Source organism: Petromyzon marinus, chromosome 46 (genome assembly GCF_048934315.1).
Source record: "Petromyzon marinus isolate PM22_M1 ecotype Great Lakes invasive population chromosome 46, UKy_Petmar_22M1.pri1.0, whole genome shotgun sequence".
Taxonomy (NCBI): domain Eukaryota; kingdom Metazoa; phylum Chordata; class Hyperoartia; order Petromyzontiformes; family Petromyzontidae; genus Petromyzon; species Petromyzon marinus.
Genome location: NC_133712.1, coordinates 8,251,121 through 8,827,836, shown reverse-complemented (window position 1 = coordinate 8,827,836; position 576,716 = coordinate 8,251,121). Strand labels below are relative to the sequence as shown.

Genomic DNA, 576,716 nt, shown 5'->3' with positions numbered 1-576,716 from the left:
GTAGCTGCAGTTGGGTACTTAGAGGAAAAAGCCAAACCACTTTGGTTAGAAAGCCCAATAGGTGGCCTAACTTATTGCTGCGCCTATGAAATGTTGTTTGCTCTTAGAGGAAAACCTAACCACTTTGTTAAAATAGTCCGATATGTGGCCAAACTTATCGCTGCACCTATGAAATGTTACATTTGTGCTTTGAGGAAAACCCAACCACTTTAAGAAAGCCTAATAGGTGGCCTAAATTATTGCTGTGCCTATGAAATGTTTCGTTAACGCGAGTATAGCGCGTGATGGACTACTTACTATAAAGTGAGTGTAACGCGTTACGGACTACTCACTATAAAACTAGTATAGCGCGTGATGGACTACTCACTATAACGTGAGTGAAGCGCGTGATGGACTACTCGCTATAACATTAGTATAGTGCGTTACGGACTACTCACTATAACGTGAGTGTAGTGTGTGATGGACTGCCCGCTATAACACGAGTGTAGCGTGTGATGGACTACTCGCTATAACGTGAGTGTAGTGTGTGATGGACTACTCGCTTTAACGTGAGTGTAGTGTGTGATGGACTACTCGCTTTAACGCGAGTGTAGCATGTGACAGACTACTCGCTATAACGTGAGTGTAGTACGGGACAGACTACTCGCTATAACGCGGGTGTAGCTCGTGATGGACTACTCGCTATAACGCGAGTGTAGTGCGTGATGGACTACTCGCTATAATGTGAGTGTAGCGAGTGATGGACTACTCGCTATAACGCGAGTGTAGTACGAGACAGACTACTCGCTATAACGCGAGTGTAGTGCGTGATGGACTACTCGCTATAACGTGAGTGTAGCGAGTGATGGACTACTCGCTAAAACGTGAGTGTAGTACGAGAGAGACTACTCGCTATAACGCGAGTGTAGTACGAGACAGACTACTCGCTATAACGTGAGTGTAGCGAGTGATGGACTACTTTTCTAAGCAGCGTGGATGTTGGCAGCGTTGTTCGGTGATTCTGGGAGCTGGTACTGTAGTACTGGTGCTGTGGTAGTGATGTGCGCGGTGATGCACGAAGTTCCTTCCTCTTCCTCCTCAGTCGTTGTTCTGGCATCACTCGCCACACACTTTATATTTAAATAAATGACTGTCACACGTAACATATTTTTAGACTTACTGCAAAAACGACACGTTAAAAATAGAATCGTGTAAAGCAGTGTCCTGTCCTGTCAAAATAATGACAATTAATTTTACGAGCTGGAACGGCACCCCCACCTTCATGCATGTATCTACGTTGAACTTCTTTCGTACCGTACGTAGCCAACCGTGCTAATCGGCGGTGCGGGGGGAAGGGCAACAAGCTAAACAAGCTTGGAAAAAAAAATGCCTCCCCGCTTAACGAAAATTCGCTTTACGTGGAGATTTTCAGGAACGCAACCCCCCGCGTTTAGCAAGGACTTGCCGTTCAGCTTCGTAACCATAGAAACAATGTTGCAGCGGCGATGACGAGACCCTCTTAAGTGTAATTTGGTGATTACTGCTAGGAAATCGATCGTTATTTTGCCGCGAGTTACATGTCGACGTCGTTCTATTTCTCGTTGGCGTTGATGTGTCGTGACAATCTGCGTACCGCATTTCAAACACCGGAAGCCAAAATCACCAAGGCAGATCACGGTGCAGTGATTGGCGTGCTCGGTGGTGAAACAGTCGAGAGCAGGAATGGACAATACAAGATGCAAGGGGCGGAGACCCCCAAACATCTCACAGCCCCCCCCACCCCCATCCCTTGAATGTTCCTCCACGCGCCCACCGCGTGCGTTTGTCTGCACGCGAGTCGGCGAATTGCCGTCCAATCCTAAGTGAAGGGGGCGTCCATAAATGACGTCACGCGAGTTTGGGCGATTTTTGACCCCCCCCCCCCTTCGTCACACGGCGTCACAAAAAGTCAGACCCCCCCTCAAATATGACGTCACAAAGCTCTACCCCCCCCCCCAAAAAATATAAAACATGCTTCAAATCGCTTTAAACTATTGTCATTGTAGTGTGTATTTAATGTGGCGCTGCACTCTGATGTAGGAGAAAACATTTATTAAAAAGTCTAATTAAGTAGAACGTGTTGTCTATATTTATTTAAAGTTGCGCATTTTGATGTGACGTCACATTTCTCAAACCCCCGACCCCCCTCGTCACACATCGTCACAAATGTCTGACCCTCCCCCCCCCCCCAGGTGCGTGGAGTCATTTATGGACGGCCCCAAAGCTTGGAGGCTCCCTTAATGGATTGGCTTTGACAGCTTGTGGCGTCTGCCACGCGTGATTAAGTAGTCCCATTTGCTAACGAGTGAGCGTTCAAATATTTGCTTTCGCCCGGCAAGGGGATAACTTCCCGCGATGCATCGCAGTCTGTTCACCTCCGAGTGTGGACGTCTGCAAATTCTCGTCACGGCGGCTTTTGCGCCTGTGCCTTCGTCCGTGTCATCGACGTCTGTGCTCGCAGCTGGTAAAGTGTTTGTCTTCAATGCCCTGCCGAAGCACTCTGTGGCTGTCTCCGACTACTTGTGTGTGAGTGTGTGTGAGGTGTGTGCGTGGTGTGTGAGTGTCTGTGTGTGTCTGTGTGTGTGACGGGTGCGAGGGGCTGATAACCCCTTCACCTTAACAAATGTACCACTAAACCACGTCTAAAATATCTAACCTATAAGCTTGCGCTGGAGGCCCTGGGAGGACAGGTGTCTATGACGTCTCCTGGCCAAACCCCAATTGGCGGAGCCAGGAGATTGAATCTCTACCCTCGGGGCTCCTCCAGAAACAACGAAAAGCCACTTCGTGTGGCCACGTGGAATGTTCGAACGCTCACTGCGGAGCAGAGGCTGCCACTCCTCTGTCGGGAGCTGGACCGGTACCGCCTGGATCTCTGTGGCATTCAGGAGGTCCGGTGGACCGGTTCTGGCACTTGCCACCATGAGGGGTGGACAGTCCTCTACTCGGGGTAGCAGACTGCCAAACAACAGGGTGTGGCTCTTCTTTTGAACAAAATAATGAAGGGGGCATGGGAGCGTGGCGGTGAGGTGTGGGAAGCTGTAAGCCCCAGGCTACTTTGGGCTCGCCTTCTCATCAACCGGAGGCGAGGAGTGGTGGTCGTGGTTACTTATGCCCCCACCGAAGACGGACATCCGTGGAGGGATGCAGGCAAAGCCGATGAGTCAGATGCCTTCTATGACCTCCTGTCACAGGTGCTGGCTAAAGTGGCCCCTCAGGATAGAGTCATCTTGTTGGGTGACTTCAATGCCCGAGTTGGTCATGATGCTGGCACCTGGTCTGGAGTGATTGGAGGGCATGGGCCAGATCAGCTCAATAACAACGGTAGGAGGCTGCTAGATTTTTGTGCAGCCCATGGGCTTGTAATTACCAACACGCTGTTCCTGCATCGGCGCATCCACACAACATCATGGATGCATGCCGGGTCCAAGCAAGAACATCTGCTGGACTACATAGTGACGGACCAGCGGATGCGAGCCCATGTCCTTGACACCAGGACCTACCGTGGAGCTGATCTGCCCTCTGACCATCAACTTGTCATCTGTAAGATGCGCCTGCCATTCTTCCGCTCCGGTGGTGGGTGTACACCCAGGATCCCATTCCAACCAAAAGTGGCCTGGTCTCAGTTATTTGATGAAAGTTGCAAGCGAGAATTTCATCATCGCCTGCGGCTGGGGTTGGCATCGTCCCCCACTCCTCCTGATGTCGAGCGTAAATGGGCGAGGTTTAGGACTGTGACTCATGCAGCTGCAATGGCTGCTTTGGGTACGCGGTCCAGATCTCCCCAGAGACCCTGGCTGACAGAGGAGGTGTTCAGGATGGTTGAGAAAAAGCAACAGGCCCACTGTCATCGGCTACAGAATCCCACGTCAGAGAATGAGGAGGCTTACCGCAGCCTTCGCTCGGAGGTTCGGAGAGCCGTGAGGCGCTGCAAGGATGGGTGGTGGTCGCGGGTTGCTGAGGAGATGGAGTCTGCCTCAGTGGCCCGCGATCACAAATCTCTATTTAACTCCATCAAAAAAGTAACCTGCAGCGCCACACCTATTACCATCATTAGGCGAAAAAACGGTGATCCAATCTCCGACCCCCAGGAACAGGTTTGCAGATTTGCTGAGCATTTCTGTGAGGTCCTGGGGGAGGGAAAATCCCTCAGCCAGGAAAACATCGTGGCACAAAATGAGGATGGCCCTGCTGAGGCTGCGGTGCCTCAAATATTGGAAGAAGACACCCCCGGTGAGTGGCTGGCTAAAGTGCCATCTGTTGAGGAAGTACTGAAGGCGATCCGGAGTCTGAGACCAGGAAAGGCAGAGATGATCTCCCAAGCGAAATGCTGAGGGAGGGTGGCGTTTGTGCACAGACTGCCCTATATGACATCATAACAACAGTCTGGACCACTGGACGGGTTCCGCAGGATTGGAAGGATGCCCTGGTGGTCCCCCTCTTTAAGAAGGGGGACCGCACAGACTGTAACAACTACAGGGGCATCTTACTCCTCAGTGTGCCGGGAAAGGTCCTGGCAAGGATTATTCAACATCGCCTTGCCAGGCACGCTGAGGAGAGGCTTGCGGAGCCCCAATGCGGTTTCAGGAAAGGGCGGTCCTGCACAGATGCCATATTTTCTGTCCGTCTGCTACAGCAGAGGTGTTGGGAATTCCAGCAAGACCTACATCTCTGCTTTATTGACCTGGTCAAGGCCTATGATACCATCAGTAGGCCTTGTGCTGTGCTGGCCTTCGTAGTTGCTCGCTAACAGCACTTGTCCCAACAGTCTGTTACAGGCTGTATGGGGGATCTTTGTCTTTTGTCTATTGCATAAATAAACTCAGTTCCTGCTGTTTGCGGAGCGTGCTGAGTTGTCGTACTTGTCACCATCATCACCGGCCACGATATATCTACTGCTGGATGAATGCCTTCCCAAGCAGCCACCGTTTCCCACTATCCTGCGACGTAAGAATCCGCCGCTCACCATCCCACGGGAAGATTCCATTGCTCCATCTCCTCGGCAGCCACTCCGTCGCGATTCTTGAGCATCAGCTGTTATCCCCTTGAGGCGGGTCTCACCTCCGATTTGCACGGTTGGCTACGTACGGTGGGAAAGAAGTTCAACACACGCGCGTACGTGCATAGCCGTGACGCATCTTGCCCAAGCCCACTGAGTTTTACAAACAATTGAAAACGATGGCATTAACCCTGCGTGTGTCCCTCTTTCTGTCTCTCAATGTCATGGCAAGCACGCATCACTCCACGCTTCTTCCCGCACTTCTCAGCTTTTGTTCCACGTGCTTTTCTTGAGGACCACGTTTCGCCAACTCTGTGTCATTAAGACCTAGCCGGGGGAGTAGGGGAAGGGGAGGTGATGTATCTTAAATACTTAAATCCGCGGTTTTGTATCTCCACTTAAAAATAAGAAATGTGAAGTCCACCCAGCCGACTTACATTCTAGACTTGCGTTATGCTGGTTGACTTAGGCTGAGAAGTCCAACATGCTCAGAGACTAATATAAAATGTATTTTTATTGTGAGTTACAGAACAGCTATACCCAGTGTTCCACAACCGTGCAAAATTAGTTTTTTTTTTTTACATACATTGAATGGTGCAGTGGTTGGGACATTAACCTATGCACCCGGCGAGCCGATATCGATTCCCAGCCACAGCTAACATCGGCGGAGAGTGATATTTGAACTGGTTCTGTGTTCGACCTCTCCACCAACCAACACTGACCGACGTGGTGAAGTATGGTCAAACAGCTCCCGTGGCCGAAAGACGGGAGGAGGCCTTCAACCCTCAGTGTGTTCAGCAGCAGCAGCAAAAAAATAGAGCGTAGCATGTGGCCACTTGGATTGGATTGTGTTCAGCCAATCGGCCGAGCCAAAGGGTAAAGGTTAAGTTGAAACGCAGGACCATTAAGTGACCCGTCTTCGAGGTCCCAAACTGGCCGTTCACTGGGCCATTCTGCAAACTCCATGTCCATAAGCAATCCTGCGCAGGTCCATGTCTTAGGATTGCGTGCGAGATTTTAAATAGTCCCGTCCCCTCTCCTGCGAGTCACCTTCGTTCCGTATTGTTTTGCTATTCCGCTGGATTATGTGGGGCAAGGCATTAAACCCCACACGGGCGGGCCCGTGGAGGGTTTAATGTTACAAAGCCGACACAAGTTAGCTGAGCTTGACAAATCTCAGCGCGACAATGCGGCAATTAACTGACTACCGCACGGAGGTTTCCCGATATTCATAAACAAGGATAATCCCACATTCTTTGGGTCTTTCGGTAAAGTCACTTCTTTCAAATGTTTCTTGCCGTTGGTTTTCACACCTGATGATGACTGTTTGTGTTACAGTCGAAACGTCGTGAGAATTTTATTGTTTTATATATATTTTATTATATTATTGTTTCCCTTCAACGTGACTTTACCGAAAGAACCAAGAATATGAATGGCGATGCCCTTTATATAGCGAGGGAGAGCCCTCGCTGCCTCTCAACACTCCTTTGCCAGCAGTGTCTTCAAGGAGGAATGTCAAAGCCGGGGGGAGGTGCGGGGCTGCGCCTTGACATTTTCACGTACCAGAGGTGTGGAACGTGTGTGGAAAAATCAACGTGGTGCTGACTAACCCAACGTGGATTTCATTGGGCACTGCAACGGCAAGGAGATGTGATCTCCCTTGCCTGTGACGCTGAAATTCATGGGTTCGAACCCGGACCCTGACGATGCCTGTTGTTTATTTGGAGTTCGCACGTTCTCTCACACCGCGGTGGTCGCGTGGATTTTTCTCCGTGTACTCCGGTTTTGCCACCCACAATTAGAAACACGTGCTTAGACTATTTGGCGGCTGCTGCTGTGATTCCCCATATGTGACGACGACGATGACGATTCAAGCCGCTTCGATGAGCTATTATGTGTGGCCAGGTCACCTCTGAAAAAGAGGGCTTTACCTGGTTAAAAAAAAATAGCTCAGTTTAACAGCATGTAATTTGGAGACACGTTCAGAAACACGCCATCACGCTCGCTCGATTGCATTCCTGGTACACGCGGGTGACTGGGACCCAGGGGCAATGTGCCACGGCTGCGGTCTGAGCCATACCCACACATACCCCCCCCCCCCCTCCGCTTCTCTGTGACCTGTCTGTGCGGTGAAAGACAAACGTGGAACCGCAGCCCTCTATCATCAACGGGCTGGCTCAAGGGCACAAGATCGCGAGGGTTGCCACACTCTTGAGCTACGTAAACCTGGGACAAGGCCTGCGACTGAGGAAGAGAGAACTACATGTAACTGACAAAATACAACAGGGACTACAATGCGTAGGCTCTCGCGAGCAATAATATTATTCATATTTGTAAATCTTGTGGATTTACTCTCCGACACACCGGTGTGCTGAAGTAGTAACTAATTGGCACGTGTTGTTTCCGTGACAATCCTTACTAATTGGCTGTATCAAGTGGTGGTGGGTTAACGCCACATTTATATTGATGCGATAAAACCCAACATTTTTTATTCGGGACTTTGAATGTCCTGTGAAGATTTACAAATGTCACAGCAGAGAAGGCTCTCAAATAGAGAAGGATGCAGGAAAAACCTGTACAGGTACAATTTTTCAAGAATGCTTGATAGTTTTGTGAGCAAATATTGAACCGATCCCCATGATAAACCCTCAACGTAAGGTGTAGGGCGATCTAATGTTGTGGTTAACACTTATTTAATTTGTCTCACAACATATTTGGATCCAGTCTTTGTCCCAAATATGTTTTGTTTAAAAAATTGCAAAAGCGTACGCTTTGTGAAATATTATATTAGCTAAAACGTAGGCCTCGGAAAAGTGTGGCTCCCCTTGACATTTGCGATGGGGTCGGGGATAGGAAAGGGACAGCCCCTCCCCTACCCCGCCGGCCATCATTATTACGGATCGATGGTGCCCCAAATATCCTTTGAAGGACCTGTAACCTAGCCACAGCTCATCATCATTCCGGGGGTAACTTGTTCAGTGCCCAGTCTCATTGCGGGCCTGCACGCCTAGTGGCCGCGTCGCCGCATCGCTGGGCATCCCGAGCCACCCCAACGCTCTGCGATTGCTGATCGCACGGGGCCCAAAGCGAAGCGGTCGGTCGATGCGGTCTACGTGAGTTTCGTCGTTGGCGGCGTTGGACTTTGACTCGGAGTGTTTTGTGTTTCGCAATTTCAGTCGCGTGCTTGGCATCCATCGCATCGATGGGTTTAGAGTTGAGATCACTGTTTTATTTTACGTTTTGGATGTTATGGCTTTCGTTCATTGCCGTGCTTCATTCGTTGCTGATCTTTGTGTTTTTGTCTTGCTTGATGCTGATATCGCTTGAAAAAAACCTAGGTTAAAAAACTAGTTTCTCAATGCACAAAAGTAGAAAATAACCATTTTTACCCCAGAAATGATCAATTTTGATATGCTGAATTAAAGTGGATGACTTGCATGAAGAAAATGAAACATTTCGAAAGGAAACCACGCACTTTTATTCAGCACATCAAATTTCATTATTGCTGGAGTCAAAATAATGCATTTTCTACTTTTGAGTGCAAATAAAATTGTGTGCATTGAAACGACATTTTTTTCACCGAAATATTTTACCGTGAAAACTATTTAAACTATTTTAACTACTATTTTATTTTAGCAGGTACGGCCCACTAGAGCTATATGGCTCTTTTTCAGAAGCGACCTGCCCACAAATGATAGCTCAACGAAGTGGCGTATCACGTGGAACTTTATAGCAGCCAAATAGTCGGAGCACATGTTCGTTAATGTGGAGGGAAAACACCGAAGACCCGGAGAAAAATCCACGCGACCACGGGGAGAACATGCAAACTCCAAATATACAGGCGTGATGGTCGGGATCGAATCCCACGATCTCCTGTAAATCAGGTGAGGTTGTTAACATCTTGCCACCGTGGCGCCTACCACCACCATGCACAGCGGGTTGCTATCGGCTGCTGTGGGGCTACGGGGTGGACAGCAGGAGGCCGTAGAGGTGAACAGCAGCAGAATGCAGTCTTTATTCTTCCTGGGGCTGCTGCTGTTGGTGTAGAGTCCAGGGCTCGGCAACCTGTGGCTCCCGAGCCGCATATGGTGGCTCTTTAAGGACTGCAGTGCGGCTCTTGAAATACATTTTTTTTTAAATGGCTCTCATTTTTATTTTGGTTGCCGACCCCTGACCGTGGAAGTCCAATTCATCATGGAAATCCAGTTTACCATGGGAGTCCAGTTTACCATAGGAATCCAGTTTACCATGGGAGTCTAGGTCACCTTGGAAGTCCAGTTTACCATGGAAGTCCAGTTTACCATGGGAGTCCAGTTTACCATAGGAATCCAGTTTACCATGGGAGTCTAGTTCACCTTGGAAGTCCAGTTTACCATGGAAGTCCAGTTTACCATGGGAGTCCAGTTTACCATAGGAATCCAGTTTACCATGGAAGTCCAGTTTACCATGGAAGTCCAGTTTACCATGGAAATCCAGTTTACCATGGGAGTCCAGTTTACCATAGGAATCCAGTTTACCATGGGAGTCCAGTTTACCATGGGAGTCTAGTTCACCTTGGAAGTCCAGTTCACCTTGGAAGTCCAGTTTACCATGGGAGTCCAGTTTACCATAGGAATCCAGTTTACCATGGGAGTCTAGTTCACCTTGGAAGTCCAGTTTACCATGGAAGTCCAGTTTACCATGGGAGTCCAGTTTACCATAGGAATCCAGTTTACCATGGAAGTCCAGTTTACCATGGAAGTCCAGTTTACCATGGAAATCCAGTTTACCATGGGAGTCCAGTTTACCATAGGAATCCAGTTTACCATGGGAGTCCAGTTTACCATGGGAGTCTAGTTCACCTTGGAAGTCCAGTTCACCTTGGAAGTCCAGTTTACCATGGGAGTCCAGTTCACCATGGGCAGGGGTCGGCAACCTGCGGCTCCCAAGCAGCATGCGGCTCGTTAAGGACCCGCTTCGTGACGTTATTTATTAAGGACCACCGTCTCGTATTCATCACATGCACTTGCGGCACTTGAAATATTGAAGGGTTTTTTTTTTATTACCGAATTCGAAAAAGATTGCTCCTCCTTGTTGTTTTGGTTGCCCGACCCCCTGGTGCAGAGCAACAACTCTTCATTTACTTCCAGGTGCTTGAGCCAGATAATTGCGTCGGGAGTAGCGGGAGCGCATCGCCGCGATGACGCCTCCGTCGTGTTTGTGAATCGAGCGTCGAGTAGTTATGTGCTCATCGGTCTGTTCTCGGTGATCACCGTCACCCGGCGTCGGTGGGCAGCTGACTTGACGGAAGGCGGGCAGCAGCTGCAACCTTCATTAAACTTCCACAGGTTGCAGTCGACCGGACAAAGACGACGAAGCAATATTATACTGGAGCTGCCGACTAAATCAACACTGAAGCTAACGTTGGCAATCACGTGTTGTTAATCACCGCTCTATATTTAATAGTTTTTGCCCTTAAAGCACACTTTCCATTCCTAATAAAGTTTTAGTTTTTTTTAGGTTAGATCGCGTTAATATGAATGTGTCGTTAGCCCACGACCACCCGACACGGACAATTGGTAAGGTTTGTCACACTTCTGGCATAATCGCCCGATGAAGTTGGGTGCAATTACCGGCAAAACGTCACGGAACTCAAATTGTAAATGTTGTGGATTTACTCTCCAACACTCCGGTGTGCTGAAATAGTAACTCATTGGCACGTTTGGGTTACGTGACAAACCTGAGTGATTGGCTGGTTAGGGTGGTGGTTGGTTAACGACACATTTATATACACGCGATCAACCCCCACCCCCCCCCCAAAAAAAAACCCCTTTATTATTCATAATATTGGTCGCGAAAATCTGCTACTTGTCAAACGCACTTTTCCATTGTCACGCAAAAAGCCACGAACAATTTTGTTACGCCGGCAAAGACTCGGTGAATGTGTTTCACACTGCACTGGGAATGAAACGAGCACACTCTGGCGAACGCCACGCATTGCGTCTTGTAATTGCTTTCGGCTGATGCTTTCTTCCTCCCTCGCCCCACAAATTATTATTTGAATTAACTCTGGCGGGGGGGGGGTGCTTAGGTTTGTCCATTGTGCGCGCGTGAGCACACGAGGCGAGGAGCGAGGCGATAAGGCTCCGTAAATTAGACGAATGTGGATTTTTTTTTATGGGCTTACATTTTGTTTTCTTTTCATTCGGATGAAAAGTTCCACACGTCGGAACAAAAGGGAACGTGACACGCGACGCCCGGACGCTGCTCGCCGTCGAAGCGCGCGAGCCCCCGAGGATCCGAGCGGCGAAAAGAGCAAAGGATATCAGCAGTGACATTTTTTAATTTGCTTCTTAATCCTTTTCATTGCTATTATTTTTGTTGTTGTTGTTGTTGTTCCCGTTGTGCTAAACGGAGCTGCTTCCCATTTAATTTTACGTTCCAATTACATTTCGATGCGTTTTTTTTTTCAAAACTATCTTTCGCCTTCTTTTTTTCTATAGCATCAAAGAGCCCCCCACCACCACCACCACCGTGTTACCAAGCTAGGGCGGGGGAGGGGGGTGATTTGGCTGTGCCGAGGCGAGGCGAAATCACGGAGCTGCATCAGCAACCAACACCGCTGCCTGCACAGTCACTGACTCTCAATTACGCGCGGCCCATTGTGCGTCCAAATCGCGGCCGGCCAGCGAGAACTCCTCGTGTGTTTCTTATTTTTGCGAACCGTTATCAGCGCAAAAATATCTTGAACTTTGCACCACGGACGCTGCAGTGTCCAAATCAAATATACGTGTCAAAGCGAAATTCGTCGTTGTTCGGAGCGACGTCCGACGTCTCGCGCCACGTGCCTGGAGCTTCGTCGTGCCGGATAAGTGCGGCGGTGCCAGGATATTAAAACAAATCGCAGCGCCCGAAGTTCAAAGCATTCCTATCGCGTGTCAATTCACACACGAGTAAACTCAGACAACGCGATCCAATCGATTTAATTAAACTGATAATAAATGTTTGTATCTTCGGACAAGCAAATTCAGGACTCTTACTTACATTTTCACGTACGTTATTGCCTTCTGATCTTAGTCTGACGTTTCCAATTATCACACGCAATAATGTGAGATTCCAAGCAATTAAAACCAAGCAAACTTTAGCATCCATTCAACAGATCATTATTACGTGCTAAGAATGTTTCAACCCCCAAGTGTACGTGCACACACACAGATGCACGTGTGTGCGTGCACGTACATATATAGAACAATGAGGTTTTATTTATAAAAGTGGACTTCAGCAGGACACGTCGCTAGAAGTGGCGGTCGAGGCCAGCGATGGAGTGGCAGCTAAAGGAGGGACTACGATCTTGGAACAACATCGACCGCGGAGATGCAGCGATAACATTCGGCTGGACGGAAATGTTGCGTTACGAGCAATAACGGCGGCTTAGGGAGCCATTCATCCAACAGTGGTTAGACCATGGCTTATGATGATAATAATAATAGAGGGTTTAATCAAGGAGTGGCCAATCCCTAGTGATCAGAGCTCACGTTCCAGCCATGCATACCGAGGACAAGTCGTATACTCCGCGCTGTGTCGTGACTCCACTCTTGCCTCCTCCGCTTCTACTTCCTTTACAGACGCCGCGTGGTACATGGACTTACAGCAACAGCAGCAGCAGCAGCCCTTCATTCTACACGATCGTCATAATCGTCGTTATCATCGTCATCATAGTCGTCATCATCATTATTCTCATCATCGTCATCATCGCCATCGTCATCATCTTCACCATCATCGTCGTCATCGTCGTCATCATCGTCGTCGTCATCATTATCATCATCGTCATCATCGTCGTCATCGTCGCCATCATCATCGTCGCCATCGTCATCATCATCATCGTCGTCATCGTCATCATCATCGTCGTCGCCATCGTCATCATCATCGTCATATCCCACCCCCTGCTGATGTCCCCGTGTCTCGTCTCCCCGCTCTCGTGGCTTCTCTCCCCCTTCGCTCGGGCCAGGCCGTGTCTCACGCTCGCTCGTCCTCTGCCTCGGCTGCCTTCCACTCGCCTTCGCCAACGCTTTTTGCTGGATTGGTGTTTTTGCGCCACGCTTTTGGCATGGCCACACAATAGTGTCCCTGCGTTGTCATTGTTCGTTCCGTCTTGACTTTCCTCTCATTTCCTTCCAAATAACCTTAACCTTGTTAACCTGACCAGCATGGTGAGGTGTGGTCAAACAACCCACATGACTGAAATGGCTTGGGGAGGCATTAATCTAACATTTTGATTGGCAAAGGGATGAAAATGTGATATATATATATGTAGAGCAGGGGTGGGGATCGTCCGGCCCGCGGGCCGTATAAGGCCCGCGAAAAATTTGGTCTCTGGCCCCGCCAAGGCAACCTCAGGCGGGACTCGAAATTCAATAAATCTAGGAGCAAACCTGGAAAAGCAGTTGCAAGTAGCAACATCGTCAATACCAGCTAACATCACACGCCTCACCAACAAGAAGCAGTTCCAGCCATCACATTAGGGGCGAGTTAATTAAATGTTTGACCAAATATAACAGGCTAATTTTTAAGTTGATAATTTTGTATGGCACGCGAATGATGTTATAAATATCCAAATGGCTCTTGGCAGAAAAAAAGTTCCCCACCCATGATGTAGAGTATTGTATATGTACAGTACATACATACATTATTCCCAATGCCGTGTTTACAACGCATTCATGCGGAGATAAAAAAAATGATTTAAATGTAGGTCCACACTCATTCCTTCATCACAACGATTGTTCCACACCTTTTAGTTTCGGCCGCTGTGCGCTTTCAATGCTGGAAGCGGAGTGCGTCATGTAACGATCACTCTGCCCACTGCCCGGCTGTTTTTGTAACCCGGTCACGACACTCCACGTCATCGCTCAAAAATTGCCGCGCAAAAGAAAGCGTTTACAATCAGAGGCGGCGAATGTGAGGATCTTTTAATTCCCTGGGGAGCGGTAGCGTGGCGGTTAGCGCTACGCTGCGCTAAGAACCCGGCGACCCGAGTTCGATTCCCACTCACGGCCAACAACACCGGTGACCATTGTCTGAACCGGTGCTAGGCCCTCCCCTAAGTCGGCTCGGCCTCAAATGAGTAGCTGGTGCAGTGTGTAAACATCGCCACTGGGGAGACAAAAGCGGCCGGGCGTGGTGCTTGGCCACCCAGCCCCTCGTGCGCCGTTCCACCCTTCATAGGTGCTCGCTAACAGCACTTGCCCCAACGGTCTGTTAAGGCTACACAGGGGATATTTGTCTATTAATTCAAGGATTCCCTAACTCCAGCCACTGCTCATGTGACGGCTTCATTTTAATCTAGAGGGAGCTCTAGAGAGCCCCTCTCGAGGGTATTTGGCCTACTCTTTCTCCATCTGGACAGATGTCCGGATGGGGCCCACGGAACTGTTTAGTCCTTTTTCAGAAGCGACCTGCCACAAATGGCAGTGCAACGAATTGGCTTAGAGCAACCAAATACTCGACAACGCACGTTTCTAAATGTGGAGGGGAAAACCGGAGGACCCGGAGAAAAATCCACGTGACCTCGGGAAGAGAGACACGCAATCTCCAAATGTGCAGGCCTCAGCGTCGGGATCGAACTCGTAGTCTCCTGTACACCTGGCGAGGTAGTTAACGTCTCGCCACCGCATGCGGGACAGGTTGGAGAGCCTCACCACACGCGAGCTGCCCAATTAGTTTTGTCTTTGGGGGTGTCCATTGATCCTGCTGGGTGGACGGAGGTGAGGGTGAGGGGTACAATGAGCTTGCACCAATGTTTCAACTTCTCTGCCGGGAGATCACACAAGCGACCTCTGGTATTGCAAATCTAGGATGCGCACCATTTAGACCACAAATATTCCCACAAATACAGAAAACACAGTATCCACAACCGGAAGAGTGGTGGTACAGCGGTTAGCACGGCGAGCGAAAGTGGAAAAACCGGTTCTGGGGCCCCCTTCCCCAACATACACTGATGAGCGTGGTGAAGTATGGCCAAACAACCCCAAATGACCGACATGGCGTTTGGAGGCTTTCATAAATCAAAGGATTGACAAAGTGGTGTAAAAAATAGTTTTAAGCAACGCTCGTTTGCTTACATTCAAATAAATTGGGCATCGTATTTTGCATCTCCGCTTAGCACGGTTGGCTATGTACGGTGCGAAAGAAATGCAACAACACAACAACAGCCATTCGCCACTAAGTGGCGGTGACGTCACCACGGCGCTTGTGCCAGGCTATGTGCACTTTAAGGCTACACGAAGTGTCGAACGCCTACCTCAGCAGCTTTCCTGCTCTTTTTTTCTCCTGATGACGATTGCTTGTGTTGCGATCGAAACGTCGTAGTTTTTTGGAACAAAATTTTTGTTCTACGTGACTTTACCGAAAGATCCAAAGAATATGAACTCCTACAGTCACAAAAGCTTGAAGTCAAGATTCAACATACAGTTCAAGCTAGCATCAGGACTCAAGGTAAGTGAAAATAAAATAGTTTTTTTTCCTATTTATGTTAATTAATTTCATGTTTTATTTACTATACGGTTTTTATTTACAGTGTTACATGAAAACGTACAATGTTCTTATGAGTTTAATAATGCTTCCCTTTCTAATTGAACCCTAAAATATTTCATAACGCTGACTGTTTGGGCATTTAATGCAGTGCATTGTTGTGTTCCGACTTACGAACCCTTCTACTTACAAACGGGTCTCATGAACGAATAAGGTTCGTAATCCGAGGACTGTCCATGTATATGTAGTGAGTCCAACTGAGTCGCAGACGTTGTCTTGGGAGCAGCACGATTTATTCAATAAATCAACATAACAACCTACACACGGGGCCCCCGTTATATCGGCCTGGGCTGGGGCTGGCTCCGCCCCTCGCCCCGCCCACCTTCTATATCTCTCGAGCTCTTTCCCGAAGGCTCCCAAGAGCTGCTCTATACCATGTGACCGCCCAGCGGCCCCCGTCCACCGGTGGCCCCCCTCCAATATCATCCGGTCACGTGTCGACAGGTCAACCAGCGTATTATGCCCCAACGTAACCCTGGCTAGCTGACACTCCATCTCGCTCCTCACCGGGAGCCCGCACCGCACACCGTACGTGGTGCTTCTGCGCTGACCAGCGCTCACCCAAGCCCCGCTAGGGCTGGTACTACACCCAGTAAGCGGGCTACATAATGCCAACACGTTATCCGCCGTGACTTCGTAAGCCCGGCACCACACAGTGACAATCACAGTCACTACACATACGCTGAGGAGTAAAATACCGGGTGCAACCGAGGGCCAACAGGTGCGCGTGTGCAACATGGGGTTGCACGAACAAACCGCCACCTAATTAAGGGGCTAAGCAGGTGCCAACTGGGTCGGCCGTTTGTGCACGCTGACACTGGAGGTGTTGCCAGGGAGACGGGAAGTTAGGGTTGATTAATTGACTGACAGGCGCCAGCCTGGCTAGCCTTAAAGAGACACACAAGAGCTCTCGGATAATTGGCAGGAGTATATAAGGAGGTGTTTGTGAGCGTAGCGGGGTTAGTTGTTGCTGGGGACAAGAGTGAAGACATCTCGCCGCTGCCACTAAAGCCGCCAACGGACCTCAACCCTCACAAGTCGCCGGGCAGGTGATAGTTGATCCCCCCGCCCGGGACCAAGGGTGGGAAAAACCCGATTTTTTTTGCCCGACAAATCGGGTTATTGGTTTTAATGGAATTAAACCCGATTTTGCCGATTAAAACCTGGTTTTATTATCGGCGTCTCGTGCACACTTCAATCCTGCTCCTCGTCATCGTCGTCGTCACTCTCGCCGCTGGACTCGGTGTTGTTGTGGCCGTTGTCGGGCGCCGGGTAATCGTAGAACGCGTTGAGGTTCGACTTAATGATGACGAGCTTCTCGACTGTGTTGGGCGCCAGGCTGTTCCTCAACGAACGCCGCTAACGGGTGCGTGCGACTGAAATCCCGACTTAACTTTACTAAAACCGAATAAAACCGCATTTGGGCAGGATCCAGGTGCTCCGGTTTTATATAAAAACCGATTAAAACCCGAATGACTAAAACCGGGCCGTGCCAGCCTTGCCCGGGACAGACGAGTGAGTGAGTCTGAGGGGGCGTAGGCGAGGGTAGCGGTGGAGTGTGAGAAGCTGCTGGGTGCTGAGGCGCTGTGTGCAAGCCTCTGTGTGAGAAGAAGCTGGGTGCCGAGGCGCTGTGTGTGAAGACGCTGAGTGCGACTAAGCTGTGCGCCGAGTCGCTGGGAGCAGAGCTGCCAAGGGCAGGATAGGCGAGGGGTAACGTAGAGACGAGTGGAAGCAGTTAAATCTAAGTGACCGTGTGGATAGTTCTAGGAGTGCCTACAACTGGTACAAGAATAGGTGAATAAAGTGTAAGCAGGTGACTTGTTACAACGTGTCCTTCTGAGTGATTTACAAAACACTACACATACATACATAAATACACACTTACGTGTTGACTGTCAAGGAAAGTAAGAGGGCTTGGGCAGGCCTCATCGCTGGAGGAGACGATGGCTCACAAGAGGTTGACAGCGACAGAGATGGAGGGATGAGGTTAGCCTACGTCGTAAACTGAGGTTAGCTCGCGTGCGGGAGCGAGATGGATTTTGGCATCGCAGGACCACGAGGGATGGTGACGACGATGTGATGACGCCTTCATCCAGAAGTGATGATGATTGATTTAGACCTGTTTAAATTTGTACTGGTTTGATCCTTAACGTCGTAATTGTTTCGATTGTGTCACTATATGTTCACGTTTTTTTATCTTATTTGCCATAATATTAGTAGTGTACCGAATATTTCATCTAAATCTTTTAGACTTTTATTGTTGTTCAACATCAGCCGTTATCGATCCACTGCTGGATGAAGGCTTCCCCAAGCCATTGCCATCTCTAACGATCCTGCGATGTAATAATCCACCTAGGGGAATCCACACGAGCTGGTTTGATCGTTCCACTTCTACAGTAGACGTACTCTAAATTTTATTCGCGCCTAAGTACACCTAATTACTTGTTTGTATCACAGAGCCTTCATTAGTGCACAGTGAGTGCACATTAATAGTACATGTGCATTGCTTGGTCATAGCCAGAAATAGAGATGAAAATAGTTGGCATCTCATCGGGAGCTTTGTTCGGCCTTAATAAATCAAATATATCATTGATTAATTCATATATTGATCTTCTTAACCCTAATTGGCCACTTATTTTTGCATTGCAGAAGCGCCTTTAACGGGTCGCATGCTACGAGCGTGCAGTCCTTACTCACTTGCCGAGTGGGTGGATTTGACTGAATTGGAACCCACAGAGGGATCATCGCAATCATCAAGCACGTGACAGGACCCTCCTTAAAAAAAGGTGCATGAGATTCAATGAGTCTGTCCTGGATGCACAAGCGAATAATCATCATGATAATCATTTGTCATTGCTAATAATTGGCACTCCCCTGCTCACTCTGTGGGAGACACAGAGCCGCAGGGGACATGGTCTAACTACGTCGATCATGGGAGAGCGGGGGGGAGGCAAGGAAAGGGTTGTTTAACCATACTTCACCATGCTGGTCAGTGCGTGTTGCAGTGAATTCCTTTCGCCGAGTACCTTACTGGTATGAGTGCTCCTCAACACGCCAGATACCCAGGTCTACGGGCCACTCAAAATACATATATACATCCTACAGACCACTCAACACACACACACACTCGAGCTTCTGTGCCACGTAAAGGCGGTCACGCAGCTCTTGGGCTATTTCGCATAGCCAGGAGAGTTTCTTAAATCTCTCCCTCGCCTCTGTCCACCCAGCAGTGTGAATGGGTTCACCACAGGGTACGGTGGAGTCAAATGTGAGTGCAGTGCTTCCACCTCTATCAAGACGCTTGGCCAGTATGGAACACGACGCTGACAGACTCCAGAGAGTGGCTCTCCAGAGCTCCCTCTCGTCGAGGTGATTCTGCCAGTAGTGTCATGAGCAAGAAATTGCAGGGCTTTACCTTTATCCTTACAAACCTCTCACTCTCATACAAAAAAAAATGCCAAACGAAGGATATTCATGAAGGCTTGTTTTGAAGGTCACGCTTGTTTTTTCCCCGCACAAGCGTTGGAGTACTTTCCCCAAGTGGAGCCACGACAGAGCTACGATTGTGGCAATATCCTTTGATAAGTTCACGTTTAAAAAATAAACATGAAATGTGCCCCTGGATGATAGGGAGTGCGCGCAACTTGCCTCAAATATTATTTGCATTAAAATTGGTCGGCTAAAAACGAATGCACGCCGGCATGGCTGAGCGTGAGCTCGAATTTTCAAAAGCGTGCCACGTTTAGTATAAAGGGTTATTACTTCGTCACCTGATGCCTGGAAATGTGCGGGCTATTCACCGGGAAGAGCGAGGAGTGACGTCTGCTTTCGCAATCAGAAATTGATTCGACGCAATGGCCAGCATCGTTGCTATTGATACGATCTCACATTAATTCGTAAAATCTACTGAATATTATGAATCCATTTATATGTGCAATATAGTGCGGTGGCGCGGTGATTACCGCACTGTGCTATTAAGCAGCCCACAAGGCACAGGGGCCGAGATTATCGGAGTGATGCCTGAACCGATCCTGAGCTGGGCCGCCCCATCGCCAACCCGATCCCGAGCAACGGGGGACATAAGTAGGCACTGGCGGAGCCAGTGGGGGGGGGGGGGGGAGTGGCACGTGCCTCCCAATGATCCGATTGAAATCCCTAATTTCGATCGGATCATTGGGGTTTATTAGTAATAAGTCGGCATTTTGCGACTCCCACTTCCACTGTGCAGCATATTATTACGTGCCAGAGACTCTATGAGATGATAGGACAATAGTCAGAGTCCATAATTGGCGATAAGTAACGGCAAAGCGGTTATAATTGACTCAGAATTGTGCGCAGTTGCGTCTACAGAGTCCACGACTTCCCTGAAGGCATCAACACCTTCAGCGAGCGCGATGCCGATCACACAACGCGGTTCCAATTCGACCCTCGATCAATGGCTGCGTCATCGCTGCACACGCGTCGAGTAACAAGCAAGGGACAAGTCCTTACTTACTAACAACTCCTTACTCACTAACAAGTACTTACCAACAACTCCTTACTTACTAACAACTCCTTACTTACTAACAAGTCCTTACTTACTAACAACTCCTTACTTACTAACAAGTCCTTACTTACTAACAACTCCTTACTCACCAACAACGCCTTACTCACTAACAACTCCTTACTCACTAACAACTCCTTACTAACAACTCCTTGCTAACAACTCCTTACTTACCAGCAACACCTTACTTACTAACAAGTCCTTACTTACTAACAACTCCAACTCCTTACTTACTAACAACTCCTTACTCACTAACAACTCCTTACTAACAACCCCTTACTTATTAACAACACCTTGCTTACTAACAAGTCCTTACTATAACTCCTTACTTACTAACAACTCCTTACTCATTAACAACTCCTTATTAACAACTCCTTACTAACAACTCCTTACTTACTAACAACTCCTTACTCGGTAACAACTCCTTATTAACAACTCCTTACTAACAACCCTTTACTTACTAACAACTCCTTATTTAGTAACAACTTCTTATTAACAACTCCTTACTTACTAACAACTCCTTACTCACTAACAACTCCTTACTTACTAACAACTCCAACTCCTTACTCGCTAACAACTCTTTACTAACAACTCCTTACCAACAACTCCTTACTTACTAACAACTTCTTACTTACTAACAACTCCTTATTAAAAACTCCTTACTAACAACCCCTTACTTACTAACAACTCCTTGTTAACAACTCCTTACTTACTAACAACTCCTTACTTACTAACAACTCCAACTCCTTACTAACGACTCCTTGCTTACTAACAACTCCAACTCCTTACTTACTAACTCCTTACTTACTAACAACTCCTTACTTACTAACAACTCCTTACTAACAACTCCTTACTTACTAACAACACCTTACTTACTAACAACCCCTTACTTACTAACAACTCCTTACTTACTAACAACTCCAACTCCTTACTAACGACTCCTTACTTACTAACAACTCCAACTCCTTACTTACTAACAACTCCTTACTTACTAACTCCTTACTTACTAACAACTCCAACTCCTTACTAACAACTCCTTACTTACTGACAACTCCTTATTAACAACTCCTTACTAACAACTCCTTACTTACTAACAACTCCTTACTTACTAACTCCTTACTTACTAACAACTCCTTATTAACGACTCCTTACTTACTAACAACTCCTTATTAACAACTCCTTACTAACAACTCCTTATTAACAACTCCTTACTAACAACTCCTCACTTACTAACAACCCCTTACTTACTAACAAGTCCTTACTATAACTCCTTACTTACTAACAACTCCTTACTCACTAACAACTCCTTACTTACTAACAACTCCAACTCCTTACTAACAACTCCTTACTTACTAACAACTCCTTATTAACAACTCCTTACTTACTAACAACTCCTTACTTACTAACAACTCCTTACTTACTAACAACTCCTCTCTCATTTTTCATTGCTGGAGGGGTTGCCCCCCCCTGGCTCCGCCATTGTAAGTGGGGAGATCATTCAGCATTGGATTGGAGGAGGGATGCATAATTATTGTGATAACTATTGTGAGAATTATTATCATGAAGAGTGTTTTATAAGTAATGTTTCTGCAGCTCAAATCAAATCGATGGCTTTTGTATTTCATCTCGCACGGCGTTTTTTGGGGTTTTGGAGGGGAGAGTGGCATTTTGGAAAGGGTTGTAAATGCCACTTTAATTGATTAAACGTCCAGGGGAAAATGGCACATCAATGATTCATGTCCAATCGTATTCGAACCTGTCAAATTGCCTTGCAGGGATTATCTCAGCGATGCACGCAACGAGCTCCGTCTTAATAACGCGCTCACTTCCAGACTCCGTTGTATTAACAGATGTTACACTTGTCAGGGCTCTAAACCAAAACATTCCCAACACACAGCGGTGATTATTTATTTACTCATTTGCTTAATACCGTCTTACGCACGAGCAACACCCGTGGGAGGTGGGGGAGGCGGTGGAGGTGCAAGGCCCAAAGCAAAACATCGGGGCCCCAAATAGCTCAAGTCGAGCCCCTGATTCATAACAAATATATAGGGATGCACTAAATATCAGCTGAAACTCTCATTCTCACTAAAAGAATAACTTCATTATTCCAATACCAATAATGAATAGTGATTCCAATTGGATAGTAATGTCTATTTATAGTAATGTCTAATGTCTATTTATATATATCACAGTTAAGATGCCCTGCAAAGTAAGATGCACCTCAATCCTGCGCCTGGTTTTAATACATTTACACGAATCCAAGTGCTGTTAGCGAGCACCTATGAATGCCAGCGCAGTACACTAGGGGGTGGGTGGCCAGCACCACGCCTCTGTCTCCATAGCAGTAATATTTACACACAGCAGCAGGTACTCATTTGAAGCTGAGATGACCTAGGGGGAGGCCTATGACCAGTTCAAATAGTCGCCACTGCCACAGGTCGTGAGAGGGAATTGAACTCGGGTCGCTGAGTTTGTAGCGCAGCGCACTCTGAGCTGTGCCTGCCGCTCGCCGAGCGCCAGTTACACAAAAAGAGCTACACAGTTGAGTGGGCCTTACCTGGTAGCCACGGTGGCTAGGAGATGTCAGCTACCTCGCCTGCTATACAGGAGGTCGTGGGTCCCATCCCGACCCTGACGCCTGTATGTTTGAAGTTTGCATGTACTGTTACTCCCCGTGGTCGCGTGGATTTCCATTCCGTGTCCTCCAGCTCTTCCCTCCACATTTAGAAACGTGCGTCTAGATTATTTGGCTGCTATAAATGTCCACGTGATGAGCCGCTTCGTTGAGCTGTCTTAATGTGGTCAGCTCACGTCTGAAAGAGAGTTGCATAGCTCAGTGGGCCTTACCTGGTAACAACAAAAAAAACGTTTTAGCTTTACACAAATCGAGTCTCACGCACACACCTGTGGCATTATAAGACGCACACACACACACGCACAACTCTTTGTTTAAAATACAAGTTACGAAAAAAAGTTCGGCTCACAATTCGGGAGAAATACGGTCAGGTTCGTTAGCTACATGACGCACCCGGAACAAAGTTCAGATTAGAGCCCCCAATGGGCTCGCATCACCACCGGTGGCAAAGCTGTCGAGGAACGCAACGTCGAGATGATGCGGCGCATTCTCAGCACGGTGGGGGGGGATTGAACCCGATCGCCTCCGCGTTGGACGCGTGCGCTGATGACCCCAACGAGCCATTCTCAGCCGGCCCATTGTGATCGTCCATGTGCCACGAAACTGCGAGTCGCAACCGCGTGTGGAGGTATGAGTCGCCTCGAAGCCATTGTGTTTGTGTGTGGGGAGCCAAACGGGGGCTCTGGACGGGTGCGAGGGGCTGGTAACCCCTCCACCTTCAAATAAATTACCACGATACCATGGAAAAAAATATCAAACGAAGCTTGTGCCGGAGACCCCGGGGGGACAGGCATCTATGACGTCTCCTGGCCAAACCCCATTTGGTGGAGCCAGGAGATTGAATCCGTTGCCCTCGGGGTTTCCTCCAGACACGGCAAAAAAAGTACTGCGGGTGGCCACGTGGAATGTTCGAACGCTCACTGCAGAGGAGAGGCTGCCACTCCTCTGTTGGGAGCTGGACCGGTACCATCTCTATCTCTGTGGTATTCAGAAGGTCCGGTGAAGCAGCTCTGGCCACCATTAGGGGTGGACAGTCCTCTACTCGGGGCAGGGTTTCATAGGTGCTCGCTAACAGCACTTGCCCCAACAGTCTGTTACAGGCTATACGGGAGATCTTTGTCTTTTTTTGCAACTGCTGTGAAGCCCTTCCACGTAGTGCAGGAAACTCCACTGTGGTCTCCCGCACCTCCCCATTACAACAGACATTCTCCCCGAAAAATAGGCGAGCTCCAGTGGAATTCCGTTCACAATGAAAGCAATCGCTGGCAAATGTAGAATTTGAATTGCATGAATGAAATCCTGTAATAGACTGCACGACCCTCCTTAACCCTGATTCACTTATTCCCTCCCGTGTGCTCTTTATTTCACTCCCTATTTGCGCTGTGATTTGAGAGCTTGGGCTGTGATTTGAGAGATTGCCTTCTACGTTGTGCTGCACTATCCCCATTTTTAACGCCGTTGTTTTAGTCCGTTACGTGTACTTCCTAAGCAGTGACATTTAAAAAACAAAAACATCACATCCACGAATTATCTTCGTTTGCACATTTTCCTGCAAAGAAATTTTATAAACGCACATTCCTTTCTCCATAGGTCTCCATGATGCACAATTCCAGTGGTGGTGTTAGCCCAGTCTGGGGGGCCTTCCCCCCAAATTCAACTTATAAACTCCAAGTGAGTAGACACGACATATATATAGACGACACATAGGTATGTCGCAAGATGAGGGAGAGATGCAGACACAATATAAACATGGAGCGAGATGAGAGAGATAGATTTGCTGACTCTTAAACGAAACTAAACACATTCTTGGTTGTTTCGATAAAGTCACAAAGAAGGGAAACAATAAAATAATAAAAATATAAAACAATAAAATTCTCACGACGTTTCGACTGCAACACAAGCAATCATCAGCAGGTGTGAAAACCACAGCAAGAAAGTTTGAAAAAAGTGGCATTTTTTAACGTTAGCACCACGGAGAGCGATTTGGCAGTTATTCAGATGGACGAGTCCATCTATATCAGTGCCTTCTGGCGTCATGTGGTCGAGCACCAATTGGGTCGAGGCTCAAAAGAAAGCCGTCCCTTGTTGTGGACCAATCAGTTTCAAGGACAATGCATATATTATCATAGTATGTTTTTTGTTTGTTTTTTGACTGCAGGTATTGTGGTTAATGCAGACATGAATCCTTATATATAAAAAAAGGTTTCAGTTTTGTTGCCAGAAAAAAAGGGGAAAAACCCTATTATTATATGAGTCCATCTATGTTTGGAGAAGAGGAGGGGGGAGCACAAAAGAATGGATGAGGTCTGAAAGCCACCGTAAGCGTGAACAGTCAATTAAAACCAGAAATGGTTTATCAAATCCTTCCAATGATTGCTAAACCAGAATCCATCTTCTCGGTTGAAATTGTCTCTGTGTTTGTATATGTGGATAGCCTCATGAACGAATCTCTCATGGTAGCCAGATGGCTTGCAGAGAACCTCTGTCTTGGAGAAGTCAATGTCATGTGAGCCTACTGAATTATAACAGTGATCTGCCACGGCCGAGGTGTTGGTCCTACTGTGTTTTAGGTCTGCTTTGTGTTTACGAATGCGGTCCGAGACATGTTGTTTGGTTTCTTCAATGTAACTACTACCACAGAGGTAACTTAGTTTGTAGACGCCAGGGTACTGTATGTCCGGAATCACATCTTTTACAGACGGAACCAGATCACGGATATTATGTAATGTGTTGAATCGGACCTGGATCTTGTGTTTATTCAAGATTTTGGAGATCTTTTTTGTGATCCCCGCAATGTAGGGTAAAGTGATGGTTTTGAATGGCTCCTCAAGAGGGTCCTTCTTCATGGTTGGAGTGATAGCTTTGCGGATTGTGTAGTCGGAGTAACCATTAGCCTTAAGAGCTTGATGTACGTGCTTGAGTTCACTGGGTATATGTTCCTGGTAGGAGATGCATTGCGCTCTATGTTGCAGAGTCTTGATGAGGGAATTCTTCTGTGATGGATGGTGGTGGGAATCTTGTTTCAGGTAAGCATCCGTATGGGTAGCTTTCCTGTAGACAGAGTGGCTCATTGAACCATCACGTCTCTTTTTTATTAGGACATCCAAAAAAGGTAGCTTGCCATCTTTTTCAACTTCCATGGTAAATCTGATGGCTGGGTGTATGGAATTGATGTGGTCGAGGAATTGGTCTAGAGCAGGCCGGCCATGTGGCCAGATGACCAAAGTGTCATCCACATACATCTTCCATAAGGTTGGGCGCAGAGTGGCAGTCTGGATGTCGTCAGTCTCAAATTTATCCATGAAAATGTTAGCTATAACCGGAGATAGGGGGGAGCCCATTGGGGTGCCCTCAGTTTGTTTGTAGAAAGTTCCATTCCAAGTGAAGTATGTATTGGTTAAGCAATGCCTCACCAGGGGGGGTACTTCAGTGTTTAGTCCTTAATGAACCAAGTCTTCAATGATTGAGATGGTGTCAGGTACAGGAACTTTGGTGAATAAGGAAACTACATCAAAACTGACAAGCAGGTCGTCTGGGGACAGGGAAATACCCTTGATTGTCGATACCAGGTGAGTAGAATTTTGTTCCAGTGAAAGGCCACAGAATTTCAGACAGAAAACGAGCCAGTTTGTCGGTGGGGGAGTTGATAGTAGAGACGATGGGACGAAGGGGTGTATCTTCTTTATGTATTTTTGGAAAGCCATATAATATTGGTGGCCTGGCAGCAGAAGGTTTCAACGAGAACTGTTTGGTTTGATCAAGTAATGTGGTTGAATCAGCAATGATTTTGTTAGTTTGTATGACGAGGCTGTTGGTGGGATCTCTTTTTTAGTTTTTGTATAGCTGCCATCGTTGAGTAATTCTTGAATTTGTATTATTGTTTTATATTTTTATTATTTTATTGTTTCCCTTCTACGTGACTTTACCGAAAGAACCAATAATATGAATCCCTGCAGTCACGAAAGCTTTAAATCAAAACTAAACACGTTTTTATTTTACCAAGTAAGGTCCACTGAGCTAAATAGCTCTTTTTCAGAAGCGACCTGGCCACAAATGATAGCTCAACGAAGTGGCTTATCACGTGGAAAGTTATAGCAGCCAAATACTATAAACGCGTGGTGATGTTGATTATAAATGTGAAGGGAAAGCCGGAGGACCCCGGAGAAAAATCCACGTGGCCACGGAGAGACACGCAAACTCCAAATATACAGGCGTCAGGGTCGGGATTGAACCCACGAACCTCCTGCACTCTCGGCGAGGCAGTTAACATCTCGCTACTGCAGCGCCCCTATCTTGATATTTAAATTCGCTTATTAGGATTTGAGCTCATATATGATCTACCCCATGTTTTTTTTTATGAGTCCAGGAACCTATAAGCTGCTTGGGACCCAAGGAACTTACTCGGCTTGATCCATGCCCAGTATGGGCACGGCGAGCGTATCACGATCGTGCGTGGCGTTATAAGACACGGTTGCATTTAGAGGCTCTTTAAAATCCGAATTGTGTTGTGCTAAAAGCGTCCGTTTCGTTCGTCGGTTCGAATAACGATGGGAGTTTGGCACGCGCAATGCTACCAGGGTCTTATCTTGCCAGCGCCTTATCCATTTTTTGGGTTCTTGGTATGTCCGGGGTCAAGGATAGAGTTCAATAGAATCGTGTCCGAACGGCATTTCAGTCAATTTCCAATTAGACTGAGACCTTTGAGATGATCAGCGCGGGTGCAGTGGGTTAGGGGGGGGGGGGTTATAATTCAAACAGTGACCATAATTTAACCTTGGTAGAGTGAAATTCCTATTATCAGTGCCCCTGTACTGTTTGCTCGGTATTAGCTACCGTTAAAATTATCGGTGATACTGAATCAATCCGTGGGTAATCCTGTTATCTGAGCGTTCATTGCTTCTATTCTCCACACTTACCCATGGACGAGTCACCCAGAAGTGACCTCTCTGAAGCACTTAATTCATCTTATCATCCGCACTCTATTGCGGATTGCAGAAGTGATGAATCTACCGATGACCTGCCATGTGATGCTATTTAAAATGTATATAATTTAATAGATAATTCATTAGCATAAAATAACAGCGTACACCCCATTGCCAAACCACTGCTGAATGAAGAACTACCCACGCAATGTCAACCATGGGTTTTGTTTGACCATACTTCACCAGGCTGGTCAGTGACGGGTTAATGCAGAGGGAGGCGGGGAGGGGGGAACAGGGGAGATCTTGAACATGGTCGGGAATCAAACTCATGTTGCTGGGTTGCGCGAAAGCAGTGAGCTCACCGCCGTGCCACCGTCTCCCACGACAAAGGGACGTCGTTGAAATTCGACGAATGTTACATTTATGCAGCGCGGAACATGCAGACTGTTTGCCTTAATGGTGCAGAGTTACTCTTCTGTACTGGACATTTAACCAACTGCACGACTGTCTCGAAACGTATGTGTGGAATGCAATAAGTTGCGTTGGTAATTCATCCAGAAGATTACAGGAATGCACCATACTGCTGCAAAGATACGGTCGTGTGTACATGTGAACGGTCAAACATGTGGCGTGAGTCGCGATTCTAATTTAGCATGAAATTAACCTCTCTTCATCCGTTGGCATTGCTTAGAGGCTAGGGCTTTCTACCCCAATCCCCGGTGCGTCGCTTAAAACTCAACTGACCTATTATCTTCTCAGCGTCGTCATTAATTAGGGCATTAATGGCCTTGTCTGTGAGAGAAGAGGGCATTATTAATTGACCCGTGACTGGACCACGCCGCAATGACATATTGAATGCAGATAATCTATCATAATAAATGCTGTGATAACTGCAGCTCAATTCATCATCAAAACACTGAGCCTTCGGCCACTTGGCATCGCCTTCAGAGATACATAATTAAGCACCTTGATCAATTATGAAACAGCCTGGTCGGGTGTTTTACAAAGATCCCCCGTATAGCCTTAACAGACTGTAGGAGCAACTACTGTACTGTTAGCGAGCACCTATGGAGGCCGGAACGACACACGAGGGGGTGGGTAGCCAGCAACCGCGCCTCGACCGCCTTTGTCTCCCTTATGGCGACATTTACACACCGCGCCAGGTATTCATTTGACGCTGAGTCGGCCTAGGGGAGGCCCAGGACCGACTCAAATAATCGTCACTGGTGGTGTTGGCCGTGAGCGGGAATCGAACTCGGGTCGCCGGGTTCGTAGTGCGACGGGCTAACCGCAACAACCGCCGCTCCCCACTGGTCTGGTGCATTGTACAGCGAGCCACTGACCTTAGCCATGGCCTGGAGTTGAACTCAGGAGACTGGAATTCACAGTGGTGTGCGCTAACCACTGCACCACCATTCACCCACCCCCCATAAAAAAACATCTACATATCGAAACCAAATAGATAGATGGATTCATGATGCACGTTTGTATGTATGGATGTACGTACGCGTAAACATTAATGTAGTGTTGTATGCGGGTTTGAGATGTAATGATTTATAGTAGAGAGTAACTGAATGAATATACGTGTGTGTGTGTGTTTTGGGGAGCGGTAGTGTGGCGGTTAGCGCGCTGCGCTACAAACCCAGCGACCCGAGTTCGATTTCCGCTCACGGCCAACACCAGTGACAATTATCTGAACCGGTCCTGGACCTACCCCTATATCGATTCAGCCTCAAGTAAGTACCTGGTGCGATGTGTAAGCTTCGCCACTAGAGAGACAAAGGCGGCCGGGCGTGGTGTTGGCCACCCACCCCCTTGTGTGACGTGCTGGGTCATAGGTGCTCGCTAACAGCACTTGCCCCAACAATCTGTTCAGGCTATACGGGGGATCATTGTCTTTGTGTGTGTGTATACGAATGAACTATGAATGTGCGTACGCTTGCGGTGATTGTCAATTTCACGCGTGGGTCTCGGCAAATAAATGAATACCCATCGCGCAGTTGACATTAGAGACTGCTGCGAAATTCGAGAGACATCCGCAGGACCGTGGCCTGGGAATGTGACCGCTCAGCGGCACGGCCAATTTACCAATCCAATCTCTTGCCAGCATCGCAACCGGCGACTAAATGACGAAATGAATTGAAAAGACATTTCCGAAGAGAGCAAAGTACAGGATGAGAATCCCACAAGACGGCAACAAAAACAAAAGAGCGGCGATACAATGGGCGTACGCACGCACGCACGCTTTGACCTTAATTTCGCACACCGTACGTAGCCCCGCGCGCAACACGGGGCTGCTGCTGCTACTGCCGCCACTGTGGTGGAATGATTAGCGTGCTGGACTTCAGAGTCACATGTACATCTGGCAAGCGTCCTCAAGACTCGAGAGCCGAGAAGGGGTTCCCCTCGTGAGAACCCTCTCGCGGAGTCAACCTTCCGCCAGCAGTGAGCGTGAGCAAGAAAGTGCATGGCTGCGCCTTTGTGCGCGTCACACACGCCGGTGAATGCACACGGCACGGCCACCCAACGTGACCTGCGAGGTGGAAGGACCGAGGTCCCCCGTGGTGCTCTTTGTGTCCAGTTTTGTTGTTGTCCTGCCCCCGCACCTTTCGATGAGGACGGTTGGCTACGTCCGGTGCGAAGGAAGTCCAGCGTACACACACGTACGTAGAACCGTGCCTCTTGCTGTCTGGAAATACCAAGACCCAAACGGCCGTGAGTTGCCATCCGCCTTTGGTTGTCGCGGTGTGAATCGTTTCAAAGTCCGCAGGGTCTCTGCATGCGGTGTTAAGTGAGCCGGCCGGTCAAGCGGCCATCGTTCAATGCAAGGGTGGATTACCGCTCGTGTTACTTAACAACAACAACCACCGCCACCAACGTCAGCAACAGCAGCAGCAGCAGGAGGAGGAGACCGCACGCTGTCCCACCGCTCGGTGGCCCGTGCGACGCACGGAGGTGTTCAGCATCGCGTGTTTTGTGCAGAAGCTCCCGTCGGCCTTATCCAGACCACCGGCTCAAAAGAACTGAACGTGTGGCGATTTCACCCCCCCCCCCCCGAAGATTATGAAAACACCGCCAACGAAAAGTAGAATGTGACAATCCCAACAGGCAGCCTGCTACTCGTGTTTCCGTTGCGATGGATTTGTCTCGGTGAATTGCAGATTTGAACTTTGAGATTCACCCATAAACCAAGCGTGACTCTTCTTAAACAAATAAAAAAATCAGCGAGGCTTTCTTGGGTAAACAAAAGCGTTTTGTGGTCTCTCCGATATGCCTGTTTTTTCTCGTCTTACCGCCTGTTGTTCGGCACGATGTCTAACGGCACGTGGTCGCCACGGTGGCTAGGAGATGTCAACTACCTCGCCTGGTATACAGGAGGTCGTGGTTTCGATCTCGAGCCTGACGCCTGCTGCTGCTGTATATTTGGTGTTTGCATGTTTTTCTCCCCGTGGTCGCGTGGATTTTTCTACGGGTTCTCCGGGTTTTCCCTCCACATTTAGACACATACGTTCAGAGTATTTGGCTGCTGGAAATTTCCACGTGATAAGCCACTTTGTTGAGCTGTCATTTCTAGCTCGGTTGCTTCTGACAAATAGCGATGTAGCTCAGTGGGGGGGGGGGGGGGGGAGCCGTACCCGGTAAAAAAAAATAGTTGAATGTCCGACGTCTCCTTCCAAAAACCGGGAGGCCAACTACTAAAACCTCCGCAGCAAAAAGTTGTTCTCTTTACGTACAACAGATTGGCTCCCAAGCTGACTTTGGAATATTGTCGTTGTTGTTGTTGTTTGACTTGCATCCCACTGGGATTTTTGCACACAGCGTTGGTGTACGGTGCTTTTTTAGGAATATTTTGCTGTTTTTTTCCTGGATTTTCTGTTTGCACAGTCACATAGTCACTTTAAGATGTTTTCTTGTTCATGTTTTTGTTTTTTTGTTTGTTGCGATTGCGCCCGATTCAAGAGCCGAATGGCTCACAGGGCTTTATACCAAATAAGTGAAACTGAAACTGAATGTACTCATTGGTTTTTTTTCGGTAAAGTCACGTATGTAGGAATACCATAACATTATATTAAAACAAATCAATCACGACGTTTCGACCCCAACACAAGCGATCTTCATCAGGCGTAAGAAACAAATCACGGAGGTAAATACAACGAGAAGATGAGAGACGAGAATTCAACACACCTAAGGAAAAAAAACATGTGATACACAACCAGTCAGGTCAACAACACAGTTAGACACTCACCTGGCGGACCACGAATTTCAGAAGAGTGTTAAATTTCGTGTTCAACCTCTGGATTGAATATACCAGCATAGACAGAGTGAACAAATACGAGGTACAAGTCAGAAATACATATACAGAGACACCAAGAGGCAAGGACGGACAGAGAAGTAAGTTCGGATGAAACGGAAGCCTTAAATAAGAAGTGAAGGTGGGGGGAGGGGCCAGAGAGAGAGGGCTGGGCAGGAGGGAGCACGGGAGGAGCAGAAGGAAGCACGGGAGAAGCAGGAGGAAGCACGTGCTGCTACTCAGCAGAGGCGGGGGGAGGGGGGGGGCAGGAGCAAGTAAGGGGCACACCACGTTTAGGACAGAATTGCAAAGGTAACTTCCCCGTAGAAGTGTGTTAATAAAGAATTAAAGCTTTCGTGACTGCATAAATTACTCATTGGTTTTTTCGGTAAAGTCACGTATGTAGGAATACCATAACATTATATTAAAACAAGTCACTATGTATTCCTACATACGTGACTTTACCGAAAAAAACAATGAGTAATTTATGCAGTCACGAAAGCTTTACTTCTTTTGAAACTGAATGTCTTTTTCAGCTTAAATGCACGCACCGATTTCATGCTTCAAATACAACTTCACGAATGATGTTTGCTCTCAGGAGGCTGACACAGGAGGACTTCTCCACAACTCTGGCTGTTGCCTGATGATGCTGGTTGCTGTCATTACAACTCGAATTGTAAATGTTGTGGGTTTCACTCTCCAACACACCGCTGTACTAGTAACTATCTTTTTACGTGACAACCCTTACTAATCGGCTGTGTCAGCTGGCGGTGGGTTTAAATGTCCGCGATCTCACCCAAAATAACCTCTATTGTGGAATCGAGAATCTCTTGCGCACTGCCAATTTTCTTTTTGATTCATTCTCCCATCAAAACACCACGGCGGCGCGGCGCCCCAGTGCATGGCGTTGCCTCGCTTGGACAACGAATCACACGGGGCCCGGCAGCTTACTCGCCACGTGGATCTGCGCGCTCACCAAATCGTCCGCCTGGTCAGCGCTGACGCCACCTCAGCGGAGCAATGACCTGGTTCAAAACAACAACAGCAACAACAACAACAACAAATCACATAAGCACAAACGATTAATCGCGCGGATATTACGACAGGCGAAAAGTTGCAGCCCCTGCAACGGCTTGCTCCCCGCCCCTGGCTGGCAGGAGAGCGTCCACTAGACGGAGTTCCAGAGAGCCCCTCTGTCTCAGATGAGGTGGGAGCATATCCACACTTTACGCAACAAAGGGGATATGGTAGAGGGGGTGGGGGGAACTGATGGTGGCACTGGTGGAGACTGACTTAGTCTACTGGAGCAGGGAGTCTGTGCGGTCTGGCGCGTTGCTTTATCCATTTCCAGATTCATCACCTCGTGCCTCACGCGCGCAGCGAGGCGTCGGCGTGAGCGTCATTGTGAAGTAACGGGGAACTGCGGAGTATCTTTAAAAAAGAAAAATCACAGAGGTGTATCATCCCGTGAAATAGAAGGCGATAACTGTCGAGAGGCTGGCACTTACCAAAATCCATCGCTCGCCCGCTCCTTCTGACGGGGTGAAAAAAACAAAACAGCTATGGGATTTTCCTTCTGTCTTGCTCAATGAACTTAATGTTACATTTTTACCGGGGGAGGAGGACGAGGAGCGCTGCTGCCGTGGTCACAGCACTGTTGCCACGAACCCGGTGGCCCGTGTTCGATCCCTGGCCACGGCGAACACACTCGGCCAGTGAGATCAGAAGCGGTCCCAGGCCTCCAACTCTCTGCACCAACGCGCATTGAACAGCGTGGTGATGAGGTGTCATCAGACAAATTCCATCACCAATGGGGCATGGGGAGGTCTTCGTCTAACAATGGAGTGAACAATGAACGGGCTGTAAATTATGACGATGATATCTGTAAATAATATAAGGTAAAGGTACTTGCTCGCGCCAATGCTGCCGTTTGTCTGAGGTTGGTGGAACGCAAAAGCGATGGAGCCTGTCCTGAGATCATCACCCGCGCGCAGGGGAAAATAAGATTCCCTTTAAGGCAGTACAGCAGTGAGGGATCCGCGCGACGTTTTCGTACGCGATGTAGTTTCAGACTACGGGGGGTGTGTGTGGGCTAGAGCTGAGTGTTTTCTCAAGCACGACCCCCCCCCGCCCCAACCCCCTTAGTGTAGGTCACCGGCAAGAGATTGTGGCTGCATTGACACGCTGTGCCGCGATGTGGCGATTCGTAACGCGCGCTCGTGCTGCGCACGTTTTTATTCTTGGGTTTTGCAGCAGGGGTAGCGGCGGTTGCACGCGTGACTCCACGTGCGCCACACCCTGGGTCGAGGAGGAGGTGGTGGTGGTGGTAGTGGCATCGTCGAATTTCAAAGTGTCTCTTTTTTTTGCGATGCGAAGTTTCTCCAACGGGAACTTCATCAGCCATTCTCGTTTCTTTTAAATTCGGATGGAATCGCGCTGGGAAATTGTTCGCCTCTGCCATTTCTCGTGTATCCCCACCCCCACCTCCATCATCCCCCCCCCAGAGAGAATTGCACCGAGTCGGTTTGAAGAGGTTTCAAAGTGCAAGGGGGATTCGCGGCGGAGAAAGAGAGAGGCAGAGCGAGAGAGAGAGACAGAGAGAGAGAGGCAGAGCGAGAGAGAGAGAGAGGCAGAGCGAGACAGAGAGAGAGGCAGAGAGAGAGGCAGAGCGAGAGAGAGGCAGAGCGAGACAGAGAGAGAGAGGCAGAGAGAGAGGCAGAGCGAGAGAGAGAGAGGCAGAGCGAGACAGAGAGAGGGAGGCAGAGAGAGAGAGGCAGAGCGAGAGAGAGAGGCAGAGAGAGGCAGAGAGAGGGAGGCAGAAGCGACGACGACAGATGAATTCAATAATTAATTGACGGCAGAAATTTCACTCCCCCCCCCGGGACTGCCCTATGCACAAACACGTGGCGGCGTGAGTTCGAGTCAAGAGGGGCCTTTTGCTTTCAACTCAAGTGCCTGATTTCAAACTCCTCTCCTCTTTGACTCCCGTGACCTCCATTGTGTTTTAATTTACCAATCGATGGACATTTGAATGGCATTCTACGATACGTCCATATCTCTTGACGTCCCCGGTCCAAGTCCTTGGCTCGAAGGCCCTCCATCCCGTCCGATCGTGCACTTTCAAATCGTATAGATTAAAAACTAATTTATTTATATAACTGCTTTTTGTGTTTAGTTTGCTGTCCTTCGCCCACACGTATGTATGCTGAACTTCTTTCGCACCGTGTGTAGCCAACCGTGCTAATCGGTTAGCACGATCGGACCCAAGAATCGGTTAGCACGGTTGGCTACGTACGGTGCGAAAGAAGTTCAACATACTAGTACATCGTGAGTTGTTTTTTCCTTCATTTCACTATACATGCCCCCCCATCCGGACCGACACCCCGCTGATACCCTGCCTCCCCCAGCCCCCATTCTCACCTCCTTCCTTCCTTCATCAAGCGGCGTCTTTCTTGATCCTCTTTCATCACTTACTCACCCGCTCACCTCTTTTGTTTTGCCTTTTCTGGATTATACTGATTAGACTTCTCCCAATTCCATATTGGGTTGTTTTGACCATACTTCACCACGCTGGTCATTGCGGAGTTGGTGAAGGAGTGGGAGGGAAAGAATGTTTGCCACGATCGGGGATCAAACTTCAGGCCCAAGGCTTATTGCGCAATGCGCAAACCCCCCGCTGGGCCATCCCTGCCATGATAAACACACCTCGCAATATTTTGCTGGGAATTACGCAAGGCACGCCGTCTCCCATGTTTTTAGTGGATGTTAAAGATCCTGTGGCATAATTATTACCATGGCCTAAACCAGGGGCGGAGCCAGGGGGGGTGACAGAAGTGACATTCTGCGTATAAGTGTACGACACTCGGTCTGGCGGACTCCGTGCAACTGCATCGTCAGAGTGTGTCGCCAACCGATGGCGTCTAGTTCAACAGTCTGACTCCCTAATCATTCTTGAAATTAAAATTTGTTGAATGTCACCCCGGCCTGAAATCCTGGCTCCGCCCCTGGCCTAAACATTCCAAGCAGAACACTCTGTAGAAAGGAAGGGTTCCAAATGAAATCAATGAATTAAGAAAATATGATCAATCTTAAATGTATTATTAAAAGAGGATTAAATAAAATCACTCAATTAAGCAAACATGATTATTCCCAAAAAAATGTGAATGTGCTTATATAAAGTAAAAAAAAACCACATCGGTGAGAATTCACAAATGTTGTATATTTATGTTTCTAAAATGGTATACAAATTGTATTATCGGTGTCAGGTGAAGAGATGAAAAATCCATTCGGAACTCCCAAAAAGCAGTGCATCACCCACTCTTAGAGAAATGGCCCGTGGAAGCAGATATCCCAGAACTACTTCTGAATTCCCTTTCAGGTGAGCAATCCACACGATTGAGATTAACTCTTCCACCTTGATGCAGGGCAAATGTAGGTCGCACGGCAGCCTCGACGGATATTTCTAACTCTCGGAGCATTAATTTTGCCACGTCGAGTGCAAAGCCGAAATTATTACGACACTTTCCATTTGTGCGGTCATGTTTTGTGAACGAGCTGAGACAACCAGCTCAGTCGCTTGAGAAGCCGGTTCAATCGAAAGCGGCTCTCTGGATTCGAACCAGGGCGGTGCCAGGTTCGGTGTCCTGACCTGTAATAATTGACAGTATTTTGATCGACTTTTTGTGCCATTAATAGCCGTGTCCTGACATTCACAGGAGCCCACGGTGTCTCGACTGCAAACGAGATTGTGACTCGCAGTGTGCACTCTCTCGCGCACGTTCAAATCACAGGGCCATGAATGGAAAAACGCGAAACGATAACATATTCAACCAATGTAAACAGTGCACATGGACATTCAAATAATTCACCAGTTCTGCGTGTTTCATTTTAAATGTTACATTACTATCTGTTGGAGCGGGTAATCAGAAATACGCCAACACAAGTGCTATTTACAATCGCAATTAAGAAAATAAGTGGACGTTGGGGAGAAACATTGTGAGTTTTAATCCCTGTCAAGGCCAACCCTGCCCATCATCATTGTCATCAACATCATCATCGTCGTCATCATTATAATTGTCAACATCGTCGTGATCATCATCATTGTCATCATCGTCATCATCATCATTGTCATCGTCAACATCAACAATGTCATCATCGTCGTTATCACTGCCATCATCATAATCGTAATCATCATGATCATCATCTTCATCAAATTAGCCCCTGAATATTTTGCTTGGGAGTTTGGAGACATTCCCGGATAAATGAACTGCATGTTTTGTTCCGTTATTCCTTCGGCTCGATAATTCACCATTTGCTAGAATCCACAAAGTACAAGGCCGATACAATAACCATATGTTAATTTCAATATTTTAATTAATTTAGCTCTGAAGTGAATGTTTTTATTTATAACAAAAGACACATCCACCTTCAAGTAGAGGTGTGGAATTTGCCCCATGTCACTAATACGGAACGGACTGAGCACTGTTTTCATGTTCTGTACAAAAAACTAGAATTCCTGGATTTTTTAAAAATTAAATATGAGGAATGTGTAAATACTGAAAATGAATAATAAAGGCCCCAGCATGCTGTGAATGGTTGGATTCAGGCAGAGAGTCAAAGCTAAGAACCTATTTTTTTGCAAGTATGTTGCTAAGCTTGCCTCAACATCATAAAACACAGGCTAAGAACGATAACATGACTTGATACACCAACAACATAAACCGTGACAAATGACCGTGCAAAAAAAAGAAACACATTTCAGGAGCGTTAAAGTGCATGTGTTTTTTCTCTCCCTCAAATTAACTTAATAGCGGCATTCCACCAGTTAATGGTTAATATTGCGATTGTAAACTATGCTCTGCCAGGCTGATCTGTAAAACGGTAAATGTGCAACATCGCAGCTGCTTGCAACACGCCACTGCTGTCGGAAGGGTAAAGTGGTCTCCTCAGATAATCAGAGACTCCAGATCCCCGCACGAAAGAGCGTGGCTGTACCCACACTTCACCCCCCACCACCACCACCACCACCAAAGAGGCCGTCCATAAATGACGTCACGCGATTTTGGACGATTTTTGACCAACCCCCCCCCCCCCTCGTCACACGGCGTCACAAAAAGTCAGACCCCCCCCCTCAAATATGACGTCACAAAACTCTGTCCCCCCACCCACCCCCCAAAAAAACATATTTCCATTTTGAAAATAAAACATGCTTTAAATCGCTTTAAACTATTGTCATTGTAGTGCGTATTTAATGTGGCGCTGCACTCTGATGTTGTAGGAGAAACCATGTATTAAAAAGTTTATTTAATTAAGTAGAACGTGTTGTCTATATTTATTTAAAGTTGCGCATTTTGATGTGACGTCACATTTCTCAAACCCCCTCCCCCCTCCTCGTCACACATCGTCACAGATGTCTGACCTCCCCCCCTCCACCCCGCCTAGGTGCGTGACGTCATTTATGGACGGCCCCAATCGCGACTCAACCTACATCGGCTAACTCTGGCGCGCGCACGGCCGTGCTGCTGGTCGGTGGCGTGAAGGTTTCAACGGAGCTCGCCCCCCCCCCACCCCCCACCCTTTCGAGTGCCGCTCCGGGAGATTGAACTGGCGACCTCTGGATCGATCGCAAGTCGGCCCGCGGGGAACCACCGCACCTCGCGAGTGACATCTGCCCGATGGGTGTCCCGCATCGGAGAGAGAGAGAGCAGAGCGTGAAATCTTTCGTGAAATCTTTCATTTAAAAAGGGGGGGTGGTTACATAAAGCAAAGCATTAAAAAAACACGCAAAAACGAAATGATGAACGAAGCCAAGTGCCGACTACACCGAGCATCTTCAAGTTTCCTCTGACCGTAAACGAAAGCCAGAGAGAGCGCGAGAGAGCGCACGGCGCCCGGCGAAGCCCAGAAGAAAGTCTGCTCCAATGTCTGCGTCAATTCCCTCACACGGCCGCACGATCGCAGCCCGCGCGCTAAATGTGTACCGTACAACAATAAGCAATATTAATATAAAACATATTAAAACACGCTTTTATGAAATGTACTTTAGTAATGCAAGAACTCCACGACTCTAGGAAGTGGTCCCGAAGCTTGCCATAACGTCAGGGACCGCAATTACAGCCAACGTCAGTTGAGCGTGGACAATTAGACCCAAGCGGAAACATAACATATATAAAAAAATGAATGTTTAAAACTAATTTTTACGATATAATATAGTATTGTCTCCAGTATGACATAAGTATACCAAGTTTGTAGTCGATACCACATTGGGAAGTGGGTTAAAATTGAGTAACAACATTTGAGGACACAACAACAACAAACAAAGTGAGTTAAATGAAAGCGTGTAATAATAATGAAAACAGCCCGGCACACAACGTCGCCCAACACTCGCGCGCAACGTGGTATTCTAATGAGCTTCGGCTGGTCCAATTTAATAAGAAGAGGGATTAAGGGGTGGGGTGAGCTTCCTGGGATTACAAACACATTGTGTTTGTCTCCCGTTGAGCTTGCTTTTCGGCTTCATTATTTCCCGTCCGTCGCAGTTTCCTCGACTGGTTGAGGTTTTGTTTTATTGATCCCCCCCCGCCCCCCCCCCCCCGGCAGCCTCGGGTAACTTTGCGCAGCGCCCGGGTTAACCGAGCGGCAGGCGAGGGATGGACGGCGCTCGAGAGGCACGTCCGCAGAGGAGATGGAGCGATGAACTGAAACTCGTGCGTAGGTGCTAGGTTATTGAAAACTGTAAACTAAACTATTGTTTGTTCAGCAGGTAAGGGAGCTCAAGAGTGCCACTCTCTAAGGTATTTGGCCTACTCTGTCACACTGGACAGATGTCCTGGAAAACTATAACTAAACTTTTTTTAAATAAACTTTTTTTTTTTACCAGATAAGGCCCACTGAGCTATGTAGCTCTTTATCGAAGCGACCTGTCCACAAATGATAGAAGTGGCTTACCACGTGGGAATTGATCGCAGCCAAACACTCTGAACGCGTGATGTTGATTCTAAATGTGGAGGGGAAAAGCGGAGGACCCGAAGAAAAATCCATACGACCACGGGGAGAGAGAGACACGCAAACTCCAAATATACAGCAGCAGCAGCAGGCGTCAGGGTCAGGCTCGAACCCACGACCTCCTGCATACCACGCGAGGTAGTTAACATCTCCTAGCCACTGTGGTGATGATGAGAGAGACACGCAAACTCCAAATATACAGCAGCAGGCGTCAGGGTCAGGCTCGAACCCACGACCTCCTGCATACCAGGCGAGGCAGTTAACATCTCCTAGCCACTGTGATGATGATGAGAGAGAGACACGCAAACTCCAAATATACAGCAGCAGCAGACGTCAGGGTCAGGCTCGAACCCACGACCTCCTGCACACCAGGCGAGGTAGTTAACATCTCCTAGCCACTGTGATGATGATGAGAGAGAGACACGCAAACTCCAAATATACAGCAGCAGCAGGCGTCAGGGTCAGGCTCGAACCCACGACCTCCTGCACACCAGGCGAGGTAGTTAACATCTCACCACCGCGGCGCAGGATCGGGAGAGATGGCAGCGGCGGCTGGAGGCCTTCATCCAGCAGTGGATTGATAAAGGGCTGTAAATAATAATAATAAACTATATTTTCTTCTGTGACCATATCCATTGTAAAGGCATGCGCGTTTTGAGAATGTTGAATGTTTGCCTGCAAACAAAGCAACAACAATTAGCCTTTCAACAAGGCCTCAAAGGCCAATCCACTTAAATTGGTCAAACATCCCCCACGACCGACGTGTCGTTTTGAGGCAAGTCATCCAGAGGTGGACTGACAAGAGGGCCGTGCATTGCGTGGAATGGAAAAAACCCGGCAACAGTACTTGCAATAACAACCCCAGATCACGGGATCATTGCCGTACCAGCTTGTGCAATTTAATACGCTATCAAAAAAAACACCACCGCCACCCGCTATAGGGTTCAATAACGTTTGCAATTCAAGTTAACCTTTAACAGCTGTGGCAGTGATCATAACACGCGCCAGAACGTTTGCATGCATTCTGAGCCAAATACACGACAGCCAAAGGCGCTGAAGAACGAGGTTGATTTTTGTGTGTGTGTATTTACACGGACAATGTTTACGAGGCTTGGCGTTTAAACAACAGATAGAGGATGCTGGGGTGGGGAGGTGGTTACCCTGGCTCAGCAAATTAACCTACGAGTCAATCGCTCTGGCGAGCGTTCGGGTCGTGAAGCCGTGAAGCAGCTCGCGAAGCCGCCCGCCGTTTTAGCTCGGCAATGGCTGGGAGCCTCCAGCAGGTGGAAAGCGCGCGCGCGCGTCGATTGTTACCGACGCACGTGGAGCTGAAACGTCGGACGTCGTGCCGAACAGCGCGCGCAACAAGCCGCATCGCAGAGCTGCGTTTCGTTTTCCTTCCGCCACACCGCCGATGGGCGCAGTTGGCTGCGTACGGCGCAAAAGAAGTCCAACGTACGTACATGCGCACAGCAGCACAACCGCGAAAAGCCTGCCGCAGTTAGATATTTTACGCAACGGATTGGCTGCATCTGACTTTGGCAAATGCGTCTTTCAATGAAGTGCACACAGATTGAAATCACATTCACAGAATCACATTTTACAGACTGTCCATTCTCAAGAGGCTTCAATTGAAAGACAAAAACATTAAGAAATGAACAAAAATGTCTTCGGCATGTGTACAAAAGCAGTCTCAGTCTTGTGTAAACCACTGGTACAGGGGAACTACCAGTGTGGCCTGAATGCCATTTACCCCACAGGCTCAACGCATTCGGCCAACCAGTGAAATGTAAGCAAGTTTCATCATGATTAATACTCATCGGTAGAGTACTTTAGCCGCTGCTGCTGCTGCTAGATCATCATCCCGGGCAGTGGCTATGCACGTGGCTGCCTGCGATCCAGCGCTGTGGAGGCAGCGGCAAGGGTTGGTGGATCACACAGAGATGGTGTGAAACTCCCTTCCCGGGGGGCGTCGAGTGAGGTGCCGTACCCTGTCTCGCCAGGAGAGGGCGGTACAACAAATGGACTCATCCCCACCTGTTTCCATCTGTATGGGGATAAGTGTTGCACTCCGGTGTCCTCACACATGTATAATAATAATTCTCATCGTAATTGACTAAAAACATCTGAAATAAAGATAAAATGCAGGACCCACCTGACAAAGAAGTCGTATGACCGAGAGCATCTCCCCTGGGTCAACAAGGATAATAATAACTTAGCTAACATTCCACAGGTTGTAGTCGACTGAACAAAGCCTCTGACTAAAGTAAAACCTGGCCACCGTGCTGGAGTTCCAGTCGTGGCACGCGATCGGGGCGCTATTTTGATTTCACGTCCCAGGAAGGTCGCAGTGTGCACAGAATCGGCCGGGAGACGCGCGGAGCCGAATTAAATGTGGTCACCGTTGTGTTTTATTTTTTGCTGGGGGGGGGGGGGTGGGTGGGGATTAAAATCCCGGCGAATGACCGCGGTGGCTCTGTGCCCGATCCATCCCTGATGCCCCGAGCTTCTCGAATGCCAGGTGACGGAAATCGCGGCGGGCGCGCGACCCAAACAATCTCCCCGAATTCTCTCTCAAGCTCGCCAGGCAGCCCCACACCCCCCCCCCCCCCCCCCCGTGCGGGAACAATCTTCCCCGCCGGGGACATTTTCCGCCGTCCCTCGGCAAGAAGGCTGCCCTCCGGCATGACCCCCGCGCTCTGAACGATTGGACACAGTAAGCAGGGATGAGCCGGGACCATTTCTTTGGGCCACCCTTGAAGGGACAATTTACGCGGTCAATGACGTCAGTCCGATGGTGTTGTGCATCATCAGCGAGATGCCTTCGCCTTCTTTGACAATTATGACCCGGGACTGCAATGTATAAAGTTATCTGCATGGCGCCGTGGTGTTATGGTTGGGGCTTGCTATGCAGCAGGTCGTGCGCTCGGTCGCAACCCTGACGGCTGTATACTTTTCTCAGGGTCCTGCGGTTTTTCCCTTCACATTTAGGAAACATGCGTTGAGAGTATTTGGCTGCTGTACATTTCTGCGTGACGATAAGCCACTTCGTTGAGCTACCATCTGTCGCTCCCAGCCAGGTCGCTTCTGAAAAAAGAGCTCTTGCCTCAGTGAGCTTTACCTGGTAACATAAATATAAATATTTATTTATATTTTGCACACCGGACTCGGAGTTCAGGGGTCATCAGTTCCATCTCCCAGTGCGATGGTTGGAATAATGAGCGAGCCCTCCCCCCCCTCCCTTCGCCCAAATAACCTCAAGGGCATCCTCAAGTGAGGGCCTCTCCAGCAGCAGTGGCGTGAGCGAAGAAATTGCAGGGCTGCACCTTTGCCCTCTACCAGTGTCGACGTGACCAAAGGCGGTCCGTTTATAGATACCCCACGCAAGTGAGTGGGTAGACAAATTATGTAAAGTAGCATTTTCATTTCCGAGTCTTCACGCGTCTCCCCTCCAAGCTCACCACAGTTGGGGAATCTTGGAACACTCTCCCTCAAACGTTTCTCCAAACTTAGCCGGTGTACGTTGTCCAAAGTGTTGAGAAGACGGTCATGCGGGGTTGATTGGAAATCAGCGGGGCATCTCGACGTGCATGACCCTGAATAGCAAATCCATAAAGAAGTTCAACATTGCCAATGTGTGATTCCCACACCCAAAGGGGCACTGCGTGATGTTTGTCGCCAATGCAGGTCCGGAGCTTGTTGTGGAAATTACACGTTCTTGTGGCAAGTCTTGCCATGGAACAGCAATCGATGACCTCACACCGAGTGGTCTGCTCCTCGTCAAGTAGTACTCATTGTACCCACCATAGAGAGATTGTGGTGATGATGAGCATGGCAATGAGCTGCGCGTATATGCCAACTACGTATTCTCGATACTGCTGACTTCGATGCAATATTATACAATGTCAGTATGCTGACAAGCGAATGCTGCATTCAGTAATAATAAATAAATAACCACGCGTGAAAAACTTATGAGGAGATTGACATGCAAGGCAGACTTCAGCATATCAAACCCTCAGTAAAAAAATATATTTGAAATAGAGAATGCATACCGGGCTGAAATGTGCTGCATTGTATCCCTCATACATATTAATGCGCGAATGTTGTATTCAGTAAGGGCCACGCAGTGTCTCGCTCCGCCTTACACAGCGCTTTAGTAATTATTATTTAAACCCACGTAAAAAATACATACGGGCGTGTTGGCAGATGGATCCCGGCCCTGTTAACGTCTCCTCACCGGTCGCGATTCTTCACAGTTGCATGTCGCACGCACTTGCGCTTACACGTGCACTGGTATCGGCATACACGTGGGAGAAAAAGCCCAGGGCGCGATTCCAATCCACAGGCTTTGAAATCATAAATCGCGCGTTCTAATAATGACATGTATTATTATTATTTGTGATACGAGGAATCGAACCCAGACAGACCGCAACATCACGAATTGTCCTGCAGGGTACTCCTTCTGGAGGAGGAATCCGATGAGCTATGAAGCTCTTTTTACCGATCTCCAGCATGGGCGGTTCAGCAAGTCACAACACCGATGCGGCAGTGGCGGACTTCCCTTCGTTTCTCAGATTTTTTTTAAAAAAAAAGGTAAACACGCTTCCTGCGTTTTTTGTACGTGTGGCAAACGTCTTTACCAGACCGGTAATGCCAAAAAAAACCCGACTTTAACAAACCCACGTGACAAGTGAAGAAACCAGGAGAGTCTCAAGTGAGCTGAGGTTTAGCGAAGTGGAACCCCGGTGCCGCGTGAAGCCAGCATTTCTTATTTCCCTGCTTTTCATGCAGCCAATGCACACACGCCAAGGAATAATTCATGACGCTAACCGTAAGAATATTTTGCCACCTTTTTCATTTATATTTTTTTTTTGCTGCTGCTGCTGCTGTTGTTGTTGCCGCTGCTGCTGCGGCTCTCCTCCAGAAACTTGCTTGAGCTTTTCATGAGATTCAGCCTCACTGTTCGACAATACGGCAACCAAGACAAAGATCCCCCGTATAGCCTCAAGAGACTTTAGGGGCAAGTGCTGTTAGCTGACAGCATCTATGAAGGCCGGCACAGCACACGAGGTGGTGAGTGGTCAACACCACGCCCGGCCGCCTTTGTCTCCCGAGTGGCGATATTTACTCAGCGCACCAGGTACTTATTTGAGGCCGAGTCGACCTAGGGGAGGCCCAGGAGCGGCTCAGATAATCATCACCGGTGTTGGCCGTGAACACGAATCGAACTCGGGTGGCCGGATTCGTAGTGCAGCGCTCTAACCACTGCACCACCGCTCCCCGACTCGATATGCCAAACGAAGACAAAGATAGCCGCACGTCACTCGCTGTTTCAGTGCCACAAACCTGCTATTGTCATTAACTCGTCCTGTTACTGCCAAGGACATTTTCCCTTAATATGGGCTCACGAACAGTAACGGCACTCCACACTTATAAGCAGAGACGGAGGATCATTGACTCTGTATATACAAGTGATATGTATGTAATAGTACGTAATAGTTATACTATTACATGCAATATACGAGACTGGCGATACAATAATAATTATTAAACCTTGAGCGGAGTGCCTGCAGAAACAATGCCTATAGCATTAGAAATAAGGGATAATGTCAAGAAGTGCACGCTCCGACCACGTGTTTGTCAGAAAGTGCACGCTGTGTCAAAAAGTGCACGCAAGCGCGTGCACTTCTTGACATTATACCTGCGCTTGATCGTTCGACGAGTCGGACTTGTACGTGTGTGTGGTGCATGTGTGTGTGTGGTGCGTGTGTGTGTGTGGTGCGTGTGTGTGGTGCATGTGTGTGTGTGGTGCATGTGTGTGTGTGGTGCATGTGTGTGTGTGGTGTGTGTGTGGTGCATGTGTGTGTGTGGTGTGTGTGTGGTGCATGTGTGTGTGTGTGTGTGATGTGTGTGTGTGGTGCATGTGTGTGTGTGGTGCATGTGTGTGTGTGGTGTGTGTGTGGTGGTGTGTGTGGTGCATGTGTGTGTGTGGTGCATGTGTGTGGTGTCTGTGTGTGTGGTGCGTGTGTGTATGCGCGTGTGTGTGTGGTGTGTGTGTGTGGTGCGTGTATGGTGCTTGTGTGTGGTGGTGCGTGTGTGTGTTGTGCGTGTGTGCGGTGCGTGTGAGGTTCGTGTGTGTGTGGTGCGTGTGTGGTGTGTGTGTGGTGCATGTGTGTGTGTGGTGCATGTGTGTGTGTGTGGTGCATGTGTAGTGCATGTGTGTGTTTGTGTGGTGCATGTGTGTGTGTGTGGTGCATGTGTGTGTGTCTGGGTTGTAGTAGACAGGGCGTGGGAGATGTTTTCCCAAGAAGGCCGTGAAAACAAACGTCGACTCGCCCGCTCGCTTGTGGGAGGAGAGCCTCTCTCATTTCTGGGAAGAGAATTTCTGCTTTTTAATCACACACACACATGCACCACACACACGCACCACACACGCACCACACACATGCACCACACACACACACCACACACACACACCACACACACGCACCTCACACGCACCACACACACGCACACACACACACACGCACCATACACCACACACACACACACGCACCACACACACACACACGCGCACACACACACACACACACACACACGCACCTTACACGCACCACACACACACGCACCACACACACACATCCACCACACACACGCACAACACACACACGCACCACACACACATGCACCACACACACCACATACACACACACGCACCACACACACACGCACCACACACATGCACCACACACACGGACCACACACACATGCACCACACACATGCACCACACACACCCACACACATGCACACACACACACACATGCACCACACACACACACCACACACACGCACCATACACACACACGGATCACACACACACACGCACCACACACATGCACCACACACGCACACACGAACACACACACGCATGCACCACACAAACATGCACCACACACACACACCACACACGCACCACACCACACACACACACACGCACCACACCACACGCACCACACACACACACCACACACGCACCACACACACACACGCACCACACACACATGCACCACACACACACATGCACACACACACCACATGCACCACACACACATGCACCAAACACACACACCACACACACACACACACACACATGCACCACAACACACCACACACACACACACACACACACACACACGCACCACACACACGCACAACACACACACGCACACACACACACACACCACACACACACACGCGCCACACACACCACATGCACAACACACACACACGCACCCCACACATACACGCACCACACACACACATGCACCACACACACACAGCACACACACACGCACCACACACACACACGGACCACACACACACACGCACACACACACACACATGCACCACACACAGCATGCACCACACACACATGCACCACACACACACACCACACACGCACCACACACACACAACCACACACGCACCACACACACACAAGCACCACACACACACACCACACACGCACCACACACACATGCACCACACACACACATGCACCACACACACCACATGCACCACACACACATGCACCAAACACACACACCACACACACACGCACCTCACACACACATGCACCACACACACACCACACACACCCCACCACACCACACACCACACACACACACCACACACACACACCACACACACGCATCACACACACGCACAACACACACACGCACCACACACACACACGCACACACACACACACGCACACACACACCACATGCACAACACACACACACGCACCACACACACACGCACCACACACACACATGCACCACACACACACGCACCACACACACACACATGCACCACACACACACATGCACCACACACACACGCACCACACACGCACCACACACACACACGCACCACACACACACACACATGCACCACACACACCACACGCACCACACACACACACGCACCACACACACACAAGCACCACACACACACACACACACCACACACACACACACATGCACCACACACACACATGCACCACACACACACACGCACCACACACACATGCACCACACACACACATGCACACACACACACACATGCACCACACACACGTACAAGTCCGACTCGTCGAACGATCAAGCGCGGGTATAATGTCAAGAAGTGCACGCGCTTGCGTGCACTTTTGACACAGCGTGCACTTTCTGACAAAACAGGTGGTCGGAGCGTGCACCTCTTGACATTATCCCCTAGAAATAACTTAGCGGCAGCTTCGGCACTTGAAATGACCAAATATTCGTTTATGCACCTATATACGAATACTGCTTTTGGGTTTAATGCGGGGCGCACTGAAGTGTATACACTGAGGTTAATGCCGCTTGAATCAACATGATTACAGGTACGAAATTAAGCAAAACGCTCATGGATTGTGGGAAAGGCGGATTGGTTCACACGCAGTCAATTGCTAAGGATGGGACGCAAATCGCATCTCACACAAGGCAACTCATCGAGGCTTTACATGTAAGCTTGAAAGCGTGAATGTATGAACACGAAAGAAAAACAACACAATCGTCATTACCAGTGTGCCTGTGTGTGGCCTTAAAGAAAACAAATATAAATAATCGTCGACGTTTTGGGCAATGGCCCATTTTCAGAGCACACTAATGGAACGAGAACCATTGCCCTGAAAACGTCTCCTCTGAAACAGGGCTTTCAAATTACAATTGATTCATCATCGATACCGTGATTATAATAGCCCGGTGAGACGCCGATGCTGAATCGCATTGGTGCCCGCGGTTGCCGTGGACGATGTTGGAGCTGAGTTGGGCCGCTGTCTCACAGACGCGTCGGCGTAGGCACGGGCCCCGTTGTCTTGCCATGGCTCGGCTTCCGGCTTCTTCACAGGGAACCTTGAGATCGTCAACGGGTTAACCTGCAACATTTTCATCATTGTAATAATAATAAGTCCCTTTTATATAGGGGCTTTTCATCAAGGATCTGAACGCGCTGTACAGAACACAACAGCAGCAGCAGCAAGACACTCAGCATAAACATAATTGTATTGGAAATACATTTTAAGAATCCATTTACTCAACGGCAATTTGCAGCCCGGCTGAGGAGTGGGCGGCGAAGATTGTGACCCGGAAAAAAACGACTTCGAAGGATCCTCCTTGCGGAGCGTGGCTCCGTCGGCTGTGCTTCCTCTCTGTCCCTCCCTCTCCTCGGTTGCTGTTTTCGTGACTAGAGGGAGCTGTGTCTGATTGACGAAAGCCACGTTGCATTCGAGCTTGCAAAAGGCACCACCAGTTCCATTTGATTTGCGTCGCGTAATTAGCGTATACCTTACATGTCTCGCCCAGGGCACAGCGACAGTGGGTCCCGGAAGATACCGGAAGATTTTATTTTTGTTTCACACGGGCAAACGAAATCCCTGCCAAAGGATTCGTACGCGTTTGTTTTTACTTTCATAATAAGGGCAATCTCGTGTCGGCATTTTAATTGCCCGAGGTTGAATGAACCCTTCCCTGGCGAAGTCGCCTGTTTTATTTGGGTGCTTTATGTGCGGTAGGTACAGATCTGATGCTGTCTCTCAGTCTCTCTATCTCCCAAAATAAATAAATAAACAGTTCATAATCATTTGGCAAACGCGCCTCAGCGGTAGAGCGAGCAGCTCGCAATCAGAGGTTTATATTTACGCGGTTTTAACCAAAACAACTATATTATAAAAGTTTATGAGTTTTAATCATTGTAGACTTAGCCCATTATCCGTCTGGGGTCAACACGAGTACCAATTTGTGGGTAAACCAACAGCCATTGTCATACTCACCCCCGTTATAGGAATGTGGGATAGCCACTACGATCTCAGGGATGTAAACCGGAGATGATCAGCAATGCGTGAATGCTAATTGGAGGACATCACTTTCAATTGGCATGCTCAAACATTGTTCAACCCCCGTGGGCGTTGTTTGACCATACTTCACCACGCTGGTTACTGCGGGTTAAAGAGGTGAGATTATCCCCCCCCAGCCCCCACTCTTGCCTTGCCCCCTTCTGCCCTCACCACGCTTAATAACTTCGGTTAGGGGCTTAGGGCGATCATAACCATTGTACATACTTTATGACCAAGTGAGAGCCCATTGCGAATCAAAGTTTCACTCTCAAGACAACCTAGGGACCGATTATCACAAGCAATGCGATTGTGGATTAAAATCCACGTACAGCCCTTTGTCAATCCGCTGCTGGATGAAGGCTTCCCCACGTTGTTGTTGTTGTTGTTGTTTGACTATACTTTACCATCCTGGCTCGTGCAGGTTGTTGGTGAATATCGGTTGGGGAGCGGGCAGCACCAGTTCAGTTGTCACTCCCCACCGATGGGTGGCCCAGAGGTTCACGGTTCGGGTCCAGTGGGCCGCCCCTGGTTAACACTGCGGTGTGTGTGATGGCCTTGATCACGGCACACAGCCGTCTGCTTCGCTCGCAGTGGACGTTAAAGATTCCCCGCGACGTGATCCACAGGAGCAGTACCATCGTTGTGCGGCGTGAGTGTACAAATTTGCCAATTTCGAACAATTACACCGCAAAATTACCCAATCGGGCCTTTGCACCCACTACTTTTGCTCTATGCCTACATAGCAATGCAGGTCCTGTGTATGGCGGGCGAATGTCCCGGGTCCACTCTTGACTCGTCCTGGCCCCTCGTGTTCCCACCGGCTTAAACCAAAATCAACTTATAAGCGGACGTAGCGGCCGCACTCCACAACGTCGCTCCGTCACCTCTTGCAACGCAACCAGGAGAAACTCCAAACATTTGCTGCCCGGCCTCATTACATTGGCATCGCCGGCCTCTGAGCAGGAGGCGCCTGTGCCGGGGCTTGAGCCCCGCGTCGTCCTCCGCTAGCCCGGGACACGTTGTGCCCTCAAGGCCCCCGGGACACGTGGGACACGCAGCCAACAATAGCCCCTCACAACTGAATTAGAGCATCCCGTTGGAGCATCTGACGACGCGCCTTCTCCATCCCCATCGCAGCCACGGCCTTCTGGTCGGGTGTTTCTCCCCCCCCCCCCCCCCCCCCCCGGAGAAGGGACAGACACGAACGAGTGAACGCCGAAAACGCTGTCGGCCTTGGATGCTGGCGCGAGGGGTTGCTGAGTCATAAAGGTCACGTGTCGGGGAGAGGGTAAGAGGTCAGATAGGTGGACGCCTTTACATCATCGATACAAAGGATGCAGACGTAAAGACGCGTAGCCACACTCGCACAGACAAGTAAAACAAAAAAATCAAACGTCCTTAACAGTCGATCGCACGAATGAATTCAGGAAGCAATTAAAACGCCGTCATTTGAACGTGTGTGGCAAGTGTACAGATTCCATGCGATGGCGAACGGGTACGATCAGGCCGCTGCTGCACAAAACCACGTGAATCACAGCGCGGCACGATAGGAGCGTCTGTTCCAGAGAAACAATTTTTGATTTAGAAAGGGCAAGTGACTCAGCTCCCATGGATACTGTGCCCGACATTAATTTGAATCTGCAGCTCACTGCTGGATAAGGGGCCTCCTCACGCTGTGCTGGTCATGGATGGGGGAGCGGTGGGGTGGAGGATTTGACAATTCTTCACCCACACTGTGCAAGTGGAGGTTGATTCGAATAAGCCGAGGTCTCCCTGTGCTTCTGCGCCTGCATCACGCTGCACTGGACTTGCAACTAATTACAACCTAACTTTTTAAATTTTTATTTTACCAGCTAATACCCCACTGAGCTACACAGCACTCGTTTTTTCCAGAAGCGACCTGGCCATCACAAATGATAGCTCAACGTAGTGGCAGCTTATCGTCATCGTGTGGGAATTTAAAGCAGCCCCAAATACTCTAACCGCGTGACGTTGATTCTAAATGTGGAGGGGGGAACCGGAAGAGCCGGAGACAAATCCACGCGACCACGGGGAGAGAGCGAGAGACACGCAGCAGGGTCGGGTTCGAACCCACGACCTCCTGTATACCAGGCGAGGTAGTTAACATCTCATAGCCACCGTGATGATGATGAGAGAGAGACACGCAAACTCCAAATATACAGCAGCAGGCGTCAGGGTCGGGATCGAGCGACAGACACGCAGCAGGGTCGGGTTCGAACCCACGACCTCCTGTATACCAGGCGAGGTAGTTAACATCTCATAGCCACCGTGATGATGATGATGATGAGAGACACGCAAACTCCAAATATACGGCAGGAGTCAGGGTCGGGATCGAACCCACGACCTCCTGTATACCAGGCGAGGAAGTTAACATCTCCTAGCCACTGTGATGATGATGAGAGAGAGACACGCAAACTCCAAATATACAGCAGCAGGCGTCAGGGTCGGGATCGAACCCCCGACCTCCTGTACACCAGGCGAGGTAGTTAACATCTCCTAGCCACCTTGATGATGATGACAAAGACACCGCAAACTCCAAATATACAGCAGCAGGCGTCAGGGTCAGGATCGAACCCACGACCTCTTGTATACCAGGCGAGGTAGTTAACATCTCATAGCCACCGTGATGATGATGAGAGAGAGACACGCAAACCCCAAATATACAGCAGCAGGCGTCAGGGTCGGGATCGAACCCAGGTAGTTAACATCTTGCCAACTCTGAGGTCCCCGGTGAAAATTTCCCGGCGCGGAAGTTGGGACAGTGGGAACATCATGGTGCGGACCCTAAAAGACGTCGCAGAGCTCTGTGCAGTACAACGCCAACGGGAGCGGTCCCATGAACTGTTCGGGCCCAGAGGAAGCAGGCCAACATGAAGCAGTGACACACCATCGCAGGCCGCTCCCAAAAATTTTTAAAAAAATAATAATCAACAGAAGCGAAGCGAAGCACCTCTCAAGGAATGTTTCAGAAGAGGCAGGTGAAAAAGCCTACGGCTTTCATTAGCGAGCAGTCATGCAAAGCCCCCGGGAGTGGCGCTTAGCAAGCGGGGACTGATGCTTGGGTTGCTTGAGCGGGCAGGCCGAGCGCTGCATTAACGCGTGGGTGGGGAGGGATGGGGAGGGGGGAGGGATGGGGAGGGAGGGGGGAGGGAGGGGAGGGAGGAGGAGAGGAAGGAGGAGGGGGAGGGAGGAGGAGGGATGGGGAGGGAGGGGGGAGGGATGGGGACGGAGGGAGAAGGTATGGGGAGGGAGGGGGGAGGGAGGGGTGGGGTGGGGGAGGGAGGAGGGGAAGGAGGAGGGGGAGGGAGGGAGGGGGAGGGATGGGGAGGGAGGGGGAAGGGATGGGGAGGGAGGGGGAAGGGAGGGAGGAAGAGAGGAGGAGGGGAGGGAGGAGGAGGGAGGAGGGGAGGAAGGAGGAGGTGGAGCGGAGGGAAGGAGGGGGAGGGGATGGATGGGGAGGGATGAGGAGGGAGGTGGCCACAGCCGAGCGGCGGCCATATGGGGGGTGGGCAGAGCCGGAGTAGTAGCTACATCACCCAAAAGTAGCCACATCACGCGCAGCAGCCACATCACGCGCAGCAGCCGCTACACAAGTAGAAGCCACATCACGCGCAGCAGCCACATCACATGTAGTAGTAGCCACGGACTCCGCATTTTCAAGGGCACCGCGCTAAATGCTTTCAAGCTATCAATTCCGGTTCAGTGATTCTGCACTTGCTCTGTTACTATAGTACTATACCGCCTTCAACTTTTACGAACGACTGGGCGTTTAAGGTTAGCCATTTGTCATATTATCTGGCTGTATAGCAAATGAAAAAATACAATAACTTTACTGTGAAAGTTAATTTTTTTTTATATATATTTACGTGTTTTTTTGTTTTTCATTTAGGGCCCATTTATAACATCACATGCTACAGGCCCCGCACTAGCTTCATCCGGCACTGGGGGAGGTGGGGGGGTCGCGTTGAGTGCCCCCCACTCTGCTCGTCAGTGGCGGCTGCCTGTTAGGGGCCGGTGAGGTCTTGATTCCACAAGAGGAACAATCATGGGCAGAGTTTGGGGGGAGAGGGGGTGGCATGCCAAGCACCCCCCCCCCCCCCCCAAACAAAATTGGGCACATTTTAAATTTTATTTTCAGTAGTTCACAATGCAGAATAATGCAAATAAATAACTTGTTGTGTGCACCCGAGATTCATAATGCGCGAGGGACAAAGTTAATCCCTGCTCCCACCCCCCCCCCCCCCAAAAAAAATATAGAAGTCAAAATCCGCCTATGGTAACAATACAATGGGAGGGGTGGGGGTTGAAATGAAACGAGCACTGTATTTATATGTAACGCTTTACACGAGTTCATGTGCAGTTCGACTATGCAATGTGCAGTGAGACTAAGCAATATGCAGTGAGACTAGATAATGTGCAGTGAGACTAGGTAATGTGCAGTTAGACTAGGTAATGTGCAGTTAGACTAGGCAATGTGCAGTGATACTAGGTAATGTGCAGTTAGACTAGGTAATGTGCAGTGAGACTAGGCAATGTGCAGTGATACTAGGTAATGTGCAGTTAGATTAGGTAATGTGCAGTGAGACTAGGCAATGTGCAGTGAGACTAGGTAATGTGCAGTGAGACTAGGCAATGTGCAGTGAGACTAAGCAAATGCAGTTAGACTAGGCAATGTGCAGTGAGACTAGGCAATGTGCAGTGAGACTAGGCAATGTGCAGTGAGACTAGGCAAGTGCAGTGAGACTAGGCAATGTGCAGTGAAACATGGCAATGTGCAGTTAGACTAGGTAATGTGCAGTGAGAATAAGCAATGTGCAGTGAGACTAGGTAATGTGCAGTGAGACTAGGTAATGCGCAGTTAGACTAGGCAATGTGCAATGAGAATAGGCGATGTGCAGTGAGACTAGGTAATGTGCAGTGAGACTAGGTAATGTGCAGTGAGACTAGGTAATGCGCAGTTAGACTAGGCAATGTGCAATGAGACTAGGCAACGTGCAGTGAAACATGGCAATGTGCAATTAGACTAGGTAATGTGCAGTGAGACTAGGCATCGTGCAGTGAGACTAGGGAATGTGCAGTGAGACATGGCAAGGTGCAATTGGACTAGGTAATTCGCGTTATACTAGTTAATGTGCAGTGATACTAGGCAATGTGCAGTGATACTAGGCAATGTGCAGTGAGACTAGGTAATGTGCAGTTAGACTAGGCAATGTGCAGTGATACTAGGCAATGTGCAGTTAGATTAGGTAATGTGCAGTGAGACTAGGCAATGTGCAGTGAGACTAGGTAATGTGCAGTGAGACTAGGCAATGTGCAGTGAGACTAAGCAAATGCAGTTAGACTAGGCAATGTGCAGTGAGACTAGGCAATGTGCAGTGAGACTAGGCAATGTGCAGTGAGACTAGGCAATGTGCAGTGAGACTAGGCAATGTGCAGTGAAACATGGCAATGTGCAGTTAGACTAGGTAATGTGCAGTGAGAATAAGCAATGTGCAGTGAGACTAGGTAATGTGCAGTGAGACTAGGTAATGCGCAGTTAGACTAGGCAATGTGCAATGAGAATAGGCGATGTGCAGTGAGACTAGGTAATGTGCAGTGAGACTAGGTAATGTGCAGTGAGACTAGGTAATGCGCAGTTAGACTAGGCAATGTGCAATGAGACTAGGCAACGTGCAGTGAAACATGGCAATGTGCAATTAGACTAGGTAATGTGCAGTGAGACTAGGCATCGTGCAGTGAGACTAGGGAATGTGCAGTGAGACATGGCAAGGTGCAATTGGACTAGGTAATTCGCGTTATACTAGTTAATGTGCAGTGATACTAGGCAATGTGCAGTGATACTAGGCAATGTGCAGTGAGACTAGGTAATGTGCAGTTAGACTAGGCAATGTGCAGTGATACTAGGCAATGTGCAGTGAGACTAGGTAATGTGCAGTGAGACTTGGCAATGCGCATTTAGTTTAGGCAATGTACAGTGAGACTAGGTAATGTGTGATTAGATTAGGCAATGTGCAGTGAGACTAGGTAATGTGCAGTGAGACTAGGTAATGTGCAGTGAGACTAGGTAACGTGCAGTTAGACTAGGTCATGTGTGATTAGACTAGGTAATGTGCAGTGAGACAGGTAATGTGCAGTTAGATTAGGTAATGTGCAGTGAGACATGGCAATGTGCATTTAGACTAGGCAATGTGCAGTGAGACTAGGTAATTTACAGTGAGACTAGGCAATGTGCAGTTAGACTAGGTGATGTGCAGTTAGACTAGGCAATGTGCAGTGAGACTAGGCAATGTGCAGTGAGACTAGGCAATGTGCAGTGAGACTAGGCATTGTGCAGTGAGACAAGGCAATGTGCAATTAGACTTGGGAATGTGCAGTTAGACTAGGTAATGTGCAGTGAGACTAGGCATTGTGCAGTGAGACTAGGCAATGTGCAGTTAGACTAGATAATCTGCAGTGATACCAGGTAATGTGCAGTGAGACTAGGTAAAGTGCAGTTAGACTAGGTCATGTGCACTGAGACTGGGTAATGTGCAGTGAGACTAGGTAATGTGCAGTTAGACTAGGTAATGTGCAATGAGACTAGGTAATGTGCAGTGAGACTAGGCAATGTGCAGTGAGACTAGGTAATGTGCAGTTAGACTAGGTAATGTGCAATGAGACTAGATAATGTGCAGTTAGTCTAGGCAATGTGCGCTTAGACTAGGTAATGTGAAGTTAGACTAGGCAATGTGCAGTGAGATTAGGCAATGTGCGGTGAGACTAGGCAATGTGCAGTGAGACTAGGTAATGTGCAGTGATACTAGGCAATGTGCAATGAGACTAGGCAATGTGCAGTGATACTAGGTAATGTGCAGTGATACTAGGTACTGTGCAGTGATACTAGGTAATGTGCAGTGAGACGAGGCAATGTGCAGTGAGACTAGGTTATGTGCAGTTAGTCTAGGCAATGTGCAGTTTGACTAGGTAATGTGCAGTGAGACTAGGGAATGTGCATTGAGACTAGGTAATGTGTAGTGAGACCAGGCAATGTGCAGTGAGACTAGGCAATGTTCAGTGAGACTAGGCCATGTGCAGTGAGACATGGCAATGTGCTGTGAGACTAGGTAATGTGCAGTGAGACTAGGCAATGTGCAGTGAGACAAGGCAATGTGCAGTGAGACAAGGCAATGTGCAGTGAGACTAGGCATTGTGCAGTGAGACTAAGCGATGTGCAGTGAGACTAGGTAATGTGCAGTTAGACTAGGCAATGTGCAGTGAGACTAGGTAAAGTGCAGTGAGACTAGGCATTGTGCAGTTAGACTAGGTAATGTGCAGTGAGACGAGGCATTGTGCAGTGAGACTAGGTAATGTGCAGTGAGGCTAGGCAATGGGCAGTGAGACTAGGAAATGTGCAGTGAGACTAGGTAATGTGCAGTGAGACTAGGTAGGGTGCAGTTAGTCTAGGCAATGTGCAGTTTGACTAGGTAATGTGCAGTGAAACTAGGGAATGTGCAGTGAGACTAGGTAATGTGCAGTTAGACTAGGCAGTGTGCAGTGAGTCTAGGCAATGTGCAGTGAGACTAGGCAATGTGCAGTTAGACTAGGCAATGTGCAGTTAGACTACGTAATGTGCAATGAGACTAGGTAATGTGCAGTTAGACTAGGCAATGCGCGCTTAGACTAGGTAATGTGCAGTTAGACTAGGCAATGTGTAGTGAGACTAGGTAATGTGCAGTGCGACTAGGTAATGTGCAGTGAGACTAGGTAATGTGCAGTTAGACTAGGTAATGTGCAGTGAGACTAGGCAATGTGCACTTAGACTAGGTAATGTGCAGTGAGACTAGGCAATGTGCAGTTAGACTAGTCAATGTGCAGTGAGACTAGGGAATGTGCAGTGAGACTAGGAATGTGCAGTCATTGGGGGGGGCACGTGCCCCCCTCCCACCCCCCAAAGGCTCCGCCTGTGGTTGGGAGCTATTGTACAATGCGGTGCGGCACATCTGTGTTTGTCAATTTAATCTGTTTGTTGTTCGGCCTGCACGAATCATTCTGTTGCGGTATTTAAGACGTACTCTTTCGCGACCAACATCATCCATAACATACGTCGTTTTTTGGGTTAGATCGCGTAAATATGTAAATGTGTCGTTAAACCCACCTCCACCCGACACAGCCAATTAATAAGGGTTGTCACTTTAACAGAACGTGTTAATTCGTTACTTGTACAGCAACACAGGTGTGTTGGAAATTAAATCCACAAATATTTACAATCTGAGTACGACGTTTCGCCATTAATTACAACTAGCATAATCAAATTGTAAATGAGTACGACGTTTCGCCATTACAACTAGCATCATCAGATTGTAAATGTTGTGGCTTGGCTCTCCAACACACCGGTTAGTGCTGTACTAGTGACGAATTGGCCACGTTCTGTTTACGTGACAACCCTTACTAGTTGGCTGTGTCGGGTGTGTATGTTATAGTGTTGTAATATGTTTCTCATTCACATTTTTTAAATTGCTCACTTATCCGACCTTGTCACACATTTTCTCTCCCGTATCTCAGTCCCCAGCCACTCGGATGGTGCGATATTATATTATACTACATAGTACCAGCTTAGCACTGTAACAACGGCAATCGCAAATATCGCAGCTATTTCTTTCTTACTGCATTTTTCACCACAACCAAGAGCCGATGCTGCAGATTTCCTAAAATATCCACGCCGTGAAGAGTTCATGCTCACAACAACAACAACGAAAAACCAGATGGTGCCTCAGACAAAAGTCTCGCTCGCCTGGTTCGGCAAGCGGTGGTTCCCACTCGGCTATTTCTAAATCGAGCTCCGTCGTACGAGCTCGTTAATTGGTGGGCGTGAGTGGCAGAGTTACACAAAAGCAAAAGTGCCTCCCTGCAATTGCTTGTACGCCTTTACAGTCATACCTCGGTATACGACTGCTTTGGAATACGTCGAGTTTGGTACACGTCGTGTTTCGACGAGAAAAAAAAATGTCTTGGGACACGACGTCTTGCGTGGGACACGACACGCTTGCTAGAACTTGTCTGGGTCGGGATGAGTCCCCGCGTCTCCTCTTAGACCCCGTTCACGACCGAGACAAAGCGCCGCTCCTCAGTCTGCCTGTAGATCTCGTTCAGTGCACAACCCTTGCTATTACTCTCTCTGAATTTTCAGGTGTTTTTTTTGTTGTTGTATCATTTTAACTCCTCTCAGCAAGGTAAAGTGATGTTAAATTTATTTTTTATTTCTATTTATTTTAATTTATTTATGCATTTATTTTAATGTATGCATTTTTTAAACCACATTAATGTATAATTTGCCATATAAAATAGAATTTCTTATACTCTGGAACGGATTATTTCCTTTTCAGATTTAAAGCTTTCGTGACTGCAAGGATCCATACTCTTTGGTTCTATTCGGTAAAGTCACGTAGGTAAAAAAAATAAAAATAAAACAACAACAAAAAAGATGGTTTCAAATTAAGCAACCATTGGAAAGATGTTCTAAATCGAACCAAACATTAAACTAATTTTCAATGGTAGAGTATATTTTTCAAGTAGTGGTACCCCAAACTTTCGCAGCTCTTAAATTCCCTTTTCACACCATCAATAGGGAAACTCCCCCTCCGCCCCCCGCGCCAACCGGCATGTGCACTTGCATGTACACCACCTCTATGCTAAGTCGGCCAATCAAATGCTAATTTTTATGCTAATTCCTTTGTCAAGGCACCTTGTTTCCTCGCACACAGCTTAAAGGTCGCGGTGTGAGCGTGGCTGTGTTCCACTCCAGCGCTGTCCACGAGACAGCCTGATCCCTTCACCTGATGAAGGCCGCTTGTGTTGTGGCCGAAACGTCGTGATTTTTTGTTGTTTTATTTTTTTACCTACGTGACTTTACCGAATAGAACCAAAGAGTATTTCCTTTCCCATTATTTCTTATGGGAAAAATTCGTTTGGTGTTCGTCATTTTCGGTATGAATCCTCCTACCTTCTGGAACGAATCAACGACGTGTACCGATGTACCACTGAGCGATGTAGCTCATTTTTTCACAAGCGTGCTGGCTATCACAAATGATAGCTCAAAGAAAGTTGCCCATCATGCGAAATTTCTAGCAGGCAAATACTCTCAACGCTCGTTCATTCTAAACGTGGAGAGAGAAACCGGAGGTCCCGGAGAAAAATCCTCGCGACCACGAGGAGAACGTGCAAACTCCAAATATACAGGTGACTTGGTCAGTATATTGATAAACGCGCACGAGTGTGCACTAGCCCATGCATTTTGGAATGCTGTATGTGGGAGTACCCACAGTTTACTCCACCACACGTGACCTGCCCGTCGACTGTGACTCATTTGTGTTTCCTGCTGGGTAAACAGAGGTGGGGATGCTGAAAAAAACTGCCGCATCAGGAGATCGAAATGGCGACCTCTGGATCGAAAGTCCAGGTCGGAGACCAATACACCACAGCGGCGTCCTTCACAGAAATGTAGGGTGTGAAAAAAAATACCCCTGGCTTGTTCAACAGTCTCTCACTCAACCAAATATTCTTACAGAGTTTGGCCATCCATGGGATAGCAACTACAAATTTCCACTCTCTTCCTACAATTGTACAGGCCTCAGGGTTAAACAGCTATCATCAGGTGTCAGTTTCAAATATATATACACACACGAGTGATATTGTGTGTGCAGACTAATTTCAAGGATGGCTGCTTTAAGCCCACTTTCCAGACAACCTCTGCCACAGTAAAATGGGTTTAAACTCGTATCATTTGTGCCACTTCGAGAAGCCAGGGGTCCCAGAATTGCCAGAAACACATTGCCCTGACCCAAGATAATTAATCGCAGCATGAGCTATGATGCTGCATTCGCGCAAAGAGAGAGAAAACTATCTGCACATTGCTTAAACAGTGGGACAAATATATGAATTGTGCTTTTAACTGTAAAATATCCCCTGTCTTCATGATTGTAGTTTCAGTTTCCTAATCAGCACATTTGTTAAAATATATTTATCAAAGCTATAAAGCAACGTTCTTAAACTGAGTATTTATCAAATGTGAAATATCTCATGGGTAAAATCCAGGCTGGATTATTGTACTGTGTACTTTCTCTTCATGTAAAATATAGCAAAACATATACTTCTACAAATCTTAAATCCATCAGCAGTCATTATGTACCTGCTGCTTGATTAAGGCTTCACAATGACGTCACCATCCCTCTCACCTTAAATGAATAAACGCAAAACATCGAAGATGTATTGTTCAATGTATAATAATTTCCAGAAATCAAATAAACAAAGTGATACAAAATTCCCAACAAATTAATCACAAACAGGCGCATTACGTATATTTTTAAAAATATTTCTTGATGATATACCTGACACATTTATTACACTGCAGTCGTAATTATGAGGACTTGTGTCACTCCACTTTCCAATAAAGGCCTTCTCATGCCACGTCGGTCATGAATGTTGTTCAATCATACTTCACCCCCAAGGCGGTTAAGATACCGCTCGCCACTGATGTTAGCCGTGACCAGAAATTAAACTCAAACTTGGGAAGCTGGGTTCATCGTGTGGTCTGCAAACTACTCCGCCACCGCTCCACCTCGCCCAAATATGATGATATAATCATAAATATAATTGCAGTATAGATGTACAATAACAGTACTGTATGGGGTATATATTATACATCCTTGGGTTCGTAGTGTAGTGTGCTAACCAATGTGCCTCTATTCCTTTCACAGTTACTATTAGGCCAGAACAAACTCCTTTGACAATTATCATACTATTAAAAAGGACCACAACAGCTTATATATATATAACTTTGGAGAAGGAAGTGAATCATCGGTGAAAATGTGTGAAATTAATGTGCACGTGATAATTGTAATGAGAATTGAGGTTTGGCTCAATCTAAATTGAGCATCGCAGCATCTGCAGTGATATTTACGTGCCAGGATCCAATTAAGACGAATTAAGTGTTGTTGCAGCAACAGCAACAACAGCTTTTAAAATGTGTGTATGTGTACGCAAATAGTCATGTTTGTATGCTGAACAAAAAGAGCACTGGAAAAAAGGCTACATTGATACGTAGAAGTGGAACGCTCATTACGGGATTTTGTCTGCCTTAAAGTTTGTCGATCAGTGTGCTCCATCGAGACGATCCTGCTGCAACGTGCTAAATAAGTGCTAATTTACAGTCATTTGTCAATCCACTGCTGGACTGAAGAAAGCCTCATACAAGATTGAAAACTATTTTCTTTACAACTGCTTGTTGTTGTTGTTGTGTTTAGTTTGTCGTCCGTCCCCCCGCACCTCGGATCAGCACGGTTGGCTACGTACGGCACGAAAGAAGTTCAACATTACATAATACTCCCCCCAGAATAGTCATGGGGGGAGTTGTTTGACCATACTTCACTCCTCTTAGGGGCCGTCCATAAATGCCGTCACGCACCTGGGGGGGGAGGGGGGGTCAGACATTTGTGACGATTTGTGACGAGGGGGTGCCGGGGTTTGAGAAATGTGACGTCACATCAAAATGCGCAACTTTAAATAAATATAGACAACACGTTCTACTTAATTAAATAGATTTTTTAATCAATGTTTTCTCCTACAACATCAGAGTGCAGCGCCACATTAAATACGCACTACAATGACAATAGTTTAAAGCGGTTTGAAGCATGTTTTATATTTGGGGGGGGGGGGCAGAGCTTTGTGACGTCATATTTTAGGGGGGGTCTGACTTTTTGTGACGCCGTGTGACGATGGGGGGGGGGGGGGGCAAAAATCGTCCAAAATCGCGTGACGTCATTTATGGACGGCCCCTTATCTGTGCCGGTTCGTGAAGAGGGGGCGTCCATGACCGGTTCAGTAATCCCTCGCCACTGATGTTAGCCGTGGCCCGATTTCAACGTGAGGTTGTCAAAGTCATCGCATTAACGAAACAAAACCACTGCGCCAACACTTTCTGCCTCGCGTGTGTTAACAGGGGCAGTATGAACTGCAAACACAATACGGTAACAACGACACAATACGTTAAGATATGGGGTGGTGGTAAATCTAATACATTAAAAGTCCCCTGTTTTATTGTCTCCATCTCATCTTTCTCATGAATAATAACTCAAGCGTTTTAGGGACAGTTTGCAACGTGGCAGATGTCCATTCTTTCCAGAAAGGTGAGTAATAGCACATGTCCTCAAAACATCAGGCTATGTGTTGAGCTTTTTGTTATTTAGGCTAATTCAGGGGTGGGTCATAGCAGTACGTGTTTTTCACAAAAACCCGATTAATTTACATTGGCTCCCCTCCATTGGAATAAACTGCCACTGTACATCAAACAGGGCAACTTCGCTCACCGTTTCGCGTTCCTCCCCTAAGATTCGATTTTTTTTTTCAATAGCTTATGGCTCTACTACTTCATGTCCTCGTCCTTAAAACCTTCACCATCCTCCCCCTTCCCTTTGCTAACCTCGCCAGCCCTCCCTTTCCCTATCATCACCCTCCCTTGCCATCCCTTCCCCTCCCCAACACTCAAACCCCCCATCCCCCTTTCCCCCATCAAGCCAATAACTAACGCGCCACTTACAACTCTTGTAAAGTCGCCTTGACAAAAGGCGCTGTATAAAATCCTCGATAAGATTTCCACGCAGAACCGCATTCGGCCCATTTGCACCCTGCAAAGCCTTGTCCTCACCCATTGCCCCCTTCTACATTCAAAGCGCACCCCCCCCCCCCTCCCTCCCCCCAAACCCGTGCACTTCCCCGTGTTGTATACAACCGGACACGCTGTCGCCCTCAATCGCTGCGCTTCGCAGCGCGGTGATTCAGCGTCTCCGTGGGGGTCACCGCGGTCTCGACGCCGCGCGCGCCGCGCAGTGCGCTGCTCTTGTCTGCCCAACCCTCAATTTTTTTTTTTAAAACAAATATTTCACCATTTCCCGTTTGTCCCATACGTGCCACTTGTGTGTTATATGTGTAGTGGGTTCCAGGACACGGAGACGGCAGAATAGAAGCAGCACTATTTATTTAAACCTTAACAAGGGTTACACTAGAAGGGGTAGCGGCCCCTCCACCCGTATAACTCAGGAACACACCCCAGGCTCTCTGGCCTAAGCTCTAGGCTCCCAGTTCCTCCTGGTAGGGCTCTAAGGGAGGCTATCAGATCCGGCCCTGGTTAGGCACAGATCTCGGCACCCCGCCGACCAGACCGGCCCTTAGAAGGACTCTGACTCTGGGGCTCTGGGGCCGCACCACTGGCTTGCTGTGCCGGCCCTGAAAAGGGCAGCGGTCACAGGAGTTCCAGGGTCTCACCTAGCTGGCCTTCTTTCTTCACTGGTTGCTTCAGCCTCGGGCCCCACACTCTGCCCCGAGCTCCCTGGCTCCCCGCACTTTATACCCACTGGAGCCTTAGCGGACGTTGTTGTAGCCACCAAGGTGTGGGTGAACCACACCTTCCCGTGTCATGTGTTTATTCCCCATAGCACCCCTACATCACCCCCTCCCGTGTAACCCGCAGCCGTCCCGGCTGCAACAATACTCGAACAATAAACACAACAAACCCCCACCCGTGCGTGCCTCATAAGAACGAACACCCCAATAAATAACCCAACCCACCTATACAAAATTACACTATATACACATATACATTGTACCCGCCCCCCCCATCAACGCAGCAAGAAAACTTAACAGTGAACAACAAGAGTAACAAGAACCATTTTTACAACAAGCGGCGCATTTTGGCGCGAGTCCGATTTGCGGGTCCATCGTAGGGGGAGGGTCCGGTCGGCCCGGCAGTGGGCACCGGCTGTGCAGGTGCACCGTCTTCCGTCACCCCGGAAGGGCAAACTCCGTCCCCACCGGGTGGCGCAGGCGCGCTGGAAGCCGTCATTCTTGAGGCGCCTGAAGGTGGAACAGTTAGCGAAGCATCAAGGGCAGGTGACGAAGACGCCGTCCGGGAGTCAGCGGAGACATCACATGCTCGGCCTGTGTAATGTGGTGGAGGGACGCGCGGCGCCACAAACGGCTTCAGACGCGAGGGGTGTACGTACCAGCGGCGTTTCCCCCACTGGATACGAACGCACTGCGGCCGCATAACCTTCACAATAACCACAGGGCCCCTCCAAGGCCGCAACAATTTCGCCGAGGTCGCCAACGGCACCTGAGGGCAGTGCAGCCAGGCTTGATCGCCTGGCTTCCACGCATGTGTGCGTGATTGGCGCGATCGCAACCTCTCGTTGGCCTTCTGCCGAGAGGAAGAGTTTTGGGCCGCTGCCTCCCGCGCCTCGGTCAACCTCAGGATATTAAATTTAACGTGGTCGGCCAATTTCGATTTTCTGCTGGTTTCCGAGACGCGGAGCTGATTCGCAATTGGTGGGTCAACGTCGCGACCGTACATCAAAAAGAACGGCGAGAAGCCGGTTGCCGCGTGAGGAGCCATTCTATAGGCGGCCAAAACCCCCGGAATGTGAAGGTCCCAATCGGTCTGGGAGTCACACACCTGGTGACACAACATAGATGTGAGCGTCCTATGCAGCCGCTCCACCATGCCATCGGTTTGTGGGTGATAGGGGGATGTGCGAATCTTTTTCGTACCAAGAAGCGCACACACCTCGTGCAGAAGGACGCCAGAGAAGTTCTTCCCTTGGTCAGTCAGCAGCCGTTCGGGAGCACCCTTGTCGAGGACATAGCCCTGGACAAAGGCCTCGGCAACGGCTGCTGCTGACTGGTTAGCAAGAGGCCATGCCATAGGCCATCGGGTGAAATATTCCACGCCAACCAGCAGGTACTTGTTACCCCTAGGGGTCGCAGGGAAGGGCCCCAATATATCGAGTGCGACGAGTTCGTTAACCCGAGAGACCGTGATAGATTGTAGCGGTGGGCAGGCGCCTTTCGCTGGTGGTTTTCGTTGGGCGCACTGAGTGCATGCACCCAGGAGGTCATCCACATCCCTTGCCATACCCGGCCAGAAGAAATCCAGCTGGAGCACGGCAAGGGTCTTGTGGGTCCCCAGGTGCAAAAGTCGCTCGTGTGCGGCCCAAACGGCCTTACCGCGCAAAGCGGATGGCACCACAAGCCTGTGACGGCAGGCCCTCCCATCCCAATGCATTAGGAGCCCCTGGAGCAGCCCGTTTGAATCAATCCCCGCGACCCCCCGCACGGAACCCCCTGCGCGACGACGCAACGCGAGGAGGGATGCGTCCTCCATCTGGAGGCGCCCCCATTCAGCAACGGACAACCCCAGCAAGGAGTCCGCACCTCCCTCCCCGACAGGACCCTCAGGCAAGGGGTCCTCAGTGGCAGCAGCGAGAACCGGGATATCTAAGGGGGGGCTATCCTCTGGCGGCTTACAACGCCCCGATCCCCTGAGACAAGCGCAATCTGAGGCGGGCGGCAGGCGAGACAGCGCATCCGCATTAGTGTGCCGAGCACCCTTCCGATATGTGGTCGTGAAATCATAATCCTGAAGGATTTCGAGCCATCGGGACAATTGCCCCGAAGGCTGTGTCACCCGCAAGGCATATTGTAATGCCGCATGGTCCGTACGGACAGTGAAATGCCGACCGTACAGGTATGGGCGATACTGTTGCATAAAAAATACAATAGCCAAGAGTTCCCGACGCGTGACGCAGTATCTCTGTTCCGCCGGAGACAAAACCCTACTGCCATAAGCCACGACGCGTTCCACACCACAGATCACCTGTGAGAGCACACCCCCAATGCCCGTATTGCTGGCGTCTGTATCGAGCAGGAAGGGTTCCGAAAAATCGGGGTAGCTCAATGGAGGGGCCCGCACGAGAGCGTCGCGAAGGGAACAAAAAGCGACCTCCTCCTCCTGGCCCCAGTGAAATTTCACTCCCTTCGCCGTCAGAGCGTGTAAGGGCTTAGCAATGGTCGCGAAATCCGCGACGAACCGCCGGTAATAAGACGCAAATCCAATGAAACTCCTGACCTCAGCCACCGAGGTGGGGGTTGGCCAGGAGTTGACACACTGCGTCTTTGCGGGATCGGTGGATATGCCCGAGCGGCTGACGATGTGCCCCAAATAGCGTACGGATTCCCGTAGCAGGTGGCACTTTTGCGGCTTAAATTTCAAATTCGCAGCACGCATTTTGAGGAACACGGCGCGGAAGCGCAAAAGGTGTTCGTCAAATGTCTTGCTGAACACGATGACGTCATCCAGATAGATCAAACAGACGTTCCACTGTAAGCCAGCCAAAACCAGTTCCATAAGGCGCTGAAATGTCGCCGGAGCGGAGTGTAATCCCATAGGTAACCGGTTAAATTGGAATAGGCCGTCTGGTGTGCGAAACGCAGTCTTTGGCTTGGACTCATCATCCAATGGGAGTTGCCAAAATCCGGATAACAAGTCCAACGTAGAAAAAAAACGTGCGCCAGCCAGAGCATCCAGAGATTCGTCCATCCGGGGAAGTGGATACGCGTCGGCCACGGAGATCTTATTAAGGCGGCGAAAATCCACACAGAATCGCAAGGACCCATCGTGCTTTTTGACAAGCACTATGGGTGCTCCCCATGGACTGGTGGAAGGGGCTATAATGTCTGCAGCCAGCATGTCATCCACTGCCAATTTGACATGATCTTTTTCGGCCGGACTTAACCGAAAAGGATTCTGGCGTACCGGGGCATTGTCACCCGTGTCAATGTGGTGACGCAACAATTTCGTGCACCCAATGTCATATTTGTGTTTACTAAAAACATCGGAAAATTCCGTCAGAAGGGTGCGTAGGCCGGCACGCTGGGAGTCGGACAGATCACTCGTGCCCGAACATAGTGTGTCCATCCAACTATCGTCCCCCTCAGAATGCGGTTGAGCCAGAGGATCGGTCCCCACATTACCCATAACCGTGTCTACCACGGGGACCGGTGTCGCGTGCGCGAGCACAGTTCCCTGAGGAACGACGGCCGTCTGTACGCCAACGTTAAGGACGAGGATAAACGGGTCATCGCTCCCCTTAACGAGCGTTTGAGCGGCCACCAGATCCAGCCCGTTTTCCCCAGCCCTCGAGGGCCCTAACAGAATTCCCTGGTCCAGAACACCGGGCACGAAAGGCCGACGCAAGCGAAGGGGCACGAGCATTTGCGCCCCGGGAGGTACACGCACCGTCCGAGTGACGAACGCTTGTATCGACGCGCACGCTGCCCTTGAGGTGACAGGGGAAGGCAGGAATGTTACCCGTCGGCCCGAGGGAAGCTCGATGCAACCCTGATCAATTAGAATTTTAATCGGCATTTTGCCCAAAAAGTCCGTCCCCAACAAGCACGGAACCGCCAGCGAGGACGAGACTAATATCGGCCCGGAGAGTTTGATATCGCCAATGCAAATTTGTGCTCGAATTTGGCCTATGATACCCAGCGAACCCCCGTTCGCTGCGTAACACGGAACGGTGACTGGGAGCAAGGGGCGGCTTTGAACGGGAAGAATATTATAAATCAAGTCTGACACAATGGTCGCCGAAGCTCCCGTATCGACGAGGATACGCACCTCGACCCCGTCAATGTGACCCGCGACCACGGACGAGCCTGCCGACGCAGCAACAATGCGGTGGGCCAATTCCGTCCACTGCCCCGGGCCGAGCACCCTCTCGACCCCGCCGCCACCCAACAAACCAATGGGCGTACCCCGAGGCCCGTACACCGAAACGCGCGAGGTGGGGACAGGTGTGTGCACAGGCCGAGCATGTGGGGTGCCGCGACTTGCCGGGTTGCGATGCAGAGGCCTGTAGGCTGGAGCGCCGTCCGACCGTCCCGGCTGTCGTTGACGAGGCGCCCGGCATTCCGCAGCCACGTGGCCCTTGCGGCCACAGTTGTAGCACGTGATGAGCGCCTTGGGGTGCTCCTGGCGATCCGGTGTGGTCCGAGCCGGCCTCCCTCCGGATCTCCACTCCACCGGGCGACCCGCCGCGAAGACCTCCTCGGAGGGGGGGATGGTCGGCGTCCCAGCGCACACCGCAGCTGCGCCCTTGGGGACGAGAGGTGATCGACGCTGCGCTATCAGGTGCGCGTGGATGTGTCTTGCTGCCCGCAAGGAGCACATGTCCGCGTCGTCCTCTGCGACGATGACGATCTGTAGCTCCTGGGCCAACGCCAGGAGCTTCTCCGTCACCATCGCGTCCACCCCTTCGCCGTCCATCCGCGGGAAAGCCGCTTTTGCGAGGGCCAGGAGAGCCGTGCGATACGCCAGCGGTGGCTCCTTCTGGCCCCTGCACCGCTCGTGGAAGAGTTTGCGGCAGTCCGACGATGGCCCGTAGACTATGGTGAGGACCTGGAGCGCCGACTGTAGCGTAGATCGCGTTGATCTGGGAGCTGTGATGAGCGTAGCAAGGGCGTCATCGTCCAGCATGGCCGGTAGCGCACTCAACGCCTCGTTGTCCGTCCAGCCGGCCATCTCTTGATGAGCGAGAAAGCGGCGTTGAAAGGCCCCCCAGTCGCCGCCGTCTGAAACGAACTCCTTCAACACCGGCAGGCGTTGTTGAAACGATGGCTTCGTCTCTGAGAGGTGCCGCGCGCCATTTCCGGCCTCTCCACCGGTGTCTGAGGGGCTGAGGACACCCATCGGCGGTCGCGCAGGTGATGACAATGCGCCCGCCGATTGGTCCTGACAGCGGGCGTCCGTTGGTGATGACGTCACCACCGCTGATTGGCCCACAGCGTCCACGTGGCGCTGCGACCCTCCAATCGCCGTGGCGGACACTGTCATGGCGGCAAATCCGAAATCTGGTGGCTGTGTTTCGGCGGGAATGGCCGTTGAACGGCGTTCGTCTCTCTGCCGCCTTTGCGCCCGCAGCCCCGCGCGGTTGATTTCCTCCAGCGTGGAAGCCGCGGCATACAGCAGCTCAGCCAGTCGAGAGTGAGCCGCCTGCAACCCGTCCTCCATCGGCGGCCACTCCTCCAGCGGCGGCTGCTGTTGGGGCGTCTGGGACATCCCAGGATCGTCGGCCGCGGCCTCTGGCGCAATCCCAGGCGAGCCGTCCTCCTCCTGGGGTTCCTGTGATCGGTTTGTACTCCTTGTGTCCATTTTAATCCCACTTCTGACACCAGTTGTAGTGGGTTCCAGGACACGGAGACGGCAGAATAGAAGCAGCACTATTTATTTAAACCTTAACAAGGGTTACACTAGAAGGGGTAGCGGCCCCTCCACCCGTATAACTCAGGAACACACCCCAGGCTCTCTGGCCTAAGCTCTAGGCTCCCAGTTCCTCCTGGTAGGGCTCTAAGGGAGGCTATCAGATCCGGCCCTGGTTAGGCACAGATCTCGGCACCCCGCCGACCAGACCGGCCCTTAGAAGGACTCTGACTCTGGGGCTCTGGGGCCGCACCACTGGCTTGCTGTGCCGGCCCTGAAAAGGGCAGCGGTCACAGGAGTTCCAGGGTCTCACCTAGCTGGCCTTCTTTCTTCACTGGTTGCTTCAGCCTCGGGCCCCACACTCTGCCCCGAGCTCCCTGGCTCCCCGCACTTTATACCCACTGGAGCCTTAGCGGACGTTGTTGTAGCCACCAAGGTGTGGGTGAACCACACCTTCCCGTGTCATGTGTTTATTCCCCATAGCACCCCTACATATGCATGCCCTGTGCAGCATCTTGCGATTACGATTACGTCTCTTTACCAAGCACCTCTATGATGCTTGGCATTTGGACGCTATATATATTTTTTTAATAAACAATTTTGTTTCATTGTCCATATCTTGTGCCACCCAGCAGCAGCATTGCCCTGGCAACGCGAAAACGCACGGAAATGCTGTGCCCAGCAGCTGTGTCTGCGAGGCGGCACAATGCCCTCATTGCTTGCTGACTTAGCCACACTGATGTCATTCCAAGCAGCTGCATCGCGGCTGTGGCTGGAGACCAAAACCCGTCCTGTGCACCGTGGCTGGCCCAGCGATGGCACACTCTCAATCACAGCTGCTGCTGCTGCTGCTGCTCCAGCCCCACTCATGTTACGTAATGAGCGATGCCACAGTGAGGAGCGATGCCAGCTGCTGGAAGTGGCTCCACATCCAAATGTCTTTGCATTGAGCTCATGGCTTGTGTGAAAAGGGTGGTGGACCGTGACCCAGTGGTACAGTGTTTCTCACTTGTTGCAGAGGCTTGCGGAGCGAGCCGAGGCGCTGCCCTGGTTCATGCCACGGGTGTATTGACTCTTAAATATCAATTTGTGTGCCTGCTGCTATACAGTGGATGTTGAACATCCAATCACGTTATTCCAACAAAATAGTGGACTATGCGTACTGCCGTCCGGGTCCAAAATCATCTAAATAATAGCGGGGAGGCTTTCATCCAGCAGTGGTTTAAACAAATTCGCCGTGATGGATGATGGGACCTGATTCAAAGTAACTTTTACAGAGGGTGATTTTTTCCCTCTCAGTCCTGAGCTAGGAAGCCAAATTTGATTAAGATTTTGCTTTTTGCGCAGTGAGAACCACCTGAAGGTAAACTTTGTCTGGGCATACTCCGGGTCAGCGGTCGGCAACCGGGTTCGCGTTGCGGCTCTTTAAGCGACTACTCCAGTGACGCTATGTATCGAGGGCCACCGTCTCGTGTTCATCACGTGCATTGCGGGGGCCCTTGAAATATTGAATTTATTACCGAATTTCAGAAAAAAATGTTTCTTCTTGTTTTATTTTGATTGCCGGGACCCTGCCCAAGGGTCATCTCAGCGTTTCAATTTTTTTATTTTAGTGCAGCAGCTTTATACTCAGGGGCGGGGGGATGAAGGCAACTATATCGTTGGCACTAGCCGCTCAGCCGATACATTTCTGTGACGTCCATGAATATGTTAAGTCCGAATGAAACTCGAGAACTAATTGTAAACAGACAAAATAAAATCGAAATTTATTTCAGTGAAAACTCGCATTTAATGTCACGTGACTGTTGCCTCTTTGTCTAAACATATAAACTAGGAGCACAGCTTTTAATGCCCTAAAGAGATTGCCTGTCGCTTGTCAGATTATTCTTTTTTTTGCACAGGGCTCCGAGTCTCCACTGCCTGTGGGTTATTGCGCCTTATAGGATGTAGGGAGGATTAGGAGTTCAGGATGCTTGGAGGGGGGTGATGGTGGTGAGACAATGTTGGGAAACAAGAGAGCGAGAGAGAATGTTCGGTTTACACACCAGACTAAGTGTCTCACATTAACCAGAATAGAGTTGACACGCCAAAGAGAGAATTACGGTGAAAATTCCGTCCACTTTCCCTGCTACATACAATAAGAGCTCTGCATAAACATGATTTATGCACCGAAATTCTAACACGCGCGAGTCTGTTTCTGTTCAAGCGTTGTGTGGAGGTTGTGACCTTGTTTGCGATTAGCAAAGGAGCCTTCGTGGTGGCCCTGGTGCCATCACCACTGCACTATTCGAACGGTCCCAGTGCATTTACCAAAATGAATATATTAATTTACGATGTCAATTATATACCCGGGAAAGTGTCACTGGGACCTCAAGACTCTCTTTCAATAGGGTCCTGCATTCGGATGTCGGGGCAATTCCTTTAATAAATATTTGGCTTCATGTGGTAGGAAAAGAGAGCACTCAGACAGAGAAAATCCACCAGATTTGCTATCACCTGGCCGCCGCACAACCAGGAGGTGGCATTGATGTATGCATTAATCTACATATATATTTGTAGGCACTCCGTTTTGCATACTAAAACAGTAACTCTGCTGGTGCTATTAAAATATGCAGCTAAAACCTTTTCCTCTGCTCCGATAAACCAGAATGGCCTAGCATATTGTAAAATGTTTTATTTTTAATAGCATTGCAATCATGCTTTTGGCATCATTCATTTGAAACTGAAGCTAGCAGTAGATCACCCTGTGTCAGAGACAGTCCAGAATATGATGGAGATACAAATACTTCTGAAGTAATTTCAATAAGCCTCTGTATCCAAACTAGGGGCACCACTTTTAATGCACTGCAAAGATTGTCCATCGCATGCTGCTCAAACCCAAATGTGTAAGTCTCAAATTCTGGAATTTATCCAAAGTGAAAATACAAACATGATTTCACGTTTATTTAACCTCTTTATCTCTGTATACACACTGGGAGCACAACTTGGAATGCCCCGAAAAGATTTGTCAGTTGCATGTCATTCAAACAAGCATATTTTTTTTACATCTTAAGAGCATGCATTGCTCCAAAACTAAGTGAGGAAAAAACCGTAATGGACCGTATTATTAGTGTGTGCATTCGGTCATTCGTGGCCAGGATGAGCCCAATCGACTCGCCACAGTCGATAAACATGTTTAGCCACAGGTCGTAGCCCGGATTCGAAACCAGGATCTCAGCGGTGCTGCTTCAGTGCTCTCTGACCCCAGAGCCACCCGGCAACCTCTTGCTCGGCTTGACGGTTCACATCTGTGCATACATTGTCATGGAGAGCCGTAACGATGCAGGAATGCCAGAAAGAAGCTTTCTTAATTAAATTCCTGTCACATCGGCGGGTGTCCTGTTCATGTTGCAGAATGGAGACCTGATGAAAACCGAATCTGATTTTCTGCAGTCCCTTCACATGTACAGCCTTTTGGTCAATCCACTGCTGGACGAAGGGGCATCTCATCCTGCACAGCACGTGGAGGTTATTCGACCACATCACACCGCGCTGGTGACGATTTAGTTCGCTGAACAGGGGAGCAGAGACATGGGAGCCTAGTATAGTACAATGGAGATATCTGTACTACCCTTTAGTCCCCAAAATATCCGCAGATACGCGCAAACTTTACGAAGTTTACACGTCCTGCTGATAACGGCAACCGCCTACCAATCATCAACCAAGACCTCAGCAAGGGACATCGCCACCGATTCAAGTCCCGACCCCCCCCCCCTCCCCTCCTGGGATCGCGCTGCTGTCACCATCCCAGAATCTCACCCAGACCCAGCAGAATACTGGCAGAGTAGAACATGGGCCTTTCAGAATAGACATCCCCATTGGAGACCCAAACACTGTCGCACACCTCCTGGCTTTGACGTTCCCTCCTCGAAGACACCGGTGGTGTAACCAGCAACCACATCAGAACACCAAGAGGCCCGTCTCCTTCACAAGTGGGAAATTAAGGACAAGCCACAGTCGTGCGATTGTGGCCACGCAAGACAAACTATGGACCATATCGTAAACCACTGAAGTCTGCACTCCTTCAACGGAGCCCTCTCGTGGGTAGCAGACCTCGACATTACCATTTAGTTCCTGGACATAATTCCATACGCAAGAATAGATCTCCCCACAACATAGCCCTGCAAAACTGCCTGTAACAATTCGTATGCACGGCTGTCACCCATACGAGCACTATCCAGGCTCAACCCTTGCTTAGCTTCCCAGCTCTGACGAGACTGGGGGCAATGCGGGCGAATTGCTTCATCGGTGTGTGTGGTGTGATGCACAGTACTGCGTATTTTCCGATTAACATGATCCATTGTAGTTTGACACGTAAGACTTTCGCGACCAATATTATTCAGAATAAAGTTTGTTTTGGGTTAGATCGTGTAAGTATAAATGTGTCGTAACCCGCCATCACCCGACACAGCCAACCAGTAAGGTTTGTCATGTAAATCGGCACGTTTTGTTAACGTGACACACCTTACTGGTTGGCTGTGGCGGGTTACGACACATTTATACTTACGCGATATAACCCACGAACCTTTATTATGAATGAGCCATTGTAAATTTCGATTTAAAGTTTTCGTGACTGCAATGATTCATCTTCTTTGGTTCTTTCGGTAAAGTCACGTAGAATGAGAATAAAATAATATTATGAGAATATTATTGTGTTATTTTATTTGATCAATTTATTATTTTATTCTCATTCTACGTGGTGACTTTACCGAAAGAACCAAAGAAAATGAGCCATTGTAATGTATGTGATTACATTGACACCCCCCCAAGGCTCAGAGTGATGACTGCACCTTGCTCTATTTAAGACCTGCAACAGGAAGACTTCTTCACAATTATGGCACAGTGACCTGATGAAGTCGGTTGTAATTGCCAGCGAAACGTCGTGCTCCATTTGTAAATGTTGTGGGTTTACTCTCCAACACACCGGTGTGCTGAAGTAGTCACTAATTGGCACGTTTTGTTTACGTGACAAACCTTTTGATTTAAAGCTTTCGTGACTGCAGTAATTCATATTCTTAGTTTTTTCGGTAAAGTCACGTTGAAGAGAAACAACAAAATAACAAAATATATATAAAACAATAAAAAATTCTCACGACGTTTCGACCATAACTCAAACTGTCATCATCAGGTGTGATGATGATGACCCTTTGAGTTATGGTCGAAACGTCGTGAGAATTTTTTTATTGTTTTATATATATATTTTGTTATTTTGTTGTTTCTCTTCAACGTGACTTTACCGAAAAAACTAAGAATGTGACAAACCTTATTAATTGGTTGTGTCGGGTGGTGGTGGGTTAACGACACATTTATGTTTCCGCGATCTAACCCCAATTGTTTTTAATCATTAATAATATTGTTCGCAAAAGCCTGTTTGTTAAATTATCCCTTTATTATAATCAAGTCATGTTAATGGGTCAGGTCCACACGTTGATTACACTCAAGAAGGTGTGTTATTGCCGCCTGCTGGTGGAAGCGCATCATAACAGCAATGGGGGGAGATGTCCTGATGATTTAGTTTCATATTCTTAGTTTTTTCGGTAAAGTCACGTTGAAGAGAAACAACAAAATAACAAAATATATATAAAACAATAAAAAATTCTCACGACGTTTCGACCATAACTCAAACGGTCATCATCAGGTGTGTCGGTTTGCATAAATTTATTTTGAAAACGGCATATTTATTTGGTCGAAACGTCGTGAGAATTTTTTATTGTTTTATATATATTTTGTTATTTTGTTGTTTCTCTTCAACGTGACTTTACCGAAAAAACTAAGAATATGAATTACTGCAGTCACGAAAGCTTTAAATCAAGATTTAGTTTCAGTCAAGGTGGAGAACTCGTTTGTAAGGAGTGACACCTGGAGGGCGGTTTCCAGAATGACAAAATTAAAACTAATAAGGTGCGGTAAATGACGCAAGGCCGTAGGCATGGAGTCAACATTGGGGGGGACCAAATCTTCCAGGGGGTCTGGGGGTCCCAACCCACAAAAATATCTACATTTTAAAACTTATTTCCTGCCTAAAATATAAAAAAATCACTAACACATGGGATGGACTTTTTATTTATTTATTACAATAATGTCTAATAGTGTATTGTATTACATTGCTCTGTTTTTACTTTTTAACCATTTATTGTTTTTAACCATTTATTATTTTTTACCTACGTGACTTTACCGAATAGAACCAAAGAGTATGGATCCTTGCAGTCACGAAAGCTTTAAATCTAGAATTTATTGTTTCATTGTATGTAATATTAGAGATTAGGGATCAATTAAGCACAACCATAACCGCAATCATATCAACATAAATCTATGCATTGATTTATATGAAGACAAGTCCAGATATTGTGGCCAAGGTTTATAGCACATTGTTGTTTTTATTTACATAGCATACAAATTATTATATTTTTTACAGCAGTATATTGGGGGGGGGACATTTTGAGCACTTTTTGAATCTTTCAAGACCGTAATTATAATATACATTGGGCTTTTGCGAACAATATAAATGAAGGCAATAAAAATCTGAACAAAACTGTCTGATGAGAAATAAAAAATATTGTACAAACATTTCAATGTTTTCAAAAGAGATTTTATTTTGGGTTAAATCGCGTAAATATGAAAGTGTCGTTAAAACCCGAAAGCCGAAGTGATAAATCAATGTTAAATAACGAATTCCATGTAACTTCAGTCGGCTGGATTAATCTTAGGCTGACCACAGCACAATTGTATTCAAATGCTGCTGCCGCTTTCACAGTGGTGGACAAGCACAATTCATATACACATTTACAAAATAACTCAACGCATTTCGTAACACGTGCTGAATCGTTTTGGGCTTAGGGTCGCTATTTGTGCCATGCCAGCAGCGTCTGTCTTGTTATGGGGAAGACCGATCCCCCGCCATAGTAATGTGGAATTTCCACCATTGCCCCAGGTCCGTCCGCGCTCGTAGGATTAATAACATTTTGATTAAACGTGAATTCGAATTAAATGTTATTCTTAAATAACGTCATTCATTTTTATTTAAAGCTTTCGTGTCTGCAGGGATTCACGTAGAAGGGAAACAATAATATAATATTATTATTTTATTGTTTCCCTTCTACGTGACTTTACCGAAAGAACCAATAATATAACGTCATTCATTTTGATTTAAAGCTTTCGTGACTGCAGTAATTCATATTCTTAGTTTTTTCGGTAAAGTCACGTTGAAGAGATATATATTTTGTTATTTTGTTGTTTCTCTTCAACGTGACTTTACCGAAAAAACTAAGAAAACGTCATTCATTGTTGATTTAATTATATATTAATACTGGGAATCGATTCCCCGACCTATTACAGTTGCCCTCACGATTCCGATCCCGAGCAGCCCGTATTTTTCGATTACCACAAGTAATCGATTCCTCGTCTTATCGACTTCCAACGGGATACGATTCCTCGATTCCCTCCTCCCCTCTCTCCCTTCTTCAGCACCGTTCGCCACCGGCAAATTTTGACGTCCATCGAATAAAACCCCGAATCGATTCCGCGGGGCGTCGCGATGACGTAGTTGGCGCGCTCTGATTGGACGAGGCGGCCTAACCGCGCCAGGCCTTTGAATGTTCGGGCCGTTTGAGGCGGCACTCTCTTAAGGCGGGTGAGCGAGTTGTTATCATTATTATTATACACACGCTTTTTGTTGTTGTCTTCATTAAAAGTTATGCATCGCTCAAAGGAAATGTTACGACGTTGCGCTTGCCGCGCGCGTCCGTTTAATTTAAATGTAAATGTTTATCAGTGTACGGTTTGCAAATGGTTACACGCCGTACGCCCACGCTCAGCCGCGATGTTTGCGTATGAATGTTGCTATTTGTGTTTTTTAACACCTCGGACTGTTGGTATTGTTGTTGTTTATATTTGTCAGAAAGGGTAAAATCTATCCTCGTGTATTTTTTTTTCTTCCATAATTTGATGCTGGCAAAAAGGTCCAATCTTCATACATACGAATGCATCACATTGCGAATACATTGAACTTCAATAATAATAATAATAGGTTTTAGGTTTAACATTGGTTTAACATTGCGACTACATTGAACTTTTAGTATTGCAACTACATTGAACTTTTATAAGCGTAGGTTTTCAAGGAACCATGCCCTCAACACGTGACGAGGGCCTCTCCCAGCGCAGTGCTGGTGGTGACGGATTTTTCTTTGACCATACTTCACCTCGCTGGCTGGTGAAGGTGGGGAGGGGTGAGCAGAGTCGTGTGGGTCATAGAGGTTCAGTACAACAATAGATTTGACTGCTATGGCCTTAATACGGGAGGGGGGGGGGGTAGCGGTTAGATCGCGTAAATATATAAATGTTGTGTCGTTAAACCCGCCACCACCCGACACAGACAACTACTGTAGTAAGGGGTTTGTCACGTTAACGGAACGTGCCAATTTGTTACTAGTACAGCACACCGGTGTGTTAGAGAGCAAATCCACAACTGATTGGAAATGTTGTAGATTTACTCTCCAACACACCGCTGTGCTGGACTAGTCACGAATTGGCACGTTCTGTTCACGTGACAAACCTTACTAGTTGTCTGTGTCGGGTGGTGGCGGGATTAACGACACAACATTTATATATTTACGCGATCTAACCCCCAAAAACCTCTAATGGATGATATTGGTCGCGAAAGCCTACGGTGTTGAACTGCTATGCCCTTTACTGCCCATCGCATATGCCCGCAGCCTATAATACCTGTTGTGCATGGCAATGGCCTAGCAGAGCCACTATCCAGGTTCAGCCCCCCTGATTGGCCTTTGTGATTTGGTCGTATTGATACATATATAGTGTACAGTACTGTATTTGACAATACAGGTTATAACAAACTCGAATTACGCAATGTAATACTGTAGTTGCATAGTAAGCAATGTGTGATGTTGCACATCTTAAGCAGCAGTGTATACTCCATAATAAACGTTTTTGGGTTAGATCGCGTTATTTATAAATGTGTCGTAACCCTCCACCACCCGACACGGCCAATCAGTAAAAAAATGTCACGTTAGCAAACGACAAATAGTTCACTACTTTAGCCCACCGGTGTGTTGAAGAGTGAATCCACAACATTGGCCGTGTCGGGTGGTGGAGGGTTACAACACATTTATAAATAACGCGATCTAACCCAAACACGTTAATTATGAATAATATTTGTCGCGAAAGCCTACGTGTTAAACCAATGTATACTCCATTTGCAATACTTAATAAGTTATATTTCTCCAAGTGTAATGGCCACTTTGGATTGTGATTAACAATCACGTGAATATTCTAATATATCACAGCAATGAAAGCTACTGTAGTTTTTTTTATTGAATCGTAGGGATACTGTATGAACAAACGTCCTGTACAGCAAATTTACTCAACATAATATTGACTGTTAATGATATTGACTGTTACAGACAACCGGCTGCATTTGTACTGCTTGTGAGCTGCATACAGATAACGAACTGTGGGTTGGCCACTGGTGTACTGAGGCTAACCTTCCCACACATCAGACAGGTCAATCTGCACCGAAGGAGGAGCTGCAGTGAAGATGGAGCAGCGCGAACTGAGGGGGCAACTGGAGCGTATGAAAGAGCGCCTGAGCCAGGCAGAAGCGGAGAAGCACCAGGCGGCCGAGTACGGGCTGCGTCTGCTGGAGAGCCACAATGAGCTGCAGGCTCAGCTGGAGGAGGAGCAGAGGGTTATGACTAGCCAGTTGGAGGTGAGGGCTGCCCTCTCGCCCTCACTCACTTACTCCCCCACTTGTGTGCGCACACCACAACCCTGTGTTAACCTACTCTTTGGTTCTATTGGGTAAAGTCACGTGGGTAAAAAAATAAAACAACAAAAATCACGACGTTTCGGCCACAACACAAGCGGCCTTCATCAGGTGAAGGGACCAGACTGTCTCGAGGACAGCGCTGGAGTGAAACACAGCCAAGCTCAGACCGCGACCTTTAAGCTGTGTGAGAGTAATTCAGGTGCCTTGACAAAGGAATTAGCATAACAAATTGCATTTTAATAGGCGGACTTAGCCTATTTATAGGCGGACTTAGCATGATGTGTTAACCTGCAGGATAGTGCTTGTATGTGTAACTACCGTGGATAAAGGATGTTGTAGGCTCCAGGGCTATGTGGTGAGCAGCAAATGGCAGTGTAGTAAAATGCATTGCATTGCTGAACAGTACTTCTGTACCCTTGCATATATGGCATATATGCTGCCCGCTTTCACAAAACCGCATCAGCTAGCATGAAGTATGGTCAAATAACCCCCTCGAAACCCGTACAGGGTTGGGAAGCCCTCATCCAGGAGTGAATTGATAAAATGGCTGTACGTGCACACAAATGTGTCATCCAGATTTAATGAATGCAAATTACACAAACTTCCGCATGCTGTAATAACGGCGTGCGATTTCGTTCGCTCGTGTCAGGGGTTGGAGCAGGAGAAGTTCTCGCTGCAGCGCGATGTTGAGCTCAAGGTCAAGCTGCTGGAGAGCCTCTCGGCCGAGTACGAGAGCTGCAAGACCTCGCACGCCCTCCAGATAGACGCGCTGCACCAGCAGATGGAGCGCATCGCCAGCCGCGACCTGCAGGAGGCGCGCGGAAAGGTGATGCTCCAAACCCGATGCACCTGTCCTGCAAATTCGATCCACCAAATCTGGCACCTGAGCACACCAAGGACAAATCGACGTTCAATGGTCGATGAAGCTTTGAGTAGTCAGGCGGCTCGTGAAATGTCTTGCCCCCGTCCATTTGAGACACTCCGTCAGTTGAGGTTTTTAGGGCTCATCTTAAAACACGTACATGGTGTTGTAGAGTGCTCTCTGAGGCCCTGTGTGAATGGTGCTACATAAAACTGAGGTTTATGCTCGGGAGTCGCCCACGGTGCAATCGCTTTTTGCTAAACCTCTTGTCACATGGACTTGTTTTCACGGTGCAGTTGCCCACAGTTGAATCAGGCCGTCCTTTTATTTATGTTTATAATAAACCTGTGTAAAGTTGACTGAAATAATGTGGGTTAAATATTTATTTTCAACAGTTTAATCATTCAATTGGTAATTTGGTCAGTTTAACACATATGCTTTTGCGACCAATATCATCCATAATACAAGTTTTTTGGGTTAGATTGCGTACAAATATAAATGTGTCGTTAATCACACCACCACCCGACAGCCAATCAGTAAGGTTTGTCACGTAAACAGAACGTGCCAATTTGTTACTACTACAGCACACTGGTGTGTTGGAGAGCAAAGCCACAATATTTAACCGTTTGGATAGCTACAGGCTTAATGCTGCTTCAAAGCAAATCATGAAATAACACATTGTTTAAATGCATGCCTATACCGGTCACCATAATTCAATAGCGATTACCTTTGGTAAGGCTATTTTTAACAGGAGGTACAAGAACAATGAGCTTGCATAATGCACATGCATCGTGTATGTTGATTACCATATAAATAACCCAATCGACAATGGATACCCATAGTCAGTTATATGCATTCATTAAACCCCCTCCCACTTCGCACAAGAAGGGCACACAAGTGACGTCATCACACCTCTCCCTCTATTCAAGGAACGAAACGAGAGGATTTCTCCACAAATCTGGCTGTTGCCTGATGAAGCTAGTTGAAATTACTTGGCGAAACGTCGTACTCGGATTGTAAATGTTGTGGCTTTGCTCTCCAACACACCGGTGTGCTGTACTAGTATCGAATCGGCATGTTCTGTTTACATGACAAATTTAACTAAGTGTCGGGGGGTGGTGGATTTAACGACATATTTATGCCACTCTAACCCCAAAAAAATGGTATTATGGTAATTTGGTGATTCATTAACTTGGAATTCCTTGTGTTTCCCACCTTGCATATTGTGAGGCTTACTTTCTCAAATGTTAAAAGTTGCATGATACTTGTTAATTATACTATATTAGGGTCTGCATTAGCTGTAAAGTGGACATTGGAGAGACCCTGTGAGATTATTCATCTGAGGAGCATTATTAATCAAATCTAGATTTTGAAAGTTAGCCATAACCAAATTGTAAACTTAATAACGTCCCATAATGACAACTTACATTTATAATGTAAAACACATCTCACACTGACCTTGTCAAGGAGAGAGTTGTTTTCAAGGCACTTCAATGTACTTAATTATAGTCGCTCAAACAGGAAGTCAAACAGCTATTGTGTTTTCCCTCGTGCCAATACTGTGTGAGCCACACATTTTTTATGACAGAAACTGACCGCTGATGAGCTGGAGTGAAGATTACAGAGGAAAACATAAATATAGCAAATACAGCTGTTGTACGTACGTATGTATGTTGAACTGATTTCTCACCGTATATCTCCAACCGCGTTCTAATCAGATTTGAAGAGCTCTGACCGACGGCACAAGACCTTGATCTGTTGGACGAGCAGGGTTGCGCGCAGTGGTGTCGCCGATACGGCAGATCGTGTACCAAGCACGCCACCGAAGCCCGTGTCATTTTTGCGCAGCTGGAGCTGCTGAAGGGCGAGGCTGAGGAGGCGCGCCTGGCCCAGCGGCAGGCTGAACGCAAGCTGGAGCAGCAGGCGACGCTGCTGGAGGCGCGCGGAGAGGAGATCCGGGCGTTTTCCCAGCGCCACCACGAGACCGCCTCATCCGAGATCCTCGTTCTGCAGGTCGAAAACGCCGAGCTGCTCGAGCACAAGGTGGGTGGGGCGAGGAGGGCCATGTTTGCGTCGGCCCTGTCCGTCCTTCTGTCCAGCTGTTCCTAACGGAGCGGAGGGAGGTGGAACGATAACGCTTATGAAGATGGTTCAGTATGAACCCCACGTGAAATGTAAATGTTTTGCTGCTGTTGGCCAAATATATGAAAGGATTGTGCAAAATTTGGGGACCTAAACGAGAGAAAAATATATTGGCAAACGTGTTAACATAGTTGCTTTACAGCTACTCGTTGGCTTGGGCGGCAACATGAAGGGCCTGGGTTTGATTCCTGACTGAAGTACCTTTTTGTCTGAAGTTCGTATGTTCTCCCCCTTTTCTGCATGGGTTTCCTCTGGGTTTTACAGTTTCCTTCCATACGCTAAACGCGTACAACGTAATTGGTATTTGCTTATTACCCGCAAATTACTCAACTCCGATTAAAATGAAATCGTCCCCTACTCCAAAAACTTTGCAGGACCCTCCTACTTCAGAGTCTTGAGGCTTTCCTGAGAGAAGAAATGAAATAAATAAGTGTGCTCATAGCACTGTTTTTTTTTACATTCATGCAACATTAGATTCTACATGCACTACAAAGGCAAAGCATATAATTGGTTTGTGAATCATATCGTGGTCTAAAAATGTGACGATTCATCAAATCACTGGGGCGCGAATCACTGCATCACTTAAATACACCAGCCGGCCTGTGACAGGATATCAGTACAGTAAAACCTTGGATTGCGAGTAACTTGGTCTGTGAGTGTTTTGCAAGATGAGCAAAAATTTTAAATAAATATGAATTTTATAAACGAGCGAGGTCTTGCAATATGATATGTACGTATACGCTTTGTCTGCCGAGCGTCACGTGATCACAACTGATATACGAGTGCTTTGATATACGAGTGCTTTGGATTACAAACACATTTCCGGAACGAATTATGCTCGCAATCCAAGGTTTTACTGTACTGTACGTTGAATGTTCTCTCGTAAATGTAAAACATTCCTGTGATCTGTAACGTTGTTGCATGTGAAGAGTCTAGAGAAGTTGCTGAGTGAGGGGTATGATTGCTTCTGACCAAATCACCCAGTATGAATCCATCCTATTTCTTCTCAGGGTTGAACCTTACACAGTGCTTTGATGGGTGACCACCGTGCATAGAGCATATGTTGTAGACTGCTGCGCGGGTACATTATGGACAGTGCAGAAACATTCACTGATGTTTTGTCTTTGTGTGCTCCGACGTCTATGGTGCCCGCCTTCACCCACACTGATCAGTGTGGTGTAGTTTGGGCAACAACCCTCCCAGCAACCCTTAACGCGCAGGGAAGTCGTCGTCCAGTAGTGGATTGACAGGGGGGGTGTGCTAGTGCGCAAGAGAGTGGTTATAATTCGGTGGTGGGATGGTCATCATCGGAGTCGCACAGTCGACGCGGACCATTGCGTCCAACCAGACGAGTGATGCCGGATGACGGCGGCTCTGTAGGCCTGCGGCGAGTTCCAAGCTGGCGTCTCGACGAATTTGTCGCACCAGTGTGCCCCAAGGGCCAGCCGACAGGGCAATGCCCGCGAAGGGGATGGACGAAGACCACACCCGGCCTGGGTGGCGAAACGTAAGGAGGGTGCTTGTTGGCGTTTTATATTCAGAATTGGGCTGTCGGGTTGGGGGGGGGGGTGTGTGCTCTCACCTGCAGGCCGCGCTGACTCAGGAGATGGATGATATGCGCTACCGGACTGAGCAGCTGGAGCTGTCCAGGACCGTGCTGCACAGGCAGGTAGAGCGGCTCCAGCAAGAGAAGGAGGAGGACCAACGTGTCGCCGTGTCCTACTTCAACGCCCTAGAGGTAACCTTGACCACCGGCAGGGTTTTCTCCTTTCTTGCTTTTTCTATCGCAGGTCGATTCTCAAATCACTCCACCAATCGATCGTCACGTCATCAAATTCAATCAATATTTTCGCCCCCACCATCTCGCGGCGCCGTTACGGGCAGCTCTCTGCTATGGGGCCGCAGTTTGCTGGGTGGTTCCGCTATGGGGGCCGCAGTTTGCTGGGTAGTTCCGCTATGGGGGCCGCAGTTTGCTGGGTGGTTCCGCTATGGGGGCCACAGTTTGCTGGGTAGTTCCGCTATGGGGGCCGCAGTTTGCTGGGTAGTTCCGCTATGGGGGCCGCAGTTTGCTGGGTAGTTCCGCTATGGGGGCCGCAGTTTGCTGGGTAGTTCCGCTATGGGGGCCGCAGTTTGCTGGGTGGTTCCGCTATGGAGGCCACAGTTTGCTGGGTAGTTCCGCTATGGGGGCCGCAGTTTGCTGGGTAGTTCCGCTATGGGGGCCGCAGTTTGCTGGGTGGTTCCGCAGTCACGTGCAGGAGGGGTGGTGCGCAAACCTAACAGTGCCAAATAATAATTTTAACTTGTAACATTCACAGCATTCGCTCACTATAATAGGGAGAACGATTCAGAGGTACAGGGAACCACAGACAAGCAGGTAGGCAGTGAGCGGGCACTACCAAAAATTGCCCAAGCTCTGCAGTCAGTTATGTCAAGATCTTCTTCTTCCATGCATTTGTCCTACTCATGTCCTTGCCAACCTTCTCCATTGCTGCCCTGTCCTGCGCCATCTCTCCTTCCGCTCCTCGGGTGACCATGTCCAATCGGAACCACATCGCCCCACCTCTTCTTCTGACTTCCTCTTGATCTCTTTCCTTCCACTTGCATCAATTGCACCTTCTGATCCACATAATTGTCTCGTTGTCGACCCACATGACCGAACCACACCAGCGTTTCCTCTCTCTCATCTTCTCTGTGATTTCTACCACCTTCAGTCTTCCTCTCACTTCTTCATTTCTCACCCTGTCCTTATTAAACCCAACATCCACCGCAACATCCTCATCTCTGTGACTGCCATAGCTTGGTCCTCCCTCTTTCTTGTGCCCGAGCACTCGGCCCCATACAACAGCACTGGCCCTACCACCGTGGGGCCCTCTTATTGTACACCACACCAGTCATCTCTCAACATTTCAGCTATCCAACCCTTGCTGTTGTTCTCATCTCTCCTTCTCGTGATCCTTCAGCACCACATCGTTGTACCCAGGTACTTAAATTCGTTGGTCTTCATTAACTGGTCACTTCCAATTTGCAATCATCCTGCATTATTTCCACTGAAATTTGCCACCATGTACTCCGTCTTTGTCCGACTGATCCTCAACCCATTCAGTTCAATCGTTTGCACCCAGATCTTCAAATCATCTTCCACTACCCTTTCGATTTTCACCACGTAGCACAATGTCATCTGCAAACAGTATACACCAGGGGGGGGCTCCCTCTGAATTTCTCTCGTAAGTGTGTCCAGCACCAGGATGGACAGGAAAAGGCTCAGGGCGCAACTTAGCTTCACTCCCGCTTTGACTTGAAAGCTCTCCGACACCCCACAGCTGCTTCGCACATGCATTTCCCCTCCTTCATACATATCCTGGATCAGCTGGACATATAACTCCAGGAATACCTCTTCTCATACACGACCAGATGAGCTCTCTGGTCACCCTGTCGTACGCTTTCTCTAGATCAATAAACACCATATGCAAGTCCCGTTTCTTCTCTCTGAACTTCTCAATCAATACTCTCAGTGCAAAGATTGCATCCATTCTAGATTTGAAGCTTTCGTGACTGCAAGGATCCATACTCTATGGTTCTATTCGGTAAAGTCACGTAGATAAAAAATAAAACAACAAAAATCACGACGTTTCGGCCACAACACAAGTGGCCTTCATCAGGTGAAGGGACCGTGCTGTCATGAGGACAGCGTTGGAGTGAAAACAGCCAAGCCCAGGTCGTGTCTTTTAAGCTGTGTGGGAGGAAACAAAATGCTTTGACAAAGGAATTAGCATAAAAATGAGCATGATGTACGTAGGAGGTACATGATGGACCAGGCGCGGGGGGGACAATGATGGACCAGGCACGGGGGGGGGGGGGGAGTTTACATAATGTTGGTGTGGAGAGAAATAAGCAGCTGTGAAAGTTTGGGATACCACTACTTGAAAAAATATACTGTACCATTGAAAATTAGTTTAATGTTTGGTTTTATTTAGAACATCTTTCCAATGATTGCTTAATTTGAAACCATCCTCTCGGTTGAAATTGTGTCTGTGTTTGTAAATCTGAATTGCCTCGTGGACAAATCTCTGATAAAAACCTGTGGGTTTGCAGAGAACCTTGGTATCGGAGAAAATTATATCGTGATTACCCACAGTGTTGTAACAGTGATCAGCTACGGCAGAAGAATTCGTTCTGCCGTGTTTCAAATCTGATTTGTGCTCGCGAATTCGGTCAGAGACATGTCGCTTCGTCTCCCCGATATAGCAATCACCACAAGTGCAGCTCAATTTGTAAACCCCGGGGTACTGTAAGTCAGGAACGACATCCTTCACGGATGGGTTCAGGTCACGGATTTTGTGTACTGTATTGAACCGGACCAGGATCTCGAGTTTATGGGAAGAGATGCTTGATCCATTTGATTGTTTGGTGTGTAATGTACAGAGGTAAAGAAAGGTTGAATTTGCATTGTACTCGCTGTGATTGTGTGTGCACGTCTGCCCCATGCTGAAATGGGATGATACAGAAAGCGCGCGAGGCCAATCAGGAGCTGCAGCAGCAGCTGTCGCATGCCTTGCAGCAAGCCCAGGACCCACGGAGCAAGGGCAATTCGCTGTTCGGTGAGGTGAGTATTAATGTAACCTGTGCTAATCAACAATGAACTTAACTGTGAAGCCATTTAGGGTGACCTTGCATCTCGATGCATCACCTTGTAGCCTGCGCGCGGTTTGTCATTGTTGTCGCTGAGCTAGTTTTGAGCGACAGTGGCTTGATTGCGCGACCGTGCCTGTGTTTTGACGGACGTCAGTTGGAGGACCGGCGTGTGGAGATGGAGAGGCAGCTGATCAGCGTCAAGGTGCAGTACAAAAACCTGCAGAAGCAGCACGCGTTCACCAAGCAGCAGCACTGTCGCCTCAAGGTAGGAACTTGGTTTCGGCCCTCTCAAGCCGTTGCCCTCGTCATTTTTTTTTAATCGTTTGTCTCTTTCAATTGAATAAACAACCTTGAATTGGGAAGCGATATAATCTAAGAAACGTTAAGAATCTGGAAGAATTGGAATGCGGTAGATCGTTGTTTATCCGGCGCGCTACTATCCGGCAGTTCCAGGCCACTCCAGCAAAACCGCTCGAAGGGCTGTAACGAGTCCGGCTATCGGCACCGCGTGCATGACAAAAGAAAGTAGCTATGCTTGATTTCACTGTCAAATGTTATATACATTGCATAATACACTACATACAACAACTTAATAGGAAAATACTCCAGGTATATACATGTTTCATGACTAATAACTAGAGTAAAGAAAACTAGAAATATTCAGTGCAATCCGGCGAAAAGTGTGTGTAATTCGGCATTCGCATCAGTCCAGCGATCATCAAACACAAGTTGTTTAAACAAGAGCGAAGTCGTAATACGTACATCTCGCCGTGTAGAGTCTTCGAGATTGGAGCGGTAAGTACGCTACAGTAAATACGGTAACTTTTTACAGTGGGATATTTTTAATGCTTATGCTAATTTAATATAGTAAACAAATTAACCTTATGGCAGGACCCTGGGGTCTCGAATAAAAGGAAGTCAAAATCGTAATTAAATTATTTTTGGCGACTCCGTCCCACCGTACACATAATCGCCGCGACCCACCAGGCGCGGATCATTCTGTTGTCATGTCGTCCAAGCGCAGCGTGGAGGAATGTTCAGACGAGCTGAACAAGCGAATGCACTCTATGCTCGGGTATGGGCAGGATCATAAGTCTTATCCAAAGCTGCTCAAACTGCCTACACGGTATGCATAATACAGTGAAACTGCTCTCTTATCTTCATTATTATTTGTGACCTGCCAATGTCTGCAGCCAGGATCAATCGATGACAATCCTATTACCTATTCTAGATTTAAAGCTTTCGTGACTGCTAGGATCCATACTCTTTGGTTCTATTGGGTAAAGTCACGTAGGTGAAAATAAAATAACAAAAAAATTAACAAAAAATCACGACGTTTCGGCCACAACACAAGCGGCCTTCATCAGGTGAAGGGACGAGACTGTCTGGAGGACAGTGCTGGAGTGGAAGAAGTCACGCTCAGATCACGACCTTTAAGCTGTGTGAGAAGAAAAACACCAAGCGCCTTGACAAAGGAATTAGCATATCATTTAGCATTGAAATGGCTCATTGAAATAGCTAAGTGAAAGTATACACATCCGCAGAGTTACCCCTTGACAAAGGAATTAGCATAGAATTTAGCATTGAAATAGCTGAGTGATTAGCTTGTAACTGGTCACAGAAATAGCTATGTTAAAGTTAGAGCATATACATTCACCGAGACACCTAGTACTCATCAAACAGGAGAATTTAGCGAAACACAACCACGCTCAGACAGCGGACCTTTAAACTGTGTGCGAGCAAACAAGGTGTTCTGACAAAGAAATTAGCATAAAAATTAGCATTTGATTGGCAGATTTTCGGAAAGAGGTGGTGTACGTGCCGGTGGACTTGCCATTTGGCGCGGGGGGAAGGGGGGGAGGGGGAGTTTACCTATTGATGGTGTGAAAAGGGAATTTATAAGAGCTGCGAAAGTTTGGGGTACCACTACTTGAAAAATATACTGTACCATTGAAATTAGTTTAATGTTTAGTTCGATTTAGAACATCTTTCCAATGGTTGCTTAATTTGAAACCATCCTCTCGGTTGAAATTGTGTCTGTGTTTGTAGATCTGAATTGCTTCATGAACAAATCTCTGATAAAAGCCCGTGGGTTTGCAAAGAACCTTGGTATCGGAGAAAATTATATCGTGATCCCCCACAGCGTTGTAACAGTGATCAGCCACGGCAGAAGAATTCGTTTTGCCGTGTTTCAAATCTGATTTATTACCTGCAGATATTTAACAGATGAGATTAGTTGCACCGTTAACTCCTCCTGTTTGATACTTCTCTTGTCCGTATGCATCTGTGCAGATAGGTTGTTTTTTTTTGCGGTTAAGCCATAGTCCCCACATACCGCTCGTATCCATGTGGATAAAAGAAGCGGCGACTCACTACTCTGTAGAGTGACATTGGTATAAACGCTTGTTACAATATGAACAGCGCATTGAAAACGCGTGCTATTTTATGTACTGTTTACAAAGTGTATTCACAAATCCACACTGAGAAATACAAAGATTGACAGAGGGGTGTAAATTATTTTTTCGATAGTGTATTTAAATAGAGGTACTGCAGGTAAGTAGTTTTCATTTTTAAAGGCAATTTAACAAGACAACACTTGCCACCATCCTTCAAACCCATTGGTGAAAATCAGCAAAGTTTTTCTTTACATTATACTATAGTCTTGATTTGAAGCTTTCATGACTGCAGGAATCCATACTCTCTGGTTCTTTCGGTAAAGTCACGTAGATAGAACAATGATGGCTGCTATACCAAAATTAATAGAGACCCTACCAATAGCCTGGCTACTAAAACCAACAAAATCATCACTAATTCGACTTCCCTAATCGAACCCACCAAACAGCTCTCTAAAACCTTCAGCTGCTAGACCACCCAGATTTTACGGCCTTCTAAAAATCAATAAAGAGGGCACTCCACTCTGTCCTATTGTCTCCACCATTAACTCACCCACTTACAGACTGGCACGATTTCTGTCTGAGAATCTGCTTCCCTTCACGGGCAAGACAGCCTCAGCTGTACGTAGTTCGGCCCACTTGGTTTCACTAATCAAGGACATATCACTGTCCCCAGAGGATTTGCTTGTCAGTTTCGATGTAGTCTCCCTCTTCACCAAGGTACAATTGCAATAATTGAAGACCTGGTCCAACAGGCACTGCCTTACCAACACTTACTTCATCTGTTATGGTACTTTCTACAAACAGAATGAAGGTACCACAATGGGCTTTCTTCTATCACCAGTGGTAGCGAATGTTTTTATGGAGAAATTTGAGACAGATGCCATTCAGACATCCACCCGACGTTCTTCCTTGTGCAAGAGATACGTAGATGACACGTTCGTCATCTGGTCACATGGCTTGCCGGCACTACCAATTTTCCACCATAGAAGTGGAAAATGATGGCAAGCTACCACTCCTGGATGTTTTGATTGAGAAGAGACCTGATGGCTCGTTGGGACACTGTCTATAGGAAAGCCATCCACACGGATTCCTATCTAAAGCCTGACTCCCACCACCATCCAGCCCAGAAGAATTCCCTCATCAAAACACGACACCATAGGGCTCGTTGCATCTCCGACCAGCACCACCTAGCCAGTGAGCTTGAGCACGTACGCCAGGCTCGCACATCCGCAAAGCTGCATCCTGAACCATGGGTAGAGAACCATCTGACGACCCAATCAAAACCATCACCTTGCCATACATAGCAGGGGTCACCAAAAGGATTTTCACAATCTTGAACAAACACAAAATCCAAGTTCGGTTCAATACAGTACACAAAATCCGTGATTTAATCCCATCGGTGAAGGATGCGATTCCGGACATGCAATGTCCTCGTGTCTATAAGCTGAGTTGTGTCTGCGGCAGCAGTTACATTGGTGAAACGAAGCGACATGTCTCAGACCGGGCTCGCGAACACAAATCGGATTTGAAAAACAGTAGAACCAACACCTCGGCGGTGGCAGATCATTGTCTCAACGCTGTGGGCACACGTGACATTGTTTTTTGCCGAGACCAAGGTGCTCTGCAAACCCTCGGGCTACCATCGGAGATGTGTTCACGAAGCCATCCAGTTATACAAACACAGACAAAACTTTAATCGAGAAGATGGATTGAGATTGATAAACCACGTCAAGTTTTAACTGCTGTGATTTTCACTCGCCCACCCGTGCTGTTTTCGTTTACTAATTCAAGCTCATGGACATGCTGATTTCTCCAGCCCCCACCCGTCCCTGCACGCCACAAATCCTCTCCCCGTGAACTCCTGCAGCCACGACTCTACAACCCCCCCTTCCCCCCCTCCCTATATAAAGCCACAACAGCAGGATCACTCTTTCTCACCTGATAACGGACGCTTGTGTCGCGAGCGAAACGTCATGTTCTTTTATTATTCTTTTATTATTCTTTTTTCTATCTACGTGACTTTACCGAAAGAACCAGAGAGCATTATAATGTAATGTTTTCTTTTATTATTCTTTTATTATTCTTTTTTCTATCTACGTGACTTTACCGAAAGAACCAGAGAGCATTATAATGTAATGTTTTCTTTTATTATTCTTTTTCTATCTACGTGACTTTACCGAAAGAACCAGAGAGCATTATAATGTAATGTTTTCTTTTATTATTCTTTTATTATTCTTTTTCTATCTACGTGACTTCACCGAAAGAACCAGAGAGCATTATAATGTAATGTTTTTGCGAGAGCCCCCGGCGGCTTATGGGACCCCGGGGTCCTGCCATAAGGTTCAACTGTAAAACAAAGAAAAGTTATACACGACACCTAAAAACTGAACGTTATGCAACAATATGCAAAAATAAGCTATTTTAAATACTAATGAGTGATTATTATCCAGCGTTTTTGAAAATCCGGCGCCCCCAAGCCGCCGGATAATTGATGATCTACTGTATATGGGAGAGCAACACAAATAATATACTTCGTCCAGACCGTGTTCTTTTGAAAGCATTCTGATCCCTTGGAATCCTTCCTTCGTTATCAATCTGACCTGATCTCTGCGATTGTCCCTTCAGGCTTTTCCATCGTCTCCTTTGTCACAGTCAGGATTTGATATTTGTGCATCTTAACTCGGCAATCTCCCCCCCCCCCTCCTTCCTGACAAGACGTGCACAGGAAGAAGACTTCAAGGGGGAAGACGTTCACACGCGTGCGTTGGTTTACAGTTGCAGATCGGCACCCTGCTGCAGATGAAATGCGGGCAGGTGGACTTGGAGACGATGCAACGCTTGCAAGCGATGCTGGACCAGAGAAACCACGAGGTCATGGAGCTGCTGAAGAAAAACCGAGAGCTGGAGGAGGTGTGAGGGGCGGTCGGCTTCTGGGGTGGTTTCTCAGCGTCATGCGATGCTCTGCTGGTTGCCGCTAGTTACTTGAACCATAGTTTGTCCTTCTTGCCTTAACTCTAAAATATCAGTTGGGATGCTGCCCTTTATTAGTTTTGAATGTGCTATGCAATAAAAAGCACTCGGTTAATTAAGTTCGTTTCATTGTAATTTATGTGTTTAGTCTTATTAACATGCTTGCTAGTAGTGCTCATTTTGAAATCCGTACTTATAAAATGTCTTCCCCAAAACATGATTGTTGTCCTTAACCTGTCTCAGCTAAAGTGAATAACGTAGAACAAGCGATATCATCAAAGCCTTGCTGAACACTTTTAACAACTGTGTACCCATGTCTGCCTTTCCGCCCAGTTGAACAGCGTAAACCTGGTTGGCAGCGACATGCAGCTGGGAAAATCCAACTCCGATCTCGGGGATGGGCAATACTACGTGGACCTTCTGAAACTTAAACTCTATGAGACCAGGTTTGTTTGTAAGCTTCGATTTTGTCATTGCTTAAACGTCAGTTCCCCTCTCCTCCTCAACCAAGTTGTTTGCCTTCCACATAATGTGCCAATCTATTTGTGTGTGGGTGTTTTTAAGCAATACCGCAAATTGGGTGGTGGGTGATTTGATTACATCCAGTGGTGCGAGTGGGGAAAGGTGCTCATAGACGAGGATGTTAGACCTTGTGGAGGCTGACGGCCGATGGTCTTGACATGTTTTTTGTGTGGAGGGGTTACTGGGCGTGTCTTTAGATGGGGGTAGCTGTCGGAGTGTGGATGTATTATATGGGTTGATGTCGAGAGGAATGGGTAGTCCAGGTTTCTTGGAAGGTGTGTCATCGTTTTGTGTCGCGGTGCTACGGTCGGTCATTGATGGGTAACAATTACAAAAGTTACCCTTCCAGATTATTACGGAGGGGTTTTTCACGCTTGTGCTCTAACTCTGTAAAACGTGTGAGCCTAACGTATTGTGCAGCAGTGGTAGTAGAAGCGAAGTTGTGTTGTGGTTTTAATTAGCTCTTGGACGTGAATCTAGGGGAGAGACGACAGGTCTCTACAGATAAGGATATGGAAGTGGAGCAGCCACCGTTTTTGTATTGAAGTATGGTGATTTAAAGTATATTATTGCCGAGAGGGTCTGTTCGTACTTAAACCAGTATTGAAGTGTGTAACCTATGTTTATTAATTGATTTGGTAACACTGAAAATCTTGACCGGCTGCAGAAATAAGTTTAGTTTGGACGATCGGTGGCCTGCATAATGTGAAAGCCTACGTATGCAATTGGCCTGCATAATATTGGCACACGTGCTAACGATGATAGGTGGCGGCAAGCGGTGTATTCTTATCTTATATTTATATATTTTACATGTAGTTTTTGTTTTTTCCCCCAATTGTATTTTAATGACGGGTGGCTGCCCGAATCCCACCCAGCAGTTCACCTATGCCAGCTCAACGCTCTGACCTCCGAGCCACCCGGCCACCCTCTCGTCTTTGGTTCATAGTAGCAGCTCTTTAATTTTGCGAGCCTGAGTAACATTGCACAGCGTTGTGCGAGCATTCACTGCAAAGTCCTTCTCGGCCGGCCGTGCAAGCGCTCCGCGTGTCTTGCAGGCAGCAGCTGACCCAGCTGAAGGAGAACTCGTCCATGCAGCGGATGAAGCATCTCGCGGAGTCGCAGAACGTGCTGGACCTTGAGAGGAAGTTATTTGCCCTGGAGGGGCAGCTGCAGGAGAGCCAGGGGGGGACCATGAAGCTGCAGGTGAAGCTTGATGAGTTGCAGCTCAAATACGAGCCTGAAGGTACGCCGCCGCCGACCTCTCTGTCGTTATCGTCGACGCGGTTGGGCTTTGGCTGTGGGAATGTTATCGAAATGTGATGAATATAGTGAAGTCATTTTATTCACGGACAGCCCTTTTGTCGATACACTGCTGGTTGACAACCGTCCCACTCCACACGAGCCATGGGGGTTATTTGACCGTACTTCGGCGCCAGCTGATGAACGTGGAAAGCGTATACGTGGGAGCATAGAAGTGCAATCCATCGATGGATTTTACTGAACTGCCACCTGCTCCTCACCACGTGGCCCCAGCGCTGATATCAGCCTGCTGCATGTGGTGGCCACTCATTCATCCAGTCGCTCCAGGCTTGGTCCTCCTTGGCTTCAGCCACAATGAAATCTCATTGTGTTGGCTATTGAGATTTATGTTGTTGGGATTCACAATTTGAACTCGGACTTAGCCATCTCTAAGTGCTCTGGGGTTGTTACTGAAAAATCTCGAAAGTCTTTCAGTTTAAATGAAATGCAAGCGTGTTTTTGGTGCTATTTGTAGGCATACATCGGTAATATAAAATCATTCGTGAAAGCAATTTTCCAGGGCAAAGATTCTTGCACTCCTAATTAGAGGCCGACCGAAACTGAATTTCTGGTTTCGGCCGAAACCGAAAGTTAAAATTGACTTTCGGCCGAAACTGAAAGTAAACCGGAAGTTTACTTTTTGGCTTCGGCCGAAACAGAAACTATGCCGAAAGAGGCCATTTGCCAACTTTCGGCGCCGAAACCGAATTTCGGTCGGCCTCTAGACGCGTCACAGACTCGCACCCACACCGAAGCCCCCTCTTACTGTGTGGAACCCATGTGGAGGAGGAGGGGGTGGGATGAGGTGGTGGGAGGGTTGAATTGGATCATTGGAGGGGTGGGTGGGTTGGTGTGTGTGTGGCTGGTGGGCGGATGAGTGAGTGATGTGCACGTGCGCGTATGCACACTGTTGGCATCAGTACGCTGCTATCATCTGCTCAGTGTGCTGTGCGTGCGCCCGCGTGTGTGTGTGTGTGCTGCGTGCCTCGAGCTGCCTGTGAGAGCCCAGCCTCTGAGCCGCTCAAACAAAAGTGCTCCTGGTGGACTGCTGCTGCTGCGAGTGCTGGCTACACGCGTGTGCTGGTTACACGCGTGTGCTGGCTACGTGTGTGTGCTGGCTACACGTGTGTGTGCTGGCTACGTGTGTGTGCTGGCTACACGTGTGTGCTGGCTACGTGTGTGCTGGCTACGTGTGTGTGCTGGCTACACGCGTGTGCTGGCTACACGTGTGTGCTGGCTACACGTGTGTGCTGGCTACACGTGTGTGCTGGCTACGTGTGTGCTGGTTACACGTGTGCTGGCTACGTGTGTGCTGGCTACACGTGTGTGCTGGCTACACGTGTGTGCTGGCTACACGTGTGTGCTGGCTACGTGTGTGCTGGCTACACGTGTGTGCTGGTTACACGTGTGTGCTGGTTACACGTGTGTGCTGGCTACGTGTGTGCTGGCTACACGTGTGTGCTGGCTACGCGTGTGCTGCTTGATGCTGCTCACTAGTTTGGTGGTTTTGGGGGGGGAAGTTATTTTTTTCTTATTCTTCTCCGTCGTCTGTCTTATCCACCACCACCACACCCCTCTCACCCCCATGCTTGCTTGACTGTGCGTGTGTGCGCTGCTTGCGATCGCCGGAGAGAGTGAGGAGTGTCTGCCATCAGCCGCCGCCGCTGCCGCCCAGAGTCGCAATGCGCGCGCGCGTAGTTTAGAGGCCGACTGAAACTTAATTTCTGGTTTCGGCCGAAAACGAAACCAGACCGAAAGAGGCCATTTGGCAACTTTCGGCACTGAAACCGAATTTCGGTCGGCCTCTACTCCTAATACTCGGATCTAATCGAGGGCTTAAGAATTGATTATTCATGATTTATGCACATGATCGGCGCCTGTTTCAGTTTAGCTAATTAAAGTGAACAAAACAATGCAAAGGAGATGGCAGTAATTTGAGCAATTTTTTTGTACAATTCTTCAATAAAAGTGTGACATTAGAATCTGTTAGGGGTGTGAATCATTACACACTAATTGTGTAATTTCTTAAGTTATGAAACTTGTAATATAACAAATATGAGAATTTTGCTCATGCTTATTGGCGGAAGACACTTATGAAGCCTAATTTTACTTTGTTTGCTGTCATGTATTTTGCATCGTTTCTGTATGTATGTTGAACTTACTTCGCACCGTGCATATCCAACCGTGCTAATTGGAAATACGGGGTAAGGTCAACAAACTAAACACAAAAAACTATTCTAAAGAAATTAGTTTTCAATTTAGATTTAAAAGTGCATAGCTCCAGTGGCTTCCTAATATCGGAAGGGTATTAGGAAGCCACTGGCACTCGTAATAACAGTTAGGAGTGCCGTAGCTTGGCTCCCTGAGCCTCATGTACTTCCACCGATTCCTGAAAATCCTAATTTCAATTGTCGTCAATCCTTTTGCCTATGAACGCACCCAGAGCTGAACAAGCGAAGGATAATTGTTCGGCGGCGGGAGAAATTACCGGTAGGCGACGGTTCCACCGAGGCTAGCCCTGCCAACTTGCCGAACGACGCCGGCACGAATCCCGCCACCGCGGTCGTCGCAGGCGAGACGTCTCCCGAAGACTCGATGGCGGAACTGCTCCGGAACGACCCGGCTGTGACCGGCGTCCGAAAGAGCCTGGCCTCCGAAACTCGCGCCCCAAGCACGTCCAAGCAACGAGCCCCGGGGGCCGAAGGGTCGAGGAGTGCTTCCTCCGAGCTCCAGCCTCCGCCTGCCGCTGCCCGTGCCGCTGGTGGCGCTTGCGAAGACGACAGTGGCGAGGTGGTATCGGCGGGGTCTTTCCAGGCGCGGCCGAAGGGCGACACGTCCTCGGAGCGAGACCTGCCCGAGCCCGTCAAAAAAATAAAGCTGGAGGACAAGTGCAGTCCGCTGGCAGACAGGAATGCGGACGTTATGCCCGGTCGCTCCTCACCAGTCAGGTCGGTTGATGCTTCTTTTCTGTCGTGTTCACGGTTTCGTTGATTTGTTCTGCACGTAGCCACAGTACTATAATTGTAAATTCTTGTCGGTGGAACCCGGGTGTGCTTAGGAGCGGCTTTGGAGCGGTCGACTCGAGCGCGCTGGAGAACTGCTGGGACATCAAGCGAAAGGCGCCAGGGGAGAAGAAAAAGGGCGCCCATTCTGTGATTCACATCTCGTCGCAGCCATCCGTCGAGAACGAGTGCGCTCAGCAGTGAGCCCTTTGTCACATCAAAGGGAGCAGATCGCCTATGAGTCATTTAACTCGTTCCGCCGACGTACATCATCAAAACAAAACCGGAAGAAAAAATGAAATAACTTTTATTGGTACCAGGGTACCCACACGGCCATGCGGGAGGGATGCGTTGCATAATTTGGCGCCAGCTATCATAGAGTTGCGGTCATGTCGCTGCGGTGCCTACAATGTCTTTAAAAACGTTGCTACACCTCTCTAAAATTAACGTGGAACCGCATAAGCGTTCCGAGATTCAGCAGTGAACTGGACACCCACCCTGCAACTTGCAGACCTCTCGGAATGGGAACAGGTTCATAAGCATGTAATGATTAGCACCGACCAACCCCCCCCTCCTCCCCCTTTCAAATCCGCCATGAAAGCGAGGCGTGCCAAACCCATGTGTCGATTAAGCTTATTATTCAACAAAAAAGTCGTAAGTTGTGATTGATTAATCGGGCCCCTTTTAAAAATTCCAGATTCCCCCACATCCTGCCCTCCCCAAGGTGGGCAACTCCTTGCAAGCCATGCTAAGCGTAATGTCACCAAACCTTATGCAGCAATCCCTTGCCGTGTAAACGTGAACCTGCTGTTGGCAAGTCCGCGGTTGGCGGGGGGGATTGCTGTATTGCTTGTGTTTATTGTGAATTTATTTTTTGCTCCGCTAGCCTTAATGTTACATTCATCAACAAGTATCCATTTACTGCTGGATAACGGCCTCTAGTCTGTATTTTAACAATCCACCTAGCACCTGCAAGTGAGCTGATGTCATCTCTCCATAGCTTTAACGGATGCCAATGTCGTGCGTATATCATGGAGAGACTTAAATTTTGAAAAATCAGAGCACGGAAAAAAAACTTCAGATGTTATATGCCCTTGGCTCACTGTTGAGTAGATTTAGTTGTGCACAATTGTATGTATATATAATTTTCTTGGTTCTTTCGGTAAAGTCACGTAGAAGGGAAACAATAAAATAATAACAAATATATAAAAAATAAAATTATCATGCCGTTTCGACTGCAACACAAGCAATCATCATCAGGTGTGAAAACCACAGCAAGAAAATTTGAAAAAAAGTGGCGTTTTTTTTAACCGTTAGCACCACGGAGAGCGATTTGGCAGTTATTCAGATGGACGAGTCCATCTATGTTCGGGAAAGAGGAGGGGGGAGACGAAAATAATGAATGCGGTCTGAAAGCCACCGTAAGCGTGAACAATCAATTAAGACCCGAAATGGTTTATCAAATCCTTCCAATGATTGCTAAGCCAGAATCCATCTTATCGGTTGAAATTGTCTGTGTTTGTATATGTGGATAGCCTCATGAACAAATCTATCATGGTAGCCAGATGGCTTGCAAAGAACCTCTGTCTTGGAGAAGTCAATGTCATGTGAACCTACTGAATTATAACAGTGATTTGCCCCGGCCGAGGTGTTGGTCCTACCGTGTTTTAGGTCTGCTTTGTGTTCACGAATGCGGTCCGAGACATGTCGTTTGGTTTCTCCAATGTAACTACTACCACAGAGGCAACTTAGTTTGTAGACGCCAGGGTACTGTATGTCTGGAATCGCATCTTTTACAGACGGAACCAGATCACGGATTTTATGTAATGTGTTGAATCGGACCTGGATCTTGTGTTTATTCAAGATTTTGGAGATATTTTTTGTGATCCCCGCAATGTAGGGTAAAGTGATGGTTTTGAAAGGCTCCTCAAGAGGGTCCTTCTTCATGGTTGTAAAAGATGTGATTCCGGACATACAGTACCCTGGCGTCTACAAACTAAGTTGCCTCTGTGGTAGTAGTTACATTGGAGAAACCCAACGACATGTCTCGGACCGCATTCGTGAACACAAAGCAGACCTGAAACACGGTAGGACCAACACCTCGGCCGTGGCAGATCACTGTTATAATTCAGTAGGCTCACATGACATTGACTTCTCCAAGACAGGTTATTTTCAAGCCATCTGGCTACCAGATGGCTCGTTCATGAGGCTATCCACATATACAAACACAGCAGCAATTTCAACCGAGAAGATGGATTCTGGCTTGGCAATCATTGGAAGGATTTGATAAACCATTTCGGGCCTTAATTGATTGTTCATGCTTACGGTGGCTTTCAGACCGCATTCATTATTTTCGTATCCCCCCTCTTTTCTGAACATAGATGGACTCGTCCATCTGAATAACTGCCAAATCGCTCTCCGTGGTGCTAACGTTTTAAAAAAAAACGCCACTTTTTAAAAAAAATTCTTGCTGTGGTTTTCACACCTGATGATGATTGCTTGTGTTGCAGTTGAAACGTCGTGATAATTTTATTGTTTTATATTTTTATTATTTTATTGTTTCCCTTCTACGTGACTTTACCGAAAGACTCAAGAATATGAATCCCTGCAGTCACGAAAGATTTGAATAAAAAATTATATATAATGTTTAATTATTTCATGTTTGACTTGTGTTTATCGTGTGTAACATCCTGAAAATGTAAGCGATTGTGTATTCCATAGTGTGATGGTATGCTCTTTCGAGCCAGGCTCCAGATGAGTAGTTGAATCTCAGGTTTGCACCCTGAGATATATAAAGAAAATAAATAAACTGACTGAGAAAAATTGATTTCTTTGACTGTTAGGAGTGTCACTTTCGGAATGATGCAGATGTACACTTTGATCGCTTGCAAACCACTTTGATTCTGAGATCGTAGATCACAAATCTGAGTCGTCGTTTTAGATCATGCCATTACTGACCTGCTCCACCGCCACAACTCATCCCGTAGCCTTCGCTCAGCTGACTCCAACCTCCTGACTCCACCTCTCAGGACCAAGCATCAAACCTGGGGCGACAGAGCCTTCTCTATAGCTGCCCCCTCACTTTGGAGCTTTCTCCCAAAACAAATCCGTGACTGCACCGACCTTCCAGCGTTCAAATCATTGACTAAAACTCACCTTTTTAAAATTGCTTTTAATGTTTAGCCAAGTTTGATGTGTTTTTAGTGTTTGTACCATTTGATGTTGTTTTTGCTGCTTTTATGCTTTTATTTAAAGTGTCTTGAGTATTCAGAAAAGCGTTCACAAATAAAATGTATTATTATTAATATTCGGTGCACAGTTTAACAACAACAAAAACTCAACACATTCGTCAATTACACTCTGGCCTTAAATGGAAAAATATACAATAGGTGTTGTTTCGAGCAGTTGCCCTTGGGTGATGTGCTATGAAAAATGACATTTACCCAAAAGTCACCTATTATATATTTTGCTTTTTAAGGCCGCAGTGTTTTTGACGAATGTGTTGGGGGTCGTCCATAAATGAAGTCACACGATTTTGGTCGATTTTTGACCCCCCCCCCCTTGTCACACATCAAGATCCCTGGTTTTAATTAAAATAGAATTCTATTAATCTAAATTTCAATTCCCAGTAAATGTATTAATGCATTAGTCACATTCGTGATATGTTTTCCGAACAAACATGCTCTAATAATATATACATTCTCTTTGAAACTGATTGGCCTACACCAGAGACAGCTTTCTTTATAACCTAGAAGGCTGTTTTTGGTGTAGGCCAATCACTTTCAAAGACAATGCATATATTATCAGAACATGTTTGTTTGCATGTTCACCATAAGTACGTGTGGTTAATGTAGACGATTCCTTGAAAAAAGGTCTCTATTTGGTGTTTGAACATCTTAACACCTGTTTTATCACCAGAAAGGGTTAAACCTATTTTTCTTTTTCATACATTTCTACTGGCAGAGAGGTCCCATATGTTTTCCATTTGTTATTTAATTCCCCGTCTCTTCATTCTTTGAAGCAAGAATTAGGCCGTATGTGACATAACTAAAGTACTGATTTCTTAAAATGGATAATACAATTGTGTATGTGAAAAAATACTATATAACAAGTTTTGGTTATTCATATTTGACCACCCCGAGTGATGCCATGAATGCCATTCCTACATTCACAATTCGGTACTGTTGTATATTGGATCAAGTTAAAGTGATTTCCTGCTTGAATTGGCAATGAGGTGATGCTCATTTGTTTGCAGCCCTGAGTGAGTTATCGGTGAAAGAAACCCACATTCCTATGATATGGGGGCAAGTCGATGAGACAACCACTTCACTACAAAGTGGCATGAATTTTTTTTAGACCCTGGAGGGATTATGGGCCAGGTCAACCACCAGCCAGAATTTCAACTCGCAACCTTCTGATGGCAAGCCACTTGCCCTACCGCCAATCCACTTGGTCCGATATTGGGTCATGGAGCCTTAATCCGAATGGCCACGTTCTGACAAGCGGTGGCACATTTAGAGCATCCAACTCATGTATAAATGGACATATCTGTCCTGCTTGCCCTAGCTACAATTTTTTTTCTGACTACAGTAATTTCATTACCAGAGAAGAAGTGGGTGGCATTCGGATTGCAAACAGCCAAGAAATGTTTTCTTTCCCCTGATACTGTGACGCGCCGGCTTTTTGTTGTGTTGAACTTCAATTTGGATAAGAGCCGCGTTATCTGCTTGCTCGACACACTAAGTGGATTACAGGTGAATCGCGAGGATTGTCTGGATTATACATTAACCCCAGCTGTGTTGGCTTGGCATCCTGCAGTCGTCTTAAGCTGGAATGCTGTATTCATAAGAGGTCCCATTCTTGATTAAACATACCGATTGTCACGCGTGCGTACATAAAGTGCAATTGAAATACTCCGACTTATTTTGTATACTGTTGTAAATCTCTGATGCATTTGAAATGCATGATTGTGTTGTTTGCAGCACTCACCGTACACGACACAATACGGTCCAGTTTTCTTAAGCGTGAGAAACGGTTGCTTCCAAATGTAAATGTTAGCCACGTTAACGTTCGATTTGTTTACTCCATAATAAAGGTTCTTGGGTTAGATCGCGTTTATTTATAAATGTGTCGTAACCCTCCACCACCCGACACGGCCAATCAGCAAAAAAAAAGTGTCACGTTGACAAAGACAAATAATTCACTACTTCAGCCCACCGGTGTGTTGAAGAGTTAATCCACATTTACAGTTTGAGTACGACGTTTCGCTGGTAAATACTTCCAGTATCATCGGGCAATTCGCCAGAATGGTAAAGCCCTCGCTTGCTCCCGGTTTTATATAGGGCAGCAGGGTGACGTCATCACTTAACTCATCAGGTGCAGTGATTAGAGGCGGAGGGGGGGGTGTAATGTAATTATATAATCGATTAGATTAGTAATGGAGGTGAATAACACACTCCCATTCCTAGATATTTTGCTTGGACATGGCCTAAAAGGTAAAATAACACAGCGTTTACAGAAAGCAAACGCACACTGATGCCTATCTGAATGCAGAATCACATCATCATCCAGCTCAAAAATCCTCTCTTATCAAGACGCTCGTACATCGGGCGAAAACAGTGTCAGATGGTGAGAGTCTAGTGAGAGAGATTAAACACGTTAAAGACGCACTACGACAGAATGGCTACAATAATGCTCAAATTAACAGAGCACTGAATGCCAAATCACGATCGCAAAGCAATACTACTGAAAGCGACCAGATTGTTAAAACAATAAAAATTCCATATATCTCAGGAGTAACTGACAAATTAGCCCGTGTTTTGCAAAAGCAAAACATTACAGTAAGATTTGGTACAGTACACAAAATTCAAAAACTAGTATCTTGCACTAAAGACGCATTACCTAAACTATCAACAGAAGGTGTATATCGGATTAATTGTTCATGTGGCAGCTGCTACATTGGGCAGACGGGACGTAACATCAGCGTAAGACTAAAAGAACATCAGAGAAATATTAAATTATCTCAAACACAACTGTCGGCAGTGGCAGAACATGCTTGTCAACAAGGACACTCAATTGATTTTGACAATGTTGCAGTGGTGTGTAAAACTAATTATTACTGGCAAAGACTAATTAGAGAATCCATTGAAATTGAGAGGAACAAGAATAACTTTAATCGCTCTGACAGCTACCGGCTTAGTGCGGCCTGGAAGCGTATTATTAAATAATACACATTACATTTTGATTTAAAGAATTACTAATCTACAACTCATTACTAATCATAACCAATGACTGATTACTAATCGATTATATAATTACATTACACCCCCCCCTCCGCCTCTAATCACTGCACCTGATGAGTTAAGTGATGACGTCACCCTGCTGCCCTATATAAAACCGGGAGCAAGCGAGGGCTTTACCATTCTGGCGAATTGCCCGATGATGCTGGAAGTATTTACCAGCGAAACGTCGTACTCAAACTGTAAATGTGGATTAACTCTTCAACACACCGGTGGGCTGAAGTAGTGAATTATTTGTCTTTGTCAACGTGACACTTTTTTTTTTGCTGATTGGCCGTGTCGGGTGGTGGAGGGTTACGACACATTTATAAATAAACGCGATCTAACCCAAGAACCTTTATTATGAATAATATTGGTCGCGAAAGCCTACGTGTTAAATTGTTTACTCCATTTGAGCGAGAAAGGCGTAGTTTTAGCTGACGATGTTTGTCTCAAAAAGTGCACTGAATCTCAAAGTAGTTGTTTTGTGTCCTCTTTCGCGGGAGTTCTCCAACACACTGCAGTGTTCTGCGAAATGAGGAAAAGCCTCGAGGATGATTTTTTACCTCCTGACATCGCACTGGTGGTACAACTGTCATATATAACCAAATAATATAACCAAATTATTTGGTGATACTGTGTTGTCAGTGGCGCACAAACACAGATTTTTAAAAAAAATCAGAACATTCGCCAATAACGCTTAAAAGGAAAAATATATAATAGGTGATGTTTAAGGCAATGGCTCTTCGTAGCACAAAAAAGTGTCAAGTTGCAGTGTCTGACTCCTGTCCACTCGACCTCTGACCTATGTGCTATTTTTCTGCACTTGTGGGAAGTTGAGCAAACCGCGTGTCAGATGGTCGTGAGGAATATTTCACGAGCCGTATTGGTGCCCTCTTAAATTGGGCCACGGCTACGTAAAATGATTGCCCAGTCAATGAATGTGGCGGATGTAGATGCAGAGCAACAACGACAATTTCGTATTCAGGTGGTCAAGCCAGATAACTACATCAGGAACAGCGGAGTGTATCGCTGTGATGTCTCCGTATTTGTGGATCGGACATTTCATCGTTATATGTTGTACTTTTGGTTCTGGATGACCCCAGTCGCACACTGGAGATTGTTTTTTTCATTTGTGTATTAGGGACAGATGTGCTGAAAAAGTACCACGGTCTTTCTGTGGGCAGTGATGGATACATGGATGCATTCATGTATTTACATATAGGCAGCTGAAGTTACTGTCAACATCAGAGGGCTTGTGATTAAATTAAATCAACTAAAACTAGAAGTGGCAAATCTTGACCCGGACATGTTTTGCCTAACAGAAACATTTCTCACTCCTGCCGTTAATGACTTGCAGATTACGATTGACAACTACAACCTTTTTCGGCTTGACCGAGGATCTAAAGGAGGTGGAATTGCCATCTATGTTGGTAATACTATTGCATGTTCACCAGCTCACTCCTTGTTTTAAAAATGTTGCTTTGAAGGTCTGGCTGTCAGAATAATTACCAAATAATCAACAGATATTGGTAGTGTGCTGTTATAGACCGCCTAGTGGGAAGGATGTTGAAGCTGAATCTGCACTCAGAGAGCTTTTTGGAGGCCTCCTTAAAGGTGAAATAGTTTTAGTGGGTGATCTAAATTGGAATTGGCTAAACCCGCTGGCCATGGCCACAAATTTTGCAGATTAATTTAACCTGTTTCAATGAATAAATGTCCCCACAAGACTCAACCTAAGAAATCCGGGACAGTCATCGCTGCTTGACGTCCTATTGACAAATGTCCCTCACAATTTCGCACTGACTGGTGTTCTGGGTAATAACCTGAGTGATCACTCCTTCATTTTTGGGGTGAAATCATCAGCCAGACCCAAAGCCCCCCCCCCCCCTAAATTAGTTGAGAAGCACTCTATGAGACACTTCAGCACTCAGGCATTTACTAATGATGTGCTTCACTCGGATATTGACAAGGTCTGTGATATCTCCAACCTGACTACGGCTTGGGAGACATCCAGGTACACGTTTCTCAAAATTCTTAACAAACATGCTCCGTTGGTTAGATTTTAAACTAAAGGCAACCGCCCACCATGGTTTGATCCTTTGATTACAAAGCTCATGAAAACTAGGGACAAGGCTTGGGCATGTGCTCAGAAAAGTAATTTGGTCAATGACTGGCTAGAATACAGGATTTTAAGGAATAGATGCATCAAAAAAATACGGCAAGCAAAAAATGCCTACTTTTTCGCCACTCTCCTGGAATCACATGGAAATGCCAGGATTTTCTGGACAACAATCAAATGTATCGAAAAGGCATCCAAAACAGATCATCTGCCTGTTGAGCTTAACCGAAATGGGGAATATTTTTCAGATCCCAAAAAAATAGTTGACAATTTTAACCTTCATTTTTCTGAAGCTGCTAATCTTTTTGATAATGTATTGGGAGTCACCCCTGCTCATGCAAATTCCTACACCCCTGTCCAAACATTAAACGAATTTATTTTCCAGCCAGTCCACGAAAGTAATGTTCAGAAACAGCTGTCCTACCTCAAAGGGTCCTCTACCGGAGCAGATAGTATTCCCGTCTTTGCTCTACTGTTGGTCACCTACTATACAAACCTATAGCCCATATTTTCAACCTGTCCATCAAAGAAGCATCAGTTCCTCTAGAATGGAAACATTCCTATGGCTGTCCACTTCACAAAGGGGGCCCTAAAGATGATCCAAATAACTACCGACCTATCTCAATTTTGTCCCCGTTGATGAAAATTTTTGAAAAATTATTTAACTACCAAATTAGCCGTTTCCTGTCCGCCAACAATTACTACATCTAAAACAATCTGGGTTCCGAAAAAAATACAGCACCACATCTGCTGCATTAGACTCTCTGAATCACATTTACAGTAGCCTTGATAATAAGCAGTACTGTGCCTGTCTTTTTCTTGACCTGTCCAAAGCTTTTGATACAGTAGACCACAACACCCTGCTTCGTAAACTAAGTTGCCTCGGTTTTTCCGAAAACGCAGTAAAATGGTTAAAAAATTACCTCTTTTCTCGCACCCATAGGTGGTTGGAGGTCAAACAGTGTTAAGATAACAAAAGGGGTTCCACAGTGTTCCATCCTCAGCCCCCTCTTGTTCTCTCCTTATGTCAATGACTTGGGCACTGACCTGGATCATTCCAGGGTAAATCTTTTTGCAGATGACACGATACTGATTACTGCTGGCAGCTCCGGATGACGTGATTGCTAAGCTCCAGGGTGATTTCAACAAACTACAACATCAGCTGGTTGCTCTTAAACTAGTCCTAAATACCTCCAAAACCAAGGTGCTATGCTTCTCACCAGGACTAAAGCAGGAAGTTATTTTTTCCCCAATTACATTCCTTAAATAATTATCAAATAGAGCAAGTCAAGATCTATAAGAATCTTGGGGTCATCCTGGATTCAAAACTGAATTTTGAAGACTACATTGATTATATTGGTAAAAAGACAAAAATGAAAATTGGTTTCTGTATCGACACAAGCACTGCTCCCCCCCTATGTTCCGTTTGGAATTGATAAAAGCGACCATACTGCCTCTACTTGATTACTGTGACATCGTGTATAAATCAGCCCCAAGTACTGTACTGAAGAAGCTTGATACCATCTATCACTCGTTCTTAAGATTTGCATTGAACTGCCCATATAGGACTCACCACTGTGATCTCTACATTGGGTCAATCTTAACATATCTTGATGTTCGACGGCTTGTGCACCAGATGTTGTTGTGGAGTGACTCATGCAGCCAGCTATGGCTCTAGGGTTTGGTGTTACAGTGAGGGAAAAAAAGTATTTGATCCCCTGCTGATTTTGTACGTTCGCCTACTGATAAAGAAATGACCAGTCTATAATTTTAATGGTAGGTTTATTTGAACAGTGAGAGACAGAATAACAACAAGAAAATCCAGCAAAACGCGTGTCAAAAATGTTATGAATTGATTTGCATTTTAATGAGGGAAATAAGTATTTTACCCCCTCTCAATCAGAAAGATTTCTGGCTCCCAGGTGTATTTTATACAGGTAACGAGCTGAGATTAGGAGCACACTCTTAAAGGGAGTGTTCCTAATCTCAGCTTGTTACCTGTATAAAAGACACCTGTCCACAGAAGCAATCAATCAGATTCCGAAACTCTCCACAATGGCCAAGACCAAAGAGCTCTCCAAGGATGTCAGGGACAAGATTGTAGACCTACACAAGGCTGGAATGGGCTACAAGACCATTGCCAAGCAGCTTGGTGAGAAGGTGACAACAGTTGGTGCGATTATTCGCAAATGGAAGAAACACGAAAAAATTGTCAATCTCCCTCGGCCTGGGGCTCCCCATGCAAGATCTCACCTCGTGGAGTTGCAATGATCATGAGAACGGTGAGGAATCAGCCCAGAACTACACGGGAGGATCTTGTCAATGATCGAAAGGCAGCTGGAACCATAGTCACCAAGAAAACAATTGGTAACACACTACGCCGTGAAGGACTGAAATCCTGCAGCGCCCGCAAGGTCCCCCTGCTCAAGAAAGCACATATACATGCCCGTCTGAAGTTTGCCAATGAACATCTGAATGATTCAGAGGACAACTGGGTGCAAGTGTTGTGGTCAGATGAGACCAAAATGGAGCTCTTTGGTATTAACTCAACTCGCTATGTTTGGAGGAGGAGGAATGCTGCCTATGACCCCAAGAACACCATCCCCACCGTCAAACATGGAGGTGGAAACATACTTTGGGGGTGTTTTTCTGCTAAGGGGACAGGACAACTTCACCGCATCAAAGGGACGATGGACGGGGCCATGTACCGTCAAATCTTGGGTGAGAACCTCCTTCCCAAAGCCAGGGCATTGAAAATGGGTCGTGGATGGGTATTTCAGCATGACAATGACCCAAAACACACGGCCAAGGCAACAAAGGAGTGGCTCAAGAAGAAGCACATTAAGGTCCTGGAGTGGCCTAGCCAGTCTCCAGACCTAAATCCCATAGAAAATCTGTGGAGGGAGCTGAAGGTTCGAGTTGACAAATGTCAGCCTCGAAACCTTAATGACTTGGAGAAGATCTGCAAAGAGGAGTGGGACAAAATCCCTCCTGAGATGTGTGCAAACCTAGTGGCCAACTACAAGAAACGTCTGACCTCTGTGATTGCCAACAAGGGTTTTGCCACCAATTACTAAGTCATGTTTTGCAGAGGGGTCAAATACTAATTTCCCTCATTAAAATGCAAATCAATTCATCAAATTTTTGACATGCGTTTTGCTGGATTTTGTTGTTGTTATTCTGTCTCTCACTTTTCAAATAAACCCATTAAAATTATAAAATGATCATTTCTTTGTCAGTGGCCAAACGTACAAAATCAGCAGGGGCTCAACTACTTTTTCCCTCACTGTACATGTTATTTATGTAGTTTATTGTTAAAAATTCGGTCACAGTCCCTATGATCACTGTTACATTGCATTTACAGCTTTATTTTGGTGATTTCGAAAACGTTTTTTTGGTTTGGCCATGTTTGTTTGTTGTAGTACGGAGTTAGACTGATGGCCTTAATCTAAGTTGTCTTGTTGTTTGACTTGCATCCCACTGGGATTTTTGCACACAGCGTTGGTGTACGGTGCTTTTTTCACGAATATTTTGCTGTTTTTTCATGGATTTTCTGTTTGCACAGTCACATAGTCACTTTAAGATGTTTTCTTGTTCTTTTTTGTTTCGGTTGCACCCGATTCAAGAGCCGAATGGCTCACAGGGCTATACCAAATAAATGAAACTGAAACTGAACAGTCGGCACACACGCAACACTCAGTCACTGCAGTCAGCGATTCAACTACCACACGTGTGATTGTTTGAGAGAAAAACGCATGCTTATCGATGCCTTCCTACTGTTTATTAACATACAGCAACATCAATACATACAACGGATGTCCAACCCACAGCGCTTTAGGTTCATATGGCAGCTTTCACCATTCCATCAAATATGTCACAGCCTCTTATCGACTTGACAGTCGTATAATAATTAGTGCGACATGCCTTTATTGCTTTTCCACAGACGAACCTGGGAATTCTGTAACATTTTAAATGTACAACAATAAAGTCCAGTATATATAATAGGGAAAGTCGATAGATTGGTTGTTAATGCTTACGTCCATTCTATTCACTTCTGCATCTAAACGCAACACTTACCAAAAGTCCACCGCTGGAGCTACCCATTTGTCATGTGGGTTTGAGTTTGACGCGGAAACTAACAGGGAGTATGCTCATGTACTTCCGAGTGCTGTCGATTGTTGTAAAATCATCATAATGCTTGACTTCATGTTATACGGTTGTGTGTATTGTTCACAGTTCATTGCATTCACATGGTCGCTCTATGTTCACCATTCATGCTATGCACAAAAATCCCCACTTACAGACCGCAAGAACAGTAGAATTACACAGGAGAGCCGCTCCAATGCCATCGATTTGAGTCGGCTGACTAATAGGGCACATAGCCACTCTATAAGTCGTCTGGGGCGTTGTGGTATTTTGCTTCATTATATGACCAGCACACATCATTTGAAGTTGGTTCACAGTATTCCGCTAGTTGCACCACAGGCTCAGGCGTCGTGCTATATTATTATTTTATCACTGGATCGTTTAAAATATCCACGACACAGTTCGGACGCGACAACAGCATCACATATGGTTGCGTGCCGTTGTGCACCGTATTAAGAAGTAACTCTATACCCATCGGTCCTGGGTCATCGGTAAATCACGATTTGGTTTTTCAGCTGTCCGTTAAACATAAGTAAATTATGTTTACGTTTTTGTAAAGCGGTATCTTATGTACAGTGTGTCCTCGAAATAACATTTGGCGGATATGAAATCTGTGCTCCCGAAGTAAAAAAAAATTAAATGGCTTAAAAAAATCAATGCTTTTACTTGTTCGCTGCGTCTCAACGCTACGCAGAAAACGGTCACGTTACGAGTGTCAGTTCCCAGCTTTGCTCTGCATCACAGAGAGCTGCGACTTTCGGCGGATTGTGGTGACGTGCATACTCCACAATGAAGGATCGTGATTTGTGTTGGTTTCCCGTGTTGTTAGGGATCGACTTAACTTTTACACAGCATTTTTACAACAGCAAAATCAAATACAAGTGACATTACAAAGCTGTGAATGGGCAATCGGCGTTCGTGGAAATAGTGATGTTAAGTGAATGGGTCTGCTGCGTCACCACCACCACCACCCCTTGCATTAGCCCAGTTATTGTGAGGACACACTGTCTACCACAGTTAACTCACCAATATAACTGCATCACTTTCATAACTGCTACGCCTAATGGACATTTCACGTTACATCCATCTTCAGCGAGCTATCACAAACCATATTGTTTTTGTTGTTGTTGATTTTAAACTCTCTAAACCTCTCCCGCACGAGAGGGTCATGCCGTACTCAAATACGCGCCCATGCTATGCAGTGATGTTGAAGCATTTTTACGGGAATATGTTTAAGCTGATGAACCCAGCCATAATGGAGCTATTTTGGGTTAGATCGCATAAATATATAAATGTGTCGTTAAAACCTGCCACCACACGACACAGCCAACTAGTAAGGTTTGTCACGTAAACAGAACGTGGCCAATTCGTCACTAGTACAGCACTACACCGGTGTGTTGGAGAGCCAAGCCACAACATTTACAAACTGAGAAAGACGTTTCGCCAGTAATTACAACTGGCTTCATCAGGCGACAGCCAGATATGTGGAGAAGTCCTCCTGTTTCGTTCCTTATATGGAGGCGTAGATGTGGTGACCACGCTTCTGCGCTCTTGTGGCACGTGGGGAGGGGGAGAGGGGATTACTGAGTCAACGTACATTATGCACGTGCATTATGCGAGCCCTTTGATCTTGTCCTTGCTGTCCATTGTCTATGGTGGCCTGTGTGGGCGTGCGTTTAAATAATGTATTATTTGATTATTCGCTTCTACGCAGCACTAAGTAGGTAGCTATCCGAATGGTTAAAATTGTTTTTATTTATTTATTTTCAATATCGATAGATTCTATAATTAGTCTTGGCCATCTTCTTTGGTTCTTTCGGTAAAGTCACGTAGAATGAGAATAAAATAATAAATTGATAAAATAAAATAACACAATAAAATTCTCACGACGTTTCGGCCACAACACAAGCGGCCTTCATCAGGTGAAGGGACGAGACTGTCTGGAGGACAGCGGGGTGTAACGTGACTTTACCGAAAGAACCAAAGAAGATGAATCCTTGCAGTCACGAAAGCTTTAGTCTTGGCCAGTCATAGCTAGTTTTGCACAGAACTTTAACATTATCAAAATCAATTGAGTGTCCTTGTTGGCACGCGTGTTCTTCTACTGCTGACAGTTGTATTTGGAAGTATTTCATATTTATCTGATGTTCTTTTAGTCTCGTGCTGATTATTCGTCCTGTTTGCCCAACATAACATTTACCACAAGTGCAGTTAATCCTGTACACACCTTCTGTTGATAGCTTCAGTAATACATCTTTTGTACCAGATATTAATTTCTGTATTTTATGTACCGTGCCAAATCTGACTCGGATGTTTTGTTTTTCCAAACACCTGGCTAGTTTATCAGTTACACCCCTCAATGTACGGTATTTTTTTCTATTTAATTGTTTTAACGACATTTATATATTTACGCAATATAAACCAAAGGACCTCTTATGGATGATATTGGTCTCGAAAGCCTGCGTGTTAAACTAACCCAGCTACCATGAGCTCCACTATCACGCGCCATTCCTTTCCATAATGTGTGGCTAGGACATTACTCGTGAGGCTGCATCGTGTTGCTTAAAGGTTGGTTGCTACTGCTCGTAGCAAATAAACTGATTAACAGTCAAATTGCCTGAACTATTGAGCAGTTCGTTTATAATTACCGCTGTACTAAATGCTGCGATGCACAGCTGTGCTCAAATCCCACTAAGTGATTATAATCACCACACTCCTATTTTTAGTAGCCCACGACAATCTGCCTAGAAATGCACGCAATCATTAAACTACTGGTGTCTTATGCTTCTCCGTATGAGTGAGCATAAAAATAACTTGAAATGGTTTAAATTACCGAGGAAGAATACGGTCTGTACACTACACAAATTAACGTGTACCTGATGAATTTGTAATTTTAACTTGAGCCTCAATCACTTTTAAGGGATCAACGTAAAATAGACGAAAGAAGGGAAGCCTCTGGCTATTGCCCAATTTCTCTAAGCCAGGGGTGTCCAAACTACGGCCCGCGGGCCAACCGCGGCCCGCCATCCATTTTTAATTGGCCCGTATCAAAGTCTAAAAATATAATGGACTATGGCCCACTGTATTGCACTTCTTAGTTTAAAAACTAGGTGGCGCTATTGTCTTGAACACGGCAGCGTCTCCACAAAGCAAGCAATCGAAGAAAAAAATTGCTCAGGGTCACCAGAAATGCCGGAACCGAAGGGACGCAAGATTGCAAGCGAGTGCAGAAAATTTCAGACTCGGTGGAAAAATTTAATATTTTCTCATAGAAACCAAGGGGAAGTGTGTTTGTTTGATTTGTAATGAGAGTGTTGCCGTGATGAAAGAGTACAATGTACGACGGCATGATTAAACGAAACATCAGACCTTCACGTCCTACACTGGCGCCGAGCGGAGAGAGAAGGTAAAGCAAATGGCAGCTAGCCTGCTAACGCAGCAGCAGATTTTTTTTTCCGTGCTAACAAAGCTCAAGAAAATGCAAAAATAGCCAGTCATGAAGTAACTCAACTCATTGCCCTACACGGGAAACCTTTCTCAGACGGTGACTTCATCAAACAGTGCCTCACTAAAGTCGTGGGAATAATGTGCCCGGAGAAAATGCAGGATTTCAACGATGTCAGTATGTCCAGAAATACGGTTGTGCGGCGAATTGAAGACTTGTCAGCTAACTTAAAACAGCAAGTGTCAGATAAAGCTTGTGCTTTCGATTATTACTCGATTGCATGTGATGAGAGCACAGATGTCACGGACACTGCACAGCTGTTAATTTTTTTGCGGGGAGTTGATGATAATTTTTGCATTACGGAGGAACTGCTTGATCTTCGGAGTCTAAATGGGACAACAACTGGGAAGGACATGTTTGAAGCTGTGTCAGATGCAATTGACCAGGCTGGACTTAAATGGGACTAGCTGTGTGGAATTACAACGGATGGGGCTCCAGCAATGACAGGCGAGCGCAAAGGAATGGCCTCTATGGTGAGTGCCAAGGTGCGGGAGAGCGGGGGTGAGGCTGTCAAAATGCACTGTATCATCTACCAAGAAGCCCTCTGTGCCAAGATAATCCAGCTTGGCGATGTGATGAACACAGTTGTGAAAACTGTCAACATAATTCGGGCACGAGGGCTTTACCACAGAGAATTTCAAGTGTTCCTCTCTGATGTCGATGGTGAATATGGGGACCTACTCTACCATTCTGAAGTGCGCTGGCTCAGTCGCGGCTCCGTGCTGCAGCGGTTTTATTCCCTGAGATCAAATATCGACAAGTTTTTGAAAGAAAAGGGCAGACCTCTCCATGAGATCAGTGACCCTTTATGGTTGGCAGACCTGGCTTTTTTAGTTGATCTCACTGATCATCTCAACACCCTGAACAAGAGACTACAAGGCAAAGAGCAGCTGGTACCACAGCTGTATGCGCACATGGAAGCATTCCGTGCGAAGCTCCGTCTCTTCGAGTCACAACTGTGCAACTTCAATGTAGCGCACTTCCCCACACAGACCGAAATCAAATGCGCATTTCCAAATGCCAAGTTCTCTGCAAAAATGGGAGAATATGTGTCTGTGATCACATCTCTCATGACAGAATTCAGTCAGCACTTCCAAGATTTTTCTGTCATTGAGAAGGAAATCACACTGTTTGCGGCTCCGTTTTCAATGGATGCAAAAGAAGTGGAGGAGAGTCTGCAATTAGAACTGATCGAAATTCAGTGTGATGATTCTCTGAAGAATCAGCATTAGCTTCTCTCCCTACCTGACTTCTACCGGAGCTTGGAAAAGGCCAAGTTTCCTCTGATGAGACGCAATGCAAAACGAATGATGTGTCTGTTCGGCTCAACATACATGTGTGAGCAGACATTCTCTCTGTTAACGCTGAACAAAAGCAGACTGAGAACCAGAACGACCGACAGCCATCTCCGTGACGTCCTTCGCATCTCAACCACCAAACTTACTCCTGACCTGCCAGCTATCCTTCAGACCAAAGCACAGCATCACTGCTCCCACTGAGCGCAATATTCTTCCCATTGCAGGTAAGTTAAAAATATACACGCAGTTTTAATTTGTTAATAAGCCCAATTACTTAATAAATTCAGTCAATTAAAGTTGATGACAATTTTTTATCAAACGTTAGTTGGTGTGTTAACAAGCCCAATAATTGATTTGTGAAATAAGCTTGAAATATCCACATCCCCTATTTCTCTTCTTGTCTCTCCCTTCATACAGGACAATGAAGTGGGATCAGCACCCTAAGAACCAATCTGAGGCTGTCACTGAGAGAATGGCCTGGCAACCTTTTTGTAAAAAATAAAATGAGAATCTACTAATGGAGAGCTATGATGGAGGCTTTTTGTCTTCAAACATGTTCAATTATCAAACGTAATTTACCTGCATTTGATTGATTTTGCCAATATTAGTGCATGAGAAGTGAGGCAGTATACCTCACGTCAAGTGAGTGGCCCAGTCCTTCGTATATTTTTCTGTATGTGGCCCTCGGGAAAAAAAAGTTTGGACACCCCTGCTCTAAACTATCAACCATAACCAATACTGCCCTCTCATTGTAGTTTAGCATGAACGAGCCGACACGATGCTGGCGTGCATCATTTTGTGCCTCGTGTCATCGCAGCGTTTTGAAATGAACCGTGTCTTCCGAGCGAAGTGACGGATGCCCGCCGACTTAGAAGAGGCCGCAGTCTTTGAGGTTGTTCTTGATTATGATGTCGGTGACTGCGTCGAACACGAACTTGACGTTCTGGGTGTCGGTGGCACACGTCAAGTGCGAGTAGATCTCCTTTGCCTCCTTGCGCAGGTTCAGGTCCAGGAACTGGTTCTTGATGTAGGCCCCGGCGTCATCGAAGGTGTTCGGACCTATGGGGTCACAGGGGCAGCGTTCATCAGTCCTGGCTCGGAATGCGAGCTCCGTCAACCCGATGTCGGGAGTGGTGGTGATGGTCACAGGCAGATCACCTGGGCTTGTAATCCAGAGGTCGTTGGACTTCCTGCATTACTGGGCAAGTCTTCTAAACCCCCTGTGCCTCTGTCCACCCAGCAGTATACTGGCTACCCCTAGATTACAAGTTCAGTTCGTCAAATGGCAGGTGGCTTATGGTCGGGTAAAGTGTGGGTACTTCCAGTCTCGAATGCCCATCTAACCACGCTACGGCAGAACTAGACACGGTTCGCTATCCCGGTCCGGACCACAAGCCGGGTCCCGGACCGCGTGGCTAGAGGCTTCTTCTCCCCGACGTGGATCTTCGTAACACCAGCACACGAAGAACCTTGAGCTCCTCACGGGGCCCTCCTTATATGCCCCCGGGCTGGGGCTGGCTCCGCCCTTCGCCCCGCCCACCTTCCAGGTCTCTCGAGCTCTTTCTCGAAGGTTCCCGAGAGCTCCTTTGGACCACGTGACCGCCCCGCAGGCCCCCGTCCACCGGTGGCCCCCCTCCAATATCATCCGGTCACGTGACAGCAGGTCAACCAGCGTATCATGCCCCAACGTAACCCTGGCTGGCTGACGCTCCCTCTCACTCCCTCACCGGGAGCCCGCACCGCACACTGCTCGCGGTGCCTCTGCGCTAACCAGCGCTCACCCAAGCCCCCCTAGGGCTGGTACTGCAGCCCATAACGCGGGCTGCCCGTAATGATAACACATTACCAGCCGTGGCTTCGCAAGCCCCGGCACCATACAGTGACAAGCACAGTCACTACAAATTAACCGCTGTACAAGCAGTCCCCTCTTGCCGTGACAGTTGTTTAACCATACTTCCCAACGCCGCTTAGTGCAGGCTGGTAAATGCGGGGGGAGCATGGAAGTGGAATACAACGCTGTACTTTGCAGCACTGGCAAGAAGAAAGCTCAAGATCGGGCAGGATGGGCCGAGGATGGAAAAAAGAAGAGACCACGTGACACGGCACTCACCGTCGTAGTCTGGAAAACAAATGTTGAGGTGGACCTTCTTCACCTTCTCCTCGAAGAGGTCTTTCTTGTTGAGGAACAGCACGATGGAGGTGTCGTTGAAGTATCTGTGGTTGCAGATGCTGTTGAACAGGTGCAGGCTCTCGTGCATGCGGTTCTATCGAGCAAACAAAACGAGAGGGTGCTGTGTAATAGAGCAGCGATGCAATCGAACACCCCCACGAAATCACCGATCAGAGATTTTCCCATATATGGTATTGCGTTCATCGAGATGGATTGTGATTGATTCCGCTTCAGTCTATCCGTAATAAACAAACATTTAAAATGTTGCTGGTTAATCGCTGTGTTGATGCATTGCCAATCGATCCGTGGACCGAGTAATGACGTGACACACGCCCCGCCCCCCTTCATTTGATTGGCTAATATCAGCGAGATCGGTGAATGCGTCACAGTCCGCTTTCATTGTGACAACAGCTGTCGCCACAGCCACCAGCGTGCCCCGCGCTTTCATTACGAAGAATAAGAAAAAGACTTCGTGCCACCAACGGCTACTCTCAGTTTGCCCTCGCATGGAGAGCAACGTATGTACGTTTGTATGTATGTTGCTGAACTTTATTTACGCACCGTACGTTAGCCAACCGTGCTATATAGGCCTACAGTGAGGCTTATGAGAATGGCTGTGCGGATAATGCGGCAATGGCTTGGGTGGAGAGGATTCGTGTCGCTGCTGGACGAAGGATGATGATGACGACAACATTGACGACGATGGTGTAAGGTACTCGTTGGCTTAGATCGCGTAAATATAACTGTGCCGTTAAACCCACCACCACCCGACGCAGCCAATTAGTAAGGTGTGTCGCATAAATAAAACATGCCAATTCGCTACTAGTTCAGCACACCGGTGCGTTGGAGAGTAAACCCACAACACATTTATGTTCACGCGATCGAACCCAAAAACCTCGATTGTGGATAATAAAGGTCGCGAAAGCCTCCTGCGACGTGTGAAATAAACGGAGGTGCGAGTGCGGCACGTGGCTCCGACGACGCGTCGCGGGCCAGCGCTTCGATCGACCTCACCACTTCGTCGTCCTCCACGAGCACCATGTCGTACGCACTCAGCGCGCCGCAGAAGATGATGCAGGTGACGCCCTCGAAGCAGTGGATCCACTTCTTCCGCTCCGATCGCTGCCCTCCCACGTCGAACATCCTGCACCACGAGCACAGAGCACCAGCACCCCGGAGTACGGGGAATTGTTTTTGCTTTTTCCCACCAGGTAAGGCCCCCGCTAAGCTGCGATGTAGATCTTTTTCAGAAGCGACCGGGCTATCACAAAAGGGAGGACCCGGAGAAAAATCAATGCGACCACGTGGAGAGAGACAAATATGTATACTCTTTGGTTCTTTCGGTAAAGTAGGTATACCTACGTGACTTTACCGAATGAACCAATGAGTATGGATTCCTGCAGTCACGAAAGCTTCAATACAAATATGTAGCAGGCGGCAGGGTCGGGGTCGGGATCGAACCCACGACCTCCTGTATGCCAGGATGAGTGCAGCTGAAATATGACGGGTCTGTGGATCCTTTACCTTGCTCGGGGCGGAACAGGACTTTCAAATAGCTTTGGCGGACCACGCTAGCATTGCCACCTCCGAGGTATAAAAAGAAAACTGGAGATATTAGGGGAAGAGGAATATTTCACAATACTGCAAGACGAGACACTTGATGTGTGAATACATTGTAAGAATAAATATGTCGTAACCCTCCACCACCCGACACAGCCAATTAGTAAGGGATTTGTCATGTAAACAAAATGCTAATTAGTTGGAGAGTAAATCCACAACATTTATAATTTGAGTACTCAAATTGTAAATGTTGTAGAATTACTCTCCAACACACCAGTGGGCTCAAGTAGTAACTAATTCGCTTTTTGTTTACGTGGCAAATCCATTACTAATTCGCTGTGTCGGGTGGTGGAGGGTTACGACACATTTATACTTACGCGATCTAACCCAAAAACCTTTATTATGTATAATATTGGTCGCGAAAGCCTACATGTTAAGCTGAATACATCGTCTTGAGTAGTACGTTAATGTTATTATGTAACTGACATAAAGTGGAACGTTTTATGTCCTGGGGAAGACTTAAAAGATGTCCTTGAACATCTACCCCAAGAAGAGAACGATCCTGGAAAAACCAGGACACGTGGCACCTCTAGTGCCCACATGACTGCAAACATATCGATTAGTAAACCATCGACTTTAAGAAACAATACAAACACCACATTCTACATCTTCACCCCAATTGTACCTTCATAGATATAGTACATATACACGTATAGAGAAATGCATAGAGATGTAAACACACACGGAAATCATGCATACATCTTTTACAGTCGTTATTTGCGTATGTATTGTTGCCGTATCCGTGTTTTGTTTAATCTGGAACACCGATTTAAGTCCAATTTGAAACCCTTATTGTCGACTTCTGCCTTTTGGTTTTGGTGCGCTGTCTGTCTCGCTAGGTAACAATATTCTGAATTAGCTTTCTTTGTATATAGCATTGCTGTTGTCTTGCGAGAGCGTCATCGTGAGATGCGCTGTGAACGACGCTCTACATGAAACAGAACACTGAAACCATTGTTCATGGAGAGTCGACTGCACCTGAACTGCAGGTCCTTGAAGCAGAAGGAGTCCTCGATGATACCAGTGGTCTTAACACGGGAGCGCAGGACGTCTTGCTCGTTGGGCAAGTAGCTTGGGTTCATAAGACGATCCAGATCATTGAGGTAGCTGACGCACAGGGAGAGGAGGGTCAACCCACATTCGAACCCAGCGCGCGCGGTGCTTGAAAAAAAAAATCGACCAACGTCGTTTATTCATCGGGGAGGCAGAAGAAGCGGGGGAAGAAGGGCGGAAGACGCGGCGAGATGAATATCGGAGAGTTCGGAGGTCACTCCACCGCAGCCGTGGTTGGCCACGTGCGGTGCGAAAGAAGTTCAACGTACATACGTTCAACTCGGGAAAGGAGGGATTGGGAAGAGAATATAGAGAAGACATTTCCACAGCAGCGGGACGTTACAGACATACGGCAACAACAACAAGAACACAGCAGCAGCAATCGAGGCAAGCATCGCCGAGTCTGGTTTTGCTGGAGGTTCTTTGCATTGGGGGATGTTGGGTAAATTATTGTCATGAGTACGAAAAATAAGAATAGGTTTTAACCTTTCCGGAAGTAAAACAGGTGTTAAGATGTTCAAACACCAAATAGAGACCTTTTTGCAAGGAATCAAGTCTGCATTAACCACACGTACTTTTTTGTGAACATGCAAACAAAAACATGCTCCGATAATAATATATGCATTGTCTTTGAAACTGATTGGCCTACACAGAGACAGCTTCTTTATGGCCCAGTCTCACCAGTGTCAGATCAGAGAACGCCAAAAGACGGACAGTACAAAGACAATGCACGTATTAGAGCATCTATAGCTCAGGGTGAGCAGCTATATCATAGGACATATATATGTTTTCCAGTATCAAAGTACTGGCAATAAAAGGTCCCCGTTATATTTTCATGATCATTGTTTGCATGCGGAAGGGAACTCGAGTGCCCGGAGAAAACCCACACATACACGGAGAAAACAAAACAGACAGACAGACAGATCACAAACCCATTTGCTGCACTGCCACTTCCTGGCCACCTGGTTACCCAGAAGATTTGGCGGTGTTGTTGGAGAGTATTTTATAACGGCATGATCCATCAACCCTGCCTCCAAAGCAGTGGACGACTGTCAATCCACTGCTGGATGAAGGCCTCCCCATGCCATGCCAGTCACGGGAGTTGTCTCTCCGTACCTTAACTGATATTTGATGCACTTCTGTATACATTTTCCTTTCTCGTGAATCCAGGGCCCCCTTTGCGCCTACGTGCCGCTCCCGCGCCACCACGGCGCGCGTGTTCACGGGGGCTCTGTCTGCGTGTCGCGAGGAGGTTCTCACTAAGAGGCAGAATCGTTGAGCTGGTATTCGGACGCCCGATCGAAGCTGGCCTGCACCCCGGTGTCCTTCCACAGGCGGATGATGATGGCGGAAAGTTCATTGGGCATGGATCCCTCCTCCAGTGAGTCGGCCAGGTTGAAGAGCTGCCTCCCGTCAGCCTGGACAGCAGCAACAGCAGCAGGGGAGACGCACTTGACGATCACCCTTTTGACGAGCGATGGCACAAATAAAGAGACCTTCCGTGCCGTGCCTCCGCATATGAATAACTGTGTTTTAGTCATTGGCCGCTTGGATATCGAGATCAATATTATACAGCAGTAGGTATGCACGCAAGCAAACTCTGGATCGGATTCGGCCTTCTTGGTGGTTACAAATTTGTCGTCCGCAGACAACTGGCGGGACATCAAGGACGTGGGGAATAGTTCGCGGAACTCTCAGGTGCACATGTATATATATTTTTTCCAATGCAAAACACTAAATTTTTATTGCCTGGTGGTCCATGTTAAATGTTCCACGGATGACACTGGTCCACAGGCCCAGAAAGTTGGGAACATACCGATCTAAACAATGGGGGGGATCTCTATTCACGCAACCAGCAATAATGTGCACATGCACTCATTGTGCGATGCCATGTTTGGTTCATTTTTAAAGGGAGCCCGCATATTTTTAAATATGCCCATCCAGACACCTCGATTTCAGAGGAGGACACAATTGGTGGTATAGTTATAACCAGGTGGGGGCAAGCGGGTAAATATATGGGCAGGACACGTAGGCCCGTGGCGGTGGGGAAAGCGGGGAGAGAGAGGGCTTCATGTGGAGTGGCAACGACACTCGTTATCATGAGCGAGGTGCCTTTACTTCCCCACTTGTGGGGTCCAGTGGCCTCATTGGCCCCACTCGCCCCCGAGTGCCAAACCGCCACTGCCCGTAACCCGAAATTGATCGTGATAAGCAGAAACACCAACGTGCAGAAAAAAGTGGGGGGTTTTTTTAGTACGTGGTGAAAATAACGACGCGTAACTTTTTGGTTTGTATCGTTAAAATGCAGGCGATTGGTGTCTACGTCCCTCCCTCGAGCAAGGGAATTTTAGTGGGCAGCTGAAGCGTGGAGCATGCTGAGTGTAGCGGGGTAGCTGGCTGGAGGCGTTACAGCTCTGTTAGTGGGCAGCTGAAGCGTGGAGCATGCTGAGTGTAGCGGGGTAGCTGGCTGGAGGCGTTACAGCTCTGTTAGTGGGCAGCTGAAGCGTGGAGCATGCTGAGTGTAGCGGGATAGCTGGCTGGAGGCATTACAGCTCTGGCAGGGTCCCCGTAGTCGATGCTGAACGTTTCCATGGCTCGGACGATGGCGAGGATCGACTGCAGGGTGTTGCTGTAGATGATGGCCTTGAATTCCAAGCACTCCGCTTCTGAGTAGCCATTCTTGTGGATGATCCTGCGCGCACGTGTGTTTGTGTGCGCGCGTGATTTTTATTTTTAAAAGACAGAAGAATTAACAACGGCGATGTTCCGGCTCTGGCTCTGAGCCAAGTGCGGCGTGGGAGGGTACGCCGAGACGGCGCCCACCAACTCATCGGGGTCCCTCCTGGCAAAGCCCCCGAGCGAGTCCCCTTCCAAGGGGTCCCTCCTGGCAAAGCCCCCGAGCGAGTCCCCTTTCTAGGGGTCCCTCCTGGCAAAGCCCCCGAGCGAGTCCCCTTCCAAGGGGTCCCTCCTGGCAAAGCCCCCGAGCGAGTCCCCTTCATAGAGGTCCCCTCTTGACATTGCCAAAGCACTTTATTGCATTTTACACTGTGCACTACGTGACAATCCACCATGATGTTGGTATCCACCTCTAATCTGCAAGCTGGGATGTTTCGTTCGCAAGAGGTCTGAATTTGCAGTAGTTGAAGACAGCCGGTCTGATACCTTCACTATTAACTGCGGCATTGCGCGAGAATTTCTTGCCTCTCCGACGTAACTTATTGTTTTGAAATAATAATATGGGTTTTCCCCCTTTTTCTGGCAACAAAACTGAAACCTTTTTACAAGGATTCATGTCTGCATTAACCACAATACTTGTGGTCAAAATGCAAACAAAAAACATACTATGATAATATATGCATTGTCCTTGAAACTGATTGGTCCACACCAAGGGACGGCTTTCTTTTGAGCCTCGACCCAATTGGTGCTCGACCACATGACGCCAAAAGGCGTACAGCTCAAAGACAATGCCACTATCAAAGTAATGAGGGCTCGGGGTGAGCATCTACATCATTAGACCTCCTTTGCCAGTACCAAAATATAATAAAAGGGTTTTTCCCGTCTCTGGTGTGGACCAATCAGTTTCAAGGACAATGCATATATGATCAGAGTGTGTGTTTTTTGTTTGCATTTTGACTGCAAGTATTGTGATTAATGCAGACATGAATCCTTGTAAAAAGGTTTCAGTTTTGTTGCCAGAAAAAAGGGGAAAACCCTATTATTACATTTTGGTACTGGCAAAGGAGGTCTAATGATGTTATTCTTTTGATTTGAAGCTTTCGTGACTGCAGGAAGCCATACTCTCTGGTTCTTTCGATTAATGTCACGTAGATAGAAAAAATAATAAAAGAAAACACTTTCGGTCGCAACACAAGCGTCCGTCTTCAAAAAAAAGAATGAATCAGAGAGTTTAACTTATTCTCTACATGAATCAATGTTCTTCCACTCACAATGCGATCCACTCATTTGCAGACGACAGTACACACCGTGCATCATACTCGTTTGAATCACGAGCTGAGAGTAATAGACATTCAGCTGCTCAATGTGCAGATTGCTTCATTATTTTAATCACGACGAACTTGAATACAATTTTGATTTAAAGCTTTCGTGACTGCAGGGATTCATATTCTTGTTTTTTTCCGGTAAAGTCACGTAGAAGGGAAACAATAAAATAATAAAAATATAAAACAATAAAATTCTCGCTTCTACGTGACTTTACTGAAAGAACCAAGAATTTGAATACAAGTCAACTAAAAAGCAATACCAATTATTATCACATGTAATGCTAGCAATACCACAGTTAGTCCCATCATAATCAATCATCTTTCATTCATCTCTATGTAATAATTAAACGATTGTTTGTCTGTCTGTAACGCAGCGGGTGAGGAAGGGGGGTGACGTCACGCGACATTGGGGAGGTGAGGGAGAGGCGCGATGACGTCAGGAGACGCTGGGGAATTGAGGGAAAGGTGTAATGACGTCTCGAGACACGAGTGAGGTAGAGGAGAGGCTTGATGACGTCACGCAAAATTATGGTGATGTGGAGAAGGGGTTGATGATGTCACGAGACGTGAAGGACGTCACACAACACTGGTGAGTTGGAGCAGAGAGGTATAATGACGCCACGCGAGATTGCGGTGAGTTGGTGAGAAAGGGTGACGTCACGAGACACGGGGGAGGGGTGGAAGAGAGGGAGTGATAACGTCAAGCGACACAGGAGTGGAAATATTAATTGCAAAAAAATATATAAAAAGACTAAAGTAACATTCAAATAAATGTCACAATTAAACAATAAAAGTGATAACTTTTAAATTAATTAAGATAATAAAATACGGTCTGAATTGTTCTGTAATAAGTTAGGGCACTGATAAGGTATGAAAACATCACATTTCGTAAGACAGTCGGATTTGCGACACGCATTGACGGCTATTTAAGTTCAGGTCGCCCCATCCCCGCCTGCTCTGATGGGTCCGCTTTACCTGCCACCTTCGATGCCCCGTGGCAATGCCGTGCAGAATGTCAGGATGTTGCAATGTACGAGGTGCGGGAGGATGTGGAATTTAAAAAAAACATTTTATGTTGAACTAAGATAAGGCTCCGTTTACTACTCGGCAGGCGTCAAAACGGCGACGTTTCGACTCGAATGGGGGTGGGGGTAGAAAGGCAGAGAGTGGAATGATTTATTTTAACAGGTCAAGCCACTTTAGCAGCGGAACAAAAGGTAATTCACAAAAAATGTCCGTGAAACATCTCTTTAAAAAAAATTGCTTCGTGTCAATTTTGGTACGAAGAGTGTTCAGTGCAGTACTGTACACTTTACACTATTGGCTTATGAGTTTATAGCACTGGGGAACTGTTTTTCTAGCACGTTATAGCATTAAGAAGTGTGAACACGTAATATATACTTATTCGACCATATTTCTAGCCTTTTTTTGTGTGAAATAACAATATTGGGTTTCTTGCCCGTGTCCAGGGACGTAACCATCCTGCATTTGGAGTTCTCGCCAACACGAGCCACGGACGAGGAGGCCCTCTCCCCATCTCCCCTCCCGGCGTCTCGAGTCACCGCCACTATTAACACCCGTGGCCAGTTCCGGATGAAGCCAGTGTGGGGCCCGGAGCATATGATGTTATAAAGGGGCCCTGAATTTAAAAAAACACACCTAAATATTAAAACACAATTTTTTTTTACTTGCATGGTAAAGTAATTGTATTTTTTCTATTTGCCATACAGCCAGATAATACGACAAATGGCTAACCTTAAACACCCAGTCGTTCATAAGTTGAAGGCGGTATAGTACTATAGTAATAGAGCAAGTGCAGAATCACTGAACCGGAATTGACAGCTTGAAAGCATTTAGCGCGGGGCCCGTAGCATATGTAGCTATTTTTGCTACTAGGATAATCCGGCACTGCCCGTGGCACACCTGTGGCACACCTGTGGCACACCTGTGGCGTTTGATCCAGCAAAGACGTCGAGATTCTGGCTCGGAAGGTTTCAATATCGGAACAAAGGTGGCACATAACGCGGATAATGGTTGGTCCTTAAAATAGATTTGAGTCTGTTCTAGACTTCGAGCACTTCGGATTTTACGATTCATTTGTGTTACTTTGAGTAAGTTTACGTTTTACTGTGGCGCATAAGTGCTTTAGGTTAGGTTTCATAGGTTAGAACTGAATGCCCGAAGGCCCATAAGCCCCTCTGTAGGACCTAGGAGATGGGGGCCCCGTAAGGCCATAACTCTTAAGAGTATTTAACAATGTTATTATCTATAGTAAAACCATGAATTTGCTTGGCACAGTAATCTCATCTGACCCGCCACGGAATAGCGATATATGTGGGGTCTGGCTAAGGAGGCATCGAAGAATCCTGGTTTCCTTTTCAAAGCCAAAGCGTATTTTAAACTCTGAACAATTATTATAATTACCGCTGCTGTACACAGCCACAGAACCTACCAAAGTTGGCTACTGCTGCCATCTCCTGTGGCAGAGTTCCCAGTTCCTACCTCTCTGTACTCGACAGAATTCAAGGTAAAATAGCCAGCTTGATCGATGATCCAGCAGTTCCAGCATCCCCACTGATTTGACTCCAAGTCACTCGTTCATATTGCTACTATCGTGGCTGCTGTTCCCATAAACTGCATTGATACCTTCCATCCATGTTAAGGACTCGGTTTATCAGACTGTTTCCTTTTAACACGTATGCTTTCGCAACCAATAAATAATTTACGCGATCTAACCCAAAAACCTGCATTATAGACTGTTTCCTGTCATGCAAAGCTATATGGTACTTATCGTTTGACATTTTGGGCTTCCGGTAACCTGTACTCCACAACTTGGAATTCAAAAGGCCTTGCCGTGGAGTATTCTCTGAGCCATTGCCTGTACACCAGCCAACCTTGGATAAGAGGATGGGGATCCCACAGGGACACCAGCTGAGATCGAAAGCCAAAAGCCACGACAGAGTATCGAGGCCAGGGCCCAGAGCCATTTAGGTGGAGGCCAATGTCAAAGGTTGTTCCTTTAGGCTGAGACCATGGTCAAGGCCGGGTTCTCAAGGCTGACGCCAGGGGCAGCGCCGGGTCGTCTAGGCTGAGGCCAGGGTCAAGGCCGGGTCCTCTCAGCTGAGATCAGGGTCAAGGCCGGAAACCTCAGCCCAGTCCTGGGACCTAGGCCACAACCCCGAGGACAAGGAGGAGAGCTGAGGCCAGGTCCAGGAAGAGCTGGCCCCACGAGAGAGCAGCTACAACAAGGCTATATATGTGGAGATGGGCAAGCAAGCGGGGTCTGAGCTGGAAAGGAACTTCACCCCCGGACGCAAGCACCTCAGTTGTAGCTGTTCTCTCGTTAGTTCAGCAGTTCCACAGCTGGATTCTATATTTTGTCCGCCTGAGGACAACCGCTTGTGTTGCGATCGAAACGTCGTGATTTATTTTATTTTATACCTACGTGACTTTACCAAAAGAACCAAAGAGTATGGATTCCTGCAGTCACGAAAGCTTCAAATCAAGATTAATACTGGCAATACAGTCTATTACCCTGTGATGACAGTGATAATTAACTAACAAGAGATCATTGTGTACTTCAGATAATTCTAAGTCTTAAAAAAACATAACTATATAAAATATTGTTTCCCTCTACAGTAATATTTGAGTATATCAAGGAATTAATGTTTAACTTTGTTTAATATAATTAATTTATATAGCCACATCGCAATAATCCATCAGACTAATCATTTCACTTACTTCATTTGCTTTACGATGGTACTTTTTCCAGATTCTCCAGCACCTAAAAAGACAAATTAACTTCAGTTAAATGCAGTCGCTAAGATTGTGCCTTCCATGCCCACTCACACAACTTGAAAATGTGCGTGTGTTTTAAAGTCGGTTGTAGTACGTATGTTGAACTTATTTTGCACCATACGTAGCCAACCGTGCTAATCGGAGGTGTCAATCCCCTGCTGGATGAAAACAAAACCCAAGCCGTGTTGTTGATCATAGGGATTGATTGACCATACTTCACGGTGGATTAGCACATGGCAGGATTGCGAGACATGGCAGCAGCTCGCGGATTGATGGATCGACTTATTGGCTGCATTGCCATTTCATTCTTAGACTTTGATCCATAATTTGTGTAACTGGGTTTCTTTTCCCGGTGACCTGTGGATGAGTGGATTGGGAAAATGTAACGCGCGCAGGCAGCAGTGGCGGTGACGGATAGCAGCAGGCCTGAGAGTACACCAGATTAACACCTTGACTTACGATTTAAAGTTATTAATCTCCTAAGTGGAATATCCGCACACTTACGTTTGTGCACGGACGAGTGCCGGGCACATTGCGCGAGAACAGAAATACACCGAGAGCCCTGCTGACGGACATTCTCAGCGTTACAAATGTTCGCAGGGCAAAGCGCGCCTGGGTGATTGTACGACGCTCTTAAATTGTATTGCTTCATTCATTCGCTTTGCTCGGCCGTCTGAAAACACTGGACTTGAACAAACAGTAAAAAATATTACGATAAAAAAACATGAACATAATTTAGTTTTTTTTTCAATATCGTCTTCACATGGTTAACACTCGCGATAATTATATTGAATCCGTTCTCAGCGTAGCTAGCTCGGTCGATGTGCGTTTGTTTCTCAACCGTTTGAGTCTTACAACTTCGAATGGTTAACAAAAAAAATGGAGCAATCTTCATTATGTAAGCTACACTGTAGAGTAGCTGGCGATGACGAATAAAACTGTGAATTTAACAGTGGGGGGGGGGGGGGGGGGCTTTGGCCGAACACAGCACAGAACTTTGCCATCTTTGTACTAAACTGACATAAAATACCTTAAAATGTTGCATATTTGAGTCTCTGGGGACCTATGTCTCTTGGCAGATATCTCAAAAGTCGGACGTGTGAACTTCTACAGAAAACGCCATCACCTTGTACAAGTACGACTGCACTCTGTGTGGGCGGATACCGTCGAATATGCAAAGTTCCACCTGACAAACCTTTCCGCCAACTTTGCCAGACGAGCCGAGCTGGAATATTGGCTGAGAGGTTTTGGCCATCACCATCAACCATGATCAATCAGCTGCTGGATGAAGGCCTTCCCAAGCCATCACCAACACAGCACCTCCTATACAAGCTGACTTCATCGCTGCGATAGACGTCCTCTCAGATGTTCAACTGCGTTGACGAACTCTTAGTAATGTTTAAGAAGACTTACTCAACGGTGTTTTTTTTTTTCTTTTGTAAAGCAAACGCGTAAGAGCAGAGACAACGCGACATTATTTGCTCGGGACAATGTCACGAATAAAATTCAAGATCGAGATGTCGCCACGGCCAAAGCTGTTGATGCCACCACACCTCATCAACGCTCTCTGCCCTCCGCCAGATCCCACAGCTAATGCACAGGAGACGTCCACCCTCTCAGATCTGCCCTCGCAGTATCCCACCATCGGCTCTTAGGTCTTCTCCTTGCTCATTTTTGCTATGCATAGTTCTCCTTCTCGTCTCTTTAGCATCTATCTCTCTTGCCAGTTATGTGTCATTTATTTTATGCATTTATATGCAGGGCGCACTGAGATCCATTGTTTTTAAGGGTACCTTATGAATCAAAATGTATTTTGTTATTGGTCGCCAGACTCGTGGAGCCCACTCCGATGCCGGTGACGGTAAATGGCCCTACCCAATCCTGCGTGCGTGTCCCGCCAAGCGTAACATTTTTTTGCATAATCGTATTTACAATACTTGCCAAGTGCCTTCTGGACATCACATCAAAAATCAGCCAAATATTTTTTTTTAACTCGGCCAAATAATAATTAGAAAATAATTGCCTCCTTCTGATGGAGCTCAAGATAAGACGTACCTCGAAATAAAACAAATTGCTTTAAGTGGATTTAGCTGGCCGACATGTTTGACTAAATTCGCACGTAAAACAGCCATTACTCGGTACAAATAAATCCGCACGGGCAACATCTGAAACTGCGTAGGTGTTCGCGGTTGTTCTGTACAGCACTCTGACGTGCTTTAGTCTTTTTTTTACCGCGCATTATTTGGCAAAGTGTCTGACGTTCACTCCCACGCACTGCGTCTCTCAGGACACCGTGCCGAACAACACGCGGTACAACGGGCAAACACAGCGGAGCGCTCGCTGTACATCACAACATCTGGCCCCGGGATGCATCACAATGGAACCCATCTATCGAGAGCCTCGCCTAGCTATTAGTTACCTAATAGCAGGAGCTTCACCGTCCTCGCCTCCTTTTCGGCATCTTCGGCGAGCTTCTTCTCGAGCTCCTTGGAGTGCTTGGCCGACTCCTTGTCCTCTGCGCTCGCGCCGCTCCCCATGAGGGATTCCTGCCGGGCTCCTCTCCTCTGCTCTGATGGTGCTCCCCGACGTCGCCCTGCCGTTCGTCCCTGCTTCCTTAACTGCCCCTCGCCTCTCCCCCGTCGCTCCCCCTCCTCGTCTTTCCTCCGTTTCTCTCCTGGCCTTCCTCGGATGTCCTGAATTCCCAACGGCCTCTTCACTCTTTGCCGTGCACCGTTGTCCCGTGAATCTTGCTGTTGTTCCCCCTACTGTTGCTCTCCTTCGAGAGGCTGGAGGAGGAGAAGAAGCTTAGCCAAAACGACGGACAGAGGAGAGAGCCGCCTCTGTCGCCGTGCGTGACTTATCCGGCACTCCCTCCGTCCGGTCTGCGCTAATCCGTGCTGATGAATATCGCTGCTGCCATCGCTGCTTCTCCAAGGTTGCGGAGGATGGAGGTTGGGTGGGTGGTTGGGCGGGTGGATGGAGGTGAGAAGGAGGAGACAGCGGAGGAGGAGGAAGCCACGCAGATCTACAGAGCAGCCTCGCAGCCAAGCATGGCCCCAACTGAGGCCACACTCCGTCCACCCAAGATGCACTTGCTTAGCACTGAGCTGCTCAAATTCAGAGCCCTAGAGCCAAATCCAAGTTACCTGTTCCCTTACCCATCCCTCAGGTCTCCCTCCACCCACCACTGCGACCAGTCCCGACCATCACCATCCCCCCACCGTCTCCCCAGCCGCATTTTCTCTGCCATCCTGCTCTCCCTCTTTACCTGCTCCCGTAATCCCAAATCCAGCTCAGCCACGAATCACATTTTAGTAATCTGGGTAAATTGATTGCGTTCCCTCTCATCATCAGAGTTAATGCCCGATACTCGTGAACCAGGCCATTCATCGAGTCATCTGTCATGGATGAGGGGGTGGGGGGAGGGGGTTATTTGGTTATTTCCCCATTTTCGTATCTAGCCAGGTGGCATTGTTGTTCGATCGCTCCACTCACAAAAGGTCCCGCATTCAAAATCTGGTCTAGAGACAACTCAGTCCATCATCCCGCTGCAGCCAATGCAATCGGTAAAATGTGTCGTGTGCCATTATTTAAGTCGTAACAAAATCGTAACAGGCAAGGGTGCAGCCCTGCAATTGCTTGCTCAAGCCACTGCTGGAGGAAGGCCCTCCATTAGAGGGAGGTCTATAGGGAATTTGGCCTACTCTTCCACACTGGCCACACTGCTTGGAAGAGATGGGACTACCCGCACTCTACTCCATCGCATGCGACCTGCCACTTGACCAACCACTGGTTGGACAGAGGTGGAGGGATTTAGGAAACTTGCCCATTTCAACGGCCGTAGCAGGAAATCAAAGTCAATGTTCACCCTATCTTTAGACCGGCCCCGGTCATTTGAATGTGGAAGTTCACCCACTGGTTGAGGACTGCCCTCCACTGGACTGTGTCACATGGAGCTGGTAGCTTCATTCTATGAGGGTGAGAGGCAACATGGAAGGAGATAGACGCAAGATAAGGCGTGGCAAAGCCATCGAGAGATTTGGAGATGAATGTATGATTGTATATATGTAACATATGTCGTGAAATCTCATTCCGATTATTTTCCGATATCTTTTGAGAGGCCTTCATCCAGCAGTGGATTGATAAGGCCTGATGATGCTAGTGATGGGTTTTTTTTTCTGTTCTAAGGCTGCACCTACGATCAAGATTTGATTTGTGTTTAAGAAACTTGTTACATACTCTTTGGTTCTTTCGGTAAAGTCACGTAGGTAACTAGCACAGCAAAATTACTGTAATTTTGCTGTGCTAGTTACACCTGATGACGGAAGCTTGTGTTGCCTCCGAAACGTCGTGATTTGATTAACTTTATTTTTTATTTTTACCTACGTGACTTTACCGAAAGAACCAAAGAGTATGGATCATTGCAGTCACGAAAACTTCAAATCTAGAACTTGTGAAATGTTTCAACTGCCATGCCAGGAGATTGAATTGAGTTGGTGACCTCTGGATTGCAAGTCCCATGCACTAACATGCACTAACATGCACTAACCAATCCACACACAGTGGGAGTGTCCCGATCTGAGTATTTAACTCAATCCTTAAGAAAAGGGTAATGTCCCTGCACCTTATGAATCTTACAAGCGTCTTGTTGAGCTCCACATTTGGCGATTGTGAGCATTGGGCCATAGTTGTTGATTTGATGATAATGTATTGCTGTTTGCTAATCCATACCTCGCCACGCTGCTGAGTGCGGGTCGGTGAGTTTCGGAGATAACCCAGCACTGGTTGAGATATCACTCACCACTCATGTCACTCGTTTCAGAGTGCAGAGCGCAAACCAATGCTTTCCCCCGTTACATTATTATACAACTGGCCTGAGTTATACTCTTTGGTTCTATTCGGTAAAGTCACGTAGGTAACAAATAAAACGACAAAAATCACGACGTTTCGGCCACAACACAAGTGGCCTTCATCAGGTCAAGGGACCAGACTGTCTCGAGGACAGCGCTGGAGTGAACACAGCCAAGCTCAGACCGCGACCTTTAAGCTTGTGTGAGAGGAATTAGGTGCCTTGACAAAGGAATTAGCATAAAAATTAGCATTCAATTGACGGACTTAGCATGGTGAACGGTGTAGAGGAGGTGAACATGTGCAGACCGGCGAGGGGGGGAGGGGGAGTTTACATATTGATGGTGTGAAAAGGGAATATAAGCAGCTGCGAAAGTTTGGGATACCACTACTTGAAAAAATATATACTGTACCATTGAAAATTAGTTTAATGTTTGGTTCGATTTAGAACATCTTTCCAATGGTTGCTTAATTTGAAACCATCTTCTCGGTTGAAATTGTGCCTGTGTTTGTAAATCTGAAGAGTATGGATCCTTGCAGTCACGAAAGCTTCAAATCTAGAATTAACCTGAGTATACTGTATTAATATATACAGCGTGCTCCATTTACAGATACACCCCGCTGGTATCTCATGAACTTCTTCTCAACAGCTGATTGAATGAACGCTGTGAAAGCGATGGCTTCCTGCCTTACAGAGGAAAGCATTACAATATTTGAGGAGCTGCAGTTAAATTGGTTGTAGATGCTTCGGAAACTTCGGAATAAAACGTTTGCCTTCTCCGCACGTAATCTCCCCGCTCATTTCCTTGGCATTGGCCTCTGTAGGATTTGAAGAACAATCAAATCTCAGCATTACGAGCATCTGCTCAAACGCTCGGTACACTCGCAACTGAGCCAGTATTGCTTTTCCCTGCGCAGAGAACACGCTTTGACGTGTATTCGCATTGCTTACTGAGACCCTCTAAAACGTGCCTGCAGATTATTTAACTAAATCCTTGATGGCACAAGAGAGCCCAAGAATTAGACCTAATTTTATCAATTACCTGGCATCTTAAAATCACTGCCAAGGGCAGCTGATGATCCAATTAGCACATCCCTCGAAATAAACGCCGATTAACCGCCGTCAGTGGCATTATCGGTGGCCACACGATCACTAACGGCTTCTTGCGAGAGAGGAAAAACACAAAAGTGGAACACCTTCGAGAGGGATTGTCAGGAGAAACGTGAATTTAAGTGTGAAAATAAACATTAATTGTGCCTGAAACAATAAAGGCTGTTGCCAGAATCGTATTGGATGGTATTTGTGTGTGGTCGATGGGAGAGAAAACTCCCCGAAAGCCAACGTGACGAGTGGGCTTGAGCAACAGGCTTCGCCAGGAAGTGGTTGTGGAGTCCGATGGCCGAGAATAACGAACAGAGGTGGCAGCCAACGGAGGGAGCGCGCCAGAGAGGACGACCGTCGCTGAGAGGGAGCGATAAAATCGGCTCCTGTGTGGAGGAGTCAAGACGGATTGTTGCATCGCAAGACCATGAGAGAGGGCAACGGCCTAGCGAGGCCTTTATCCAGCAGTGGATTGATCGTGGCTAATGAATTGGGACAGGTTGGAATGGAAAAAAGTGTAATGGCAATTATTTACCTAGGGAAAACCTTACTGAGTGTCACGACTTCTGTTCAGGGTGGTGCTACATTGGGATATGGGATATTCCGCAAATTCCATTCGTGTAATGGGTGTTTGCCTTCATGTGGAAGAAGGGCAGTACAGTACCTGGAAATCAAATTATTAGAAGTAATTTCAAGTCAAAGCGGGAGTAAAGCAAGATTCTGCCCTTAGCCCCTTTCTGTCCATTCTGGTGCTGGACACACGAGAGAGATTCAGAGGAAGCCCCCCTTGCTCATGCTGTTTGCCGACGACATTGTGCTATGCGGTTAAAGCAGGGGGCTAACGGGAGATGATCGCGTTTGAGCCCATGTACTTTCAGTTTTTTTTTTATGAATCCATGTGTTTAGAAGGCGCATTAAATAAGCCGTGGTGGGTAACCCTTCTAAACCTCTTCTGTTTGGAAGCTGAAGGGGTTATGGAACGACTTGTCACCGTTCTCCCGTGTGTTCTTGGGATGTAACCACGTGCTGCTCGGCACAACGTCTGACGAAGCCAGCGAACAACAGCGAGTGAGCCTTGTATGCACGTGTGACGAAGCTGCCGATGAACATCGTCGGCTGGCCTCCACGAAGTGCCAGCGGCACCCGGCGATCGTGGGACAACGTGCAGCAGCTCCGTTTAGTTCATGAAGAAGCTCCCAGCATGTGGAACAAAATGTTGGACATCATGGTTGCTTCTTCAGGAACCGAATTCAGCTGCCAAAGTTTCAAAAAAAGTGAAAATAGTTCTTGAAGTCCAGGAATAAGCTGTCAGGAAATGGAGAAAAACGTCGGGCATCGTTCAACAGGCCTAAAAAGAAGCGTAAGCACAGCAGCATCAGCAGCAGCGTTTGTTGTCATGTCAACACATGGGCTGCTGCCGGGCCGTAGTCTTTGTGTCACCCTTCGAGGCGCTCCTCGGCATTGCGAGGCCACCGCTAAAGCCTCGGCGCCTCCATCCCACCCGGCACCGTGAAGCAATTGGGGCGATTGTTTGACTGCTGCGGCCAATCCTCCCCCGTCGGAGATTATCCTGAGCAGATTACCCGGAGCGGACGCCGACGGCCACCAAGCGCATTTGCCTCTCCCCAATACCCAGCGGCGACCACAGGTTCACGCATCACAGTGCCGCGTCTGCACGTCACCTTGACGCCCGCTCCCGAGCCCCGAGGGAGCTTCTTTCGGACGCGTCTGTGGGAACGTCTCTCAGGAATCCGAACTCGGTTCCCCGCAGAGACTTCCAGCAGCCTGGCGGGGAAAGTGGGTCGAACGTAGTTCCGCACGACGCGCGGTACAAACAAAACAAATAAAACAAAACGGGGAGGAATTCAGCGCAGCCACGAAAACTCGCGCGGTGGCAATTGTGCAGTCATTTATTAAGAACGCACAATGGCTGTGAATGACGGTGGGTGATGAAAGTGTGCAAGGCAAATATACACATTTCACGTACAGTACTTTATTGAAGATCCTCAAATCATGCAGAGACTTCTCAGTATTGTATGCTGAATTTGTTATCACCAAGATGGACAAACGGAAAGTAAAGGCACAAAGACAAAGATCCCCCATGTAGCCTTAACAGACTTCTGGGGAAAGTGCAGTTAGCGAGCACCTTCTCAGGCTGGCACGGCGCACAAGGGAGTGGTGTTGTGGCCAACTCCACAATCGGACGCCTTTTCTTCCCAGCGTTTGCACACCGCACCAGGCACACATTTTATGGTCGAGTCAACCTACGGCAGTCCAAGAACAGGTTCAGATATCGCTCGCCACTGGCGTTAACCAGCTGTGGCCAGGAATCAAACACAGGTCGCTGTGGGGGGTCATGCGAAATCTGTAAGTCTCCCTGGGAGATAAAAAGTCACGATTTTTGTAAGTTGCATGATGATGTAACAGTTTGCACGAAAATGCACCACTCAAGACAATGCACTCCTATGCAGTGATCCCTTATTCCAGTATTGTGAGATATCCCTCTTTCCATGATGACATCCCAGTTTTTTGTTACCTGCAAGGTGGCAGGTCAACACACGCGCACAGGACCGACCGCACACGTACCTAGCAGCAGCAACTTGATCGTTCGCTTGCGCAGCTCTGGGTCCAGCTCATCGTCGATGTCCTGGCGGTCTGTTGCTTGATCCTCGTCGTAGGTCTCGTACGACACCCCGAGACGGCCGATGACTCGCGTCTCCCTCGTCGTCGCCGGCGGCGGCGTCGCGGCACCGTCGCCGCCGCACACCTCTGCGGCGTCGCCATCGACCTCGTCGCTCATCGCTCGCCCGGGCGGACCGTCGCGGAGATGCAGCGAGCACGTTCCACGTGGCGCGAGCTATCGGCGCCGGCAAGATTGACACCGATGGTGCGTTGAGCGAATCCCGAGTTGGTGACGGCAAAGTGGCTTAAGTAGTGTCACTGCCCTTGTGTGTGTGTGCGCGCGCGCGCGCGAACGGGTATAAAAATACACGTCCTGCTATCTCTGTGCACGCGGCATGGTCTGATTACTCAGGTAACGCTGAGCTGATTTGTGAATCATTAGGGGCAACCGTTTAAACTCGGTTCAACGTGAGACGTCAACTGTTCCACGTGGGAGAATTACACGCCGCGATGGTCGCTCTGTGGGCTGTATGGGCACCACAGGCCCTGTTCAAATGGGCATACAAACTCAACAGAGGGCCCAACATAGTTCATTTCTGGCCATGCAACTCAAACTATGGACCTATAATAAACTACTGGTAAGTCTGCGCTCCTTCAACAAAGGGGAAATAGCAAAACTACACAAACTCTCTCCTGAAGTCCTCTCATCGTGGCCTGCAGACGTCGACATTAGACATTTAGCGCAAACAAATTGCCATGTGCGAGAATTGAGCAAGATTGTGTATACAGCAGGAAGGGCAAATGTCGTGTCATTTAGAGCAGTTCTACATTTTCTGGATGGACCTTTACTTTAGGGTTTCCTTTTAAAAGTACTATTTAGTATTTTCGATACGTATTTGTTTATTCATATAGCGTCCATATGCGGTAACGTGGTTTGGCAGCGGCACATTCCCCGCTCGTTGCAGTGGTTCACAGTTAGAATCTAGCGGTTGCCCTGGTTAATACTGTGGATATGACAATGCTAATATACGCTGTCTGCTTCAGTTGGACGTTCAAGATTCCGTGAGGTTATTCCCAAGAGTAGGCCAGTGTGTGGGCGCCGCGGTGGCTATGAGATGTTATCTCCCTCGCCTGGTATGCAGGAGGTCATGGGTTCGACTCTGACCTTAATGTCTGTATATTTGGAGTTTGCATGCTCTCCCCACGGTCGCGTGGATTTTCTCCGGGTCCTCCGGTTTTTCCCATCACATTAATAAACACGCATTTAGAATATTTGGCTGCTATAAATTTCCACGTGATAAGCCACTTCATTGAGCTATCATTTGTGGCCAGGTCCCTTCTAAAAAAGAGCTACACAGCTCAGTGGGCCTTACCTGGTAAAATACAAATAGTTTAATAGTTATATTCTTGGTTCTTTCGGTAAAGTTACGTAGGTAGAAAAAATAATAAAAGTAATTTATTTACTTTTATTAATAATAAAAGTAAATAAAAGTAAATAAATTACTTTTATTTTCTATCTACGTGACTTTATCGAAAGAACCAAGAATATGAATTCCTGCAGTCACGAAAGTTTCAAGTCAAAGTTTAATAGTTTTTAATGTGCCTGCATCGTCTACATTTTCGATATTTGAAAATTGACACTGCAAATTACTCAATTGGGAAAATACTCTACTTTGCAAACATCTCTCCCTACTGTAAAAAAAACACTGCAGAACCCTCCTAAAAATGTGTCATAAGACTCAGGCGTGCCTGCATGGTCATCATCATCGTCACGATCCATGGGCTGATAGCCCCTCCCCCCCCCAGGTGTCCGCGGCTACATTGCGACACGTTTCCACTTGCCACATCTTTCTGGCACCAATCTGTTGTGATGTCGTCATCATCAAGCCATTCTCTGCGAGGTCTTCCAAAATTTTCCCAACAACAGCAACACCAACAACCGTTTTAGTTCTCCTGTTGTTGTCCACCCTACACGTGGGTCCAAACAGTGGCAGTCTCCTGCTCGTCACTGCCTGCATCATCATCATCATCAGGTCTTCTTCGTCTTCTACGTGCAACTGTTTTCTTACTTCTACGTTGGGTCACTCTCTAGGTCCGGCTTAGACGCAGTGTCCTTCTCTTGCGGAGACGTCACGCGCGGATGTAGCCCCTGTGCTGCGTAGATTTATTTTTACCGTCGCTTTCTGTAAAGAAACGTCGTCATATTTGAAGCGACTTTGCGTAATAAATTATTTAATTCAGCACGACCTTTGCGTTCGTGTAAAAATCCACACACTCATGAATATTAATGAGGGGGGGGGGTGGGCCTCATGTGGAGTGACGTCACACGCGGGACGGACAGACATGTTTTGGGTGATTATAGTCAGTTATTAGATTGGGGGGGACGACAACAGTGATACGTGCAGACCTTTTATATATTACATTATTTTTATTAATCGCATTTTGCAAGAAATGACAAAAGAAAATGTGAATACAACTTTACGTATTTGGCAGAGCTGGATGAAACCAAGGTGCGGGCAAACAACTGAAAATACAAATCCGTTTCAACTTAACAGGGTCTGGTTGACAAGAGGTTCACTCACTGTGACATCGGCTTGTGTGTAGACCTGGTTACAACAATACATTCAGCTCGGGATTTCACTGCGAGTGGCAGGTCAACAGTCGCCAAATCATGACTTTATTTTTGGTACGAAAGAATAACCAGAGTATTTGAACGTTGAGAGGAAACGTATTGTTTTGGTGCTTAATATTCAGGAAAAGAAACAGGATGTTAATAGTTACTCTGGGTTCACACAGGAACTTGCCCTATAGAACTTGGGTATTGTTTATTGTTGACACGTGGTGTTCATTAACTTTCAATTCACTTTCTAAATTGGGCTGTCACCGTCAGTTTCTTTATACTAGGGGCGAGTTTCAGATTCGTAAAATTTCGGATTTTTCACATTTTGAAGAAAAGTTTCACTTTTCTGTTTCCAGATTAATTTCCATTAAGTAACGCATGGCAGGACGCGTCTTCGTGATAACAGCTGTGGCCTCACCTCGACGACACGTGACGATGAATCGTGTGCGTGCGAATCGATTAGTTTGAAATTCACGTTGGTCGTAATCTGTTTTGAGCGATGAGCTACCACTAATGACGACGTATAAATAACACCTTGCATATATTCTCAAACCCAAACTGCAATTCCCGGATCGCGACAATTCATTGAAATGCAGGGCGGCAAATCGTTACAAGTTTAATTGTCACAGATTTTACACAGCGCTGTGCAGATGTTTTATTAGCGTTCCCTACGAAAATATACGGCAGAGGCAAACATACTACAAACCACGTAGCAATATCTACTGCAAGAGATCATTTGAAAGCCAACCGCTGTGAATATTCCACTAAAAACCAAGCTTTCCGTGACTGAGGTTCTTTAACAAATAACTTTAAAACCAGTGCTTGGACCAATTCCAATCAGCTGACAAATCTCACCCATTCACAATGAATATTACTGTAAATACTCAACCAGTGTTTAGCTACACTACTTGTAGTAATAATAATACGCAGCTTTGTGTCAATACACTGATAGACAGTCTACCCACACCGTATCAGCCATGGAGGTTGTTTGACCATACTTCACCACGCTGGTCAAGTGTGGGTTGGTGAAGTGGGAGGGGGTTGTCCGAGGAGCGGCTCAGACATCATCAGCCACTGATGTTCACCACTGTCGGGAGTCGAACTCAGGCCTGCCGGGTTCACAGTCGAAGTGCCCTAACCACTGCGCTACTGCTTCTACCCCTTCCCATCAACACCTACATCCTCCAAATTGATTTAAAACTCATCGGCAATGTCTTCACGTCGACTCAATGCTCTGTAATTGGCCCCCCGCTGTTTGCCAACTGCGAGGAACAGTTTAACCGGCGGGAAAACTTCGTTGCGAGCCGATGTAACTGGATGAGGTGAAACAAAGGGGGCTCTGCTCGCATATTGCACTTCGGACATAACACAACCCAACGGGTGTCATGCAGTCTGCGATTATAAAGCATCAACCACAAAAGGTGTTATAGGCTGTGCGGTGGGAGGGGGCTACGTGGTTTGGCAGCACAGTGCAGGGGCAGCAGAATCCATCGTTGGCACCGCTGTACCTTCCACTTCCTCCCCGTCTACGCTCCCCCGCAAAATCAACGACTCCGCACTGACCGGCCAGCGTGGTGAGGTATGGTCAAAATAAGGACCCCGCAGCGTGACGTTGCTTCAAGGGGAGTGCCTCGTTCAAGCAATGGGACTGGCCAAGGTTGCTTGACGTGGACCACCGCTAAGTGCGTCCGAATGCGAGAGAGCACCCATCGGGAGAGTTTTCTTTTTTTGCGTCGTCATAACAGCAGCCGATGACGGCGAGAATTCTGCAGGGAGCTGAAGTGACGTTTATGGTGGCGAGGGCAGACGCGGTCGCACGCGGGGCGGCAGCGGCAGCGGCGGTGACCACCTCGCAGCAAGGACGGGGCTCTGGGTTTGATTCCCTAATCTGGCTCCCGTTCTGTGTGAAGTTTTATTTTTATTTTTACGTCTTTCCCCTGCCCCTGCGTGGGGTTTTCCCTCCGGGACATCTCCAATTTCCTCCCGTAGCTAAAAAACAAAACAAACCTGGCAACAAAGGACCCCAATGTAACTGGTATTGGCTAAACACCTGATGAGATTATCTGAAAAATCACTCGATTGGGATTACGCACAATAGCAAAGTCGGTCGCCACGCACTACTCTCATGAAAGAGGAGTCTTGAGGCTCGGTGAGACTGCCCATGGGGTAAACGAGCGTAAATAGATAAAAAAAAATACTGGTATACTTCTAGAGGCCAGAGAGGGAACTTTGAAGGGACGTTACGGTGAGAAGTGTGACGGGACACACGGTGGTAATAGACAGGGAAGCATTTTGAGCGTTTCCCGTACGGGCACATTCGCGTGCGAACAAACAGTGGCAAGGCAGCTCCGCTTAGACGCCGCCGCCGCCGCCGCATGCCTCGACATGGGCACACGCCTGCAGCACAGAACGTTGCAAGCGGGCCCGGGGGTTTTGTTTTTCTTACTCGACATTGCCGAGGACGCATTCCTCGGACGCACGATCCACGGGGAAGCGCACATAAGGCAACAGCGGACTCTGGTGGTTTTGTCATCAACGTATCCCTCGACCAATGGGGGGGGGGGGGTGGGGATCTGGGGCACGCGAGTGGGGGGGGGAGGGTCTCTAACCCTTCACGATCGGTGTGGTACGTGGGTCCCGGACACGGTGAGCGACTGATACTAACCCTCGGGGTTTCCAGTCGTGGGTGACGATGCGTGCAGGTGGACTCATTGGTAGTTTGAACGTAAAGGCACCGTGTGGTGGTGGCGCCGCACCGGTGCGGTGATGATGGTGCCGCACCAATGCAGCGCCGCCATCACTGCACCGGTGTGGTGATGGCATTCCAGATCCTCAGTGGGGTCTCTATGCGAGTCTATGGGTCTCTTATGCACTGATGATAAATCTACTGCAAGCACATTGCAGCGTCTTATTGGGTCCTTATGTCAGTCTATGGGTCTCCTGAGAGCCTATACGTCCCTGTGTGAGTCTATGGATCTCGAAGCGAGTCCGACTCTCTCTCGTGCGAGCCTACGTGTCTCTACGTACGTCCGTGTGTCTCCAGTGTTTTCTGTGCGAGCGATCCTACGCGTCCATACGCGAGTCGCTGCATATCGAGGTCGTTAATCCACCCTACGCGTGTCATCACAAAACGAGGCAGGAAAAACACCTGGGGCGGAGTTTAGAAGCAACCATGACCTGAATATTGTGAGCCTGACATCTGGCTGACCCCAGTGCGTGGTGACGCTGCACGTCCGGGCGTTGGCACTCGCATCGCCAGTAGAGGGACCCCTCGTTCACATTTGCCCCCACCCCCCCCCCTCAGCCACTGCCCCCAGGATTATACATAGAGTTACAGTATTAGTAGTTACCCTGTATCCGTTTAATGTTTTTCCAATGCTCAATTTGCAAATTGTACTGCGACCAGTCTCAACATCACCTGCCCGAGCCGGCTAACGCGACGGTGACTGTATTATTATCTTGACATCTTTAATACATCATCTTGTATTAGCGCAATGTGCTCCTCGCGTGGCACGGCTGCTCATCCGACTTCTACTCCGCAGCACTTTTGTTTTTGTCACTCGCGGCGAGCCGGGTTCAACCTTGAAAATGAGACCGCCTATCATTGGCCTCTTGAGTTTTCACCTGGTTAATTCAAAATAAACTCGGCGACACGTACACGGACCGCTCCCAATTACCAGCACCCCCCCCTCCCCCCCCCCGTCCGCCGGAATCTGTGATTTCACAGGGGGCAATTCATTCTGTGGGGGGGGGGGGGGGGCAATCGTCACCAGCAATGGTTGCTGCAGCATGGTTCCTGTTGTAAAAATATAGTTGCCCAAAACCTGAACAAATGTGATTGTGGCTGTCCCCCCTTGGGGCAGATCCAATCGGATAGCGGACGGAGCTCACGTGACTGACCGCCAAGAAATCTCTTTTTATCTTGAGAAATGTCGCCTCCAAGTCGGTGCATGTGGATGGACGAGAGAGATGCCTTCTGACGACTGAAAACTTTTTTTCCCCGAGAGGCAAAGATTACATTGCAATGTATCGCAGTGGCTGAGCGACTGACTGAGCGACTGCCAGTCAGTGGACTGCATGAAGGAATTGCCGAATTACCAATTTCATGTCCCCTAACCAATTAGTGACTCGTACTATAGCCATCCCCCGAATGCCTCTGAGCCTATTTTTTCAGCAGATGCACTTCAGCAACAGATTGCGATCTCTCATCTCTAAATGAATTACTGTTAACTCAAAAAACGCCGCTCTCCGATCGGCGCGAGACAGAAACTCCGTCGCCCCCAAAGTCGCCACGGTCGCTCGTGCTGGAACTCGTTGCCGGCGACGATTGCCCTAAAAGTTGCTCACCCCCCCCCCCCCCTAGTTGATCAACGGCCACGTCGCTCAGCGGGACTTGGGGTACCGCTGCTCCGTCTCAGTCGTGTCGTCGGCCTGCGGATCCAGGTTCTGGCCCAGGGCCTCCAGCAGCAGTCCCATGGGGGTCCTCTTCACTCCGAGCAGCTCCATTTGGTTGCTCACCTTGTTCTTGATGTTGCGCAAGCGGAGCGACGCGTGCAGGATCACCACTGCGTCGGGACAAACGAGGAGTCGTTAAAACATTTAAAGAAAAAAATCCACCGTCGTTCGGCAGCGGCTTGAGCGAGAAATTGCTGGGCTGCAACCTCCGCCTCTGCCCACTGCGTCGGGTGTGTTGTGAACGCCACCGCGTCTCCCTTGCTGAACAGCTGTGTGTGCATTGTGTTACCCCTCGCCTCTAGCCTTGTTGAACAGACGCCGACGACGGAGAAACACTTCGTCACGATCGACGATTTTTTCATCCACTCACAAACATCATTGAATAAAAGAGAGCCCACTTTGGTCACGAATATATCGCTCGCTAACTTTGTTAATTGTTAATAATCTTAAGCAAATTCAGGCCTGCTAAATTCGGCCAAATTAGGTAATTTGCGGGTACTTCTTCAGCATTGGGACGTGTGGCCAATTCCACAGCCGCCACCTCTCACGATCCTGCCGTGCAACAATCCCACCCAGCGGGCACCTGCACGCAAACAGATCTCATGGCTCCCTCCGTCTCCTCGGTGAACGTCCGCCCGGATGCGTTCGCGATCCTCGGCTGCCACCCTCATCATTGTATTATTTCGACACGAACTTTAGCGCCGCTGGTTTCTAACACGTGGTAGTGGGCTTTCGTGACCATAGTTATTCATATTAAAGTTTCTTTTGTGGGTTAAATATAATTGTGTCTTTAATCCACCACCACCACCACCACCACTAAACACAGCCAATTAGTATGGTTCGTCACGTAAACAAAACGTGCCAATCATTTACGACTTGAGCACATCGGTGTGTTGGAGAGTAAACCCACAACATGTACGTTTCGTTTGGTGATTACAACAACAAAAAACCCCTCCCCCTTTATTATGAGTCGTACGTCAGTATGTTGAACTTCTTTCGCACCGTACATAGCCAACCGTGCTAATCGGAGGTCCGCGGGGGGGGGGAGGGGGGGGGGGGGTGGACACAACAAAAGCAGCTCTAAAGAAGCGACTTTTCAATCGAGATGATTGAAAAGTGCACAGGTCCCCAGTGGCTTCCTAATGCGAGAAGCGAGCGAGCACGCCAGACGGCCGCAGAAACGACGCGTCTGAGAGTGCCGGCGCGGTGCGGCGGCGACCGTTTGCTGTCCGAGTTAACGCCGCCGCCGCCGCCGCCGCGGTGGAGGAGGAGGAGGAGGATGGAGGGGCGGGCGGGCGGGCGGGCGACTCACGCAGCACGGGCAGTGCGATGCCGCTGAGGAAGAAGAGGAGGCCGCCCACGAGGTGGCAGAGCACCAGGCTGCAGAGGGCGAGCGCCACGGCGACGCCGCCCGGGCTGTGACGCTGCGCGAGCCGCACCGCCTCCCCGTGCCGGCGTGCCCAGGCCAGCCCCCCGCAGGCCGACCCCACCACCAGCGCGCCCGCCACCATCCTCACCGGCTGCAGGCACCTGCACACGCGCGGGAAATCGGGGGGGGGCGAGGGGACCTTTGCGAAGGACTGCGGAGGGTGGAATCCGATGAGCTGTGAAGCTCTTTGTTTCTTTGACGCAAGCGTACGGGCAGGGGCACACGGGGTTCAGAGATTTACGTCGACAATACAAACAACCGGATGTAAGAAAGCAAGGTTGAGAAAAGGTAAAGCAAGTCGCTAACAAAAATCAAGACGAGTAAAAGTATACAAGTACAAAATGCACAAGTATGTAACATTCCTCAAATGCAAGCTGGGCAGGACAGCAAAACAACAACAACAAAAACAGTCCCACAACACACCAAGACAACACACAAACAACAATTATTACATACTCTTTGGTTTTATTCGGTTAAGTCACGTAGGTATATTTTAATTGTTTCTTTTATTTAATTTTAATTAGTTTTTTTACCCACGTGACTTGACCGAATAAAACCAAAGAGTATGAATTCTTGCAGTCACGAAAGCTTCAAATCTAGAATTAACAATTATTACATTGTTATACAGTACAATGTAATAACTGACAACGCGTGCATCCACATGATGCACGCGTTAAGAATCGTTGAATCAACTCGCCGTTACCTAACAACGGGCCGGTAACATCTCCGCGTGTTGGAACTGAACTTTGCGTACTATCCCATCGCGAGCCGAGAACTCTGAATATCTCTCACGCTCGGGAGACTCGGCAGGGCGGTTCAAAGGTCGGAGTGCCGAGCTGGGCACCGTCGATGAGCTGGGTTCAAATCCAGACAGCTGCCCGTAGTTCAAGCGGCTTCTCGGGTGTAGTTAGCCCAAAGGTTTCAACGCAGTCGCCAACGACCGCACACATACACACGCACAAAAAACAAACTTGCCACATTAAATTCGGGTCCTGACTTAATATTGATAAACACCGCAGCAGATCAGAGATTTTTAATTCTCGGTTTGAAAACTGTCGTGTGATGAGCGTTACCCTTCGGGTGGCAAGACCGGCGTGGATGCTGCCCCATACTGTGAGGACCAGAGGTCACCTGAAGGCATCTCAGAAGTAGTTCTGCGATATCTACTTCCAAAGGCAATTAGCTAACACAAAGGGATGCGCGCTGCTCTGCCAGAATTCCAAATGCATTAAACGACCTCCTGACGTGACACCTATAACACGATTGAGATGAAAACGAATTAACATTTGGAATTCACGCCATTCCTATGGCACACAGCGGGCCCCGTGGTTATGCTTCTTTGTGAGGTTTCACAGAACATTCCTCGAGTCTACTGCTGCACTGCAGAACTGGCTGACGGTGACAAATCGTGGTGGACAATGATCGGCATGGAGTTCCAAAATAGATGGGACGAACGCGGCAAAAGATGAGCGAGTGGAAGGGTGGGTGGGTGGTTGGGTCAGTGGGCGAGTAGATTAGTGGATGCTGGTGTGTGGATGAGGGGTTGGGTGAGTAAGAGGGTGGGTGAGTAGGTGAGTTAACGGGTGGTTGGGTAAGAGGGTGGGTGAGTTAGTGGGTGGTTAGGTGAGTAAGAGGGTGGGTGAGTAGGTGAGTTAGTGGGTGGTTGAGTGAGCAAGATGCTGTGTGTGTAGGTGAGTTAACGAGTGGTTTGGTGAGTAAGAGGGTGGGTGAGTTAGTGGGTGGTTGGGTGAGTAAGTGGGTGAGTGAGTAGGTGCGTTAGTGGGTGGTTTGGTGAGTAAGTAGGTGGGTGAGTTAGAGGGTGGTTGTGTAAGAGGGTGGGTGATTAGGTGAGTTAGTAGGTGGATGAGTAAGTGGTAGCCCGTACAGCACCACAGTTGGAGAAACGGAACTCGTGAAACCCGAGAACGACTCGGTGGAGAGTTCATCAACACCGCAGAGCAGCAGCAGCCTCGCACCCAGATCAAATGTGCGTCCAGGCAGACACGGAATAATACACCACGGTTATCTCTTGAGCCAGCGAACCCTTTTTTATATATACACACCCCGTATAGCCTTATAAGACTGTCGGGGCAAGTGCTGTTAGCGAGCACCCATGAAGGCAGGAACGGTACACGAAGGGGTGGGTTGCCAGCACCACGCCCGACCGCCTTTGTATCGTCAGTGGCGATGTTTACACACCACACCAGGTACTCATTTGAGGCCGAGTCGACCTAGCGGAGGCCCAGATAATCGTCACCGGTGTTGGCCGTGAGCGGGAATCGAACCCGGGTCGCCGGATTCATAGTGCAGCGCGCTAACCGCTACACGACCGCTACACGACCGCTACACAAAGACACCCGCCCACACACATCATGTGTTTATAGACGTCCAGGGTTTAACGTTACAGCTGTGCGCGATGTGGTCAATCCAGACAAGCAAGTGAACAAGCCCAACCAACAAAGCAAGTGTGGGGCATTGGGGTGACGGTGTGCAGTCTTGATGCAAATACTCGTGGTATGTTTAATTACACAGTAGATACCAATGACCAGACTTTGTCCAGCCACTGCTGAATCAAAGGCCTCCTCGTGGCATGTTGCTCACGCGGTTTGTTTGACCATACTTCACCATGTGGGTTGGTGAGGATCGGTAAGGGGAGATGGTTCTGATATCACTCGCCACTGATGATATCACTCGCCACTGATGATAGCCGTAACCAGAGTTCGAACTCGGGGTTACTGGCTTCAGAGTGTAATGCGATATAACCACTGCTGCCACTGATCCAACCCCTGACACATTTTCCATATTTACCACAGTACTGCAATTCACTGACATGGCAGAGATGTACTGTATACAGGCATGTACTATCCATTATTACCCCAGCGGGTCTATCACCTCTTGATTTATGAACAGCTTCCCTTCTGTATAGTTTCATCCATCTACTTTGTATCCATAATAACTTCGTAATGTTTCTAAATTCATTCTTGTAATTTCACTACAATCGCATTCACTCTGGCAGCCGAAATGTACCACCATCGTATCATTCGCATATCATCTTTACAGAAATATGTAATGATAAATTCCCAGGCTCACGATTCAATATGCATATCTCGAGCATACGAATCTATTTTAATCGCTCAATTGAAACATCGTTAGACGGCTCATATTTAACCAAACTGCTCACTTGGACTTCATTGGGTGAAGGGGAGCTATGACCTGAGGACACGTGCGGCCCTTCGTCAATTCCACTGCTGGATGCGGGCCTCCCAATGCCGTGTCTGTCAGGGTTGATGGAGCATGCTGATCAGTTTGGAGTTGGTGAAGCCAACGCCCCGGTCTCGAGACGTCTCTCCGTCTAACCGCTGCCTCAAGATTGGTCAAATTCGCTCGATTTATTGACGGGTGACTGAAGATGCAGACAAATGCAGCTCTTCATGAACTGGCGGCCTGCGTAATGGTTAAGGCGGTGGTGCGTTTTGTGTTTTTGGTGTGCTGTTGCATGGTGGTCACTGAGCAAAGCGCCATCCAGGGCCCCTGCCTGCTTAGCTTCTGAGCTCACATTCACAGTGATTTGATCACAGACTTTCGGCTTAATAGATGTGTAGAGTCAACCTACGGTTTGTGTGGACTAGCGGCCACAGGGGAGTCAGCCTGGAGTACGAATGGACTGGTGGCTACGGGAATGATTGAGAATAGGAGCGTGGCCAGGTGACGGAAGAGGACGGTGGAGTCTGCTGGTAGAGCGAGCGGTCTAGAACCAGCGAGAAGGTTCGGGAATGGGGGCGTGGCCTCGGACCGTATATAAGGGAGATGCGCAGGAGACTCGGGGCTCTTGCAGTGGGGGTCTCCGCCTGTTCGAGTGTGAGCACGTGGCTCCTTAATAAAGAAACCATCTCAAGACAAGTGCGTTGAAGTCGTCACTACAGATGTAATACGAAAACCAGCTTGCAAATGACAGTGATAATACATAACAAGCAAACGATTAAATTTTGATTTAAAGCTTTCGTGACTGCAGTAATTCATATTCTTAGCTCTTTCGGTAAAGTCACGACCGTTTGTGTTATGGTCGAAACGTCGTGAGAATTTTTATTGTTTCAAGCAAACGATTGGTTGTAATAGCGACATGCTATGTTTATCTCTACTGGAAACTTAAACTATTTCCTATCCCCATAAGCACTGTCAACTTGCCAAGAATAAAGATTGCAGCCTTTAATGATCATCCAGCAGATTGACAAAAGAGATGTACACACTGAATGATGCCATTAATCAGGGCTCATCTTCAGACCATGAGAAGTCGCATTAATGGCAATTCCATTACCTGTGTGTTTACAAACAATACTCGCGTTCTCAAAACACGCACGCAGAGCCAGTTGATATCTCAACCAGGAGCAACACAAAGTTTAACCACTGATGATGGGGAGGAAAAACCCCCATGTTCAGACAAAAACGCGTGCATTTCAATGGTAAAGACCGTGAGGACCAATGCGATTGTTGTTATTGCATGACATAGGCACGAAACATGGCCCTTTGATTCGGACAGTGACACGGCCAGGCGGTAGCGCAGCGTTCGCCGCTCGTTGCAGAGGTTCGCGGTTCGGTTTCCAGCGGCCGCCCCTGGTTAACACTGCGGTGTGTGCAATAGCCTTGATCACGCAACGCGGCCGTCTGCTTCACTCGCAGCGGACGTGAAAGACGCCCGTGACGTCATTCGCAAGAGCGGGCCCACGCTGCGTGTGCCGGCGTCAGGGTCAAAATTTTTACCACATTCAAAAATGACACCGCAAACTCCTCAATTGGGATTATAACGCATCAATCGTCAACAAAATGACACCGCAAACTACTCAATTGGGATTATAACGCATCAATCGTCAACAAAATGACACCGCAAACTACTCAATTGGGATTATAACGCATCAATCGTCAACAAAATGACACCGCAAACTACTCAATTGGGATTGTAACGCATCAATCGTCAACAAAATGACACCGCAAACTCCTCAATTGGGATTATAACGCATCAATCGTCAACAAAATGACACCGCAAAATACTCAATTGGGATTATAACGCATCAATCGTCAACAAAATGACACCGCAAAATACTCAATTGGGATTGTAACGCATCAATCGTCAACAAAATGACACCGCAAACTCCTCAATTGGGATTATAACGCATCAATCGTCAACAAAATGACACTGCAAACTACTCAATTGGGATTATAACGCATCAATCGTCAACTAAATGACACCGCAAACTACTCAATTGAGATTATAACGCATCAATCGTCAACAAAATGACACCGCAAACTACTCAACTGGGATTATAACGCATCAATCGTCAACTAAATGACACCGCAAACTACTCAATTGAGATTATAACGCATCAATCGTCAACAAAATGACACCGCAAACTACTCAACTGGGATTATAACACATCAATCGTCAACAAAATGATACCGCAAACTACTCAATTGGGATTGTAACGCGTCAATCGTCAACAAAATGACACCGCAAACTCCTCAAATGGGATTATAACGCATCAATCGTCAACAAAATTACACTGCAAACTACTCAATTGGGATTATAACGCATCAATCATCAACAAAATGACACCGCAAACTACTCAATTGAGATCATAACGCATCAATCGTCAACAAAATGACAACGCAAACTACTCAATTGGGATTATAACGCATCAATCGTCAACAAAATGACACCGCAAACTCCTCAATTGGGATTATAACGCATCAATCGTCAACAAAATGACACCGCAAACTACTCAATTGAGATCATAACGCATCAATCGTCAACAAAATGACACCGCAAACTACTCAATTGGGATTATAACGCATCAATCGTCAACAAAATGACACCGCAAACTACTCAATTGGGATTATAACGCATCAATCGTCGACAAAATGACACCGCAAACTACTCAATTGGGATTGTAACGCATCAATCGTCAACAAAATGACACCGCAAACTACTCAATTGGGATTGTAACGCATCAATCGTCAACAAAATGACACCGCAAACTCCTCAATTGGGATTATAACGCATCAATCGTCAACAAAATGACACCGCAAAATACTCAATTGGGATTATAACGCATCAATCGTCAACAAAATGACACCGCAAAATACTCAATTGGGATTGTAACGCATCAATCGTCAACAAAATGACACCGCAAACTCCTCAATTGGGATTATAACGCATCAATCGTCAACAAAATGACACTGCAAACTACTCAATTGGGATTATAACGCATCAATCGTCAACTAAATGACACCGCAAACTACTCAATTGAGATTATAACGCATCAATCGTCAACAAAATGACACCGCAAACTACTCAACTGGGATTATAACGCATCAATCGTCAACTAAATGACACCGCAAACTACTCAATTGAGATTATAACGCATCAATCGTCAACAAAATGACACCGCAAACTACTCAACTGGGATTATAACACATCAATCGTCAACAAAATGATACCGCAAACTACTCAATTGGGATTGTAACGCGTCAATCGTCAACAAAATGACACCGCAAACTCCTCAAATGGGATTATAACGCATCAATCGTCAACAAAATTACACTGCAAACTACTCAATTGGGATTATAACGCATCAATCATCAACAAAATGACACCGCAAACTACTCAATTGAGATCATAACGCATCAATCGTCAACAAAATGACAACGCAAACTACTCAATTGGGATTATAACGCATCAATCGTCAACAAAATGACACCGCAAACTCCTCAATTGGGATTATAACGCATCAATCGTCAACAAAATGACACCGCAAACTACTCAATTGAGATCATAACGCATCAATCGTCAACAAAATGACACCGCAAACTACTCAATTGGGATTATAACGCATCAATCGTCAACAAAATGACACCGCAAACTACTCAATTGGGATTATAACGCATCAATCGTCGACAAAATGACACCGCAAACTACTCAATTGGGATTATAACGCATCAATCGTCAACAAAATGACACCGCAAACTACTCAATTGAGATTATAACGCATCAATCGTCAACTAAATGACACCGCAAACTACTCAATTGGGATTATAACGCATCAATCGTCAACTAAATGACACCGCAAACTACTCAATTGGGATTATAACGCATCAATCGTCGACAAAATGACACCGCAAACTACTCAATTGGGATTATAACGCATCAATCGTCAACAAAATGACACCGCAAACTACTCAATTGGGATTATAACGCATCAATCGTCAACAAAATGACACCGCAAACTCCTCAATTGGGATTATAACGCATCAATCGTCAACAAAATGACACCGCAAACTACTCAACTGGGATATAACGCATCAATCGTCAACAAAATGACACCGCAAACTACTCAATTGGGATTATAACGCATCAATCGTCAACAAAATCACACCGCAAACTCAATTGGGATTATAACGCATCAATCGTCAACAAAATGACACCGCAAACTACTCAATTGGGATTGTAACGCATCAATCGTCAACAAAATGACACCGCAAACTACTCAATTGGGATTATAACGCATCAATCGTCAACAAAATGACACCGCAAACTACTCAATTGGGATTATAACGCATCAATCGTCAACAAAATGACACCGCAAACTACTCAATTGGGATTATAACGCATCAATCGTCCACAAAATGACACCGCAAACTACTCAATTGGGATTATAACGCGTCAATCGTCAACAAAATGACACCGCAAACTACTCAACTGGGATTATAACGCATCAATCGTCAACAAAATGACACCGCAAACTCCTCAATTGGGATTATAACGCATCAATCGTCAACAAAATGACACCGCAAACTACTTAATTGGGATTATAACGCATCAATCGTCAACTGCCTGCTGGCAGACTAACGAACCAGGTCACTCTTGCAAATTCCGACTCCTCCTGTTCTCTTGAGGTTTATTTAAACAAAATAATTGTAGGGTAATCGTGTTCTATGCCTCTGTCGTGTATTGCTTGCTTGCCTCTAGAAGATGCTGTATCAGATTACTAAACTGGCAAAGCAATATTGAAACAGGGTTAGCATCAGCCCACTCACTACCGGATATAAACCAGGATCCATTTTCATATTCCAAATAGCATCGTACTGCACTGTCCAGTTGTTGGAGATTATATATACAGTGTATTAAATATGTTTCACTCATAGTTGTTTGTGGACCTTGATGTTAGCTGGAAAACTCTCCCTGAAGTATAGTTACTGTTCACCCTTTAATACTAAAACTCGATGTGTATTTTTTGGAGAGACGAGGAACAAAAAGGTCGCCAACTAATTAAATGTACGACGCTATCCTGGTCACGTCACCAGCCAATTTGTGAAAGTGTTTTGCAGTATCCTGCTGTGCCCCCCTATCTCGCCGAGTACGACTCTCCCAATCGTTTTCTCTCTCTCAGCTCTGTCTCCCAGTTCAACGAGGGTTTCATTTCGGCAGGGTGCACGAATTGCATGCAGCAGTGAATACATTCCGAAAGCGTCCTGTTCATACCCCAGTTATTCTTAGCATCCTCTGCACCTTAGCAACGTGGCGAGGCCCTTTTTGGTGCAGTGCATTCACAGAGGGCCACTATCTTCTTCTAGCTGGACAGGTGGCCTGATGGAACAGTGAGTGGCTCGCATCACAAAGTCACGGTTCGAAATCCTGGTTGGGCATTGACTAGGCGCAATCATCCCTTTGGGGGGGTCAACACAATGAATACCTCTCTTTGTGGAGAAGTCAACAGTGGTTGGTCTTATGGATGGGCTCGCCCCCACCATAGGAATGTGAAATGTCCACCACTGCCTCGGAGCTGTAAAACGGGAGATGAACACGGCCTCAATTCTTATTCGAGCAAAAAATGTACTCTGACTTTTCAATTTAAATACCGTACACACACACACATTAACTTGCGGTTCCGGTCAGGATCCTAGCTAGCAAGGAGTTGTTGCTCCCATTGTGTTGTTGCACACATCCTAAGTTTGTTTGGCTCAATCAGGCTTCATGCACGCGTTTGTCGGTGTGACACGGGTCACCCACGCCGCCTCCCACGATTCGATGGGCTGCGGCAATTCGATTCAAGGTCTCGTTCTTTTTTCTGTCAAATGTTTAACCCCCTCACTCGCACCGTTTCCCATTGCCTGTCCGCGTCGTTTACCCCCCCCCCCCCACCACTTTTGCTCGCCCCATCATTTCCGTATTGATTTCATTTGCTCTGCACGAACGGCAAAGTATCGCACACGCACAATTTGATGCGTGCATGGCAAGTCGCAATAATCAATAGTAATCGATGGATCACTGATAAATGTCAAAGGATTGCGAGGAAACCAGAAGCAATACGTGCGACTGTAATGTACGCGGAATACTGTGAAAGACGCACGCATCTCACGACCCCTTGTCAACTGGACGAGTTCTATATACGCACTACGGGACTTTGAAATGCGCTCCGTGAAACATTTTTTTAGATCAATTGCGCACATTTTGTTTAAAACGTTCAGTTTTATTGGCTCAAACGTGACGCTCCGTCATCACAAGCTCGATAAACTCTTGCAGCAATGCGACGATAGCCTGCCGAAATAGCTCGTTATTCTGTCCGCAGACATTTTTTTTAAAAATCTGTCAGACTGCAATACAGCGTAGACTAAAGTTGGTGTTGTCTGAGTTTATATGGGAGTGGGTGGGGGAGGGACACGCTATGGGTCAACCCTGCCATCTACGTTAATCTGCGCATTTCACCCACTTTTTATCCGAGTGGAAAAGCGTGGACAGACGCGAATCTATGGGACGAATTTGCTCTCACTTTTCTACAATCCGCATGAAGGCGCCACGGGTGTACTCGGTGGAACTCTAGCACCTTCTCGAGAACACCTCCAGGTGATTCCTCATATCCGTACAAAGCCTCGGACAACAGCACGATGTTGCCGCTCCATGTCCTCGTAAGTACGCATGTTGAACTTCTTTTGCACCGTGCGTAGCCAACCGTGATAATCAGAGGAGCGGAGGGGGGGGGCAACACACTAAACGAAAAAAACAACTCGAAAGAAGTGAGTTTTCAATCTAGATGATGATTTTAAAGTGCATAGCTCCGGTGGCTTCCTAATATCAGAAGGTAGGAGCGTTCCAGACGGCCACATAAGCGCATCTGAAAGCACAGCGCGATGCGGTGGGCATCTTTGTTCGATGACCAGCCAAAATCAGCTGCTGCGAGGATGACAAACGTGGTTCACCAACCGGTAAATCGGCCCATGAATCGGTCATCCGAGAACGCCGCCTGACCTAGCCGAGGCCACGTGACCTCTGAGGCCAGCACACGTGACCTCAGAGACGGTCCCAGCTTGGCCTTTATGGACACGTGCAGCCAAACTGTCAATCCACTGCTGGATGAAGGCCTTTATGTGGGTCCCAGAAAATGGGCAAACGAAGAGGGGGAGAGGGGCTGTATTGGATAGCGTCTACCAAGTTGTTGGGTGGGAAGACTTCAAACTGATGGCAGGAGACTGTGGCAAGTGAAGACAGTGGGTTGCCCAGTGGTGGGGGAGAGATTAGGTATTTAAGTGAGTTGCTTCATCTTATCCGCACCAACTGCGCGGACAATCGTCGTGAATTTCCTTACACGTGTGGTTCACTTTATTTACCTATCCTCGGAACATAGGTTAGGACAAAGGAGCACACTGATAACAGGAAGTCTGCCGGATTTCTATGGGCGAGTGGATAATATGAATGGATAAGAATAGCTCGGACAAGAGCTGTTACTACTGTAACATCAACTGCAACAACAACAATGTACGACGACTTATTTGGTTTTGTATTTAAACAAAGCACAGCGATGCTGCAGAATGTAGGCTAATCCAAGGATGAGACGTGCGTTTATTTAAGTAACCGTGGCATACACTTGAACAGAAACACATCCCGGATGCGTTCATTGTGCCCCGATGCCCTTTCAGTTGTTCCCCTGTAAATTCATTTGCGGGCACCCGAAAGCGTCAGTTTCAGTGTCATTTATTTGGTATAGCCCTGTCAGCCATTCGGCTCTTGAATCAAAAACATGAACAAGAAAACATCTTAAAGTGACTATGTGACTGTGTAAACAGAAAATCCAGGAAAAAAACAGGAAAATATTCATGAAAAAGCACCGTACACCAACGCTGTGCAAAAATCCCAGGGGGGTGTAAGTCAAACAACAACAACCAACCACAAAACAACTTAGATTAAGGCCATCCGTCTAACTCCGTACTACAACAAACAAACATGGCCAAAGCAAAAAACTTTTCGACATCACCAAAATAAAGCCATAAAAGCAACGTAACAGTGATCATAGAGGAACTGTGACCGAAGTTTCACAATAAACTACATAAACAACATTTAACACCAAACCCTAGAGCCATAGCTGGCTGCATGAGTCACTCCACAACAACAGGAGCATCAATCGGAGTATCACTTTTTTCAATGCACCTTTAAGATCTGCACACTAAATCAAAATACAGATAATACTTTGCAGCGGTCATCCGGAGCGAAACATTTTATTTTATTTTAGGCCACTGAATAGCAGTGGCAGCTAGGGGTGTACAACTCCTCTAGAGCAGTTTTTAGTGAAGATCTCATAGGTAGTGATTCAAGTTGCAGTTTATTGGCAATAGCATTCCAATAGGGAATGTAAAAGCTGGTAAATAAACGAAGACCTGAGGTCAAATTTGTTCTTAGAAGCAGAGAGGAGATCCAGCAGGTAGTCTGCGGATTTTCTGTAAGTACATCGTGAATTAATAAGATCTGGTGCACAAGCCGTCGAACATTAAGATATGTTAAGGTTGACCCAATGTAGAGATCACAGTGGTGAGTCCTATATGGGCAGTCCAATGCAAATCTTAAGGCTGAGTGATAGATGGAATCAAGCTTCTTCAGTACAGTACTTGGGGCTGATTTATACACGATGTCACAGTAATCAAGTAGAGGCAGAAAACATCTTAAAGTGACTATGTGACTGTGTAAACAGAAAATCCAGGAAAAAAACAGGAAAATATTCATGAAAAAGCACCGTACACCAACGCTGTGCAAAAATCCCAGGGGGGTGTAAGTCAAACAACAACAACCAACCACAAAACAACTTAGATTAAGGCCATCCGTCTAACTCCGTACTACAACAAACAAACATGGCCAAAGCAAAAAACTTTTCGACATCACCAAAATAAAGCCATAAAAGCAACGTAACAGTGATCATAGAGGAACTGTGACCGAAGTTTCACAATAAACTACATAAACAACATTTAACACCAAACCCTAGAGCCATAGCTGGCTGCATGAGTCACTCCACAACAACAGGAGCATCAATCGGAGTATCACTTTTTTCAATGCACCTTTAAGATCTGCACACTAAATCAAAATACAGATAATACTTTGCAGCGGTCATCCGGAGCGAAACATTTTATTTTATTTTAGGCCACTGAATAGCAGTGGCAGCTAGGGGTGTACAACTCCTCTAGAGCAGTTTTTAGTGAAGATCTCATAGGTAGTGATTCAAGTTGCAGTTTATTGGCAATAGCATTCCAATAGGGAATGTAAAAGCTGGTAAATAAACGAAGACCTGAGGTCAAATTTGTTCTTAGAAGCAGAGAGGAGATCCAGCAGGTAGTCTGCGGATTTTCTGTAAGTACATCGTGAATTAATAAGATCTGGTGCACAAGCCGTCGAACATTAAGATATGTTAAGGTTGACCCAATGTAGAGATCACAGTGGTGAGTCCTATATGGGCAGTCCAATGCAAATCTTAAGGCTGAGTGATAGATGGAATCAAGCTTCTTCAGTACAGTACTTGGGGCTGATTTATACACGATGTCACAGTAATCAAGTAGAGGCAGTATGGTAGCTTTTATCAATTCCAAACGGACACATAGGGGGGAAACTTGATCTATTTGATAATTATTTAAGGAATGTAATTGGGAAAAAATAACTTCCTGCTTTAGTCCTGGTGAGAAGCATAGCACCTTGGTTTTGGAGGTATTCAGGACTAGTTTAAGAGCAACCAGCTGATGTTGTAGCTTGTTGAAATCACCCTGGAGCTTAGCAATCACGTCATCCGGAGAGCGGCCAGCAGTAATCAGTATCGTGTCATCTGCAAAAAGATTTACCCTGGAATGACCCAGGTCAGTGCCCAAGTCATTGACATAAGGAGAGAACAAGAGGGACCCGAGGATGGAACACTGGAACCCCTTTTGTTATCTTAACACTGTTTGACCTCCAACCATCTGTGAATATAGTTCAGGAGCAACTAGCTGCAGTCGTGGACACGTCGCAAGGCCTCGCCGCTAGCTTGCTAGGCGGATGACATATGCTGTGATTCATGACATACCGTGCTGTATTTGCAATGTTACTAGCTCTGCGTTGGTGTACGGTGCTTTTTCTGCAATATTTTTCCGTCTTTTCTTGGATTTTCTGTTTGCACAAAGTCACATAGTCACTTTAAGATGTTCTCTTGTTCATGTTTTTTGTTTTTTTGCGGTTGCACCCGATTCAAGAGCCGAATGGCTCACAGGACTACACCAAAATAAATGAAACTCAAAAAAAGAGGAACCAGCAGTACCCGTACAGTAATGCAACCCAAGACCGTTAACAAAGCGCCAGCGATGTGCCCACGTCTCATCAGAGATCGGCAGATCGGCAGATTTGGAGCCTGGATAATTCTTGCGTACAGCATTAACATGAGCAACACTTTTTTAATGTAATGAATGGGGGGGAGGGGGGGGGGGTCATCAGCGGATGTCCGATGGATAAACTCACCACCGCCATATCAATGTGGAATTCCACCCCACCGACTCAGCGATGTAAATATGGCTTTGTGCATCGTGAGCGGAATGCCACTCTGACTTTCTCTTGACACAGCAGGCGTTGTGCTTGGGTATAGGCCATGTCGGTGTTACACTGTGGGTAAGGATAATCAATGGTTGTACTCTACTCCTATGCTCTCCGCCAAACACACACTAAACAAGCGTGAACGTCGTTTCAATAACGCCCCCCCTCCCCTGTGACCGACACGTGGTGGTGCGGAGCAGGGACGCCTTCATCCAGCAGTGGATTGACGCAAAGGGCTGTCAGCATCACGGCACGCGAGGAGTCACCCCCCAGATGATGCGATGCCTGCAGGAGCCAGCGGCGTTCACTCCCCGCGGCATCTGCCCAGCGGTAAAGGCGCAGCCCCGCAAATTGCTCGCTCACGCCGCTGCCGGCAGAAGCGCCTCCACGAGCGAGAGGGAGGGAGAGGGCTCTCAACCAGGGTCGACTAAAACCAGGGTCAACCAGGGTCGACTAAAACCAGGGTCGACTCCACCAGAGTGAACCAGGGTCGACTCCACCAGGGTGAACCAGGGTCGACTAAAACCAGGGTGAACCAGGGTCGACTAAAACCAGGGTGAACCAGGGTCGACTCCACCAGAGGGAACCAGGGTCGACTCCACCAGGGTGAACGACGCTTGCGTCATCTTAGACCGCCGCCGGCGGCAGACAGAGCCGGCGGCCTCCTGCTGCTGGCTCGCGGTCCCCGGCGTTCAGTGCCGACGTCTCGCGCGTTACCGTGTTGTGACTCTTCCTCCCTTCACCCATCCACTCGCTCGCCCATTCACTCACTCGTTCGCTTACTCACCCATCCACTCGCTCGCCCATTCACTCGCTCGCTCATTCACTCGTTCACTTAAACACCCATCCACTCGCTCGCCCATTCACTCACTCGTTCGCTTACTCACCCATCCACTCGCTCGCCCATTCACTCACTCGTTCGCTTACTCACCCATCCACTCGCTCGCCCATTGACTCACTCGTTCGCTTACTCACCCATCCACTCGCTCGCCCATTCACTCGCTCGCTCATTCACTCGTTCACTTAAACACCCATCCACTCGCTCGCCCATTCACTCGCTCGCTCATTCACTCGTTCACTTACTCGCCCATCCACTCGCTCGCCCATTCACTCACTCGTTCACTTACTCACCCATTCACTCGCTCGCCCATTCACTCGTTCACTTACTCACCCATCCACTCGCTCGCCCATTCACTCACTCGTTCGCTTACTCACCCATCCACTCGCTCGCCCATTCACTCGTTCACTTACTCACCCATCCACTCGCTCGCCCATTCATTCACTCGCTCGCTCGCTCCATCCTTCTTCGCGCGGACATAATTCCCAAACTCCGCCCGCCAGCCGCGTCTCACCCCACGACGAGGAAGACAACAACCACCATGAGGAAGTAGTTGCTCTGGTAGTATTGGAGGTTCCGCACGACCCGAGACCTCCACTTGGCCCAGTTGCCCGCGTCGGGCAGCGCGAAGCGCGCGGAGCCCGTGAGGAAGTCGTCCGCGCTTCTCAGCGGCGGGAACTGCACGCTCGCCGGCATTTGCGACGTTCCGGGCTCGGGGCCCCCCCCACACACAGCCCGTCTCGCGCGGCGACTTGCGCAGACGGCGGCAGCAAAGCACGCGGAGTCCCTCCTCGCCTGCTGCGGCGGAGAGAGGCAGAGGGGGGTCGTGGTGGGGGTGGTAGTGGGGGTGGTGGGGGTGGGCCAGGAAACCAGCCGACACCCTGGGTGGGGTGGGGGTGGGGAGGGGAGGGGTGGTGGTGGAGGGGTGGGGGTGCTGGAGGGGTGGATGGGGGTGATGATGATGGAGGGGAGGGGTGATGGTGATGGTGGAGCGGTGATGGTGGTGTAGGGGAGGGGTGATGGTGATGATGATGGTGGTGGAGGGGAGGGGTGATGGTGGAGGGGTGATAGTGATGGTGGTGATGGTGATGGCTGTGTAGGGGAGGGGTGATGGTGGTGATGATGGCTGTGTAGTGGAAGGGTGATGGTGATGATGATGGTGGTGTAGGGGAGGGGTGATGGTGATGATGGTGGTGGTGTAGGGGAGGGGTGATGGTGATGATGGTGATGGCTGTGTAGGAGAGGGGTGATGGTGATGATGGTGGTGGTGTAGGGGAGGGGTGATGGTGATGATGGTGATGGCTGTGTAGGGGAGGGGTGATGGTGGTGATGGCTGTGTAGTGGAAGGGTGATGGTGATGATGATGGTGGTGTAGGGGAGGGGTGATGGTGGTGATGGTGATGGCTGTGTAGGGGAGGGGTGATGGTGGTGATGGCTGTGTAGTGGAAGGGTGATGGTGATGATGATGGTGGTGTAGGGGAGGGGTGATGGTGATGATGGTGATGGCTGTGTAGGGGAGGGGTGATGGTGATGGCTGTGTAGGGGAGGGGTGATGGTGATGATGATGGTGGTGTAGGGGAGGGGTGATGGTGATGATGGTGATGGCTGTGTAGGGGAGGGGTGATGGTGATGATGGTGGTGGTGTAGGGGAGGGGTGATGGTGATGATGGTGATGGCTGTGTAGGGGAGGGGTGATGGTGGTGATGGCTGTGTAGTGGAAGGGTGATGGTGATGATGATGGTGGTGTAGGGGAGGGGTGATGGTGGTGATGGTGATGGCTGTGTAGGGGAGGGGTGATGGTGGTGATGGCTGTGTAGTGGAAGGGTGATGGTGATGATGATGGTGGTGTAGGGGAGGGGTGATGGTGATGATGGTGATGGCTGTGTAGGGGAGGGGTGATGGTGATGGCTGTGTAGGGGAGGGGTGATGGTGATGATGATGGTGGTGTAGGGGAGGGGTGATGGTGATGATGGTGATGGCTGTGTAGGGGAGGGGTGATGGTGATGATGGTGGTGGTGTAGGGGAGGGGTGATGGTGATGATGGTGATGGCTGTGTAGGGGAGGGGTGATGGTGATGATGGTGGTGGTGTAGGGGAGGGGTGATGGTGATGATGGTGATGGCTGTGTAGGGGAGGGGTGATGGTGATGATGATGGTGGTGTAGGGGAGGGGTGATGGTGATGATGGTGATGGCTGTGTAGGGGAGGGGTGATGGTGATGATGGTGGTGGTGGAGGGGAGGGGTGATGATGGTGGTGTAGGGGAGGGGTGATGGTGATGATGGTGATGGCTGTGTAGGGGAGGGGTGGTGCCGTCACGGTCGCCATCAGCAGCAGCTGACCCCTCCCCCCGGGATGAATGCTCGCTCCAGCCGACGTCAGGCGGACGTTGACGAGTGACAGGCGGAGTGCCACGTGGGTCCCGGGCAGCACAGACTGTTGTTGTGTTTTAACACGTCTGAGTAGTAGTCGTAGGCTTTCGCGATCTTACCCAACAACCTTTATTATGAATTATATCATCCATGATACAGGGTTTTTGTTTGTTTGGGGGGGGGGGGGTTAGATCGGCAGCCACGCTCTATACACGTGACTGTCGCCTGATAGAGCCTGTTATAATTACTGGCGAAACGTCGTGCTCAGATTCTAAATGTTGTGGTTTGGCTCTCCAACACACCGGTGGGTGCTGTACTAGTGACGAATCGGAACGTTCTGTTCACGTGACAAACCTTACTAGTTGGCTGTGTCGGGTGGTGGCGGGTTTAACGACACATTTACGCGATCTAACCCAAAAAACCCGTTTTGTGGTTGTGCACCAACGAAGTGCGGAACGGCACACGAGGGGGTGGATGGCCAACGCCACGCCCGGCCGCCTATCTCTCCCCAGTGGCGATGTTTACACACCGCGGCAAGGCACTCGTTTAAGGCCGAGTAGACCTAGGGGGAGGCCAATGACCCCTTCAGATAATTGTCACCGGTGTTGGCCGTGAGCGGGAATAATCGAACACGGGTCGCCGGGGTTCGTAGGGCGGCGCGCTAACCGCTGCACCACCGCTCCCCCGGGGAGATCGTACGCACTTACACACACAACGCTGGCAGATGATGCACCATGAAACAATGACACGGGCGCATCGTAACTGAAGCCGACACCAATCTCGCTCCCACCACACCGGCACCCTGCTCTGGCGAAAATTCTGCGACCAGAAATCCGCAGAGACGACGACAAACCACGACTGGACATCTCTAAAAAAAGAGCTTTATCGCTTATCGGATTCCTCCATTATAAATATTCTGATTCTCACATACACATCAATGAGCTTAACCGCCTACTCAAGTCCTGATCCCAACCCCTTCTGGGATCTCGCTGCTGCTGCTGCTGTCACCATCCTAGAATCTCACCGCCCAGATCCGGAACAACGTTTGCTGCTGTGACAACAGTGGAACAACGCGGACGTCCACAATATATTTACCCCCTCGTTCGAGACCAAAACATCATCATCATCGCACCTCCTGGAGAGCTTCGAGATTCCTCCTCGAAGGTCTACGGCGGAACCATCAACGGCACCGGAATATCGGCAGGACAATGTGTGCACACCGATCTCATTCGTGGGAGATTAAAAGACACAACCACAGTAGTGTGCGACTGTGGCCATGCCACCCGAACTACGGACCATATAATGAACCCCTAGAGACACATAGATACACATTAAAGACAAGCCCACAGTCGTGCAAACTGTGACAATGCGACCCAAACTATGGGCCATGTAGCAAACCCCCGTAATCTGCGCTCCTTCAACTGAGGAACAGGAACACAATGTACATTACACACCAAACGCGTATTTTTAATTCTTACGGTCAGATTATATCGAGGAAAGTACATGCCCCATCTTGTTTACAGTGCAACACACAAACCGAGAGTTTCGAGGTCACACATCATTAGTTCTTAATCACGGTTCATTAACCCAAAGTGTTACGAACACAAACAACACGCATTATCGCAAACACAATTACAGATGCAGGGCAGAGCCCATTGCTACGTAGTTTTGCAAATAATGACCATGCACTGCATTATATCACGACCCCCCATTGCGAACTTTCAATTGCAGGTGGTATATTTGCATTCGGATATTCCTTTCTTTCAGTGCAACGTTGTGATTCAATGTAATATTTTTTAAAGATCATTTGAGCAAGAGGTGGCCGGGTGGCTCAGAGGTCAGAGGGCTCGACTGGCACGGCTGAAAACCTGGGTTCGATTTTCAATGTGCAGAGTTTTCACTCCATCACCACGCAGGGTGCTGTGGAGTCGTGTTGTGCTGCAGTTATCGCACGTGAACAGTTTCATTTAATGTGTACTCAACATGTTACAGGGTGGTACAATGGTTAGCGCACTGCACTATGAACTTGGTGACCTGAATGAGATTCCTGGCTCTGGGTGATCACAGTAGTGTGCGGTGGTATCTGAACCGGTCCAGGGCATCCTCAACAAAAATCCCAACCTTCAACCCTAACTGGCCAGTGTGGTGAAGTGTCGTCAACACACACACACCGACGACATCAAGACAAGTGGTGACCGTCATCCAACATTTGAATTGGCCAGTGTATTAAAAACCGACTTGAGTCTCAAAAGACAACCACCACCTTTGTTCAAACTTTTAACTGCAAAGTGCGCCCACTGTGGGAAGGGAACTGACGCACATCACGGTTTTCTCCAGCCACAGTCGCACGCAAGTCACGATACCGGCAACCATGATCGGCAACATCATCTTTGGTCACAAAGGCCAATGGCAAGTGGACGACAGTTGATCATCGATTATCCGGCGTGCGATTATCCTGCTTCCAACATTATCCGGTGGTCCCGAGCCGATCCGGCGAAACAGGCAAACCGGCGATCGTCAAACACATGTTGTTGAAACAAGAGCGTCGTGGTACTGTACGTACATCACCCCATGATGCAGAGCCTTCGAGATTGGAATGGTACCTTTTTACAGTATGTTTATTTTTGGCAATTTCATAGAGTAAACAAATGTAAAACACAAAAAAACATATACACGCCAACTAAAAACATGTACCAAAATGTGCAAAAATAAGATATGTTAAATCATGATTAGTGATTATCCGATGTTTAAAAAAATCCGGCGCCCCCTAAGCCGCCGGATAATATAATCGATGATCGAATTTTATTCAAATAACACAATGAAGCGCGTAACACAACAACGACATACGGGTAAAAACAACAGTTTACTAGCTCGCATATTTCTATCTTAAACGTGCTCCACGCTCACAAAAAAAAGTGCACATGAGCTCATAGTTTACTGTTGCCTACAAAAATGGAAGTTCACCGTGGCGTTGGAGACACAACAATTTACAACTTAGGCGACCTTCACAAAAAACAGCTTCTCAAACTCAAGTCCAAGTAGGGGGGGTAGGTGTTTACCAATCGCCACACGCTTGTGACGGATGCTGACGTGGTGTAACGGTCAGCACACTGGACTTGCAACCCAAAGGTCCCCTGGCTCGATCTCCCGGGCACGGCAGTCAAGACAACGGTGCGAGTTGCATAAATCCGCTCACCGCTGTCCACCCAGCGATATGAATGGGTACACCGAACTTTGGAGTCGATTGGCAGGTCCCAATGTGGTGGGGTAAAGTGTGGGTACTCCCACCCCGAGACATCTGGCGAGGGTGGAAGAGTAGACCAAAAAAAGCCTTTGCTTGCGTGGGCAAGTACAAGGCCGCACCGTCACCTTACACGTATGTGCGTTGAACTTCTTTCGCGCCGTACTAGCCAACCTTGCAGTATGTTACGACAAAGCCGCCATTTGAATATAGGTTGAGGGAAATTGGACAGTGTAGAGGCAAAGGAAACTAGTGTGGGGAAACCCTGCCACGAGGTGTTGCTTTGAGCTATGTTTTGCTGCGTGATGGCGTTGGTCGACTTGTGGTGCTGTGGTGGGCAGCGGAGGGCATTGCGGTAAAACCCACTGCTCTCTATTCTCTGCCCTGCACCAACACGAACCCGCACTGACAAGCAAGGTGAAGGTTACGGTACATATAGCCCCCCAATAACCCGCATGACGTTGTACGGCATCACGTCCGACGTTTCACTCCACGTGCTCGGGGAGCTAATTCCGTTGCTGAAGAAGCTCTCGGCACGTGGAGAGAAACGTCGGACGCCGTACCGCCGAACGATGCGCGGTAAGGCCTGAGAACGCACCCGGGGCCAGTGCGGCACAACCGCTGAAGTCTCCGCCGCAGACTTTTTTCGTCACCGCTCGTCTGCGAAGAGCGTGGGGTCGAACGGGAGGACGCCTCGGCAGGAGGGCGCGCCGCAGAAGCACGGCTTCCGCTGGCCCGCGACGCCGTCACCGTCCGGGGAAGCGCAGACGGCGCTCGAGTCCTCACGACCTCCCCGGTCGCCCCCTGGGGCGCCGTCTCCGTCGTCGCCGGCATCCGCGCCGGTTTCCCGGCCGCCGGAGCGTTCTGGCCGCCACGAGGGTCCGCACGCTTCCGCGGCCGCGCGCGGCTTTAGAAATTCTCCCGAGTAGTCGTAGCAGAGCTCCTCGCCGTCGGCGATGTCGCGCGCGGCGAACAGAGCCAGCCTGCAGGGCACCGTGCGGGGGGGGGGGGGGTAAAGGTCGGAGAAATGTCAGCTCGACAGTCGTGCGTTGTTCGCAGTGCGGTCGCGGTCAAGCTGCATGCGTGCGCTCATTGATGCAAGACAAGAGGGACTCTGTTGTGCGCACATGACGTGAATATTACGTAACGTTTCGGAGTCGTCCTCTGATACGTGTTCATTTTTACACATATACACATATTGTTGCATAGTTGCTAAGCACAAGAGCAAAGGCCCAAGAAGCCAAGCGGCTGACTTTGGCGATTTCACCGCAAGGGATTGGGGTGGGGGGGGGGGGGGAGTCATTTAACGGCGACCTTGGCAACACGGAGTGGACGCGGACGAGCGCCATGACGAGGTTGGGCTCGCACGAGTGGTTGAGGAAGCGACCCACGTTCCCGACGCGCTCCGGATCCACGTAGGTGCTCGTGGCCGGGGCGACCCCCCGGCCGTCCCCGGCGTGCTCCCGCACCGCGATCAGGTAGTTGATGGCCCTGCCGTCACTGCCCGAGGCCTGCCGGGCGGCCCGGCGCCGAGCCTCGGCGCCGCCCAGCACCTCGCCCACGTACTCGCACACGAAGCGCCCGCGGCCCAGCGGCTCCAGCGTCCGCACCGCCCAGCCCTTCCGCGCCGTGCGGAACACCTGCAGCTGGGCGCGACAGGCGTGCACGTGGGCGGCAAGCAAGGCCCGTAACGTTGAACTTCTTTCGCGCCGATCGTAGCCAACCTGTGCTAATCGGAGGTGCGGAGGAACGGACAACAAACTAAACACAAAAAGCAGTTCTGGCATAAACACAAAAAGCAGTTCTGGCATAAACACGGGAGGCGTTAAGATGTTCAAACACCAAATAGACATCTATAACAAAATCATTAATGCAGACTTGACAAAATCATGTCTGCATTAACCACACATTCGTGGTAAAAAATACAAACCAGAGGCTGTCTCTGGTGTAGGCCGATCAGTTTCAAGGACAGTGCATGCACCACCAACGCATATATTTGATATTTTTTTTTTCATCACAAACATATTTCGTTAATACAAGCTTGATGCCTTGGTCTATTTGGTGTGTGAACATCTTTACAGCTGGATTTGTCAGAAAGGGTAAATCCAATTTTTATCATACAATAAAGGGTCCCATAGATATGTGCACGTGGGAATTTAAGAGTTTGGTCTTGAAGGTGGTAAAGGTGCAGCTCTGTAACGGCTCTGCTCACACCACGGCGGTGGAAGGGCCTCCAGAAGAGGAAGCCTCTCGAAAACCCTTCCAGAGGTTATTTTCCCCCTTCTCTATCAGAATCAGAATCAGAAAGGGTTTTATTCGCCATGTAAGTTCACACCGACACGGAATTTACTTTGGCAGGATGGTGCATACATTCAACATATAGGAATCTAAAATCTTAAATAAGTTTTAAACAAGTCTTACTATAATAAGGGTTAAAAGTCTAACACCAAGGGGCTGAAGTATATAAAATTAAATACATATCGAATATAAAATAGCTTTAAGATATAATTTAAAAATAAAAAATACAAATAGGGTAACATAGTTAATATCGGCAAGGTGTCGTTATGTAGATCAAATGTTAAAAACAGTGTTAGCCCTTGGCCTTGTTTAACAGGCCAGCAGCAGATGGGAAGAAACTGTTTTTATGGCGTGAGGTTTTGGTCCTGATGGACCGAAGCCTTCTGCCGGAGGGGAGTAGCTGAAACAGAGAGTGTCCAGGGTGGGAGAAATCGGCCATAATATTCCTCGCTCGCCTCATGGACCTTGTCGTGTGCAGGTCCTCGAGGGTTGGTAGATTGCAGGCAATCACCTTCTCAGCAGTGTGGATGACACGCTGCAGTCTGCTCTTGTCCTTGGCAGTGGCAGCAGCATACCAGACGGTTATGGAGGAGGTGAGGATGGATTCAATGATCGCTGTATAGAATTGCACCATCATTGTCTTTGGCAGGTTGAATTTCTTCAGCTGCCGTAGAAAGTACATCCTCTGTTGAGCTTTCTTGGTGAGGGAGCTGATGTTCAATTCCCACTTGAGGTCCCGGGAGAGAATAGTGCCCAGGAAGCGGAAGGACTCTACAATAACTAGGTGGGACCACGATCACTTCGCTCCAACACACACGCCACCTGCCGATCGACTGTGGCGTATCCATGTATGCGTTTAAAACTACAAAAATATGAAAAGGTAAAAAAACAAAAACACCACTGAAACTACTGAAACGTATAAGTTAATTCGGGAACGTAAAATCCATAATTCCAGTGGCGAACATGTGCTGCTTTGGCTCGTGACGTCTCTGCGTAGTCAGGACGCAGAAACCAAGTCAGCATTGCTTTGTGGGAACTTCCAAGTCTTGAAAGGATCATGACGTCGCTCACAGCAGTGCATGGTCAAAGCTCGAGAGAAGGAACGTTTCACGATTGAGTCTCGCCCGGAAGACCACGCTCGCATTGCAAGCCGTCGCAAAGACCCGCATGGCTGCATCGTTTCAACTCACCCGTACCGCCAGTCCCTTCTGCACCACCCTGCTGGGGCACGCGTCTCCGCAGCGGCACAGGGGGTTGCACTCGAAGATGGGGCGCGCGAATCCGGCATCGCCGACGAGACGCCCGGCGGGGTCGTAGCACGCCGCGCCGTCGCCACCGCCCCGGAGGCACGGGCATGCGACGGGCGACGCGTCGCAGCGCCCGTCGGCACACTCGCACCCCGGCAGCGTGAGCTCGCCCGGGTCCACGGCACAGCCGGGGCCCCGCACGTAGTCCGGCGTGTACTGGACTCGTGCGATCGCGGCGGAGAGGGGGAGAACGGACGAAGGGAGCAGAGGATGAGGGGACGTCAACGCGGACGAATTTTCAGTTTTTCAGTTTCATTTACTTTGTATAGCCCCGTGAGCCATTCGGCTCTTGAATTGGGTGCAACCGCAACAAACAAAAACACGAGCAAGAGACATCTTAAAGTGACTACGTGCAAACAGAATGAAGCGCGATGGGGGCCCGGGGCTGCTATCGTTCTTGGGGGACTCCGCTTTGTACATTAAATTCCTTCCCTTCATTGATTTAACATCACCGATAACAAACGCTCGGTCAACGGTTACTTACCTTCCTTATTGCAGTTCTGGTTTTGAAATGTGATATATACGAATTGTAGAGCTACATTTAGTTTAAATGTACAAAACTATTTTAATGTTGGCATATAACTGGTAGTCATGCATATCGTGCTGCTATAGATTAAATTAACAAATTAGACTATGGGATTTATCATCATGCTAAAGTATTGCGTTTCAACCATTATAAAGTAGTTTTTCTTTTTTGGGGTACCTTAAAACCAATGCTCCGGGCAGTAACCTCTGTGTTTATCGTGCAGGTAAGAATCCGTTTTGATTTGTATACCTTGTATGTAATGGGTCAATGAGCGATAGCAATAGGTTCATGGGCAGGCGGTTAGATGGACTGTTACATCGCAGCACCGTGAGAGATGGCAGCGGCTTGGGGAGGCCTTCAGCCAGCAGTGGATTGACCTTGGCCGACGACGATGAATGGGATCCTTGCTGCTACAAGTTTTTGGTGGTATCGTGTGATGCACATGTCCTATTTTCGGTACATATCTTCATTTGCAGCTGCAATAAGATGCTATAAAAATGCGAAATGTTATCCAATTGTATTGTATGTCATTTCAATCATCGCAAATTATTATACACAAACTCGATTTACAGTATAATCAGCGGAACACTACACGTCTTCTGTTCCTATGCAACCAAATCCAGCAATTGCCTAGCTTGGGATTTCTCCAACTCGTCCTTGTGACCCACCACCCCAGTAAACATGCACCGTTGGGCCAACGTTGTGCCAACGTTGGCATGTGGTGGGAACCGTCGGACCAACGTTGGAGCAACGTTAGACCATCTTTCCATGTTTACCAATCTTCTCCGTTCAAATACAACATTAAGTCGTTACATGCTGCACATGCCTCATGATTGCTAAACCGTTACATTCATGTGGTGTGGAGAGTGCTTGCTTAAACAACGTACTTTAGGCTCTCCTGGGAGGCACACGTGTTAAACACTTAAGTTGAGTTTTCTGCTCATTACAAATGACAACAAAACCCCCCAAAACTAAATAAAAATTCCACTGTTGAGGAAAGTTTTGTTAGGGAGCACCTATTAAGGCAACCATGGTGCACCTCCGATTAGCACGGTTGGCTACGTACGGTCCGAAAAAAGTTCTACATACATACTAGGGGATGGTGTTGCCAGGATCATGCCTGGCTGCCTTTGTCTCCCCAATACGTATGTTTACACGCCGTACCAGGTGATCCATTCAAGGTTCACTTGACCTCGGAGAGGCCCAGAACTGGTTCAGATGTTTGTCAGCGATGTTGGCCACGGTCGGAAACCAAACTCAGATACGTTGGGTTTGTTTCAGTGTGCTAACCACTACTCCAGCCACGTACTTAACGCACGTACACACACAACATCTCAATCTCTATTAGAATCGGTGCTCTCCACAATCACGTGGAATGTGTTTCACAATCATTAGGTACGTGCGTCTTGTTACTTAGATTCTCAGTCATCGTGAAACGTTGGGTCAACGATTCCAACTACATGCCAGCGTTGGGCCAGCGTTGGCATATTTACGGGGTTGGTAAATATCTATGGGGACCTTTTTGGCAGTATGTAGAATGATGAAAACATAAGAATAGGTTTTACCCGTTCTGGCAATGAAACAGGTGTTAAGATATTCTTGGTTCTTTCGGTAAAGTCACGTAGAAGGGAAACAATAAAATAAAAATATAAAACAATAAAATTCTCACAACGTTTCGACTGCAACACAAGCAATCATCATCAGGTGTGAAAACCACAGCAAGAAAATTTGAAAAAAGTGTTTTGCTGTGGTTTTCACACCTGATGATGATTGCTTGTGTTGCAGTCGAAACGTCGTGAGAATTTTATTGTTTAATATTTTTATTATTTTATTGTTTCCCTTCTACGTGACTTTACCGAAAGAACCAAGAATATGAATCCCTGCAGTCACGAAAGCTTTAAATCAGGTGTTAAGATGTTCAAACACCAAATAGGTACCTTCTGCAAGGGATAAAGTCTGCATTAACCACCCAGGGTACTTGTGGCAAAAAAATGCACACAAACATGCTCTGATAATATGCGCATTGTCTTTGAAACTGATTGGGTTACGACAGAGACAGCCTTCTTCATGGACTTGTCTCACCACCAGTGTCTGGCCAGACAACGGGGTTGGTAAACCTGGAAAGGTTTACCGTGATGGGTAACGCCAGGGATGGCATTTGAGAAACCCGGACACAAGGCATGTAAGGTGTGGTTCATCAAGCAGGTACCTGTATGCAAGGTGGCATCTCATCATCCACACCGTTTGTCAATTCAATGGGAAGACTTTCCAGTCCCTGGGCCACGTCCGTGCATGCCCCACGAGACATCTCCACGACCCCTGTGCACCAACGTGAGACACATTACACGTGGTGACACCGCTTTGGTTAAACGTGCACAGTGACAAAAGTGCGCAGCTGTAAGCTCATTGACAAATGTTGAGTGTTTTTGCTGTTATTGCTTGTGCACCAATGCAGAATCGCCAAATTTACGTGAACTTTAAACCACAATCTGTATTCCAAATAATGCTCCAAAATCCTCGCTCTGCCTTTAATTGGGGCCATTGACATGAATATCAACCTTTTAATTGTATTCGTATATGTTGATATCTTCGCTGGTAAATACTGCACGGTATTCTTTTGTGATTTTTTGCTCCAGCGTTTCATTGTCACGCTTTGACCGAGCTGCAGAGCTCCCTCTAGCGGGGATGTTATGCAGAGTGCAGCTAAAACCTAAACTTTACCATGGAAAGTTACAGTTCGAGATGGGGCGATTATTCGGTTTGCAGTCGATCATCGATTATCCGGCTGCTGCTTTCAACAGTACCCGGACCGATCCGGCAACACCGCTGCAAAGGCTGTCCAGCCTGGTGATCGGCACCGCGTGCGTTACAAAACAAAGTGGCTATGCCTGATCTCAGTGTCAAATATATTATACACGGTACATATCACACTACAAATGAAACAATACAAATACTGCACGTTTATACATCACCCCTCGCGGAGTCGTCGATAATGGAGTGGTAAGTACGGTGCAGTAAATACAGTAACGTTTTAAAGGATATTTTTGTGCGTATGCTTATTTACACAAATTTGATAAAGTAAACAAATGTAAAACACTAACACAAATATATAACACCTAAAGACATGCGATGTAAGAATGTGCAAAAAAAACTGTTCTAAATCATGATGAGTCACCTGGCATTTTGAACATAAGGCGCCCCCCCAAAATAATCGATTATCGATTTGTATTTCTAAAACAATCCACCACTCGTATTGTGGTCGATTACCTACTTTGGAAATTTCAATCGCCTCCACAGCCCGCTTCTCAAAGGTGGGACCCCCCCCCCTCCCTCTACAAAAATTATACCGCGCGTGAAGCGCACGACGATGCCACGTGGCCACGACGGTGTCACGTGGCGGTGACGACGATGCCGCGTGGCCACGACGGTGTCACGTGACGATGATGCCACGTGGCATCATCCATCGCCCATCACCTTCCGTACAGCGGCACACTGCAGGAACAGATGCGAACTTATCCCCCCCTCCGACCTCCGCCATGCTCTCGTTATTCGCTTACAGTGAAGTAATCGGTCAATTGATTAAATATCGCCATCGTCCGGTACTAAGTTACAATGCGGCTCTTTGAATAGGGAGGGCGAGGTCGGTGTTGTCATCCTACGTGTTAAACGGCCGTCAAGGGGTATAGGGATTTCCCGCCCACCCCGTGTAAGCAACCGGTAGCTCGTGATGGTACCTGCCAAACACTGAACCCGTGGTGCTGTAACAACCATTCCGCACATCCACTGTTGTCCGAGGGCCATCCCCGCACGCCTGGCGGATCGGGATAGCTATTTGACCATACTTCACCGCGCCGGTGAGGGCGGGGTTGAAGGTCGAGAGCATACAAAATACAGTACAACACGCGTTGACCGTGTCGCCCAGCCACTGATCGACCCGCGATCGCTCGCTCAACCTGCCACGTGCATCTCCCACACAAGCACCCGTGTTAACAGCCGCTTTAGTTTGACACGCAGTAGAACTTTCGCGACCAACATCATCCACAATGCAGGTTGTTGGGGTTAGATCGCGTAAAAATGTGTCGTTAAACCCGCCACCACCCGACACAGCCAATTGGTAAGGTCTGTCACGTAAACAGAACGTGGCCAATTCGTAGACTGGTACAGCAACAGCACGCACCCGTGTGTTGGAGGGCAACAGCCACGGACATTTATAACGCTGTAGCACCGCGAGATTATATCCGTGCCGGTTTGGCGAGAGGCGTTGTTGCACTGTTACAGCGCGCGCAGTAAAATCACGAACACCTCTCACCCCCTACGAGTCACTGCATTGTCATCATCAACAGTGTGCAGTGTGTCTGATGGCGGCTTTAGTGAACGCGTGACATTGTTATCTTTGCGTGAAGCGTCACTTTAAAAACAAAGCGGAACACGCCACAGAGAGCGCCATCACCCACCACGTGGCGCCCGATCGTGCTGGACTGTACCACCTAGACACAGGGCGGGAGGGGTGGCGGAAGTTTAATGGCCAATAATTAATCGGCGTGTTTGTTTAAATAAAGTTGCGATGTAATTTGACGGTGGAGTATTATTTTTAAAGTAATTATTACAATGACTCGGTGGCAAAGTTGGGTTAAATGTGAGCTGTGTGTGGAGTTTTTATTGATTTCATACTTGGTTATGGCGCTCTACCCACCCCTCAGCCTCTAGAGGAGAGCTTGGAGTTTCCCACTCGTCGAGGGCGGGGTGATGATGACATCACTCAGACAGAAAATATATCTGCAATGTCTCTTTCATATATATCAGTGTCCCCGCATACAAAATATATACAAGTTTTTTTTTTCACAGTCCATCAGCCACACGACCTTCTGAGAGCACATGACTTTAGCTGCATTGATACGCAAACTCTGGACCGGTTTTTGACATTTTAGTGTCTCATCACCAGCCATCCAGGCTCGTTTGTACCAATATTTGTGAATTGACGTGTTATTATCTGCATGGGTCCTGGTTCGATAAGACTTTGCAACCACTTTGGAAGTTCAACGTGGTTATCCTGACTTAACTGGTTGCCGCTGTGACGTGGGGAAATGCCCTTCATTGGTTCAGGATTGACCAAAATGTATGAACTTACTATTCAACGTCCATTTGAGAGTCGAGGCACTAATTTAAAATGTGTGGCTGCTTGACGCAGACCACTGGTCCAAATATTGCACCAACATTTTTAACCGAAGCCAATATTCCATTGACGGTAAACGACTTAACAGATGGGCAGTACGGTATATGAATATACGGGTACGTCGTATATCCAACTCTTGGGACTGAAATATAGAGAGTTACGTGAAAGGGTAGTTTTTGTGAACGTCTCTCAAATAACTGACACCAGGTACAAGCACTGCTCCGAGTGTGGGCGGTTAATTGGCCAGGATGGATATGCGACGTTGGGCTGTACTGCATTGGAAATCCATACCTCCCATTGCAAATGATACACAGTGGCGAGATGTTAACTAACCCGCCTGGTATACAGGAGGTTATGGGTTCAATCCCAACCCTGACGCCTGTATATTTGGAGTTTGCGTGTCGCTCTCCCCGTGGTCGTGTGGATTTTTCTCCGAGGCCTCCGGTTTTTCCCTCCACATTTAGAAACGTGCGTTTAGAATATTTGGCTGCTCTAAATTTCGAGATGAGAAGGCACTTCGTTGGGCCATAATTTGTGGCCAGGTCGCTTCTGAAAAATAGCCACATAGCTCAGTTGGACCTTTCCTGGTCAAATAAAAACTAGTTATGTTATTTTATAGTAAGCAGAGCATTAGCACGGAATGCCATCATCACAATGTAAAAACAACCCTGGGCGGGTCTGCAGGCCCGAATTAACTGTGAAACCCAATGATTATTTACGTGTGCGGATGTGATTGAGTGGTATTCAAACCAACCGTTGGCGGTTGCATAAGCCTCACGTCTATGATTTTTCGTCTGCAAGGGTACACACAGGCGCCTCTGTGGGAACTCTGCACGTCAGTGCCCTTGTATTTGGTTACTTTAAAAGTAAGAAAGGGCTCTTTGGCTAAACTGCCCCAGACGAGGTGAATGGAATGTTAAAACAAATTTCTCTGGCCACTCATCTGGATTTTTTGCTAAATGTGACTTCTTTAAAAAAAACGCTTCTCCGAGCTTAGATGTGTTCTTGCACAATCGTAACAAACTTTTACGGTATTTTTCTAGATTTATATGCGGTTAGAATGAAAACTGAAGGAACTTTTTTTTGAAGACTGATTCAGCACTTTGCTCCCCGTTATGTGAGAAATGTACACAAGTGATTTGCTTTCTTTAATCTATTTATGGCATTATATTTTATCCAGGAAAACCTCACCGAGTCTCAATGTTCACTTTTCTAGATGGTTTTGTGTTAAGATGTTTGGCCATTTTAAGCAATGTTTTCCCGTGGGAATGCACGTATATACAGTACGTACAATGGTAACACAACGGCATAGGCAAATTTACAGACCCACTTGCTGTGCTACCATCAGAAAATGGAAGCACAGCAAATGACGAAATCATGATAGGGGTCGGGGGTTGTGGAAATTATTCTGGGGGAATAACTGAGATTATTCAGTGGCTTCTGTAAACAATTGCCATGATCCAAACACCTGAAAAAACAACCGGGCAAAGCATGCACATTTATCATTTGTGTTTGTACAGTGAGGGAAAAAAGTATTTGATCCCTTGCTGATTTTGTACGTTTGCCCACTAACAAAGAAATTAACAGTCTATAATTTAATGGTAGGTTTATTTGAACAGTGAGAGACAGAATAACAACAAAAAAATCCAGAAAAACGCATGTCAAAATGTTAAAAATTGATTTGCATTTTAATGAGGGAAATAAGTATTTGACCCCTCTGCAAAACATGACTTAGTACTTGGTGGCAAAACCCTTGTTGGCAATCACAGAGGTCAGACGTTTCTTGTAGTTGGCCACCAGGTTTGCACACATCTCAGGAGGGATTTTGTCCCACTCCTCTTTGCAGATCTTCTCCAAGTCATTAAGGTTTCGAGGCTGACGTTTTGCAACTCGAACCTTCAGCTCCCTCCACAGATTTTCTATGGGATTAAGGTCTGGAGACTGGCTAGGCGACTCCAGGACCTTAATGTGCTTCTTCTTGAGCCACTCCTTTGTTGCCTTGGCCGTGTGTTTTGGGTCATTGTCATGCTGGAATATCCATCCACGACCCATTTTCAATGCCCTGGCTGAGGGAAGGAGGTTCTCACCCAAGATTTGACGGTACATGGCCCCGTCCATCGTCCCTTTGATGCGGGGAAGTTGTCCGTTCCCCTTAGCAGAAAAACACCCCCAAAGCATAATGTTTCCACCTCCATGTTTGACGGTGGGGATGGTGTTCTTGGGGTCATAGGCAGTATTCCTCCTCCTCCAAACACGGCGAGTTGAGTTGATGCCAAAGAGCTCCATTTTGTTCTCATCTGACTACAACACTTTCACCCAGTTGTCCTCTGAATCATTCAGATGTTCATTGGCAAACTTCAGACGGGCATGTATATGTGCTTTCTTGAGCAGGGGGACCTTCCGGGCGTTGCAGGATTTCAGTCCTTCATGGCGTAGTGTGTTACCAATTGTTTTCTTGGTGACTATGATCCCAGCTGCCTTGAGATCATTGACTAGATCCTCCCGTGTAGTTCTGGGCTGATTCCTCACCGTTCTCATGATCATTGCAACTCCACGAGGTGAGATCTTGCATGGAGCCCCAGGCCGAGGGAGATTGACAGTTCTTTTGTGTTTCTTCCATTTGCGAATAATCGCACCAACTGTTGTCACCTTCTCACCAAGTTGCTTGGCAATGGTCTTGTAGCCCATTCCAGCCTTGTGTAGGTCTACAATCTTGTCCCTGACATCCTTGGAGCGCTCTTTGGTCTTTGTCATGGTGGAGAGTTTGGAATCTGATTGATTGCTTCTGTGGACAGGTGTCTTTTATACAGGTAACGAGCTGAGATTAGGAGCACACTCTTAAAGGGAGTGCTCCTAATCTCAGCTCGTTACCTGTATAAAAGACACCTGGGAGCCAGAAATCTTTCTGATTGAGAGGGGTCAAATACTTATTTCCCTCATTAAAATGCAAATCAATTTATAACATTTTTGACATGCGTTTTTCTGGATTTTGTTGTTGTTATTTTGTCTCTCACTGTTCAAATAAACCTACCATTAAAATTATAGACTGATCATTTCTTTGTCAGTTGGCAAACGTACAAAATCAGCAGGGGATCAAATACTTTTTTTCCCTCACTGTACATGTGCTTGAATTACACCCGACTGTATGCTGTTTATGCTTATTGACAAATATTGTCAGATTTCGGAAGCTTAGGCGTGGTTGAGGCTGGACAGTGGTTAGATTTCCAGACCACATGGTGTGGCTCGTGCCCTCATCCAGCAGTGGAGTATATTCCTATGGGCTTTTATTTTTGTGCAGTATACTAGCGTACAACATAGTGTTATGGTGGCTTTGCACACCTGTGATATAACACTCTGGAGGCAAGGGTTGATGGGTCACACAAATGTCGTGAAATTCCCAACCCATGGGCATCGATATTGCCATATTAATGTCTTGGCAGGATATGATGGCCATACAGAAAGTGGATTCATTTCCATCTGCACTGTGTTACCCCGTTCTCCAAGAGCTCTGGTTTCCTCCTACTTTTATAAACACTAATTAATGGAGTTGGCCAAACATCCTAACACAGGACCACAGAGCTTGGGCACTGGCTCTGGCCGCCTTCTTGCTTGGCTGTGGTTTCCTTCGCGCTTTTCATCATTCTCTCTCCGAGAGTTAATGAAAATGCATGCATTACAAATTCTCAATTGTATTTTGTTACATTATTATACGTGTATTCGATATTAACATTTAATATGCAACAGGTCAATATTAAAGGTCCGATTACTCTGTTGCCCCATCGTAAATCAGCACAATGTAAAATAACGACAATATTTGCATTATTGTCCTAAACGTAATTTAAAATATCTTTTAAATAACATCTGGTCTCTCTATTCCCGGAATGAGAGCTATGTCCGTATTTTTGATGCTAAATCAAAGTCGTTCACCGTCGGTGTTGGACTCCGCCAAGGGTGCGTCCTGTCTCCACTCATGTTTGTGATTTTCATGGACAGGATATAAAGCCGCAGCCGAGGTATGGAGAGTATCCAGTATGGGGGCACGGATGTGGCATTGCTGCTTTTTGCAGACGACGTTGTCCTCTTTGCCTCGTCAGTCTGTGATCTCCAGCGTGCACTTAAACAGTTTGATGGCGAGTGTGAAGCGGCTGGGACGAGGATCAGCACCTCCAAATCTGAGGTCGTGGTTCACACCCGGGATACGATGGATTGTGCTCTCCAGGTGAGGGGGAAACAGCTGCCCTTAGTGGAGGAGTTTAAGTACCTCGGGGTCTCTTTCGCGACTGATGGTAAGTGGGAGTGGGAGATCGGCCTGCGGATCGGTGCGGCGTCCGCAGTGTTGCGGGCACTGTACCGTTCCGTGGTAGTGAAAGGGGAGCTGAGTTCTCAGAGTCGAGCCGCTGCTCCTCCGGATCGAGAGGAGTCATTCGAGGTAGTTCGGGCACCTGGTAAAGATGCACCCCGATAGACTCCCCCTGCAACTCTACCGGGCAGCATGTCCCACTGGGCAAAGACCCCGGAGCCGTCCCAGGACACGTTGGTGGGACGATGTCGCTCGGCTTGCCTGGGAACACCTGGGAATTCCCCAGGAAGAACTAGAGTCTGTGTCTAGTAGTGTGTAGTAGTGTATCGTATAGTCGTGTATTGTAGTGTATAGCGTAGTAGTGTATCATGTAGTCGTGTATAGTAGTGTAGTAGTGTGTAGTAGTGTATAGTGTAGTCGTGTATAGTAGTGTATAGTGTAGTAGTGTATCGTGTAGTCGTGTATTGTATAGTGTAGTAGTGTATCGTTATGTAGTGCTGGAGTCTGTCGCCAGGGAAAGGGAGGTCTGGGCCTCCCTACACAACACGCTCTTAAATCTTGATTTGAACAAACCTCTTGAACCTTGATTTGAACAGACCTCTATTAATACCAAAGACAACCCCTGGGAAATATCTGTCAACACACAGTTTTTTGCGATAACGCTCTGCTGTGTTTTCAGGTTACATTGCACGTTGTTTGGCATGATGTACTGAAAGCATTTGGGAATTATTCCAAAAAATCATTCAAATAATCCTAAGGTCATGTCAAGGTACAAAGTTTGGGTCTTATTTTTTGTTTCGATCTGAAAGTATGATGACACCAAAAGTGGTGCGACGTGACACTAAAACACGCCAAAGCATTACACGATATATAAATCGTCTATAAATCCATAATAATCTGAACGAATTTGTCCTTAAAAATCCAAAAATATGAACATTTTAAATGCAAAATGGCATCCCTCGAGTTTGCACTCTTATCTGACAAAACACTATTCACCAAATCAATGAGTTTAAAGAGTCAAAACAACTATAATTTTATTGCATATGAGTTTATAACAATGCATACATGAGCAAGTTGCGTATATATCGTATTGCATATGATAGTACAACGTACACAAAAGCTGTTTACTTAATGTAATATATTAAATGCATACAAATTTCAAATGTGTTTTAAACCATGACGCGATGCTCCATGCAGTCATGAATTCAATGTGCCCATAACTTCTATATTCTATATATAAAAGTGCAGCCCTGCAACGACTTGATCGTGCCAATGCTGGCTCTATATTACATATAGTTCTCCACAAATATGATGAATATACTCTATACATGCAATCTGTTTTGTTTGATTACCCACTGGGGGAATTATTTGAGAAAAGTGAATCCAGCGGTCACGCTGAGTAATACTGCGGGTGTCTTATCTCTTTAAAGTACCGCGCTGCGTGTGCCTGACAGTGGATGTTAAAGATCCCTTGACGTCATTCGAAAGAGTTGGCCGTTGCGTGCCGGTGTCACGGTTCAAATTCAAAAAATTACCCGCAAATTGCAGTAGTCAATTGGGATTACGAGTGGCAGCAGCAATCACCCTCCCTTCCTACTGCCAAAACCTGGCAGGGCCCTCCTGAAAACAAGAGTCGTGAGACTTCGGTGTGGCTTTCCTGGGTAAGCAAGCATAACAGGTGAATAGTAACATCATCCTCCTTTGAGCAAGTGTAACGTCTTAATGCCAGCTGGGTTCCTGGTGAACCTATAGTTAGCCAAAATAACCTTTCTACGCATGTCCTCTAAGGCCTCTCTACGACCTTCATGATCGCCGGTTCCATTGTTGACACAGGATACGGAGCACATGTGGGCTAACTACTTATTGACTGTAAGAATTGTAAGTGGTCTTGGAGAGGGCAAGTCGCAACAAAGGTAGATAATGATGGTCAAGACCAACGATGGAGTGGCAGCCAGACGGGTGAACGCGTCCGAGAGGACTTCCACCACCGAGGTGGAGCAATGGAGTTGGCTTGTGATCGAATGTTGTCATCCTGGCTTGTGATCGAATGTTGTCATCCTGGCTTGTGATCGAATGTTGTCATCCTGGCTTGTGTTCGAATGCTAAACGGATTGCCGCATCGCAGCGCTGATCAAAAAATGGCAACAGCTTGGGCAAGCTTTCATCCGGGAGTGGCTAGACCATGGCTGATGATCAGAATCATAATCAGAAGTTTATTGTCTGCGTAAATTGCCCTTTGAGCTACACAGCTTTTTTTTAACTGTGACTCGGCCAGCAGACAGACACGGCAGCAAGAGTTAATGATGATGATGACGATGGGCTTGATATTCTAACATGCCACATCTCTCCTGGCCACCACTACCCGTCTTCGTTGCCTCTGAGTAGGGCGACGCCTTTGGTGTTTACTGGTAGGGCGGGTAGACCCCGTCGAAGTGCCACTCGCGCCACTGCTCGCTCGACTCACGGTGGCGTTCGTAGGACTCTGCCAGGGAACACGAAGACAAAGATCAGCCACATAGCCGTGCAAGGCGGTTGGTGCAGGGGCTTTTAGCAAGCATACGGCACACGTGGCTGCGATTTTCAGCCAGCACCTCAGCTGGCCGCCTTTGTCTCCCCAGTGCTGATGTTTACACGCAGCACCAGGTAGGTACACTTTGAAGCCAGAGTCGACCTCGGGAAGGCCCAGGACCAATTCAGATAATCATCGCTGTCTGTTGTTGGCCATGACACACGAATCAAACTCAGCTTTGTCATCTGAAGTGTTCTGTACTCTTTGAGCCCGGAGAGCGCTCGCTGTGGGCGGCCTTCGCGTACCAGCACAGCTGTCATAGGCCTCGCGGGGCTACGCAGTGGGCAGCAAAATCCATTATTGTACCGTACCGCTATGCCCCCCCCCCCCCCCACATGCTGTGCTCCCCGCCCTTCACCAAAGCCTCACCGACCCGCTCGGGTCACCCGCCAAGGGCGTGGGTGGAGGCACCTCATCCAGCAGTGGATTGCCAGAGTGTCGTGTGGCTTGTACCTGTCTTCTCCTCCTCGACCCAGTTCTCCCAGCGAGCGAGCTGCTCCTCGCGGTGCTCGCTGCGCCTGCGGTCCGCGGTGAGCGTCACGCGCGCCTCCACTGTGGTGGTCGGTGCGGCGGCGGCGAGGGCGGGGAGCAGTGACGACATAGCAGTACGGTACAACAAGGGGCATTTTTAATTCCCTGTATTAGATTTTTTTTGGCCCCATTTCGGTGTTTATTTCGTCATTTTTTTGTCCGTTCAACATTAAATGTACCGGATTGAATTTTGATAATTTTCATTGCTGAGGTGATGAAATTTAATCATTCTAATACATTTAATTAGTATTCCATTGCATTTTTGTTATTCTTACAAAAAGTTCCATCAGTAAAACAATAATTTTTACAAAGACTTTTTTTTTCATTTAAGCAAAGCCGGCATTTTTGGCAGTAAAGGCACGGAACTGATATCACATTTTCGGATTATCTGAAATTGTGTATCTAGGGCCTAGATTTGAGGATTTTTCGGATTGATCCGGAAATTGGGAACACATCCTTCGTAGATACTTAGAAAATTGATTGAGAGATAATTTATCGAGTGATAAATAAATTATATTTAGATATCGATAATTGATAGATAACTGGTAGAAATATAGAGACATACAGATCGAGGAATAAATCATTATAATTAGTGGTAGAAAGATGACTTTTATAACAGTTACCAATACTTTGCCAATTACCAAATCATCCAAAATCTACCGAATCACATCAGATTTCCGAAGCTAATGAGATATGAGTTCAGATGGGTAACAACCATGTATAAAATAGGTCCTAACAGAGCCTGCTGAACTGGTATGAGGTGGGTAGCGAGGCAAAATCCATTGTTGTACTCGACTTCTATGTGCCACGCCTGTGCCCCCTGCCATTACCATCGTGGTAAAGAACTCTATGGTCAAATATTCCCCATGACCCCCCTACACGGAGTGGGGAGGCCCTAATGCAGCAGTGGGTTAATATTTGGGCTGTCTTTGCTTGTCAGGGAGCCAAGGGTGGGGGCTAGGGTTGCCACCTCTGAGGTACAATAAAAGGAGCATATCAAAGAAAGAAGAGTATCTCACAACACTGGGCGAGCAGAGAGCTACGTGTAAAAACGCATCGTATCGAGCGATGTGTTCTCATTATTATTCCGCAACCGACACAAACCAGGACGTTTAATTGTCCCGGGAAGACTTACAGATTTCCGAGGACATCAAGCCTCAAAAAGAGACCGACGATCCTGGAGGGGGGCGGGGGGGGGGGAAGACCAGGGCAGCCGGGGACCCTGGGCAGGGGCTTGGGTCGTGCGAGGCGAGGGGAGAGGGCGTCACGGACTCACTGAGTTGCTCGGCACGTGACTTTGGTGAGCGTCTGGCCCTGCCGGCCTTGTGCAGGAACCCCGCGGCCTGGTCCCCTCGCACGAACACTCCGCGTGCAGCCGGGGCGGCTGAGGTCAGGTTATTGGGGCGGAGATGTTTGGGGTGGGGGTCCCCGCAGGAGAGGGTGGGGGGGGGAGTTTGCGAGGGGGGGAGAGCAAGGCAGCGAGGGGGGGGGGGTGTTGGCGTTGGCTTTCACCGATCTCTGTAATGAATGCTTCGGACAAATATTGAAGTAGCGACACCGGCGGGGAAGTCTGAATTCTAGTTTGGAGGAAGCGATGCAGTCTTGTGTCGGACGTGTGTTAAAAATGCGAGCGAACGGTGCCGTAGCGCCCTTGGCATGTGGCCCTATCTTGCAGTGTGCATGCCGTTGAAGCCCACGCCGTGGAATGTCTCCACCCTTCCGCATCTGCCGCTGCGCCCTGGAATGCGACCCCTTGCCCTGAGTGAGGCCCTCCTGTTCTGACCGAGGTTTCTGCCCAAAAACGGTTCGCTAAAATCCAAATCCCTGGCAATCGCTGGGACCCGTCGAATATCTGCTCTCTGCAGACTTCACGTGAAACAATTACGCACAATGTTACACCGACTAAAAATGCCCGACTGGGCTTTTTTAAGCACGATGATACGAAGAATCAATGCAGCGTTACACACATAATGTGTACGGTCGAATCATCTTTAAAATGGATATTTAAACAAAAATGGTTCAGTAACGCTGTGTTTAAGGTTTGACCATCAAATTGCATCCTTAAATTAAAAAAAAATTGCATTTGGTGTTCGTGTCATGCTTATGTGTGTGAGGCTATCATGAATGCGCTTTGTTTCACAGACGTTTTATGCCGTAGCTTTGCAGTGGGGGGGGGGGGATAATTGCTGTGTGGCCTTCCAATTGAGTACTGTAATTTGGCAAACGTTGACTGTGACGCCGGCACACATGATCTGCTCTTTCAAAAAACGTCGCGGGATCTTTGACGTCCACTGCGATGTGCACGGAGCGTATTCGTCTCGGTTAATACACGCGCAGTGTTAATACGCGCGCAACATTAACCAGGGCAGCCGTGTGTCTCGAACCGCGAAACCTCTGTAAGAAGCAAAAAACGCTCTTGGCCAATGAGGTCACGTGTTCAGGCCACAGTGGCTTGGACAATAGTTTTGTTTATTTCAAATGTTACCACCTACCACTTCCCTTTCCCGTGTCACCTCCATGACTCTATGTAGTACAGCCATGCACAAATTCCCACCGCAATCGGCGAGCGCTGAGATTTGTTGTTTTAGGCTCCGAAATTGATTTTGGTTCATTCCCACCACCTTTATTGGCGTCAGCGTGGTTGGCATCGGGGCCGCCTGCTGTTGCAAGGAATGAAATTGGGGCCGACCCTCTGTCCAACTCTCCCCCCCCGCCACCGCCTCCTCCACAACGCCGGCAGCCCGGCGCCTGGGGCCCCTTCCGTGGCCCCGTGGGGCTCCGGCGCATTAGCACACCGGCGTCCTCGACGGTTAACGCCGTTGCCTCCCCGTGTGTTTATCGCCGCGCGCGTCTCCTACCGGCGTCGGCTTGACGCCCGGGCGACACAGAAGCGCTCTTCACCTCGCAGGGACCTGGAGTGTGCGTTGCGGGTGGCGTAGGGCGGACAAAACGGAGCATTGAGACCGTTGCTGGTTAGCGGGGAAGAAAATATTGCTGGTATGTTGACATAACAGGCTTCAATGAAGGGGGGGATGGGGAGAGATTATGGCGTGGCTGTGAAACAGTTGCATGTCCTCATCGCGGATTCGCGACAGGGGTTGTGGAACTTGATGCGCGGTATGTGGATGATGTCATGCTGAGGTGTGTTTTCACATTTTCTGTCTATGTCGACTGCAAAATTCGAATTTGTTATCATGATCAGCAGCAGCAGCAGGGACATTGTCGTCATCACCAGAGGAATACGCAATATCATGATCGCCGTCGTCATCAGTTACGTTGATATCATCACGACTGCCATCATCGGCATCTTTATCAGCAGCAACAAATTATCGTCACCATCAGCAGCTATAGATTATTTAACAACACACAAAGGGCTGCTGCTCACAAGCTATAGCAATGTACATTTGGAGTAATACCGCTGTGCGTGTTGTTAAATGTACAAGTAGCCAGTAGTGGATTTAAAAATATATATATTGATTGTACAATATGTATAAATTAATAATAGAGGATTTTTTGCGGTTAGATCGCGTAAATATAAAAATGTGGCGTGAGACTCACCACCACCCGCCAACTAGTAAGGGTTGTCACGTAAACAGAACGTGGCCAATTCGTCACCAGTACAGCACACCGGTGTGTTGGTGAGCCAAGCCACAACATTTACAATCTTCATCATGAAGCAGGTTGTAATTACTGGCAAAACGTCGTGGATGATATTGGTCGCGAAAGCCTACGTGTTAAACGACATCAATTCACCTCGTGAGAGGCGTTTGGGAGTGACGGAGAAAACTGGCTTAACCGAAAGACGTCGTAACCACAAAACCGATTCAGAGTGCAGAACTTAAACGATGCGGAGATGAAGCAAATAAAAACGTAAATAGATACCAAAAACACCAGTCCCAGTGTAGACGGGAACAATACAACGTCAAGGCAAACGAAAATACAAAATCAAATTGGTACGTGTACATATACCCGGTCTGAAGCGAAGATGGTATACGTCAGCGGTTTTTAACCTGGGATGCGCTCATCCCCTCGTGGCTGCGTGATGCCCTTTCTGGGGATGCGAGACGTGGCCAGATTTTTTTTTCGAAGGTAAATAATCGAAAAGGCAAATTTAGGGCGGGCAAATTTGGACTTAAAACTTGCGTGACTGCAGGAATTCATATTCTTGGTTCTTTCGGTAAAGTGACGTAGATAGAAAATAAAAAAATAAAAATACAAAATAAAATCAATTGAAAATAATTAAAGCAAAAAACCCACGACGTTTCGATGGCAACACAAGAAGACCGCTTGTGTTGCGATCGAAACGTCGTGGGTTCTTTGCTTTTATTATTTTCAATTTATTATTATTATTTTAAATTTAAATTGTATTATTTTTTTACTTTCTATCTACGTGACTTTACCGAAAGAACCAAGAATATTTAGGACGGGCACGTGAGTACAACTACTTTGTTTCAGCAAACCCTATGTATTTATTGACATTTTTTTTTTTACGATTGAGAACCAAAGGGGTGGAAGCTTCCAGTAAAGGTTAAGAACCACTGGTCGACGTGGATCGTAACAGTCGTAGATATTTCTCCGCTTGCTAGTAATGAAATAACAAATGTAAGGATCGTGCTGGCAGGGTTATGAAGGCACAGCGAAAATAAAACCGCTCACAAACGTGCACCAATGATGCCACTTCGCTATAACAAAAATACGGAGGAGCCAGACGTTTCAGGCAATGACCCTTCAAGACTGACTTATAGTTGGAGATCACAGTTTTATACCAGAGGGGGGGGGGGGCGCTGATAAAACGGTGGGACTTTAAGAAAGTCGGCAAGATACTTTGAATTGACAATTGGGCAGTTTCTCTATTCACGGTCATTGGCTATCAACTACGAGTCCGTCAATCTCTCTGCTGCCTCTCTCTGCTCTGAATAAGGACCATTGCCCGAAACGTCAACCTGTTTCTACATGATCTCCAATGACGCGTGCGCGGTGTTGTGTGTTTCCCCTCTTTACCTGTGCCGAGGATCACCAGGCCAGCCGCAGTGAGGACAGCACAAAGCCACGCCATGCGATCCATGCTGCTGCTGTTCTCGAGTGCTGAGCGGGGGCTCCCTGGGTGCCCCCCCCCCATTCCATAGCGAGGGGCAGGACTGGGGGTGGCCACAGGGGGCCAGGGCACGGGCAAGGGGAGGGTTGTGAGTGCGTCACAGGAGTTGTGGCGTTGCAGACGGAGGCGGCGTTCTTCACAGCCTCTGTTCTCTCTTTTTTTTTACGATCAGAGGAAACAAGAAGATGCTCGGTGTAGTCGGCACTTTGCTTCGTTCATCATTTCGGGGTTTTTTTCAATGATTTGCTTTATGTGCCCCCCCCCCTTTTTAAAAGGAAAGATTTCACAAAACATTTCACGCTCTGCTCTTCTCCTTCTTACCCCTTCCCTCTCTCTCTACCCCCTCTCTCTACCCCCCCTCTCTCTCTCTACCCCCTCTCTCTACCCCCCTCTCTCTCTACCCCCTCTCTACCCCCTATTTCTACCCCCCTCTCTCTCTCTACCCCCTTTCTCTACCCCCCTCTCTCTCTACCCCCTCTCTCTACCCCCCTCTCTCTCTACCCCCTCTCTCTCTACCCCCTCTCTCTACTCCCCTCTCTCTCTACCCCCCTCTCTCTCTACCCCCCTCTCATCTTTACCCCCTCTCTCTACCCCCCTCTCTCTCTACCCCCTCTCTACCCCCTCTTTCTACCCCCCTCTCTCTCTCTACCCCCTCTCTTTACCCCCCTCTCTCTCTACCCCCTCTCTACCCCTCTCTTTCTACCCCCCCCTCTCTCTCTCTCTACCCCCTCTCTCTACCCCCCTCTCTCTCTACCCCCTCTCTCTACCCCCCTCTATCTCTACCCCCTCTCTCTCTACTCCCCTCTCTCTCTACCCCCCCCCTCTCTCTTTACCCCCTCTCTCTACCCCCCTTCTCTCTACCCCCTCTCTCTACCCCCCTCTCTCTCTCTCTCTACCCCCTCTCTCTACCCCCCTCTCTCTCTCTACCCCCTCTCTCCACCCCCCACCCCCCCTCTCTCTACCCCCTCTCTCCCTACTCTATGTCTATGTTCCCCCTGTTTTGTATGTAATATTTGTTTTTAAAAAAAATCACTACGACAAGTGCTGCATCTGCACCCAGCCCTTCTCGCTGTTCTCTCTTCCGTCGGTCGTCGCTTTGCGGCAGACGATCGGACCGGGCTGTCGCTTTCCGCTCCTTCCTTTCTTCTGGTCATGGCAATAGCTTTCTCTGCAGGGCGTTCAATTGAGGTCGAAAGCGTCCATGCATTATTTAGCTCTGGCCATCTGTCCATCTGTCTGCAGTGGAGTCACGATAACTCTCGTGACTCCGCGAAAACTCTCGCTATCGTGACTCCACTACCGATGAATATTCTTTTAAGAAAGGCAGTAAAAAAATTGGGTCAAAAGAGAAGAAAAAAAACAGCTTTCGCCCAAAACGTGGCGACAGAAAAAACACCCAGCAGTAAATGGATCGAGCCCCTTCCGGCCAAGGCGAAGACAGCCACGCGCCAATCCGGCACGCCGCCTGACGTGATGACGCGCCACGTGACCCCTTGTGACGTCTCGCGTCGTGCGAAGACGTCGTGTCGACGTCGTACCGTGATGCATCTCGGCAATGTAGCTCCGCCGCCGTCCCTTCGCGACGCCGTCAACCCACGGCTCGCTTCTTGTTCCTCTTCCACATGGCGGTGCCCAAGGCCTTTCGTGCTCTTTAGGCGCCCGAACGGAAGACGTCTGCGTCCCTGTATCTTTTGCACCAAAGGCTCCTTTCCCACTGGTCAAGATTTTCCCGTTTGGTCTAATGTCTTGGCACGGTTGCCTACGTAGAGTGCGGATGAAGTTCAGCGTACACACACACACAAACATTTCTCGTATCACCCTTGTGAGTGTTTATTCGGTGCAAAGAGATGCCATACGTTTTGCAGACGTATTTTTCAACTGGACGAGGATCACATTTTAATGAGAGGCAGATAACGGTAGGCTTGGAGTGCATTTAAAAAATAAAAACTGAACGATGTGAAAAGGCAACAGTGTGTCTAACTAGCCAAGTGGGTCAGCCGTGGGGCGAGTGGTTCGCGCTCGGAAGGTTGCGGGTTCAAATCCTGCTTGGGAATTGACTCAGCCTATCATCCGCCGAGGGTTTGTAAAATAGGTACCACTTTGTGGGGAAGTCAACAGTCTTCATATGTATAGACTCACCCCTACCATAGGCGTATTGAAAGTTCACTACCTGCTCAGGGTTGTAAACAGGAAATGAGCACTGCCTCAATGCATACTTGAACAATAAATTACTATTTTCTTAAATTACTAAAGACAAACGTTTCAATTCGTGAGGATCAGAAATATGGACATTAACAATGGGGGGGGGGGGGGGGGGGGTGGGAACAAGAAAGTGTGCAACAAAGCGTGGAGAGGCCATGGTTGAAATTACACTCAGATATGTAAATAAGGAGGAACACACGGGTTCGAGGACATACGTAAAGTAGAGACACCATGTCATACTTATTTGAAAAAAAGTTTTGCTGGCTGGCTTTCACGTCCGGAGGGATGGACGGACAAACAGTCACGTGCAAAGGATGTGCGCGTTGCCAATTGACGTTTAAAAAATGTAAGTGGGTCTTGGGTAGAACGCGTCGCTAGAATAGGACGATGACCGGTAGTCGAGATAAATGACGGAGTGGCAGCCCAAGTTGACGTCCAACGCGGAGATGGAGCAATCAAATCAGCTCGTGCGCAGGTGCTGGATGGATTGTTGCATTGGAAGACCCTAAGAAATGGTGATGGCTTTGGGAGGCTTTCATTCAGCAGTGGATTGATCACGGCCAATGATGAGAGGGGGGAAATTGACAAAGGATGACACTTCAGTCGATGGTCCTCACCCATACCCTCTGATGGATTGCACGATCCCACGTGGCTGTACTTCACACCTCGGATGAACTGCAAATTAAATAGAAATGTGGTGCAGCTGTCACTTTCGAACATGTCAGTGTCTGTGAAACAGGGTGGCCCACAAGTCAAGATAACGGGGCTATTAATTTATATTAACGCCGTCATTAAAACATGTTCATTGTATATTATTCTCTAAGTTAATATTTTATCTATCATTCTAAATATTTATTTTTCTTTCTTCTTCCTGTGGAGTCACGTGATATGTGTCGTTTACAAAACTCGACCAAGAACCCTGAATCAGTTGAGACCAAACATAATTTGTGAACGTTCAGAGATTACACTTCGTAATCTTAGAAAAGGTCCTAAATAAAAATGTAAAAGAGAATGCATGCATGAATTCATGTCACTAAATGTCAATTAGCCCATTTGTTAAAATAAATTAAATATGGGGTTGAAACCTCAAGGCCTTTCCAGAGAGGCAAATACATTCCAATTTTCAATGTTATGCCAAAACGCACCATGATAGCCACGCTCCCCCAACGCTGCAGGAATGGGCCAATACTTGTGTAGTGGGCCCAAGACGAGGCAGACGGTTCGCTAGAGGCAACACGTTTATTATAAACCAGGGAACATAACACGGAGGGGTAACGGCCCCTCACACCCAATATCCTGAGGTAGCCCCTCTCCGGACTAACGTGCCCTCGCTCTGCTTATAGCGATAACCCTACACTGGTTATATCTGAACCCGACCCTAGCCAGGCGTCCGGGTTCTGCCCACTGGGCTCTTCGCTTGAGGTCTTCAGGGTAGCTGTTCAGGTCTTCAGGTCTTCAGGGTAGCTCTTCAGGTCTTCAGGTCTTCAGGGTAGCTCTTCAGGTTTTCAGGTCTTCAGGGTAGCTCTTCAGGTCTTCAGGGTAGCTCTTCAGGTCTTCAGGGTAGCTGTTCAGGTCTTCAGGTCTTCAGGGTAGCTCTTCACGTCTTCAGGGTAGCTCTTCAGGTCTGCAGGTCTTCAGGGTAGCTCTTCAGGTCTTCAGGTCTTCAGGGTAGCTCTTCAGGTCTTCAGGGTAGCTGTTCAGGTCTTCAGGTCTTCAGGGTAGCTCTTCAGGTCTTCAGGGTAGCTCTTCAGGTCTGCAGATCTTCAGGGTAGCTCTTCAGGTCTTCAGGGTAGCTGTTCAGGTCTTCAGGGTAGCTGTTCAGGTCTTCAGATCTTCAGGGTAGCTCTTCAGGTCTTCATTTCTTCAGGTGGACGAGGACTGCCCGACCCGTTCAGGGGTCCGGCTTTTATCCCCGTTCCAGGGTCTCTCCGCCCCTAGCCACGCCTCCCTTCTGGAACTCTCTAGGGGGCCCTGGAATATCCCCCAGCCCCCCCCCCTCTTGGGGTCTGGGGACCCTCGTGGCCCAACGGCCCGGCTCATCCTACCTAGCCAGTCTACCACCCCCTGTTGACACATGTCCGCTACTACAGGTAAAGATGAATGGGAATATACACAATGCCTCACCATGCTACTACATACTCTTTGGTTCTTTCGGTAAAGTCACGTAGGTAGAACCCCTTCGCTAGATCTCCTGCAGTGGGCATTGATTCTGAAGATCATTCATCGGGGCATTTAGGCACTCCCTCGCTCCCCCCTTCCTTTTTTCTGTTTTCCCTACAGGGGTACCACAGCTTAGGAACAAGACACAGGGGGTGGTAGAGATTATTGAAACACATGCGGGTTAAGACAGATTTCCATTGCACTGTAATCCGTACTGGTGTCAACTCCCTTTCATATTCTCTGTGCTGTGTATCTGATATCGTTTTGTTCATAAAATACTTTTTAAATAAATGAAATATCCCTGTGTCCTGTTTTTTTTGGCCACCCTCTATTTTGTAAACGATTCTTAAGCAGGACCTGCCGGGAAAAAAAAAAGTCTCCAACTTGATAAAGCTTTGCTAGATCGGCAGTGATATTTTGTGATACACATATTTTTCCGTGAAAATATGAATAAATGATATTCTTGCCAGTCAAATCGCACGTATCGTTGCTGTCCAGTACCGTATGTACGTATTCCTATTATATTATATTCCAGTGTCTTTCCAAGTGAACAGCTGCTTTAATGCTCAACATTCCTAGAACGAAGCTGCTGAAATCATCACCGTGATCCGTCATGATCACTCCACTGCTAGATGACAGCCTCCACAACCTGTCACCACCCCTCATGTTCCTGTGATGTAGCAATACATCTGGCACCAAGCTGATTTCATTGATCCATCTCCACGGCGGACGTGCCGTTGGTGCGATTTCTCCTTTGGCTGCCACTCCGACGCTCGTCTTGAACAGTGGCCATCATCCCCATCCCTCAGAATCTTTCAGAATCAGAGTCTGTATTTATCCTGGAGAAATCCGATGAGCTATGAAGCTCTTTTTCACAGATGCCCCTTCCAACGACCTTGTCTGTCCTGCCCAAGCCAACGTATATCTGCTCCAACAACAATCTAAAATACTTTACTGTGTTAAAACAATTGTGTGTGAGTGGTGGTGCAGTGGTTAGCGCACACCCGATTTTGATTCCCAACCACCGCTGGCATCAGTGGCGAATGATGTATGAACTGGTCCTGTGCGCCCTCGTCACCACCTCGTACTGACCACAGTGTTCACAGGGCCATGAATTTTGACCGCACCTACGATTGGCACGGTTCGCTACGTACGGCGTGAAAGAAGTTCAACATACACACATTGAGTCGACGTGAAGACATTATCGATGAGTGACTTTGCAGTTCAGGTGGGTAGAAACCCAATCCAATAAAGGTTTTAAATTAATTTGGAGGATGTAAGTGTTGATGGCAGGGGTTTCAGTGGCACAGTGATTAGGCCACTTCGGGTGTGAACCCGGCGCCCTGAGTTCGACTCTCGACCGTGGTGAACATTAGTGGCTGATGATGTCTGAACCGCTCCTCGGCCACCCCTCCCACTTCACCAACCCACACTTGACCAGCGTGGTGAAGTATGGTCAAACAACCTCCATGGCTGATAATGTGTGGGGAGACCTTCATCCAACAGTGGGCTGACGGATAGCTATAAATTATTACCATTGTATGTTTATGATCGAGACGATAAATCTGAAAAAAATAGAGCTTCGAACTGGAAAGTACGGTGAAAATATATTGGAAACAATTCTGCCATAATTTGCTTAATAGTTTCCAGCTTTGCAAATATTTGACTACGTGCACAGTACATAGTTTTAACGATGATGATTGCTTAACCAGACCGGTATGTTTGGCCAATGTCTTACGTTTTTGTGCGAATTTACCTGTGGAAGGAAGCCAAAGCTCAGAGCCAAAACGTCTATTCATGCCAATAATGCCGCTTTTTTAACCAAGCAAAGCATAGCTGAAGCTCACAAACACATTTTCACGAGGATCCTGCATTGAGGCTGTCACGTGGCTCTGTTGCCACGTGGGCTGACTGACGTCCACTCACATGGCACTGACATACATATTTGCTTGATCATATTCCTAAAGAAGTTTTTTTTTTCACCAAATGCCCCATTGCCTATTATTACGTGCCAAGGACTCTGTGAGATGATAGGACAATAGTCAGAGTCCATAATTGGCAATAAGTAACGGCAAAGCAGTTATAAGTGACTCACAGAATTGTGCGCAGTTGTGTATACAGTCCACGACTTCCCTGAAGGCATCGACACTCTCAGTGAGCGCGGTGCCGATCACACAACGCGGTTCCAATTCGACACCTCGATCGATGGCTTGCGCCATCGCCGCACACGCGTCGAATAAACAGCAAGGGACAAGTCCTCACTTACTAACAACTCCTCTATCATTTTTCATTGCTGGAGGAGTTGCCCCCCACTACCTGAAAATCCTGGCTCCGACATTGGCTACTTGAATGTGCGCTTTATGAGCCCCTTACCATCAACCACATCAGGAACATCGACAGGACGATGCTCACTCACATCTCCTTTGTGCATGGATAATCGAAGACACAAAGCACAGTGCGACTGTGGCCATTCAACACAAAAATTAGTAAACCCATAGACCCTTAAAGATGCATAGACACGTACGTACATTGAAGACATAAGGGTCCGTCCATAGATGACGTCACGCGATTTTGGACGATTTTTTTACCCGCCCCCCCTCGTCACACGGCGTCACAAAAAGTCAGACCCCTCCTCAAATATGACGTCACAAAGCTCTGCCCCCCCCCCCCCCAAATATATATAACACATGCTTTAAACTATTGTCATTGTAGTGCGTATTTTAGGTACCGCTGCACTCTGATGTTGTAGGAGAAAACATTTATTAAATAGTCTATTTAATTAAGTGGAACGTGTTGTCTATATTCAAAGTTGCGCATTTTTATGTGACGTCACATTTCTCAAACCCCCCCCCCCCGTCACACATGTCTGACCCCCCTCCCTCCCCTAGGTGCGTGACGTCATTTATGAGCGGCCCCTAAGCCACAGTGCAGCTGTGGCCATTCAACACAAAACTATGGACTACATATTTAACCACGTGCAGTCTGCGCTCCTTCAATGTGGGAAGAGCAAGACGGCACGAACTCTCTCGCGAAGCCCCCTCTCGTGGTGAGACCTCCTCGCCTTGCCAAGCAGCTCCTGGACACATTCATTGCTCCTGGACACATCCATTGCTCCTGGACACATTCATTGCTCCTGGACACATTCATTGCTCCTGGACACATTCATTGCTCCTGGACACATTCATTGCTCCTAGACACATTCATTGCTCCTGGACACATTCATTGCTCCTGGACACATTAATTGCTCCTAGACACATTCATTGCTTCTGGACACATTCATTGCTCCTGGACACATGCATTGCTCCTGGACACATTCATTGCTCCTGGACACATTCATTGCTCCTGGACACATTCATTGCTCCTGGACACATTCATTGCTCCTGGACACATTCATTGCTCCTGGACACATTCATTGCTCCTGGACACATTCATTGCTCCTGGACACATTCATTGCTCCTGGACACATTCATTGCTCCTGGACACATTCATTGCTCCTGGACACATTCATTGCTCCTAGACACATTCATTGCTCCTGGACACATTCATTGCTCCTGGACACATTCATTGCTCCTGGACACATTCATTGCTCCTGGACACATTCATTGCTCCTGGACACATTAATTGCTCCTGGACACATTCATTGCTCCTGGACACATGCATTGCTCCTGGACACATTCATTGCTCCTGGACACATTCATTGCTCCTAGACACATTCATTGCTCCTGGACACATTCATTGCTCCTGGACACATTCATTGCTCCTAGACACATTCATTGCTCCTAGACACATTAATTCCTCCTGGACACATTCATTGCTCCTGGACACATCCATTGCTCCTGGACACATTCATTGCTCCTGGACGCATTCATTGCTCCTGGACACATTCATTGCTCCTGGACACATTCATTGCTCCTGGACACATTCATTGCTCCTAGACACATTCATTGCTCCTGGACACATTCATTGCTCCTGGACACATTCATTGCTCCTGGACACATGCATTGCTCCTGGACACATTCATTGCTCCTGGACACATTCATTGCTCCTGGACACATTCATTGCTCCTGGACACATTCATTGCTCCTGGACACATTCATTGCTCCTGGACACATTCATTGCTCCTGGACACATTCATTGCTCCTAGACACATCCATTGCTCCTGGACACATTCATTGCTCCTGGACACATTCATTGCTCCTGGACACATTCATTGCTCCTGGACACATTCATTGCTCCTAGACACATTCATTGCTCCTGGACACATTCATTGCTCCTGGACACATTCATTGCTCCTGGACACATTCATTGCTCCTGGACACATTAATTGCTCCTGGACACATTAATTGCTCCTGGACACATTCATTGCTCCTGGACACATGCATTGCTCCTGGACACATTCATTGCTCCTGGACACATTCATTGCTCCTAGACACCTTCATTGCTCCTGGACACATTCATTGCTCCTGGACACATTCATTGCTCCTAGACACATTCATTGCTCCTAGACACATTAATTCCTCCTGGACACATTCATTGCTCCTGGACACATCCATTGCTCCTGGACACATTCATTGCTCCTGGACGCATTCATTGCTCCTGGACACATTCATTGCTCCTGGACACATTCATTGCTCCTGGACACATTCATTGCTCCTAGACACATTCATTGCTCCTGGACACATTCATTGCTCCTGGACACATTCATTGCTCCTGGACACATGCATTGCTCCTGGACACATTCATTGCTCCTGGACACATTCATTGCTCCTGGACACATTCATTGCTCCTGGACACATTCATTGCTCCTGGACACATTCATTGCTCCTGGACACATTCATTGCTCCTGGACACATTCATTGCTCCTAGACACATCCATTGCTCCTGGACACATTCATTGCTCCTGGACACATTCATTGCTCCTAGACACATTCATTGCTCCTGGACACATTCATTGCTCCTTGACACATTCATTGCTCCTGGACACATTCATTGCTCCTGGACACATTCATTGCTTCTGGACACATGCATTGCTCCTGGACACATTCATTGCTCCTGGACACATGCATTGCTCCTGGACACATGCATTGCTCCTGGACACATTCATTGCTCCTGAACACATTCATTGCTCCTGGACACATTCATTGCTCCTGGACACATTCATTGCTCCTGGACACATTCATTGCTCCTGGACACATTCATTGCTCCTGGACACATTCATTGCTCCTGGACACATTCATTGCTCCTGGACACATTCATTGCTCCTGGACACATTCATTGCTCCTGGACACATTCATTGCTCCTGGACACATTCATTGCTCCTGGACACATTCATTGCTCCTGGACACATGCATTGCTCCTGGACACATTCATTGCTCCTGGACACATTCATTGCTCCTAGACACATTCATTGCTCCTGGACACATTCATTGCTCCTGGACACATTAATTGCTCCTAGACCCATTCATTGCTCCTAGACACATTAATTCCTCCTGGACACATTCATTGCTCCTGGACACATGCATTGCTCCTGGACACATTCATTGCTCCTGGACACATTCATTGCTCCTGGACACATTCATTGCTCCTGGACACATTCATTGCTCCTGGACACATTCATTGCTCCTGGACACATTCATTGCTCCTGGACACATTCATTGCTCCTGGACACATTCATTGCTCCTGGACACATTCATTGCTCCTGGACACATTCATTGCTCCTGGACACATGCATTGCTCCTGGACACATTCATTGCTCCTGGACACATTCATTGCTCCTAGACACATTCATTGCTCCTGGACACATTCATTGCTCCTGGACACATTAATTGCTCCTAGACCCATTCATTGCTCCTAGACACATTAATTCCTCCTGGACACATTCATTGCTCCTGGACACATGCATTGCTCCTGGACACATTCATTGCTCCTGGACACATTCATTGCTCCTGGACACATTCATTGCTCCTGGACACATTCATTGCTCCTGGACACATTCATTGCTCCTAGACACATTCATTGCTCCTGGACACATTCATTGCTCCTGGACACATTCATTGCTCCTGGACACATGCATTGCTCCTGGACACATTCATTGCTCCTGGACACATTCATTGCTCCTGGACACATTCATTGCTCCTGGACACATTCATTGCTCCTGGACACATTCATTGCTCCTGGACACATTCATTGCTCCTGGACACATTCATTGCTCCTAGACACATTCATTGCTCCTGGACACATTCATTGCTCCTGGACACATTCATTGCTCCTAGACACATTCATTGCTCCTGGACACATTCATTGCTCCTGGACACATTCATTGCTCCTGGACACATTCATTGCTTCTGGACACATGCATTGCTCCTGGACACATTCATTGCTCCTGGACACATGCATTGCTCCTGGACACATGCATTGCTCCTGGACACATTCATTGCTCCGGAACACATTCATTGCTCCTGGACACATTCATTGCTCCTGGACACATTCATTGCTCCTGGACACATTCATTGCTCCTGGACACATTCATTGCTGCTGAACACATTCATTGCTCCTGAACACATTCATTGCTCCTGGACACATTCATTGCTGCTGGACACATTCATTGCTCCTGGACACATTCATTGCTCCTGGACACATTCATTGCTCCTGGACACATGCATTGCTCCTGGACACATTCATTGCTTCTGGACACATTAATTGCTCCTGGACACATTCATTGCTCCTGGACACATTAATTGCTCCTGGACACATTCATTGCTCCTGGACACATTAATTGCTCCTGGACACATTCATTGCTCCTGGAAACATGCATTGCTCCTGGACACATTCATTGCTCCTGGACACATTCATTGCTCCTGGACACATTCATTGCTCCTGGACACATTCATTGCTCCTGGACACATGCATTGCTCCTGGACACATTCATTGCTCCTGGACACATTCATTGCTCCTGAACACATTCATTGCCATGCACGAGACTCGACCGGCATCGTTTTACAGCAAATCCAAACACTAGAGGGCAGTAGAGACACGTGTGTTGGTGTATTAAGTGTAAATAGTATGAAGAGGGTTAATAGTATTAAGAGGGTTAATAGTATTAAGAGGGTTAATAGTATTAAGAGGGTTAATAGTATGGAGAGTGGTTTGAGGTTTCCTCTTCACAGTGCTAATTATACGACAATTTCCTCTCTCCCCTCGAGATTGAGTTGACACAAAGTACTAACTACGACTACAGTACGCTGTGTAACATCTATATTCTTGTTATAATGAGTTGATACAAGGTACTAACTACTACTACAATATTGTGTAACATCTTTATTCTTGTTATAATGAGTTGATACAAGGTACTAACTACTACAGTACGCTGTGTAACATCTTTATTCTTGTTATAATGAGTTGATACAAGGTACTAACTACTACTACAATATTGTGTAACATCTATATTCTTGTTATAATGAGTTGACACAAAGTAATAACTACTACAGTACGCTGTGTAACATCTTTATTCTGTTATAATGAGTTGATACAAAGTACTAACTACTACAGTACGCTGTGTAACATCTATATTCTGGTTATTATGAGTTGACACAAGGTACTAACTACTACAGTACTCTGTGTAACATCTTTATTCTGTTATAATGAGTTGACACAAGGTACTAACTACTACTACAGTACGCTGTGTAACATCTTTATTCTGTTATTATGAGTTGATACAAGGTACTAACTACTACCAGGGCTGCACGTGCACAAGGTGTAGTCTGTAGACAAAGTAAACGCGTGTCTCTCCTGCACCTGTGGTGTACATTCCACATTCCCATGGTGGGCGCCAGGCTAGCCACAGGACAACAACCGTTGAATGACTGCAAAGTGGCACACTGTGCTGAATTTATAGACACCCCAGAGAAAAGATATGATGAGTAATTGAACCTGTCCAAATACTGCATATATCTCAGAGTCCCAGAACGTCATCGTAAAGCATCTGTCCATCACATTGGAATCTACGCGTTGCAGGCTTGTGCTGCGATGAGATGGCAGGGCAGTAATGAATTCTTGAATCTATCTGTGCGAGGCGTTTGGTGCAACCCGTCTATATCCCGCGGTGTTTTTACTCCAGGTACGCTGATTTACCACGTGAAGCCAAACATTCATTCGTAGAATTGGCCAAACATCCCCCACATGCTGGACTCTCCAGCAATCGTTACGAGACTCGGTGACGTCTTCTGGATGAATGAGCGACGTCGATGTCACTGCATTGCAATGGACTCGGAGTGGAAGAAAAGGAGAAAGGAATGCAACGCCACAAAAAAAAACGTGGAACCATGCCGACAATTCCGCCGCAACTGCAAAGGGAACAAGGCCATCAATAGTTGAGTAACTCTTGAATGGGTTTTGCATACTGCTTGTTGTGTTTGTCGCAAGCACGGTATTGTGGTTAAATGTTGCGTGTGGGTTTGAACATCCAAACCCGACGTATGAACAAGCCCTTGAGTCCCAATGTTCAGAAATGAACTTGCACGTTGCTTTTTTTGTTTATCTCGAGCCGGTGGAAGCAACTCCACGTTCTTGTGGCAATGTCCAGTCCAACCACTACATATTTTAAAGAGCATGAAGGTATGATGGTCAGGCTATAAGTTGACCCTGTTTGGGATTTGAACTCTCAAACTCACTCTTGGGGGCCCTCTTTCTGGACTACCTGAACATCCTGTTGCTCTCCTTCAGTTTATGAGCACAGCAGGAACCGTAGATCTCAGCGTTGAGGAGTGAAAACCGTGTTCCGTGCCCGCCTTAATAGGTGCTCGCTAACAGCACTGATCCCGCGTACGTTCAGCCCTTTGTCAAACCACTGCCGGATGGAAGACCTTCATTCCCACGCCGCGTTAGCGCTATTTGACCATACTTCACCACGCTGGCTAATGCGGAAGACGTAAGACGTAGACGCGCAGAAGTACGGTACAACACAGCAATGGAAGCAATACTGACCCAACATAGTCTGATGATATTGTACGGTATTGATAACGCACCATACTTCACCCTGCTGGTCAGCGCAGGTGGGTGAACAGTTGAAGGGGCAGGAGCGGTTCGCATCTCACTTGCCACTGACGGTAGCCGCGGTCAGGAACCGAACTCGGGTGGCCGGGTTCCTCGAGAAAGTGCGTTCACCTCTGCGCCACCACTCCCCCCGCACTAAAATAATCAACAATATTCTACGAAGCATCACGGATTTTTTTTTTTAATCCCAGGCACTGCATAAGAAGTTTATAAAAGTCAAAGTTGATGGTGCTTCTTATCATACGGTAGCACATCTGTCAACCCTTTATCAGTGCCTACCGTATTACACACAAATTCATACCTTATTGGTCACCCCGTGCCCTTATAAATCTCAACGTTCATCCTACAAAAAGTCCCATCACCACAAGGGACATTGGTGACGATTTGTGAGGTAAAAAATCGCGTGACGTCATTTATGGACGGGTTTGTTTTTGTGGTGTAATTGTGCTGGTTATATGGAGTTTCGTCTTACTTTGCGATGAGCTATAAAGCTCCCCCCAACCCACCCACAGATGTCCGGTAGTTAGAGCAGTAAAGGAATTGTAAGAACGTCCTTCCTCTTGCCCGACCCCATCGGGGGGAGGGGTTTGACACTTTTGTTTTTGCTTTTCCCGCCAAGATGAAGATGCCGGTGCCCCAGGGGGCACCTCCTAACGCCACTTGCACAACAGCGCCACAGGAACCGCCCCGCCACGAGCAGATTTGGAGAAGGGCGGTCTCGGAAATTGTGGCGTCTAAATCTGTCAAGGGGCTTTAATTTTACAACCACCAAAGGGGTTGACGAAATATTGCGAAATGTTCTTAGGTTTCATCTTCTTTGGTTCTTTCGGTAAAGTCACGTAGAATGAGAATAAAATAATAAAATAAAAATATTCTCATTCTACGTGGTGGTGGTGACTTTACCGAAAGAACCAAAGAAGATGAATCCTTGCAGTCGCGAAAGCTTTAAATCGAAATTCTTAGGTTTGTTGAATTCTCGTCTCTCATCTTCTTGTTGTGTTTACCTCCGTGCAGTTTGGCACTCTCAAATGTGTTGCGTTGGTGTCGATATGTTTTTTTTTTACACCTGATGACGATCGCTTGTGTTGCGGTCGAAACGTCGTGATTGATTTATTTTAATGTGGTTTTGTGATATTTCTACATACGTGACTTTACCGAAAAAAAAAACACTGAGTAATTTATGCAGTCACGAAAGCTTTAATTCTTTATTGAAATGTTGCGTCTTTGCCGCGGCTTTGCATTGCGCTCAACAAAGAAAGATCACTTGCAACGAGTTGTAGTTATTGTAACAACGTTTTTTTTTTATACGAAGTGAGACCTTTTTACGAAGTATCAAAATACGACAAAAATGAGAGTAGGTTTTAACCTTTCAGGCAATAAAACAGTTTGTGTTAAGATGTTCAAATACCAAACAGAAACCTTTTGCGAGGAATCAAGTTCGCATTAATCTCACGTACTTGTGGTGAACATGCAAACAAACACGCTCTGATAATTATATATGGCAGTCTTTGAAACTGATTTGCCTACACCAAAGACAGCAGCAACCTTCCTCAGGGCCTCGTGTCACCATTGTCAGACCAGAGAACACCAAAAGACGAACAGCACAAGGACGATGCCACTATCCTTTGGTTTGTTCGGTAAAGTCACGTAGGTGAAAAAAAAATCACGACGTTTCGATTGCAACACAACCAATCATCACCTGCGTGATTTTACCGATTGCAACAAAGAATATGGATCCTTGCAATCACGAAAACTTCAAATCTAGGACAATGCCACGATCAGAGCATCGGGAGGAGCAGCTACAAAATGGGAACTTTTCAAAGACAATGCATCATACATTATGATGGCGTGTTCACCACAACAAGCACTCCCAATTGGTGATGGGGCAGTTGTGGAGAGAGTGGAGAGTTTCCCATACCTTGGCAATGTGCTTATGACCAGCTCCAGTTTAACAGCAGTCTCACTCCGAATCAGTCGAGCGGCAATATCTTTTCATCGGTTGCATAACGCTGTGTGGAAGCTACCTGGTCTGTCGCTCCGCACTAAGCTTCAGGTCTTCTCGGCCACGGTCATTCCCTCCCTTCTCTACGCTTGCGAAACGTGGACCCCCCTAAATGGAACGTCTTCGCCGGTTAGAAACATTTAGGCTGGCCTGCCTACGATCCATCCTGGGTTTAACCAGACTGGATTGTGTGAGGAGCTCACAAATCCTTGAAAGATCTGGGCAAGGTCCCATCGGTGAGCTCCTCCGGCGGGCAAGGCTGCGATGGCTGGGTCATGTAGCCCGCATGCCCAGCCACCGCATGCCGAAACAGCTTTTGTTCGGCCGGATTGAGGGGGCTAAGCGGGCGCGGCACGGGCTAGAGAAGAGATGGAATGATGTGGTACAGGAGGACGTGGAGCTGAGTGGACTTGCCGATGACCGGTACCAGCGGTGTCAAGATCGGCCTCTGTGGAGGAGGCTCGTGAAGGACGCTACTGGGCAGTTGGAGGCAGTGGCCCTCCAACAACAACGGAGGGCGGAGGAGCGGCGCTCACAACAACGGGTGGCTAAAGGACAGCAGGTTGGCACAGTAGGGGGCACAGGTGGTGCATCAGCCAGTCATCTCAGTCAGTCGACGCGTAGCACCTGGGTCTGCCCCGTGACCTCCTGCCAGCGGGCGTTCGACACTTCACGTGGCCTCAGGGTGCACATAGCCTGGCACAAGCGTCGTGGTGACGTCACCGCCACTTAGTGGCGAATGGCGGTTGTTGTTGTGTGTGTGTTTCATGTGTGTATGTATATGTATGTGTGTTTGTGTGTGTGTATATGTATGTGTGTTTGTGTGTGTGTATGTGTGTGGAATCTCGTATGGCCGTCACCACCCCCACACCACGCGGTCCCAGCTCCACCCCCCGCTCCTTCTCCCCTCTCTGCTGCGTGTTGCGGGCTCACAGCGAGAAGACGCGGTCGAGACAAGGGGGGGAACAAGGCAGAGAGAGAGAGAGACGGAGACAAAGGGACCCCCAGCACCACCACCACAGCCCCATACTTGCTCGTTGACGACCATTCAGGGTAAGCGGATCGCTGCGAGTTGTCTCTCTGTGCTGCGAGCTTCAGAAGGGGGCTTTGACAGTTTACAGGACGTAGCGTGCCGTGCACCCAACACACACCACACACACACAACACACACACACCACACACATACACAACACACATACACCACACACATACACCACACACACCACCACTACACCCACCACACATACACCACACATACACACCATCACCACACACACCACACACACACCATCACCACACACACCGCCACCACTACACACACCACACACATACACCACGACCACACACGCCACCACCACACACCATCACTACACACCCCACCACTACATACACCACACACACGCCACACATACACACCACGACCACACACCACCACACATACCACCACACACACACCACCACACACACCACCACACACCACACACACACCACACATACACACACCACACATACACACACCACCACACACATACACACCACCACTACATACACCACACACACACCACGACCACACACCACCACACATACACACCACCACACACCACCACCACACACACTCACACCACCACACACACTACCACCACACACACCACCACACACACCACACACATACACACCACACACACCACCACTACATACACCACCACACACACATACACACTACCACCACACACACCACACATACACACCACCACACACATACACACCACCACACACACGAGTCGCTGTGGTTCAGTTGCCGCCACGCGAGGAGCAGGAAGCACGTGGCTCCACGTGGCTCCACATGGAGCCACGTGGAGGGGACACAGGATGAAGGTGGTGGCGGGGTGCTCTCTTGACGAGGGAAGCTTGCTGGGTACGATGGGGAGGCGGCACTGCCTGCCCGTCTTCCCCCTTGCTTGCCCCTTGCTTCGTGAGCTGTGGCAGGGAGCTGCTTCGGCCTGGGGACACCCCGAGTGTGTCGTGGAGAAGGCAGGGGGGGGGGAGATGGAGCAACGGCGGGAGAGAGAAGTCGGCCTTCGCCCTTCGGGAGTCGCAGGCTGCTGTGTTGATTGGTCAGGGCGGGGGGTGGCGGCGGAGTGCGAGAGATGTCGGGAAGTTTTAGTTTGTCGCCGATGAGATTCGGGGCGTTGTTATCGTCGCAGTCGTTGTTGTGAGTGCACGTGGATCAAAGTGAGGGGGGAGACTTGTCGCGTAACATGAGCGATACAGAGGAGGAGGAGGGGGGATCACACGTTGGGACGGCGTTTGGCAAGGAAGAGACATTCTCACCGACTCGGATTTAGTTTTTGCTCGCTGCCAATCGACGGCACTTTTTAGGGAGTGAAGCCTCTTAAAGAGTAAAACCACGTGGCGCTAGCGAACTGATTACAGACGTTGAAGGTTGTCACCGCGTGCATGTGTCATTGCCCGTCGTCTGGTAAAACGTTGCCCATTGGAAAGTGTACCCGAAATGAGACCCAGGTAACAATGCTTTCACATGGACACGTGTTGTGAGCTGGAACACGGTGCATTTGACACATTCACACGTCGCACTCAAACGACACTCCTTCTCGATCAGGTCGAGTCTTCATTGTATTGTGTGCCCAAAGTGGCACAAATTACACACTTTCAGAAATTGAAAGATTATCATTTAGCACAATTAAGACATTGAACATTTTAAGCAAACTGACGCATTAATGATCGAATTTTAAAGGAAGATGGGATATTTGCATGCACTTTCCTGGGCGGAATTGATCGTCATGTAATTGTATATTCAAATGTGTAAATCTCGTTGGTCCTTTATAATGAATGTGGTGATACTCTGTGATAGTTATTATACAGCAATTGTATTCGGAGCACGCACTTTCAGATGCTTTGAAATACTGCACCGTTTCTGGTAGAACATCGTGTATGTGAATAGACACCATGGTCGCGTGTGGTGGGGTAAAGTGTGGGTAACCCCCACCTCTTCCAAGACAATCTGTCCAGCTTGGAGGAAGAGTAGGCCAAATGACCCCTGCAGTGGCTGTGTAGTTGAGTGTAGGGCACCCACCCAATGGAGGCTCTTTCTCCGTTCCCCGGGAATCTAACTCGGATCCTCAACCCCAGGTGTGCCGACCACTGCGCCATCGATCCACCGCATTGGCACATGAATTGCTGCATCATAATTGTAGCCAAAGTGTCTCTCAACCCAAAAGATTTTGGGGTGAAACTCCATCTCAGTGAGGCGGAGTTCCGTCCCGCAATCTTTTGATGTTGCAAAAATAAAAATCCACAATTTTCAGACGTGGAAATTCCACATTTCTGTGGCGGCGACTCAGTCGTTATATCCATCGGGACTTTAATTCATCGGCTTTATTTCAACCAGGTGAGACCCCATTTAAAGGGAGACCCGAGTAACAGGGAGAGACATCAGGGCTTCCAAGGGAATGACCATCTCATGTAAAATGTTATCAAACTTTTAAGATTATAAAAGTGAACGTTTTTTCTTGATATAATGATACCTGCGAACAATTGACAGAGAATCAACATACAAAGTGCGTGCACAGTGGAGCGGGAACAGCGATGGAAGGCATTTGCACACACATCTTCCAAAATTCCAGTTTTAACACCAGAATGCCCGATTGATTGAGGACAGGCTTTTAATTGTAGACGTCGGTCGTCATCGTCGTCATCATCAGCCATGATCAATCTACTGCTGGACAGAGGCCTTCCTTAAATGGCTGCCATTCCGCAATGCAAGACGAACCAGTGTCCTCGGTGCGTGATCTCCGTGGTGGACTTGCTCTTTGGGCCCTTTCCCTCCTTCAGCTGCCACTACTTAGTCTTGTCCATCCGCCACCTTGTTCATCTTACGACGTGTCCTTCCCAAGCCCACTCGCTTTTCTTAATCGTAAAAATGCTGTCTTTAGACAACGTCAGCTGGTTGACGACACCGTTGTCTTCCAGGTTAATGGATTACAGGACTGTTGAATTGCCACAAAGTGGTGTTAAATTTATGTGAGGATTTAGTAATCGCTTGGCTTGTACACTTTAAGTGTTAATAGGAGGCATCTTTGTCAACGTATCAGGTTTATGTTTTAACACCAGTAGAGTATTTGATCTGGGAGTGTTAAAGTGTGTCCGCGATTGTATACGTGCGATCCACTTGTTAGGTTTTCGTGAAACATTTGAAAACAAATGTAAATGTTAACATTTTAATATGCACAGGTTAACAACATTTTAATATCCATCCGTGTTCGATGGAGGTAGTGCTGGTCGTTACTAATTTGTGCTGGTATTGAACAAAGCTATCATATATACGATGAAATAGGATTCTGCCTCTGTGTGAAATTCAGAGTGTGGGATTCATGCTGCGGTGTGGGATTTCAAACGATGTGTGCGGTCGCGACTCGCGTCTGACGTTGTCAGCGAGGAGATCTCTTCGTGTCAGGAACAGAGTTGAGCCAGAGCTGAGCCAAACTCCACCACGTTTTGGGACCGTGACATGGCCCGGGCGTAGCACATTTTGCCGCCGGTTTGCGGAAGGCTTGTGATTCTTACAGAAGCAGGCTGCCCTGGTTAATGCTGCGGGTGTATCGGGCGTGAGCACGTGCCGGCTTCTTAGCAGTGGACACGTTCGAGATCCCGCGCGATGTCATTCTGAAAGAAAAAGGCCACTGTGTGCCTGCATCGTGGTCCAAATGAGGCGCCTTGCGCCCACACAGAGACGGCTGTCACCGGGGGTCATCTGCGAATGTTTGAGATGAGACGTGATGGAGAGGGCCCTTTGAGATGCTGTGGGGGCATTTAAGCAAGTGCCATATCAAAGCAAATACATGGTGCTTCCAAAGAAAACGTTAACACTCATATGGCACTCTCGTTTTTAATGGAAAAAGAACGGATACTACACTGTAACATGATAACAAATGTAATGTTAATAGCTTCAAAAAGTCAGTCTCCATCGTTGTCAACACGTGGCCTGGAATCTTCTCCAGGTGGTCTCCAGAGCCCTGAGGCAACACATTTCTCGTGGTATTGTTGCAAATGATCCTGTAGTATTATTATTAGTTGTTCAAAGACTCAAAATTAGAAACCAACTTTCGTAAAAAACCCATTATTTTCTTCCGCTCGACTCACATCGTCAAACGAATGTTTTCCAGGTGAGTTTCTTTTTCTGTAGCAATTGACACATTCCTTGCACTCGTACATCTATTTGGAGCCACCGCGTATACAACGGGTAACTGACGTTGCCCACAGCGTGGCCAGTTGTAGGCCACACCTTGCTAACAATACCCGATAACATCGAAAACTGCTCCAGTGCTATTGGGAAGCATTAGTTTGGAACATCCACAACACCTTTAACTTAAACGTAGTTTTGTTTCGGCGAATTTTACACGATCCTTTTTTTATTGCTTAACACCGAAAGAGTGCGCGGGAGATTTATAACGTGATTATATTGAAAGCTGTACATCTGTTTTCGGCTGAGTGTGTGTGCAGACGTTGTGAACAAGCGAAAGCTCGTAAAACCCTCACTGCAGCGAGTTGCTCTTGATGCAAGTGTTGTACAAGACCAAGATGGGGAAAAAGATCAACCATGCTATTGTAGAAGCATTAAACAGGACTGGCTAGTTCTTGTAAGCATTCGAGGCCCATGTTCTGTTTAAACAAGTGGCAAGATTTATCCATTTCAGGACGTTGATGCTTTCAGATTATAACCCTTCTGACTCGAAAGTATGGGTCAAGTACTCTACTAACGTCAAACATTACTAAAACATTTTTAATGTGAATTTGTTTCATTGCTAATGCTTGTATCATGCCTGCCAATTTCTTATGCTTTTCCCCTTGTCACGCTTATGATAATTTAAAAAAATCGCAATGATAATGGCGAAATACTATGTAGGTGAATGACTGGTCTATCGACGAACATACATTCTTATGTTTCACTTCATGTGCTGGGAGTCTTTTTCAGGAGCAAGCTTCCAGCACAAGCGAAATGTCAGACTCCTTTCTGATTAACACGTAGAAGGCCAATTACATAATTAAGGTTTTTTGTGTTATATCACGTAAATATAAATGTGTCGTTAAACCTGCCGCCACCACCCAATGCAGCCAAAAAGTAAGGTTTGTCACTTTAAACAAAACGTGCCAATTACTTGCTACTTCAGCACACCGATGTGCTAGAGAGTAAAACCACAACATTTACAATTTGAGTACTGTAACGTTTCTCTGGTGATTACAACCAGGTTCATCAGGCGATTGCCAGGATTGTGAAGAAGTCACAATTCACGTGGCAGACCTTACTATTTGGCTGCGTCGGGTGGAGGTAAATTTATTACACATTTACGTTTACGCGATCTAACCCAAACAGCCCTTATTTTAGACTCTTTTCTGTTGAACTTACTTTCCCAGGAAACCCACACCAAGTCCGAAGGCTCTTCTTCAGGGGGGTCCTACTTTAGGATGTTTGGCCCAACACCAATTACTTTTGGTCAGACCCCGCTTGCTTGCCCATCGCCACGTATGTAACCTGCTTGTTGTAACAGCTCTCTCACTGGTTCAGCAGTTCCACTGCTAGATTATATTTTTTTCTGCCTGAGGACGACCGCTTGTGTTGCGATCGAAACGTCGTGATTTATTTTATTTTATACCTCCGTGACTTTACCAAAAGAACCAAAGTTATTAGAGGAAGATAATTGTTTTTTTACCCTTTTATCTGTCAACAAAACTGACACTTTTTTTTACAAGGAGTCATGTTGGTGTCAGTTTTGTTGCCAGATAAAAGGGTAAAAGAAACAATAATAATATTTTGCTACTGGCAAAGGAGGTTCCAATGGTGTTATGAGAGGAAATCGGAGGACCTGGATAAACCCCACGCAGAACAGGCAGGAGAACATACACACTCCACGCAGAATGGGAGAACATACAGACTGCACGCAGAAAGGCACCCTAATCAGGAATCAAACATACGTCCTTCATGTCGTGGGGCGCAAGTGTCACCACTTGGCAACCGTGGTGATGCGCTAAAACGCTGGGGTTGTCGCGTTTCAGTGTCGCTTCGTGGTGACAGATAACACGATTTGCAGGAAGCTAATGCTCCTCGGGATTACTATGTTAAAAATAAACACGAGTCTTTGTGCATTATAAATTGTACTTGCCGATGTGTTTATGTTGAGCATACCTCACAGGTTTTTATTTTGGCGATTTATGGGTATGTGAAGGGTGAATCGCCAACAAACCCTTACATAATTAAAAACATTTATTTTTTTGGGCATCAATGCGCAGCTCTCAATGGAATTTTTTGTGGGAGGCAAATTAACTGGGTGGTCATTGTGGGAACTCCCAATACTTAAAATGATTATGATTCACGACTTTCCAACCCAATATTAAAATAAATATTCGTACGCGGCTTTGGAATTCCTCGGAAATGAATCCAGCATAAAATATAAAATATCTACGGCTATTTTTTTTGTATGTGCTGTGTATGCGAGCTTTTGAACAGGAATAGGGCTCACATTTTTTTCCCCCCCATAAACTCTGAAGTCAAAATGTGAACGAGGAAACTGGGAGACGGAACATTTAGCCAGCCAAACGCCTCGTTGGCCGCGTTTAGAACCGGCTGAGAGCGAGTCTGACTGCATATTTTAACAAGTGAAGCAGAATTATTTTAACGTGACCTTTAATGTTGACCTCAAATCTGACCAACTAAATGCAATCTGCGTTGGTCATCAGACCGATAATCCGCTCCGAATTTTGGAGAGATGAGGGTTCATGGAACGGATGCACGTTGGCCTGGTGGTTCAGCAGTTGGGGCATTGGACTGGCACTTGCTGAGATCCTGGGCTTTGAGTATGGGGTTCGGCCATCCGTGGCGAAACCGGATTTTCAAGTGTGGTAACTTTATCGTTTCAGTCCGGTCATCGGCATAAGGTTTGGTGTGTCACTTGATTACATTTCACCTGTCGGAATAAATAAAAAGGTTGTTTTGCAGTCATAGAAAAAACATTTCTGTCTGGGGCAGGGCATGTGGGAAAGTGCCCCCGTCCTGGTGTGCAGATATTTTTCAGGGATCTCTAAATGAGTTCTTTGATATCTCATTCAGCAGGCCGTTCTGTCTAACGCGGAGCAATGCACTTCTCTTCCAAGAGTTTTGACCTCGCGCTGATAGGGCAATTTAAATAAAATTGGGAAAGAGACGGTGAACTTCGATGTGACCACTGGACTTCAAGGCCGTTGTTTAGCCATGTGCGCTGTTGAGATAGCACACACGCTACGCCCTCAACTGTCAAATGTGACTCGCGTTACGAAACGCCAAACTACAACAGTCGAGGAAATCTACTGCGGGAACACCGAGGAAATGACGACAACGTGAGACTCACAACTCGCCGCTGTGCATGCAAGCGCCCGTGAGCAGATCACCCCATCTCGTCAGATCTCGGCACATTTTGGAAGCTAAGCAGGCCGGGGCTGGATAGCACTCGAAAGGGCGACTGCCCTTTCGAGTTCGCTGTAAAGTTGGGACCGGGATAGATAGCAGAGTCAGAGCTCGCAGAATTCGGTCCGCTGGTTGAATTTATGATAATAATTACTTTTCCAGGAAAGCCACGCCGAGTCCAATGAATATTTTTCAGGGGGGACCCTGCTGCATTGGGTTTTTATTTTGAGGTGTTTTTCAGCCAATGTATACGAGTTGTTTATACATTTCGATTTAAAGCTTTCGTGACTGCAATGATTCATCTTCTTTGGTTCTTTCGGTAAAGTCACGTAGAATGAGAATAAAATAATAAATTGATAAAATAAAATAACACAATAATATTCTCTGAGAGTATTATTGTGATAAAATAAAATAACACAATAATATTATTTTATTCTCATTCTACGTGACTTTACCGAAAGAACCAAAGAAGTTGTTTATACATGTGGAAGGAAACGGGAACACCCGGAGAAAACCCATACAGATGGAAACGGATGGGGATTAGTCCACAATCCTCGACGCCCACGGGAAGGGAGTTTCACAGCAACATCTGTGTTTGATCCACTAACCCTCGCTGCTGCCTCCGCAGTGCTGGACGACAGGCGGAAGCGTGCAGCAGCGTAGCCAACGCCGCCATCCCTAGGGGGCCCAGGGAGTGGTGCGGTGTGAAGTAGTGATGTCACGTGACATGAAAGGCATGATGGGAGGCCCGAGATGATGGTCACAATCGTAACTTTCTGCTCTCCGTAAATCAACTTTTGTGTGCAGTCTTATTCTTACCGTATGTTTCCAGCCCACAGGCGCCGTATTGTCCGATGAGTTTAATCATCATTCGGGGAAACGGTTAGAAATGGTTTCCGTGAGCAGAGTGCCAAATGCCATGTCTGCGCTGACGTTTACACACCACGCTGGGTCAGCTTATCTGAGGTTGAGTTGACCACGGAGACATGCAGAACGATAAATGCACGGGCCAATTCGTGCAGGAGTCAATTGTGTACAATTTACGCAAATTATTGGGCTAATGGAGCGAACAAAACCCGCTCAAACCAGACGGAACAAACGGCAAAGCAATACAAATGGGACGGCACAGACGAGACATTACAGGATTGATTGTGGAATTGAGTTGAAGAAAACCCAGAATCGCGACCAATTCATCGTTGGGTGGCAGCGAGGTGATGGGTGGTGGGTGAATCATCGCTTGCCAAATTTAAAGCTGTTGCCTCTCTATGGCCAATCGGACGTCACATATTCCAAAACATTCGTCGATTCAACTGTCACTTATGAACAGCCCCTGTCCTGTCGTGTTCCGGGGCAGCTGACTTATCGTCGGAATGTTTTTGGCCCTGACGCCAGCAGTCTGCTCTGCTGATTTTCCATATGGGCGTTGTTGCTGCTGCTGCTGGTGGCGGTGTCGGCGCCGGCGACGGTGACGGCGGTTGTTTTGGTGAAGAGGAGAGAGAGGTGACCCCCAGAGCCAAGTTGTGCGTACAGCGGCCGCCTTTGACATTACCCCGAAAGACGGCGCTATCGTCGACCGGCGCTTCCGCCTCTTGCTATATAACTAGGCTGCACGTGAGCCACGCAGGTGGTTTTCCCAGGATGTACTCTTTTTGAGGCAGCTGCTATCCCGCGAAGTCTTCCCAGGACATTTAAAACTCCTGCTTTTTGTTTGTCACTTGTGTAAAAAAAAAGATAAAACACCACTAAAGACAATGCATTCACATTTAGTTCTCCCCTATTCAGGCGGCGTGAGAAAACCTTCTTCCCCATGAAATGTCCTTGTTATTTGTATCTCAGTGGAGGCGACGCCTGTTTCCCTGGAGCAGCCAGCAGGAACGGTCCATTTCAATCCCAAGCGAAGTTTCATTCATTTCCTGGCACCTGGGGCTGACTGAAGGGCAGCCCCAGCCTTGGCTCATTTCTTGGCGATTACTCACGGACTCGGACAACACCCCTCGGTGTTCTGTTCGAAGCGACCAAATTTGGTAGCTGGACACGAAAACAGAGCGGCGGTGGGGGGGCGGCGCGTGCGTGGATGTGCATGTGTTGAGGGCTCGGCCTAGCAGGCCGACCGTCTCGTCTCGTTCAACTGTCATGCAGGCCACAGCCCTTCTATTTCTGTCTTCCTCGCACTGCTACGCTTTGGAATTCCCTCCCCACCCCCCATCTAAATTCCTAAGTTTTGTAAAGTAACCTATGCTCGATTCAGGAAACGTATGAACTCTTTATCTGCTACACCTTCAGCCGTGTTGTTTGCTACCTGGTTTGTGTCGGGGATGTGGACATGTGGTGGTGGGGGGGGGGTGCCCGTTTCTAAATTCTCGGCCGCACGCCTTTTGGGGGGGTGGTGACGTGGACCAGCAGCCGTTCGATTTTCCAGCGGCTCGCTGGAAAAAGAGTCGTGAGCCTCAGTGAGACTTTCCTGGGTAAAACGAGCGTAATGGTATTATTAATTGTCCATCTAAGTACTCGTGCACACACACACGTACGCACGCGCACGTGGTTTACACGCTGGCGGGGTCGCACATTCCACCGTCGCTTCACTCACGAGTGCGGCCGCCTCCTCCTCTCTTTTCTTTCACGCGCGCCTCGCGAGCGACGCGTTGCCAGGCCTGCGCGCGGGATTAAAACGCGAACCGTGCCAGCGGCAATTTCGCTCTCGCTCGTGGGCAGGGCCACCGGCGCCGTCGTTTCGCCGGCGCCGCGTTAGCGTGCGAGCGGCCCGGCTGTCGTGAGCGAAGCAACGGCGAGGTCCGGCACGAAACCGACGCGGTAAAATTTGCGAGTTGCCGGGCGATGGTGGCCGCGTGCCCGCGATCCGGCGCTTTCGAAGGCAAAGTTCGTGACGCACGGCACGCGAACGGGGCCAGTCTTGCGAGTGACTTCACGAGATCTTAAAGCGTCCACTTTGAGTGGTGGTGTTGTGGTTATCGCACGTCGCAGCGTTAACGAGGAGGACCGCTGGATTCGAATCGCGAACCACCGCAGTAAGCGGCGAACGCGCCACCGCTGGGTTGCTTCACCCCCCCCCCCAACCCTTAAATGAATCGCTCGGACCTTCGTGAAACTCGCAAATATTCTGGGCTGCGAGGTGGGCCAGGATATGACAGCACAGCGAGTGGGATTTTGTGCTCGCGTGCACGGACTTTTTGAGTGTTTTTCCCTCGTCTGCATGTGTTTACTCGCGGTGCGTCGGTTTCCCCTCCATACTCAAAACACCCACACAGGGAATTGGTAAAAAAACCCGAAACTTTCCTGGGTAATAAAGTACTGGAAATAAGTGACTTGATATTAATTTTTATAACTTCCTGTCCAAAGGTTGCTCTGACCGTAAGTGGGAAGTGCGGTGAGTTGATGGTCGCAGCCCAGTTAAAATGTATTGCAATAAATAACGGAATCAATCCATACCCGGTCCGCTTTGCCGAACTGAATCGGGTCACGGGGGCAGCGATTCTGCCAAGGCCTTCTATCCTGCCCTGTCCTCCACCAGCGGTATCAACTTTGGAAAATTATTGCTAATTATTGAAATAAAAAAACGAAAATGTGATTCAAAATCCACTATGCCATGCAGCTTCACCAACCCACACTTACTCGTCTGGTGAAATATGTGGAAAAAAAAACCTGAAAGGCATGGGGAGGCCTTCATCCGGCAGTGGATTGACAGAGGGCTACAAATGATGTTTTTACGGTCACTTCGCGTGATGAGGAATGGAATGCGTCAGAGAGGCTTATCCACCAATGAGATGGAGCGATGATATCGGCTCATGCAGGTGCCCGGTGGAATATTACATCTCATGATCATGAAAGATGACCGCGACTTTGGGGAGACTTTCGTACAGCAGTGGATTGACCATGGCTGATGATGAATTTGACAACATTGAAGCTCTGAGAATTGAAAATTGCAGGATCGCTGCCATGCCATAAAATTGTCCCCTTTGTCAACAAACATGAAGGGTGGGTGGGGAAAGTCCGGTGGCCCTTGTGTTGAGACGAGGTCACTTTAAGCCATCTCAGATGCAGTTCTGTGACACCCGCTTCTGTGAACCATTCTCCAACACGGAGTCATGCTCTTTTCTGCGAGAGTTCCAACCCGACACTTCCTCTCACGTTTGAACACTTTGAGTTGATTGGTAGTTGCCCACCAAAAGGTATCTGAAAGTCCCTCGGTGAGAAAGAGGTTTGCCCAGCCCTGATGTACGTGGTCATTTTGCATCGTCGTCATCATAATCTACATCATCGTCATTATCAACATGATCGTCATCTTCTTAGCTCTTTCGGTAAAGTCACGTTGAAGGGAAACAATAAAATAACAAAATATATATAAAGCAATAAAAAATCTCACGACGTTTCGACCATAACACAAACGGTCGTCAGAATTTTTTATTGTTTTATATATATTTTGTTATTTTATTGTTTCCCTTCAACGTGACTTTACCGAAAGAGCTAAGAATATGAATTACTGCAGTCACGAAAGCTTTAAATCAAAATTTATGATCGTCATCATCATCTACATAATCATCGTCATCATCGAGATCATCATCATCAACATGATCGTCATCAACATGATCGTCATCATCTACATCATCATCATCTACATCATCATCAACATGATCATCATCATTCCTTTGGGGTCACACCGAGGAGGTGGGGTTGCTGTCGGGCCCACCTTTGGAATGTTTGTCCAATATTGATGTGCTGCACCTGCCTGTAGTGCAAAACACGAGCGAGCTAGATTTAGATTTTGTAACGTCATGGTGCCCGGTGTCTGTGCCAGTGGGCCATCGTCTGGTGTGATATACCCTCCTGATATACCCCGCTAACGTGAATATGGTAGGTGTGGTGAGTCTTGTAACATTGGACCTTGGAGCCCAGGATTGGCAGGTCACGCAGAAGCCCAGTCCCTCCATGTGGCTCCCACGTGAGATGTCATATTATAATAATGATCATGATCCAATTTGTAACGCGCTCGAAAGCCACGCTAGAGAAGTGCGAGGCCTTTAAGTGCTTCAGTAAAGTCGGCGTAGGTTGAATGCTGCTGGCAAATGTGTGCAGTGGGAATGATGGGAAGCAAGAGAGGAAAAGTAGGTTTCTTCCGATCGGTTTTATTTCTAGCGCTCTGTCGGCGTCATACTGGCTTGAGAGCGAGAGCCACGTCCATTCATCCACATCGTTGCTAATGAGCTGATGGGACAGACGATGATGACGGCGATAATCGGTGTCACGACGTGAGGCACAGAATCCTTTGGGAGATCTCAGAGCAGAGGGGCCCCGTGGGTTCCAACAACGCCGGCGCAATAGACTCTCGCACGACTTCCAAAAATAAATAACCCTTCAAGTGACCATTCCAGCTTGAGACGCTAGGGGGCGCACATTCGCACCCACTTGGCTATGAGATTGGTGCATTATATATGTGACTGCAGGAATTCATATTCTTTGGGTCTTTCGGTAAAGTCACGTAGATAGGTTCCGTAGATAGGTTCCAATGTACGTGAATTTACCAAAAGACCCAAAGAATATGGTGCATTATAGTCAAATCGTGTGTTTTGTTTGTGTCGTGACAATCGAACGAATGTTTTGATTTTCAAAGTTGGAATTTAGCCAGCTAAAGTGACCCCCCCCCCACACTTCAGTGTGACTGCAATATTTGTGCGTGCAGTCATTGGTGGATGGGGTGAGACCACTTAACTTCCTACAATCTGAGAAAACACACTTTTAGAAAGATCTCAGATGTCAGCGGTGCCGGCTCAACGTTCTGACCTCCGAGCCACCCGGCCGTCTCGATTGTACCACTTTGTGTACCACTTTAAAAATCAATACAATGTTGTTCAAGCCCCTCTCTTCAAGATTTTCCACATTCGTTCCCCTAACATCTTCCGAAGGGTCTACGGGATATGGGAAGAGTAGTGCCCCGTGTATATTTTGATGTTGATATTGTGTCTCGCGGATATGACACACATTTTTCAAATTGAAAGAAGCTCTTAAAAAAGGCACTTTTTTAAATTAGGTATAAAAAACAGATCCTCCCAAGGTGCCGTGCGGTCCCAATGGAATGCTTCACAGTGCTCGTCTGTAACGCTGGCCAAGAAAGTGAGATCACAAGGACATAAACTCGCCAAGCTTTTGTCATAGGTGCCAGCTGCAAGGGCAACAGATTCCCCTGAACGGTGATATCATTGGCATGGCACGGCAAGACTCGCCGATGGGAGACAGATGCTTGGCATCGAAATATTAGAGCCTGGCTACATTCCTATTACTTAGCTCAGGTGGACTTTGCCTGGTAAGATATCAAACAAAAATTTAGTTTTATTTGTAGATTTTAAAAAAAGTTATTTATTTACCTTTCCTATACTTTGCACTCCTATCGTGGTTTTGTGATATTTTTTGTTGTGATGGTCTGACCTGCCCCGACTGGACATCTGTGAAAAAGAGCTTTATAGCTCGTCGGATTCCTCCTGAGTCTGATTCTGACTTAAGTAGTCGGAGACGGTGATCTCATTGGCAAGGCTCGGGAAGACTGGCCGATGGGAGACAGATGCTTGGTGTCGAAATATTAGTGCCCGGCTGCTTTCCGATTACTTGGTGGTATGCAATTAAAAAAAAAGTTGTTTCGTTTTATATGTAGATTTTTTTTAAAAGTGATTTGTTTACCTTTCTTATACCTGCACTTCTATCATGTTTTTGTCTTGTTGTGATGTTCAGACCCCGTGCCCCTACTGGACATCTGGGAAAAAGAGCTCATCGTATTCCTCCAGTATAAATAACGATTCTGATTTGACTTGAGTAGTCGGCTCTTACCGATTATCGATTCAGTTAGTCTAGATTCTGTCCTACATGTGTGACGCTGGACAGGAGGTACTAGATTGGGGTTTGGTGATGTCAACGGCATCAGCCATGATGGGCCTGGGTTTCCTTCAACCGGAAGGCAGGATGGTCGGGGCATCCGCCATTTTTAAAGAGGACCTCTGAAATTGACGCGGGGGAAAAAAAGTGGTTTGATTAAAATATTCGGTAAATCGACTCGATCGATTAGGCGTTCCAGCTGTACTCGCCAATTAAAGACATATGTTCCTTGTTAATCTATAGGCCATATGTAGGCCGCCACCCTCCCTTCTTCCACCCCTTCCCTCCCCCTCCATCTCTCCCTCCCTAATTCTCTTTATCCGCCAGGATTTAGCTTAGCTTCAGGGTTGTCTTAAAGGTGTGTCTGGTATGCCACGTGCGTACTTAGCACACCAGAGTTGTGTCTGGGTCTGTCAGTTAATTCTTTCCTGCTATAAGTCCATCGGACAAGAGTTTAGGTTATTTCCAAATGCACCTCCCTGCTAAACTATTTCAGTGCCGCTTTTAAGTTGTCAGCTTGAAAAATAATTGCATTAAAAAGTATAGCACACAATTATACCGCTGGGTATGAAACTTGCCCCATTATTTACAACTGCCGTGCCAGGATATGGAACCGAACCGGAGACCTCTGGGTTGAGAGGCACGGCGTGCCGACCGTTTGCCCCATGGCCACGTCCCTCGGAGAAACGTAGGGCCTGCAAAAAAAATCGCCTCGCTCACCAGTCTCTCCCTAAGCATGTATCTCCTTACGGAGATGGCCGACTTGGATAAGCGGGTGGCAAATTTTGACCGTCCATGCGGTATGTGTACATGTTACTGCGTCGCACGTGTGCCGCCGATTAAAAATAGCCGCGTCATTAATTTTTTTCGCGTTCGGCCCGGTGGTGACCTCGCCATATTTGTGTCGTCAAGAGCCCTCCACCGCCCCCCACCCCACCGTCCCGACACAGCCAAACCGATAAAATTGTCATGCGTACAAGCGTTTAACAACGCGCCGATCGCTGTGATTTCGCCTAAGCGGTGAGTTCAATAAACAAATTCTCATATCGGAATTTGTCTGTTTGGTGTTGAGGATTGGTGGAGGGTGTTAATGGAATGATACTCGGCCAGATCCTTACATAGTGGCCTCACCCACAACTCAATTACGATTCATAATATCGACCGTCACAACTTGCGGTTTAATCTGAAAAGAGCATTCGTACCACTCGTAAAGCCGCTACCCGAAAATATCAGATCGGTTATGGCTACAAATGTTTCTTTAAAATAAAGCACAGAAAAAAGATAGACCGTTTAGATGGTTATGGCATGAATCTGCCTTTATTTGTCTCTGCCGATCACAAGACCTCGAACTCTAAATCTGTCTCTTGTCAGAAGGTCGAGTAGCTGGGCGACCCGGCATTAAATACGTGCCCCCTGGCTTTGGCAGAGAGGCCGCTTAGCGTGCCCCCGGTGGCTATTAAATGCAGATATTTATATTTCAGCACTCATGGTAATAAAAAAAAATCCATTGGGCCTTGCGATTGTTCGCAATTAAAAAATACATTTTGCATGCCCACGTACGTGCACAAACGCGCCGCGGGAAGAACGTCGCCAAACCGGCGGCGCGTGCTGCGTTCTCGTCAACAGAATGAGGAGCGGAATTATCCCAGTGTTCAAATTTCAGTTGGACGTAGTGAAACTTGGTTGACTTGGGCATTTCATTGTTCACGAGTAGACATGTCCATCCGCCGGTTCGTTTTGAGACGGATTTCTGAGTAGCGGGCAACAGTGACGCGCCCGAGGAGAGGACGTTCGCCGCGGAGATGGAGCGACGAAATCGGCTCGCGTGCACTCGCAGGGTGGATTGTCACACCCGCGGGATCGCGAGAGATGGCGACGGCTCGGGGGAAGCCGCTCATCCAGCGGTGGAGAGATCGTGGCTGACGACGGCGATGAATTGACTCGCTCATCGGATAAGAAAAATAAAATCTGCGGGAGGAGTTTGGGCAGTCGCTTGAGTTCACTAAAAGTGTTTGGAAAGGCCGTGGTGCGAGACTTGATGATGAGCTCACATTGGCATGTCAGTAACTGTCAATTCGGATCTATAAGCACTCAAAAGTCTGACGATTCTGTTTCCTCAAGAGAGCTCAGCCGAGCAAAGTCAGCCGTTGGAAATCGCGTGAGCGATCGTTTTTTGTTGTTTCGAAACCAAACGTTTAAAGACGACAAAATCCTCACAATAAAAATGGGAAACAAAAAAACAAAAGTGAACGGACATCCTTCACACGCACGTAAGAGTGTTATTCTTAGGCGATGACAGTATTCTTGAAATATCTTTTTGAACGGAAACCCCATTTTTTTGCTGTTAAACAACACAACTGGAAACAGTAAATGGTTAATTTTCCATCTTGAGCTCGCAGCCTTTCCTGGCCATGACCTTGCAAGCCAAGGCAACCACGATTTGGGGATTGGTTGCTAGAGAACACAATGGACTTCTTCAGTAAATGCTGATCATTTTTGCACAAAAGGCCATGTGCCACACGTGTTGTTTGAAGCTTGTCATAGAGGCCCTGGCTCTTGGTCAAGAGAGCTCTGGGTCGTTAACCTGACGTCTGGACTATTGAGGAGGCTGATCTTGATTTGACGCTTTCGTGACTGCGGGAATCCATACTCTCTGATTCTTTCGGTAAAGTCACGTGGTTAGACTTTACCGAAAGAACCAAAGGGTATTGAGGAGGCTGTCGCTCTCAGGGCAGTGAATGAGGCTTCACGCGTGGTCTTCATTGACGTCAAACATCGGTTTTACCGGACGGCATCGTCAAGGATACACCTGCGTAGGCTTCCACGCTTGCGCAATCAAGCTCTCCGAGGTGTTTTATGGTCGTGCCGCGTGTCGTTCGGCTGCGATGTCAGACGTTCCGCTCCACGTGCCGGGAGCTTTTTGAGGAACTGAAAAGAGCCGCCCACGTTCTTGCGTCGATGATATCTAGCGGCCGCGTTCCCGGCAGCGGCCGCCTGCCGCCTGCCGCTGCTGGAGTCGTGATGTAGGCCGGCCGATGTTTAGTTGCGAGTAAACCTGGAGTAGTCTGAGAAAGCTCGTCGCTCGTGCGCGTGACCAAACATGCCCGCTTTAGAGCAGCGCTCTCGCCCTTCGGGATTGCCGAAGTAGCTCGCAGCACGCGGAGCGAAACGTCGGACATCTCGCCGGAACGACGCGCGGCACCGGGAAGGGTGGAATGGGGGGGGGGGGTGGTGCCGTGCCGAAGCTCGGCCGCAAAAAATAAAAAAAAACGAAGCCCACGTGGCGGTGCCGGAAACGTCGCCTGTTTTGTTAACAGGTGACCGTGACCACAGGGCGTGCACACCGCCACACTCCTCAACCCCAACTTCCAACCGGCGTCGGTGACTCACTGCCGAGGGAGGGCCGTGCCCACCGCAGGCCAGCAGATCCCTTGAGTGTCGTCCACCCCGCCCCCGCCCCCGTGATTCAAACTTTCATTTTGGCTTTTTTTTACTTGGTTGTTCTAATTATGTGTTGAAGGGACTTGTGTTACCGTGTTCTCCACTGCAAACTGTTAACTTAAAAAAAAACACGGTCAAAGATTTCCACCACTCCCTCCCCCCTGGATCGCCTTTTACAGACTGTTGGGGCAAGCGCTGTTCGCGAGCACCTATTAGGGCCGGAACACGTGTACACAAATGGGCCTCATTTTTGTTAAGCGGCAAGCACAACCGTGAGCCATGGTTCGAAGCGCAGCGTGCCAGAACTGCGCCGCACACTTGGGAATTAACAAAATGAAGTTGTGACCGACGCGAGTTTCTAAGAAAGTTTATTTTTTTGTGGTTTGTGGGCGAGAGGGGGGGGAGCGTGGGAGCTGCCTTTCCGTGTACGTACGTGCGTACTGCGTGTTGGAACTTCTTTCGCACCGTACGTAGCCAACCGTGCTAATCGGAGGTGCGGGGAGCAACAAACTGAATGCAACGAGCGGCGACTGCTAAGCGATGAGGTTTGTGGCGTTAGGGGTGGGAGTGGGGTTTCGGAATGGGCTGCTGGCGATTGGGGCACCAAGGCATTACTCTTTGCACCACTCCGAAACCTACGCGTAGACACTACGGCACGCATGGGTGTACCTTCGCGCGTGCCTTCCAGTGCCATCACAAATGAGAAACTGAAATATATCTATCTATACACTGTAATACAATATATACTCAGGCGACGTTTCGGGTGGTGCTCCATTTTTCATAGCACGATGGCCTTTTCTTCACCGTGTAAAGGGGCCCCCCTTCTATGACGGTGACCCGGGTGCTGCTGCGGGGTCCACTTTCTGCCCCCCCCCCTTCCCCCCCCCCTACTGCCGAGGCCTACTATATAACCTCGTGCCACGGCAGACCTCTCGCCTACTTCAGCAGGCGTTTCTTGCCGTGGTTGTCCCACCTGATGACGATTGCTTGTGTTGCGATCGATACGCCGTGATCTGTTATTAATTTTCTACCTATGTGACTGTACGGAAAGAACCAAAGAGTTTGGTCCCCGCAACATCGGCAGTCCCCCCCCCACGTCCACGCCGCCCTCTGCCCCTGCACCGCCTTGACCCCGAGGTACGGAGAAAAAGGGATTGGTGGCTGGAGACGAGGAGACGTGGCCCGAGATGTGCCAACACGTGGCTTGGAGGCTGGGCGCGCGTGTATACGTCGCGTGTACGTAGCGTGTACGTCGCCTGTACGTCGCCTGTACGTCACCTGTACGTCGCCTGTACGTCACCTGAACGTAGCGTGTACGTAGTGTGTACGTCACCTGTACGTCGCCTGTACGTCGCCTGTACGTAGCGTGTACGTCGCCTGTACGTCACCTGTACGTCGCCTGTACGTCACCTGTACGTAGCGTGTACGTCGCCTGTACGTCGCCTGTACGTCACCTGTACGTCGCCTGTACGTAGCGTTTACGTCGCCTGTACGTCACCTGTACGTAGCGTGTACGAAGCGTGTACGTCACCTGTACGTCGCCTGTACGTAGCGTGTACGTAGCGTGTACGTCACCTGTACGTCGCCTGTACGTCGCCTGTACGTAGCGTGTACGTAGCGTGTACGTCACCTGTACGTCGCCTGTACGTAGCGTGTACGTAGTGTGTACGTAGCGTGTACGTCGCGTGTACGTAGCGTGTACGTAGCGTGTACGTAGCGTGTACGCTGAACTTGCCCCGCACCGTACGCAGCCAACCGCGCTCACCGGAGGTGCGGAATAAGGTGGCAGGGATGAGGGAGGGCACCGTTGGGGGGGGGGGGGGGGGTGGGGATAATACGTCGGAGGAGTGAGGGTGCGGAGAGAGCTGTGTGTGATGGAGAGATCTGTGTATGATGGAGAGATCTGTGTATGATGGAGAGATCTGTGTATGATGGAGAGATCTGTGTATGATGGAGAGATCTGTGTATGATGGAGAGATCTGTGTGTGATGGAGAGAGCTGTGTGTGATGGAGAGAGCTGTGTGATGGAGAGATGTGTGTGATGGAGAGATCTGTGTGTGATGGAAAAAGCTGTGTGTGATGGAGAGATCTGTGTGTGATGGAGAGATCTGTGTGTGATGGAGAGATATGTGTGTGATGGAGGGAGCTGTGTGTGATGGAGAGATCTGTGTGTGATGGAAAAAGCTGTGTGTGATGGAGAGATATGTGTGATGGAGAGATCTGTGTGTGATGGAGAGAGCTGTGTGTGATGGAGAGATCTGTGTGTGATGGAAAAAGCTGTGTGTGATGGAGAGATGTGTGTGATGGAGAGATCTGTGTGTGATGGAGAGAGCTGTGTGTGATGGAGAGATCTGTGTGTGATGGAGAGACCTGTGTGTGATGGAGGGAGCTGTGTGTGATGGAGAGATCTGTGTGTGATGGAGAGATCTGTGTGTGATGGAGAGATCTGTGTGTGATGGAGAGATCTGTGTGATGGAGAGAGCTGTGTGTGATGGAGAGATTTGTGTGTGATGGAGAGAGCTGTGTGTGATGGAGAGATCTGTGTGTGATGGAGGGAGCTGTGTGTGATGGAGAGATCTGTGTGTGATGGAGAGATCTGTGTGTGATGGAGAGATCTGTGTGTGATGGAGAGATCTGTGTGTGATGGAGAGAGCTGTGTGTGATGGAGAGAGCTGTGTGTGATGGAGGGAGCTGTGTAATGGAGAGATCTGTGTGTGATGGAGAGAGCTGTGTGTGATGGAGAGAGCTGTGTGTGATGGAGAGAGCTGTGTGTGATGGAGAGAGCTGTGTGTGATGGAGAGATCTGTGTGTGATGGAGAGATCTGTGTGTGATGGAGAGATCTGTGTGTGATGGAGAGAGCTGTGTGTGATGGAGAGATCTGTGTGTGATGGAGAGAGCTGTGTGTGATGGAGAGATCTGTGTGTGATGGAGAGATCTGTGTGTGATGGAGAGAGCTGTGTGTGATGGAGAGAGCTGTGTGTGATGGAGGGAGCTGTGTGTGATGGAGAGATCTGTGTGTGATGGAGAGAGCTGTGTGTGATGGAGAGAGCTGTGTGTGATGGAGGGAGCTGTGTGTGATGGAGAGCGCTGTGTGTGATGGAGATAGCTGTGTGTGATGGAGAGAGCTGTGTGTGATGGAGAGATCTGTGTGTGATGGAGAGATCTGTGTGTGATGGAGAGAGCTGGGTGTGATGGAGAGAGCTGTGTGTGATAGAGAGATATGTGTGTGATGGGGAGAGAGCTATGTGTGATGGAGAGATCTGTGTATGATGGAGAGATCTGTGTGTGATGGAGAGAGCTGTGTGTGATGGAGAGAGCTGTGTGATGGAGAGATCTGTGTGTGATGGAGGGAGCTGTGTGTGATGGAGAGAGCTGTGTGTGATGGAGAGATCTGTGTGTGATGGAGAGAGCTGTGTGTGATAGAGAGATATGTGTGTGATGGGGAGAGAGCTATGTGTGATGGAGAGATCTGTGTATGATGGAGAGATCTGTGTGTGATGGAGAGAGATGTGTGATGGAGAGAGCTGTGTGATGGAGAGATCTGTGTGTGATGGAGGGAGCTGTGTGTGATGGAAAGAGCTGTGTGTGATGGAGAGAGCTGTGTGTGATGGAGAGAGCTGTGTGATGGAGAGATCTGTGTGTGATGGAGAGAGCTGTGTGATGGAGAGATCTGTGTGTGATGGAGGGAGCTGTGTGTGATGGAGAGATCTGTGTGTGATGGAGGGAGCTGTGTGTGATGGAGAGAGCTGTGTGTGATGGAGAGATCTGTGTGTGATGGAGAGAGCTGTGTGATGGAGAGATCTGTGTGTGATGGAGGGAGCTGTGTGTGATGGAAAGAGCTGTGTGTGATGGAGGGAGCTGTGTGATGGAGAGATCTGTGTGTGATGGAGGGAGCTGTGTGTGATGGAGAGATCTGTGTGTGATGGAGGGAGCTGTGTGTGATGGAGAGAGCTGTGTGTGATGGAGAGATCTGTGTGTGATGGAGGGAGCTGTGTGTGATGGAGAGAGCTGGGTGTGATGGAGAGAGCTGTGTGATGGAGAGATCTGTGTGTGATGGAGGGAGCTGTGTGTGATGGAAAGAGCTGTGTGTGATGGAGGGAGCTGTGTGATGGAGAGATCTGTGTGTGATGGAGGGAGCTGTGTGTGATGGAGAGATCTGTGTGTGATGGAGGGAGCTGTGTGTGATGGAGAGAGCTGTGTGTGATGGAGAGATCTGTGTGTGATGGAGGGAGCTGTGTGTGATGGAGAGAGCTGTGTGTGATGGAGAGAGCTGTGTGTGATGGAGGGAGCTGTGTAATGGAGAGATCTGTGTGTGATGGAGAGAGCTGGGTGTGATGGAGAGATCTGTGTGTGATGGAGAGAGCTGGGTGTGATGGAGAGATCTGTGTGTGATGGAGGGAGCTGTGTGTGATGGAGAGATCTGTGTGTGATGGGGAGAGAGCTGTGTGTGATGGAGAGATCTGTGTGTGATGGAGAGAGCTGTGTGATGGAGAGATCTGTGTGTGATGGAGAGAGCTGTGTGTGATGGAGAGAGCTGTGTGTGATGGAGAGAGCTGTGTGATGGAGAGAGCTGTGTGTGATGGAGAGATCTGTGTGTGATGGAGAGAGCTGTGTGTGATGGAGAGATCTGTGTGTGATGGAGAGAGCTGTGTGTGATGGAGAGATCTGTGTGTGATGGAGGGAGCCGCGTGTGACGAAGGTGGAGTAGACGGACTGAAAGCCTGACCCGTCTCCGCGTGCTGGCGAGGACAGTGTCCGCTACAGCAGCATGAAAAAGGGCCATCGCCCGAAACATCGTTGCCTACAGTATTTGTTCCATGTGATGCGGTGCTATTGACGGATGCGTCAAGTACCTTTGTCGTTGGCGCGATGTGCACCGCTGCCGAACGCAGCGTCACCACCAAATTATTTGTCACCGTGAATAATGCTCGCCCACGTTGTGTGCACCCCAGGCCAAATACCTCTTAAGATGTGGGCATTTCTTCGTAATGTGCGGGTCCATTGGGATGTAGTTTTCTGCGTCGGTGGTAAAACGCTCGGGCTTTTGGCCGAGGCTGCGTGTGGGCGGCTCGGAGCTGTGAGCCGCCACCCTTGAGAGAATCTTGATTTCTAGTCCTGGTCTCCGAGTGCGGCGAGCCTCGCCATTGAGTGCACAAAGAATGGTTGGCTTGGTGCCAACACTCGCGCCTCGCAGCGAGTAGGGGCCTGGGTGAGTTGGTCACCTCGGGTGCCCTTTCTGCGTGGCGTTTGTGTGTTCTACCCCGGTTCTGCATTTCGTTTCCTCCAGGTTCTCTGCTTTTCTCTCATCTCGTTGAACGTTAACGGGTATTGGCCAAACATCCTCACGACGAAAGGAAGATTCTCGGCAAATTGCTCAATTGGGATTAAACACAGCATCAGCATCGCCTCCGACTGCAAAAGCTTGGCAGGACCCTCCCGATAAAAAAAGAGTATTGAGACTATAAACTATTTAAAACTAATTAATTTTAATTTTACCAGGTAATGCCCACGAAGCAATATAACTCGACTTGGCCACAAAATTGTAGCTAAACGCAGTGGCGTATCACGTGGAAATGAATAGCACCCAGTAATTCTAAATGCACGTTGGTTCTCAATGTGGAGGGAAAATGTACAGCAGGCGTCAGGTTCGGGATCGAACACTTGATCTCCTGCATACCAGGCGAGGTAGTTAACGTCTCCTAGCCACCGTGTCAGGTGGCTAGGAGATGTAGCAAAAGTAACAAGACCTTTGCCGCGGGGCATGGGATCGCGTGTCCCCCCGGTGCGGGTGAAGAGGCGCGATCGATGCGATTTCGGGTGTTGGTCGCCACCGAGCAAGTTCGCCCCGTGCATCGCTCGCGATGACCACGAGGTCTCGGAATGCTGTCCAGGCCGTGAGCCTGGTTTGCGCTGTCCGGCGGGACATTGGCGCGCGCGCGCGCGTAAAGATGTCTCCCGGCGTCTACATCATTAGACCTCCTTTGCCAGTACCAAAATGTAATAATAGGGATTGTCCCCTTTTTTCTGGCAACAAAACGGTGAGACCTTTCTACGAGGATTTATGTCTGCATTAACCACAATACCTGCGGTCAAAATGTAAACAAAAAACATACTATGATAATATATGCATTGTCCTTGAAGCTCATTGGTCCGCACCAAGGGACGACTTTCTTTGGTGTGGACCAATCAGTTTCAAGGACAATGCATATATTATAATTTTATGTTTTTTTGTTTGCATTTTGACTGCAGGTATTGTGGTTAATGCAGACATGAATCCTTGTAAAAAAAGCTTTCAATTTTGTTGCCAGAAAAAAGGAGAAAAAACCCTATTATTATTATTGTCTCCCGGCGTTGACTTTTGTCAGAGGGCAGCTGCCTCGACCTGTCGGCTGATGACAGCCGACAGGTCGGGGCGACCCCCGGCCAGCGGTCCACGCTGGAGTTGGCGAGCGGAGTGCATCGGAACGGGAGGTCGACACTCGGACGGAGAGCAACGGCGCGGAGCACATCCCCGTGCCGAGTCGTGGTTCAAGAAGAACGGGGCCTCCTTCTCCCTCGTTCTACTACCGTTGACTAGAAACTCAGTACGGTTTTGCCCACTTGCTTTCGAACCGCATCTAGGGTCACCGTCAAGTAGATTTTCAGCAAATGTGAGACGGAGAGAGACAGCTGCTGGGCGGTGTGACTCTTGAGACGGGGGGCTTGTTTCACGCGGTTCGTTGTCTTCATCTCAACTTGTGGTTTTCTGGCCTGCGCTGATTTTATTTTATTTTTCGCCACGATGTTGTCTCTTCATTTACATTTTTTATTATATATATTTTTTTACGTGTGTGGGTTTGCGTGTGGCTGTGTAGTGTAGTGGTTAGCGCGCTGTGCTCCTAATCCGGTGACCCGAGTTCGATTGCCGCTCACAGCCGGTCCTGAGCTTCCCCTCGGTCGACTCGGCCTCAAATGAGTAACTTGTGCGGTGTGTAAACATCGCCACTTGGGAGACAAAGGCGGCCGGGCGTGCTGCTGGCTACCCCACCCCCCTCGTGTGCCGTGCCCACCTTCATAGGCGCTCGCTAACAGCACTTTCCCCAAAAAGTCTGTTAGAGGCGGGACGGGGGATCTTTGTCTTTGTGCAGTTGTTGTGAGCGATCAAACATGTCCACAGTTATCTGCATGGCTTCGAAGCTTTGAGATGGGGCAATGTGATTTTTTTTCCCGGCTGCGTTGACCAAGATGTGGAGACATCTCGGGTAACTCCGCTGCCGTCTCCTTAGGCCTCGGCCTTTAGCGATGTGCCCATCGTGCCTCTGTGGCTTTTCCTGGAAAAGAAAAAAAATTATCGACATAACCACGGGGCTGATAGGAATAATAAGCCAAGCGTGCACACAGAACGACATTGAACAAAATAAGTCCCTGGATGTAAACTATAAACTTTCACCAATTTTTATTTTACTCATGGTTTTTTTCGGTAAAGTCACGTATGTAGAAATACCATAAAATTATATTGAAATAAATCAATCGCGATGTTTCGACCGCAACACAAGCGATCTTCATCAGGTGTAAAAAAACAAATGGCACATAGGGTGACATCAACGCAACACATAGAGAGCATTAAACTGCACGGAGGTAAATACAACAATAATATGAGAGACGAGAATTCAACAAACCTAAGAAAAATTTACGTGATGCAAAACCAGTCGGCCAACGACACAGCTAGACACTTGCCTGGCGGACCACGAATTTCAGAAGCGTGCTAAATTTCGTGTTCATCCTCTGGGTTGAACATACCGGCATAGACAGAGTGAACAAATTCGAGGTACAAGTCAGCAGAAATACATATACAGGGACACCAAGAGGCAAAGAGAGGAAAGACGGACAGAGAAGCAAGGAAAAGGGGGCCGGAGGGATGAACAGACAGAGGCTTAAAATAAGCAGTAGAGGTTGGGGGAGGGGCCGAATAGAGCAAGTGGCACGGCAGCAGCAGAAGAGGGGGGAGGGGCAGGAAAATGTAAGTGGGTGCAATTAGTTTAGGACAGAATTGTAAAGGTGACTTCCCCGTAGAAGTGTGTTAATAAAGAATTAAAGCTTTCGTGACTGCATAAATTACTTATTTTAATTATAATTTGATGGTATTTCTACATACGTGACTTTACCGAAAAAAAAAACAATGAGTAATTTATGCAGTCACGAAAGCTTTAATTCTTTATTAATTTGTATCTTGCCAGGTAAGGCCCTCTGAGCTACGTAGCTCTTTTTCAGAAGCGACCACGCCACAAATGACAGCTCAACGAAGTGGCTCATCATCACGTGGCAACGTATCGCAGCAGCTGAACACTCGTTCTGGTGGTGGGAACGTTCTTGCTCTCAACGGAAAGATATCGATTCACCGTGTGTGAAACGGCATCCTCTCAATCTCCCCGGAGAGCTTTGTACGGGGGATGTTCACGTAGTTTTACTGCCATTCGATGCGTTGCCGACGAGGAATGTAGCACGTAGCCTTTCGCGACCAATATACAATTGTAAAGGTTGTGGATGTAGTCTCCCAACACACCCGTGTGCTGTAGCAGTCACGAATCGGCACGTTTTGTTTACGTGACAAACCTTACTAATTGGTTGTGTCGGGTGGTGGCGGGTTTAACGGCGCATTTATATTTACGCTATCTAACCCGGGAAAAACCTCGATTGTTAGTTCAAGAATCCGAGACATGCCGGGTGGGGGGGGGGGCGGGGATTGACGTTGTTCGTGTGGACGTTTCTGCAGCCCTTCGCACCTCTCTGACTGAACCACCGCCCTGTGCGGTGTGGTCATTTTTGTCGTTGTATCGCCGTTCGCGGCCATCGGCCTGCACGTTAGAGAATGGGCTGCCACCTGTACTTTTTTTCTTTCCCCAGCATCGTCCAGTAAGCCTCCTCGGGACATTAAAAGTCCTCGATTGGTCTGAATAATAATAATAATGCGTACAATGGACCACTCAATGCAATGCAGTTATGCTTAGCTCTCGCACCTTCCGGTATTGTGAGATATTCTTCTTCCCGTGATGTGTCCTGGGTTTTTTGTACCTCCGAGGTGGCAATCAATAATGCGTGCATGCAGGGACATGGATGCATTCATAATAACGATGTGTATGATGATGATAATAATGCTAATTATGGGGCTAGGCATGGCATTGCGGTCATATTGCTGCATTACGAACCTAGCGACGTGTTTTCAATCCGAGCCGTCACGGCTATCATCAAGTGGCGAGTGACATCTTCGCCGACCCGCACTGACCTGCGTGGAGAAGTATGGAAAAGCAAGCGTCATGATGGACACGGGCATGTTGGGGGGGGAGCAGGGGGGGGCACACCTTCAGCAGTAGAGTGACGGAGGGCTGAAAATGATAACTTTGTAAAGTTATTGATTACCCAACAACAACAAATAGAATAATGAAATGCCCCTTGTTGACCAAAGAAAAGGTTAAATGAGTCCCAGTACCATTTTTCAGGAGGGTCCTGCATCGAGATGATTGGCCAATGTCTGTCAGTGAGTGTCTGGCTTCTTACGGGTGGGAGGGGGGGGGGAGGAGAACCCCCGGAGAAAAGCCCCACCAGCGCATACGAGGAGGGTGACACTCAAAGTTGCGCACGGATAGATTCAATAATCCTTTGCCGCACTGCCACCTCCTCGCCATCGCAAGCCCATACGAACGCGTAGATGCGACGTGATGCGAGGATTCCGCCCGCACCACCCGCGGCCCCCGCCAGCAAAGAGCCTCCTTCGGTGTGACCGCACCTGCGTTGTCCTTACACCGACGCATCTCCGGGTGAGTCGTGAAATTGCTTTGGCGCCGGTTAAATTGTGGAATGCTTCGATTTGAACCCTGCCCCTTTCAGGCCCCGTGATTTCCAATTTGCAAGGGACCATTTTTGCCCGTGGAAGTGAAATGTTCTGATTTGCCTAAAATAACAAAAATGTTACTCGGATTTTAAATACCACGCACAGCCAAGTTGCCCGTAACTTGCAGCTGTGCGAACAGCTGTTTTGTTTCTGGTGTCCCGGGGTAGGGGTTGGTGTGGGATGGGGGTAGTTGGCATCTTGGCAGCTGCACGGCAGAGAGAGAGAGAAGAGCGGCGCCAGGACTGGTGGTGTGGCCAAGTGTCTGTGCGTGCGATTTACCAAGACACTCGGAGTGCACACGTGGGTACTGCACTGAGCAAATAATAACATACTGCTGTGCCTGTTGAACAGTATTTGGGAATGTAAGCGTATTCTGGAACTCCTTGCCTTTCGAGGTCAGGACTTCTGAGACACTGTACAAATCTTCAAGTATCCACTCAAAACGTCCGTTTTAAAATGTTTTTTTCTCTCCTTAGTTATTTTCAAACGTCTCGCTCGCTTCTTCTTTACTTGGTTCTCGTTAACTATTCTCCGCCTTTCCATGCACAGCGCCACTGAGAACGGTTATTAATTATTACACGATTGGTCCACTGCTGGATGGAGGCCTCGGAAAGCCACTGCCGTCTCTCGTGACCCTGCGATGCGACGGTCCACGCGTTACCTGCGCTTGAACGAATTCCTTGGCTCCAACTCAACAGTGGGTTCCCAGTTGTAAATATTGCTTGACGTTGTATGGTATGCATGTTGAACTTATTGCGCATCTTACGTAACCGCCCGCGCTAATATTGAATGCGCACACAACACCGCACAGAACTGCAGAAGGATAAATGGGGCTTATAGCAGCAGTGGCCGATACGTGGAAAACGCAATGCAGTGGTTGGACGATCGCAAAATACGTTGTCGCGGATTTCAGGACAAATCGAGCTACATCATGATGTAGCTGCTCTCATTACTCTGATAGTGGCATTGTCTTTGGGCTGTACGCCTTTTGGCGTCCTCTGGTCTAACACTGTTTTGAGACGAGGCTCCAAAGAAAGCTGTCTCTGGTGTGGACCAATCAGTTTCAAAGACAATGCATTTATTATCAGAGTATTGTGGTTAATGCAGACATGATTCCTTGTAAAAGGTTTCAGTTTGGTGTTTTAGCATCTTAAAACCTGTTTTGTTGCCAGAAAAAAGGGGAAAACCTATTCTCAAACTTGTGGTGATTGTTGGTGGACCACTGCGCCAGATTAGATCCACCAACTTGGACCACATTTCTATGTGAATTGGCCACTGTTGGTGTAGAGTATTATAATAGTTGAGAATTCTTTAAGAATAATAATCATTTAAATCTTAATGCCCCATTTTTTTTTCTAGGAAATTAACACCCAGCATGTAATTTACCCAGTGATGCCTCACTGAGCCTTCAGGATATTATTTCATGGATATCCTACACTGGGATGTTTTAGTCAATACAGGGACGCCTCTGCTTATGAGCATTCGACTTAAGAACTTTCAGAGATATGAGCAAACCTGTCCGTATGTGCAGTTCAACCGCCACGCAATAGATGGCGGTGGTGGCATCTACATCTGCAGAAGGCGAAGAACCAGTGGCATCTACATCTACATAAGGCGAAGAACCAGTGGCATCTACATCTGCAGAATATGAAGAACCAGTGGCATCTACATCTACAGAACGTGAAGAACCAGTGGCATCTACATCTACATAAGGCGAAGAACCAGTGGCATCTACATCTGCAGAACGTGAAGAACCAGTGGCATCTACATCTACAGAACGTGAAGAACCAGTGGCATCTACATCTACAGAACGTGAAGAACCAGTGGCATCTACATCTGCAGAAGGCGAAGAACCAGTGGCATCTACATCTACAGGAGATTACGCAACTTTTAAAGCCATTCCCCGTGTTTAGCGTAGACGCCGTACAACATGTTTGGAACCAACAGGAGTAAAGTTGGACTCGCGAACAGACCTCTGGAACCTAACTCGTTCGTAAGTAGCGGGGTCCCTGTGGTGTGAACGGGGGTCTCTCTGTGGGAGGAAACCCGAGAACCCGGAGAGCACCCACCACGAGTGGGGGGGGGGGGGGGGGGTTAACGTGCGAGGGGGGTTAACGTGCGAGGAGGGTTCACTTGCAAAGGGGTAACAGAGCCAGGGAGTTAGCGCACGTTAGAATCCACTCTCGCCAACCACTCGACCGGGTCCCTCTACCCACATACCCAAGTGGGTTACGTGCCACCGGCTGCGCGTGTTTAAAACTCGTCCCACAATTAAAAAAAACGAAATCCGGCCGAGTTTTTTTTCGCCTTCCGAAAGAAAAAAAACAACAACCTTTCTGTCCATCACGTCGAAACTTGGGGGGGTCACGCTTCCAACGCTGCGAGCGCACGACCTTCTGTACGGAGCGGCACCACGGCAGCATGCGCCGCTACGCTACGGCGCCGTAGATAGCCCGCGCCGACGGCTACGAACCGTTACGTGGGCACCGCAGCAAACGCTATAAATAGGGACCTTGCGTGTGCTCGCGTTTGGGGGGGGGGGGTCAGGGGTCATCCTCTGCGTCAGGGCGGGGAGGCGGAGGGGGGGGCGTCATCGCCGGGTTTTTGTGCACGTTCGGGAGAGGTGCACATTAAAAAGTGCGCACCTCTGCTTCCCGGAACGTTATGAGTTGAGTCGCGTCGGCGTGCCCGGCGTCGCGGGTGGTACGCCGGGACCCAAACCGCGATGCCCGCGTGTCCCTCGCAAGACCATCTGAATCTGGCTCGGCGCCAAGCAGGGCCAGGGGCGCGGGGCTAATGGGCTGTTCAGTGCGTGCGATGTCGGTCGCTGCGCTGTGAGGACAGCGTAACCGCATCGCCTTCCGTCCATCATTTTGGATGAATGTGTTGTGCATCGGTTGAACACGGAGAAACGAAAGCAAAACTGAGAAACGACAGCAAAAACTACTGTTTGCGTCGTATGCATGCAAATATATGTGACAGAAGAGTGGCCCTTTTCTTTGTCAACAAGCGCAGCTCCTTATTTCACAGCACGGGTTCACACCTTCATCCTCGCTGTCTCCTGCAACGCCCCCAACTCCGCCTCCCGCACCCTCTTTTAACCTCTTCCTGGCTCCGCCCTTCGTCGCACTTCGTCTCCACCAATCGCCATCCTCTCTTACCCTCACGTGGCCTATCCGTCCCACCTGGCGGTCACCCAACCCCCTCCGGCTCTTTTCCCTTTGGAATGTTCTGGCCAATCCTCTTGCTGCCCGTGCCCTAACCAATCAGAGCGTGGAGTGTTTGCTCCACAGCCTTCTTGATTGTTCTGTCCCACGTATCGTGTGGGACAGTCGCTACATATACATGTGGAGTGAAGGGCCGTGGGGGATGGAGTGGAGGTCGATTGGGGGTGGAGTGGAGTGGGGTTGGGGATGGAGTGGAGGTCGATTGGGGATGGAGTGGAGTGGGATTGGGGATGGAGTGGAGGTCGATTGGGGGTGGAGTGGGATTGGGGATGGAGTGAAGGTCGATTGGGGGTGGAGTGGAGTGGGATTGGGGATGGAGTGGGATTGGGGATGGAGTGGAGTGGGATTGGGGATGGAGTGGAGTGGGATTGGGGATGGAGTGGAGTGGGATTGGGGTGGAGTGGAGGGGGATTGGGGATGGAGTGGAGTGGGATTGGGGATGGAGTGGAGTGGGATTGGGGATGGAGTGGAGGGCCATTGGGGATGGAGTGGAGGGTGATTGGGGATGGAGTGGAAGGGGTTTTGGGATGGAGTGGAGGGCGATTGGAGATGGAGTAGAGTGGGATTGGGGATGGAGTGGAGTGGGATTGGGGATGGAGTGGAGGTGGGGAAAGGGGAGACTAACGTACCCAGGCGGCAACCCCCAAGCCGGCCGACAGACTTAGCACGAGTACCCAACATAAACACAGACACGACTACTGTATACACAAAAAAACTCCCTTAGCCGAAGTCGTGAATTGGAATTTGACAAACGTCCCGATGCATTACCCTCTTGGAAAAGGGCATTCAGATTTTGCCAAGGTAACTAAATACCACCGTTATTATCATTACGCCTGAACGCTGGCCATGCACACACCACGCCGTAGTCCGTGGTGGCACCGACAACAGAGCGGCCTTGCTGCAGCGAATGGAGAATGGCTGCTGCTGCTGCTGCCGCTGGCGAGGTGGGACGATCGATTGAAGCCGGAGATGGAAGCGGGGCCGAGGGATTGAGAGAGGGGGCTCATTCTGGCCACAGGATGGCGCAATCCCCTCGCCCCCGGTTTGACCTTGCCACGTTTCAACTCAACCCAGCCGTTGTGTTTTGTGTGTACGTGTTGTCCGTAATAGAGGGGGGGGGGGGTTGCGTTAGATCGCGAGAATATATAAATGTGTCGTTAAACCCACCACCACCCGACTCAGCCAATTAGTAAGGTTTGTCACGTGAACAGAACGTGCCAATTCGTTACTAGTACAGCAACACCGTCGTGCTCAATTTGTAAATGTCGTGGATTTGCTCTCCAACACACTGGTGTGTGATGTACTAGTAACGAATTGGCATGTTCTGTTCATGTTAAACTGTATGTGTTGTGTATATGTATGTGTGTGTGTGTTTTTTTTCGAGCAGTAGTGTAGTGTTTAGCACGCTGCGCTACGAACCCGGTGACCTGAGTTTGATTCCCGCTCACGGCCCACCAACACCAGTGATGATTATCTGAATCGTTCCTGGGCCTCCCCGAGGTCGACTTAGCCTACAATAAGTACCTGGTGCGAATGTGTCAAAGTCGCTACAAAGGCGGCTGGGCGTGGTGCTGGCCACCCACCCCCTCGTGTGCCTGAGCCGGCCTTTATAGCTGCTCGCTAAAAGCACTTGCCCCAACAGCCTGTGAAGGCTGCACGGAGGATCTTTGTCTTTTGTATGTTTTGGCCGTTGTGCTGCAAGGCTTTCCGATGCGTTTTCGGGTTGTTCGGCGTGATGCCCGACGTTTTGCTCTACGTGCGGGGAGAGGGCTTCTTCAGGAACTAAACTGAGCGCCTCACTATTTCTCCCGATTGCACAGTCCGGCATAGGGGAGCCAATCGGTGCTAAGGAACTGGCACGACCACCACTACCACCAGCAGCAGCAGGCAACACCGCTGTGTGATCGAGGGAGAGAGTGGGCTGCTGCAGAAGCACGTGGAGCAAAACGCCGGTGGCACCTACGCTGTGCATGTGGCTGCCTGTAAATCCAACCCTGTGGAGGCAGCAGCTAGGGTCGGTGGATCACCGCACGAATGTTAAAATGTTGTGCGACTCCAATCCCGTCGGCATCGAGGAGTTGCCCGACCCTGGCTCTGCCAGCAGAACGCAGTGCAGCAAAGTGCTGACTGGCATCGTCTGTCCCCCTTCTGTACGGGATAGAGCGTTGCGCCCTCGCATGCGCGAGTTTCCTCCAGGCGCTGCGGCTTCCGATCACATGTGTAAGCGATCACGAGTTGGCTTAAAGCAACTTAATATGTAGAGAATAGTAGAGCAGTTGTTGGCGGTGGCTCACCACCTGGCAGCCTTCCAGCTTGGTCCGTGGTTCCCACTAGGATTCCTCCAGTCTAAATAAAGATTCCGATACTCAGCGATTGCGAGATGCAGTTTGCATGAACGATGAAAATGGTCACACGTAGCCACCGCCGACCGGAAATTTTTATCAAACGATTGCCCATGAGCTTGGCGACAAATCCTGAGCGTAAAAGGAACATTTTGCAAATTCGGAAAATGCTTTTGTTGCCCTACCGGTCGACTTCCTTGCCGCTCATCAGACACTCGCGCAGACAATCGCGCGTTGATAAGCGTCACGTAACCCGGGCGTACGCATGATTTTTCCAGAACTTGTATGATTTTTTTTCAGCGGAAAGTCCAATCCAGATATGCTATTCTATTTAGGATTCATAGAGCAGCACCCTTTCCAGGGCACTGCTCTACCGATGGCGGTTAAAAAAAAAAGGGGCAGAAGGGGAGCAATGGGTGGGGTGGAGCGGCTGTCAGTGAGGGAGGTGACGAAAGCGATTGAGGGACAGGGCCTGGGAATGGAGCCATGATGTTGCAGGGGTAGGAAAGGAGGAATACGGTGGAGTGTGATGGTGATTGAGGGTGACAGATGGATGGGTGCAACGTGGATGAGAGGCAGCGGGGTATGGGGCACATCCGTGGGTGCCCCGAAGTGTTGTCGTACTTCACAAAATGCAGCGAAGCATCGGCACTGCTGCGGTACAGGCGACTGATGTTACTGCCCTCCTATGGTTTTCTTTCAGGGTGCACCGCGGAGAGCTCTACGACACCACCTGTGAAAAACCTACGCCGTGGTAAGTGGGACACTGACCTGGCCTGGCCATGCACGATTAAGAATTGAACTCAACTGAATACCGTGATTCTTGTTGTTGTCACAGTTTACCCAGGAAAAACTTACTTGAGCCTCACTGCTTTTCTCAGGTTACCTGCCAAGTTTTTTCGCAGTGCGGGGTGGGGATTTGAGCGCTACGCGGGATCCCCATGGAGTAATTTACGGATAATTTGTCAAATTTGGACCCTTGACGCCGCCGACGCACGCAATGGCCGCCTCCTGTGACCGGTGTCGCGGCATTGTTAACGGCCACCGTGATTATAGACGGAGCGGATTAATTCACGGTCTATGCACACCGCGGTATTAATGAACTTCTTTCTCACCGTGCGAAGCCAACCGTGCTAATTGGAGGCGCGGTGGAAGGACAACAAGCTCAACTGCTCTTTTCTATATTCTTTGGGACTTTCGGTAAAGTCACGTAGATATTTGGTTTGTTGTCCCCTCCCCTGCATCTCCGATTAGCACGGTTGGCTACGCACGGTGCGAAAGAAGTTCAACGTACATAATCAGGGCGACCGCTGGAATCGAACCGTGAACCTCCGCAACAAGCAGCAGTTGCGCTGCCGCTAGGTCACGTGACCGCCCAAACCCGGGCCCACCCCTTAGCATGTCTAGCTCATTCATTTCACATCCTGGCTTTGGCCACCCAAGTTACTCAGCCACGTTTATCTATGCAATGCATTCCGCAGTGTGTGCACGTTTGCAGTCGCGGCACGCTGATTGTTGTACGCACGCCCCTTGCGAGGTGCCTACGGTCACGGGATTCACTCGACGGAACTGGAGATTGAAGTTTGGCGGACGTTCAATTGTTTGCGAGTCGTTTCCTCACAGGGGTCAACATCTCTGTAATAGCACTAAATAAATTTAAAAGTGTAAATTACACTTGAATTTTTTTTTCACGCGGAGGGACGGATGCGTGAGGGAGACCGTAGATTTACTGTTCTTGGGTTTTTTCCACAAATGCACGAGAATCGTGACCACCGGTGTCATGCCTTGAGACGCAGAATACGTTGGGACATCTCGCAGACCCTCCCCAGTGCGTGGGGCCCGTGTGAAGGGACGGGCTGCTGATGGGACGGGCTGCTGATGGGACGTTTCACGCTACTTCACCTGAACATAGATGGCGTCTTTCGCCTTTATCCACAGCAGGGGGAGCACTTTCCCACACACTGCTGTGAGGATGCACACTCTCTGCACGTGACGGTAGAAGCGATTTTTGTTGTTGTTGTAATTCTCTCGGAGCTACAATTTAGCTAAATCGAGCGCGTAAGCGTGATGTGTGCGGTTATTGGCGATGGGGCCTAAACAAGTCCAGCACAACCGTATAGTCCATGTGTGTCAACAACGCAATCTGAATACACGACGGCACACTCAGCTCAGCATTTTTTTTTTAAACCAACCATTCACGTGCTTTACAACGCACCGCATTTGTACCGGTACAAGCGAAAACATTACGTGGGATCAAACAGATGGGGCGTGCTTGCAGCTTGCTCGGAAAGTGACTTCCAGCGGGGTGAAAAAAAAGTGGTAATAATGTGGATTGAGCCGTGACCGCAGCTCTGGTCTGTGACACGCGGGGAGCGTGGGATTCGTCCCACATGCTGCTGCTGCTGCTGCTGCCGCTGCCCCCTGTAAATGGGTGTGCGCTAATTTGATAGCGTTCCAGGGGACACGCGGGCATTGCCACAGAGGCCAAGGTGAGAGGGTGGACGTGCTCGCGCCCTCCGGGCCACCTCGCTCGCAGCCCCGCGGCTCAATCCCGAGCCCTGTGGGTGCATGGTCGCTTTTACTGCAACAGCGATCCGCCCTCCTAATGCCTGCTCTTGCCTGATGTCCGTGCCCTCCTGATGCCCGCTCTTACCCCTTGTCCGTGCCCTCCTGATGCCCATTCTTGACCCTTGTCCGTGCCCTCCTGATGCCCACTCTTGCCTCTTGTCCGTACCCTCCTGATGCCCACTCTTGTCCCTTGTCCGTGCCCTCCTGATGCCCGCTCTTGTCCCTTGTCCGTACCCTCCTGATGCCCACCCTTGTCCCTTTACCATCTCACGCTAGTTGCGCAATTCCCCTCGCATAAATCCCGAAGGGGAATTTGAGATGAGGACAAGCCTTGGCCTAACACAATTTATAGAATTGTGTAAAGCGGTTCGGTTCCTCGGGCCTCGGGTTTAACCTCGGCCGACTGCCCCCTGTTAAACCCCAACATATCGGCGGCGTTTCGACTCCCTGACCTCTGAGCCGCTCGCTGGTTCGGTAATTTCTGCACCTTTGCTGACCTACCCTTATCTGTTGTCGAGTGGCTGTTAAGGAGCCTAAAAGCCCTTGGAGATCATTGACAAAGGGTGGCCATTCTTTACTGATGCTCACTTGCACAAGGTATACATTTAAACAATGTCTGCAGTTACATAGAGCACAATCTATATATATTCTTAAAGTAAAAGTCGATCATCTTTCTGCCCGTGTGAGCACGTTGGTGGTGCTTATCACTATTTGCCGATTGTTGCAGAGGTGCGTGTTTCAAATCCGGCAGGCCGCCCCGGTTAATACCACAGCGGACGTCAAATATCCCGTGACGTCGTTCCGGGAAGAGTAGGCCATCGTGTGTCAAAAACGTGTTGAGACTCAGCGAGGCCTTCCTGGAAAACCAAGCGTAAAAACTAAATTATGCTGATGAAATTCCACATTGCTACGGCAGTGGTTTGTCTTTCCACACGGGATGACTACTGTCAATGCTGTAATTAATGTGATTAGAAGTTGTTCGTGTGACTCATTCGCAGCAGTGTTCACGTGACAATTCAGCCTCCCGGGGATGTGATGAATTGTCACGATTTGGGATCATGATTCTATTTTTAGAACCAATTGTAATTTTTTTACCATCGTTGTGAAAGCTGCTAATTTTGTTCCTGTTTCGCGACTACAGTTCTGTTTGTGCCATGAGCCTAAATGTGTAATTACATTCAGCATGTGCATCATGACCTCGAGAATAAATTTCAGTTGACGAATCTACACAGCTTTAAATGCCCACGATAGACGAATACCTTTGGGTTTTCAGCTGCTTTTGTAAAGGCCTGATAATTGAATTGGGCCATCGCGTTTTGTAATGTGATCACGACCACCATCGCCACGATTGCCACCATCGCCACCGCCGCCACGTCTCTTTCAGCGTCGTTTTAGTTTTCATTTCGCCAACCGGTGTAACGGTGGTCACGTCGTGCGGGCCGTGATTTGGTCAATGACTGCGCCTTGTAGGAAGGCAGTGCGGCAAGTCGGCATCTATCCATAATCGTCACTCTCATCGCCGCTGTCATCACCATCTTCATTGTCTTCATCGATGGCTCTCTTAAGCAACCGCGACCATCATCATCACCGCCATCATCACCATCAACCACCGTCATCATTCTCATCATCAATATTACCACCATAATCTCCATCATCTTCACCACCACCGTCTCTATCAACCTCTATCATCACCACCTCCATCATCTCCTTCAACCCATCATTATCATCATCCAATTAGCACGGTTGGCTATGTACTGTGAGACATGCGTACATTACCACCATTATCACAATCAACCCCCGTCATCATTGTCACTACCACCATCATCTCCGTCAACCCCCATCATCATCACCACCATCATCTCCGTCTAACTCCATCATCATCGTCACCACCACCATAATCTCCGTCAACCTTGATCATCCTCACCACCACCACCACCACCGTCACCATTGCTCCCGTCACGGGTTCCACGTTGCCATCCTCTTCGCCTCCTCCACCATCGCCGCCGCGGTTGCTGCTTTGCTCCTCGCGGTTGCCACGGCAACGCCGGCGTGCGCGCGTGCCGCATCTCGTGACAACGGTGACGCGCACGCCCCCCTCTGACCCCTGCGGTGACGCGGGTGGGAGCCAAAGCGGAGGATGGGGAGGGCCCAGGATAAGATCGATGTGGGAGAGCGGGGATCTGTCGCGCGGGGATCTGTCGCGCGGGGATCTGTCGCGCGGGGAGCGGTGGCGCCGCGGTTGACTCGCCATGCGCTCCGAACCCGGCGGCCTGAAAAAAAATCTATTCCCGCTCACGAACAAAATCGGTGGGGAGTGATATCAGAACCGACCTGGTCCTGGACTTCGCAGGCACACGCAAGCACGCACGCACGGAGAACTGGGGCGACCGAGTCCAGGACGGAGGGAAGATAAGCGGGGGGGGTGGGGGGGGTGGTTCAGGGGTTACACGAGTAGCTGGTCAGCGGTAAGGAAACATGAGAGCTGGTGAGACGAAGTCGATGCCGGCGTGGTGCTGGCCGACCCCAACCACCTCTTGTTGAGCCATGCTGGCCTTCAATCCGGCAGCTTCGGGAGGAAGGGACCGCAGGATTTTCAAAAACGCCGGACAATCACTCATCGTAATTATTTTAAATAGCTTATTTTTGTAATTTGTCGCTGTTGGGAGCGCGCATGGTGCACGGGGCCAGTCATCTCGGTCGGTTAACCCTCGACACCCGGGTCTGCCCCGTGACTTCCTGTCAGCGGCTTGCCTGCGACACTTGGCGCGATAGCCTCAACGCGTGCACCTAGCCTGGCGCAAGGACTCTGTTGACGTCACCGTGACTTAGTGGCGAAGGGCTGCTGCTGTTGTTGTTGTTGTCGTGGTCATCGTGACCCGTACGCGTGTGCACGCAACAGATGGGCGGACAGGATTTGTGGAGCTTTGGAGCGGACGCGTAAATGCTACCAAGCGGCACGCTTGGGGGGTCAAAAATGAATCACGGCAGCTATTATAAAAATATATTATACATTGTTTACGTGTGCGAATAAGATGTATTGTTGTATGCACAACGGTAATGCGGGGCCTGCACACAGCTCAAGTAAAGCCTCCAGTACTCCCAATTGTAATGTCACTTGAATACAATTTCTGCAGTACCATCATCGTCTTCATGACTGTCATCATCGTCATCATCAGGAGCGGGGGCAGGAGGCCGGAGACGCTGAAGGCTTGGGGTTATCACGAACGGGATTTGCATCGGCTTGGGGAAGAAGCCTTCATCCAGCAGTGGATTGATCATGGCCAGTGGTGACGACGAGGGTGACGGCGCCGGTGCGCGAGCCAGCGTCCAAGGAGGCGCCGGAGGTCGACGGATCGGGGCAGATTGGCGATGTATCGCCGCTTCTGCCGGCCGCGCTACGACGCGCACCGGGGCGATGCAACGGACTCTTACGCCTCGTGACACGACGCCGGCGGGGAGAGCTCGACTGGTGTCGTCGTCATTGTCATCGTCGTCATCATCGTCGTCATCATCATCATCATCACGATCCAGGGGCAGATAGCCCCGTAGGTGTCCACCGCACATTTCGACATCCGTTTCCCCGTTGCTCTGTCTTTGTGGCCAACATGCTCAAGTGGCGGCCCCATCTTGCTGGCACCTATCTCTCTCTGCCATCGTCGTCATCGTGAAGCCATCCTCTGTGAGGTCTTCCTCTCTTTTTCTGCCATCATCGTCATCATGAAGCAATTCTCTGTGAGGTCTTCCTCTCTCTCTGCCATCGTCGTCATCGTGAAGCCATTCTCTGTGAGGTCTTCCTCTCTCTCTGCCATCGTCGTCATCATGAAGCCATCCTCTGTGAGGTCTTCCTCTCTCTCTGCCATCGTCGTCATCGTTAAGCCATCCTCTGTGAGGTCTTCCTCTCTCTCTGCCATCGTCGTCATCGTTAAGCCATCCTCTGTGAGGTCTTCTTCTCTCTCTGCCATCGTCGTCATCGTGAAGCCATTCTCTGTGAGGTCTTCCTCTCTCCTTCTGCCATCGTCGTGATCGTGAAGCCATCCTCTGTGAGGTCTTCCCCTCTCTCTGCCATCGTCGTCATCGTGAAGCCATCCTCTGTGAGGTCTTCCTCTCTCTCTGCCATCGTCGTCATCGTGAAGCCATCCTCTGTGAGGTCTTCCTCTCCTGCTGGTTTCTTGCATTTTCCCAAACAACAACAACAACAACGACACTTTTAATTTTCCTGTTGTTGTCCATCCTACTCATGCGTCGAATTAATTCGAGTCTCCTTCTCATCACTCCCTGCATCACGTCGACTAGCATAGAAAATCGAAAAAGGATGAGTGTGAGTGTCAGTCTGGCTGGACGTCACCACGGATGGAACCCTTAATTCACATTCGGAACGTAGGAAAAACGTCACAGTACTCGAATTGTAAATGTTGTGTGTTTAGTCTCCAAGTGTGCCGAGCTAGTAACGAATTGTCATGTTCGGTTTACGTGACAAACCTTACTAATTGGCTGTGTCAGGTGGTGGCGGGTTTAACAACACATTTATACTGACACAATCTAACCCAAAAAAAAACCTCTTGTGGATAATATTGGTCGCGAAAGCCTACGTGTTTACCTGACGGTGAGAATTGTCCGCGAATGCATGCATGTATGATTGTGTGGAAAAACGAGCGGAATATTCAACTTGGCCCGAGCAGCGGTGCCCCCCGGGTGGCTCGGAGAGTGAGAAACGTCGGGTTCCACGGCGAGCGACGTGGCCCAGCGTGGTTCCACGAGCATCTTCCGCGGTGGCGATCGGTTGGGAGCGTGGGCGCGACGGGCTTCGCGTGAACGCACGAGTGCTGTGTGGGTTGTGAGCTTTTGGTTATTTCCGGACACTCCGGTTTCCTCCTACATGCGAATACGCTTTCGAAAAGACCAACGCGATGAAAAGTGACGTCACCAGAATGCCTCCGCCAAAGGTCGTGGGATTAGCTCATGTCGTTTCCAAAAAGTCGTCTTTGCATATTCACGACATGTTCTGTGGGTTTATTACGGTAAGCTGAGTCACAGCCTTCCAAAACGAAATAGTTTTTTTGTTAACAGCCACTCCTGGCATGTAAGCGGTGTTTTATAGCTGCTTTACGGAGAGTGGCCTGATGCTTCCCCAGCGGCGTAATGGTCCGCAAACTGAACCCCTTGCATTCCAGAGGTCACCGGTCCCGTTCCGCCTTTCTGGCACGGCCGTTGACGCCGCGGTCCCCGACCCAAGCGCTCTCCGGGCTCGACGCCGCTGCGCTTCCGAGAATCTGGAGAGATCACAGAGGTGTTTTGGTTAATTTGGTAATGGCAACCCAACACTGCACACGGCATGCCACGGTCCTCCTCCCGCGACACCGCCTGCTTTGTGTCCGTAATGTCCACGTGGCCTTCGAGTCCCTCGTCCGCCCACGGGTTTGCGTGAGCGATTGGTGGACTTGCCGATGAGCGACGCCAGCGGTGTCAAGATCGACCTCTGGAGGAGGAGGTTTCTGAAGGATGCTGTTGGCCAGTTGGAGGCAGCCACTCTCCAGCAACGTACTTATGTTGAACTTCTTTCGCGCCGTACACGGCCAACTGCGCAAATCGGAGGTGCTGCAGCAGCAGCAACGGAGGGCGGAGGAGCGACGCTCGCAACAATGAGCGGAGCGCCGGGCGGATAAAACACAGCGAGTTGGCACAGTAGGGGGCACAGGTGGTGCGCCTGCCAGTCATCTCGGTCAGTTCACCCATGGCGCCTGGGTCTGTTCCGTGACCTCCTGCCAGTAGGGAGCCTTCCGCACTTCACATGGCCTCAAAGTGCACCTAGCCTGGCACGAGCGCCGCGGTGACGTCGCCACCACTTCATGGCGAATGGCGGCTGTTGTTGTTGCTGGTGGCCACGTAGAGTTGGGGGGCGGTGGTGGTGATGCACGGTTGCGTTGGGGGGGGGTGGCTAGCGACGTGCAGTCAAGGGGGTGTGTAGGGGCGGTATCGTGACGTGCTGGGGGTGTGTGTCAGAGCTCAGCGCCACGCATGCGAGAGCGCACGTGTGTGTGTGTGTATACACACGCGCACGCACACACACACACGTGGCTTTGCTGTGTGTGCCGGTGCGTGCTGGGTCTGCGCAACGCTCCGAGTGGAAAATTCCACGCTGGCTCAATCCAGAGAAGCGCGCTGTGAGCTCGGCAGGGGCTGCTTCTTGTGCATCGCCATCGTATTGACCTGGCCGTGAGCGAACGGCGAATATCCCCAAACCGTGACGCGCCACTGTCATGTTTTGTCGCTCCGGCGAGGACTTTAAGGGACCCTCGGAGTGTCGGGGGGGGGGGGCGGAAAGAAATACATTCTAACGCATTTGTACGCCCTGTTTGCAAAAAAATGCGACTTCGCGATTTGTGAATTGTAATTACAGTCGATCGTCGGTTATCAACATCGATTATAATCCGGCAGCTTCGGGAGGAAGGGACCGCAGGATTTTTAAAATTAAACGCCGGGTAATCACTCGTCGTAATTATTTTAAATAGCTTATTTTTGTAAATTATTTTAGAACATGTTTTTAGGTGTTGTGTGTATTTTTTTTTAGTGTTTCATATGTGTTTACTATGTCAAATTGGCACGAATAAAGACACAAATAGACACAAATTAATATCCCACTGTCAAAAGTTAATGTATTCACTGTACTGTACTTACCACTCCAATTTCGAAGCCTCTGCATGGGATGATGATAGAATGTGTATAATTCTAGATTTGAAGCTTTCGTGACTGCAAGGATTCATGCTCTTTTGTTTTTTTTCGATAAAGTCACGTAGGTAAAATAAATAAATGACTTTACCGAAAAGTAAGAAGGTGTATAATTGGACACTGAAATCAAGCATAGCTCCTTTTTTTCTCACCCCGGAACGGCCCGGAACCGCCGAATAATTTTGGAAGCCGGATAATTGCGCGCCGGACAATCGGCGATCACTTGGCGTTTGACATCCTTGGAAGTCTATCGAATTGTTCGTGTGTGTGTGTGTGTGGAGCAGTGGCACAGTGGTTAGCGCGCTTCGTTAGGAACCCGGCGACCCCGAGTTTGATTGCCGCTCACGACCAACAACGGTTGCGAATATTTGAACTGGGGCTGGGGCCTGCCCTAGGTCGACTCGGCTTTAAATTCGTAATCTGGTGCAATGTATAACAAAAAAAATCAACACTGGGGAGAAAAAGGCGACCGGGCGTGGTGTTGGCCACCGACCCCCATCTTGTGCAGCGTCGGCCTTTGCAGGCGCCCGCGATAACAGCACTTGCCCCAACAGTCTGTTAAGCCTCTACGGTGGAGCTTTGTCTTTGCGCGCAAGGGCGGCTCTGCTGTTGAATTTCTGGCCGTTCTGTGATGTGCCATGTAATGTTGTGGCTTCACTCAATGTCCATCACATGCTTTTGACTCAGAAGGCAGCTGATTACAATCAATTATTGTATCGTTCTTGCACATTGGTGGCTTTACCACCGCAAAACAATGAAGGGTTATTTAAATGTTTTATATATATTTCTAGAATTAATATTGTGGTGTCAGACATTTTCAGAACGGCCTGTACCAAAAATATTTAATTTTAGAGCCATTCACTTCATCAACAGTGCAAAGGGGGGTATTTAAAAAGCCACATGCTCCAATAATTTTTTTTACAAAAAGTACACGTTTGGTTCCTAAATAGCGTTATTAGCACTTATGAATGCACTCACGTGGGCAGCCTGACGCAATGTGGTGCTGCCACATTGTACAGAAACAGCAACGTTTTTTGCCTGCATCAGTTTGGGCCGTAAAGATCTCTGTGCACAGTGTGTAGGCTCATCAATCGTCTGTACGCTTTCGAAACTATTTGTCTTGGAGCAGCAAAACAAAAGCTTAATAGATTTTACAACACGCGGAATTCGTACGTTCTATGCACAATAATATCCACGGAAAGTTGACCAAATGCATTTGTTTCCAGCCTGCGTGCATTTTTCTATTGTGATGGATTTTCATCGTCATTTGCAGGTTTGAGTGGCGAGTTTTACACGGGATGAAAATTAAGTGTCCGGGAAAAACTTAGCAAAGCTGGAAAACTCCACACAGCCTGTCAGACAACTTACTTGCTCTACTACCTCCTACGGGCATCTCATTGCCCGACAAGTATCCGTCACAACACATTTCTTTCTCTGGCCTTTACCAGGCTGTAGGGGCAAGTGTGTACCTATTAAGGAACTGAATGGTACCTGAACTAGCTCATAGCATGCGGAGCGAAACGTCGGACATCATGGGAAAACGGCGCAGGCGAGACAACGACGAAGAGCTGCTCGGCAGAACGGCGAAAACCCAACGCAGCAGTGGGCCGACTAAGAGCACCGCCCCACGCACGGCTCCGCGAGTCTCACGGTCGGACGCGTTGCTGGTCACACGCCAGCGCTCCGGAGCCTCGCTTATTGGATTGCTTCGACCGTTGCCGGAATGGGAGAGAATTGTGGCGTAGTTTAACGCCGCTCCAAAAGCAGTTGACACTGTGCTGGAGCGACTTTCAGTGCTCCGTGGCGAGGCCATTCGTGGACGGGGGCCCGCACCAGGCACACCAAACCTCTGCCGCCCCGCCATGGCATTTACCGGCAGGCGAGTGGCGTGCCGCCACCTCGGCTCTAGGCAATTGCCCGTAGGTAAACGCTGAACAAGTGGGCAAGCCTGCGCAGATAGCCTGTCGGACACCTACTTGCTGTACGACCTTCTATGGGCACGTATACGTCACAACAACAACAAAGACCTATCCGTCGTGTATAGCCTTTACCAGGCTGAGCTGTGAGCGCTTATCAAGGCCGGCACTGCGCACGTCGGGGGGGGGGGGGGGGGGTGGTAACGTAGCGAGTGCCACGCTACGCCAGCCAAACCGTGCCCGCCCCCCTTAGGGGGTGGCACAGCGTTCGCCCGATGTTACCGAGTGGATTTATGCCGAGGCACCTTCACCTGGTTACTTTAAGTTTACCTTCTTATCTTGAAACAGAATTGCAGCAACGCTTTTTGGCGTCGGTTGGGCCGACGTCGATAAGCTTGCCAACTGCTCGGCTAAAATAGAGGAGAAAAAAAAACCAGCGTCTGGCCGCCGTTGAGTTTTAAATAGCCCCGGTCCATCGGGTCAGTTTGGGGCGATTACATTGACGGTAATGACTCGGTGGCGACATGTTCGGGCGCGTGTCCTTGCACGGGCCGCATCGCCTACCTCCGCCTGGGACGAAAAGGAAGGAGGATACCTGGGGACGTGCCTAGGGCCACCCTCGTCGGCCCGTGCCTCTTGTTGCTCGCACAACACTAAATCATTGTGCCGTACGGGAGAGGGCACATGGGGCTCTAGCGCCGAGGGGCGTTGCTGGTCGAGTGAGAGCTCTTAGCCTACCAGGTGTACCGTAACCTACCAGGTGTGCCAGGTGTAACAGGAGGCAGACCGTGCAATTAAAATCGTTGTCAACATTTTCTTCGGCCACGATCAGTCCGCTGCTTGACAAAGGCTGTCACAATCTCTTGCGGTCCCGCGATGTGACAAGTACCCAAGCAGCCGATTTTGTTCCTCTTGGCCGAATTTCCCCGCCTCCGGCGGCCACTGCGTTGTTATCCTTGGCTACCCCACCGGCCGTCGTCCCGGGCTTCTGAGTCGTGACGCGCCCTGCCTTCATCCCGCCGAGTTTCTATCGCGGTCAAGTGTGCGTCTTTAACGTGTTCACGTGAGTGAAACATTTGCACGAAATTCGTGGCGTGGCTCATGTACACCGTCTTTGCGTGCGTTTAACTTTTTTCACACCTGTAGACAACCGTGCTAATCGTGACGTGTGGGGGACAGTAAAGTGGCCAGGTTTTTGGCGGTACAGCAGAATTATTGAATCCCCTCACTTGAAAACGCTTCGGAGAGATAATATGGCACAACCGCATACACTTTTGCAGTCGTATTTCTGAATATTTCCAAACCACTTTTCAACTTAAATTAAATCGGTCATAATGAGAAAATTATACTGGTAGGAAACGTAATGGACTGGAAGCCCAACCGGGATTAATTCTCACAGGAGGCAGGGGATTAATTGTGTATGTCTGTGGATGTCTGTCCACATGGGAGGGGTGGGGTTGGGTGGAGAGGGGAGGGTGGGGAGGGGCTGGGTGGAGAGGGGAGGGTGGGGAGGGTGGGGAGGGGCTGGGTGGGGAGAGTGGGGAGGGTGGGGCTGGGTGGGGGGTGGGAGGGTTGGGGGGTGGGAGGGGTTGGGTGGGGAGGGGCTGGTCACCCCGTGGTGCCCTTATAAAACTCAACGTTTAACCTACTCACGCCGGCTTGTGCCCGCCCTCACAGTCAGGCATATTGTGCGGAATACACCACGTGGTGCCGCCGTTGACCCTGACCATTGACCGAGCAACCCAACGTTCCTACCAGCTCCCTCCGCAGGAATGTGTTATTGTGGTGCACTAAACAAATTTCATTGTGCTGCATTCCACCTCACGCATGTGAGCTGCGTGCGAACCTTACGGTAATTACACAATGAATACAAATAGTAGGGAGTGATAAAGCGCTGACCCCGCGGACCCCCCTGGCGTTCCGGACCAGCAGGGGTCTGCGGACCCCAGGTTGGGAACCGCCTCACGCACCGTATCCCTCCACTCTTGTATCTGTCTCAAGTTCCACCTTCTCGCCCGCTACTTTCTCGGCCTCTAGACGTCTCTCTCTGTTCCTCCTTCTCCTGGTGCTCAAGCCACGCGTTCGCTCTCTCGCGCTCTCTCTCTTCTCGCCTCCCTTCACTGGAACAAACTTCCCCTCCACATTAAACAGTCACCTTTGCTCACTAGTTTCCGCTGCCGACTCAAAACTCACTTATTTTCCAGAGCTCACCCCCCGACCCCTTAATCTCCTCCTCATTACCGCCACCGTTACTGTTCCCTCTTCATATTCTCATGACGTGGCTTTCACTCATTAACCCCATTAATTAATTAATTCCATGCATCATCATCTACTGTCATTAATTTCACGCATCTCAGAATTCATGCATCACAGATTCACCCCCTATTGCTTCCTCTCATCTGTTTTTTTTACACCTCATCTGCACCGTTACATTCACACGTCGTACCATTCGTCAATTAAGCGCCTCGGTTAAGTCGCTATATAAATTATGTTAAGACTACATTTCAATGTTCATATGTTGTCGATGTCACTATTATATAACTTATCCTGCAAGCCGGTTGTTCTTGTAGCCCGCTTGTAGTGCAGTACTCGTTGGGTGCTCGACTGTGGCGTTGCCTGCCAGCGCACATTCGTCAGAACATTGGATTCACTCGTGTCGTTATGTAATAGAGAACAATCATTTACAGCCCGTTCGTCGGACCGCTGCCGCATCAGGGCCTCTCCACGCCGCGCTGGTAACGGGGTTGGGTGCGGGGGAATTGGGGTTTGTTTGGACCGTACTTCACCGCCCTGGTCAGCGGAGGGAGGCGCTTGAACTGGCAGGTGATCATTGGCCAGAGACCTTGAGGAGCCGGGGTATCGGACGATGAAGAGGCGAGGTCGATGACGGCTCACCCCCGGGACCAATGGCCACGTTTCTGAGCGACGAAACTGGCCAGCAAGGCTGGACGTGGCTGGACGCGGCCGGCCGGCCGGCCGGCCGACCCGCCGACTGACACTGGTCAGTGCAAGCTATTGTTGACAGGGGTGGCCCGGGCCCAGCTCGGTTATCGCTCGCCACGCGATATTAGCCATGGCCAGGAATCGAACTCGGGTTACCCTGGTTCATGTTGCAATGAACTAACCACCGTGCCAACAGCACCGCCCCATCATTTATGCGCCAGTTATTAGCCCTTGGCAGTTTTGAAGTCTGTGTTTGAAGAGCCCCACGCTTAGGGCAATGACCCCTTTTATACCCCCAAGTAAAGTCATCTCGCCCAGAGGAGAGCTGAAATAAATGTCATGGCGCTGCACACATTTCGATGAATTAATTGAAGGGAGAATGCTCATGTAATTCATCCACAATGCTGGCTTCATGTTTCTCGATTAACCTGACATCTGGGCCGGCCGGATTAAGCTCATTTCGGGACAAGGGGTCTTGTAGTTTTTGGGGCGAGACTCCTCCCTGTATATTTAATAAAGGGTTGTACAACGAACATCGCTTCGGCTATCCACTGCTGGAAGAGGGCCCCTCTGCGCGCCATCTGGGTCATGCGGCTCGTTTGACCATACGCTGTCACTGCAGGTTAATCGCAGGTGGGGAGCGTAGGAGTATGTGTGCATAAATGTTGTATGTATGGATGTGGACCACCTTTTGCACCGTACGTAGCCAACCGTGCCGATGGGGATACGAGTGCAACAACAGCACAGCGATGGGATTTCGCTGCGCTGGCCACCGATGCCAACATTGTCAGGCAAGCACCAGGAGCAGCCCACGACAACTGTTTCACGCATTGCAGTCGTCCCATCAAAAGCTCAAGCGCAGCTTAGATTTTTGAAAAAATTAGGCCTCACGGCAAGAAGTTCCTGGGCGTGATTCCTGGCTGCGGGGCACCCTGTCTGTGATTGGCCCTTTGTATTCTCTTCCCCCCCCCCCTGCTCTGCACGGGTTTTATCCGCGTTCTACAGTTTCCTCCCATAGCTAAAAACTTCTCTGACGGGCAAAATATCCCCGACGCTGGCAAGGATAACCTGGAAACGACCGGGCGCCGAATACTGCGAAAAACTTGGCAGGACCCATCCCCCGTCATGAGAGTCTTGAGACTCGGTGAGGCGTTCCGTGGTGTAAACGAACGCCGTAAAAAGAATGAATAGACAAACGATTTGGTTATCGGTTGCAAAAAAAAGAATGTCTACGATAAGCAATAAAATCGCCGCGTCACTATACACATGGTTTACACGGGCTCCTGGCGATGATATTGGCTAAACGGCATCACTTCTGCGGTTGTGTGGCATGTGTCGCGTGATATTACGGAACATTTGGCCGAATTTAAAGGGAAGGGGGGGGGGGGCGTCCTCATGGGTTTGCATCGCCCGCCCCCTCCCCACCGCCCCGCATGTCCGTTGGTGGAAAAATCAATTTTCTGCCTCTGGGTGCCTTAATCTGTCGAGTCAATACTGTGAGCCACGAACGAAAAGTTCAAACGGCGCGCGCGGAGGGACGGCGTCTGTGCTTTGCATTAGTTGTTCAAATCAACTGCGCTCAGTCGGCGATTGAATTCGGTGTCGCGATATGAGGCTGCAGTTCACACCGACCTCAACTGTATCGTTTCTCACTGTGTTTTTATTCTGTCTTGTCTGGACTGTTTTGCTCGCTCGGTTGGCCTGAATGTAGCAGGATTTAATACATTTGCACATCATTTCATTAAGTATTAAGCAATACAATTCTGCCGGCGCAATTTTTAAACATGTCTTCCGAACCTCTAGCATTAATGAGTGTAGCTCAACCAGTGCATCGGTACACTTTAATAATACATTACACCTGAGATGGGCGTTCCGGAGGGCAGCGTGGTGCCTGTAATAGGCAGTACAACAAGTAGGTGCCTCGTAACTGGTGCTTTCCCCATCATACGCATAGCTTTTCTCCTGGCACTCCGGTTCCTTTCCGTATTTTAACACCAACAAAGCACTTGATGGATTCCATCTACGGTACGTGGGATGACTGCCGGGCATCGGGCGGCCGGACCAGGTCTACCTGCACCGTGGGGTGTTCCGGTTGGTTCGGCATCGAGGGTCAGCTGTTCCGCGGCCACCTGTAGTTGGACCGCTCGTGGCGTGGCCTGTTAGCCGCCTTGCCGAGCAAGCCCGACGCTCTAAGCCGACGTATCCGGCGAGGAGGCTTACGGGGAAAATGTTTCCGAAACGCCCAGAAACGGATCCCATGCCCCTCATCTGCTGGCAAAATGTCAGGTTCGACAACATTGCTCTAGCAGTCTTCGTGGCTATGTGGGGGATCTTTGTATTTTGTGTGCGTGTGTGCGTGACCGTTTGTCAGGATTCAGCGTGCGTGTGGCAATGAAAGGATCATTACACCAACAAATTTGAAAGGAATGGTTTTCTATTTTTACTGGTGACGTGAAATTAAAGAAATTGAAAGAGCAACGTTTTCGTACGAGTGGTCGTGTTGGCAGCAGGCCTCATAGGCATCAACCATCATCTCTCCAAGTCTGGTAAAATGAGCACCGCCTGGTCAAGCTGCACTGCATATTTGGAGGCTCTGCGGAGGGACTGGCCCCTGCCGTCTGAATGTGGAATTTCAACCACTGGCCGAAGTCCTGGGTGAAGACCAACAGGACTCAATGTTGCTATGGGACCACTCCTGCGCGGACTGTTTGACCTGTGGTCTCTTCTCTCCGAAGCGCTTGAGGTGGGGGGGAGGGGGGGGGGTGGTCGCACCGAGCGCCTCCTTCGGCGCCGCTTCCCCGACGCGTCTCTCCGCGCGGTGCCGGGAGCTTCTCCGTGAACCGCGAGGGCCGAGTCGGCTGTCGTCCTTCTTCTACGTCGTCCCGTTCCATCCCTTTCACGGGAATGCAACTTCAGCGCGGGACACAAACATTTGCCGCGAGGCATCGCGTGGGGACTGTCGGCGCTCCCCAACGTCGCCAAACAGCGGCGCAGGCGGTTGACGTTCGTTTGCCGCGTGAAATTCCACCTTTGGTTGTTCTTGCAATTCCATCATCATGGAATCGGCCCGCGTGTCAGGGTTATTCTCGATCATCCGTGGCTGGATTGGGTCCGGGTTGCACATTGACCACGTGTGCAATAACATCAACAGAGATTAGCGCGGTTGGCTACGTACTGTGCGAAAGAAGTTCGACATGCATACGTGCGTACGTGCAAGGTGTTAGTACGCACGACGGTTCTATTTTCTCACTCATCAAGGGTCGTTGATTTGGTGTCGACGGCAAAGTCTGGGTGGCTTTGTGGGCTTATCTTAACCGGCTGCATTTGTTTAAACATGCAAACCATATGGACCGGTTTCCAGCACCACTTGAGTTTGCTCATTAGATCACAGAAGGGCGAAATCGGTTTAGAGTTGGCGTGTGCAAACAGACGCCGCTGGTTGAGGTCTGTGAGGTGACTAGACCGACAGAGAAATACGGAACGGTAGGTGTTATGATTTAATTCTGTTATTCAGTTTGGTCATCGGTTAAATATGGCCGAGTGAAATATAGTCATGAGGGATGGCTAGCGACTTCGAGTGGCCTTCATCTAGCAGTGGATTTCTCGTGGCTGATGATGATGATGACGACGATCATTATGACTTTTACCAGATTGAGGTGCATTTATTGGAATTGTTTGTTTGCACCAAAAAACAAAGAGTGAAAAAATACCCAAGCTCCAAAGACATTGGCACCGCAGGTCGTTTGACTAACTGCCAAATACATCAATTTAACTCTAACACCGGAACATGTAAAATTATTAATATCTTCGCCGTGTAATTATATCGCAGTACATTTGAGGTGCGCGCGGGCGAAGGCTTCCTGGGTCAGTTGTACGGTTTAATGTTGCGCTGAAATGCAGCGTATAAACTGGATAGAGTTAACGCGGTCACGTGTGGTGGAGTAAAGTGTGGGTGCTCCCACCTCTTCCGACACGTCCGCTCCAATGACGAAGAGCAAATGCCACTGTAGAGTTTGTTCTGTCGGTGGGGTGGAGGAAGGGGTGGTGGGCACTTTCTGCCACCGTTGGTGTGAGTAGGCAGCGGTATGCCTGCACCAGAGATGGACGTGTTACTGCAGTAGTCCATTAATTGATGGCAAGGGTTGTTGTTGTTGCAACAACGGCTTTCTGTGAGGTCACCGTTGATCCCGCTAGAATGTGACCGCTTGATGTGCCAGAGAAGGGGCTGGGTTTGTGTGCTGCACCCACACCAGCCTCGGCCTCCATGCCCCCAGAGCCACGCAGGCCCTCGTACGTCACCTTTGACCTCTCGCAGAAAACAACAACAACAACGGGCAAGGGGATTTGCATCTTGACACCCACGCCGCCAAATGACTCTGCCTCTCTGGCCTCTTCCATGTGCTAATGACAAAGTGAAAATGGGCCATGTGCCTAAAACGTCACCTGTTTTCATACATGCTCTTTTTTTTTTAAAGGCAATGTTGTTATTGATGAAGTGCGTCGAGCGTTGTTTTTCCCTTCCACGTGCCGTGTGCATGGCGGGATCCTCGGGTGGCGCGGCCGTTTGCGCATCGCCCTCCAGTTGGGTGGAACAGTCGAGGCAGTGATGAAAAGGGATATTTCACTGGTAGGAACCTCCTGGTGACACCAGCCCACAGGGGATTATTGTGTCCGTCCGTCGTGCATCCAAAAATGGGAGGGGTGGGGCTGGGTGGAGAGGGGAAGGTGGGGAGGGACTGGGTGGGGAGGAAGGTATCTGGGTGGGGAGGGTGGGACTGGGTGGGGAGGGGCTGGGTGGGGAGAGTGGGGAGGGGCTGGGTGGGGGGGCTGGGTGGGGGGGGCTGGGTGGAGGGTGGGGAGGGTGGGACTGGGTGGGGAGGGGCTGGGTGGGGAGGGTGGGGAGGGGCTGGGTGGGGGGGCTGGGTGGGGGGTGGGAGGGGTGGAGCTGGGTGGGGAGGGCTGGTCACCCCGTGGTGCCCTTATAAAACAACGTTTAACCTACTCACGCTGGATTGTGCCCGCCCTCAGTCGGGCATATTTGCGGAATACACCACGTGGTGCCGCCGTTGACCCTGGCCATTGACCCTGGCCATTGACCCTGGCCATTGAGCCTGGCCATTGACCCTGGCCATTGACCGAGCAACCCAACGTTCCTACCAGCTCCCTCCGCAGGAATGTGTTCTCAAGGTCCATTTGTTCCGGGAACAGGATCCGTAAAAATAATAGAAGAAAAAAAACATCCCACTTTTTGTTTTGTTTAGAAAAGTCAAGTGTCATGTGGGGGCAGCTAAAGGTTCCACCCACGCGGAGGACCAATCGCATGAATCCAAGCCACACTGTGGGGGTCCACGTGGTCTTTAGACATCCTCGGAAGTGCCGCTTGTATCGACGGCAACATGTTTCCAGGGCAGAGTGAGAAGCTTCGGAACGCTGCGGCAGAGAGGCAGCAGGCGGCAACGTCCGTCTCTCCGTGTGTGCTTTTGTAAGTGGAGGTGGGGGGTCACGAAAACGCTCGTGCAGATCAGACAATACACAGAAAAGCCTTGTGGAGTTGCATTTCTGTTGGAGAACGACTAGGATAGAAATGGAGCCAAGCAAAACCAGCGCTCGCTCGATAGGGAGGCGCGCCCCCCCCCTCCCCCCCAGCGGGCCAAGGACCCCCCCCCCCCACCCTGAGCAGAGCCGGGGAGCCCCTCCCCCCCCGCCTGCCCGGTCTCCCAACGTTCTCTGGGCAACCATTCTCGTTTTTCTGCGCTCGTGACAAACATTGTGGGTTTGCAGGAGTTCATCGAACGTGCGCGCTCACGGGGGGCACGCTGCTCACAGCGGCGCCTCGAGCTTCCGTTACGGCCACGAATGAAATAGGCCCGAGGGCAGACGCAGTTTTTGTAAAGCTCACGAAAAATGTGTCTATTTAAAATGCCCGCACGTACGTTTTGATTTTTCTCACTCGTTCTTATGGGATTGTATATTGCGCGCCAGTTCAACCCAGCGGTTTTTGACGAAGCATGAAAAAAAATATATAGATAGCTTTACTAACCTACTTAGCGATGGACTATTATTCTAAATGTTTGGAGCAGTAACGAAACTCCCTTCTGGGGACGAGCGCGTGTTGGAAAGCGTTGCAGGTCATCCACGCCCCCGCGCGTATTTTTCCCTCGTTTTTTGGCATCGCTCCCGGGGTTCCCGAGCTAGCCCCGGGTATTGAACCTGACGACTGCGGCCTCATTGCTCGCAGGCGCTCAAACCTCCTTCCCTTGCCGGCGGTCTCGTCCCAAACCCCGTCTGGTCGAGCGGAGGAACGGGCGGGGGAAGAGCGGTGTACGTAGGAGTGACTCGGCCGTGGCCGTCTGTGCCGCCGCCGCCGCCGCCTCGTGAGGCGTCAGGCTGCCCGCGTGCGGTTCTTCGTTCATTCATCTCGCCGTGTGGTTTCTGCGAACATTGCCTATTCGTAGGTTGGCTGGGCGATACGCGCGCGCGTGTGTGCGCGTGTGCGCGTGTGTGTGCGTGTGTGCGTGTGTGTGTGCGCGTGTGTTAGTGTGCGTGTGTGCGTGTGTGCGTGTGTGTGCGCGTGTCCCCTGTCGGCTCACGTGCGGCTGCGGCCGTCCCATGAAGGTCCCCGTCGGGCCAGCGGCCGCGCCGTGCTGCCCGCGCATTTGCATGAGAAAGGTTTCCACGCGCGCGGTCGCATGTTATTCAACGTTGCCACCGATGCAATTCGTACGTTTGCGAGGATTCGGGTGTCGCTCGCGGGAGGATATCGCGTGTCCCCTTTCTCGGAGGAGGACCCTCCTCATCCCGCGTCATCGTTTGGCCGCTGCTGGATGAAGGTCAAGCAGCGCCAGTGGGGGGGGGGGGGGGGGGTGTGGTGGCACTCCCCCGCACTCGCTCAAACCTCACAATCCAGCTCACTCCTGCGCGAGGTGATGTCGTCGCTTCCGTCTCTGCAGCCACGAGAGGCCGTGATGGTCGCGCCTAGCTTAGTAAAAAAAAAACGATTGTAGAGTTGAATCGCGACGGGTCGTAGAATCTCCGCGTGAAGGGGTGGACCGTGCCACCACGATGACAGACCAACCTCGGCAAGAAAACACATACGGTCACGTGGGTGAGTGTGATACGCAAACATTGTTTACCGAAGATAGGAGAGTAAAAAAAACACAAAAAAGCATACAGCAGGAGGGAGAAAGTGCCACCTCCCAACGGGGGCGGTTTTAACTGGCGGTGTTCACAGGAGGCATTGGTTGCTGGAGCAGAGGGCACTCGAGTGAGATAAAAGGGGAAGAGCTAGGGAGCAAGTGCCCTTGGGCCAATTCATCCTGACTGCACCTCATCTCGTTCGAGCTAAGCGGCGTTAAGCGTGGTTGGGAGATGCTGGCCCGTAGCGACCACCTCGTATTGCGTGGTGGGTCTTCTCCGGGCGCTCCGTTTTCCTGCCTCACGTGAAGCCAAACATCCATCTATGGAATTGGACAAGTATTCCACGGCACGACCCCAGCAAGACAAAGGGTCACGGGACTCGGCGGAGGCCTCGTTGTGACCTTCGAAGAATTTTCCCAAAGCACAATCGGACCGCGTGATATCGTGATTCTCTTTGTGACGCGGTACTTTGCGTGCATTATATGTACGCACGTTGGTTGAACTTCGTTCACACCGTACGTAGCCAACCGTGCTTGTCGACACATTTATAGAATTAATTCTTAGGAGCGTTACACCACGCCCCTCCCCCCGTGTGCTTCTTTCTTCACAAATCCAAACAATCAATCGTGGAACGCGTGTTAAAAGTTATCGCGATTGCGCTGCATTAGCTCCTCCGATGCGTTCTTCAGCTGCCGTCTGACGTTCCGGTCCACGTGCTGCTGGGACTTTCTAAAGGAATCGAAATGTCATTCCCGATTTGGTAGGAAAAAAAAGATATACAGTGAGGGAAAAAAGTATTTGATCCCCTGCTGATTTTGTACGTTTGCCCACTGACAAAGAAATGATCAGTCTATAATTGTAATGGTAGGTTTATTTGAACAGTGAGAGACAGAATAACAACAACAAAAAATCCGGAAAAACGCATGTCAAAAATGTTATAAATTGATTTGCATTTTAATGAGGGAAATAAGTATTTGACCCCCTCTCAGAAAGATTTCTGGCTCCCAGGTGTCTTTAATACAGGTAACGAGCTGAGTTTAGGAGCACACTCTTAAAGCTAGTGCTCCTAATCTCAGCTTGTTACCTGTATAAAAGACACCTGTCCACAGAAGCAATCAATCAGATTCCAAACTCTCCACCATGGCCAAGACCAAAGACCTCTCCAAGGATGTCAGGGACAAGATTGTAGACCTACACAAGGCTGGAATGGGCTACAAGACCATTGCCAAGCAGCTTGGTGAGAAGGTGACAACAGTTGGTGCGATTATTCGCAAATGGGAGAAACACAAAAGAACTGTGAATCTCCCTCGGCCTGGGGCTCCAGGCAAGATCTCACCTCGTGGAGTTGCAATGATCATGAGAACGGTGAGTAATCAGCCCAGAACTACACGGGAGGATCTTGTCAATGATCTCAAGGCAGCTGGAACCATAGTCACCAAGAAAACAATTGGTAACACACTACGCCGTGAAGGACTGATATCCTGCAGCTCCCGCAAGGTCCCCCTGCTCAAGAAAGCACATTTACATGCCCGTCTAAAGTTTGCCAATGAACATCTGAATGATTCAGAGGACAACTGGGTGAAAGTGTTGTGGTCAGATGAGACCAAAATGGAGCTCTTTGGCATCAACTCAACTCGCCATGTTTGGAGGAGGAGGAATGCTGCCTATGACCCCAAGAACACCATCCCCACCGTCAAACACGGAGGTGGAAACATTATGCTTTGGGGGTGTTTTTCTGCTAAGGGGACAGGACAACTTTACCGCATCAAAGGGACGATGGACGGGGCCATGTACCGTCAAATCTTGGGTGAGAACCTCCTTCCCTCAGCCAGGGCATTGAAAATGGGTCGTGGATGGGTATTCCAGCATGACAATGACCCAAAACACACGGCCAAGGCAACAAAGGAGTGGCTCAAGAAGAAGCACATTAAGGTCCTGGAGTGGCCTAGCCAGTCTCCAGATCTTAATCTCATAGAAAATCTGTGGAGGGAGCTGAAGGTTCGAGTTGCCAAACGTCAGCCTCGAAACCTTAATGACTTGGAGAAGATCTGCAAAGAGGAGTGGGACAAAATCCCTCCTGAGATGTGTGTAAACCTGGTGGCCAACTACAAGAAACGTCTGACCTCTGTGATTGCCAACAAGGGTTTTGCCACCAAGTACTAAGTCATTTTGCAGAGGGGTCAAATACTTATTTCCCTCATTAAAATGCAAATCAATTTATAACATTTTGACATGCGTTTTTCTGGATGTTTTTGTTAATCTATCTCTCACTGTTCAAATAAACCTACCATGAAAATTATAGACTGATCATTTCTTTGTCAGTGGGCAAATGTAAAAAATCAGCAGGGGATCAAATACTTTTTTCCCTCACTGAATATAAATAATCTCCCCACAACTCCACATCGGAATTGGACGACGCGGTGGCAAGCGGCTTGCGCTACACGAACCCCGCGAGTTGGGGGGCGCCCCCCCCCCCACCGCACCACCATTGGCCAATGTCCCAATGCAGCAGGGCCCCCCCCCCCTCGTGATCATTGAGTCATGACACTCATTGACGCTTTCCTGGGCGACGAGCGTCATCGTGAATGTCATTGTTGTGTTTTTTTATGAGCTGTGGTATTATTATCCGTGGAGAGTCCTCTTTGTTTTGGAACCTGACCGCCTGACACCAGTGGGGGGCCATGCGGGATGTTGGTAGGAGTAGGGGTGGGGGTGCGTGTGGGGTGTTGGTAGTGGTGGGGGGGTACGTGTGGGGTGTTGGTAGTGGTGGGGGGGTGCGTGTGGGGTGTTGGTAGTGGGGGGGTACGTGTGGGGTGGTGGTAGTGGTGGGGGGGTACGTTCGGGGCGTTGGTAGGGGGCGCGTGGCAGCAGGCACGGCTCTATTCGTCAGGAGGGAGTGGCTCGTGCGACCAATTGCAGCGCTGCTACGGGAGGCTGGGACCGAGTGAGAGGGCTGCTGGACTGGGGGGGACTTCTCTACGTTTGTGCTCGAGTGCCACCTCACCAGTGCCACCTCACCAGTGCCACCTCACCAGTGCCACCTCACCAGTGCCACCTCACCAGTGCCACCTCACCAGTGCCACCCCACCAGTGCCACCCCACCAGTGCCACCCCACCAGTGCCACCTCACCAGTGCCACCCCACCAGTGCCACCTCACCAGTGCCACCTCACCAGTGCCACCTCACCAGTGCCACCTCACCAGTGCCACCCCACCAGTGCCACCTCACCAGTGCCACCCCACCAGTGCCACCTCACCAGTGCCACCCCACCAGTGCCACCTCGCGAGTGCCACCCCAATTTGCTCACCGCGCCACGCGCTGTTGCACGCCCGCCCCACATTGTAGGCCGTTTCAAATAATTGTTTTGAGTTTGGCGGCGGCTGTCCGAGACGTCAGATCATTGCAAGGAACATCACCATTGTAATAATTATCATCATCATTATTATTACCGTGCGTTCTCATCGTAACTGTGATTAATGAAAACAGTTGGTTGAGCAGGTGTACTACAATGGTTGAAGCACTGCTCCGTGAACCCTGCCGATCTGAGTTCAATTCCCGACCGTGGCCAACAGCAGTGGCCGGTGATATCTGAACCGGTTCTGTGCCCCTCACCTCCCCCTTCGCACGGACAAACACGGTGAAGTACGGTCGTCGCACGAACTCCACGACTGACAATTGTAAGGGAGGAGGTGTTGGTCCAACGGCGGTCTTGACGATGGTGTTGACGACATTTGCGATCAAGTATTTGTGGACATTTTCTCAGGAGTACCGTGAACATCTCATGGAGCGTACATGCCTCAGGTCCATCCACTCGCCGGATGACGTCCTCTCTCCCACGCTGTGTCGGAGGTTGTTTCACCATACTTCTCCACGCTCGACACAGCGGGTTGGTGAAGACTTCGCTCTGCAATGATGCCGGCCGAGGCTGTTACCGTTGTAAGCCCGTATATTTGTTATAACTTCGTGAAATGGAAGTACAGTCATACCTCGGTATACGGCGACCGCTTTGGATTACGTCGAATTTGGTACACGTCGTTTTTAGACGAGAAAAAATGTCTTGGGATACGACGTCTTGCTTGGGATACGGCGTCTTGCGTGGGATACGACACGCTTGCTAGAACTTGTCTGGGTCGGGATGAGTCCCCGCGTCTCCTCGTAGACCCAGTTCACGACCGAGACAAAGCGCCGCTCCTCACTCTGCCTGTAGATCTCTTTCAGTGCACAACCCTTTCAATTTATGCATGCATTTATTTGAATGTATGTATGCATTTTAGTACTAAGAAGTGTAAATTATGTTATACAACCACATTAATGTTTAATGTGCCATTTAAAATATTACTTTTTATACTCTGGAACGGATTATTTCCTTTCCCCTTATTTCTTATGGGAAAAATCCGTTTGGTGTATACGTCATTTCCGGTATAAGTCCTCCTACCTTCTGGAACGAATCAGCGACGTATACCGAGATACCACTGTATGTCTGACACTAATATACGATTTTGGTAGCTTCCGCCAATGATTTGCAAATGCCTTATTTATTCAGTATCATCGTTAGCGGCGAGAAAAACAGTTGTCACGTTAATGTAAAAATATGAAGGCACAACTGAAACACCGTATTTTCTCCACTGTAATAGCACAGTATTGCATTGGTATGTATCATCATCGCCATCATCATCATCATCACCACCCATTTAACCTTTCACCCTTTCACTTGCCATCCCACAAGTGCAGCAGCAGCGATAGTGTTATCTGTAGAGCCATTGCTATATTAAAATCCTCTATCCCAGATTGCATTGGTGATAATCTTCAGCTTGGATGCGGGTCATTTCAGAATTAATTTTTCTTACGTACCGAGGTCCCCAGATTACCTTCCAACCCTCCCCCCCCGTCACTGTCTTCCTCTTTGCTTTCTCCGTTGAAACCAATTTCGCTATTTCTCTTTGAGTGGGAATTGACGAGTACTTAACAATTGATTCAGTGACCCGTGTTCCAATGTAGCTACTATTCGTTTTGATTTACACGATAGCGTACAATTTTAATTATTGCGCTTCATCTCTTGTCGGACGTGATCACTCGCTCGTGCCACTGCTGACGGCAGAGTCTCCCCACCACCCTGAGCAAGCTGTCTGGATCCCCTCCAGAGGGCACTTGGCCTCAATGTCCCACGCCGGTCAGAGTGTGGTGCAAGAGACGGGAGTGCAACACACTTTTTACCCGATCGACAAACTGCGATTGGGGACCCATTCAAACCGCCGAGTGAACAGAAGCAGTGGAGGGAATTAGCCCTGAGAACGATTGTTTAAGGGCGCTTTATACATTACTATTATTATTACAATACATTATTAATTTACGCCGCGACCCTCACCAGCACGAGCGGACTGAGAAACGAACGAACGAAATTACGAATGAAGAAACGTTCCACTTTTGTTGTTTCGATTGTCTGGATCGGACAGCATGGCATGGGCTCCTGGTTACGTAACAGCGTGAGTTGCGTCTGCACGTTACGATACAATGTGGATTGTTTAGCGTCTACATGCGACCGAATCTCGGGACACTTTATACAGAAACAGTGGGCACGTTTATTTGATCGGCAGAAAGAAGAAGCAGACTAAATCAGGAAGATAGTGAGCCTGGACTTGACCGGCGGCAAGCAGCTGACAGCAGGAAGGGCTGGGTAGGGGTGGGGGTTCCAGACCATGGGGGCAGCAGAAGAGAATGAGTGACCTCCCACTGTGCGCGCAAGTTGTCTGAGGGTAGCCCACGAGTCGTGAACATCTCGTGTGGGGGAGTGGGGGAGGGGGAGGATGTCCACTCCCTGTCAGCGTAAAAAAGTTCATTTAGAAAAGGTAGCAGCTCTGGGGATATTTTGCCAGAGCGGAGATTTATTGGGTTTGTTGTGAGACTGTAGCCACGGAAATTGGGGGTGGGGGGGGTGCTGTGAATATAGAACGCCATGCGAGCGATGACGCCCAGAGGGTGGCCAGGGCTCTGGGCTCACATCTCGTCCAAGTAGTGGGGGGACATCGTGCCCAATGGCAGGCGCGGTACAACCCGAATAGGGGCAGGCTGGTGGTGGTGGTGGTGGCGCATTGGTTAACAACTCGTGCCTCGCGGCAAGAATGCCCGGGCTGGTTCAATTCCCGCCTCTCGGGTGCCTTTGTGTGTGTGTGGAGTTCGTGTGTGTGTGGAGTTTGTGTGTGTGTGGAGTTTGTGTGTGTGTGTGGAGTTTGTGTGTGTGTGTGGAGTTCGTGTGTTCTCTCCCCCTGTTCTGCCTGGGGGTTCTCTGGATTTTTCTGGGTTTCCTGCCGTCCCTTAAAAAAAAAATTGAAACGTAGAACGTAACTGCTATCTGCCAAAACATCCTAATGCTGACAAATCGCACTCTAATTTACTCATTTGGGAGTACATGCAGCAGCAGCAGCAACAGCGGCGGCGGTGAGGGCTTCCTGGGAAAGAAAGCGTGACAATCATTTACTTTGAATAATCACTCCATAACCCTCCTTCACTGGAACGTCCCACTGCGTTGGGAGACGGGGAGATGGTTGGGCGGGAGGGGTGTTCGTTGTTGCGCTGCACAGCTCTGCGGTGTGTGTGTTGGGTTGCTCCACGTGCCGTTCGTCACGATGCCCGACGGTTCGCTGCCCTTGGCGAGTGCTTCTTCAGTTCCGGGAGCTTTCGAGCGCGTCCGCGAAAAACCCAAGCATGTAACGCGAACGTTCGCACACACGTAATATTGTAGCAGCAACGACAATAACAACAACAACTGACGATGATAATGCCGCCCCCCCCACCTCTCCCGCATGACAAGCGTCGTGGAGCACAGGACTCTAAAGGAGGAAAACGTTTTAAGCCTTTGGTCGTGTGCTCAACAACTTAAAATAAAACACGCGCGCGTAGAGGCACACGCGCGCACGTAGAAGCACACACGCGCACACGCACACACACATAAACAGTGGCTCTTTGATTTCATCTCTTTTTTTTTTCAAGCTCCACAAGTGAAAATTGATCCCGGGCCAACAGACTCATGGTCATTTAAGAGTCACCCTGGAGTCAGCATGACATCGCCAATCGCACACGGCACTGATGCTGCTGTTGCTGCCGCCTCCTATACCCCTCCTTGCTCATTCCTCTTCATTCCCCGGATACAATTGTGTTACAGAAACGTAGGCACGTGCAGATTCCTTCCAAACGCTTTACACGGCCTGGGTTGATGATGAAAAGTAACAGACCCAACGTGCCTTCCTTCGTGTTTTTGTTTTAAACAGAGCGTGCTACCGGCACATGGCATGGTTCAGATACGTGGGGGGGGGGTCATTAACAACGACGAGAGGGCTCACGTAAAGGTGGATGATGATGATGATGATGAAGAGCGGCGTACTTTGGAATTACGTTGAGAGACAGACAAGTGGGGAGCCCACCTCGTAAACGCCCGGGCGTCTTCGTGCACTTTACAGCTCACATCTCATTTTTAACGGAATTTGAAAGGGACCCCCACCCCCCACCGAGTGGCAGCCGACCCTGTGGGCACAAGGTGACTCACTGGTACCCCAAGCAGGCAAACGTGCATGCCCAATTGAGTAATTTCCAGGTCTGTTATTCCATTGTTGCAATATGTTCAGGGAATGTCCGGATTCAAGTGAACGACGTGCGTTTTCGCCGAGATGACAAGTGTCAGTTGCGTTCAAGGTAACACGAAAACACGGAACGTTTGTTGCGGGTGACATTCTAACTTGGCAACTTTGGACCCTGACGCCGGCGCACGCAGCGTGGGGCCCACTCTTACGAATCACGTCACGGGGATCTTGAACGTAGCGCGATCGCGGTTTATCGCGCGCACAGCAGCGTTAACCAGGGGTGGCCCGCTGGATCCGAACCGTGAACCTCTGCAACGAGCGGCCAGGGGCGGAATGCAACCGAGGGGACGTCCACCGGGGAGACGGAGCGATGAAGGCAGCTCGTGCCAGGTGGATTGTCAAGGCTATAATAAGGGGGGGGGGGGGGGGGGACTCTTCGTTATATCTCTGGACCGTGAGACATGCACTGCATTTTCGCCATGGCCGATGATGGTGATGATTTTGGTGATAAGGAAAATAGCTGTCGGGGCGATTCGGCAGCCAGCAACAAGTAAAAATGTACGCGCAAAATGTGCCTTGAGTGGCAAAAATGCAACGTGAATCCCATCGCGATTTGCACGGCCGTATCTATAAACTGTAGTTTTTGTTTTGTAATTTGTAACACAGCATTTCACTGGAGTTGAGTGATTTGTACTGAATATATATATGTTTTTTGGTAACTTTCCGACCGTCTCTTCTTCCTTTGATTTAATTCCAACTCTGCTCCCGGCGTCGCGTCGCCAAACGAAGAAGATCCGAACAAGGCGCTCGCTTCGCAAAGGGGTCACACCACAGAACCCGTTCCGGAGATAACTTCTGGTGACCCCCCCACTTTCTTACCCCCACACGAGGGGGGGGGGGGCGCCCTTTCCCACGCACACCCAGTTAACGGAGGTGTCTATCACATGATGGACCAACGAAAAAATACTTTTGGTGTTTTACCCGAAGCAATCGTATTTTAAATGCGCAGCAACACTCCCAAGGGCGCAGCCGGAGTAAGACGCCAATCAACAACAACAACAACGACGACGACGTTCGCTATAAACAAATTGTGTCCTCTGTGTGAATGTCAAACGCTTGTAGATGGCGAGTAGCAGTGCACGATTGGGTGACGTTCGCATTCATAATGGGAGCACGTGCATTGTGGGAGGTGCGACGAGAGAACATTCGTGAACGCCCACAGCTGGAATTTGGCCAAGACCGTTAAAAAAAACACCAAATTGAATGCGACTTTTCACGCGTATCTACTGATGTATTTTGAACCTCCTTTCGCACCGTACATGGCCACGCACGCTAATTGGAAGTGCAGGCGGGGAGGGGGGGGGTACATCAAACTGAACACGGGGGGAAAAAGAAGTGCAGCAATTGTTGAACTCGCGACCCTCGAGAACCCGGTTTAAACCACAGGCGACTGGAAACTGGATTCGAACTCGGGCAACTGCCCAAAAGGAGCTCGTGGTGATCTTTACAAAGACCACTTTTATTATTAAACACGTGCACAGCCAAATCATACGTGCACACTTGTATCTATTCACAGGCGTGCGCACGTGTGTGTGTGTGTGTACAATAATCATCTCGTTGTTTTATTCAAGGAAGCGCTCCGTGATCCAAACTCAACGGAGTGGCGTTGAGCTTGGAAGATTGGACGCCTTTTTTTTTCTAGGACGAACGACCGCCACCCACCCACGGACGGACGGGCTGGCACCAACAGGGTGGCGGCGCTACACACGGTGCTCGGGAAAGGGCAGCGCAGACAAAGCCACCGTTGTACCGTGCTTCTATGCTCCCACACCTCCGCAACCTTTTATCAGTGCGGTGCTAGACTGGGTTTTGGGGGGAGGGGGGGGGTGGGTGGGTGGGCCCTCGCCACTGCCGCGTGGGGTTGTGTGGCATCATTTGACCGCACTCCTCGCCGCGCTGGTCGGTGCGGGGCCGGTGATCGGAGTGCGGCACAACATCGGATCCGCGGCCTCGCGCCGTTCGCCGCAGGCCTACCGTGCCAACCGGCCCCGCTCCCGAGATCGGGGCCACTCGGCACGAGTTGGCCACGAGCCCCTTGCAGCGCGTGCGTGGCGGTGACGGCGCCTGCAAGCTGGCGCACGCCGAGCGCGTGCGTGCGAGGTAGAAGAGTTCACCGCCAGACACGCAGGGGCACGCGCGCTGTCACCACGCGGTGGTCTGCGCTGGATCCGGGACCCGGTTAGGGGGTTTAACGTACGTTGAACTTGCGTGTGTGTGTGTGTTGAACTTGTGTGTGTGTGTGTTGAACTTGTGTGTGTGTGTGTTGAACTTCTTTCGCGCCAACCGTATGTAGCCAACCTCTCTCATCGGAGGTGCGGGTAGGGGGGGGCAAAGATAACAAACTAAACACAAAAATAAGTTATAAAGAAATGAGTTTGCAATCTAGATGATTTGAAAGTGCTGCAGCTCCGGTGGCTTCCAAATATCGAAGCGAGGCTCTCTCTGGTTCGTGCCACGGGCAGGCAGGGCTACATTGTGGATAGCACAATCCATTGTTGTATCATACTTGGATGCTCCCGTGTTTGTGGTCCCAACCTTCACCAACTCGCACTGACCAGCGTGGAGAAGTACGGTTAAATAACCATGCAGCACCTGTCCTGTGAGGAGCGGCCCTCATCCAGCAGTGAATTGACAAAAGGGCTCGTGAATTATTTGAATTGTATAAAATGTTTAACTTCTTTCGGACCATACGTAGCCAACGGTTCTAATCAGAGGTGCGGGAAATTGATACTCTTTTGTATATCGTTTGGGATTGTTTGGGGCTCGCTACGAGTGGCTAGATATTGCATTCATCCTTGTACGAAAGGCTTCAATTTATGTCGGAATTATTTTTGACACCCGTTATAGAAGTGCGGGCAGAATGCATCGAAACGCTTGCGGTAGGGGGTGCTACATACACGTACAGTACGGTTGGGGGGGCTCTATACGTACAGTACGGACGGGCTGAATTGCATTGGGATTACGGAGAATGTGATTTTGGGATTACGTCCGTGCTGTCGCTTCAGGTTGCGTTGTTCTGCAGCACATTCTGTGACCGCAGAGTGCCGATTACAAAGCGTAGGCCAAGCCTAATGATGCGTGGCCTCATTTCATTTCCGGAGAACTCCCCTTAAGCTGCAGTGGCACGTTGTTTGAGTTTTTTTGTATTTGCCCTTCCACACCCCCCCCCCCCCCCAATTTCAATCCGGATTGAGTCCGTTCGGAACTGTCGCAGGCCGACGAAACGACGTTTTGCGTAGCATCTCATTCGTCGAGAGCGTCTTGTAGCGCGGCACTAATTTCACTCGAGAAAAAGGATGTCCAGAGGCGCGGGAGGGGGGGGCAAAAAACGTCTTGAGATTCTGACGGAAGGCGGGACGGCACCGACACAGATGTGCGGCCCAACGTGAGGGCAGGGAGCGAACTCCCAAGACGAGTGGAGCGAGAGGGCAGGGAGCGAACTCCCAAGACGAGTGGAGCGAGAGGGCAGGGAGCGAACTCCCAAGACGTGCAGAGCGAGAGGGGAGGGAGCGAACTCCCAAGACGTGCAGAGCGAGAGGGGAGGGAGCGAACTCCCAAGACGAGTGGAGCGAGAGGGCAGGGAGCGAACTCCCAAGACGAGTGGAGCGAGAGGGCAGGGAGCGAACTCCCAAGACAAGTGGAGCGAGAGGGGAGGGAGCGAACTCCCAAGACGTGCAGAGCGAGAGGGGAGGGAGCGAACTCCCAAGACAAGTGGAGCGAGAGGGCAGGGAGCGAACTCCCAAGACGAGTGGAGCGAGAGGGGAGGGAGCGAACTCCCAAGACGTGCAGAGCGAGAGGGGAGGGAGCGAACTCCCAAGACGAGTGGAGCGAGAGGGGAGGGAGCGAACTCCCAAGACAAGTGGAGCGAGAGGGCAGGGAGCGAACTCCCAAGACGAGCGGGGCGAGAGGGCAGGGAGCGAACTCCCAAGACGTGTGGAGAGAGAGGGCAGGGAGCGAACTCCCAAGACGTGTGGAGCGAGAGGGCAGGGAGCGAACTCCCAAGACGAGTGGAGCGAGAGGGCAGGGAGCGAACTCCCAAGACGAGTGGAGCGAGAGGGCAGGGAGCGAACTCCCAAGACGTGTGGAGAGAGAGGGCAGGGAGCGAACTCCCAAGACGAGTGGAGCGAGAGGGGAGGGAGCGAACTCCCAAGACGTGCAGAGCGACAGGGCAGGGAGCGAACTCCCAAGACGAGTGGAGCGAGAGGGGAGGGAGCGAACTCCCAAGACGAGTGGAGCGAGAGGGGAGGGAGCGAACTCCCAAGACGAGTGGAGCGAGAGGGGAGGGAGCGAACTCCCAAGACGAGTGGAGCGAGAGGGGAGGGAGCGAACTCCCAAGACGAGTGGAGCGAGAGGGGAGGGAGCGAACTCCCAAGACGAGTGGAGCGAGAGGGGAGGGAGCGAACTCCCAAGACGAGTGGAGCGAGAGGGGAGGGAGCGAACTCCCAAGACGAGTGGAGCGAGAGGGGAGGGAGCGAACTCCCAAGACGAGTGGAGCGAGAGGGGAGGGAGCGAACTCCCAAGACGAGTGGAGCGAGAGGGCAGGGAGCGAACTCCCAAGACGAGTGGGGCGAGAGGGGAGGGAGCGAACTCCCAAGACGTGCAGAGCGACAGGGCAGGGAGCGAACTCCCAAGACGAGTGGAGCGAGAGGGCAGGGAGCGAACTCCCAAGACAAGTGGAGCGAGAGGGGAGGGAGCGAACTCCCAAGACGTGCAGAGCGAGAGGGGAGGGAGCGAACTCCCAAGACAAGTGGAGCGAGAGGGCAGGGAGCGAACTCCCAAGACGAGTGGAGCGAGAGGGGAGGGAGCGAACTCCCAAGACGTGCAGAGCGACAGGGTAGGGAGCGAACTCCCAAGACGTGCAGAGCGAGAGGGGAGGGAGCGAACTCCCAAGACGTGCAGAGCGAGAGGGGAGGGAGCGAACTCCCAAGACGTGCAGAGCGAGAGGGGAGGGAGCGAACTCCCAAGACGTGCAGAGCGAGAGGGGAGGGAGCGAACTCCCAAGACGTGCAGAGCGAGAGGGGAGGGAGCGAACTCCCAAGACGTGCAGAGCGAGAGGGGAGGGAGCGAACTCCCAAGACGTGCAGAGCGAGAGGGGAGGGAGCGAACTCCCAAGACGTGCAGAGCGAGAGGGGAGGGAGCGAACTCCCAAGACGTGCAGAGCGACAGGGCAGGGAGCGAACTCCCAAGACGTGCAGAGCGAGAGGGGAGGGAGCGAACTCCCAAGACGTGCAGAGCGAGAGGGGAGGGAGCGAACTCCCAAGACGTGCAGAGCGACAGGGCAGGGAGCGAACTCCCAAGACGTGCAGAGCGAGAGGGGAGGGAGCGAACTCCCAAGACGTGCAGAGCGAGAGGGGAGGGAGCGAACTCCCAAGACGTGCAGAGCGAGAGGGGAGGGAGCGAACTCCCAAGACGAGTGGAGCGAGAGGGCAGCGAGCGAACTCCCAAGACGAGTGGAGCGAGAGGGCAGGGAGCGAACTCCCAAGACGAGCGGGGCGAGAGGGCAGGGAGCGAACTCCCAAGACGTGCAGAGCGAGAGGGGAGGGAGCGAACTCCCAAGACGTGCAGAGCGAGAGGGGAGGGAGCGAACTCCCAAGACGTGCAGAGCGACAGGGCAGGGAGCGAACTCCCAAGACGTGCAGAGCGAGAGGGCAGGGAGCGAACTCCCAAGACAAGCGAGGCGACAGGGCAGGGAGCGAACTCCCAAGACGAGCGGGGCGAGAGGGCAGGGAGCGAACTCCCAAGACAAGCGAGGCGACAGGGCAGGGAGCGAACTCCCAAGACAAGTGGAGCGAGAGGGGAGGGAGCGAACTCCCAAGACGTGCAGAGCGAGAGGGGAGGGAGCGAACTCCCAAGACAAGTGGAGCGAGAGGGCAGGGAGCGAACTCCCAAGACGAGTGGAGCGAGAGGGGAGGGAGCGAACTCCCAAGACGTGCAGAGCGACAGGGTAGGGAGCGAACTCCCAAGACGTGCAGAGCGAGAGGGGAGGGAGCGAACTCCCAAGACGTGCAGAGCGAGAGGGGAGGGAGCGAACTCCCAAGACGTGCAGAGCGAGAGGGGAGGGAGCGAACTCCCAAGACGTGCAGAGCGAGAGGGGAGGGAGCGAACTCCCAAGACGTGCAGAGCGAGAGGGGAGGGAGCGAACTCCCAAGACGTGCAGAGCGAGAGGGGAGGGAGCGAACTCCCAAGACGTGCAGAGCGAGAGGGGAGGGAGCGAACTCCCAAGACGTGCAGAGCGAGAGGGGAGGGAGCGAACTCCCAAGACGTGCAGAGCGACAGGGCAGGGAGCGAACTCCCAAGACGTGCAGAGCGAGAGGGGAGGGAGCGAACTCCCAAGACGTGCAGAGCGAGAGGGGAGGGAGCGAACTCCCAAGACGTGCAGAGCGACAGGGCAGGGAGCGAACTCCCAAGACGTGCAGAGCGAGAGGGGAGGGAGCGAACTCCCAAGACGTGCAGAGCGAGAGGGGAGGGAGCGAACTCCCAAGACGTGCAGAGCGAGAGGGGAGGGAGCGAACTCCCAAGACGAGTGGAGCGAGAGGGCAGCGAGCGAACTCCCAAGACGAGTGGAGCGAGAGGGCAGGGAGCGAACTCCCAAGACGAGCGGGGCGAGAGGGCAGGGAGCGAACTCCCAAGACGTGCAGAGCGAGAGGGGAGGGAGCGAACTCCCAAGACGTGCAGAGCGAGAGGGGAGGGAGCGAACTCCCAAGACGTGCAGAGCGACAGGGCAGGGAGCGAACTCCCAAGACGTGCAGAGCGAGAGGGCAGGGAGCGAACTCCCAAGACAAGCGAGGCGACAGGGCAGGGAGCGAACTCCCAAGACGAGCGGGGCGAGAGGGCAGGGAGCGAACTCCCAAGACAAGCGAGGCGACAGGGCAGGGAGCGAACTCCCAAGACGTGCTGAGCGAGAGGGAGCGGCGTTCCCCTCGTCCGATGCGATGGACCACGGGCTTGACAAGGAGGCCACTTGAGGCGGATCGGAGGTTGCCATTCCGTCGCTAGTCTCGTTCATCGGCACCTCATCGCTGCTATCGGTTGTGTCGTCCGCAAGCCCACGTGCTTTTCCGAACGGTCTTCCACACGCCGTTTCTCTGACCCATGTGTTCCTCAATCCTGCGATGCCGGTGTAGTCCCACCCGTGCCTGTCTCCACGCTTTCCAGCTCGCATTTCATATTTCCTTCATCGCATGCATCACGGGCAGGTCGTATCGTCGCAGATTGACGACATTGTCTCCACGAACGTTGCTTGTCCGTGTCGATTGCGGCTTTGCAACAGCACTCTCATCGGCGCCTGTTGGGTTAATCACCTTGATCCCAGTCCGCGTCCGGTAGCTGTGTGTTCCTGTTGTATCCCCTCCGACAGTGATTTTCTCTTGGCAAACTTGTTAGAAAATACGCGAGTGTTTTGTTTGCTTTTGCTCACGTTTACCTCGGCAGAACAGCTCAACAGAACTCGTCTCTCAAGTTCGCCAGTCGCTCCGTGGTCATGTTCATCGCAGAGACTCCTTTCGTGCTGCCCAGCAGACTCGGCGGCGGGGGTGGTCTGCAGGGGGGGGCCCGATGCCCCCTCCGGACGGCCTCCGTACAGCCGCCTTTGCTGCCGAGTGAACCCCCCTCGGCTCGGTGGGGTAGGGGGGGGGGGCGGTATCCTTCTCCACCGGGCCCAGAACACGAGAGCTGCGTCCCGTGGTGGAGGAGCGGCAGGCCATGGAGCCTCGCTCACTCGCTCGCTCCCTTCCAGCCTCGTCTGCCAGAGTGGGGGCCGTATCCAGCTGATGATGTTTCAGCACCGTTACTGGGGGAGGGCAGTGAGGCCCCCCCCCCACCAAGGTTCTTATCAGTGATCTAAGTTGATTTGACGGACACGAAATGAGATGGGAATGCTATTTTCAGGATGCCGAAATTTGGCGTCTGCCTCCTCTAATAGATACTTTGTGAACCAAGCGACGGGCGCGCGTGTTGATCGCTGGGTGTCGAGACGCTGAATCTCGACACCGGTCAGGCGTGTGCTTGTGTTGAACCAATGCTGCTGAAAGCACTCCCAGAAGACCGCGGTGGCCGATGGGATGTGTAAAATAAAAGTCGACAGTTGTACGTGCAGGGAGGGGTAATCGTCTGCTTATTGATGATGTTACACTGCACTTGCATCCTCCACGGCGCTGCTACTGATTGTTCTTCTGTATTGGGTAGCACGGAGCGTGCAATCCGGGGCTTTGTGTCGCGGGGTCGATGCGAACGTAACATTGCATAAGACCACCCACCTACACGGGATATCATCGCGTGATCTATTGGAGGAGGTGCACCGTATAGGTTGGCGAGCTGTCTTTACCACACATGCGTGGTTATCCCCCCCCGTGTGTAGGGGATTTCTCCGGGCGCGCTTCGTCTCCTTCAATGAAGTGGGGAAAAAAAAATACTCCCAAAAAAGGATCTGGAATAAAGAGCCAGGGCCAAATACTTTTGTAAAAGGAGCTTCGTGATTCGGTCAGGAATTTCCTGGTAAATATTGAACCTTTAATTCATCAATATTTTACGTGTACTTTAATATATAAACACCTTCGTATTACTAACGGCGTCTCGGAGCGCTGTAGAGGAGGGATGCCGAACACGTCTGTGCGATGTAAATGCAAGACATTTAAATGTGATTTATCAGCGGAGCAGTGTTCTCGAGGCCCATGCAATTTAAAGGTAATAAAAGGTTATATCCGCACCAGACTTAAGGTCGGTGACAGAATTCTTCAGTAAATTTCACGTGGTTCATATATTCGCTACGGGGTTTTTTGTTTGTTTTGGCCGTGAGCGGAAATCGAACTCGGGTCGCCGGCATCGTCGCCGTGGTGCTGCGCTAACCACAGCGCCACCACTCCTCAGACCGCCCTCCCCCCCCCGCGCGCTCCTCCTCCACACGTGGCAGTGTGATCACTCCTCCCCCTGCAGACACGCGCACAGGACACACGCACACAGGACACACGCACACAGGACACGCGCGCACAGGACACGCACACGACACGCGCACAGGACACACGCACACAGGACACACGCACACAGGACACGCGCGCACAGGACACGCGCGCACAGGACACGCGCGCACAGGACACGCGCGCACAGGACACGCGCGCACAGGACACGCGCGCACAGGACACGCGCGCACAGGACACGCGCGCACAGGACACCCGCACAAGACACACGCGCACAGGACACACGCGCACAGGACACACACGCACAGGACACGAGCACAAGACACGAGCACAGGACACGCGCACAGGACACTCGCGCACAGGACACACGCGCACAGGACACCCGCACAGGACACGAGCACAGGACACTCGCGCATAGGACACACGCGCACGGGACACACGCACACAGGACACGCGCACAGGACACACACGCACACAGGACACGAGCACAGGACACGAGCACAGGACACGCGCACAGGACACACGCGCACAGGACACACACGCACAGGACACGCACAGGACACACACACAGAACACGCACAGAACAACACAACTCGTGACGTGGGGTGATGGGAGGGATGGGGGTGGTCGCAGCAGCAGGAGGAGGGGGCAGAGGGGGAGGCGCAGGACAACGAGGAATAAACAGCCGGGAGCACGACTCGCTGTGGGCTGAGTGACGCTCGACTCGCGCGCGTCTGGAACGGCGTCCCCCTCCGCCTCCTGATAACCTCCCCCGAGTTTACAAACCGCGCCGTCTCTCGCACAGAGAGATTCCTCCCAGTGGTTGTTGTTGGTGGTGGTGGTGGCGGCAACTGGCAAGCACAATTGTTCAAGGTACGGGGAGACAGCAAGCGTGCGCGCACACACAACACACAGTTTAAATATATACTGTACGATGTCATATACTGCTCTGTGTTTATACACACACATGTACAACACCTCGATATATCGGCAAATTGGTGAAACTACAATAGGCAACGATTCGGTCGAGGGATCCATAGCAAACAGTGATGGGGGGGGGGCAGATGGAGGTGAGTGAGATGATGATGAGAGTTGATCGTACGGATTTACTTGCGCGTGCATTGCCCCGTCTCATGTATTGTCAATGTCGCGTCTGTAATTTGGGGGGGGGGAGGGGGGGTGCCTGTCAATGTGTTTGGCCGGCGCAGGTGATGGTGGTGGTCGTGGGGGTGTGAATCGTATTATCTCTGGGGCTTTTTGTCGTTTGTAAGCTGGCAACGCTGGGGTTTGTGGAGTTGTTGTGTCGACTCTGTGTGTGTTTAAAAAAAAAACCCATCATCATCACCACGGGAGAGACAAAGGCGTCCCGGACGTGCTTCTGTCCACTCCCACACCATCACCCCGTCGTGAGCCCTTGCGGATCCTCGTCGGTGCTTCGCAGGCTCGCCTGACCGGCACTTGCCCCGGCGCTCTGTGGAGGCTACACGGGGGGTGTGAGGGGGGTCTTTGTCTCCGTCTTGCCAGTGCTGTTTGTCCTTTGCTGTGTGGAGGGAGCGGTGGCGCAGCGGATGAGACACCCCGGCCGCTGATGAACGCTCCTTGGGATCCGCCCCACACACAAACACACCGAGGGTCTACCGGGCCTGCAATGTGTTCGCCGGGTCTCGCGTGTGTCAACGTCAGCATTGTGGGGAGACTTAATGCCGCGGCCGGGCGTGGTGCTGGCCACGACACCACATGCCCGAGGAATGTAACAGGTGCTCGCAAACAGCACCTCGAACCGTAAACAGCCTCTGTGTGTGTGTGGGTGCATTAACATCCGAGTTGTGTTGGCATTGATGGCGATAATCCGGCGTCTCAGCAGCTCACTCTGAGCTGCTGATGGGGACGTCACCGACATAAACAAACGGCCCCCTCCTCGTGGCACTCGCACTGGCAGCATTTAATTCTCACACGGACACAGCCACACACACGCAGACACACACGCGCAGCCACACACACACACGCGCAGACACACACATTCTGTCATGTCCACACACACGCGGACACACACGCAGACACATCCACACACACGCAGACACATCCACACACACACTCTGTCACGTCCACACACACACGCTGACTCTGTCACGTCCACACACACACGCAGACACATCCACACACACGCAGACACATCCACACACACGCAGACACATCGACACACACACACGGACACACACGCAGACACATCCACACACACGTAGACACATCCACACACACGTAGACACATCCACACACACGCAGACACATCCACACACATCCACACACGTACGCAGACACATTCACACACACCAACCGCTACTAAGTGTCGGTGACGTCACCAGGGCGCATGTGCCAGGCTAGGTTCATGTTTTTGTTTTTTCTTGCGGTTGCACCCGATTCAATAACCGAATGGCTCACAGGGCTATACCAAATAAATGGAACTGAACTGAGGTGCACGTTAAGGCCACGTAAAGTGTCGAACGCTCGCTGGCAGGTCACGGTACAGACCAGGTGCCACGGGCCGACTGACTGAGATGAGTGGCTGATGCACCACCTGTGCCCCCTACTGTGCCAACTTGCTGTGCTTTATCCACCCGGCGCTCCGCTCGTTGTTGTGAGCGTCGCTCCTCCGCCCTCCGTTGCTGTTGGAGGACGACTGCCTCCAATTGCCCAGTAGCAGCGTCCTTCACGAGCCTCCTCCACAGAGGCCGATCTTGACACCACTGGTACCAGTCATCGGCAAGTCCACTCAGCTCCACGTCCTCCTGTACCACATCACTCCATCTCTTCTCTAGCCCGTGCCGCGCCTGTTTAGCCCCCTCGATCCGGCCGAACAAAAGCCGTTTGGACATACGGCGATCGGGCATGCGGTCGACATGACACACGGACACATTCACACACACACAAAAGACAAAGATCCCCCGTTGGTGCAAGTGCTGTTAGCGAGCACCTATGAAGGCCGGAACGGCACACGAGGGTGTGGGTGGCCAGCAACCACGCCCGGCCGCCTTTGTCTCCCTAGTGGTGATGTTTACACACCGCACCAGATACTCATTTGACGCTTAGTCGACCTAGGGGAGGCCCAGGATCGGTTCAGATAATAGTCACTGGGTGTTGACGGCCGTGAGCGGGAATCAAACTCGGGTCGCCAGATTCGTAGTGCGGCGCGCTAACCGCTACACTATCGCTCCCCACACACACAGACACATCCACACACAGGTGCACATTCACACGCACACGTGGACACATCCACACACGGCCACGACACAACGCCGTTCGGTGTGCACGCCTCAAGTCGAATGGCAAAGCGTCTCGAGCGTTGAGCTTTCACGCGAGCTTTTCACACGGCCATCATTAAACCAACTTGAAACGAACGCCAACCCTCGCGATCTGCCGTTGTCTGTTGTGATTTCGGCCCCAGCCCCTCGCTCCTGCGCCTATCGCAGACGAGCAGAATGCCCCAAATCTCGAGTCCGCGCGACATCGCTCCACTGCCACGCTCCGCCTTTCCGCGTTTACCAAATTGCTCCTCGCCATTCAAAATACAAAGTGAACTCGTTCACACGCCGCACGCGCCCGATGATTGGCAAACGCGGTCCCACGATTGTTCAATTGCGTCCCACGTGACGCGCTAAGCAATGAGCGCGCGCTGCGTTAAATAGGAGCCGATTTAAAATTAAGATTGAGATCTTAGTCTGCGTGCACGCGCACACGTGTCCCACGTGTGCGCGTGCACGCGTGGCGAGGATGGAAGTCTGAGGTGAGTGTGGAAATAACCGAGTGAACAGTATTTGCCCATGAGCTGGACACGGGCAGTGTCTGGTTGCTTTGTTATGAAACAGAACATCACACGAACGTGTGGCGCACGTGAGCTGTGCCATATCCTTCGGTTTGTCGCCGAGGGGCAGTGAGCGTTTTTATTTTGAAGTGTCATTTGCCTCTTGGCGAGAGACCCCCACCTGATTTTGCGTTGCTTAAACAACTGCTGCGCGATGGACTGAAACGCATTGTATCATTTATATGCGCAGTTACAGAAACGGAGTTCTGCTCATCTGTGCTTTTACAATTAATGCGGGGTTTGTTCTGTTTACGGCCTATGTAACGACACCGCCACCCAAAGCAGACCCCTGACTCTCTGTTCTCGTTACTTGCCGCTTGCTTTCTTCCTTCCTGCTTGCATTCACCGTCGTTAAAGCTGTAAGCGACGGTGGGGTGGGAGGTGCAACCCCATCGTGGTGTAAATATAGCACAGGGCCCCAACACCCACACTTTTGTGGTGGCTTGTTTGAAGATGCGCTCTTGCGTTCAATGTGCGTCTCGCTCGAGACAAAACGTTTGCTCTCATTGCAATTGTTAAACGCCTTCTATGCATAGGAGCGGCGGGCACAGTTTACGCTTTGCCCGAGGCTGTTTGATTTCACCAATGCACGATGCCAACACCTATCGCTGCCTGCATGCATGAGACGAGGAGGGGGCGTTGCTTTTTGGGGATGAGACCCCCACCCCGCCCCCCCCCCCCACGGCTAGAAGGGGTGATTGCAATCACGGATGAGACTGGTGACGGAACGACAGCCCCAAAGGTGGGGCATCGTGCTGGAGAGGATGGCCTCCCCCCCCCCCCCCGATGACACGGAGCGATGAAATCCGCTGGTGCGCCACGGACCGCGCCGGATTGGTTTTAGCGTCACGTGAGGGACGGCAGCGGCGTGGAGAGAGGCCTTCATCCAGCAGTGGGTAGACTGTGGCTGATGATGATGATGATGATCGTGGCGATGATCCTCGTCAACGTTACTTGTGTTACGATTCAAACTGCCATGCGACGACCACATTTTAATATGCATCCTGAGTGGTCTTATCAGTCACGCTGTCCCTGTAGAGTGTACGAAGCTAATATGCGATGCTGTGGAGAATTGTCAGTAACAGCATGCTGGAAGTATGTCGAGGCGGAACCTGGCTTTGTGCCTCCACATATAAATATACGTTTGAGTCAATCGGCCCTATTAGCTTTCCAGACCAATAGCATCCACCAGGAATCGTTTAGAAAAGCAACCTCTGGACCGTTTTCGACGTTTTTGGGTCTCATCAGCAGAGTCAGGCCTTATTAAACTGCTGGATTGCCCGATGTTATTGGTAGGAGCGCTCGCCATCGGGACCGACTGGGTGCCCTGTTCAGCGGCAAGGAGCAATATTCCATGATTATTCTTTTTACGGGAATAGTTTGGTCGACTTTGGGGTCTCAATGACGGCTCTTCTTCTCCCAGCGCTGTGCCAAGCAGCCAAGAAGAAGCGCTCCCATTGACGCTTGTGCTCCTCTGGAACAACGCCGCCGCCGACGACTTTGGCTGCGCGCTCGCTCCGGTGACCCAGAAATTCCAGCGCGTGTCCGTGCCTGTACCCCGCTAGTGCCACGCGGAAGCCTAGAGGGGGGAGGAGTACCCAGGAAACTGCTTCACACTCGCTCCGGTGGCGGTAGTGGCGTGGCGCTGGCCACCCACATCCCCCTTGTGTGCCGTGCCGCCTATCGTAGACTCTCACTAACAGCACTTGCCCCAAAAGTCTGTTAAGGCCATAACGGGGGATCTTTGTCTTGTGGATATGTGGACTGTTGGCAGCTGTGGCGCCAAGCTTGGCACCTTAACAAACTGAGACGAATCACGAGAGGCAGCACAAACATGTTTTTTTTTCGTAATTTTCATTGACCTGTATTCATAACGCCCCTTATTTACCTAGGAAAACCTCGCTCGCTCGGGGAATGTTGGTCCAATGCCATTATTGATCAGAAGTTGGCATGTGGCAGGCAGTAAGCCAGAATACCTGGGGAAAACCCCCCCACACACACACACGAAAGGTATTTTAACACCAAAAGACCCACATGGGTAGATTTAAGAATAATTTTCGTCCCCTGTCATCTCCTGGCTACCCAAGCCTTCACCGCCCTGGGTAGTATTCCCATCCAAGTACTCCGTATTCTGATCGTTGCATACCTTTTGAGATTCGCCATTGGCCTTGTGTGTCTACACGGTATGTGCAATGACATCATCAACACCGTCATCGTCCGTGGTCAATCCACTGCTGGATGAAAGCTAACCCTAATCAGCCACCTTCTCAAGCGATCGGGGGGGGGGGGGGGGGGGGAGTCCCCACGCCCACAATTCCTCTCGCCCACGATTCCTCTCGCCCACGATTCCTCTCCTTGACTGCCACCTCTGCTCAGCGTTGGCGATGTCTACTAGCTTTGCAGTTTTTCGGTGAACTGTGAGCATTTACTTTTTTTAAGTGAGCGTTGTGTAACTTCTCTTGTCAGCAGCAACTCAAATGTTGGCGTGCCCGGTCATGGTGGTGACCTCGCCGTAAGCATTATTGCAATGTGACAAGTTGCGGCTTGACACACTGGGCTATTAAAGGGACTGCCTGTGGTTAATTCGCGGATGTGTGCCTTGGTGAACTCGCGCTTTGCACCGGCAAGGCCTGTCTCTCGGGTGCCTTTCTGTGCGGAGTTTGTATGTTCTCCCCCTGTTCTGCATGGGTTTTCTCCGGGTTCCTCCCAAAGCTAAAAAAAAAATCTTAAACACTGCCCCATACAATGTAATTGGTATTGGCCAGGCGTCTCAATGTTGAAAAAGTACCTTGCACATTACTGGATATTTATTAAGAATGGTGCCATCGCCCCCCCCCCCCACCCTTGCCGCGAAAACACGGCAGGACCCTCCTGAAAAATTCGCGTTGAGCCTCGGCGACGCGTACAAGCGAGCGTTGTAACGGCGGTGGCAGCGGCGATGATGACGACGATGATACCTCGAGGCCGTTCAGCGTAGTGGTGGTGGCGGCGGCGAGTGTGCTTACCGCCAGGACCGGTTCGCTCAACCTTGACCCACTCCTCCTCATCCTCGATGCTTCGGTGCCAAATTTTTACAAAGCACACCAACTGCTGTAGAGTGGACGTTCAAAGGCACTTTGCCGTCCTGCGTGAGAGCACGTCGTTTTTAGTTTTTAGTTTTATTGTCCTTCCCCCGCGCCCTCCGATTAACACGGTGGGCTACGTGCAGCGCGGAAGCAGTTCGATGTACACACGTGCGTTGTGTGCCAGTGTCCAAATTGTATATTTGCAAGTATACCACCACTTGGCTGTTGGTGCAGGGCTCCATTGCAAAAGAGATGGCGAATCTTTAATTTAGTAGCGGTGGAGCGGTTTGCGCAGCGGTTCGAGCTCCGTGCTCCAAACACGGCTGCCTCGGTTCGATTCACGGTCGGCATCAGCGGCGGGTGGCATGTCGACTGGGACTACGCCGGCCCCTTGCGCCAACTTACACTGACCAGCGTGGTGAAGTATGGTCCAAATGACCGCCGTGACCAGCACGGCCTGTGGAGGCATTCATCCAGCTGTGGATCGATAAAGACCTGTAAGTAAATACAATATAAAAACAAACAAACATAACGGGGACGCCGGAATGGTACTGCAGGGTTTCTGTGCTAGAATATACCCTTGAAACGGCGCGTCGTTTTGTTACGGCCGCTGCCGGGCCTGGGACGTTCCTCCGAACCCCTCTTAACGGAACCGCCGCAGCGATTACACCGCCGGCCGCAGAGGGGCCTGCCGGAGTCTGCCTGCTTCCACGGCACGCCCGCGCTCCCTTTGTCCACAGTTCCCCTCGTCGCCGGCGAGGACCCTTAGTGGAGCGTTCCCCCATCCTCGCCGGGGAACGACCGCCGTGTGCTTGTCGCCGCCGTCGCTCCCTCGACCGTACGCCGTGCCGCGTTTCTATTCCCGGTGGCCGGTTCATTTTGCCGCCGCTTAAGTTTTTTTGCACGGACAAATAGGGAGAGCCGGGGCCCGCGCCCGGCTGCCTGCGCTGCTGGCACGGATGGCGTGGCCGCTAAATATAAGCGATGCCTTCACCCCGTGAAGCAGAATGAGCTGCGTGCGTGCGTGTGTGTGCGTGTGTGAGCGCGTGCGTGTGTGTGCGTGTGTGAGCGCGTGCGTGCGTGCATGTGTGTGTGTGTGCGTGTGTGAGCGTGTGTGCGTGTGTGAGCGCGTGCGTGTGTGCGTGTGTGAGCGCGTGTGTGAGCGCGTGTGTGAGCGCATGCGTGTGTGCGTGCGTGTGTGAGCGCATGCGTGTGTGCGTGTGTGTGTGAGCGCGTGCGTGCGTGTGTGAGCGTGTGTGCGTGTCTGAGCGTGCGTGCGTGTGCGAGCGTGCGTGCGTGTGCGAGCGTGTGTGCGTGTGCGAGCGTGTGCGAGCGTGTGTGCATTCCCGCTTGGCACTTGAGAGCGCCGCGGCAAATCTTTCACGTGGCATCCTGGCTGCTCCTCGAAAGCCTGCGGGCGTGTGCGACGATGATGCTGTAGCTGCTGCTGGCAGGCGGCGCAGCAGCTATATTGAGTGTGTAGGCGCTGCAATTGCTCTGGGATTCACGGGCCAACGGAGGTGCCAGGCGACGCTGGGGGGAGGATGGTGAATAGGTGAGGGGGAATAACATCTCATTACTTACACCCAACAGGGCCCAGGCCAACCACGATAGTTTGCTGGGTGTCAGCCACTGCTGGTTTTAGCTTCCTGTATGTGCCTTTGGCTCTTGGGTGCGTGGTTCAATAGTTACAACCGCCTCCACCACGACCACCGTAATCTGTTCCTTTGCCATCGCAAACACAGATGGTCTCTGCTTTGCTTAGAGAAGCCCAGTCAGCCAAAATATTGAGATTGCTCTTTGTCTTATCCCCTTTTCATATTTGTCACTCTAATCGGACAAATAAATAAGTGGCAAGGCCCGAGTGCTTGAGGGAAAGTTGTTGTTTTGAAATCCTCTCGGCGTTTGGCTTTAGACCATCATACCACTGTGAGGAGTCACCAGTTGTTGGCTCACGGATGCCTGTGGAGGTTACCAGCACCTCATGCTCGTTAAATCAAAGCCATTTTTGATTGGGCTACTTTACTGTCATCATCATCGTGGTCATCAGTGTGTTGTGGACAACGTGCTAACAGGCCAGGCGTGCGGCCATATCAAAATAATTTAAAAACATGTTGAATACAATTGTGGTTGGTTACCGTTATCGCCATCATCATCATCGGCCACGATTAATCCACCGCTGGATGAAGGCCTCTTCAAGCCATCGCCACCTCTTGTGGCTCCTGCGAAGTAATAATCCGTCTGGCGCTTATAATCTTTGTTTTTTTCGGTAAAGTCGCGTAGATAAAACTAAATCAAAATAAAAGAAAACAACTCAATCAAATCACGACGTTTCGGAGGCAACACAAGCTTCCGTCTTCAGGTGGAACAGTCACAGCAAGATCGCTGCATCAAGTGGGGAGGCTCTGAGAGCCTCGAGCTTATATACAGGTTAAGGTGGGGGGGGGGGAGGAGCCAAGCAGGGAGCAACGACGAGGCCAAGTTAATCCGTCTTTTGTTATGTTGAGGGTTCGGGGGAAGCGGTGCTTCACTGCACGGGGGTAATGAAAAATGGTTTAAAAAAAGGCTGTGCGCTTACAAGGTAGCTGAAGTTTTGACTTGCTTTGGCGCTTATTCGAAAGCCGGCTTTACCGCTCCATCTCCCCACGGCGGCCGTCCTCTCGGGCGCTTTCCCTTCCTTTGGCTGAGATAGGATCGGCCCAAATGTTGCTCCTCTGGCAGGTGCCCCCTGGCTCATGTTCCCTCGATCCCGTGCGATGGGCATCCAGCCCGCTGGTCACCTCCTCGCAAAGCCGCGCCCCACGCCGGAGCCCTCGAGCCCCGTGACTCTCGGTCGGACCGTCGAGGGGCGTTTCTCTCGCTGGCGTGGCACGGCACAGCAAGCGGGCACGACGGTCGTTCCATCGCCAGCCACGAACGCCGTCGGTGACGAACGACGCCCTAACCTGTCCTGCACTCCCCGCCCCCACCCCCCCCCCCCAATATTCCCCCTTTTTTGCCGAGCCGCACAAACGCTCGAACAACCCCCACAATCGACACGGCATGGGGGGGGGGGGGCGGGGGGGGAGGCCTTTGTCCAGCAAAAGGGCATTGCCTTTATTTATTGATAATTTATTACCATTGTTACGGACACGGATGTAAAACGAACGGGGCGAGCGGTAGCCACCACGGTCGCTCCGTGTTGTGTGGACGGTGGGGGAGGGGGCGTTACCCCTGTAGGCGTCGCGTGGCGCGCGTGCGGATGAAGAAGCGGCGTTTAACAACTCCTTAAAGCGGTAAAGTCGTCGCGCAGACCTAGAAAATTCGCTTCCTAAATGCCACCGGACGGTTGACCAAGTACGAGGCGCTGTAAAACAGCCGCAGGTGACCCTTGACACGGCACTGGAATCGCATCCTAAGATCCACGCGACGGTCGCATCGCAGAAAGTCCCCCCCCCCCCCCCCCTAGATTTTTGGATAGTTGCCCTTCGCGAAATGTTGTCACGAGGAAGAACCCAGAGAGTCGTCCGCATCTCTCGACAAACATTCACAAAATTGGCAACACCGGTCAGCATGCCAGACGGCGTGTGCGACCGTTGAGCCTGTCGCAATTAGACGTAGCTTTTGAATTAGTCTTCAGTATCCCGTCGCACGGATTGAATTCTGAAGCGTTCCACTGGCTTCAAGAATAATAGATGGTTAAATAAAAAACAAAGTGAGAACCTTCCGTGCGCATTTTATCCGCCCGTGGAAAAATCGACAGAGCAACGCGCTTTTAAAAGCGCATCGATAGCGGTGTCTTGAGCGGTCGGCTCTTTCCGCCGCGGCGCACCCGGGGCGACGACCTCAAGTTACCCCCCGGCTCTGCGCCGCTTCGGTCCCAAACGCTGGCGTGCTGTGGCATCGATCAGGCGTCGTGGTTGGTAAGTAATCGCCGCTGGCGGTGGCATTTTCAAAAAGCGCCGCCACCGCACGTAATCGGCGTGAAGCCGGTAGACTGCCAACATCGGGGCTCCACTGCCTGCAACTTTGAAGCTCTGGATTTCTCAGTGTTTCCAGGTTTAGGAGAACAGGACTGGTGAGTGAGGTGTAAGGGATGTGATAACTTTTTACGAAGTAAAATGGACAAGATAAAAAAAAATGGATTCCCGTTCAAATATGCAAACCTGGCTTCTCCGCCTGATGAAGCTAGTTGTAATTGCTGGCAAAACGTCGTACTCAGATTGTCAATGTTGTAGATTTGCTCTCCAACACACCGCTGTGCTGTACTAGTAACGAATTGGCATCTTCTGTTTACGCGACAAACCTTACTAGTTGTCTGTGTCGTGGGGTGGCGGGTTTAACGACACATTTATATTTACGCGATCGAACCCAAAAAACCTCTTTTGGATGCGTTGGAGGGTTGCTCGTTTAGCTGTTTACGAGCAGGAGCCAGTGGTGGAAATTCCACATTCTTATGGCAGCGCCAAGCCCATGTGCAGTACAATCTGCCAATAAAGTGGTTCTCATTTAATTGCCTTGGATACAAACTTGCATATTTTTAGGCGTGAGCCACACATTCTGAGCAGTGTGCACGTCGGCAGCGTGGAATCTTCACCGTGTTTGATCTGATATTGTAAATAAATAAATATATATTTCGCTTTGTCAGAAACATCCTAATTCACCATTCGTTGTTTTCTCTGCGTCCATGGTGGTCACTCAATGAACCCGAACAATCAGCACGGAACGTGACACAGTCAACAACAACAACAAAAACCTTCCAATTTACCATTCCGTGTCTCTCTCTCTCTCTCTCAACAGGGACGCCTTTCGTAACGATCAGCGCAAGTTGACGGAGCCGCCGGGAGCCTTGTCCGATCATCTTCGGCTTGAAACTCGCTTGGAGAGACGGACAACGAGACCGTTGTTGAAAAGGGCCCGGCCTTGTACCGTGCTTGCGACCGACGAGGGGAGCGTCTCACGAACGACGCCGACGCGCTTGAAACCGAAATGGAGAAAGGTCCCGTGGAGCTGAGGATGGTGACTCCCATTCCCGACGGAACGGGAAGTTTGAACGGCTTTGCGGACGCCTCCCGGAGCCAGTACGAGGGGTACGTACGCGCCGGCGGTGGCGGCTCTTGACGGTGGCCGTCCCCCGCGCTGGTTCTTTTGTCGACGCTGAATTAATCTTGTGACGCTGGCTTGCAAACGCCGCCTGCGACGGCAACATTGGCGGTTTGCGAATAAGATATACGATGCCGTTCAATATGAATCATATTTAATGTACTGCAGACGTACGCCGTAGTTAGTTGCCTACTGTTATTAGCGCCACCCTAATTGCGGAGAAGAGATTCACTCGGAGGTCTTCTTTGAAACGAGGGGCTTGTTGCTCCAAGTGGATTTTCACCACAGCTCTTGTGCCAAGCAAGGGGGGCACTTTGAAGCCACGTGAAGTTTAGAAAGGCTCACGGGCAAGAGGTCACGGGACAGACCCGGATATTGTTGTTGAAATTAATAGTATAAATCCTGCCTCGCGATTGGCTGACAGCGGCGCCTATCGAAATTTCCTTGCAATCGAAGGCAACCTGCGATTGAACCGGTGAATTCCCACCAGTGAATTCCCACCGGTGAATTCCCACCGGTGAATTCCCACCGGTGAATCACCACCGGTGAATTCTCACCGGTGAATTCCCACCGGGAGAACCTCTACAGTAACCAAGGTAGTCCACCAGGGCAGCGTTGGTATGAACTGTGAAGACTACGACAATTATAAACCGTCACGTGTCAAATGTAAAGACGCGTCCATGCCTGTCGACCCATACGCTCCACCCGTGTTCTTGTACAGGGGAAATTGAGTTTTCAGGCCCATACGGCATACAGCCGTTTCAGTACGGGCAAAAACAAAACAAAAGTTTATATTTGTGTTGCTCCCTTGTGATGAGACGTTGTAGGATGAACGTTGAGATTTAGAAGGGCACGGGGTGACCCATAAGGTCAGAATTGGTTTGTAATAAGGTGGGCACTGAGAAGGGGGGTTGACAGGTATACGTATCATTTGTTCTGTTAATTGCCTCTTAAGGGCATGTGCACAGTACTGCGCAGTGCATTTTCAGCCTGACACCGCTGTTATCGACGGCGATGGTGGTGTTGATGATGATGATGATTTTCGTGAACACTTTCCAACCGAGATTGAAGGCGTTCATGCATTACCTCCATCCCTCCTGAACTGGGATGGGGGGGGGGGCGTGCTATAACCCTCGTGAAGATGGCACAAGATTAGCAAACCCATAGTATAAAGTTGTGTTGCTCATAGGGATGCACTTGATTGAGTCAAAACCGGCCATTGTGATCCCAGCATTTGCCTAAAACTTGGAGACACGGACCAGAGCAGTAGGAATTATTTGCAACTATGGCTCCGAATATTTCCCTGACAGATACCCGCTGGCTTCCATGCCCCTGATTAAATAGCTCAATTATGTATTTTCCAAAGGTTAACACTTTTGCAGCTGCGGTTGAAAACGCTTATGCTGTTGCTCCGGTTATGACTTTTTCTCTGGTGACGCGGGAGGCGCAGATAACCCAGCGGATCGTTAAAAAACAAACCGCAGGGTCCATTGCCTGCTCGGATCGTCACGAAGCAAAAGTCGCCAGCCAGTTTCTCCAGGGACAATGTACACAGCCAAACGGGTACAACTCTACTTTTAAAGGGTAGGGTTATACCAATCAGTGGCTCAGGCGGGCTAAACAGCGCAGCGTCGACCCGAGTTCGATTCCCGGTCACGGTTAACATCGGTGGCAAGAGATGTCTGAACAGGTCCCGAATAAGTGAATAACCCCCCACCCCTTCGCCAAACCCACAGTGACCGACGTGGTGAAGTATAGCCAGACAAACCTCCATATATATTTCATTCAACAATTGCAAATCACTCGAACTGCGTTTACATTTGCACTGCAATGACATATCAATGATTGCCCCCCCCCCCCAACTCACCCTTGCCAACATGATTTGTTTGAACCGGGGTCTTGTGTGCGTTACAGGACTAATGGGGACGTTGAGGAGACGGAACGTTTTTTGCCAGACGGTCAGGTGAACAAGCCGGGGAAACAGTTCACAGATGTGAGACCCGCACGCACAAGCACGCACAAGCACGCACAAGCACGCACAAGCACGCACGCGCGTGTGTGAACACGCGAGCATACATAAGTACGCAGACGAGCACACATACGCACGCGAGCGCACACACACACGCACGCGAGCACGCACGCGAATGCCCGGATCCATGGCTCATGGATCAGAGCACTGGACCAGCACGGATGAGATGCAACATTCGAATCTGGGTATCGGCCACTTTTTTGCCTGGTCAAAAGTGACTAAACATAACGAAAATCCATAATTTCAGGTAGGATAAATTACTCCTGTGAGATTAAACGATATCATATATTGGTTTGACTGCCATGCAACGAAGATCAATAGGACATCATGTTTCCCCGGGTAATGCAGCACCCCTAAGTGTGGATAAGAAGTCACTTTGTTGGGATTTCAGAGGTAGCTCTGTGATATCCGCTTCCGCGGGCCGTTCTTCAATATGCGACGATGCATGACTCTGCAAGAGCTATCGTCCCGTGGCTTGGAAACTGAACGCACGCAAGACAAAGACAATAAAATACGAAGCTGCATTCGGGTCAATTTGACCTTCTGGCACCGTGGTTCGGGCAAAGTCACTTGCATTTGGAATGTCGCAAATTCAAATTCATACTTAAGGGATTTGACGCCCTTAAACATTTCTCCCAGTGGGGTGCGTAAAGTTGGTACCCACTTTGTGGGAAGTCGACAGTGCTCTTGTGAGCGGACTCGCCACCACCATGGGAATGTGGAATTTCCACCATTGGCACGGTGCCACCAACAGAGCTGAATATGATCCCCGCTGCTCACTTGAGGAGGGGGAGACACCTCGACTTGATTAAAGTAAAGTTACCAAACGGCTCGGGTTTGGCCAATGCAGGCCGCTACCGGCGTCCCCTGAAGCATTTACAAAAATCGGGATTTTTGTCGCCAGTTTGAATCTTTTCTCCGGCCTCACGTTCAGCTCGCGATGAACGTGCAATATGGGCCAGGCCTCCTGGGCTGGTGGCCAGGGGTTTGGCAGTGGGCATTGGGGGCCCGTGTACAAGATTTGGGGGGGGGGGTTTCTGCACATCGGCACCGGTGCGCTCACGATTTTGCTTCTCCGCCGGCAGCACGAGGGCAAGGCGTCGTTCGGCATGTCGGTGTTCAACCTCGGCAACGCCATCATGGGCAGCGGCATCCTAGGCCTCGCCTACGCCATGGCCAACACGGGCATCGTCCTCTTTGTGTGAGTAGCCGGACGTGCGATGGTTCGCCCCCACCAGCCCCACCTCCCCCCACCCCCCCCCCCCCACGATGGATTTCCGCACCACCGATTAGCACGGTTGGCTACGTACGGTGCGAAAGAAGTTCAACATATGTGCGTGCGTAATGATGTGTACGCACCGCTCCAGGTGCATTACTCGCTAATGACTTCATTGGGAAAGAGCCACATAGCAACGTTGCCCTCATACTGGCAGACTCATGCAGGACGCTGCGACGTACACCTTGTTGCTGCACAGGGACGGCTGCCGGGTGGAGGGGGGGGTTCCCCTAGGCTAGACTGCAATAGAGAAGTTAACTTGCTTGAGATGAGGTGCGATGTGAGGTGCCTTTTGAGATGTTGAGGCATTTAAGTGCCACTATAAATTGTAAAGAGTTCAATGAGAATAGGACGTGTATAAACGCTCATTGTTTGCCTGAACACATCTTAATATGTAAAGGACCACAGAGCTTTGGGCAATTGTTTATAGGGCAGGCTCCGGCTTGCCGCGTGGCTTCCTGCTTATCTGTGGTTCCTCGGTGCATGTGAGATGCGAGTTTAATGAATGACAACATTGATGAAAAATAAGAATAGGTTTTACCCTTTCTGCAAAATGAAACAGATGCATTAACCACACATACTTGTAGCAAAACAAGCAAAACAAACACTCTTACAACACACGGTGCTTAAAAATGTTTTGAACACTTACATGGGACTATCGTTTTTAATGGGAAAAGAACGGATAATGCACTGTAACATGATAGCAAATGTAATCTTAACAGCTCCAAAAAGTCAAAGAGTCTCCACTTGTTGGCCATCGTTGTCAACACGTGGCCTGAATCTTCTCCAGGTGGTCTCCAGAGCCCGGAGGCAGCAGCACGTGTCACGTGGTGTTCTCGCAAATTCTTAGAAGTGTTAACATTTGTTTGAAGCACCCTGTATATATGCATCGTCTTTAAAACTGATTGGCCTACACCAGAGACAGCCTTCTCTCTGTGTCCTTGTCTCACCGCCAGTGTCAGACCAGAGAACGCCAAAAGGTGAATCTTACATGAGACGAAACGTTATTATGATCGCAGTTTTTTTTGCCTTGTGTTTTAGCCGTCTCGTTTGTGGTGGTTGTTTCTCACTTGTTCTGTCTCGTCATGTCATCGTTTTATATTCTCCATTAGCCTAAATGGTGCAGTGTTTCACATCCTGCACTCTGAACCCGACGACCTCAGTTCGATTCCCGGCCACGGCCAACATCATTGGCGAGTGATATCTGAACCAACCCCTTCACCAACCCACACTGACCAGCGTGGTGAAGTTTAGTCAAACAGCCCTCCATTCATATTGCGTCCAACCACCACAATTCAAATCGAAACGCTTCTCTCTCTGCCTCTCTCCACGCTCTGCTCCACTTGGGAATTCCCTCCCGGCGTCTCCTCTTTTCCCAAATTCTTACGATAACCTCGCTCGATTTCGACAAACGTACTCGCTTTTATCGAGTGCACCTCCATCAGTGCTGTTTGTTGCTGGCCGCTTGGCATTTTTGGGGCCCTTTTGTGTGCTCAGCAACTGTGAGAAAATTTAAAAAGCCCACGTTAAATCTTGACTTAAAGCTTTCGTGACTGCAGGAATTCATATTCTTTGAGTCTTTCGGTAAAGTCAACGTAGATAGGTTATTTTCTTTGAACCTATCCACGTGACTTTACCGAAAGACCCAAATAATATTAAAAAAAAAATCCTACGCGTCAAACTAAAAAAAAGACACTCAACTTTGCTTGGACCAAAGCAAAAAAGCAATCTCAGGCTCTGCCTCTCAGGCCAGCATAAACGTGCTGACGAACGAGGCCTCTCTCCTTCCTTTCTGTCTTATTTGAGCTTCCTATTTTAATTCCTCCCCCCCCCTCCCCCCATGCCTGCCCTTCCCACTCCTGTCCCTTAGAGGGGATTAATCTGCATGGCTCGCGGCTTCTCTAGAAGGTTCTGTCTGCACACTGCATATGCTAATTCCTGTGGCGAGGGAGGCGGAACCTTTGCCAAGGGTAACCGACAAATCCGCGTGACCCCCCCCCCTGCCGCCCCGCCCCCCCCCCACCACCACCCAACCCTGCGTGCAGTGCGCCGTGTGTGTGCGGATGAGATGGGTTCAGTGTTGCGCGTGCGCATATACGCGTGCACACAGCAACAGCAGCGGCGGCTGCTGCTGCCACGCACCACAATCTCGCCGCGGCTCTCGTGCCAGGCTAGGTGCGCTTTGAGGCCGTGCGTAGCGATGGACGCTCGGCGGCAGGAGGTTCGCGTGAGAAGAGCCAGACGGGTTAGTGTGGACGCGTAGACGTGTGTGCTTTGGACGCAGCAGCTCGGGATACGACAAATTCCTACCGCCTCGGTCTCACCGCAGTTCTTTGTGGCAGGCTAGGTGCGCTTTCGAGCCCACATGAATTCTTGCTGGCGAGACGTCACGGGGACAGACCCAGATGCTGTGGGTTAACCGTACTGGGATGACCGGTGTCGGCACCGCCTGCGCTTCCTCCCTGTGCCAACCCGCTGTGCTCTAGCCGCCCGGGACTCCACAAGCTTCTCGTCCATGTGGCTTGGCAAAGTGATGCAGAATAAAGCCAGGAACCGTCCCTGGCTCAGGGGGGGCGGCGACTTCTTTCGCACTTTCTGAGGCCGTGCCATTCCTAACGGGGTCAGCTCCTGATTAAACGAATCAGTTGGTGATTATTCTTTGGGTCTTTCGGTAAAGTCACGTTGGGTAGGTTCAAAGAAAATGGCAAACTATGACGTCTCGGTCGCAATGCAAGCGGCCGTCATCCTTTTGACGACCGCTCATTGTGTTGCCATCGGAATGTCGTCGTTTTTTGTTATTTTCTTTGAACCTATCTACGTGACTTTACCGAAAGACCCAAAGAACATGAATTCCTGCAGCCACGAAAGCTTTAAGTCAATATTTGGTGACTACTGCGTTTGCAGTGGTGCCGAAGCACAAACAACAACAACAATTTCACACAATCGTCGCGAACAATGTGTGTTCCTTGAAAAGTTAAAACAATTTTCAATAGGCAATGTTGCAAGCAATGCACAATGGTCCTTCTTCAAAGCACAAGTATTGTTTGGGCTCATACAGTCGGCGGTGGGGTGGTGGGGGAATTACCTCCTCATGCAAGGCGTGGTGCCGTGAGTCAAACATTGATTTGAGATGTTGGGCCCGGGTCAGTCAAACTCGTCCAGCCACAGCAGCTGCGTGATCCGCAGTCCTGAGCCTCGCCCATTTCCCCTCGGCATCAGGAGAGGGGTGAGGCGAGGGGGCGATGCGGCGGTGGGGGGGGGGGGGATGCCGACCCCAGCTGCAAGTGATTATTGAAATTTTCCCTTGTAACTTTCAACAGCTGAGATCAGGCGATGGTGGAGATTGTGGCACATCGTGTGACGCTACGACATTTAAATTCAGGGTCAAGTTGGGTCTAGTCAAGGCCATAATTATAATATATATTGGGGGGGACATATCCCCCCCAATAATCAAATATGCTTAAAATGCCCCCCCCCCCCAATATATGGCAATAAAATATGTATTTAAAATAAGAATTGCGATGCTATGTAAATAAAAACAACAATTTGCTAAATCTTGGCCACAATATCTGGACTTGTCTTCATATAAAAATGCATAATTTTCTGTTTATATGATTGTGGTTATGGTTGTACTTTATTAATCCATAATCTCTGCCATTACATACAATGAAACAAGAAAAGTTAAAAAAGTGAAAACAGAGCAATGTAATACAATATACACTATTAGACATTATTGTAATAAATAAATAAAAAGTCCATCCCCATGTGTTAGTGAATGTTTTAATATTTTAGGCAGGAAATTAGTTTTCAAATTTAGATTTTTTCTGGGGGGGGGGGGACCCTCAGACCCCCTGGAAGATTTGGTCCCCCCCAATGTTGACTCCATGGCTACGGCCTGGGTCAAGTTGCCCATTGTATTTATTTACTTCTAATTGTTAACCACGCGAGAAGCTAGAAACGTTTCATGCCACGTATACATGAACGGGCCAGGAAGTAGAGTTGACGGAATTTGAACCTTGGATTTTTCAAATCCTTCTCCCCGATTTATTTTAAAACGTTTCTGCGCCAAAACGTAAGAACGTTGGCACCCGGTCTGCCATGAAAAAGGAAAACACTGAGCGGGAACAGCAGTGGCAGTGTGCAGTGACGGGGCCCCTGCGTGCCTACATGGCCGTACGACGAGAGGGCCCTTCCTGGCAGGTCGGGGCAGTATATTTGACCGTGCTTCACCACGCTGGTCGGCGCTGGGGATTTGGCCGGGTGGAATTAATGGACGTTGCGAGCTTGCGAGTGCAGCTCCACGCTGCCTCTCGCTGCACTGGCACCCCGCTGACTGTGACACGCAGACCCAGCTGCCAGCTGCCGTGGCGGCGACGCGGATTTTCGTGGTGGCCGCCCATCTGAGCGCCATCCGGCCTCAACTCCGCTCAGCGCTCTTGAGATCTGATGACATCGGGGGGGGGGGGGGGAGGGGATGCGCACGTTCCTGGTCTCTCGGTCATCTGGACCAAAGTTTTGGGGAAATGTATTCGCGTTCTGCACGATGCTCGTGTTATACGCGCACCTTAGCTGCACCTTTGTCAGGTGGCCTGGCATCTATTTGTTGAGGATTAATGCCACTCCGTCATGTTTTCGCACACAAAACACGCACACACGCAGAGAATAGAATTCACCGCATCGCTGTTTGTAAGACGTCTGGGCTAGGTAGGTGCTGTTAGCGAGCGCCTGCTATGATCAGCGCGGAGGCAGCACGCCCGGTGGTTGCCTTTGGCCTGTCCCAGTGCTCATGTTAACACGCGTTTAGAAACACGTGTTATTTAGAGTATTGTATTTGGCTGCTATACATTACCGCGTTATAAGCCACCTCGTTAGGCGATCATTCGAGGCCAGGTCTCTTCTGCAGAAAGAGCTACAGAGCTCGGTGGGCCTTACCTGGTAAACTAAACATAGCGCAGGGTCGACGTTAAAACGAGTAACGTGGGCACGGTGCGTACTAAAAGCCGTCCCTTGTTTGTGTAGTTAGACGTCAGTGGGCAGTGCAGCGTTGTTACCGTACTCCGCTCGCACCTTTACGCGCTCCCCGGCCTTCGCCAACCCCTCGTTGGCCAAGCGTGACGAGGTACGGTCCGGGTAACCTGCAAGGGGCATGGCCGAGGCCCTCGTCCAACCACGAAAACCCAACGGGCCAGGAAATGTGTTTTTCTGCGTGTGTATAGCGAGACACGTTCGCCACCGCCATTCCAACCGTCGCCCGCCCGCCTCGCTCCGCGAGTCCTGAGGTGAGGCGCTGGTGCAGTCGTCCGTTCGGTGGCGTCGTCGTGAATCCGGTTAGCCGAGTTCGACTGCCGACCAGCGGCCAAGCATCGGTGGCTTCATGATTTATGTCGTAGCATCCACGCCCCACACCCACCCTCTATTCACCAGCGCGCGCAGACCAGCGTGGTGAAGTATGGTCGAGCAACTCCACGGTGACCAACAAGGCACCCGTGGGGTGGCCTTCATCTATCATTAGATCAACAGCAGAGTGCTGTAATTTTTATATATATATTTTAAAATCCATTTGCAACACCAAATTAAACGGTTCATCTCAAGTGCTGGTGGTTACACAAATACATTTAATTGCGAGAATAGGTTTTCCCCTTTTTTCTGGCAAAAAAAAGGTGTCGTTGCTCACCCCGAGCCCTCATTACTCTGATAGTGCGTTGTCTTTGTGCTGTACGCCTCTTGGCGTCCTCTGGTCTAACACCGTTTTGAGACGAGGCTCAAAAGAAAGCTGTCTCTGGTGTGGACCAATCAGTTTCCAAGACAATGCAACATATATTATCATAGTGTGTGTTTTTTGTTTGCATTCTGACTGCAAGTATTGTGGTTAATGCAGACATGATTCCTTGTTAAAAGGTTTCAGTTTGGGGTTTAAACATCTTAACACCTGTTTTGTTGCCAGAACAAAAGGGGAAAAGCTATTCTCATATTTTGTTACTGGCAAAGGAGGTCCCACATTTAATTGCGTTAAGTACGAGTTGTGTGGAACGTTTAAAGGCTGGCCTAAATTTTAGCCTTTTTTTTGCTGCATGAAATAATTTGAGAGAGATCTGTTCGCTCTGGGGGGGCACTTCAGTTTATTTCCTTTGTTCTCACTTGATCGACTTTTAATTGTGAGGGTTACTCTCAATGACGTTGGTCAAGCGATCTCTGCAGCGCGTATAGGCGTGGGCCTCTCACCCTTCATCTTTAATTGCAGTAAAAAATATCGGCTGTGTGTTTTTTTTGTAGTAAGAAGGGGCGAACCCCCGGGGGGGGTTAGATTAAGGTGCCGGTCAAAGCAGGAATGTTAATTTACTATTGGACTGAGATTTTGTCAGCAAAGCATCGAGGGGGGCCCTCGTTTCCGCCAGCATTCAAGCAAGAGAGAGACACGGATTGTTGAATTAAAAAGTCCTTTTGTGACAGGTTGTTGTAGCAGAAAAAACCACAATACCACTTGACAAGGGCATTGTTAGTTCACAATCTTCACCGCCGATTGAAAAAGTCTTTTCACCCGATGACGCCTGGCGAGGTGCCTGACTCGCACGGAGGCCACGTGACGTCCGTTTGGGCCGATTTGAAAAGGGCCACGTTTCCCTGACGTTTGCCGGCCTTTTTTGTTGTTGTTGTTGCCGGCAGTCAAAAAATATCCGCGCGAGCATCAGGAGGTGTTTTTGGGCTTGGATGGAGTCGCGGCGGCAGCGCCCGAGAAAACCCGGGTACATCAAATCGGCGGAATAATATCTCTCGTCCTGCCTACGGGGGAATTCGTCGATTCAGCGTCGGGTGACGTGACTTGGTATTCACCGTGGTTGACGGCGATACGACACTGTACGATGTTAAATGTCACGAGCCCCCCCCCCGCCCCCCCCCCCCCCGTACGTTACCGTACTTGAAGTACGATTGAAATATTTCTCCAAAGTTCTGCAACTGCGCGTTACCCAACACACGTGCCCGTCGTAAGTCTTCAAATCGTTGCAACGTTGTCATCTATAACGGCTTATCGCGCGGGTGCAGCCAGAAACGATGCTGTCTTGTAACCACAATGCTGTCAATTACTCCGCAAAACGTTTTTACCACACCGCTTTTGGTAAATGGGTGTCCGTTATTCTCTTCTCGTGTCAGTTTTTGTAAGACGGGCATGCATCATCACTCTATGACGATACGGTTTCCCGGCAAGTTTTATTGTTTGGGTAGATTATTTTGTGATGTCGTTGCTGCTGCTGCTGCTGCGTTGGAAACCTTACACAAGCACGCTTAACATCAACAATAACTGAACACACATTCGTCAATAACAACACAGTGGCCTTCGAAGAAAGAAAATAATAAATGATAGGTTAAGGTCACCGGCCCTCATGCATGTGCGATGAAGAAGAGCCCGTGTCCCAAATGTCACCCATTATATATGTATCCTTTTAAGGCCACAGTGTTATTGACGGATGTGTTGAGTTGTGTGTGTTTTTTTACACATCGTGTCTATAAATGCGTCTCGTAGTGTCCGCCGTACAGCGGCAACCCTCATGTTTACCCATAAAGCAGTGCGAGAAGAGGGAATATCTTTGCAACAAAATTCACGGTTCGGTTTTTCAATTTCTAAGAAGACAACTGGGACTACATTTATTTTGGCATGTTTTGTTTACGTGATGATCCTTACCAATTGACTGTGTCGGGTAGTGGCGTGTTTAACAACACATTTATATTTTCACCATCTCACCTAAAAAAAACCTTTATTATGGATATTTTTCTTTTTATTTCTTTGTGTGGGGAAAAATAAAAGCACAAGGTATAATCGTAGGTTTCAGAGATTGATTTGCTTGGCAGTTAATGTTCTACTGCGCGGCTGCAACAGGAGTACAGCGTGTCTGGGTTGTCTAGGCTCCCATCCTCCGACCGCTGTTAAATATTTAAAACCCGATCTCGAGTGCCGGGCCGCTGGCCGTGTGTTTTGTGAATGGACAGGGACGGCAGTCGGGCAGAGTACACGGGGCGTTTGTATCTTTGCTGTGTCACTGAATAATTAAAAAAAAACCGTTAAACAAACCAAACAACGGTGCACACTTTGTCTTCACCTCTGAAATATTGTTACTCCTCCACAAAGCATAAGTTCGGCAAAAGTCGGAATCATATCTGGCTTGGGGCACTCAGTTGGTGCCTCTCTGCTGCACCGGAAGGAACTCAACGTAACGTAGTCGGTGATTGATGATGGAGAACTGGGCGATTCGCTCAGGTTTTTTGCTCATTAACTGGTGGTCAGTCGTATGTATGTATGTTGGACTTCTTTCGCACCCTACCTAGCTAACCGTATGTGGCCAATTATCATGGTTACTGTTCCCGTGAACGTCACTCGTTGATTCCTCCAGCAATGTTGAGGACTCGGACTCAGCCAGACGCTGACTGGTTCACGTCATCCACCGTCACAACCACCTCACTGCACATCACAACTCACTTATTCACTCATCCATTCGCCACTCGCTCGCCCACTCGCTCACCCACTTGCTCACCCACCCACTCACCCATCCACCCACCCACTCGATCACCCGCTCGATCACCCACTCTCTCACCCACCCACTCGCTCACCCATTCACTCACAAACTCACCCACTCACCACACTGCAGTTCACAACACTTCTGCTTCTTCCCTTGCATCGCTCACCATGAGATTTCACTCCCATTGCCTCCTTTTGCAAGTTCTCACAAACTCGCTGAATTCAATGAAACATCTATCACATCTTGGGCAGTGCTGTTTGTTGCTGGCCCGCTCTCTGGCGTCTTTGGGCCTGTGCTCCACAAAAGTGACACGATTGCTTGTGTTGCGATCGAAACGTCGCGATATTTTTCTTTATTTTCTATCTACGTGGCTTTACCGAAAGACCCATAGAATCAAAACAAAGACTCGCATTAAGACCCCTTCGCACACCCTGTCCGTTTTTCAAAGCGATTTTACGTGCAGGGCCTGGCTACTGCAGCCAGTGGACTTTGTGCGAAAGCGACAAAATATTTTACACTCTGCACAAGCACAAATATTATCAGAATTCCCTAACAAAAAAAGTACAAACATTGCTGTAGGCAGCTCGCCAGTGCGTGTATGCTGATCTCTGCCAGGCAGTAGCCGCGACTGTGTGCATACGCGAGTTTCAAACCCTTGCTTCCATTTATTCGGTCAACTCGTGCCGTGTTTCCACGGGCAAAGGCAAAGATTCCCCTTTCATGAACCGATGGGCCATTTTGAAGACGTGCGAAGTTTTCAGCGAGTGGCCTATTAAGGGTGGGCACAGCACGCGCTGTGTGCGCGTCTCGGTGCAGGTCCACCAGGCAGGCGGAATCGATTTCAGAATCGGCTCGTGCGCAAATGCGCCGTGGATTGTTAAATCGCGGGATCGTGAGCGATGGCAGCGGCCTGCGAAGGTCTTCATCCAGCAGTGGATTGACCGCGGCACGGTGATGACCGCACACGAGGGAGCGGTGCGAGTGACACCACACACATGCCCAGCTGTCTTTTTCTCCCTTGTACACAGACCCACGAGCAGGTACCAGGCAATCCTGGTATCTTGGGTTCTCACCTGCTACAACAAAGTAGACTCGGCATTTGAACATGTGAGGCTGAGTTCATTCAAAGGAGGGTCGAGCAGCCGTGCAGCGGTTCATGCACTGCGCTCTGCACTCGGTGACCCGAGTTCAGTTCCCCGCCAAGGCTGCCGTCGGTAGCGAGTCATTTCTGGACTGATCCCGGGCACCTCCTATCACCTAACTCTCGCTGCCCAGCGTGGTGAAAACAACAACAACAACCCCTTATGACTGGCAGGGCATGGTCAGCCCTTCATGGCATGGGGGGGGGGGGCTTCATCTTAGCAGTGGATTGTGAATTATTAGTAATTATAATCCAAGGCAGCCCCTGTCCATTACCATATTCCTCTTGCCACTGGTGATTTGCACGGCCAGGGATTGAACCCAGGTCGCAGGACCATAGCACGGTGCAACAAGAGCAGCTGGCACGACCACACTGCGATCGGCCTCGCCCTGTGGTTTCTCCCACCCTGGTCGTCATCAGTGTCGACTCGGGGGTGCGAAAAGCAATCTCAGAGAATCGTTTTGGATGTGACATGACAAGTGGAGCCAGCAGCAGCAGCAGATGACACTTCTCTGTAACCTTTCATGCAACGGCGGTTTTTGACCTCTGGGACCCCGACCCCTGGCCCACCTCCCCCCAAGCCCCCATGCCTCACCCATCGAGAGCCAGTCCTTGATGCTAACCTGTAACTCTTTGTACTCCATACGTAACTTGGGTGATGTTCTCCTGAACCCACTCTGCAAGGTCAAGGTGCAGCCCTAAAAGTTTCGCGCCACTGCTGGCATGCGGGCCTCCGCTAAGAGAGGAATCTAGAGAGTACCTGGCCTATTTTTCCACATTGACCAAATCTCTGGCTAGATGTCGACTAACTGTGGAAACACGTTATATTTATTTTTAAATAATGCACCCGTTCCGCACAAATAACAACCCGCCCAGTGGCTTAGCAGCGTGGTTGGCATTGCGCCTCGGTGCAAGGAATGAAATGGGGGCCCCTCTCCAATTTCTCCCCCTGCCCCCCCCCCACCCTTGCCAGAGCCCAGCGCTTGGGCCCCCTCCCCTCCGCCTTTCGGGGGCCCGGCGCACCGCCTGCACACTCGACAGCTCCGTCACTTAACTCGCCCACCTTGCCCTCTGTGAAACGGGGACCCACTTGGTATTGAGCGGTGCGCCGCTTGCGGCGTGCGCAGGTACAGTTTGTGCTGCTTGGCCACGAGCGGATTTCTGTGCTGGGCAAGGTTGATTACTTTTTATTAATTTATTTACTGAGCGATTAGATAGAGCGCAGCGGCGAAACGAATAACGCCGCGCTGGAATAAACGGCCGTTTGTTCAGAAGGCTAAAAGCGAGGCGGAGAGAAAAAAATATTAATTTTCCGAGGGTTCATGCCTCACATGAGAGGTGATGAAGGAATTAGATGTTCATTAAAATAACTGCAATGCTAATTAATTATACAGCCACCCCGGACAGCCCTCACCGAGTCTCAATAACTCTTTTTTTTTCAAGAGGGCCCTGCGGTTGGGATGATTGGCTGGTTCTATTCGTCCATTGTTTGACTTCATGTGGGGAGAAATCCCCAAGTGCCCAGAGAAAACCCAGCAAGCCTACAGGAGGAGGAGGAGGAGGTTACACTGAACACTGCCATGGCCTGGTTCCCTTGCAGGCCCTCGCCTACAATAGCTGGCAAGCTCTGCCTGGTCATCAATCCCAGTACTAATCAGGTTCCTGGTCACCAATCCCAGTACTTACCAGGCTCCTGGTCACTAGCTACTAACCAGCCTTAAATCCCTGCTTAGCTTGCGACATCTGACCCAGTCGAGCGCATTCAGATTGATTGGGTAATAGCTGTTATTATTAAATATATATATACAGTATAAATATTCGTGGCAGTGACCGAACAAGTAAACGGTAAAGGTGCAGCCCTGCAGTTCTTTTGTTCCCGCCACTGCTCGCCGAAGAGCCTCCGCCAGAGGGGGCTCTGGAGGGCCCTTGTCGAGAGTACTTTTGACCTGGTGGCCTACGCTGGCCCGACCTCATGGAAGAGGTGCGAGCGTCCAATTTTTGGCCCATCCCCACATGACCTGCCAATGGATTGGCTATCTAGTGTCACGCCCGCGTACTCCCGTTGGTCAGCATCCCGTGGTGGCTTTGTCCTCAGGGTGCCTGTGAGGTCACGACGGGTGGTGCATTTACATCGCTCTGTTGATACGGACAGCCATTGTCATTGGAAGTGACAAGTCCTGTGGATATTAAAAATAGCTCACCGTTATACACTTGAGTGCATCACGGTTATACGAGTTGCTGAGGTGGCATGACCTACCCGCGAAGCGTAAGGTTATTTTAGTGCCTTATATTCACGGGACTAAAAATATATATACACGTGAATTGTATCACGTTTGTGATTGAGTCGTTTCTTCAGAGGTCTAAGCGCACAAACAGTCCAACGTCGCCTGTCCGACTCACTGGGGCCCTGGGGTTATAAGCGGATTCGTGGAGAAGTCAAATACGCGAACATGTTTGGAAGGTGACAGCCGTGCCACGTGTACACGAGGCACTAACAAAGCGCACGCCGCTTTGAACGCTGGGGACTTACTTGACTGTGCGTCGGCGTTCGGCAAACCCACGCCAGATTAAGAACACATTACTGCCGTGTTGAAAAGCCGGATTTGTGAGCATCTACACACGTCAACACTTACACCGTCGCGCCAATTCTGCACAGGTTGTGGGCGGTTAATCAGTGAGGACGGGGATATGTGGCGGTCGTGTGTGCGACGTTGCACCGTATATGCTTGGTCATCATAATAGTGGGGTCTTTGTTAGTTAAATGTTGTTAAATTTTGCTTGCTTGTTTTTGTTCGCAGGCTGCTGCTTGTATCCGTTGCCCTGCTGTCTGTTTATTCCATCCACCTGCTTCTGAAGACAGCAGGAATTGTGGGTAAGTGTTGCCCCGGGGAATTGTGGGATTATCAGAAAATTAAAGAACATTACACTTCAGGTATGCGATAATGCATTGTGTGTGTATGTGTGTGGGTTCAGCGCACGTGTGTGAGTGCAAGGGATAGAATGATTGTATTGGGGTGCGGAGTGGTGGTCTAGCGGTTAGCGCTCTGCGCTATGAACCCGGCGACCCGAGTTAAATTCCCGTCTCGCGGCCAACACCAGTGACGATTGTCTGAACCGGTCCTGGGCCTCCTCTAGGTTGACTCAGCCTTAATCGAGATCCTGGTGCTGTGTGTAAATCATGAGCACTGGGCAGGCAAAGACGGCCGGGCGTGGTGCCGGCCACACACACCGCCTCACCGTGCGTCTTTACCACCTCCCATAGGTGCTCGACTCGCCAACAGCACTTGCCCAGAACAATTCTGTTACGGCGACACGGGAGGTCTTTGTTTTTTTTGTGGGATTGCACAGAGCGGTCAGGCTTTCACACGGCTGCTAATGGGATTGCAATCGCTGTCACACACACACACACACGCGGGCACACGCCGCGTGTGTTTGACAAACGTGGGAACTGGGTGTTCAGCCGCCTGCGTTCATGGCGCACCTCCCTCTCTGTTGATTTTCGCTGCCATTGTTTTTCTACCCCTCTTGTTTGAGCCGAACCGCAAATTGTCACAATCTCAAAGCTAGATGTATAAATATTCTTTGATATGCAAACGGATGCAATGGATGTTATCCTGCCGGCATCGTGGTACCAATGGGAAATGCCGGTGAAACGGTGCGAGAGAGCTCTGCCCTCTTCTGCGCGGACCAGAGATCGCTTGAAGGGATCTTAGAGGTAGCTCTGTGATGTCCACTTCAGCGATGTCCACTTCCTCTATCACGGGAAGGCGTGCGCCGCCTCTGCGAGACATCCGGAACGGCCGCTTGGTTTCGACAGCACCGTCTGGGTAAAACCGTGGACGGAGCACAAAACGTTCTCACGAAAATGGACCACAGTGGATTGCGCTCGCGCGCCCCCCCGCAGAGGATTAGGACGGCTGAAGAAGAAGAAGAAGACGCTGAAACGCTGTGGATGTTTCCAGACGCTCTCCCCTATGCGCGGTCGATTCTGAGCGAGTGTCTAGGGGCCCAGCGCGTGGCGGTGGGAGGTGGGGGGGAGGGTGGCGTGCTGGTTGGTGCGCGCTGAGTGGTGCGGTAATGGGTGGTGTGCGTGGTGCGCTGGATTGTGCGGTGGGCAGAGAGATGGGAGAAGAAAATAACTCTGTCCCCTGTGCCGCTGGCGTGCAGGTATCCGTGCGTACGAGCAGCTGGGATACGGGGCGTTTAAAACTCCAGGCAAAGTGGCTGCCGGGTGTGCCATCACCCTGCAGAATATCGGAGGTACGCGCCAATACAGACACGCACGCACCTCTCTCTTGTCTCATTGCACAGAGCCCAGGTGGAAATACATCGTGAGCCTTCCTTTGAACGTAGGCACACATCCGTGCACGTGTGTGTTTGTGCTTGCAAGCATGGATGAGTCTGTGTGTCTACATGTGAATCGGCGGGTACGCTGCGTAAGTGTACTTGCCTCCGCACGAGTCTCTATATCCCGGTGCGAGTCTACGGGGGTCTACGTGACCTTACGGTTCTCTGTGTGAAGCTGTGGGCCTTTATGAGAGTCTGTGGGTCTTTCCCTGAGTCTATATATCACCACGTAAGTCTACAGGCCTCAAGGCGAATGTACGTTTCTCTATTTAAAGCTGTGGGTCTCTGTGCACGTCCAGGCTTACGAGGGTGCACGCACTTCCACTCGTGCCACTTGCATTATTTCCCAGGTCTTCTCAGTGTGCTGCTCACTGTAACCCGGTCGTAAAAAATAAACCTTGCCCTTTATGTGTCCACAACATCACCCGTTGCGATTGGTCGGCTGGACCCAGCTGAGCTTTCTCTCAGTCGCCACCAACCCTCCCGGAAGTCCGTCGTTAATTAGCGACGTCCTATATTTAAAGTCCAGGTGTGGTTTTTTTCCCACGAGTTAAAAAAAAACGTTCTGGTACATTAACGGGGAAGGTCCGGGGGGGGGGGGGGGGGGTGGGGGGCGAGTCGATTGTCCCGCAACTCTTCAAAGATGCCCGCAGTGGTGCGTGGCAAACGTTGATAGGAGAATGCTCGGGCCGAGAGACCCTACGTGACAGCATCCACGTGAAGTTCCTTGAGAATTCATTTGGGTGGAACAGCGCCGCCCTTGTATGGGAGGTATGGGCAGTAAAGAGGTAAAGGCGCAGCCCCCGCAAGTGCCCGCTCAACGCCACTGTTGACGAAAAGGCCTCCACTCGACGGTGCTCTAGAGAAGCCCCTCTCAAGGTATTTGGCCTACTCTTCCAAGTAGCCTGGGCCAGACGTGACCTGCCAATCGACTAACTGCGGCACACCGACGTATACTGCTGGGTGAACAGAGAGTGGGGGGTGGTGTTGAAGAATCTTGTCCCATTGTTTCTACTGCGGAGATGGACTCGAACCGGCGACCTCTGGGTTGGCACGCCCAGTGCGGTGGCATCCCCATAGACTTGTTTAGAAGGTAAAAAAACAAACTAACAAAACAGATTGATGTAAATTCTCACGCTCACCGGTATAAAAATACCACTTGTAAATTGCATTCACGGCTCCAACTATTCTGGTAGATTGGCACACGGATGCCTGGCTGCGCAGATTTGTTTTGCAATGAAGATGATAAAGAAATAGAGCACAAACACACGGACAAAGAGTCCCCGTATAGCCCCAACAGGCTAGAGGAGAAGGGCTGTTAGCGAGCACCGCTGATGGCCTGCACGGCACACGAGGGAGTGGGTGGCCAGCGCCACGCCCGGCCGCCTTTGTCTCCCCGGTGGCGATGTTTTTACACACACCGCTTTAGGTTCTTATTTGAGGCCGAGTCGAATCTAGCGGGGGGGGGGGGGGGGGGGGGGAGGCCTTGGACCAGTTCAAATATTCTCCACTGTCATATACTCACACACACTCCTAACCAACAAACACACACACACAAACACACACATAAACACACACGCACACAAACACACACCCACACCCAAGCGTAGATAACAACGGAGAAACCTCACAAGCAAACAAGAAAAACAGAGACGAGCAACAGGACGGACAAACCTCACCGACGGGGCGAGTGGGTAAACACGCGATCGCAAACACTGGGACACGCCCCCGCAGGAGATCAGAGAGAGCTCCCCGCTTAACCTTGCCAACTGTGCCAGAACATTCCCCGAGTGACCACACATTCGCGCTGGCGCTGCAAACGGCAGCACCGTGGTCGGGCCGAGGTTGGTCGGCCCCACTTGCTGTAGTTCACCCACCCACACCATCGACTTTACCACACACCACTTACCAACTCACCACGCACCACTTGCCACTGATGTTTTCCCCCCAACGTTATCGCCGATTGTGCCGTCGGCATCGCCCCATGAGGCAACGCAACCTCCCGGATCTATCGCGAGTGCAAAGCCTCCGTGTTGGAGGACGGCCCACGGAAGGGGACATCACGGAGCTACCTCTGAGATTCCCTTTCGAGTGACCTCTGGTCCACATACACACAGAGTAAGAGGGCAGCACTCTCCCACGCGCTCTGCGTATGCGAGTGAGGTCGTTCGCACGGCCGTCGAACTGAGATTTGAATCCTCAGAACCCGGATCGTTGCCTAACTACGTCGCAGAAGCAACATTTCCTTGCGAGTATATAGTCTTGGTTGTTTCGTGCGTCGTCAGTGACCGGGACAAATCAACTCGCTACACTCGAGGGCCCCATCCCATCACAGGCAAGGCCGCCTGGAAGTAAAACCAGGAGCTGGACAGTGCCAGTTGGGCACCGTGACTTCAGAGCTTACCCCGGTTAGCCGCTGTCGCTACGATGTGCGTGACTGAGAACCCGCATCCGCTGAGACGACGGCACGCTTCAACGGATCGCCGTGCAACTGCTACCCTTTGCGCAACGACACCACCACCACAAAGTTCTTTCTCGTATGACCATGCAGACCGTTGAGCCAAATGCTCGTGGTGAGCACCTATGAATATATAGACAATAACAACAACGGCGATTCGCCACTCAGTGGCGGTGACGTCACCGCGGCGCCTGTGCCAGGCTATGTGCACGTTGAGGCCACGTGAAGTGTCGAACGCCCGCTGGCAGGAGGTCACGGGGCAGGCCCAGGTGCCACGGGTCGACTGACTGAGATGAGTGGCCGATGCACCACCTGTGCCACTTACTGTGCCAACCTGCTGTGTTTTATAGACACGCGCACACACATGGGCACGCACACTTGTGGCGCCTTTAAAACCCACAAGTGAGGTGCGTCCTGTAAAAAAAACTTGATAGCCCGCTTATATATTTAAAGGTAAACGTATTTTGCGCTGCAAAATTCCCCTTAAACCATGGCCATTTTGTGGCTTACCAAGGTTTCGCCTGCAAACCTTATTTTCAGAAATGTCTCGGGCATTTCCCTTACATCGAACACACACGTACTCTCGCACGTGTGCGCAAACTCGCAAAGGAACGTGCGCACGCCTACCTTTGTCGTCGTCAGCCTTGATCTATCCACTGCTACATGAAGGCCTCCGCAAGTCGTCGCCATCCCTCGTGATCACCCGATGTACCAATTAGTCCATCTCCTGCTCACGAGCTCATTTTGTCGCTCCATCTGCACTGGGCTTTGGCTTACAAAAGCTGACAATGATAGGGCACATTCAAGAATTGCGCGGCTTCATACTTTGATGGAACACTGCCTGGGAATTCCCGATGTTGTAGGCCTGGCCGGCGAGATAGCCAGGACAGTAACGGCAGTGGTTTCTTGAATCCATTTGTGTGTGCGGCGGTGGTGGTGTCTACGCACGCCCGTAATCCTGCACTGTGGAGGCAAGGGTTGGTGGATCGCACGAACGTTGTGGAACTTTCCCGTGGGCGTCAAGGTGTCATACCCTGGCTTGCCAGGAGAAGCCGGTACAACAAATCTGGACTTCACACAGTTCAATACGTATACGGGATAGAGCGTTGCCCCCTTGCACTGTTGGATTTTCTCCGGGTGCTCTGGTTTCCTTGGCTTCCTCCCACATGTCAACACTCGTGAGTTGGCCGATAACACCCTTCATATATGGAGGACCGCAGAGCTTGGGGGGGAGAATTTGGTGCCGGCTGCCTGCCTGCCTGGCTGCTGCTGCCGCCGCCGCCTTTCCCCTCGACTGTGGCTCCTCCTCGCGTCTTCCAGTCGTTCTCTCACTCCGCAAGCGAGCAGACGCGGCGGCGGCGATGGCGCGTTACGAGTTGACATGAGCACGATTATAATATGATAATGATGATTATTACATGCGTGGGTTTCATCCGGGTACTCCCAGTCTCCTTCCACGTGAAGCCAAACAATTGGGCAATGGAGTTGGCCAGACATCCCAATCGTAGCAGGATCTCTCCTGAAAAGAGAGTCGTGAATAGAATAGTGGATACTGCCAGAGGGGTTTAATGTCTGTGTGGACAGTCAGAGATAATCGTTTACTTAGCAGAAGAAGAGCACTAAGCCGTACTTTATTTAGCTGGGGTCCTGAGTGAGGGTGGGGGGGAGCGGGGAGCTGGGGGGGGGGCGGCACGCCGAGTTTCCAGCAATACCTCGCACGCTCGTTTGGTTAGAGACCAGAGCATGGACAAATGTCAAAGCAGAGCCTTTTATTTAGCTCGCACATTTATTTATCTATGTAGCTTGCATATTTATTTATTTATTTAGCTTGCACATTTATTTTGACCTTATGGGTTCTTTTAGCTTTACTATCAGCACACTTAGAACCCATTATGAATATATTAAAGCACAAAAATAAGTAGTTTACAGTAATCACAAAAATAAGCACAGTATGAATACTGTACACGTGTTTTATAATCGCGAAAAATAACTATGAATTTTTTTTACGGTATAATCACGTAAATAAATACAGTATTAACAATATATGAATAAACACAAATATAAGAGATGCTCACTGAACGACTTCTGTTCAAAGACTGAACGAAAAAGATGGCGAGTGGCGTGAACGTCGTGGGAGGTTTGGGATGAAATCGGACGAAAGAGGAAACCACGCGGACAAAATTTGAAATGTGGTCACAATTGAAAGCGGCCGAAAGAGCAAAGCGACGATAGTCAAGTGGACGATAGTCAAGTGGACGATAGTCAAGTGGACGATAGTCAAGTGGACGATAGTCAAGTGGACGATAGTCAAGTGGACGATAGTCAAGTGGACGAAAGTCAAGTGGACGATAGTCAAGTGGACGATAGTCAAGTGGACGAAAGTCAAGTGGACGATAGTCAAGTGGACGATAGTCAAGTGGACGATAGTCAAGTGGACGATAGTCAAGTGGACGAAAGTCAAGTGGACGATAGTCAAGTGGACGATAGTCAAGTGGACGATAGTCAAGTGGACGATAGTCAAGTGGACGATAGTCAAGTGGACGATAGTCAAGTGGACGATAGTCAAGTGGACGATAGTCAAGTGGACGAAAGTCAAGTGGACGAAAGTCAAGGTATCGCTGTACGAATGAGTCCATTGCCCTCCCTCATCGTCAGAACCGTCCCTGGAGTACAGTGAATCGAGGCCCCGCGCTTTGGGGGGCCCCACGCTTTTGGGGGCCTCTCGTGCTTTAGGGGGGGCCCACGCTTCTGGGGGGTCCCGCGCTTTCGGGGGGGGCCCTGCGTTTCGATGTCACGCCGTCAGATGTAAAATACGTCCGGTTTAGTTTGAAGGTGTCGAGGAGGGGGGGGGGGGGCCCACACGGGGGGTTTGGCCCGGCCCCCGCACCCCGCCCCCGCACCCCGCCCCATGGATGACCCCCCAGCATCGTTAGGTCAGCGTTCATTCCCGTTGGAGGTCCTGGGCCAGTGGTGGAAGTTCCACCTTCCTATAGCAGGGCCAGGACAATCTACGGGGACGAATTGTAGCCCACATGAGAATGGAGTTTACTCACAGGCGGAGGAGTGGTTGAGGTGCCTACTCTCACCACTGGGCCGAACTTGGTGCCCTGACCACCGACAACTGCACTACTGCCCCCCTCTCCCCCCGCGCAGTTGTGGTTATGCATCTGTGTGCGTCTCCGTGTGTCTGTAGTGTGCACCGTTAAGTTTGGTAGTGGTGGCGTGGTGGTTATCTCACCACGCTGAAAAATCGGCGACCTGAGTTCGATTACCGGCTGTGGCTAACCACCAGTGGTGAGTATTCGAAACGGTTCTGGTGCCTCCCCTAGGTCAACTCAGCCTTAAATGACAACCTGCAAGCATCAGTACTGGGGAAATAAAGGCGGCCAAATGTGGTGCCGGCAATCCTTTTGCGCCGTGCCAGCCTTGATAGGCCCTCACTAACAGCACTTGCCCCAGAGGTCTCTCAATGGCTGCACAGGGTGAGGGCGGTGGGGGTGGGATCTTTGCCTTGGTGTTTTCTTTTAAGTTACAATTTGCACAGTGGTGAATACGTTGGCACAAGTTCCTTTAACACATAAATATAACATTATTATTAAAATGTACACGAAGCCAAAAAGTTTGCATCACAGGGAAAAACGCGCAAATAACGCTCCACCCACCCGCCCCCCCCCAGAGGAAAAACAAAAGCATCAGATGTTTTAATAACAAATTATAAGCAGTTTCTTCGAAGTGAGCAAAAGTGCAAGGACATCGCACTTTGAGCCCATGAGAGTCTCTCGGTCTCCAGCTGCCATCTGGACACTTTCTGCACCCCGGCACACCGCGTCCAGTATGCCTCCGGCTACAGCCGTGGCCGCATGTCCACGTATCCCTACTCCAGTCTACATTGGCCACCCTAACAGTAAACAGTATTTCCACCACCCGTCCCCCACACCCTCACTCGCCACATCCACCATACTTGTCTACCGGGCGACCCGCGAAATCAACATTCCGTGAGAAAGTCAAGCCCTGGTCTGGAGCAAATAATTGTCACATCGCTCATCGCGTAGGGCAGGGATGCCAGCTTGAGTTCCGAAACCGGGGCTGGGTAACGGCTTCTATACCAGGACGACGATGGCCACCCCCGCTGTCGCCGAGACCGCCCACCGGGATGCTGAGCCCCCCACCGGAGACTCCACGTTCGGCCGATCCGGCGACGGACGCTCGTGAAACTTGAGCTTTGTATTTCCGGTTAAATAAATAAATAACGGCACGCGTCTGGTGGCCCACGGGCGTGTGTACGGGGGTTCTGCGGAACGGCCGCAGTGGTTGAAGTGAACGGTGTAATGTTTTGGGCTTTGTTTAATACGGATTCGATGACGAAACTTTGACTTCACAACAACGTTTACTCTGCACGTTTCTTGATATTCGCACTTGCCCCACTGCTGGATGGGCGTTCTCCCTGCACCGTACGGTTACGTTGCGAGTTATTTGCCATACTTCACCGCTCTGGGTCGGCGCACGCCTATAGAGGCGGGGGATCGTTGGCGCTGGGAGCGTAGAAGTACAGCACGGAAAATAGATTTTTCTACACTGTTCCATCGTAATTATTTCAAAAGATGCACACTTTATTTGACGCCTTAGAACCTCCCACGGCTCAAACTGGTCTCACCCGGCTATAAATGAAGGTCGTGTGAGTGTGTGTGTGCGTGTGAGTGAGTGTGTGAGTGTGAGTGAGTGCGTGTGTGTGTGAGCGTGTGTGCGTGTGAGTGTGTGTGCGTGTGTATGAGCGTGTGTGTGAGCGTGTGCGTGTGTGTGAGCGTGTGCGTGTGTGTGAGCGTGTGTGTGAGTGTGTGCGTGTGAGTGAGTGTGTGCGTGTGAGTGCGTGTGAGTGCGTGTGTGCGTGTGTGTGCGTGTGAGTGAGTGTGAGTGAGTGTGTGCGTGTGAGTGAGTGCGTGTGAGTGAGTGTGTGCGTGTGTGTGCGTGTGAGTGAGTGCGTGTGAGTGAGTGTGTGCGTGTGAATGAGTGTGAGTGCGTGTGAGTGAGTGCGTGTGTGTGAGTGTGCGCGTGTGAGTAAGTGTGCGCGTGTGAGTGAGTGTATGCTTGTGTGTGCGTGTGAGTGAGCGTGTGTGTGTGCGTGCGTGCATGAATGAGTGTGTGCGTGTGAGTGAGTGTATATGCGTGTGAGTGAGTGTATATGCGTGTGAGTGAGTGTGTGTGCGTGCGTGCATGCATGAGTGAGTGTGTGTGCGTGTGACTGTGTTTGCGTGCGTGCGTGAGTGTCTGTTTTTAACTGTTTTTAACATTTGATCTACATAACGACACCTTGCCGATATTAACTATGTTACCCTATTTGTATTTTTTATTTTTAAATTATATCTTAAAGCTATTTTATATTCGATATGTATTTAATTTTATATACTTCAGCCCCTTGGTGTTAGACTTTTAACCCTTATTATAGTACGACTTGTTTAAAACTTATTTAAGATTTTAGATTCCTATATGTTGAATGTATGCACCATCCTGCCAAAGTAAATTCCGTGTCGGTGTGAACTTACATGGCGAATAAAACCCTTTCTGATTCTGATTCTGATATGCGTGCGTGTGAGTGTGTGTGATTGTGTGTGTGTGGGGAGCGATAGTGTAGCGCGGTTAGCGCGCTGCGCTATGAACCTGGCGACCCGGGTTCGATTCCCGCTCACGGCCAACACCAGTGACGATTATCTGAACCGGTCCTGGGCCTCCCCTAGATCGACTCAGCCTCAAATGAGTACCTGGTGCGGTGTGTAAACATTGCCACTAGGGAGACAAAGGCGGTCGGGCGTGGTGCTGGCCACCCACCCCTCGTGTACCGTTCCGGCCTTCATAGGTGCTCGCTAACAGCACTTGCCCCTGCAGTCTGTTCAGGTTATACGGGGGATCTTTGTCTTTTATCTTTGTGTTGACGAGTGTTGTTTGTGTGTGTGCGCGTGTGAGCGTTTGTGGCTGGGTATGTGTGTGGCGCTGGTCTCACTGACCCGCCCGAGATGCCCTGTGCCGGCCTCCGTAGATGCTCGCTAACAGCCAACAGCACTTGCCCCAACAGTGTATACGAGCTACACGCGGGACCTTTGTCTTTGTCAGTGTAAATCACCATCGCGTTTTCTTCCGACAGCGATGTCCAGCTACCTGTACATCGTGAAGACGGAGCTGCCCACTGTGATCCGCACGCTACTCGACACCGATAAGAGGTACCCAGTCTGTGTGTCTGTGTGTGTGTGCGCATAGATGTGTGTGTTTGTGCACGGATATGTGTGTATGTGGTGCATCGGCCAGTCATCAGTCGACCCATGGCACCTGGGTCTGTCCCGTGACCTCCTGCCAGCAGGCGTTCGACACTTCACGTGGCCTTAACGTGCACATAGCCTGGCACAAACGTCGTGGTGACAACACCGCCACTTAGTGGTGAATGGCGGTTGTTGTTTTGCATAGTGGGGAGCGGTGGTGTAGCGGTTAGCGCGCTGTGCTAAACCGGTCCTGGACCTCTCTGAGGTCGACTCAGCATCAAATTAGTACCCGGTGCGATATGTAAACTTCGCCCATGGGGAGACAAAGGCGGCCGGGCGTGGTGTTGGCCACGCACCCCCTCGTGTGCCGTGCCAGCCTTGATCGGTGCTGCTCGCTAACATCACTTGCCCCAACAGTCTGTTATAGGCTACACGGGGGCTGTTTGTCTTTGAATATATATACATAATGTGCACATATACACATCAGTGGTAGGGCTCGTTCTCAAGATTATTCTTCATCGGGGCAGTGCTGTCAACGTTTGAAAATCTAGCACAGGGATCCGAGTCCAAGCTATTCCGAGCGCTGCCACCGCTGTAAGCGCGCCGTCACCCAACCACCCCGTGGCCCCGCGGGGGACGGAACGTCTCGGTGAAGTCCGTGCGATCCGCCAATCCCGGCAGCAGCCGGGACGGGGCCCCGCGTGGTCACGCGTTTCTACGCCCGGTGACCTCTCGCCCGCGTGTGGGCATTGACCCCTTCGCCCCCCCCCCCCCCCCCGCACGTGACTGAAGGACGTGTGATTGCGTCGCGGCCCCCTCTCCAACCCGGTTGGGCGCGGCGCAGTTCCGTGTAATCCATACGAAGCGTCTCCGCGTGATATTTCCCGCCCCCCCCCCCTTCCCACCAACCAACCAATCAAGGCCTCGCTCGGCTGGCTGGGAATCTGTTACCGAACGAAAACCAGACATCGATCCCCATTGTAGTGAGTAACGCGAGAGAGACAGCGGAGAACGTAGGGGCGAGCACATTCTGTTTGTGTCCCCCGCCTGTTGTTCGAATGATCGTCGTGTGGCGGTGGCTTGTGGGGGTCAGAGCGCTGATGTCCTGAGTTAGATTCCAAGCATAGCCAACTGGAGAGTTCGTGGTCTCAGCCTGGTTTCCATTGCCAGCAAAGGCTCCCACCCCCTCTGTATAGCCCAAACACACTCTGGGGGGCTGTTAGTGGGCAGCACTTATGAATGCCAACACGGAACACGAGGGAGTGGGTGGCCAACACCACGCCCGGCCGCATTTGTCTTCCCTGTGCTAATGATCACACACCGCACCAGGTACTTGAGGCTGAGTCGACCTAGGAGAGAGACAGGGCCAGTTCAGATAATTGTCACCGGTGTTGGCCGTGAGTGACAATCAAATTCGGGTGGCTGGGTTCATAAAGCACCGCGCCCACCGCTATGCAACCGCCGTTGGCTGCACGCACACGCACACGCAACGCATGAGAGTAATGACGAACATCACTCTCGCAGGACCCGCAGGAAATCGCAGCTTAAAGAGGCCATTTGCGGGGATCTCGGAAGCAGTTTGGAGACATCTCATTCCACGGGGCGTTTTATTATCACGTGGCTTGATGGGAGGGCTGTGCGGCAGTTCACTTCATCTCAGGGAAAAATCTGCTTCACGATTTGTAAATTGTTCAACGAGAGCGATGTGCCAAAAATGCAAATAGATTTTAGATGATATTTATTTGAGCTGGATGGGGCCCACGAATCCGTTAGTCTCTATTTCACGAGCATCCTGCGACGGTGCAGATGTTACTGCTGCACGGTACGCATCTCGCTTACAATCACGGTTACGTAGCTCGCGACACAAACAGCGAGTGTTGGTGCGCGCTGTTACATGCTTACAGGAATGTGAAACCGGTCAAAAACGTGAAAAGACAAAAAAGTATTCGTAAAAATGTTTTTGCGTACAAAAGTAAAGTAAGGAAACAATATGATCTTGATTTGAAGCTTTCGTGACGGCAGGAATCCTTACTCTTTGGTTCTTTCGGAAAAGTCACGGAGGTGGGAAAGCCATTCGATACCTACGTGACTTTACTGAAAGAAGCAAAGAGTATGAAACAATATAATTTAACAAAGCAAACAGATTTAAAGCTTTCGTGACTGCAGTAATTCATATTCTTAGTTTTTTCGGTAAAGTCACAATTTATTGTTTTATATATATTTTATTATTTTGTTGTTTCCCTTCAACGTGACTTTACCGAAAAAACTAAGAATATAAAGCAAACAGAATCAGTAACCAGGAGCTTTCGTTAGGATCCACACAGACTCGGGCTCACACTTCTCTGCCGATTATTATTTGAGGGCAGGGTGAAATGGGTGAGGACAAATGAAAGTTAGCCCAGGATATCTCCACTCAGAACATTTTCACTCAGGACATCTCCATTCAGGACATCTCCACTCAGGACATCTTCATTCAGGACATCTCCACTCAGAACATCTACACTCAGAACATCTCCAATCAGAACATCTCCACTCAGGACATCTACACTCAGGATATCTCTACTCAGGACATCTCCACTCAGACATCTCCACTGAGGACATCTCCACTCAGAACATTTACACTCAGAACATCTCCACTCAGAACATCTCCAGTCAGAACATTTACACTCAGGACATCTCCACTCAGAACATCTCCACTGAGGACATCTCCACTCAAACATCTCCAATCAGGACATCTCCACTCAGAACATCTCCACTCAGAACATCTCCACTGAGAACATCTCCAATCAGGACATCTCCACTCAGAACATCTCCACTCAGAACATTTACACTCAGAACATCTCCACTCAGAACATCTCCACTCAGAACATCTCCACTGAGAACATCTCCAATCAGGACATTTACACTCAGAACATCTCCACTCAGAACATCTCCACTCAGAACATCTCCACTGAGGACATCTCCACTCAGAACATCTGCACTCAGGACATCTTCACTCAGGACATCTCCACTCAGGACATCTTCACTCAGGACATCTCTACTCAGGACATCTCCACTCAGGACATCTCCACTCAGAACATCTCCACTCAGAACATTTACACTCAGAACATCTCCACTCAGAACATCTCCACTCAGAACATTTACACTCAGAAAATCTCCACTCAGAACATCTCCACTCAGGACATCTCCACTCAGGACATCTTCACTCAGGACATCTCCACTCAGGGCATCTCCACTCAGGACATCTCCACTCAGAAAATCTCCACTCAGACATCTCCACTCAGGGCATCTCCACTCAGGACATCTCCACTCAGGACATCTCCACTCAGAACATCTCCACTCAGAACATCTCCACTCAGACATCTCCACTCAGAACATTTACACTCAGGACATCTCTATTCAGAACATCTCCACTCAGACATCTCCACTCAGAACATCTCCACTCAGGACATCTTCACTCAGGGCATCTCCACTCAGAAACAATAAGTAACTTTAGACAAGTTAGATTTTGGCAGAGGCAGATTTATCACTTGGCTCGGTGGCTTTTCACTTACTTACGATTTCGGCAGCAATTAAAATATTGACTAATTGGGGCAGTGTTTTATTATTAACTTGCACGTTATCACTTGCGCGTTAACATTACGCACTCGGGAAGAAGTCCTTCGCCAAAATGCGGGTGAGGCAAAGCTGCTCGTGATACGAGCGCCAGGGAGGTTAACGCGCCCGCCTCGCGTCGTGGTGGTGGTGGTCACATTCGCATCGTGTCTAGCGCGGATCCATCGTTATTATGATTGTAATATGTAAAAAAAAACATTCCCATTCACCGATCGCGCGTGCCCCAAAAGCTCGCAGCTGCGAAACCAATCGAGCGCTGCTAACGACGCGCCCAAAAAAAACCCGAGCAGCGACGGAACAACAACAAAAAAGAACTGTTTGCAAAAAGTCGCACACTCAAACGACGTTCTTTTCTCAGCAGGCTCTTGCCAATGGGGGGCGATGAATGCTGGGCGATGGGATTTAGTTTTTGATGGCCCGGGGGGGGTGGGGTTTGGGAGGAGAGAGGCCGATGCACAAGGCCGTGTGATCTGGGCACAAACTGAAATCTCAAACAATCGGAGGGCTGGACGAGAGCCCAGCCCAGATCTAAGCCACAACAGCGAGAGCCTTCGCTCAATGTGACGTACATTCGCAAAGCATAATGACTTAACGAGCACTTCCCAAGCGTCTTCTGCGAGTTTGTGCGTGCGTGCGTGTTCTAGCGAGCGAGGCGCGGGAGGTTGGGGGAGGGCTGCGTGGGTCGCCCGTTGGTAGACAAAGAGCCGCTCTGTTGCGCTGTTGCGAGCCGAACGCGTACGTTCGTGCGTGTGTAAGTACGTAACCTGCGTGCTTTATTTCCACGTCGTATGTCGTTTTTGCATCCGGCCCTCTCTGGGTAAGTACATCAATGAATAATTTGTTTCCTCCTGGAAACTTGTTGTCGCGATGATGAGGCCGTACAGCGCCGTGAATGAAATGCGGAGTTCTAGTTTCCGAAATGAACTGGTCCTGAACTTGATGAAGGCGGGCAATGAGTGTGTACTACCTGCAATTAACAAAAGGTTTCAGAAACGCGGTCGTGAAGACTTTATTTGTTAAAGCTGCACAGTCCGCAGAGAAGCGTGGATAAATGCTCGCTTGCCCATGGGAGACTGAAGGAGGAGCCGGGTGGATTAGAGAGCGTGCACAGGTGTAGTAGTGACGGTTACAGGTGTTGGGGAAAAGTGAGCGGGCTCAAGGCAGTACCCCTGACGACGAGAAGGGGCAATGGCCGGCAGTCAAGACCAGTGACGGAGTTGCGGGTTCGGAGCGGAGCGGAGCACACCCGGGGAGGGGGGAGCGTTGCCTCGGGGAGATGGAGCGATGAAACCATCTCGTATGCGCCGGTGGACGGCTGCATCACAGGGCCACGGGGGATGGCGATGACCTGGGGGAGGCCTTCGCGCGGCGGTTAATTGACCTTGGCTGATGATGATGATGCCGAAGATGAACTTGTTGACAAGGTGATTACAGAGCGCGTAAAATTGAACGGTGAGGGAACAGCAAATCGCAGCACGGCCACGGCACGCACTCCTGCGGTGGACATTTGACGCGCCGAGCCGGTCGTCGGCGGCAAGAGTGTAAGGTTTGCGAGTTTACCGACTTGCACCACAGTTGGCATTGCGCGTGCAATCCTCCGCACGTGGGTTGAATCAGTGGCTTTTCACCCCCACAGTGCCACGTGATCTCGGACGCACGTTTCACACGCTCCGTAATAACCATCGATAGTTTAATCACGCAGCAGCGTTCGTGCTTGGGCCGAGTACGTCGACCCAATTAGAGCTGTACGTATGTTGAACTTCTTTCACACCGTACGTAGCCAGACGTGCTCATCGCTCGTGAAATACCACGCACGGTGTGGGACGTGCTCAGACGGACTGTCCGTCATCCACGCAGCGATGGTGGCAATGGATGGTGCGTTAAGTTTCATGTGTGTGTCAAACTATTCATTACCCACATTTTATAAACTTAATAGGTAATTACCTTCACACCGCGACTGCCGTAAGTATCGGGAATATTTTTTAAAATGCTGGTGGTGAGCTTTGCCTAATTTGTGCAAACCGCCCACGTTTGGGTATTTTTTTTTATATATTCCATTCTTTTTGCCCACCAGAACCGCATTGAATCGCAAGACTTCCTTCTCAGGAGGGTCCTGCATTCGGACGCTGAGCACAATTTTTTCAAATATTTTTATTGCATCGTGTGGGATGGCACCGGTGAACCCCGACACACACACACACAGGGTTGTCACCGCTAGCTGCGTGTGGGCGCGCTGGTGCGGCGATTAGCACCAGTGACGATTGTTTGAATATACCCTGGGCCTCCCCTAGGTCGACTCGGTCTCAAATGAGTACCTGGTGCGGTGTGTAAACATCTCCACTACGGAGACAAAGGCTGCCTGGTGTGGTGCTGGTCACCCACCCCCCTCGTGTGCCGTGCCGGCCTTCATAGGTGCTCGCTAACAGCACTTGCCCCTACAGTCTATTAAGGCTCTACGGGGGATCTTTTTGTCTTTGTTCCGCAGTGCGTGGTACCTGAACGGCGACTACCTGGTCGTCATTGTGACGATAGCAGTCATTCTGCCGCTGGCTCTCATGAAGAATATCGGTGAGTGATCCACCCCTCCCTCTGGCTGTCCGTAGGCGTGTGGTGGGATACGGTTAAAGCCTTCAGATTCGTGGGGAATACCTTCCTGGAGAATATTAAATCCGCGAATATTAATGCTCAAAGTTTGAGGAAAATAGGTTTCGGGGGGCATAAACATGAATTACGTTAAAACTAAAACGTATTAACTGTACGTACCCAGCGGGAAGGTGCCCAGGCGGCGAGCCGGCACAAACAATTACCCAAGCTCTGCAGTCCTCTATATATGAAGGTGTTCATTGTCTACACATCAACGTGTGGGAGGAAACCGTAGCACCCGCAGAAAACCCAACCGTGCGAGGGGAGCGACGATCGATAATCTACAGCGACCTGCCTGATCCCGGTCAACCAATCGTACGCGCATAAACACGAATCGATTAATCATCATTTCCCAGGGTACTCCTTGTAGAGCGACACATCAGAAGGGGGTACAGACGTTCGTCGGCAACGCCGCCGCGCATCAGCGCTGGCGATGGAACCGCGGGGCTAGCGGTGAATCGTAGCACGGTGCAGCGAGCGTGCCGGTGTGCCGTCATCACTGCCCCCTACACATGACGCGCAGAGACAAGGCGAACCACGCACGCACGCACCAATTACACCAAATTTTTGGTTGCAACACAACGGTTTATTGTAAATAGGGACACACGTGGTTTAACCTCCCTCCGCGGGTGCGGTTTAACCAGAACGGGTTGGCGTCATCCGGCGCCCGCTGGATTTGCCGTCGTCCGGGGGGGGGGTGGGGTGGGGGGGGGTGCTCGTCTCGTCGCCAACAATTCCTTACCGCCAGCGGTGTTTACGTGTCAGCTTAAGGGGTGTTTTTGTTGTTCTCGATGTATCTTGTCTGTTCAGTAGAGGCCGACTGGCTAGTTTTTCCAGACGGTGACAGACTGACACACCAGTATCTGACCGGGCCCTCAGATAACAATCCGATAATGACAGATTGACTGACTCATCTCTGATTAGGTTGTTTGTAATGGTAGATCGCTCGTTGGTGGGATCTGAAAACAATATTAGACTAACTACACTCAACTCCTCAGCAACATGTGACCCCCCCCCCCCCTCACTGTTAACAAGCACCACAAAGCACTGGGGTACACAATAATAATAATAACAACACAAACATTCATTTGCACGTAATATGAATACTAATGATACAGGTTTTTTTGGGTTAGATTGTGTATATATATAAACGTGTCGTTAAACCTGCCACCACCCGACGCAGCCACTTAGTAAGGTTGGTCACGTAAAACAAAACGTGGTCAGTTCGTTACTAGTACAGCACCCCGGCCACAACATTTTGCGGGTTTACCGACACGTATTTACGCAATCTAAACCAAAAAAATCCTGCGTTGTGGATGATATTGGTCGCGAAAGCCTACGTGTTAAACTGAATATGAACCAGATCACCGCAAGTATGCAGCCAAGATCGAGGGTCACGCAGAAGGGACACCATTGGCAGGTCTTAAAGAGCGTGAAGGGGGCATGGATTAAATTAAAATACACAAGCGTAGCCAGGCCTGAGCACAGAGCCCAGTACACACGGAGCACGCATTACGCACAGTACCGTGGTACGCATGGTACCGTGGTACGCATGGCACCGTGGTACGCACAGTACCGTGGTACGCATGGTACCGTGGTACACACAGTACGCATGATACACGCAGTAAGCATGATACACACAGTAAGCATGATACACACAGTGCACACAGTACGCACAGTACCATGATACGCACGGTACGCACGGTCCCACAGTACGCACGGTGCACAATCACGTGCCGTGGCACGCGCTGCATTCGACATGCGGGTCGTGCGGATGTCAGGAACGCTGCCGCGGAGGGAGAAAGAAAGGTGCCGTTTATATTTGTTTCGTTGGCTTGGTCAAAGTGCACGCGAGGTTTGGCCAAAACAAACACCAGCGGCCACGTGGGGGGATGAGGAGGCGGTGGTGGCGCTTGCCCCGCAGTGCCCCACGCTGGGCCGAGAGATGCTCGCTTGTGGGACACCAAACAGCTGCCTCCGTCCCGAAATGTTGTTATTTACAACAGCGCTGGCCACTTCATTTCTTTTGGCTTTCGTGGTTTTTTTTATTTGTTCCATTTTTTACACTTCTCCGTCACGACTGACGATAGATGTGCATTCGAATCACGCGGTGTTTCCTCATCGTCCCTCGCCCGGTATTTGCAGGTCTGGTTTTATTCCGTTCAGAATGAGCTCTTTGCTCAACTGAATACCAATGCTAATGAAAATGTCGTTTGCATGAGCGCGTGGATTTAATTATACGCATTACAACATCCGTTTGTCTTCGTATTTGTTTATGGGGCATATTTGGCATTAGTCCTTTTTTTTTGCTCTGTTTTGGATCTTCCAAGTTTTGGGAAACCCTGCGATCAATTTGCACAATTAACGATGAACTCGGCACACTCGCCAACAACGCTGTGGCCTTAAAAGAAACTCAACGAGTATATAGTCTTGATTTGAAGCTTTCGTGACTGCAGGAATCCATACTCTTTGGTTCTTTCGGACAAAGTCACGTAGGTAGAAAAATAATAGATATTGACGTTTCGATCGCAACACAAGCAATCGTCATCAGGTGGGACAACCACAGCAAGAAACACCTGCTGAAGTAGGCGAGAGATCTGCCATGGCACGAGGTTATAGAGGCCTCAGCAGCCAATCTCTCCATCGCTGCTGCGGGGTCCACTTTCTGCCCCGCCTCCCCCCCCCCTTCTCTCTGCCCCCCTACTGCCGAGGCCTACTATATAACCTCGTGCCACGGCAGATCTCTCGTCTACTTCGGCAGTTTTTACTTGCTGTGGTTGTCCCACCTGGCGACGATTGCTTGTGTTGCGATCGATACGCCGTGATCTATTATTTTTCCACCTACGTGACTTTACGGAAAGGACCAAAGAGTTTGAGTATATAGTCAGCGACGTTTCGGGCAATGTAGCATGAAGAAGGGCCCAATGTCTGAAATGTCGGCGATTATATTTCCTAGGCCACAGCGTTGTTGACGAGTGTGTTGAGTTCCTACGATCAGTTTGACCGGCTTTCAATAGTTAGGGTGAGTCCCGGATGGCAACAGAACTTTAGCCTACAGATTGCCGTAACATCAAAATTATCGTCACTCGGGTTACGGTGCCACCCTTCCTCAACTCCCCTCGTTACAAACGGACACAGACGGAGCCGATGCCTAAACAGTTGTCATCCTCGGTTTCCAACCTTCCGTTTGCAAAGTGTTTACAAAGATCACCATCGTTGTCATCATCATCGTCGTCGTGAATACCAGCGGCGTACCGTCCTTCGGTGCATTGGATTGAATTTGTAACGAATTAAAAGGAAATTAGTAAAGACTTGAGATCGGGATCGTTTTAAGGAGCGCTGCAGTGGGCTCTCCCTTTAAGGACAGACGGACGGAGCTGACGCGCACGCATGCAAGCTTTCAACCTCAGTTGTAATTCGTTATAAATGACTGACGGACTGACTCAGCAGTCGCACCAATCGTGTTTCCCGTAATGTAGGTGGGAGCGATGATGATGATGGTGATCACCCACGGGTCGATTCTCTCCTTCGTAGAAATACGCACCCACGGTAATGAGGGGGGTGCAGAGAGGGTCACGTGTGTGTGTGTGGTTTCAGGAAAGGGCAGTCCTGCACAGATGCCATATATTCTGTCCGTCTGCTACAGCAGAGGTGTAGCGAATTCCAACAAGACCTACATCTCTGCTTTATTGACCTGGTCAAGGCCTATGATACCGTCAGTAGGCCTGGGCTCTGGGTTGTTCTTCGTGCTTTCGTAGTGACTGACCCTCTGCTCACGATCATTAAGGACCTTCATGATGGTGAGAGGGCCCGGGTAAAACTACGTAGCCGAGAGTCGGAGCCATTCCCTGTACACCTTGGGGTGCGACAGGGATGTCGTCTGGCTCCCACATTATTTAACATATTTTGACCACGTAGTTCATGAATCCTTCAATAGCTGTACCAGAGGAGGCTGAGCGATGCCCGGATGCGGTCAAGGGATGGCTCCCTATTGCTCAACCATGTTATGTATGCCGATGATATGGTAATTTCTGCTCATTCAGAGGAGGAGTTGGAGGCGCTGCTGCTGAAACTGGAGCGTGCCACTAAGAGATGGGGCCTTACCATCAGCCCCACCAAAACTAAGCACCTGCCTGGGTATTTTGTGCCATCGGATACTCCACCCCCACAACTCCCAATTAGTGATGGGGCAGTTGTGGAGAGAGTGGAGAGTTTCCCATACCTGGGCAGTGTGCTCATGACCCGCTCCGGTTTAACACCAGAGGTCTCACACCGAATCAGTCGAGCGGCATTATCTTTTCATCGGTTGCGTAACGCTGTGTGGAAGCTACCGGGTCTGTAGCTCCACACAAAGCTTCAGGTCTTCTCGGCCACGGTCATTCCCTCCCTTCTTTACGCTTGCAAAACGTGGACCCCCCTAATGGAACATCTTCGCCAGTTAGAAACATTTAGGCTGGCCTGCCTATGATCCATCCTGGGTTTAACCAGGCTGGATTGTGTGAGGAGCTCTCAAATCCTTGAAAGATCTGGACAAAGTCCCATCGGTGAGCTCCGCTGGCAGGCAAAGCTGCATTGGCTGGGTCATTTAGCCCGCATGCCCAGCCACCGCATGCCTAAACAGCTTTTGTTCGACCGGATGAGGGAGCTAAACGGGCACGGCACGGGCTAGAGAAGAGATGGAGTTATGTGGTACAGGAGGATGTGGAGCTGAGTGGACTTGCCGATGACTGGTACCAGCGGTGTCAAGATCGGCCTCTGTGGAGGAGGTTCGTTAAGGACGCTACTGGGCTGTTGGAAGCAGTCGCCCTCCAACAACAACGGAGGGCGGAGGAGTGATGCTCACAACAACGAGCAGAGCGCCGGGTGGCTAAAGCACAGCAAGTTGGCACACTAGGGGGCACAGGTGGTGCATCAGCCAGTCGTCTCAGTCAGTCGACCTGTGGCATCTAGGTCTGCCCCGTGGCATCTAGGTCTGCCCCGTGACCTCCTGCCAGCGGGCGTTCGACACTTCACATGGCCTCAAGGTGCACATAGCCTGGCAACAATCGTCGTGGTGACGTCACCGCCACTTAGTCGCAAATGGCAGTTGTTGTTGTTGTGGGGGTCACTGTGTGTGTGGGGGTCAGCGGTTAGCGCGCTGCGCTACGAACGGCCAACACCAGTGACGATTATCTGATCTGGTCATGGGCCTCCCCTAGGTCGACTTAGCCTCGAATGAGTACCTGGTGTGGTGTGTGAACATCGCCACTGGGGAGACAAAGACGGCCAGGGTGTGGTGCTAGCCACCCACCCCCTCGTGTGCCGTGCTGGCCTTCATAGGTGCTTGCTAACAGCACTTTCCCCAACAGTCTGTTAAGTGTATATGGGCGATCTTTGTCTATGTGTGCGCCATTCCTGCCAATCCGAACTCGGCATCCGAATGTCTTGAAATCATGTGAAATATCGAGACACGCTGACGAATCGCCACATTCCCCAGAATATTTTAGTTGTTTTTTTTTTTAACAGCCACAATATCTCTTCCATCGGAGATCGTCATCGTTTCACTGTCCTCCTTGCTCATCGAAGCGTTCCGGTTGTTGATGCGGAACCCGCACAGAAAGTATTTAAATAATTTTCGCGTCAGCGTTTTGTTCTCAAATCAACGCCGAACATTGCAATCAGAAGCAGTGTGTTGTGTCTTCCAATCTTAATTATATAAAGCAATGGGACGGGGGGGGGGGTTACGGTGACCCGAGTTCGATTCAACAGGCGCGGCGAACATGGGTGACCAAGCGACACCTCGTAGAAACCCATTGAATCGCGTGAATGGTTGCGTGTCATGCGAATACCTAGGGCAAGACGGGGGAGTGTTTCGATACAGAGGTGTTCAATTGCACGAGTTGAGGGCAGAGCACGAATCTGGTTTCGACCACCTGCGATTAAACCGGGTCGTCGAGTGGCAGGCTGGTTGGGAAAGCGGGTCGCCCTCCTCTGGTATGTGAACCAAAGGTAACTTTGAAGGGTTCTCAGAGGTAGCTCCGTGATGTCCACCTCCATGGGCCCTGCTCCAACCCGAAGGGGGTGGGGGTTGCACTCTCCAGCGAGAGCTCCGATGGGATTCTTTGTCACGTGACGCGGCGCCGATCGCAGAATCGAGAAATACCACGGAGGGAGGGAGGGGGGGGGGTAGGGAAATATTTATTTTAAATTTTGACTTAAAACTTTCGTGACTGCCGGAATTCACATGCTTGGTTCTTTCGGTAAAGTCTCGTAGAAAAATATAATGATATTTTTTTATTTTCTATTAATGTGACTTTACCGAAAGAACCATGATTATTTGTTTTGTTATATTTTACAGGGTCTCACAGGACAAGCCGTGCCACATGCGGGTTTCCATCAAATCATTGTTGTGCCTTCACGTTATGCAACTGTCCGTTGCTCCTCGTTGCGACTGACGACTAGGACGGATTTTTATTTTGTTTTGGTTTGGTGACAGAGTTTGAATGTCGTGTTTTCGTGCCATGCAGGCTACCTCGGATACACCAGTGGATTCTCGCTCATGTGCATGGTCTTCTTTCTCATCGTGGTGAGTGACACCCAGCCCTGCTGGGACGCGGTTGTGGGGAAAGTCTGTAGGCTGAGCAGGGGCAGCGGTGATGGGGCAGTTCTGCAAAGTAGGCAACATCTCGGGCAGAATTTCAAATTTGCCTTATGATAACAATAAATATTATCATTAAATATCTGTAGTTTTTGAAAATTTAGAGAAATACCGATGCTGCTGCTGGTGTAATGGTTTCTTCACACACAGTGGACTAATCTAAAGGTCATCGGTTTGCTCTCCCGGCGCAGCAGTTGAAACATTGGGGCATGTTTCTGAGATGTCCCTGCGGGCCTGCCTCTGTCCACCCAAGCGGTATCAATGAGGGACACCGCGAGCGGTCGATCGGGAGGTTGCGTGTGGTGGCCAGCGTTGGAAGAGTAGGCCAAGTACCGTCTTAGAGGGGCTGTCTGGAGTCTCTTGTTGAGCCTCTTCCGGCAGCAGTGTCGACGGCGAGCAATTACAGAGCTGCACGTCTGCCTCTCTGGCATGTGGCTTATTTTGTTGGACAAGCCGATGGTTGGGCACACACTCCCAAAACACTCCATCACCCCCATTCCAAGCGTGGATATAAAAATATAAAAAGTTAAAGATTTGTCCTGCGCACATCCGACACCACCACCGTGTTATTTTATGAACATCTATCCCAAAAAAATCCGTAAAGAATGTATACCCCTTCGTCCTATCGTCTCCACCATTGACTCACCCACCTACAAACTGGCCCGATTTATGTCTAAGACCTTACAACCATTCACTGGTAAGACCACCTCAGCTTTACTTAACTCAGCTCACTTGGTATCATTAATTAAGGACATCTCACTATCTCCAGGTGGTATGCTCGTTAGTTTCGATGTGGTTTCTTTTGTTTACAAAAGTTCCTGTGCCTGACACCATTGCAATCATTGAAGATTTGGTCCAACAAGGACTGAATGCTGATGTACCGGCCCTGGTGAGGCACTGCCTCACCAACACTTAATTCACCTGGAATGGAACATTCTACAAACAAGTTGAAGGCACCCCAATGGGTTCTCCCTTATCTCCAGTTGTAGCCAATATTTTCATGGAAAAATTCGAGACAGATGCCATCCAGGCATCCACTCTACGTCCGTCCTTGTGGAAGAGGTACATAGATGACACGTTTGTCATCTGGCCACATGGCTTACCAGCCCTGAACCAATTCCACAACCACATCAATTCCATACACCCAGCCATCAAATTCACCATGGACGTGGAAAAGGATGGCAAGTTACTATTCTTGGATGTTATAATCGAAAAGAAACCAGATGGCTCAATGGGACACTGTCTACAGGAAAGCCACCCATACGGATGCCTACCTAAACCTGACTCCCACTACCATCCATTCCAGAAGAATTCCCTCATCAAAACTTTACACCATAGAGCTCGTTGTATTTCCGACCATTACCACCTAGCCAGTGAACTGGAGCACATACACCAAGCCCTCAAGATGAATGGATATTCAGACTACACAATCCGTAAAGCTATCACCCCAACCGTTGGGAAAGAACCATCTGAGGACCCAATCAAAACCATCACCTTGCCATACATAGCAGGGGTCATCACCACAAAGATTTCCAAAATCATGAGCATACACAAGATCCAGGTTCGATTTAACACAGTACATAAAATTCGTGATCTGATCCCGTCTGTGAAGGATGTTGGGGTGCCTTCAACTTACCCCAGTGTCTACAAACTAAGCTGTGTCTGCAGCAGTAGTTACATTGGGGAAACTAAGCAACATGTTTCGGACCGTGTTCGTGAACATAAGGCAGATCTGAAACACGGTAGGACCAATAACTCGGCCGTGGCTGATCATTGTTTTAATGCGGTGGGCTCACACGAAATTGATTTCTTCAAGATGAAGGTACTTTGCAAACCCACTGGTTATGAACAAAGATTCGTTCATGAGGCCATCCATATTTATAGACACAGACACAATTTCAACCGCGAAGATGGGTACAAACTGAGCAATCATTGGACGGACGTTATTAACCAGTTTAAGTCATAACTGGCTGTGATGTTTCCACCCTACCTTCCAATGTTAGTTGTTATTTTGGGCTCTCTGATTTTACGTTAATAGCTTAAATTTCTCACATTAACACAGCCACCTCCGCGCCTTCCGTCGTGGACGTCGTCCTCCGATCTTACATTAACATGCTAATTTCTCACATTAACATCTTTATAACATCTCTAGCCCCGCCCACTTTGTTTATGGCCCTTGGGCTACATCCATTCTAAACCTTTAAAACAGTCTGCCTTATCAGCTTTACTCTTTTTTTGTCCTGTTGACGACCACTTGTGTTGCGATCGAAACGTCGTAGTTTTTTTTGTTATTTTCTTTCAACCTATCTACGTGACTTTACCGAAAGACCCAAAGAATATTATCTATCCCTTCCCGAGGAAGGTGGACTAATTGTTCCCGTCTGATTCACAGTCCTAATTGGTTTGGCAAACTGTACCCGAAGTAAAAAAAAAAAACAATCCCACTTGCATGGTTAAACTAACGACGAATTACCCACCCATGTTTCCTTCCAGCGCAACAAATACCTACGGTCCAAAAACATCGGAGCCCTCCCAGCGGCAATGACGCCGTCCGCTGGGGCTCATTAACGAAGAATTAAATGTCTGGACGAATACGTTCAACGGCCGGGTCACGGCGTGCCGCGGTCGCCCCTGACCCGTGTGCTTCAACGAGCGAAGTCAAGCGTGTGTCGCGTACTTAATTAAATAAACGCCCCTCTCGCCCCGTTATTTTCAAGAAGCGCCCGTCGTTGTGATTTAGCAACGAGGGTCGCGGGACAAGCAGAACGGACGCATTTAAATTGTGTACCAGTTTCAGCTTCCCTCTCCATTGATACATTGTCAGTGCGCTGAATCATCATCATCATCATCACCCTAACTGGTGTTCACAGTGGCATCGTCGTCACCACCATCGTCGTCGTCATCAAAACTGCAACAGCGTGACTAAAATAGAGATAACCCAAAGACATCGTCGCCATCCTACGATATTGATCTTGGTACAGATTTAATAAAAAAAATGTTTGTCCATCATTCCGAGAACCAAAAGTAACAGCAAGGATGAGGAATACGCCGCGAATCTTGGGGAAACGCGTCCCCCTTTCCAAAATTTCAACTTCTTTCTTCAGACGGCGTGATCTTCACCTGGAGAGCGGGCCGACAGGTTGCGCGTAGCTAACAGCTCTGCCACCTGCGAGTCGCAAAACATTCGATATTTCAGCGAGTAGCAGACAAGAGTGGGGATCGCACTCCATTCATCGTTGAGCACGGTTCGGAGTAAACGCTGTCCTGACCTTTTTTTTTTCTCTTATTACTACACGCGCAGGTGATTTACAAGAAGTTCCAGATCACCTGCCCGGAGGAGGAGGAAAATCTCAAGTCGTACCTCAACGAGACGACCCTTTGGAACGTCACTCAGGCGGTGCCGCTGACGACGCAGCCGCCGCCCGACGCTGGGAACGAGCAGTGTGTGGCGCATTACGTCACCATCAACGCCAAGGTGCGACCGTGGGGCACCGTGACAGAGCGGACACACGCGCGGAGCAGCGGTGGTTCCGCGCGCAGGTCTACACGAGTAGACCTGATGACGGGCGCTTGTGTTGCGCCCGAAACGTCGTGATTTTTTTTTTATTTTCTACCTACGTGACTTGACCGAAAGAAACAAAGAGTATGGATTCCTGCAGTCACGAAAGCTTCAAATCAAGAATGAGTAGACTCGTGGTTGTGCTTCGTCGTCGTCGTGATCATCGCTCGTAATTAATCATTGGGTTAGGCCACGCAACGATCTGGCCAAAATTGTGCCGTTGTACCAAATTGCTAAACTGGCTCTGTGAGAATTTGTTCTTCCGTTTATAATGTACGTATGTTGAACTTCTTCCACACCGTACGTAGCCAACCGTGCTAATCGGAGGTGCGGTGGAAGGACAACAAACTAAACCACCGTGATTGGCGTGCGTAGTTGAGTTGCGTGTGCACCGCGCGATTGCTTTGGCTCTGTAGGGTGGTGCGGAGTCTTCATCGTACCAAGTGAGCCAGAGACCCAAAATCAATTTGGGAGCTGTAATGTTTGCTGCCAAGAGCTACGTGGTTAAGCCCATCGTCTCCACAATTGTATTTTACAATTCTACCTCTTGTCAATCCACTGCTGGACGAAGGCCTCGCCATGCAGTGCGGGTCGTGGCGGCTGTTTGATTTGAGGCTCACTTGGATCAAAGCACTCGCCGGCCACCGCGTGTCGGGGAAAGCTGGGAGCATATACAGCCCCGGCAGCGTAGCACAATCATGGACCTGTCTGCGTTGCTGCCCGCTGCGTGGCCCGGCACGCAGCCTGCAGTGCCTGCGAATCGTAGGAAGTTGTATTTTTAAATCCCCATTGACTCGCGCGAGCGCACGCCGTTCATTGCCGCGCGTGTGTACCACGCGGCCTCAAGCCTCGGCGTTCATCGGCGAGCGCTGCGCATCGTGGCACCCCCGTCGAACGGCGGGCCCCAGGTGCCACGTTGAGTCACGTGGTTTTGGGCGCAAGCGGCCGGGGCGGTTTCTTGGCTTCCCATTGCAACAGGGGCGCGCCGGCCCGGCCCGGTGTGCTCGTCGCGCGGCCAAGTCTCTCTTACCAAGGGCGTCCCTCTCTTGAAGCGGCGGTGCTGCTCGCCGGCTGTTGGCGACGAAGCTACGGCGTTCGTCGCCGCGTGCCGCGGGTACCGGGCGGACGCCGTGGGTACCGCGTGCGTAGAGGCGCTGGTGGCGGTGGTCGCGAGGAGCCCGTTAGGTGTGTGGGGGGGTGGGGGGTGCGGCTACTGACCCTGCGTGCGGAGCTGTTGCCCCTCATTGCCCATCGGCAACTCGGACACGGCTGCCAAACGGCGGGCAAAGTGCACGTGGATCGAGAGAGGGGGAGAGCCGCGCTTGATTAAACCCTGCTATGTGTCACCAAGCGAGTTGTGTTGCAAGAACAAAACTGTTGTGCAGGAAACATTCATTACCATTTAGTTCTTATCAAATCCACTCTGGCCTCTTTGTGCTGTGAAAAAGGGCCAATGTTTTCATATAGTATATATGTAATAGGAAACGTTTCAAGCAATGGGCCTTCTTCATAGCACATGAAGAAGGTGTGCGTGTGTGTGTGTGCGGGGAGCGGTAGTGTAGCGGTTAGCACGCTCCGCTATGAACCTGGTGACCCGAGTTCGATTCCCCCTAGGTCGATTCAGCCATTGGGGAGACAAAGGCGGCCGGCCGTGGTACTGGCCGCCCACGCCCCTCGTGTGCCTTCACAGGTGCTCAGTAACAGCACTTGCCCCAAGAGTCTGTTAAGGCTGTCCGGAGGATCTTTGTCTTTGCGAGGACACACGTGTGTGTTTAGGGGGGTGGAGGGGGGGACAGGTGTGTGGGTGTGTGTCCAGGGCGAGGTGTGTGATTGGTGGAGAGTTTAGGGGGCGTTGGGAATCCGGAAGTTTGCAGGGTTTTTTTATTTTTTTATTAGACAATAGCCACTTGTTTCAAAGTGCAAAATACCCACAGGGAGTGAGAGGGTAGGGGCCGGTCGTCTGTCTAGTGGGTCACGTGACATTGATTTTAAAATCGATGCTTGCGCTCGGGGTGGGGGGGGGCGTGTGCGGCCCTCTCTGCCAACCGCCGCTGGGCGAGGGGCCTCCTCCCCACGTTCTACCCCGCGTGGGGTCGTGGCGGGGGTCATCGCAGGGGTCGCGCCGGGGTTACTCGACAGCGCTTCACGCTGGACAGCGCAGGTTGCTTAGAGACGTTGGGGAGCCATGGACGGGTGAGCGTAGCACAGTACGACCACGGATGTTTCCGCACTGCCCTCTGCTGACAAAGTAGCCCCCCCCCCCCCCCGTAGCAGCAACAGCAGCAGCAGCCTGTGGCACCCGCTATGCACGGCGGTCTCCCGTTGCAGCCACTCTCCAGGCTCACCGTGGCCCCCAGCAGCAGGGGGCGCCTTCGCCCCCTTCGGCTCCCGATCCGAGCCCCGCGGCCACCCCGGTTAGCCCCGCCGGGGGTGCGCGAACACCGTGAGTGGCGTCCACCGTCGTGTGCCAGCGTCACGCGCGGGCCCGGCCAGAGGGGGGGGGGGGGGGGGGCCCGGGGGGGGGGCCCCCCTTTTGCCTGAATCGCTGCGGAAGGACGTTGAGTTCCGTCGGCGGTGCCGCGGCGATGATGAATTGAGGTGCGACTGGAGAGCAGCGGGGGTCACGGGAGGGAGGGGCGGGGGGGGGGGAGACCTCGCGCGGCAACGAGAACCATCGCAGTGCTGCCGCTGTCCACGACGTGGAATGCCGAGGGTCGCGCGTCCCGGGGGAGGAGGGGGGGGCAGGGGGGGGTAATGGTGTCAGGGTTTGACCCGGGGGGGGGGGGCGGGGGGACGACTTGTTTCCGTGATTCGGAACGGGCCTACTGGAGCGTTCAGCGGTGCCGTTCGTTACGTTGCGCGCGGGGGGGGGGTGTCACAGGAGTCGTTCCAGAGAGCCGCCGGCGATGTGGGGGGGGCGACAGGGGAGGGTGGTGGTCTTACCCAGAACGTGAATTGTACAAAATACACAAAATGGACCAAATCGCCCACGGTGGCGTCCCGATTTGTCCCCTGGTGACCTGAGAAGCTAAGCGCCGGTTGAGCCCGGACAGCGCTGGGACGGGCGAGCGCCGTGCATAGCAGGCGTCGTGGGCCGCGAGCAGAGCGGCACAATCCAACGTTGTGCCGATCGCCACGGCGACCGACGCATTAAAAATAAAACCCAAACCGGCATCACGCGAGGAGGCCCTCGTCCGGCAGTGGATTGGCAAACGGCCGTAGACGCACAGCGGCGACGATGCTCGCCGCTGCAGCGCGTGAAGCTAAACGGCGGAGAGGTGGGGGCTCATCTTTGTGTTTTTGTCGCAGACGGCCTACACCGTGCCCATCCTGGCCTTCGCGTTCGTCTGCCACCCAGAGGTGCTGCCCATATACACGGAACTGCAAAAGTAAGTTGTGGCACGGGGACACACGGGGACACACGGACACACACGGGGACATACGGACACACACGGGGACACACACGGGGACACACACGGGGACACACACACAACGATCCCCCTTATAGCCTCAACATACTGTTGGGGCAAGTGCTGAAGGCGGGCACGCCACACGAGGGGGTGGGTGGCCAGCACCACGCCCGGTCGCCTTTGTCTCCCCAGTGGCAATGTTTACTGCACACCGCACCAGGTACTCATTTGAGGCTCAGTCGACCTAGGGGAGGCCCAGGACCGGCTCAGATAATCGTCACTGGTGTTGGCCGTGAGCGGGAATTGATCCCGGGTCGCCGGGTTTGTAGAGCACACGCACTAACCGCTACACTTCCACTTCCCTTACGCACACGCTGACACACCGAGTCCGACTCTGGACTCGGGTACGTTATTTTTCTATGTTCTACCCCTGTTCCGCAATGGGTTACTTCTGGGTTCTCCCGTAGCTAAAAAAAAACGAATTGCTGCACCTGGCGGTATTGGCCAAACACCCATATACTTACAAATACAATGACCGACAACTCACCCGATGGACATATCGCCTCGCAACATCGCCACCCCGACTGCAAAACCCCGGTAGAGCCAAGGTGAGAGGTTGCTGGGTAAGCAAGTGTAATCATAAAATAACGGTCGCCGTGATGCATTCCCTGCTGGATGAAGGCCTCCCCAGGTCCATCGCCATCACTCAAAGTGTCGCGATATAACGATCCACCCTGCACACGAGGTAATCCTCTCCGCACCATCTCTGCGGTTGACGCTGTCCCTCCCTTGGAATCCCTTCCTGTCGATCGCCGGCCACCAAACCTTCTAGCCCGTTAAATAAAATCCTTTGCTTACCTTTTTGCGACAGTCAGTCTGCTGCCATTAGCGTGGTCGTTCATTGCACGTACAATGAATGACCACGCTACGGAGTGACTTGTCATATTCTCACTTTTGAAAAGCGAAACTAAAGGGGACTCCTCCTGCCCGCGCTGCCTAGACATTGTTCGCCACTGTCTCAAGGAAACCACAATGTGTTACTGGAGGTTTTGGGTGGTTGTGTGAAATGGGCCACCACGCTGATTAGTAACACGGTGGTGAAGGGGGCAGCCATGCAGGCCCGGGCCAGATGTCCGATGAAAATTGACGTTGGGCCCCCCCCTGCCCGAGACTTGTACTTGCATCGCTGGGTTTTGTTGCTCAAGTGCCTAAGCACCTGGCCACCACTAACTACCACCACCACCACCACCACACATAAACTACTTTACCACAATATCGAGCTCTTATGCTCATGGTCAACTCTTTATTGTCCATTGGGAATTGTAGTTTTAAAGGTTGCCGTTATATATACACTGTATATATATTTTTATCGTTGTAAAGCATGGACACCCACTTTTTTGCCACGTGGCTTAAATGCGGTTTGCAATACAGCAGCGGCCCCTGCTGGTTTGAGTTTTACACGGCGGTGTTAGACGTGGCAGCAAATCATCAAGTACAGGACTGTGAAATCAATTATCACGCTCACTATGCTACGTAATTGAACAATTTTCATTGGCAACCAGGCTGAGACCATAATTGGCTTGAGAACCCGGTTTAGCAAGTCTGTATTGTCCAACCCCATTGTTCTCGGGCCTCTCCCGTGACCTACCGGGTCACCGAAGATGTTGCGGAGTCTCTTAATAACACGCGGCGAGTTGTCACTCGCTCACCGCTGCCAGCGCAGGATCAAATCGTCTCTCGTTAACCGAGCTCGCTTCTGGAAGCAACGCCGTTTGCCGGCCGGGCAACGCTGACCGCTGGGAATTTCTGCGCCGCGTGAGTCTGACCGCTGGGGATTTCTCCCCAGGCCCACTCGTCGCCGCATGCAGAAGGTGGCCAACCTGTCGGTGTTCACCATGTTCATCATGTACCTCCTGACGGCCATCTTCGGCTACCTCACCTTCTACCGTGAGTACCCGTGCCCTTGGGACGGCTGCATCGCCACCAGGGTAAACCACGGTACACCACGGAACACCAGGGTACACCACGGAACACCACAGTACACCATGGAACACCACGGAACACCATGGTACACTAGGGTACACCACGCAACACCAGGATACACCACGGTACACCATGGTACACCAGGATACACCACGATACACCACGGTACACCAGGATACACCAGGGCACACCACGGTACACCAGGATACACCAGGGCACACCATGGTACACCAGGATACACCACGGTACACCACGGTACACCAGGATACACCACACAACACCATGGTACACCATGGTACACCAGGATACACCAGGGTACACCACGGTACACCACGGTACACCAGGATACACCACGCAACACCAGGGTACACCACGGTACACCAGGGCACACCAGGATACACCATGGTACACCACAGTACACCAGGATACACCACGCAACACCAGGATACACCATGGTACACCAGGGCACACCACGGAACACCAGGGTACACCAGGATACACCACGATACACCAGGATACACCACGATACACCACGGTACACCAGGATACACCTCAGTACACCACGGTACACCACGATACACCACGGTTGCCGCTTTGTAGACCATGGGAACGATTCATCGCCAGAAATGGCGACGTCTCCAGATAGGCCGTCAGTGGTGGATTTATCGAAAATGCTCTTTAAGAATAATAATCGCAATAAACAATCTCCACCGGCGTGGCGATTTGATGAATTATCTAGGTTAAGTTTTTTGTTTACCTTGTGGTGGCTGTAGCGGCCTCTAGTGGCTGTTGTGAACTGAACACTTTATCACACACGGAAGATCATAGCCCCCCATTGCCAATCCACTGCTAAATAAAGGCCTCCTCACGTCAGTCAAAGGAGGTGGCTTGACCTCGCTTGAACCCATCACGTAGAGCACACGGCACCGACTCAAGCACGTGGTTATTCGACACCTATATTGTCAAGCTTGGGTGTATTGACGAAACATCGTTACCATACCCCCACCGGCCCGGATGAAACTTAAACAAGAAACCAGGGGATAAAAAACAGCTGTAGCGTGCCGCAACAGGTCGAGATACGGCAGCCGTTGGCAGCGGATTGTGAGCGCTTCCCACCATCACCACCATCACCACCCACGTGTAGCGTGTGATGGAAGTTCCCGTGACCCTCCTCACCCAACCCCCCACAGAGACGGTTGAGGACGAGCTGCTGCACCGCTACAAGAAGGAGGATCAGCTGATCCTGTGCGTGCGCCTCGCAGTGCTCATTGCCGTCACGCTCACCGTGCCCATCGTGCACTTCCCGGTACTACGCTCGCTCTCGCACGCGGAAGCCGGTTCGTAAGTACGGGCGTTCGTAAGTCGAGGGCTCCCTGTACTTGTTGAAGGCTGAGTCGACCTGGGGGAGGGGGGGGGGGTGGACAGGACCGGTTCAAATATTTGCCACTGTTGTGGGTGGGAATTGAACTTCGATCGCTGGTTTTCGTTGCACAGCGAGCCAATCGCTGCACCACCACTCCCCCCACACGTGTACATACACCTCCATGCCTGTCCATACACATGGGCACACACACCACATATTTCTGTTTGCGTTGTTTATTTTGTCTCGTCCATAAGCCTCAACGTAACACTCTGTGTTAATGACTAGACTTACTGCCCGGCTTCGCCCAGGACTTGGATTCTTGCCTTGGATTAATAGACGGCCTTCGCGGAGGGTGGGGGGGGGGATGCGTGACGTCAGCAGGCACACTGCGTGACGCTGCCGCATACCGGTGACATCACAGATGTGACGTCACCGCTCACTTGCCGTGCAAAATATTACATCCATTATTGCGCCCCGCCCCCCCCCCCCCCCAAAATACGAAAGTCTATTTTTATACTGTTTGCATTGTGTACAGTCTGGAAAGTACCCACATGCCAAATTTCAAGTTTGTAGCATGTCGGGAAGTACGCTAAACATTTCGAACAGACACACATATTCATAAATTTTCCTTTTATATTTATATACATAGATACTCGCTCATGGCAAGCACACGCGTGTGCCTGCTCCGTTGTTCCAGGTGCGCAAGGCCATCCTGGAGATGCTGTTCCCGGGAAAGCCGTTCAGCTGGGTGCGCCACGTCCTCATCGCCGTGGCTCTGCTCTCGGTCATCGTCACCCTCGTCATCACCGTGCCCAACATCCGCGACATCTTCGGATTCATAGGTGGGTACCGCCACCAGCCACTCACTCACTCACCCACCCACCCGCCCGCCACTCGCTCACCCGTCACTCACTCACCCACCCGCCACTCGCTCACCCGCCACTCGCTCACCCGTCACTCACTCACCCACCCGCCACTCGCTCACCCGCCACTCACTCACCCGTCACTCGCGCACCCGCCTGCCACTCGCGCGCCCACTTGTAGCTCACTCGCGTGCCCACTTGTAGCTCACTCGCGCGCCCACTTGTAGCTCACTCGCGCGCCCACTTGTAGCTCACTTGCGCGCCCACTTGTAGCTCACTCGCGCGCCCACTTGTAGGTCAGTCGCGCGCCCACCGCTCACTCGGACCCACGCCACTCACTCGCGCACCTGCCTGCGTCGCTCACGCGCCCGCGCCACTCGCGAACCGACCCGTTACTCTATCGCACAACTCACTCGCTCCTTACCCGCCACTCACTCACCCGCCACTCACTCACCCGCCCGCCACTCACTAACGCACCGAGCCGACGCTCACATGCCCACTCGCCCAGCTGCCACTCACTCGCAGGTGCACTCACCCGCCACTCACCCGCCACTCACTCGCAGGCCCACTCACCCGCCACTCACCCGCCATTCACTCGCAGGCCCACCCACCCGCCACTCACCCGCCACTCACTCGCAGGCCCACTCACCCTGAGCCGGTGGTGGAATATTCCTTTGGTGGGGGACAAGTGGTTGGGGCAATAACGCGGCCCATCCTCCCTCCGGAGTAAATAAAACGTATTCTTGGTTCTTTCGGTAAAGTCACGTATAAGGGAAACAATAAAATAATATAAATATAAAACAATAAATATTTTTATTATTTTACTGTTTCCCTTCTACGTGACTTTACCGAAACAACCAAGAATATGAATCTCTGCAGTCACGAAAGCTTTAAATCAAAATTTAAATAAAACGTGTATAACTTTGTGGGGAAGTTATGGATATACTGGGCCCTGCCATAGGAAGGTGTAATTTCCACCTCTGGCCCAGGGCCGCTAACAGGAGATGGTTACTTCAATGATGATGCTCACTGAAACGAAATGGGTGCGAGCCGATGACCCATCAACCACCATCTGTGCCTCCACCCCAGGTTCCACCTCGGCTCCCTGTCTCATCTTCATTTTCCCGGCCATCTTCTACATCCGCAACGTGCCCGAAGACAAGGAGCCCATGAGATCACCGCAGAAAATCGGGGTGAGCAGCGGCAAAATGTGGAGGCGTCACCGCTGGGTTTGGATCCAGGTTTCAGCCACCCCACGATGACACCGGTGTATCGGAATTGATGGTGTAAGCCCAGTCACCAACGACTTGCAGGGGAAAAAAACCTATCACATTTTATTTGGTTCTGCACTTTAAAAATATCACGTGCGTCAATAACACGTCCCTAAAAAGGGGAAAAATATATATAAATAGGCGAGGTTACGGACAATGGCCCTACTTCATGAAACACACGTGGCCTATGATATACTTTCGAAAGGCAGCGCTATTGGCACGTGTGTTGAATTTTGCACCAATGCAAACGTGGCAACACCAAATTCTTTATCAGTTTGACTGCCATACAACAAACATTACGTTCGGTGGCAGAGAGAGGAAGGCAGCGCTGCCCCCTACCGAGTGTACCAGAGGTCACTTGTCAGAGGTAGCTCTGTGATATCTACTTCCCCCCCAGGCCGTTGTTTCGCAAAGGCTTGCCACTGAAAAAAAAGGTTCGAGGAAGGGGACCACAGTCAGCGGCAATCATCCCGAGGGTGATCCTACCTCCACCATTGTGGACAAGGCGTACACAGCACCTGCCTTCAAACAAATGGCGATGTTGCTACGTGTTTTTTTTCTCCCAGTTAACTAAACCTCTGGTTCGTAAGTACGGGTGTTCGTAAGTCGAGGACTCTCTGTACCTGTTTAAGGCTGAGTCGACCTGGGGGGGTGGGGCAGGACCAGTTCAAATATATGCCACTGTTGTGGGTGGGAATTCAACTTCGATCACTGGTTTTGTAGCACAGCGAGCCAATCGCTGCACCACCACTCCCCACACGTGTACATACACCTACACGCCTGTCCATATACATGGGCACACGCACCACATTTCTGTTTGCGTTGTTTATTTTGTCTCACCCTTAAGCCTAAATGTATCGCGCTGTATTAGCTATAATCAATCTCTCTTGCAATGTCCCCAGGCGGCGCTCTTTGGGCTTCTGGGTGTGGCGTTCATGGTGATGAGCCTGGGACTCCTCATCAACAACTGGGTTTCTCCGGAGGCTGGTGGCTCCGTAGGAGGCCACTAGTTGTCCCCCCCCCCCCCCCACCTGTTCCACCTCTACCTCCCTGCACCAAGCACAATGGCCACATCCCATTTGGGTCCTTAACAGCAAACGTGGGACAAGGAGGGCGACTGCTGCAGCTACCGCCGCTCCTGCCGTGTGAATTCGGAGGTCTGCTGCAGGGAGTTTTGGCCCCTATATTTTAGCTTAACAAGGTAGCCTTTTACATCAACTCTGATCCCTCACTCGAGGGTAAGATGTCTCTTTTAAGCGGAGAATTTTAAAAAAACAGGGTTTTCTGTCGAGTCAAATTGGTAGTTGAACGTTTATTACGTTTTGTCAAAAAAGTTAAAGTGTCTCTCCCCTGCTCAAATGAGGATTGTGAGGCAGCGTTTTATCTCTCCGTTGCTTTGAGAGCCAGGTATGGAAATTCCACATTACCACTGTGGCAGAGGCTGGGCCAATGGTTCCCAGCCTATTGCTCGTCGCGTTCCCCTTTCCAGCCCTATCTCACCTGTCCGCTTGGTTCCTGCCAGCATGTAGACTTTACAAGCCACATTTACCCCCCCTCCCCCCTCCATTTATCAGTTGCACGTGCAGCGACCTAGAGCATCTCAAAGTCCATTAACCGTGAACAGGTCCCAACAAGCACGTGTAGCGACCCAGGGCATCTCAAAGTCCATTAACCGTGAACTGGTCCCAACAAGCACGTGTAGCGACCCAGGGCATCTCAAAGTCCATTAACCGTGAACTGGTCCCAACAAGCACGTGTAGCGACCCAGGGCATCTCAAAGTCCATTAACCGTGAACTGGTCCCAACAAGCACGTGTAGCGACCCAGGGCATCTCAAAGTCCATTTACCGTGAACTCGTCCCAACAAGCAAGTGTAGCGACCCAGGGCATCTCAAAGTCCATTAACCGTGAACTGGTCCCAACAAGCACGTGTAGCGACCCAGGGCATCTCAAAGTCCATTAACCGTGAACTGGTCCCAACAAGCACGTGTAGCGACCCAGGGCATCTCAAAGTCCATTAACCGTGAACTGGTCCCAACAAGCACGTGTAGCGACCCAGGGCATCTCAAAGTCCATTAACCGTGAACTGGTCCCAACAAGCACGTGTAGCGACCCAGGGCATCTCAAAGTCCATTAACCATGAACTGGTCCCAACAAGCACGTGTAGCGACCCAGGGCATCTCAAAGTCCATTAACCGTGAACTGGTCTCAACAAGCGACCACTGAAACAACTGCCGGCTCCACAGCCCTCTTCAAGAGTAGCCAGATCCAACAATTCAAGTGAACACAGCGCCAGCGTGTACGCGACAGCACCTCTGCAAGGGGGTAGGCGTCTTCAGACATGAGGTCTCAATGGGCACAGACAGCACTGTCCTGTTTGATGGTACTATTCAGTGGCACACAGCACAGACTTGTAGAGTCGTCACTGCACGCCCTGGGCGTTCGATGCTGCATCTCCCTCTCTCCATCCTCGTCTCACGGACCGCGCCTCCCTTTCCCTGTGCCCACTTTTATCCTCAACACCCGCACCCCCAGCTCCAGTCCTCCCACCCCTCGCGCTTCTGTTGCCCTTGTGTAGAAGCCAACATTACTTGTCTAGCTCACCCCCCCCCCCCCATCTATCCGTGCCGCTTGGGCTCACCCCAGACTGTACCGCGTCGGTCGCTGCACATGGAATTCAAATGCCGCACAACGTACGAGCACAACTGTAGGAAATGCTCGTGGCCAGAGGTTAGAGCAGCACAGCTTCGGCAACTCCCACGTGACTACACCCCACGTGACCACCACCACCACTACGCTATTCGTCTGTTGTACCCCCAGGGGTATGCGGTCCCCGTAGAGATGCCACTCAGCGCCCCCTTGAGAGGCCTTGCCTTCAGCCTCCAAACTGCTGGGCTAGACTCGCACGATCGCCGTTAATTTCCACACAAAGCGGTCCTTCTTTTGTCAGCCCTGGTGGTAGGATGGGCTGAGTCGACCTCCAACCCATGATAGGATTTAATTGTTTATCCCCCCCCCCCCTTCCTTTCTGACAACCCGTTAGAATCCGTTCCTCCTCAAAAGTTTGCAGTATTTGTTTTGTACAAATCTTAAGTGGAATTCTTTGAGCAAGCACGTGTATTATCCGACACGTACGAGTCCTACAACAAGTCTTGAAATTACTGGAGTATATTTTTCTTCTCCACCAGGATTTTCGTTTTGTTCGGGTACGAAGGTTTCAGATGCCACTGCGAGGCGATCTTTTTCGTTCGCTGTAAAATCGAGGTGGGGATGAATCTGCACCAGCCCTGCAATATCCTTGCACGCACCACCTGTTGGCAGGGGAGGGGCCCTCTCTGCCAAGGAACGGCCCTGCGAGGGGATTTTGGCCACCTCTTATAACGCTGGCCAAACATCTGTTATACCGGATGTACTTACCCACAACCCACCCTTCCCCACTTCATGCGATATGCTGACTGACGAATCGGCTCGGCATTCCAGGTTTGGGGGGGTGAGGGTGTGGGGGGGTTGAGGGTGTGGGGGGGTGTGGGGGGGGTGAGGGTGTGGGGGGGGGGTGAGGGTGTGGGGGGGGGGTGAGGGTGTGAGGGGGTGAGGGTTGAGAAACTTGCCCCCCTCCCTCCATCATTTCAACTGCCGCCACTCGCTGGGAGATGTGAACCGGTGACCCCTCTGGAGTGCGAGTCCAGCGTGCCGGCCCGCTAACGCCACCGCCGCCGTGGGTAGCCTGTCCCCTGCGAGTCTAGGCACCCGTCCGCAATAATCCCGTTACACCCGCCACCCACCCACCCACCCACCCCGGAGATCCCCGCCTCACTGTGCCCTCCTCCCGTCTCGTGACAGGAAGAAGTTTTAATGGTATTCTTGTTCGGTATCGTTTAAGCAGCCTTGACCAGATTTGTCATTTGAAAAAAAAATGTCATTATTTAAAAACAAGGGAGGGGAAGAGACTGAAACTGTCAGTGTGTTTTAGCATGTATAACGCTACAGCTGTGGAGTAATTAAGCAAATTGTTTTGGTGACACTGCATGGGCAGTGGTGCACAAGTAAAATAACTTTTTAACAAATAACACTGCGGCCGTGAAAAGGACAACAATAAATGATGAGCAACGTTTTAGACAATGGCCCTCCTTCGCAGCACACACGTGATGATGAATGTGCTATTAAGATCATCGACGTCTGTGATAGCCATTAAGACTCTTTGCCCTCAAACGCCAATTCTTACATATATTTCCTTTTTTATGCACGTTCAACCTCTTTTGCACATAGCCAACCGTGCTAAATCGGGGGAAGGACATTCTTGATTCTTTCGGTAAAGTCATGTAGATAGAAACAAATAAATGTAAAATAAAAATAATAAAAATAAATTGAAGATAAAAGCAAATACCCCACAAAAAAATGTTAAGTAAAAATACATTGAAAATAATCAAAGCAACCAACAAAAATACAGCAAACTAAACTTTTTTAAGGCCACAGTGTTATTGACAAACGTGTTGACTGTTTTTTTTAATATATAAAGCAATCAGAACTCACGAATATTATAAGTATTACAAACATTGCTACTGTTATTGAAAACAGATGTCAGCTAGCAGTCACAATGACAGTTCTAATCATGCGAGAGTATTTAAAAAATGATCTTACAGTAGCGACACGTGGAGTAACGTAGAACGCTAAAGGACTCCACACTTGAAAATGTGAACAGCTTGGGCAGTCACGTCCTGGGGTTTGTCACGGGGAAAATTGTTGAACCTCTCCAGATTTTAAAGCCACTTAACTTTTTAAGTGTTTGGATTGAATAGACAGGCATTGAAAGCGCCTGGAAGGTACTTGTTGGTAATGGTTTTTTTTGCTGGTAAAAAACGAAAATACTTTTTACAAAATCTCCATCCTTGAAATAATAACCGTTTTGTAGATGCTGTGTAAAAGTGTGACACGATCCTGTGTGGAATTTAACACGGAAACTCCCATGACTCGAGACTTGGTTGTACACCTTAAATCGCATTTACAATTGACAGAACTTTGTTGTCAATCCACTGCCTCTATGGATGAAGTACTGGCTCAGATAATCACTCGCCACCTCACGTTTTAGGTGTCGCTACCAGGAGCAGAATCTTGGATGGCTGGCCTGCTTTCGCAGTCCGTCCCACCCCACAAAGCAAATTATCCAAAAAAGCGTCAGGGGAGGGGAGTTGCGGCGCCTCTCGTACAACTGTTATTGCAATCGGGTGCAATGTTTCCATTTTTTTATTCCAAATTGAATGTCATAAAACGTTTGTATTATCAAGGGGGCATTACAGCTCTGGTGACACTTGATATTCCGATAACACCTTATCAAGACTGCTCTGAAACCTCGGAGGATGTTTAATTTGTTTGAATTCCACAAAGGATCCTCTACGGTTTAAAAAAAAATACGAGGAACATCTGGCAAGACTTTTTCGAGCAGCACATGAGTTGCAAAGTGTTGTGAAGTCTGATATATATTTTTGTACCTGAATTTTAGAAGTCAACTTTTTTTGCAACTTTTAACCTTTCCATGCCGACTTAAGATTGCAAACGATGCTTTTGTCTCTCTTTATTTTTACTCCCGCCCCTCGCTTGTTTCGTTCGTGAGGACACGCGGGAAAGCGTGGCAGATGAGAGACTTTAAAGTGGAGAAGTAATGGAGTAGAGTTTGTGTCGGCTTTGTGTGTTTCCGCGTAAAAAACAAAATCGTGCAAAATGATTTCACGAACAAAAGGTTAATTTGGGTTCCGTGAAACGCGGCGCTAAAACCGCATAGCACCCGTTTTGACCCATCTGCAAAGCTTGGCACGACGCACTTACACTTAATTTTAAAAGTGAAATGTTCAATACGTGTGGTTTATTTCAGTGGCGTTACGTCCCGCTTGAACCCGTCCGAACTTGCATTCATGCGTCAAGATTCACCAGGCGATGCTCCGGCAAACGGAGCACCCTCTTGGCATGTCCGCACACTGCAGTGACAAATATTGCCCCAACATTCTCCAACGGCTATGGCAGAAGGAAGCAATTTTCACTCGACGCTGCCGCCAATTCATCCTTCGGCTCGCGACACGCACGCGGTGGAACTCCCGCACAGGTCGGATCATATTCGCGGTGCATTTGGTATTCGTGCAGTCCCGTGCAGTGCACATCGCTTCAAAGACCATCAGGGCCTGCTGCAGTGGCTTTGTAGGACGGGGAAATGTTTGCCACGTGGCTCCCCCCCCCCCCGTCCAATCATGACATTTGCAAATGTACAAACATTTGCACCGTGACGCCGGCACCAAATGGCCTACCATTTTTGGAATGCCACCACCTGATCTTAACGTGCGCTCTGAAGCAGACTGGATATAACTTTGATATATTTTTTCCTTCAGATTGTACACAGGCAGTGTTGACCAGTGCAGCGTTGACCAGTGCAGCGTTGACCAGTGCAGCGTTGACCAGTGCAGCGTTGACCAGTGCAGCCGCTGGCTTTGAACGACGGATGCTTGCAACAAAGCAGGGACCGTTATTTTTAAACTCCGCTCGACGTCACAGGTCGTAGGGTTCACGCAACTCCTGCAGCCACTAGTGGCCGTTAAATTCGCTCAGTGTTGAATATGAAGTATCCAGGTTGCGGCGATCCATCCAATTTGCCTGCGTGAGTGGCGAATCCTTTCGCATTATCGGTACTTTTACAATTTTTCAGAAATGTCCATAACTAGTTGAAGGTGATGCACAAGAATAGCCTGCGCATGTGATCGACGACAAACCCCCCGTGTGGTCTTCAACATCCTAGCACATACTTTACGGCGCACATGGGGACAGGACGAATGTATGCAGACCTTCTTTCGCGACCTATATACCGTGCGCACATTGCCGAAGTGACTGGACAGCCACTGAACTGGTTACAGGCAAACAAGCCGGCCAGCTCGTTACAATTCCAACCACTTTTGCCCAGGAATTTACAATATCTTGTCGGTTCATCGCTGGGTGACGCTCTATCGCCCCACGTGGGTCGTGTGGATCTTTAGAGAAACGCTCTTCACCATGCTGGTCGGTAGACAAAGCGATGAAGGCGGGGAGCATGAATGTGGGAGCATAGAAGTACAGCGCAATAATGGATTCGGCTGAACTTCCCTCTTGCCCACAATCATTTTTGTTCATGTATGCTACCATATTTTTTGTTTTATAAACACTGCCGTCGTTTTTTTATGTCTATGTTCACCAATCAACTTCGTCTTCACTCAAACATCAACCAGAACAGTTGGCCTGGCTGTACTCCACAGCATGTAGTGAGTAGGCTGGAACTTTACCAACACGTGACCGTCTTATGCTCTGTCGAATAGTCCCACAGTATCCCGACAGCCACTTGAAACTCCGAATGACATTAGTCAACGATACCTCGTGCACAATACCTGGGCATTCATTTTAGCCGGAGGCTGAGCTCCAGGGTTGTGGAGGGTCCTGGGGAGGGGGCGGGTTGTGGAGGCTTTGGGTGGCTTACAGCCCCTCTCCTCGCTCAGAACAGAGTATTTGGCTGCTGCCGCCACGATACATTTCCAAATGTTTGAAGCCACCTCGTTGAGCTATCATTTGTGATAGCCAGGTCCGGTTTCTGAAAAAGAGCGAATATAGCTCAGTTGGCCTTACCTGGTGAAATGAAAAGTTTAGCCGAGGTCAGATGATAGTTTTATTTCGCGTGACAAATGAAACCATGGTGACATCCGCCAGTCGTTGTTTTCAAGTAAACTGGTTAGCGAATAAAACTCATTGCTTTTTTAATGCGATTAAAAAAAATCTGAATGAAAAATGAAGTACCCTTTTGTTAATGTGGTGTACAATTTACATAAAATGGGCACGGGTTCTGTTGCCAACCAGTGGGAGCCACGGCGACTTTTACACCACTCGAAACGCGACCAACTTTGGGATATTTTACAACGTTGCAAATACTCTATACCTCAAGGAGGCATTGCAGTGACTTCTCGCTATGGAAGGAAGCTATCGATGTGTCTTACGAGTATTCACGATTGCTCGCCACGTGACTGTCGCGTGCATGCGCGTGCATATGCACAAATCTCATTTCATCTATCCGCAAGTCAATGGCGCGATGCCACTTACTAAAAAAAAAATTCCAAATTACCGATAGCTTACCGTCATTTTTTTTACAAATTCAAAATAAGCCATTGCTGAAACAAATACACACGGCTAAATTCTCTACGATTGAACAAATCTTTCACGGTTTGCTGGCGTACCAGCCCACTTTATCCCTAGATGTATATAACATCAAACCCGAGATGTACATAACATCAAACAAGGGGCAATGGGAGCTCTTCAGATCCCGAAGAAACTCCCCTACGCGTGGAGTGAAAGGGACATTGCCGGAATATTCACGAGACAAGACCCGAAAATCACGTGGTAGCGCTTAACCGATTTAACTTCATTTTAAAAAAATATATAACATTTAATAAAAAAGAGAAATGCAAGATAGGTTTAGGACAAACTGCATCTGCGTATCTGCATTATAAAGAAAATACACGCTTGAGGATCGGTTTGGTGTTCATTGTATGCGTTGTAGACATGTATTCAAATCGTAACGGATGTGTGTGTACAAATCATGATTTGTAGCTGACAGGTTATTGAAAAATATGATTTGATAAAAAAAAGATGTATTGAATGTTCTTAGCGTCCATGGGTATTTAAGTTCTCTTTATGCATTACAAAAACACGAATCTCTCACCCTTTCTCCAGGTAGCATAATGTTAGTCTGCCGATGTTGTATTTATGTATTTAGCATAGGTACTGACGAGATTTCGTTTGCTCTTGTTAGAAACACTTAATTACTGTATTTTTCACATCCAAGACTTTGTTGTTGTTAAGACCACAGTCTGCGCGCCCAGTCCCCGTTGTGCTGAGAGTGGCGACCTGCGGCTCGGAGCTGACGATCCTTCAGGGCAGTCTTGGGTCCTTGGAACCAGCCATGGGGCCTAGAGGCCGGCTCCAGCACATGGCCTCGGTTCTCTTTGCCTCGACCGACTCGCTGTGGGCCTCCCTTCACAAAGACAATTTCCAACCCCCCCCCCCATCCCCCCTCCAACCCTCTTGAATCCAAGACTGCCTTGAGGTCAAGCAGTACCGTGTGACGCAAGTCCCCCCCCCCACCCTCTCTTTCAGACTCAGTGCCATGGTCTCGTGAAACCGTGGGTGGCATTGCACGGCAATGTTTGTGCCGCTCCGCGCGTCTGCGCGTACGCGAATGCGCGCGCGGGCGCGCCACTTGCGCCTCTTCCATCGGGGCCAAGGCTCGCAAACTGGCAGACGCGAGCCGAAACGCGATGACGATGCCTCGGCGGTTCACGCTCGGTATGTCGGTGACACGGGGCGGGTGGGACGGGAGAGGAAGCTTCATCGGCGCGTTGGTGCCAGCGCGTGAACGTGGTTTTTGCTCGGAACGTGCGCGATCGGGACCACCACACCATGGGGCGATGCATTTGTGTCGAGGCCAGTGAACCGTCTCGTGATGCTTCGAGAACAATGCATCACGTGCAGGGGAGGGACGGGGGGCTGAGGCTCGACTTGAACTGAACTACCGACGTAGCCACATATCATCATACACTGTCACTTTAGAGGTGGGGGGGTCCCCCTAGAGGGGGGAAGGGGTCCCCCTCGTGTTGTCGAACCCCACTCGTGCCTGCCGCTCCCTTCATACCACGCGGCAGCAACGGAATCCCTCACCGCTGCTGCTTTTGACATTTGTTTTGAGTGAACCACACCCTCCATCTTCAGCTAACCTCACCATCTTCAGTTAACCTCACCCTCCATCGTCAGTTAACCTTACCATCGTCAGTTAACCTCACCATCTTCAGTTAACCTCACCATCGTCAGTTAAGCTCACCATCTTCAGTTAACCACACCCTCCATCGTCAGTTAACCTCACCCTTCATCGTCAGTTAACCTCACCATCTTCAGCTAACCTCACCATCTTCAGTGAACCACACCATCATCAGTTAACCTCACCATCGTCAGTTAACCTCACCATCTTCAGTTAACCTCACCATCTTCAGCTAACCTCACCATCGTCAGCTTAACCACACCCTCCCACCACAGACAGTGCAGGGGAGAAGCCGCTGTGGGACAACACTGAAGCTATTTTAGTTTTCCCAAATAAATCTCGGCGGCTGAAGTGAGCGGTCCGTAGCTTTCCTTTTTTCTCCAAACCAAAGTTTTTTTATCGACCGCTGTCAAAGGTTAGCTACGACATAGATTGCACTGAATACCGAATATAATAATTGGTAGAACCTTGAAGGGAGCTGCTGCGAGGGTGACCTGCTTTTAGCCTTGTAACTACGCAGGTACGGAAATCCTAGTGCCAGCCAGTGCCGGATTAAGCTAGTGCAGGATCTGTAAGGATATGTTAGAAAGGGGACCTACATTTTTTTTAAAAACCCTATAAATATTAAAACACGTACATTTTTACTTTGCATAGTAAAGTAATTGTATTTTTTCATTTGCTATACAGCCAGATGATACGACAAATCGCTAACCTTAAACACCCAGTCGTTTATAAAAGTTGAAGGCAGTATAGTATTGTAGTAATAGAGAAAGTGCAGAATGACTGAACCGGAATTGATAGCTTGAAAGTATTTAGCGCGGGGCCCTTGAAAGTGCGGGGCCCGTGGCTGCTAGTGTAGCTACTTTTGCTACGAGGATATAATCCGGCTCTGGTGCCAGCCATCCCCTTTGACCCCTGGCAAGTTTGACGACCCCAGGAAAATTTGACGACCCCCAGCCTGATGTAAATCTCTTTGCTCATTGACGCCTTGGATATTGTCACACTGCATACAGCACCGTACACAACAACAATAACAAACCCCCTTTTGTGGTGTTTAAACAAATGTGAAGAAAAACAAATCTCGAAGCTGCTCTGTGCTGCGTCTCGTCGTGCTCCCGGTCATCAGGATCCCACCGTCTCCACCGTCTTTGCCCCACATAGCGGCGGCGTAGCGCGGTTGGAACGGGCCCTGTGGTGCGAGCAGTGAAAATGTGCCGCTCCCCGCCCCAGTATCCACCTCGATGTAGCCCGGTCGCCGCCGGCACACGGGAAGGTGATTGAACGGTCCCGCACACGCGACAGCTCACCCACTGTTGGCCAACTGCTGACGTGACGACCCAATTTGTAAGTGTTCTGTGCATTTCAGAGCAGCGTCGCTCTCGTGGGTTTGGACAGCGTGATGCTTGTAGCAGAGTTGGGCTGGTGGTGGTGGTGGTGTTGGTGTTATTGTGTCTGTGACTCACGTAAGACATTCCGCAAGTCATCCCCAAATCTTGACGTTGTTCCGTCACGAATGTTTCACCCGGCTGGAGTTTGAGTAATTAAAAAAAAAAACGACTCCTGCGATCGGACCCCGTGTGTACGCGTCACAAAAAATATTTAACGCAGTGCTGTGGAGGTAAACGTCCGACGTTTCAGGTCCCAGAGGATTCCCCCGAGTTGTGTCGAGGTTGTCTCGGTGTTCCGCTAGCCGTGGAAATGCCCTCAAGTTTGACTTGACATCACACAACACCGTCGACTTTCTATAGATTTTCGTTTTGTGTGTGTGTGTGTGTAAAGCGTCACTTGTCAATAATATTGTTCATGTTGTGTACATTGGCGATGCCCAATAGGGTGCGAGTTCAGGCAAGGTTGTGTCAAGGGTTTCGTTTTCTCCGGTCTCCAAGTCATTTGCTGTGCCGTGCAAATTGTAAAAAAACAAACCCATGTGTCCCTCAAATAAAGATCCTAGTGAAGAACCTCCCACTGACGTTGCGCGTCGCATCTCGTTAACGTATTAAGTTACGAGGCACCCACTCCGCTGACCAAGTCACCTGGGTTCGAATCCAGGCAGCCACCTGTGATTAAGTGCCTCTTAGAAGTCGGTGCAGATCGAACGCTGCTGCTGTTGTGAATGTGCAGCAGCAGCAGGGATTGATGATGATGATGGCCGTGTTCCACACGGCAGGGGGCTGCCACGGAGACGCGAGGCCCCGGCAGGGACAGCCATGCCCCGTGGTGTAGAGAGCAGCAGCAGCAGGAGGCTGCGAGTCGCACTGCCGCTGCTGCCGAGAGTTCCACCGTGGGCTGCGATGCAGAGCGGACAGAGACGCGAGGCCCCGGGCAGTGAGGAGCAGCGCCTTGCTCCGTGGTGGAGCGAGGCGGGGTCTCGCGCTTGCATCTGCAGGCACCGTGCATCAATCAAATGGAGGTTTGTTATGGGCAGCTGCGGAGCTACGTTGTGGGCGGGAGAGGGCCATCGCATCCAAATCGATTGTTGTACATCATGCCCCAGAGTCTTCACAGCCCCGCACGGACCAGCGTCGTTGATGTACCGTCAATGAACGCCCACGTCCGACATGGGTGGCGTGGTCCCTCGTTCAGTAGCGGATGAAGGCCACCCAACGCAGTGCGTGTAAATAGAAATCGACGGAGAATTGACTCGTTTACACGCAACTGTATGCCTGTACTGAGGATGTATCGATAATACGCTTTGCATCCGAACTAATCTTGGTCTAAAGACAGCGCTGGAAGTTATTTCTCTACGCGTGTAACCAAGAGAAATACTGCACCCCGATGTTTAATCGAATCAAGGACTTTGTTGTAGTGTCAAGGCTCAGACCACAATTGAAATATTGTCCCTTCTGAATTACAAAGAAGATCGTTAGCCTACCTATCACCCTAACAATCGTGATGGAGCCGCAGTCTGGCTCTACAGCCAGAATAATCACGTCTCCCAAGAGCCCTTTTGTACCTGGCAAATGTAAATTACTCAGGGATCGTCGCAACATGCACCTGTAGATGATGAACATGGGAAATTGCCCATATAAATAAGGGCTGTCCGTTTTACCGTTGGAGAACGAAGTCCTTATCAGCACATTTGCAAACCGTGTCAAGCGATGATTACGTTAAAAGGGGAAGTGGGTTTTGGACTTTGAGAAACAGCTGACGAGTGAGATAAACACACACACTGGACCCAAGTTTCGAACAGAACCCCAGTCTCGTACCCAGCCAACGCGACCAGGTTGAAGCGTGTGCACATTTGTGACACCCCCTCTATTTGGTTGTTCGATTGCGGATCGTAGCATTCGACAATGACGAATGCAAGTTGTTCGACGATGAATTTCCACGACTGAAGATTGAAAACGCTCGCTGCTTGGACCACTTCACAGGTACGTACGTGGTCCCGTTGCTTTCTGCGACGTCTGCAAAGTCATTTATAACAGCCACTGCTGGCTGCAAGCCACCACATGCCTCCCGTTGTCAGTCACGTGGGTGGATGTTGGAGGGCACTGCTCCACGGTCGGTTGGGCCGGCACAGGACCGGTTCAGATATCACCCCACCACTGATGTTTCCCGTGGCTGGAAATCACTCGGGTTCATAGGGGAAGTTGCAGTGTCCACCCGCAGGGTATGGCGGGGGGAGGGACGTCTCCACTATCCACCAAATTCTGATGAGACGGCGGGCGTTTCGCACTCGCGATCGTGCCCTTGGTTATCCTCTCGATGTGTTGAGATTTGGTGTGTGGCAGTGGTTCTTTAGAACACCTTTACTGAAGCCTTGCTCCCCTTGGGTTTTCAATCGTAAAAAAAAAGTATTTTTATACGTAGGTTTGATGAAACTGAAGTAATTGTAATTGTACTTACGAACCCGTGGCTGGCTTAATTTGTGTTGTCGATTATTCAAAAAAAAGTCTGGCCAAGTCTCGCACCCCCAGAAAGGGCATCTCGTACCCCCCAGGGGGTGCGACACCCCCAGGTTAAGAACCACTGGCTTAAGGCCATCTACCCCCCACCACCACCAAACCCACCCACCGGAAGTCCTGCAGCACCACTCACATTCACAATCCATCATATGGCGCTCCACACCACCTCACCGCATGATGAACACAGGGACATGCTTGTTGTTTTTATTGGTATTGTACTTCGTTTTCTTTGGTTCTATCGGTAAAGTCACGTAGATATATATAAAAAATTAAATGAAAAGTAAAAGCAAAACACCCACGACGTTTCGATCGCAACACAAGCGGGCTTCATCAGGCAGAGAAAAAAAATTGATGGGTGGACAGAGGCGGCGGTGGAGAGAGAGAGGAGGGGGGGTTAAGAAACTTTCCCCGTTGGTTCTCAAAGGCCCTTCCGGGAGATAAAATCGAACCGATCACCTCTGGATGTAGAACTTCTTTCTCACCGTACGTAGCCAACCGTGCTAATCGGAGGTGCAGTAACATGTGTGATAAGATGTTCAAACAACGAATTAAACCCCTATTCATACTCTGTGGTTTTATTCGGTAAAGTCACGTAGGTAAAATAAAATAATTAAATCACGACGTTTCGGAGGCAACACAAGCTTCCGTCTTCAGGTGGAATAGTCACAGCAGAATATCTGTAACAAGTGCACAGCTCTGAGACGATCGGGTTTATATATATACAGGTTAAAAGGGGGGGGGGGAGCCAGAAAGGAAACGTGGGTGGGCGGGAGGGCTGAGTTAAGCCGCCTTTTGTTATGATGCAGGGGGTTCGGGGGGAGGCAATGGTGTTTGAGTACGCCCCATTTTTGAAAACGAAAGAAGCAGCTGAAGTTTGGCATACCGCCACTGAAAATTACTGTACAATTAAAAGGCAGCTAACGTTTGACTTGATTTATGACATCTTTCCAATGGTTGCTTAATTTGAAACCATCCTCTCGGTTGAAGTTGTGTCTGTGTTTGTATATCTGGATGGCCTCGTGGACAAATCTCTGGTAATAACCGGGAGGTTTGCATAGTACCTTGGTATCGGAGAAAACAATATCATGATAACCCACAGCGTTGTAACAGTGATCAGCTACGCAGAAGAATTCGTTCTGCCGTGTTTTAAATCTGATTTTGTGCTCGCGAATTCGGTCAGAAATGTCGTTTCGTCTCCCCGATATAGCAGTCACTGCAGGTACAACTCAATTTGTAAACACCGGGGTACTGTAAGTCAGGAATGACATCCTTTACGGATGGGATCAGATCACGGATTTTGTGTACTGTGTTGAACCGGACCTGGATCTTGTGTTTGTTTAGAATTTTGGAAATCTTTTTAGTAACGCCTGCTATGTATGGTAACGTGATGATTTTGATCGGAGCATCAAGTGGTTGTTTCTGTATGGTGGGAGAAACAGCTTGGCGGATGGTACGGTCAGAGTATCCGTTCATCTTGAGGGCCAGATGTACATGTTTTCATTCACTGATCAGGTGGTGTTGGTCAGAAATGCAATGCGCCCTATGGTATAACGTTTTGATGAGATAATTCTTCAGAGTCGGGTGGTGGGAATCAGGTTTCAAGTAGGAGTCTGTGTGGGTGGGCTTCCTGTAAACAGAATGTCCCAAAGAGCCATCAGACCTCCTCTCAAACAGAACATCCAAGAATGGCAGCTTGCCATCTTTCTCCACTTCCATAGTGAATTTGATGGAAGGGTGTCTGGAATTGATGTGGTCTAGGAAAAGGTTCATCTCTCTTTTTTAGATTCGTGAGTTCCGAGCGTTCATTTTTGCTGATTTTGCTAATGGGTTTCTTAGCATTCTTAAGAATAGTGGCTATTTCAGATCTCGCAACGTCTGCTTGGATGTGTCCTATGCCTTTGAGGGCTACATCGACCTGAGATATGATATCGTCGACTGGTATATGTTTTGGGGTGACAGCAAAATTTAGCCCTTTAGCCAGTACTGTTTTCAGATTGTCCGAAATCGGGATGCTACTCTGATTAATAACGATTTTGTCAACGTCTAGAGATGATATAGTCATCCTCTCGGCCGACAAAGGCAATGCCACTGTCATTATGGATACAAACTCATACAACAACAAAATCCAGGACCTACTCAATGATGGGAGTTACTCAAAAATTAAAAATGACCCTACTAACAGCCTAATGATGAAAACCAACAAGATCATCACAAGTTCGACTTCCCTAATCGAACCAACCAAACGTCCCTCCCTAAAACTTTCCGCTGCAAGACCTCCCAGATTCTATGGTCTTCCCAAGATCCATAAAGAAGGTACCCCACTACGACCCATCGTGTCCATGATCAACTCCCCTACCTACAAGCTGGCCCGTTTCCTGTCAGATACTCTGCTTCCCTTCACTGGCAAGACCACCTCAGCAGTACTTAACTCAACCCAATTGGTTTCTATGGTCAAAGACATTGTACTGTCTCCTGACGATATCCTCGTCAGCTTTGATGTGGTCTCTCTGTTCACCAAGGTCCCAGTACCTGATACCATTACAATAATTGAAGATTTGGTCCAACATGGACTGGACCCCGATGTACCTGTGCTGGTTAGGCACTGCCTCACCAACACCTACTTTACTTGGAATGGTACCTTCTACAAACAAAATGTGGGTACCCCTATGGGTTCTCCCTTATCACGAGTGATAGCCAATGTTTTCGTGCAGAAATTTTAATCAGACGCCATCCAGACATCCACCCTCAGTCCTTCCCTGTGGGAGAGATATGTGGATGATACTTTCGTCATTTGGCCACATGGCCTCCCAGCTTTGAACCTTTTCCTAGACCACATCAATTCCAGACACCCTTCCATCAAATTCACCATGGAAGTGAAGAAAGATGGCAAGCTGCCATTCTTGGATGTTCTGTTTGAGAGGAGGTCTGATGGCTCAATGGGACATTCTGTTTACAGGAAGCCCACCCACACAGACTCCTACTTGAAACCTGATTCCCACCACCACCCGACTCGGAAGAATTATCTCATCAAAACGTTATACCATAGGGCTCATTGCATTTCTGACCAACACCACCTGACCAGTGAATTAAAACATGTACAGCCCTCAAGATGGACGGATACTCTGACCGTACCATCCGCCAAGCTGTTTCTCCCACCATACAGAAACAACCACATGATACTCTGATCAAAATCATCACGTTACCATACATAGCAGGCGTTACTAAAAAGATTTCCAAAATTCTAAACAAACACAAGATCCAGGTCCAGTTCAACACAGTACACAAAATCCGTGATCTGATCCCATCCGTAAAGGATGTCATTCCTGACTTACAGTACCCCGGTGTTTACAAATTGAGTTGTACCTGCGGTGACTGCTATATCAGGGAGACGAAACGACATATTTCTGACCGAATTCGCGAGCACAAATCAGATTTAAAACAAGGCAGAACGAATTCTTCTGCTGTAGCTGATCACTGTTACAACGCTGTGGGTTATCATGATATTGTTTTCTCCGATACCAAGGTACTATGCAAACCTCCCGGTTATTACCAAAGATTTGTCCACGAGGCCATCCAAATATACAAACACAGACACAACTTCAACCGAGAGGATGGTTTCAAATTAGGCAACCATTGGAAAGATATCAAAAATAAAGCCAAACGTTAGCTGCCTTTTAATTGTACAGCAATTTTCAGTGGTTGTATGCCAAACTTCAGCTGCTTCTTTCGTTTTCAAAAATGGGGCGTACTCAAACGCCATCGCCTCCTCCCGAACCCCCTGCATCATAACAAAAGGGTTTTACCTGCATGTGTTTGAAGTCTGCCTCTTTCGTTTTCAAAAATGGGGCGTACTGGCACGCCATCGCCTCCCCCCGAACCCCCTGCAGCTTAACAAAAGGCGGCTTAACTCAGCCCTCCCGCCCACCCACATTTCCTTTCTGGCTCCTCCCCCCCCCCCCCCCCCCCCTTTTAACCTGTATATATAAACCCGATCGTCTCAGAGCTGTGCACTTGTCACAGATATTCTGCTGTGACTATTCCACCTGAAGACGGAAGCTTGTGCTGCCTCCGAAACGTCGTGATTTAATTGTTGTATTTTATTTTACCTATGTGACTTTACCGAATAAAACCAAAGAGTATGAATCCTTGCAGTCACGAAAGCTTCAAATCTAAAACCCCTTTTGCAAGGCATCAATGCTGCATTCACCACACGTGCTTGTGGTTAAATACATGCTGTTGGTAAAATATGGTCAAGCCTCCTCTGCCAGTATAAAGATGATGAATAAACGGGTCCCGTAGACACCTCACCTCAATTCAGCACTCTAGGCCAGACACCGCGAAACAAGTTCAACATACAGACAGTCGCCCTCCCGCAATAGCGGAGGGCAGAGGAGCGACGCTCGCAACAACGAGCGGAGCGCCGGATGGCTAAAACGCAGCAAGTTGGCACAGTGGGGGGCACAGGTGGTACCATCTGTCAGTCATCTCAGTCAGTCAACCCATGGCACCTTGGTCTGTTTCATGACCTGTCAGCAGGCCTTTGACACGTCACGTTGTCTCAAAGTGCACCTAGCATGGCACCGCCACTTAGTGGTGAATGGCGACTGCTGTTGTTGTTGTTGTTGCTGGGACTGTAAGAGCAGTCTCTAGATGATGGTGTTGCCCGTGTGGCAGTGGTGACCTGTGCAAGGAAGGCACGGCAGGGTGTGGTGACATCACAGGCATTGGTCGCTATGACCTCTTGACCTTGACTGATTCGTAAACAAAACACAAATCGACTACGGGAGACGCACGTGAATTTTCTTCCAATTTAACAATTGAGAACAAATGCAATAATAAACAATAAAACAATCTCGACACACGATGGCCAACTCATTTCGAATGTGAAGCAGGCGGCGCGAATGTTTGGTGAATAAACCGGCAGTACCGACCAGGGCGACCAGCTGGAGTCGTGCCGCGAACCTCTTTGTACAACCAAGAGCCTTCCTTGGGTACGGCGAATCTGCGCGACCGCCCCGGGCCCCGCAATTTGGGGGGGATGGGGGGGGGCGCTTCGACGTCAAGGTATCAGATGTGAACCTTACGGCCCTGCCCACAATACTCGGCACTCTGCTGCTGCTGCATTGTGGGAGTCTACCTCGAGTGACTTCCAGTCCCACCGGGCATCCTCATCGTGTCCAAGCGTGGGTGTGTGTCCGTGTATGTGTCTAAGTGCCAATGTCTGTGTGTGTGTCCGTTTACCTGCGCCTTGGTGTCCACGTCTCTGTGTGTCCATGTCTCTGTGTGTCCGTGTATCTATGTCTAGGTGTCCGTGTCTCTGTGTGTCCGTGTATGTGTCTAAGTGTCAATGTCTATACTCTTTGGTTCTTTAGGTAAAGTCACGCAGTTATACAATTAAATAAATATAAATCACGACGTTTCGGGCAGCAACACAAGCGTCCGTCATCAGGTGGGAAAGCATGATCTGCTGCTGAGGCAGACTGTTTTAAAAGGTTTGAAATGGGTGTAGCCCAAGGGTCATAAAGAAGTGGGCAGGGCTAGTGATGTTAATGTGAGAAATTAGCATGCAAATGTAAGATATGAGAGCGGCCTCCTAGACGAGGGCACGGAAGTGGCTATGTTAATGTGAGAGATTAGCATAATGTTAATGTGAGAAATTAGAGGACACGGAAGTGGCTATGTCAATGTGAGAGATTAGCATGATGTTAATGTGATAAATTAGAGGGCACGGGAGTGGCTATGTTAATGTGAGGGATTAGCGTGATGTTAATGTGAGAAATTAGAGGGCACGGGAGTGGCTATGTTAATGTGAGAGATTAGCATGATGTTAATGTGAGAAATTAAAGGGCACGGGAGTGTCTATGTTAATGTGAGAGATTAGCATGATGTTAATGTGAGAAATTAGAGGGCACGGAAGTGGCTATGTTAATGTGAGGGATTAGCGTGGTGTTAATGTGAGAAATTAGAGGGCACGGGAGTGGCTATGTTAATGTGAGAGATTAGCGTGATGTTAATGTGAGAAATTAGAGGGCACGGAAGTGGCTATGTTAATGTGAGGGATTAGCGTGGTGTTAATGTGAGACATTAGCATGTAACTGTATAAAAGGATGGTGAGCATGATAAATCTAAGAGAGAGGCATAGAGAGAGAGAGACAGAGTCAGAAATAACAGCTGACATATGCAGGTTGGATGGAAACATCACAGTCAGTTAAGACTTTTACCTTGTTAATAACGTCCATCCAATGATTACTCAGTTTGTACCCATCCTCTCGGTTGAAGTTGTGTCTGTGTTTATATATCTGGATGGCTTCATGAACAAATCTCTGAAGGTAGCCGTTAGGTTTGCAGAGTACCTCCGTCTTGGAAAAATCCATTTTGTGTGAGCCCACAGCGTTAAAACAATGATCGGCAACGGCAGAGGCATTGGTCCTACCGTGTTTCAGATCTGCGGTCCGAGACATGTCGTTTAGTTTCCCCAATGTAACTGCTGCCGCAACCACAACTCAGTTTGTAGACACCAGGGTGTCCATGTGTCCGTTTACCTGCGCCTTGGTGTCCATGTCTCTGTGTGTCCATGTCTCTGTGTCCATATATATCTGTCTAGGTGTCCGTGTCTCTGTGTGTCCGTGTATGTGTCGAAGTGTCAATGTCTGTGTGTGTGTCCGTGTACCTGTGTGAGCATATGGGATGGTCAACCTATGGGGTGGTCAGCATATGAGATGGTCAGGATATGGGATGGTCAACCTAATGGATGGTCAGCATATGGGATGGTCAGCAAATGGGATGGTCAGCATATGGGATGGTCAACCTATGGAATGGTCAGCATATGGGATGGTCAGCATATGGGATGGTCAGCATATGGGATGGTCAGCATATGGGATGGTCAACCTATGGCGCCTACAAACGCTGTTGGTTTGGATAAAGTGAATTGCACACAGCACAGAACAATTGCGCAGTGCAGAACAACTGCACGATTGCATCATAATAATAATGGGAACGTGGTGTCGCCTGCTCGCTCAACTCACAACTGAACTCGCGCGTGAAGTCGGGACACCTGCGGGGGGCGTCGGAGATGGGAGACGCGGCCGCCTTCGAGAGCGGGGGGCCCGCGGGGAGCGAGCCCGGGGGGCCGGGTTCGGGGCCCCCCCAGACGTTCGTGTTCATGGACGCGGAGGCGACCGGGGTGGCCCGCGACCGACCGCGCATCACCGAGCTGTGTCTCGTGGCCACCGACCGCTTCGCCCTGGAGAACGTGAGCTACGGGCCGGGCGGCCTGCCCAGGCCGCCACGCGTCCGGGACAAGCTCACGGTGACCCTCAACCACACACCACCCACCCACGCACCACTCACCCACCTCCCACCCACCCACCTCCCACGCACCACCCACTCACGCACCACCCACCCACCTCCCACCCACCCACGCACTACCCACGCACCAACCACCCACGTACCACCCACCCACGCACCACCCACCCACGCACCACTCACCCACCTCCCACCCACCCACACACTACCCACCCACCTCCCACCCACCCACGTACCACCCACCCACGCACCACCCACCCACCCACGCCCCATCCACCCACCCACCCAGCGACCAGACACTCTAAACGCGTGATGTTGATTCTAAACGCGGAGCAAAAAACCGAAGGACCCGGAGAAAAATGCTCGTGGCCATGGGGAGAGAAAACACGCAAACTCCAAATATACAGCAGCAGGCGTCGTGTTCAGGATCGAACCCACGACCTCCTCCATACCAGGCGAGGTAGTTAACATCTCCTAGCCACCATGATGATGAGAGAGAGACACGCAAACTCCAAATATACAGCAGCAGCAGGCGTCAGGGTCAGGCTCGAACCCACGACCTCCTCCATACCAGGCGAGGGAGTTAACATATCACCACCGTGGCGCCCCAATGCTAGGGGGGGGGGCGAAGTAAATTTATTGCACGAGGATCCTTCAGTGGCATTGGCGATCGAGTGCTCGTTTGGCGACGTTGGCACAATTCCAGGTCGCTCTCCGCGGGGTCGCATGAGCCAGATAAGGAACAGTTGCACGCTCGTGTCTCACGCAGGACCAACATGCAATGTGGATTCTTACAGCGTCTACATGCATCTCGAGACGCTGCAAGGATAATAAAGTAAAGAGTATTTATTCTAAAGAGAGGCAGTCGGCCATGAGGCAGAGGGGGTAGAGGAAGGATGGCTGGAGGAAGAGAGTTTCCAGGGGACGAGGTTCAGCGGAAAGAGAATGAGCGATCTCCCCACGGAGATGGTTGAATGGGGCCTCTGGACAGAAAGCCTGGGCTACTGGAGTGGAGAGTGCGTGGAGGGGAGTAGAGTGAGATGAGAGGTAGGAGATTGCGTGGAGGGGAGTAGAGTGAGATGAGAGGGAGAGGTAGGAGAGTGTGTGGAGGGGAGTAGATTGAGATGAGAGGGGAGAGGTAGGAGAGTGAGTGGAGGGGAGTGGAGTGAGATGAGAGGGGAGAGGTAGGAGAGTGCGTGGAGGGGAGTAGAGTGAGATGAGAGGGGAGAGGTAGGAGAGTGCGTGGAGGGGAGTAGAGTGAGATGAGAGGTAGGAGAGTGCGTGGAGGGGAGTAGAGTGAGATGAGAGGGAGAGGTAGGAGAGTGTGTGGAGGGGAGTAGAGTGAGATGAGAGGGGAGAGGTAGGAGAGTGAGTGGAGGGGAGTGGAGTGAGATGAGAGGGGAGAGGTAGGAGAGTGCGTGGAGGGGAGTAGAGTGAGATGAGAGGGAGAGGTAGGAGAGTGTGTGGAGGGGAGTAGAGTGAGATGAGAGGGAGAGGTAGGAGAGTGCGTGGAGTGAATCAGCTGGCGCTCGATCACCAATCAATCGCGGTGACGCCTTTCCCTTGTGACGTCACATAATTCTATCAACCCGCGTGCGTTTTCTGTTGTTTGTTGTTGTTGTTTGGCTGCTGTTGCTGCTGCTGTTGCCCGCAACAGTTCTGCCTGGACCCCAGCAAGCTGGTGTCGAACACGGCCTACCAGCTCACGGGCCTGAGCAACGAGAAGCTGGCGGAGAACCGGCGTCGTGAGTTCGATGGCGACGCCGTGGCGCTCGTGTCCGGCTTCCTCGCCCGGCAGACGCCTCCCGTGTGCCTCGTGGCGCACAACGGAATCCAGTTCGACTTCCCGCTGCTCAAGGTACGGCGAGCGGGAGACGGCGACGACTTCTACGCTGTTGTTGTTGTATTCAATCTTGATTTGAAGCTTTCGTGACTGCAGGAATCCATCTTCGATGGTTCTTTCGGTAAAGTCACGTCGGTAGAAAAAATAATATTAACCAAGTAAAGCAGGGGTGGGGAACCTTTTTTTTCTGCCAAGGGCCATTTGGATATTTATAACATCATTCGCGGGCCATACAAAATTATCAACTTAAAAATTAGCCTGTTATATTTGGTCAAACATTTAATTAACTCACCCCTAATGTGATGGCTGGAACCGCTTCTCTTTGGCGAGGCGTGTGATGATGTTAGCTGGTATTGATTTATGTTGCTACTCGCAACTGCTTTTCCAGGTTTGCTCCTAGATTTATTGAATTTCGAGTCCCGCCTGCGGTTGCCTTGGCAGGGCCACACCAAATGATTTCGCAGACCTTATACGGCCCGCTGGCCGGACGTTCCCCACCCCTGCAGTAAAGTCTTAACTGACTTATTCTTAGCTCTTTCGGTAAAGTCACGTTGAAGGGAAACAATAAAATAATAAAAAAACCACAATATATATTTTATTATTTTATTGTTTTCCTTCAACGTGACTTTACCGAAAGAGCTAAGAATATGAATTACTGCAGTCACGAAAGCTTTAAATAAAAGTCTTAACTGACTGTGATGTTTCCATCCTACCTGCCTATGTCAGCTGTTATTTCCGACTCTCTGTGTGTGTCTCTCTGTCTCCCTCTCACCATGAGTACCTCTTGCTCTTAGGGGGTTTTTTGGTTCCTGTTGCCCGGCTCTCTGACATTGAAACGCTAATCTTCTTATTGGCACGCCTCCGGTGGCTGGGCAGTCTCACATTGACACGCTAATCTTCTCACATTTACAGCTTCAAAACAAGATTTACGTACAAATTCCTTCTCCAGCTCTGCCAACTTACCCTTGGGTTGGGCCCACCAACAATCCTACATAAACTCTTGTTGCAGCAGCTCTTTCTCCTACGTCAGCAGTCCTCCTGCTGCGTTTGTTTCACACCTGATGATGGTTGCTTGTGTTGCGATCGAAACGTCGTGATGTGTTATTCTATTGTATTATAAAGAACATTCTGGCCAAAGAATCGCATTGATAATAATAATAGGAGCACACATTGAAAGGGTTCGAGCAAGTGTATTCGCTCCTCTCACCTCTGAGGTGGCGTCATCTGTTATAGCGGCTGTCCGAAATTATTCCGCCATTTCAAATCGCTCTTTGATGGTATCACGGTAAAACCCCCCGTAGCCAGTTACCCAGCTAGCTTCGGTGGTAACGGCCCTGGCAGTAGTCACTAACAGCAGAGTTGTAGTGGTGGTGGTGGAGAGGAGGCCAGCCAGCAGCCAGCCAGGAAAACTCGAGACATGGATTGTGTTTCATTGGACCTTTTTTGCCAGTATCAAAGTATGACAATAAGAATAGGTTTTACCCATTCTGGCAATACAACAGGTGTGTTAAGATGTTCAAACACCAAACCATTACCTTTTGCAAAGAATCAAGTCTGCATTAACCTGACGAACCTTGTGGTGAACATGCAAACACACACGCTGTAATAATTATATACGCATTGTCTTTTAAACTGATTTGCCTACAATCCTGTGACCAGGACTTTACGTGAAGGAATTAGACAAACGCACACCACGTTTTCTCATTTAAAATAGGTCCAATGTAAAAAAAAATATCACTGTCCTGGTCACAAAAGCAAAGTTTGTGGGGAATAATATCCATGTTCTGTACCTTTGAGGCATAAGCAATTGGAAAACAACACTTCCTACCCAGGAACAAATTTGTAACACAGTGTGATTATTCGCCTCGCGATGATTGCTCCGCACAACGCCACGCACCAACAGTTCAGCGCAGCACTAACCGACAACCGGTGGTGTGAGCCGCAGGTGGAATTCTTTCGCGTCGGCGCGTCCCTGCCGGCCGCCACGCTCTGCGCTGACACTCTCCCCGCGCTGCGCTCCATCATGGCCAGCAACACCGCGTGGCAGCCGCCCTGCGGAGCGGCGAAACCGGGGGGGCCTCCCGGCGGCCGCGCTCGCAAGCGCAAACTCAGGGCCGACGGTGGCGAGGTGGCGGGGGCCCTCTCCGACGAGGCGATCCAGGAGGTGACGAAATCGCGCGGCGGCGATTCGAACGAAATCGTAGAACAACGCGGCAGAAGCGACGGTGACGGTGGTGGTGGTGGTGATGATCGTGAAACGCGAACCTCGAGCGGTTGCTCGTGACGCTTCTCTTCCGCGTGAGCGTTCAGGTCCCCTCTTAGCCTCTTTTACAGTCACGAGGTCGTGGTGGAAATTAGGCATTCCCATGGCAGGACAAGTCTCGTTACATGGCAAACCACTGCTGACTTGTGTTTTTTTACAACAGGTGGGTACGTATTTTGTTGACCATGTAGGAATGATAGGCTGAGTATCTGGTGCGTTCTGTAAACATCAACAGAGAGAGACTATAGATAATACAACGGCCGTTGACTTCCCCACAAACGGGTACTGATTTTATCGACCCCCCTCCTCCTCCAAGTGATGATGGGCCGAGTCAACCACCGATCATGAATTGAATTCGCAACCTTTCAATTGCGAGTCGCTGGGGCTATCGTGGAGCCACTGGTCAGGTTGTGATTTGAAATCCGCACAAACAGCTGCTGACCCTTAGGAGTCGCTCAAGATCGGAGCTTAATTTTCAGCCGGGGGCTTGTCAATGTTCGTGACCCGTAAACAAAAAAGTATTTTTTATATATATAATGTATTTTAATACATCCACACCACATCCACTCGTGCACCTCTCCCGTGCACTTTCTAACACCAAATCCAGTCCAGCAACGGCCCGGACAAATGTTCAGTGTGAACTTAAGCCCCGTTCAAAACTAAAGCCGAGCAGTTGTAGTCTGGTGCTTCGCTCCACGCTTTGAAGATCTTCAATCTATGTGCTGTGTTGAGTCTATGGGCAGTGTTGGGTCTATGGGCAGTGTTGGGTCTATGGGTAGTATTGGGTCGATGTGCAGTGCTGAGTCTATGGGTAGTGTTGGGTCTATGTGCTGTGTTGAGTCTATGGGCAGTGTTGGGTCTATGGCCAGTGTTGGGTCTATGGGCAGTGCTGAGTCTATGGGCAGTGTTGAGTCTATGGGCAGTGCTGAGTCTATGGGCAGTGTTGGGTCTATGGGCGGTGTTGAGTCTATGGGCAGTGCTGAGTCTATGGACAGTGTTGAGTCTATGGGCAGTGTTGAGTCAATGGACAGTGTTGAGTCTATGGGCAGTGTTGGGTCTATGTGCTGTGTTGAGTCTATGGGCAGTGTTGAGTCTATGGGCAGTGTTGAGTCTATGGTGCAGTGTTGAGTCTATGGACGGTGTTGAGTCTATGGACGGTGTTGAGTCTATGGGCGGTGTTGAGTCTATGGGCGGTGTTGAGTCTATGGACGGTGTTGAGTCTATGGACAATGTTTAGTCTATGGGCGGTGTTGAGTCTATGGGCGGTGTTGAGTCTATGGGCGGTGTTGAGTCTATGGGCGGTGTTGAGTCTATGGGCGGTGCTGAGTCTATGGGCAGTGTTGAGTCAATGGGCAGTGTTGAGTCTATGGGCAGTGCTGAGTCTATGGGCAGTGCTGAGTCTATGGGCAGTGTTGAGTCTATGGGCAGTGTTGAGTCTATGGGCAGTGTTGAGTCAATGGGCAGTGTTGAGTCTATGGGCAGTGTTGAGTCTATGGGCAGTGCTGCGTCTATGGGCAGTGCTGAGTCTATGGGCAGTGTTGAGTCTATGGGCAGTGTTGAGTCTATGGGCAGTGTTGAGTCTATGGGCAGTGTTGAGTCAATGGGCAGTGTTGAGTCTATGGGCAGTGTTGAGCCTATGGGCAGTACTGAGTCTATGTGCAGTGTTGAGTCTATGTACAGTGTTGAGTCCATGGGCAGTGTTGAGTCTATGGACAGTGTTGAGTCTATGGGGCAGTGTTGAGTCTATGTGCAGTGTTGAGTCTATGGGCAGTGTTGAGTCTATGGACGGTGTTGAGTCAATGGGCAGTGTTGAGTCTATGGGCAGTGTTGAGTCTATGGGCAGTGCTGAGTCTATGGGCAGTGCTGAGTCTATGGGCAGTGTTGAGTCTATGGGCAGTGTTGAGTCTATGGTGCAGTGTTGAGTCTATGGACGGTGTTGAGTCTACGGACGGTGTTGAGTCTATGGGCGGTGTTGAGTCTATGGGCGGTGTTGAGTCTATGGACGGTGTTGAGTCTATGGACAATGTTTAGTCTATGGGCGGTGTTGAGTCTATGGGCGGTGTTGAGTCTATGGGCGGTGTTGAGTCTATGGGTGGTGTTGAGTCTATGGGCGGTGCTGAGTCTATGGGCAGTGTTGAGTCAATGGGCAGTGTTGAGTCTATGGGCAGTGCTGAGTCTATGGGCAGTGCTGAGTCTATGGGCAGTGTTGAGTCTATGGGCAGTGTTGAGTCTATGGGCAGTGTTGAGTCAATGGGCAGTGTTGAGTCTATGGGCAGTGTTGAGTCTATGGGCAGTGCTGAGTCTATGGGCAGTGCTGAGTCTATGGGCAGTGTTGAGTCTATGGGCAGTGTTGAGTCTATGGGCAGTGTTGAGTCTATGGGCAGTGTTGAGTCTATGGACAGTGTTGAGTCTATGGGCAGTGTTGAGTCAATTGGCAGTGTTGAGTCTATGGGCAGTGTTGAGTCTATGGGCAGTACTGAGTCTATGTGCAGTGTTGAGTCTATGTACAATGTTGAGTCTATGGGCAGTGTTGAGTCTATGGACAGTGTTGAGTCTATGGGGCAGTGTTGAGTCTATGTGCAGTGTTGAGTCTATGGGCAGTGTTGAGTCAATGGACAGTGCTGAGTCTATGGGCAGTGTTGAGTCTATGGGCAGTGTTGAGTCTATGGGCAGTGTTGAGTCTATGGGCAGTGCTGAGTCTATGGGCAGTGCTGAGTCTATGGGCAGTGTTGAGTCTATGGGCAGTGTTGAGTCTATGGGCAGTGTTGAGTCTATGGACAGTGTTGAGTCTATGGGCAGTGTTGAGTCAATTGGCAGTGTTGAGTCTATGGGCAGTGTTGAGTCTATGGGCAGTACTGAGTCTATGTGCAGTGTTGAGTCTATGTACAATGTTGAGTCTATGGGCAGTGTTGAGTCTATGGACAGTGTTGAGTCTATGGGGCAGTGTTGAGTCTATGTGCAGTGTTGAGTCTATGGGCAGTGTTGAGTCAATGGACAGTGCTGAGTCTATGGGCAGTGTTGAGTCTATGGGCAGTGTTGAGTCTATGGGCAGTGTTGAGTCTATGGGCAGTGTTGAGTCTATGGTGCAGTTTTGAGTCTATGGGCGGTGCTGAGTCTATGGGCAGTGTTGAGTCAATGGACAGTGTTGAGTCTATGGTGCAGTGTTGAGTCTATGGGCAGTGTTGAGTCTATGGGCAGTGTTGAGTCTATGGGTGGTGTTGAGTCTATGGGCAGTGTTGAGTCTATGGGCAGTGTTGAGTCTATGGGTAGTGTTGAGTCTATGGGCAGTGTTGAGTCAATGGACAGTGTTGAGTCTATGGGTAGTGTTGAGTCTATGGTGCAGTGTTGAGTCTATGGGCAGTGTTGAGTCAATGGACAGTGTTGAGTCTATGGGCAGTGTTGAGTCTATGGGCAGTGTTAAGTCTATGGGGCAGTGTTGAGTCTGTGGGCAGTGTTGAGTCTATGGACAGTGTTGAGTCTATGGGTAGTGTTGAGTCTATGGGTAGTGTTGAGTCTATGGGCAGTGCTGCTGAATGTACAAAGGGAAGTTGAGAAGGGCCGAACACGGTGATTGGGCACAAGGAGAAGGAGTGACACACAGAGAGAGAGAGACTCAAAACCAAATGAATCCAACGCCATCAAAGCCCTCCCCCCTCACCTCCCACCCTGCCCCCATTGAACCCCGGCCAGGTGGTGGCGGCCGGCGGTGTGAAGTTCGGTCTGAGCGACCTGTACGAGCTGTTCTTCGGACGTGGCCCGCCGGCGGGGCTGCACAACGCCGAGACGGACGCGCTCACGCTGCTGCGGCTCGCCCAGCGCCGCGCGCCGCAGCTGCTCCCCTGGATCGACGGCCACGCGCGGCCCCTCGCCGACATCCCCCTCCTCTACGTGCCCAGCCCCTCCAAGCGGAAGCCGGCCAGGGCCGCCGCCGTGGCCGCCGCCGCCGCGGCGGCGGCGGCGGCTCCGGCCGTGTGACCTTTCCCCGCCACTCGCCACCACCCGCACCACCCCTCCCGTGCGGCGGTGTCCACTCCCCCCCCCCCCCCGCAGGGAGTGCCGTGGGTGGCGAGCACCGTGGGGGCCCCCGGGGAAATTGTTTACTCTGAAGTGTTGTTGTTGTTGTTGTTGTGTTCACAGTGCCACCTCTCTGTCCCTTCTGTCACTGCACTGGGAGGTATAAGTGTAGTGTAATAGCGCCGGCTAGTGGACAGCAGCGGCAACTGCGGTGGACAGACAGCACACGCGCCGGTAAGGGCGTGCACGTGGTGTAGGCAGAGGGAGGAACTGGGGCAAGGGTCACGGAGGACCCCGTCTGGAGGCCCCTGGAACCTGCTAGCGGGTTCGAGAAGGGAGGCGCGGTCGGGGCGGAGCCAGGCCGCGCTGGGGAGCATAAAAGGAGCCGAGAGCGGGAGGCTCGAGGCTGCCGGTTCTAGAAGTGGACTCGTCTCGTCGTCGCTGCCGTCCTCGCTAGATGTTGCGCTACGAGGGATAGTAGTTGGCTATCTCAGTCAACGCCGTCAGTGTTTGACGGCTAGGGTTGTGTACAGGCGAGGCTGAGCTACAGTGGAGAGTGTGCGGACGAGACCGTGAAAGGTGTTAATAAAGAAGGGGCCTCCTAGAAACTCTGCCTCTGAATCGTTGACACTGCCCACGCACACGTCAGGGATCGGCAACCTGCAGCTCCGGAACCGCACGCGGCTCTTTAATAGGACAGCTTCGTGACCGTTATATATTTTTTATACATTGACGGGTTTTTGTTTCATACTGAATTATCAAAAAAATGGCTCTTATTGTTATTTTGGTTGCTGGTCCCCTGGTATAAGGGGAAATGATTGTTGATGATAAGCGCACCTGAAATAAAAAAAACGCGGTGTTGCCAGGACAAACGCATTTCCGTCCATTACCTGCTCAGTAAATTCGTTTGCAGGCCACTTAGAAATGGTGTAGGTCTCATGTGGCCATTGACCATGTGACGTGAAGTCACAGGCCGTATGAAAACCAAGCTGTGAGTGGTATTCGGCCTACGGGGGCCTGAGATTCCCAGGCCCTGTTGTACGGATATAAAGAGCGTGTTTTTTGCTATTTAGTTATTTTTTTTATCAGAGCTGCTGATGAAAGGTCAATACGTACCCTGAACCCAATTTACAGTCGGCAACGCAGACCATAAACTGAAAGAGACTGCCAAGTTGTAATAAGCTGCAATGGGAAAGCAGGGTCAAGCTCTGAGTGTGGCAGGTCTATTTTTAAATCTTGACTTAAATATTTCGTGACTGCAGGAATTCATATTCTTTGGGTCTTTCGGTAAATTCACGTAGATAGGTTCAACGAAAAAAACTACGACGACATTTTGATCGCAACACAAGTGGTTGTCTTCCTGAAGACGAGGTGACTTTACCAAAAGACCCAAATAATAGGTCTATTTTTAGTATATTTTACCAGGTAAGCCCCACTGAGCTGAACACTCTTTTGCAGAAGCGATATTGCCACAAATGATAGCTTGACGAAGTGGGCTTATCTCGTAGAAATGTATAACAGCCAAACACTCTAAATGCGTGTTGATTCTAAATGTGGAGGGAAAAACCAGAGGACCTGGAGAAAGATCCAGGCGACCACAGGGAGAGAGACACACAACCTCCAAAGTTTGGTCATCCAGGACAAGTGAGTCCCAAGGTGGTGGAAACTTGTACATGAAGTAGCTGGGCAGCTCTGTGGTTTCGCAGTGGGAAGCAATATGCACAGACACATTTTAAATGTAACTTGTTTTTTACCGTTTTACACTAGATGGTGATTGTAGGGTAATGGTTTATAAAGGGTCAAATTATGTCAAGGTTCGCTATGAGTAACACTGCTACTGATTAATGTTATAAACTCTTTTTCAGGTTATTACTTTTTTATCCAGCCTTGGTCAATTCACATTCGTCCTGAGAAAATAGTTCAACATGGTTTATTAATAATAATAACACAAGCAAGTGTGTCATTTGTAACTTTGCCGTGTCCAACAGTCAAGTGAGAAAGAAAGTACAGAGTAGGTTAAAAAGTAAGCACAAGGGAGCAAAGGTCCAGACATCACTACCGCAACCACCTCTATCATACACGTGCTGCATGTTGGTTGGAATCTTCTACGGAAGGAGATATCGCAGATCTAGCTCTGAAATCGATTCTAGTCCCGCACGCGAGGGTGCAGCACTTCCTCACTTGCCATGCTTCAGCGAAACTCCGCAAAGAGCTGCGATTGTAGCCAAATTTATAACCAACAGGATGGAATGTGTATGCAGCAGTCATTGTGCCCAGGTTGACACCATCAATTCTCACTGCAACCTGAAAACCAGATTTAATCATAGGCGGCTGAAATCTGTGGCGAGGGTTAACCACCTAGCAAAGTATACAGGAGCGTATGGGTTCGATCCCGAACCCATACGCTCTTGTATACTTGGAGTTTGCATGTCTCTCTCCCCGTGGTCACGTGGATATTTCTCCAGGTCCTCCGGTGTCTCCCTCCACATTTTAGAAACGTGCGTTTAGAGTATTTGGCTGCTATACATTTCCACGTGATAAGCCACTTCGTTGAGTTATCAATTGTGGCCAGGTCGCTTCTGAAAAAGAGCCACATAGCTCAGTGGGCCTTACCTGGGTAAAAAAATATACATGTTTTTAAAAAATCAGTAATGCCAAATCTAAAAACAGTTCAAATATAGACGTGTATATTTGTGCCAACCTTTCTGCTTTCTTGGCCTTTTAGGGCATCGGTACCGTATGAACTGACATCAGCCAGTCAATCAGGACACGGTGTAATCGTGTGGCCAACCTCGAAGGGGCAGCTCTCACGCGCAAAATATTTTGCCTTCGCCAGCCAAAACGTAACAAGATTACCGGCATTCTTGGCATGTCACCATGACATAAAACTGCTGCTGTTGTTGTACAGCCTTGGGTTGGTCTCAGCTTACAATAGCCGAGACGAGGGGACATTTCTTTCTCACTTCCATTCACAACTTTTGATCCGCACATTTTCAGTCCCCCCCCCCACTACCCCCGTGTCTCTTTAATTACAACAACAAAATACATAAACAAAGGAATTGATGAGTGCTCAGTTTGGATAAATTGCTGCTCTGGGTACCCAGCTTCTTTGCACGTAACCCTGTGTCCAGGGCGCCTCTGTTTCCACTGATTATTTTTGTCCCATTTGCAGACCAGACGATGGTCTCGGATTGGACGGCAGAGTCGTGGCGCCTATTTACCACTCGTGCCTCACAGCAAGAAACGCCTCGATTCGATTCCCGACTCGGGCGCCTCTCTGTGTGGAGTTTGCGTGTTCCCCCCCACTCCACTATTCGGCGTGGGTCTCCTCCGCATGAATGTGTCCCTTTAATTCGGTGCGTCTTCATTTGTGTTCTTTAGCTCTGGGTTATGCGGTGTCCTCCCCAGAGCCAAACAACGGGCAAGCGTGAAGTGGCGATTGGCAGTGGGCGAGCATCCTCAGCATGTTACAGAACACTGCCTGAGAAGTGCTCCGCTCGGATTGCACAGCAGCAGTCGTCGCTCCCCGACTGAGAAAACTTGGCAGGACCCTCCTGCTCAAGAGTCTTGAGACTCATGCGAGTGTCATAACGAGAAGAATAAGAACGTGGGGTGTTGGAGTTGGGGGTTTCGGTTTTCAGGGTTAAGGTGAGGGTGTTTACTGTTTAGCCGTTACTATTTAGGGTTATAGTTTCGGGATTGCGGCTTTGGGTTCGCGTTTATGGGTTATGTTTTAGGCTTCGGGTATAAAGTTAGGGGTGAAGGTCTATAGGCGTTAGGTTTTACTGGTAGGAACGAAGTTGTAAACTGAGTGTACCAGCCTGCAATAGATTAATGTGTCCGTCCGTCCGTCCCCTTTCAATACTTTAACGAAGTGAAATCTCGTGCTGTTGGGTGTAAACAAAAATTCAAATGTTCCTACCAGCCCACCCTGCAGGGACCTGTTTACACTTTAGGGTCAGGGGTTATGCCCAGGAACATTGGCGCCTGTTGTGGGGAAAATCCATGCGCGACCCTTTTGTCAATCCACTGCTGGATGAGGGCCTCCTCTGCGCCACGCCACTCATGGAAGTCGTTTAACCATACTTCCTCGCGCTGGTCCGTGCCGGTCGGTGCAAGTGGGGGGACAACAGGCCAGGCCACAATTACACAATCAGGGGTGAGGTGCATGGGCATCCGAAGTCACGCGACGCAAAGACACATTCAACAAACTGTTGGGGCAAGCGCCGTTAACGAGCACCTATGAAGGCTGGAACGCTGCACACGGAGGGAGGGTGGCCAGCACCACACCCGGCCGTCTTTCTCTTCCCAGTGATGATGTTTACACACACACACCGCAACGGGTGCTCATTTTGAGGCTGAGCAGACCCATGGGAGGCCCTAGGATCGGTTCAGATAGCCACTTGTCGGCGATGTTGGCCGTGAGCGGGAATCGAACTCGGTTGGCTGGCTTTCGTAACGCGGCGCGCTCACCACTGCGCCACCGCTCCCCGCGTCACGTCATTCACACACCACACACACACACGACACACACACACGACACACACACGACACACACAACACGCCGTTGAGCGCACCACGCGTGTGTCGCAATGCAGAGCGTGGGGGTGGCGTCACCGTGCGTGCCCCCTGCAACCAGCCAGGCCACGCCCCTCACCTGCAGCTCACTCGAGGGGGCTTCATTCTCAGTGTGACCGCAACAAAGCCACTGAGTCGTGGGCCTTGGTCTTTAACCCCCCCCGTCTGTCGCATTATTCATAGCCACCTCATTGAACGCGGACGGCGAGCGATTCTGGTTGTCTCCTGCTCCTGCCGTTTGTTCTTTGATGATACACTTAGTTGGGTTTTTATTTTATACTTGTACGCTTCTGCTTGCGACGACGACGACGATGAGGTTTTGGCTGAGCGAGCCGGTTTGACTTGACGTCCTGATAAAAGTCGCAGCAACTGCAGCAGCAGCAGCCTCCACACCGCCTTCGCTGTGAGCCAATGAAGTCCCTAGGTAAGCTTGACTCACGTGCACCTGGGCAGGACAGAGGCATCATCCAGCCCGTGTCTCCGTCCGGCGACCTCTCTCCTTCGCGCGACGGGCGAGCGAAGGCTGTTTTCTGTCCCGAGTTTAATGCAAATTGTAATAAGTAAAGAGTCCTGAGCCGGGACTCCCGATGTTTATTGCATGTCGTGTAACGATGTTGAGACGTTACCAAGGGATTGCACTGTGACTTGTCGTACGATAGCCAGATTGAAGGCTGTCCAATAACGGCGGTCACGTTTTTGTGAACAAGTGTGACTTAGCGGTTTCAGCTGCGTGTTTGAAATTTGGGGATTGGGTGAAATGAAAAAGTGGTTCTGCCGAACAACAACAACAACAACCAAAAACAACACCACAGCAGCATTCCGAGGCGACATCTCCCGAGAGGGATTGGAGGACATCGAGCGGTACAGCACTCCCAAGTTTCGATGCCACTTTGGTCGCCAACTCCCAACAGAGAGCCCGTGGATGTTCATGGCGAGGGAGGGGTGACGTTCGTACGATAGCCACCGCCGTGACGCTCGCGAGTGTACGAGGCGTGATTATCGACTCCAATATTCGTGACACCCCACCCCTCCCTCTCTACCACAACGGTCAACACGTTTCGCCACTGTTGGGACACACACGCACACGCTGCACGCGTCTGATAATTGTTAATCACGAGGGTGATACAAAAAAAAACATAAATCTCCACCATGGCGGTGTCGCGAGCACTGGAGTTGGTAAAGTTGGGGCAACTACCCCAATCAAATAAATTGGCATCATTTTTTTTTGCTGCTGAACAATTCTCGCTTAATCTGAACAACTGTATGTATTGGTCTTCGAGTTGCGGCTGAGGCCGTGCTATTGGTCTCCGAGTTACGGCTGAGCACGTGCTATTGGTCTCCGAGTTACGGCTGAGGCCATGCTGTTGGTCTCCGAGTTACGGCGAGGCCGTGCTATTGGTCTCCGAGTTAAGGCTGAGGCCATGTTATTGGTATCCGGCTGTCCCGCCTGATGATGCTGGTGGTGGTTGTTGTAATTATTGGCGAAACGTCACGGCGCTCGAATCGTAAATGTTTTGGGTTTCACTCTCCAGTAGTGAACTAGTAACGAATTGCCACGTTTTGTTTACGTGACAAACCTTACTAATTGCCTGTGTCGGGTGGTGGCGGATTTAACGACACATTTATATTTACGCGATCTAACCCAAAAACCTCTATGGATAATATTGGTAGCCGTTCCTCACTCGTCGGAGGGCAGTGACCCATGGCTTATTTTTTCTAAGTCAACAAGCAAAATGGGTAGAATGTTCTGTGCTCTAAAAATAAACGTACGGCCAAAAAAAATCGACTTCTGCAATGGATATGCCTTGAATGTCATAGTTTGTAATGCATTTTGAATTGTTCGTGTTTTTACTTTATCTGGATCACACTTCTGCCCCTGTTACTTCCGATAACTGGGAGCTGATCGCATCGGGAATCCATAACAGCATCATCCATTATTAACGACGCGTATAATGAGACACCAGTTGAAACCTTGGTCAATACAACTCCACACGCACGCTCGCTGATGACCGTGAAGATGTTATCCCATGGGTGGTTCCACCACCGCCTGTACACCTCCACGTGCTCCACTCTCCGGATGGTATTGGCAACTAAGGTCCGTAACATCGAGATTGGAGCGTTCCATGTGGTGCCAGCTTCTCCGCTGAGATCGCTTTCAATGTTTTAGTTTGAACATCCCCACCACTTGCCGTGCCGGGTTATCCCAGGAGCAAAAGTAGCACAAGCCACGGGCCCCGCAGTTCCAAGGGCCCCGCGCTAAACGCTTTCAAGCTATCAATTCCGGTTCAGTGATTCTGCACTTGCTCTATTACTATAGAACTATACCGCCTTCAACTTTTATGAACGACTCGGTGTGTAAGGTTAGCGTTTTGTCGTATTATCTGGCTGTTTAGCAAATGAAAAAAATACAATTACTTTACTATGCAAGTAAAAAATTTATGTGTTTTAATATTTACGTTTTAATTTTAATTTAGGGCCCCTGAATAACATCACGCTACAGGCCCTGCACGAGCTTACTCCGGCACTGACCACTTGCAATGTCCTGGTAATACCGCACTTGCCGTCAGTGTTGTGGGCTGTTCTCGTCCCGAGTAAAGAGCCGTTTAGCTCGATGGGATGAATTGGACTCGAGTCCGAGTCTGAATGCTCCTGTCAATGTCCCGTTGAAGATTACTTGAACTTATCGGTTGTGGAAAACACCTCTTTTCACCTAATCACAGCATTCATCCGCGCAGCGCGAACCGCTGTACAATTACATTTGTTTACGAATTATGAGTGCACGCCTCTGTCCACACGCTGTAATTTCGCTGTCATCCGACGCTTATAATGTCAAATTTGGTTGTGTATAAAGTGTACGATATGTAAACATCGCCGCACCGTATTTAGAGCCGATACATTTTTGCACGTGAAGTGTGAATTGTGCTTACGCAGTGTATCCTTCTGTCATTTTGATACTTTGTAAATAACATGTGACGGTCATAGTCACGTGTTTATTACAGCGGGTGATCTAGTTGTAGGTACCCCACTAAAATAATATAAATACTAGAGAGATTCACGTTTTATTTTCAAACATCTAACCATGTCTCCCAGCAATCTTAACACCTGTACCGTATTCAATATTTTATCAATCACCACTGGAACACATCGCGATGATGTAGCAATTAGCCAACTGCACTACCAACCAGGCTACCTGAGTTCGATTCCCGCTCATGGCCAACATCGGCGAAGAACATCTGAACCGGTCCTGGGTCTCGCTTAGGTTGACTCAGCCTTTAAGCGAATACCTGGTGCGGTGTGTAAAGCTCAGGACTTGGGGAGACAAATGCGGCCGGGCGTGATGCTGGCCACCCACCTCTTCGTGTGCCGTGCCACCCTTCATAGGTGCTACTCGCTAACAGCACTTGGCCCAACAGTCTGTTCACGCTACACGGGGGGAAGATCTTGTGTAAGATGCAGAGCCATCGCTTTCGCGATTTTTCAATCAGCTGTTGAGAAGAGAGTAAAAAGAGGGTCATTGAAGATCAGTGGGGCATGGATCACCGTGGATATCACCTGTGCAGTAAATATAGAGTTGTGTGAAAGCACCACTTGTGGCTTAGCTACACAACGTAAACTGGCAAATGTGTTGCGTGCCTGCTTAAGCACGTGTACATTCACACATACAGTAAATTACGCTAAGTGCCACATTATCTACAGTAGGTGTGGTGGTAAATGATCTTGGGAGGCATTAGAACATCAGGAGACACACGTCGCATCATTTGTGTTTGGAAACGTGTTTCCTCCTCTTGCAGACGGAGACGCAAAATCTGCGAGGTCAGGAGCACGTGACAGCACCTGGGCCTGATGTCAGATACCAGGCCACAGCCTCGGCAGCGCACAGCAGGCTACTGGACCAAAACTGAAATAAACAGTTGTAGAAATGTTCTCAGATATTCTTGGGGGAAACATTTCCTGCGATTACTATCCCGAGTTTGCTCAACGGCGTTCGTGTCGTGAGACGAATTCGGCTTAGAGAAGTTGATATCGCAGAGCTCCCTCTGAGATACATTCAAGTGACCTTTGTTCCACACACACGAAGCAGGCAGCACTTTCCCACATGTCCTGTCACATGTTCATTGCACGGTAGTCAAACTGATATTTACATTTTTCAGAGCTGGAAGTGTAGCCAAATTATTCTGATGGTTTGTATGATCAGTCAATGGTGACCGTGCTGCCAACATCAACTCACCAAACCTGAAAACTCAGTACAATCACAGACGGCTACCTGCATTCAATGTTTTATAAACAGGAACACTCCAATCTGAGACCTGAGTGAACATGGAACGTCGGGCCAACGTTGACTCAACGTTGGGATGTTTACTGGGTAAGCACGAGTCTGCTACATTGGCTTCAAATAAAGTCAGGATTCCAAAAAACATCGGACGTGGGTGAGCGTGGCTGTCATCGATAGATTTAGCGGCAAGGGCTGGAGGATCGCGGAGACTTGTGAAACTTGTGAGACTTGTGAGACTTGTGAAACTTGTGAAACATTCGCTGGCCTGCGAAGTGGCCAAGATAAGGTAGTACAGTCAGTGGGTTCTTGAGCCGATCTGGGACTGATAACAATCATTTACCATGGGTCTGGTTTCCTCTCTTTGAAATGGAATTGGTCAAAGGTACCAATGTAGGACCCTCCAGAAGAAAAGAAAAAACAGTCGTGTGACTCAGTCAGACTTCCCTAGATAAATTACCGTTATTGAAATAATTATAAGTTATGGAATTTGGTTTGTATTCTAGAAAATCAGCAAGAGGCCATTTGGGAAACAGACTCCTGGATTCAAATGTGTGGCCACCATGTTTCCTGGTACTCCAACCTCATTTGCCATCGCGCAAATCGAACTGCGCCTATAGTCAGTTCGGCGCAGCTCAGGGAGCAGCCGATTCTCTTTTTTTTCCCACTGCAGAAGCTGAGCCGTGCCGCTGACGCGACGAACGAGTCGAGGTGACGCGGGGACGCCGTGTCACCTCGCAGCGTTACTGACCGACGTCACACGCGACGGACACGGTATTGGCCCTTGTTCCTGTGTGGCTCCCAGTCGAACGTATTGCGAGGCCCAGCGTATCATACGCGCCTTGGTTCTGGCTCGGTGCAGAAAATAGCGAGTGGGAAACAAACAAACAAACAAACAAAAAAATCCACCGCGCACCGTGAGAGTCCCGTGCTGGGCTCGACCCGGATGCGTCGGTGGACGAACGGGACCAGATCCAAATCGGCGCACACGCGCGCGCGCGACTCCCCCGGCGAGACTGAACGACCGATCCCTTCGTTGGCTCACGCGTCCTCTCCCGTCGTCTCCGGCAGGGATCTGCTGCGTCCTCGCTGCGGCGGGGAGCGTCGCCTTCACCCTGCTGCTGCTCAGAGGATACGGCGAGCCCAGCGCGGTCCTCGTGAGTGCCGCGGGGAGAGCGGTCGACTCGACGACCGCCCCCGCCGTGTCGCGTGCGTAGTCGCCCTGGCCCTGGCCTCGGCCCGATTTGGGACGAGCGCAGTTTTTGTTGCTGCAACCACGGTGAACGGCCTCGCTTTGTCCGGGAGGGAGGAGGGGTGATGCCGCTTGCCGTGGTGTGACGGTCAGCGCACCCTGCTGACTCGCGATGCAGGGGTCATCGGCGTGTGACGCGTGCGGCGTGTGTGACGCACGTGGTGTGTGTGACGCGTGTGGTGTGTGTGACGCGTGTGGCGTGTGTGACGCGTGTGGTGTGTGTGGTGTGTGTGACGCGTGTGGTGTGTATGACGCACGTGGTGCGTGTGATGCACGTGGTGTGTGTGACGCGTGTGGTGTGTGTGACGCGTGTGGTGCGTGTGGTGTGTGTGACGCGTGTGGTGCGTGTGGTGTGTGTGACGCGTGTGGTGTGTGTGACGCGTGTGGTGTGTGTGACGCGTGTGGTGTGTGTGACGCGTGTGGTGCGTGTGGTGTGTGTGACGCGTGTGGTGCACGTGCATCTGTGCGTGCGTGCCGTGTAGATGAGCAGGTGCTCTTCAAATGCGGGCTGACGGCCCCGTGCCCGCCCGGCCACTTCTCCTTCAAGGTCGCGAGCGGAGCGGCGAACGTCCTCGCAAGCAAGATCTGCTGGGAGGACGCGATGTGAGTGCTTCAGCGTTGAACCAACGCATGCGCTCGGAACCTCAGGGTGAAGGGGGGGCAGGGGGCACTGCAAGTGCCGGGGCAAGGGTGGGGGCGAGTGGGCCGAGTGGTTGCGACCGTGTGGGGCAACCCCTAGAGGCGAGGGGAACGCCGCCCGAATGGGCAACCAAATCGGTGAAAACGAAGAGAGACTCAGCAGCGCCATTAAATGAGACTCGGTTGGGCGCCACAATGTCGAGCCGTGGCTTCAGGCACAGCCACGCTTTGGATGGTGGCGGTGTCATCATTATTATTGTTACTGCGTTGGCTCTCCGAGTCTCAAGACTCTTTCTCGGGGAGGGTCCTGCCAAGTGCTCGCAGCAGTGGGGCGATATTGTTGCTGCTGCTGCTGCTGGGTGTGATCCCCCGTGGAGTAATTCGCAGGGAACGTTTCACACATGTTCATGGGACGTATTGGCCGACGGTGGTTCGTGTGGCCTGAAGCGCTCGCGCGTGGCCATTGCATTGAGTGCTGTTCCTTCTCTCCCGGTCCGTGTGCCCCAGCGTCACGATGCCAGCTCTGAGCGAGATGCAGGGAGGTCTCAGTGTGGTGCTCATCAATGGTAAACACTCATCTTCAGTATTGAGGAGTGGCTTGGTGGCCTAGAGCACTGATCTGGGACTGCTGGCCCATGGGTTCATATCCAGGAACCTGCGGTGGAATTAATCTGGGTTCTCAAGTGTAGTGAGTTGATGGTCTCTGCCCAGCCACCAATGACGGGATAAGAAGCTACCATATTGCATTTGGTACTGCAATTGATTATAGGCTTATTCCCACTGCGAGCATTAAAACATATGGGGATATACACTGTATATGTTAAACTGTCCTGCGATGAACGTTATGCTCACAATGGCAGAGCCAGTGCAAAAGTACTGCTCCATGTCGTGTTGATCAGACGTTACCTGAAGGGATCTCAGGTAGCTCTGTGATACATCATTCTGCGGGTCATTCCCTAGCACAGAGCAATGGACTGCTCTGCGGGAGATGTGATTGAATAATTTGTCTCATAGCCTCATTCGTGCAAATTGCAATTCAGACCTTTTGGGGAGCCTGAGACGAGCTGGTAGGAAGCCAGGCGGGGAGCCGGTGCCAACAATTCCCCAAGCTCTGCTGTCCTCCGTATATGTTACAAAGTTTTGAGCCAGTTAATGAGTCTTAATACATTGTATCAATAGCATAGTCAGGATACAATTGGGGGGAAATTACCAAAAAGAACGGATACAAGAATGCGCAGAATGTAATCGGCATTACCTGATGCTTGCCATGTACCTGATAACCTGAGTTAATGACCGCCTAAAAATAAACATCAGTGCCGAGTGATATCCAATCTAAATCCTGTGGCCCCTTCTATCATTCTGCATTTCCAGTCTGGTGAAGTAATAATCAAACTAGCCCGTGACCGACATAGCTTACATTGTTATTATTTATAGTTTATTACCTAACAAGAAGGTTAATGGACATTTGAATTGTACGTGAATTACCAATGTTGTTGTTTTACTATTGATTTCAGGAATGAATGGGGAAATCATGGACAGGAGGATATTTAATTTGTACTCGGGAGGTGGGTGTCTCGACTCGCATATCACTTGTGGTGACTCACATTTATGCTTCAGTATCAACAGAAGCCTAGGCAAGTAGGCCGGGTGGGTCAGGGGTCAAAGATACTGAGCCAGCACTGCTGAGATCCTGGCTTCTAATAGGAGCGTCAGAAGCCTGTGGTAAAATTGGGTTCTGCGTGTAGCAAATTAATGTCTGCTAACTGATAACAGCACAAACAAAACTCCCATCATTCATTTTAGTTCGCTAACTCAACTCGCCAAAATTAACATCGGTTAACTGCAAAACAATGAACACTGCTCCGTGATTAGGGTTCGCAAGAGTGTGCCCCTTGGTGGTTGTAAAGAAATACATGTTACGAGATCTCAGAAGTAGTTCTGGGATACCTCCTTCTTTGCTCGGGTCATTCAGTAGCACGTGGGGTAATGCAGTGCTCTGATGATAGTTACGAAATAACGATTCTCCATCTCATGGCATGACGCCAAGGGTGCAAATTTGCAATTAAATTGGGGGAATGTGTAGGTGGGCGGCTACAAAACACAGCATAGCAGGTAGGTCGCCGACCTCGCTATACGGATTGTTTTTAGGTGTGATATTCTCCAATGTGCGCATTTTCTCTGGCTGCTCCTAATCCCTTCAACACGCAAAAGCACGGCAACTGCCCGAAGCGTAGACATAACCGCTCAACCCTAGCTATGAATGCTTTCATATTTGCATTGTCTTTGTACTGTCCACCTTTTGCCATTATTCTTTGGTCTAACACTGATGCGACGAGCAACAGAGGAGGCTGCCTCTGGTGTAGGCCAATCAGTTTCAAGGATAATGCGTACATTTTTCTAAAGCATGTTTGTTTGCACGGTTTGCCACAAGCACGTGTGGTTAATGCAGACGTTATCCCTCCCGTGATATGGTGTTTGAACATCTTAACGCTTCCGTGCATTCTTTGCCAGGAAAGGGTAAAAGCCTATCCTCTTTGTCAGAGGAGTATTTGGACTGCGACTCGAGGCTTCTGCGACTGCAGAGTCGAGGCCATCAGTCAAAACGTTGGAGGCTCAAGTTTTATGTGGCCAGGTGTCAGGCTCTACCTGGGGGGCGTTTGTTCCTCTTTGTGAATTTGAGCACGCAACGTGAATAATAATATTACCTATTATCATAACAACGACAATAACAATGACTGCCGCAGACCCCGAGGAGTGCCTGCGGCTGCTGAGAGCGATAGAGGAGAAGACCATCGTGGTGGTGGCCTCGTTCGATGACGTCGCGACCTGGTGAGCGGGCGGACGCTACGGCTCCGTCGTTACCAGAGACTCCGCGAATGTCGTCGCTCACTCTCCGACTCGATGTCGTCCAAGTTGCGATATGCCGATGGATCGCGAAGTCAGTTTCCCAAACTCGCTCCGACTTTGTTACATTTCACGTGTTCTGTCGCACTGCGTGCGCTTGCCGCGCTCTTGGTTTCGAACAAGGATGACGCGGACGTCCTTCAAGGGCAGTGCACGGCCACGTAAACGCCTGTGGGCTTCGGCCTCCTCATTGTCGCAACGTGGCGATCTACGACATTGCAGCCGGACGCTGGTGGCCATTCACGTGGCCTGAAATCCAGCAGTGTGGAGGCAGCAAGGGTTGGTGGATCACTGGACAATTGTCGTGAACCTTCCTTCTCGTGGGCATCGAGGTGCCGTGCCCTCGCTCGCCAGGAGAAGGCGGTCCAGAGAGCGTGGGCTCCATTCGTTCCATCTGCAAGGGATAGAGAGTTGCCGCCCCCCCCCCCCCCCCCCAGCACGCATGGTTCTTTGTGGGCACTCTGTTTTCCTCCTACATGTAAACGACGCTCGTTGATTGGCTGAAAATATCTTCATATAGAGAGGAGCGCAGAGCTCGGGCAAATTGTTGGCGCCGGTTTACCACCGGTGCTGCTGCCTTCGCGCTTGTCTGTGGCTCCTCCTCCTGCCTCAAAGTAGCTCTCTCGCTTCCAGAGTGAGGAGCAGATCCAGAGCAGCGCTTTACATGCTGAAAGCGTTATTATTTGTATTATTATTTGTGTTATCATTATTCGTATTATCATGATTTGTGTTATAATTATTTGCGTTATAATTATTTGTATGATCATTATTCGTATTATCATTCTTTGTATTATCGTTATTATTTGTATGATCATTATTCGTATTATCATTCTTTGTATTATCGTTATTATTTGTATGATCAATATTCGTATTATCATTAAATCTTGCCTTAAAGCTTTCGTGACTGCAGGAATTCATATTCTTTAGATCTTTCGGAAAAGTCACCCTTTTCTGATGACGACCGCTTGTGTTGCGATTGAAACGTCGTAGTTTTTTGTTATTTTATTCGAACCTATCTACGTGACTTCACCGAAAGACCCAAAGAATATCGTATTATCATTATTTGTATTATCGTTAACTTGACCCTACTTCGCCACTGATGTTATCCATGGCCAGATCACGTTCGGTCACCACGTGCTGCATAGCTCATTGAAGAATATACTGTCTTAGAATATCCTTCTCGGAACAATAATAATTTATAACCCTTTTGTCAATCGAACGAAAGGGTTACCCAACACCTTCCCGCCGCCTGCTCCCGTTCAGCCAATCCAATACTTCTGCATACAAACGCACATTCGAAAGCACCAATTAATCACGCATTCCCCACTTCTAGATTTAAAGCTTTAAAGCGACATGTCTCTGACCAAATTGGCGAGCACAAATCAGATTTGAAACATGGCAGAACGAATTCTTCTGCCGTAGCTGATCACTGTTACAATGCTGTGGGTGATCACGATATAATTTTCTCCGATACCAAGGTTCTTTGCAAACCCACGGGTTTTTATCAGAGATTTGTTCACGAGGAAATTCAGATCTACAAACACAGACACAATTTCAACCGAGAAGATGGTTTCAAATTAAGCAACCATTGGAAAGATGTTCTAAATCGAACCAAACATTAAACTAATTTCAATGGTACAGTATATTTTTCAAGTAGTGGTACCCCAAACTTTCGCAGCTCTTAAAAATTCCCTTTTCACACCATCAATAGGTAAACTCCCCCTCCCCTCCTCGCCAACCGGCATGTTCACCCGCATGTACACCACCTGTACACCGGCCAATCAAATGCTAATTTTTATGCTAATTCCTTTGTCAAGGCACCTTGTTTCCTCGCACACAGCTTAAAGGTCGCGGTCTGAGCGTGGCTGTGTTTCACTCCAGCGCTGTCCTCGAGACAGCCTGATCCCTTCACCTGATGAAGGCCGCTTGTGTTGTGGCCGAAACGTCGTGATTTTTGTTGTTTTATTTTTTACCTACGTGACTTTACCGGATAGAACCAAAGAGTATTCCCCACAACACCGTCGAAGCTTTGGCATAAAACCGTGTGCCCTCTCCCGCGACCATTGCCGCTATATCGACATTCTCGTTGTGTCCGCCCCGCTGCAGCATGGACAGCGAGATCAGAGACATCCTCTCGGAGCTGGGAAGCACGCAGTCCAAGTCGCTCAGGTTCCGAGACAGCTGGGTCTTTCTCGGAGCCAAGGGCGTGAACGGACAAAGTCCCTTTGAGCAGGTGCCTTGCAGCACCCACGCGGAGGCCGTGCATCAATAAATAATATCGACTCGACACATACACACGGTGCACGCTGTGCAAAAAAAAAAAACACTCTCGCTGTCCATTGGCGCGGAGCATTGTGAGTCATTCAGTGAATGCAGCTGCTCATCGATAATATTATTATCGGGCTGCTGATTCCAACACCGCTCCAAAGGCTGTGACCAGTCCGGCGATCGGCACCGCGTAGCGTGACAAAACAATGTGGCTACGCTTGATTTCAGTGTCGAATGTTACACGCAGCACATGATACACTGCATACAACTTAAACGATGAAACTACTGCACGTATATGCATCACCACATGCTGAGTCGTCCAGCTGGGAGTGGTAAGTAAAGTGCAGTAAATACAATCACTTTTTCAAGTATTTATGCCAATTTCATATATATTAAACCAATTTTAAACACTAAACAACACATGACAACACCTAAAAACATGTCATATAAGAATTGCTAACTAACGATGATGAGTAATTATCCGGTGTTTTTGAATATCTGGCACCCCCTCTCCCTCGAAGCCGCCGGATAATCGATGATCCACTCTATATGAATATCCATTCATCTCTACACATTTATTTGAATTTGTTGCTACATTACATTGGCTTTCCCCATTCCTGGGTCTCATCCGCAGGCGATATTAAGTACCCGGCAGCTTGCTCGTGTCTCCAAGATGTGGCCTTGTTCAATGCCAAATGTCAACACTGCATGGAGCTCATTGTGCAACTGTTGTGGAGACGTGTTTGTTTAAATACAGCTGGATATTGTCCCTCTCGAAAGCCATTCGGCTGAAGGACTCAAGATATATATAACAAAGCAAATTATGTAGGAAGCAACATTTTCAGACAAATGGCCCTTCCTTATTGCCTTTACTGTATGTGTATGGGCACACCGCACATAATGTACGCTATGAAGAGGTGCCTGCAATTGTTAGATACTTGACTCATAATGTGCGTCTAAATAACAGACAATAATTCGTTGCATAGAGCCCCCCCCCCCCCCTCCCAAAGCCTGGCCCCCTCCACCAGTTTATTTTTATGAACGTAGGCGTGGGCACAACTTTCACGAGATTATCACCGCTCGGGCGGCAATTGCACGCCTCTTATTTGAACCTTTGAGCCCATAATCGTCCCGCCGGAAAAAAAATTATCTGCCGTCCGCCAAATTGTCTCTGTCGCCTGCGTCCCGCTTCGCAGCTCGTCGAAAACAACATGAGAAACAACGCGTACGCCGGCTGGCCGGCCAGGGCGGAGGTCGCTGGCTGCGTTCCCCAGTTCCGACCCTGACGGGAGATGAGGAATTCCCCCATCGCGTGCCTCCAAATGCCTCGATCGCCCACCACCCGTGACTTTCCGTGTCACGGCCTCCAAATCCAAAGTAAAAAAAAACGATAAGATAAAGGTGCAGCCCTGCAAACGACTTGTTCACGCCAACAGCAACGAGCCCCCATCAAAAAGGCTCGTTTTGGCCTACTCTTCCACATTGGCCGGACTCGCAGCACACGAGGCCTGCCCATCGACCGTGTCCCCATTCACAGTGGCTGGGTCGAGAGAGGCAGCAGGGGAGGATTTCAGTCACCACGTGATGGAATCGAACCGGCAAACCTCTGGATTGCAAGTCCGGTGATAAACATTGCACGACCGAGGCAGCGTCCGAAACAAGTGAAGCGTTGGAAATTCAGCCACCTGCCGGGCATGGGAAGATTCCCTTTCTACGCACGTGTGTGTATGTATGTTGAACTTATTTCGCAGCCAACCGTGCTAAATCCGAGAACTGTATTTATAACAACAATAAACGTGTGGACGCATTCGCTGTGTCCTAGTGGTTGAAAAGAGGCTCGCGACGGAAAGAAAATAAACGGTCAAAAGTGCAACGGAGAGCCGGGAGCATCGCGAAGGGCAGCAGCTACTCAACCGCCAATGTGCAGTCCGCTATAGCGATTGAGCTCTCAATAGACCCTTGACAAACGTTTGCATTGCCCCCGGTTATCCAGGTAAAGCCTCACTGAATGCCAAGTCACTTTTAACCGCTGGGTCCTGCTCACTTTTTGTCGCAGTACGGGGCGATGATTGCAACGCATTTCTCACAATTAAGCAATTTTGCGAGCAATTTGGTAAATGTGGACCATGACGCCGGCACAAAATGGTCCTACTCTTTGTCCAGTGAGGTCACGCAAACGTTGCATCCACTTGGAAGCAGCAGACGGCTGCGTGTGTTTCATGCGTGACACAGATGCAAGGATTAACCAGCGCGGCTGACGGAGTTGCTTCTCATCCCCTGAGCTACAGTAAGGGTAGCGGACGGAGCTCACAAAAAACAGGAGCCCGATATCCCGTCTTGCCTCATATGATTAGGGGTGTAAACCTGTCCGGGTTTTGTTGCCTTCGCCAGAATCGTCCTCTTGTTGAGGGTAGCTGTACTGGGTACATATGCCTTCCCGGGATATTAAATATGAACCCTTTCCCGTTTCCCGAGACGTCTGCAAGTTGCAGGGTGTGGGGTGTCCCCAGTTCACCGCTGGATCTCGGAACGTGCAGGTGGCTCGGCGTTCATTTTTATTTGGAGAGGCGTAGTCGCGCTGCTGTTTTTAAAGACATTGTACTCACCGTAAAGAACCGTAGCGACACGCCCACCGCGCTATGATATCTGGTGCCAAACTGTGCCACACGCCTTCCCGCATGGCCTTGTGAGGGCCTCGGTACCGATAATTATTTTATTTTCCAGTCTTCCGATTCCGTTCCGATGACGTACGTCTAGTGACGTACACGCACGTCATCGGAATGGGAAAGGGTTAAAAGTCGCAGTTGCTTGTCAACGACGCGTGGTTCTCCCCTCCGCCCATGATTCACTCTGGCGGCATTTTCCACCTCAGAGGTGGCGGCTCCGAGGAGGACAGAGTGCAAGCGGCAGGGCTTGCAATGTGTGGGGGGTCGTCTTCTCCGCTTCTCGTGTCCGAGGGTGGGGCAGGGAGCTCAGAAAGGGCTGAGAGGCGGCGAGGGAGGACGGACCCTTCAGGGTATTTTGCTCCAGGCCTCCGAAAATCTCTCGGGTCCTCCTGCCCAGGCTTTCCGGCACTTTTAAACACCCTTCTTGTGCCCCGCTTACGGTCTCTGACAGTGGACGGCCTCTCCGCGGCATGGCGACTCTGCGGCATCGCGTTACTCGTGCTTAGATAACGCGATGCCAGACACGTGAGCTCGAGCGGGTAAAGTCTCAGGTGAAGGATGGGCGAGAGGATCATTTATTTGACGACCGGAATGAATGAACGTGCTCCCGTACTGCTTCCGGCACTTTGCAAAGCTGCCTGAATCCGAAGGGGTGATTGGTGGAATTGATCAGTGGCAGACAACCCCAAACCACCGGCTTGAGGACTTCACCGGGGCCGTCCCGGTCTCCCCAGCGCCGATGTCGAGCACGGCACTGTACCAAGTTCCTAATTTTTGGCTGAGTCGACCTAGGGTTGGTTTCTAGTCAGATCCGAAGATCAGAATCAGAATATTTATTTATACTGCAGGAGGAATCCGATAAGTTATAAAGCTCTTTGTCACAGATGTCCAGTAGGGGCACGGGGTCAGAACGTTCCAGCAAACAGTACAAAAACTTGAAAGTAGTGCAAAGTACAAGAAAGGTCAACAAATGACCCAAACAAATAAAACTAAACCATCCCCATCAAACCAGGCAAAGCCCGCTGAGGTATTAACTCATTTTTCAGAAGCTATCTGGCCACAAATGATAGCTCAACGCAGTGGCCCATCATTTGGACATTTACAGCAACAAAGCAATCTAATCTCAATGCGTGTTTCTAAATGTGGCGGGAAAAACCGGAGGGCCCGGAGGAAAACATCAACGCGACCACGGGGAGAGAGAACCCGCAAACTGAAAATATACAGCAGCAGCAGCAGGCATCAGGGTCGGGATCGATACCGCCCGACCTCCTGCACACCAGGCGAGGGAGTGAACATCTCCTAGCCACCGATGATGCAACAGCGCAGTGGCCCTGCACGAGGCATCGTCGGTGCAGCGGCACTGGAGGGGAAGTTAACCAGCAGGACGCAACAGCGGTCGACCGGGAACAGCCCCGGAGTGTCCAGCAGGGGAACTGAATGGGGGCTGAGCCCCCCATAACTTCTCAATTCGCCTGCTGTATATTTGGAGTTTGCATCTCTCTCTCTCTCTCTCTCCTCGTGGTCGCGTGGATTTTTTTCTCCGGGTCCTCCGGTTTTTCCCTCCACATTTAAAATCAGCATCACGCGTTTAGAGTATTTGGCTGCTATAAATGTCCACGTGATAAGTCACTTCGCTGAGCTATCATTGGTGGCCAGGTCACTTCGTAAAAGAGCTACTACGGTACATGGATAGCTCAGTGGGCCTTACCTGGTGGTAAAAAAAACAATAGTTTAGTTTAAATTCTTACGGCCGCTAGAATAAAAGTGGAATATATATACACACTTGGGATGGGAGCTAGAACAGAGTGTTACGGCGTTTAAGGAAGATCGTGCCCGTTACGCGTTCTGTTAAACATTTAACGTGAGCTTAAAGTTCGTTTCCATTGACGGTGGCATTGCTCTCCACGGAGTTTGTGGTACCCCTCCCTCCCCTCAACCATTTTAAACACGGTCACACCGCAAGTGTTGCGTTCGACCAAGTCGGGTTAGACACCCATGCTCATCTGGACTCGAAAAGGACGCGAGACAGAACTGAGTGGAACAACAGTTGCTCGTAATAGCCTCAATTTGCAATGTGCCACAAAGTACTCGCTCGCCTCCTGAACAGAGAGAGAGAATGCATCAGTGGTGCCGTGGGCTCACAGACAAGCAGGGAAGCAGCAACCACGCGTTGAGCCGACGCCAAGCTATGCGGTCCTCTGTATATTAAGATGTTTTAAGGCAACCAATGAGTTACACGTATGGGAGGAAGTCGAATCACCCTGCGGAAACCCACGCACGCGAGGGTGCAACACGAAATCCCGTGCAGATGGAACAGATGGAGTCGATATGTGCTGCACTGCCTTCCCGCTGCAAGCCAGGGTTGAGCACCTCCGCGTCGCACACGCGAAGGGAGTTTCACGACATTGGTGCGGTGATCCGCAAGCCTCCACACAGCGCTGCATTACATGCGGCCACGCGCAGCCGCACCCACACGGTCGGGACAGCCGCACCCAGACGGTCGGGGCAGCAGCAGCAGCTGCAGCTACGGGAGTGAGCGAGAGCGATGCGGTCGTGGCGGGCAGTGCAACTCGATCGGGTCACGACCTCTGTCAGGGTGAGCGTCAACCACGCGCTCCAGCGGACGTCCACGGGACGCACGCCGCTGTCGGGCGTGCGTCTGAGAGCGAGATCGCGTTGTTGGCATTCCGCTGTTGAAATTGACAGTGTTGTTGTTGTCGCAGGGGACCGTCACACCTCAACGATGGGACAATTTGTATAACCGTTTTTGTTTATTTTAATGAGGCTTAAATGTCCCTGTGGCATCAGGTGCCAGTTTGGGTGCTCCTTCTACGGCCCAAATCCAAAATGGTTAATTTGATCCCAAAGCCAATAAATACTTTGTCTAAATACACGTAAAGTATGTGTGCGTGACTTCTGCCCTGTCCGATATGATAATGGATTTGCAATACGATAGAGTCCTCTCTGTGTCCTGTAGCGTTATACCCATCGTCGCCCTCGCTGATGAAATAATAAGAACAAGAACGTGCTGGACGGCCACTTGTCCCCTGTTCGTGCCACGTGTCCCCTGTTCGTGCCACGTGTCCCCTGTTCGTGCCACGTGTCCCCTGTTCGTGCCACGTGTCCCCTGTTCGTGCCACGTGTCCCCTGTTCGTGCCACGTGTCCCCTGTTCGTGCCACGTGTCCCCTGTTCGTGCCACGTGTCCCCTGTTCGTGCCACGTTTCCCCTGTTCGTGCCACGTGTCCCCTGTTCGTGCCACGTGTCCCCTGTTCGTGCCACGTGTCCCCTGTTCGTGCCACGTGTCCCCTGTTCGTGCCACGTGTCCCCTGTTCGTGCCACGTGTCCCCTGTTCGTGCCACGTGTCCCCTGTTCGTGCCACGTGTCCCCTGTTCGTGCCACGTGTCCCCTGTTCGTGCCACGTGTCCCCTGTTCGTGCCACGTGTCCCCTGTTCGTGCCACGTGTCCCCTGTTTGTGCCACGTGTCACGAGACGACGTCGCATGGAACGCCTAAATAAATCGAGAGGTATTTTACATTTGAGGCACGTATCTCTTGTTGTTCTTGCCTGGGATATAATCTTTGGTCTGCGTTGTTGAAGTATTTTACGTCAATAAAGTATCGCCAACTTGTATCCATTACATTGTACTAATCTTATATATATAGTGGAGCCGTGACGCATTGGTTAGCGCACTGCACCGCTAATCAACGACTCGGGCAGAAGCGAACACACGCGGCGAGTGACGCCTGTGCTGTTCCTGGGGGCCGCTTCACAAACCCACTCCGACCATCGAGGTGAAGTATGGTCAAACAACACCCCCCCCCTCCCCCGCGTGACTGATCGGGTGTCGTGAGTGTCGCTCGCTGGGCCGTGGACCGCCAACGAGGTCTGTCCGGTACAAACTTTTAGTCGGCGCAATAAAAGATTTCCCGATGTTGGCGTTTAACAAGACAGTGCGTCAACAACAACAACAAGAGACAGTCTCTCCAAGCCTCGCTCAAACGCGTGCTCCTGGACACAAAGACCGTATTTACACAACAGTCACATACCAAAGCGAGGTAATGCGAGCATGCGCGTGTGTACATCAACATGAAAAACGCGCTCTCGTTCGTTTCCATCGGGGAATCAATTTACAACAAAACAAAAAGCAGCAACACCGTGGCCACCAAATACAAAAACGGTGCACGGCTGGGCTTGTTGCAAAGACGCCAAAGAGGTTTAACGACGCGCAGCAGCAGCTGCGCCAATGCAGTGTTACGCTGCTCGAGAGAAGCTCTCTCAGCCTCGTTCAGACGAACAGCTTTGAAGTTCTTATGAGTTTATGACCACTTTACAATGTCGTGGTGGAGGGAGGGAGGCTGTGTGTGTGTGTGTGGCGACCTTGGTTAGATTCCCTCTCACGGCCAACACCGGTGACGATTATCCTGAACCGGTCCTGGTCCTCCCCGAGGTCGACTCAGCCTCAAATGAGTACCTGGTGCGGTGTGTACACATCGCCAGTCGGGATACATTTTAGGCCGGGCGTGGTTGCTGGCCACCCACCCCCTCGTGTGCCTTCATAGGTGCTCGCTAAGGGCACTTGCCTCAACAGTCTGTTGAGGCTATACGGGGGGGGGGGGGTCTTTGTCTTTTGTGTTACCGATGGGCAGTGCTCTCGACAATTCTGCTACTTTGTCTTGTACATTTTATTTTATTTTTTTAAACACCGCGGTGCAACATCACGGCTGGACATTACAAAACTCGAAGCAGCTCTCCGTTCGAAATTCGCGTCCACTCAATGGTCAGTTTTTTTTGGGTTTGGCGAGTGGCGCTACAATCGTACAAACAACACGAGGGGCAGGACATGGAAAGTTCGTGGGGCAGGGGATTGGTATTCGGTTGCAGACAGAGACAGCGCAAGGAGGGAGGTTTAGGTTGACTCGGAGTCTTGTGACGACGGCGATGTTTCGCATTGACATGGTGCTTGGTAAAAGTCTCAGCACCTCAAGAGCACCTTGCATCACACCTCGCCTCAAACATTCAAAAGGGCACCCCCTCCCCCCCCCGGTGGCAGCTGTCCCTCTGCGATGCAAGGTGACTCGGTACAGGCCTGCAAGAGGGCATTCATCTGCGATGCCTAATCCCAATTAGGTAATTTTCGATTGTAATGTTTCGAATTTGCCAAATATTTGGCCGACCGCGACTGCGGCACACGATGGCCTACAACCGCGAATGACCGTCACGGAAATCGATAACGTCCACTGTGGAGCAGACGGCGCAGGGAATGTGTTATGGTTACATTCAGCCGCAGTATTAACCAGGTCGGCCTGCCGGGTTCGAACCTTTTCAACAAGGGGGCGACCGCTCGGCGATGTCGCCCCCAGCGCCACGTGTTGTTCAGAAAGCTGCCTCACTTCCTGAATTTCCTGAAGAAGCTCCCAGCACGTGGAGCGAAACGTCGGACATCATGCGGAACAAACGGCAGAGAACTATACAGCGCAACAACAAACTAAAATATATTTAAAAAAAAACAGATTCAGCGCAAGCAACCGGTACACCAACATTGAATGTAATTATCATCGTGTACCGCTTGATCCAACGCCCCGGGCGAGTGTGATATAAGTCCCGAAGTGCGAATGGAACGAGGATTAAGCGCAATGAATCAGAGCACAGCAAACAATCAGCAGCAGCATCAGCATCATCAGCACGTGAACTAAGAACCAGAACAAGTTTCCCAAGACAAACCAATGACCAGAGTCGTCCCTAGGGCTACTCGGTGAATGGGGTGACAGCCCCAGGCCCCGCGCTTTGGGGGGGGGGGGGGGGGGCACCGCGCGTTGACGTCACAGTATCAGTTGCAATGCTCCCGGTTTAGTTTTGGTGGAGTTGGGGGTCCACACGGTGTGGGTTTGCCCCTCCCCCCTTGTTGACCTTCCTGTCAATAACAATATATGTACAGTACACTGGGATGTGTTATGCACTAAACATACATCAACTCACGTATAACAGCAACCTGGCAGCGTGACCTTGTTGAAGGGGGGAGGGGGATGCGGGCTGAGTCAACCACGCAAGCCAGGATTTTAATCGGCAGCTTTCCATTTGCGAGCTAATCGCTCTCCCGCTGAGACACCAGCGAAGCGCGGCTACTATCCGGTTGGGCTGCATTTTTCCTGCATTGCTTCTGATGATGCCAACCATCGCCCCTCCACTCCTTCACGTCCCTCCCGCAACCTTTATCGTGGACCAAAAGTGCCCTCTTATCGCTGTCACTCGTTCCTCAATCCTCGTAGCACGCACCTGGTTAACTAAGCCACTCCAGTCCGCGGTGGCGTTGTAAGCTACGGCCAGCGCCTTGAGTGAAGGCGCACTATAAATATGTAGGGAGTCATTCAGAGACACTATTTAGGAGGCAACAACGTTTATTCTACACTTTACGCAACACCGTTACACACGGGGCTAAATACATCTATTCTCACTCTTGTTTCGCATGGCACCACAATACACCTATTTCTCTTGCATACGTGATAACTATAATCGGGTCAGAGAAGCCACGTGCTGCCTGACCCACGATCTCGGAGACAGTTTTCAGTTTCATTTATTTGGTAGAGCCCTGTGAGCCATTCGGCTCTTGAATCGGGTGCAACCGCAACAAACAAAAAACATGAACAAGAAAACATATTATAGTGACTGTGACTGCGCAAACAGAAAAATCCAGGAAAAAACAACAAAAACCTTCCAGAAAAAGCACCGTACACCAACGCTGTGTGCAAAAATCCCAGTGGGATGCAAGTAAAACAACAACAACAACAACAACCACAAGACAACTTAGATTAAAGCCATCAGTCTAACTCCGTACTACAACAAACAAACATGGCCAAATCAAAACACTTTTCGAAATCACCAAAATAAAGCCATAGAAGCAATGTGACGGGGACGAAGACAAAGACGTACAGTAGCACTTGGGTTGCCCTTCACCTGCAGACAGCCCGGATCTGTGATCGGGGCTTCCCTTTTATCTCTCTCGGCACCGCCTGGCTCCACCCTGGGCCGCGCCCTACGTACAGAATGTTCCCGACGGTGCCAGGCGACACCGCACCTGTTCCCTCTCTGGCTCCGCCCTTAACCACGCCCCTTTCGGGAACTCTCCAGACGTTTCTCAGCTACTCTTCCCGTGCCCCCTCATTCACCTGTGGCCCACTTTACTCACCCGGCCCATCACGTGCTCAACCCGGTGCCGGGGTGACTCGTCCTCACATGGCCCCTACCACCAGCCGCCCCCCACCGCACTCTCCCAGTGGCCCCCTCTCTGGTGATTCCCTGCGGCGCTGGTGGAGGCTGCAATCCCCGACTCTGCCGCTAGGACTCTTCAGATTTCCTCCTGCGAGCACCCAGTACCATGCCCCTAGTGGCCCACTGAGTGGTACTGCACGCTGTGCGAGCCCCTAGTGGCCCACTGAGTGGTACTGCACGGTGTGTTCGCCTCCGCGCCTGTTTCAACGGCACTTGGCGCTATGCGCCTGAGTGATCCATTTAACATCACTACAAATATACAGGAGACCCTTGAATATCACGCGGGGGGGGGGGGGGGGGGGGAGGGGGCGTTCATTTAAAGTGTCGCGAATTCCAAAACCGCGATATTCAAGGGTCTCCTGTAGAATTAGCTTGGGTTTTGCCCACCTCTCATGTCACTAATTTGAGACTGGGTCAACCTCGGAAAGTCACAGGCCAGACGCAGTTGCCAAGGTTTATTGGTGTGGCCCTGGCTAGGAAAATAAAGACTGCCTTTATTTCTTTTTTTTTATAAACACTTCATTTGTAAGCTATTTACAAGTATTTGTTTGTGCCATGATATGAAACAAAGCATCGTTCTCTGGCAGAGGACATCAGATAAGGACTCGTCAATGTATCCGGAAGGCCTGTGTAGCTACACCAGAATGCGGAAAAGGTGCAAGACTGCAATCGCTTGTACGTACGGTATGTTGAACTTATTTCGAGCTCTAGGGAGCTACAGAGAGCCCCTCTAGTGGGTATTTGGTCTACTATTCCACGCTGGTCAGACGTCTTGGGCAGACGTGGGGAGCACGCACACTTGACCCCACCGCAGGGGACCTGCAGAATGTCCGTTGGTGGACAGAGCTGGAGGGGATTTAAGTACCAAAACTTGGCATCGTTGTGTTTCAACTGCCGCTCCGGGAGATCGAAACGAAACGGCGACCTCTTGAATGCAAGTCGCCTGTGCCAACCATGACAATACAATAATAATGAAGGATACTTTTAATTATTGTGAATAATACGATATTAATATATATGAGTGCTTTGCGAACCGTGCTAATATAAATACTTTTACATGACGAGACGGATACGTGAAGGCGATACGGTCTGCATATTTATTTTTGTGAAAAAAAATTTCAGTTTCATGTATGAGGTATAACTCTGTTGAGCCATGCGGCTATTGACTCGGGTGCAACCGCAACAAAACAAAAACGTGAACAAGAAACATCTTAAAGTGACTACACGCAACAGAAAAATCCAGGAAAAAACAGCAGTCTTCCAGAAAAAGCACCGTATTTCAACGTTGTGTGCAAAAATCCCAGTGGGATGCAAGTCAAACAATAACCATAAGACAATTTAGATTAAAGTTATCAAGCTAACTCTGTACTACAACAAACAAACATGGCTTAACCAAAACGTTTTCAAAATCACAGAAATAAAGCTATGAAAACAAAGTAACAGTGATCATAGGAACTGTGATTCAAATTTAACAATAAACGATATACATAACATGTACGCCCAAACTTTGCAGCCATAGCTGGCTGCATGAGTCACTCCATAACAGCAGGGGTATCAGTAGCAGTATCACAAATTTTCAATACACCTTGAAAGATCAGCAGACTATAATCAAAACTCAAGATCATACTTTGCAGCGGTCATCCGGAACGATAAATGACCAGGTGGGTCAACTTGAGCCAAAAAAATTTTTTATTGTAAATTTCCCCCAATTTTATCTCAATTCCACGATCACAATCTTGTCACGGGATGCGATCACCTTTCGGATCTCTCGCAGAGAGCAGCGCAACCTGACACTGGAGGCAACGTCCCGCGGAATGGGATAACACAGAGCCAGCACTGAGCTACCAAGCCTTCATCAAGCAGCGGATTGACCATGGCTGAATATGGTGATGATGATGATGCTTATTTGTGGTACGGCTGGGCTGTAAAAACGAGCCCCCTACTTTGTCAGCCACCGGCGCCAACTGAAAGTGCCCCCACACGCACACCCAGGGGTGGTCCATAATGGTCACGAACGCGGCACGTCTACCCGGCCGTTTAACACGCCGTCGCGATTTAGTAAACAGAGCGAGCACCCTCATCATCATCATCATTTTTTAATTAGGGCATTTTTTGGTGTTGTTGTGGGCGCGCACGGTTTGTTTAACTATCCTTAAGCTGTTAGGAAACGGACACAAATGGCCACGCTCGCACGGGAGGTTGGTGTGTGTGATTTCACCTAGGCCTTCGCGTGCTGTGCTGTACCCTTGTACAACGTCGAAGCGACGAACACAACAGCTCAGGACATTTGTGGATACCACTCTACGTCCGTGTGGCCTTAAAATAAAAAAAATGATCAGAGGCGACGTTTCGGGCAATCGCCCTTCCTCATAGCATACTTTTATTTAATGTTAAGGCCACAGTGCTATTGACGAACGCGTTGAGTGGTGTTGTTGATTTTGTTTGTTTTTGAGAATCACTGCCAACGCAGCAGTATTGCCAAAAAATTTGTGTAACAAACAGTAGCACGCATTTATCTTTCAAAAAAAATATGGCTTTGACCTTTAATAAAGAGAAATGTGCCATCAAGCATACATTTCATACTCATCTTGTTAAACCATCTACCAGCCTTTCACAATATCATTGCATTAACAACGGCTGCCCCGGAAACGATGAGAAATGCATTTGGGACATATAGTTCAGCAAGGCAGTCTAGTACTGCAAAAATCCGTCAGTGGCAATATGACTGATATTATGGATTCATTGCCATGCTTTGATTCAAAATGTTCACAATGTGGAGCCTCTAGTGGCTCCAGGGGTGACAGACAGCTGCAGGTGAAGATGTATTCATCTTAATTGTAATTGTTGAGCGCACTGGTTCCCAACCTTCACATTTTTGCGGTCCACCGTGCAATAAAACAATCGAACGTTCTCTTAATTAAAAAAAACCCGTTGTGGCGACCACTTCCCGCAGCCTTGCAGACCAGCAGGTTGGGAACCGCTGGTCGAGGGTTTGTAGTTAACGTTGGCCGTGGTGAATTATTCAACAAGCACTTAACGTCCACCACACCCGCCTGTACAATCGCAGAACTTCAGTTCACAAAGGAGACGCACAAATAAACACCGCCACGCCGAGCCCCAATTACGCTCAGCGTCCACCCGAATGCGCAGAGCGGGCACTCACCGACCATTTAATACTGAACGGCATGCCTTGTTGGAGCACCCACCCAGGATTATTGAACAAAAATGACACAAGCTTGACTACTGCGACCACACCCCAAACAAACTGGCCTTTGATGGAACCGCTCACTCTCACTCACTCGAACGTGTCACAGTAATTGCTGTCGGGGGTCCCCGTATATAACGCGAGGCCTCGTGGCACTGCCTTCTGCCGTGCGTGGGAGGGGAGAGAGCGCAACTGCTCGGCTGTCGTCCCAGCGATGATGCCCTGCAAATTCAGCACCACCCTGGTGCTGCTGTTGGTAAGAGATGCTGTGCCGTTTGCTGCCAGCATGTGCTTTACATCGTAATCGTGCATATCGAATTGGGCTTTTCGCAACAAGTTGTCCCAAGGTGCTTTTATGGTATAAAATATATGAAGTACAAAAACTGTTAGACTGAAATGGTGAAATAAATGTTAACAAACGGGATAAAATGCGAATTTAAAGAAGATCACATTAATGAAGGTGACATGAAACTCTCATTGATTTTAATTAAACTATTCTTATTAAGTGACACATGCATAACAAAGTCCCTGACTTTTTTTCACGTATTTTATTGAATAGTATATATGGGACAATTTTACATGAGTGAACAGGGCCTAAAATTAAAATACAAATTAATTCAGATGTTCCACCAACACCACTTTCTATCAGCACTATAATCAACATTTATGGGTAATTTATGAACGAAAAAATACCAATACATTCCATGGTTTATTCACCCACCTGCTGATAATGCAGATAATTGTCTCGAGGGAATAACCGACGTGGTAAATACATCGGATTAAACATAATTTGAGAAAGATTGAATGGTTGATGTCTACAAACCTAATAACATTAATTGACAGTCAAGTGACTCATTGGGTACTACTCAGGACCTGGGTTCTACCGCAGGTTTCACCCGCTTGCCATCAAACAGGGCCCTCCAGTGCAGTGAGTTGATGTCAGGCCAGTCTCCAATGATTGCACAAAACCAATCATCACGTTCAACATGGTAACCGCACTTCGTTTGACCGCATTTCAGCGCTGACACCTAAATATCCGTTTGACTGTCATGCGGCGAAGAAACATGATTCTCGTTGGGCAAAGCCGGTGGCCACAATTCTGTCCCCCCACCGTGTGTAGTCCAGAGGTCAATTGCGGGTTTTTTTAACAGTAACTCTGTTGGTGTCCGCTTCCGTGGGGCGTTCTCGAGCAGGACGGAGTGGATTCTTCGTCTCGTGACATGCTGTCGATAGCACCGTTGGGATCACATTTTGGATTCAAGTGACAAAAAGTATATGTACGGGGTGCTTCAAAAAATGTTAACATTTACATAACAAATGTAATGTTAATAGCTTCAAAAAGTAAAAAAAAGTCTCCGCTTGTTCACCATCATTGTCAATAGGTGCCTGGAATCTTCTCCAGGAGGTCTCCAAAGCCCAGAGGCACATTTCCCGTTTGTATTGTTGCAAACTCTCAGAGGTGTTTACATTTCTTTTGAAGCACCCCGTACATATATATGAAACGCACGAATCTGTGAACGCCTATGAACTTGTTGTTTCTCTGGTCTCATTTGGTGGACTCTAGGCGATATGGAGACCGGGGCGAGCTTGCAAAGCATCCTTCTCGCAGGACCACTACACCGTCAAGGTTCCCATGGACCTTCACGAAGGGCAGTTCATCGTGAAAGGTAGGAACAACCTCGTCGCTGCGCTCTCCGCGAGCCGGCAGACGTCTGCCCCGGGTGCACCGGCCGAGAAGGACTCAGCCCCATGGCGAACATCGGCGCCGTTGAGTATGCGCAGGGCAGGGCGCGGCGGCGATGGGACCAATCTGGCAAATTAGCGGCAGGGTTGGTGGATGGCCCATAGATAGAGGAGGCACTGTCTGTGTGAGACGCGCACCTACAGCGTGATGGTACGGTGGCGACGACAATGGGGCAGTACGGCAAGTAGGTTTTGTTTTTTAAAGCTCCGTCTGCGCGGGGTTTTTTGCGGATTTTTTTTCTGTTTTTACTTTCAGGCGCTCCCCTTTCTTTCCACATGAGGTCAAAACACGCCGTGAGGAATTTGCCAAACATTCTCAGTCGATTAAAACCCGTATCCTAATCCAGGACTATCCTTGTCTAATTGTTTAATGCTAACCAAAGCCTTCCTGGTTAAACAAATAGTAATGTTGTTATTTTTATTATTTACAGACTTATAACGAGTGATGGGATGTGCACTCGTCTCTATTGGCGGAAAGTCCTCATTTCTATGGCAGGACAATGCTCCTTAGAGGGAAAACCACTGCTGATTTTATTTCTTCTCCCCAACAGGCGCTACTTATTTGATTGAGCGCGCAGGAATGATAGACTGAGTGCCTGGTGCGTTGTGTCGACATCAACACAGGGGAGACAAGAGGCTCGCTAGAGAGCCCTCGCCCCAGCAAGCAGTCCGTTCAGAATGCCATACCGGGGGGACGCCGGGGGAGGCAAGAGGGTTGCACCTTTGTCTTTGTCTGTGTACCCGGCCACCCGCAGTGCCCTTTGAGAGCTGCCAGCGCAGCAACGTGCAGCTGCTGAGCAGCGACCCCCACTTCAAGGTGCTCGAGGACGGCTCAGTGCGCGTGGCGAAGAGCTTCACGCTGCACAAACACCGCCACCAACTCACGCTCAGGGCCAAACACCACGCCACGGGCGACGAGTGGAAGGCCGTGGTGGAGCTGCACGCGTCCAAGCACCAGCACGCTCACCCGCAGGTGAGGGGGGGGGGGTGAGCGGGAGGGTGAGCGGACGGGTGAGCGGGAGGGTGAGCGGGTGGGTGAGCGGGTGGGTGAGCGGGAGGGTGAACGGGTGGGTGAGCAGGTGGGTGAGCGGGAGGGTGAGCGGGCGGGTGAGCGGGAGGGTGAACGGGTGGGTGAGCAGGTGGGTGAGCGGGAGGGTGAGCGGGCGGGTGAGCGGGAGGGTGAGCGGGAGGGTGAGCGGGAGGGTGAGCGGGCAGGTGAGCGGTAGGGTGAGCGGGTGGGTGAACGGGTGGGTGAGCGGGAGGGTGAGTGGGCGGGTGAGCGGGAGGGTGAGCGGGTGGGTGAGCGAAAGGGTGAGCGGGAGGGTGAGCGGGAGGGTGAGCGGGAGGATGAGCGGGAGGGTGAGCGGGTGGGTGAGCAGGAGGGTGAGCAGGAGGGTGAGCGGGAGGGTGAACGGTCGGGTCAGCGGGTGGGTGAGCGTCCAATTGCCTGGCGGTGGTAGCATCTACATCTACAGAACCCGAAGAACCAATGGCATCTACATCTGCAGAACATGAAGAACCAGTGGCATCTACATCTACAGAACCCGAAGAACCAATGGCATCTACATCTACAGAACATGAAGAACCAGTGGCATCTACATCTACAGAACGTGAAGAACCAGTGGCATCTACATCTGCAGAACGTGAAAAACCAGTGGAGTCTACATCTGCAGAACGTGAAGAATCAGTGACATCTACATCTGCAGAACATGAAGAACCAGTGGCATCTACATCTGCAGAACATGAAGAACCAGTGGCATCTACATCTGCAGGACATAAAGAACCAGTGGCATCTATATCTGCAGAACATGAAGAACCAGTGGCATCTATATATGCAGGACATAAAGAACCAGTGGAATCTACATTTGCAGAACATGAAAAACCAGTGGCATCTACATCTGCAGAACATGAAGAACCAGAGGCATCTACATCTGCAGAACGTGAAGAACCAGTTCCATCTACTTCTGCAGAACGTGAAGAACCAGTGGCATCTACATCTGCAGATTGGGAACAACCAGTGCCATCTACTTATGTAGAACGTGAATAACCAGGGGCATCTTCATCTGCAGAACGTGAAGAATCAGTGGCATCTACATCAGCAGAACGTGAAGAATCAGTGGCATCTACATCTGCAGAACGTGAAGAACCAGTGGCATCTACTTCTGCAGAACGTGAAGAACCAGTGGCATCTTCATCTGCAGAACGCAAAGAATCAGTGGCATCTACATCTGCCGAACGTGAAGAACCAGTGGCATCTACATCTGCAGAACATGAACAACCAGTGCCATCTACTTCTGCAGAACGTGAAGAATCAGTGGCATCTACATCTGCAGAATGTGAAGAATCAGTGGCATACTCTTTGGTTCTATTCGGTAAAGTCACGTAGGTAAAAATAAAATAACAAAAATCACGACGTTTCGGCCACAACACAAGTGGCCTTCATCAGGTGAAGGGACCGGACTGTCCAGAGGACAGCGTTGGAGTGAAGACAGCCAAGCTCAGGTCGCGTCCTTTAAGCTGTGTGGGAGGAAACAAAAAACGCCTTGACAAAGGAATTAGCATAACAATGATGTACTGGACCAGCACGGGGGGGGGGGGGGGGAGTTTACATAATGTTGGTGTGAAGGCAAATAAGCTGCTGTGAAAGTTTCCTCCCACACAGCTTAAAGGACGCGACCTGAGCTTGGCTGTATTCACTCCAATGCTGTCCTCTGGAAAGTCCGGTCCCTTCACCTGATGAAGGCCACTTGTGTTGTGGCCGAAACGTCGTGATTTTTGTTATTTTATTTTTACCTACGTGACTTTACCGAATAGAACCAAAGAGTATGGATCCTTACAGTCACGAAAGCTTCAAATTTAGAATCAGTGGCATCTACATCTGCTGAACATGAAGAATCAATGGGGTCTACATCTGCAGAACGTGAAGAACCAGTGACATCTACATCTGCAGAGCATGAAAAACTAGTGGCATCTACATCTGCAGAACATGAAGAACCAGTGGCATCTACATCTGCAGAGCATGAAGAACCAGTGGCATTTACATCTGCAGAACGTGAAGAACCAGTGGCATCTATATCTGCAGAACATGAAGAACCAGTGGCATCTACATCTGCAGAACATGAAGAACCAGTGGCATCTACATCTGCAGAACGTGAAGAATCAGTGGCATCTACATCTTCAGAACATGAAGAACCAGTGGCATCTACATCTGCAGAACGTGAAGAATCAGTGGCATCTACATCTGCAGAACATGAAGAACCAGTGGCATCTACATCTACAGAACGTGAAGAAGCAGTGGCATCTTCATCTGCAGAACGTGAAGAATCAGTGGCATCTACATCTGCAGAACGTGAAGAACCAGTGGCATCTACATCTGCAGAACGTGAAGAACCAGTTCCATCTACTTCTGTAGAACGTGAAGAATCAGTGGCATCTACATCTGCTGAACATCAAGAATCAATGGCGTCTACTTCTGCAGAACGTTAAGAACCAGTGGCATCTTCATCTGCAGAACGTGAAGAATCAGTGGCATCTACATCTGCGGACCGTGAAGAACCAGTGGCATCTACATCTGCAGAACATGAAGAATCAGTGGCATCTACATCTGCAGAACATAAATAATCAGTGGCATCTACATCTGCAGAACGTGAAGAATCAGTGGCATCTACATCTGCAGAACGTGAAGAACCAGTGGCATCTGCAGAACGTGAAGAATCAGTGGCATCTACATCTGCAGAACGTGAAGAATCAGTGGCATCTACATCTGCAGAACGTGAAGAGTCAGTGGCATCTACATCTACAGAACGTTAAGAACCAGTGCCATCTACATCTGCAGAACGTGAAGAACCAGTGGCGTCTACATCTACAGAACGTGAAGAATCAGTGGCATCTACATCTGCAGAACATGAAGAACCAGTGGCATCTACATCTGCAGAACGTGAAGAACCAGTGGCATCTACATCTGCAGAACGTGAAGAACCAGTTCCATCTACTTCTGTAGAACGTGAAGAATCAGTGGCATCTACATCTGCTGAACATCAAGAATCAATGGCGTCTACTTCTGCAGAACGTGAAGAACCAGTGGCATCTTCATCTGCAGAACGTGAAGAATCAGTGGCATCTACATCTGCGGACCGTGAAAAACCAGTGGCATCTACATTTGCAGAACGTGAAGAACCAGTGCCATTTACTTCTGCAAAATGTGAAGAATCAGTGGCATATTCATCTGCATAACTTGAAGAACCAGTGGCATCTACATCTGCAGAACATGAAGAACCAGTGGCATCTACATCTGCAGAACGTGAATAACCAGTGCCATCTACTTCTGCAGAACGTGAAGAACAAGTGGCATCTACATCTGCAGAACGTGAAGAACCAGTGGCGTCTACATCTACAGGAGATTATACAACTTGTAAAGCCATTCCACGTGTTTAGAGTACATGCCGTACAACACGTTTGGAATCAACTGGAGTAAAGTTTGACTTACGGACAAATCGACTCACGAACAAACCTCTGGAATATATCTCGTTCGCAAGTACAACAAGTTGTTTCCCTGTACCGCCAAACAACCATCAAGTGACATATATCCACAAACGCAAGAGTACGAGCCTCACTAATCGGGTACTAGAGGGGACTATTATCTACCTGGCAACACGGTTTGTTAAAAAAGATATCGAAAATTGTAGTCACTTGTTTTGCGAGGTCCGCTCTTGCAGTGACAAACGTGACTGTTCATAATAAAGGGTTTGTGGGTAGTATCACTTAAGTATAAATGTGTCGTAACCCTTCACCACCCTACACAGCCAGTCAGGTTTGCCGCGTAAACAAAACGTGCCAATCGCTTACAGTACGTGACAGATCTTGCTGGCTGTGTTGGGTGGTGGAGGGTTACAACACATTTATACTTACGCGATATTACCCAAAAACCTTTATTATGACTAATATTGGTCGCGAAAAGCCTATGCGTTAAACTGCCAAGTGACTGTGATGTGTGTGTTGTCTCGACATGTATGCCTATTTGTTTTCGCTCACAGAAGGAGGATTGTATCATGAGGTTCCACCAGCACGAGTACACTGTTCCTGTGCACAAGGAAATCAAAGTGGGGGACTTAATCACTCACGGTGAGTGGCTGGGATGTCCTACTCGGTTCAATGATGCTGCATCAAAGACAAAATCCCCCCGTATAGCCGTAACGGGCTGGTGGGGCAAGCGCCGTGAGCGAATACGTGCAGCCTATGAAGACCGGCAAAGCACAATCGGGGATTGTCGCTCTATAGAGGACACTCGCAGCACAATTGGCGTGACAATAGAGAACACAAAATAAAAAAGATAAGTGTCCCACTGCTCCGACAAGCACGAGGGAGTGCTTCTCTCTGCAGTTCTCAACAAAAGGTAAGGCACAAATACAGTGAGGGAACAAAAGTATTTGATCCCCTGCTGATTTTGTACGTTTGCCCACTGACAAAGAAATGATCAGTCGAAAATTTTAATGGTAGGTTTATTTGAACAGTGAGAGACAGAATAACAACAGAAACATCCAGAAAAACGCATGTTAAAAATGTTATAAATTGATTTGCATTTTAATGAGGGAAATAAGTTTTTGACCCCCTCTCAATCAGAAAAATATCTGGCTCCCAGGTGTTTTTTATACAGGTAATGAGCTGAGATTAGGAGCACACTCTTAAAGGGAGTGCTCCTAATCTCAGCTTGTTACCTGTATAAAAGACACATGTCCACAGAAGCAATCAAGCAATCAGATTCCAAACTCCCCACCATGGCCAAGACCAAAGAGCTCTCCAAGGATGTCAGGGACAAGAGTGTAGACCTCCACAAGGCTGGAATGGGCTACAAGACCATTGCCAAGCAGCTTGGTGAGAAGGTGACAACAGTTGGTGCGATTATTCACAAATGGAAGAAACACAAAATAACTGTCAATCTCCCTCGGCCTGGGGCTCCATGCAAGATCTCACCTCGTGGAGTTGCAATGATCATGAGAATGGTGATGAATCAGACCAGAACTACACAGGAGGATCTTGTCAATGATCTCAAGGCAACTGGGACTATAGTCACCAAGAAAACAATTGGTAACACACTACGCCGTGAAGGACTGAAATCCTGCAGCGCCAGCAAGGCCCCCCTGCTTAAGAAAGCACATATACATGCCCGTCTGAAGTTTGCAAATGAACATCTGAATGATTCAGAGGACAACTGGGTGAAAGTGTTGTGGTCAGATGAGACCAAAAGGGAGCTCTTTGGCATCAACTCAACTCGCCGTGTTTGGAGGAGGAGGAATGCTGCCTGTGACCCCAAGAACACCATCCCCGCCCTCAAACATGGAGGTGGAAGCATTATGCTTTGGGGGTGTTTTTTCTGCTAATGGGACAGGACAACTTCACCGCATCAAAGTGACGATGGACGAGGCCATGTACCGTCAAATCTTTGGTGAGAGCCTCCTTACCTCAGCTAGGGCATTGAAAATGGGTCGTGGATGGGTATTCCAGCATAACAATGACCCAAAACACACGGCCAAGGCAACAAAGGAGTGGCTCAAGAAGAAGCACATTAAGGTCCTGGAGTGGCCTAGCCAGTCTCCAGACCTTAATCCCATAGAAAATCTGTGGACGGAGCTGAAGGTTCGAGTTGCCAAACGTCAGCCTCGAAACCTTAATGACTTGGAGAAGATCTGCAAAGAGAAGTGGGACAAAATCCCTCCTGAGATGTGTGCAAACCTGGTGGACAACTACAAGAAACGTATGACCTCTGTGATTGCCAACAAGGGTTTTGTCACCAAGTACTAAGTCATATTTTGCAGAGGGGTCAAATACCTATTTCCCTCATTAAAATGCAAATCAATTTATAACATTTTTGACATGCGTTTTTCTGGGTTTTTTTGTTGTTATTCTGTCTCTCACTGTTCAAATAAACCTGCCATTAAAATTATAGACTGATCATTTCTTTGTCAGTGGGCAAACGTACAAAATCAGCAGGGGATCAAATACTTTTTTCCTTGACTGTATACACATATTCTTGGTTCTTTCGGTAAAGTCACGTAGAAGGGAAACAATAAAATAATACAAATATAAAACAATAAAATTCTCACGACGTTTCGACTGCAACATAGGCAATCATCATCAGGTGTGAAAACCACAGCAAGAAAATTTGAAAAAAGTGGCGGTTATTTTTAACGTTAGCACCACAAATCGCTCTCCGTGGTGCTAACGTTAAAAATAACCGCCACTTTTTTCAAAATTTCTTGCTGTGGTTTTCACACCTGATGATGATTGCTTGTGTTGCAGTCGAAACGTCGTGATAATTTTATTGTTTTATATTTTTATTATTTTATTGTTTCCCTTCTACATGACTTTACCAAAAGAACAAAGAATATGAATCCCTGCAGTCACGAAAGCTTTAAATCAAAACATATACACATGTTTATGCATAAGAACAATCACATGGCAATAATCCCATCACTATCAATAACCTCATCAGCAGCGGAAGATCATGTCTGATGATAATAATCGTGACGACGATGATAATCCAGGCATATTGTGACCCCCATCTGTCTGATTTATGATGATGATAATCCAGGCATGTTGTGAACCCATATGTCTGATTTATGATGATAATGATGCTAATCCAGGCATATTGTGACCTCATCTGTCTGATTTATGATGATGATGATAATCCAGGCATGTTGTGACCCCATCTGTCTGATTTATGATGATGATGACAATGATGATGATAATTCAGGCATGTTGTGACCCATCTGTCTGATTTATGATGATGATGACAATGATGATAATCCAAGCATGTTGTGACCCCATCTGTCTGATTTATGATGATGATGATAATAATCCAGGCATGTTGTGACCCCCATCTGTCTGATTTATGATGATGATAATCCAAGCGTGTTGTTGTGACCCCATCTGTCTGAGAATATTATTGTGTTATTTTATTTTATCAATTTATTATTTTATTCTCATTCTACGTGACTTTACCGAAAGAACCAAAGAAGATGTCTGATTTTTGATGATGATAATCCAAGCATGTTGTTGTGACCCCCATCTGTCTGATTTATAATGATGATGATGATAATCCAAGCGTGTTGTTGTGACCCCCATCTGTCTGATTTATGATGATGATAATCCAAGCGTGTTGTTGTGACCCCCATCTGTCTGATTTATGATGATGATGATGATAATCCAAGCGTGTTGTTGTGACCCCCACCCCCACCACCACCACCACGTGCCACAGTGAAGTTTGAGCGCTGTCTCCAGCACAAGGAGGCGGTGCTGAGCAGCGGCGATCCGCACTTCGCCGTGGGCGCCGACGGCTCCGTTCGCTGCGCGCGGCCGCTGCTCCTCGACGGCCTTCACTACTCCTTCGTGGTGAAGGCCGTCAGCCACCTGGCCCACCGCGAGTGGCAGACGCTCATCACGCTCGCCGTGCGCACGCACGACGAGGACACGCACGTAAGGGTGTGGTCCTCATCCCCACCACCACCGCTCGTGCGCCCACTGCCCACGCAGCGACATCGACACGTGGTGCAGTGCCGCCGCTGCGCGAGCTTAATGATCGAATAATTAATGGGTGGTTGGTGCACCGCGCGGAGTGGCGTGGCTGTTGAGTGTACAGGCGGTGCAACTGCACCGGGGCCCACGGGCCGGAAAGGGTCCCAGGCGCCTGGCTATGAAGGGGACAGGTGGGAGGGAAAAAAGCATTTGATCCCCTGCTGATTTTGTACGTTTGCCCACTGACAAAGAAATGATCAGTCTATAATTTTAATGTTAGGTTTATTTGAACAGTGAGAGACAGAATAATAACAAAATCCAGAAAAACGCATGTCAAAAATGTTATAACTTGATTGGCATTTTAATGAGGGAAATAAGTATTTTACCCCTCTGCAAAACATGACTTAGTACTTGGTGGCAAAACCCTTGTTGGCAATCACAGAGGTCAGACGTTTCTTGAAGTTGGCCATCAGGTTTGCACACATCTCAGGAGGAATTTTGCCCCACTCCTCTTTGCAGATCTTCTCCAAGTCATTAAGGTTTCGAGGCTGAAGTTTGGCAACTCGAACCTTCAGCTCCCTCTACAGATTTTCTATGGGATTAAGGTCTGGAGACTGGCTAGGCCACTCCAGAACCTTAATGTGCTTCTTCTTAAGCCACTCCTTTGTTGCCTTGGCCGTGTGTTTTGGGCCATTGTCATGCTGGAATACCCATCCACGACCCATTTTCAATGCCCTGGCTGAGGGAAGGAGGTTCTCACCCAAGATTTGACGGTACATGGCCACGTTCATCGTGCCTTTGATGCGGTGAAGTTGTCCTGTCCCCTTAGCAGAAAAACACCCCCGAAGCATAATGTTTCCACCTCCATGTTTGACGGTGGGGATGGTGTTCTTGGGGTTACAGGCAGCATTCCTCCTCCTCCAAACACGGCGAGTTGAGTTGATGCCAAAGAGCTCCATTTTGGTCTCATCTGACCACAACACTTTCACCCAGTTGTCCTCTGAATCATTCAGATGTTCATTGGCAAACTTCAGACGGGCATGTATATGTCCTTTCTTGAGCAGGGGGACCTTGCGGGCGCTGCAGGATTTCAGTCCTTCACAGCGTAGTATGTTACCAATTGTTTTCTTGGTGACTATGGTCCCAGCTGCCTTGAGATCATTGACAAGATCCTCCCGTGTAGTTCTGGGCTGATTCCTCACTGTTCTCATGATCATTGCAACTCCATGAGGTGAGATCTTGCATGGAGCCCCAGGCCGAGGGAGATTGACAGTTCTTTTGTGTTTCTTCCATTGGCGAATAATCGCACCAACTGTTGTCACCTTCTCACCAAGCTGATTTGGCAATGGTCTTGTAGTCCATTCCAGCCTTGTGTAGGTCTACAATCTTGTCCCTGACATCCTTAGAGAGCTCTTTGGTCTTGGCAATGGTGGAGAGTTTGAAATCTGATTGATTGATTGCTTCTGTGGACAGGTGTCTTTTATACAGGTAACGAGCTGAGATTAGGAGCACACTCTTAAAGAGAGTGCTCCTAATCTCAGCGTGTTACCTGTATAAAAGACACCTGGGAGACAGAGATCTTTCTGATTGAGAGGGGGTCAAATTCTTGATTTAAAGCTTTCGTGACTGCTAGGATCCATACTCTTTGGTTCTATTGGGTAAAGTCACGTAGGTAAAAAATGAAATAACCAAAATCACGACGTTTCGGCCACAACACAAGGCCGCTTGTGTGGTGGCCGAAACGTCGTGATTTTTGTTATTTTATTTTTTACCTACGTGACTTTACCCAATAGAACCAAAGAGTAGGAGGTCAAATACTTATTTCCCTCATTAAAATGCAAATCAATTTATAACATTTTTAACATGCGTTTTTCTGGATTTTGTTGTTGTTATTCTGTCTCACACTGTTCAAATAAACCTACCAATAAAATTATAGACTGATCATTTCTTTATCAGTGGGCAAACGTACAAAATCAGCAGGGGATCAAATACTTTGTTTTCCCTCGCTGTCAACCCCTCGCCCCAGGGCCCTTGCTGCTGCTAGGCAGGCTCCGCCACTGCAGTGCCAGCGATACCGCGCCCCTCCCACACTTCGTCTCACACTGGGACTGCGTGTTGTTGATTGTTTGTTTGTTCTCCATGGCAGGGCAAGCACCCGTTCAAGGACTGCAAACACCGCTTCGAGAGCGAGTTCTACAGCGTGGCTGTGCCTCCCGAGCTGCCGCGGGGAACCTTCCTGCTGAACGGTGTGCTCATCGTCCACACCGCACCGCCATGCACACCAAGACGAAAGATCCCCCGCCTGCACACACACACCGCCCACACCGCCCACACAGCCCATGTCGCCTTCGTCTCCTTGAGGACTCCCTCGGCATCCAAGTCTGTCGGTTGCAGCTCATGAAGCCCCCCTTTGCCTGCGTTCATCCGCGCCTGGTCACGGGTTTAAAAAAATCGAAACACCATTTCAATCCGTCTCATGAAATTACGCAATAACACTAACGTGGTCTTAGAATGGAAACAAAAATACTTAACGTAGCAGGTGACATTTCAGACAATTGCTCTGCTCCTCAGCTCGTACATAGAGAGGCCAAAGATATCTAGAAGACGATGAGAGTTGGAGCGTGCACCGTTTATATATCTTGATTTTGAGAACCCAATGTTGCTATTCACACATTTGTTCAGTGTTTAGTTCTTTAGTTATCGTGCTCGGATGACTGCACATTAGACCACGAAGCCTTGATGACAAATACACTTTTAAAAACTCTTCCCCGCCAAGTTTTTTTTTCCGTTTGAACAATAAATTGACAATTTGGCATCGTCATATATATATATTTTTTAAACCGCGTACATTTATTACGCACGAGAACAAACCCAGCGAAACACGGAGGCCCTGCGGCACCCCCCCCCCCCCCACACACACCATTCTCCGTGCCCCCCGCAGTTCTGTTTGAGCGCTGCGGCAAGGGGCACGACGAGTTCGAGTTCTCGACCAGCGACGCGCGCTTCACGGCGCGTCCCGACGGCTCTCTGCACGCCGCCTCGCCCCTGCGCCTCGCCCACCGCAGCGTGCCACTCGCCGTGGCGGTGCACCACCGCCACTCGCACCAGCAGTGGATCGTCTTCGTGTCCCTCCTCGTGGCCAAGCCCACGGTGCGACGCGTGGCCGCGCCGCTCCACGGAGGCCACCACCTCGAGCACGAGCAGGTGTGTGTGGTGTGTGTGGTGTGTGTGGTGTGTGTGTGTGTGTGTAGTGTGTGTGATGTGTGTGTGTGTGTGGTGTGTGTGTGTGGTGTGTGGTGTGTGTGTGTGATGTGTGTGATGTTGGTGTGTGTGTGTGGTGTGTGTGTGTGTGTGATGTGTGTGTGTGTGGTGTGTGTGTGTGATGTGTGTGATGTTGGTGTGTGTGTGTGATGTTGGTGTGTGTGATGTTGGTGTGTGTGATGTTAGTGTGTGTGTGTGTGATGTTGGTGTGTGTGTGTGTGATGTTGGTGTGTGTGTGATGTTGGTGTGTGTGTGATGTTGGTGTGTGTGTGTGATGTTGGTGTGTGTGTGTGATGTTGGTGTGTGTGTGTGTGATGTTGGTGTGTGTGTGATGTTGGTATGTGTGTGATGTTGGTGTGTGTGATGTTGGTGTGTGTGTGTGTGATGTTGGTGTGTGTGTGATGTTGGTGTGTGTGTTTGTGATGCTGATCGATGCCCGGGTGCAGTCAAGGGATGGCTCCCTATTGCTCAACCACGTTATGTATGCCGATGATTTGGTAATAGCTGCTCATTCAGAGGAGGAGTTGGAGACGCTGGTGCTGAGACTGGAGCGTGCCACTAAGAGATGGGGCCTTACCATCAGCCCCACCAAAACTACGCACCTGCCTGGGTATTTTGTACCATCGGACACTCCACCCCCACAACTCCCAATCGGTGATGGGGCAATTGTGGAGAGAGTGGAGAGTTTCCCATACCTGGGCAGTGTGCTAATGACCGGCTCCAGTTTAACAGCAGAGGTCTCACTCCGAATCAGTCGAGCGGCAATAACTTTTAATCGGTTGCGTAACGCTGTGTGGAAGCTACCTGGTCTGTCGCTCCGCACTAAGCTTCAGGTTTTCTCGGCCACGGTCATTCCCTCCCTTCTCTACGCTTGCGAAACGTGGACCCCCCTAATGGAACATCTTCGCCGGTTAGAAACATTTAGGCTGGCCTGCCTACGATCCATCCTGGGTTTAACCAGACTGGATTGTGTGAGGAGCTCATAAATCCTTGAAAGATCTGGGCAAGGTCCCATCGGTGAGCTCCTCCGGCGGGCAAGGCTGCGATGGCTGGGTCATGTAGCCCGCATGCCCAGCCACCGCATGCCGAAACAGCTTTTGTTCGGCCGGATTGAGGGGGCAAAGCGGGCGCGGCACAGGCAAGAGAAGATATGGAGTGATGTGGTACGGGAGGACGTGGAGCTGAGTGGACTTGCCGATGACTGGTACCAGCGGTGTCAAGATCGGCCACTGTGGAGGAGGCTCGTGAAGGATGCTACTGGGCAGTTGGAGGTAGTCGCCCTCCAACAACAACGGAGGGCGGAGGAGCGACGCTCACAACAACGAGCGGAGCGCCGGGTGGCTAAAGCACAGCAGGTTGGCACAGTAGGGGGCACAGGTGGTGCATCAGCCAGTCATCTCAGTCAGTCGACCCGTGGCACCTGGGTCTGCCCCGTGACTTCCTGCCAGCGGGCGTTCGACACTTCACGTGGCCTCAGGGTGCACATAGCCTGGCACAAGCGTCGTGGTGACGTCACCGCCACTTAGTGGCGAATGGCGGTTGTTGTTGGTGTGTGTGTGTGTGATGTAGGTGTGTTTGTGTGTGATGTGTGTGTGTGATGTGTGTGTGTGTGGGATGTTGGTGTGTATGTGTGTGTGATGTGTCTGTGGGATGTTGGTGTGTGTGTGATGTTGGTGTGTGTGTGATGTTGGTGTGTGGGATGTGTGTGTGTGTGATGTTGGTGTGTGTGATGTGTTTGTGATGTTGGTGTGTGTGTGTGATGTTGGTGTGTGTGTGTGTGATGTTGGTGTGTGTGTGTGGGATGTGTGTGTGTGTGGGATGTGTGTGTGATGTTGGTGTGTGTGATGTTGGTGTGTGTGTGATGCGTGTGTGTGTGTGATGTTGGTGTGTGTGTGTGGGATGTGTGTGTGTGTGATGTTGGTGTGTGTGTGTGATGTGTGTGTGTGTGATGTGTGTGTGGGATGTTGGTGTGTGTGTGATGTTGGTGTGTGTGTGTGTGATTTGTGTGTGTGGGATGTGTGTGTGATGTGTGTGTGATGTGTGTGTGTGATGTGTGTGTGATGTGTGTGTGATGTGTGCGGTGTGTGTGTGTGATGTGTGTGTGTGATGTTGGTGTGTGTGATGTGTGTGAGTGTGTGTTGTTGGTGTCTGTGTGTGATGTTGGTGTGTGTGTGTGTGGGATGTGTGTGTGTGTGGGATGTGTGTGTGTGATGTGTGTGTGTGATGTGTGTGTATGATGTTGGTGTGTGTCTATGTGATGTGCGTGTGTGATGTTCCTGTGTGTGTGATGTGTGTGTGTGTGGGATGTGTGTGTGTGATGTTGGTGTGTGTGTGTGTGATGTGTGTGTGTGATGTGTGTGTGTGTGGGATGTTGGTGTGTGTGTGTGATGTGTGTGTGTGTGATGTGTGTGTGTGATGTGTGTGTGTGATGTGTGTGTGTGTGTGATGTTGGTGTGTGTGTGTGATGTGTGTGTGATGTGTGTGTGATGTTAGTGTGTGTGTGTGATGTGTGTGTGTTAGTGTGTGTGTGATGTGTGGGATGTGTGTGTGATGTTGGTGTGTGATGTGTGGGATGTGTGTGTGTGTGATGTTGGTGTGTGTGTGGGATGTGTGTGTGTGTGTGATGTGTGTGTGTGCTGTTGGTGTGTGTATGTGTGTGATGTTGGTGTGTGTGTGGGATGTGTGTGTGTGATGTGTGTGTGTGATGTGTGTGTGTGATGTGTGTGTGTGATGTGTGTGTGTTATGTTGGTGTGTGTGATGTGTGTGTGTCATGTTGGTGTGTGTATGTGTGTGATGTTGATGTGTGTGTGTGGGATGTGTGTGTGTGGGATGTGTGTGTGTGATGTGTGTGTGTGATGTGTGTGATGTGTGTGTGTGATGTGTGTGTGATGTGTGTGTGTGATGTGTGTGTGATGTGTGTGTGTGTGATGTGTGTGTGTGTGATGTGTGTGTGTGGGATGTGTGTGTGTGTGATGTGTGTGTGATGTGTGTGTGTGTGGGATGTTGGGTTAGAGCAGGGGTCGGGCAACCTTGCGGCTCAAAAGCTGAATGCGGTGGCTCTTTGCCTGCCCCCCCCCTCAGGTAGCGGTTTAAAAATAAAAATAAAACACTTTAATCTTAAATATAATTTAACGTCAAGAAATGTGATCACGATAAATATGACAGGGAATGGGGGCCACACGAAACCATGGCTTGGTAGTGACAATAAAATGTCAAGCAGTCAAACTCTATTGTTAGATAATAACTCAATAGACGCAGTTTGTTCTATCGCCTATATTTGCTTAAGTCGCAATGTTTAAGTCACAATGTGTGTTGTTGTCATGCGCTGTATACCCGCTGCTGTGTCTGTGTACAAGTAGCTCTGCGTGTGATGCGGCTCTCGGCACTATTGTGATCTTGTCGGAGCAGCATTGCATACTTCGTGGGTCATTGGGAGAAAACAAATCTAGGAATCTAACAGCGCAATTATTATACTACGACTACTGCGAAGTAATAATTCGGAAACCCTTTGTCAACCCAATATCAACACATCTCTGGTATAAAGTTGTATATATGTTATAGTGGTATAAGGACGGCTGGGAAAACCGAAAACAGGCTGAAACGAATCTATGCAGTTTTGATATTGTGATGCACTTATACCCTGTCGATCAAAAGCTTGCCGCAAACTTTGAGATACAGAGCTAAAAAAGGCAAACGCGTGTCTGCAAACACAGCAAGCACGTGTTGCCCGACAGCTACCCCCCTCCCCACCCCCTTTGCTTCCACACCTCGAATAAAACAACTTCCGAAGACAGAACGCACGTTTACAACGCTTTGCGGAATTCCACGGGGTGGGCGCGCCCCTCAGCCAGTCTGCTAAGGCTACCCGGGGGGAAATGTTTGTCTCTGCGTACACAACAGTGGCACAACAAGGTGGAGTGGAACCCGCTGGGCGACCTTGAGCCTGCGGTCACGTGCCGCTGGCCAGAGCTCACGGCCAAGTGGCCGAGCAAGCTGGACGCGTTCAAGTGGCCCGCGGGCATCGTCACCATCCCCGAGCACGACAAGGGGCCCTTCCCCAGGCCAATCCTCATCGTGAGTCATCGCCAGCGCTGGCGCCGCGTGTGCACGGAGCCTTGCGCGTCCTCAAGGAGTGGGAAACCAGAAGTTGGGTTTTCCCGTGGTGGGCAGTGCCGGATTCTCCCAGGAGCAAAAGCAGCTACATATGTAGTAGTAGTAGCTACACATGTAGTAGTAGTAGCTACGGGCCCCCCGCACTTTCAAGGGCCCCGCGCTAAATGCTTTCAAGCTATCAATTCCGGTTCAGTGATTCTGCACTTGCTCTATTACTATAGTACTATACTGCCTGCAACTTTTACGAACGACTGGGTGTTTTTAAGGTTAACGATTTGTCGTATTATCTGGCTGAATAGCAAATGAAAGATGTAATTACTTTACTGTGCAAGTACAAATATTGTGTTTTAATATTTGTGTTTTTTATTTTATTTAGGGCCCCTTTATAACATTTGCTACAGGCCCTGCAATGGCTCCATCCCGCACTGGCGGTTGGTAATTTGATGTCCTGGCAGGGGCCGCCCAGAGGTTCCTGGAGACTCGTGGATAGAGGCCTGGGTCTGCACCCCAAGTACCCACGTGGAGTGAAGACCACCCGGTCGCACTTCGTTATGAGTGGCAGAAAAAAAGACTGGGTGCATTGCAGGACCCCCTTTTGCCTGACGCCCGGGCAAGTTTCCCCTTTTGGCAGCCCCGTGTCCTGGTGTTTTGGTAAATCTGGGTCAGCTATGACCTTACTGTACGGGGATTATAAAACAGAGACGTATTCACGCCGTAGAGATGCGAGACATTTCCACCACTGGGCCCAGGAGAGCCGATGGAGGCGAACACCACCGCATGGCTTCTCTGAGCCGCCTGGGGGGTGAAGTAGGGGACGGGTGGTTCACTGCAGCCTGGCCTCGTTCAATGTCAGCCTGCTCATGCTTCCATCTCCCCCCCCCCCTCCTCCTCCCCCTCCCTGTGCACCTCGTGCAGGTGAAGTCAGACAAGCACGGAGGTGAGCACAAGCTGCACTACAGCCTCACGGGCGCCGGTGCCGACCAGCACCCCGTTGGCCTCTTCAGTGTGGAGGGCGCCACGGGTGTCATCAGCGTCAACAAACCCCTCGACCACGAGCTCCGTGCCGTCTACAAGGTGGGAAGGTCGGGGGGGGGGGGCGTCTCGTGGCTGGGCATGGGTCCCCAGTGAGGGGGAGGGGGGGCATGGGCGTGATTATTATTATCGTTGTTGTTGTTCTAAGGCTTGTTTATCCAGGACAGTCTCACGAATCGTTGTGATGGAGCTTCCTGACAAGTTTTCGCAGTCAAGAGGCGATGTTGCTGCTGCTGTTGCTGCTGCTGTGTACAATAATCCCGATTTATGAATTTGCAGGTAATTCGCCGTCATCATTGCGACGTTAGGCCAACACCGGTGACGGGAATGTCGTTTCACGTGGTGAACGTAATTCGTGGCGGAAATGCTCGTGAACAGAGCGGGCTTTTGTATGTTGCTCAGACCTTCGACGAGGGGTCTGGAGTGGACCAACATCATCAGGCGTGGCGACCGCTTACGGGGCCGTCCATAAATGACGTCACGCACCTGGGGGGAGGGGGGGTCAGACATTTGTGACGATGTGTGACGAGGGGGGGGGGGGATTTGAGAAATGTGACGTCACGTTAAAATGCGCAACTTTAAATAAATATAGAATTGTTATAACAACACTAATTGTTAGAACAACACTCCTACAGCATCAGAGTGCAGCGCCACATTCAATACGCACTACAATTCGTTTTAAAGCATGTTTTATTTTCAAAATGGAAATATGGTTTTAGGGGGTGGGGGGGGGCAGAGCTTTGTGATGTCATATTTGAGGGGGGGGTCTGTCTTTTTGTGACGCCGTGTGACGAGGGGGGGGGGGTTAAAAATCGTCCAAAATCGTGAGGTCATTTATGGACGACCCCTTACGAGCGAACGCCAGAGCGTGCCATCGACTGCGCCGCGACAGAATGAAATATCCCACGAGTTGTAGTTGACTGGGCAAAAGCTACGACCATAATTAATAATTAATTACGACTACATTTACAATGACGATTAGAGAACATACGCAGGTTATCCATGACAGTTTTTTTGTGGGAAGTTAGATCGCGTAAATATAAATGTGTCGTTAACCCGCCACCACCCAACACAGCCGATTAGTGAGGTTTGTCACGTAAACAAAACGTGCCAATTAGTTACTACTTCAGCAAACTGGTGTGTTGGAGAGCAAACTCACAACATTTCCAATTTGAGAACGACGTTTCGCTGGTGATCACAACAACCAGCTACATCAGGCGATTTGCCAGAATTGTGAATAAGTCTTCCTGTTCCAGGTCTTTAATCATACGCAGGTGAATAACTTTAATTGAGACTGCCAGTGAGCTTAACGGGGCTCGCACAGGGACACGTCCACAGCTCTCGCGAGGATGGTGGCCTGCGGTCAGGGCCCTCACGACGGAGTGGCAACCCGTGGCAGTGGCAGAGGCACTCGCACAGACCGCCGTGGAAACGCGGCGATGAAACGGGCTCGTGGCGAGTGCAGCGCCGGGCGGGACCGGTCGTGGTCAACAGCCGTGGATTGAGCACGCCTGTTGACCGCGACCGACGGAATGTGTTGTTGTTGTTGTTGTTGACGTTGTCAACAGCTGAAGCTGCGCTTGGCCGACGCGCACGACCACGAGCTTGAGGTGGCAGCCACCATCACGGTCCTGGTCGTCGACCTGAACGAGGAGCCGCCCGTCTTCGCCGAGAAGGAGTTCCACGGCTCCGTGCTGGAGGAGAGCAAGCCAGGTACGGGCGCGGGCGGGAGATCGACTCCCGGCAAAGTTGCCATCTGTCCCCGGTTTAACCCGGGCGCTCTGCGATATGGCGTCCGTGTTCGCGTGGCGGAGGGGAATTGATTCGCGCCTGTATCGTGTTGAACTTCATCACGGTAAACTGTGCAGGTTCGAGAATAAACCTGGGATGACTGAGAAATAGGTCTGGGTATGGTCTAGAGTGGAAAAGGCGGAGATCCTAATTCGCGGTGAACAGCTGTATCTGCGTATGTTGAACTGTACGTAGCCAGCCGTGCTAATCGGGGGAGCTGTGACATCAGCCCCATCGTCCTCGAGTTGGGGGAAACGTCGTCAGTAGCACCGCCAGTGATACCACCAGGACCTACATTGGCCCAGAAGGTCAAAAGCCAAAGTGACCTCCGGCTCAACCGACCATCGAGGCTGTGCTCATCTCCTATTTACAGCCCTGAAGCAGTGGCGGAAATTCCACATTCCTATGTCAGAGGCGAGACTATCCAAAGGACAACCACCGTTGACTTCCTTTGCAGAATTGGTACTCAATATGGGGCGAGTCAACCTCCAGCTATAGGATTGAGCATAGCCAACCAAGATTTGAGCTCTCAACCTTCCGGTTGCCCGACCCCACGACCCCACGACGCCGCGCGGCTCTTAAAGCGTGGGCACACGGAACGAGCCCCTTGCCGGGACGTCACCGGACCGGCCTGGCAAGGGGCTCGGCTCCCGCTCCCCCGACGGCCGCGGGGAGACGTCGCGCGGCCTCGAACCCCTCCGCTTGCGTCCGCAGGCACCTTCGTGCTCAAGCTGTCGGCCTCCGACAAGGACGACTGGCGCACCCTCAACGGCCGCGTCACCTACCGCATCGTGGAGCAGGAGCCCAAGTCGCCGGCGCCGGCGTTCTCCGTGCACGAGCACACGGGGGTCGTGAGCGTCGCGAGCGAGCGGCTGGACCGCGAGGCGAGTCCCCGGCACCGTCGCCTTTTGCGGACAGAAACCACCGTCTTCAACGTGTGACCCTTGTCACCGGCCGGATAGAATGTGCATCTTGACTCCTGCAGTCCTCCATCCCAATGGCAGTGACTCCCTCTTCCTTTCTTTTCCAAAGCAGCATCTTTTTTCTGAGCAGACAAATGGCTCCTTCATATAGCTGTCTCTCCAGGTGGAAATAAATAAGTAGATACATCATGGGACCTCCTTTGCCAGTACCAAAATATGAGAATAGGTTTTCCCATTTTTTCTGAATGCATGAATGTCTTTTGGCGTCCTCTGGTCTAACACCGTTTTGAGACGAGGCTCAAAAGAAAGCTGTCCCTGGTGTGGACCAATCAGTTTCAAAGACAATTGCATATATATATCAGAGTATGTTTTTTGTTTGCATTCTGACCACAAGTATTGTGGTTAATGCAGACATGATTCTTTGTAAAAGGTTTCAGTTTTGTGTTTTCTGGACCGGTTTCAACAGCGTCTCATCAGGTCCACTTGAACCAATTCTGGTGATCTACCAGATGTTGCAGGCAAGGACCCTCTCGTTAAGAAATGGGTCCTGGTTTGACATGAATTATATGATACATAACATTACCTCTCTTTCTGCCTCTTGGCCTTTCCCCAAACTTCCTCCATTGAGCTTTCGTCTCTCAAAAAGTAACCCAGTCAACATGCGTTTACACTTCTGGATTGTACTCATTTAGAACTATACAATGTCATCACTCTCGTGCTATTGTTATGCCACGAAATCATGAATTCAAATAACGACGCCATGTATTTACCCAGTAAAATCCTGAGTCTCAAGACTTGAAGTGAGCTGTGGAAGTGACCGTTAGTAGCGGAGTCAGATCAAGAATCCTCCTGCCGTGCAGTCCCTTCGTAGCCCAGTCTATAACACCTGGTATTCCCAGCACATCTGCCACCCAAGTGCTGCCCAGGCTCTGTCCCGTTTAGCCTTGGAAAGACCGATACGATTGGTGCATTCAGGGCGACTTATTCACAAGCGTGCATGTTTTAATGATAATAATAAAATGTGATTATGCTAATTTACACAGGAAAAACCTCACTGAATCTAAACTCTTTTTAGGAGGGTCCTGCTAGGTTTTTTGCCATAGCTTGGGGTGATGTTACTGTGGCTGTGTGATCCCAGTTGAGATATTTGTTTCAGCATTAAGATGTTTGGCGAATCCCGCTTGCATTGCTTGCATCTATAGAGAAACATATATAGTCACCGTTATAACCATCACCAAGACTGCCACCACAATCACTGCTGCTGCTGCTTGCTGTGGTCTCAAAGTCGTCTCGTCTCTGTCACGTCGTCTCTCTGTCCCGCCCTCAGGCGGTAGACAAGTACCGGCTGGTGGTGAAGGCGCTGGACAGCGACGGGCTGCCGTGTGCACTCTACAGCCTGGCCACCGTCGTCATCACCGTCGCCGACATCAACGACCACCCGCCCGTCATCACCGGATTCCAGGCACCGCTCGCAGCGCGCAGCGCGACGACACGACGAGACGATGACACGACGAGACGATGAGATGATGAGACGACGAGACGACGTGACGAGATGGCGTGACGAGACGACGAGACGATGAGACGATGAGATGAGATGATGAGACGATGAGATGATGAGACGATGAGACGATGAGACGAGACGATGAGATGAGATGATGAGACGATGAGATGATGAGACGATGAGACGATGAGACGAGACGATGAGATGAGATGATGAGACGATGAGATGATGAGACGATGAGATGAGATGATGAGATGAGATGATGAGACGATGAGACAATGAGATGAGATGATGAGACGATGAGACGATGAGACGATGAGACGATGAGATGAGATGATGAGATGAGATGATGAGACGATGAGACGATGAGATGAGATGATGAGACGATGAGATGAGATGATGAGACGATGAGATGAGATGATGAGACGATGAGATGAGATGAGATGATGAGATGATGAGATGATGAGACGATGAGACGATGAGATGAGATGATGAGACGATGAGATGAGATGATGAGATGATGAGACGATGAGACGACGACATGACGAGATGACGTGACGATAAGACGATGAGACGATGAGACGATGAGACGAGATGATGAGACGAGACGATGAGATGAGATGATGAGACGATGAGACGACGACACGACGAGATGACGTGACGATAAGACGATGAGACGAGATGATGAGACGAGACGATGAGACGAGACGAGAGGAGACGAGACGAGAGGAGACGACGAGATGACATGACACAATGAGAGGCTACGACGATGTGGCACAGCTCATGTAACGACGACGCAAGACGACACGACGACACGAGATGACACGATGAGACGATGCAACACAAAAAGACACAAGATGCAGCGTGACGTAACAACGCATGCACCTCCGTCTCTCTCTCTCTCTCTCTTCCCTTTACTCATTGCCACTCTTACCCGTGACTAGTTCCCGCATCATCACTCCGATCAACATCATCATCAACACCTCTCTCTCGTCCCCCATTCTCCCGCGAAGGTGCTGGGCCCCATCAGGGAGAACAAGGAGAACGAGACGGTGGCCATCGTCGCCATCGAGGACGCGGACGAGCAGTTCTCCGACAACTGGAGGGTCAAGTGCTCGCTCGTGAGCGGCAACGAGGACGACCACTTCGGGGTCATCACCGACCCCAAGACCAACAAGGCCCACATCTACCTGCGCAAGGTGAGTCGCTGTGCGAACACCGCGCGCGCAAACTGCGTTGCCGTAGGGTTGGGCAGCGGGAGGCAGTGCAGGGGAAGAAAAAAAACTCGCCGTTGCACTGCACTTCTATGTCCCCCGGCCACCCCCACGGCTGTGCGTATGCTCCCCGATGATTGTGTGCGGCCGGCTGCTCGGGTCATCCCTCTCCATGAGCGTCTCTTCTCGCATCCCCTCTCCTCCTCGAATCTCGCTCCACCGAAATCCTCCGTCTCACCCACGGTCGCCCCTCTCCTCCTCCCGCCCGGCGCCCGTGGCGTCTCCGCATGGCCGCCGCTATTCCGCCCGTTACATTCAATTTGTCTGCCGCAAAACGAAATTTGTCACGCGGTGAAACTAAAAAACAACAACAACGACGAATCCCAACTGATATTGTTTTTGCTTGCCCACCCGAAACCGAGCGCAGCCGATCGAGCACGACGTGAAGAAGATGGCGGCGCTGAAGCTCGCGGTGAAGAACATCGCTCCGCTCGTCATCTTCTACCCCCTGCATGACGGCGGGCATCTCGACGGGGGCTCGTTCAACCCGTACCACCGCCTGCACGACCACCAGCAGCAGCAGCAGCACCCGTACCTGCACCACCACCAGCACCGCTCGGCGCTCGGACACCTGGCGGCCGCACACCTGCTGAAGGACGACGCTCTCGTCGCGGTCCACGACGGGCCGAGCTTCGCCCACCACCGGCTGCATCAGCAGCACGGCGACCACCTCGCCCCGTGCTCCTCCTCGCACGACGGCTGCCACCACCTCCACCACCTCCACCACGACCACCGCTCGCCGCCGCTGCCGCCGCCGTCGCACGGCGTCGTCAAGACGGGTCCGCACGGCTCTCCGCTCGGTGGGGCCCTCCACGCGTACCCGGGGGGGCACGTCGCGCACGGTGGCGGCGGGGGGCTGGCGTCGTACGGCGTCGCCGTGGTGTCCAACACCATCGCCATCCCGCTGTATCGCGACGCCAAGGCGGCCGACGCCAAGCTGGTGGTCTACAAGGCCGAGGGGCTCAAGGCGGGCAGCCTCATCGCCTCCTTCCAGCCCAAGCACCTGTGTGGCCACCGCATCGTCAAGTGAGCCGCGGCCTCCGTGGTGGGGGGGTGGGGGGGGTGTGGAGGTGTGGAGTGGGGGGCGGGGGGGGGGGCGCTCGGCCCGCGACCCTCTCCTAATCTCGTACAGATGTATACAGCCGGCGACTCGTTCCAAGGGCGCTTTGCAACAATGGTTGCAACAATTGTCGCGTAATCAGACGGTGCTCGTTGGGATAATAAAGAGTGGGGTTGTTGTTGTTATTAAAAGTGGTGGTGGTGGTGTAGTTGTGGTGACAGTCAGAAGAACAGGTGGGAGTTGGGGTAGTGATAGAGGTTGGGGTAGGGGTTGTGGTAGTGACAAGGGTTGGGCTAGGCCTGGCCAAAGCTGGGGGGCGGGGGCAGGGAATAGCAGGAGCAGGATGATGATGATGGGCTAGAGAGAAGAGACGGGGATTGTTTGAAAGTTTTCCAGCTGAGGTTGAAAGCGTGAATGCATTGATGGTGACTGCCCTGTCTGTCTGACTGTAGCATGGTGGCGGTGGGGGCAGGGATGGGGGGCTGTAGAGGGGGTTTGTTAGCCATTCCTTGTAATTATTGTATAGATGGTCCATGAGAATAGGGTTTCCCATTTTTTCTGGCAACAAAACAGGTGTTAAGATGTTAAAACACCAAACTGAAACATTTTACGAGGAATCATGTCTGCATTAAGCACAATACTTGTGGTCAGAATGCATTGTCCCTCAAACTGATTGGTCCACACCAGAGACAGCTTTCTTTCCAGCCTAATCTCAAACGGTGTTAGTCCCATGATGTGATGGTCCATTTTAGTATGAAGTTGTTTTGCTATTAGGGACCCACCCTGCTGAAAACTGGCCAAACTGATTACATTATTTTCCCCAAAACAGGTAATTTAATCAATGTGGCCGAATAGAAAAGCTTGTTTTGGCCAACACGATGACATCACAAGTCAGGCACCGTGTGACGTCATTATTATTGTCGCGTTGTCTTTTCACTTGCTGTCAGCGTCAGTGTCACGTGACGAGTAATCCATCACAGAAGGTGATATCACAGAGTTACCACTGAGATCCGCGTGCAACTGAATTCATTGTCCATCGACCGACTCCTCCGCAGGCACGAGAAGATGTACGACCCGGCGAAACTGCTGACGATGGACGCCAAGGGCGACATCACCCTCCTGCGTGAGCTCGATCGCGAGTCGCCCTACATCAAGAACGACGTCTACACGGCCATCTTCCTCGCCATCGACGACGGTAACGACGGAAGCGACGGTGGCAACAACGGTAGCGACTACGGTAGTGATGGTAGCAATGACGGTAGTGATGGTAGCGACTACGGTAGTGACTACGGTAGTGATGGTAGCAATGACGGTAGTGATGGTAGCAACGACGGTAGTGATGGTAGCGACTATGGTAGTGATGGTAGCGACTACGGTAGTGACTATGGTAGTGATGGTAGCAATGACGGTAGTGATGGTAGGAATGACGGTAGTGATGGTAGCGACTACGGTAGTGACTATGGTAGTGATGGTAGGAATGACGGTAGTGATGGTAGCAACGACGGTTGTGATGGTAGCAATGACGGTAGTGATGGTAGCAATGACGGTAGTGATGGTAGCGACTACGGTAGTGACTATGGTAGTGATGGTAGCAATGGCGGTAGTGATGGTAGCAATGACGGTAGTGATGGTAGCGACTACGGTAGTGACTACGGTAGTGATGGTAGCAATGACGGTAGTGATGGTAGCAACGACGGTAGTGATGGTAGCGACTATGGTAGTGATGGTAGCGACTACGGTAGTGACTATGGTAGTGATGGTAGCAATGACGGTAGTGATGGTAGGAATGACGGTAGTGATGGTAGCGACTACGGTAGTGACTATGGTAGTGATGGTAGGAATGACGGTAGTGATGGTAGCAACGACGGTAGTGATGGTAGCAATGACGGTAGTGATGGTAGCAATGACGGTAGTGATGGTAGCGACTACGGTAGTGACTATGGTAGTGATGGTAGCAATGGCGGTAGTGATGGTAGCAATGACGGTAGTGATGGTAGCAATGACGGTAGTGATGGTAGCAATGACGGTAGTGATGGTAGCGACTACGGTAGTGACTACGGTAGTGATGGTAGCAATGGCGGTAGTGATGGTAGCACCGACGGTAGTGATGGTAGCAATGACGGTAGTGATGGTAGCAATGACGGTAGTGATGGTAGTGACTACGGTAGTGATGGTAGCAATGACGGTAGTGATGGTAGCAATGACGGTAGTGATGGTAGCAATGACGGTAGTGATGGTAGTGACTACGGTAGTGATGGTAGCAATGACGGTAGTGATGGTAGCAACTACGGTAGTGACTACGGTAGTGATGGTAGCAATGACGGTAGTGATGGTAGGAATGACGGTAGCGATGGTAGCAATGACGGTAGTGATGGTAGGAATGACGGTAGTGATGGTAGCATTGGCGGTAGTGATGGTAGCAATGACGGTAGTGATGGTAGCAACGACGGTAGTGATGGTAGCGACTACGGTAGTGACTACGGTAGTGATGGTAGCAATGGCGGTAGCGATGGTAGCAATGACGGTAGTGATGGTAGCAATGACGGTAGCGATGGTAGGAACTACGGTAGTGACTATGGTAGTGATGGTAGCAATGGCGGTAGTGATGGTTGCAATGACGGTAGTGATGGTTGCAATGACGGTAGCGATGGTAGGAACTACGGTAATGACGGTAGCGACTACGGTAGTGACTAAGGTAGTGATGGTAGCAATGGCGGTAGTGATGGTTGCAATGACGATAGTGATGGTAGCAATGACGGTAGCGATGGTAGGAACTACGGTAATGACGGTAGCGACTACGGTAGTGACTACGGTAGTGATGGTAGCAATGGCGGTAGTGATGGTTGCAATGACGGTAGTGATGGTTGCAATGACGGTAGCGATTGTAGCAATGACGGTAGCGATGGTAGGAACTACGGTAATGACGGTAGCGACTACGGTAGTGACTACGGTAGTGATGGTAGCAATGGCGGTAGTGATGGTAGGAACTACGGTAATGACGGTAGCGACGACGCCGCCGCCGCTGCAACGCGTCGCGACAAGTTCGTGAAATATGCAAACTAAAAAGACGCGCAAATTTATTGAATCGGGAAAACCCACAGAAATGTGTCGCCTCCCCAACCTACCACGACAACTTGGCAGAGCCCTCCCGACATAGAGTCATGAGACTCGTTGAGGCTTTCCTGGGTGAACAAGCGTAGTAGCAATAATTTTTAAATAACCTTCAACATTTTAAAAAAAATCTGGATAAGCCATTGAGATGGAGCGCCTCGTTCTCAAGGGTGCTCAGGATGTCGGGTGACGCGTGCGGAGCAAGGTCGTCAAGACGCGCGTACAAACATTGACATTGTACAACTCGTATGGCATGCGCGGGGACGAGGCACGGCGGTGCCTCTCTCGCCGCTTGTCGCCAGACGATCGCGGTTCGAATCCAGCGGGCGGCCTGGTTATTACCGCGCCGCTTGTACGTGTGTTCACCGTGCATTTTTTCGCACTTTGGTTCTGGAGCTGTGGAGCTTTGGTTATTGGGCTGCGCTATGAACCTGGTCTTATCTTTCAAATTATTATTATTGGGTGGGAGGGTTAATCCAAAGCTCAAAAGGAAGAAGGGACGTTTCAGGTAATGGCCCTTTGTCATTGCAGAGAAAGAGAATTAAATATATTGAATAAGTAGAAGAGCGATATTGATAGCCACATTGTAAACTGTATATTTTTGTCCACTTCAGGTAAATGGTATTGACGACTGTGAGATTTTTTATTGATTGTGCTTGTGCACTCCTGCCAACTCGCTTTCACGATTTTTTTTGCATTTAGAATTTAATATTTACCAATCATTGAAAAAAAAAACACACACACACACAGACAAGTCTCATGAAACAATTCTCAACATAAAAGTTGACCCAGAGGTCACTCAGAGGTAGCTCTCCAGCATCCGTTTCCGCGGTCCATTACCCAGCACGAAACGTTGCACGGCTCTGCGAGCAATCGGAATGGATTCTTCACCTCGCGTCGCGACGCCGCTTGCACGTTCCGGACAAAGTCCGGTGAACATACATACGGGCATTCACAAACTAACCAACGTTGCGGCCGTCAGATCCGCCCTGACGCCGGCCTAGCCTCGCAGGAGGCCTTCCGCGACGCGGTGAGGCGTGGACGCGCTGCTCGGCTCTCTGGGGCCTCCGTGGTCGACGCGTTCTCGTAACGACGACGGTGCGACCGTCCCCTCGTCGTTGTTTCCCCCGCCGCCCCGACCCCCTCAGCCGCCCACCCGTGCACGGCCACGGCAACGGTGCTGCTGCACGTGGCCGACGTGAACGACAACGCGCCCACGCTGCGTCAACTCGACGACGTCGTGTGCAAGAAGTCGGCGTGGAACTCGGTGCTCGTGAAGGCCCGCGACGCCGACCTGGACCCGCACGCGGGGCCCTTCACCTTCAAGCTGCTGCCGCACGCCGGCGCCCACGGCGACACCAGCGCCATGTGGCAGCTCAAGCAGAAGGACGGTGCGACGAGCGGGCCCAACGCGAGTGGGCCCAACGCGAGTGGCCCAACGCGAGTGGCCCAACGCGAGTGGCCCAACGCGAGTGGCCCAACGCGAGTGGGCCCAACGCGAGTGGCCCAACGCGAGTGGCCCAACGCGAGTGGCCCAACGCGAGTGGCCCAACGCGAGTGGCCCAACGCGAGTGGCCCAACGCGAGTGGCCCAACGCGAGCGGGCCCAACGCGAGCGGGCCCAACGCGAGTGGGCCCAACGCGAGTGGCCCAACGCGAGTGGCCCAACGCGAGTGGCCCAACGCGAGTGGCCCAACGCGAGTGGCCCAACGCGAGTGGCCCAACGCGAGCGGGCCCAACGCGAGCGGGCCCAACGCGAGTGGGCCCAACGCGAGTGGGCCCAACGCGAGTGGCCCAACGCGAGCGGGCCCAACGCGAGCGGGCCCAACGCGAGTGGCCCAACGCGAGTGGCCCAACGCGAGTGGCCCAACGCGAGTGGCCCAACGCGAGTGGCCCAACGCGAGTGGGCCCAACGCGAGCGGGCCCAACGCGAGTGGCCCAACGCGAGCGGGCCCAACGCGAGTGGCCCAACGCGAGTGGCCCAACGCGAGTGGCCCAACGCGAGTGGCCCAACGCGAGCGGGCCCAACGCGAGCGGGCCCAACGCGAGTGGGCCCAACGCGAGTGGCCCAACGCGAGTGGCCCAACGCGAGTGGCCCAACGCGAGTGGCCCAACGCGAGTGGCCCAACGCGAGTGGCCCAACGCGAGCGGGCCCAACGCGAGCGGGCCCAACGCGAGTGGGCCCAACGCGAGTGGGCCCAACGCGAGTGGCCCAACGCGAGCGGGCCCAACGCGAGCGGGCCCAACGCGAGTGGCCCAACGCGAGTGGCCCAACGCGAGTGGCCCAACGCGAGTGGCCCAACGCGAGTGGCCCAACGCGAGCGGGCCCAACGCGAGCGGGCCCAACGCGAGCGGGCCCAACGCGAGCGGGCCCAACGCGAGTGGGCCCAACGCGAGTGGCCCAACGCGAGTGGCCCAACGCGAGTGGGCCCAACGCGAGCGGGCCCAACGCGAGCGGGCCCAACGCGAGTGGCCCAACGCGAGTGGCCCAACGCGAGTGGCCCAACGCGAGTGGGCCCAACGCGAGCGCGCGGTGGACGCGGGTGCCAGTGCCGGATGAAGCTAGTGCGAGGCCTGTTGCGGACGTTATGAAGGGGCCCTAAATTAAAACAAAAAAAAAAACACGTAAATATTAAAACACGTAAATTTTTTTACTTGCATAGTAAAGTTTATTGTATTTTTTCATTTGCTATACAGCCAGATAATACGACAAATCGCTAACCTTGAACACCCAGTCGTTCATAAAAGTTGAAGGCGGTATAGTACTGTAGTGATAGAGCAAGTGCAGAATCGCTGAACCGGAATTGATAGCTTGAAAGCGTTTAGCGCGGGGCCCTTGAACGTGCGGGGCCCGTAGCTACTACATTTGATGTAGCTACTTTTGCTACTACATATGTAGTTGCTACGACACATGTAGCTACTACATTTGATGTAGCTACTTGTGCGACGAGGATAATCCGGCACTGGCGGGGGCCACGCCGTAGATGTGGGGATTGGAAGTTGACAACCTCCGCTTTGTCCACTAAGGGAGCAAGTTTATCGGCATCCGTCTACGTTCGGGGAAACGACTTATTCTTTTACAAGAGGAAATGGTGCTGCAACGAATGTGGGCGATTGCCAGCGACTGTTGCCCTCCACTACGTCACCCTTGTGTGTTTAAATTGATTCTCACGCGCATGGGGTGTAATAATCGATTATGTGCAATTAATGCAACGTACATGGAAATATAGGCTAATTAGTCGATGCTGGAATATAAGTAAGCACCATCGCTCCCCATGCTTCCTGCTCTCACTCTTTAGCTGTTTGTGCTCCCCCCACGGCCCTCACCATCTGCCCCATCTCTCCCTCCTCTCTCCATCTCTTCCGTCTCCCGCAATGCTCTGCATTGCCCCGCAATGCTCTGCATTGCCCCGCAATGCAGGCACGCTCCCCGTGCTTCCTCGTGTTTCATCGGTGCTGTGGCCAGTTCCGCACGTGCAGCTACTCCACAATCTCATGTCTTCTCTCTCCATCTCTACATTTCTCCCTCCATCTCCCCCCCGTCTCTCCTCATCTCCCCTCAATACCCCCCTCCCCCCCGTCTCTCCGCCGCTCACATCTCCTCCTCGCGCGCTCTCCTGCCACCCGTCCGCTAGACCACACGGCGGCGCTGACGCTGCTGCACGGCCACGTGCCGACGGACGTGTACAAGGTGTCGGTGCACGTGTCGGACCACAAGGGCCTGGGCGAGACGCACCACCTGCACGTGACGGTGTGCGACTGTGGCAGCGAGCGCATGTGCCACCCGTACACGGAGTACGGGCTCAGCGCCGGCGCACTCGCGGCCATCATTTGCTCGCTGCTGCTCGTGCCGCTCGGTGAGGCCACCCCCGGTGGAACGGACCGTGGGATTGGCGAGAATTCTTCCTCTCCATCTGCTTTTGGGATGGAGTTTTCAAAGAAATGAACAGGCTGCTGCAATTATCCATAAGAGGGATTTTTTTTTTGGGTTAGATCGCGTCAATACAAATGTGCCGTTAAACCCGCCACCACCCGACACAGCCAGTTAGTAAGGGGTTTGTCACGTCTACAAAACGTGCCAGTTCGTTACTAGTTCAGCACGCCGGTGTGTTGACGAGTGAACCCACAACATTTACAATTCGAGTAAATGTGCGTCCACTCTCCAACACACCCGTGTGCTTGGAGATGAATCATGGACCCAATCCGACTGACCAGTCGCAGGGCTGGACTGTGGCCGGCGCTGACCGATGAGTGTTGGCCGTGTGTACCCGCAGCGCTGGTGGCTGCCCTGCTCATCTGCAAGTGTATGAAGAAGAAGAAGAAGCACCAGTCGGTTTGCCAGAAGGCCGTTCATGTGGAGGAGTGCTCACTTGGTACAGTCCGCCCATACAACAAGGATGGCGGAGAGGAGCAGCAGGTCGGTAACATTCTCATCGTGGGGGGTATTGGCAATTAAATATAATTTGAAGAAACCACAGGAAATATTGTAATATTGGTGTATTTTATGACTCCATAACTGGTTTGATATACAAAATGTAATAATTCAGCAGTGAATTATTATTTTCGTTATAATCGTTAATACTCTGCAGATTTGTTATTAAAGTCGACATTATTTGGTCTAATGTAATCTAATTGGGTGTATTTGCTTTCAAGCCCAGCTACAAATCTACATAAGCACCAAACTACCTACAAACCTACCAAAGACGTACCCACACACCCACTATCCTGCCTGCCGACTAACCCACTCAGCCTTCCATTTACAACCTGCTTACCTACTGACATGAAGCCTACCCACCCACCAACCAACCAACCCACCCACCCAATCAGCGACTCGCCCTCCTACTGAACCTACCTTCAAGACAATTCCAGCCACTCGGATCATTGTAAACAATACACCCGTGTGTCATTTGTCTACTTCGAGAAATCGAGTTCATGCTGATTCCAACTCATTGAACTCACAGCATCCAAGTGCCGTGGTGCAAGGAATGAACCCCGGGTCCAATTTCTCTCGCAGCCCGGCACTTGGGCCCTCCTATGGTCCCGTAGACTCCCGTGCAATTGCAGCTCCGCCGCTGTTCACTACATACCTATGAAACTGTATAAAACGGACCTCCATCCATATCTCTGCAAATACAATTTTTAAAAGATGAGTCTATCAGCCTCTCAGCTTTTCAGACCAATATTATCCAGCGGCATTTGTTCAAAACGTCGAATACATTTCCACAACAACGCGTGACGGGTTTGCGTACAGCGCTTGTGGGTAGCCCATTCAGATTCAACGGTAATTGATCATTATTCGCGAGGGCTCGTGGGTAAATTCCATCGCAGCGGGCCCCCCCCCCCCCCACGGCCCCCACGCCCCTCCCCCGGCGCTGACCCCACCAGCAGCCAGCGCCGTGACCCGGTCCCACCGTCGCGTGCGTGAGCAGCCCATGGCGATGCGCTGCCCGCCCGTCAGCTGCTCCGAGGAGGAAGCGGTCGTCAAGACGGCGGGCACGGTCCTCGTCCACCAAGGTACGGGGGCGGCCAGCAGCTCCGCCTTCCCCGCGCCGGCCGGCGGCCCCTCCGGCCGCAAGGTCCCGGCGGCGGTCCCGGCCGCCGCCGCCGCCGCCGACGAGGAGGAGGAGGGCCCCACGCACGCGGGGCCCTGCTGCTGCGGGCGAGGCTGCGCGCCGCCCACGGCGTGCGCCGTCTGCGCCTCGGCCGGCGCCGGCTGCCCGCACCGGCTGCCCCCCCACGGCGCGTTCATGCCGCGCCGCCTGCCCCACTACCCGCTGCACGGGGGGCACCACGTCCCGTCGGCGTGCCCGTACTGCCAGGCCTACAGGCGTAACCCGGGCGGGGCGCCTCCGTGCCAGTATGAGTTAAGGCAGGTAACGGGTGCCCGGGAGTGCGAATAGCCCGCCGCCTGCATGCCCGCTCGCCAGCCCCCCTCGCTCGCCAGCCCCCCTCGCTCGCCAGCCCCCCTCGCTCGCCAGCCCCCCTCGCTCGACCGCCCGTGTGCCCGTCGGGCTAGACCCCTGCCGGCCCGCCCGTCTGCCCGCTTTGGCTTGCAAAAATGAAGAGGTGCCAAGATTGGTTGGCTGGCTTGCACAAAAACCTGGGCTGTGCGAGCGCTGTTGGATACCAGTACAGAAAGTTGCCGACCTATCTGGGCAGATGTTTGCCTATTTACTTCTTGTGGCTGTGGAATTTCTCCGGGTGCTCTGGTTTCCTCCCACGTGCAAAAATTGTGTTGTTCCACGCTGACAATGCGGAATTGGACTAATAGTTTCGGAAGGAACCTCCCCAAGATAGCCTAGCTGGGCGATGGTGGCTACTCACGTGGCCTGTAAAGCAGCGCTGTGGAGGCAGGGAGGGTTGGTGAACCACGCTAATTTTGCCAAACTCCATTGCCGTGGGCCGTACCTTGGCTTGCCAGGACAATGTGGTACAGCAAAGTGCGGACTAATATCATCTGTCCCTTCTGTATGGGATTAGAGCGTTGCTCCTCGCAATGATATTTTTTGTTAAAGTAGTATTTTATTAAACGTACAGGACGACCCCAAAGTTGGTTTACCGAAACTCAGACTAATATGTGTCTATCTCGGTAAACTAAGTCACCTTGACTTATTAAAAAAAAGTATGACATGTGTGGTTGCAGAAAACAGAAAGAATACCATATAGAGGAGCGCATGTAAATGTTACCAAATTAATTCTATATATTTGCACACACACGCACAGAGGTCGCCAGCAGTTGAAACAATGATCAAGCTTTCTAAACTCACATCCCGCATGGCCCTCCTTCCACGTGCCTGTGTCCACCCAGCAGTGTAATTGGGCTCACAACAGTTACGTCGCGTGTGGTGGGGTAAAGTGTGGGTACCCGCACCCAGGGGCGGAGCCACAGGGGGGGCTTGGGGGGGGGCTTAGCGCCCCTGAAATTTTGGGAAAGTCGGTAATCGGGATAACCGGATATCCGGCTGCTGCAAAATGCTGCAGGCTGCCACCTCGTGTGCTGCCCTGCAGGCTGCCACCTTGTGTGCTGCCCTGCAGGCTGCCACCTTGTGTACTGCCCTGCAGACTGCCACCTTGTATGCTGCCCTGCAGGCTGCCACCTTGTGTGCTGCCCTGCAGACTGCCACCTTGTGTGCTGCCCTGCAGGCTGCCACCTCGTGCTGCCCTACAGGCTGCCACCTCGTGCTGCCCTACAGGCTGCTACCTCGTGCTGCCCTGCAGGCTGCCACCTTGTGTGCTGCCCTGCAGGCTGCCACCTCGTGCTGCCCTGCAGGCTGCCACCTCGTGCTGCCCTGCAGGCTGCCACCTTGTGCTGCCCTGCAGGCTGCCACCTTGTATGCTGCCCTGCAGGCTGCCACCTTGTGCTGCTGCCCTGCAGGCTGCCACCTTGTGTGCTGCCCTGCAGGCTGCCACCTCGTGCTGCCCTGCAGGCTGCCACCTTGTGTGCTGCCCTGCAGGCTGCCACCTTGTGCTGCCCTGCAGGCTGCTTGAGCGGCAGCCTTTCGAACTTATCGAACTTATTAGCCACATCAGCGGCTCCGACCTATTAATAAACTCCGCGTTCAAATCCAATAAAAGTTTTATGTATTTGTGGCGCCCATTGGAAAACATAAACACTGGATATCTCAGAATATTGAAGTCAGCCCCCCCAAAGTCAAAATCCTGGCTCCGCCCCTGCTCCCATCTGTTGCAATATATCTCGCTAGCATGGAAGAGTTATTGCCTTGAGTACACAATCGCAGAACAAATCTGCGTGTCTAATTGTGTATTCATCCAGGCAATGCTTATGCTTTGAGATGCGACTTCAGACGGTGCGATTGCTATTAAGCACGGACTTTTAAAGGCTGACCGTGTGAAAAGCACTGCTTTTTTAATGCGGATGTGGGTATTAAAGTAAGAAATTTAAAATGCTTATTCCATGTTTGTTACATGACTTTAATTTAACACGTAAAATATTAGAAATGTATTGGTAATCTGTGCAGATTTGTTGTTTTCTTTGAGAATTCTGAGCTACTCAATACACTGGATGTTGCAATGAGATACACATATCACAGTTTAATAATTGTAAACAAATATATAAAATTAAATATGCATATTTACAATCTTTAACATAGTTTACGTTTTATTGGAAGGAGCGGTGGTGCAGCGGTTAGCGCATTGTTCCATTAACCCAGTTTACCCGAGTTAACTTTCTAGCCATGGCTAACATCAGTGGCGAGTGATGTATGAGCCAATCCGGAGTCCCCCTCTGTCACCAACCCGCACTGACCAGCGTGGTGAAGTATGGTCAAACGCCCTCCGTCACCAACCCGCACTGACCAGCGTGGTGAAGTATGGTCAAACACCCTCCGTCACCAACCCGCACTGACCAGCGTGGTGAAGTATGGTCAAACAATCGCGATGTCTGAACACGGCACGGGGAGGCCTTCAACCAGTTCTTGGACAGAGGGTTGTAAGTTATGAATTGACTTGTGATATCTTAACTTGAAAATATACGGCTGTATTATACTTTTCATTGAGCATTTATTGAGCAATTAATAACAAGCGTACTCATGTGGAATAAGTATTTTGGTGAATTTCTCAGAGGCTTGGCAAATGGTCGCTTTCAGATGGCACGTGATCACGTTTCTGTGAATCTTAAGTCACGTGTCACCCCCCTGCGCATATTCAACCACTCCACGATGTCAACGCCAACCGCGATGTTACTCCGACTCGCCGAGTCTTCTTTTGAAACTAAGAGTCCGCTGTAAAAAAAAAACTGTTCCTTTCACGTTTGTGCACGACGTTCTACTTCAGTTGTAAACTTTAATCGGTAGCGGACTGCTTGTACGATTTCATCATCAGCAGTTGTTTTAAAATCCTCCTCCTTCCCAACACAGTCCTCTGCTGACCACAAACGGCTGAGCGGCGTCTTTAATCAACCACTGATGATGAGGTCACGCACGCGGGTCGTACCCGCTAAAGTTTAAAAATGAATTTGAACCAAGACTGTGGAATCCTTAAATATAAACGATCCTGTACTGCATGTTCAAATATGGTTCATATTACACAGGGTGATACATTTATAGTCACCCCCACTACGTTCAATATAGCCAGTCTGAATTGTTTGCAATATTCGGTGATGTGTAAGCTGAGATCAATTGACATCTAAGTCAGAGGGTCAGTGGGTTATCTATAAATGGTTCGCCTTCGTATCATATTGCGGTGTACCAATTCACCTCCTCCGTGATTTGATGAAATATCTCAAATCAGGGTCACGATTTGATTGAAGAATCCATTTCCTTTTTAACACTGCGGTGAATGTAGCGTCCACCTAGTGGCTGCATCAGTCACGCGAATCCGTTTGATGCGCTACAATCAGCCGTGCTCAGCCCACCGCTGGATGAAGGGCCTCTCAAAGCTGTTGCCATCTCTCGCAAGCCCTGCGATCCACCTATAGCAGCTACACACGAGTTGCTTCCCGTCGCTCCATCTCTACGGTGGACGTACTCTCGGGCGCATTCCCTCCTTTGGCTGCCACTCCACCCTTGGTCTCGACCACCCGCCATCATCACTTCCCGTAAAGTTTCCTGCTCAATTCCACGATACTGAATAACCGAGATTCTTACGCGTGTGATTCCATGCATGTACCGTGACCCTGATGAGTCCATATTCATCTTTATCACCGTCACACTCCTGTTGGATATGCACGCACATGCGGTGTGTAAATTTCATGTTCACAAGGGTAACATACTGCACGTTTATTGATTTACTAAGACTATACAGTACCTAGCACCGGTGAATTTCATACACAGCTCATGTAAGAGGTACTGGGTGGGCACTGCGTAGGTGCTCTGTTGTTCTGTAATGGAGATGTAAAAGTATCAGCAATGCCCTGTGTGAGCACGCAGCACACAGGGCATGCCCGAATCTCGATGGTGGATTAGACGCCTCGAGCACAACCTCGGAAAAAATGATGTCAAATTCAATACTCGAGCACTGTCATTACCAACACTATTAAATTGCCGTCATTTCCGAAAGTCTCTAATGAAATAATTTAATTATTTGTGTTGTTTGTTCGCAATGCAGTAGAGTATGTGCAGCATTAGTACTGTTTAAAAATAATTTTAAATACCGCACTTGTTTGCAGAAATGCAGTGGAAAATTACATCTATAATTCTGATGCATAAAGCATTAACATACAATACATTGTCTGAATGTAAACATGGTTGGACGTGTATTACCACTACTACACATTTTATTTCCTACTAATGAAATACTGTACCCGTATTTAAGCGATTCATTTAAAAAAAAACGATTTGTACATCGTCCTTAAATTACAAAACCCTCCTCTCTTCTTTCCATGCATATCTCACTCCCGCCACCCCCTGTGGCACAGATTGCTGAACTGAGGGGCTGCTCCGAGCGGGCATCGCCACCCCACGACAGCCCCGCGAGAGACACCGCACCACGACGAGCAGTCGACCCAACGTGACGCCACAACACCGCGCAGTCGGACGGAGCCCGGGCAGTGCCGGATTAAGCTAGATCGGGGCCTGTAGCATATGTTATAAAGGGGCCCTAAATGAAAAAAAACCCCACAAATTTTCAAATATTTAAATTGCACGGTAAAGTTGTATTTTTTCATTTGCTATACAGCCAGGTAATAAGACAAATCGCTAACCTTGAACACCCAGTCGTTCATAAAAGTTGAAGGCAGTATAGTACTATAGTAATAGAGCAAGTGCAGAATCACTGAACCAGAATTGATAGCTTAAAAGCATTTAGCGCGGGGCCCTTAAAAGTGCGGGGCCCGTAGCTACTACTACTACATGTGTAGTTACTTTTGCCACTGGGATAATCCGGCACCGAGGTGTGGGGACTATGACACACGGCGGTGAGACGGAGCGGCCTCGTCCATCGGCAAGCGGATGGCGAGCTCGCCAGCGAAATACTCCAAACCAGGGGTGTAGAAAGTATGGCCCATCAAGAGGTGCCCAGGTGCTTCCACTGTCAGAGATTTTGGACGCAAGATTTTGACCCCATTGAATTTGGACCACAGGGATCCTGGATTTGAGTGTTTCAGACGTCCGTGATTAAACCGGTTTTCTCAAGTGTAGCGAGTTGGTCCTTCGACCAATGACTGCACACAAAAACTCCATCTGGTAAAATTTGGTTTTTCGCTTTATTCTGAGGACACGCAAAATCTCTACAGCAGGGTGACTGAGAACCATTTAAAAAAGTGTGATAGTGTAATAATCATTTTTAAAAAGTATTAAATAGTTGGTAATTTGACGTCAAATGAGCAAATCAGGCCATGCATGTGATACATTTCATTATGGATATTTTAGCCGCGTCGTATTGCCCCACAGAAGTCATTTTCACTTGTACTGAGAATTTGCAGCGCTGGGAATCCCTCATCCAGCGGTGGACCGACAAAGGGCTGGCTGCACGTAGACGGAATTACAATGTTTGTCATTGGCCAGTTCGCTTAAGTATTTTGGGTAGCGAATTCAGAGTATTTATTGTGTATAAACAGACTTAAGTGAACTTGAGATAACTTGATGTCAAAGTCAGAGGTTGCATTTTAGTGATGAAATTGTTGCTGCAAGTTTTGTTGCGAATAAAACCCGACAAATTAAAAGGGTCTCGTCAATCTCTTAATCTAACCCAGCACTTGATATTCATGTATTTTCCAAAATGGGTGGTTGCTGCAAGAGAAAGCCTTTCTACTCACTTTACTCATGTGTGATCGGCCACTACATTTTACATTAGTCCCAATGGCCTGCAAAACATTTACCTGTACATGCTGTGGGACGGGTCTGAATTCATACATTTCAGCTTTTGACCCCTTTCAGATAATCGAGGAGTTTCCTTCGAGTAAATTGACCCAAATGCATGCTGAGAATTACACCGAAGCAAATCCTTGGCAGCCTACAAGCATGGGACTTGAGAAGATTGAGTTTTGGCAGAAGCCAACAAGGTGCCATTGACTGTCGATGGACGAAACTGGTGGATTGGAAACCAATGGATGGAACACACCCAAGAAGACCAGCTCATGCAGCAGAACAATGAGTGCCGTTTAGTTGGGGCTGGAATAGATGGATATGTGGGAGACTTTCACACCAGCAGTGGATATAGATTGTGGTCAATTATAGCAATCTTCACAAGGACTTCTGTGAATCCACTTCTGGGATGGGCTTCCCTTTCCCTGCCACATTTAGGGCTTTGTTAAGATGTAAACCACTTGGGTGCACTCAAAACATGCTATAAAATTAGCCAACCGAAAGGTTATTAGAAAGATTAGGTGTTAATCAATTGTGATACAACTTTGGTAAGATGATCAGAGATTGAATTGGTGTATTAGATTCCCGACCTACAATTCTTGAACTATTTTATTCTCAAACTAGATTTAGAAACGCAAATCTATAATGCAATACAGAATTCTTTTTGAGAAAGGTAAATTTGACTCACAACCTCGCATATTAACACGCACCACACAAACCAGGTGCAAAAATGGCACAGGAAACTGGCGCTGGAGGCAAGGGGCTGAGGAATCGTGCAGATTTGTGAAACTTGCAAACCCGTAGGGGTGCTGCAGGGTGCTGAAGAGATCAACGGACAGACTGGATAAAGTTGCGTACAGAACACCTCCGTTATCCCACCGGTATGAGGCTTTCACCAGACACTCCAGTTTCCTCCCAAAAGTCAAACAAACATTGATGGAACAAGCTGTGCATCATATGCAGCCCCCACCCCCCCCCCCCCTCGTGAATGTGCAACACCGCAAGCACTTTGGAGGTAAATGTCACAAAAAACGTACAAACAAAATTACTTAATCACTTTATTGGTCACTGATCAGTGGGCAAGAATTATTCATTAGAATGCCAAATAACAGCAAGTGCACAAAAACCCCCAAACAGGGCTAAGACTACTAACAGTGCGCAACAGTTTAATGGTGGAATCTTGCTACGTGGTCATTTTAAGTCCGATGCAAATCTGTCCAGTTCAGAAAAAAACGTATCGGAATTTCACCCTTTGGGTCAAACATTTTCTGAAAAAGTATCAAGTGCTCGCACAACCACACAAACGTAACACAAATTAAGACCAACTGGTAAATGACCAACAGCTGCATTTCACCAAGACTCGCCTGATTGCGGAAATTGAACGCATAAGGAATGTGGGTAGCTTAGTTTACAGTAAGCACTAAGACTGCGTACATTAAACCTCTTTGTACTACAAAGAGTGGCTCATCTTGTGACAAAAAAAAAATGGAATTGTGTCAAAGCCAGGGTGTGGGGGTAAGGCAGGGGCAGCGCGTTGACCAGCGCCTGCCGCTACTTCAGTTTCCCAAGACGAAGGCCTTGACGGTGGCGACGATGTGCGAGGAGCTGATGCCGAAGAGTTCGAGCAGCTCTGTGGGTTTCCCGCTCTGGGGCACTCGTGGCACGGCCAGGTGGCGCACCACAATGCCGGGCTGGGAGCTCACCGCGGCGCACACTGCCTCGCCCAGGCCCCCTGCCAGCACAAGCACGCAAAAGGGGGTCACACGCACAACGCGGTGTTAGCGGCAGACATTTGGTTCGGTTCCCAGCACAGTTGTTGGCACTGTTTAAAATAATCTGACCTGTTATAAAGATTGCATCTTTAAAAATCGTTCGGAGTCATACGGGTGTTTTTTTTTTCTACCCAAGAAGCCCGTTTTGGTGACTTGGGTGCACCAATCTCACCATTACCTCCCTTCTCTCCGCTTCCTCCTTTTACTTTTTCAATGCGCTTTGCTTAGAACACATCCAAGATACAAGGCTAGCAGCAATCTACCATAGAATTTTTTTTTATTTGGATCAGATTGGTCAATTGAGAGTGTATTTTATTGTACAAATCGGACAATACCAGGGGGGAAATCCCAAATGAGTCTTGAGACCTCAGCGTGGTAAATTACATCACTAATTGGTAGAGCAGCAACATTCACCTCTGCGGGAGGCCTGTAGATTCGCATCCATATTTGTAGGTCAGAGGAAAATTTATACTTTGGCTACAAATTCATGTTTAATGAATGGTGGCAAGAGCGTAGCAGGGATATCAAATTAAAAGAACGAGTTTGAAGCAGGGCAAGGTTTGGCAACAGTTTATGAAATTAAACAAGTATACCACTTGGGTGTTAGTCATGTAAAAGGCTTGGGAGAATAATGTACAATGGATATTGCAACACAGTCCAAATATATCCCAATAGCCTGCAACTTGTTATGAATGGTGGTCACCCACCCAAGCACAATTCTGGCTTAACAACCCTATTCATGCATTGTGGTTGATTTTGTCACGGGGCTTTAAAAAAACACAAAAGCATCACCCTTTATAAAAAAAATTTGTAAACACAAAAGCAGTTTCAACAGAAACTCGAGGCGAGCGACCCGGCGCAAGCGGACACACGCAAGCCCCCTGCATCGCAGTGGCGGCGACGGCTCACCCTCGGGGTAGTGGTCCTCAACCACCACCACGCGGCCTCCAGTGGCCTTTACGTTCTCGACAATCATCTTCTTGTCCAGGGGCTTGATCGTGAACGGGTCGATCACGCGCACGTTCAGACCTGGGGGGTGGGGGGCGGGGGGGAGGGACAGACAGGGTGAACGGAGCAGCAAGGTGAACACAGCACACACTGCACACTGGGCAGTGGACTAATTTGTGTAGTCCGATAAAAAAAAAGACATCCAATTGCTGTATAAGGAATATAAAGCCACCCTAATAGCAGTAATTCTAATTAAATGCGTACATTTTATAGACATATTACATTTCCGAAGTGCTGCATTTGCATCCGATTATAGCAAGAAGATGGATTCATTGCGGTGTTGATGGGCCAGGAGATTAGACAGCCTCACCCTCGGATGCGAGCGTCTTAGCGGCCGCCAAAGCCTCATGCAGCGTCACTCCCGCCCCGATAACCGTCACCTTGTCACTCTCGCTCTTGAGCACCACCTGCCAGCCAACACGAAATAGGTTATCAACGGGACCACACTTCATCAAGTAAAGACACTGCAGTGCATCGGGAAGATGACAAACCAATCTGAAAACTTTCAAACAATCATAACTTTAAGGCAGCTGGGTGGCTCTGGATTGGCATTGCTGAGACCATAGGATTGAAAATTAGATTTTGGCAGCCTATAATAAAACTGGGTTTGCAAGCAGAAGGATTTCAGGGATTCAGCCAGGACAAACCATTTATAAAATCATATCTGGCCATTAATGCATCTTATTCCAGTTAAATTTTTATATTTCAGTTTGAACATGCAGTGAACACCCTGCAGATAATATAAAAATGATGCCCCCACCCCCTCCCCCCTAGTGAGGATAAAGAGGCCAACTGGAGTGACTTTAGAATTCCAGGCCACTCTCTCCGACAGGAAACATTTACTTCAGTCACATTCAACATCCAATAACAAGACGTTTTAATCTCCCGGGCACCGTTCTCACCTTGGCCTTGCCGATCTCAAACTTCTCATCGTTGGCGTAGAGGATGTCCGTGTCGGGGCGGCTGCTACGGATGAAGCAGATGCCCTGGCATGCAAGAGACACCGTGGTGTGGAACAAGTTAGTGGCGCACGATTTGTAGAGTAGATCCAGGCTTATGGAAATGGACTTAGAAGCAGATTTGATCGTTTTTTTCTTTTATCTTTCCAGATAGATCATACATTATGCAACCTAATGGATGTGCACAACAACCTTAAAAAGAATACTCATTAACAATAACAAAATAGTCAGCTGCAACTAATTGTTGGGTGCAGCAGTGGTAGAGCTATGAATGCACTACACTACAAACTCAGCCACCAGAGTTCGATTCCCAGCAAGTGAGATGATAGGAGTGGCAAGTGAAATGTGAACTCGTCATGTTCCACCCTTTTATCAAAACTCTCACCAGCATGGTGACGTATAAAGGCATGGAAAAGGAAACCAATTTGGTTCTCCTAATCTTACATTTCAAGTCTAGTTTTATGAAATTGGTTTGGTATGGCACTAGACGCCGATTTACAATTCTGGGTTGAACATAATATTAAACTTCAAATTAATTTCAGGTAACAGCTTGCTCAAAAAGCAAACTCTTATAATTAATACCAAGACAGTTAAGTATACTTCCCAAATGGGATTGTGGCATGCTGTCTCTTACAGTATTAACCCTAATCTTCAGGCTCTAGGCTGCAGTTGCAGGGGAGGGGGGGTAACCTTGGTGTTGGCAGAAAGCTCGACAGCACGTTCGGTCGATACGCCATCCGAGGGGTAGAACACGGTAGCGGTGGGGATGGCGCGGAACATGGCCAGGTCCTCCAAAGCCATCTGAGAGGGCCCATCCTCACCTGTATACACACAAAGATCCCTTGTATAGCCTTAACAGACTGGAGCAGAAAGTGCTGTTAGTGAGCACCTATGAAGGCCGACACGGCGCACGAGGGGGTGGGTGGCCAGCACCACCCTCGGCCGCCTTTGTCTCCCAAGTGGCGATATTTACACACCGCAGCAGTTACTCGTTTGAGGCCGAGTCGACCTAAGGGAGACCCCCACACACTGGTTCAAATAATCGTCACCGGTGATGGCCGTGAGCTGGAATTGAACTTGGGTTGCTGGGTTTATACTGCATTGCACTGTTACACTACCACTCCCACAAACTAACACCAACTGCATAAATAACAAGAGTAAAGAAAGACCTATTTTAGATAGCCATATATTCAAATGACCGATATCAACCCTAGCTGCCCTAACCACTACTAACAATATTATGAATTATTCACACACAAGACTGCAACAAAGTAAAAAAAAACATGGCACCCAAAGAAAGTGGACATGGAAAAAATCCAATTACTTAGCACTTTCCTGATCAGATGGCAAACTCAATACTTTCAGATATGAAACCATGAGTATGCAGGTCAATATGAAATTCAACTTTGATACCGATACCTGCAGTATTTTGTGGCACAAGCTTAAGAGACATAAACTCTTCTCCACATAGCCTAACCTTGCTATGACAAAGGAGGGTGTGAAAACCTATGTGCCCAGACAACAGTTTAGTGTTAAGGCCATTATTTTTGCGAGAATCAAGACACCAGTGTATGTCACGGCCACTGGTGAAGACGGAGAGTACAGCTCACCGATGGAGACTCCGCAGTGAGAGCCGCAGAAGTTGACGTTGGTCTGGGAAATTGCACCCATGCGGATCTGGTCGTACGCGCGGGACAGGAAGGCGGCGAACGTGCTGGCAAAGGGCACAGTGCGACCGCGTGCCGCACAGCCAATAGCCACGCTCACCTAAACACACAGGAGGTAAGGGACAATGAGAATTTATCTTGCCCGAGAGGATAATTTGGAAAGGCACAAGGTTGAGTAAGCTCTGTAAGGTTTATTCTATCTTGTTATCCCAACTAAATCAACAACGTCCCATGAGATGGAAGCATCCATTCAGATCTCAGCAATGCAACCTTTCATGTCAGAGAATGGCCCCAACAGAAGCAGACATCGCCAATTCAATCACATATTACTCAAAATACAAACAATGTAATGCAGGGGAATGAAACTCACGAGCAATATAATCTTTGTTTGCTCACTTCGTTTCAAAGTTAAATACACAGTAACGCGTCAAATAAAACTAATCGATGTTAAATTCAGAAAACAAAACAGAATGCTGCAGTGATAAAAACAGCACCATTCACCCTTCTGATGACCACAGGTAACTTAAAAGCAGCTCATTAGCAGTAGCTATGCAAAAGCCACTTCTGTGGGCCATCGTCTAATACGAAGAGGCTGTGATGAATTAAAAATACATTCTTTGTTTCATGATGCAAAAAGTAGTAATGTGGGAACGGAAATAAAGGTGCCCAACACCCTTCGCACAGCCACTACGCGCTTTTATTTTTTAAACTGTACAGAACTGCTTATTTTTACGTTTAAAGATGTAATGCCTTTTCGAGGCAGATGTGCCAGAAAAGCGCCGCATGTTAATAAAAAAATAAAACGGGACTTTTAAACTCTCCGAACACAGCGTCTGCCCATGTAAAGTCAGCCCTCATGTTTTACCATGTTCTGCTCGGCAATGAAGCACTCGATAAAGCGGTCGGGGAAGTCCTTGCGAAACATGTCGGAGAAGGTCGAGTTCTTGGTGTCTCCATCGAGGGCAATGACGTGGCTGTTCCCATGGCCCAGTTTGTTGAGGGCCACCCCATACGCCTTGCGCGTTGAGATCTGCAGTGCACAAAAGACAAATTAATTCGTGTTCATTTTACGAGAGAACATTGCGTATTCGCGCCATTCGTAGAGCACAACGCTGTCGCAAAGGTATACTTTCACAGACAGCAAGTTTGCTAAATTACATGATATTGCTATGTTGTTTTACCAAACAAACTAGTTTACAAATAAATTTAGATTTAAAGCTTTCGTGACTGCAGGGATTCATAGTCTTGGTTCTTTCGGTAAAGTCATGTAGAAGGGAAACAATAAAATAATAAAAATATAAAACTATAAATATAGTTTATACATACTTTCAGATTCGGCCTGCTCTTTTTGATTAACACAGAATAATTAATTTCCACTAAAGCAAACAATGTATGGTTAATAGACCCACAGTATTAACCAGGGCAGCTGTTGGACTAATTGTGTAAACCTCTGGAACACGCCGCAAATATCTACTGCCCGCTCGGCAATGTCACCTAGGAATATAAAATTGCGTCCGCTAAATGTCACTAAAATACAATACTTAGTGTGATGCTTGTTTTACAAAAAAAGTATTTTAACAGCTCGCAAAACCCCTCCCTATTACTCGCCTTATCTCCCAGTTTGTAGGAAGGAGGTGTAGACAGTTTGACGTTGCTCACGTCCACAACAGGTGCATCTTCGGTGGGAAGTTCTGGACACAGCTTCGTTGCGTTAGAAATCTTCTTCTGGATGACCTGCACAACCTCCTCCACCTTGTCCTTGGGAATGGGTTTGCCATGCCAGTTGTCCTGATCCTCAACACCTGGTCACATTTTAAACAAACAATTGGATTGTTAACAATAACATCCCATGTGTGCCGTCTGTGGGGCTATGCGATATGCAAAGGTCAAAAAAGCAAAACCTATTGTTGCAAATGTATTACTGTGATCCCATGTCTACACTGCCCACCTCCACTACAGGTACTGATCAGCATGGTGATGGAGAAGGGCCTCAACCACCAACATTGACAGAAGGGTTGTCTAGGTACCCACGAGCTATAAGCAATTCTATTTGGAATTATTGCAGAGAGCAGTGCATCACCCCATGTGTGACACTGGGCGGCGGAGGACGGTATTACAGAACTACTTCTGAGATAACTTCGGTTAGCCTTGGCTCAATGTAGGCATTCTGGACCCCCACTTGCCCGAGTATAGGAGGTATTAGTTGCAAATAAACCAAATAGAATGTTAGTCTTAAAGAGCTAGAATACACTGAACTAAATGCGAAAGTAAATTTAACTATGATTTGAGCAGCTGTTAGCAAATGAGCTGAAACCATCACATGAGAACCTGGTTTAAATCGTTATATTACCAATGCACTCCTTGATGACGCACTAAAAATGTATAAGCATTTATGTTATGAATCTACACACTCGCATGAATAATATTGTTGAGATATTCATTTAATCACAATATTGCCTGTGAATTCAATGAGGTCCCCATTAGCCAATTGATAAGCGTGTAGCCAAACCTACACACTTGCCTGTACACTATTGTTAGGGACACTTCGTTAATTGCATAATCTTACCAATGAACTCATTGATGGACACACTAAACATGTATAAGCACCTATGTTACGAATCTACACATTCACATCAATACTATTGTTTTGAGATATTTATTTTAATCACAGAATCTTGCCCGATAATTCATTGATGTCCACTTTTGCCATTGGGCACGTTTCTTTAGCGTGGTTCCGTATGAACATTGTCATTTTTAAAGGCCTTTCCTATCGTCGCGCTACTATGAGGAGTTAGCCTATTGTTCTATGGCTCAGTTTAACAACGTAACCATTGAGGGTTAATTGTATGGATCGATGAGAAGGACATCTACAGGAGTACTGTGGTGGAAATTCCGATGCAACCTAAAAAAACCTATATTTTGGATGATATTGATCGCAAAATCCTACATCTTAAACGGTTTTTAGATAGTAAAGTTGATTAATACAAAAGAGTCCGAGTGGTTCCTTCCTAAGTTCATGCATAATCATCTTAATTATAAGAACTGTATCCTGCGGTGAGATCTGAACCCTAAGACCGGACATAATTACACTAAAACATAATCAGTAAGTCAAAACGAGAATCATTGTATTTTCATGATTGGTAATACACCCCTAGACAATGAAGCCGAGCCAATATTAATACATGTAGCTACACGCACACCTATTTATCATAATACAAACTAACACCAAACAGGTCCCTGCAGGGTGGGCTGGTAGGACAAGTCTCTGCGCTGTCTATTGCCGATTTTACACCCAACTGCACGAGATTTCACTTCGTTAAAGTATTGAAAGGGGACGGACGGACACATTAATCTATTGCAGGCTGGTACACTCAGTTTACAACTTCGTTCCTACCAGTATAATACTCTCCTACACACATGCACATAGATGATATACATACATTTCCACGTAATACTTCATACACATTTAATCACACATATGAGCGATCATATTATACTTACACCCAATTAACATGAAAAACATACGTTTATTCGATTAATTTGCCTAATTTACTTAACTACATTTGCATAATTCATAAATTAGCATATAATACAATTACCTATTTTGCCACATATAACCCGCAGGGTATACCACTTTTACAAACATAACAAGACCCTGCGGGGGTATATGGAGGTCCGGGCTACCCCAAAAATATTTTACACGTGTGACATGTCATAAGAAAAGCCGTCTCGGGTGTAGACCAATCAAATTCAAGGACAGTGCATATCAATATCAGAGTTGTTTCTTTTTGTTTGCATTTTTGACTGCTTGTGTTGTGGTTATTGCAAACTTGATCCCTTGTATAAAGGTGTCAGTTTTTGTGCCAGCTAAAAGGGTAAAAACCTATTACTATATCTTGTTACTGGCAAAGGAGGTCTCATAATGTCATAACTCGTTACATTTTTTCATGGTAGGACTATCCACTATGCACTTACCTTTGACTAAAGCACTGCTGAATAAACCACTCGCACACTAAAATTGCACATGTTATCACGTTTTAAATGAATTGTTTGTACAATTAAACGACAATGTTTGAAGTGCACCAGCAACGGGAGAGCTGGGAGAGAGAGATGGGGGGTGGGGCAGCTGGGGGGAGAGAGCGAGGTGGGGGGTGGGGCAGAGCAAGCTCTGCAGGGCGACGGGAGAGCTGGGGGGGGAGAGAGGTGGGGGGGGTAGGGGACGAGACAGCGGCGTCACCGTAGTGCCGCTATTATCTGCGCAGTGCGCAATCTACCAGTGCTAAAACTGTACTCATCTACCAGTTATGTGTTACTTATTTATTTAATATTTACTTGTTACTTATTTACTGTTTTATGTTCACTCATTTCCGGTTAGTTGGTTTTCTTTGTGCACGTTATGATGTTAATGTTAACAATTGATAGTGGAATGTATTACAAATGTAAACTTAGTATTAATATGATGAAATTAAGTTGCAGTAACGACGTTAAATATATGAATGCATGCGGGGTATATGGAGGTGTGAGCTGAAATTTGTTTTACACAAAATGCTATTTTTGCGGGGTATATGCATCTGCGGGCCATATGCGGGAAAATACGGTACATCTTTAACATTTTTAATTTCATTGTCATAATTTGTTTTTAAAACAACATATTGCACTGCTCCCACCACTTACCAGGAATGCCCTTTCCTTTGAAGGTCTTTGCAATGATGGCTGTGGGCTTTCCCTTGGTCTGGCTGGCAGTCAGCAGGGCCTGGCAGAGTTCCTCCACACTGTGACCATCCACCACCAGGGTATTCCATCTGCGTCCGCCATCGAGGAGGCATTTAAAAAAAGGCAAAATGATTTAAAGCTTTCGTGACTGCAAGGATTCATCTTCTTGGCTCTTTCGGTAAAGTCACGTAGAATGAGAATAAGACAATAAAATTCTCACGACGTTTCAGTCACAACACAAGTGGCCTTCTTCAGGTGAAGAAACAGGTCTATCCAGGAGACAGCTTGAATGGACGCTGTCACGCAAGGACCGAGTCTTTTTAAAGCTGTATGGGCGGAGCTGGTTCTTTGCAAGCCAACCGGCTACCATGAGAGATTCGTTCATGAGGCCATCCACATACACAAGCACAGAGACAATTTCAAACGAGAAGATGGATTCTGGCTTAGTAACCATTGGAAAGATGTTTTAAACCATTTCGGTTCTTAATTAATTGTATTTTACGGTGACGTTCAGACCGCAGCCCTTTCGCTGGCATTGCCTCTTAATACCTATCACACCACGGTTAATGGTATGGTTTATAACATGAGTATAACAATTAATAGTATAACATTGTAATGTTTAACATAACTCATAAGGCAATATATAGCATCGTAATTGCATAGTGAATATACAGTAGTGTGGTATAAAGTTGGATTCATGGAATAAGACATAGCATAATGTTACAAGTCTAATATTTTATATTCTAAAGTAACGCATTGTATAATTCAAAGGTGGAATTTGTCTATGTTATACCATGTAGGTTAGATTGGAGGGTATAATATTGTATTACATAGTAGTCCTGTTTAAAGCATAGTCATAATGCAACTCAGTACACAGCAGTGCACCTTGGCTGCTGCACTTGTGTACCTTTTTAAATTGTTGTTTGTTTCCTACCAGTACCCCTCCCTCCTCCACCCCGGAGGTGGGGGCTGGTAAGATGCTAATCCAACTCCGCTAATCCAACTCCGCCCATACAGCTTTAAAAAAGACTCGGTCCTTGCGTGACAGCACCCATTCAAGCTCTGTCTCCTGGATAGACCTGTTTCTTCACCTGAAGAAGGCCACTTGTGTTGTGACCGAAACGTCGTGAGAATTTTATTGTCTTATTTTGTTTTATTGTTTTCTCATTCTACGTGACTTTACCGAAAGAAATAGCTGACTTGCAGGAACTAACGGACTGTTCCATTGCGAGACCACGAGTGATGGAGATGGCTTGGAGGTCTTTAAAAGCAGTGGATAGCTAATGGTTGTATATATATAAAAATCACAATTGTGAATGAGGTAAATAATTACATGCCTACTAGGGCACGTATCTGATAGATAACAGCTGAGTGCTTTTTTAAGTTAACATCTTCCTTTACACAACATGCCACGCGAGATTTCACGTAAACATCCGAGTACTAACCCGAAACCCTCGCAGCGGCTTTTGTAGATGTCAAAGTTGTGCTGCAGGGGGGCAGCCTCGCTCTGTCCCAGGCGGTTCACGTCGAAGATGGCCACCAGGTTATCCAGGTTGTAGTGGGAACCAAAGGCCATGGCCTCCCACACGGAGCCTTCTGATGATTCCCCATCACCAAGGAGGCAGTAGACGCGGTAGCTGTGGGCGGAATGACAAGACAGATGGGCCAAGGTGCTACACGTCAGATGGGGAACATTTTCCCCATCAAGAGACGAGGAGTTTCAAATTGCCCTTGGGGAGGGTGGGCACAACACAGACCACGGGTCACTTTGTCACTGCAAGAGAGGACCTTTGCAGTGACAGACGTGAAAAAGCTCAATAAAATTAGAAACACGGAGCCAGTAAACAAAATTAAAGCACGCTTGCATATTTTTAAGTGAGAATGCTTGAAGCAAAATGGTTTACTTTCCTGCATTATGAAAGAACCAAAAGCAATGGATCCTCAAGTCTAGCTACACATTCAACCTTGAGTGGAAAACTGCTTACAATTTAATATTGACACTGCCAGAGGTTCAAGAACACCAGGACATTAGCAGACCTGGCTTTGTCGAAGTTCTTCCCAGTGTAAGCCATCCCACAGGCAGCGCCAAGCCCTTGACCCAGGGAGCCCGTCGCCACATCCACAAACGAAAGTTTCTAGCAGCACAAGATGACATGGCACAAAGAATTCAATTCTGTTAGCAAGTGACCCTTCAAAGTTAGCACAGCACATAAGGGCAGTTCTATGCCTGGCTACATTTATCTCTCCAAACAATAAGATGCTCACAAAAAGTGAATGTAATTTAAAAACAAAAAAAATATTTAATTAAAAAAAATCAGAGCTGATCTAGGAGGCAGCCCTGAGGACGAATCCAGTTAGCACTTGCCACGAGGTGTTGGTTAAGGCTGGGAATCAAACAGGTCATCCAGATTACAGCAGTGCATGTGTAGTGACATCGCGAACGTCACTGTGTAATAATGCCGGCCCTACAGAGGCACGGCATGCGATGTATTGACATGGCGGACACCACTTATATGCGAGTTCAGTGTCAGCTCTAGAGGGGCTCGGTGAGCGCCGCCTGACAGCACTGGATGGCACCACGCTCTGCTGGACACGTGACCGGTTAAGTCGACACAGGGCCCCCAAGTGGGGGCTAGGGGTGGTCATGTGTCAGGGTCGAGATCCTGCTCAAGGATTCTGGAAGGTGGTCGTGGCCAAGGGCGGAGCCAGCCACGCCACAGAGGATATAAGCCAGGTCCCCGAGAGGGACGGGCTGCTGTTGTTCATCATGAAGAATCTACGTTCTACGTCCTACAGGGTCACCAACACGTGGGCATGTACCCAAGCTGTGGTACGGTCCGTTGTAGCTAGTTACGGTGTAATTAGTGTAGTTAGCCTGGTGGTCACCACCATAGGTTGTCATCTTAAGGGGCAGTTACCCCGTGTGTTGGTATTAATAAATGTGTTACCTCCAAGAAGTGCATCTGCAACTCAGTTGAACTCACTACACATGAACCACTGTGCACCCATTAACCAGACACCCTACAGTCTAAACTAAAACATTAACTTCGTGAAATGCAACACCAGCCACGCCATATCATGTGTTGCCAAACCATCCCAAGTGTTCCCAGAAGAACTGGTGATCAGCATGTGGGATTGATTGAATGGGGGAAAGTGCCCAGTTGCAATTTTTCTGCGCCACAATGAACTTTAAAATGGGGTGGTATGGCTATATCATCAGATTAATGCTTACACAAGTCCCAAATTTCAACACGCACTGCAGACATGTAATGAATGTCAGATGTGTTTTAGGCCATTCTGTGTGAAAACATCAGGTGTAGACAGTCCCTTCCCAGGGGGAGGTGTCGAGGAACTTACAGGCGTGGGATGTCCCTCCAGATCAGAGTCAATCTTGCGGAGATTCAAGAGGTCGGACTCTGCGATGTATCCAGCCTCGGTCCAGGCGGCATACAGCACAGGCGCAGCATGTCCCTACAAAAAAGAATCGGCACAAAAGTAAAGGAAATGATTACACAATCACGACACTGGTCATCTTGCTAGGCTCCTGCAATGTTGTCACTTCCAATTTTTGTTAGAAAAACCCAAGACTCGAAGCTTTCGGCAATGTTAACACTTCATACTTAAAGTAAAGTTCGAAAAAAAACATTGGCATCATTCCCTTGCAAGTCACAAATCGTTAACCAATTAACAACAATTCTGAGCAAGCGGGTGACATTTTCCCAGCTGACAATTCAATTTAAATTAAAAAAACAGCAGCTTTGCCAAGTGTCTCGTGGCAAAACTTTGTGTGTTGAAAGAAAAAGCTACCAGGAGCAACATTCAACATTAATTCCCATGGGCCTGGTCTCGGGGAACAGGTGGCTCTGGTGAGTAGCTCAAAGTCCTGGCTCATGGATGTCATATGCAGGGTCTTGCACTGCTGTCACCAGATTTTTCCACCCACAATGAAACCCTATCACAGCTGTCTTGCGGGTAGCAACAGATGCAGTGGCCAATTAAATATTATGAATTTAAGCAATCACAACATGGCATATAAAATTAAGCAAATAATCACGCTACAATTGACATAAAAAATTAAACGAGATTATAAATATATACTTTAAAATCTTCAGTTACATGCCTAGGGTGGGGCAAAACTTATTTTGTCCCAACACTTTACAAAGGTAAGCGTGTACACTAATAGACAACTGGTTTTGTATGGCACAATCATTTATGGGACACTTCGTTCGTATGGGCCGGGAGTGTTTCAATGTTTCTATGTTCAGAGGTTGGCGAGCCGGTAAACAGCTTCAGGAACAAAGCCTACAGTCAACTGCAGGTTAATGACCTCTAAAAACTCAGGACATAAAAAGGCCACCAATCAAGGTTATCATTGCTTTACTGCACAAAAAGAATCAATGTACACAACTCATAGGGGAGTTGCAATCGACAGAGGAAAAACAATTGACGGTACACAATCCACCACCTTGATAATGCACGCATAAGTCAACCAGGTCTGGTGACAATCACAAAAAGTCTCCAAACACCGATTAAGGTAATTTAAAAAATGCTTAAGCAAATATCACCAGAGCTTCCGGTTAATTGTGTTGCCCAACATAACAGTATAATTTGTAAAGTCCAAACTGTAGTCTCATAATGGGGAAGTGCAAATACTGTATTAACGCCAACTTTTTTTTCCTACCTATGAATGAGATATTTACACATACATCCGAATTAACAGTACCAAGGGGTTAATTTAATCGCATTGCTTATTGGAAGTGTTACGATAGACAAAATCACTGCCATTAAGATTCAACAAGTACATGGCAACAAGTGAAATACAATGTTGTTCTGTGGGAACAAATCACTAGGATATTCTATTAAAATGAAACTTTGTATAGCCTAGACTGTTGTTTTTAATAGTTACATTATTTCCCTTATGATAAACAAAAGTAGCACGCCAAAAACATACCATTCCAAAAATGGATATAAATAATTGTACTCTATAACTCAGTTGGCACATCTAGATCATATTTCGATCAGCAAACATTCAGGCCTCAACAGCTTATACAATACATTGCAAAACAAGCTCTTTATCCATGAGGTTTCATAATCGGTGTTGCAACGCTGATTTTTTTTGTTAAATGGGGGGAAATCTCAATTAGAATTGTGGTACGACGGTTCTTTTTATTAAAGCAATAGTAGTTCCATTGTAAACTTGGAGAGGATCGGGGCATTAATCCATCCTAAATTTGAAAACTGTAACCTTTCAAAAACTGCCGTGGAAATGGGTCAAGCCTCCAGTGTTGCAATGAAGGTTCAAGGTGCACATTTTCAACATCAACGAGAAGAGCAAGCATTCCAGATGTCCACATTTTCTAATGCCAAATACAAATCAAGACCTTGCCTGGAGATATTGTCGGCGACCCGAGTTCTATACCCGCTCACGGCCACCACCAGTGACGATTATTTGAACCGGTCCTGGGCCTCCCCTAGGTCGACTCAGCCTCAAACGAGTAACTGATGTGGTGTGTGAACATCGCCACTGGGGAGACAAAGGCGGCCGGGCGTGGTGACTAAGTCCCGGGCGAAGCTGGGTAGTAAAAGCTAGTCTTTAATAAGATTCAAATGATTATCACCACACTACGATTAGCACAGTTGGCTACATTACTGTGTGAAAGACGTCCAACATACATATACAATGTGCAACAATCGTTTACAATTTTGAGAATGACACGCTTAGGTTATATGCAGGCAAATGGGAGTTAAATTGAGCCGAGACAGAACATAAGTGTAAAAATCGAAAAAAATCCATCGCACACTCGAATCTTGACGAGTTGTCGAATCGCCAGGGAGCAAATAGATGCACGTCCATTACTTTTCCATAAACCTTCTTTGTGCTGCACAACGGAACGGCAATGTTTAAAGGCTCATTTGAAATTTTAAAATAGATTTAAATATTTGGATTTTTCCCAGTATTGTTTAGCTCCGTCTACATATTGATGAATACACGGCTAGGGTCTATCTTAAGGCCTAATTATGAAAAACTATGGGTCTGGAGTAGTGTCCAAACAGCACGACATACCTATTCAGGTCACTTGGCTGCCACACCCTGAGAACGGTTTGCCAAGTCATTTAACAGGCCAATAAGTGCCCGAAACCAGCAAGTCATTGTGCATTGCATAACAGTACAATGACAAACCATCAGCTCCCATAACTAAAACAAATATATAACACTACATACGTTCTTATTCCATGCAAATATATATTCCCATGATCTTTAAGTGTTCGTATCCAAAATCTCTGTGCAAACGAGCATTTTTGAGAGGCACTTACTGTTTTTGAGCCAGTGGTGGAAATTCCAATTCCCATGGTACTATTTCAGCAACCTTGGTGAGATATGGTAGGAATATGTCGTTAAAATCCATCACCACCCAACACGGCCAACTAATAAGGGTCGTCACGTAAACAGAACATGCCAATTCGTCACTAGTACAGCACGCCGGTGTGTTGGAGAGAAGCCATAACATTTCCAATCCGAGTACGACGTTTCACCAGTAACAGCCTGATGAAGCTAGTTGTAATTACTGGCGAAACGTCACTCAGATTGTAAATGTTGTGGCTTGGCTCTCCAACACACCGGTGTGCTGTACTAGTGACGAATTGGCACGTTCCGCTTACGTGACAACCCTTACTAGTTGGCTGTGTCGGGTGGTGGCGGGTTTTAATGACAAATTTATATATTTACGCGATCTAACAAAAAAATTTCGATTTAAAGCTTTTGTGACTGCAAGGATTCATCTTCTTTGGTTCTTTCGGTAACGTCACGTAGAATGAGAATAAAATAGTGAGAATTTTATTGTGTTATTTTATTATTTTATTCTCATTCTACGTGACCTTACCGAAAGAACCAAAGACGACTAACAAAAAAACCTCTATTATGGATATTGGTCACGAAAGCCTACGTGTTAAATATGGTAGGAAGATGACTCCCAGGAAGATTTGCACTCCAGGATTCAGAGCGAGTAAAACCCTATAACTGCACCACAAAGTATTTTTTACAAATTAAGTTTGTATTTTTGGCATGCGTCACTTCACACCGCTGGCGATTTCATAATTGGGTCACGATGTTAAGAATTGATTCTGTCCCATTTTTACCATCTGGTTTGTAACGTTAAATATGCTTGTCTTAAGTTATTTTGTCTGCCAAATTAGCCAAAATGCAAACTTTGCATGTACACTCGAGTCGTATTTACATGCTACAAAAGAGAACCAATTGCATTGTAATATTTTACACACTGCCTTTAAAGCAAACAATCAAACAGCATTTACACCGTGGCACTAATACTTCGAAGCAAAAACGCCTGTTTGTGACAGCACCTTGGATAGCACAAAGCGGTCGTTATTGACATTGCCGGGGTCATCCGCCTTATACTTCATGCCGTAGAAGAAGAGCGTGGACATTATTTCTGCAGCACTGCAGCATGATGTTGGGTGACTGTGCAGAACAGGACAACAACAAAACATATGCAAGAATGAAATGAGTTTTCAACATCGGTCAATAAGTGGTTGCAGGCAGTGTGCAGTAGATAGATGGCCAGGGCAGCCAAGGAGACTCTAAGAGCACCCAAGCTGCCACTGCCGAAATTCCCGGGGGTTCAAATCAAGGCAGTCGCCTGCCATTAAACCGGGTTCTCAAAAAGGGGGTAGCGAGTTTAAAAATCTTAAAACCACGACACCGAATGTCTGCAATTCATTCGGTTGCATTTCCAGCACTGGGAGTTAAAAACATGCTTTAACGGTCATGCAACAAACATTTCCTCTCGTATATTATGTAATGCAACGAGGGAATCAAATGGATACTCACGTCTTGTGATAGGACACCGATAGCAACTGATAAGGATTTTAGATGAGCGTTTCTTTAAAATGCTACGAATTAAATCTTGACCATATTTCTTCCTGCCTCAGCAGTCCGCCTGCTGTATTTTTGTTCACCTGAAGACGATTGCTTTTGTTGCGATCGAAACGTGATTTTTAAAATATTATTTTTCAATCTACGTGACTTTACAGAAAGACCCAGAGTATGATACGAATTAAACCTTAATGTTTCTGTACTGCATTGAATGGGCCTACAGTGTGAGCGGATGGCTCCTTCCTGGCTGCAGTAAATCAATGCGGTAGCTTTAGTTCAACTCGCAACGTTCTTTTGACGATATAAGAACATTTAAAGCAGCCAAGAATGTGGGCTGGTTAGGCAAAAACTAATGCAAAAACACTGGTTCGGAAGGGTTATAGGCGGAGGGCAAAAAAAACCACGCTTTACAAACGCTTTAATACGGTAAAAAACCAGGCCTTTGCACGCGTACCGCCCTTTGTAAACTCAATGCTGGATCATGCCGGACGTGTTTGTATACTGTACTTTAAAACATGTTCATCAAAACTGTACGTCGAAAATGTTATCATGCTCGGACAAGCCCACCAAATATTTCGACAGAACGGGTTAAAAAGTCAGATGTACTCAAATTATGTTTGCTTTAACCTTGCAAACCCCCAGATGGGCTACTGAATCCCCCCCCCTCCACCAACCCAAACTTCCACAATGAAACCCAAAATGACTCCACAGACGCGAAGTCGAGATGCGACGCATGGGGGGAAGCGAAGAAGCCGAAAAGCCATGCTCTGATCCACTGCTGGACGATGGGCCCTCCCACACCTTAAGCCTCCACCATCTCACGATGCCGCAGATGCCAACCATCCACGCAAATGCATCGCTTGTCACATCGCTCCATCTCGCCCGGGTGGATGAGGTCCTAGGATGAGCTCCACCAGCCACGAATCTTTAAGGGCGTCTCTTCTTTGAACGTCTTCTCTGCCCAGCTACATATACAGTACTGTATGTATATATATACATACCCAAGTCACGATGGAAACTACCCGCGCGTGCGTTCTACAATCCATTGCGTTTCCATCCGTCTCCAAAATGCAATTCCAATCATTGACACATTGTTTCATTTGAAGCTTTCGTGACTGCAGGAATCCACGCTTTGGTTCTTTCGGTAAAGTCACGTAAGGTAGAAAATAAAAAAACGACGTTTCGGGCGCACAACACAAGCGGTCGTCATCATCTCATCTGATGACGGACGCTTTATACCTACGTGACTTTACCCAAAGAGCCAACAGTAATTATACATTTTTTGAGACCGTGAAAATTTTGACAATTGGCAATAGAAATGTTTTGCAAATGCACACATTCGCGTTAAAGCGCGTATTAGCTACGCCACGTGACCGATGTTAAATTAGAAAGTCAGCAAAGGGTTTAAACTATTACACGAACAAGTGTAACCACGGTACTATATAAATTTGTACAATTGCTTTAACAGGCTGGCACGAAACGTGACGTTGCATTATTTTCACACGCGCACACAAAAGCGTGCAACGCAGTTCAGGCGGCGTGCTCACGACTCTTTACACCGTCGCATTACTGTACAGAACGGCGATTTAACTACGACATTTAAAAGCCACATAACCCAAATTCTTACACCAAGCCCACTGGCGCCAATTCAATCGCGCACGAACGACACAGAGGCGACAGGTGGCACAGAGAGAGAGAGGCTTAGGATGCTTGGCCTCCATCATCACCATCTGGCCCACTGCTGGGAATTTAAGGCATTTCACGCGGGCAGTCCAAGTATCACTTAAAAATCACTCGACTCGGTTTTTTTTGTATCAGTCTGGGACGACGACTACGCTTCCACCGCGCGATATCGACCGCGGCGAGCTCGCCGCAGCCTCGCCTTGCCACCGACCCCGAGTTGGAGGCGCAGGTCGCTCGGATGGAGTGGATTCGCAGGCGATTGGCGGTGTCCCTCAGCGCCTGGAGCTTCTCGCCGCTCGGGAGTCGCTGCTGTGCCGCCATTGCCTCGATTGGTTCGCTGCTGCAGCCTCGGCGTGGCCCCCCTCCCCGGCCCTTTTATAGAGGGGAGGCGGGCAAAGCACCGCGCGCAGGAAGAGCCTCCGCGTTTTTTTGGGACTCTCTCGCTCGCTGGCTTCTCTCTCGCGACCGCTTTTCAGGCTCGTGGCGATCTCAAATGGCACGAGATCTTCCGGAACAAATCCACCTCTTCTGGAAGAAACCGTGGCACGAGATCATGCGGAACAAGTCCACCTCTTCTGGAAGAAACCGCAAGACGACTGCAGGCACTTACATCATTTTTCGCGGAATTGTTGCCGTGGTGGTTGTTCAATATGAACGCATATCTGTCCTGAATTTTTTTTATCTCACAATATGTTTTACCCTTTCTGGCAATAAAACAGGTGTTAAGATGTTAAAACACCAGGTCCCATGTTGTAGCTGCTCACTCCGAGCTATAATTGCCATGATAGTGCATTGTTATTATTCACCTTTGGACATTCTCTGGTCTGCAATCAGTTTCGAAGACAATGCCATAAATTACACTGTGTAACAATTTTTTTGTTCCTGGATAGTAAGTGTTATTTCCTAATTGCTCATGCCTCAAAAGTACAAAAAATGGCTATTATTCCCCACAAACTTTGCTTTTGTGACCAGGACAGTGATATTTTGAAATTCACCTATTTTCCAGAACATTCCAGATAGATTCAGTGCTGAGTAAACTTGGAGTAACTTGTAGAACATTCTATAACTTCCCAGTAATATAAATAGTAGTATAAATACAGGGGCCTTAAGCCCACCAGTTAGTTCTATTTAGTTCCAGCTGCCTAAGTGGATACATATCTGCATTTTTCTGAGATGGCATCAAGAGGCTGCAAGCATCCGACAGACGCATTTTGCTATGTCTACGGCCAATTTATAAAGACGAGCGAAAAAGTCACTCTGTGGGAGCGTCTGCTAAGATGTGTGAGGCCTACAAGGCATATTTCGGCATGCCTGTCGGGGATCAAAACAAACCCTGGGCACCTCCTTTCACCTGCGAGCAATGCAAAACAACTCTGGAAGGTAAGACGGACACTTTTTGCTTGGAATTTTATGTTATAAAAAATGCGTTAAATTCTTTTAATTGTAAAAGTTTTATAATTAAAAAAATGTTTTACAATTTTCAATGTTATTGAAAAAATATATCATATATGAAAAATGTTGCGAGAATCTCTTACACATTAGTCATGGGTGAAATAAATGTATTTTTGTAGGATGGTACAGAGGGGAAAAGAGAGCCATGAAGTTCGCTATCCCAAGAATTTGGCGGGAACCCACTGACCACTCAAGCCACTGCTACTTCTGCATGGTGGACCCTTTTAAACGCCGGACTGGCAAGAATGCACCTGCTATCACATATCCGGACCTTCCTTCAACCATCGCCCCAGTGCCACACTGCCATGAGCTCCCCGTACCCACTCCTCCGGAGAGAGAGCGGCCGTCTTTAGAAGAGAGCAGCAAGTCAGAGAGCGAGGAAGACGTTGTAGATCCAGATGACAATTTCAGAGGTGGAGCTGAGGAGAGAAACCCATACTACCCCAACCAAAAAGACCTCAACGACTTGATCAGAGATCTTGGTCTCACCAAGTCCAATGCCGAGCTTTTGACGTCTAGGCTCAAGCAGTGGATGCAAGTGTGCAAGTTGCAGATCAGAGGAAGCGTCACGAACCTTTTTGCATCTTCTTCACCCGTCAAGATGGGCTCTGCTTCTGCCACAATGTGACCAGTCTGTTCGAGGCAATCGGAATCGCCTGTATCCAGAATGAGTGGCGCCTCTTCATTGACAGCTCATCCAGGAGCCTCAAAACCGTGCTTCTCCATAATGGTAACAAGGCCCCGTCTTTTCCCCTGGCACAGTCGGTGCACCTCAAAGAGGATTACAACAGCATCAAGACCTTGCTGGATGCCTTGAAGTATGATGAGTATGGCTGGGAGGTCATCGGAGACTTCAAAATGGTGGCATTCCCGATGGGTCTCCAAGGCGGTTTTACCAAGTTTCCCTGCTATCTTTGCCTTTGGGACAGCAGGGACAGCAGGGACACCAAGGCGCACTACCACAGGCGGGACTGGCCACAGCAGACCAAATTCTCTGTGGGGAGGAAGAACATCAAGTGGGAGCAACTGGTGGACCCCCGGAAGGTGCTGATGCCACCACTGCACATCAAATTGGGCCTTATGAAACAACTAGCCTTTTGCCCTTCCAAGGACGGGTGTATTGCAGTAAATCTGAAACTTGCAACCGAAAAGCAGACCTCGACGTGATATTCATTGCATCCATTCGTGTGCATTTTGTAAGGCCGCGGTGACACAGACTTATTTCATTTAAAGGTTATAATCCCTTGTTCATCACGACGTCCTTTTTACTTCTATGTCTCAACAGCGTTACGGAGATCGCGTGACGTGAGGGTTCTGCCTTTGTAGTGAGGGTTATAAGTTGACGCTGAGGAGGGGGGAGGAGGCGCCTCGCCCCTCCCCCATGTGGAGTGACGTCACCCGCGAATTATTATTAATGGAAGGGGGGTTTACATTTGGAGGATGTCACCTGTTCATGATTATTAATGAGAAGGGCTGTTCGATGTGGGGTGATGTCATCAGCTCAGGATTATTAATGAGGGGGGGTCCATGGGGGGTTCTCCATGCAGAGTGACATCAACCGCTCATGATTATTAATGAGGGGGGGGTCCATGTGGAGGACATAACTTGTTCATGAATATTAATGAGAGGGGCTGGTCGACGTGGAGTGACGTCATACGTGGGACACACAGACATTCCTGGCTCATTATAGGAGTAAATTTGTCAGAGCTGTAAATAAAGAGTGGGCAGCCTTCAAGTACCTTCAAGACTTATTCTCTAAGCTGTCTGAGGCAAAGGTCAAAGCCGGTGTCTTTGTCGGAGCACAGATAAAGAAGATCCTGGAGTGCAATTAATTCCCCAAGAAGCTCACTAGTAAGGAGAAAGTGGTTTGGAACAGCTTTGTCGCAGTGGTTCGTGGCTTCCTGGGCAATCACAAGGTCGAAAACTATGTGGAGCTGGTTGAGACTCTGGTGAAGAACTACGGCACAATGGGCTGTAGGATGTCCCTCAAAGTCCATATCCTTGATGCTCAAGTTGATCAATTCAAGGAGAACATGGGAGCGTACTCGAAGGAGCAAGGCGAGCGCTTCCACCAGGATATACTGGACTTTGAACATCGCTACGAAGGACAGTATAATGAGAACATGATGGGAGACTGCATTTGGGGGCTGATTCGTGAAAGTGATTTACAGTATAATCATGAATCTCGAAAAACTACTCACTTCTAAATCTTTTGTAGCCATTTTTGTATTACTTTAGTATAAATACATGTACATTTTTATTCATGTTGTTTTTTTCTGACTTTATGTGAACGAAAAGACAATATAAGAATAGCTTTTCCCCTTTTTTTGGCAACAAAACAGGTGTTAAGATGTTAAAACACCAAACTGAAGCCTTTTGCAAGGAATTATGTCTGCATTAACCACAGATACTTGCGGTAAAAATACATTGTGTTGGGTTAGATCACCCAGCCGTGGTGATCACTCACCCAGCCTTGCATTCCACGGAACTTCCGTTTAGCATGGTTGGCTACGTATGTGCAAAAGAAGTTCAACATACCGTACAATAACATCATGGTATTATAGACATGCACAGCCATGTCTATAAAACCATGATGTTGATGCACCACCTTGCCATTCAGAAGTTGACCATGTACAGTGCAGCTGTTTTTGGATTGTTCGTGCATTGTAAAAGTTGTGGCAGTGGCCAGGTGTATCTTGTGTATCCAATTCCGCATCGAAAAATATCATATACGTATTGCCCAATTGATTTTACCTGTGCCAAAATAAAACCTCATAAAGCAGCCTAGCTTCTGGCGAAAGTGGGCGCATTGCAAGTGATTTGGTCATAGCTACTGCAACGTGTATACTCTCTTGGATAAATTAATGGCAAACCTTTTAATTGGCTGTAAAAAGTGGTTCTTTGGGCAGGAGACCAAATCAGAAGACTTGCAAAGGAATGCCATACAAAGGAGGAATATGTCAAAGAGGACAACCACCGCATGAGATGGAGTGATGAGATCAGTTAATGTGCAGGAGTGAGATTGATAGCAGCATTGGACAGTGAGGGAGGTCTTCATCCAGCAGTGGATAAACAATGGCTGATGGTAATAACAGATTGGGAGGTGTGGTGGTGATGGAGCATGAGTGCAATGCACTATGAACCCCGTGACCTGACCAGGCTAACATGAGTGGTGGGTGATATGTGAACAGGGCCTTGGCACCCACTTTAGCAACCCGCAATGACTAGCGTGGCAAAATATGATCAAACAAAACAAACAGGACCGGTGAGAGGCCTTCATGCAGCAGTGTATTGATGAAGATATGTAAAATATCATTATTCAAATCTGTAAAACACAACCTGGTCGCCATGAAGTGCAACTGCAGTGCTGTTTCCTTTTCCACTAATTTGCATAGGGTTTAAACAATATTTGCATAGCCGGCAGGTAGAGGCATGGGTTGTGAAAGTCACTTTTTTTTTCAACTTTACACAAAATTGTACTGTAGGTGTCATTGTGGGTGGGCTTGCTGAGGCCTTTATCCAGCAGTGGATTGGTCACGGATGATGATGAAAGCAATTATATTCGGAACTCTTCGTGACCAATGTGACAACACTATGCCGTACTGTACAGGGTATCCATGAAGGTATAATCCACCGTTAAAGGATTATATTTAGACAGCAGTTTGAACTGTGGGGTCGAATTGTTGAAGCCCATGTGACTACTGGACAAGCTACATCACTGAATTATGCCACACGCGTGTATGAAATAATTAAAGTAATACCTTTAATGCGATTAAATAATGTGCAACAGTGTTATTTAAATGATTAGCTTCATATGTTCACTTTGCTCTGAATTTGATAAAATTTTTGGTTCCCCTCTAAATCTTCTCTTCAACCTGAGACCCCTTTGAGCTTATTGGGGTTTTACGCTTTTGCTTAATGTCCTTATCAGAATCAGAATCAGAAAGGGTTTTATTCGCCATGAAAGTTTGCACAGACAAGGAATTTACTTTGGCAGGAAGGTGCATACATTCAACATATAGGAATCTTAAATCTTAAATAAGTGGTATACAAGTCTAACTATAGTAAAGGTACAAAGTCTAACTAACACTAAGGGGCTAAAGTATGTAAAATTTTGAATAAATATTGAATATAAAGTAGCTATGAGATACAATCTAAAATACAAAAAATACAAATAGGGTAACATAGTGTAAATATGGCAAGGTGTCATTTTGTAGATAAAATGTTAAAGTCAGTGTAAGCCCTTGGCCTTGTTGAAGAGGCCAGCAGTGGATAGGAAGAAACTGTCTTTGTGGCGTGAGGATTTGGTCCTGATGGACCACAGCCTTCTGCCGGAGGGGAGTAGCTGGAACAGAGAGTGTCCAGAGTGGGTGAAATCGGCCACAATCTGCCTCGCTCGCCTCATGGTCCTCGTGGTGTGCAGGTCCTCGAGGGTTGGTAGATTGCAGGCAATCACCTTCTCAGCAGTGTGGATGATACGCTGCAGTCTGCTCTTGTCCTTGGCAGTGGCAGCAGCGTACCAGACGGTTATGGAGGAGGTGAGGATGGATTCAATGATTGCTGTATAGAAGTGCACCATCATTGTCTTTGGCAGGTTGAATTTCTTCAGCTGCCGTAGGAAGTACATCCTCTGTTGAGCTCTCTTGGTGAGGGAGCTGATGTTCAGTTCCCACTTGAGGTCCCGGGAGAGAATAGTGCCCAGAAAGCGCAAGGACTCTACGGTTTTGACTGGGGAGTCACACAGGGTGATGGGGGTGAGTGGGGCTGTATTCTTCCTGAAGTCCACAACCATCTCAACTGTCTTTAGAGCATTTAGCTCTAAGTTGTTCTGGCTACACCTGGTCAGCAGGTTGTCAGCTTCCCACCTATAGTCAGACTCATCCCCACCAGAGATCAGCCCAATGAGAGTGGTGTCGTCCGCAAACTTCAAGAGTTTGACGGACAGATGATTGGAGGTGCAGCTATTGGTGTACAGGGAGAAGAGCAGTGGGGAAAATTATATTCTAATGCCTCGACTGGCTAGAATCATATTGCGAAAATTATATCGCAGCAACCCCAGGAAGCGTCTCTAAATATACCCTTATTGCTCATCGTGGGTACAGGCACTTTGAGAAGTGAGTACATACGTCCCAATAAGATCAAAATTGCGGAATGTAACAAAAAAAGATGTCATCTGAAGTCATTACATAATCTCCACAGAACAAGAGATATTTCATGTTAGTGGGTGCGTCAGCATTCACAACTGCAATGTATTGGGAACTGAAAATCCTTGCGTAGGCATTCAAACGTGCGTGTGCCGGACCACAGGTGAGTGTGTGGGCAGGCATCGTGTGCTTTGGAGAGGACACTGTGTGCACCGTGGTGCCAACAACTTGCTCACGGTTTCAATTGCCGCGCCGGGAGGTCGAACCCGGCGACCTCTTACTTGCAAGACCAGTGTGATAACTATTACACCGCGGCAACATCCCAATAACTAGGATTTGGTGATAATTACCCACACCAGATCGGTGGCCTGGCTGAAACCATAAATTAGCCAACCTTGAAAGATCTAGTTTAATCACAAGTGGCTGCAAGCTCTATTCAAACCCAGGATCTCAGTGACACCAGATGAGTGTTTCTGACACGGTATTAGAAGCCTGAACCTCCTGGCCACCTCACGATGAAACCCAAAATATGACACGCATTTTGATCAATAAAGCCAATTCCCAAAACTTGCGCCCATAAATATAGGGATATAAACACTACAAACAACAAGGAAACATAATTTGGTGACTCACCCCTGTACCTCAGCACTTTGGATGTCAGGGTTAATGATTCACACAGATTTGTTAGATTTAAAAATCCACTGGGCCATGAAGTGGCCTGGAGGTGCCAGTACACGAAGTGGGTTTGTGAAACCATCTGTGCAGCGCTTTGGATGTCAAAGCCTTGTATGTGTGGGTTTCTCCAAGTGTGGTACTCATTCTTACTGTGAAGAAAGGTAAGTGGGCATGGCCAGGACGCGTCACGGCTAGAAGGGACGATGGCCAGTGGTCGAGACTAACGACGGAGTGGCAGCCCAAGGCGACAAACGCATACGAGAGGGCGTCTACCGTGCAGCTTGCCCTCTCTCATCAAGTATCGAGTGGATTATAAGATCCTGCTGCTGACCTACGAGTCTCTCTGTGGGTTAGCCCCACTATATTTGCAGGAACTGAGCCAATTTAATTCTCCAACGATGTATCTGAGATCTTTGGATCACCTTCGAAGTACTCCGAGGTCAGGACTGTTCCTGGGGTGATTGGACTTTTTGCCAGTGCAGCTCCCAGACTATGGAATACTTTTTGCCTTCCGTAATAAGACAATCAGAGGCGTTGGAGCTATTTAAGTCTGTCTTGAAAACTCGCCTCTTTAAATTTGCCTTTATGTAGGTTTAACTTTTCGTACCATACATAGCCACCCGTGCTCATTGGTAAGGGCAACAAACTAAACACAAAAATTAGTTTTAAAGAAATGAGATTTACCCGCTTGCTGTGGTCATTTTGTGCGTGTTTGGTTTGTTGTCCTTCTCTTCTGCACATCTGATTAGCACGGTTGGCTACGCACGGTGCGAAATAAGTTCAACATACGTACATTTACCCTGGATCTGTTTTTTTTCCTGCTTTCCATACACGCGCAATGGGATCGACTGATCAAATGCGCCTTACAAATGTAAAGTATTATTAACAGGCTGGGGAGACCTTCATTGAGCAGTGGATAGATGGCAGCTGATGATGATAATGACTGGAGTCCAGTTTTCTCCCAAAAACAAATCCTTCCTTGAAATTTATGAGACTCAGAGGATTTCCTGGACACATAATTGTTTGTTTATTTAGCATTATAATTCAAACATGTGGAAAACTGCAAAAAATATGAAAAATGTAGGCGGTATATGGAAATAACGATATACATCTATCAAATTATAAAGGTCTTAAATAAGAATTAGGGCTTGAGACGCAGACCACACCTGTATACTGGCTGCAATGTGCTGTAAAACATTTTTAACCAATAATGATTTTAGAATGAATTGGGCTTTTGCAAGAAAGGAAATTAACAATTACTGGCAAGCACATTCGCCAAGAGATTTAAATTAATATCTGAGAATCCAATATCCTAATCATATACAGTACTCATTTGTTCAGTGAACTTTTCACACGTGACTTTTGTTATGTTCGCATTTATCTTGAGCCCAACTCTTTTTTGTGGTGAATGTGTTTCCCTCGCCCATTTGGATAGGTAAAAAAAATAATCCAGGTGAAACGGGTGGAAATGTCCTGCCCAAGAGATATGCCCACTTACAGGAGGTGTCACAAGCCTGATTGTAAATTTGCATGGAGTTTGGTGTGTTTTTCAATTTAGAATTAAGTATAGTATAATAATAACCCGTTTCACGTCTCATCCCCCTTTTACGTCGTTTTGCAAATACGTCGACACTTTATCACTACCGCGACCTTGATTTGCGTCGCCTCAATCCCACACTTTGTCACTACCACGACCTTGATTTGCGTCGCCTCAACCCCACACTTACGTCGCTGACTGCATCATCCGTCATTTCTCGTATCCGCCGCATCAGCCTTCACCTATCCCGTAAATTGCTTCGAGTTTTGTCGTGATTCACACCCCCGACGTAAAACGGGATACCACCGTATTACTGCACTGCACAGCCAACAAAGTCTAAATGCTGCTGTAGATTTACCACTGAAACGTCGGACATCGTGCCAATCTCCAGTCCTCGCTACCCACCACTTACCTACTTACCACCCATTCAGATACAAATGAACGCGTTTCACGCTGCACGCGCCCAGTCCATTGTTCAACACGTCCCACGTGACGCGCTAACGAATCAACGCCGTTCGTGTCACGTGAAAGAGATGAACACGTGCACCGCGTGCAGTAACACGTGTGCACGCGCACTCACATCTCAATCTTAACTTGAGTCGGCTCTATTAACAAAGACAGCGTTAATTGCTGAGCAAGACAATCATCGGGCGCGTGAAGCGTGGAACGCGTTAATTTGTATTTGAATGGGCAGTAAGTTGGTATGAAGCTTTCGTAATTGCAGGAATTCATACTCTTTTGGTTCTTTCGGTGAAGTCACGTGGGTACTTAGCATCAGACCTCACGTAGGTACGTGACTTTCCGGAAAGAACCAAAGAGTATGAAAGAATATAGTAAGTTGGTACACGCGTAAAGACGGACTTGTGGGTCGCGAGGACTGGCGTTTTGGACTTTGCTTATATACACTTTAACCGTTAGATGGCGCACTTAATACACAGAGCGAGACGCGTTGTTTGGTGAAAATGCTTCCGCCGCTGCGTTGTCAGCGGTGCACAAGCACAATGAAAAAAAACATTAATAACACATTTGAAAATAACAAGGCTTGCGGCCTTAAAAGGAAATATATATATATTTGCAGTCTCCAACTCGTATTATTCACTCGATGTCTCCAGTCTATCTTATTTACGTGCTCTGAAGATAGCCCATTGCCTGTGACATCACCTATCATATATCTCACATTTTAATCCCACGGTGTTATGGACGAACGTGTTGAGTTTTTTCAGCCCAGTAAAGATCAGATAACAGACTGGTGTATTTATTATCTTGGGCGCAAATGCATTTCTTCAAATGTCTTCGCAATGGTGAGCCATCACTACCACTGCCTTATAGCGGGCTAACGTTTCAGGCAATCACCCTCCCTGCTCCCTGCTGTGATAAATGGCATGTCCCAAAATCTACAGCCTACTCTTCATTTGTCCGTGATGATATGTCAGTATGCACCGTACATGCACGGCACTTTCGTTAATCCACTGCTGGATGAGGGCCTTCCCACGCCTCTGAGGGTCATATGGGATTATGTGACCATAACTTCACCACGCCGGTCAGTGCGGGTTGATGTTGTCAGGGAGTACAGTTTAACAATTGATGTTGCTGCACTGGCCTCTACTGACAACGGAGTTCCGCAGCAGCGCCTGCTTTATGCATGGTGGTCGCTCATGCAAGCACAAACCAGGCCCAAAAAGCCTGCTTCGCATCAGATTTGAGCTGGTTAGCATTTGGAATGGGAGACCATCTGGTGTTGTATACACAGGTAGCAAGATGATGCGGAGATGGCACGAGAGCAGTGGATTATGGAATCTAACTGTGTGATTATCCCCCTGTGTGCACGTGTTTTTTCCGAGTATTCTTGCTTTCTTTCCGCATGCCACACTCATTCACGGCGTTGGCTAAATCATCCAAATTTCAAAACTCTGCTTAAAGAGTATTGAGACTCCACAAAGCTTTCCTGACTAAAAAAAAACTATTATTTTGTTACATTTGATTGTTCCACATGCTGTATGATTAATATATGAGCACAGTATGATGACATGGCTAAATGAAATAAATGTAAAATGAGCATATCGTAAACGGATAATTGCTGTATGATTAACGTTTTCGCCAATTTATTCACACAATGCTCATAACCGTTCGAAAACATTTGGCCTATGAACATTAACTTTATAGTAATTTGTGTGAAAGTAATTACCGTAATACTGTGGTTCTGTCTTTTTTCCCCAGAATTTAGTCCAAATAATTTTTCAGAATGTAATCCAAGTTGTCATAGGGCCTTAATTGCGGGCAGCATGTTCTGCAGCACACTGCGGGGTTTGCTCTGCGTTTATCTTGCCCGTGATTTACCACAAATAAACACGGCCACACCTTCCACAGACAAATATCACACCTGGAAACAACACACGAGAACTGTGTGGGAGGGATCGCAATGAACACGGTTGAGGCCATTCAATTGAGTAATGACCCCGAGATTCAACAGAGAGAGAGGGGTCACAGAAGGGCCACGGGTAGCAGCCGCCTCCTGCAAACGTTATCTCGTTTCACAAATAGAGTTACGTGCACAGTATCTCATAATTTTCTATCCATCTAAAGCCTCCGTACCGTGTGTGTTTGATGTCGCGGTTGTGCTGTGTAACTCTCTGATGCGTTGTCGGGCGAGTACCGCGTGTTGCTCGGCATGATGTCCGACGTTTCACTATCCGCGCTGGCGGCTTCTTCAGAAACTGTCTTGGCCTTCACGCTTAGCTGTCACTGAAAAGCCAGCATGGCAATGATCAAACACGTGCGTGCCTGTGGACACCGCTGGCACGGCGTGGTTTGGCATATGTCCTGGTACAACTACCCACATGAAATAGGACACCCCCAACCCCCCATTCCAATCACACGGGATTTCTCGCAGGATTGCTGAAAATGTGTGTAAAGGATACACAATTGATTCCTGCTTTAAATTAAACTGAGAAACAGAAAGGGGAGCACGTGCAGTCGAGGGCATACGCAAGTTACAATGACGTAATTTAAACAGGTAAGAAGTGGGCTTGGGCAGAATATCGCTACAAGGGATGACGGACGATGGTCAAAGTATAATAAGCGGGAGTGGCAGCCAGAGGTTTTGTTTTACGCAGCCGAGAGGGTTTCAACCAGGGAGATGGAGCGATGAGAATCAGCTGGAGCGGCAGGTACATCGCAGAATCGCGAGAGACGGCAGCGACTCGAGGTCGCTTTCATCCAGCGGTAGATTAACCACGGCTGATGATGATGACGACTATGACGATGATGAAGGGAAAGGCCCAAGCTGTCCTGTCACCTTCATCTCGGGTTCACACGGATGAGCAGAAGGGCCGCGGAGAGGGGAATTTGATGCGGGCGATGAAAGCAGCTCTCGCGACGGGAATGCGATGAGCCGGGATGATACGATTGGACAAAAGTCCCTGTTCCTTCGGAAGCTCCCAATCATGTAAGCGTGATGGGAAGCCGTACAGCCGCGCATAATAGACTGCCTGTGTGTGAGGGCTGAGTTCTATTCATAGGACGAGACTGCACACGCATATCAAGTCTATTCTCTTTTTTCCCATTTTGGACGCAGGAAGTTCCTGCATGGTGATGATTTATTCTCAGGCAAAAGTAATTGTATGCAAGGCATAAAAAAGAGACCCGACTGAAATCATCCAAGAGGGGGTTTTATATATATATATTTTTAGTGCCAGTGGGCAATTCGGATGCCCCATCTATAATCGCGCACATTGTATGAAGTCTTGTGGTTAGCGGCGCACGGCTGTACGGTTGGTGAATCGCGTAGAGACCAATCCATCGCGCAATGTGTGAGACGTCCACTGGAAAGGCAACACGGTGCCGGATGAATGAGACAGTACGGCAAGTAGTTCACGGACCGAGCAACCCTATCTGCAAGACGCTATATAAAAAAAAAACTGCGTGGGTTTTCGCGGTCGCGCCGAATAGCTGTGCAACACGTGCCAACGTGCTCGGGAGTTTGTCGAGCGCCTGCAAGAGAAACGTCGGACAATCGTGTCGAACAACGACGCGGCACGAGCCAAACACACATCAGAGAGCTACGCTGGACTAAATCCACCGCCAGCCATCACAACCAGCCATCGCGGCACATAGCGCATTAATCGTCGACGCGGCCACAGTTCCTGTGCCAAAATAGTTGTCGGGGAACGGAACCCGAGTTGGAGCGTTTCTTCTGCCCTCTCCATCCTGTAATAGCGGCTGACATCAGGATTCCTGGCCCTCGGGCTATAAACACACATGGGCTGCACACGGCTGGATTTTGTCCTGGCAGCTCTTAGCATTTACGATGATCAACATCATCAGCAGAATCGTCACAATCATTACTATAGTAGGACCACCACCATCATCTTGTACCAATATTTTCTGACTTGACTGTAAGATCTTAGCAGGGGGGGATTTGAGCCTCCACCCCCCACAATGCTATGGGGCCCCCCCGCCCCCCACCTCTCTCATTAGACCCGACCAACATCACCACTCCAACTCCAACCTAAACCACCACCGGCAGAACCACGTAAAACTGCTTTGCGGATTTGGCACAAAGCGCCTGGGACTCGAGCAGACTTCATCTGTCACCGCAGCAGCGTCTTGGGAAATGGCTGTAGAAATAGGGCCCCAGGGCTCGGGAACACAAATTAAATGTCTGTGTGCTGGCGGAGGGTTTAGAGAGAGAGAGACAAAAAAAACAGTTACTTGATTCTCAGGCCCACGGAGCTTATGCGGGTTTTTATTGTTTCTGCTGCACGCTGTTTTCTTATTCGCCCGTCATCAAATCACCTGGAATGGGCCCCAATCCGATCTCATCGGATCTCGGAAGCCAAGCAGGGAAAAATGTTGAGCCTGGCAAGTACTCGGCTGGGCGATCATAACCGTGCACAAAAAGAAGTTGCTGTCGGCCCTTGGCTGTTGTTGCGGGGGGCCACGTTGTCAGCGGAGGGCAGCGCCGCAAAGTCAGCGCTTTCCGTGGGAGTTGCTCCATCTGGTCTCGAAGATTTCCCTTCTTGAATACTGCACTGCAAAATTGCAGTGCTAACTTCTTCGGGTGTAACATTTTATTCTTAGTATTTTACGCTTATTTATCCGGGAAAGACTCAATGAGTATCATGACTCTTTTTTTTTTACAAGAGGGTCCTGCTTAAGTTTGCACAGGAGGGCGGCACATCCGCTGTGGATTACCCCAATTGAGTCATTCCGCAGGTAATTTTTCTACTTTTCAAAGAAGCCGGCGCATGATGCACTGCTCTTGCGAATGACTTCAGGGGACCTTTAACGTCAACTGTGACGGCACGTAATACTTTTTTGACACGGGTTAATTCACCCGCAGTATTAACCAGGGAGGCCGCTGTAACCAAACCACGAACCTCTAAAACGGACGGCAAACGCACGACCGCTCAGCGATGTCTTCGACCCATGTTCTTTCTCACCTATAAATAATAATTTCCCGAGGACACATACATTGCTTATGCCGTACAGATGTATATAGAATGATTCTACTTCAAAGATCTGCTTAGACTTCCTCTGCTGCTTTAGTCATGCACCGTGGTTCCATCTTGCTCCCTAAGGGCAACTATTTGTGAATTACCATTCATCACCTTCCTTTTCACGGCTTTCATGCTCCCCTTGCATGTTGTGATATATTAAATTATTGTGCATTGTTGAATTCTCTCATTTTCCCCCCTCATTCTTTTCCAAATGGTTTTACAGAGTGGGGTGTATCCTATGTTTTGCTTGGCATCATACTTTTCCTGGTTCTATTTTATTATTTATCCCCCCCCCTCTCCAACCTTCAGTGGACTGTCAATTACGATGGTAGTTATTCCATTATTTCAAGTGGTGACATCCATTTCATCATTTAGGATCTCAAGGGATTGGAACCTGTTAATGGTAATGAATTACAGGAAAAGATTGAACAATTTAATAAAAAAAGGCTGTAAGGTATGAGCAAAAAATTAAAGTTATGTTCAACAGGTTCACTGAATAAAAGAAAACCATTGCTGGAGGGACACAATTGGAGTTTATTGAAGGTGAAGGCAAAGATGCAGCCCTGCAATTGCTTCCTCATGCCACTGCTGGCAGAAGGGACTTGTATTAGAGGCAGCTCTAGAGATGCTCTGTAGAGGGTATTTGGCCTACACTTCCACGGTGGCCAGACGACCTTGGAAGAGGAGGGAGTACGCACGAGGAGACAGCTGCCTGCCGAGCAGCGCACACAGTACACAGAGTACACACAGTATACACACAGTACACACACAGTACACAGAGTAGTACACAGAGTACACACACAGTACACACACAGTACACAGAGTACACACAGTACACACACAGTACACACACAGTACACACAGTAGTACACAGAGTACACACACAGTACACACACAGTACACAGAGTAATACACAGAGTACACACACAGTACACACACAGTACACAGAGTACACACAGTACACAGAGTACACACAGTACACACACAGTACACAGAGTACACACAGTACACACACAGTACACAGAGTACACACAGTACACACACAGTACACACAGTAGTACACAGAGTACACAGAGTAGTACACAGAGTACACACAGTACACAGAGTACACACACAGTACACACACAGTACACACAGCGCACACAGTACTCAGAGTAGTACACAGAGTACACACAGTACACACACAGTACACACACAGTACACAGAGTACACAGAGTACACACAGTACACACACAGTACACAGAGTACACACCGTACACACACAGTACACACAGCGCACACAGTACTCAGAGTAGTACACAGAGTACACACAGTACACACACAGTACACACAGTACACAGAGTACACACAGTACACACACAGTACACAGAGTACACACAGTACACACACAGTACACACAGTAGTACACAGAGTACACAGAGTAGTACACAGAGTACACACAGTACACAGAGTACACACACAGTACACACACAGTACACACAGCGCACACAGTACTCAGAGTAGTACACAGAGTACACACAGTACACACACAGTACACACACAGTACACAGAGTACACACAGTACACAGAGTAGTACACAGAGTACACACAGTACACACACAGTACACAGAGTACACACAGTACACAGAGTAGTACACAGAGTACACACAGTACACAGAGTAGTACACAGAGTACACAGAGTACATACACAGTATACACAGTACACAGAGTAGTACACAGAGTGCACACAGTACACAGAGTACACACAGTACACACACAGTACACACACAGTACACACAGTACACAGAGTAGTACACAGAGTACACACACAGTACACACACAGTACACAGAGTACACACAGTACACAGAGTACACACAGTACACACACAGTACACAGAGTACACACAGTACACAGAGTACACGCAGTACACACACAGTACACACAGTAGTACACAGAGTACACAGAGTACACACAGTACACAGAGTAGACACACAGTACACACACAGTACACACAGCGTACACAGAGTACACACATAGTACACACACAGTACACACAGCGCACACAGTACTCAGAGTAGTACACAGAGTACACACAGTACACACACAGTACACAGAGTACACACAGTACATAGAGTAGTACACAGAGTACACACAGTACACATAGTAGTACACAGAGTACACAGAGTACATACACAGTATACACAGTACACAGAGTAGTACACAGAGTGCACACAGTACACAGAGTACACACAGTACACACACAGTACACACACAGTACACACAGTACACAGAGTAGTACACAGAGTACACACACAGTACACAGAGTACACACAGTACACAGAGTACACACAGTACACACACAGTACACAGAGTACACACAGTACACAGAGTACACACAGTACACACACAGTACACACAGTAGTACACAGAGTACACACAGTACACACAGTACACAGAGTAGACACACATAGTACACACACAGTACACACAGCGTACACAGAGTACACACATAGTACACACACAGTACACACAGCGCACACAGTACTCAGAGTAGTACACAGAGTACACACAGTACACACACAGTACACACACAGTACACAGAGTACACACAGTACACAGAGTAGTGCACAGAGTACACACAGTACACAGAGTAGTACACAGAGTACACACAGTACACAGAGTAGACACACAGTACACACACAGTACACACAGCGTACACAGAGTACACACATAGTACACACACAGTACACACAGCGCACACAGTACTCAGAGTAGTACACAGAGTACACACAGTACACACACAGTACACACACAGTACACAAAGTACACACAGTACACACACAGTACACAGAGTACACAGTACACAGAGTACACACAGTACACAGAGTAGTAACCAGAGTACACACAGTACATACACAGTACACAGAGTACACACAGTACACAGAGTAGTACACAGAGTACACACAGTACACAGAGTAGTACACAGAGTACACAGAGTACATACACAGTACACACAGTACACACACAATATTGTTCCACGTCCGACTGCTTATCCGTATACGAGTTAATTAAAACCGCATAGTAGGAGTGCACTTTTTGGTAGAATTACGTTAGCTGCATATCCGCTTTTGCGGCCGTCTGGAATGCTCTTCCTTTCGATATCAGAGACGCCACTGGAGATATGCGCTTTTAAATCTAGATTGAAAACTAATTTCTTTTGAACTGCTATGTGTTTCGTTTGTTGTCCTTCCCCAGCACCTCTGATTAGCACGGTTGGCTATGTATGGTACGAAATAAATCCATCATACATACGCGGAAATCACGCAATTCGAACCCGTATAAAGCGAGGGAAACCTGTATAGAATTTTAGTGTAAGTGGCTCGTATATATATTTGGGGGGGGGGTGACATTGATTCCCGGGTACAGGAAGCTTGGGAAGACACCGGCATAGTAACGGAGTTCCATCAAGTCATGGAAAACAGAGTTAGTTCAAAAGTGTACGCAGTGTCGTGAACACTGATGGGCCTTCCTGAGCACATCACGACGTCCACAGCACGATCGAGTCCAAACGTGTAAGAGCTGTACAACGATAACGACCAGTGTAGCCACCGTCCCCACGCTCGCTTCACCCTCACCCCTCTGGCCCACAAAACCCCACAGGGGTCTCCTATATTCATTTGCCGTGGGCCTGTAGGGTAATGGGAACCACGTGGTGGCCCGCGGCGCGCACAGACACAGACACACGCGTACGCGCCCGCCACTCGGGGAGGCTTGGGCTCAGTCGGCTGTCCCGGGGCGGTTCCCGGTAATTCTGTACGGCGAGTTAGCAGCAGCAGCAGCGGCGGTGGTGGTGGTGGAAGGGGGAGGTTCCGCTCGCGATTAATCAGCCGGTTCTGCCCCGGGGATGCATCTGCTTAGGGAGGGCCCCTTAGCACCACAGAACCTCGGGGCACACTCGGGGATTGCCACCTGCCCTGGCTTTCCCTGGAAGTCTGAATTTTCGAGGCGGCTGTCCTGGGAAATCCGTAAATCTTCCCGGGACATTCATTTTTGTCGGTTGTTAACGAACAATAACAATGACGATGCACTGCTCGAGACAATGCATTTACTTGTGGTTCGCCCCTCTTTCGATATTGTGAACTATTCGTTTGGCCAAAGGTGGCAACCCTCCTGGGACGAAGGAGCAATGGGATACCTGAGTTCAGGGATGGTCACCCCGCGTGCGTGGTGGTGGTGGTGGTGGGATGCCGCAGAAGCCACGCAGGCATCGATACCTCAGCGGGCTCCCACCTGCTTATAAAGACTCCCGACCTGCCTCCTCCCTGTCAACCTACCTCTCTGCCTCCTCCCTGTCAACCTACCTCTCTGTCTACTTACCCACCGGACTGTGTTCCTACCCACCTTCCTGCCGACACACTTGCCGACCTATAAGCCTGCCTGCTTACTTGCCTTCCTCCTAGTGTACCGGTCTATCTCCCTACATCAGTGGCCTGTGCACCTACATGTCTACCTATCTGCCGTCCTACCTACATGTCTACCTATCTGCCGTCCTACCTACATGTCTACCTATCTGCCGTCCTACCTACATGTCTACCTATCTGCCGTCCTACCTACATGTCTACCTATCTGCCGTCCTACCTACATGTCTACCTATCTGCCGTCCTACCTATTTGTCTACCTATCTGCCGTCCTACCTATTTGTCTACCTATCTGCCGTCCTACCTATTTGTCTACCTATCTGCCGTCATACCTATTTGCTTGCCGAGCTACATGCAGGTTAACATACTTACCTCCTCCCTACCTATTGACCTATCTACTACTTAACTAATAATACCACCTGCCTACCTACGTGCTCACTAACCCACCAATAATTGAGATTCACTGCAGTTCATATACTTTTCAGAAAGTAAATGTGAACCCCGTTAGGATGTTAAATAGAAGTTTCTCTTGGGTGACAATAAGAAAGAGATGTGTTAAATAAAAGTATGTTTTATATAAATCTCATGGTCGAGGAAAAAAAATAAACAAATGATTTAACATATTCTTTGGGTCTTTCGGTAAAGCCACGGACATGTTAGAACATCCTGCCTCAGCAGCTCTCCCGCTATATGTTTTCACCTGATGACGATTGCTTGTGTTGCGATCGAAACGTCGTGTCTACGTGACTTTACCGAAAGACCCAAAAAATATGAATTCCTGCAGTCACGAAAGCTTTAAGTCAATAAATTATTTTACAACAGCAGCAATGTTTTCCAAATTAAGTGTCAAATGTTCCTCTTGTAGCAACTGTAAAACTAAAACACTCTTGTTTAATTTTTGTTGCTTGTTTAACACGTACAAATACTTATATTGCGGTGTTGGGGATTACGTTTGGTAAGCGGGGAGCAGAAGGTAATCGTTGGGACGATGCAGCACAATCCCAAGCGGTCTGCATCGCCCCCGAGTGTGCGTGCAGGGGGCCCTGTCGCTCACAGACTGAGCCAGGGTAGCGGCCCTCAATGACCACCACCACCACCACGACCACCGCCACCACCACCACCACGACCACCGCCACCACCACCACCACGACCACCGCCACCACGACCACGACCACCGCCACCACCACCACGACCACCGCCACCACCACCACGACCACCGCCACCATCACCACCACGACCACCGCCACCACCACCGCCACCACCACCACCACGACCACCGCCACCACCACCACCACCACGACCACCGCCACCACCACCACCACAACCACCGCTACCGCCGCCACCGCCACCACCGCCACCGCCACCACCACCACGACCACCGCCACCACCACCACCACCACGACCACTGCCACCACCACCACGACCACCGCCACCACCGCCACCACCGCCACCACCACCACCACCCCCACCACGACCACCGCCACCACCATCACCCCCACCACCGCCACCACCACCACCACCGCCACCGCCACCACCACCACGACCACCGTCACCACCACCACCACCACGACCACCGCCACCACCACCACCGTCACCACCACCACCACCACCCCCGCCATGACCACCGCCACCACCACCACCACGACCACCACGACCACCGCCACCACCACGACCACCGCCACGACCACCGCCGCCACCACCGCCGCCACCACCACCACCACCACCCCCACCACCCCCACCACCACCTTGCACCGAGCCTTGGCTAAAACCCCCCTCGAGGTGCGCAGTCGCACCTCCCATTAGCGCGGTTGGCTACGTACGGTGCGAAAGATGTTTCTATACGCAGGGGATAATCGATTATCAACACACAGGACTAATAATCAATTATCGATACAGATAATCGATTATCGACATACACTCGATAATCGGTTAACGACATACATTTGACCATCGATTATCCAAAGACAGTAGACACTCGATTATCGACATAGAGTAGATAATCGATGATCAACACACAGTAGATCATAGATTATCAATATACAGATAATAGATTATCAACACACGGATAATCGATTATCTACATATAGTAGATAATCGATTATCCGGCGGCTTCGGTGGGGGGTGAACATTCACGACATTGTTATTTTTTAAAACTGCTTATTTTTTGCACATTCTTTTTATGCAATTATGTTTGTATATGTTGCTGTATGTTTTTTTTTCAGTGTTTTAAATTAGTTAACTGCATGAAATTCGCATAAACATACGTATAGACAAAAATAAAGCTCCTTTAAAAAAAGTGTACGTATTAGCTGAACCGTACTTGGCACTCCATCCTCGAAGACCCTGCATCAAGGGGTCATGTATACGCATGCAGTATTTACGCCGTTCAGGCTGTACGAGGCGTGTCATGTACCGCCTGTAACATTTGGCGCTGAAATCAAGCAAAGCCACAGCTCTGTACCGTGACCCACGATCGCCGGACTGGTCACACAGCCCTTGGGAGCGGTTTCGCCGGATCGACCCGGAACCGCCGAGTATCTTCGGAAGCAACAGCCGGATAATTGATCAATGAGCGACGGTAACATTTCACTGGCAATCACCTGCCAGTGCATTTAGCCACCGAGAGTTTGTTAACATGAGCTCGTCCACCGTGTCCCACTCTCCACTCCCGCCTGCCTGCTGCACCGCAGCCCACGGTGGGACTCTCGGCACCAGCGGCAGTGCGACTCGCAGCCTCCTCCTCCTCCTGCTGCTGCTGCTCCTCCTGCTGCTCTCTACAGGACCGGGCTTACTCATTGAGGCTACTAGGGGTTAGAGCTTGTGGGCTTACTCATTGTGGCTACTAGGGGTTAGAGCTTGTGGGCTTACTCATTGTGGCTACTAGGGGTTAGAGCTTGTGGGCTTACTCATTGTGGCTACTAGGGGTTAGAGCTTGTGGGCTTACTCATTGTGGCTACTAGGGGTTAGAGCTTGTGGGCTTACTCATTGTGGCTACTAGGGGTTAGAGCTTGTGGGCTTACTCATTGTGGCTACTAGGGGTTAGAGCTTGTGGGCTTACTCATTGAGGCTACTAGGGGTTAGAGCTTGTGGGCTTACTCATTGTGGCTACTAGGGGTTAGAGCTTGTGGGCTTACTCATTGTGGCTACTAGGGGTTAGAGCTTGTGGGCTTACTCATTGTGGCTACTAGGGGTTAGAGCTTGTGGGCTTACTCATTGTGGCTACTAGGGGTTAGAGCTTGTGGGCTTACTCATTGTGGCTACTAGGGGTTAGAGTTTGTGGGCTTACTCATTGTGGCTACTAGGGGTTAGAGCTTGTGGGCATACTCATTGTGGCTACTAGGGGTTAGAGCTTGTGGGCTTGCTCATTGTGGCTACTAGGGGTTAGAGCTTGTGGGCTTACTCATTGTGGCTACTAGGGGTTAGAGCTTGTGGGCTTACTCATTGTGGCTACTAGGGGTTAGAGCTTGTGGGCTTACTCATTGTGGCTACTAGGGGTTAGAGCTTGTGGGCTTACTCATTGTGGCTACTAGGGGTTAGAGCTTGTGGGCTTACTCATTGTGGCTACTAGGGGTTAGAGCTTGTGGGCTTACTCATTGTGGCTACTAGGGGTTAGAGTTTGTGGGCTTACTCATTGTGGCTACTAGGGGTTAGAGCTTGTGGGCATACTCATTGTGGCTACTAGGGGTTAGAGCTTGTGGGCTTGCTCATTGTGGCTACTAGGGGTTAGAGCTTGTGGGCTTACTCATTGTGGCTACTAGGGGTTAGAGCTTGTGGGCTTACTCATTGTGGCTACTAGGGGTTAGAGCTTGTGGGCTTACTCATTGTGGCTACTAGAGGTTAGAGCTTGTGGGCTTACTCATTGTGGCTACTAGGGGTTAGAGCTTGTGGGCTTACTCATTGTGGCTACTAGGGGTTAGAGCTTGTGGGCTTACTCATTGTGGCTACTAGGGGTTAGAGCTTGTGGGCTTACTCATTGTGGCTACTAGGGGTTAGAGCTTGTGGGCTTACTCATTGTGGTTACTAGGGGTTAGAGCTTGTGGGCTTACTCATTGTGGTTACTAGGGGTTAGAGCTTGTGGGCTTACTCATTGTGGCTACTAGGGGTTAGAGCTTGTGGGCTTACTCATTGTGGTTACTAGGGGTTAGAGCTTGTGGGCTTACTCATTGTGGCTACTAGGGGTTAGAGCTTGTGGGCTTACTCATTGTGGCTACTAGGGGTTAGAGCTTGTGGGCTTACTCATTGTGGCTACTAGGGGTTAGAGCTTGTGGGCTTACTCATTGTGGTTACTAGGGGTTAGAGCTTGTGGGCTTACTCATTGTGGCTTCTAGGGGTTAGCTTGTGGGCTTACTCATTGTGGCTACTAGGGGTTAGAGCTTGTGAGCTTACTCATTGTGGCTACTAGGGGTTAGAGCTTGTGGGCTTACTCATTGTGGCTTCTAGGGGTTAGAGCTTGTGGGCTTACTCATTATGGCTACTAGGGGTTAGAGCTTGTGGGCTTACTCATTGTGGCTACTAGGGGTTAGAGCTTGTGGGCTTACTCATTGTGGCTACTAGGGGTTAGCTTGTAGGCTTACTCATTGTGGCTACTAGGGGTTAGCTTGTGGGCTTACTCCTTGTGGTTACTAGGGGTTAGAGCTTGTGGGCTTACTCATTGTGGCTACTAGGGGTTAGAGCTTGTGGGCTTACTCATTGTGGCTACTAGGGGTTAGAGCTTGTGGGCTTACTCATTGTGGCTACTAGGGGTTAGAGCTTGTGGGCATTACTCATTGTGGCTACTAGGGGTTAGAGCTTGTGGGCTTACTCATTGTGGCTACTAGGGGTTAGCTTGTAGGCTTACTCATTGTGGCAACTAGGGGTTAGCTTGTGGGCTTACTCCTTGTGGTTACTAGGGGTTAGAGCTTGTGGGCTTACTCATTGTGGCTACTAGGGGTTAGAGCTTGTGGGCTTACTCATTGTGGCTACTAGGGGTTAGAGCTTGTGGGCTTACTCATTGTGGCTACTAGGGGTTAGAGCTTGTGGGCTTACTCATTGTGGCTACTAGGGGTTAGAGCTTGTGGGCTTACTCATTGTGGTTACTAGGGGTTAGAGCTTGTGGGCTTACTCATTGCGGATACTAGGGGTTAGAGCTTGTGGGCTTACTCATTGTGGCTACTAGGGGTTAGAGCTTGTGGGCTTACTCATTGTGGCTACTAGGGGTTAGAGCTTGTGGGCTTACTCATTGTGGCTACTAGGGGTTAGAGCTTGTGGGCTTACTCATTGTGGCTACTAGGGGTTAGAGCTTGTGGGCTTACTCATTGTGGCTACTAGGGGTTAGAGCTTGTGGGCTTACTCATTGTGGTTACTAGGGGTTAGAGCTTGTGGGCTTACTCATTGCGGATACTAGGGGTTAGAGCTTGTGGGCTTACACATTGTGGCTACTAGGGGTTAGCTTGTGGGCTTACTCATTGTGGCTACTAGGGGTTAGAGCTTGTGGGCTTACTCATTGTGGCTACTAGGGGTTAGATCTTGTGGGCTTACTCATTGTGGCTACTAGGGGTTAGAGCTTGTGGGCTTACTCGTTGTGGCTACTAGGGGTTAGAGCTTGTGGGCTTACTCATTGTGGCTACTAGGGGTTAGAGCGTGTGGGCTTACACATTGTGGCTACTAGGGGTTAGAGCTTGTGGGCTTACTCATTGTGGCTACTAGGGGTTAGAGCTTGTGGGCTTACTCATTGTGGCTACTAGGGGTTAGAGCTTGTGGGCTTACTCATTGTGGCTACTAGGGGTTAGAGCTTGTGGGCATTACTCATTGTGGCTACTAGGGGTTAGAGCTTGTGGGCTTACTCATTGTGGCTACTAGGGGTTAGCTTGTAGGCTTACTCATTGTGGCTACTAGGGGTTAGCTTGTGGGCTTACTCCTTGTGGTTACTAGGGGTTAGAGCTTGTGAGCTTACTCATTGTGGCTACTAGGGGTTAGAGCTTGTGGGCTTACTCATTGTGGCTACTAGGGGTTAGAGCTTGTGGGCTTACTCGTTGTGGCTACTAGGGGTTAGAGCTTGTGGGCTTACTCATTGTGGCTACTAGGGGTTAGAGCTTGTGGGCTTACTCATTGTGGCTACTAGGGGTTAGAGCTTGTGGGCTTACTCATTGTGGCTACTAGGGGTTAGAGCTTGTGGGCTTACTCATTGTGGCTACTAGGGGTTAGAGCTTGTGGGCTTACTCATTGTGGCTACTAGGGGTTAGAGCTTGTGGGCATTACTCATTGTGGCTACTAGGGGTTAGAGCTTGTGGGCTTACTCATTGTGGCTACTAGGGGTTAGCTTGTAGGTTTACTCATTGTGGCTACTAGGGGTTAGCTTGTGGGCTTACTCCTTGTGGTTACTAGGGGTTAGAGCTTGTGGGCTTACTCCTTGTGGTTACTAGGGGTTAGAGCTTGTGGGCTTACTCATTGTGGCTACTAGGGGTTAGAGCTTGTGGGCTTACTCATTGTGGCTACTAGGGGTTAGAGCTTGTGGGCTTACTCATTGTGGCTACTAGGGGTTAGAGCTTGTGGGCATTACTCATTGTGGCTACTAGGGGTTAGAGCTTGTGGGCTTACTCATTGTGGCTACTAGGGGTTAGCTTGTAGGCTTACTCATTGTGGCAACTAGGGGTTAGCTTGTGGGCTTACTCCTTGTGGTTACTAGGGGTTAGAGCTTGTGGGCTTACTCATTGTGGCTACTAGGGGTTAGAGCTTGTGGGCTTACTCATTGTGGCTACTAGGGGTTAGAGCTTGTGGGCTTACTCATTGTGGCTACTAGGGGTTAGAGCTTGTGGGCTTACTCATTGTGGCTACTAGGGGTTAGAGCTTGTGGGCTTACTCATTGTGGTTACTAGGGGTTAGAGCTTGTGGGCTTACTCATTGCGGATAATAGGGGTTAGAGCTTGTGGGCTTACTCATTGTGGCTACTAGGGGTTAGAGCTTGTGGGCTTACTCATTGTGGCTACTAGGGGTTAGAGCTTGTGGGCTTACTCATTGTGGCTACTAGGGGTTAGAGCTTGTGGGCTTACTCATTGTGGCTACTAGGGGTTAGAGCTTGTGGGCTTACTCATTGTGGCTACTAGGGGTTAGAGCTTGTGGGCTTACTCATTGTGGTTACTAGGGGTTAGAGCTTGTGGGCTTACTCATTGCGGATACTAGGGGTTAGAGCTTGTGGGCTTACACATTGTGGCTACTAGGGGTTAGCTTGTGGGCTTACTCATTGTGGCTACTAGGGGTTAGAGCTTGTGGGCTTACTCATTGTGGCTACTAGGGGTTAGATCTTGTGGGCTTACTCATTGTGGCTACTAGGGGTTAGAGCTTGTGGGCTTACTCGTTGTGGCTACTAGGGGTTAGAGCTTGTGGGCTTACTCATTGTGGCTACTAGGGGTTAGAGCGTGTGGGCTTACACATTGTGGCTACTAGGGGTTAGAGCTTGTGGGCTTACTCATTGTGGCTACTAGGGGTTAGAGCTTGTGGGCTTACTCATTGTGGCTACTAGGGGTTAGAGCTTGTGGGCTTACTCATTGTGGCTACTAGGGGTTAGAGCTTGTGGGCATTACTCATTGTGGCTACTAGGGGTTAGAGCTTGTGGGCTTACTCATTGTGGCTACTAGGGGTTAACTTGTAGGCTTACTCATTGTGGCTACTAGGGGTTAGCTTGTGGGCTTACTCCTTGTGGTTACTAGGGGTTAGAGCTTGTGGGCTTACTCATTGTGGCTACTAGGGGTTAGAGCTTGTGGGCTTACTCATTGTGGCTACTAGGGGTTAGAGCTTGTGGGCTTACTCGTTGTGGCTACTAGGGGTAAGAGCTTGTGGGCTTACTCATTGTGGCTACTAGGGGTTAGAGCGTGTGGGCTTACACATTGTGGCTACTAGGGGTTAGAGCTTGTGGGCTTACTCATTGTGGCTACTAGGGGTTAGAGCTTGTGGGCTTACTCATTGTGGCTACTAGGGGTTAGAGCTTGTGGGCTTACTCATTGTGGCTACTAGGGGTTAGAGCTTGTGGGCTTACTCATTGTGGCTACTAGGGGTTAGAGCTTGTGGGCTTACTCATTGTGGCTACTAGGGGTTAGAGCTTGTGGGCATTACTCATTGTGGCTACTAGGGGTTAGAGCTTGTGGGCTTACTCATTGTGGCTACTAGGGGTTAGCTTGTAGGTTTACTCATTGTGGCTACTAGGGGTTAGCTTGTGGGCTTACTCCTTGTGGTTACTAGGGGTTAGAGCTTGTGGGCTTACTCATTGTGGCTACTAGGGGTTAGAGCTTGTGGGCTTACTCATTGTGGCTACTAGGGGTTAGAGCTTGTGGGCTTACTCGTTGTGGCTACTAGGGGTTAGAGCTTGTGGGCTTACTCATTGTGGCTACTAGGGGTTAGAGCGTGTGGGCTTACACATTGTGGCTACTAGGGGTTAGAGCTTGTGGGCTTACTCATTGTGGCTACTAGGGGTTAGAGCTTGTGGGCTTACTCATTGTGGCTACTAGGGGTTAGAGCTTGTGGGCTTACTCATTGTGGCTACTAGAGGTTAGAGCTTGTGGGCTTACTCATTGTGGCTACTAGGGGTTAGCTTGTGGGCTTACTCATTGTGGCTACTAGGGGTTAGAGCTTGTGGGCTTACTCATTGTGGCTACTAGGGGTTAGAGCTTGTGGGCTTACTCATTGTGGCTACTAGGGGTTAGAGCTTGTGGGCTTACTCATTGTGGCTACTAGGGGTTAGAGCTTGTGGGCTTACTCATTGTGGCTACTAGGGGTTAGAGCTTGTGGGCTTACTCAATGTGACTACTAGGGGTTAGAGCTCGTGGGCTTACTCATGTAGGCTACTAGGGGTTAGAGCTTGTGGGTTTACTCATTGTGGCTACTAGGGGTTAGAGCTTGTGGGTTTACTCATTGTGGCTTCTAGGGGTTAGAGCTTGTGGGCTTACTCCTTCTGGCTACTAGGGGTTAGAGCTTGTGGGCTTACTCAATGTGACTACTAGGGGATAGAGCTCGTGGGCTTACTCATGTAGGCTACTAGGGGTTAGAGCTTGTGGGTTTACTCATTGTGGCTACTAGGGGTTAGATCTCGTGGGCTTACTCATTGTGGCTACTAGGGGTTAGAGCTTGTGGGCTTACTCATTGTGACTACTAGGGGTTAGAGCTTGTGGGCTTACTCATTGTGGCTACTAGGGGTTAGCTTGTGGGCTTACTCCTTGTGGTTACTAGGGGTTAGAGCTTGTGGGCTTACTCATTGTGGCTACTAGGGGTTAGAGCTTGTGGGCTTACTCATTGTGGCTACTAGGGGTTAGAGCTTGTGGGCTTACTCGTTGTGGCTACTAGGGGTTAGAGCTTGTGGGCTTACTCATTGTGGCTACTAGGGGTTAGAGCGTGTGGGCTTACACATTGTGGCTACTAGGGGTTAGAGCTTGTGGGCTTACTCATTGTGGCTACTAGGGGTTAGAGCTTGTGGGCTTACTCATTGTGGCTACTAGGGGTTAGAGCTTGTGGGCTTACTCATTGTGGCTACTAGGGGTTAGAGCTTGTGGGCTTACTCATTGTGGCTACTAGGGGTTAGAGCTTGTGGGCTTACTCATTGTGGCTACTAGGGGTTAGAGCTTGTGGGCATTACTCATTGTGGCTACTAGGGGTTAGAGCTTGTGGGCTTACTCATTGTGGCTACTAGGGGTTAGCTTGTGGGCTTACTCATTGTGGCTACTAGGGGTTAGCTTGTGGGCTTACTCCTTGTGGTTACTAGGGGTTAGAGCTTGTGGGCTTACTCATTGTGGCTACTAGGGGTTAGAGCTTGTGGGCTTACTCGTTGTGGCTACTAGGGGTTAGAGCTTGTGGGCTTACTCATTGTGGCTACTAGGGGTTAGAGCGTGTGGGCTTACACATTGTGGCTACTAGGGGTTAGAGCTTGTGGGCTTACTCATTGTGGCTACTAGGGGTTAGAGCTTGTGGGCTTACTCATTGTGGCTACTAGGGGTTAGAGCTTGTGGGCTTACTCATTGTGGCTACTAGGGGTTAGAGCTTGTGGGCTTACTCATTGTGGCTACTAGGGGTTAGCTTGTGGGCTTACTCATTGTGGCTACTAGGGGTTAGAGCTTGTGGGCTTACTCATTGTGGCTACTAGGGGTTAGAGCTTGTGGGCTTACTCATTGTGGCTACTAGGGGTTATAGCTTGTGGGCTTACTCATTGTGGCTACTAGGGGTTAGAGCTTGTGGGCTTACTCATTGTGGCTACCAGGGGTTAGAGCTTGTGGGCTTACTCAATGTGACTACTAGGGGTTAGAGCTCGTGGGCTTACTCATGTAGGCTACTAGGGGTTAGAGCTTGTGGGTTTACTCATTGTGGCTACTAGGGGTTAGATCTCGTGGGCTTACTCATTGTGGCTGCTAGGGGTTAGAGCTTGTGGGCTTACTCATTGTGACTACTAGGGGTTAGAGCTTGTGGGCTTACTCATTGTGGCTACTAGGAGTTAGAGCTTGTGGGCTTACTCATTGTGGCTTCTAGGGGTTAGAGCTTGTGGGCTTACTCCTTCTGGCTACTAGGGGTTAGAGCTTGTGGGCTTACTCAATGTGACTACTAGGGGATAGAGCTCGTGGGCTTACTCATGTAGGCTACTAGGGGTTAGAGCTTGTGGGTTTACTCATTGTAGCTACTAGGGGTTAGATCTCCTGGGCTTACTCATTGTGGCTACTAGGGGTTAGAGCTTGTGGGCTTACTCATTGTGACTACTAGGGGTTAGAGCTTGTGGGCTTACTCATTGTGGCTACTAGGGGTTAGAGCTTGTGGGCTTACTCATTGTGGCTACTAGGGGTTAGAGCTTGTGGGCTTACTCATTGTGGCTACTAGGGGTTAGAGCTTGTGGGCTTACTCATTGTGGTTACTAGGGGTAGCTTGTGGGCTTACTCATTGTGGCTACTAGGGGTTAGAGCTTGTGGGCTTACTCATTGTGGCTACTAGGGGTTAGAGCTTGTGGGCTTACTCATTGTGGCTACTAGGGGTTAGAGCTTGTGGGCTTACTCATTGTGGCTACTAGGGGTTAGAGCTTGTGGGCTTACTCATTGTGGCTACTAGGGGTTAGAGCTTGTGGGCTTACTCATTGTGGCTACTAGGGGTTAGAGCTTGTGGGCTTACAAATTGTGGCTACTAGGGGTTAGAGCTTGTGGGCTTACTCATTGTGGCTACTAGGGGTTAGAGCTTGTGGGCTTACTCATTGTGGTTACTAGGGGTAGCTTGTGGGCTTACTCATTGTGGCTACTAGGGGTTAGAGCTTGTGGGCTTACTCATTGTGGCTACTAGGGGTTAGAGCTTATGGGCTTACTCATTGTGGCTACTAGGGGTTAGAGCTTGTGGGCTTACTCATTGTGGCTACTAGGGGTTAGAGCTTGTGGGCTTACAAATTGTGGCTACTAGGGGTTAGAGCTTGTGGGCTTACTCATTGTGGCTGCTAGGGGTTAGCTTGTGGGCTTATTCATTGTGGCTACTAGGGGTAGCTTGTGGGCTTACTCATTGTGGCTACTAGGGGTTAGAGCTTGTGGGCTTACAAATTGTGACTACTAGGGGTTAGAGCTTGTGAGCTTACTCATTGTGGCTACTAGGGGTTAGAGCTTGTGGGCTTACTCATTGTGGCTACTGGGGGTTAGAGCTTGTGGGCTTACTCATTGTGGCTACTAGGGGTTAGCTTGTGGGCTTACTCATTGTGGCTACTAGGGGTTAGAGCTTGTGGGCTTACTCATTGTGGCTACTAGAGGTTAGAGCTTGTGGGCTTACTCATTGTGGCTACTAGAGGTTAGCTTGTGGGCTTACTCATTGTGGCTACTAGGGGTTAGAGCTTGTGGGCTTACTCATTGTGGCTACTAGGGGGTTAGAGCTTGTGGGCTTACTCATTGTGGCTACTAGAGGTTAGAGCTTGTGGGCTTACTCATTGTGGCTACTAGGGGTTAGAACTCGTGGGCTTACCAACACCACGTGACTCAGACAAGTGCTACGCAGTGCGGGAAAGAGGCGCGGACGGAAGTGGTGAATAATAAAAAAAAAATGTGGGCGGGCCACGTGCGGACTCGCCGCGCTCACCTCCTGCTGCTGTGCGGCCCGGTTCCTAACAGGACACGGACCGGTTCGTGGCCCGGGGGTTGGGGACCACTGGTCTCTATACAACGGGGCATGGCTGCCCCTGCCGGGCCTCGTGTCTCCGTGGCAGCCTCAGCCGTGTGGAACGCGGCCATCATCACCATCATCATCAATCCCTGCTGCTGCTGCTGATGCACATTCACAACAGCAGCAGCAGCGTTCGATCTGAGGTGTAGTGGTAGCTGTTGCAACTACTACACGTGTAGTGGTAGCTGCACTGGTAGTGGTAGCTGCACGTGTAGTAGTAGCTGTTGCTACTACTACACGTGTAGTGGTAGCTGCACGCGTAGTGGTAGCTATTGCTTCTACTATACGTGTGTTGGTAGCTGCACTGGCTGCACTGGTAGTGGTAGCTGCACGCACGTGTAGTGGTAGCTGTTGCTACCACTACACGTGTAGTGGTAGCTGCACGTGTAGTGGTAGCTGTTGCTACTACTACACGTCTAGTGGTAGCTGCACGTGTAGTAGTAGCTGTTGCTACCACTACACGTGTAGTGATAGCTGCATGTGTAGTGGTAGCTGTTGCTACCACTACACGTCTAGTGGTAGCTGCACGTGTAGTAGTAGCTGTTGCTACTACTACACGTGTAGTGAGATAATCCGGCACTGCCTCCCCTCGTTCGAGAGACACTGACATTGGCTCCGCGCCTCAACAGTCGTTCGTGCAATTACCCCTAAGTCTGTGAATTATCGTGCACGTTATAAATCGCATTATTATTACGAGCAATCACATGCTTGAGCAGTCGAACATTTATTTAGTCTTGTTCAATGGAATTAGCCACAAGTTTTGTTGTTGTTGTTGCCAGACTCGTAACATTCGCGAGACATCGGCTGCGACGTAGCCCCAGCGGTCGCGCGCGTTCGCGATTTTGTTGCAGAGGTTCGCGGTTCCTGTGCAGTTGGCCGGTCTCATGATTAAAGCTACATGTTACTTTAAAAAAAAAGTATTTATAGCGGACAAAAACAATCGTACTACGCGCCATCGGCTTGTGCGGTGGACGCTACCCCCTGGCATTCGTTCGCAAGAGCAGGCCAGCGCGTGTGAGCGTGTGTCAGAGTTTAACGGGGTACGTGACAACCTTTGGCCAATTTGTGAAACTTGGCCAATTTGAAAACCACCGCGAATGACTCGATTGAAATCTACCATACACAGCGACCATCGCCACCCACCCCCTTCCAGCACCCACCACCGTGCGGACTTGCCGAGGAATCCTCCTGGACAACGAGTCGCGAGACTTGGTAGAGGGCTTTCGTGGCCAAACAAGCATAGTGCTGTAGGAGAAGGAACACTGATACATTATTGCACGGTTCAGTTGTTTGGTTTCGTCGAGAGAGGCACTTGTGCACATCTGGTTTTATTTCTTACCGCGTTTAAAATTATTGACCCCGTGACCCCGAGCTATGCTCGTGCATACTGTGATGAGTTAATGTCGGCTGCTTTGGGAATTAAATAGTTTTAAATGTCGCAGCGAAAGTACAAATTTGCTGTGGATCCCTATTTTACGAGCCAACGTTTAAAATTGTGTATTATTTTTATGCACTGTAATTATGTCCGTATGCATTGGTGTACATATACCGCGTGTATGTAATGCAGAATGTGGGTTCGTGCATGTGGTGGGAGACGATTAACTATTTGAATGTACAGTACGTGTGTACGAGTGCATTTTGTTTACAGTGTAAAAGTGTGTTGTGCCGCAGTGTTTCTACGTGTTCCCTGTGTCTTTATGCATGGCCAGCCCACGCGTGCTTATGTCTATAATCGGCCGTGACGTGACCTGCCGCTTGTTGCAGAGGTTCGCGGTTCGAGTCTAGCAGCTGCCCTGGTCAACACTGTGGTGTGCGATGATCGCTGTCGCACTACACGCCGTCTGCTTCGCTCACGGCGGACGCTAAACATCCCCTGACATCATTCGCAAGAGGAGCACGGTTGGCTACGCACGGTCCAACATGCAAATTCGAACATCGCACTGCAAACTATTCAACCGGGATTATACGCAGAAATCATCGCCCCCTACTGGCAGACTGTTGCCTCAGGTCATTCTCAGGCACTCATCTTGGTTCAACAAAATAAACGTGAAACTTGTTGAGGTGAATTCACTGCGGTGATGATGATGATATATTTATATGGATAAATATGCAAATAGGGATACTTTAAAAAAGGAGCAATATACCCCTTATGTATTTGTATATTTGGGGATGGAGCGGTCATGGGGGTTGTTTGGCCATACTTCACTACACTGGTCAGTGCAGGATGATGAAGCGGGGAGGCCTAGGACTGGGCGCCATGGTGAGATGTTAACTACCTCGCCTGGTATACAGGAGGGCGTGGGTTCGATCCAGACCCTGACGTCTGCTGCTGCTGTATATTTGGAGTTTGTATATTCTCTCTCCCCGTGGTCGTGTGGATTTTTCTCCGGGTCCTCCGCTGTTTCCCCCCACATTTAGAATCAACGTATTTGGCTGTTATAAATTCACACGTGACAAGCCACTTCGTTGAGCTGTCATTTGTGGCCAGGTCGCTTCTGAGAAAGAGCTACATGGCTCACTGGACCTTACCTGGTCAAAGAAAAAGTTGAGGTTCAGGTATCGCTCACCTCTGGCTCTAGCCGTGGCTCGGAATCAAATAGGGTTCACCAGGGTTTGTAGTCCAAAGCGCCAGCTACCGCTCCAGGGCTCCTCCACAAACCAACTCACCTCGTATAAATTATCTGCAGTTCTTCAGCTGCATTATCGCAGGGCCGTGTGGTGCTGCGACAGGCTTGTTCACGAGCGGGCGGTTTTCACATTCCCCACTACAGGTGCAGGCAATAGAAGCCGTGTAATTTAAGATGGGGCCAATGCAGCTGTGGAGCTGCTTTAACATTATTGGCCCCATCTGGAAGAGCGGAATTTACAAATTTACACGCCGACCCAGCCCCCTGTGGCCCCAACCCTTTATGCCTATACCTGCCTCCACGGGGCAGTGTGGATTGATGGCAGCTTCCAGACACGGCCCGGCTTGAGTGTTGACAGTGAGAATACCTCATCGAGGCTGTGCCGTCTGACAGCCTCCCTCGTCGTGCACGTGTCGTGCTATTGCACTCCAGATGGGTGTACCGTACAGGTGTACCGTACAGGTGTACCGTACAGGTGTACCGTACAGGTGTGCCGGCAGGTAAGACATGCCTCCGGTGGACTCCGGCCTTGTCTGTATGCCACCTGCACGAAACGTGCAACGCAAATAGTCCACGAGTCCTGACCGGGCATCTCGGTTGTCAGTACCACGTGAGGGTGGCATAGGTTTAGTGGTTCTAATCTCTTAATTGCAGCCAATAAGAGTGAATGACATGATAACCATTTGACATGAGTGGGATTTTCAAATAATTGTGGCCATACAACCCAACCTCTGGACGACACAGTGAGCCACCGTAGTCTGGGCTCCTTCAACGAATGAGGAGGATTAGCAAAACGACACGAACGAACGAACTTCCTGCTGAAGCCCCCTCGTCGTGGCCAGCAGACCTCGACATTGGCACAAATTTACGCAATACGCCAACATAGAATAGAATAGAATCAAGAAATTCACTCGTATTGCCCAAAAAATAAATCGACATGGCTATCAATGTTGCTGCCTTAGGTGGCACCAATATCTGCTCCAGCTCATGGGCTAAAGAGCCGAACCATGACCTGGTCGAGCATCCTATAACACCTGTTATGCATGGTGGTCTCCCATACAAGCGCTGTCCATGCTCAACCCTGCTTAGCTTCTGATAACGTAATGATTTGGTTGTAGGCATCTTGTAACTCATCCGTTTTTATTGTATTAGTTTGACATTTCTTATGCCCAACGTTGGTTTAGCTTAATACTGTTGGATCTCAGTATGGCTTTTCTGGATAAATGAATAACACCCACGTACTTTATGCTGCTGACACAGAGAATAAAGCAATAAGCTCTTGGGCAGGTGGATTGTCACATAGCAGGACCATGAGAGATGGCAAAGGATTTGGGAGACCTTCATCCAGCAGTGGATCGACCATGGCTGCCAGATTTTGAGTCATCCCCTTGCATCGGTCACCGAGGTTGTTTGAGCGTACTTCTCCACATGCTGGTTAGTGCAGGTTGGTGAATCAGATAGTGCATGATGATGAATCGTTACTACACCCTGTACTATATTGGTCTGTCTATATTCCTTTGAACATTACCCAGGTCTAACTTACAGCACAGATGTATCATCCCAATGGGCTCTCGCTTGGCTTGAATAAATAAATGAAGACCTCCCCGTACCGTGTCGGTCACGGGGCTTGTTTGGCTGTACTTGGCACTCGCGGGATGAAGAGGGATTTTAAGGTTCTCACGATTAATTATCGATTAGTTATCGTTCGCCACTGACGTTAGTTGTGGCCGGGAATCGAACTCAGGACGCCCGGTTCACCGCGCAGTGCTGTAACCACTGCGCCACGCCAACCACTCCACAGGAAAACGGCAGCGTACGTGAGAGAATACATGTACAAGAGCGTTTGGGTCTGGGGCTTTTTATACGGCGATGTCGGTCTGGACCATGGCGGCGTTTGAGCACTAGGTGTCACTGCAGCAGTAGACAGAAACTGGACCGAGCGTTGTAGCCGAATTTCGCCTTCAACAGGGGTGCTGTTGGAGCAGGGCTCAGCAACCTGCGGCTCCGGGGCTCCATGCGGCTCATTAAGGACTGCTGCTTCGTGACATCATTGATTAAGGACCACCGTTGCGTATTCACATTGCATTTCGGCTCTTGAAATAGAGGGGTGGTTTTTTTTTAAGCGAATTCGAACAAAAATGGCTCTTCTTATTTTGAATGCTGACTCCTACCTGGGAGTTAATGGTCAGCACGAACAACAATGGGCTGTCACAGGCGCAATAGGCCGGAGGAGCTGTCTGCGGTCGGCTGGTCGCCCAGGCTGAAACTTGCTGAGCCCCTGAAACCTGACGAGATGGGGCACATTCCAGGCGATATGATTCATAGGTCGCGAAAATGAACGAACGAATGAACAAATTTCAGCAACGAATACCAAAATATGCTCGGTGCGTGCAGGTACAGGCGTGGCATCGTCGCCACCACGGTGAAACTGACATCAATAGGTGCGGCTCGTCCCGGAGTAGAGACAGCGTCGGGCGTGACTCGCCCGGCCCAAGCCTCACCGGTTTAATCCCTCATCCTGGCCCTAGGCTCTGCGCTTACCACAAGCACAACATCAAATGGCGCAAAAGTATCGAGCACGGCCAGACAGCCAGCCAGCAATACAGACGGACAAACCTTTACAGACAAACCTAACAGAAAGACAGTCAACCTGAACGCAGGACAGCCAATTTCGCGAACCAGACAAGACAATCAGAACTGCCAGCCAGAGAGACAGCTGGATGGAGAGAAACAACGAGATGGCGGGCAGCTGGTTCGCCAGCCGGTTAGTCAGCCAGAAGTTTGTGTAATTGTATTTTCATAGAATGATGGTGGCCATTGTGAAACCGGGTCATTGCCATGAATAAGTCATCCTTCCCAGGCGAATCCGAACAGAGAGGATTCTTGTAAACAAACAGCATGCGGCTCAGATCCCGCTCTCCAGCCATGCTGCCCCACACATCATCAACAACAGATGAGAGAGCTGGCTGGCCGAGCAGCCACCCGGCCGACCAGCTCTCCTTACGTTGTTGACGTGTGGGGAGGTGTGGCTGTAAAATTGTGCAATTGTACTGTGCAGAGAGATAACCATTGTACAGCTGTGTCAAGGTCAGAACGTGCGACATGAATAAGTAATAATTCCAGGCAAGAGCCGAACAGATGCGATTCTTGGAAGCAAGTTGCGTGTGGCTTAGACGCTGTACACCATGTACGGGTTGTCACCTGTTCCTGGTTTTTCCAGGATCGTCCTGTTATTGAGACAGCTGCTGTCCCGGGATATCTGAAAGTCTTCCCGGAACATTAAAACTCCCGGTTTTTTTTGTCGGTTGTGTAATAAAAATAGTAATGCACCGCTCACAACGTTGCATTTACACGACACCTAAGTTCTCCCCCTATTCTGCCTTTATCAGACACCCTTCTTCCCGCGACGTGTGCCGCTTATTTTGTACCTCGGAGGTGGCAATCCCTACGCTGCGCCGGGATCTCCAGCGGGAGCCTCTGAGGTTTCCTGTTCACTTCCTAACTCAGCGTGGCGTCACTTGGGTGGAGAAGCGCCGTTGGCACGGTTGGCATGGCTGGCACGGTTGGCACGGTTGGCACGGTTGGCATGGTAGGCATGGTTGGCACGGTTGGCACGGTTGGCATGGCTGGCACGGTTGGCACGGTTGGCATGGTAGGCATGGTTGGCACGGTTGGCACGGTTGGCATGGTTGGCATGGTTGGCACGGTTGGCACGGTTGGCACGGTTGGCATGGTTGGCACGGTTGCCATAGTTGGCATGGTTGGCACGGTTGGCACGGTAGGCATGGTTGGCATGGCTGGCACGGTTGGCATGGCTGGCACGGTTGGCACGGTTGGCATGGTTGGCACGGTTGGCATGGTTGGCATGGTTGGCACGGTTGGCATGGTTGGCACGGTTGGCACGGTTGGCATGGTTGGCACGGTTGGCACGGTTGGCATAGTTGGCACGGTTGGCACGGTTGGCACGGTTGGCATGGTTGGCATGGCTGGCACGGTTGGCACGGTTGGCACGGTTGGCACGGTTGCCATAGTTGGCATGGTTGGAACGGTTGGCACGGTTGGCATGGTTGGCATGGTTGGCACGGTTGGCATGGTTGGCATGGTTGGCATGGTTGGCACGGTTGGCATGGTTGGCACGGTTGGCACGGTTGCCATAGTTGGCATGGTTGGCACGGTTGCCATAGTTGGCATGGTTGGCATGGTTGGCACGGTTGCCATAGTTGGCATGGTTGCCATAGTTGGCATGGTTGCCATAGTTGGCATGGTTGGCATGGTTGGCACGGTTGCCATAGTTGGCATGGTTGCCATAGTTGGCATGGTTGGCATGGTTGGCACGGTTGTCATGGTTGGCATGGTTGGCACGGTTGGCACGGTTGGCATGGTTGGCACGGTTGGCACGGTTGGCATGGTTGGCATGGTTGGCATGGTTGGCACGGTTGCCATAGTTGGCATGGTTGCCATAGTTGGCATGGTTGGCATGGTTGGCATGGTTGGCACGGTTGGCATGGTTGGCACGGTTGGCATGGTTGCCATGGTTGCCATGGTTGGCACGGTTGGCATGGTTGCCATGGGCTCTGCTGCAAGGAATGAAGCGACGAGGTCCCCCTTGTCCGATTTCCTTCCCTGTCCGTTGCCCCTGGTCCCTGGGGCCCCTTCAGGCCCGTGGGCCTCGGTGCAGTTGCACCACCTGCACTCTCGATAGCCACGCTGCTACCGCGACGCCAACGGCAGTAGCGGCGAGGGTGGCTGCAACTTTCACTGAGAATCCAGCAATAGCGAGGGCAGTCGCATGTCCTAAGATACACAGGCTGATCCATGTACAGATACCCTACTAAAATAGTGAGTATTTGCAGAGGACAACTATATTTGAATTCAAAGCCTCGACACGTCTGCCTCCAATCTCGATGCGACTTATTGTAATCTTTAACAGAGTTGCGTTCATAAATCGATCGCCCATTGAGAAGTAACCCAGGGGTCAACTCGAAAGAATCAGCAGGGCATCTATAAATGGATCGCCCTCAATTTCTCACGCTCTACTTTGTACATGTTAATCATCTTTGTTTACCCAGGAAAGTCCAGAAAATAGTGGCCATGCACTAATTAGAGCAATTAAAAAAGGAAGTTGTTATTCTATGTGTGTCTGCGGTCACCCTTCAGTGCATGTGCTTGCTGCGTGAGTGGGTTTTTGCGAAGGAAGGAAACAATTTTTGTTATTCTAGAATTTGATATTTCTAAAATTTTGTAAAATCTACGACTGTCAATAAAGTCTACGTGCAACTTGTGGGATGAACCCGATGAGGTTCAATGCCATTACATTATTTTTAGAGGGCATTTTCTGCCGAAAATCTAGAGCTTTTTCAATGAGTAACAGTTGTACGATTTTGAAATGGGGCTTGCATGCAGTGCCAGAGTGGAGGAGCAGGATAGGTGATGATTAGAGGAATTATTGGGTAAAAGGTACAACAAAATAATCCGTGGAAAAAAAATCGACCTTATTAATATTTATGACAAATCATAGCAACACACGCACATACAAATTGTGTACGCATACATTGCGCATTTGTCCGTGTACAACTTTTTGTTGAATCTCTGCCGGATGAGGACCTCCCCTTGGCTTCCCGGGGAGTTCTTTGACAATACTTTACCATTCTGGTCGGTGCAGGGTGAAGGCAGGGATCGTAGACGTTGGATCATAGTACAGCACAACATTGTATGCGTCTGCACTGGCCTCCTGCTGACAGTGCACCACTGCAGCAGGCTATAACACCACTGCAGCAGGCTATAACACCACTGCAGCAGGCTATAACACCACTGCAGCAGGCTATAACACCACTGCAGCAGGCTATACCACCACTGCAGCAGGCTAGAACACCACTGCAGCAGGCTATAACACCACTGCAGCAGGCTAGAACACCACTGCAGCAGGCTATAACACCACTGCAGCAGGCTATAACACCAATGCAGCAGGCTATAACACCACTGCAGCAGGCTATAACACAAATGCAGCAGGCTATAACACCACTGCAGCAGGCTATAACACAAATGCAGCAGGCTATAACACCACTACAGCCGGCTATAACACCACTGCAGCAGGCTATAACACCACTGCAGCAGGCTATAACACCACTACAGCAGGCTATAACACCACTGCAGCAGGATATAACACCACTACAGCAGGCTATAACACCACTGCAGCATGCTATAACACCACTACAGCAGGCTATAACACCACTGCAGCAGGCTATAACACCACTGCAGCAGGCTATAACACCACTGCAGCAGGCTATAACACCACTGCAGCAGGCTATAACACCACTGCAGCAGGCTATAACACCACTGCAGCAGGCTATAACACCACTGCAGCATGCTATAACACCACTGCAGCAGGCTATAACACCACTGCAGCAGGCTATAACACCACTACAGCCGGCTATAACACCACTGCAGCAGGCTATAACACCACTGCAGCAGGCTATAACACCACTGCAGCAGGCTATAACACCACTGCAGCAGGCTATAACACCACTACAGCAGGCTATAACACCACTGCAGCAGGCTATAACACCACTGCAGCAGGCTATAACACCACTGCAGCAGGCTATAACACCACTGCAGCAGGCTATAACACCACTGCAGCAGGCTATAACACTGCTTTGGAATTCGTTACTTGACCTCTCTGGCCTCTCGCTGTGCTCTGAATAAGGGCCATTGCCCAAAATGTCACCTACTATGATATGTTTTATTCTTAAGGCCCCACAGTGTTGTGTTTTGTTTGGTGCACTGTGGTTCACGCATTCAAGCGCTGTCCAGACTTAAACCTGCTTAGCTTCCAAGAATCTGATGAGATCTGGATGCATTCTGGGATATTTGTTCGTAGGCTTGTACCGATTATCCACTTACAAAGCTGATGTGCACAGAATGACAGCTGCTATGGTAAATAAATGAGGACAGATTGATGTATGACTCTCAACTGCTGATTTTATTCACGGTCAATGTTTTGTTGCTGTTGCTGTGACCCATAGTTCAGAAATGCCGTCGTGAATTAAAGCTGATTGGACAAAAAAGCTGAAAGGTGCGCACAAAAAAATAGCACAGAGAGATGCATGCTTGGCATGACACTGAGTGATGGAAAGAGGAACACGTGTTTCATGGAGCCGTAAACTTAGCAGGCACAGATCCGTAACCAGCCCTGTTAGACATTTAAGGCTAAAGCCAGTGGTGGGTAGCAAGTAAAAAAAATGTTACGTCCTTTTTAAAATTGTATTCCGATAGCGTGATCGCGATCATGTCACGGTAAATTTTAAGTATCCGTCTGGAGCTCTCACGGCAATGCATCACAACGGTGCTTGAGAATAGCCTCCAGAAGTAGACATCACATAACTTTTTCGGGGAGACCCTTTCAAGTGATCGACCTATTTTACCCATACTCAGGTGCTGTATTTCCCTGCATGGCCTGCAATTTACCAAACTATTCTCAACTCCATAATAAAAAAAAACATTACAGTTGGACTCTTGAAAAACCAAACGTAATATCACGGAGTTGTGCAGTCATTAACTATCAACTTTCTTCCATTTGAAACTCCTGTTTAGTCACAAGTGACCAGAACGTGAAATTCAAACCCAGGACCTCAGTGTTGCTGGCTTAGCACTCTAACTCATGACCCACCTGACCACCTCCAGATGAAACAACTACAGTAGACTCTCGATTATCCGCATGCGGTTTATCTGATTTGCAGATTAACCTGAGATTTTGACGTAAATTAATAAAGCATGGATTTTACACTGAAGCCGAAATTGTTTACTACAAGTCACGTGCTTAAACCGAAGAAATATTTTGCTCCGGTTAACCCGGAATCCACGTGATCACCCTCTACAGTACAGTAGTTGCCATATCTTTACAAGAGTGGGCGGAGTTTGATTTTGAGTGCCGTGGCTCTGCTATCCGCTTAGTGGGCAGACTCTTCTGTGCGGGTTAATGGGTTTTTGGCATAAAGATTCGCAGAAAATGGATACATTTTGGATTATCCGCGACTTTGAATTATCCCAGGTCGTCCTTCCCGTCATTAGCGTGGATAATCGAGGGTCTAATGTATTTTAAAGTCAACACTGTTTCTGGCTGAAGCACTCGTGGGGTGGCATTGTCCTCCTCTGTGCCCGTGGGGTTTTCTCCGGGTTCTCTGGTCTCCTCTCACGAGTGGAATTGGACCAAACATCCCAATGCAGGACCCTCCAGATGAAGAGTCTTCGTTACACCCCAGGGTGACTTTCCTTGATAAATAAACGGCTTTATTATTATTTGGTACTTACGAGGGCAACTGTCAGGTTGGCTAAGTATTTTCGGCTTGCGCTTCTAAACCGCTGTCCACTACAGCTGGGCTGTAAAATTACGTGAGTAAATCAATGACTTTCCCCATTTAACCTGTCCAATTACTCGGCTAATAGTGTCACCTCTGTTCTCACGTGTGCCACTGGACGGGAGGTGATCGGAAGGCGTTTTGATGACGTATTTGGGCGTTATCAGCCACGTGACACTAGGCGTGGCTTGTAAGAGGTTTCCCAACTTCGTGAGGCGGGGTTGTGGGAGTGACCGTTTTTAAAAGGGCCTGAGTACTCATCATGGAATGGAACACCTGAGCCATGAGCTCAAAGGAAAGGAGAGGGAATTCGAGGCCAGATGGTGTGTCCCCCCCCCACGCCCCCACCTAATACAACACCTAAAATAAGTTAGCAGGATGGAGGGGTCAGGATGACAGGGACCGAGCCGGATTCGGAGGGGTGGAAAAAAAAAATGTTCGTTTAGGTCGCCTCTTATCTGTTTTTTTTTGTGTGTCAGGTGTGTCTCAGTTATATCCCTCTCTCTCCCCTTATCATCGCTTCCCGCTTTAAAAACAAAAAGTTCCCCTTTCTGTGGGACCCCCCGCCCCAACTATGGTTTAAGGGGCAGCGAGCCGGTCACCCATCTTTCTATCTCCCCCTGCTTTTCTTCACCGGTTTGGCTTATGTCGACGGTGCGTGTACGTGCGCCACAACGTGATGTATCAGGCCACACGTTGCCTCAATAAATAAATAAAATATCCTGAATAATCAACCGTAACAAAAGTATTACAAGTAATTGCGTTAATCGCCTCATTTTCCCAGCTCGACTACTGTTTGGTGGGGGTTAAAAGGTGGGTACGTGCTCGAGATATCCTTTATTAGGCTGGAGGAATCCGATGAGCTACGAAGCTCTTTTTCGAAGATGCTCAGTAGGTCACAAATGTCCATGCTCCCGATTTTGGATAATCCAAATATATAAAAAGGGATACCTGTGCGCCTAGACACAGACATTTCAGACGGTAAAACAAATGTTTTGTTTCGGTTTTATCCTAAAAACATGACACCACTTCAGTGCTTCTTCCCACCAACAGCGGTCGCGTCGGCTGATGTCGCTATTGTGAGCGTGAGGGCATTTTAAACGAGCAGATCAAGTAAAACAACGTGAAAATCGAACAAAAACTCTTTGAAAATTGCCCTTAATGTACAAACATCCGATGCTCATGCCGTGTACTCACCATATTTTCCCACCCATTGGGCCCAATGTGTGCAGTGTGCCAACCCGTTTATCTCAGCAAGATACTGAGGCTTTCGATGTACGGTGGCAGTGAAATCCCCCAGAATGCCTGACGTGTATTTTGGTTACTTGGATAATTCAACGTTTGATTTGCGCACATTTTCAGTGGACTTTTGCTGTGGTGCTACAAGCATGCAACCCCATTGTTGAAGGCCACCAACTAAATTTTGATTTAAAGCTTTCGTGACTGCAGTAATTCATATTCTTAGTTTTTTCGGTAAAGTCACGTTGAAGAGAAACAACAAAATAACAAAATATATATAAAACAATAAAAAATTCTCACGACGTTTCGACCATAACTCAAACGGTCATCATCAGGTGTGTTGGTTTGCATAAATTTATTTTTAAATAAATGCCGTTTAAAAATAAATTTATGCAAACCAACACACCTGATGATGACCGTTTGAGTTATGGTCGAAACGTCGTGAGAATTTTTTTATTGTTTTATATATATTTTGTTATTTTGTTGCTTCTCTTCAACGTGACTTTACCGAAAAAACTAAGAATATGGGCCACCAACTAGTTTGTGGATGCTGAAAACATGGCCTTCCAGTTCCGTGCTAAGATAGCGCAATAAACAAACAAAACCATACCCTGCAGAGAAAGAAAACCCCTTTTTAAATACACATTGAATAGAAAATCAAGCATGCTATGCCACAGATTGTCTGCAAGCTGGCAGTGACTGCGCTATTCTCCAAATTATAAAGCTCACTTTTTGCCGTTATATTTTAAAGTAAAAGTTGTGTGAGGGGGTGGGGGTCGTGTTATCTAATTTTGGAACACATGTTTTATAAATCGCATTTTGGAATCAGTGCGATCCATGAGCACCCAGAGGGCAGAATAATCTTCCTGGAGACATTTCTCACCATAACAACGCAGTGGGGTCCATAATCACCCCCCTGGAAGACGGCTCTCCATAGAAATACATAATCTTCCAGAAGACGTGTCTTAATGTAACTGTTACGAATACTCTTCCTGGAGACATCTCTCGCCATTACAACATAATCATCTTCTGGAAAACAGATGGCTCTCCGTGGTCACCCGTAATCTCCCGACGACGAAGCATATTTTATTTTTCAAAACAAAATTAACTCCCGAAGCTTGAATCATACTTTCCAGACCATATCATCATCCGAAGACCACGGGGTATCTTTCTTGTGTGCTCGACAAGCGCCGACATGACCTGCGCGTGAGCGATCTCGGCTCTCGCTCTACACACTCTCGGTGTCGTCACTTGCCCTGCGAAAACGCGGCAGCCAAACGCGCTGAGCGAGGGGCCCGAAGCAGAGATTATTATTTGGGCCCACCCCCTCCCCCAAAAAGAAATATATGACATTTATAAACTCATAGCGATCTTCTTCTTTTTACCGTTCACGCGGCCGATGTCGATGTACAGCAGTTGTCGGCAACCTGCGGCTCCCGGGCCGCGTGCGGTGGCTCTTTAAGGATTGCTGCTTCGTGAGACGTTGTTCACATCGCATGGCGATCCTTTTATTGTTGAGGTTTTTGTTTTAACCAAATTCATAAAAGATGGCTCTACTTGTCCTTTTGGTTTGCTGACCCCCCCCCCCCCCCCCGTGTTACTGAGTACTGTAGTCATGGTTTGTGCCGTGGATGCGGTGTACGGTTGAACTCCTGGTGAGATGGCAGAAGCAATGTACAGTGGAGGATTTTCCCATTTTACATATTTTGAACCTAAAATGTTATTATATCTTAATCTAATTCCTAACAATAAATAAAGATAACCCCATTAAACAAATTACACAAAAACATGATACTCTTTCAACATTTATTTATCCTCATGATTCTACATTCAATAACCACGTGAAAAAATATGTGAACCTTGTAGATTCAGTAACTGATGACACCCCCTTGAGCATCAATGACTGAAACTAAGCGTTTCCTGTAACCAACCGTTGGTCAGTCTCTCACATTGGATTTGAGGAATTTTGGCCCATTCCTCTTTATAGGACTCCTTAAACTCGGTGACATTTGAGGGTTGCCTTGCATGGGCAGCTCGCTTTAGGTCCTGCCACAACAATTCGATGGAATTTAGGTCCTTACTTTGACTAGGCCATTGTCAAACGTGGAATTTCTACTTCTGCAGCCATTCTTTTGTAGATCTGCTTGTATGTTTGGGATCAATGTCTTGCTGCAAGACCCACTTTCAAATCAGCTTCAGTTCACGGATGGATGGCCCGACATTCTCCTCTACAGTCTTCTGATACAATGCAGAATTCTTGGTTGTGTCAATGATGACGAGCCGTCTAGGTTATGAGGCAGCAAAACAGCCCCAAACCATCACATTCCCACCACCAACGCTGGACGGTTGGGATGAGGTTCTTCTGTTTGAAAGCAGTGTTTGGTTTTCACCAAGCATAACGTTTATCATTGGGGCCAAAAAGTTATGCCTTTGACTTGTCTGTCCAGAGGACATTGTGAATCATCTATGTGTAATGAGTCACTTCAGAAACACTAATAGTAGGAGGCATACACGTTTACTCTACACTTTCCACAGTATAGGGGATAACTATATACGGGTCAAGACAGCCAGCACACTGCCTGACCCAACACCGACGAGGAGGTGAAGATGGGGACGAAGAGTTGTGAAGACGACGGGCTCCATTCCCAAACCGCAGCAGCCCCAACCCAGTGTCGAGGCCTCCCTTTTATCCTCTGCAGCGTGGCCTGGCTCCGCCCTCGGCCACGCCTCCTTCTGGAACCTACCGGAAGGTTCTGGGCTCTGCCCCACGTGTCCCCTCTGTCACCTTTACCCAACATCCGTGCTTATCACGTGCCCTACTGGCAGACCGGCCGCTGTATCCTCAAATGCCCTTCACTGCCCGCAACCGGCACTACGCGCTCCAGGGCACACTTCACCAGCCCTGCTGGTAGACCGGGCTATTACACCCACGATCCCGCTCTCTACTAGTATCCAGTGCTACGTGCCGTAGTGACCCATTCTATGTCACTACATATGTGCTCTTTGGTGAACTTCAGAAAGGCAGCAATGTTCTCTTTGGAGAGCAGCAGTTTTCTCCTTGCTAACCTTCCATGAACACCATTTTTGCTCAGTATTTTTATGATAGTTCAGTCATGTGCACTCACATTAGCCAAGAGTGGCCTGCAGATCGTTGGATGTTTCTCTGGGGTTCTTTGTGACTTCCTTGATGATTTTCCGGTTTGTTCTTGGAGAGATTTTGGTAGGACGACTGCTCCTGGGTAGAGTGACTATGGTCTTGAACTTTCTCCATTTGTAGACTCTCTGTCTGACAGTGGATTGGTGGAGCCCCAGATGATTTTGTAATCCTCTCCGGACTGATGAGCATCAATAACTCTCTTTCTGAGATCCTCAGAGATTTATTTTGATCGTGGCATGGCTTGTTTCCACATGCACTTGTGTGGTGAAGACCAAACTCACGAAGTTTATGATCTTTATATAGGGTGGGGCCTCCCACCCTCACCCCTGAAGATCTGCCTAATTTAAACACCTGATTCTAATTATTCCCACAATTGAGAAAATTAAACAAGGGGTTTACTTTTTCACATACTCTGAACCTTAATTACTCAATGTTGTTTTAATCCATACATCATTTTGTTGCAAAAGACATGGAGTTGGTTATTATAAACCCTTTCGGATTTTTAAGAAAATACCAGTTTTAATTGAAGAAGGCTATCATGGTAAAACTATGGAATTTCCATAATTACCATTGGGGTTCACAAACTTTTTCTCAGCACTATAGTTCAAGAGCTAGAGATGTTAGGCGGTGGTTGAAATGTTAATGTATAAGTTCCCGCTGCCCTCTGTGGAAGAAACATCACAGCAAAGGAACAGGAGCCAACAGTGCTGGTGGTGTATGGTGTTCCGTGTTCTGAGAAGCGCTGGTGTGGCGTAAACCGCCGTAGACTAAGTAGAGAAGAGAGGCACGATGGAGATGAGAGCCATACGTTATTATGTCCTTGTTACGTTTATAAGAATCTAAGGTTTGGGCTGATATTGTATGTACCCTTCCTCTGGCGTGCACAGCCACACACAGCAACAACAACCACACAATAACAACACACAGCAACAACAACAGCAACCACACACAGCAACAACAACAACAACAACCACACACAGCAACAGCAACCACACACAGCAACAACAACAACAACCACACACAGCAACAACAACCACACACAGCAACAACGACAACCACACACAGCAACAACAACCACAAACAGCCTACAATAACCACACACAGCAACAACAACCACACACAGCAACAACGACAACCACACACAGCAACAACAACCACAAACAGCCTACAATAACCACACACAGCAACAACAACCACACACAGCAACAACGACAACCACACACAGCAACAACAACCACAAACAGCCTACAATAACCACACAATAACAACACACAGCAACAGCAACCACACACAGCAACAACAACAACAACCACACACAGCAACAACAACAACCACACACAGCAACAACAACAACAACCACACACAGCAACAACAACCACACAGCAACAACAACCACACAGCAACAACAACAACACACAGCAACAACAACCACAAACAGCCTACAATAACCACACACAGCATCAACAACCACACAATAACAACACACAGCAACAACAACAACCACACACAGCAACAGCAACCACACACAGCAACAACAACCACACAGCAACAACAACAACCACACACAGCAACAACAACCACACACAGCAACAACAACCACACAGCAACAACAACAACCACACACAGCAACAACAACAACCACACACAGCAACAACAACCACACAGCAATAACAACATCCACAAACAGCCTACAATGTCCAGACACAGCATCAACAACAGCCGCCATTTGTCACTAAGCGGTGGTGACATCACCACGGTGCTTGTGCCAGGCTAGGTGCACTCTGAGGCCACGTGAAGTGCCGGAGGCTAGCTGACGGAAGATCTCGAGCTAAACCCAGGTGCCATGGGTTGATTGACTGAGATGACTGGCAGATACACCACCTGTGCCCCCTACTGTACCAACTTGCTGCATTTTAGCTGCCTGGCGCTCTGCTCATTGGCCTGAGCGTTTTTGTTGTTGGAGGGCGACTGCCTCCAACTACCCAGTAGCGTCCTTCACGAGCCTCCTCCACAGAGACCGATCTTGACACCGCTGGTACCGGCCTTCGGCAAGTTCACTCAGCTCCACGTCCTCCTGTACCGCATCGGCTCCATCCCTTCTCCAGCCCGTGTTGTGTCCGTCGAGCCCCCCTCAACCCAGCCAAACAGAAGCTGCTTGGGCATGCGGTGGCTGTGCCATGCAGGCTACATGACCCAGCCAATGCAGCCTTGGTCACACTCCAATAACAACACGAAACATAACAATGTGTGTGTCGACCGGCTACAGAGAGGCCCTCGCAGTGTCAGGAGTGACTGGTTGCGCTAAGGTTAGAAACACGGCGGGGCATGCCTAGGTTGATTTAGTGCCCTCTAGAATTCGATTAGTCCAGATAAGGTGCTGACGGTGACGAATCAACATCCAAACTTGAAAAATTACTCACAAGTTACCCAATTACCACAAATACAGCCCTGCAGCAGCCTGTAATCACATGTCAGTGTCCATAAGAGGTTTTTGGGGGGTTAGATAGCGTAAATATAAATGTGTCGTCAAACCCGCCACCACCCGACAGCCAATTGGTAAGAATTGTCACGTAAACAAAACGTGACAATTCGTTACTCGTACAGCACGCCGGTTGTGTGTTGGAGACTAAACCCACTACAACATTTACAATACGAGTACCGTAACGTTTCACCTGTCTGAGTTCATGGCAGTTACCCCGTTCAAGGACTGTCCAGGCTCAACCGTGCTGAGCTTCCGAGATCTGACAAGATGGGCCATACCGCCATCTGGGTTGCTTTGTACGATCATTTATGTACCACGAAGAAGGGTCATAGGCCATATCATCACGTATTACACATTTCTTTCGTTTAAGGCCATGGTGTTATTGACAAGTGCGTTTTTATTTGGTTATCTGTGCTTGTGCACCACGGCCAATGCGGTATCAACAGATAATTTGATATACGATAATTTAACTAACATTTGTTTTGCTATCAGGGTCTCGGGCTGTGTTATGCTGATATACAAAGAAGAGACACTAACCCCATCCATCTGCGACCTCACCTCCCTTCTGAATTTAATTTTAGACTTCAGCTCTGGGGTGTTAGGCAGTCCCCCCTTCCCCTACACCACAGTGGTCATTACCCCCACCAATGGATCTGCATCTACCAGTTTATCTCGTCGGGTTCGGGTAAGAGTTAGGATTGGGGTTAAAGTTTTGTAATCGCCAGAGCCAAGACCAAATTGCAATTGTCATGCAGATTGGCATGGAGAGAGGAATTGCACCGTTTAAGTGTATTTGTGTGAGCACAGCAGCAGCAAAAAAACAAATAAAAAACACATTCATACTGTAGTGAATGAGTAGTGTCCTTTAAGGAATATTGCACAACTAACAAACGAGATATTTTGACGGTCGTAAACGAAACGCACGCGAATAGCAGCAACAAAAAAACAAAACCCCCACGGTGTGTGATCATAACACGAGCTTTTGAGGGAGCCAGAGAAACCGAGAGACACAACGACGAATTGCATGGGTTAGAGAGCACGGCTTGTGCCAGGCACGTCACTGGAAAAGTGCAGAAATCATCCATCGTTGTGCTGTACGATGCTGCACCAGCTGCCCCCTGCCTCCGAATAACTGCCAAGGACTGCAACAGCGCAGGGAAGGGACCGCGATCCAGCAGCGGCTTAGCGAAGGGGTCACACCGCGTGGGCAACGTTGCGCACAACGCACTCGCATTCTGGAACCGTCAGAGCCGAGAGGGCCCCAGGTTTTTAAGCGAAAATTGCGCATTTTCACCGGACGTCACCGTTTTCCGCTGCCAGTCATCAGTTCGCGCGAAAACCTCCGCTTGATCACACCGTGGCCGCTCAGCTCCGCACCCACGGATCTCGGTGACGCTACCGCTTTTGCTTTCCTTTTTCTTCTTCCCCTAACTGCCCCCCCCACCCCCCCTTCACTCGAATCTTTGGCGCAAATATCGCCGCTAATGCGGCAGCCCCCACGGCGCTCGCGATTGCGGATTTCGGGCGCCTCGTGTCAGGTTTTTCGCGCACAGCTTGTGCGAGTTACTTCGAATTTACACAAAAGTTTTGGCGCGCGGTAACCGCGGGCGACGCCGTGCGCTCGCGATGTTTCCGATGCGTTTTTCACCGCGATTATTGCCTCTTGACATGCAGGCCGGCCGACCGGCCGGTCCCGAAAGCGCCCGCCGCCGCCGCCTTCCCCACCCCGCCCGGCTCATCAGGCCGCCTCTCCGCTGGACTGATGCGATGTGGCAGAAAGTAACATAGCGGGTATTAAATCACTAACATGCATTTCCCAGATCACAGGCGTAGGTTTTCCAGTAAACTTCCTCAATTTTCCAATTTCCATACACGGTTTTCCTTTTCATTTATTCATTCTTTTTGTTTGGGTCGTTGCTGCTGCTGCTGCTGCTGCTGCACGGGAAGATTTCACTCTCAGCAATTTTCTGTAATTCTTCAAATCCCTCAGAGGGTTCTATATTTCGCCCCCCCCCCCTCTGCTCACTTTGAATCCGAACCCTGCCCACGATGCGGCAAGAGCGCTGGACCACTGGCGGCCGGTGCCGGGAGACGAAGGGCATTGGCGATGCTGGGAGAATTGTCGTGCTCCGCTCCACCGTGGGCTCGTTGTCCTGGTATCGGGTACCGCCCCGTTGCAGTGACGCGACAGCGGGACTTTGTTTATTACCAAATATTTTCCGGGTCGCTGGTGAGACTTGATTTTTGGCACCCGGCTCCATAGCAAGATGAAATTTATTGGATGTGGTGTGCCGGGGTGTGGATATATTTCCTTGATTGCTGACCCAGACAAACTCGACTGAAATTAAGCCGCGAGTGTCGCCCCAATAAAAATACGCTGACGGGTTTTTTACTCAAATGTTATTTTAGAAGCATATTCCAGTTGTGCTACCATCATAATCCCATCGGATCCAGTCAGACTTCTGCCGTAGCTAGCAGAGCATGACCCTGTGTCAAAGAATTGCCCTGGAAGATGATGCTGTAGAACTAGTATACGGTACTTCTGAAGTCACTTTAATAGCCTCCTCTCCAACACCAGAGCCACACATTGTGATGCCCTGCAAAGAGTGACCAGCGGTTGTTGTGCCGCTATGGTTTATTGAGAATTTCTATTTCGACATTTAATTCCTACCATCCCTTCATGTGCACCTGCACCTCAACACCCAGAAGCTTCGTGACCACAGTGACATAGATATAAAAATAATGATAATATTTGGCACTTTGTCAATCCCCTGCCGGGCTAATGCCTCCCCACCCAGTGCAAGTCATGTTTGACCATACTTCACCACACCGGTCAGTGCAGGTTTTTATGAAATTGGGCAGTGCTGGTGGTGGTGGGGGTGGGGAGGAGAAGGCCCAGGGATTCGTTCGGATATCACCCAGCCACTGGCAATAGCCACGGCTGGGGATCGAACTCGGACCGCCGGGTTGGTAGTGGGCTTAGCCACTTGTACCACTCACCGCTTACCTGGTCTCTGTCTGCTTTACGTTTCTGATCGGTTGTTAAACGTCCACAACAGCCGGGTTCACAATGCTGGGTGACAACCACTACATCGCACAGCCATTGCCCTGCCTCAAACACCTATTACAGTCTCCTAACAGCAGTGTTATTGAGCCGGGATGATTAATCAATGGCGTCGATTAATCGACTAAAGTATCGTAATCGACTGTGTTTTTAGTGATCGATTACTCGGCCTCCTTTCAAACATGGCGGTTGTCCCATCATCTTGAAGGTGTGAACCCCCCCCCCCCCGCCCTCACAAGCCACGCGCAGCATGACACACGGCTGATGACATCACCAAGCCCCGCCCATCACCTCCCCGGCCAGTGGCACACATGGCAGCAGCGGTGAGTTGATTCTGTACTGTTGTCCGATTTGTCGAGTCGTGGAACTTAGAAGCGGGCCGATTCGTCGCTTCACTTAAATAACATCGCAGCCCAGCTATGGTGGGTAGCGGTGGAGAAACACAAGCTGAAAACACTCAACCACCCTTGTAATCACCCTCGTAGGTTGTTCGTGAATAAATATTAATCATGCCCTTTATTTATTCAGGAACGCCTCACTCGAGCATGGAGGACTCTCTTTCCGGAGGGGGTCCTACATTGGGATGTTTGGCCCAATTCCATGACCCAGCCGTCTTCACTCGCGAGAGGAGACCGGAGATCCCGGAGATTACCCCATGCGTACGAGGGGGTGGACGCGCCCTACACCGTGGTAGGTGAACGCTGCACGTGATGCACCTTTGGAACAAAATCTATAAACGACAAGAAACCCCCATCGCCTACGCACGTATGTCAACCACGCTCGTCGGAGGTATGGGCCAATGACATCATCATGGCTGAATAACAGCGCAAGCTGGAAAAGCACAAAGTTCAAACGAGACGCACATTCTTCACACATTTCCTGCGTGTCGTTTGAAAGTCATATAATGGTCTGCTCGCCACGAGAGGGCTTCGGGAGAGAGAGTTGGTGTAGGAATGGTGTTCCTCCTCCCTTGAAGGAGCGCAGTGCTTTTACTGTACGGACAACGCTTTGGTTTGCATGGCCACAGCTGCACCACGGTCATGGCCCCTGATCGTGCGAGTCATGGACAATACGACACTCGGAGGTATGCAGGGGCCCCGTGATCGCCAAGCAAGCCACTCAGCCTTTCGGAGGAGGCGCTAAGTCTCGCGCCGTGCAGCACAGAGGCAACGTTGCCCGTCAGAGTTAAGCGTCTGAGAGCCCTCATTACGATATTAGGACACTAATCCGCACCTCCGATTGGCGCGGTAGGCTTCGTACGGTGGAAAAGAAGTTCAACATGCGACACTGTGCCCCTTGTGCCGCTGCCAACGTGGATCGGTTGAACTCGTCCGTGCGCGAATTAGAGGCGGCTCTCGGTAAGTGAGGAAACACGCTTCAACCGGGCACTCTTGCCACCAACGCATTGCAGTACGACGTGGATTGATTGCAGTGTCTAAATATGGCCACATCGCAGGATGCCGGAGAGAAACAGAGGGCGTATTTGCATTGCAGAGAGAGACTGAGAGAGACAGTCGGTCATAGGCAAGATGTCTTGAACACGAATGTTTGGCGGTAAGGGGGTTCCAGCCAAACGCAAGGAGGGCAGAGGAGATTTAACAACCTCTCACCCAGTGGAGATTGACTGAGAGTTTTGATGGAAGGCATTGATTGCTGTAGCTGAGTGTGCGTGCAAGAGAGTAGAGTGAGGGAAGTGCGTGGAGGGGAGTAGAGTGAGATGAGAGGTAGGAGAGTGTGGAGGGGAGTAGAGTGAGATGAGAGGGGAGAGGTAGGGGAGTGAGTGGAGTGGAGTAGAGTGAGATGAGAGGGGAGAGGCAGGGGAGTGCGTGGAGGGGAGTGGAGTGAGATGAGAGGGAGAGGTAGGAGAGTGTGTGGAGGGGAGTAGAGTGAGATGAGAGGTAGGAGAGTGTGGAGGGGAGTAGAGTGAGATGAGAGGGGAGAGGCAGGAGAGTGTGTGGAGGGGAGTAGTGAGATGGGAGAGGAGAGGTAGCAGAGTGCGTGGTGGGGAGTAGTGAGATGAGAGGGGAGAGGCAGGGGAGTGCGTGGAGGGGAGTGGAGTGAGATGAGAGGGGAGAGGCAGGGGAGTGTGTGGAGGGGAGTGGAGTGAGATGAGAGGTAGGAGAGTGAGTGGAGGGGAGTAGAGTGAGATGAGAGGGTGAGGGGTAGGAGAGTGTGTGGAGGGGAGTAGAGTGAGATGAGAGGGGAGAGGCAGGGGAGTGTGTGGAGGGGAGTGGAGTGAGATGAGAGGGGAGAGGCATGAGAGTGCGTGGAGGGGAGTGGAGTGCGGTGAGAGTGGAGGGGTAAGCAGGAGAGAGTACAGAGAGAGCTCCGTCTACAACTCCCCTACCGCGGGCGGCGTGAGGGTGGTTGAGGTGAGCAGACGTGGGAGCCATGCGAGGCGGCTGGGGTCACGATCGCACCGCTCATTTCACTTCTGAGCAGCCGTCGCTTGGCACGGACTCGGGAAGAGAATATGAACATCGGCGCTAATTAATGGGCCTTGTTTGAAAGCAATTAGTACGCACACATGTAGACCGAGGGCCCTTCCTTATGAAAACATCTCATAGGTCAGATATATATATAAAATATTAATTAAATACGGCGACTTGTAACATTCCATAAGAAATTACAGCAATTATAATGGGATCCTGGGAGAATTGCGTGGGATTTTATGTAAATGTTGCACTCAGACCTCTCCCCATGAGTGAACCTGATACCATCCAGAGCTTGGAAGCTAAGCAGCCTTGAGCCTGGACAGTGCTTGGATGGGCGACCACTGTGCACGAACAGGGTGTTATAGGCAGCTGCCAGGCTACGAATTGGGCAGCAGATGGCAGAGCACCAAATCCATCGTCGTACCGTACTACGATCCCGTGTTTCTTATCCTCGCCTTTACCAACCGCAGCCCTGACCAGCGTCAAATAACCTCCCGTGACCTGCACGGAGTTTTTCTTTTGCTTTAGTTTAGTTTCGTTTTTTCGTCGCCGTCGTTCGTGCCAATTGCATTTCTCACAATCGCTGAGAAACCGCAGGACCAGGCTGGGAGGCAGCAGCAAGCAGCCAAGCGGCAAGGACTCGGAGCTACCCAACAGTTGGCCAAGCTCTGCGGCTTTCTGTGCATAAAGATGTTTTAAGCCAATCAATGAGTGCGTGCTCATGCATGTGGAAGGCACGCGCCCCCCCACGTGCGAGGGGGCAACACTATATCCCACACAGAAGGGACGGTACCAGCGCACCTCGTGGCTGCTGCTGCCTTCCATCTGTGGTTCCTCCTCTCGTTCGCTCTCTCCCTTCGAGAGTGCACAAATAATCGGTACAAGTTCAAATTATTATTATAAAAGACCTGTAAAAAATGTTGTTCATGCAATGAACAATATCCCTGCTTGGCAAATTACGGTACGACATTCTGCCTGGCATTCGGGACGGCAAATCCCAAAAGGGCCCTCTCACCTGGATAAATAAAAGGGCCTCAATAATCACTCAAAGAGAATTACAGTAAAACAAAGCGTGGAATATTAATACCCGCAATTAGTACAATTATCACCATTATTGCCCAAGACATTTATAATAATTAATGAAACAGTAATGACATTACTCAAAAATACCATAAAAGTAAATGTATTTAATATATGTATATAATATATATACACCACGGTGTCATGGTTGGGGCCCTGGACTTGCAATACAGAGGTGGCCGGTTCGATTTCATTTCCGGGCACAGCCGTTCTCAACGGGGCAAGTTTCTTGAAGCACCCCCAACCCCCCCCGCCGCCTCTGCCCACCCAGCAGTTTGAACAGCGACAACAACAACAAACTGCCGTCCTGGCCGTGACATCACCACGGCGACTGTGCCAGGCCAGGTGCACTTTGAGGCCACGTGAAGTGTCGAAGGCTCGCTGGCAGGGGGTCACCGGACAGAGCCAGCAGGTGCCATGGGTGAACTGGGTAGACTGGCAGATGCACCACCAGCTGTGTACCCCCTACTATGCCAACTCGCTGCGTTTTAGCTGCCCTGCTATCCGCTCGTTGTTGTGAGCGTCGCTCCTCTGACCTCCATTGTTGCTGGGGGGTGTCTGCCTCCAACTGCCCCAGGAGCAGCGTCCTTCAAGAGCCTCCTCCACAAATCACGAGTACATCAGCAGATCGCGTGCAGTGGGGTAAAGCGTGGGATACTGCTACCTCTTCGAAGACGTTTGGCCAGTGTGAAAGAGTAGGCCAAAATACCCTCCAGAGGGGCTACTCTGGAGCTCGAAGAGGAGGCCCTTCCGTTAGCGGTGACGTGAGCAGGCAGTTGCAGGGCTGCACCTTTGCCACCTTTAATAACATCCTTATTTTGGAAATTACTCCGCGAGTCCGCTTGGCCTAATTGACAACTAATCTCGATGGGCTTCTCACGTGGATAAATAAAGGACCTCAATTATCACTCAATAATAATTAGAATCACCAAAAAGCACAGTAATTAAACTCTGCAATTTTTACTATTTTTATTATTATAATTATTACTCCGCGTGATAGTAATAAAAAATATTAATGGTAAATATACAAAGGAACAACATGAATCATAAAGTCATCGTCATAGTGTGTGTGTGTATTTATGCAGCGGTTAATTTCAGCTGGGTCTTTCTGGGTTGGTGGTGACCGGTTCAGTATTTCCACTCGCGACGACGCTTCAAGCAAAATCTCTCGGCTGGCTTGGAATATGGATCATCAGCATAAGGCACTAAAACTACATTACAAGGGGTACGCTTATCAAAAATAAAAATAAAAATCATCATCATCAATGATCGTTCTCTATATTCCTGCAATCACTATGAATAGTTTAATGAAAAAAATAATTAAAATAAAACATCACAAGGACAAAAATAATGCGAGATGGATGTGGCATGCCCAAGTAGCGCCCGGGTGGCGTTACACGATTGTTGTGGCCGCTGATGCCTCACGCCCACGTGGTGACCCAGACGTCAACCAGCGTGACGCTCAGCCCTGTCGGGGGGGGGGGGGGAGAGGCGCTGCCCTGCCATTGGCTGCTCACTCGACTGTCAGCAGAAAGGTCTCCCAAGCACGAGAGGAAGCTCTAAGATGGCACCTCCAAGAAGGCATTCAGGCCTACTCTTCCACGCTGGAAGGAGTGGAAGGAGTTAGGCGCAAATTTACTCCACCACACCCGCTGGGGTGGGTAGAGGCGGGAGGAGACTGAGAAACTTGCACCGTCGTTTGGACTACCACGCCGGGAGATCAAACCGCGGACGTCTGGATTGCAAGTCCATTGTGCGAACTGTTATCACACTGAGGCAGGTATCTCAGCATAGGTATGACAAAGATAAAGAATCCCCCGTGTTGCCTTGACAGATGTCGGGGCAAGTGCTGTTGGCGAGCACCTATGAAGTACGGTGGCGATGTTTACTCACCGCACCAGGTACTCATTTGAGGCTGAGTCGACCTAGAGAAGGCCCATGACTGGTTCGGATAATCGTCACCGGTGTTGGCCGTGAGCGGAAATTAAGCTCGGGTCGCCGGGTAGCGTAGCGCGCTAACCACAGCGCCACAGACCCCCACAGGAAACGCACATGTACACATATATACACGTACTATGTATATATACACACACCGTTAATACTGAAAATCCACAGCAGCACAAAACACCATTGCAAGGAAGACGACAAAAAAAATCTGTTTACCAACATCTGATCGGTCAAAGTGGCACCGCTGCCTGTAATACCTACTACCATCTGCTCGCATGTGCCTATCGGACGGGTAACTGGATATCTGGACAGATGACAGCTTCCCAACTGCTCCTGCTGCTGCTGCTGCTGCGCTGATTGCCGCTGCAAAATCCGCGCGCCGCTCTGCTAGGAACGAAACGTGCACACGAGGAATCTATTTCGCTCTCTCGCTTGGTCGGGGCCCCTCTGAGGAGAAGGAGAAAAATTAAACAAAGGCAAGATGCGGCTTGGCCCAACGGTATTTTACACAGGTCACTCATCATCATTGTCAGCGGCAGCGGCGGCAGCGGCAGCAGCCACGATCAATCCGCTGCTGGACGAACGCCTCCCTCCTCAAGCCGTCTCCATCTCTCGCCGTGTCGCGATGCATCGTCAGCCCTCACCTGCCATCCCGCGGCTCCGTCTCCGTGGCGGACGTCCTGGCGGCTGCCGCTCAACTGCGAGGACAGAGACAGAGTGGCTGTGGCCGCTTTACAGTGGCTAAAATCCAGACGCTAACCCAGCATTTCAGTGTGAACTCCCTCGCCTGGTATGCAGGAGGTCGTGGGTTCGATCCCGACCCTGATACCTGCACATTTGGGGTTTGCGTGCCTCTATCCCTGTAGTCGCGTGGATTTGTCTCCGGGTCCTCTGGTTTTTCCCTCCACATTTAGAATCAAAGTGAGTTCAGAGCATTTGTCTGCTATAGACTTCCATATAAACTAGTCCTGAATACCTCCAAAACCAAGGTGCTATGCTTCTCACCAGGACTAAAGCAGGACGTTATTTTTCCCCAATTACATTCCTTAAATAATTATCAAATAGAGCAAGTCAAGTTCTGTAAGTATCTTGGGGTCATCCTGGATTCCAAACTGAATTTTGAAGATCACATTGATTATATTGGTAAAAAGACAAAAATAAAAATTGGTTTTCTGTATCGACACAAGCACTGCTTCCCCCCAATGTTCCGTTTGGAATTGATAAAAGCTACCATACTGCCTCTACTTGACTACTGTGACATCGTGTATAAATCAGCCCCAAGTACTGTACTGAAGAAGCTTGATTCCATCTATCACTCGGCCTTAAGATTTACATTGAACTGCCCATATAGGACTCACCACTGTGATCTCTACATTGGGTCAAACTTAACATCTCTTAATGTTCGACGGCTTGTGCACCAGATCTTATTTATTCACGATGTACTTACAAAAAAATCCGCAGACTACCTGCTGGATCTCCTCTCTGTTTCAAAGAACAAATTTGACCTCAGGTATTCGCTCATTTATCAACTTCACATTCCCTATTGCCGTACAAAAACTGGAGGAAGGGCCTTTGCTATTGATGCCCCCAGAGTCTGGAATGCTATTGTCAATAAACTGCAACTTGAATCGCTACCAATGAGATCTTCTCTCAAAACTGCTCTAGAGGAGTTGTACACCCCTAGCTGCCACTGCTATTCAGTGGCCTAAAATAAAATAAAATGTTTCGCTCCGAATGACGCTGCAAACTATTATCTGTATTTTGATTTAGCGTGCTGATCTTAAAGGTGCATTGAAAAATGTTATACTCCGACTGATGCTTCTTTTGTTGTGGAGTAACTCATGCAGCTTGCTATGGCTCTAGGATTTGTGTGTTACATGTTATTTATGTAGTTTATTGTAAAAATTCGGTCACGGGCCCTATGATCACTGTTACATTGCAATTATGGCTTTATTTTTTGGTGATTTGGAAAAGTTTTTTTTGCTTGGCCATGTTTGTTTGTTGTAGTACGGAGTTAGACTGATGGCCTTAATCTTAGTTGTCTTGTGGTTGTTGTTGTTTGACTTGCATCCCACTGGGATTTTTTGCACACAGCGTTGGTGTACGGTGCTTTTTTCAGGAATATTTTGCCGGTTTTTTTCATGGATTTTCTGTTTGCACAGTCACATAGTCACTTTAAGATGTTTTCTTGCTCGTGATTTTGTTTTTTGTTTGTTGTGGTTGCACCCGCTTCAAGAGCCGAATGGCTCACAGGGCTCTACCAAATAAATAAACTGAACCCTCAGCCGGTGAGTGAGTCTCCTGGATTTCACCTGAAGATGACAACACAAACCCGTTGAGACGCGTGAGGCATCTTCTCTTTTGCAAGGGGACCTGGGTGACATCCAGTCATTTTGAAATCATTTTAACCCAACAATTCTGCACCAAATGTAGCAATAATTTAATTAAAGTAATACGAATAAGAGTCAGTGAAAAAAGTGAATTGCCGTTTAACATTTTAAATACGACCAGTTCCCTATTCCTGTATCACGTGACCAGGGTGGGGTGACACATGCCCCCCCCCCCCCCCATGATCCGATCTAAATTCCTAATTTCGATTGGATCATTGGGGTTTATTAGTAATACATCGGCATTTTGCGACCCCCACTGCTACTGTGCAGCATATTATTACGTGCCAGGGACTCTATGAGGTGGTAGGATAATAGTCTGAGTCCCTAATTAGCGATAAGTAACAGCAAAGCAGTTATAAGTGACTCAGAATTGTGCGCAGTTGCGTCTACAGTCCACGACTTCCCTGAAGGCATCGACACCTTCAGCGAGTGCGATGCCGATCACACAACGCGGTTCCAATTCGACCCTCGATCGATGGCTGCGTCATCGCCGCACACGCGTCGAGTAACAAGCAAGGGACAAGTCCTTACTTACCAACAACTCCTTACTTACTAACAAGCCCTTACTTACTAACAACTCCTTACTAACAACCCCTTACTTACCAACAACACCTTACTTACTAACAAGTCCTTACTATAACTCCTTACTTACTAACAACTCCTTACTCACTAACAACTTCTTACTAACAACTCCTTACTAACAACCCCTTACTTACTAACAACACCTTGCTTACTAACAAGTCCTTACTATAACTCCTTACTTACTAACAACTCCTTACTCACTAACAACTCCTTACTAACAACTCCTTACTAACAACTCCTTACTAACAACCCCTTACTTACTAACAACACCTTGCTTACTAACAAGTCCTTACTATAACTTCTTACTTACTAACAACTCCTTACTCACTAACAACTCCTTACTAACAACTCCTTACTAACAACTACTTACTAACAACTCCTTACTAACAACTCCTTGTTAACAACTCCTTACTAACAACTCCTTACTTGCTAACAACTCCTTACTTGCAAACAACTCCTTACCTAGCAACTCCTTACTTACTAACAACTCCTTACTTACTAACAACTCCTTACTAACTAACAAGTTGCACGTGACACACACCGATACTCGCTGTTTGCATAGCGAGATATGTAACCACGCTTGTGTTACTAAGATCCGTGCAGCGGTAACGTCCGTACCGTCGCAAAATGCCCATAAGAGGCTAGCATCTCACTGGGTCCTTACTGCTGCAATAAATGAAAACTAAATAACGATGTATTATTGTAATTTCTTGAAGAAGGAAGGAAAGTTATTCGATTGCCAATGGAAAAAGAAAACATTTGCCAAGCGTGCGTCAAGACGTAAAAATCAAATTGGCTTAAGGCCACCGGATAAACGTTTAAAACAAACGGGGCCCTAATCAAAAACATCCGCGCGATTTCATAGCTCTAAGAGACAGTTTCACACTTGCTCTCGCCAATTTCCGCTGCTCCGCACTGTTTAGGCGCGTGGCGGCGGACAGACTCTAAATAAAAACAGCGATGCCGCACTTAGCCTAACAGATCCCCGCTGCCAGTGGCGGCCACTCCACTGGGTTCGGAGTGGCTGTGCACCCAACGCTCCATTGGTGTGGCTGGGCGTCGTGCAGTAGTAGTACGGCGACGTATCCCGCTGCAGCTGCCGCCCGAGGCAAGGCGAGTCTCTCTGCGGGGCTACACGAACGGGGCAGGTGCCGAATACCGAGACGGAGCACAGCGAGACATTTTCAGGCCGAGTTAACCTAGCTGAGACCCAGGCCAGGTAGAACAACCCAGCTACGTGTCGCTGGCGTTGCGCATAAGCCCACAGCAGCACGTATATCGCGTGACAACAACAACAATAACAAAAACAGCCACAGCAAGCTTGTGCGACATGATCACAGCGCGCTATTTTCAGGCCGAGTTGACGGAGGCGAGACCCACGCCCGGCCGGTTAGACTCAACCTGCTAATTATCACAGGCGTCGTGCGTGGAGGAGCTGTGGATACGAGGGATTTCTAACTCGCGCCGACAGAAGCTGTGAACGTTTGCACGGAGACTCACGATAATGACCGCTGGGGAATTGGCTTCTTTCGAGGTGTAACTCGCGTTCGCGCGAATGTCATGCTCTGCCCAGCGCCCCGTTACGCGACCCCAACCCAGTAGCGGTGGTGGGAGGGGGGCTCTAAGCAGATTTTATTTTGGGAAGGGTCCAACAACCCATTCACCGTCCCCTGCGCCTTCGCTGTAAACGTTCAAACTCCTCATCTTGAGACGACGAGAGAGAGAGAGAGATGGGACAGTAGATCGAGACGTAGCGACATCAGAGAGAGAGAGAGAGATGTTGGCTAAAAGATAGAGGTGGGGGGGGTCAGTGAGATGTCGCGAGATGGGAGAGATGCAGAGCGACACGAGAGAAAAGAGCGGCAGACAAGTTATGGATAAGATAGATTAATGGGCTTGTATATGTTCATTGCCTTTTTAAAAATGTTTATTAGGATCTGAAATTTGAGCTGATATTTGATGCATCCATAATTTATTCATGAATCCGGGGGGGGGGGCCTTGAGTTACTTGGGACTCAAAGCCTTTTGCTTTGAGTCTCCCTGTGCCTCGCGCCGCACATCAACCGCTGGTGTCTCATCAGGTGCCCTTCCTCGCGGCATCATCTTCATCATCATCATTTATTATTTACACAACGCCTCCCATGCAGTAACATCTCCAGGCACCGGAACAAAGGGGAATTTGAGATAATGACTCCGTAAGAGACTGCAGACCCCAGTACCACGTTCAATAATAACGCAGCAGCAGCGAGAGCAGCGCAGAGGCAAGACACACAACGAATGGAGAATAAACAACACCGAATAGCCAGCATCAATCGCTTCATTTCAGCCGGGGACTGTCCAGGCAAAATATTCCTATATCCGGCACAACACCTCCAGCATGGCTCTTGCCATGGATGTGGTTGTTGTGCGCGCCGCTACATTTACCAGCGCCTTGCGGTGAGAAACCGAGACCCTGTGGCCGCAACAACAATTTGGTGACTGGCAGTACCAGATTCTGCCAAGATGGCTTTTGTATCTCCCCCACCCCGCCAACCCCGCGGTGGGAACCATTCTCATAGCAGCCAACAACAACCGCCATTCGCTACTCAGTGGCGGTGACGTCACCGCGGCTCCTGTGCCAGGCTATGTGCACGTTAAGGCCACGTGAAGTATCGAATGCCCGCCGGCAGAGGGTCACGGGACAGACCCAGGTGCCATGGGTTGATTGACTGAGATGACCGGCCCTGTACCACAGCCGCCCGCCCGCCCACAGGTGGCTCACTCGCCACGTGGGCCGTGGCCCGGTGATCTGCTCGGAGGCGCGTGCGGTCGGGCCCAGCCCCGGTACCAAACAAAACCAAGACAACGCTTGCGTCCCATCATCTGTGCGCTCGGCGAGCTGCGAGCGACGTGGCGCAAGACGAAGTGGCGGTAGCAGCAGCAGCAGCAGCTGTCGGCAGTGCGTCGCCGTGTGTGACGCGAGGCGCCAGGAGATCGCTCCCTGCGTGCACTCTGACAACCACGGCCCCCTGGAGCAGCATCCGTCCCGAACCGACGGTTTAATAGGTTGCCGGCGTGGATCGGGCTCATAACGGCCGTGTCGGAGCAGCGAGTCACGGTCCTCGGTCGGGTTGGAGTCTGGTTCTGAGCCAGGTTTTTTATGGCTGTAATATAGCAGCGAGCAGCCATCAATTCAGAAATAGAATCAGAATCTGTAGTTAGACTGCAGGAGGAATCCGATGAGCTACAAAGCTCTTTTTCACATGTCCAGTATCAGCAGATCAGCAAGTTACGACAACAAACAATACACAAACAACGATGGGAGTGCAAAGTATAGAAAAGGTAAATAATTCACAAAAAAATTAAAACAATCTATAAGTACGGCCGATTTTTCAACGCTAAATGCAAGCTTGGGGAAGGCAGCAGAACAAAGACAGTTCCAGACTACGCCAAGACAACACACGGTCCCTCAATGAGATTGCACATTAAAATTGAACTATGCATAGACGGGTAAGGATCAAAGTGACAAATCACTTTGGCAATTTACGATGTCAAGGGAGGATTGCGAGGTTGCTCCAAAACGTTAGTGCTGCAACGGCAAAGGCTTTGTCACCTATTCCATTTCTTTTTCTTGGGGATAGTTAAAAGGCAATTAGATGGACGTCTTTGGCTTCTTGGATTTGACAACGGGGTTAATGAGATAGCAAAGGATTTCATGGATGGACAAGGCCCAATGTAGATGTATTCTTGCATCAAGTGATGTGAGATTGGATTTTCAGTACAGGACACAATGGTGGGTCCTGTATGGTACATCCAGTGCAAAATCTAAGAGCGGAATGATAAAGCGGGTTTAAGTCTGTTTTGTGTTTCATTAGTAGCTGGACAGGGACGGGATGGTTTATAATGGCTGTGTTGGAGCACCGCGTCACGATCCTGGGGGTTGAGTTTGTGAATTGGAGCAGGGTTCTCAGTCGGAGGGAGTTTGATCGCCTCAACGAGGGTTGCCACCTCTGAGTTGCATAAAAGCGGGGACATCATGGGAAGAAAACCATCTGACAATACCGGGAGAGGAGAGAATCACACGCGAATGCATTGTCCTACGTGGTGAATTATTATTACGCAACTGACAAAAAAAATAGGAATTATTTGTTTAATATCCAGAAGAAGAGTTTTAGATTTCCCAGACCCTCAAACATAGAGGATGATCCTGATAAAAAACCAGGACAGGTAGCAACCATAGTCCCCATCCATTCACCCACACGACTTTACATAAACATCCCATTCTGATCTGAAATTGTGTGATGTTGATTTTTCACTTATTTCCATCTGACCCAGCTAAGAGCCCTAAAATGTATGAGCGGTATTTTGGATGACTAACAAACGTGGAAAGGAGGCAGAATGAATAAGTTTGAGCCTTAGTGAGGGATTCTAATATTCTCGCGAAGGCTGGAGAGGTTTTGGCATGTGTTGAGAAGAGAGAAAGATGATGCAATTACAAGGGCTATGGAGATTAGAAACACAGATTAACAGCAGAGACTCACATAGAGACCCACAGACTCGCATAGAGACCCACCACACAGATCCACTGACTCACACAGATACTCATAGACACATGCAGGGACCATAGACTCATCACACAGAGCCCCATAGACCAGTGGCGTCACTAGGGTTGGTGTCACCCAGTGCGGTAACTCATGGTGTCACCCCCCGTGGACCTCCTCCCGTACCAGACCATACAGAATCCTTAGTAATGTTTTTTGTGCTGTTACTCGTAAATCGTAACTCCCGTATATCACTGAATGTAATGGCAATAGTAGTGACATAAACTAGAAAAAATAAAATTACACCTTTAAATTACAATATCATACGCACAGCCTAAAAGTATTCACATAGTATCACGTGGTTAAAGTGAAAATTCGGTAAGAAAACAATAGAATTCTAAGTGAAAACGTTGAAGAACTACATCAAAATTATGTTCATTTTAACATTAAACTTTACCGTTACATGAGATACATTAATGTATTAGGTTTGCATAATCAATAACGGCCCAAATAATGTAGAAGTTGTTGACAAATGCATATGGGAAAATACTCATGAATTAAATAATACCAAAAAAATAAACAGGAACAAATACACGAGCATTTCAGCACTTGGTGAACATCTCGACGAAATCAGAACTTTCCTTTCCTGGCCTTCAATGCTGCAAACTTGTGAATCACTTCATCGAAATCACTGCCTCTCGCCAACTCACTTTCAAGTGACAATATCGCAAGATCAGAAAGCCTTGACTGTCCCATGGTAGATCGCAAATAGTTCTTTTATAATTTTCAGCTTTGAAAAGCTCCTCTCACATGAAGCCACAGACACACAGATCGTCAGAAATAATTTGAGGCTTATTGAAAGGGTTGGGAGAGATTCCACGAAGTCCCATTCAGCTATGAATGTCAAAACGTCTAATGTTGCCCAATCTTTGGCTTCTTCCAGATCAATCTCTGCTGCTTTCAGATGCCTCCTCACTCTCGGATACCTCATCATAGAAATTGGTCAATTTTGGAATGGACACCTTTAACTCTTCTTCGGTGGCAGATATGAGACTCTTCGCTTGAACAGCCTCAAACGTGGCTGCTACTTCCTTGATGGCTCTTGATCTGATCTGGAGAATGAAAGCGATCGATGCACTCAAGCGTCGCCCTCTTAATTTCTTCTTGCAGAGTCCAACATCGCTTGCCTGCTCCCCTGCCATCCTCTTCTTGAACCTGGCTCTATTTCTCCCTACTGCAGTTTCACATTCGTCTGATGTTAAAAGCGCCCTTGTTCAACTGCACGCTCCGCTAGGTGACTGCGCTCCTCGTGCAGAAAAAGTCTTGGCGCCTCGATCTTTGTCACCACCTTGTCGAGAGTTAAGCCCTGAGTCTGCAGGTACTGCTGTGTAAGATTAACTTCCTCAAGGGCATCACACCAGGAGTACAGGTGGGCACAGAAAAGTTAAATCACAGACAGCAGGCAAAAGACCTTGTGCTGCTCCTCGTGTCTCAATTTTCGTGTGGATCACAAAGAGCTCCAATCGCCGCCACAATTGTTTCTTTAACTGGCTTAACTGCAGCATGATGAGCACTCCAGCGTGTTGCTGAGAGCCTTTTTGACTGACACTCCGGTGTGGTCAATTAACGCATCCCGTCGATGGGTGGAAGCAGCAAAGAAATACAACATTGTCTCAAGAATACTCTTTGGTTCTATTCGGTAAAGTCACGTATTTTTTACCAACGTGACTTTACCGAATAGAACCAAAGAGTATGGATCCTTGCAGTCACGAAAGCTTCAAATCTAGAATTGTCTCAAGAATTCTAAAAAAATGTCACGCACGATGTTTTTTCAGCAAAAGGGTGCTGACCGCACAGGTTAAGCGAATGGTCCGCACATCCATGAAAAATAGCTTTCTTGTTCTTTCCCTGAAGAATGGCTTGTACACCTCCATGGATTCCAGTCATAGTGACAGCCTTATCGTAACCTTGAGCGCAGCACATCATGATGTCCAGCCCATCACTTTACACTTTTTCAAGAATGTCAGAACTGAGGTCAGCAGCTTGTTTCCCCTTTAAAGGGAAACATCTTAGAAATACTTCCTTCACTTTTCTATTGTTGATTGCACACGCTTTTATTGAACTCGCTCTGTCTGTTGTTGTCGTATCCTCAAATATTGTAACTCAATTTCAACCGTCTTCCCAATGTCGTATCGACTGCAAACTTGGTATAGATATGTCATACTGATGACAATACTATATTCTACCATTAAAAATTAAAATATATATTTTCAAGCAATCTTTTTACGGCTGTAATTGTCCACGTTAACGGCTCAAATTGTCAACGCGCAACTCCCGTTGGCTGTAAATCACCACGCTCCGTTACGTTGTGGCAAGCTTCGGGGAGCCACGCCGAGGGGCGATGGGGGAAGGGAGCACGGTGGGGAGGGTCAGCTCGGAGTTGACCGGGGGGGGACGCTCCCCGACGTTGTGGCAAGCTGCGGGCCCACTTCCTGGAGTCGTGCAGTTCTGACATTACTCGTACGGTACATTTCATTAAAGCGTGTTTTAATTTTTTTTTTATTACACGATTTTATTTACATATCTGATAACTTAGGACATCTGGTGAGTATATGATATGTCAGGCGTGCTGTCGAACATGATCCCAAAGTACTTTGCAGACTTGATGTCCTTGACAAGCTTCTCGTGCACATGGTTTGCCAGGGCACATCTGAGTTTTTGATGCACGATAAGAGACAAATACTTTAAGTTTACATGTGCTCCGCTTTAATCTCATTAGGTGCCCTTTCAGCACTGGATCATATTTTGAAAGCATCTCAACCATCTCAAGAAATTTCCTTTATTCAATGAAGGTTCATCTCCCTTGTGGCCACGGAATGCCAGATCCTGTTTGGCAAAAAACAATGCGATATCAAACAATCTGTGCAAGATGTCCTTCCACTTTTCTTCTCCATTTCCATCAAAGCAATAGTTTCGGCATCAATGGTGTTGTGCAGCCTCGGTCCTGCTGCCAATGTTTGACACTTTTCAAGCCAACGCAGGTGCTCTTTGGGATGTCCCAAGGTCACGCACTTTCGGGCTCAGTTTCCACCACCTCTGAAACCCAGTCACAAATGTGGATGTCGTGTCTGTAAGCACTAACGGCAAACAGTCGGCAGCAGAAACAGTAAAAATTATCGCTGACGAGTGAGTAAAGTATCCATGACCGCAGAATTTTCTCGCCATTTGGCATCACCTTGTAAAACCGCTCTGTTTGCAAGCTGGCGCACATCTCCCTTGGCCTGTGCATCTCGCCACTGCAAGGCCCGGACCATCTCTGTTCTGGAAAGAAGCTCTTCCCCTGTTGATGATTTCAACCCGAAAATTATCTGGAACTGGTATTTCCTTAACGTTACTCATCTCATTTACAGTATCATGGCTAGAGTCACTTTCAGCACTCTCTTCTGCTTCAAATGCTTCCATTTCCACTCCTTGCTCTTCTGCAGGATGCATGCTAGCATTAGAAGAATCCGCTGTATCAATTGGAGACTTACAAGCAGTGTCTTTTGATGAACCCTGGACATCAACCGGTCTTTTGACATATTGAAGCATGGATCCGGCAAATGTTTTGAGTGATTTAATTCTTGCCCCTTTTGCTATCCTTTGCTGGCATCCACTTGGCCTCTTTGATTTATGCACTCCATGTGGCATTATAGAATATCCCTCCACAATAAAAAAAGACAAATGAGCAATATTTGAAAAAATATATAAGAAAATCTAAAATGTAAATCTATTGGATATGTTAGTTCTATCAAATGCAAAATTAATGTGTCACTCTTTGTTAAACTATAATTCAAACTTAAGCCCTGAAAATGTCATTAAAATCAGATATAATTGCAAGACAGTGATGTTTTAAAGTAAATTTAAAAAACACAAAAAAATTTAATAAACGGAATTTAAGATTAAAGTTATATTTCTCAACATGGGTAGTGAGCGACTTCTGAGACACGTCGTGTAGAAGGCTTCTTATTTATTAAGAGCACACTGGCCGATACATTTATGTGACGCAGCTACACTTAGCCGACCCTAACACGCAACCCCATGGTCGGTGTCCAACTTCGCGGATGCCCGACTAGCGCAGCGACGGTGAGAGCCTCGCAGGAGATCGGCCACGCGGTCGGACGACGTAGAGAGATGACGTAGAGAGATGACGTAGAGAGATGACGTAGAGAGATGACGTAGAGAGATGACGTAGGGAGATGATGTAGAGAGATGACGTAGAGAGATGACGTAGAGCGATGACGTAGAGAGATGACGTAGGGAGATGACGTAGAGAGATGACGTAGAGAGATGACGTAGAGAGATGACGTAGAGAGATGACGTAGAGAGATGACGTAGAGAGATGACGTAGAGAGATGACGTAGAGAGATGACGTAGAGAGATGACGTAGAGAGATGACCTAGAGAGATGACGTAGAGAGATGACGTAGAGAGATGACGTAGTGAGATGACGTAGGGAGATGACGTAGGGAGATGACGTAGAGAGATGACGTAGGGAGATGACGTAGAGAGATGACGTAGAGAGATGACGTAGAGCGATGACGTAGAGAGATGATGTAGAGAGATGACGTAGAGAGATGACGTAGAGAGATGACGTAGAGAGATGACGTAGAGAGATGACGTAGGGAGATGACGTAGAGAGATGACGTAGAGAGATGACGTAGAGAGATGACGTAGAGAGATGACGTAGAGCGATGACGTAGAGAGATGACGTAGAGAGATGACGTAGAGAGATGACATAGAGAGATGACGTAGAGAGATGACGTAGAGAGATGACCTAGAGAGATGACGTAGAGAGATGACGTAGAGAGATGACGTAGAGAGATGACGTAGAGAGATGATGTAGAGAGATGACGTAGAGAGATGACGTAGAGAGATGACGTAGAGAGATGACGTAGAGAGATGACGTAGAGAGAGAGATGACGGCGAGCAGCGACGCAGCCAGGACCCAGGACCCGCAACAGCACCGATCCTCTGGTTCGGGGTGCCCCTTATATACCCCCCGGCGTGGCCAAGCCCCGCCTCTGGCCACACCCCCAGCCACGCCCCCTTCCAGAACGCTCGAGCAGGTTCCTGGAGCTTCTCCACTGACTCCGCCTCTCACCCTTACCCCAGAGACGCCCTCCTCGTTATTAGGCATTACGTAATGTACCCACGAGCCTTCAGGCCGACAGGTGGCACCCTGTCATTACACATGTAGCAAGCAAACAAAGCATCACCCCCCACTTCACGTTTTAAACTGTCCATTTCTCTATTTAGTTATCAAAGAGTTATATAATCAATAATTCTCCAACATGTAAGTTTATTGTAAATTATAATCATGCTATAATACGTGATAAATATAGTTGTAAATTGCTTAGATGTAATATTTCTTAGACTATATGAATATTAACAACAAAGTCGTTTTGTCAAATTTTTCTACATTGAATTAGAACATTATTAGTTACAACATTTTTATTAACTGAGCGGAAGCCTTTTTTTATTTTACTCGTTCTTTTCATTTAATTACTACTAGCTAAAACACCAGAAAATTTGACAAAGTCAGCGGCTATAAAAACACGAGCAGCGACGAAAACAACAGCACGTGCTCGCAGCTCGTGCAGACGAAACCACGTGGCTCGAAGCGTCACTGGAGTTGGGTAATAATGACAGCTCTCACCGGACAGCATTAGAAGGTTCAAAAAGTAAATTAGCATAGTAGAGTTTTAACTTGCAATTTTTTTGTTATAACTAACTACAGGGATATGTTTATTTAAAAAAATACAATTCTGCTGAAACACTGCACAACATTTTTATAGACGGTCATTTTGGTGTCACCCCCTCTGATGGTGTCACCCGGTATGGTCCGTACCCTCCGCACCCCCTAGTGACGCCACTGCCATAGACTCATCACACATAGACCCACAGACTCACCACACAGAGCCCCATAGGCTTATCACACATAGACCCACAGACTTATCGCACAGAGACCCATAGACTCATAACACAGAGACCCATAGACTCATCACACAGAGACCCATAGACTCATCACACAGAGCCCCATAGACTCATCACACAGAGACCCATAGACTCATCACACAGAGACCCATAGACTCATCACACAGAGACCCATAGACTCATCACACAGAAACCTATAGACTCATCACACAGAGACCCATAGACTCATCACACAAAGCCCCATAGACTCATCACACAGAGCCCCATAGACTTATCACGCAGAGCCCCATAGACTCACCACACAGAGACCCATAGACTGACTACACAGAGACCTATAGACTCATCACACAGAGACCCATAGGCTTATCACAAAGAGACCCATAGACTCATCACACAGAGCCCCATAGACTCATCATACAGAGACCCACAGACTTATCACAAAGAGACCCATAGACTCATCACACAGAGACCCACAGACTTATCACAAAGAGACCCATAGACTCATCACACAGAGACCCATAGACTCACCACACAGAGACCCATAGACTCATCACACAGAGACCCATAGACTTATCACACAGAGACCCATAGACTAATCACACAGAGACCCATAGACTCATCACACAGAGACACATAGACTCATCACACAGAGACCCATAGACTCACCACACAGAGACCCATAGACTCATCACACAGAGACCCATAGACTTATCACACAGAGACCCATAGACTAATCACACAGAGACCCATAGACTCATCACACAGAGACCCATAGACTCATCACACAGAGACCCATAGACTCATCACACAGAGCCCCATAGACTCATCACACAGAGACCCATAGACTCATCACACAGAGACCCATAGACTCATCACACAGAGACCCATAGACTCATCACACAGAGACCCATGGACTCATCACACAGAGACCCACAGACTCGTCACAGAGACCCATAGACTCACCACACAGAGACTCATAGACTTATCACACAGAGACGCATAGTCTCATCATACAGAGCCCCATAGACTCATCACACAGAGACCCATATACTCGTCACACAGAGACCCATAGACCCACCACACAGAGACCCATAGACTTATCACACAGAGACCCATAGACTTATCACAAAGAGACGCATAGACTCATCACACAGAGACCCATAGGCTCATCACACAGAGACCCATAGACTCAACACACAGAGACCCATAGACTCATCACACTGAGCCCCATAGACTCATCACACAGAGACCCACAGACTTATCACACAGAGACTCATAGATTTATCACACAGAGACCCATAGACTCATCACACAGAGACCCATAGACTCATCACACAGATACCCACAGACTCATCACACAAAGACCCACAGACTCATCACACAGATACCCACAGACTCATCACAAAGAGATCCATAGACTCATCACACAGAGACCCATAGACTCATCACACAGAGACCCACAGACTCATCACACAGGGACCCATAGACTCATCACACGAAGCCCCATAGATGAGAGAAGGGTTATGAAGATGCTACGGATGCAGGGACAAAGGAGGAGAGGGGCGACCGATGGTGAGACGGGAGGATCCAGTGGAGCGAGATTCGAGGAGGAGGAGGAGGGAGGAAGAGGAGGAGAAGGTATGCGAGAAGAAACGAGTTGCAGAAGAGAAGCTCATGGTGAGAGAAGATCCACACAATCATCGGACCTCTGTGTTAGAAGAGGAAGATATGGGGTGAGTGGTTTCACACAGAGGGAAGGACTTATGTCGGTGGAGGGTGGAGGGTCGTGGGGCCTCTTTGCTGTAACTTTATTTCCAATTGCTTAGCTTTTGTTGTTTTGGTGACCCGGACCATGCTTGCGAATGAGCCTGTCCCGGTTTCTTTGAGTTATCGCGTGGGTAAAGAAACACAACTTGAAATCTCCGTGGCTTGAGATGCGCAGCCTGTTCCATTTACAGTTACTCGGCTAAAGCGATGGGGAATAAGTGACGGAGAAAGTCATTCAAAGCCTCTGCACGTCTCCCACCGATCCCATTACACTCATTAAACATGAACACGCTCTGATATTATCAGAGCGTGTTTGTTTGCATGTTCACCACGAGTACTGTGTGCGGTTAATGCGGTATTTGATTTCTTGCAAAAGGTTTCTCTTTGGTGTTTCAACATCTTAACACAGCTGTTTTACTGCCCGAAAGGGTGAAAACCAATTCTTATTATTTTTGTTCATACTTTGATACTGGCAAAACAGAAAGGTCCCCATTCTGTAACTTCATTAAACAGCTGAGCACTCTGCTGTTTGGTGCAGCCGCCTGCTCCGCGAGGGACGCTTCCATCGCGGCGTCCACTGCATTCGATCGCCCGTCCACAGCAGCGTTCAGGGGCTTGTCGGGACATCGATGGGGTGGCGACGAAATGCATCGGCGGCGTGACATTCCGGGACGGCGCCACACGACGCTGCGGGTCCTTGCGCCAAACGAAGGGAAATGTGACACCTCAACCACGCGGCTTCATTAGCGCAACCGGGGTGAGATTGTTGATGAAAGCCATTAAAACGCCCTGCGCTCCTACGATACGGAAACTCATTTGCATATGGGCATGGCTGTCGGCAGGCCATAATGCCATTACTTCAGGGCGGCTGCAGAGCGATAATAATAATAATAATTGATAGTGCCAGGGATAGACGCTCGAGAGTTTGCAAAGAAACACGGAGAGATGCACGCTCGGGTATGGCATTGAGAGACAGCCGGAGAGAGGAGCGCGTTAATCAGGAGGACGCGGCACGCTACGGACGTTTAGGATGTCAGCGGAGGCTTGGGCAGGACGCGTCACAATGCAAGGAGCGGATGGGCGAGACTCGTAGAGGAGTGGCAGCCCAAGAGGGCATCTGTTGGGTCATTTGAGAGGCTCGTGAGGCAGGAGCTGCGTGGGTGGTAGCTCTTGCCGCACGAGCATCGACCCAGCAGTGGATTGATCATGGCTGCTGGTCATCATGATGATGAGTGAGCCGTTTAGCATGCCGTGGGCCAGGGCACATCTTGACGATTTGCATTTTCATCTTTTTTTTTTCTCCTAAGAGAGGGGCCCCAACCGAGTGAGAAGCAAAATAGCGGCGAAATAGATTCCTCCTGTTCGCAGATTCCTCCTGTTCATAGATTCCTCCTGTTAGCAGATTCCTCGTGTCCGCAGATTCCTTGTGTCTGTAGATTCCTCGTGTCTGTAGATTCCTCATGTTCGTAGATTCCTCGTGTCCGCAGATTCCTCGTGTCCGCAGATTCCTCGTGTCCGTAGATTCCTTGTGTCCATAGATTCCTCATGTTCGTAGATTCCTCGTGTCTGTAGATTCCTCGTGTTCATCTGCCCTGCTTCACGGGCGCTCAGCAGCGTGAGGCTGTGGCGGGGAGCTGTGTGGAGTTGCGGTCTGTCCAGAGAGCGTCAGACCGGTTGAGACACCGCTCGCCAGCGATGCCGGGAAACAAGCAACGTTGGGCCAGTTATGCACCTGTACCAGGTTTGTAGGAAGAATTCCATTATTTGTCAGTTATAATTACGTTTTAATATTCGTATTATGACTATGTACGTAAGTGAAAGCGCAACTTAAGGGAGTCCTCCTGAGTATCTCAATACTTACCAAGGTCTTCCAATTGCTGGTAACCCAGTCATCATCGGTATTCAGTTCACGGTAGGTCCAGAAACATGTCCCGTCGCTGGTGGCGAGCCCTGTTGAATCGATCATTCGCTCTCCGAGTCAACAAGGAAGGAGAAACTCACGCGTGGCTTTCTGTGACGCTTCCGTCGCGCGTCGGGGTCCTCGCAAACGATTGAATTGGCGATGAGAACTTTCTGCACCGGGCCGCACGAGGTGATGGCACGTGCAGGGGCCGTCATCGCCTTGACAAAGCCACAATTTTTAGCACTGTTTTTAGCACGTCAACCTTGGGGCAACCCTTCCATCAATTTCGGGGTGCCACGTTAGTGAGATATTCACTACCCCGCAGGGTATACCGGAGGTCATGGGTTTTGATCCCGACTCCTGCTGTATATTCGGAGTTTGCGTGTCTCTCTCCGCGTGGTCGCGTGGATTTTTCTCTGCGTCCTCCGGTTTTTCCCTCCACACTTAGAATCAACAACACACGTTTAGAGTATTTGGCTACGAGAAATGTCCACGTGATGATGAGCCACTTCGTTGAGCTGTCATTTGTGACCAGGTCGCTTCTGAAAAAGAGCCACATAGCTCAGTGGGCTGTACCAAGTAAAAAAAAAATACAAGTTTTTTAATCGTTTAATTTGGCCGGTTTTCATTCGGGCGAGTCGCTCAGAGCAACGCAGCCCTCTACTCAAATTTCGTATCCATGTCCGCCCCTGTCAACTCCAACGTCCCACTCCGTCATCGTTTGGGTAAGCGACGTCAAGCGCCTTGAGTGAAGTCGCGTTATAAATATAGATGAGACGAGATGCTGGATCGTCGTGACGAGATGCACTGGGCAATGCGTCTCCAGTCATCCACCGATAAGCCAGCACTGTGAACGCAGCGAGGGTGGTGGGGGGATCACACAAATGTTGTAAAACTTCCTTCCCGTGAGTGTCGAAGAGGAGCCATCGGCCGGCTGGCCAGGGGAAGGCGGTACATGAAGTCCGGATTCATCCCCACCCGTCCCATCTGTATGGGGTAGAGCGTTGCCCCCTCGTACGTGTGGCTATTTATCCGGGTACTCGGCTTTCCTCCCGCGTGTATAAACACTCATGCATTGGATAATCTATACAATAATATAGGATTATTTATGCATATATGCAGTGAGGGAAAAAAGTATTTGATCCTCTGCTGATTTTGTACGTTTGCCCACTGGCAAAGAAATGATCAGTCTATAATTTTAATGGTAGGTTTATTTGAACAGTGAGAGACAGAATAACAACAAAATCCAGAAAAACGCATGTCAAAAATGTTATAAATTGATTTGCATTTTAATGAGGGAAATAAGTATTTGACCCCCTCTCAATCAGAAAGATTGCTGGCTCCCAAGTGTCTTTTATACAGGTAACGAGCTGAGATTAGGAGCACACTCTTTAAGAGAGTGCTCCTAATCTCAGCTTGTTACCTGTATAAAAGACACCTGTCCACAGAAGCAATCAATCAATCAGATTCCACACTCTCCACCATGGCCAAGACCAAAGAGCTCTCCAAGGATGTCAGGGACAAGATTGTAGACCTACACAAGGCTGGAATGGGCTACAAGACCATTGCCAAAGCAGCTTGGTGAGAAGGTGACAACAGTTGGTGCGATTATTCGCAAATGGAAGAAACACAAAAGAACTGTCAATCTCCCTCGGCCTGGGGCTCCATGTAAGATCTCACCTCGTGGAGTTGCAATGATCATGAGAACGGTGAGGAATCAGCCCAGGACTACATGGTAGGATCTTGTCAATGATCTCAAGGCAGCTGGGACCATAGTCACCAAGAAAACAATTGGTAACACACTACGCCGTGAAGGACTGAAATCCTGCAGCACCCGCAAGGTCCCCCTGCTCAAAAAAGCACATATACATGCCCGTCTGAAGTTTGCCAATGAACATCTGAATGATTCAGAGGACAACTGGGTGAAAGTGTTGTGGTCAGATAAGACCAAAATGGAGCTCTTTGGCATCAACTCAACTTGCCGTGTTTGGAGGACGAGGAGGAGGAATGCTGCCTATGACCCCAAGAACACCATCCCCACCGTCAAACATGGAGGTGGAAACATGCTTTGGGGGTGTTTTTCTGCTAAGGGGACAGGACAACTTCACCGCATCAAAGGGACGATGGACGGGGCCATGTACCGTCAAATCTTGGGTGAGAACTTACTTCCCTCAGCCAGGGCATTGGAAATGGGTCGTGGATGGGTATTTCAGCATGACAATGACCCAAAACACACGGCCAAGGCAACAAAGGAGTGGCTCAAGAAGAAGCACATTAAGGCCCTGGAGTGGCCTAGTCAGTCTCCAGACCTTAATCCCATAGAAAATATGTGGAGGGAGCTGAAGGTTCGAGTTGCCAAACGTCAGCCTCGAAACCTTAATGACTTGGAGAAAATCTGCAAAGGGGAGTGGGACAAAATCCCTCCTGAGATGTGTGCAAACCTGGTGGCCAACTACAAGAAACGTCGACCTCTGTGATTGCCAGCAAGGTTTTGCCACCAAGTACTAAGTCATGTTTTGCAGAGGGGTCAAATACTTATTTCCCTCATTAAAATGCAAATCAATTTATAACATTTTTGACATGCGTTTTGCTGGATTTTTGTTGTTGTTATTCTGTCTCTCACTATTCAAATAAACCTACCATTAAAATTATAGACTGATCATTTCTTTGTCAGTGGGCAAACGTATAAAATCAGCAGGGGATCAAATACTTTTGTCCCTCACTGTATGTATATCGTACTCTCGTGGTGTAGTGCCTTACGCCGGTGATGAACCCTCACTCGAAGCAGGCCAGCGAGTCCTCAGCGGCGTTGCGGGGAAATATCGAGAGCGGGAAATGAGCGGACATGCGCACAGGCATCGCCCAGTAGCGCTGTGCAGTTGTGCTCAAGCATCACGGGCTGCGAGGCAAGATGAGCCTTTCGAAATATGCCAGCGACTTCCTACGCATACACGGCATTCCTGAGAATCGGCCACGGCAATTTCCACCACCACCCCCCCCCCCCCTTCGCAATTACTGTGAAAATTAATATTAAATTACGTTGCCGCTCGGCAAGAGCAGGTTTGCTGCACACATCACCATAATTGCCTGTCTTGGATGTTCTCCCCAATTTTTCGGATTGGCTTGCCGCAGGGCCAGCGCAGTTTTACCGTTTGTGTAAATCAAGCGCCGGAGCCATCTCCGCCAAGCTTCACTGTCTGCAGTAAAGCGTGCCGCTTCGTGTACACGCACAGCAAAGACAAAGATCCCCCGTGTAGACTTTTCACAGGCTGCTGGGGCAAGTGCTATTCGCGAGCACCTATGAAATCCGGCACGGCACACGAGAGGGGCGGGTAGCCAACATCGCGCCCGGCCGCCTTTGTCTCCCCAGTGGCGATGTTTTTTTACAAACAGCACCAGGTACTCAGTTGAGGCTGAGTCGACCTAGGGGAGGAAGCCCAGGGTCGGTTCAGATAATCGTCACTGGTGTTGGCCGTGAGCGGGAATCGAACTCGGGTCGCCGGGTTCGTAGCGCAGCGTGCTAACTGCTACAATACCGCTCCCCTCATACACACACTTACACACACACGCACACACACACAAACACACACACATACACACATATACACGCACACACAAACACACATACACACACACAAACACACGCACACACACACACACAAACGCACACACACACGCACACACACACACGCACACACACACAAACGCACACACACACACACAAACGCACACACACACGCACACACGCACACACACACAAACACACATACACACACAAACACACACACACAAACACACACACACGCACACACACACATACACGCACACACAAACACACGCACACACACACACACGTACGCGCCGCGTTTACGCACACACACATACACACACACAAACGCACACACACAAACGCACACACACACGCACACACACACACACAAACACACACACACGCACACACACACAAACACACACACAAAGACACACACACAAACACACACACGCACACACACACAAACACACAAACACACACACACAAACACACACGCACACACAAACACACACACACACAAACGCACACACACAAACACACGCACACACACACACACGCACACACACAAACGCACACACACACACACACTTGTACACGCCGCGTTTACGCACACAAAAATTGCCCGTGTGGCTTACATGGGCTGCCGTCGGGGTAAATGCCGTCAGCGAGCACCTGTGAAGGCCGGGCTGAAGGTGGAAACACGGCCGGCGTGGTTGTCTTCCACCCGTCCCCCGTGCTGAAATATACACAACGCACCAGGGATTCGTGGAAGGCTAGGTGGGTCGAGCGGGGAGACGCATCAGGACAGGTTCAGATATATTGGTTGGTGATGTTGGCCGTGGCCGGGACTCTCACTCGGGTGGCTGGGTTTGGGAATGCAGTGTGCTCACCACCGCGCCGCGCACACACACCGCTGAAAGTTAATGAAAGCCAAGCCACCAGCCATGCCACATGGCACAATGATAGCTGTTTAGTGCAATTACCATCCATTTGAAAGAATGTATATTCCAAGCTTGGTAATGTCCCGAATCGTGGTAATTTAATGATTGTGTGTGGGGAGGAGGGGGGGACGGGGGTCATCACACTTACTTTAATTTTATTTAAAGACCCCGTACTTTTGGGTAGCAACTCCCGAACGTTACCTCGCCCCGCTCCTGACGTCAGCAGCCGCGGCTCCCCCATACACCTCGAGGACAGGGCAAGGGTGCAGCGCTGCAAACTGCTTGCTCAGGACACTGCGAGTGGAAAGGGGGCCTCCACATCGAAGGGAGCTCGGGATAATCCCCGCCACTCTTCCACGCTGGCCCAGACGCCTTGAACAGAAACAAATTGGGGGCACCCACACTTTACGTCTCCGCAGGCGACCTGACTGGGTGCCCTTGCGTGGACAGAACGAACTTCTTATAACTTAACCTGCCGCTGGGTAGACAGAGGGGGGAGGATTTTAAGAAACTCGCCCCCGCATTGATTCCAACAGCCGCGCCGAGAGGTCGAATCGGACCGGCGACCTCAGGATTGCAAACGTCAGTGTGCTGACCGTTACACCACAGCCACTCGTCTAGGGTCGAGAGGGGTGGAGTGGGGGGCTACTCTCAAGGACCCCCCACTTGCGTCAGCAGTGGCGTGAGCGAGCAATTGCAGGGCTGCGCCTTTCTCCGAAATTAATCGAACAATTAGCGCGCACGAATGAACTTAACGGGGCCAAACAACAACAACAACAACAACACCGCTCGCTCGACTTTTGCTTTACGTGAACAAAATGTACAACAGCACAAAAAAACTAAAAAAAATGTTCAATCATCGTACAAACAGAAGGAAAGAACCCCCCCCCCCACCTCACACACAAAATAAAACCCCACAAGGCAGCAGGGAGCAAAGCAGAGTGCTGTGAATTTTCTGGAAAGCTGGTGACAAGCCGATAAGGGCACAAGCCCAGCATGGGGCCTCTCAAACCCAGCTCCAAATATCTCCCCCGCAAACCCTACCCCCCCCCCCCCCGGCTCTCACTGCAAGTGCGAGTAATTTTCGTGTGCGGAAAACAGGGAGCGGGTTTTTTTTTGTATATCCCGCACCTCCCCCCCCCCCCACCGTGGGTTCGTCTCGCCGTGGCTGTGACCATCGAGTCCTCCGTGGTCCCAGCGCCAATTCCGTGCGGCTCCATTCCACCTGCTTTTATTTTTACGGTTTCTCCTCCACCCGCACACCCCCCACCCCACCACCCACTCCACAACACCCCCCACCACCCACCCACCATCCATCCACCCACTCCACAACACCCCCCACCACCCACCCACCATCCATCCACCCACTCCACAACACCCCCTACCTGCAACCCTCCCCCACTGCTATTACATTGATATATTTAGCTTATTTTTGACATTTCAGTTGCTCTTATTTTCATTTAGAAGCCAGTGATTTCGATTTAAAGCTTTCGTGACTGCAGGGATTCATCTTCTTGGTTCTTTTGGCAAAGTCACGTAGAAGGGAAATAATAAAATAATAAAAATTTAACATAATAAAATAAAATTCTCACGACGTTTCGGCCACAACACAAGTAGCCTTCCTCAGGTGAAGAAACAGAACTGCCGGGAAGACAGCGCTCCAATGAACACTGCTAAGCTTGGCAGCGTCTTTGAAGCTGGGTGGGAGGAGCAGAGCGCCTTGACAAAGGAGTTCACATATCAACAGAAGAATTTAGCATTGAAGTAGCTGTGTTAATGTGAGAGATTAGCAGGATGTTAAAGTCAGAAATTGGCATGTAACTGGGAGATTAGCATGATGTTAGTGTGAGGAATTGAGCATGTAACTGGTCACGGAAGTAGCTATGTTAAAGTCAGAGTTTACATATTAACAGAGGCATTTAGTATATTGACGCTAAATAACTGCAACTACCCAACTATCATACAATAAACCGATGTGAAAGAACTAAATATAAACGACATCAATATAATCAATGTACTCAATATATTCTCCAATAAGCTGAGCTATTAACATAAAGTAACTGGGTATACACTACACTATATAATGAATACCACTGGTGTCGCACTTGCCCCAACGGCGAAATCGTAACGCGTCTCTCGCGAAAGAGAAACGCCGCCAACGGCCTGGCAAAGCAACGACGTGGACGAGGAACCGAGGACACCGGTAGAGTGGACCTGAACTCTTCTTGGATAAGTTTCAGGTAAATTGTGTTCAATAACGATGTTTAGTTTTACCTGCAGCGTCATAGTCCTCGTGTCCGGCAATCGCCTGGCAGGGACCACGGCCAACACTGGGACGGCGGCAGCGAGGGCGGCTTAGCCGGCGCTACCAACACTTGCCCAAGATCTGCGGTCATTTATATATGGGGATGTTTCCAGACAATTAATTAGCGGTTTGTAGAAGTGAAAGGAAACCGGAGCACACTGAATACACCCACACGTGAATGCGCCCGAGGGGGGAGAGCAACACCATATCCCGTACAGAAAGAACGCGATGATACTAGTCCGCACTCCGCTGTACTGCCTTCTCCTGTCGAGCCTGGTTTACGGCACCTCGATGTTGCGATCCGCCAACCCTCGATTGCAGGCCACGTGCACAGCCGCCACCGCCTGGCATTGTTTAACCACAGTGAGAACTCAAGAAGCCAGGATAGTGTTATTTGCAAGACTGAGTAAATGAGTGAGTAGGTGAGTGGGCGAAGGGGTGAGTGAGTGATGGTGTGTGGGTAAGTGGTTGAGTGAGATGGTGAGCGAGTAGACATCTGTGAAAAAGAGCTTAATAGCTCATGGGATTTCTCCAGCGTCAGCACATCTGATTGTGATTCTTAGTGAATGACTGAGTGTGTGAATGTGTGGGTGAATGAATGGGTGAGTGAAAGGGTGAGTGAGATGGTTGGGTTAGTGGGTAAATGATTGAGTGATATGATGATGAGTAACTTGGTTAAAGTTTTTCTTTAATCAAGTGAGGATAGTAGTCTCATTTTCAAGAGTGCCCTGGATCAACAAAATAATAAAATTGACGCAAATAATATAAAGTTACTACAATTAAGTAAATAGAAGTCAGGGCACGCGAGAGACACAAAAATACTGCGCAAATATAAATAAGCATTCAGTCATAAAATTCCATCCATAATAGACGGTTTTTTGGGTTAGATCGCGTAAATATATAAATGTGTCGTTAAAACCCGCCACCACCCGACACAGCCAACTAGTGAGGGTTGTCACGTGAACAGAACGTGGCCAATTCGTCACTAGTACAGCAACACCGGTGTGTTGGTTAGCCAAGCCACAACATTTACCATCTGAGTACGACGTTTCGCCAGTAATTACAGCTAGCTTCATCAGGCGACAGTCAGGTTTGTGGAGAAGTCCTCCTGTTTCGTTCCTTATATAGAGGAGGCGTAGATGTGGTGACCACGCTTCTGCGCTCTTGTGGCACGTGGGGGGGGGGGGGGATTACTGAGGCAACGTACATTATGTCCTTCCTGTCTATTATGTTTATTAAAATAGCCGTACCAACGGTAATCCCTATTGAAGTACGCTGCCCTTTGTAGACATACATTTAAGCAATGTATTATTTGATGATTCGCTTCCACGCAACACTAAGGCTGTAGCTATCCGAAAGGTTAAAGTTATTTTTATTTATTTCAATTTCGATACATTCTATTATTAGTCTTGGCCAGTAGTAGCTAGTTTTGCATAGAACTTCAACATTATCAAAATCAATTGAGTGTCCTTGTTGGCACTCGTGTTCTGCTACTGCTGACAGTTGTATTTGGGAGAATTTAATGTTTCTCTGATGTTATTTTAGTCACGTACTGATCATTCGTCCTATTTGCCCAATATAGCATTTACCACACGTGCAGTTAATCCTGTACACACCTTCTGTTGATAGCTTCGGTAATACATCTTTTGTACCAGATATTAATTTCTGTATTTTATGTACCGTGACAAATCTGGCTCGGATGTTTTGCTTTTCAAAACATCTGGCTAGTTTATCAGTTACGCCCGCAATGTGTGGTATTTTGATCGTTTTAATTACTTGGGCAGTTTCAATGCTCGTGTTATTTGATTTGGGTTTGGCATTCAATGCCCTCTTGATTTGTGCATCATTGTAACCGTTCATTTGCAGCGCTTATTTAACATGTTGAATTTCACTTCCTCAGACTGTCACCATCTGACACTTTCTCAGATCGATGAATGAGCGTCTTGATAAGAGCAGATTTCTGTGCGGGGTGATGGTGTGACTCTGCATTCAGATAGGCGTCAGTATGCGTTTTCTTTCGGTAAACACTGTGTGCTATTTTACCATTTCTACCCCATCCGAGCAGATTATCCAGAAATGGTAGAGTTCTGTCAGCTTCCACTTCCATGGTGAATTTAATGGATGGGTTTTGCGAGTTGAGATGATTTAGAAATGCGTTCAGTGTATCTTTGCCGTGTGGCCAGACCACCAATGTGTCATCCACATATCTAAACCAAGCAGAGGGTTTTAGTGTGCTTGAAGCTATTGCTTTTGTTTAAAAATCTTCCACGTACAAATTCGCTATCATAGGAGACAAAGGAGAGCCAATTGCTGCTCCTTCCTTTTGTTTATAGAAGTCACCTTGCCACAAGAAGTAGGTGTTCTTTAGACAGTGTTCAGCTAGTCTTGGGATATCTTTGGCTATCTTTGGCTAAACCTTTGTTCATTACCAGAGTGTCGAGTAATTAAATTAACTCGTTGACCGGAACCCTCGTGAACAGAGAGGTCACATCAAAACTTACGAGAATATCATTAGGGTTAAGATTTATATATATATTTGATTATATTTACGAGATGTTCAGAGTTTTTGATGAACGAAGAGATCCTACCGATGTAGGGCCGTATTTGTTTCGTTATGTATTGTGATAATTTGTACGTGGCAGAGCCTCTTGTACTAACTATAGGTCTTAATGGAGCATCAGGTTTGTGAATTCCATGTCACGCAAGTCGGCTCAGTCATATTATTCTCAGACCTATCTTTATAGCAATTACAAATTAAGTTTGAGAACTATTGAGCAGACAGAGGGTGACTACCGTACCGGGATGGAAACAGACGATGATATGCGACTCAAGCGGAACTTGCAGGTGAAGTTATCGTAAAATAATCGAGAGCTTGGTATCATAACTGTGATTGGGACGTGACCAGGATGACTGCTGACCGACTGCAGGGGATGGCGATGGAGGGAACACGGTGAGAGGTTTCTGTGGAAAAGGAAAGCACGCGATCTGAGTTAGATGTTGTCAGACATCATCACTGGAAGGGTCGGAGGCTCTCTCAGTGCGATAGACGCGGAGCTGCGGGCAAAGAGGGGGGTGGTGGTCACGGCAAGTGAAGGGAATGGTCGTGCCCAAGAAGACGAGGATATTTGTTTAATTTGCATCTTTTTTCCCGTTCATATTCTGTCGTGAGGTTGTTGTTTTTGTTGTTGTTGATGCACAGTTGTGATAGTTTGCATCATCTGTTCGGTTTTCCTGCGGTTTGTCATTACGCTGTTCTGTCGTGCAAGCAATGCAATCAGAATCTGTCTTATTTTTACTTGCAGATTTGATGAAGTCCCTACCATTCCATTGAGTACAATGTACTCATAGGTGGGAAAGAACCAGCCCTGCAATTGCTTGCCCACCGCTTGCGGAAGGGCCTAACTTCAGTGAGCCCCCCCCCACCTCTGTGGTAGTGTACTTTGGTCTCCACTTCCACGCTGGCCACAAGTCTCGGAAGAGGCGGGTGGTGTACCCACACTTAACCCACCGCCACCGTACCCATAGAGTAGCTGCCACACCGCTGGGTGGACAGCAGAAGCGCGGCAACGTCAGGAAGTTGCCCCACCGTTTCAACTGCCGCTCCGGGAGATTGAGTGTCCCCCCCCCCCCCGCCCACCCACCCAATCCCCCCACCTCCATAATTCGTGGAGTGGGCCTGCTGTAGGTTCTCCGGTTTCCTCCCACTAGGAGGCTAACCTCTCGTAAGTGGAATTGGCCCAAAAAAATTCCACAGTGTAGCAGGGACCCTCCTGAGAAACCCCCCCCCCCCCTAGAATCTGGAGGCTTTCCTGGGTGAATAATGTGCATTAGAATAATAATGCCAATCTGTGCTATTCTATCACGGGATTACATTCCTGTACATTTATGAGGTTAACATTCCAAAGTTGAAGATTGCTTGAATTAAAACGGCGATCGCCGGCAAAACCATTGCAGGCATTTGCGTTTGATTTGGGGTATAGCCTCTCTGTGTTTAGACGAGGAATCCAATCTGCGCGACTGCTACTTGCGTTATTGACATAATGCCGGGCTTGTTTTGAATCAGCCACAATCTGTATTTAGGCTGCAGGAGGAATCCGATGAGCTACAGTGAGGGAAAAAAAAAGTATTTGATCCCCTGCTGATTTTATACGTTTGCCCACTGACAAAGAAATGATCAGTCTATAATTTCAATGGTAGGTTTATTTGAACAGTGAGAGACAGAATAACAACAAAAAAATCCAGAAAAACGCATGTCAAAAATGTTATAAATTGATTTGCATTTTAATGAGGGAAATAAGTATTTGACCCCTCTGCAAAACATGACTTAGTACTTGGTGGCAAAACTCTTGTTGGCAATCACAGAGGTCAGACGTTTCTTGTAGTTGGCCACCAGGTTTGCACACATCTCAGGAGGGATTTTGTCCCACTCCTCTTTGCAGATCTTCTCCAAGTCATTAAGGTTTCGAGGCTGACGTTTGGCAACTCGAACCTTCAGCTCCCTCCACAGATTTTCTATGGGATTAAGGTCTGGAGACTGGCTAGGCCACTCCAGGACCTTAATGTGCTTCTTCTTGAGCCACTCCTTTGTTGCCTTGGTTTATCAAATCCTTCCAATAATTGCGAAGTCAGAATCCATCTTCTCGGTTGAAATTGTCTCTGTGTTTGTATATGTGGATAGCCTCATGAACGAATCTCTCATGGTAGCCAGATGGCTTGCAAAGAACCTCTGTCTTGGAGAAGTCAATGTCATGTGAACCTACTGAATTAGAACAGTGATCTTCCACGGCCGAGGTGTTGGTTCTACCGTGTTTCAGGTCTGCTTTGTGTTCACGAATGCGGTCCGAGACATGTCGTTTGGTTTCTCCAATGTTACTCTGCGCCCAACCATATGGAAGAGGTACGTGGATGACACTTTAGTCATCTGGCCACATGGCCGGCCTGCTCTAGACCAATTCTTCGACCACATCAATTCCATACACCCAGCCATCAGATTTACCATGGAAGTCGAAAACGATGGCAAGCTACCTTTTTTGGATGTCCTGATAAAAAAGAGACATGATGGTTCAATGAGCCACTCTGTCTACAGGAAAGCTACCCATATGGATGCTTACCTGAAACCGGATTCCCACCATCATCCATCCCAAAAGAATTCCCTCATCAAGACTCTGCACCATAGAGCCCAATGCATATCCGACCAGGAACACATCGCCAGTGAACTCAAGCACGTACACCAAGCTCTTAAGGCTAATGGTTATTCCGACTACACAATCTGCAAAGCTATCACTCCACCCATGAAGAAGGACCCTCTTTAGGAGCCTTTCAAAGCCATCACTTTACCCTACATTGCGGGGATCACAAAAAAGATCTCCAAAATCTTGAATAAACACAAGATCGAGGTCCGATTCAACACATTACATAAAATCCGTGATCTGGTTCCGTCTGTAAAAGATGTGATTCCGGACATACAGTACCCTGGCGTCTACAAACTAAGTTACCTCTGTGGTAGTCGTTACATTGGAGAAACCAAACAACATGTCTCGGACCGCATTCGTGAACACAAAGCAGACCTGAAACACGGTAGGACCAACACCTCGGCCGTGGCAGATCACTGTTATAATTCAGTAGGTTCACATGACATTGACTTCTCCAAGACAGAGGTTCTTTGCAAGCCATCTGGCTAACATGAGAGATTCGTTCATGAGGCTATCCACATATACAAACAGAGACAATTTCAACCGAGAAGATGGATTCTGGCTTAGCAATCATTGGAAGGATTTGATAAACCATTTCGGGTCTTAATTGATTGATCACGCTTAAGGTGGCTTTCAGACCGCATCCATTATTTTTCGTCTCCCCCCTCCTCTTTTCCGAACATAGATGGACTTGTCCATCTGAACAAGCTGTTAAATCTCTCTCCGTGGTGCTAACGTTAAAAATAACCGCCATTTTCTTGTTGTGGTTTTCACACCTGATGATGATTGCTTGTGTTGCAGTCGTAACGTCTTGAGAATTTTATTGTTTTATATTTTTATTATTTTATTGTTTCCCTTCTACGTGACTTTACTGAAAGAACCAAGAATATAATCATTAACATTATTTTTTTTATCAACAATAATAATTAACATTATTATCAACGATGATGACAAATTACTATCCAGGTGAAAATGCATTAGCAAATTAATATGAATAGAATAATTATTTATGATAACCGATGATGATGGTGATATCTTGATTTGAAGCTTTCGTGACTGCAGGAATCCATACTCTTTGGTTCTATCGGTAAAGTGACGTAGATAGAAAAATAATAATAAATATGAAGTGAATAAATATAATGCAAATAAAAAAAATTAAAAATGATATAAAACAAAAAACACTAATGTAGACTGTAGCCTGGTTATTAAGCTGAGTGAGTGTACTGGCAGTCTGTAATGTAGACTTATTCTTCGTTCTTCCAGTAATTAAAAAAAAATACAAATATAAGCGGTCGTCATCAGGAAAAGGAGGGTTCGCCTCGAAAGGCAAATTGTTTATAAATGTTTAGAGATGGGCATAGCCCAAGTGTGTCAGCAGCATGGGCGGGGCAACTAATGTTAATGTAGCCCAAGTGTGTCAGCAGCATGGGCGGGGCAGCTTATGTTAATGTGGCCCAAGTGTGTCAGCAGCATGGGCGGAGCAGCTTATGTTAATGTAGCCCAAGTGTGTCAGCAGCATGGGCGAGGCAGCTAATGTTAATGTTGCCCAAGTGTGTCAGCAGCATGGGCGGGGCAGCTTATGTTAATATAGGAGAAAATAACGACACCGGCAGCGGGTCTACACCAATCAAAGGGCCGCCAGGCAATCATTGCACCTCGCTCCACACACCCACACTGCTGACAGTGGAGGTTGACAAGAAAACACAAATCAAGTCATGACCCAAAGTGGTTGATGACATCTTTCCAATGATTGCTGAGTTTATAACCATCCTCTTGGTTGAAATTGTGTCTGTGTCTGTATATATGGGTGGCTTCATGAACGAATCTTTGTTGATAGCCAGTAGGCTTGCACAGTACCATCCTCTTAGAGAAATCAATTTCACGTGAACCAGCCACATTAAAATGATGATCAGCCACGGCAGAAATATTGGTCCTACCGTGTTTCAGATATGCCTTATCCTCATGAACACGGTCCGAGACATGTCGCTTAGTTTCCCCAATGTAACTGCTGCCCCAGATACAGCTTAGTTTGTAGACGCCGAGATATTGCATGTCAAGAATATTGTCCTTCACAGATAGGATCAGATCACAAATTGTCTGTACTGTGTTAAATCGGACCTGGATCTTGTATTTGTTCATGATTTTGGAAATCTTTTTGGTTACCGCTGCTATGTATGGCAGCATGATGGTTTTGATTGGATACTCAGATGGCTCCTTCCTCACGGATTGGGGTGATGGCTTTGCGGATTGTATAGTCAGAATATCCATTCGCCTTGAGAGCTTGGTGTTTGACATTGCTTGACGAAGGGGTATTCTTCTTAGCCAAAGGGGGCACCACGTGGTCGAGAGGGACGCCGATCGCAGAGACGGAGCAACGGAATCGGCAGGTGTGTGGGTGCTCTAGACGGATTACAGTAGGAGGTGGCGGTGGCTTGCGAGGCCTACATCCAGCAGTGGATTGATCGTGGCTGATGATGATTATTGGTGATGTGCAAAAGAGTTATGCAAGCTGGGACCATCAGTGAGCAGAAACAAATCATTGTGTACTAATGATCATTGGTGGTGATGATGATTGCTGATGATTTGTGATGATGATTGGTGATGATTGGTGATGGTGATTGGTGATGATGATTAATGAAGGTTGATGATGATGATTGGTGAAGATGATTTTGAATGATTGATGGTGGTTATGATAATTGGTGATGATGATTGGTGATGATGATTAATGATGATTGGTGATGATGATTAGTGATGATGATTGGTAGTGATGATGATGGTGGTGATGATTTTGATTGGTGATTGATGGTAGCGATGATGATGATGCAGCTGCCCCTGTTTTGGCCCTATATACATAATCTCTCGATATACAATTAAACGAATTCTTTGGTGACGCTGCGTTGGCAGTGACTCTGCTGTGAAGAAGGGAAATCACCCGACCACATCGTCGAATACAAATTATTTTTTTATGCGAATCGACAGAGTAGATTCCATGGTAATTCCACAACAATCAAACACTGGCAATTACCCTTCGCATGTGTTCCTCCCAACGCGGATCCCACCCGTTGCTATATCGGCGTCCAATCTATAAATGTACGTGACGAGGCGATTCCCATATTCTTTGGGTCTTTCGGTGAAGTCACGTAGATAGGCTCAAAGAAAACAACAAAAAACGACGATGTTTCGATCACAACGCAAGCGGTCGTCAACAGGATGACGACCGCTTGTGTTGTGATCGAAACGTCGTTTTTCGTTGTCTTCTTTGAGCCTATCTCCGTGACTTTACCGAAAGACCCAAATAACATGAATTCCCGCAGTCGCGAAAGCTTTACGACAAGGCGATTCCCATTGAGGAACTCCGGCAGAAGGGAGCGCGACATCGGGCCGAGCTCGAGTAGACCGGAGCCTTTGCGGAAGGCGACTTCACAGAACTACAACGGAGGTGCCCTCGATTCCCCGTTGCCCACGCGAGGTGGCGTTGCGCCTACTTTTTTTTTTCCTGCACGGGCCCTGGCCTTCGAGGGTCCGGCTCGCCGCGTGGCAATCAAAAGCGAGAACATTTTCCTTGTCATCCCCGGCACACTTGATTAAACCAAACTGCGTTGGAGAGTGGGTGCGGGGTGGGGTGGGGTGGGGGGAAGTCGACGCAACGCGCAATCAGTTTGCTACACTTGAGAAATTGCTTCACGTAAAAAAAACTCTCCTACGACGTAAAACATTCTTAATTTAGAACAGGATTGGAGCACGTGTTGGAATGCCTGGCGTATAGCAATGCGCATTAAGAAGCATTGGTTTTCTATTGTCAACTGACAGGGCGCGTTCAACACAACCCCGGGAAGTGTGCGATAAAAGCGCTGGAGGAGATGCGTGGAATTAGTGACGGAAAGAGGAGCACGTGGACGAGAGGACACGCGCAGGTTCAGGACATCCTTCAACGTGTTAAGAAAAGTAAATGGGCTTGGGGAGAAGGGACGGTGATGCTGAAGATGACCAACGGTCGAAAATAAAACGCGTTCGAGAGAGTCCGAGAGAGAGAGTCAGAGAGAGAGAGAATCCGAGTGAGAGAGAGTCCGAGAGAGAGAGAGAATCCGAGAGAGAGAGTCAGAGAGAGAGAATCCGAGAGAGAGAGTCCGAGAGAGAGAGGGAATCCGAGAGAGAGAGAGAGTCAGAGAGAGAGTCAGAGAGAGAGAATCCGAGAGAGAGTCCGAGTGAGAGAGAGTCCGAGAGAGAGTCAGAGAGAGTCAGAGAGAGAGAGTATCCGAGAGAGAGTCCGAGTGAGAGAGAGTCCGAGAGAGAGAATCCGAGAGAGATAGTCAGAGAGAGAGAGAGAGAATCCGAGAGAGAGTCCGAGTGAGAGAGAGTCCGAGAGAGAATCCGAGAGAGAGAGAGTCAGAGAGAGAGATAGAGAATCCGAGAGTCCGAGTGAGAGAGAGTCCGAGAGAGAGTCAGAGAGAGAGAGAGTCCGAGAGAGAATCCGAGTGAGAGAGAGTCCGAGAGAGAATCCGAGAGAGAGAGTCAGAGAGAGGGAGAGATAGAGATAGATAGAGAGAGGGAGATAGAGAGAGATAGAGAGTCCGAGTGAGAGAGAGAGTCCGAGAGAGAGTCAGAGAGAGAGAGAGAATCCGAGAGAGAGAATCCGAGAGAGAGAGAGAATCCGAGAGAGAGAGAATCCGAGAGAGAGTCCGAGTGAGAGAGAGAGAGTCCGAGTGAGAGGGAGAGAATCCGAGAGAGAGAGTCTGAGAGTAGTCCGATCGTCCACTGTGGAGATGGAGCGATGAAGTCAGCTCCACTGTATGGAGGCGCTGGGTGGATTGTGACATCGCAGGATGCGTGAGGGATGTAGACAGATTGAAGATTTCATCCAGCAGTGGATTGATCGTGGCTGATGCTGATGATGAAATATGAAACGAGCCCTTAATATAATGCGCGAGAATTCACCACCAGATGTGGCTGGTGATTGAGAGAGGTTGGCCTCAGTTTGCGATAATGCAAACAGCTGTGAACCATTTCGTGTAGAAGTCATAGCCTTGCCGGGCATCGCCAGCGAGCAGGCGGACGGATCGCACCCCAATCACAAGCGGAAAGAGCTCTCATAGAATACGGTTCAGACATTCCCGCAATGAAAGCCACGCGGAAATTATTTAGTAAAGATGGGGGTTTTTTACCCATTAATTATTTTTATTTTTTCCACGTTCACGTTTAAGCGAATTGGACTTGGGTTCCATCTCCCGGCATGGCAGAAATATTCTTAACCCCCCCCTTCTCCTCTTCTCCCCCCTTCCCTCCACCCCCTCCACCCCCTTCCCTCCACCCCCTCCACCTCCTCCACCCCCTTCCCTCCGCCCCCCTTACCTCCACCCCCCTTACCTCCACCCCCTTCCCTCCACCCCTCTTCCCTCCACCCCCTTCCCTCCACCCCCACCTTCCCTCCACCCCCCCCCTTCCCTCCACCCCCCCCTTCCCTCCACCCCCCCCTTCCCTCCACCCCCACCCCCCTTCCCTCCACCCTCTTCCCTCCACCCCCTCCACCCCCTTCCCTCCACCCCCTTCCCTCCACCCCCTCCGCCCCCTTCCCTCCACCCTTTTCCCTCCACCCCCTCCACCCCCTTCCCTCCACCCTCTTCCCTCCACCCCCTCCACCCCCTTCCCTCCACCCCTCCACCCCCTTCCCTCCACCCTCTTCCCTCCACCCCCTCCACCCTCTTCCCTCCACCCCCTCCACCCCCTCCACCCCCTTCCCTCTACCCTCTTCCCTCCACCCCCTCCACCCCCTTCCCTCCACCCCCTCCACCCCCTTCCCTCCACCCCCTTCCCTCCACCCCCTTCCCTCCACCCCCTCCGCCCCCTTCCCTCCACCCTCTTCCCTCCACCCCCACCCCCCCTTCCCTCCACCCCCTCCACCCCCTCCACCCCCTTCCTTCCACCCCCTCCACCCTCTTCTCTCCACCCCCTCCACCCCCTTCCCTCCACCCCTTTCCCTCCACCCTCCCCCACTGCTTCTGCCGACCCAGCGGTGCAAACGGGGTACACCATTTTCTGGGTCGTGTTCGGTGGGGTCAAAATGTGTGGGCGCTTCCAATCTCTTGCAGCAAGTCCTGGTGGCGTGCCTGGTGGACCAAGGTCCCTCCGAGAGGAGCGCTCGAGAGAAGGCGCCCCAGGCACTTCCTGCGACAGCGGCACGAACGCCGCAGCTGCAGGGCGTCGGCAACATTCCACATTCATTTCGTTTTCTCTACTCCGGAGTGTGAATGCAGATGACCTTTAACAATGCATATTAATTGGCATGGGTTTTATGTATTTTTTTTTACGATGTTCGTAAATGCCAACATCTGCCGGGTAGAGCAACTCGTAAAAGATTACACCAAAGGATGCCCTGCGATTGGCACATTATTTTCTAATTAACCAACACGTGTTCTGTGGCTCGAACCCTCGCGTCTCACCATTTTGTCCTCACATTAAAACGTAACAAAATATATATAGAAAACACGCTTTTGAAATCATCACATTTGTCGTTGCTAAATCGCGTACGAACTTTCTGCAGCATTTAACTTGCTGCGATTACAAAATGGTCATCGTCTCCCCGCCAGAATGAAACAAAAATTGCCAAAAAAAACAAACCTTTAGCGGCAGGTGACAAAACTGAACTGGGGTTCATGGGTGCACGCTCGAAACATTGCGTCGACGCAGGGTAAATGGGCTCGGGCAGGATACGTCGCTGGGAAGGATGACGGCGCACGGTGGTCGAGACTGAAGACAGAGTGGCAGCCAAATGATGGAACAGGCAAAGGAGTAACATCCGCCGTGGAAGTGAAAGAATGCAATCCGCACAGCTGCGAGATGGACTGTTGCGTGGCACCCCCGTGAGAGATTGCGATCTCATCCCAGCAGTTGATAGATCGTGGCTCATGATGAAGGCGCTAACCCTGCCCACGCCCGGCCCAAATCAAGATCACGAGTTGACTCGAGGGTTGATTCTGTGCTCGTAACGTCGCGGTGAACGGCGTGGTGGCTTCTCGTGGAGTCACGAGACTCGTGGGCTCGTTCCACCACTTGGAAGAGCGTGCATCGCGATATTAAGAAGAACGGTCGATGCATTGATGCACGATGGTTGGGTCACGTGGTATCTTCATGACGAAATTCTCGTCGTTAACTCTCCACCGCCCGCCAAGATTGTCAAGTCTTTAAAGCAACGACTTCCAGACGCCCGTGTCTTTAGCAAACTCTACACCGATGAAGGTGGACGAAGGCTTCTCACGACCGAGTTTGGCATCGACACGCAGCGTCGCTTTGCTCAAAAAGTGCGTTGATCTTCGTCAGGTCATGCGCAGTCAGTCCTCTCAAAAGTCGGTCCGGCTTCGCTTTCAGATTTAAACTCCAAAAGCGTTCCGCCAGCAATCGTCATGCACCTGCACGAACTTCAGGGCTACTCGTGGCAAGGGTCAGTTGCGAGCGTTCGTCTCTGCACCGGCGGACGCGGTGATGCGATCGGCGTGATGAGTGAGGTAGGAGCGAGCAAAACTTACGGTGTCGCAGACATCGCGGATTCGACTAATGGCCACGCAATGTGGGAATTGGCACGTGAAACGCATTTCTCGTGCAGAGAGAGAGAGATAGAGACAGAGAGATATAGAGACAGAGAGAGACACACCGAGATAGATAAGACACTTAGATATACACACACAAAGACAAACATAGCATTCACATGATGTTGGGGCAAGCACTGTTAGCGAGCACCTATGAAAGTCCGGAACGGCACCCGGCCGCCTTTGCCTCCCCAATCCCGATGCGGAGGCACCGCACCGGATACAGTCCTCGTGTGAGGCCGAGTCGAGGTGAGGCCCAGAACTCGCTTCAAGATACTCGTCAGCGGGCGTTGGGCGCGAGGAGCGGGAATCAAACTCGGGTGGTGATGGGTCGGTGAATGAGCGAAGTCGTCGTCGTTAATATTTTTGCGTCTTTTAAATTCCGTCACCCTCTTCGGCACACCACGACCGGTGACTTCAACCGCGAGCGACAACTCCGTGGCCTTAGCTATGATGATGCGTAACGATGGCTCCGGCATTTGGCATTAATACAGAGAAGCTCCGCTCCCCCCAACCACCCACTGCTTTTCCCCGAAATTACACGGAGCCCGCTCCGGTAATGATCGCTCACTAACTTGGCGAGAGACACAACGGCCGGGCCAGCGTGTGAAATACGATGCCAAACGTGTGTGGGGGGGGGGTGGGGGCAGTTTCAGGGTTGAAAAGAGGGGAGAAAAATTAACGTTACAGTATTGGGCTCTATGTATGACCTGGCATCTGCAGAGTTGCCACGTGGCATGGCAACATCCACCCACCCACGCGCCCGAGAGGACACACGTGCGATGGAGATTGATGAACTGGCCAAGCGGATCAAACGTGAAACTAATTGTCACAGGCCTACGCGTGATTGTAGAGGTTTGTTTTTTTGCTGTATATTTAATTCTATATTATTTTTAATAACGCCAGAACAGTCGATTAGGGAAGGTCCAAATATCCCAAGCAAGCCCGCTCTTGTTTTTTTTTATTATCATTAGCCAGATTCGATCCACTGCTGGATGGAAGTCGATCCATCGCTGGGTGGAAGTTGATCCACTGCAGGATGAAGGCCTCTCTGTGTCATTACCCCCCCCCCCCCCCCCGGTAACGAACCTGTGACGCCACATTCCATCTCCCTCCTGGGAATTGCTCCAGTGTTGACTCAATCCTCTGCCCTCTCAGCCACCATCGGGGCAGCCGCGGGCGCCGGGACACTCCCCTGGGGTGATGCAAGAAAAGAAGTCACCACCCAGCAAGGATAGATATAGGAGGCGCTAAGATGTTGAAACGCCAAAATAGAGACCGATTATCACGAGGCATCTGCATTAACCACACATCGTGGTTAAAACACTCGAACAGGCGGGCACCTATATACTCTGTGGTGCTTTCGGTAAAGTCACGTAGGTATAAAATAAAAAAATATATAAAAATTATACCCACGTGACTTTACCGAAAGAACCACAGAGTATGGATTCCTGCAGTCACGAAAGCTTCAAATGAAGCGTGCACCTGGTAATAATGTTCTTGAAACCGATTTGGCCTACAGACTTGACGCTCTGCAATAGGCGCTGGGTTTTCATAACACCTCCCGTTCTATTACCGACGAGGGTAACAGGTCCCTGCAGGGTGGGCTGGTAGGAACATTGGAATTTTGCGCAATTTTATTTTTATAGCCCAACAGCACGAGATTTCACTTCGTTAAAGTATTGAAAAGGGACGGACGGACGGACACATTAATCTATTGCAGGCTGGTACACTCAGTTTACAACTTCGTTCCTACCAGTATAAACGCCTCTTCTTTCTCTCGTCATCTTGAATGCCGGCAACACGAGGGAGGGGTCCGTCCCATAGATATCCCCCTGCCAGTTTCACCGGTTTGGGGCACCAATCGTCGTGGCAATCCATCATCTTTTGCGTCTGTGCTTTGTCTCCTCTATCGCTGATTCTGCTGATGGCGGATTGTTTACGACAGACAGCTACCTTGGTTCTGGCGTGCGGGACCCTGTGGGTTTGTGTCGATTGAGTATTCAAGTTTTCATTTTTGTTGCATTTGTTACACGAATGATGATGCCGATCCCGTTGAGCCAGTTGCCCGGCTATTTTTTTTAACACGGGGAGCTCCATGTTGGCACGTGATCACAGCAGCAGCAGCAGCAACAACAAAGACAAATAAAAATGCATCAACATTGCAGAGAATGAGTGCATGGTGGCCCTTCTAATTACACGGCGTGATTACAGTTCGCTAGGAACTCTTCATATCCGTGACGAAGTGGAAGCTGCTGCTGCTGCTGGTCGTGACACCGAGCGGCTCCACCGTCTCTGCTGACCTCGGCAATAAACCTCGAGGATCGGACAGCCGGACATCCTCCACCCCCCTCCCCCCCCCCCACGGCGTGGCTGCTCTGCCCGCACGGCGGACAACCGCTCATCCTCTCCGGTGCAAACGTTGCCAGCACGTTCGAGTATAACGTTAGGAACACGCGTTCGAATGTGACGTTAGCAACACGCGAGAGGACAACGTTAGTGGCACGTTAGAGTGAAACGTTACCAACACGTTAGAGGATAACAGCTGCGATGACTCGCGACCCTCGAACGTACCAAACCGCAGCACGGCGGCCCCGGTCACCGTGCCGCCGTTCGTTTGTCGTCGCTGAAAGGCGCCTTGCTAGAATCAGAGTCGTGCGAAGGCGCAGTAGCGCCCTGCGAGTGCCCGCCCGTCCGTGTGCCCACTCCACGGCTGGCCGAGCGTGCGGGCCGCCTCTACAGCCACAACGCTCAGACGACAACTCCCGTTCACCCGTCGGTCCATTCACATTTACGCGTGCGCGGAATAAACAACAACAACAACAAAAAACCCATAACCGTTTTAGCGTTCATTCGTTGACCGTTCGTCCCATTTGAACAACAACAACAACTTTAGTCTCAATGACATACCTCTCTGCTGGCTTCTCTACGTGCGCGTTGCCAAGAGGGGCCCATCGCCCGAAACGTCATCTATTATACACTTCACATGTTAAGGCCGCGGTGTTACTAATGAGGAATGTGTTGAGTTGTTATGTTAGCGGCAGAGCCGTCCCGAGGGTAACAGTGAATTGGGGCGACTGCCCCGGGCTCTTCTGTTTGGGGGGCCCTGCGTTTCGATGTCACGGAGTCGTTTGGTTTAGTTTTCAGGCGTCAGGCGGCCCACAAACAACCTTGTTCTGGTCTCGATGCACCATCATCATACACGTCGATGAAACTCTGTGTCGATGATGCTGTTGACTGGTGGCCTCCCTTTCTCTCAGTCTCCACCCAAGGGTCCCAATCGCTCGGCGCAATTCTGTTCGAGACGCGCGCAAAAAGGGAGCCCTCCTCTGGCTTCTCGCTACGGGGAACAACAACAACAACATCAACAACAACATCAACAACAACATCAACAACAACATCAACAACAACATCAACAACAACATCAACAACAACATCAACAACATCAACAACAACATCAACAACATCAACAACATCAACAACATCAACAACAACATCAACAACAACATCATCAACAACATCAACAACAACAACATCAACAACAACATCAACATCATCAACAACATCAACAACAACATCAACAACAACATCAACAACAACATCAACAACATCAACAACAACATCAACAACATCAACAACAACAACATCAACAACATCAACAACAACATCAACAACAACATCAACAACAACATCAACAACAACATCATCAACAACATCAACAACAACAACATCAACAACAACATCAACAACAACATCATCAACAACAACAACACCATCAACAACAACATCAACAACAACATCAACAACAACATCAACAACATCAACATCATCAACAACATCAACAACAACATCATCAACAACATCAACAACAACAACAACATCAACAATATCAACAACAACATCAACAACAACATCAACAACATCAACAACAACATCAACAACAACATCAACAACATCAACAACAACATCAACAACAACATCAACATCAACAACAACAACAACATCAACAACATCAACAACAACATCAACAACAACAACATCAACAACAACATCAACAACAACATCAACAACATCAACAACAACATCAACAACACAAAAATAGCCGAAGATTGGCGGAGACCGGGAGCGGTGGGCACAAAGCGAGTGGGCGGGGTGGCCCGAGAGAGAGGAAGCACGTGTGTGTGTGTACACGTGTGTGTGTGTGTACACGTGTGTGTGTGTGTGTACACGTGTGTGTGTGTGTACACGTGTGTGTGTGTGTACACGTGTGTGTGTGTGTGTACACGTGTGTGTGTGTGTGTACACGTGTGTGTGTGTGTACACGTGTGTGTGTGTACACGTGTGTGTGTGTGTACACGTGTGTGTGTGTACACGTGTGTGTGTGTGTACACGTGTGCGTGTGTGTACACGTGTGTGTGTGTGTACACGTGTGTGTGTGTACACACGTGTGTGTGTGTACACGTGTGTGTGTGTACACGTGTGTGCGTGTGTGTACACGTGTGTGTGTACACGTGTGTGCGTGTGTGTACACGTGTGTGTGTACACGTGTGTGTGTGTGTACACGTGTGTGTGTGTGTGTGTACACGTGTGTGTGTGTGTGTGTACACGTGTGTGTGTGTGTACACGTGTGTGTGTGTACACGTGTGTGTGTGTGTACACGTGTGCGTGTGTGTACACGTGTGTGTGTGTGTACACGTGTGTGTGTGTGTACACACGTGTGTGTGTACACACGTGTGCGTGTGTACACACGTGTGTGTGTGTACACGTGTGTGTGTGTACACGTGTGTGTGTACACGTGTGTGTGTGTGTGTACACGTGTGTGTGTGTACACGTGTGTGTGTGTGTACACACGTGTGTGTGTGTACACGTGTGTGTGTGTGTACACACGTGTGCGTGTGTACACACGTGTGCGTGTGTACACGTGTGTGTGTGTGTACACGTGTGTGTGTACACGTGTGTGTGTGTATATGGGTGCGTGTGTGTGTGTACACACACACGTGTGTGTGTGTGTACGTGTACACACGTGTGTGTGTACACGTTGTGTTACACGTGTGTGTACTCGTGTGTGTGTACACGTGTGTGTGTGCACGTGTTTGTGTGCACCTGTTTGTGTACACGTGTGTGTGTACAACGTGTGTGTGTGTACACGTGTTTGTGTGTACACGTGTTTGTGTACACGTGTGTGTGTGTACACGTGTGTGTGTACACGTGTGTACACGTGTGTGTGTGTGTGTACACGTGTGTTACACGTGTGTGTGTGTGGAGCGGTAGTGTAGCAGCGGTGAGCGCGCTGCGCTACGAACTTGGGTCCCGGGTTCGATTCCCGCTCACGGCCACCAACACCCAGTGACGATTATCTGAACCGGTCGTGGACCTCCCCTAGGTAGACTCAGCCTTAAATGAGTACTGCATGTTAGTTGAACTTCTTCCGTACCTACGTAGCCAACCGTGCTCATTGAAGGTGGTGGTACTGGGAAAAGCAGGATATGTTAGAAATAAAATAAAATAAAACAAATCACGACGTTTCGGGCGCAACACAAGCGTCCGTCATCAGGTGGGACAACCACAGCAAGAAAAAAACTTGTTGGAGTGGGCGAGTCGCTTTCGACAATGGGCCCAGCAGCGTTTGGCGCCGGTGTGCCCCATGTATTTTAATGTTTAAGTGCTGCCTTGTTGCTGTTGTTGTTTGCTATCGATTCTAATCCATGCGGCCCGATGCTAGAGTTTGCATGCAACGAGTTCACCCTCAATTGTCCGTGATGGATTATCCGGCCTGTGCTTTACAAATTGACATTTTTTTTACGAGCTCGCTTCTTCTCTTGTCACTGGGGTCAGTGACGCTGTGTCCGCATGACCGCAACACGTCGACTAGCGAACCCGATCATAGCTTAGTAAGCAATAAGACAGGCGACAATTCCTCCTTCCCCCCCCATTCAACAGAGGTAACCAATGCGGTGTACATCTGTGTATGTAAATGAGCTCAAGCCTCTCGTAGGTCACGTTACTTCTGTGTTACCCCCCGCTCCACTATGAATCTCCCCTCTCTCCCCGCCCCCTGTGAAAACAGATGCCGCTCTTCCCTACTCCTATCATGATCACCCTCTTTCATTCCCAACATTGTGGCCCGGTCATCCCTTCTCCTCCTCTCTCCCTGCTGCTCGTCTTGAGCCGTGCCCTCTTTGTCTGTCTTGAGGACTTCCGTCCCGGCATCCCTTCCCTCGCCCGCTCATCTGCTGCCGCTCAGCGCCTCTGACTCCTTCTCGCCTTGCCGTGGTGCGGTGCCACGGGTACAACATTTTATCTTCCCTTTATAGTGGCATCCAAATCAGGCGCGGAGCCAGGGGGGGTGACAGGGGTTGACATTCTGCGTGTAAGTGTACGACACTCGGTCTGGCGGACTCCGTGCAACTGCATCGTCAGAGTGTGTCGCCAACCGATGGTGTCTAGTTCAACAGCCTGACTCTCTCTTAATCATTCTTGAAATTAACATTTGTTGAATGTCACCCCGGCCTGAAATCCTGGCTCCGCCCCTGATCCCAATGTACATCATGTCTTGTTGCATTATCTGTGTTTTCTGTTGTGTCTGGGCCACATCTTCCCTGCATTAACCCCGGATGATCGAGAGCTGACTGTATAACTTGGAATGTCCTCAGAGCTGTGCGTTGTCATGTCGGTGGAGGCGTGCTGGCACAAGTTGTGGAATTTAATAACTGGTGACTGCATTGAGTTAGGATGGGGCGAGGCTACGATGATGTTGTTATGCGTGCTACGGTTTTTAAATGTTCATCGCTGTGAAATATTACAATATGGAATGTAGCATGTCACAGCTGGCTAGAGATTTGCACGGTTTTGAATTTAAATTCGGAGGCCTAATTCTTATACAATCTCAAAAGCTAAGCAAACATTGGGCCCGGTTTAGGTCTGGAATGGAATTCTTCCCAGGGATAGACACGAGGTAGTCTTGGGCTGCAGCGAGATGGCTGTACATCAATGGATTTTTGAATCTATCTGTGGGAAGATTTGAGTATCCCCCCCCTCCGCCCTGTGTGTGGGGTTCCTGCGGGTACTCTGCGTTCTTCCCGCAAGGCGTACTGTCGTGAATGGAATTGGCCAAACAACTCAATGCGAGACCCTCCTGAAAATGGGACATGAGGCTCCTGGATAATAAAAAAGGCCAACATTCTATGGTTATTGCTGTGAAATAGTTCACTGTAAAACACAGCAACGTCTTAGTTTGACAAAAGTAAGTTATGCAATAGTATTCTTTGGGTCTTTCGGTAAAGTCACGTAGATAGGTTCAAAGAAGTAAGCTATGGATTGTAATGTCAGAGTTGCGATCGTCTATGCGAGGGGTTCTTCACCTTTACTACAGCCTTGCACCCCTTCGCTTCCCAATCGTACATTTGTTTTTACAAGGTTAATAAATACATCGGTTTTATGAAACAAAGTAGTTGTTAATTACGCGCACGCCCGTGCTTGAATTGTGTTTCGATGATTTAACTTCTAAAGAAATCTCCAATGTCTCGCACGCTCAGAAAGGGCATCTCGCATCCCCAGGGGGTGCGTGGACCCCCAGCTTAAGAACTCACCGATATATGCTATGTGTCGTAATGCGTAATGGGAGCGAGTACGCTATGGACGACGTGTAAGGGCACCGATCGTGTACGCTATGATGCGTGCAATGGATTGTAAAACAGCAGGACTCCAAAAATCCAATCAAATCGGCGAATGATGATTACCCACGGCAACAATTGAAATCCACAGGATGGGTTGATCCTGAAATCCACAGGACGGGTTGATCCTGAAATCCGCGAAAATGGAATCTCTTCCGGGAACGGATCATTCCTCCCGAAATTCGCGGCAGACTGCATCGGTGTATTTTAATAATTGATTATACTGGTAGGAACGAAGTTGTAAACTGAGTGTACCAGCCTGCAATAGATTAATGTGTCCGTCCGTCCGTCCCCTTTCAATACTTTAACGAAGTGAAATCTCGTGCTGTTGGGTGTAAAATCAGCAATAGACAGCGCAGAGACTTGATATGTCTTATACTGGTAGGAATAAGGATTTCACCATTCCATTCCTCTACAGAGGTTAATTTGTCCGAAGAACCCTCAACGATTTTGAGGGCAAAAAGGTGGGAAGACGCTCTCAATTTGCACAATTTTACGTAACAATGTCATAAAATTGCGCAAAATTCCGATGTTCCTACCAGCCCACCCTGCCGGGATCTGTTATTTTACGTAAAAGCGCCGCGCGTTGGAAAAATAATCGGCGGTCAGTTTCTTTGCAATGCAAACTCCATTCTTCACTTATTTGGGCTTGGGGTCAAAGTTACAGGATTTTTAATTTTGACTAAAAACTTTCGTGAATGCAGGAATTCACGTAGATAAAAATAAAAAAATAAAGTGAAATAAAAAATATAATAAAACGCTAATGTAGACTGTAGCCTGGTCCTTAACCTCGGAGTGTGTACTGGCAGTCTATAATGTACACTGTAGCCTGGTTTTAAAGCTGGTGAGCATATTGGCAGTCTATAATGTAGACTGTAGCAATGGTTATTAAACTGAGTGAGCGTAATAGCAGTCTATAATGTAGACTTATTCTTGCTTCTTTCAGTGATTTAAATATAATAAAAATGTAAAATACAAATAGAAATAAAGACAAATACCACGACGTTTCGATCGCAACACAAGTGGTCGTCATCAGGAAAAGGGGGTTAGCCTCTAAAGGCAAATTGTTTATAAAGGTTTACAGATGGGCATAGCCCAAGTGTGTCAGCAGCATGGGCGGGGCAGCTTATGTTAATGCGGCCCAAGTGTGTCAGCAGCATGGGCGGGGCAGCTTATGTTAATGTGGCCCAAGTGTGTCAGCAGCATGGGCGGGGCAACTAATGTTAATGTAGCCCAAGTGTGTCAGCAGCATGGGCGGGGCAGCATATGTTAATGTGGCCCAAGTGTGTCAGCAGCATGGGCGGGGCAGCTAATGTTAATGTTGCCCAAGTGTGTCAGCAGCATGGGCGGGGCAGCTTATGTTAATGTTGCCCACCAAGTGTGTCAGCAGCATGGGCGGGGCAGCTAATGTTAATGTTGCCCAAGTGTGTCAGCAGCATGGGCGGGGCAGCTTATGTTAATATTGCCCAAGTGTGTCAGCAGCATGGGCGGGGCAGCATATGTTAATGTGGCCCAAGTGTGTCAGCAGCATGGGCAGGGCAGCTAATGTTAATGTTGCCCAAGTGTGTCAGCAGCATGGGCGGGGCAGCTTATGTTAATGTAGCCCACCAAGTGTGTCAGCAGCATGGGTGGGGCAGCTAATGTTAATATTGCCCAAGTGTGTCAGCAGCATGGGCGGGGCAGCTTATGTTAATGTGGCCCAAGTGTGTCAGCAGCATGGGCGGTGCAGCTAATGTTAATGTTGCCCAAGTGTGTCAGCAGCATGGGCGGGGCAGCTAATGTTAATATTGCCCAAGTGTGTCAGCAGCATGGGCGGGGCAGCTTATGTTAATGTGGCCCAAGTGTGTCAGCAGCATGGGCGGGGCAGCTAATGTTAATGTTGCCCAAGTGTGTCAGCAGCATGGGCGGGGCAGCTTATGTTAATGTAGCCCACCAAGTGTGTCAGCAGCATGGGCGGGGCAGCTAATGTTAATATAGGAGAAAGCAATGCCAACGCAGTGGGTCTACACCAATCAAAGGGCCGCCAGGCAATCATTTGCACCTCGCTCCACATACCCACACTGCTGACGGTGGAGGTTGACAAGAAAACACAAATCAAGTCATGACCCAAAGTGGTTGATGACATATTTCCAATGATTGCTGAGTGTATAACCATCCTCTCAGTTGAAATTGTGTCTGTGTCTGTATATATGGGTGGCTTTGTGAACGAATCTTTGTTGATAGCCAGTAGGCTTGCACAGTACCATCCTCTAAGAGAAATCAATTTCACGTGAACCAGCCACATTAAAATAATGATCAGCCACGGCAGAAATATTGGTCCTACCGTGTTTCAAATCTGTCTTATGCTCACGAACACAGTCCGAGACATGTCGCTTAGTTTCCCCAATGTAACTGCTGCCGCAGATACAGCTTAGTTTGTAGACGCCGGGATATTGCATGTCAGGAATCTTGTCCTTCACAGATGGGATAAGATCACGAATTTTTATGTACTCTGTTAAATTGGACCTGGATTTTGTGTTTGTTCATGATTTTGGAAATATTTTTGGTTACCCCTGCTATGTAAGGCAAGGCGATGGTTTTGATTGGATCCTCAGATGGCTCCTTCCTCATGGTTGAGGTGATGGATTTGCAGATTGTGTAGTCAGAATATCCATTCGCCTTGAGAGCTTGGTGTACGTGTTTGAGTTGACTGGTTAATTGTTCATGGTCGGATATACAGTGAGCTCTATGGTGTAGCGTTTTGATGAAGGAATTCTTATGGAATGGATGAATGGTGGTGGGAATCAGGTTTTAGGTAGGCGTCAGTATGAGTTACTTTCCTGTAGATAGAATGGCTCATTGAGCCATCTGGTCTCTTTTTGATTCGGACATCCGATAAAGGTAGCATGGCATCCTTTTCTACCTCCATGGTGAATTTGATGGCTGGGTGTATGGAATTGATGTGGTTGAGGAATTGGTTAAGAGCCGGTCGGCCATGTGGCCAGATGACAAACGTGTCATCCACCTACCTGGCGTTGTTCTTTTTTCACCCATGCTGCTGTCACACTTGGGCCACATTAACATAAGCTGCCCCGCCCATGCTGCTGACACACTTGGGCTACATTTAAATCAGCTGCCCCGCCCATGCTGCCGACACACTTGGTGGCCTACATTAACATTAGCTGCCACTCCCATGCTGCTGACACACTTGGGCTACATTAACATAAGCTGCCCCGCCCATGCTGCTGACACACTTGGGCCACATTAACATCAGCTGCCACGCCCATGCTGCTGACACACTTGGGCCACATTAACATAAGCTGCCCCGCCCATGCTGCTGACACACTTGGGCTACATTAACATTAGCTGCCCCGCCCATGCTGCCGACACACTTGGGGGGCTACATTAACATCAGCTTCCCCGCCCATGCTGCTGACACACTTGGGCCACATTAACATAAGCTGACACTCCCATGCTGCTGACACACTTGGGCCACATTAACATTAGCTGCCCCGCCCATGCTGCTGTGATGGTGTGTGCTATGAATTGTAATAAGCGATAGCTGTGATAGAGTGTGCTATGGATTGTAATAAGCGATAGCTGTCATGGTGTGTGCTATGGATTGCAATACGTGATAGCTGTCATGGTGTGTGCTATGGATTGTGATACATGATAGCTCTGATAGAGTGTGCTATGGATTGTAATAAGCGATAGCTGTGATGGCGTGTGCTATGGATTGTAATACGTGATAACTGTGATAAAGTGTGCTATGGATTGTGATATGTGACAGCTGTGATAGAGTGTGCTATGAATTGTAATAAGCGATAGCTGTGATGGTGTGTGCTATGGATTGTAATAAGCGATAGCTGTGATAGAGTGTGCTATGGATTGTAATAAGCGATAGCTGTGATAGAGTGTGCTATGGATTGTAATAAGCGATAGCTGTCATGGTGTATGCTATGGATTGCAATACGTGATAGCTGTCATGGTGTGTGCTATAAATTGTGATACATGATAGCTGTGATAGAGTGTGCTATGGATTGTAATAAGTGATAGCTGTGATGGCGTGTGCTATGGATTGTGATATGTGACAGCTGTGATAGAGTGTGCTATGGATTGTAATAAGCGATAGCTGTGATGGTGTGTGCTATCGATTGTAATAAGCGATAGCTGTGATAGAGTGTGCTATGGATTGTAATAAGCGATAGCTGTGATAGAGTGTGCTATGGATTGTAATAAGCGATAGCTGTCATGGTGTGTGCTATGGATTGCAATACGTGATAGCTGTCATGGTGTGTGCTATGGATTGTGATACATGATAGCTGTGATAGAGTGTGCTATGGATTGTGATATGTGACAGCTGTGATGGTGCGTGCAATGTGTTGTGATAGCTGTGATGGTGTGCTATGGATTGCAATACGTGATAGCTGTGATAGAGTGTGCTATGGATTGTGATATGTGATAGCTGTGATAGAGTGTGCTATGGATTGTAATACATGATAGCTGTGATATGTGACAGCTGTGATGGTGTGTGCTATGGATTGTGATGTGGTAGCTGTGATGGTGTGTGCTATGCATTGCAATACGTGATAGCTTTGATGGTGTGTGCTATGGATTGCAATACGTGATAGCTGTGATAGAGTGTGCTATGAATTGTGATATGTGATAGCTGTGATAGAGTGTGCTATGGATTGCAATACGTGATAGCTGTGATAGAGTGTGCTATGAATTGTGATATGTGATAGCTGTGATTGTGTGTGCTATGGATTGTGATATGCGATAGTCTGTGCTACGAATTGTAATACGCGATAGCTGTGATAGTCTGTGCTATGGATTGTAATATACTGCCACTGTGTTAGTGTGTGCTATGAATTGTAATGTGTGCCGGCTGTTGACCGTGTATGCTATGGCCTGGAATGTGTGATGTCCATGTGAGTGGCGAGCAGGCATGCCAATTATACCATCACGTGGTGTCAGGCTGTGTGGCCCTGCCAGCCTCCTCAGCCACCCCTCCCCCACGACTACCCCTGGACGCCCCTCTGTGACCCCCCCTCCACCAATAAACCCTCATCCTCCCCTCCCCCACAGCACTCCATCACACCATAGCCACCGCATTCCCGACACACCCACCCTACAACAACACACGCACGCACACACAGAAATCCTATTTAGAGAATCTAATGGGATTCATTCAACAACAAAACAAGTTGAAACAATTGCCATTGGAGTGGCCAAGGAATTTAAATGATGCTTATCTCGCGCAGGGCACGCAGGCTAGCCATGAGTGCGGACAGACGGAAATCTTTTTTTTAAATTTATAACCGGGCGAGGAGAGCGAATTACGTCGAAAGACAGAACGAGGAACGTACGGATCAGAGAAGGGACATCGTTCAAATCTGGTGATAAAAGGTGAGCTATTTGGGCGTGGGCAGGACACGTCGTGGACAGAAGGGGGAGAGACGGACGACAGCAAGTCAAGTGATGGACCGCAAAGAGAAGCAGCCGGCAGGACGCTTCGTGTGCCAGAGTAAGATGGCTTTGGGAGGCCTTCATCCAGCAGTCGATCAAGACTGATGATGATAATAATCAGAGGCCATTCAGGCTGTACGTCTGTCTTTCAAGCGATACGTCTGGGCTTACCAAAGACAGAACAAATAAAAGCACTTAAGCGCAAAACACGAAATTGTCAAATGTCATAAGTAGATGCCAAATGGGCGCACGAAGATGAGGACGTGAATGCATGACGGATAACAGCAGGCACAGGCAGAACATTAACGCGAATTATTTAGAAGGAAATCCAAGTAAGATATCTTGGACATGTAGTGAGAAAACAAGAAACTGGAAGGAACTGCGGTTTTGGCTGGGAACGTTTATCGATGCCACAAGAAGCTGGGGGCAAGACAGCGAATGAAGTTGCACGATGAGCAACGGGAACGATGGGATCGCAACTGGGGGGGGTCATCCAACGCAAAGTCCTTGAGAGATATCACGGGCGGGGCTCGATGCAATCTAGGCCATGATTGCAGGCGGTCTGAGGAAGGGCATTGCTCATGATCGAGAGAGAGAGAGAGCCGTAAGTACATAGTAAACTAGAACACGAGATGAGCTTTCAGTTGAAAAATCATGAACGCAAGCCAGTGACATGAATAGCATCGAGACTGGAGGTGACTGGTGAACCCGGTGACCTAAGTTTGGTTTCCGACCACGACTAACATCAGTGGAGAGTAATATCTGAACAATGACCCCCACTCCTTCACCAATCCACACTGACCAGGGTGGTGAAGTAAAGACTAACAACCCACACTGACCAGGGTGATGAAGTAAAGACTAACAACCCGCACTGACCAGGGTGGTGAAGGAAAGACTAACAACCCACAATGACCAGGGTGGTGAAGTAAAGACTAACAATCCACACTGACCAGGGTGGTGAAGTAAAGACTAACAACCCACACTGACCAGGGTGGTGAAGTAGAGACTAACAACCCACACTGACCAGGGTGGTGAAGTAAAGCCTAACAACCCACACTGACCAGGGTGGTGAAGTAAAGACTAACAACCTGCACTGACCAGAGTTGTGAAGTAAAGACTAACAACCTGCACTGACCAGGGTGGTGAAGTAGAGACTAACAACCCACACTGACCAGGGTGGTGAAGGAAAGACTAACAACCCACACTGACCAGGGTGGTGAAGGAAAGACTAACAACCTGCACTGACCAGGGTGGTGAAGTAGAGACTAACAACCTGCACTGACCAGGGTGGTGAAGTAAAGACTAACAACCTGCACTGACCAGGGTGGTGAAGTAAAGCCTAACAACCTGCACTGACCAGGGTGGTGAAGTAAAGACTAACAACCTGCACTGACCAGGGTGGTGAAGTAAAGACTAACAACCTGCACTGACCAGGGTGGTGAAGTAAAGACTAACAACCCGCACTGATCAGGGTGGTGAAGTAAAGACTAACAACCCGCACTGACCAGGGTGGTGAAGTAAAGACTAACAACCCGCACTGACCATGGTGGTGAAGTAAAGCCTAACAACCTGCACTGACCAGGGTGGTGAAGTAAAGACTAACAACCTGCACTGACCAGGGTGGTGAAGTAAAGACTAACAACCCGCACTGACCAGGGTGGTGAAGTAAAGACTAACAACCTGCACTGACCAGGGTGGTGAAGTAAAGCCTAACAACCCACACTGACCAGGGTGGTGAAGTATAGACTAACAACCTGCACTGACCAGGGTGGTGAAGTAAAGACTAACAACCTGCACTGACCAGGGTGGTGAAGTAGAGACTAACAACCCACACTGACCAGGGTGATGAAGTAAAGACTAACAACCCACACTGACCAGGGTGGTGAAGTAGAGACTAACAACCCACACTGACCAGGGTGGTGAAGTAAAGACTAACAACCCGCACTGACCAGGGTGGTGAAGTAAAGACTAACAACCCGCACTGACCAGGGTGGTGAAGTAAAGACTAACAACCTGCACTGACCAGGGTGATGAAGTAGAGACTAACAACCCGCACTGACCAGGGTGAAGTAAAGACTAACAACCTGCACTGACCAGGGTGGTGAAGTAGAGACTAACAACCTGCACTGACCAGGGTGGTGAAGTAGAGACTAACAACCCACACTGACCAGGGTGGTGAAGTAGAGACTAACAACCCGTACTGACCAAGGTGGTGAAGTAGAGACTAACAACCCGCACTGACAAGGGTGGTGAAGTATAGACTAACAACCCGCACTGACCAGGGTGGTGAAGTAAAGACTAACAACCCGCACTGACCAGGGTGGTGAAGTATAGACTAACAACCCACACTGACCAAGGTGGTGAAGTAAAGACTAACAACCCACACTGACCAGGGTGGTGAAGTAGAGACGAGCAATCCACCTGTGAATGATCTGTCTCTCTACATCAGTTGAAGCCTCCCGTAAATCACGTGACTGGTGTGTGCCCCTCCCACGCCACCACGAACGCCTCCGCCCCACCCACTGTGAAAACAGCCGTCCGTGCCTCCTACTGCATGCGGCAGCGACACCAGCGTCGAGGCCCTGACGCATCCTTTCCCCCCTTCCTCTCCTCATCTTTCGTGGCCCGAGGCTCCTGCTTCTCCGTTCCTTCTCCATCATCTCTCTCTATCCTCTCCCGCTGCCGTAATCTTTCTCCGTACGGCGCATGACATCCTTGACTCGACTCCCACTTCCCGTGGTGTGTGTGCCATGGGTCAAGAGTTGCTCGTCAATATTCTGAGTTTTTGTTTCTATCTCAGAGGTATGTAGCCTGTACAACTCTGGCATTTTAGACGCAGCAGCAATGAGATGCTTCATCTTACACACAGAACCTTTTTAAACTACGCAGCCCAAGTGATACTTGTTAAATGTTCTCAAGAATAAAATATATTATTTGGAAATAGCTGCTGCGTTGGCAGTGTTGTACAAGCACAAATAAGACAACACATTCATCATTAACACTGCCCTCATTCGAAGAGCATACAGTGAGGGAACAAAGTATTTGATCCCCTGCTGATTTTGTACGTTTGCCCACTGACAAAGAAACGATCAGTCTATAATTTTAATGGTAGGTTTATTTGAACAGTGAGAGCGAGAATAACAACACAAAAATCCAGAAAAACGCATGTAAAAAATGTTATAAATTGATTTTCATTTTAATGAGGGAAATAAGTATTTGACCCCCTCTCAATTAGAAAGATTTCTGGCTCCCAGGTGTCTTTTATACAGGTAACGAGCTGAGATTAGGAGCACACTCTTAAAGGGAGTGCTCCTAATCTCAGCTTGTTACCTGTATAAAAGACACCTGTCCACAGAAGCAATCAATCAGATTCCAAACTTTCCACCATGGCCAAGACCAAAGAGCTCTCCAAGGATGTCAGGGACAAGATTGTAGACCTACACAAGGCTGGAATGGGCTACAAGACCATTGCCAAGCAGCTTGGTGAGGTGACAACAGTTGGTGCGATTATTCGCAAATGGAAGAAACACAAAAGAACTGTCAATCTCCCTCGGCCTGGGGCTCCATGCAAGATCTCACCTCGTGGAGTTGCAATGATCATGAGAACGGTGATGAATCAGCCCAGAACTACACGGGGGGATCTTGTAAATTATCTCAAGGCCGCTGGGACCATAGTCACCAAGAAAACAATTGGTAACACACTACGCCGTGAAGGACTGAAATCCTGCAGCGCCCGCAAGGTCCCCCTGCTCAAGAAAGCACATATACATGCCCGTCTGAAGTTTGCCAAAGAACATCTGAATGATTCAGATGAGACCAAAATGGAGCTCTTTGGCATCAACTCAACTCGCCGTGTTTGGAGGAGGAGGAATGCTGCCTATGACCCCAAGAACACCATCCCCACCGTCAAACATGGAGGTGGAAACATTATGCTTTGGGGGTGTTTTCTGCTAAGGGGACAGGACAACTTCACCGCATCAAAGGGACGATGGACGGGGCCATGTACCGTCAAATCTTGGGTGAGAACCTCTTTCCCTCAGCCTCTCCCTGCTTCACTACCGAGGACGCTTCCCGCACTGCATTGCACTCCGCACGCGGAGCGCCGTCTCTCCGTTGTTTTATCTTCAGAATTTCAACTTTAATTAATGCGCCAATTGGGCCCCCTATCACTGCGACCGCGACGCATTCATTTGCATTATTAATTACCGCGCGCTCTGCTCTCCCGTTATTTAAATATTATTCCTATTATTCGCACAATTATCTCGCTCGTTCGTCACGTCGAGCGCGTGGGTGCGCGTGCGTTCATTAACTCTGTTTATGAAGCAGAAGCACTTAAGGTGGCATTTGCGTTTCATTATATTTGTGTGTGTGTTTTTATATATTTATATTTACTATATAAATTGCTTTCACAACACCATCACCACTGCCTTGACATGCGGGTAAACAACCATGGCTAAGTGCGTGTGTGTGTATAGAAGTGGGGAGCGGTGGTGTAGCGGTTAGCGCGCTGCGCTACGAACCCGGCGACCCGAATTCGACTCCCGCTCACGGCCAATATCCAGTGACGATTATTTGAACCGGTCCCGGGCCTCCCCTAGGTCGACTCAGCCTCAAATGAGTACCTGGTGCGGTGTGTAAACATCGCCGTACCGGCCTTCATAGCTGCTCGCTAACAGCACTTGCCCCTACAGTCTGTTAAGGCTACACGGGGGGATCTTTGTCTTTTGTAGAAGGGATGGAATTCCCTAGGACAATTTGCCATCTTGATCCAGAGTTTTTAGAATGTTGGGGTGAATCTCTTCTTTGCACACGTGTCTGCCAACTCGGTGCCGTCACCGGGCGAAACTTGTGTGGTATGAAAAGTATGCCGGAAGGCGTTGTGGTTGCTGGGTATAGGTAGGCATGCGTATTGGCGTGTGGGTAAGTAAGGAGGCAGTACAAACTGGCGTGCGTGTAGGTAGGCAGGTGGCCTGGCATGTAGGCAGGCAAACTGGGAGACATGTAGGTAGGTGGGCAGGAAGACTAACAAGGTAAATAGGTAGGCGGACTGGCATGTGGGTAGGTAGGTGGATTGGTAGGTAGGTCAGTAGGCAGACTGGCATGTAAGTAGGTAGACGGACTGGCATGTAGGTAGGTAGGCAGGAAGACTAGTATGTGGGATATGCAGGTGGATAGGTAGGGAGGTAGGCGCTGTGCAGTCACGCGTTGTTGTTATTTTGGCGGCACGGCTTCTGTTGGACAACAACGGCAAGAATGCGCACCCGGGACACGGTGACTGCGTGCGGTTCGTGAACAGCGGAGGGATAATGAACCGCCAGGAGACACCGCGTGAAAACTATCGGTCGTGACAAAAGTGTGAAATTAATAACCTGGAAATAACACGAGGTAGCAGCTTCAGAGTTGACAAATTCCTTCAAACAGTTGGATATCCCGCCACCATGACTGGCATTCTCATAAAATAGTAATTTTCCTAGGGCTCGTTTTAATTTGCGAGCTGATTATTATTATTCACAATTATGCAAAGCAGGTTTGACTTTTTTTTCCGGAGACGTTTCCCACGTGTAGGTCTTCACCGTCACCATCGTGGTGAAGCCTGGTCAAACAACCTCCATGGCTGACTTTATTGAGCAGCGCATTTGTCCGAAGGGCCTTGACGTTATTCATCATGAGCACGGCCACGATCTACCCACCGCTGGATGAAGGACTCACCCAAGTGGTCACCGTCTCGCACGCGCTCTCGCGATGGAACGATCCGTCGGGCTCCTGCAACACGTGGAGCCGATTCCATCGCTCCGTCTCCCCCGGTGGCCGCGTTTGTCGGGGCGCGTCGCCCCTCCCTTCGCTGCCGCTCGGCGCTGAGTCTCGCCCACTGGGGAAGCGAACGTTCCCAGCGCCCTTCGAGCGGGGATTCACCTCCGCGCCATAGCTTGGGACGAAAGGGTTGGTGGATCACGTGCAGATTCGTGAAAGTCCATCAACCCGCTGCACAGATGTGACCGGGAAGCTGTCAGCACGGCACGTGGCTTCACGAACACGCCTGAGCGTCATCCCCGTCACCCGCGTGGACTTGTCGCGAACACCAGAGTTGTCCTCCCATACCAAGGCAACAAACCCACAAGCAATCCCCTTGACAGGGAAGTGGCCTAAACTCCCAGGGCAGGACCCTCCTGGGTTATACGACTGAGACTCGGCGAGGCGGTTTTTTTAAAAGATTTTATTTGTGTCCATGGACAAGTAAGCGGCACCGCTGACTGACCTCTGCCACCATCGCCCCTTCTCGGTGGACGCTCGCGGCTGCCGCGCGCCGAGAGTGTGCAGGCGGTGCAACTGCACCGGTGGGGCTACGAATGGGTGGAGTGCTGGCTACCCTCCCCCCCAGCTCCCGTGTGCCACAGTGCCGGCCTTAATAGGTGCTCGCTAATCAGTCTATTAAGACTATGCGGGGGATCGTTGTCTTTGTTGTGCATACATGCGAACATATGTGTGTGTGTTCATGTATGTTAAGAACGTGTGTGTGTGGTGTGTGTGATGTGTGTGTTTGTGATGTGTGTGTGATGTGTGTGTGTGCGCGCTACGAACCCAGCGACTCGAGTTCGATCCCCGCTCACAGCCACCATAGCCAGTGATAGCGATTACCTGAACTTGTCTGGGGCCTCCCCTAGGTCGACTCAGCCTCAAATGAGTACATGGTGCATTGTGTAAACATCACCACTGGGGAGACAAAGGCGGCCGGGCGTGGCGCTGGCCACCCACCCCCTCGTGTGCCGTGCCAACCTTCATAGATGCTGCTCGCTAACAGCACTTGCCCCTAAAGTCTGCTCAGGCTACACGGGAGATCTTTGTCTTGTGTGTGTGTGTATATTTGGAGTGCGTGTACGTAACATGCATAGCTGCTATGTGCGTGCATGCAATGTGTGCACTGCGCGTATTTGTGCGTACGCATGCACACGCGTGCGTGCGTGCGTGCACGTTATCGAGAGACAATGGCACGGATTTAAAAATAACTGCAGAAGAGGCTCGCTCTCTCTCTCGCCTGTGCTTCCACCCTGCACCACCAACTCGGCACCGCCAAACAGCCCCACTGCTTCATGTTTCACCGAGACCTCGAACCACTGCTGCAGAAATTAATTAAAGACATTTCCAAGGAAACCGCATTTATAATTTCCTCCACGTTGGAGGGGAGGAGGGGGGAGGGGAAGAAGGAGAATGCAAATGGGGTAAACAAATTAGTGGGTCAATAACGGTGCTCTGGGGCCCAGAAACCGAATGGATATTCGCTAATTAACGCATCGACGCAATCAGCGTTTGAGCGCGATTAATTGCACGACATTTTAGTCGCGGGCAACTTTGGGCAACTGCATTACGATCAAACTTGTTTGTGGCAAATGTCTTAATTGGCTTAAACCAGCCCAAATGTACGTGTGTGTATATATAGTTAATTCATAATACGCTGTCATGGATGTGTTTCCCGATTTTCATATCAATCCGTGAAAGAAAAAAAACGGATTTGAAATTGGGGCCTTACCTAACTACCAGAAGTTTCAGATTTAATCCGAAGGTGTGGCGTCACTGGCAATTGCGTCACAGGTTACGTGACGTAGGCAGCGTGGCGTTTGGTGACGTCACTTTCGTAAGCACTGAGACGCGTGAAATTATTACGGAATGTAAACGATACAAAAATAAAACAAATATATACATATATACATTATGTCCGAAATTGTTCTTAAACATCCAAAAGATGTAATGTGAATCACTAATATATACTTGTATGTACATTTAAAAAAATATATGTTTGATTTATTTATCCACAACATTCCCTAAAGCTCAAGCTCCAGACACTGCTGCAGGACATTTTGGCCAGTCTCAAACGTTACATATATACACACACATATACCTGTCATGCACATTTATATTTAATAACAAAAAAAATCTACCTGGATAAGTCCTCGAGATGGAACATCTCGTTTGCAAGGCTGTCCGGGAGGTGCCAAGTGACGCTTGTCAATGTGCTTGTCAAGAGCTCGCTCACTCGCTCGCTCGCAATGAAAAGCGTGCCGAAGACCGTCGTATAAAAAACTCGTTAACCCCAGGGCCCCAAGCCTCTCCAACGAGCAGCCCCCCTGTACGCGCTGGCCTAAGAGGGTGACGTTTAAAGAGCGATAGAAGAAGGAAAATAACAAACAAACAAAAAACCCCGTAATTTAAAAGCCACACAAATGTATTATTTGTTTATTTTTCTCCGGGAACATCTCCATCCGCCGCGCCCGGGGCTCGTGACAGTAAATCGCCCCGTGGAGTTGACGCCGTGGGGTTGAACTCTTGACCCCCTCCGAGGACATAATCAGCGGGGGTAACTGTGACCGTGACCCTGGCACAATGTTTTATTTTGTCAACATCGCTCACGCGGCTCCGAAGCTCGAGACGGCGCGCGGAAATTGTCGGGAAGCGCCGCAAATCCACGGCCGTGGCTTTGGCCGAGGATTCTACCTGAGAGCCACGCCACATCCACAATTATACACGGAACTGCCATGCACTTACTTTCATGAGGATCTATTTGTTTTTGGTACATCTGCATATTTTTTTACACATCTAATTCCACGTCTGTTCGTTTTTCACAGAGGTTCCGTGCATTTCCATGGCGATATGCAAAAGCACCTGCCACTCACTCTCCCGTCGATCTGTTAATGGCATTGACAATTTCTATTCATCATCGTCGACTGCAGCAGGATACAGCTGTGGCTCTACGGTGATTATCTCGCCGCGGTACGAGCCGAGAGAGACCCGAGGTCGATTTCTCGGCCACGGCTAACATCGGTGACGAGCGAGCACCGTCAGAACCGGACGCACACTGATGAGCATGGTGAAGTATGGTCAACCTCCCCCCCCCTCCCATGACCGACACAGCGTGGGGAAGCAGTTGTTACTCAGAGATGAATTGAGAATCCGTTAAACAGGTTTTGTTTTGGGGTTAGATCGTGCAAATAGAAATGTGTCGTTAAACCCACCACACCCGACACAGCCAATTAGTAAGGGTTGTCACGTAAACAAAACGTGGCCAATTCGTTACTTGTACGGTACACTGGTGTGTTGGTGAGTAAAACCACAACATTTACAATCTGGCTGTAAAAAATCTGGCTGGCGCCTGATGAAGCTAGTTGTAATTACTGGCAAAACGTCGTATTCAGATTGTAAATGTTGTGGCTTGGTTCTCCAACACACCGGTGTGCAGTACTAGTGACGAATTGGCACGTTACGTGACAAACCTTACTAGTTGGCTGTGTCGGGTGGTGGCGGGTTTAACGACACATGTATATATTTACGTGATCTAACCCAAAAAAACTTGTATTATGGATGATATTGGTCGCGAAAGCCTACGTGTTAATCTGAATTGAGAATGGCTGGAATGTATTATGAATATCACTGAAGTAACTACAATCCCTCCCTACCAGTCGGCTGTACTGTGCACGTACACCTCTTTATCAATCAATCCACTGCAGGAAGAGGGCCTCCCCTCACCGTGCAGGCCATGGGCCGTATTTGACCACACGTGACCAATTTTTGTGCATTGTTTACCGTCTTTTTAATGGATGCAGCGCTTTTTTAAATTTCCCACAAAAATGCCATCGTGTTTGAGGATGTATTTCATTATAAGTACTATGGGAGATTTAAATTAGTATTTATTAGAGATTCAGCGTGGTATTTGATGATAATCTATATTTGACTTAATTTTTCTTAAAAAAAATTGCATTGCGATCATAATTTCTCGATATTTTATTTTATTTCTCTTATTGTTTATTATCGATGCATTTTACTGTGACTTGTTGCGTTTGTCGGAGAAGCGGCGGCCTTGTTGTTTTTGTTGACGACTTTAAGAGCTTCTTGGCTCACAGCGTACTTCAAATTAAACTGAAACGAATCTGAGCTCAGTGTGGGTTGGTTAAGCCGGGGGCTGTGTAGAGGGCAGTGTAGACAACCAATTGTTGTTCTGGACTTCTATGCTTCCGTGTCTATGGAAGAAAATATAACTAAATGCCAAATATTCACTTTATTAGTAAAGATACCGGCATTCCCTCCCACACGACCACAGTGCCATGATCACATACCAATTTCGCCAAATCTCGAAAGCTAAGCAGCTTCGGGCTTGGACGGGCAACCACCTTGCATGTTTTGATTTAAAGCTTTCGTGACTGCAGTAATTCAAAATAATAAAATATATATTTATTATTTTGTTGTTTCCCTTCAACGTGACTTTACCGAAAAAAACTAAGAATATACACCTTGCATGTGTTGCAGGCTTTGCCTGCTGCTGCTGCTGCTAAGTGTCCAGAGGATGCCAATCCACGTGTGGCTGGAGTGGTGGGGGCCTGGCACACAATTATGACAGGGTGCCCCCTGCCCATGTCCAACTGTCTTTAGCCCCTCTCCGTAGCCTGGCACCGAGGTCTCTTCGACCCGTGGGCCACGGGGCGGTGTGCCGCTCACACAATCGATAGCTAAGTCACTCTGTGGATTCTAGAATCTATCTGTGCGGAGATGTTTTGTTTAGTGTCCTCCCTCCCCCTGTACATGTGCCCCAAGTGTACTGCGACAGCGACGCCAGACGCTCAAACTAAAAGGCTTTTTTTTTACTAGTTAAGGCCCCACTAAGCGATGTAACTCTTTTTTTAAGAAGCGACCTGGATGCCACAAATGACAGCTCAACAAAGTGGCTTTTCACATGGACATTTATAGCAGCCAAATACTCTAAAAGCACGTTTCCAAATACTCTAAACGCACGTTTCCAAATGTGGAGGTAAAAAAACTAGAGGACCCGGGGAGAGACAGTCAAGCTCGAAATATTCAGCAGCAGGCGTCAGGGTCGGGATCGAACCCACGATCCCCTCCTGCGTAACATCTCGCCACCGTGGCGCTCATTCCGGAAATGGCCAAGCCATTTGAATGCAGGGCCCTCCTGAAACAATGTGTCCAAAGACTCGATGAGTCTTTCGCGGGTAAATGAAGGGAGGTATTATTACCATTGTGTCATTATTAGCATCACGACGTACATTCACGGGACTGCCATTCAGGTTGGTGCACGACAGAATCTCTCCTCGCTGCACTTGCAGCCTGAGAAGCGACGAGCGAGATGACAGCGAGAATATTGCGACGCCGTTAGCGACGGGGGAGGGGGGGGTGTGCTGGGTAGTGCACGATCATTATTACCCAGAGCCCGTGGCTCTAACACAGATAAAGACAAAGATCCCCCGTAAAGCCTTCACAGACTCTTTGGGGACAAGTGCCGTTAGCGAACACCTACGAAGGCCGGGTAGCCAGCACCACGCCCGGCCGTCTTTGTCTCCCCAGTGGCGATGTTTACTACACACCGCACCAAGTGCTCATTTGAGGCTGAGATGACCTAGGGGGAGGCCCAGGACCGGTACAAATATTCGCCACTGTTATTGCTGGTGAGCGGGAATTGAACTCGGGTCGCCGAGTTCGTGGCTCACACACTCATCATCACACTCATCATCACACTCGCGTTCTTAACATATGTAATGAGCGACTTCCACCACGACACGTCGTGTAGAGGGTACTCTTCTTGATTTCACGTACGGCACGGCACAGGCCGACGTTATCGGCGTCCTCTCCAGGCACACACTTAGATGTTACGTTCTACGGACTACACACACGGTTGATCACACGGCGGGTTCCGCCCGTCCGCTCCCGGTCTCGCCGCTGGCTGACGGCGTGCCGGGGAGGGCGGTGGAACTCCGCAGGAGATCCGCCACGTGGCCCAACGATGGAGAGAGATGAGGGCGAGCAGCGACGCAGTCCGGACACAAGACTCCCCACACCGACCCCGAGTCTTCCTCCGCCTCCGCTTGTATTGCCGCAGGCGCGGCTAGGCTCCGCCTCCGGCCACGCCCTCTCGTGGAACTTTCTAGCCGGTTCTCGGAGCTTCTCGGCCGGCCCCGCCCTTCACCTTTGGCCTCAATACCTTCCCCTTTGGGGATTGGATAATGTTTATAGTAGTGCCTATACCCGTGCTTCCCTTTCCCAACCAGTAGGTGTCACTATCTCATTACACATACATCAACACACGCATACACACACATGCTTGCTTGTATGCACACCAAAGACAAAGTTCCCCTGTATAGCCTTAACAGACAAGTGCTGGTAGCGAGCAGCACCTATGAAGGGCGGCACTGTAGCCATCACGCCGTCGTCTCGGAGGTAACACGCACGCACGCGCACAAAAGTTAGCACGCGACTTTACACTGCGCCGCTGTGCGTAGTGACACGGCGAAGACAGACGGGAAGTCGCGAGCCAAATTAAATGCCGGCGGGGTTAGTCGCGGACTTAACCTCGCCTCAGAAATAATTTGCCAAACTGACAAATCAAAAGTCTGGGTGTGTCGGATCTGGGATCCCAAAAGCCGTCCGCACGCACGCCGCGAGATCCCGCCCGCCCGCTCTCGACCGACGTTCGCCTACTTGACCCTCCGCTGGTCACGTGACGGAAAACTGCCGATTCCCCAGGGACCGATTCGTTGTCCGCGCAGCTCATCTCGTCTCGCCTCCCGCTTACGTTCCTGAATCGTCACCGCTCCGTCTCAGCGGCAGACGTCCGCACCGACGCGTTCCGTCCCTCCGCCGCCGACCGTCACCACCATGGACTCCGTTGGCCATCGCCCCTTCTTCTGCGGTGTTGTACCGGCTACACGCGGGTGGCGAAGTTACGATGCGAAAGAACTTCAGCACGCATCCAGCTACGCTGCACACTCACGGAATTGGCCAAACGATTGCCCCCTCCTTTCTACTCTCTCGAGTCAACAACCTGTCTCTCTGACTTGCGTGCATTCCATAATCCGCGTGTTTCTCTTTCCGCCTCTCAGTGTAATTCCAAGTGCGCACATCCTCACCCGCCTAACACAAACGCAGTGTGACCACTTTCGCCGAACTAACACCACGCCACAAAGTGTGACGTAGCGGCAAAAAAGCTGAAAAATTAATCCGCAGAAATTATATTAATCCCATCACGCTGCAGGCACCAGCTACGACTGTCGACAGCTCCACTAAGCCCCCCCCCCCCCCCCTCCGCTCGTGGGGACTTCTCGTGTCGCGAGGCGCTGCAAGGCTCCCAGTTAATCTGCGCTGAATCGCGACCCCACCATGCGCACGAGCCATTAGGCGCGATACAGATCGCAGCCTTGCACCCTTTAAAGTTTAAGCGCTGTGACTCTTTAAGCGGTGTGACTCTTTAAGCGGTGTGACTCTTTAAGCGGTGTGACTCTTTAAGCGGTGTGACTCTTTAAGCGGTGTGACTCTTTAAGTGGTGTGACTCTTTAACCGGTGTGACTCTTTAAGCGGTGTGACTCTTTAAGTGGTGTGACTCTTTAAGCGGTGTGACTCTTTAAGTGGTGTGACTCTTTAAGCGGTGTGACTCTTTAGGTGGTGTGACTCTTTAAGCGGTGTGACTCTATAAGTGGTGTGACTCTTTAAGCGGTGTGACTCTTTAAGCGGTGTGACTCTTTAAGCGGTGTGACTCTTTAAGTGGTGTGACTCTTTAAGCGGTGTGACTCTTTAGGTGGTGTGACTCTTTAAGCGGTGTGACTCTTTAAGTGGTGTGACTCTTTAAGCGGTGTGACTCTTTAGGCGATGTGACTCTTTAAGCGGTGTGACTCTTTAAGCGGTGTGACTCTTTAAGCGGTGTGACTCTTTAAGCGGTGTGACTCTTTAGGTGGTGTGACTCTTTAAGCGGTGTGACTCTATAAGTGGTGTGACTCTTTAAGCGGTGTGACTCTTTAAGCGATGTGACTCTTTAAGAGGTGTGACTCTTTAAGCGGTGTGACTCTTTAAGCGGTGTGACTCTTTAAGTGGTGTGACTCTTTAAGCGGTGTGACTCTTTAAGCGGTGTGACTCTTTAAGCGGTGTGACTCTTTAAGCGGTGTGACTCTTTAAGCGGTGTGACTCTTTAAGCGATGTGACTCTTTAAGAGGTGTGACTCTTTAAGCGGTGTGACTCTTTAAGCGGTGTGACTCTTTAAGTGGTGTGACTCTTTAAGCGGTGTGACTCTTTAAGCGGTG

At 49.1% G+C, this 576,716-nt stretch overlaps 13 protein-coding genes and 1 long non-coding RNA gene across 29 annotated transcripts; 8 read left to right on the top strand and 6 right to left on the bottom strand.

Annotated features, from left to right (window-relative positions):
* The first annotated feature begins 77,517 nt into the window (after positions 1 to 77,517).
* LOC116952271 (protein Spindly) lies at positions 77,518 to 102,545 on the top strand. 3 transcript variants are annotated; one of them, XM_032971468.2, is made up of 12 exons: positions 77,518 to 77,649; positions 79,539 to 79,747; positions 80,457 to 80,633; positions 82,518 to 82,712; positions 84,400 to 84,549; positions 87,316 to 87,414; positions 87,598 to 87,708; positions 92,615 to 92,749; positions 93,143 to 93,255; positions 94,387 to 94,574; positions 97,074 to 97,578; positions 97,689 to 102,545. In XM_032971468.2, exons 2-12 carry the CDS (start codon positions 79,577 to 79,579, stop codon positions 97,834 to 97,836), a joined length of 1,992 nt encoding a protein of 663 aa, XP_032827359.2. In that variant the 5' UTR covers positions 77,518 to 77,649; positions 79,539 to 79,576; the 3' UTR covers positions 97,837 to 102,545. The 3 variants fall into 3 exon arrangements, with proteins under 3 accessions (XP_032827359.2, XP_075930274.1, XP_032827358.2); XM_076074159.1 differs by having other exon boundaries at positions 77,518 to 77,653; positions 79,543 to 79,747; XM_032971467.2 differs by having other exon boundaries at positions 77,519 to 77,653.
* Positions 102,546 to 109,791: 7,246 nt separating this feature from the next.
* Positions 109,792 to 132,697, bottom strand: LOC103091759 (guanine nucleotide-binding protein G(t) subunit alpha-2). The gene is made up of 8 exons (XM_076074158.1): positions 130,043 to 132,697; positions 127,567 to 127,609; positions 122,375 to 122,516; positions 121,085 to 121,242; positions 119,750 to 119,878; positions 118,166 to 118,295; positions 117,092 to 117,245; positions 109,792 to 116,040 (listed from the first exon to the last, which is right to left on the bottom strand). Exons 1-8 carry the CDS (start codon positions 130,158 to 130,160, stop codon positions 115,850 to 115,852), a joined length of 1,065 nt encoding a protein of 354 aa, XP_075930273.1. The 5' UTR covers positions 130,161 to 132,697; the 3' UTR covers positions 109,792 to 115,849.
* Positions 132,698 to 138,603: 5,906 nt separating this feature from the next.
* Positions 138,604 to 160,253, bottom strand: LOC116952408 (PRA1 family protein 2-like). The gene is made up of 3 exons (XM_032971772.2): positions 159,916 to 160,253; positions 144,583 to 144,800; positions 138,604 to 143,380 (listed from the first exon to the last, which is right to left on the bottom strand). Exons 1-3 carry the CDS (start codon positions 160,095 to 160,097, stop codon positions 143,199 to 143,201), a joined length of 582 nt encoding a protein of 193 aa, XP_032827663.2. The 5' UTR covers positions 160,098 to 160,253; the 3' UTR covers positions 138,604 to 143,198.
* Positions 160,254 to 162,640: 2,387 nt separating this feature from the next.
* Positions 162,641 to 173,829, bottom strand: LOC116952266 (histone-lysine N-methyltransferase SETMAR-like). Of its 6 annotated transcripts, XM_076074157.1 has the most exons (6): positions 173,597 to 173,825; positions 172,490 to 172,634; positions 171,352 to 171,461; positions 168,500 to 168,772; positions 166,326 to 166,657; positions 162,641 to 165,994 (listed from the first exon to the last, which is right to left on the bottom strand). In XM_076074157.1, the coding sequence occupies exons 3-6, from the start codon at positions 171,448 to 171,450 to the stop codon at positions 165,661 to 165,663; spliced, it is 1,038 nt and encodes a 345-aa protein (XP_075930272.1). In that variant the 5' UTR covers positions 171,451 to 171,461; positions 172,490 to 172,634; positions 173,597 to 173,825; the 3' UTR covers positions 162,641 to 165,660. The 6 variants fall into 6 exon arrangements, with proteins under 6 accessions (XP_075930272.1, XP_075930271.1, XP_032827349.2 ...); XM_076074156.1 differs by lacking the exon at positions 172,490 to 172,634 and having other exon boundaries at positions 166,326 to 166,651; positions 172,877 to 173,829; XM_032971458.2 differs by lacking the exon at positions 172,490 to 172,634 and having other exon boundaries at positions 172,877 to 173,827.
* A 5,794-nt stretch (positions 173,830 to 179,623) lies between these two features.
* LOC116952291 (putative cartilage matrix-associated protein) lies at positions 179,624 to 186,841 on the bottom strand. The gene is made up of 5 exons (XM_032971502.2): positions 186,717 to 186,841; positions 184,574 to 184,627; positions 182,992 to 183,099; positions 181,638 to 181,736; positions 179,624 to 181,097 (listed from the first exon to the last, which is right to left on the bottom strand). The coding sequence occupies exons 1-5, from the start codon at positions 186,832 to 186,834 to the stop codon at positions 181,018 to 181,020; spliced, it is 459 nt and encodes a 152-aa protein (XP_032827393.2). The 5' UTR covers positions 186,835 to 186,841; the 3' UTR covers positions 179,624 to 181,017.
* Positions 186,842 to 203,133: 16,292 nt separating this feature from the next.
* LOC116952283 (sodium-coupled neutral amino acid transporter 3-like) lies at positions 203,134 to 341,142 on the top strand. Of its 3 annotated transcripts, XM_076074154.1 has the most exons (17): positions 203,134 to 203,278; positions 237,142 to 237,192; positions 285,978 to 286,267; positions 288,195 to 288,273; positions 289,395 to 289,510; positions 302,035 to 302,108; positions 303,404 to 303,496; positions 312,178 to 312,253; positions 318,390 to 318,472; positions 325,054 to 325,112; positions 328,486 to 328,659; positions 332,053 to 332,132; positions 334,000 to 334,100; positions 335,327 to 335,442; positions 336,197 to 336,341; positions 337,452 to 337,555; positions 338,536 to 341,142. In XM_076074154.1, exons 3-17 carry the CDS (start codon positions 286,167 to 286,169, stop codon positions 338,641 to 338,643), a joined length of 1,509 nt encoding a protein of 502 aa, XP_075930269.1. In that variant the 5' UTR covers positions 203,134 to 203,278; positions 237,142 to 237,192; positions 285,978 to 286,166; the 3' UTR covers positions 338,644 to 341,142. The 3 variants fall into 3 exon arrangements, with proteins under 3 accessions (XP_075930269.1, XP_075930270.1, XP_075930268.1); XM_076074155.1 differs by lacking the exon at positions 237,142 to 237,192 and having other exon boundaries at positions 203,137 to 203,278; XM_076074153.1 differs by lacking the exons at positions 203,134 to 203,278; positions 237,142 to 237,192 and adding an exon at positions 274,942 to 275,147.
* A 63-nt stretch (positions 341,143 to 341,205) lies between these two features.
* Positions 341,206 to 373,135, top strand: LOC116952248 (three prime repair exonuclease 2-like). The gene is made up of 5 exons (XM_076074150.1): positions 341,206 to 350,814; positions 358,394 to 358,657; positions 360,311 to 360,511; positions 362,442 to 362,660; positions 366,450 to 373,135. Exons 2-5 carry the CDS (start codon positions 358,421 to 358,423, stop codon positions 366,732 to 366,734), a joined length of 942 nt encoding a protein of 313 aa, XP_075930265.1. The 5' UTR covers positions 341,206 to 350,814; positions 358,394 to 358,420; the 3' UTR covers positions 366,735 to 373,135.
* Positions 371,633 to 384,491, top strand: LOC116952361 (protein FAM3A-like). Of its 2 annotated transcripts, XM_032971638.2 has the most exons (8): positions 371,633 to 371,775; positions 376,693 to 376,830; positions 377,356 to 377,476; positions 378,020 to 378,078; positions 379,027 to 379,077; positions 380,257 to 380,341; positions 382,523 to 382,649; positions 383,881 to 384,491. In XM_032971638.2, the coding sequence occupies exons 1-8, from the start codon at positions 371,763 to 371,765 to the stop codon at positions 383,968 to 383,970; spliced, it is 684 nt and encodes a 227-aa protein (XP_032827529.1). In that variant the 5' UTR covers positions 371,633 to 371,762; the 3' UTR covers positions 383,971 to 384,491. The 2 variants fall into 2 exon arrangements, with proteins under 2 accessions (XP_032827529.1, XP_075930267.1); XM_076074152.1 differs by lacking the exon at positions 371,633 to 371,775 and adding an exon at positions 373,265 to 376,395 and having other exon boundaries at positions 376,693 to 377,476.
* A 19,497-nt stretch (positions 384,492 to 403,988) lies between these two features.
* On the top strand, positions 403,989 to 417,327 carry LOC142930933 (cadherin-4-like). The gene is made up of 8 exons (XM_076074119.1): positions 403,989 to 404,007; positions 405,820 to 406,037; positions 408,223 to 408,322; positions 409,018 to 409,284; positions 413,186 to 413,412; positions 414,367 to 414,525; positions 416,052 to 416,196; positions 416,989 to 417,327. Exons 1-8 carry the CDS (start codon positions 403,989 to 403,991, stop codon positions 417,213 to 417,215), a joined length of 1,362 nt encoding a protein of 453 aa, XP_075930234.1. The 3' UTR covers positions 417,216 to 417,327.
* Positions 417,328 to 419,484: 2,157 nt separating this feature from the next.
* LOC142930932 (uncharacterized) lies at positions 419,485 to 426,702 on the top strand. The gene is made up of 5 exons (XM_076074118.1): positions 419,485 to 419,897; positions 420,340 to 420,998; positions 422,088 to 422,227; positions 425,292 to 425,975; positions 426,134 to 426,702. The coding sequence occupies exons 2-5, from the start codon at positions 420,364 to 420,366 to the stop codon at positions 426,700 to 426,702; spliced, it is 2,028 nt and encodes a 675-aa protein (XP_075930233.1). The 5' UTR covers positions 419,485 to 419,897; positions 420,340 to 420,363.
* Positions 426,703 to 427,557: 855 nt separating this feature from the next.
* Positions 427,558 to 435,762, top strand: LOC142930931 (uncharacterized). The gene is made up of 4 exons (XM_076074117.1): positions 427,558 to 427,999; positions 428,417 to 428,559; positions 429,572 to 429,656; positions 434,518 to 435,762. Exons 1-4 carry the CDS (start codon positions 427,558 to 427,560, stop codon positions 434,523 to 434,525), a joined length of 678 nt encoding a protein of 225 aa, XP_075930232.1. The 3' UTR covers positions 434,526 to 435,762.
* Positions 435,763 to 436,948: 1,186 nt separating this feature from the next.
* On the bottom strand, positions 436,949 to 455,971 carry LOC116952388 (transketolase-like). The gene is made up of 14 exons (XM_032971723.2): positions 455,809 to 455,971; positions 453,383 to 453,500; positions 449,381 to 449,494; positions 448,061 to 448,158; positions 447,469 to 447,660; positions 445,985 to 446,112; positions 442,919 to 443,112; positions 442,176 to 442,340; positions 441,254 to 441,410; positions 440,334 to 440,464; positions 439,587 to 439,670; positions 438,995 to 439,091; positions 438,586 to 438,705; positions 436,949 to 437,636 (listed from the first exon to the last, which is right to left on the bottom strand). Exons 1-14 carry the CDS (start codon positions 455,916 to 455,918, stop codon positions 437,461 to 437,463), a joined length of 1,884 nt encoding a protein of 627 aa, XP_032827614.1. The 5' UTR covers positions 455,919 to 455,971; the 3' UTR covers positions 436,949 to 437,460.
* A 143-nt stretch (positions 455,972 to 456,114) lies between these two features.
* On the top strand, positions 456,115 to 515,105 carry LOC116952267 (uncharacterized). 5 transcript variants are annotated; one of them, XR_012946985.1, is made up of 5 exons: positions 456,120 to 456,977; positions 457,169 to 458,093; positions 488,201 to 488,335; positions 507,888 to 508,049; positions 508,611 to 515,105. XR_012946985.1 is itself a non-coding variant. In XM_076074147.1 (3 exons), the coding sequence occupies exon 3, from the start codon at positions 492,388 to 492,390 to the stop codon at positions 493,651 to 493,653; it is 1,266 nt and encodes a 421-aa protein (XP_075930262.1). In that variant the 5' UTR covers positions 456,115 to 456,977; positions 457,169 to 458,093; positions 488,201 to 492,387; the 3' UTR covers positions 493,654 to 495,236. The 5 variants fall into 5 exon arrangements, 3 of the variants coding, with proteins under 3 accessions (XP_075930262.1, XP_075930263.1, XP_075930264.1); XR_012946984.1 differs by having other exon boundaries at positions 456,121 to 456,977; positions 507,888 to 515,105; XM_076074147.1 differs by lacking the exons at positions 507,888 to 508,049; positions 508,611 to 515,105 and having other exon boundaries at positions 456,115 to 456,977; positions 488,201 to 495,236.
* Positions 512,869 to 575,557, bottom strand: LOC116952282 (uncharacterized). 2 transcript variants are annotated; one of them, XR_012946986.1, is made up of 3 exons: positions 575,219 to 575,557; positions 534,147 to 534,247; positions 512,869 to 513,519 (listed from the first exon to the last, which is right to left on the bottom strand). It is a non-coding gene; the product is annotated as an uncharacterized LOC116952282 (long non-coding RNA). The 2 variants fall into 2 exon arrangements; XR_004404413.2 differs by lacking the exon at positions 575,219 to 575,557 and adding an exon at positions 550,619 to 551,225.
* Between the last annotated feature and the right edge of the window lie 1,159 nt (positions 575,558 to 576,716).

What these genes read in the sequence shown, in the direction of transcription:
- LOC116952271 (XM_032971468.2), top strand. Translation starts at nt 79,577, where the DNA reads ATGGAGCAGCGCGAACTGAGGGGGCAACTGGAGCGTATGAAAGAGCGC. An exon ending in GCAATTCGCTGTTCGGTGAG is followed by an intron (nt 87,415 to 87,597) that starts GTGAGTATTAAT and finishes GACGGACGTCAG; the next exon opens with TTGGAGGACCGGCGTGTGGA. An exon ending in GCTCAAATACGAGCCTGAAG is followed by an intron (nt 94,575 to 97,073) that starts GTACGCCGCCGC and finishes GAACGCACCCAG; the next exon opens with AGCTGAACAAGCGAAGGATA.
- LOC103091759 (XM_076074158.1), bottom strand. Translation starts at nt 130,160, where the DNA reads ATGGGGAGCGGCGCGAGCGCAGAGGACAAGGAGTCGGCCAAGCACTCC. An exon ending in ACGGGGACCCTGCCAGAGCT is followed by an intron (nt 121,243 to 122,374) that starts GTAATGCCTCCA and finishes GCTGCTGTCCAG; the next exon opens with GCTGACGGGAGGCAGCTCTT. An exon ending in TCGTGGAGGACGACGAAGTG is followed by an intron (nt 117,246 to 118,165) that starts GTGAGGTCGATC and finishes TTTGCTCGATAG; the next exon opens with AACCGCATGCACGAGAGCCT.
- LOC116952408 (XM_032971772.2), bottom strand. Translation starts at nt 160,097, where the DNA reads ATGCCGGCGAGCGTGCAGTTCCCGCCGCTGAGAAGCGCGGACGACTTC. An exon ending in GTTGTCTTCCTCGTCGTGGG is followed by an intron (nt 144,801 to 159,915) that starts GTGAGACGCGGC and finishes GCGCGTGTGCAG; the next exon opens with GTGCCTGCAGCCGGTGAGGA. An exon ending in CATCGCACTGCCCGTGCTGC is followed by an intron (nt 143,381 to 144,582) that starts GTGAGTCGCCCG and finishes GTCCCGACGCAG; the next exon opens with TGGTGATCCTGCACGCGTCG.
- LOC116952266 (XM_032971458.2), bottom strand. Translation starts at nt 172,943, where the DNA reads ATGGCCCTCGGACAACAGTGGATGTGCGGAATGGTTGTTACAGCACCA. An exon ending in AGATGCCACCTTGCATACAG is followed by an intron (nt 168,773 to 171,351) that starts GTACCTGCTTGA and finishes GCACGAGTCCAG; the next exon opens with TACACGCCGGACTACGTGCG. An exon ending in AGAAGGGACTGGCGGTACGG is followed by an intron (nt 166,658 to 168,499) that starts GTGAGTTGAAAC and finishes TGTCGCGCCCAG; the next exon opens with CTGCAGGTGTTCCGCACGGC.
- LOC116952291 (XM_032971502.2), bottom strand. Translation starts at nt 186,834, where the DNA reads ATGGGGGGGGGGCACCCAGGGAGCCCCCGCTCAGCACTCGAGAACAGC. An exon ending in CCTGGTGATCCTCGGCACAG is followed by an intron (nt 184,628 to 186,716) that starts GTAAAGAGGGGA and finishes CGCACACTCCAG; the next exon opens with GTCCCTGCGAGGTGAAGAGC. An exon ending in CGGGCGTCAAGCCGACGCCG is followed by an intron (nt 183,100 to 184,573) that starts GTAGGAGACGCG and finishes ACCTGACCTCAG; the next exon opens with CCGCCCCGGCTGCACGCGGA.
- LOC116952283 (XM_076074154.1), top strand. Translation starts at nt 286,167, where the DNA reads ATGGAGAAAGGTCCCGTGGAGCTGAGGATGGTGACTCCCATTCCCGAC. An exon ending in TCCCGGAGCCAGTACGAGGG is followed by an intron (nt 286,268 to 288,194) that starts GTACGTACGCGC and finishes TGTGCGTTACAG; the next exon opens with GACTAATGGGGACGTTGAGG. An exon ending in TGGTCTTCTTTCTCATCGTG is followed by an intron (nt 325,113 to 328,485) that starts GTGAGTGACACC and finishes CTACACGCGCAG; the next exon opens with GTGATTTACAAGAAGTTCCA.
- LOC116952248 (XM_076074150.1), top strand. Translation starts at nt 358,421, where the DNA reads ATGGGAGACGCGGCCGCCTTCGAGAGCGGGGGGCCCGCGGGGAGCGAG. An exon ending in GCGTCCGGGACAAGCTCACG is followed by an intron (nt 358,658 to 360,310) that starts GTGACCCTCAAC and finishes TGCCCGCAACAG; the next exon opens with TTCTGCCTGGACCCCAGCAA. An exon ending in CCGACGAGGCGATCCAGGAG is followed by an intron (nt 362,661 to 366,449) that starts GTGACGAAATCG and finishes AACCCCGGCCAG; the next exon opens with GTGGTGGCGGCCGGCGGTGT.
- LOC116952361 (XM_076074152.1), top strand. Translation starts at nt 376,986, where the DNA reads ATGCAGGGGTCATCGGCGTGTGACGCGTGCGGCGTGTGTGACGCACGT. An exon ending in ATTTAATTTGTACTCGGGAG is followed by an intron (nt 379,078 to 380,256) that starts GTGGGTGTCTCG and finishes TGACTGCCGCAG; the next exon opens with ACCCCGAGGAGTGCCTGCGG. An exon ending in TTCGATGACGTCGCGACCTG is followed by an intron (nt 380,342 to 382,522) that starts GTGAGCGGGCGG and finishes GCCCCGCTGCAG; the next exon opens with CATGGACAGCGAGATCAGAG.
- LOC142930933 (XM_076074119.1), top strand. An exon ending in TCCCCAGGCCAATCCTCATC is followed by an intron (nt 413,413 to 414,366) that starts GTGAGTCATCGC and finishes CACCTCGTGCAG; the next exon opens with GTGAAGTCAGACAAGCACGG. An exon ending in GCTGGAGGAGAGCAAGCCAG is followed by an intron (nt 416,197 to 416,988) that starts GTACGGGCGCGG and finishes TTGCGTCCGCAG; the next exon opens with GCACCTTCGTGCTCAAGCTG.
- LOC142930932 (XM_076074118.1), top strand. Translation starts at nt 420,364, where the DNA reads ATGGCGGCGCTGAAGCTCGCGGTGAAGAACATCGCTCCGCTCGTCATC. An exon ending in CTTCCTCGCCATCGACGACG is followed by an intron (nt 422,228 to 425,291) that starts GTAACGACGGAA and finishes CGACCCCCTCAG; the next exon opens with CCGCCCACCCGTGCACGGCC. An exon ending in CGCGAGCGGGCCCAACGCGA is followed by an intron (nt 425,976 to 426,133) that starts GTGGCCCAACGC and finishes GCCCAACGCGAG; the next exon opens with TGGCCCAACGCGAGTGGCCC.
- LOC142930931 (XM_076074117.1), top strand. Translation starts at nt 427,558, where the DNA reads ATGCAGGCACGCTCCCCGTGCTTCCTCGTGTTTCATCGGTGCTGTGGC. An exon ending in GCTGCTGCTCGTGCCGCTCG is followed by an intron (nt 428,000 to 428,416) that starts GTGAGGCCACCC and finishes GTGTACCCGCAG; the next exon opens with CGCTGGTGGCTGCCCTGCTC. An exon ending in ATGGCGGAGAGGAGCAGCAG is followed by an intron (nt 428,560 to 429,571) that starts GTCGGTAACATT and finishes GTGCGTGAGCAG; the next exon opens with CCCATGGCGATGCGCTGCCC.
- LOC116952388 (XM_032971723.2), bottom strand. Translation starts at nt 455,918, where the DNA reads ATGGCGGCACAGCAGCGACTCCCGAGCGGCGAGAAGCTCCAGGCGCTG. An exon ending in ACCGCTTTGTGCTATCCAAG is followed by an intron (nt 449,495 to 453,382) that starts GTGCTGTCACAA and finishes TCTTTTTTGTAG; the next exon opens with GGACATGCTGCGCCTGTGCT. An exon ending in CCTACAAACTGGGAGATAAG is followed by an intron (nt 442,341 to 442,918) that starts GCGAGTAATAGG and finishes TGTGCACTGCAG; the next exon opens with ATCTCAACGCGCAAGGCGTA.
- LOC116952267 (XM_076074148.1), top strand. Translation starts at nt 492,388, where the DNA reads ATGCACCGCTCACAACGTTGCATTTACACGACACCTAAGTTCTCCCCC.